This window comes from Trichosurus vulpecula, chromosome 4, assembly GCF_011100635.1.
Source record: "Trichosurus vulpecula isolate mTriVul1 chromosome 4, mTriVul1.pri, whole genome shotgun sequence".
Lineage (NCBI taxonomy): Eukaryota > Metazoa > Chordata > Mammalia > Diprotodontia > Phalangeridae > Trichosurus > Trichosurus vulpecula.
Genome location: NC_050576.1, coordinates 146,737,241 through 147,313,956, shown reverse-complemented (window position 1 = coordinate 147,313,956; position 576,716 = coordinate 146,737,241). Strand labels below are relative to the sequence as shown.

The 576,716-nt window shown below is 38.1% G+C and overlaps 6 protein-coding genes, 1 non-coding gene and 1 pseudogene across 16 annotated transcripts; 2 read left to right on the top strand and 6 right to left on the bottom strand.

Annotated features, from left to right (window-relative positions):
* Positions 1–87,935: 87,935 nt before the first annotated feature.
* Positions 87,936–107,520, bottom strand: TOMM20 (translocase of outer mitochondrial membrane 20). The gene is made up of 5 exons (XM_036755957.1): positions 107,190–107,520; positions 102,583–102,629; positions 95,531–95,612; positions 92,968–93,110; positions 87,936–90,905 (listed from the first exon to the last, which is right to left on the bottom strand). Exons 1-5 carry the CDS (start codon positions 107,308–107,310, stop codon positions 90,861–90,863), a joined length of 438 nt encoding a protein of 145 aa, XP_036611852.1. The 5' UTR covers positions 107,311–107,520; the 3' UTR covers positions 87,936–90,860.
* LOC118849322 lies at positions 106,241–106,378 on the bottom strand. The gene has a single exon (XR_005010371.1). It is a non-coding gene; the product is annotated as a small nucleolar RNA SNORA14 (small nucleolar RNA).
* Positions 107,521–122,215: 14,695 nt separating the features above from the next.
* On the bottom strand, positions 122,216–141,671 carry RBM34 (RNA binding motif protein 34). Of its 2 annotated transcripts, XM_036757735.1 has the most exons (11): positions 141,544–141,671; positions 140,187–140,361; positions 139,387–139,529; positions 135,358–135,610; positions 134,340–134,399; positions 131,283–131,326; positions 124,144–124,227; positions 123,953–124,016; positions 123,640–123,679; positions 123,287–123,405; positions 122,216–122,566 (listed from the first exon to the last, which is right to left on the bottom strand). In XM_036757735.1, exons 1-11 carry the CDS (start codon positions 141,594–141,596, stop codon positions 122,279–122,281), a joined length of 1,323 nt encoding a protein of 440 aa, XP_036613630.1. In that variant the 5' UTR covers positions 141,597–141,671; the 3' UTR covers positions 122,216–122,278. The 2 variants fall into 2 exon arrangements, with proteins under 2 accessions (XP_036613630.1, XP_036613631.1); XM_036757736.1 differs by lacking the exon at positions 134,340–134,399 and having other exon boundaries at positions 141,544–141,668.
* Positions 141,672–167,133: 25,462 nt separating this feature from the next.
* On the bottom strand, positions 167,134–375,002 carry ARID4B (AT-rich interaction domain 4B). 4 transcript variants are annotated; one of them, XM_036757705.1, is made up of 24 exons: positions 374,486–375,002; positions 373,677–373,733; positions 280,755–280,865; positions 276,366–276,431; positions 272,111–272,201; positions 271,062–271,141; positions 263,636–263,727; positions 256,591–256,729; positions 251,719–251,798; positions 248,978–249,054; positions 246,571–246,725; positions 236,064–236,136; positions 229,227–229,321; positions 228,545–228,642; positions 227,087–227,327; positions 225,950–226,125; positions 221,774–222,028; positions 204,766–204,850; positions 202,405–202,600; positions 194,682–195,887; positions 191,830–191,943; positions 188,998–189,216; positions 183,276–183,422; positions 167,134–168,885 (listed from the first exon to the last, which is right to left on the bottom strand). In XM_036757705.1, exons 2-24 carry the CDS (start codon positions 373,680–373,682, stop codon positions 168,755–168,757), a joined length of 3,933 nt encoding a protein of 1,310 aa, XP_036613600.1. In that variant the 5' UTR covers positions 373,683–373,733; positions 374,486–375,002; the 3' UTR covers positions 167,134–168,754. The 4 variants fall into 4 exon arrangements, 3 of the variants coding, with proteins under 3 accessions (XP_036613600.1, XP_036613602.1, XP_036613601.1); XM_036757707.1 differs by lacking the exon at positions 194,682–195,887; XM_036757706.1 differs by lacking the exon at positions 221,774–222,028.
* Positions 375,003–375,292: 290 nt separating this feature from the next.
* Positions 375,293–432,579, top strand: GGPS1 (geranylgeranyl diphosphate synthase 1). 3 transcript variants are annotated; one of them, XM_036757709.1, is made up of 5 exons: positions 375,306–375,542; positions 377,303–377,359; positions 398,439–398,534; positions 420,538–420,608; positions 426,829–432,579. In XM_036757709.1, exons 3-5 carry the CDS (start codon positions 398,465–398,467, stop codon positions 427,585–427,587), a joined length of 900 nt encoding a protein of 299 aa, XP_036613604.1. In that variant the 5' UTR covers positions 375,306–375,542; positions 377,303–377,359; positions 398,439–398,464; the 3' UTR covers positions 427,588–432,579. The 3 variants fall into 3 exon arrangements, with proteins under 3 accessions (XP_036613603.1, XP_036613604.1, XP_036613605.1); XM_036757708.1 differs by lacking the exon at positions 377,303–377,359 and having other exon boundaries at positions 375,293–375,542; XM_036757710.1 differs by lacking the exons at positions 375,306–375,542; positions 377,303–377,359; positions 398,439–398,534 and adding an exon at positions 416,185–416,213.
* A 6,259-nt stretch (positions 432,580–438,838) lies between these two features.
* Positions 438,839–461,865, bottom strand: LOC118846853 (annotated as a pseudogene).
* TBCE (tubulin folding cofactor E) lies at positions 458,384–537,614 on the top strand. Its single transcript, XM_036754522.1, has 17 exons — positions 458,384–458,490; positions 471,780–471,901; positions 477,582–477,666; positions 497,460–497,642; positions 500,952–501,040; positions 506,960–507,059; positions 509,217–509,319; positions 512,206–512,282; positions 513,324–513,419; positions 515,036–515,100; positions 515,182–515,246; positions 516,045–516,197; positions 527,824–527,977; positions 529,808–529,876; positions 530,439–530,498; positions 537,123–537,214; positions 537,383–537,614. Exons 2-17 carry the CDS (start codon positions 471,796–471,798, stop codon positions 537,473–537,475), a joined length of 1,590 nt encoding a protein of 529 aa, XP_036610417.1. The 5' UTR covers positions 458,384–458,490; positions 471,780–471,795; the 3' UTR covers positions 537,476–537,614.
* Positions 536,182–570,675, bottom strand: B3GALNT2 (beta-1,3-N-acetylgalactosaminyltransferase 2). 4 transcript variants are annotated; one of them, XM_036754523.1, is made up of 12 exons: positions 570,265–570,675; positions 561,235–561,382; positions 559,418–559,518; positions 557,759–557,952; positions 555,349–555,444; positions 549,918–550,028; positions 548,030–548,108; positions 543,049–543,232; positions 541,025–541,150; positions 540,269–540,428; positions 539,499–539,555; positions 536,182–538,933 (listed from the first exon to the last, which is right to left on the bottom strand). In XM_036754523.1, the coding sequence occupies exons 1-12, from the start codon at positions 570,380–570,382 to the stop codon at positions 538,799–538,801; spliced, it is 1,509 nt and encodes a 502-aa protein (XP_036610418.1). In that variant the 5' UTR covers positions 570,383–570,675; the 3' UTR covers positions 536,182–538,798. The 4 variants fall into 4 exon arrangements, with proteins under 4 accessions (XP_036610418.1, XP_036610419.1, XP_036610420.1 ...); XM_036754524.1 differs by having other exon boundaries at positions 543,049–543,229; positions 570,265–570,603; XM_036754525.1 differs by lacking the exon at positions 541,025–541,150 and having other exon boundaries at positions 570,265–570,603.
* Between the last annotated feature and the right edge of the window lie 6,041 nt (positions 570,676–576,716).

The following is a 576,716-nucleotide window of genomic DNA, read 5'->3' as shown; positions in this document are numbered from 1 at the left end:
AAACTAGCGTTTTTAAGCCCTGACTACACAAGCAGAACCTTTATTGAATTGCTTGTCTTCCCAATTGGGGGGGAGGGGGAGGGGCGGGGGGAGAGAGGAAGAAGGGAGAGAATTTAGAACTCAAAGTTTTAAAAAACAAATGTTAAAATAGTTTTTACTTGTAACTGGGGAAAAATAAAATATTAAATAATTTTTTTTAAATCTTGTGCCCTACTAAGAATAGGTCCATAGCATCATCTTCACATACTCTTGTCAGTAAGTATTTCTTGATTGTCAGGCAACATCATAGATACAATTTTTTAAATTCCATCTTTGCTCTCAAGCTTACCAATCAGTTGGACTTTTAAGGTCCCTTCTAGCTCTATGCTCCAAAGCATATCTTACTATAATTACAAATCCATAAACTACCAAATCATAGAATGACAGCTGTAAAGGACCTTAGATCCCATCAAGTACAATCCCCTCGTTTTACATATCAGGAAATGGAAAAACAAAATGGGGAAGTGATTTGCCAAAGGTCACAAATCTGGGAAGCGTCAAAGCTGAGACTGTATGTAGGTAATGGTAATAAAATAAAAATTATATTCACAAGTTCTGGGGAAATGTGAAACAGAAGCACAGAGGAGAGTGGGGCTGATCAGGGAAAGTGTCTTGGAGGGCATGAGGTTAGAGATAGGGATTCAACAACAAAGGGGTCAGGAAGAAATTTCAAGTGAAAGGAATGAGACAGAGGCATGAAGATGGCTCGCACACACATAGTAAGCTCTTGTTTGTGGATATTTACTGAACTGAAAAGAACTGAACTGAATGAAGGCAGTAATGACGGAACTGAGCCGGAGATGGTCAAATGGCTCCCTTGTTGGATCAGGCTTAAGAGGTGCAGGTGAGAATGCTGAAAAGTAATTAGAGAGGAGGCTTAGTACACACGGGAAGGTCAGTTGACATAAGTTAATTATACTGTTGGTTTGTGGTTGTTATTTAAGTTTCTGGATACTTTTGCAACAGAGAAAAGTGAAAGGCCCAGCAGTATGGCTTAAGTTGAGAGAAGTTTCTTTCCTGGAAGAATTCTCTCAAAAGCTATGTGGCACGAGTGAACATGTCACCAGGGTCATTAAGCAGTTCCTCCATTTGCAGTCTTGCTCTGAGACCAAGTCACACAAGTGATGAGGCAGCACTATTCAGGGGACCAACTATTGGATTTGGACTCAAGAGTTATGGGTTTGAATCCTGCCTGGCTCCAACACTTAGCTGTGTGACCTTAAGCAGATTGCTTAACCTCTCTGATTCTCAGCTCCCTCATCTATGAAACAGGAGTGATAATACTGAGAAGTCCCTGCTTCCCAGGGTAGTTGTGGAAAAACTACTTGTTAAACCCTAAAGCAGTGGTTTTTGAATTTTATGTAAGGACTCTCTTTTTCCATTTAGTTTTTTCAGTTGTGTCTGACCCTTCATGACCTCTTTTGGGATTTTCTTCAAAGAGATACTGGAGTTGTTTGCCATTTCCTTCTCCTGCTCATTTTACAGTTGAGGAAACTGAGGCAAACAGGGTTAAGTGACTTGCCCAAGGTCGCATAGCTAATAAGTAGCTGAGACCCGATTTGAACTCAAGTATTCCTTACTCCAAGCCCAGCTCCCTATCCGCTGTACTACCTAGCTGCCCACAAAAAAAAAATCATACTCTACATTACTTTTTGTAAAACAATATATGCAACTAATTTTCTTAGTTCATATTATGTTGTAATTGCCAAAAGGAAGACTGCTGAGAAGCATAAGGCTTAGGCCATGTGGGTTTGAGTCACATGGTTGTGATGTCCTCTGACCCTGAAGAAGTGTGTGTGTATATATATATATATACTCTGAGTTTAGCATTTTTCTTGGGGCTCAGTCACTGGAAGAGTGTTGTGTGATTTGACCAGACCAGACTCTGGGTAGCCATTGGAGCTCCTGGCTTTAAAAAACCCAGATGTTGGTGCTTCTCTCTCTGGTAACTATATATGTAATGTCTTGGACAGACAGCTAGAAGCCTGTCTGCTGATTTGTGTTATTTTACTCTATTTATATAATTTCTGCTTGTAATTTCTTTGTGTTTTCTCTGAAGTTCAGGGTGCTGACTTTTTCCCCTGAACTAAGTGAATGATATATGTACGTTTAATTAAAGTAAGATTGTTAACCCCTTAAATTGCTTTCCTTAGAAAAGCAGATCAGAACCATGCTAGCAGCCCTCCTGTGTGCTGGTGTTATTGGCCTTACACAGCCACAGTAGTGGCAAATAGCATTGTTGTTATACCGGGTACTAAATAAATTTTTAAAAATCTTCCAAATTTGAGTTATTCAATTGTTATTAACCTCATTTGATGGCTAGTGCTTGGGAGAGATGTAGGGACTTGCCTATGGGTCCAATGGAGGATTTAGCTGAGTCAGGACTAGAATTCAGCTCCCCTGACTCCAGAGTCAGGACTCTCTCCAGTAAACTACAACATACTTCTTTCTCCTTGAGGTATAAAGGCATATTCTCTTGGTTTTGTTTTGGGTTTGTTTTTTTTTTTTTTGGAGGCAATTGAGGTTAAGTGACTTTCTCAAAATCACACAGCTAGTGTCTGAGACTGCATTTGAACTCAGGTCTTCCTGACTCCAGGCTCCATACTTGTCCACTGTGCCACCTAGCTGCCCCCATATCTTGCTTTCTGAGTAAGGAAAAGAGCTCTGAAGAAGCCTGTCCTCCCTTCACTAAGTCTTAACAGAAAGTACATATCATAATATTTTTACTTCCCAATGTAAAAAATTGGGCATAACTTGTGTTTATTGAGGAGTGTTAAAATGTATAGAATATAAACTCCTTGAGGGCAGGAACTGTTTTATTTTTTTCTCTTTGTATTCCCAAGACCTAGCATAGGACTTGGTATATATTAGGTGCTTAATAAATGCTTTTGAATTTTTTAAAATCTTCCAAATTCATAAATTCTGGAGGGAAATACATGCCAGTGGGAAGAGATGATGGTTTGTGTTTCTACAGCACTTGTTGCCAAGTCCAAATCTAATCCATATATCTACTAATCTACTCCATATATATTTTGTGTCCATTGGATGCAAACCCCTTTATAGAGAATAAAGGGGAAAAGGTGTTGGAGGGTAGATTCTTTGCCACCCTAATCCCTTGATAAGAAGGGACAGCAATCCTATCAGCTAAGCAAGGACAGGAGAACAGTGAGAAGAGCAGAGCAATGGGAGAGCTGAAGCCCCAGACTCCCTACACTCTGGGAGTTTTGAAACAAGTCTGTGGAATCATTGTTCTTGACTGTGACTCAACCATGGCTCTTCAATGCCAGGGCCGCTGCTCCAAGCAACAAACACATAGACGGCTTCTGATCTGAATCCAGCTTTCTCTGAGGAGCACGGGTGTAACCAGCAACACCAGGGCATTCCCAGTTCCTGAACACTGCCCAGAGAAAGCTGGGCTTCAACGGACTCCAGCTGAGATGCATTAAAAGCACATTAGAAGAGACGTAAATCAGGGAACTCTATGTAATTTTCAGTTAGCGTTCATTTTGAAGGTTCTTTCCTCAATCCATATTACATAACGGCACTGGGGATACAAATATAGTAAATGAAAAAAATCACGTCCTAAGATAAAAGGAGTGAAGATTAACTTTGAAATAGGCCATCCTCAAGGGGACCTCAGGGAAACAGGCAAGTCACTACTGAGTTGTTTGCCCATCTTATAGGGTCCTAATACCACAGGATGTAGAGCTGGAAGGAACCTCAGAGTCCAACCTTCATCATGACTGGAGATATGACTGGAGAAATGTTTCTCTTCATCAGATTTCTACCCCTTCATAGTTAGCCATTTTCCCCAGCCTTTAGAAAACGGCATCAGGGAGGTTTCACTAAATCGATGAGGGAAAAGGAGGAACAACAAGCATTTTGCCCCAGAGAAAGTAAAACATTTTGGGGGAAATGTGGAAATCGTATGTATTGCCATCCCCAGGTGGGCTTGGAGGCTTGCTGAAGGACAGTCCTTCGAGGTTTGTGCAGCAAGAAGCTGGTCTTGACTTTTCTCTCCAATCCTACCCCTATCCTACCCCCCAAGCTTGATTCAAGGTACTTATTCAGCATTTAGAGTGTCTCCTTTGTTATCAAAATTTAAATCACCTTGTGAATATTAGTTCACTCTTACCACACAAATCCCCACCCCACAAAATGTAGCAAGGAAATTTTCCCATCTTTAGGTCCCAACTTGTGATTCCATCAGGAACCTCCCTCTACCAGTACAGATCAGCAACTATTCTGTAATTTGTAATCTCAGAGAATTGATTGGGGGCACTAAGAAGATGAAGGATTTTCCCAGGTTGAACCGGGAGTGGGGAACCTGTGGTCTTGAGGCCACACGGGGCCTTCTAGATCCTCAAGTGCAGCCTGTTGACTGAATTTAAACTTCACAGATAGTAATGAAATAATAATAAATAAATAAAATAATTGTTCTGTAAAATTTGGACCCAGTCAAAAGGCCACACCCAAGGACCTAGAAGGCTATATGTGACCTTGAGGCCACAGGTTCCCTACCCCTGAAAGTGATATGGGTCAGATGTGGGACTTGAACCCATATCTTCCTGAACTGAGGCCAGCTTTCTATCCAGTACGCTGCATTGGCTCTCCATCCTCATTTTGTTGTTTAGCCATTTGCAGTTGTGTCTGACTCTTTGTTGACCCCACTGGGGTTTTCTTGGCAAAGATACTGGAGTGGTTTGCCATTTTCTTCTCCAGCTCATTTTATAGATGAGGAAACAGGGTTAAGTGACTTACTCAGGGTCCCACAGGTAGTAAGTGTCTGAGTCCTAACTTCAGGGCCAGAGGTCTATCCACTGTGCCACCTAGCCATCCTCATTTTATAGGTAGAAAAGTGGAAAAAAATAGAGTTTGACAACTTGGCCTCATCATCTATTAATCTCTGTCTGTTGCCACATAACTGATTGCCACCCAGCAATCTTCCAAACAAGGTGCCCCTAGAATGAGCCTAGATATTAACTTCTTCTCTTCTGAGAGGACAGAGGCCTTTCACTCCCAGAGAAGGAAATGCCACTTTACTATTGGAAAATGGAATGTCCCTTGCTAGAGGTCATAGTGATGTACCAACAGTGTGTGGAATAAACCAAGACTTTTAAATCTTGCCCTCTACATTGGCTCCATGATGGTGTTGAATGAATCACTGGACTTCTCTGCTGTGCCTCAAATGCCTTATCTTTGAAATGCGACTAATAGTCTGATCTCACCTGTTAATATCCTTAAACATTTTAGTAACTAATTAAAGACGTGACAAGGTGCTTAATGGCAGTGATGTCCAAGGTCCAGATACCTAGAAGAGAGGAAATGGGCTTAAGCTGAAGGCAATGGGCAAAAGGGATTTCCTTTAGATATCAGGAGAAATTCGTTGATAATGAGTTATAGAATATCCCTCTATAATAATGATGATAATAACATTAACAATAATAATACCATTTATATAGTGCTTTAAGGTGTACAAAGGACTTTACATGTTAACTCCTTTAGGAACAGTCCTACCTAGATATAAAGCAACAGACTAGGCATCCTCTCCAGGGCCATCCCAGTCTTATAATTCTAAAAGGTGAATTAGAAGGTGAGATCTGGGAAAGTCCTTAGAAGAAGGAGGCTGCCAAGGAAAACACAGGACCTAGATTCATAGGATCGTAGATTTAGAACTGAAAGGGTCTAGAGCACCTAGGTGGCACAGTAGATGGAGCACCAGCCCTGTAGTCTGGAGGACCCAAATTCAAATTTGGCCTCAGACACTTCCTAGCTGTATGACCCTGGCCGAGTCACTTAACCCTGTTTGCCTCAGCTTCCTCATCTGTAAAATGAGCTGGAGAAGGAAATGGCAAACCATTCCAGTATCTTTGCCAAGAAAACCCCAGATGGGGTCACAAAGAGTCAGAAAGGATTGAAAAATGACTAAACAGCAACGACGACAAAATGAGGATGGAGAGCCAGTGCAGCAAAACAAGAGCAGACTGAACCTTAAACTCTATGGATAAGAAAACTGAGGCCCACAGAGTTTAAGGAATTTACCAAAGGCCACACAAGGAGTAAATGACAGAAGCAGGATTTGAAGCTGCATGGGATGGACAGTTGGAATGTCAGTTCTGCTCCTTACCAGAGTCAGGTAGGTGGCGCAATGGACACGTGTTCAACTGTTTTTCAGTCATGTCACACTCTTCATGACCCCATTTGGTGTTTTCTTGGCAAATATACTAGAGAGGTTTGCCATCTCCTTCTCCAGCTCATTATACAGATGAGGAAACTGAGGCAGACAGAGTGAAGTGATTTGCTCAGAGTCACACAGCTACCTAAGGAAATGTCTGAGGCCACATTTGAATTCATGTCCTCCTCACTCCAAGTCCAGTGCTTTAACCACCCAACTGCCCAGAGTAAGGAAGACCTGAGTTTCTATCCTACCTCAGATACTTACTATCTGTGTGACCCTGGGCAAGTCTCTTAACCTCTCTCAGCCTCAATTTCCTCATCTGTAAAGTGGGGTTAATGAAAGCACTGACCTCAAAAGATTGTTGTGAGAGTCAAAAGATATACTGTGCAATGAGCTTTGCATACCTTAAAGTACTATATAAATGCTAGTTGTCACCACCACTACCACCACCAACATCATCATCATCACCATCATCATCACCATCATCATCATCATCACCACCACCACCATCATCATCATCATCACCATCACCACCACCACCATCATCACCACCACCACCATCAGCATCACCACCACCACCACCATCATCATCACCACCACCATCATCATCACCATCATCATCATCACCACCACCATCATCATCACCACCACCACCACCAACATCATCATCACCACCACCACCAGCACCATCATCATCACCACCACCATCATCATCACCACCACCACCACCACCATCATCATCATCATCATCATCATCTAGAATGGTAATCTGTATGGTTCAAATTCAGCTCCAAACTTGTGATCCTAAGCCCAAATGTCTCTTCTTCCAAATAGGGAAACTGAGCCCCAGAAAGGGAATTGTCCAGGACAGTCCCATTAATGGTAGTGCTGAAGATAGACACCCCCTGCCCCCCCATACCCCATGCTCCTCTTTCATCCCCGCTCTCCTGACTCTCAATCCAGTCACCTTTTTAGCAAACCCCTCTTGCTACCCAAAAGTGCGTCAATTTTCCCCGGCTGGCAATTTAATTTAGGAGATTTTTTCACGGTAGCGAGTTGGAGCTGAAAGCACACTGATCTGCAGCCCAAATCATGGTGAGATCTGGAAAACTCTCCTCTCCTCTGAAGATCTCTTAGCTGTGCTCCCTAAACTACCCCAGCCAGGCAGCCAGCAAGGCTCCCACAGGTTAATTATTGCTGCAGAGGAATTACCCTGATTTGCATTGCTTTTCATTACCTCACCTGCACACATCAGTCCTGCAGGAATAGGCCTGAGTGACCTTCCAGAAAGCCTCTGCACCACTTACCTGCAAGAGGGACAGCTGGTGTCTGACTCCCCAGTTTAGAGCTTCCCTTTCGAGGGCACGGGGTTATTACCCAGCATGCCTCAGGACCCCTGCAGGCTTCCTATTTTATGACTAACAGCTCTGAGACCTCCCCACCAGCTCAAAACCAGTGGGGGTCCTGGGATCAAACTTCTCCGATCATCAGTTTCCTCATCTGTGAAACAAGGGATTGGGGTTGAATGATGTCTAGGGTTCCTTCCAACGTCCAATCCTATGAAGCCACAGCTTTGGTGCTGGCATATCATATGCAGCACAGCTTACTGAATAGCAGGCTACTTGGAGTAAGGAGGACCTGGGTTTGAATCCCTGAAGCCCTAAGAGGGAGAGGAAGGAATAAACATTTACAAAGCACCTACCATGTGCCAGGTACTGTGCTAAGCACTTTATAAATTTTATCTCATTTGACCTTCACAACAACCCTATGACATGGGCGCTCTTATCATCTCCATTTTACATTGGAGGAAACTGAGGCAAAGAGAGGCTAAATGACTTACCCAGGGTCACAGTACATGCATGAGAACCCAGATCTTGCTGAATCTAGGGCAAAGCGCTATATTCACCGCACTACCTAAATGCCTCAGTTTGACCTGATCTAAAACCACTACCACCACCCCTAGACACTAACTAGTACTATGACCCTGAACAAGTTATTTAACTCCTTTGAACCTCAGTTTCCTCATCTATAAAATGGTGGTAATAATTGTCTGTAAATCACAGGGTATTTTGAGGATCAAGTGAGATAATGTATGTGAAGTACTTTCTAAGACCTTAAAGCACTATAGAAAGGCAAGCTGCCATTATGATGCCTTTGGTGGCTGAAGTTTTGGTGTTTAACTTGGTATCTTTGTAATGTTCCACCCCTACACAGATATCCCATTGTTAAATACTAAATCTGCTTCCCACCCCCCCACCCCCCCGCCACCACCCCTTTTTCAGGTCAAAGACATTTAAAATGACCATCCCCAATTGAATTTTTTAAAACCTTGCTGGTTTACCCAAAGTAGACACCAGTCTCCCATGTTGGAGTTAAGATATTGCTCAGCAGGGACTTTATTTTTAAAATAGTGTAGAATAGTTGTATCAAACTCAAATAGGAAGGGCAAACACTAAAGTGTACATAAGGATCCCTGCAGATTCCAGATTGGCTCAGAAAACCACATATTAACATCATCTATGTTTTATTGTATTGTTATTTATTTTGTTAAATATTTCCCAATTACATTTTAATCTGATTTGTCACCACTGGGGAGCATTGTGGGCATATGCAGGGCACATGACTATGCAGGTATTTTTACACCTCTTGTGCAGAGGAATATACAATATACTGTGGAAGCAAATGATGCTAAAGCAGAACAGAGGTTTTTTGCAGGTTTGGACCTCATGTGATACTATGTTTGAGAGAGATCTCTATCTATTTAAGAATTTGTATCTAGACAGCTAGATAAGGAAACTGAGACCCAGAAATGTTAAGTGACTTGCCTAAAGTTACCCTGGTAATAATTAATAGTGATATTTATAAAGCATTTCCTATGTGCCAGTCACTGGCTAAGCGTTTTACAATTACTGTCTCATTTGATTCTCACAACAACTCTGGGAGGGAGATGCTATTATTATCTGCATTTTACAGATAAAGAAACTGAGGCAAACAGGTGAAATTTTGCCCAGGGCAATGCAAGTAATGTGTTTCTGAGGCAACATTAAAACCCGGGTCTTCCTGATTCTGAATCCGGCACTCTCTCTATGATACCTTCCTAATGTGTGGATGGGGTGGGGGGAAGGGAGGCATACCTATCCCTCATGCACATTCCCAGCATGCATGGCTCCCTCAGCTCTGCCTCCAAGAATCTCTAGCTTCCTTCAAAGCTCAACTCAAGTGGCATCTTCTATATGAGACACCCTGACACCCCTAACCAACCTCCTCAGGGCCCCTGAAATTACTTTGTGTTTACTCAGCATATGTTTTATATTTATTTATATTGGTATAGGTTGTTTCCTCCAATGGAATGTAAGGTCCTTGAAGGTAAGGACTGGTTCATTCACAGTGCCTGAAGTAGAGAAAGCAGAGCCACGAGCTCCTCCCAAAACTCCCATTTCAGGAGGCCACCCGGGCCAGCCATCTCTTCACTTCCCACCCAGTTGTACTCTTTTGGACTTTACCATCATGCCTCTACCAAAGATACCTTCTCCTCCCCCTGCTCTTTCCCACCTTCTTTCTGTGTGCTGTCTTCCCCCATTAGATTGTAAATTCCTTGAGGGCAGGGACTAGATTTCTTTTTCATATATGCATCTCTAGCACTTAGCAAAGTCCTAAGCACATAGTAGGCACTTGATGTTTACTGACTGACAGTCATGGCTTAACAACCACTTGTTGGTTGGTTAATTGGAGGTCTGTACGTCTCAGAGCCTGTGAAAAATAGAACCAATAATGGGAGTTTTCCTTCATGTTTATACAACCATCAGGTGAAACAATCATTAGGAAAATGAACCTGGTCTGATTCTAAATGTAATCTGGTTACACTTCCCCATATGGAAGGTACTTATATTGATTACACACCATAACTGTTATCCTAGATCCAAATGAATTAAAAGATTAATCACCAAGGGCCCATGGGAAGCACAGCCCTCTCAAACTGCACACTTATTTACCTCATTTGTTCTTCTATCTGGCAACCCTGAATTATTTTGCAGTGATTCGTCAAACTCATGAGACTAAGCTGCATGTTAGCTGCATATAGTCTGTGGATGCCGGCAGCTGGATCATTTAAATCAGTGTGGGCAGAACACACACATTTGCCACCCATGGAAGGAAAGGCCTCACCATGAAACTACCACTCTCTTGTACAACTGTCATCAAATTCAAAAACCAAAAAGAGAAATGTATTCTGTTGTGTTGGACAAAGTGAGAATAGCTTAGGAGGCGGAAGTCTGAGGAAGTCTCAGGGGCCTTTGACAAAAGTGAAAATTATAGATGCGACAGAGCACAGAAAAAAAAAATATGTATCCAAAATTTACATGAGCAAAATGTGGTTCTTCTGACAGAGTGTGCATGTGCACAGAAGCTCTGTAGATGCATTGTTACCTGGGATAAATTGGAAACCATTAGCCCAATTCTACATCTTTTGAACTGAATGCTTCTATTGGCCAGATTAATTCTCAAAGGAAAGACGGACTTGGTACAGAGTGATCAACTATGTATAGAGTTAGTTGTCATTAGTGAAATGCCTCAAAGAAGCTGTAGGTTAGAAGGGAGTTCAGAGGTCACCCAAGTCTCCCCATGTGTACACAGGAATCCTCTCTACGCAATCCCTAGCAAGTCATCTTACCGTGTCTTCCTGAAGACTTCCAGTGATAAGGAACTCATTACGTCAGCATACATAGGTCTGTGATATCTGTACACAAAGCAAAGGAAATAAACCTCTGATTTCTATGAGATTACAAGATAAGATTCTGCGCTTGAAAATTTAAACAACTAAGGTTTTACCTGATACCCCTCAGAGTAGCACACATGAGAAAAGACAGAAAATAGTCAATATTGGAGAAGCTACGGGAAGACAGACACATAATACGCTGTTAGTGGAGCTGTAAATTTGTCGAGCCATTATGGAAAACAATAGGAATTGTGTAAAATATTTTTTAAAAAATCAATGAATTGTTCAAATCCTGTGACTCAGCAATCCTTCCAAGGGACATATTTATATCAGAGACATAGCAAAAAGAAAAAAAAACAGTTTGTGGTAGCAAAAAAAAACTGGAAACAAAGTAGATATCCCTCACTTGGGGAATGGCTGAACAAATGATAGTACAGTATAATAGTAATGGAATATTATTGTACCATATGAAAGGACGAATTGAGGAATGCAGAGAAGCATGGGAAGACTAGCAAGAACTGATGTAGAGTGAAGTAGGTAGAACCAGGATAATAATATTCACAATTACAACAATGTAAATAAAAAGAGTGGGCAGCCAGGAGGCACAGCGAATAGAGCATCATGCCTGGAGTCAGGACGACTCTTCTTCCTGAGTTCAAATCTGGCCTCAGACACTTACTAGCTATGTGACCCCGGGCAAGTCACTTAACCCTGTTTACCTCAGTTTCCTCATCTGTAAAATGAGCTAGAGAAAGAAATGACAAACCACTCCAGTAAACCCCAAATGGGGTCACAAAGAGTCAGACATGGCTGGAAATGACTGAACAACAGGTATAAAAGCAGTACTTAAAGACAGATGAACCCTGACCAATTGTAATGACTAATCTCAGTCCCAGAGAAGAGACAATGAAATACGTCTTCATCCTCCCAGGGCAGAGGTGAGGGACAGTCATCATGGAATGTGACAGGCAATCTCAGACTTAGCCATTGTGTTCATTGGTTTTGCTTGGCTGTTTTTTATCATATAGCAGGGTTTAGTAGGAAGGAAGCGGATATCAAGAAACGACTGGTGCACAAACAAAAGAGATCAATAAAACTTAAAAAGGAAACAAGGCAAGCAAGTATGTCATATGTATGTATATATATGCAGGTGTGGTGTATACATACAGACACATACACACACAGATATGTAGGTATGTATATACTTTTTTTTCATTCAAACATACATCCATTGGCGGTAGTTAGGTAGCTGAAGCCCTAGCATCTCCATTCTAAGGATGGGTTAGCCGAAACAGCAGAATCAGTAAAATGACTTGATGGAAGTCCAAGAATCATAAGACAATTACGACTACAAGGGATCTTAGAAATGATCTCCCATCTGTTACGTACATGCCTAGAATGCAATCCCTCCATACCACCACCTCTTAGAATGTTCATTGGTCCTCTGAGGCTCAGCTAAGTTGCCACCTCCACCTTCCCTGTTCCTCCTCCTCCTCCTGGGTGTTAGTATTTCCCTCTTCTCAAATCACCTTGTACTTCCTTATCTATAGCTATTATCTAGGATAATGTCTCTAAATTTATATATCTATATTTGGTGTCTAGGAAAATGTAAGCCCATTGAGGGCAGAAATTATTTCATTTTTGTCTTTCTGTCTTTGTATTGCCAGCATCTAACACACTGCCTTGGATACAACAGGTGCCTAATAAATGTTTGTTGTGCTGAACTGCATACAGTCCTACATACGATACTCATTTTTCAAATGAAGAAACAGACTCTAAAAGGTAAAGAGACTTGGCCAAGGTCATATAGGTAGTCATAGTTCCACTGTACACCAAAGGGAGCAACTAGGTGGAGCAATGGATAGAGTGCCAGGCCTAGAATCAGGAAGACCCATCTTCCTGAGTTCAAATCTGGCCTCCGACACTTACTAGCTGTGTGACCCTGAGCAAGTCACTTAACCCTGTTTGCCTCAGTTTCCTCATCTGTCAAATGAGCTGGAAAAGGAAACAGTAAACTCCTCCAGTATCTCTGCCAAGAAAATCCCAAATTGTGTCATGGAGAGATCGAAATGAACTAAACAACAAAATACATGAATGGAAGTGTGGTATATTAGACAGCAAACTGAATTTGGAGTTGGGAAACTCCAAACCAGGGTTTCAACCCCACCTAAGACATACACTACACGGTAATGGCAGCACACTAGTTCTTAATGAGAGAGGAAGGATACTCTATTGTGTGAACCTGGGTAAGACTTAACGCAACCTCTCTGAGCCGCAGGCTCCTACCTGTTAAATGTGAATGACAGTACCCATAATAGCATTTCCTCAGAGGGTTACTATAAGGATGAGATGAGAAAGTGCAGGGAAAGCATTTTACAAACTTTAATATAAATTAATGTATATGTGTGAATGCATCATTATCATCATGACACTCAAGTAACTCGTCTAATTAGGGGTAGAGAGCATATCGATAGGCATTAGGGGTACAACGGAGAGTAGCAGGCCTGAAGTCAGGAAGACTCACCTTTCTGATTTCAAATCCTACCTCATACGCTTCTCAGCTGGACCCTGTTTGCCTCAGTTTCCTCATCTGTAAAATGAGCTGGAGGAGGAAATGGTAAACCACTCCAGTATCTTTGCCAAGAAAACCCCAGCAGGGGTCACGAAGAGTCAGAAGTGACCGAAAAACAGCTGAACAAAAAAAAGCATATCTCTTGGTTCTCGGTCCAGCATCACTTCTCCAGCATGAGAAGGTAGTCTGTCTAATGAGGAAGAAATAAGCTGAATAAAGGAAAGGTGTGGGCTTGCATTCCAATGTTCTCATAACTGGAGAAAACATAGCATAGTGGAGAGAACAAAGGATATCAAATGATGTCAGAGGAGGATCTGGATTCACATCCTGCTGGTGATGGTTATTACTTGTATTACCTAGGGCAAGTCACTTTAACAGTCCTGGACCTCAGTTTCCCCATTTGCAAAATGAAAGGAGTGGACCAGATGTCCTCTCCCAGTTCTAAATCATGTTTTCCCAAAGCTACCCTTCTGCCTCCCTACATTCTTCAACACTTTTTTCTTATTTCCCTGGGAGTTTCAACATGAAAGATCTAGTTGAAAGCTAGCCCAAGTGCCCTACCCCTCGCCCCCACAGACTGCATTGTGAAGTGGATGGTAACAGTCCTTCAACAAAGGAGAAAGAGTAGCGGCATACGGCCCCAGCCCCAAATCTCCGATGGTCGAACACAGCCCATCGGGGAGTCACACAAAATGTCGAGCTGGAGGGATGAACTGCTCCTGGGTGCTATTACTTTGGTGCAGTGATAAAGCATGGTCTCTGGGCACGATTTGGCTCTGTGCTCCAGCTGCTCAGCTGTTAAATTTCCATATCCTCAGAGAAGGATACCTGGGGAGAAGGGATGGGGGTGGGGGAAGGGGAAGGACCAAGTGAATGTGATTCTGACCTTCCTGGAAGAATAGAGCTATTGAGGCCCCACCGGAGTAGTGTAGACATGCACCGAGGGGATCACAGAAATTCCCTGAGCACAGGCCAGTAAAATGAGGGTCCAGATAAGTTCTTGTCCAATACTCTCCCCCCCCCCCCCGGCCCTTTTTTTTTCCTTTTTGAAAGAGGCTGTGTACATCTTAAATACAGAAGGAAAGATTTAGACACTACAGAGGCTGCTTCCCCCGGAAAGTGAATGCATGTCAGAACAAGCAGGTTACTGAAGAGCAGGGCTGGGAGAGTCTGCACAGAACCATGAGGGAATTTACCCAGCACTCCTAAAGCAAAGGCGGCACACCAGAAATGCCTCCCAATCCTTGATGAGAAGAGAAAAGCATTCTCTTGTTCTTGACCTCCTCCTCTCTACAAAATAAGCCATGCCTTGCTTGCTTCTCCTTCCCATGTGGCTAGATCAAGAAGTGGGTGTGGTTCCCTGGCATGAATTTACAACAGGGAGAAACAAATTCCTGAGTTCCCTAATTCAGCAATGATGCATCAGCTTTCTGAGGCCTGAATCACACTTTAACACTCTCTACCCTTGCAACCACCTCTTCACAGTTGGTTTATTCCTTCAACAAGCATTAATGATAATAGCTAACCTTTATATAGTACCTACTATGTGCCTGATAATAACTAACCTTTATGTAATACCTACTATGCGCCAGGCCCTTTACCATTATTATCTCATTTGATTCTCACAACAATCATGGGAGGAAGTTTCTATTACAATCCCCACTTTACAGAGAAGGAAACTGAGTCAAACAAGGTTAATTGACTTGCCCAGGCTAGATTTGAACTCACATCTTCCTAACTCCCAGCCCAGTGTTCTATCCACCAAGCTACCTCACTGCCTCACTAGCTACACAGCTTAATGCTGAAGGCTAAAAAGAATTAAGGTCTCTGCCCTCCCAGGAGTTTACATTCTACAGAATGGTCCTAAAAATGATTATGCCTCCAGAAGTCATGGATGTAGGTCTTCCTGTTTTCTGTCTGTGCAGTGTTCTAAAAACAGACAGACCGCCACCTGCATTTCTCCACACTCATACGCTTCTTCAGAAAGGAAATTTTTAAAAATTTAACAAAGGGGAAGTGATATTATTGGATTTTCCATTGAATTCAATTCAATAAACATTTATTAGTCACCTACTATATGCCAGGAATTATGCTAAGACCTGGGGATACAAATAGAGACAAAAGACAGTCCCTGCCTTTAAGAGGCTTACAATCTAATAGTGGAGACAACACGCAAACAAATATATACAAAACAAGCACAAAATAAGTAGGAAATACTTAAAAGAAGGAAAGCACTAGAATTAAAAGGGTTAGGGAAGGCTTCCTGTAGAAGATGGGATTTGGGGACTTAAAGGAAGCCAGGCCTAGGGGCAGCCGGAGAAAATACCTGGAGCCAAGATTCAGAATGTCTTGTTTATGAAACAGCCAGGGGGCCAGTGTCACCAGATCAAACCACACGAGTCCATTTTTATCAATAAGAAGATAGAAGCCCAAAGCAAATAAGCTAGAATTTTATGAGTTGCAAGACACTGCAGCAATCTAGTCCAACCCCCTCATTTTTGTGGGTGAGAAAACTGAAGGCTAGAGAGCCTAAACAAGTTGCCTGGTCACACAGTAACCTAGTGATGAAGCCGAGACTAGAACTCCTATCTCCTAGATTCCCAGTCTGTCCTTCTTTTATTAAGCCATGAAAAGATCAAGTGATGTAGGGTCACAGACTGAGAGCTAGAATAGACTTTGGAAACCATCTGAGCCAATGGTCCTGTCCATTCTATAGAAAGGCAAACCGCGGGCGTGGGAGATTAAGTGACTTGCCCATGGTCACTGTGACAGTCAGGAAACCAAGCTCTCTGACTCCCAATCTGATATTCTTTTCATTGTATCTTGTAGCCTCAAAAAGTCAGGCATTTGGTGTTTGGCACAGGAACTAAAGCCCCTGAAATCCAACTCAAGAATGGCCACAGCCGTTGCTTCTTCTGAAATAGGTCAAGTTGTTTGGTTATGAAAGGTCTTCCCCATCTTTAAGGCCCAACTCAGGTGCCACTTCCTCCTTAGAGCCTTCCTTGATAAAAATGATTTCTCCTTCCTTAAATTTCTCAAATAGCATTTTGTCTAGAAACATCTACACCAAGAGTTCTTAACTTTTTATGTGTCATGGACCCCTCTAGTAGTCTGGTAAAAATCTATGGACTCCTGAGAATACTGTTCTTAAATGCATAAAATAAAATATGTAGGATTACCAAGCAAATCAGTTATATAAAAATATAGTTTTCAAAAAATTGTAGTGCATAGACCCCAGGTTAAAAACAACCTGCAAGTTCTCTTTGTGGTGGCAAAAAATTGGAAAATGAGAGATGCCCATCAATTAGGGAATGGCTGAACAAGTGGTAGCATATGATTGTGATGGAATACTATTGTGCTATAAGAAATGATGAGCAGGATAATCTCAGAAAAACCTGGGAAAATGTGTATGAACTGATGCAGAGTGAAGTGAGCAGAACCAGGAGAACATTGTGCACAGTAACATTAATATTGTAAGAATGATCAACTGTGAAAGACTTAGCTTTTGGGATCAATACAATGGTCCAAAACAATTCCAAAGGACTCATGATGAAAAAAAAAAGAATGAAAAAGTCTCTCCAAAGAGAGAACCAATGAACACTAAGTACAGATTGAAGCTTACTTTTTTCATTTATTTTTCTTGATTTTGTTTTATTTTGTTTTTGCAATGTGGCTAATATGGAAATATGTTTTGAATGACTTCACAGGTATAATTGATAGCATATTGCTTGCCTTCTCAATGGGTGGAAGAGGGGCAGGAGGGAGGGAGAGAATTTGAAATTCAAAATTTTTTTAAATGAATGTTAAAAATAAATTTTTTTTTTAAAAAAGAACCATCTGCAAGTCTAAATCTTTCCTTTGCACACTTATACCTCCTTTGTATCCTATTTATTTGTATACTTGCTCTTTCTTTGTAAGCTCCTCCGCAGGCCTGAGAGGTATCTATATAGCCCCAGTGCCTTACACTTCAAGGAATTCAATGACTATTCAGTGAATTATTGAATTGGTTGCATCATACCCCACAACAAAGCAGCATGGGGTACAGTTTGCTGAATTGGGAGGTCAACTCAATAAGAGAGTGGCCCCAGTGAGGTTAAGTTCATGAACATCCCAACCATCCTGAATCAGAGGACTTGGTGCTGCTGTTCCTTCAGTGAGACTTTAGTCACAACATTCTAGAGCTCTGAATGGTTGCTGGCAGCCTGCCTGGCAGCTCCCCCAGTTAAATGATGTCTTCACCTGAGCCCAAAGGAGTGACTGTAAGGAAACTCACACCCTCACATAGTATTTGGGTTATTTTTTTTCCAGAAGACATATATATCTTCCTGTGGTCAGAGGTCAAAGAGGTGTGGTTCCCTGAGGACTGGCCACTTTTTACTTCAAGGTGGCCAGAAACTCCTTCTCACTCCCACTTCACAAGGAAAGTGTGCCAAATATGAGTGCTGGTCTTGGCTTTGGAAATCAAGGTTCGTTCCCTTCTGTCTACTGCAACCCTGTGTGCTTCCTGGTGTGATGCATGACCTTGATTAACATTGGTGAAGTAATGGCTTTTGATATAAACCCTCTCAGCCTCCAGCTATATTGCGACACTATCCCCAGAGGCATAAAACTGGTTCCCAGCAGCCAGATCAGGGAGGTTCTGGCACCTCGCAAGCTGGCTTTACCATTCTAACAGACACACAGATCAAGTCTGTTTACAGAAACATCTTCAGGGCCTGAATGCAACTCTGTAGACTTCTTTGCCACCAAAAAAAATGCATGCCATCCACCTCAGAAAAAGATGCTGGGGCAAACCTCTAAATGAATTTTGGGTCCCTAGAAAACTGTCCTTAGGACCTGAGTTAGCTTTTTGGATGAGACATCCTTATGATGAAGTCCATTTAGTACTTCTGCTACTAAACTCCCTTGAATGGGGGTCTCAAGATGAACTTCCACTATGTCAGGTTGTGGTCTATAATGAATAGTGTTTAAGTGGGGTTCTAGGATATTGTCTGATTTGGAAAAATGTAAATATGGCCCCTCCAAAAGGAAGGTTCTCTTACATAGAACATCTGTCGATCTTATAATCAACAAATAAACATTGACCAAGCACCTACTACGTGCCAAGCCCTATTCTAGGCACTGAGGACAAAGAATGAAAGAATAGCTATTCTGAAGGATCTTACCTTATATTTGGGGGAGATGAAATCTACATTTATAAGTGTGGTTGTGGTTTCACTTGACATAGGGAACTCCTGGATGAGCTTTTACCAATGTAGACTAGCACCTTATTCTGTAACTTATAGTATTAAAGAGTTCCAGAGAGCATTGAAAATTTAAATGACTTGCCCTGAATCACACTGTCAGAGATAGGACTTGAACAAATACAAGAATATACGCGAGGTAGTTAAAATCAAAACACAAGGGAGCCCTTTACTAAGCATCTACTTTGAGTCTAGAATTTTAACTTAGATTGTTGCTTATAATGATAATCTAAGTTTTAAGCTTAGTTGTTACTTATAGCTATGAAATGGATATTAGCCAAAAATATCCCATTATTTGTAGCTAATAGCAGGTCTTCTTACTGCCCTAAGTTTACTCATAGATTCATAATAACAGCTTGTGTTTCTATAGCACTTCAAGGTTTACAAAACATGTTACTCACAATGATCCTGTAGATTAGGGAGGGTAGGTATTATTATCCCCATTTTATAGATAAAGAAACTGAGGGTCATCAATAAATATCTTGCCTACGACCACACAGCTATTAAATATCAACACTAGAATTGAAACTTAGAGCTCTTGATTCCAGGACTCTTTTCACCACTCTAGCACTCAAACTGGATGGAACCCCCTTAGAGATCATCTCTAGTCCAAGCTCTTCTTTATAAAGATGAAGAATTGAGATGCATAAAGGTAAAGGGACTTTTCCAAAGAGACACAGATAGCAACAGAATGAAGGTTAGGATGAGAGGTGTGCTGGTAAATGTTTAACAACTGTATCTCTGGATGAAAAAAAAATTTACATGTAACACATCTTTAAGTTTAATCTGAATTATTAATACTTTCTCCATCACTTTCTTAAGTACAGATCAATAAAACAATAAATTAAGTCCTGATTTGTAGTTTGCTGATTTCTGAGGCATAAATGCTCACACTGAAATTTTAACAATTGGCTTCCATGAGCCAATTTGAGCTGGCTCCAGCACATCCCTGGTTAAGCTCCAGCTCTCTTGGTTTCCAGGTTAATGTTCCTTCCACTGAACAGGCAGAAAGAAATAAGAAACTCTCCCAAAGACACACATCAGTTCAGTAACAAATCAGAACCTTGGAACTTCTGATTCTTGACAGACACAAATAATCCTGTTTTCAGAAGGGAAGGGAGAGAAAGGACCAAGCATTTATTAAGCTCCTACTATATGCCGGGCATTGTGCCAAGTGCTTTACAGATATTATCTCAGAATCCCAGAAATGCCTCCCCAGTGGGATACAGGCTGGTTGGACCATGATCCTTCCCCTCAAAGAGAAGATGGAGCATGTAGCTAGATCAATATCCTTGACTTCAATCTGTGACTCCAAAGGCATTCTACAAATCCCCTGTGTTTAGTCCTATCTGACTGAATCATGATTGTAATATTCAAAGGTACTGGAGCTGTAGAGTCCCCTAAGGTTGGTATACTTGTAAGAAACTCCATATCACTTTAATTACCTTAGAATAAAATTGCAAAGAATGGCTAGGTGGCTCAGTGTCTGGAGTGCCAGTGCCAGGCCTGAAGTCAGGAAGACTCATCTTCCTCGGACACTTACTGTGTGACCCTGGGCAAGTCACTTAAGTCTGTTTGCCTCAGTTTCTCATCTGTTTAAAATAAATGAGCTGGAGAAAGCAAACCACTCCAATATCTTTGCCAAGAAAACCCCAAATGGGGTCAGAAAGAGTGGGGCAAGACTGAAACAACTGAACAAATAAAACTGCACAGCCCCTAACAAGTGGGAATCACCTGGAACCAATCTATTGTTTTTAGGGCTCAACACTAGGAGGTCAAAACCTAGAGCAAGGCTTATTTCTCAGCACCAGGAACTAAGAATGTTGCTTGCATTTTTTGATCAAGTTACTTTTTTAAAAATGCGATAAGACTTTATTTAAAAATGGAAACACCATTTTTTCAGTTCCTTGGATTTGACCCTTGGGCTATAGTTTGTTGACCTAGTGGTTTCTACAGAGCTGGTTGCCTAGATTAAAGACACAATTCCCCAAACCAGGCCAAAACACAACCCTAACATGGGATGCATTTGTCTTCTTACATTCTTCTTGAATGGGTAGGGATATTCAAGTGGTTTGTATATAATCAATAAACCCTTTAGACAGATCAACTCAGTGAAGAATCTTTGTCCCTTCAAATCTGAGACTTGATCAGCACAAAGTACCTTTACAAAACCTTACCTCAATGCCCCCAAACACCAAGCATCACCAAAGGACCACTAGCCCACTGCTGCTATTCACTCTTCTTGTCAATCCATCACAACACATTCAATGATTCTTTTTGGAATAGAACCCACTCAAGTCTTACCATCCATATTTCCTATTGAGAGCTGAGCTAAGCCATGGTGTGGGAGAGGATTTTGTGTGTGTGTCCTTATTCACACACAGGTAACTGAAAATAGCCTATTTTGACTGCCCAAGCATAGAAATGTGGCAGATTAAGATATGAATGGTGATGAGCTAAAAAAAATTTTTTTTCAAAGATTGACAGATTGTGTTTTGTTAGAAGGTGCCCACCTATATCACATAGACCAGGCTTTGCCAGTCCTTTCTTCACAGATGTTTAGCAAACACTAACAAAGCCTTTCTTTAACTAAGAAAGATCTGCATTGTTATCTTCATTGGAACAGATGAAGAGGCTTAAGTACTGAGAAGACAGGTGACTAAGTAACAAGGAATAAGAGCTAAATTGTAACAGACCCTAGGGCTGAGTGCAGCCCAAACCAAATCAAAATGCAATTGGGAAAATCTTAACAAAATCAATGTTACAATAAAATATAGATAATGTTAATATGTAGTTAACTAAGCCGATGTGCAGCCCACAGGGATCTTCCTTCAGGGTTTAGTTGTCCCTGTTTCTGCTTGAATTTGAAACTACTGCTTTATATGTCACTTAGATGGCCAACAGTTTCAGCACCCTCCCCTGGTATCCTCAGTCCTGTTGTCACTGTGGCCCTGAGATATACAAATTTCTAAGGCCTCCTTCTCTACCTCTCCAGGAGCCTCGACCACGGCCACTGAGCTCCCAGCTTGCCTTTTTGTCAGGAGGGGTTACCTGGGGATAACCTGCCTGAGCTCACGTGTTGCTAGGCGGATCTGCTGTCTCAGAGCCAACCTGACTCCTAGGGAGCTGGGAACAAAGAAAGGCAGCTTCCGTTCCCAGCCCAAGCAAAGCAGATCATGGCCTGCAGGTATGCAGTCCCCACCCTCCACCACTCTTGCATTCAAGCAGAAATTGTTCTGCTTCACTGTGATATCTATATTTGGCACCTGTCACTCTTTTCAAAACAGGAGACTACATCCCAGTCTGACCACTTTGTTATCTAAATAGGTTCCTTTCACTGACCCTTCCTACTCCCTCCTATCAACTGATGCCAGCCCATCTCCCACCCCCACTTTGTGTCCCTATCCTACCCTTCCCTATTCTTCTGCTGTATCCTCTGGACCTCACACCTCAGTACTGCCCCATGGCCCTCTGATTAGCAGGTGAACCACATGAACTCTCAGGCCACATTTAATGAGGGGGCCAAGGACAGACATTACCTCATTTCCTACCTGGATTCACTACTTCCGGACTTCACTACCATGGCCCAGACTGGGTACCTCCTGCACCACCCTCAGCCCTCCTTTACACATACACACGTTTCAGTTTGTTTTTTTTTTCCTATGCAGTCTTCCCCATTAGACTGTAAGTTCCTTGAGTGCAGTGACTTTCTGTTTTGTATTTGTATCCCCCAGCACTTAGCACAGTGCCTAGCACATGGTAGGCACTTAATAAAAATTTATTGACTGACTAGAACCCCTGTTCTATTGTTAAATGCCCTTTGTAATAAATACATGGTGGGGGGGGAACCACCTCCAAATTACCTTGCATCTATTTACTTATGTAATATTATTTTACCCAAATAAAACATAAATTCCATGAGGGGAGGCACAAATTTCTCTTGTCTTTGTATTGTCAGAGTCTAGCGCAGTGCCTGGCACACAATAGGACCTTAATAAATATTTGTTGAATTGTACTGCCTATCAGAGAATGAGAATGGTGAGCATGGCAACAGTCCAGATGGTCCAGAAGGATGGTCAGTGTCTTAGTCCCCAAATCAACATTCATGCATATGATCATAAGCTTTTACCGCTGCCATTAGGGCTCAAGACAACTCTTACTGATTTGTTTGAGGCTCAGGGCAAGATATGGTCCCTTTCATTGCAGCAGTGAAATGGAGGGATGTTTTAAAATCTAATGTATCATCTTAGGGTGACAGCAAGACATTCAGAAGACAATAAGCAACAGACAGCTTGTATTCCTAATTATAAGTCCCTGATAGGTTGGGATGGCTACATATAGTATGTCTGCTGGTTGCTAATTAGATTTACTTTTTAAATTGTTGGGGGGGGGAGTAGAGGGTGCTTTCTGAAGATGAGTCAGAAACAAAAGTCCTCTCTCCATTATTGTGAAAACAGAAGAACATCTCCTGAGGGTGTATGTAATACACCACTGTCAGGGCATGACAATGGAAAAACTGACTGCTGAGCCAACCAAGCCCCCATAAATACCTAATGATATCTCTTCTGGCCCAGATTTCCTACAAGTCAGTGCCTGAACTGCATACCAAACCACAATCAATAGGAAAGGATCTCTCCCTCTTGGACTAAGCCACTATTTAAGAGCCTGGCTAAGCATCCTATTCCTGCTAATACAGGAGGATTCGGCATCTGCTGTTACATTAATTGAAAGGCAGCGTTCCAGCTGAAACTCAGAAAAGGTTTTTCCCTCATCAAAGGCAAAGAATGTGGACCAGATGGCTTTAAATGAATAGACTTCGTCAATAGCTGTATCGCCAATATTATTATCAACCACAGTAATAATAACAGTAAGTAATTCCACTGCATAAAGTAAAGGTGCACAGAAATAGATAAAATAATCGTGTTTCCCATGACAGGAAAACAATTTTCATAATGACAACTAGGTAACTGACGGTGTGTGCCCATGCAGCCCCAATCTCATCGAGGCTGAGTTTGAATGTCCCTGTAATACATACCACACATATAGGCACATGTATACCCTCATTAGTGTGCATTTCTGTGCCTATTTAAATTGCATTATGAGAGACAGCATTGACATAGTGGATAGAGAGCTGACCTCAAAAATCAGGAAATCTTAGGTTCAAGTCTCACCTCTGACACAAACTAGCTGGGCAAGTGACTGACCTCTCAGTATTCTAGGCGACTCTCTGAGTGGCAAATAAGGTACAGACTTCCATTCATAGCCACAGCTTCCTTTCCTAGGAATTCTCTATACCCATAAAGTCACAGGTGCAGTCCCTTTCCGTGTATATTACATGTAGGTATTTTGTATGCCTATGCACAAATGTTTGTTTCAAGCTGTCTCGGTTGGTCTGCCTTCCTCCTTATGCTATGAGAGACAACTCCCAGCAAGACCATATCATTCATCCATCTTCTCCCTCCTCCCAGGATGTGCTGTCATGGAGTTAGAAGCAAAGAGAATGACACAAGAGAGGGTGGGGCATGAACCAATGAGTGAGACTTTCAGAAAACTTGTGTTCAGAACTGGTTTTCCAAAAGTTCTTTCTTTTTTTAAAACCATACTTGTTTTGTTTTGTTTTGCTTTTTTTCCAGGAAAGCTGAACTGTTTTTGGAAAGGGGGAGGAAGAGAAAAATATGTATCCATTTCCTGAGTTATTTAAATAGTTCTCTGCAGACTGAGTATAGATAGTTAAGGAGGTCCTAGGAGAAGAGAGCGCTCTCAGGTACACTGAACACTCGGAATGAAGATTGGAGCTGATCCATCACATATGCTTTTTAACAGGACAATTGTAGAAAAACTGGCTTCAACATGAAGCCTGGCTGAAGTGGATTGGCTTTTGTGTTTCCCCAAGAAAATGTTTTGAGGCTGGTTGTTCAGGTTGGTCTTCCTGCTTGTCCATGCAGGATTCCAATACGCTGAATTAGGTAATTCATTTGAGAAGGTGTGAAAGAGGGCAGTGTTACTGGTGACTAGGGTTCCAGGCAGAGCCCTATTCTTAAACCAAGAATACTTTGGAGAATTCCCAAACAGGAAGGGGGAAGAAAGAAGGTAGAGAGGAAAAACAAGATCTCAAAGACCAGACTGTTTGAGACTTGAGACGGTGATTGATGTTATCCACTATCAAAGAATGGAGGGGAGGGGGAAGGGAAACACTATTGCCTAGGAGGTCAGCTATGGGACAATAAATGCTGAGCTTGCATTTACATCTGCTTCATGGTGAGGTATATAAGGAATACCCACCCACATGACAGATGGGAAATTGGTGACTAACATGTGAAATACCTTCTCCAGAGTCACCTGACAAGTTGAGGGACTTTGCCTATTAGTCTTCATTGTACATCCCTCATCATAAAATAAAGCATTGACTTGTTTTCTACGTCCATGACCCAGGCACAGAGCCTCCCCTTAGGAGGCATGGTTCAACCCTGCCTGGCCTTGAGCTAGCCTCACTGCACCTAAACCTGATTTAAGGAGACAATGAGAGGGATAAAAAGGAGGTGTGAGAAACAAGGAGAAAAGAAGATGTAATGGAATGAAAGTTTGCTTTAGAGCAAGGGTACTTAAACTTTTTTTGTTGTTGTTATGGACCCCTTTGGCAGTCTGGTGAAGCCTGGACCCTCTTCTCAAAATAATGTTTTTAAAAGCATAAAATAAAATTCATAGGACTACAAAGGAAATCAAAGGTTAGTGAAACTAAAGATATAGTTTGTTTGTTTTTTTCCCATCCAAGCTCATGGACCCACTGAAATCTGCCGATAAACATCTTGAAGCTTCATGGACCACAGATTAAGAACCTTAATCTAAGTACACTGGGCAGTGCCAATCACTTATGAGGAAGCCATTGAAAGAAAGAAATCAATTATTTTTAAATAGAGTTAACTTTTTTTAAAGCAAACACACGCGCCTCAAGTTAGGAAACCCTGTCCTTAGACAGGTTGGATTTAATGTGTTTCTCTGGCTGCATCAACAATCCTCTTCAATATTTAAGAGTACAGATGCACTAGATATTTCTGTTGTATCCTCAGCCAAAGTAGAAAGAATATTTTAACTAACACCCAGAAATCTGGATTCAAACCCCAGCACTGCCATTAACTAAACAGGGAACATCTCTTCATCTCCCTGGGATTCAGTTTCCTCATGAGATAAAATAATTACCTTTATTACTCTCTCCCTGTGTTATGAATATAAAAATTAGATCATGGTCAATCAATCTATGAAAGAAGCATTCACCAACTGTCTACTAAAGGCCAGCCACTAGGCTTAGGTGCTAGGGATATATAGTCAAAAATGAAACAATCCTTGCCCTCAAAGAATTTACATTCTACTGGGGAAGATAACATGTAAATATTTTAAAAGATAAATATAAGATAGCTTAGGAATCGAGAGAAATGATCAGAAGGATTTGTGATGAAGACTGATAGACTAAACCCCTTAACTTGTCAGGTGACATTGGAGAAAGCAGACTTATCTGTCAAAGGGGTGGGTAAGTTATTTGTACAACGAAAGGGTTGGACCAGGTGATCACTAAGGTTCCTTCCAGCTCTAGCAATCCATGATTTGATAGAGGCAGTTGGAGGTACAGTTGCAAACATTGTGGGGCAGAGGTGAATGTATATTGACTCAAGAAAGGATCCTGGCATTTGCCCTCTTGGGAAAAAAAAAAACCCAAGAAAAGGAAAAATTTTTCAGCTCATCCAAGTCAATGTATGCTATCAATGCCAGATTCTGAAACAGGCACTTTCCCTTTTGTCCCCCTTGATTCTAATTTTCATGGATATAGGAGCAGAAGGGCCAGGTGTTCACTGAAGGAAAGCCAGCATGGAGGTGAATAGAGATCACCCCCAACTAACTGTCAACCCACCTACAGATCCAAATGGAAGTCAGTAAAACTCACCCAAACTCCCCTCTACCCTGTATCATTTATGGAAAATCAAACAATGCCATCCAATCTGATGAGCATTTATTAAATGCTCTAAGGTCAGGAGGACCTTTTTTGGAATCCAGGCTCTGACAACAGACTGGCTGGGTAACCCTGGACAAGCCACTTAATTTCTTCCCAGTGACCTAGTGATTCTCTAAGACTCCTAAGTTGCAAAGCAAGTGCAAATCTGCATTGAGAGATAGCATCCTCACTGGGAGGTCCTTACACCAATGAAATCAAAGGTCCAGTCTTAATGGGTCAAGCATGATGCTAGGTTCTGGGGTTACAAAGACAAAAATGAAAACATAAGGACCTTGTATCCTACTGCAGAGAAAGTACTTAATGTGGCATCACTAACACATGTTCAAATCCTGCCTCAGACGCTCACTGGCTATGTAACCCAGAGCAAGTCAATAAATTTCTCTGAGCCTCAGTGTCTTCATTTGTAATACAAGGTGATTGGACTCGGACTTTAGAGGCACTAAATCTGACTCTGAATCTATAATCCTAATTCGGAAGGGCACAAAAACAATAACATTTTGGAGTTTGGGAAAAGTCTTCATGGAGGACATGGCAGATGAGCCAATCTTGAATGGGGTCATAGAGTCCAAAAGAAAAGGAGTGAGGAAGGTGAGCAGAATAAAAAGATTATCTATTAAGATCACATCCTGTCCCTAATTTACACGAAATACTTAAAATCTCATCCAATTCCTCTTCCCACTTGGATAGATGGAGACCTGTTCGTCTCGGCTATAAGTAACTGTCCCTCTCCCAGAACCTCAGGGTCCTTAGAAGGACCTGTGATACACGTCTGTAACACATATAAATGGAGATTGCATGAACAGACAGACAGACCTCTGGGCCAGAGAGCTTCACCAAGTGAGGAAAGCTTTTCTTCCCATCTCAGCTTCCTCCAAGGACTATTTGACTACAGCAGATCATATGACTTTGTTCTTGGAGTTACATTTTAACTGAAAAAGTTTAACAACAACTATGACTTATGGCCTTCTAAAATTGGCAGCAGAAAAATGAGCTGAGGAAGTAATGGGAAAAAACCACAAGTGAAGCCACTCCATGTTGTGCACAATTTCTGAGCACTTTTTTCTTTCCAATCATGTGTGTGTGTGTGTGTGTGTGTGTGTGTGTCAGATGGTGGAAAATATTTTCCAGATACAGTCCTGGCCTTCCCCAGTACATATTTATGCCAAGTTTATAAAAAGCAGCTGCAGACAGGGTTGACTGAAAGGATTACTCTGCTGTCTGCCTTCCAGAAGGTGCTTCAGTTCACACCCTATCACCAAGACTCGGACTTATTTCTGAAAACCCTCTAACTTTCATACAGCACACCCAAAAAGGAGGACAAACCTTCAACTCAGTGAATAAGAGAAATGGAGGATCCTTCCTATTCCAAGCCCTCGTCTCACACTTTAGATTTGCAAAGGGCTTTGGTGATATTTATTATCATTACTAACAGAAGTCATTCAAAATGCTCGCTCAGAAAAGAGAAAGGAGTATTTTGAGATGCATTTCCCAGATCCAGCCAGCAGCACAGTAGAGAAATGTAATTTTATGTGCGTGCTCACATACTATGCTCTTGGGAGCGTCTGAATAAGAATCCAAACCAAGTGTCTGGATGGCTCTTCAGACTACATACTGTAAGTGAGATTTACCCTCTCTCCATGCACAGATTCTGAGATTAGCAAAAAAAAAAGAAAAAGATCTTTGCCATAGGTCCAAGGCTCTCCAGTCTTCTCCCCAAGTTCCCACCGGTCCCTACCTTCCTACCTAAAGTCTGGCCTCCGTTTGTGCACTGTGTTATATCATCACTGCCCAATCTCCGATGTTCTGGGAATTCCCAACCAGCCATAAACTCCTGAGCCCTAATGCCGAATCCCTCCTTAGTTTCCTGGCTAGCCTAGGGCTGGGTTTCCACTTATCTTCCTAGGTTTTCCCTCCTCGCCCGAGCATAATTAAAATAATAATAACCTCCCTGGTAGCGCTTTGGGGGTGGGAGGTGGGGGTGACTAAGTAGTTAATGCTGGGAAGGTGCTTTGAAGAGGAAAAGCCCTGGGTATTACTCATGGAGTGGAAAGGAGCAATGAGTCCCAGTCTGGGATTGAGTCAGCAAAGGAATGACCTCCCACCAACAAACAGGCTGGCACAGCTGAGGTCTCAAATGGGTTAGCTGGTCAAGGCTATTAGTTCAAATGTACCAAGAGCATCTATCACTGGAAAACCAAAAGGGAGGATTGTCGTAGGAGGACTCTGGTATGTGACAGATTAGGGGTTTTGGAACCACAACTTACTGCTGTTTCCACAGTCCAAGCCTTAGAATAACCCTGCCAAGAAGGCGGCCTTACTTTAGGAGTATCAGTCAAGACAATATTTCCTGGCAATTGTTTGGGAAAATGCTTTTCTCACATCTAATTGTTCCCAGGAGACAGCATTTTCTCCATCTTCAGGAAGGAGGGAGGCTGAGAGCCCAGGGAAGCTAGCTTTGGCGCTGGGGAAGGAGGGGAGGCAGAAGGGGGAGGGAAGGCCTGAAACATGTGGATGAGTGTTGAAGGACCTGTAAGCCCTGGCCTCTCTCGTTTTCTCTAATCTTTTACTCTCTAACCCACCGTCCCTACCTCCAGAGAGGAGCCTTAGTGAGAGGAGAGGAACCAAAGCCTGAGATCCTCAGATAGAAAACAAGGGTCTTTGCTTGTTGTTGCTGCTGCTGGTAGTGGTTTTTTGAGATCTACACCCTTGACCCTTGACCAGAAAGAGGGGATTTGACAGCAGCTGCAGCTGGAGAGGCAGGAACCGTCGGGCAGGATGCCTTTCATCTCCCCCAGGGTGTTGCCAAGATGCCTTTCTTAGAGACCTTGTTTCCAGTGCTCCCCCAAGCTCCTTCTCCACATTCCTTCAATTCCTGCCGTCTCCCCCTCTCCTACTGCATGCATCCCTCTGCTCTTCTCCTCATGCAGTTTTTTTTCTTCCTTCCTTCATCATTGCTCAAAACAACGACAAAAACCCTGCATATGCACAAATGTTAGGGTCCCCTGTCTTCCCCTTCCAGAAAACCCACCCCTTTGTAGACCTCTTTTAGGCGTGTTTATCGCTAGTCTGTGGTCCTGGGAACACCTGAGAATGATGACCATCAGGATAATAACAGAGGCTGGGGCCTGAATCAAAGATGGCCAGGCAGGAGGGGGAGGGGGTCTGAAGCAGGACATGAGTTGCAAAAAACATAACAGCTGTACCAGGCTAGGAAAGGATTTTGTTCTATTCTGTTTTCAAGAAGGTGGGTGGGATCACTGGTTTGGAGAGGTTTAGAACAGAAGAAGAAGGAAAAAAAAAATCTCCCAAAAATTGCAGGGGAACAGAGTTCTTCTCCGTAGTTATAAGAGTGCCATCTAATGGTGTTGGCCACAGGTGCAGCATCAGGTCCAAAACTGAAAGGGCCATCTATGTGAGGCTGCAGACAGTGATGAGTGAGTAAGGCTACTGCACTCAGTAATCCACTAACCACAGGCACTGGAAACCTATGGCCTTCCTCTGACAAGTACACACGTCAGCTTCCTCTAAAAGATACCTGTAAGAGTAAGGGGTGGGGAGGAAAGAGGGGGTGGAGAGGATTATTTTTTCTCTTCCTCCCCCCATCCCAGCTATCTATTTAAGTGGCACAACAGATAGAGTTCAGTGCCTGCAATCAGGAAGACTTGAGTTCAAACCTGACCTCAGACACTTATTAGCTGTGTGACCCTGAGCAAGTCACTTGACTGCTTTATGCCTCAATTTCCTCAATTGATAAAAAGAAATAATAATACTACTTATCTCTAAGGGTTGTCATGAGGCTCAAATGAGATAATAATTGTAAAGCACTTAGCACGGTACCTGGTACATAGTATGTGCTACATAAATGTTAGCTATTATCTATCTATCCACACTTACCTATACATACATATGTACATCTATGGATATATTGAATACCTATACTTATACATATATATATGGATGGATATGTGTATATCTATACACAACTGTCTATAGTAGATAGATAGATCTCCACCCTAATAAGCAAAACAAGTGCACCTGATTCACAAAGTCCTTTTTATAAGGCTTTCTTGCCTATATATAATGGCAGTTATCCATCTCTTCATGACCCCATTTGGGGTTTTCTTGGCAAAGATACTGGAGTGGTTTGTCATTTCCATCTCATTTTACAGAGGAGAAAACTGAGGCAAACAGGGGTAAGTGACTTGCCCAGGGTCACACAGCTAGTAAGTGTCTGAGGCCAGATTTCCAGATTTGAACTCAGGAAGATCCGTTTTCCTGACTTCAGAGCCAGTGCTCTATCCACTTCGCCACCCAGCTGCCTAACTTCAAGGCAAAAGTTACAGTTAATAAGAAGCAATGAACCACATTTTCAGCTGGAAATCTAGCCATTGCCAAGTACTAGCTCCTTCTGCCCCACTTAACACATGTGTATCAGGTAGTCACAATGGCGAGAGGTAATTAGTTTGTAGTTTTCAGATCTATGCCTGACTCAGCTTTGTATGGAGGCTGGTAGGAAAGCTTGCTTTTCCACCTTCTATTTATCTGTCTGTAAACATTCTTTTCATTTTAAATCCCGTAGACATTATTTAATCATTTGCACTTATTATTTTAACTAGGTCTTTTAAACTGCTTGAAAGAGTGTACGCAACTCACTTTAGAAATGCTCAAGTCAAAAAGAGGGAGAGAGGTCATATTTCTCTAAGGAAGACATGATAAAGAAAAATTTAAGTGAGGGACTCCATTTGGCAAGTGAGAGATACTTTTGTGGAGATGGCAAATGTGGGAATTTTTCTTGCTTGACTGTGCTGATTTGATCTTACAAATTTTTTGCTTTTTTTTTCTGGTTGGGGAGATGAGAGGGAGAAAAAATAAATGCTTGCTAGTTGAAAAAATATATTTAAAAAAAAGGAAAGTAGTTCCTTTTTCCCCCCATAAAGTTTCTATCCTAGATAGCTTTGTTGGAAGAAAGTGAGGTCAACAGTATCCAGGGGACTCTAACCCCAACCCTAAACCTAACATTTGGTTTGGTAAAGGAGAGGGAGGTACATTTAGGTGTTGAAATAAAAAGGACCACAAGCAAACAGACCAATGATGTCATCAGTGTAGAAAGTTCTGCAGGTCAAGAATTGCTATGCAGTTTGTAGTTTTGGAATAAGAGATTCAGTGACTTGCCCAGGGTCACAAAGTCATTATATGTCCAAGGCAGGACTTGAATCCAGGTCTTCTCAACTCTGAGGCCAACTCTATCCACTAGGCTATGCTTCCTCTCTAAAGTAGAATTTACCTATGTTGTTGTTCAGTTGTATTCAGTTGTGTCTGCCTCTTTGTGACCCCATTTGGGGTTTTCTTGGCAAAAACACTAGAGTGGTTTGCCATACCCTTCTCTCTAGCTCATATTACAGATAAGGAAACTGAGGTAAAGAGAATAAGTGACTTAGGTCAGCTTTGAACTCAGGAAGATAAGTCCTTCCTGACTCCAGGCCCAGTATTCTATCCACTGTGCCACCTAGCTGGCCAAGAATCTCCCTAACATACAAACTTCCTTCATCACACTACAAACAGGGCAAACATAAGCACCAGCAGTAATGTGGAATTGCCAGGGCCTGCCTAGAACTGATTCACTTACTTCTGTGTACTCTGCCTTTGCAAGTGACCAATCTCGGTCACTTCCAAGCTCTAGCTTTGACTGGAGGTGGAGGTGATAAAGAAGTGGCTTGACTAGGGAGTATTCCAACGATTGTTACCTTTACTCATGCAGGCTTATCAGAGTTGTCCTAGTAAACTTTGAGATGCGTTATGATTCTCTGACTGTATTTGGGTTGTGTTACACATAAGAAAATAATGGGCTGAAAAGTTGTTGTTGCAGTTGAATCAGTTTTGTCTGTAAGGCACCAAATGATAAACCAGTGATAGAATGAGTTTTTCACTGAATCAACTGAACTGATTCCTTACTTTGAGCATTGGCATCAACAAATCATGATGAGTCTGATTAATTTCTAGGTCATCCAATGTAGATGATGATATAGGATGGCAGAACTAAATGGAGGGTGAAGAGAGGATAGTTTAGACTTGGTGTCAGAGGAAACTTTCAACTAGTTAGAGTTGTCCAAATGCAGAAGCAACATTCCCCACAACTGGAGATTCTCAAGCAGCATCTGAATGACCGCTTGTTGGGGAAATGATGGAGAGGATTCCCACTAAGGTATGAGTAATATTTTGGGGGATTCTATAATTCAGTGCTAAAATTTTAGTTGCTTCTTGGACCCGTATTTGTTGCTAACCAATTAAATTCATGCTGCACATCATGCAAAACAGAGAACTAGACTCAAAAATAGTTCACATAAGAGAACTAGGCTCTAGGAAAGGGGAATTCTAGAGTGTTTATTAAGAATCCAGGCACAAAGGACAAATGCTGGTGAGTCTAGGCACGCTAGGTCTAATGTTCATTCCCCTTGTACTTGTCAGATTGGGAGGGAAAATGGTATATCAGCTTTCTGTAAGTGCACTTTATGTTCTCAATAAGAAAAATCACTATTTGGCCAAAGCAAACTAGACATGAAATTCTTACAAAAACAGGACTAACATTTATGCCGTATCACATGACAAGGAGTAGAGCAAAGCAATTTTTACAGCCAAAGGCAAACTTTTCCAGTTTTTTTAAAAAATATTCTCTATTCAGAGATGCCTTTTGACCTAAAAATCTCAAGCCCCATTTTTCAATGCCTAGAAGATGAAAGGAGAAAACAAAAAAGGAACAAGTAAATGGACGTTATTTGCCCAAGAAGATGAATACATCAATGGGTGTAATGGAAAGAGCAGTGGATTTGACGTCAGAAAACCCGGAGCACGTTCAGAAGATGGTGATCAGAATGATAACGGCTCGGGGACCGTGCCATCGTCTGAGGAAGTGGGGATGTTTAGCTAAAGAAAAGACTGGAGGGTGAAGGGAAGATGAGAGGATGGGACAGAATGCCTTCACATATTTAAAGAGCTGTCAGAAGGAAAAGAGGTTGCATTGGTTCTTCTTGGTCACTGAAGATAAAACTAGGAGCAAATTTTCCTAACTAGTTCTGTACAAAAAAGGAAAATACTGTCTGAGAAGGTAAGAGATTCTTCATTACTGGAAATCATCAGATGGAGGCTGGATGACCACTTGACAGAAATGGTATAGAGATGATTCCTATCAGGTATTTGTTGGACCATATGAAATCTGAGGTCCCTTCCAACTCTGATATTCTAAAGTGCATTAGAGAACCTGGGTTCAAAACTTGCCTTTACCTCTCTGGGCCTCAGGTCCTTATATCTGTAAAATGGATGAGGAAAGTTAGGTGAAATGTCCTCTAAGGATCCTTCCAGCCTTAAGTCCTAGAAAGCATTTGCCGTGACAATCCAAAGTTAAACCTCACATTAGTTTGGGGGGTGGGGGTGGAGATTAGAGCAAGACTAGAGTCCTGACAATTCCCCAGGGTATAGCTGAAGAGAAACAAATCAAGTGGCAGCAATTCCTCCAACCCACATTCCCAGCACATGTTTTAGGAGCTTAGCCTTAGTCTTCATAGGAACCTTCCTTCCAAAGGTATGGGCTACCTCTCTCTCTCCCCTTCCCGAAGCAAGCCCTCCCTTCCTCCACGTCGTGGGATTCTCTGCATTCCAAAACCAGGCCGTGTTTGTGTCATCTGAGAACAAGCTTGGAAACTTTTAAATGTCAAGATGAATGATGTGGAAAGACTTGTGGGAGAGCCAAAGAAGCAGCAACATAGCTGAGAAAATGGAAAGGCGAGGGGTGAAACCCGAGGGACTGCTGGTTAACAAGTCTATGAGACCCAAAAGTCTTTTCATATAAGGGATAGTCAGAAGCAGAAAGACATCTTGAGCTGTCATGGAAATCAGTGATGCAGCAAAAATGTGAAGATTAATGTGGTCCCAGCAGGGAAAGCTGGGGCTCATGCTATTGATTTTATTGAGAATTTACAGTCGGAAGAAGGACCATCTGATATGCAGCAGAATGTCACAATGCACTAAATGTTATTATCCAATCCTAATGAAATTTCCTGAGGCCCTGCTGGCAAAGGGGACACCAACTAACATATTAGGAAACACTGAGTCTCAATCGTAGCAATAGCAAAGCGTTCCTAGAGAATAGGGAAATGGTTCATCTAGAAGCCCAAATTGTCATTTTCTCACCTGTTTAACATATTGTTTCCTCCATACAATGAGTAAAAGGAACATTCTTGTATCTCAAATTTGGAATATTACGTAACAGAACACACTGGCCTGGGAGCCCAGAGATCATGGGTTATAGTTCCCGGTCTGCCACTAAGTCACCATGTGACCTTGAACAAGTCACTTTCCTTCTGTAAACTTCAGTTTCCTCATCCGCAAATTAGGGAGTTGGATTGGGTGATGTCTAAGGTCATTTTCAAATCTAAGTATGATACTCCTATAAAATAACTTTGGTATCCTACTCCAGGCTCTCTAAACTACTGCACAGAACCATAACTAGCAATTTTTGTGTCCATGACGAACAGCATAAAATGCACACTTTTTATTTTTTTAATTTACTTTTTATTTTTAGTTTACAACACTCAGTTCCACAAGTTTTTGAGTTTCAAATTTCCTCTCCTTCCTCTCCTCCCTCATCCCCCACCCACAAGATGGCATGTAATCCGATATAGATTCTACATATACCTTCGCACTAAACTTATTTACATAATAGTCAAGTTGTAAAGAAGAATTATAATCAATGGAATAAATTGTGAGAAAGAAGAAACAAAACCAAAAAAGAAGGAGGAAAAAAAAAAGGGAGAGCAAATAGTTTGCCTCAATCTGCATTCAGACTCCATAATTCTTTTTCTGGATGTGGATAGCTCTTAAATCAACTTTTGAGGTGGCACAGTGAGTAGAGCACCAGCTCTGGAGTCAGGAGTTCAAATCTGACCGCAGATTTTTGACACACTTGCTAGCTGTGTGACCTTGGGCAAGTCACTTAACCCCAATTGCCCTGCCTTCCCCCCACAAAAAAACAAAAACAAATAACTAAACTTTTTAAAGAGAAATTCACTTGAGGGGGTGTGTATGCAAACACATTTAGATGGAGGGAGGGAAGAAACCAATATCTGCTAGCTTCCTATTTTAACTAATTAGTTTTGCTCACTAGGGGCTAAGTGCAGTTGTCTCTAAGTTGCTGAAGGACTGCAAGCATTCGAGACAAAGCTTCAGTTGCCCCACCATTGTTACTACTCTCTTACTGTGCACATCCATGCTTAGCTCTGGAGCCCTACAACCTCAAGTGACAATGACTTACCTTCCAGGAAGGTCATTCATTCATGCTAATGTTTTCTGAATTGCCAATTATCTTAAAACAGGTCACATGTGCATACAAAATGTCTACACATATATGATCACTCCTTCCATCTTGAAGCATGGCAACAGTTGGAACTGCAACCAAGTTTGGAGATAAATTGGGAGGCTCGGTTCTGGAGCTGGTTAGTGTCAGCCTATTCCAAGGGTAAAGAGTTCAGAGAGTAAGTGATATGTGTGGCACATTCAATGCTGCCAGGTTTTTGTTCTGGAATTCTTGATCTTGATCATTCCCAAACGGTCAGAGTTATTGTATACCACCACAACAGGGTGATATTTCATTAAATTGAGCGCATTCAGAACTCCCTCATAGGGTATAAGGTTTTGGTTTCTTTGTAGCATCACCCTACAAGTTCAAGCATACACAAAAAGGAAAAACTAATCAGAAGTAATTCAATATAGGACATTGACATTCCTTTAGATGCAGCTGTGCAGAGAGCCGATGGCCAAACAATAATAGTGTATACGTGGGTGGGAACGTAGCTTAAGGGCCAACTCAACTCTATGACGGTCACTATACTCACAGCTGCCTGGCAAGCCAATGAAATGGAGCAGCTTGGAAGAGTCCAACCAATCCCAATAATTATACCATTCAGATGCGGTCAAAAGAAGCTCCCAGTTCTGTGGCAAACACAATCACAGTCATATGTCTTGGAGTGCTACAAAGGAGACATTGTGTAATGAACAACTATTAAGAAATAGCTATCTGGGGAGACCAGAGATCTCTGGCCAAAGTGGTCCTAGAGACCAGATGCTTTTAAAGAGGAGGGAGAAATTGGCAGAGAAATCACTAGCCATTCTGACATGTAGGACAATCAGTACAAAAGATACCCCAAATCAGCTTTTTATGGTAAATTTAGCTAAGATTGGAAGCAGGGAAACTAGAGACCTCAGGAAGAGCTTTGGACCCCCAGTGTTCCATACCCAGAAAGGGCCCCTCCAAGAGAAGGAGCAGAATAGGACCAGGCCAGGAAGGAGCTCACCTGGGGTACAAGCTGCTAGAAGAAGAAGCATCCCCTTTCATAACTTCTTCTTTTAATTAATTATTCAAATAGTCAACAAAAATTTATTAAGCACCTACCTAATAAATAAAACATTTATTATGCACCCACTTGCTGAAGGCATATATGTGCTAGCAATGCTGCCTAAATTCCGGTACCCAAGGCAAAGTTCTGGTCATACCACCCAACTCATAGTATGGATCATGAGTTATTGCAATGCATCCTGACTGGCAACCAGGAAAGAAGAAAGAAAAAAATCTTTGGGTTAAGACGTTTAGATGGAAGCAGAAAGAACTCGGCTCAGCCTTCCCAAATAAATAGCATTGATTTAGTTCACAACCAAGACCCACATGGGAGGCTCATCAGTTACAAAGAAAAAGGAGAGTGCTAACAGCGCTTGTAGTCCTTCGGCAACATGGAAACAACAGAGCTTAGCATCTGGCCAGCAGCACTAATGAGTTAAAATGGGAAGCTACCAGATGTGATTTCACAAATAACATAAACTTCAAGTCCACAACTCATGTTTCCCACGGAAATGGTTTGCTGTCGTTGTCCGATTATCCTCCATGTCACCCATGGTAAAGAGGAGAATAAAGGCTGATGAAAGAAAGTTAAACTGATAAAGTTTGAAAGTGATAATGAAACAAGCGAGATAGTCATCTCCTTCGGTGTCGTCTTTCTCTTTCGTATCCTCGACACCTAGAACAGTGCCTTGCAAGGAGTAGATGTTTGATGATCCACCTGAATTGAGTGGGAAATTCCCCATTATGCTTCCACCAAGCAACTTCTTTGCTTCTTAAAAATCCTGTGGATGCTTCTTGACTTTGTTGTTGTTGAGTCATTTTCAGTCAGCATTTGGTGACCCCTTTTGGGATTTTCTTGGCAAAGATACTAGAGTGGTTTGCCATTTCCTTCTCTAGCTCGTTTTACAGATAAGGAAACTGAGGCATAGAGGGTTAAGTGATTTGCTCAGAGTCACATAGCTAGCTAAGGAAGTGTCTGAGGCCAGATTTGAATTCAGGTCCTCCTGACTCCAGGTCCAGTGCTTTATCCACTGCACCACCTAGCTGCCCAGAGTAAGGAAGACCTGAGTTTCAATCCTACCTCAGATACTTAGTAGCTGTGTGACCCTGGGCAAGTCTCTTAACCTCTCTCAGCCTCAATTTCCTTATCTGTAAAATAGGGATAACAGTAGTATCAACCTCAAAAGATTATTCTGAGGATCCAAAGATATACTGTGTAAAGAGCTTTGCATACCTTCAAGTACTATATAAATGCTCGTTGTCACCATCATCATCATCATCATATCATCATCATCATCATTATGACCATATGACTTCAGGAGGGACGCACCATTTCTCTGGGATTCAGTTTCCTCCTCTAGACAAGCCCAGTGCTTAATGATATCAGTAACCAAGAAACTGGCATTTCCACAGTGTCTCGAAGCTCGCAAAGCTTTAAGCATCTCTGTGAGGTAGATGGCAACACATGATTCACAGGTGAGGAAAGTGAAGCACAGAGAGGTCTGTGTGACTTACACAGGACCACGCCACTAGCAGCATCGTGCTGGTTCTGAAGCCACTTCTGCATAACCTTGGGCAAAGCACTTCACCAACTTGGGCCTCAGTTTCTTTCCTCCTCTGTAACGTGGGAGGTTGAACTAGGTGGCTCTGAAGAGTCTTCCAGCCCTAGTTACACTATGATCCTATGAACCTGGTAAATGTCGTCAGCGGGGAGCTGAACCCAAGCATCTTGACTTTAGCCATTTCTGAGAAATGGGAGAATAAGTTGCCGTGGCACTCTTTGTTAATAGAAAATTCAGATTTGTAAAGTGGTCTATCAGTCTATTTTCACTGTCATTGGCACGGCTACCAAATGAGAGCGTTCTATGTCCCCTTTACAGTGATATGTGAAGCCCCAACAAGCTAGAGGTATGGGATCAAAGTGAGAGGTGCTGATGGATATTGGGGCATCATATATACATTCCACCAGGGCATACAGATGACTCACAGAGGTAGCAAGAATTGGAGCTGTAGAACTTATGAGTAGGAAGAGTACATGATCACCCATATGTAACAACAATGCTGCTTGGTGCTACTGTGACTGCATAAGACCAACAACAACAGCACACAGAAGGACTGCTAGCACACATCCTTTGATCTACTTTTCAGACAGAGAGGCACCCAATCTGGGTTTTCAAAGCGGTGGCGAGGGGGGGGGGGAGTGCCCAGCAGCTACCCAAAGTTTCCTCTGGTCAAATCACAGGACACTCTTCCAGTGAGTGAGAGCCCCAAAGCAAAATGCTAACCTCAAGTATATATACCCATCTTAGAGCCTGAAGGCCTCGCACCTAATCACACCTAAAGGGTGTGAGCCTGGGGCTTTGTACCTAGCAAGACTTAATCAAAGGCACTTGATTACTTTAGCATTCTAAAAGAGAAAACAGTAAAAAACAGTCCCACCCTAATTATCATTACACTACAGGAGGTGATTTTCTTAGGTAGGGGTAAAAAGACTTTTCCCCTCTGCCTTAAAAGTGGCAACTTAGAGGCTGGTGGTTCAGTGGGTAGAGCACTGGGCCTAGAGTCAGGAAGACTCTAGGAAGACCTGAGTTCAAATGCAGCCTCAGGCACTCACTAGTCAATTAACCTCAGTTACCTCAACTGTAAAATGGGGATAATTTTGAAGGCTGTTATGAGGATCAAATGAGATAATATTTGAAAAAAAATCAAAACAACATTTAGCACAGGGCCTGGCACATAGATAGTGCTATATTAATATCTATTCCCTCCCCTTTCTCCCCTCTCCATCCTTAAAGTATCCCCCTTAGCTGTTTACCAATGCCCAGAATTCCAACTAGAGATTCTTTCCTTTGACTTATGACCCTGTCCCCTGGTTAAAAAATGAAAATATTCCTGGAAGAAGTAATCTCATTAGCCATTTATACCTCAGTGTGAGTAAATTTGTCAGATCTTTTCCTCAGAACAGGGTTAGAGGGGTAGAAGATGGGAAAGACATATGAGCACTGGCAAACCAGAGCTAGATAATAGGAAGAAGAAGCTAGGACTTCGGAGTGACAGAAAAGATCACCAAAAGAGGGGAGGCTAGGAACCCCTTAGCCAACCTGCCTATTTCACAAATTTTCCTTGGGCCAAGCAACCCTAAAGAGGATGAAGAAGGAGATGAATACTTAATTTCACTGGGAAAGGGAAAGTCTCAGGTGAGTCCAATCAGCACCCACTCTGCAAATTATAACCTTAGAGAATTATCTAGGGGCACCTAAAGGTTAAGTGACTTGTCCATGGTGACACAACCTATGCCTCAGAAGCATAACATGAACCCAGGTCCTCCTGACTCAGATACCAACTCTCTATCCACTATGTCATGGCTGCCTCTAAAGAGTCAAACGCTATGTCAATTTGGGATGAATCAATAAGTATTTATTAAGAACTTAGCATGTGCCAGCTTCTGTGCCAGGGGGTGAGGTCACAAAGACAAAAATTAAATAGTCCCTGTCCTCAAGGAGTTTACGTGCTATCAGGATCCAACCAAGGCTGAGAGATCAGAAGAAACCTGCCAAACTTGGGGGCAGGGAGGGGAGGAAGGAAAGGGGAAGGGGATGTAGTGGGAGAAAGTGGGGTAAAAATCAGTGCCAGTGATCCTACTTAGCCCTGGTCAGTGTCCTTTCTCCCAATAAATATGGGTCTCATTGCATAAAGTACCAGAAATTCCTGCAGAATCTCTAGCTGATGGTTGGGAACTGCTAAATTACAAAACTGAGCTGGGCTGATCTTTAAAGAACCAGTGCCACACACTGGCAAACTGTAGAAAATAAAATTATTCTATTCTAATCCTCCGTTATTCTTGCCACCACATACCTGGGGGCTACCACATCCCTCTAAGTGACTTGCCACTTAAACCGCCCGGTACAAATACACATAGAAAGGCCCCTGTCCCCCTCAGGAATGGTCACCTTCTATGCTTTCATGAAATACCAAATCTAAACATAGCTCAAGTTGTCTTTCACAGACTTAGCACTAGAAGAGACTTTAAAGATTTCAGTTGAGGATACTGGGGCATGGAGTGCCTAAGTGATAGGCCAAGATTACCCAAGGTAGTAAGCAGCAGAGCCAGAATTTGAACCCAGATCCTCCAAGGGGAGCTAGGTGGGACATCCAATAGAATGTGGAGCCTGGGGTCAGGATGACCCATCTTCCTGAGTTCAAATCTGGCCTCGGACACTCACTAGCTGTGTGACCCTGGGTAAGTCATTCAACCCTGTTTGCCTCAGTTTCCTTATTTGTAAAATGAGCTGGAGAAGGAAATATCAAACCACTCCAGTATCTTTACCAAGAAAACCCCGAATGGGGTCATGAAGATTTAGGCACAAGAGAACATGACTCAACAACAATAAGACAACCTCTGACTCTAAATCTAATAACTCTTTGCACTATGCCACTCTGCTCTTCTGTCATAGTCCGTGTTCCATAAATTCTGCTACAAATCAATTAGGGAGATAATCAGTTAACAGAAAAGCATTTAATAAATACCTACTATGTTCCAGGAGCTAGAAACAGAACAGGAGCTTGCCATCTATCATCCATGATCATTTCAACCATTTGTAGCGTACTCGTCCCTTGTCGTGTCCAGAAGGTTGGAGATAGACAGAGAGCTGTAACTAAGGAAGGACTATCAGAAATTTATCCCTAAGCACTGAAATTTAGAGGGTAAAAAAAGCAACACACATGCTACATCTGCCATTTTGAAGCTACTGAAGTTACCTATTCCCCTTTCTATTCAACTGATTTTTTCTTAGTTCTTGAGTTTGATTCAATTCAATAAACATTCATTAAGTGTCTTCTATGTGCCAAGCACTGTGCTAAGTACTGGGGATACAAAAAGAGGCAAAGGAGTGCCTACCCACAAAGAGCTTAAAATCTAATGGATTTTATGATTTTATAATCTAATAGAATATACTATTTTTACATCAGGAATGACAAAATTAATTTGAGGATACATTTTATGTTGTCTATTCTGGGTGTACATTTCTTGCTGCTCATTCTAATCACTGAAACTGTTTATTTCATTCCTGGGTTTGTATGGAGTGGAACTGAAAGGACTAGCTGAATGACGGAATTGGGAGAAGACGCAGGGAGCAGTTACTGATAGTCAAGGAAGCCTTTCGAGATGATCGAGGCATGGTTCAAAGAGGGATTAGGCATTGATGGTCACAATACCCTTACCTGACAATTCTGATCTAAACAATCATGCCATGACCTCATGATATATTTGAGCAAAGCAAGATAACACCATGACATGTCAGTGAATTGGGAATCAAGAGATCTGGATTCTCTTCCCAGCTCTGTCTTTAATTAGCGATATGAGCATGGGCAAGTCATATCACCTCTGGCTTCCCTCATCTCTTGAATAAAAAGACCTCTAAGGTAATCCCTAACTCAAATATTGTGTGGTCCAATGATGTCACCACATCCTCATTTTCAGTTTCCATTCAGAAGGTAACCCCAAGATGGAGCCACTTAGGGAAAAAGAAGGCAAATGAGGAGACAGGCCAGGCCTTCACACATACCCCCTGCCCCTCAGCCTTTAGCATTTTTTCCCAAGGCAACCTCCTCCCCAAACCTTCTATATATTATTCCATGAGAGAAAATAGACTATGATCATGCTAGCATAGCAAAAGCTAAGTCAAAGACTGGCTGCCTAGGATGAATATGCCCAAGAACTGGAAACTAAAAATGTACCCATCAGTTGGGGAAAGGCTGGACAAATGAGAACATAGGAACGTAATGGAATATGATTTTGCCATATGAAACAACAAAAAGGGATAGTTTCAAAGAAATCTGTAATGATATATATAACCTGATGTGAGCAAACTAGGAGAACAATTAGTCCTTCATTCTTTTTTTTTCTTTTTTTCATTATTTATTTATTTAATATCTTTAGTTTTCAGCATTAATTTTCACAAGAGTTTGAATTACAAATTTTCTCCCCATTTCTACCCTCCCCCCACTCTAAGATGGCATATATTCTGATTGGCCCATTCCCCAGTCAACCCTCCATTCTGTCACCCCACTCCCCTCATCCCCTTATCCCTTACTTTCTTGTAGGGCAAGATAGATTTCTATGCCCCATTGCCTGTATATCTTATTTCCTAGTGGCATGCAAAAACTTTTTTTTTTGAACATCTGCTTTTAAAACTTTAAGTTCCAAATTCTCTCCCCTCTTCCCTCCCCACCCACCCTCCCTAAGAAAGTAAGCAATTCAACATAGGCCACATGTGTATCATTATGCAAAACCCTTCCACAATACTCATGTTGTGAAAGACTAACTATATTTTGCTCCTTCCTATCCTACCCCCCTTTATTCAGTTTTCTCCCTTGACCCTGTCCCTTTTCAAAAGTGTTTGCTTTTGATTACCTCCTCCCCCATCTGCCCTCCCTTCTATCATCCCCCCTTTTTTATCTCCTTCCTCCTTCTTTCCCGCTGGGTAAGATACCCAATTGAGTGTGTATGTTATTCCCTCCTCAAGTCAAATCCGATCAGAGCAAAATTCACTCATTCCCCCTCACCTGCCCCCTCTTCTCTCCCAACAGAAGTGCTTTTTCTTGCCACTTTTATGCAAGATAATTTACCCCATTCTATCTCTCCCTTTCTCCCTCTCTCAATATATTCCTCTCTCATCCCTTAATTTTATTTTTTTATATCATCCCTTCATATTCAACTCACCCTGTGCCCTCTGTCTATATATGTGTGTGTGTGTGTGTGTGTGTGTGTGCATGTGTGTGTGTATACATACACATGTGTGTGTGTGTGTGTGTATGTATTCCCTTCAGCTACCCTAATACTGAGGTCTCATGAATCATATACATCATCTTTCCATGTAGGAGTGTAAACAAAACAGTTCAACTTTAGTAAGTCCCTTATGATTTCTCTTTCTTGATTACCTTTTCATGCTTCTCTTGATTCTTGTGTTTGAAAATCAAATATTCTATTCAGCTCTGGTCTTTTCACTGAAAAAGCTTGCAAGTCCTCTGTTTTATTGAAAATCCATATTTTGCCTTCGAGCATGATACTCAGTTTTGCTGGGTAGGTGATTCTTGGTTTTAATCCTAGCTCCATTGACCTCCAGAATATCATATTCCAGAATATCATATTAATGTAGACGCTGCTAGCTCTTGTTTTATTCTGATTGTGTTTCCACAATACTCAAATTGTTTCTTTCTGGCTGCTTGCAGTATTTTCTCCTTGACCTGGGAGCTCTGGAATTGGGCAACAATATTCCTAGGCGTTTTCTTTTTGGGATCTTTTTGAGGAGGCAATCTGTGGATTCTTTCAAGTTCTATTTCACCCTCTGGCTCTAGAATATCAGGACAATTCTCCTTGACAATTTCTTGAAAGATGATATCTAGGCTTTTTTTGATCATGGCTTTCAGGTAGTCCAATAATTTTTAAATTATCTCTCCTGGATCTATTTTCCAAGTCAGTGGTTTTCCCCATGAGATATTTCACATTGTCTTCCATTTTTTTCAGTGGTCTTTTGGACCTCCTTTTCCATTTGGCTAATTCTGCCTTTCAAGGCATTCTTCTCCTCATTGACTTTTTGGAGCTCTTTTGCCTTTTGAGTTAGTCTATTTTTTAAGGTGTTATTTTCTTCAGTATTTTTTTGGGTCTCCTTTAGCAAGTCATTGACTTGTTTTTCATGGTTTTCTGGCATCACTCTCGTTTCTCTTCCCAATTTTTCCTCTACTTCTCTAACTTGCTTTTCCAAATCCTTTTTGAGCTCTCCCATGGCCTGAGACCAGTTCATGTTTTTCTTGGAGGCTTTTGATGTAGGCTCTTTGACTTTGTTAACTTCTTCCGGCTGTATGTTTTGGTTTTCTTTGTCACCAAAGAAAGATTCCAAAGTCTGAGTCTGAATCTGAATCTGTTTTCACTGCCTGGTCATGTTCCCAGCCAACTACGCGACCCTTGAGTTTTTTGTCAGGGTATGACTGCTTGTAGAGTAGAGAGTGCTTTGTCCCAAGCTTGAGGGGTTGTGCAGTTGTTTTCAGAGCTATTTCTACACAGCAAGCTCTGCCGTGCCAGCACTTCTCCTGCCCCAAGAACCGCCAACCCAGACCGCAACTTAGATCTTAAGCAGGTTCTGCACTCCCGCTCAGATCCACCACTTAATTCCTCCCACCAGGTGGGCCTGGGGCCTGAAGCAACTGCAGTTGTAGTTCTGTCCTCAGAGCTGCACCACCTCCGCTGCCCCTGGGGTGGTGGCCAAACTGCGAACTCCTTTCACTCTGTCCCCCACAGCTTTTCCCACTAGCCTTCTCTGTTGTCTTTGGTGTTTGTGGGTTGAGAAGTCTGGTAACTACCACAGCTCACTGAGTCAGGGCGCTAGGGCCTGTTCTGCCTGGCTCCCAGTCTGCTTGGTCCTGCCACCGCCCACACTGGGCTCTGCTCTGCATGATAGACCTTACTCAGCAACCATCTAGGCTGTCCTGGGCTGGAGCCCTGCTTCCCTCTGCTATTTCATGGGTTCTGCAGCTCTAGAATTTGTTCAGAGCCATTTTTTATAGGTTTTTGGAGGGACCTGGTAGGGAGCTGAAGCAAGTCCTTGCTTTCCAGCCACCATCTTGGCTCCACCCCTCCGAGGGGAACAATTAATACAATAATAACAACGTTGTAAAAACAAACAACTTTGGAGAAACTTGACATTTCTGATCAATGAACTGACCAGCCACAATTCCAGAGGCCCAATGATGAAATGTGATACCCAGCTCCTGGAAGCTTGGAAAAATCTAACTGACAGAACCCTTCCCAGGAGAATGCTTTTAAATGCAATCACTCAAATACATAGGGTTACAAAGGAACCAATTATGTTAAAATATACTCATCAAAAAAAATGTTTTTTAAGAAATACATTCATGGGCTCCAGGTTAAGAACCCTGATCTAGAAGAACTGGACTAAATGTAATCATTAAGTCCATATAGAAATCAGATTATACAAGTATCACTCATCACACAGCCACGAAAGGTGAAGAATTTCCATGGTGTGATATTGATTAAGGAGAAAGTGATTTCTGTATATTCTATGGTTCCAAAATCTTGAGATCCCCAGGCCTTTTTCTCTATGCTATCTTGTTAATTTTGGACAGAGGGGATTGTTGTTGTTTTCAACTAAAAGCACTGGAACAAAATATTTTGCGGTGGGATTATAAGGCACCTCAAAGATTTTAAGGATGTTAGAGCTGATAGAGGTGAGAGCCCCTTCAGAATGCTTGCTGTGGATGGAACAGGAGCCTCCACCCGGTTAAGTGTGATGTAAACTGTTCTGTGTTCCTAAAGAAGTCATGACTCAAGAAGGAATCTGCAATTCTGAAATGTAATTAAATTTAGTTCATGTTTGAAAGTTGACTGATTGTCACTAAAGACCTGTAGGTTGTCTCCAAAAAACCTAATGAGGAGTTGAGTGGTCCAGGAAAGATGGTGTGTCTTGGAGTTTACATATATATCACAGTGAACTCTAGCTACTGTTAATAATATCTGTAGGGACAATGTTTAGCAAGATAATCATTTTCATGCCTAGAGGATATTGTAACAAAGCAGAAGGAACACTGGGCTTGTGTTTTAGGAGACATGGGTTCTAGCCCCACCTCGGCCACTTATAATACTGTGACCTTAACCTTGCTCGTCTTGAATCTATAAAATGAGTAAGTCAGACTAGACAAAATCTGAGCCTCCCTTCTAGCTCTGAGTGTGTAAATAAGGGACTTGGACTAGCTGCTTTTAAAAGTTCATTCCATTTCTAGCAGTATATTATTTTCTCTTGTCATAAATGTAATTCAGTCATCATTTATTGGACACACAATGTATGCAGAGCATTGTGCTAGGTGTTGTGAGTGAGGAAAAAAGTAAAAGATACAACCCCTACCTGTTGGGAGCTTATAACCTAGCTAAGCACATATAGAGAGATATAGAGAGATGCACACATACACATACATATATACACACATGGCTATAGACAGATGTGCATATATATATAGGTCCATGTATATATGTTTATATGTGTGTATACAGGTATATGTATATACATACACATGTACGAAATTTAAAAATAGCCAATGAACAGGATAGCAGATTTGTGGTGAAAACCACGGACAGTAATTCTAAAGGGATGTGGAATGAAAAAGTCAATGTCTACATATGCCTGGCAAATAACAGAAAAATCAATGGTATTCTTGCTGATGAGAAGACAGCAATGACAGCAACAGATAAAATGAAGCACTAGTATTTGTTCGAATTTATAAAGTGCTTTTCCTTAACATGCAGCTAGAGGGCACTCAAGCACACACTGACAGGATACTTCCAAAGCTGACAACTAACAGGTCAGATGATGTGTTATAACTTCTTAGACAAATGGCCTCATTCTTCATAGGATTCGGAGCTGGAGGGGTTAAGTGATTTTTCCCCCAAGTTCACACAGGTGATAAAGTATCAGAGTAGAGGAGAGACTGTGTCACCCTCAGTATGGAATACACCCCCACCGTCCCCCCTCCCAAGAATATTTGCATTGACCCAGCTGCTCTTTCTCCTTAGAAACCTGGGACCAAAAGTAAGCAATCGCAAAATGTTTGGCTATAGTTAGGGGCAGTTCTGATCCCTGAGAAATCCAAAGAAACTGATGGTGCAGCACGGAGGGTATAACGATGGAAATCTTTATTGGCATTATTATTATTGTGCTAATGTAACTAAATATTAGTATGGGGAAGAAGGAAGTCATTCCAGCCTTGCCCTCTGCTTCACCTTGAGTATTGGTGAAAGAGTTCACCAATTAAAAAGGAGGCTTTATAAAAGTTGGGAGAAAGGCATCAAAATGCTCAGGCAAAACTAAAGGCACAGAAAGAGACACATTTACAGCCATAGACAATGTTATCATTTGTTTTGATTGATTATAATTACTGATTATAAGGGAAAGTTTCTATTTGGGGAAAGGGATGGAAGAAGAATGAGGAGGAGGAGAAGGGGGAGGAGGAAGAGGGGAAGAAGAAGAAGAAGAAGAAGAAGAAGAAGAAGAAGAAGAAGAAGAAGAAGAAGAAGAAGAAGAAGAAGAAGAAGAAGAAGAAGATGATGATGATGAAGAAGAAAAAGAAGAAGAAGATGATGATGATGATGATGAAGAAGATGAAGAAGAAGAAGATGATGATGATGATGATGAAGAAGAAGAAGAAGAAAAAGATGAAGAAGAAGAATATGATGATGATGATGATGAAGAAGATGAAGAAGAAGAAGAAGAGGTGGAGGAGAAGGAGGAAGAAAAGAGCAGCAATGAACCATTTAAAAATATACAGGAGAGAGCAGAAGGAAATTCCAAAGGGGTCACAGACAAGCATGACAAGTCAATGAACATTTATTTAAATGCCTACTATGTGACAGGTAGTGTGCTAAATTCTAGAGATACAAAGAAAAGCAAAAATAGTCCCTACTTTCAAGGGGCTCACAGTCTGATGAAGAAGAAAACAGGCAAACACAACATCTATCCAGGATAAATTTGGGGACAACCTTAGGGAGAGGACACCAACAGTAAGGGAGAAATGGGGAAAGAGCACTTGCAGAAAGTGGAATTTAGCTGAGATTTGAAGCCAGGGAAGCCAGGAGGTAGGGATAAGGAGAGTGATAATTCAAAGAATGAGGGACAGCCAATAAAAATGCACATATTTATTACTATCATATAAAATTTAATATTCACTTTAAAAAATACAGGGGACAGAAGTTCACAGTTTCACATATAATCCTCTTTTGTTCTTTATTTTAATGCATATGTTTATGTTGTTTATTTTTTAAAATTTTTAAATTCAAATGCTCATGAACGATCCTTTTATACATGTACACACACACACACACACACACATTCACATGCACACACACTGAAATAATCCGAACAGGAATCTACATTCAGAGAGCCCTGTAGCAGGGCAACTTCAATGTGTCAAAGGACTCAGTGGATCATGGTTCCCATCTGCTCCCATATACTATCAGAAAAAAATCATCTAGAGCCTTTTCCTGCCTTAAAAATTATCCTGGTTTCATTTTTAAAAGGTTAATTTCTGTACTTTTCTGTTTAAAGCCAAAGCTGCTGTCAAAATAACTCCTTTTCAATACATGCATACGAAAACACACTGTCTGGTGTGACTTGAATTTTAAATTGGTTAAAGGTCTGGAGTACCCTCAGTGACCACTAGTGGTCCCAAATGACACCAAAAATCACTTGCCCTAAAGGATACAGAACTACTTGACTTGTCTCCTAAATTTAAATGCCCAGATTCTACTGCAGAAAAAATATCTTTTAACATGTAACCAGTGAGGGTGGAAGAGTGGGGCTCACACTTGTAGCAATAAAGAGAGTATGAGCCCCATGTCTACCTAGAAGGGTCTACCTCTAGCCATGGCTAGAGGACTGTCCTTGTGTGTCTCAAAGAGTAGCAGAATAGATAAATCTAGCCTCTTTTCCACCCACCATCCTCCAAAAATCAAACTTGGCCTCTTCCATCTTCTTCCTTGAAGCAAGAGGCTGACTCAAAGCTAAACTCAAAGAAAACTCTCTTTTGGAGAGTCCTGAAAGATACTTCTGTTCTAAAAGTCCCCAAAAGGAGACTGGGTGAGAGCTGAAGCTCTCAACTCCTGACAACTTTGCCCCCCAAGACATACACACACACACATACATCACATACACACACACATGCACACACGATAGATCTTCATGTCCCCCAATAAAAAGAGAGTCCTGTACCAATGGACTTTGGGAAAGGGGTTAACAATCATATTCTCCAGCATTAACTAAACTTATAAGACCACAGGAAAAAAAAAGATGTCAGTGTCTTATAAGAAAGGTTAAAAATCACCCTATTTCGAGAATCACAATATCCTGTTATTGGCTCCTTTCTGTGAATTATCAAGTGAAATCGCTGGCAAAAAGCCCAAGGGAGTGGATATGACAATTCCAAGGAGCAGGACTGTCTCTCCATTACTTCCTCTCTCTCTCCCTCTCTCCCACCGGGGAGTAAACAGTCCCTCCTGGCTATTTTATAAAGTTCAGTGCAGGAGGGTCAGAATTTTCTTTCCCCAAAGCCACTAGGAGAGACTGGCCAAGTCGGTATCCCCCTAAGGGAAATCAGCTGTCTTTCTTCATGGCCAATTACAGCCACTCTACAGCTGCCTTGGTTCCCTTGGCTCTGATCCCCAAACCCCCAATAAACCAACAAGTAATAAGTCAGCCTCCTTAATGGAATAGAGATCTGCAGCGATAATAACTGAAAGCCATTTTCACCCCAGCAGATGTATTTCTTTGGGATGTCATCACAGAAAAGAGAAGGCCCTGATTTCAGCCAGAAGAATGGTTGAACTGTGGGAGACACTCTCAGAAGGCCTAAGAAACTACTTGGCTGGGGAAACAATACACATTGATAATTGGCTTCAGATAAAGAGAAACAATAGACTTGCTGTGATGAATTGCCTAGGTTGCCCCACCCATCATGGTTCCATGGCCTCAGTTTGTCAGATCATTTCCAGAACCTACACCCTGACAAAACTGACCCTAGAATACTAGATTGCTTTATGCTAAAATCTAAATGAAAATTGGTAATGTCTGGTCTGCTGCAGCTGAGCCAATTAAACTCCAAAATCTATATACATGTAACATGTATTCATATACATTGGGCACCAGTTTCTTCACAACAATCACTCATTTATCAATCCCTGGCAAACAATGGAAACTGTTCTCTCCAGGATTACGAATGATCCCCTAAATGCCAAATTCATCTTTTTCTCAGACCTTGCCTTTCTTGACCAGTATCCCATGTTGTTGACGACATGTTCTTCCTGAATGTTCTCACCTCCCTGGGTGTTGACTGATCTGCTCTCTCTCTCTCTCTCTCTCTCTCTCTCTCTCTCTCTCTCTCTCTCTCTCTCTCTCTCTTTTTCTCTCTCCTGGTTCACTTTCCTACTTTCCAGGACCCTCCTTTGCTGGATCATCATCCATACTTAAACACCTATGTATAGGGTATGACCCTGGGCTCTATCTTGTGCCCCCTTCTCTCCTTGCACTGTCTCCCTTGATAACCTAATCAATTCCATGGATTCAAATGTCATTTCTAGGAAGACCAAACTCCCATATCTATATGTCCAACCCTAGTTTTACACTTGAGCTCTTCTCCTGCATTACCAAATGCCCATTAGACATTTCCAACTGGATATCCTGTAGTCATCTCAAATTCAGGACTCATCCTTTTCTCCAAAACCTTACCCTCTTCCTTATTTCTACTGAGGGCATCGCCATCCTTCCTTTCTTTGTTTTTTGAGGGGGGAAGGCAGGGCAATTGGGGTTAAGTGACTTGCCCAAGGTCACACAGATAGCAAGTGTGTCAAGGGTCTGAGACCAGATTTGAACTCAGGTCCTCCTGACTTCAGGAGCAGTGCTCTACTTACTGCGCCACCTAGCTGCCCCTATTTTTTCTTTCTTTGTTGTGTTTTTTTTTGGTAAAGGTTTTTTGGTTTTTTTTGGCAGGGGGGAAGGCAGGGCAATTGGAGTGAAGTGACTTGCCCAAGGTCACACACCTAGTGTCATGTGTCTGAAGTCACATTTGAACTCAGGTCCTCCTGACTCCCAGGCCAGTGCTCTACTCACTGCACCACCTAGCTGCCCCACCATCCTTCCAATAGCATAGATTTTCAACCTCAGAGTCAACTTCTACTCTTCCCTTTCCCTCACCCACCATATCCAATCAATTAACAAGGCTTATTGATTCTACCATTACAACTTCCTTCATATCTAATCCCTTCTCTCCAATTACACAGCCACAACACTAGATTAAGCCTTCATCATGCTTCAGCTGAACTTTTGCAATAACTTTCTATTTTATTTCTCTGCTTCCAGTGTCTTCCTTCTCCAATCCATCCTCCAAACAGTGGACAAACTGACATTCTTAAAATATAGTTCTGACCATGTCACTCCCCTGCTCAAGAAGATCCAATGGCTCCCAACTGCCTCCAGGATAAAATACAAACATCTCCATTTGCTGTTTAAAGCAACTGACAGTCTAGTTTCACCTGCTTTCCCAATTTTATTGCATGTTACTCCCTTCCCTTACCAGAGAACCATCCCATATTACAAATAATTTTTTAAAGAAAAAAATCAGCATAACATTTTAAAAAGCATGAAAATACATGTACCATACCACATTCATGGACCTCCCATCTCTGCAAAGGGATGGGATGGAGGTATCTTTTCATATCTTTTCTTTTAGATCATGCTTACTCTTTGTAATTTTGCAAACTTCACTTTTGATTTTTTTGTCATCGTTCTTTCGATTTAAGTTGTTGTAGTTATGTGCATTGTTTTCTTGGCTCTGCTTACTTCAGTCTGCATCAGTACATGTAAGTCTTTTTATGCTTCTCTGTATTCATCATATTTGTTATTTCTTACAGCACAATAATATTTCATGACATACACGTACCATAATTTGCTTAGCTCTTTCCCAAATTATGGGCATCTACTTTGTTTCCAGTGTTCTGTACCCATCAAGAATGATGATATAAATATTTTGGTGTATATGAAGACTTTCATTTTATCAATGACTTCCTTATTGTATATATCTTGGAATACAGTGCCATCTCTGGGTCAAATGATATGGGCATTTTAATCACTTTATTTAAATAATTCCAAGGGGCTTTCCCAAATTGTTTTCCTAAATCTTAGCTCTACCAAAAAAGCAATAATGTGCTTATCTTACCACAATTTCTCCAGTACTGACTATTCCCTTCTTTTGTCATCTTTGTCAACTTGCTGGGTATAAAATGAAACCTGAGGGTCGTTTGGATTTGCATTTCTTTTATTAGTGAATTGCAACATTCTTTCAGGGCCATTCATTCATTAATTTAATAAGAATGTATTAGGCACCTATTATGTGCTATAGCTATACACTGTGCTAGATTCTAAGGGTATAAAGACATCTCTGCTCTCAATGAACTTACTTTCCATTGGGAGAAAACAGAAAAGGAAATGCGAAAAACAAAATAAATAAAAAATAATGTCCAAATAGGTGGCACTAGCAGCAGGGAGCAAATCAGAAAATGCTAATGATGTTTAAATAATGAATGCTTTCCTAATGAGAAGGGATAACCAGCACCCTACCCTCATCCCCAATACAAATAAGTTAAAATTTTCTCGTTGGATTTTCAGAGTATACTGCTGAAAGGAAAATTCTTCATTTGGGCTTTCAATCCGATTAACGAGGCAAAACACAGAAGAAAACAGAATTAAAAGAGTTTATTATAAGTGCATCAAGGTGGCAACACGTTGACGGGCTGATCACTGGACATCAGCGATGGCTTCAAGATGGAGCCAGTTTTTACTGCAAATGTTTATAACGAGAGAAAGACAATTCAGATAGTTCAACTTCAGCAAAAGATGTTGGTTCTTCGCATCTCAGTTCCTCCCCATGGTAGCAAAAACTCAACAATTTGCATGCAGGGTTCATGACAGAGCAGCTAATGAAAAGAGCTTCCTCAAGCAGAGCCTTGCCCCTCCCCGCAACACTGATTGACAAGCAGGGCTAGGAACAGTGGGTTGTTGATTGAGTCAACATAACTTTCAATAATGCCCATTGGAAGAAAGACTTTTCTGAGCACTGAAAGACCCTGCATCTGAGCATACTGGCTTATTGAAAATAGACTGACAAACAAAAGGAAGAATCCTTAGTAGTGGATTCAGACTGCAGGGGAGCTAAAGATTCCCCTTTCTGATAGAAATGTTTTGAGAGGTTCCATTGCCTCTCACAGAAAACCATCTCCCATTTTTATGCCTTTGCCGAGGCTGTCCCCCTGCCTGGATTGCACCCCAACCTCACTTCCTCCTCCCAGAATCCCTCATTTCCTTTAAAACTCAGTTCAAGCATAATCTTCTGTGAAACCTTTCCTTTCTCCCCCCTGTTACGTTTTGTATAATACTTATATAATTGTGAGAACTGGCCTGTGATGGCCTAGTCCTTATGATGGGGTGATGGAACCTGGACCCTGAATTGTCCCATACATTTCAGCAACCCAGTCCCTGGCCTTTCACCTGAGGCATCTGGCCCACCCCAGCCTACCTAGATGCTCAATAATCCTGTTTACTGCCCTTTCACTGTGGCTCTCTGACCATTTAACTCCTTTCATTTTCTGCACCTGGGCCACTCCAGGCTATTTACCACCCCTTAATCCCATCCAGATCTTCTCACTGTCTTTTCTTGTATATAAGTACCAATTTTACCCCCATTAAATTGCACAGGTTCACTTAGAATCTAGCTGGCTTCTACTCGTGTCACAAATTGAAAGAAGGCTTGAGTGATTGAATTCTTTCAAGGCAGATCCCCTGTACCCTTGCATTTTAGGGTTTCCAGCATCCCAAACTGCAACACTTAGAATTAATTTGGATTTGCCCCTTCACAGCAGGTTTTACAGAGCATGCAAGATATTCTCTGCCTGGTTCTGATCCAATACCTGGAGGCTTAGGAAGGCTACTTCTAGCCAGGAATGACTCAGGGGCCCATTCTGTAAGGTAACGAAAAAGCCTTATAATTGGTTTCTAAGCCAAGAACTGATGACTCAGGAGGCTTTGCGCGAGAGAGGAGTTCCCATGCAAAAGGACCTATAGACCCCTCCTGCCCTTTGTTTTTTCTTGCTGGCAGCCAGTGGAGAGTCGGATGGGGCTCCCTTACCTCCCTACTCGTTGCTAGAGTCTCTGAATGATGCTTTTTCTTTTGTTTATTTTTTCTTTATCTTAGGCAAATTAGTATTCTGAGAGGGGATGCTCAGGGCATCTTGAGATCCATCAGAGTGGTCTCTTTGGAAACCAAAGATGGCAGCAACTCAGCCTCTAGAGGAGCCAGAACTGCAGCCCAGTGACCTACTTGACCCAGCCTAGCAGGGAACCGAACCTCAGCTGAGACACCTCATTCTACAAGAAGCCAACCCAGCTGAGCAAGGGAGCTACCTGTCCATCAATGATGCTTCGCTGGGAAACAAACTCGGTGGGGACTCCTAGAAGGGAGAAAAGGACTCCTAGCAATGTATTTTAGACTAGTCCTTTTCTTAAAAGGCCCAAGTCTTGATTGGCCCAAGAGGCTAAGGCTCGAGACACGTAACTTCCTGGTGGCCTCAGACTGCATTGTGGTAGTTTGCTAGTCACCCTTGGGCATAAAAAGACCTTCCCACAAGAATTCAAGAGCCCTTCAGAATTGTCAGATTTCCCAAAGGAGTCACTACACCCTGCCCTGTTGATCGGAGAGTTTCCATATAGGGTCAAGGTTAGCTAAGTCTGCCCCCATTAAGTACTACATCCTTGCTGAATATCCTATATGCTATGGCCAAGTAAACCTCCATTTGTTAACTGCTGATTAATTATGAATGTCTCACTTTGCTCCAATGTCAAACCAAAACTCCCAGTTAGAATCCAAATCAGGTTCAGCCCACAATAAACCTGGATAATTTCTTACCACTTCTGCACTCTGGACTTCATCGCTATGCCCCCAGCCATTTACCTTAATCTCCCTCCCACCCTTTTTCATTTTGCTTCTAGGGGCTGCATTCCCCATTAAAATGTAAGCTCCTTATGTCTTTCTTTTGCTGGTACTCGTATTCCCAGATTAGTACAACACTTGGCACATCTGTTGTTTACTCTTTCAGTCCTGTTTCAATTTTTGGCGACCCCGTGGACCTTGCTGTCAATGGGGTTTTCTCGGCAAAGATGTTGGAGTGATTTGTCATTTCCTTCTCCAAGGACAAAGGTTAAGTGACTTGCCCAGGGTCACATAGCCAGTTACTGTCTGAGGCCTCATTGGAACTCGGGTCTTCCTGAGTAAAGGCTTAATAAAATAGTAAAGGCTTAATGAATGTTTGAGGGCAGCGAGGTAACACAGTGGGTAGAGAGCAAGGCCTGGAGTCAGAAAGACTCATCTTCCTGAGTTCAAATTTGGCTTCAGACATTTACTAGTTGTGTGACCCTAGGTAAGTCACTTAACCCTGTTTGCCTCAGTTTCACATCTGTAAAATGTGCTAGAGAAGTAAATGGCAAACCGCTCCAGCACTTTTGTCAAGAAAACCCCAAATGGGGCCCCGAAGAGTCAGACACAACTGAACAACAAATAATCGTTAACTGACTGACCAGTTTTAACCCTGGAAACCTTTTGTACCATAATAGATGAGTACTACACCCTGTTATCTCATCTAGTGAACTGGACAGGGGAGATGCCTTTAATTAGGGAATCCCCTGATCACCCCTGTGCCATTTTGAAGATGTTAATTGCTGCAAGTTTGGTTTAAGCAAGTAGTTTAGCTATCCTTTTGACACGATTTGGGGGTTTGGGGGTTTTCTCCTTCACTCCCTTCTAAAAGCTGCCTTACAACACTGGAAAGTAGCAGAGGCGAGATGAGAGGCTAACTCTTCCATGCAGAGCTTGGCATGCTATTAAATGCTAGAATCACTGAGCTGATTTGGAGAACTGATTGCCTGAGAGGAACAGCTGGCATTTCCTGTTCATACCCTTTATCAGTCAGGAGCTACTATAAGAGCCGGAGCTGGAAGCAAAGATTTCTCTCCTTGGCGCCTGAAAATGATTCCTTGTCCATGGATGATGGGAATCATTAGTTGAGAGCATCAAACCAACTGGACTGTGGTCTATAGCAGCTGCTATTCTGGCTTGTTTGATAGTTATGAAGTGTTATGATAGTTATGAAGGTTGCTTTGGTCCCACATCGCTTGAAATATCCAGCTACAGCAACATGAACAGTGGGGCTCATGGTACAGCTGTCACAAATTCTTCTGTTCATGTGAAACAGACACAGTAGAAAGTACATAGGAGAGCATTGATTAAGTACACAATATACAGGAGCAAATGAGCTCAGTAACTTAGTGTTTGATAAACCCAAAGATCCCAGCTATTGGGGCAAGAACTCACTATTGGACAAAAACTGCTGGGAAAACTAGAACGCAGTCTGGCAGAAACTGAGTATAGATGAACATTCACACCATACACCAAGATAAGCTCAAAGTGGATACATAATTTATGCGTAAAGAAGGATATCATAAGCAAAGTAACGAAGCATGGAAGGAATTACCTGTCAGGCCTATGGATAAGGGAAGAGTTATGACCAAATAGAAAATAGAGAGGTTCACTGGTGGTAAAATGATTAATTTTTATTACATAAAATTTCAAAGATTTTACCCAAACAAAACCAATGCAGTTATTAAAAAACAAAAAAAGCAGGAAACTGGGGGGAAAATCTTTGCAGCAAGTTTTTCTGATAAAGGTTTCATATCTCAAATATATAGGGAACTGAGTCAAATTTATAAGAATAAGAATCATTCCCCAATTAACAAAGAACTGAGGGATGTAAATAGACAGTTTTCAGAAGAAGAAGTCAAAGATATCAACAGTCATATAAAATGTTCTAAATGGCTAATAGAGAAATGCAGATTAAAACAAGTTTGAGATACTACCTCATACTCATCAGACTGGCTAAGAGAAAAGGAAAATAACAAACGCTGGAGGGGATGTGGGAAAATAGGCGTACTAATGCATTATTGGTGAAGCTGTGAACTACTTTAACCATTCTGGAAAGGAACTTAAAACTAGGCCCCAAAGGCTATTAAACTGTGCATACCCTTTCACCCAACAGTACCACTAATAAGCACATACCCCGAAGAGATCAAAGAAAAAGAGAAAGGACCCATATGTACAAAAATATTTGTAGCAGCTTTTTTTTGTGGTGGCTGAACAAGTTATGGTATATTAATATGATGGAATACTATTGTGCTGTAAGAAATGACAAAGAGAAGGTTCAGAAAAACCTAGGAAGACTTACATGAATTGATACAAAGTGAAGTGAGTAGAATCAGGAGAACAATTTACATAGTAATGACAATATTATAGAGACTGTGAAACTGTGAAAGACTTAGTACCTCTGACCAACACAATCATCTGCTATAATTCCAGAGGATTCATGATGAAAAATGCTATCCACTTTCAAATAGAAAACTGATGGACTCAGAGTGCATATTGAAACATTTTTGCTGTTTTTCTTTTCTTTTCAGAACATGGCTAGTGCAGAAATTTGTTTTGCATCATTTCATATCTATCATCTTTTTTTTGTTTTGTTTTTTGGAGGAGGGAGGGCAGGGCAATTGAGATTAAGTGACTTGCCCAAGGTCACACAGCTAGTAAGTATGTCAAATGTCTGAGGCTGGATTTGAATTCAGGTCCTTCCGACTCCAGGGCCAGTGCTCTACTCACTGTGCCACCTAGTAGCCCCATCCTTTTTTTTTTTTGTATTTCTTGCCTTCTCAATGGGTAAGGGGGAGGTAGAAAAATGGAGAGAATCTGGAACTGAAAATAAAATTGAATGGAAAAAAAAAGTAAGTCCATAGGCCTTGGAGTCAGAAGACTTGGGTTCAAGTCCAGCTCTGAAAATGCTAAGCTGTGTAATTGTGGGCAAGTCACTTAACTTCTCTGACACTCAGTTTCTTCATCTATAAAATGATATAATAACACTTTCACTACCTCAAAGAGTTGCTTTGAGGAAAGCATTTTACAAACCTTAATAAGCTATGGGAATATGAGGCTGCATCCAAGAAGAATAAGGAGGGGAAAATAGACATCATTTCGGAATGAATTTGCAGTACTCAGAAGACAGAGGACCAAAGAAAATAAAACTTTGCCAGCACTCCACTTTGTGCTATGCTTTTAAATGAGGAGGCAAAGTCACAGGTTGTGTTGGTTTTCTGAAGATTTAGCTGGACTGATTACTTATCTTGAAAGCTCAGCAAAACAATTCTGTTCATCTACTTTCCCTCGTTTGGCATTTTCCCATCTAAAAAACCCATCTTTAAAAACCTTAGCCAAGACTTTATGAAATGATGTCATCCTAATATAACATGCTCATTTTGCTCCAGTATCAGATCCAAACTAGGAGGGGATGGGGTTGAGTTAGGCTCAGCCCTCTAGCCACCCTGAACATTTCTCACTACTGCTGCCACCACGCTTCCCTTTTCAGCTTCCTTATATGTGTTGTTTCCCCCATTAGAATGTAAACTTCTAGAGGGTGGGAAGTATCTTTTTTTTTTTTTGGCTTACATTTGTATTCCCGGTATTTAGCACAGTGCCTGGCACATAGAATCTGCATGGTAGAAAAAACTGCCCCAAAGAAATGAGTTATTCTGAAGTTATTTCACTGTGATAATCCACAAGATTCAAGACTCAGGTCTGAGTCTAATCTACATCTCAGCAATAGTCCTTCCTACAACACACGCAACAAGAGCTCATTCAGCTTCTACTTTTGAAAACCTCTAGTGAGGGGGAACCCATTACCTACTGAGGCAGTCCACTCCACCTTCAGATAACTCTAATTGCTCGGAAGAGTTTCCTTATATTAATCCTAAATTTGTCTCTCTAACAACCTCTATTCCTTGCTGACAATTTTGTCTCCTGGGGCTAGGCATGTGCCAAAGCGATTTTCCTCAAGCACAGGTCCAATCATGTCATCCCACTCTTTCCCCCATCAACAAATAACCCAGCCCCTTCCCCCCAGCCTTTCTAGTCTTCTTACGCCTTACTCCTCACCACAAATTCTTTGATCCTGTAACACTGGTCCCCTTGCTGTTCCATGAACAAAAAAAACCCGTCTCTCAGCATTGTGCATTTTCTCTGGATGTTCCCTCTGTTTGGAATGCTCTCCCTCCTCATCTCCACCTTCTGGCTTCCCAGACTTTCTTCAAGTCCTAATTAAAATCCCATCTTCTACAGGAAGCCTTTCCTAACCCCTTTTAATTCTAGCACCTTCTTTTAATTATCTCCTATTTATTCTGTGTGTAGCTTGTTTGTTCATATGTGATCACTTCTTGTCTCCCCCATTCCCTGAGGAAAGGGAGTGTGTACCTTCATGCACCTTCATCCCTTTACACAGTTCCTGGCACATAGTATGGGCTTAATAAATGTTTATTGACTAACTTCCCAATATTTTCTCCCTAACTTGGGAGCTTTGAAACTTGGCTATGATATTCCTGTAAGTTTTCCTCCTGGGATCTCTTTCAGGTGGTGATCGGTGGATTTTTTTCTATTCCTACTTTGCCTTCTTATTCTAGAGCTCCAGGGCAATTTTCCACTAAGAGAATCACTGTACAGCTGAAATACTGTGATGAGGGGGCCAAAGGAAGTGGACTAAGACTAAAGCCATGCGATGAGGTGCCAGAAGATTGGGGCAGGTCTAAAGGTGAGTGAGAAACACCTGCTCAGCCACCCCTGAAGGGGCTTTCCCTTCAGGAGCAATAAAACAAGCTAAAAAGTCTCCATGAGTGTTTTATGTGTCTTATATTTGCTTATGCAGACTTGTGAGTCCTATTCATCGTGTGCAACTGGCCATTCTATCATATACCAGTCTCCTTGCTGGGAATCTTCCTGAATGCAGGAGACAGAGAAAAACTCTATTCTATCCTGCTCCCTCTGTCTGTCTCCTGATCTATACTGTTCTTCCTGTCTGGATGGACAGAAACACTATTCTATCCTACTCCCTCCATTCGCCTGGCTAGGCTTGGCCTGCCTGCAGGGAAAAGAAAAAAACACTATTCTATGAACTCTCCCCACTGGTCTCCCGCTGAGCTGCCTAATACCCCAAGAGGATACCCTGAGATCAAAACCCTAAAGATAACTACCTGAACTCATTCCTCAGTGACTGAACAAACTCTCTCCCAGTCATACACATCCCAGTGATTCTGAACCCCCAGCTGTCATTATTCAAACCCTTGAAATCCATCCCCACTGCTTCTCCTTTACTCCCATCTCCCTCAACTCACCCCCTTCCCCAACCTCCTACTCTAAAGCTACCCATGTCTTCCACTGTGCTCTCTGGAATGCCAGCTTTCATCTTAAACCTTTTCCTTTCCCACTTCTTTTCTCTTCTGGCTCTTACTGAGACCTCATTCATTCCTGGTAACGCAGCCTTCCTGGTCACCCTTTCCTGTGCTGGTTGGACTTTCACTTGTTTCCCTGACTCACTGGTCAAGGTGAGGGAGTTGGAATATTCCTTGGTCCCAATTCCTATTTCCAAACTTGCCCTTGGTGACCATCACTCAGTAACCTCTCATCTTTTCAGGTTCCTTCAATCCATATCTACCATCCGATCAAAATTCTGTAGCTGTTGTATACCGATTTCAAAGATATTCTCCTTCAGAGCAAGGAATAGTTTACTTCTCAGATTTATGGAAAAGAAAAGAATTCAAGACCCAACAAGAGATAGAGAGCATTACAAAATGCAAAATGGATAAATTTTGATTATGTTAAATTGAAATGTTTTTGTACAAAAAAAGCCAATGCAACAAAAATTAGGAGGGAAGCAGAAAATTGGGAGAAAATCTTTACAACTAGTATCTCTGATAAAGGCCTCATTTCTAAAATATACAGGGAACTGAGCCAAATATATAGGAATACAAGCCATTCCCCAATTGAGAAATGGTCAAAGGATATGAACAGGCAGTTTTCAGAGGAAGAAATTAAAGTTATCTATAGGCATATGAAAAAATGCTTTAAATCACTACTGATTAGAGAAATGCAAATCAAAACAACTCTTAGATACCACATGTCTCCTGTCAGATTGGCTAAAATAACAAAACAGGAAAATGATAAATGCTGGAGAGGATGTGGGAAAATTGGAACATTGTTGCATTGCTGGTGGAGTTGTGAGATGATCCAGCCATTTTGGAGAGTAATTTGGAACTATGCCCAAAGGGCCATAGGAATGTTCATACCCTTTGACCCAGCAATACCACTTCTAGGGTTGTATCCCAAAGAAATCACAAAAGCGGGAAAAGGATCCATATGTACAAGGATATTTATAGCGGCTCTTTTTGTGGTAGCCAAGAATTGGAAATCAAAGGGATGCCCATCAATTGGGGAATGGCTGAACAAGCCATAGTATATGAAGGTAATGGAATACTATTGTGCTATAAGAAATGGGGATGATACGGACTTCATAACAACCCGGAAAAACCTACACGACATAATGCTGAGTGAGCGGAGCAGAGCCAGGAGAACACTGTACACAACCACAGATATATGGATTCTGTGAGGACCAACCCTGACAGACTTTGCTCTTCTCAGCAACACAAGGTGCAGGCACAACTCCAAAGGACTCACGACGGAGAATGCTATCTACATCCAGAGAAAGAACTATGAAGTTTGAATGCAGATTGAGGCACACTTCATGCTCGCCTTTTTCTCTTTTCTTTTGTTTTTGTTTTTGGGTTTTTTTTTTGTTTTGGTTCTGTTTCTTCTTTCTCATGACTCATTCCATTGGTCATAATTCTTCTCCGCAACTTGACCAGCGTATAAATTAATTCAATGCGAAGTTATTCGTGGTAGTTATATGAGATTCCATGCCATCTTGGGGAGGGAGGGGGGAAGGAGGGGAGAAAATCTGGAACTCAAAATTATGTAGAACCGCCTGTTGTAAACTAAAAATAAAAATAAATATTAAAAAAAGATATTCTCTTTCCCTCAATGAATTCAGTGCCTGGCTCATAATCTTTATCTCATCCCCATATCCTATCCTCATTCTAGAGGTCTTCAACTTTCATATTAATACTTCTTCAAATACCCTAAACTTCCAGTTCAGCTTCCTCATTTCCCATGACCTGCTCCTCCACCCTACTTCAGCTACACACAGTGATAGTCACACTCTTGGTCTTTCCATCACCCAAAAAAACACCACTACCATGTTCATGAAATTCTCTCATTGTTATCTGTCGTCATTTTACTTCTCCTTTGCTTTGTAGCCCTGATCTTCATCCAGGCTTCCAGTCTTTTAGCCCCTCAGTTCTTTCCCTGACCACACTCCCTTCATGTTACACTCTCCCTCCTTCCCTGTCTTGACCACTTGGTCAACCAGTTCAACTCTACACTGTCCTCTTCTCTCAACTGTCTTGCTCACTCATCCTCTCCAGGATCTTGCCCTTTGAATCCTCAGCCTTGGATTACTCCCACCACCCACTGCCTTCACTCCTACTCATGTGCTGCTGAACAAAGCTGGAAAGAATCATACAACTTACTAACTGGGTCCACTACATATTTATGTTGTTGATATTTCTCCCGGCAACCTTAATTCTTGTTTTTGATTCATCCAGACTGGCATTTCACATGTGGTACTTTGCATATGTTAAATAATTTATAATAAATCTGTATACATACACACACATGTAAATTAAAATTGTTGGAAAAATATCAACAATCTCAAATATACAGACAATACCACCGTGATGGCAGAAAGTGAGGAATTAAGAAGCCTCTTGATGAGGGTGTAAAGAGTGTAAAAGCTGACTTGAAGCTTAATGTTAAAAAAAAAAAAAAAACTAAGATCTTGGCAACTGATCCCATCACTTCCTGGCAAATAGAGGGAAAAAAATGGAAGCAATGTCAGATTTAATATACTTAGGCTCAAAGATCATTGCAGATGGTGACTGAAGCCATGAAGTTAAAAGATGCTCCTTGGAAGGAAAGCTTATGGCAAATCTGGACAGCATACTAAAAAGCAGAAACATCACTTTGCTGACAAAGGTCTGTACGGTCAAAACTATGGTTTTTCCAGTAGTAACATACAGCTACAACAGTTGGATTATAAGGAAAGCTGAGCACCACAGAACCAACGCTTTCAAACTGTGGTACTGGAGAAGACTTTTGAGAGTCCCTTGGACAGCAAGAAGGTCAAATCAGTCAAAGAAATTAATTCAGACTACTTATTAGAAAGACAAATGCTGAGGCTTAAATACTTTGGCCACATGATGAGAAGATAGGACTCATTGGAAAAGACCCTGATGTTGGAAAATATTGAAGGCAAAAGGAGGAGGGAATGGCCAAGGATGAGACAGATAGACGGTGTCATAGAACCAATAAGCATGGACTTGGACAGACTTTGGGACATAGCAGAGGATAGAAGAGCCTGGCGTGCTGTGGTTCGTGGGGTCACAAAGAGCTGGACATGACTGAATGACTGAATAACGACAACATAATTTATATTACAAAATCTCAAATGGCTCCCCATTGTAGCTAGCTAACCCTACTCTTCTAAATCTTTTCATTCCTTTTTAGACCTCTCAAAGCTCCTGGTCCCTTCATCTTCTCAACTGAGAACAGAACCTTGCCTCATATTGCACTGAAAAAATTGAAGTCATTCACTGAGATCTCCCTTTTTCCCTTCCTCCTTATCTCACATAACTCAGAAATTCCTTCTGCCATGATCTCTACCTTCACCCCAGACTCACAGGAAGAGGCAACCCTTCTCCTTGCCAAGGCAAACCCCTCTACATGCATTAGCGATCCATTCCATTTGTCTTCTCCAGCAGACTGTTCCCTTTATAATCCCCACTCTCCCACTTATCTTTAATCTCTCCCTGCCTCCTAGGTGCTTCCCTATTGCCTACAAGAATGCCCATGTCTCCCCCATCCTCAAAAACTCCTCACTTCATCTATCCATCTCTACTAGTTACTGTCCCTTAACTCTCTTCCTTTTCGTAGCTAAACTCCTTGAGAAGGCTATCTACAATCTGATTCTCCCTCCTCTTCTCTCACTTTCTTCTGAACTGTGGTGCTGACCTCATTGTTGTATGCCCATGAAACCTGGACAGTCTACCAGCGCCATGCCAGGAAACTGAATCTCTTCCATTTGAATTGTCTTAGGACAATTCTGAAGATCACCTGGCAGGATAAGGTACCAGACATTGAGGTCCTTACCCAAACTAAACTGCCAAGCATTCAAACTCTGCTTCAGAGAGTGTAAGTCCAATGGGCTGGGCGCTTTGTTTGAATGCAAAACGTAAGGTTGCCAAAGAGACTATTTTATGGAGAACTCACACAGGGTAAGTGTTCACATGGTGGTCAAAAGAAACTATACAAGGACACTATTAAGGTCTCTCTCAAGAACTTTGGAATTGATTGTGTGACATGGGAGACACTGGCACAGGACCGCTCAGCATGGAGTGCCCACATCAGAGAAGGTGTTGTGCTCTGTAAGCAAAGCAGAATTGAAACAGCTCAAAGGAAACACAGGATTCACAAGTTTGGAGTATCCACACCAAATGTTCACATGAACTATTTGTACTCGACCTGTGGTAGAGCATTCTGAGCTCATATTGGCCTGATCAGCCACAGTCAGACATATCGCTTGACTCAAGCACAGTGATATCATTTTGGTCCTCTTTGAGAACAAAGGACAACAATTAATCTGAACCCTTTGCAGTCTGGCTTCTAACATCATCATTCTATTGAAATTGCTCTCTCTGAAGTTACAAATGAGCTCTTAGTGGCTATATCTAAGGGCCTTTTCTCAATCGTATTACCTGATCTTTCCATAACCTCTGACAGTGTCAAGCAGTTTCTCCTTGATACCCTTTTCTGTCTATGTTTCTGAGACACTACTGTCTCCTGGTTCTCTTCTTACCTATTCTGATCACTCCGTTGCTGGAGACAGTTCTCACCCATCACCAGTAGGTATCCTCAAGGGCTCTCTCCTAGTCCCTTTTCTCTTCTTCTGTACTCTGTCTCCTGGTGATCTTATCGCTACCATTTGGAATACAGTCCTCCTCAATTTCCTCATAAGTGATCTTTCTACTTCACAGTATAGCACTTGCAGAGGCAGAGAGGTAGCGCAGTGGATAGAGTGCTAGGCTTGGAGTCAGACAGATCCAACGTCAAATATGCCCTCGGATGTGCATGTGACCTCATGCCTTTCTGCCTCTGTTTCTTCATCTGCAAAATGGGGATAATAATAGCACCTACTTTGGCCAGATTGTTATGAGACACAACAAGTGTAGTGTTTGGCATATAGTGGGGTTGTGTAGATGCTAGCTATTGTCATTGTTATTACTTTGGGGTCTGAAATGGTAAGAGTATAAATGTCATCCACAAGAATATAAAAGCTCATTTATCACTGATATCACTGAAAATGAAACTACAGGCAAAGCTTGGAGACATATCACAGGTTTTGTTCCAGACCACCACAATGAAGAAGGAAATATCACAACAAAGCAAGTTACACAAATTTTTTGGTTTCCCAATGAATATCAAAGTTATGTTTATACTACAATATAGTCTTTTAAGTGTGCAATAGTATTATGCCTAAAAAAAACTATATAACATATATTTTCATATACACACACACATATATACATATGTATATATATATACACCTCATTTATATACTTTTTATTGCTAAAAAAAAATGCTAACCATCCTCTGAGCCTTCAGCAAGTCATAACCTTTTTGCTGGTGGAGGATCTTGCCTTGATGATGATGGCTGTTGACTGACCTGGGCGATGTTAACTGAAGGCTGGGTTGGCTGTGGCAATTTCTTAAAATAAGACAATAATGAAGTTTGCCAAATCAATTGACTCTTCCTCCCATTTGAACACTTAGAGGCCACTGTAGGGTCATTAATTGGCCTAATTTCAATATTCTTGTGTCTCGGGGAATAGGGAGGTCTGAGAAAGAGAGAAATAAGGCAACGGTGGTTGATGGAACAGTCAGAACACACATGATATTTATTAAGTTCACTCTTTTATATGGGCACGGTTCATGGCGCCCTAAAGCAATTATAATAGTAATATCAAAGATCACTGATCACAGATCACCATAATAGATACAATAATAATGAAAAAGTCTGAAATAATATGAAAATTACCAAAATGTGACATAAAGACATGACGTGAAACATGCTGTTGGAAACATGGCACAGATAGATTTGCTTGACGCAGAGTTGCCATAAACCTTCAATTTGTTAAAAAAAAAAAAAAAGCAATGCCTGTGAAGTGCAATAAAGTGAAGCACAATAAAATGAGGTATGCCTGTAGATGGAAACCCTCTGATTGGATGGTGGAGTCATGAACTTCAAATCTTCCATTTAAGGAGGAAGCTCAACTCAGATATCTCCTCATTTCTCCCCTGGTTGTCCTACCCTGGGACTCCTCTGACTGCCTCACTTTGTCCCAAATTGAGTACCTTCCCCCATTCTTTTTCAGGTTCCTTTTGGCTGGTTTCTTCCTCTGTTAGACTGTAAGTTCATTGGGGGAGGGCACCAAGAATTTATATCCCAACACTGAGCATAATTCCTCACACATAGTAGGTGCTTAATAAATATTTGACTAATGATAGAAACTTATTAAACCAATACATTTTACATGTGTTCATTGTCCTCCATTCAGTGTCATCCATTAGTTCTCTTGGGACTATGTAGCTCACTTGAGTTTCAAGTTCCACCTATTCCACAAAGACCTTCCTGATCTCCCCAGTTGCTAGTGCCTTCCTCCCTGAGTATCTTCCATCTGCTCTGTATATACTTTGCATTTGCCTAATCATTTACATGTTATCCCATATACTAATAACTTGAGTTAAGTGATTGTGTTTTTGCTTTTCTTTGCTCAGCGGCTTCTCAGGTATCTCCAGGACTTAACACAGCACCTGGAACACAGTACAAGATAATTGCTTGTTGACTCTCATTCAAGCAGCTTACATTGCTTCTTGCTTTTACATAAAGTGATACTATTAACAATCTTTTAAAATAAATATTTTATTAATACTTTTTTGTTTCTTACACCACGGTTACTTCCCATTAAGTGCCACTGCCAGACCTCACCCCAAGAACCTTACCCTGTAAGAAAGTAAAAAAAAAATAGTTGTCAAACAAACCATCAGTTTTGGTGCATTCAAAATTCCCAAGAAATGAAGCTGAACCTAGCACAAGATGTGTAACAAATCGGATTAAAAAAAAAACTTTAAAAGGAAATAAAAGAGAATCTGTCTTCAGTAATGACAGAATATAACAAAAGTCAACAACATGAAGAAAAAAGTAGAATATTCGAATAAGGGAAAGGGATCAAAGGGAAATGAAATTCTCAGGCAGGAAAGCAAATAAGCAACATTGGCAGAACATGCAACCAAGAAAAAGAAAAGAAAGGAAAGAAGAAAGAAAGAATAAAAAGAAGGAAGGAAGGAAGGGAGGGAGGAAGGGAAGGAGGAAGGGTAGGAGGAAGGGAAGGAGGAACGGAGGAAAGAAGGAAAATAACTAGATTTTTTTAAAGGCTTGAAAAGACTTTAAAATCAAAAGTGACAAAAGTAAAAGATAGCTTAAAGACAAAAATTAAGTCATTAGATCAGGCCCACACAACCTGCAGCCTGCAAACACTTGCAGCTTGCCAAAGGATTTCGGCTGCCCACGAAAAATGTAGAGGAAAACATTCTTTGTGTGTAGAGGAAATCCTTTGGCGTGCAGAGGGGCCACAGGTTGTGCAGACCTGCATTAGATTATCAACCCCATCTCCCAAAAAAAGTGAAAAAAGAAACAGCCTAAACTTTTTTTTTCTGGAAATTGCTTGAGAAAATTTCCCAGAAATAAGAAGATCAAGGGAAAGACTAAAGATCAATAGAATTAGCCAGATATTCCCAGAGAGAAACTTCAGATTAAATTTATCCAGACGCATCATTGTCAGACTCCAAAATTTTATCAATAAAGGATTTTTACAAACAACTATGATGAAAAACATTTCTTATAAAGGAAGTAAAATTTAAATCACACAGTCTTATTCACCCATCCTTTGAAAACACAGAAAAAGATGCAATGATTTCTAGAAATTGAAGGGTTATGAAAATAAATTGACTAAAATGTCCATACCCTGGACCCAGAGATTACCACTGCTAGGCATATACCCCAAGGAGGCCATTGATCAAAACAAAGCCTCCATAAACACCAAAAATTTAAAGCCACATTTTTTTCACATTAGCAGAAAACTGGAAACAAAGTAAGTCCTCATTGTTTGGAGAATGGCTAAACAATTTATTGTCCATGAATATAATAAGATATTACTATACTGTAAGAAAGAACATTCATGATAAATGCAGATCATGGAAAGATTTAGATGAACTGATGCCAAGTGAAGTAAGCAAAGCCAAAAAAATAACATACAAAATGACTCCAACAACATAAACAGAAAGAACAATCATCACAAACCAACTGAAAATGAATATTGAAAAATTACAAAGAACAAACCTGGCCCCAAAGAAGAGGTTTGAGAAGGCACCTCCCTCCATTCCTTTGCAGAAGTAGGAGGTTCACAGGTACGGAATACTGCAAGTTTATCATTTTTTAACGTATTGATAGGTTTTGCTGGTTTTCTTTCTTCTTTTTCTTTTTAAAAATAATTCTTTGTCATAAGAAATGTTTATCTGGGATGTAGGAAGGGAAAGGAATACAGGGGAAATTTTTGTTAACATAAAAACAAAAGATATCAATAAAATTTATTTTTAAAAAAGGAAAAGAAAAGAAATTAGATATTACTCCAGAGTCTCCACCCAGTTGAAAAGGAATAATGTATGAACTTCCTAGCTGTTTGATCCTAGGTAAATCCCTCAACCTCTCTGAGCCTGAGTTGAGCTATAAAATGAAGGAGATGGACAAAATGAGTGTTGTTAAAAACTCAAATAGAAACAGGAGCCACTAATCCTTATATAAGAGTCCCTGCAGATCACACACTGACATAGTTTTTAAAAAGTAATATTATCTATGTTTTATTATATTTTTCCATTACATTTTAATCTGATTGGAATAGCACACTGGATTGCTGTGGGCTGCATGCCTCTCTTCGGCCCCATGTTTAACACTTATGTCCTAAATGACCTCTAAGGAATCTTTCAGCACTAGATCTATAATCCTATAATGAAAAAAAGAGTTGTCTTTTTTAAATTCCATATTTCCAAGCATTTCTACAGGAAACACAAAGACCAAAGTAAAGTAAAATAAACTTAGTGTGATGGAATACTACTGTGCTGTAAGAAATGATGAGCAGGTTGACTTTATAAAAACATGGAAAGACTTGCATGAAATAATGAAGAGTGAAATGAGCAGAAACAAGAGAACGTTGTATACAGTAACAGCAATATTGTTTGAAAAATAACTGTGAATGACTAAGCCATGCTGAATATTAAAAATACTCAAGTCAACCTCAAAGGACCTTTGAAGGAGGATGCTATCCACCTACAGAGAAAGAACTGACAAATAGACGTATATATAGCATGGTCTTACATGTGTGTGAAAAGACGATCTTCTCTAGTGAGGGGTGGGGAGGAAGGGAGGAAGATAGTTCAGAATGTAAAATGTAAAAAAAAAAAAAATTAAATTAAATTTAAAAAAATTTGGCTAAGGCCTTTGATAGATAATGAAATCAATCAAGAAACATAGCTCCAGGTACATCCTTGAAGAGATCAGATCATTTGATCAGAAAAATCAACAATGATCTTATAATACCATGCCATCTTTGAAAAGAGAGGGATAGAGGAAGAGAGGGAGAAGGGGGCAAGAGGGGGAGAGAGAGAGAGAGAGAGAGAAGGGGAGGGAGAGAGGGAGGGGGAGAGAGAGAAAGAGAGAGAAAGAGAGAGAGAGAGAGAGAGAGAGAGAGGCTTTTATGGCCTGAAATTGTTCCAAAAGGTGAGGGTGGGAAGCAGGACTGAGTAGGGAATTCATTATGCTATTGAGATGGGCAAAAATCCAGAAGAATTATTATCGTCTGTGGTGGTTTCAAGGGATGGAAGGAGACAGACTGGAGTGGAAGGGGATTACTAGATAGCAAAAACAGTCATGGGCTGGAGAAAAATGCAATTGTTTACTAGGAGAAGGAGATTAGACAAGGTGAAAAGGGCATCGGAACAAGTGTTGGTATGGTTCCCCCATTGGAAGAATTATAAGAGACCAAGAAGGCAACAGGGCTCAATTAATGAATGTCTTACAGCAAGGTTATTTTGTTTGATAACTAAAGGTCACAAATGGACTTTGTAAATGTACGAAAGATTAATAAATGAACAAATGGCAAACAAAAAATAGATAATAAATTCATCAACCAGTCACACTGTTGCTACAGGACTCATTGTTTCAAGGATAGAATAAACATTTCTTCCACTATTATCTTCATATACTAGGGATCACTCTTTGAGGATGCAGTCGTGTGTGTGTGTGTATTGCTCTTTAGATGGAGTAAGAAGGATGAACGATGTTTCTGCGTGTGGGTGATATTACGCTCATTACATCACAAGTCTGGGAAAACTCCAAAGACTCTTAAGTCAGAACCAAGGTCAAGCCAAAGAGTTTGGCCCAATTCAACAAGAATTTGTTAGACTCAAGCACTAACTTTGTGAAGTGTCTTCTGACCACTACCACCGCCCTACCCTCCATCTGCTACTGCCTCTCTCCTCTACCTCAAATTATTTTGTAATTAAAATCATAGATTTAGAGGTAGAAGGGACCACCTCATTTTACAGAGGAGGAGACTAAGGCTCCAAGGGTAAATTAAGTGACTTCCTCAGGATCACATGGCTAGTGAATGGGTGAGGCTGAACTCAGGTCTTCCGGATTCCAAGTCCAACATTTTGTTTACAATACCATGCTGCCTTCTGTATGTGTTTGTGTTGTTTCCCCGATAGAATAGAATATAATCTTCTTGAGGGCAGGGACATTTCATTCTTGTTTTGGTATCCTTACCACCTACCCCCGGTAATAAATGCTTGTGAATTGACTGATTATTGGCTAGGAGGTAGCACTTTTTCCCAGCCTTGAAAAAAGTTAGGTGTTCCAAGAGATGGAGATGTGGAAGAGCATTCCAGGCAAGTGAACAGACATAAGAGGTGCAATGGTAGTCATATTCAAGGAATAGCCTGTAAGATGGTTTGGAATTTGAGGAGTATGAGAAAGAAAAATGTGTAGTTAACCTAGAACAACAGGCTACAGCCAGAAAGTGCTTTAAGTAGCTAACAAGGAGTATGTATTTCAGTTTTGTATCAATAGGGAGTCACTGACTGGCATTTGGCAGAGGAGTGACATGGTTAGAGCTCTGTTTTAGGACTATCAGTTTTGGCAGCTGTATGAGGAATGGACTGGACAAGGCAGAGGCTGTAGGCAGAAAGACCAGGTAGGAGACTACTGCAGTACTCCAGGTGAGAGATGAAGACAGCTGACCCGAGGTGGTGAGCCTATCAGTGGGGAGAAGGGAACAAATGCACGAGATTTTAAGGCAGTAGAACCCACATCTACAGTTATCCCTTCCACGTCACAGGTGTTAGAGGCTTAGTGCCCCCACGATGCAGAAAATCCAGGTAAAATCTTTTGGCCCTCCCTTCATACCAGAGAAGTCTGAATGTTTTTCTTTTTCTTTTATGCGGTGTTCAGTACCTTATTGTAAAATTTGGGTCAAGTATCTGGTCATCTGTCTTCCACTGGCCTTCATGTCCCCTGCAGCTTCCACAAAATTCCCAAAATATTCCCATTTAAGTTCTTACACTGAGCCACAACACATGGAAATCATTATGAGGAAAGTTGCGATGTGGAAGAGATAACTGTATCTGGATATGGGAGATGCATGAGAGTGAAGATTTGAGGTGGCTCTGAGGTATGGAAGACTAGAAGGTAGATAGCGCCCTGGAAAGGAACGGAGCAGTCAGAGGAGGGGTGGGTTTAAGGGGACATAGAATGAGCTTTGTTCTCATTCTTTCAACAAACAGCAGGCACCTACTATGGGTCAGGCCCTATGCAAGGTGCTGGGCATGCAAAGACAAAAAGAAAGTCCCCGAGCTGAAGAAGCCTGCCTTCCACTGGGAAAAACAACATGTACACAAAAAATCCAAAATTCATGAAAGTAATTTCCAGCAGGAGGGCAAGAGTGACAGGGGGAATCTTCCATAGAAGACATCATGCAAGGCGAGCTTTTAACGAAACTGGATATTTTACGAGATGGAGGTAAGAGGGACTACCTGTAAAAGGTACAGAAACAGAATAATAACAATGATAGTTAACATTGATATGGCACTTTAAAGTTAGCAAAGTGCTCTATTCTATTTTCTCATTTGATCCTCCCCACAGTTCTAAGGGCGATGCCTTATTCCCATTATACAGACGAGGAAACTGAAGATGAGAGAGGTTAAGTGGTTTGTCCAGGGTAATATAGCTAATAAGCATCTGAGGTAGGATTTGAACTCAGTTCTTCCTGCTCAGGTCCTGTGCTCTATCCAGCATTTAGGTGCCTTAAGGGATAGAATGTTGTTGACAGAAAACATCAAGTGGGCAAATTTGTTTAGAATGCCAAGTATGTGAAGAGAATAAGCCTGAAGAGGTAAACTAGAGTCAAATTGTGAAGGGCTTAAAAGCCAAACAAAAGAATTCATATTTTATCCTGAAGACTTTGTCTTCAAGAGGGCTACTTGAGCTTCTTCTCTTTTTGGGAGGCAATAGGGGTTAAGTGACTTGTCCAGGGTCATACAGCTAGTAAGCGTCTGAGGTCACATTTGAACTCAGGTCTTCCTGACTTGAGAGAGCCAGTGCTATATCCATTGGACCACCTAGCTGCCCCTTACTTGAGCTTCTTGAACATGGTAGTGACATAGCCAGACTTGTGCTTTAGGATAACTAATGTGGCACCTGTGCGGAGGGTGGAATGGAAAGGGAAAAAGTCCGGAGGCTGGAAGAATAATAAAAGACATTATGATGATGTAAATGAGAGGTGAAGAGGGTCTAAGTTAGCATTGCGAATAGAAGATACTTTCTGTGAAGGTAGAATCCACAAGACTTGGCAACTGATAGGTTTTGACATTTTTTGGACCTGTTGAGCATTAGATGTTTATGGAACATTCAAGTGGAAATGTCTAGCAGGCCTAACTATCCACACATGAAAAACTAAGTGGATAAAGAATTCCTCTATAATATGCTATTGGATGGATAACCTATAGAGCTCATCTGTCAGTACATATTACAGGTCAAGGTATATGTGTGTGTGTTCATATATATCTTATATATGTGTATATATGTATAAGTATATATACATATAGACATATATATAATGTGTGTGTCTGTGTGTGTGTGTGTGTGTGTGTGTGTGTGTGTGTGTGTGTGTGTATACACACACAATCTTCTACAGATAGTTATTGAGTTTGGTCCAGAATTTTTGAACATGGGGAGAGAAGCCTGGATTGCCTTTGAGGAACTATACTACATATACAAAAATATACATATACATATGTATACACACATACATAGTATATATACACATAAATGTTCTTGTTGTTCAGTTGTGTCCAACTCTTCATGACACCATTTGGGGTTTTCTTGGCAAAGACACTCAAATGGTTTGCCATTTCCTCCCACAGTTCATTTTGCAGATGAGGAAACTGAGGCAAACAGGGTTAGGTAACTTTTGTCCAAGAGCATATAGCTAATAAGTGTCTGAGGCCAGATTTGAACTCAGGTCTTCCTGACTCCAGGCCCAGAACTCTATGCACTGAGCCTCCTACACACATATATAGATACATGTATATATACATATATATCATTTTGCAAACACATAGAATTAGTGGAGTGAAATATTATGGCCCATAGAAAGAACTCTGAGCTCCTAATCAGGAAACTAGAGTTTGTATTATAGCTTAACTACTAATTAGCCACATGGCCTTGAAAAAGACATTTCAATCCTCTGCCAATTTTTCAGTTTTTCTAGATGTGGCTCATGAGCCTTATTCTCTCTGTCTCACACTACCATTCTGAGAATGAAGTGAGAAAAGACCTTTGGTCACTGTTTAGTAAATGTTTGTTGAGTTGACTAAAGTGACTTCTATCTTTGCGGCTATGAAAAGTTTGAGAAAATGAGATCTAACAGTACAAATCTAACAGCACAAAATGTTTAATTTTAGTTGTTATGAATTTCTTTCTGACAAAAGTTTGGAAACAAGACTGTGTCCTATATTTTTAAAAGATAATTTTACCTGGTTTAGCTATGTTATTAACACAGGCAAAATTAGAAATAGTTTTTCCCTGTCTTTCCAGTTGTCACAAATTTGTTTCAAAAATATAAAGAACTAGGATCCAAATGCAGAGATCATTTCATTCAATTATATCCAGCCTGAAACTTTCTTCAATGTTTCTAATGGGTTTTAATAGACACAGCTCTAGGAATGAAGCATTGCCCTCTCAAATTTCATGAGCCATTTTTCTCCTCCAAGCCTATTGAAAAATGTCTCAATAAAGTAAATGCTACTCTGCTCTCAATTTTATCAGTCCATCAACTGATATATCAAGAGGAATCCAGCACATGTTATGCTATGTGCTGTGAGTGATACAAAAAGCATAAAAACTACCTTTGACTTCAAGAAACTTCAAATCTCACTGGCAGCTAAGTCTTTTACAAAAGAAGTCATTGAAAAATAAGTAAGCCCTAAACTGAAAACAATAAATGTAAGTGTAATCATAGTTCAGAAAAGGGAGTTCGTTGTGGGTTGGAGGAGTCTAGCCTCATGTAGGAGGTGTATTTGACCTGAGCTTTGAAGGATGGATAGGATTTGGCTAGGGCATCATGCACATTGAAGGCAAACACCACAAACAGACTTAAGAGGTGGGAATAAGGATACTGTACAGTGGACAATGTTGAGAATAGCCTGATGGAAGCATGGGAAGCATATTGGAGAGAAGCTGGAGATACTGTGGATTCCTTTCCTTTCTTTGAATTTCTCACCTAAAGGAACTACTATGGGCCTTCCCTGACTTTTCCACCATACCCCAGGAAACCCATCCCTGGGAAACCTCTTCATCCTACATGACCCAATCAGCTTTGGTTCTTCTGCTTCATCACTACCATCTGCCCCTCTGATTGGAGGGTGGAGTCAAGAACTCTGAAACCTTCATTTAAGAAGGAGGCTCAGGACAGAGAGCTCATTTTCCACCCCGCTGAACTACTTTGAGATCTCTCTGACTTCTCCACTATGCCCTCGGATTAGGGTACATTTCCTTACTCCCTTTCAGCTTCCTTTTGTGTGTTGTTTTCCCCCATTAGACTGTAAGTTCCTTGAGGGCAAGAACTGTTTTGCAATAGGTTTGGTTTTTTTTTAATTTTTATCCACAGTACCTAACATAGTGCCTGGCACATAGTAGGTGCTTAATAAATGTTTACTGACTGACTGAATCCCTAGTACTTGACACAGGCCTGTTGCCTAATAAGCGCTTTTATAAGGGTTTGATGACTGGCTCACTTGTAGGTCAGGGTCCACAACAGGGGAGCCTTGAAAGCCAGAGAGAGGAATCTAGATTTGATGTTGTAGGAAGCAATTACAAGTTTGTGAACAAAGGAGTGAAAAAAGTGAAAGCAGTGTTTTAGGACAATTAATTTGGCAATGTGTGGAAGACAGATTGGAAAGAGTGAAAGGAAAGTCAGTGAACTCATTTCGAAACTAGTCAGGCACGAGGTGATGGGGCCTGGATCTGGGTGGTAGCAGTAGGAAGAGGGAAGAAGGGATGAATCTAAGTAACATTTAAAAGGAAGAAACAATAGGACTTGTTGAACAATAGGCTATAAGGAATAAAGGAGAATGAAGGGTCAAATGGAACTCTCTCTTAACTAATACTTTTGTACTACTTTAATATGATAATCAATATGCATAATAGTGACTCTTAAGCACCACATGGTCCAGAAGTGAATTAAGGATGCTTTTTGACAAGGATATTATACCAAGGAGTGATAAATTCTGCTTAGGATAATAATAATAGTAATCATTATCATAAGAGTTAAGTAATCCTTTGAGGTTTGAAAAGCTATTTACATATATAATTTCATCTAACTGACAACAGAGAACAAAAAAGACTAAGAAACTGGGATTTACAGCTTAACCAGAGGCAGTGTGGCATATTGGATAGAAGGCCAGACTTGAAGTCCCAGTGGCCTTCTCATGATGACAACACCTTCACCCCTGTAGCCTCCTCCTCCAATTGGTAAATTCCTCCCATTTGAAAGAACACCCAGCCAGACATGCCAACTTCAAGTGTGGATCGTCCCATTGCCCTCTAGACTATTTCTCCACCTTGTCTCGATAAGTGAAGCTTCCCTACCCCAAATACTACCCCCATCTGCTTTTCAACTCCCTTTTATTTACTGTCTTCCCCCCATTAGAAAGTAAGCTCCCTGTGGGCAGGGGCTGTTTTTCTTTATGTTTATAAAATGGAGATAGTAACAGCACCTACCTCCCACAGATGTTATAAGGATCATATAATATTTGTAAAGCACTTAGTACAGTGCCTGGCACATACTAACCACCTAAGACATGCTTTATATATCTTGAAAATCATAAAGATCTGAGTTCAAGAACCATCTCTGACATATGCTGCCTATGTGACCAGGGCAACTTCTCTGTACTCCAGGCAACTCTCTAGGACTACGAATTGCAGAATAGGTGCTTTCTGCATTGGTGGAGAGACTTTCCAGTAGCAATGAAATCACAGACCCAGTTCAAAAAACTCCCAATAGATTAACACAAGAGACAGCTGATGTACTCTATACTGACAAAACATGGCAACACAGTAAGGCATCATTAATGTGCTCCCACTAATTCAGAATTTTTAAAAACCACAACAGGGGTTAGGCTAAAGATTATTTTTTCACAATGAAGGAAGGGTTTGCAAAGCAACTGAATAGTATGAATAAAATTACATGAAGGATTTGAAATATGTAAACTCTTTAAGAGAATTATTCAGATAAAACGTGGAGAAATTTACAAATTGTTTAGAGGACCAGATAGAGAGATGAGAATAGGACAGGATAGAATAAAACTGATAAATACACAGAGAGGACCTGTTTGAAGGCAGAGCAAATCACAGAGGCAGGGTATTATGGTCTATTCATTCATTTGTATGTGACCTTTTTTTGAGTTTTGAAGTTTATAAATGAAAATCATAAATCAAGTAACTTTAGGGGCACCATGGGAAGCTTATATAAGCACTCCTGGGTTCATATCTGACAAAACAGTGGATTTCCCGAGTTGTCCTGAAGCTTAGCACAGTGCCTGGCACTAGAAGGCACTTAATAAATATTTATTGACTTTATATCATAAGGTGAAGATAAGTCACTGACCGCCTCCCACCCCCTTCCCCAGGATGACTTGAGGCATGAAAGTCTAACAAGCCAGCAGAAAGGGATTATGAATCTTGGAGAAGAGGCAGGAGAGTAAGCTTATCACTAGAGTCATAAGAAACTGGGGAAAGAAGAGATAGAAAGCTCCCAGCTGAGATAGCTACCCCTACATCGGTTTTGCTGAGAACTTGATGATGGGAAGAGACCTGCAGCTTTGCTGATTGACTAGAGAAAAGCTAGAAGCAGATGCTGGAAGCTCATTGGCTGAGAGCTCAATCCGGCATCTGTGTAAAAAGCTATAGGACTATGCTCTCTAGCGCCATCTACAGGTTGAAAAAAAGGGGAAAGGAAACACTGTGGGAGTTACCTTGTCAGGTGTGGACCCCTCTGGTTTGAAAGAAATGAGAGGAAAAAGACAGAATTTGCATCTGTTTTATTGTCATCTTTGAATTAATGACTGGATAAAAAGAACTACTTCCCAAAAGAATGGATAAAACTGGGCTTTTGCAATAACAAATCTGAATTTTATATAGCATTTCAAGATTTATAGAATTTTTTCTTAAAAACATCCGTGGAAGGTAGGTAGTACTGGTATTCCCATTTTACAGATGAGTAGATGAGGAGTCTGAGGTTCAGAAACATTAAATAACCTGTCTGGGATAAAAAGAGCTATGATTTTTAAGTCAAGTCTCTTAATTTCAAGTCCCAAGCTTTTACTGCAATACCATGTGACCTCCCATGTGTCCAGTCCTTCTTAAAAAGAGATGCTTTCCTTCTTATTCAAGACTACTTCAGCAACCTAAGTTCTCGACAGAATTTTTCTGCATTAGTCATTGGATTAAACGATCAATCAAACATTTATAAAGTCCTACTATGTGCCAGGCACAATGAACACACAGAAGTGAAACATTCTGTCTGTGGAATGTTATCATAGCAATTTAGATTTGAAGATCTTTCCCACCCCTTGATGGGCCATGTGACCTGCTTGGATCACAGGAAGCCTGGGTCACATGTGGTGGGAGGAGCTTCCTGACAGGAAAAGGAAGTTATGTCACAGGAAATGCCGTGAGAAAGAGAGCACTCATGGCTGCTCATGGCCGCCATCATGATTGTTAGAGCTGAATGGGCTGACTCAGCTGGGAGTTTATGTTTGGGAAGAACCCAGCAGGGGGTCAGAGAGGTTTTGGGGTGGCCAGGCTCCATGTGGTGATATCATGCGTGGGATGCTTTACTGCTCTGATAGACTGGATAAATGACAATGTGGGATCTGGTTCTCTGCTGTCTGAATCAATGGTTTCCTTCTTCTGCCTTCTCTGTGGAGAGTCTCGTACACTTTGTGATACAGAACCACACGGGCATGTTGACAATCATCATCCACATTGTTACTGTTGCCTTACTGTTACAAATGTATACATGCATGCACATACGTGTGTTGGTGTGTACACATATGCGTATATACACATATTAAAAGTGCGTGTATGTATGTATATACATAATAAATACAGGGTAATGGGGTGGGAAGTACCGCCAGCCGCAGGGAATAGGAAAGGCATAAAAGGGATGGTCCTTGGGCTAAGCCTTGAAGAAAACTAAGGATTTTAAGAGGCGGAGGTAAAGAGGGAATGCATTCCAGCTGTGAGAAGCAGCCTCTGCACAGGCAGAAATAGGGAGCAGTGTTATATGCGAGAAATAGCAAGGAGGTAAGTTTGGCTGAACCGTAGAGTACGTGAAGGGGAATGATAGCTAGAAATACGGCTAAATTGGTACATGGAGCCGGGTTGGAAAGGCTTTTAAATGTCAAACAGAGGATAACTTGTATTGGACTTTGGAGGTGTTGTTTGTCCTTTGTTTCTGAAGAGGACCAATGGCATCACAGGGTAATGTCTTGACTTGCTCATGAATTGGAGTGAAATGAGGCAGAGTTGCACAAAGTCATCAGCCCCTCTCTGTCTTCCGGTTACTGACGTCCAGTGGCAGGACCACTGGCGATGGCCCCGATGCAGCGGACGACCTTGACATCTTCAATGTCCGACCAAGCTCTGAGCACTCCGCAGAACCTGTTTCAGCCACTTTCATGGCCGTTAAAATACAATGTTCTTATCCACCCATTCTATGTGGAGGAAGTCTTTACATGCTTGGCGTACACACCCCGCAACTCGCTGACAGGTCTGAAGCCTGTTGGTTACCCTTAACCTGGCTGCTTTTACTGGGGAGTGGCAGTGTGTTAGAGCTTCTTGGAGCCACTGGTGAGAATCGGGTGAAAGGTGGAGACCAAAGGTAGATAAGCAGCACAGAAAAGGGCTCTGCAAGCCCTCGCACCAGAGAGACTAGTCCTCTCTGATCATTTCACACACCCTTTAGAGATACTGAGTGAGGGAATGACAAAGTCAGACATCTGCTTTTTACACCATTTATTTTAGCAGTGGAGAGAGGACAGACAATTTATCAAGCTTTTAAGAGACTGGATAAAGACACAAGGGAGACTAACTATGAGGTTATTGTAACGGTACAGGGAAGAGGTTACTATAAAGACTTGAACAAAGGAGGTGGCCAGGTACATCAGAAGGAACCAAATGAGATGGGGGAGATTATGGAGTTAACACCAACAAGACACGTCATTTGGACACATAAGGTAAGGAAGAGTAAGGAGTTGAGGACAGTGCCAAAGTTGCAACCCTGGGTGATTAGAAAGACAGTTGTACCTTCAAAAAAAAAGGTAAGTTCTGAAGGGCTAGGGTTTTTTTTTTGGGGGGGGGGTAGGGTGGGGACAGAGTTTTGTTTTGGAAATGTTGAATCTGAGAAGTCTACAAGACAGTAGTTAGCGATAGGAGACTGGAGCTCGAGACAGAGACTAAAGGTGGTCATACAGATGTGAGTCATCTACATAGAAACGATAAAATCACTGAGAGAGTGTCTAGTACAGCAAGAAAAGAGCCCAGGACAAAGTCTTGGGGGACAGCCACAGTTAGGGTACATGGGAGAAATGATCGTCCAGCAAAGGAGACCACTTTGATTCATCAATATTCTTTTGAAAGGCTTTACAATCTCAAATGGTGTTTTTGGGTGCCTAGGTGGCACAGTGAATAGAGCACCAAGCCTGGAGTTAGGAAGAACCAAGTTTAAATGTGTCCCCAGACACTTACAAGCTGCGTGACCCTGGGCAAGTCACTTCACCCTGTTTGCCTCAGTTTCTTCAACTGTAAAATGAGCTGGAGAAGTAAAGGGCAAACCACAACAGTGTCTCTGCCAAGAAAACTGCAAATGGGGTCACAAAGAGTCAGACACGACTGAAATGACTGAACAACAAAATAGGATATGCTCAAAAGTAACAAAATCACTCTGTGGAATTGCTTCATGATGTAGGTGGGCATTCCCTCCTAATCAGCCCAAAGTAAAACGTCAGGAGGACTTTAAGATTGGCAACTTGTTATTCTTTTTCAAAATTTTAATGACTTTTACCTCTAAATCTTTGTTTGGCCTTCAAAGTAGTGTAATAAAGTGGAAAGCATGCTAGGCCTGGAGTTAAGAGACCTGAGTTTGGATTCCAGCTATGACACACTAACTTTGAGATCATTTCCTCTCCTGATCCTCAGTTTCTTTATCCATAAAATAGAGATAATGAGCCCTGACTTAATCTCATGCTGTGAGGAAAATACTTTGTAAACCTCAATAAATGTGAATTGTTACAATAACGACAGGTGTTTTATCTTGCTGTATTTTTAACATACGCACCCATAGGAAGGTAAGTTATTTTTTCAAACCTTATATGAATGGTGCATAAAAGACAACATCAGAGACCTTCTATTCTGTCAAAGTGAGAAAAGGGATAAAGGAATACTGGGAAAAAATGTAAATCTACAATTCATAAAAGATTCAATACCATGCTATACTATTATTATTTTTTTTTTAATTCAGCTTGTGGAGTCCATAGTATGATGCTTGAGAACTAGAGGAGATATGGAACAAGCTGTCTTTCCTAACTATCAAATAATATTTATTAAGCACCTTTATGCACATGATCCTTTCCCCTAGCATCGTTCTCAGGAATTTAATCTGCTTTTGTGGATGACTAATTTCTAAAGTCACATTTAAATTCAATGTCTTCATATAAAGGATTTTAAGAGCTGTCACCCCAAACTGCTTTATATCATGCATCTGGCTGAAGATAAATCTGAAAAGGACAACACTGTCCTTTTCAAGGAGAATGTGGGGGGAAAAAAGTAGATGATACCTAGACTGACCCACTGAACAACAGTCTTGTTTGATAATGAACACCCAGCACCCTCCCACAGCTAACAGAGGATAGTTAAAAAAAATATATAGGGAGAGCCAACTGGACCCATGATTTCACTGGTACAGGGAATTCCCTGGTGAGGAAACTTCCTTTAACAACACAGGTCGGCACCTTCTCTGCAATTATAGTCAGTCAATAAGCAGTTATCAAGAACCTATTATATGCCAGGCACTCTGCACTAGGGATACAAAGAAAAACTAAAGATAGTCCCCGTTCTCAAACGGGGGTAGACAACATGCAAACAGCTAGGCACAGACAAGATATATACAAGATAAATCATAGATAATAAAGTTATTAACATTAAGGGAGAATCCAGAGAGGCTTCCTATAGGTGGGATTTTGATTGGCACTTGAAGGAAGCCAGAGAGGTCAGGGAGCTAGGAATGAGCAGGAGAGAATTCCAGGTATAGAGAACCAGTGAAAATGCCTGGAGTTGGGAGATGGAGATGTGAAAACTTGGGTCAAATATTGAATGAGGCGGGGGCTGGGGTTATGAATAAAAGACAAAGATATCTTTGATGTGATAGGGACTTGATTTTGATCATACCTAGTTTAAAAAACCCACTTTACAGCATTCTAGACCTCAAAACATGCCCCAGACTGTCCGAGAGGGGAGGGCTCTGGTTGGGGAGAATCTACCCAGAGTCAAAGACTGGCTATTCATCCTCATAGCACCTCTGTCCCTTGCCAGCCCGTAGCATCTGTATCAGGGGTGTGGGACTTTGAGAAGGCAGGGGTTGGCCATCTGGAGAATGACCCTGTCCCTACCCCTAAGGCTGCCTGTGACTTGGAGCCCACTTGGCGTAGAGCACTAAGAGATTAAAGTGATTTGCTCAGTCTCTCAGAGATAGAACTTCAATCCAGATCTTCTGGGCTTTGTGGTTGGCTTTCTATCCATTAGCCATAACAGAATATGTAGTGGCAAAAAAAAAAAAAAATTTCTTTAAATATCATCTCAGTAACTGCCAGACTTCTTTGATCTTAGTACATTTCACTAGTTAATAAGCAGAGACTCTTAAAGGGAAATGCAGATCAGTGTTCAAGGAGCCATTGCGCCTTGAAGCTCCCAGAAATGGGAATCAAGAGGCTCAACCTCTGAATATTCTCATGCAGAAATAAGCCTTGTGCATTTATAACAACTACATGGCAATAACCAACTCTAACAAATTATGTTGTTCTAGAATTTGGTCAGTAACGGTACATCAGGAATCCTTTGGATCTGTGGTTGGTCATTGTGTTCATCAGAGTTCCTGTGCCTTAGTTCTATTTACAATGTCGTCATTTCTACATGTACTTTTGGTGCCTTTTCCAGCCCTCATTGGGGCCCTGCCTCTATATTATCCCTTATGATCCCATCAATTCTCAGGGGTTCGATTAGCATCTTTTTGAAGTTGATTCCCAGATCGACAAATCAAATCTCACTCTTTTGGATACCTGGAACTGGGCATCCTGTAGACATATCAAACTTGACACGTCCAAAACAATGTCTTTCCCCCAAAACCCTCCCCATTTTCAACTTTTTTTTTTGTTACTATCAAAGGACTGCCAGGCTCCAAGGTACCCAAGCTCAGAAGCTCATCTTCCCAGCTCTTCATTCACAATCACCCCATATATCCAATCTGTCAAATAACGTTTCCTACCTTCACAACGTCCCCTTCTCTACACTTAACGGTCCCTGGCTGAGCATATGCTCTCATTTCCTCATGCTTGTACTTTTCCCACAGTGTCCTAATTGCTGTCCCTGCTTCAAGCCTCTCCCCAATAAAATTTATCTTCCAATTGGCTGTGATTTCCCCAAACTGAGCATCTGTGTCACACCCTGCCCCCGACTCAACAATTCCAGTGGCTCCCTATTGCCCTCAGGACCAAGTAAAAAGCCCTCAATTTGGCACTAATCCTTCATATCTCATTTTTTCCTTTCCAATCTTCCCATCCTTTATTCTCTCCCATAAACTCTTGAATTCAAATAAATAGCCTATTTGCTATTCATCAAATGTGACATTTCATCTACGAGCCCTTGAACTGTCTCCTTGATGAAATTTTTTCTTTCCTTCCTCCACTCCTTAGCTTCTCTTGCTTCATTCAAGACTAAACTCAAACCTCATCTTTTGCAAGAGACCTTTCCCAGTCATTGCCATTTCTAGCGTCCTTCATCTGAGAACACCTTCTATCTGAATGCACATGGTTTTATACGTTATCTAGATCAGTGGAGCAGCTAGATGGTGCAACGTATAGAGTGCGGGCCTGGAGTCAGACTCAGTTCCTTTGTGGCCTCAGACACTTAGTAGCTATGTGAACCTGGGTAAGTCACTTCAGTTTGCCTTGATTTCCTCATCTGGAAAGTGAAATGGCAAACCAATCCTGTTTCTCTGCCAAGAAAATCCCAAGAGTTGGACATGACTGAAAAATGACTGTACGTAACTCCATTAGTGAGTCCTTTGAAGGCAAGTGTAGTGTTTTTGCCTGTCACCAGCACATAGAAAACACTTAAGTGTATTGATTAACTGACATAGGACATCCCATTTTACTGGAGGTAGTAGAGAGCCAATGCAGTTTGGAGAAGGTGGAGGTGGGGAAGTGACAGCAGGGAGAACTGTGCTTTAAAAAAATCACTTTAGTGGCTGAGTGGAAAATAGACTGGTATAGGAAGAGATGTAGAAGCAGTGAAGCCAGTTAGAAGGCTATTGCAATAGTCTAGGGTGGGTAGTAATGAGCTATCCTAGGATGGTCCCATTAATATCCTGTTGGATTCTGACTCTGTCCTCTGTTGTGCTGGCTATCCCTCCTAGTTGTTATCAGCAAATCTTATGAACATGCCTTCAATGCCTTTATCCCAGTCAATATTAAATCTTAAACAGCACATGGCCAAACGCAAACACTGAATAATTAAGAACTTGTCCAAGTTCAGTCATCCAATCCTTTCTGAATCCATCTGGTTCAACTGTCTAATCCATACTTCTCCATCTCGTTTACAATTATAAAACACTTAGCGAAAGCTTTGGAATCCACAGCTTTGCCCTCAACTACTAGTTTGGTAATCCAGTTCGTAAGGTCACTTCTCAGGGCTCCCTAATAACAAGTAAATCAAGTAACTCTCCTGGGCTATTCTGTTCTCACTTGGTACCCCTGTGGGTCCCATGGGTCTAAACATCTCTATGCTAGTAACTCTCGTCATTTGTAAAATGAAGGGGTTACATTTGTTGACCCCAGTTGCCTCCTTAGATCTTTTAGCTCCAGGCCTATGATCTCATCTCACCTCACGTATCCAATCAGTTCTGACTCTTGCCATCTCTATCTGCATATCACTTCTTGTGACCTCACTACTCACACAACCTCCCCAATTTAAGCCCCTATCACCTCTTGCCTGAACTATCACATCAGTCTTCTACATGGCATCCTGTCCTCACACCAAATCACTCTCCATAACAGATGTAACGTTCATTTTCCCTAAGCACAGGGTTGGCCATGCCATTCTCTTGTTGAAACTCTAGTTAAAAAGCATTGTGATAAAGAAAAGTCAGAGCTTGCACTTTTGCACAGATTTGTTCCTAGTCCTAGGTTTATCAGGTCCAACCTATTTGAAAAACCTGTTTCCTGAAGTTCCCAGAATCAGTGTTGAGTTGGAGATCAAGTATAGCCATCTCACTTTAAAGTTGAGAAGGTAAGCTTGAAGCAATGTCCAAGGTCCCAGAGAACTCAGGTCTCCAACGTTTCTGCCACCAAACTGTATTTTAGACTGAAGACGATATAAATTCCTCTTTACTTGATCTATACAAAGGGGGAGTGTCAACCAAGAGTAAAAGCAGATGTAGTCATACGTAGCCAATCATATGCCTACTAGCAGCGACTGTACCTTTTTAAATGGCACATCATCCCTAGTCCATTACTAGGGCCCTACACGGCAGCTGAAGCATTCTCTTAATTTCTGTGGGATGAATATTGAGGAAAATGGACAGGAAATACTTTCTCGAACGTTTCTTCCCTAGCAAGAGAAAAAGTGAAATCAAGGTAGTGAATCTAAAAGGATGAAATGCTTGGTCAACTGCTGAGTAATGCTAACAGAATGTTTCAACAGAATCCTTTAAAATGAACTGCTCTGACACCTCTATTATGTTTGGCTTAGTTTTCCTTTCCAGAGCTAATTAGATACCTTAGAATGTCACATCTCAGTGACAAAAGAACCAAAGCTACAATTACCCATTATCAACACTCAGACTATTGTTAACCAATGCCTGATAAAAATCAAAACCTTTTTTTCCTAACAGAACTTAAAAGCTCATAAAATATTACTGATATCAGAATTACAGCCTATGAGAATTAGCAATATTCTACTACCTAGCAAAAGCTAATGACCAGCACTTGTCGGATAACAAAAACAGTATTTTAAGATTTAAAAAGTATATTCAAGCTCAAATATATTGAAACAGAGGTAGTCATTTGGCCATTTTTCAGTCTTGTCCAATTCTTGGTGACCTCCTATGAGGTTTTCTTTGCAGACACTGGAATGGTTTGCCATTTCTTTCCCCAACTTATTTTACAGATGAGGAAACTGAGGCAAATAAGGTAAAGTGGAGTCACACAGCTAGTGTCCGGGGCTAAAACTGAACTCTTGGAGGAGTCTTCCTGACTCCAGGCCCAGCACTCTGCCTACTAGCTACCACTAAATAGAACTACCCTGTAACTTAAAATGATTATTTCTGATTAATGGGCTAATTAAATATTTCATCCTTGCAGATCTATAGTATATAAATTCACTCCTGTTTTCCTAAGTCAAATAAACTGAGCACTAAGTTTTATGCCTACAGTTCTTTAAATAACTGAGCATCACTTACCCTTATACAGCACTGAAGATATCTCAAACGTGGGACCTAAAGCGCATCTGCCCTGATTTAAGGACCTACCTTGGAAATTGTTCACTGGTATTTTAGTCTGTAATATTCAAACCGCTTTTCTTGTCATGTACCACTTTCTCAGATCAAGTCTAGTTTGGGCACCTACAAGCAAGTCATGGCTGCTGGGCAACAAGGGATCCAGTTCTAGATGCTGTCTCAGCTCTACGGCATGGGCTCTTGGAGACACGGCTATCAAAGAGAGGTTATGGGGCCAGGAGCTTAACCACCACCATGAAGACAGAACACCTTCTCCTAGGACTAAGGTTTAAAACCCAACTTTCAACATCCAAACCCATTTTACAAGATCATTGTTGCTGGAGCCCTCTCTGACACATCTCTTCTTCCCTAAGGAGCGGGTAGCCATGGAATCTTCAAATTCCTGCAGGGATCCAAAAACCTCAGCATTAATCAAGTTCTAAATTTTTTTCTCTCAGATTTTGAGCTCCTTGAAAGTTTGCCTCTTACCTTTGTATTTTCTATACCTAGGACAGACAAGGACAAGGAACATGCACTTATTTGTTACAGACAAGGAAACCCCAAACCAACAGTTAACTTTGGCTCAAGCTCACATAAGTAGTCTAGAGCTTTCAAATATTCCCATCAGAAGACAATTTTGCAAACATAACGAGGCCCACAAATTTTCTCCAAGCCCTTTAATATTTCACTTTTTAACACCTTGAGGCACAAGCAACATTTAAAAAATTCATTGAAAGTTCTGTATAGTGCTTGCTTATGTAATAAACCAACATTATTGAAATTTCTATAACATTTCATATTCTGAACAACACCCTTGTCCACTGGTGGAATTAATAATGTAACAAAAGCAGGCATGATGGTGGTAAAAATATTATACTCCATTTGAGTAACTGCTAAAATTCTCTTTTAGATTAAGTCTGCTACCTTCAGTTAAACACGTGTCCAAAATGTTCCTGATGTTTTTTACACCAAGTATGAAATTATGAAACAAATCAAAAACGTTTGTCCATACAAAGAAACCTGTCCACCTCTGAAAGCTCATGACTTTCCACTTCCAAAAGTTTAAAGTGTATGCTCTACACAATTTGGTCTTTTCTTAAAAGAGTTGGTGAGGGATAGGAAAGAGGCACATTTAATTCACTTGAACATATGAGGCTTTGACATTATCAAAATGGACTGGGGTTTCATAAAAGGCAAAATTCTTTAGAAAAATCACACGGACCAGTCCTACAGGTAGGTATCTAAAAGAAATTCAGAACAGCATTTTCCACCTTCAAGATCAATTACTTTTCACAAAAGATATTTAGCCTTCTGATGATGCCACATGTAACCAGCATTAAAATTTGTACTTGCCCCCCATAATACAATTATAATTTGCTAAAAAAAAAAAAAAATTCACTTTTCATCCTTTCAATGAATAAGCAAGAAATAAGGAAAATATTCCCTTATCAGTTCACTAAAAACTTACAACAGAGGCCCAATTTAATTTATATTTTAGGATCATAAATAACAAATGCAAATGCCAATTTTTACTGGGCCTTGATGTCACAAGAACATGGATAATCTTTTACTTTCCTATATCCAAGTTTATCCCATTCTCACCTTCTTCCATGGGTGTTTGGATGGTTTGTAACGTTTGGTCCAGATCTCTGATTTCATCAGTGTAGGGAACTCTTGCTACAGAAACTTCACCACTATAGATCGGCAATTTTTCTGAACTTAGAATTTCTCCAAGATTTTTCTTCTTTCCCTTCAAAGTTTAAGTGGTCTGCTCCACTCTATAATACTTCTATGATGCCTCATTTCTTCCAAAGAAGCTTATACTTTGCTATTTAGGTCTTAGGTCTCTTCCCCTAATTATCTGCAGCCTATTCACACCACTTCTTTAACATGCTCAGATCAGCAAGCTAGATAGAGAAGCTCTACAAAAGCCTTATTCCCCTTGGCACAATGGCCTCCCCATTCTCCCCTACTTTTAGTCACCAAATCAACATTTTAAGGTTCTTGTTTCTTAAGATTATAAAGCTAGAGAGGATTACAGAAGATGATTCCAATGCTACTGAAGAGAACATGTGACTTGTAAAGAAAACCTTTTTAGACAGGTCATAGCAAATTATTGGGGCCAATTTATAGTTCAGAAAAACCTAAGAGAATGTTCAGTCTAGAACATCCCAATATGTACCAGAGTTTTCAAACTGGTTTGCCTACAGAAAAGAAGCTTGATCAACCCAATCCCTCTCTGAAAAAGCCTTCATCCACGATGTCAAACACTGGTGTTTCGATGTTCAGGAAAGTAAATAAAACAAAGATTTGAAGGTATAGAGGAGAAATGAAGACCATGAAGATAAGTGCAAGGAAGTAAGGGGAGACCATGGAGATCAGTGCAAGGAAGTAAGGGGTAAAGTTAAACTTACTCTAAAATGACACAGTATCAGGATTGGAAGAGATTTCACCTTAGAAATCATCTAATCCAACAAATACTTGAAAAGGAATTCCAAAAAGGTCATACAGTCTCTAATTTAAAGACCTCCAATAATGGGGGATTCACAGTATTCTGAGATAACCCACTACTCTACTTCTGGATAGCCCAACTGTCAGAAAATTTTTCTTCATTACTGACCTTTAAACTAAAAAGACAAACTCATCATGGTAATAGTAATAGGCCAAGAAAACCATTTTGGAACATGTAATTAGTATTTCTGACTGGTAAGACAAACATATGAAAAATACACCATAACCAAGGGGCTTTGACAATGAGGAGATAATCATAGAGCTGAAAAAAAAAACCTCAGATTATTTAATACAAATCTCTCTTTTTATAGTGGTTCTGTGATAAAGGAGTCTGTCTTATATCACTTTCTTATATCACTTACAGACATTACTGGCAGAACAGAATTAGAACACAAGTTCTTTGACTGTTACTAGTTCTCTTTCCAATAACTCTGATTTGCAAGATAAATATTCAGGACTCGTAAGCTTGTTTTAAATAAAATAATTCTCAAAGATTTTTTTGGTTGTTGTTCTATACACCAAAAATATCTCCTAAATGTATCCGTGATTATCTTTATGAATAGGAAATACTTCACATCCAAGGACTTTCACAGCTTGTTAGCTTTGGTAAATTAAAAAAAAAAAGTTATCAGTTTTCTATTATACTAAAAAAATTTACTAGGATAAACCAAATCCACCCATTAGCTCTCTAACATGGAGTGCAGAATTCTTTTTATTGCCTTAACTTTTATTTTTCAAAAATGAGCACTGGGTATTTTTAACATGTAGTAGTGTCATGTCATATGTATCTTAACAATTGCATATTTTAGTAACAAATGAAATTAATGATATTTAGATTATTCATAGTGTATTTATAAAATGAAATTTTTTTTATCAAAATACACTTCTCACTAAGATAAATAAATAAAATCCAAGCAAACCTACCTACACAAAGTTAGAATCAACTTTGGTAGATTTCAGTGTAATACATAGTCCATAACTAGCATGTTTGCCCTTCCCCCCCAATGCTGCTCATCTTCTGGGCTAAGAATTATTTAAAAATTTTTTATTAAGATTTTATTATGTTGACATGTTTCTCATTCCACATCATCTTCGGCCAAGCTCTGTACACTCACAATTCTCTATGGAGGAAAAAAAGGGAAATATATATAGGTTTCATACAAAAAACATTAAGCCTATCTACATACAAGAAAAACACATTGCTCACCCAGGCATTTGGAAATTGTACCTTACTGGCCAATTCACCTTATGATTTTTAAAATATGATATGGTATTTCATAGTTATAGCCAAGGAGAAAGGTGACAAATTAGAACTACTTCCATTTGAAAATGCAATAAAGCCTACCAACACATGGCAGCTTTTGTACTTTATAACCCACAGAATTAACCTGCCATTAAATTATTTAAACAAAAACAAAGGGGAGGTAGAAAATGGGACCCTATATTCTTCTGTTCCTGGTAAACAAACTATCGATCAAGACTTTCAAAACAATTCACACCCCGAAAGCATTCCTACTTCAAAGGAATGCAGGCTCACCATAAAAAGCCCAAGTATGGCAGCATGATTATAAATCAGGTATTACTATCTGAAACACTTACAGGGCCTGGTCATCACAAGTTCTAAGTTTATCCCCCACACAGGCCAATATTTACAAAAAGAAATTTAGTTTTCACCCCATACCAAGCTTCCAATACTCCACCCTTCAATAGATAAAAATGAATAAAAAAATCAACCTCAAAGAATTTTTCTAAGAGAAGGAACACAAATTTCATAGGGGAATGATACTACTAGGCATAAATAACGCAAAGAACTGAATGAAGTCAGTATGTCTTCAATAACAGGGGTTAAAATTTAGTTTAATTCAAAGAATTCTTAAAGAAGTTCTAATGTACTTGTGGGTTCTTGGTTTTGCTTTATTTTACTCCATTTCCCCTTTGTCTAATAATGTGCAGGCCACAAGTGCATCATGGTAAATATTCATAAATTATTCTTCTTGTGTGGTAATTGTGTGTGTGTGTGTGTGTGTGTGTGTGTGTGTGTGTGTGTGTGTTGGGGGCTGGGGCAGCAAGAGGTCAGGCACATACACTGTCGTTACTGTAGAAGAATTTTCTATGCCCTTAACTTCCGATAGCATATCCTTCCATAGGCAAGGTCTAAACAGATCTTAACCCTAGTTTCTGGGTCCCCTAGTCCATGGAATTTTTTGTTCACTCAGTTCTATTTGTTCCCCAGCTCCTATTCCCAATAAATAATCAAAATCCAACTAGGAAATAAGATCATCCTGAAGGGTCATTGAGAGGATACTTAACCATTAAGATTCTGTACTGATGCTTTCTTTCCACTCCCTCCATCGTACCTTACATATTATTTATGACTACCAAAGCAAAGGCTACTTAGAAACTTAAAAGGCTGACTTCTGTGTTTCATGATATGTAATCTTCCAAATACTAAACGTGTACTTTCTCTTAAAAAAATCCTTTAGGCTTTTGGAAGAGAATATAGTACTGTATCACTAGAGACTCTAACATATTCATAACTTATACTCCAAGTCTTGTAGTGGTATCCCTATGATATACCCTCTTTAGTATAAAACCTATCAATGATAGCAAACCCTATAAGCACATGTGCTAAAAGTCAGAGGGGTAATTCTTTGATACAACAAAGGTATGCTAGTTCTAAATACACAGGGGCTATAACTTTCCGCATAACACTTGTCAAGACAGGGAAGTCTTACAGAGACAGCCTAACATAACTTTATCCAAAAAGAATTATGGGATATGAGCATTTTTAAAGTTTAACGATCCTCAAAGGATCATTTTCTCTAGTAACTAAACTGTTAGGTTGAGCCAATTAAGTAGGGCAAAGTTCATAGTAGCCAGTGGCAGTAAATACTACACAGTAAGAGGAAAATTTTATAATCTTATTATTCATTATATAGCTTTATGTAATATCATAATGTTATCCCTTATTATTATCCTGATTAACTGGATTTGAGATATATATACACACACACACACACACACACACACACCTATGGTACTATTTCAAATTTATGGTTGAATTTCATTTTTTAACTTTAACAGGAAGGCATTTAAAAGTTCCACTTCCAAAGTGATGAAATTTAATTTTCAGATTCTAAATGACTACATTTCCCCATTGCTGCAAAAATTCTATTTTCTTACCTGGCTAATTGTTGGCAGCTTAGTCAGAAGCATCTGGAACACTGGTGATGGAAGAGTTTGCTGTAAAACTTGCAACAACTGCTGTGGCTGCCCACACACAGCAATGGCATTTGTCAAGTGGTCAACACCCTTTTCATATTCACCTATAAAGGAATTTTTTTATGGAAATGCTTTTATGGAACCTACAAAGTCTTTCCCTTTAATTATAAACTTCAAATATAAAGCACTTATTGCTATACTTTAAATAGAACTATTTTCTAAGACCTCATTCTTCAGAAAATTCTATTACAAAAAACCTCATGGAACAATACCATCCTAATTTTTTTAATATAGTGAAACTTCTATCAATTACATTTTGAAACAAGTTGGCAATGGCAATTGAAAGGGACTAAGAAGTATGTTTGTTATCTAGAGATTGCTATTTGTTGTGATGACATTTGTCCCAACAGTAAAACCTAATAATTAAAACCAGGGTATAAAATTCAATTTTAATTATTCTCAAGTGCCTAGTAAAACTTATCTCATAGTGGTTCATTGGCAACCTGTTTTAAACAATTTTAAATAAACGTCAATTGTGTAACATATATGTAAGTTCTGAAGTGCTTAAAAACTTATACTAACATTCCTCATTCCATTTATTTTCCCTCCGTTAATTCCCCTACCATAACTTTTCACAGCACACTAACCTCACTTCCTTTCAGAGATTCAAGAGTTGGAAAAGACCTCAGAAATGTAGTCAAATATCTTTGTTACAGATGAAGAAACCAAGTCCTAAAAGAGTTAATTATTTGCCGTGAGTCTCACAGCTACTAAATGTCTGAAGCAGAAGTCAAATTGGAGTCGTCTATAAGTCTATCGATTATACCCAACTCTCAAAAGGGGAGTAACTGTAGACATATTTTAGATACATCATAGCAAAACATTCAACGAAAGTCTCTCATGTCTCTGAGAGATAAGTGGGCCAGATAATACAGAATGGATAATACAGATGTATCAGAACTGGCCTAAATGGTCAGATCCAAAGAACAATCATTGGTGGCTTAATGTTAACTTTGTTAGATATTCTCTAGCACTGGAAGTCAGGAAGGCCTAAAGATCAAACTCCCATCTAAGAAACTTAACAGTTGTGTGATCTTGGGCAATTCACCTAAATTTCCCGTTTCCCACGATGACCTCACCTCAATAGGCCCTTCCACCTCTAAATTAATGATCCTATAAATGTGCCAGGAATTTGTGCTTGGTCAATGACTAGCAGTTATAGAATGTATTTATTAAAAAATTTAACTGACAAAGCTGAGAGGAACAGCTAATACTTAAAAGGCTAGAGCAAAAATTTAAGTCTAGTAAAATTAGATGTAATGGGGATAAATATAAATCCTTACTCTTGGGTTTACAAAACTAGTTTCACAAGCATAAGATGGGGTAACTAGAGAGCAGATTGACTGAAAAAGTCTAGGGGTTTTAGTCTACAATGACATGGCTGCTAAACTGCACTGAGGAGTATAGTATCCACAACACTATACCTTCATCAGGTCACATATAGCACCTTATTTACATTTAATTGAGTGCCACATTTTAGGAAGGACACTGATTCAAAGGAAGGTGGACTAGGACAGTACCGAGATGACGACATATAAGGACATCAGCTAAAGGAAATGAGAATGTTTAGCCTTAGAGGAGAGTTGTGGAGAGTCATATAAGTTGCAGAAAAACTATGTGAAAGTTATTAGGCCCTTCTGCTTGATACTAAAGGGCAAAAACTGCAGCAATGGGTGTAAGCTGCAAAACAAATTTAGCCTTTATAGAAGGAAAAATCTGTTAACCATTAAACCTACCCCAAAACATACCGGAATGATCCCCTCTAGAGCCAGTGAGCGGCCTACTCCTAAGAGGCCTTCCAAAAAAGGCAGAAGAATGACTGACTACTTACTAAATGTTGTAGGAGACATTCCTGTTCAGATACAGAGTTTAAGTCAGATAGTCTCTAGAATCAATCTGAACTCTGAAATTCTGGCTTGACAGAGCATACCAAGTTTATTCTGAATTTAATAAGGTTTAAATATGAACATAAAAAATAATATAGCAATGGTCTTTCATCCTGGCAGAATACTTCCGTATAAATGTATGAATGTAGGTTTCTTCCTAGGCTATAACTCCACCAATTACTATTTTGCATTATATATTCAGTCTTTAAAATGTATCACAATATTCCAATTTTAAAAACTAGATTACAGAAGTATCAAAACATACCCTAACTTAGTAGAACTATTTATTTCTAATGGTCATTTTTGGTCAATCAGTACTTTAGCTTACTTGATCTTAGTACACAGAGATCTGAATTCCCTGCATCCTTAATGTGTTTCTACAGTTCAACACTGAGTCACAGTTTAAAATAATATTAATTTAAGGAAACAAGTGAGCCAGATCCATTCACATACGGCCTTTCAAACAGATGGTCATATGTGTACTTGCTAAAATGCAGCAGAGGCTTTTAGAGTCTATGATACTTCTTTTGAATAGAACATAATCATGAAAAATATCTGATTCTTTTAGTGATATTTACCTTGGGCTAGTAATTCCTCACCAAGCTGTATTTCTTCAAGAAAGAACTTCTGAACAGCTTCTGCATCTTTAAGGTCAGGTAACTATAATGCAAAAAGATCTTAATTGAAGAAACTATCAAAATGGGTAACCAATATTTAAAAAAAAACTTTATATTTCAATAAAATTTGTTAAGAAAAATATTACAGAAAAGGTTATTCTCTAAAAAAAAAGAAAAGAAAAGGAAAACTTATGTTCCAGCATTGCTTATAAGGAAGTTTGGTCAAATAGCACCTTTACAAATATTCATAAAAATACACATTTATCACGGTTCTAAGAATAGTGCCAGAAAAATCAAGTCTATTAATGTAACAAGCCAGTTTTACATAGGAAAACTCAGGCTTCCATGAAGGATCATTCATTTTTGCAGAATTAAATTTATCATTATTTTAAAGATATTTAATGATGTAGAATATCAAACAGGCCATTTGAAACTAGATAGTTATTTTAGGCTTTTTTCCCCCTAATTCTAAAAGTTCAGTAATATTATGAATGTATAAAGTGTTTTTGCTAAAGGCTATTTGGAGTCTAAAAATGTCAGCATAAACCAGTAAGGCACTTCTGGGCAGACATGAAAAAGTACCAGATCCATGTGACCTGGGGCAAACCACATGGCAATCCTGAATTTGCAATTTCCTCATCTGTAAAAACAAGGTGTTTAAACTAAATGGTCACGAAGGTTGATCATACTTCTACAATACTATGACTTTAATGTAGTCAGGCAAAACAAAGCATTTCTGACAATGCATTTATTTTTCATTAGTCACACCAACCCAGCATGGGGACATAAGACTAAAGGCAAAAACTAAAATATGAACAGGACTTGAATACTGATGTACTTAATTCAACAAACATTAAGTTATCTACTGTGTGCTAAAAGTTGGAGATGCAAAGATAAGTCACATGGTGCTTGATCAAGGGGACTCAAGTTCAAGTCTCATGTCTTTTGGAGAGGCCTTTCCCAATTTTCCCATTGTTAGTGCCTCCCTAACCCCAGAAATCATCTTTTATTTAGTTTTTTATACATTTTTTATTTACTTATTTGTGAACCAGTTGCACCATCCAATAAAAAATAACCTCCTTCAGGGAAGCATCTCTCTCACTTTGGTATTTCTATCTCCTCAAGCACAGTACCTGGTTGAAGAAAGCACTTAATAAATGCTTGCTGATTGACACAATCTGTGGTGTAACAAATTGAAAGATAAGTATGATACAAGCCAGGGCATAATAACGACAAAAGACGGACCCAAAGCGCTCTGGGGAAATTAGGGGGAGAGAACATTTCAGGGTAGTATAAGTATCAGGGAAGTCTCCAGGGAGATGGTACTCTGTACAATGTTGTTAAACAGGGATAAGAGGGGCAGTCTACATAAATGCATGGGGACTGGGGCTTTTTGGAAGACTCGGCTCAAATCTCAACGTTCTACAGGAGGCCTATCCCTGGTTCCCATTGCTGTAGGGCCACCTTCCCTCAGATTATCTTCTACCTCTTCTGTATATATGTGTACATAATTGTGTGGGAACTTGTGTTTTTGCCTTCCTTTCTCAGGCCAGTGCTTCTAACAGGACCTGGCAAGCATTAGGCACTTAAAAATGCTTGTTAGCTGACAAACAGCATGTTGTGATTTCGAGGACAGCTTGCAGTCTGATTTGGCTGAAATGAAGAGAATGTCAAGGGGAATAATGTGAAAGAATGCCAAAAGGGTAAGGTTGCACCCAGATTCTGAGAAGTATATACTATACAACAGGATAAATTTTTATCTGATCCTTCAGGCAACAGGGAGTCAACGAAAATCTTTGAGCAGAGAAATGCCAGGGTCAAGCCTGTATATCCAGAAGATTATTTTGATAGCTGTGTGGAAAAATGGATTGAAAGAAGACAGGGAACAGATGCAAAGAAAACAATTATAACAATAGTTCAACGAATTAGGGTGGTAGGCAGTATTAATGAAAAGAGGAAGGATGTGGGATGATGTGCAGGTGCAACCAACAGAATATGACAACTCTGGTGGGACTGAAGATGTGGTTCAAGGAAGGGGGTGGGAGAACAGAGGGAGAGAGACTGATCTGGAACATAGCCAAACCTGAGATAGACCTAGGCTCAGCACTTTGGGAGACCAATGAAGAATAGAACCAAGGGAAGAAAGACTATTCAGGGTAAGAGGATGGTCAGCAATATAAAAAGCTACAAAAAGTCTAGGAGGATGAGAACTAAAAAGAGGTGATCATATTTAACAAGGAAGATGTCATTGGTCCTCTGAGAAAACAAATATACTTTACCAGTAGGGCTGGAAAACACTGCAAAAGGTTAAGAATTGAGTATAGATTACTCTAATAGCTTAGCAGTATAAGGGAGGAGAGATACAGGGCTATAGCCTGACGGGTGGGTCAAGAGAAGAGATTTTTAAAAATAAAGCGGCTAAGGTGCTTCGTGACCAAGCAAAGACAAAAACTGCCTCCATCTCGGCCCTCAAGGAATTCACAATGGAGGACGGGAGGAAAAGAGACAAAGAATGTAACCAGCACACAGGTTAAGTATACTATAAGGGGAAAAGTGATGAAAGAAAAAGAGAGATTAAAAGTAAATTTGAGGAACAAAAATACTTTTCATTTGGAGGGAGGGATGGACAGGGTCCAGGGCTCAAGAAGCTAGTCTACAGGTAAATGAAATGAGTTGAGTCAGAAGATTCTGTAAAAGCAGAAGGAATACATCAGAGACATGGGAAGTGGCCCAAATAAAAACACAGCAGTGGAAGACGGCACAATGAATGCAGAGCACAACAAATAGCCCAATTTGGCCAAAATGAGTGTGTCAAAGGGAATGAAGTGAAGACTGAAAGTATAGATTGGATCCAGACTGATGGTATCAAACATCAAGCTAGAAAGTTCCTGTTTTATCCTATAGAGGACAGGTATCCACCGAGCATTTTTTTTTGAACTGCTGAGTTACAAGGTCAATCTATGCCTGACCCTTGAGGATGAAGATGGGGTGGGGGGGTAGTGGGGAGTGGGAAGAAGACAAGAGTTAAACTTTTCAGGAAAGGGCAGGTGAGGTCATCTGCTGAGAGAGAGAGAGTAGGAGTAGAGGTGGAAACTTGAGGACAAGTTGCTGTGGAAAGCGGCCCAACTGAAATTATGCAATATGGAGTCTTAACGAACCCAACATTCATCATTTCTTAACTAGCTCCAGCAACATTTAGTAGTAAATGAAATGATGGTGAGGCTGACCCAAGGCTTTAGATTAGCAGAGCATGTCTCCATTCTCTATTGCACTGATACTAAACAGTACATACTTTGCCATCTGCGGTTATATTTTTAAGTACAGAAAAGGCTAGGGAGAATCTGAAATGTTTTACTAAATATAAGGTAGCAAGCTTAAAAGAATAGCAAAAATAATAAAATTAGAAGAGGCTAGGTTAGTAGGTTAGTCATTTACCCCATAATCTCTACCTTCAGGTAGGACTACATACAAGCCATTTCAAATAGCATAGATGCATTTTTTAGTACCCTCAAAATCATAAATACTTGAATTCTCTTAACTTTATCAATGGACAAAAACATGTATAGTTTAGAAAATATCTTATTGCACACCTAATTTTTTCATACTACAGTTGAGAGCCACTTTTAAAGATGGCAATAGTTACTCTAACATTGATAATTTTAATTTGCCATACAATAGAAAAATGCTAATCCTTTAATTTTCATATTTGAGTTGAAAACACTTCAGTAGGAATCTAATCACTGTTAAATAATCACTTCCTCGGTTCTATAGGCTATTTTCATATATTTACACCTTTGCTAATAATTAATAAACTGTGGAATAAAAATGGTGCTAATAAAAATCGAAGCCTTCCAAGAAATTCCCTTAATAAAAGGATTTGTTTGGTAAAACTAGGACTCAGTCAAAAGGCCTCACCCTAAAAGGCCACATGTAGCCTTGAGGTTCAGGTTCCCCACCCCAAGAAGTTGAGGAAAAGAGATGCTACAAAGTAAAAGGAGAGAACTTAAGAAAAAAAATGGGGTGGGGAGGGGAAACCACAAGAAGACCTAAGGAAGGAGAAAAGATTCTTGAATTGTATTAGGAGGTTAGAAGGTAGAAGAATGCAACAAAGAGGAGAAAGAAGAGAAGGGGAAAGACAAGCAACAGGTAAGGTTTTTCCCCAAAATAAGGAAAGTGAACCCTCTAAGTAGGAAGCAATGGCTCTTTTCCTCCAGAAAAAGATGACAGGAATCTATAAATGTCAGGTTAGGGATCATCGAGGAAGAAGAGATGAAAAGTAATGTTTGGTAATTACATGCTGAGGGCTCTATGGCAGCTATTTGTTGACCTGATGACAAGACACAGTTCTGCTATTCTCTGAGTACATATATTCAAGTTGTGAGAGAAAAGTTGTTAGACTATTAATCAATTTCTGTTTATTCATATAGGCATAGAGCAAATGACACTGCCAAGAAATCTACAAAACACTGTTTAAGATAAAGAAGTCTTAGGCAAGAAACCAAAAGATCATAGTAGGTACAGATAATGTTTTCATAACTGCTGCTAATCAAAGGCAAAAAGTCTCAGGAGAGAAAGACAACTTTGGGAAGTGAACAGATAATGAAGAAAATGGAAATAAGAACAAAATTTGAATTCTGGACCATAAAATATAGGAGTACACTTAACAAAGGCTGATAGGGCTATACTTACCTAGAGTTCAGCAAATTAAACCAAAAAGGCTTTCAAACTAAAAAGGGGAAAACAAGAAAAGCTAGATACCAAAGGACAGAAGAAAGAGCTAGAGGCACATCTACGAAAGGAACATTTAAGTCAACAGCCATGAAGGCAACCCATGACCTCAGATGTCTACCCACAAATAAACAAGGATCTCATAACAAGGTAAAAACAGACATTCTCATAGAATGATCTTATAAAACCAAAAAACTTAAGATAGTACTATGAAAATCATGATAGGATTATGGGGTTAGGTAAAGGGGTTGAGGAAAAGTAGATCTGGAAATAGCAAACATCCAAAGAGGTGCTAGGTGAAACAGGGATTAGATTGAGAGGATCACACATGTACAAAAGTAAAGAACAGCCTTTTCATTTTACAGATGAAAAAAAAAATGAGGTCCAGAAAAGTTATGGGACCTGCCTGAGATCACCCCAGGACTAAGTGGCAGAACCAGAGGGCCCCATGACTCCAGCACTCTTTCCACTGAAGAACTTGTTCTCCCTCTCCCTAGGGAGAAAAAACAGGAAAATGTGTGGAAGCTCTAGAAAAGCAAAACTAAATTTAAGGGAAAACTTGATAACAATTAAAACCATTCAAAATTCATGAAGTCTACAATAAAAGCTGCATGACCACCTATCGGACATGTTGCCTAATTAAAATAGAAATGATTACTGTCTGTGGCACACTTAGAAAACTTCAAATTAACATCATCTAGGTTTTATTGTATTTTTATTTATTTTGTTAAACATTTCCCAATTACATTTTAATCCGTTTCAGGCAGAAGTTCTGCCAACTGGCTGCAAGAGTTTGACACTTCTATTATAGCTTATCCTTACATTCAGGTATGGGTTGAACTAAGTGGTCATTATGGTCCATTCCAGCTCAGATTCTGTAATTCACATATTCCATCATGATGCCTCTCAAAACAAAAAACCACTTGAGTGTTATTACGACTATCACCATCTGTCTATGGAAAAATTTTTGTGAAGGAAAAGGCTCAAAAGACTCAATGTAATTGTTATGCAAATGTAACCCCACCCAAACACATTTTATTCATTATAAGAATTTCTGCCACACAGAATGATTGCCCTAAATCTGCCACAAAAAAAGCAAAATTTAATGACTTGGATTTAAATTTTTTTTCCCCGTGCTCAACTTCTGGCAAAGATACTACTAAAAAGGAGAAAGAAAAAAAAAAGGTCACATGGCAAGCTATCAGCAAGACAGTATAAAGTAGTAATATTACAAAAGGCTTTAAAAATCAAGATCTGAGTTCTAAGCTTTCAGGACCTTTTGTAATGCCCTGAGCAAGGGCTTGTTTTGTCTCTTTGGACCTAAACTTGTTCACCTATAAAATGAAGCACTAGGTAATTCCAGGCAATCAAGGAGATTTTACAGACCATCTAGTCTAAATGCTTTCATTTTGCAAATAAGGAAACTGAGGATGGGGAAAGATGGTTTGCTTATAGCTACATAGGGTGGTAGAGCAGATCTGGGATGAGGATAGGGACATTAAAGACACCGGTGTGTAGGTTAACCAACATTTTTTTGGAGTAATCATTAGAGTACTAGAATGTCCCTATCCTCATCAACAATTTTTACTGATGACTAAAAAAGCACAAATGGGATACTTATCAAATGTATAGATACACAAAACTAAGAGAAAACAGAATTAGCATGTATAGCTAGAAAGGGCCTCACAAGCCATCCAACCCAAACCCATCAATTTTTCAGAGAAGAATACTGCCAAGTTGAACTGAGGACCTGAAATTGGTATGACAAAGTTAAATCGGGACAAATCTAAAGTCCTGCTTATTTCAGTACTTCAAGGATCTGGGCAGTTCATCAGTATAAGTGCTCCCTCCATTAAAGGAGATTGCTAAGCTGGTACTCAAATTAAAGACATAATATATCTTTCCAGCTTCATAGGACCTGCCAGAGTTGATACTGCTGGTATAGCCTTTGAAAAGTCAGAAGCAACATCACTGATATAGTTAAGACATCCAAGTAGTAATTTAATGGGGGATAAAGTCCTATACTTAAAACAAACAAATGCACAAGTATGGCCCTAGCTTAGATAGACGTTCATATATAAGACTTGTGGTTTCAGTTCAGTCTTTAAATGACTGAAATGATTCTATCTAAAATACCAAAGTATACTTTGATATAACTATGAAATATTTTATATACAATACCTTGAAATTTCAATACCTTGATATTCCCTCCCCCCAAAAATGCATTTCAGTGGATTTTCAAGTCTATTTTAATACATTTTATAAGTACAGGTTATTGGCATTACCTTGGAAAGCCCAGCTCTCTCTTTAGCAAGCTTCTGTTTCTTTCTTCCTGCAACAGATTTAATACATGTTCACTTTACGATAAATGAAAATAGTGATTAAATAGTAATGGCTGAATGTTTAAAGATATAATCTGTTACTTAAAGCCTCGGTCTCTTCATTTGTAAAATGAGGCTAAGATCTGCAAAAACCTACCTCACAAGGTTAAGATCAAAGAGGTTAATGTATATGAAATAATTTTGAAATAATTTATGTGCTCTACAAATCTGAGGTATTACCTTAACTTGCATGTACTTTTGAACAAATATTAAAGATCATATAGGATGATTATGTTCTTGAGCTAAGATGTCTGTCTCTATGAATATATTTTATAGAATTCCCTTTCTTTTTTTTTATACCAGCCATAAAACCAAGAGGTAACCACACTATATAGTGTGTTACATATACCATATTCAGCAAAGTACACACAGACTCTCACAGTCAGGTTTAAGTATCATTTGATAAAGCTAGCTGAACTGGATACCTCCAATTAACTGAATAAATAATAGGAAGAGCTAACATGTATTGTTTTAAGGCTTGCAAAGCTTTACATATATCATCTCATTTGATCATGACAACAATGCTGTAAAGTGGATTCTGTTGTCCCCATTTTTTAGATAAGAAAACTGAGGTTGACAAAGGCTCACTTGCCAAGGAATATAGAACTTTAAAGTTTCTGAGGGCAAAATTAGAACCCAAGCCTTCCTGACTCCAGGTCCAGCAATCTTTCCGATACCATCTAGTTAGCTCTAAATGGTTCAATTTACACAATTTGAAAACAGTCAAAGCATTCAATGAAATGAGAACTTCCCCCGTAGCAATGCCTATAAGCTAGAGTTTAAATATTACTCTAATAATGATTACTGAAAGTGGGCAAATTTACTGATACAATGAATTTAAATAATGTCTATCTAAAGTCAACACAAATGTTTATATTAACATGTTAATGAGGCTAGCTAAATATGACTAAACCCAACAGACACAATCTGTAAACTATTTGCCAATCTCCTTAACTACAACTTTTTTTAAATCAACGATACAATCTAAAATGACTGATTTTACGTGTCTGTGCATCTTTGGTCTCAGTCTCACAGGAATACACACTAAGGATTTAGATATGAAAAGAATTTTATTACCTAGCCCAATGTCTTCTTCATTTTACCGATGAGGAAAATGAGTCCCAGAGATGTCATACCCTAGATAACACAGTAAGGGGCAGAGCCAAGATTTAAATAATCCTAGGCCTCTGACTATAAAAACAAGGGATCTTTCCAATGCACTATACTTCTGCCAAATGAAGTAATGTAAATATCAGAAATACTGAGGCTTACATAATGCAGTTAGTCCTCTTAAAGCAAGTTTTATCTTGCAAAATGATGATTGTTTAAAATGGCTTTTATCTCATTTTTACAACTGCCAATAGACGGCAAAGTTATCTCATAAATAAAACATCTTGGCTAAAAATGAAGCATGACTACTCCAAAATTTCCAAACTTAGAAAAGAGGTATCCTAGATTTTACATTATGGCAATGGCTTTTCTCTCCCGTAGTATATACACAATTCTGCCCCTTTTAAAAAATGAAAGTATTTCTCATAAGATGTTTAACTTCAAAATCTTACTATCTTTTCAAAGAAGTCAACTAGAATTCTGCAGCACAACCACTAACTCTAAATACCTCCGTATCTAAATAACAAGGGGGTGGCACAAGTGACTAGAGCACTGGGCCTGGAGTCAGAAGTGCAGAGTTCTTAAAATCCAATCTCACTTACCTGTGTGACCCTTGACAAGTCACTTAACCTCTGTTTGCTTCAGTTTCCTCAACTGTAAAATGAAGACAATAGCAGCACCTACCTCACAGGGGCATTGTGAGAATCAAGTGAGATAATATTGGTAAAGCACTCAGATTTCAAATATGGGAGACTTAGTGAAGGGCAGTACCACAAAAAGAAACAAAGTTAGAAATAAGGGCAGACTGGGGGAGTGGGGGCACACATTATATACTAAATTAGGCATATATTGGAAGAACCAGGAAGACAGTCAAAGGAGATATGATAACTGAAGCCATGGGTGTCAAAGGTTTCAGGGCAGTACAGAATATAGCCAGAAGACAACCAATGACAGTGGTTTGGAGAATAAACACATTAAGGGGACAGAGAAAAGAATGAAGAGCCAGTAAAGCAGTTAAAGAGAACAGAAGATAATCAAGTAGTACCTCTGAAGATTCAATGGTGTCAAAAACTACAAAGGTCAAGACTGGGGCGGGGGAAGGGCACTGAATTAGTTAATCAAGTCATTGGTGTTCTTCAAGGGAGGAAATTCAGGAGACTAGGGACACTAGACACAAGACTTGGGTTCTAGTTGTAATTAACTATAGACCTTGGCCAAGTCACTTAACTTTTCTAGGCCTCATGTTCCCTGAATCTAACTGAGAGCACTGGATGTCCTAAAGTCCCTCCTTATTCTAACTTTACAAAATTCAAAATTACCATTTCTCTACCATTTATACAAAAATCTGTATGTAGTCATTACTTGGCCCAGTAGAAGAGGTACAAAAAGACAAGTCAGGGTAGATCACAGTGCCTGGCACATAGTATGCAGGTGAATGTGGTGTCAGGAGTTCAAATCCTGATGCATGACCAGAGCAAAACACTTAACCTCTCTCAGCCTCAACACCTATCTGCCAAGGCTGTAGTGCCAGTGCAAAAGAGATAAGATCTTTGCAAACCTTAAAGTGGTAATATAAAAGTTGACTGCTACTATTATTTAAATCTTTGCTAGAAGGAATGGCTCCATGGGTTAGGGAGGGAAGAGAGGGGAAATAAATTAAAAAAAAAAAAAAACGACAAACGAAGCTTTCTGTGGGGAGGGGGATGGAGGTGGTAAAGACTTCTGTTTTCAGTTCAAAGAATTCAGAAAGTGAATGTGGCTATTTCTCAACTTGTTTCAATGTGGATTTATTCACCAAGTTTAGAACAAGAACTAGGGCAGAAAATCGTGTAGGCATGAACTCCAGTAGTTGAGCAAGTGAAAGAAGAAATGTTTGTAGAAGGTCCCTTTAGCTAAAAACAATTCGAAGCTTTTAAAGTATGGAAAAGCTATTTTTTTGTATGCTAACTTAACAGTTATGAATTTAATTCTACTCAGAATCAAATGAAGCTTCCTACTGTTACCGGCCAAGAAGTTTTCGACAAACCTACCAAGCCAAAAAAATGCTAAAAAATGTGCCTCAGATGTTGGTTTGGTTTTTTTTTTTTTTTGGGGGGGGGGGGGGGATAAAGAATTAAGTTTAAATTTTAGTCACGATAAATAAATATTTAAAATAACTACCCTCATTTTCACAAAAGGAACTCAATCCTACCCTAGAAGTTGCAAACAAATTATGACCTTTCAAAACTGTCTGCCATTCCCATGACTCAATGACTAACATTCCCTATGAAATGAATAAAGTTGAATAAACTCATCAACTTTACACTTAAATGCTTGAGGCAGTTTTAAATGAAAAACCACGTCACGATCAATTATTTTTAAAAAACGTAGTTTGAAAAGAAATTTAGACCACTAATGTTGCAAACGCAAAGCCCGCAAATTAAATCCAGTTCGCAAGCGTACCATCATCTCAAAATTGTCACAGATCTGAAATAATGCCAAGTCAGAAGAAAATCCTTAGCATTTTGGATTAATCTGCAATTTTCTGTCGCATTCACTCATATCTTGGAAGCGTTTCCAGCAAGGCTACCAAGAGGGTTTAAGAATGCTGTTGGACGCTGGCGCATTCCCGAACCGCCTATTCAGCCCCCACGCTACCTGCAGAAACCCTCGGCAGTGTTAGGTCTCGTGGCTAGTGGGAGAAACGAGGGCAAAACCCACCTGGGTGGACACCTTAAAGAGATGGGGTGGGGGGGAACTAAAAACAAGAGGCCTAAAAACTAAAGATAACTCCACAGGGAGTCTACACTGCACAAAGTGGGGAAGAAACCAGAGACGAGATATTCTATCCTTTCAAATGGGCAAAAAGATGATTGACGGCTGGAAAGATAAAGATCAGACCCCTCCCTCCCAGCCCCCGGCCTGGGCTTAACCCACTCCACGCCTCCACCCCACCCACGCACATGGGACCCTCCGAGTTTTAACTAGCTCCGCCAGGAGGCCGCGGTGCCCTTCAAAAGCAAACGCCCATGGTAGCCTTGACCTCGGGGGCCCAGTTCCCTCCACTGTGCCCACCCCACGCCCAGGTGGGAGCCCCGGTAAAAAGGCACGGGGCCCACTCCAGAAAGTGGGCAGGAGGGGTATGGAGGGAAGGAAGGGCAAGCTCTGGGGTGGGGGTGATCGTGGAGCGCGCCACCCGACGCGGAAGCCCCTAAGAGGCACGTGTGCGGAAAGCAGGCCGGGGCCACGCGCGCAGCGCCCGTTACCTAGGGTGTGCATGGGGGGCTGCGGGGAGCACTGGGGCGCGCGCCCGCACGGGAAAGGAGTTTGGGAAGGAAAACACCAGGCGCGGGGTGGGGGGCGGGAGGAAAGCGTATGAGCAGAAGACCGGCTGCTGTAGGAGGGGGCGGGGACCCACTCACGCTCTCGGAGCCTGTTCTTGAAGTTGGGGTCGCTCCGTCTCTTGCGGTCGAAGTAAATACAGTAGCCGATGAAGAGGGCCCCACACACGCCGGCAGCGATCGCGCCACTCCGGCCCACCATGTTTCCGGCTGCTGCTCGCGGTGGAGGTAGCAGCAGCGGCCCCGTCCCCCGCTGACCCCCAAGCCAGGAGAGTAGGCTCGCTCCGCTCCCGTCGAGGGCGGAGCCAGCGAGAGAGGGGGAGGGGAAAGGACCCCTCAGCACCCCACTTCCGCTATGACGTCCTAGAAGAGCGACGTTCCCTAGACGTCTAGGGCAGAGCCTGAGGAGAAAAGGGCTAAATTCTCTGTTCAGCGCATGCGCGGCGGAACGCGGCCTGATCACGTGGGACGCGGTCTGACCACGTGGGACAAAACGCACCCTCTGCCTGGAGCGAGCGATGTTTGGCGGCGAATACGGCGAGTCTGAGTCTTACGCTTAGATAACTACAGATAAACGTTTGTTAAATGAATGAATGGCAGTGTCTTCTAGAGCCGATATACCCTCTTAATGAGGGCGGGCACTTGAGGTGGTCACTAAGCAACGCTGTGCCCTGGGCAGTGCTAGCTATTAAATTACCTCCTGACCCCACCCACCCTCTATAGGCTGGCTTTCTCCTTTACCTAAAGAAAGGAGACCGCGCCACCTTTAGCACCAGGCGAGCTGGGGACTGTCAGTTAATTTAAACAGTTCCCCTTTTCCTCCAAGTGGCTGGGCTTCCAAACTCCTCGCCTTGTAACCTTCAGTCTCCTCCCATAGCCACCCAGACTGTGAAGTCTTACCACTCTGTTTATGCGGAAGTTGGACTCTGTTCTTTTCTCTAATCCACGCTGTGACCCTGCCTCGTCATTTGTGTCCGGGCTATTGCAATAACCTCCCAAGTGGCTTCCCCACCGCATTCCGTTCTCTACAGGACTACCAAAAGAATGGCATTTAAAAGCCCGTGCCTGACCTTGTCATATTGTAATACTGGAAAAATCAGTTACTGTTAGGAACCCCTGAGAAACCCCCTAGCTACTGACAAGCACCCCCCTAAAGAATGGACTCAGATCTCTTCGGCATTTAGCAGATATCCCTGGGGCCCTGTGACTCCTCCAAGGAATGTCAGTAGATAGGACCATCCCAATGAAGCATAACCTGGCAGACCCTTTCTGTCTAGTAGATATCCCTGGGGCTCTCTGACTCCACCAAGGAATGTCAATAAGATTATCCCACTTTTGATCAGCCAGGACCTTTTGTTCTTGTTCCCCCACCCTGTGACCTGGCTTGTAGGTTCCAGGAGATAATTAACTTCTGTACCCTGTATTTCCGATATAACCCACACCTTCACCTCAAAACGGGGCCATTGATTTGGGTAGCACCCCGATGGCCTCCGGCTAATAAATTCTCCATTTAAAACCTATACTCTGTGGAGTGTCTCACTCGCTTCTGGTACAACAATATAAACACTCAAAAACACTGGTTCCCTCTTGCCTACAAACTGCAGGAAGGAAAGAGCTCTGGTTTTGGAGTCAGAGGATGCAGTTTTAAAATCTCACCTCCAAAAAGGGCAAGTCATAACTTATCTGGGCTTCGCTCAGCTTCCTTATCTGTGAGATCCCTTCCAGCTCTAAATCTGTGGTCCTCATGCTCTTCCACAGTCTAGCTCCAATCTGTTTTCACATTTCAGATTTGTCCTGTTAAACCTGAAAATTTGGTTGAAGGAAACAACAGAGCTAGGTGATAGAAAAATCCATGTTGTTTATTATTTTCCCTTAAAGCATAGCTAAGCTAGCTTACTTGTACGTACAAGGAGTCACAGCATAGGCTCTGGCTGTCTGAATAAAGCAATGAGAAAACTTATATACGTTATTTTAGCAGAGCTAGCAAGCCTGTATTACCTCATTTTTTATGACCCCCATGTATGTTTAACCATGATACAAGAAGAGGATTTTCCTTAATTGAATAGAGTTGTAAAGGATGTTGACAAAAGTCAGTTGAAACTACAGCCCAGCGTCTCTGTGTCTCATTACATTCCATAACATAGTATATACCTGTAGAATATTAAGTAAGGTAATCTCTCTTGGGGTTAGAGTAATGTCCTTGGGTCAGTCTAATCTGGCCTTGTTGACAGAGGTAAGGGTATTTCCTGAGCAAACTTTTAGAGAGAACAAAGAAGCCCAGGTCCTGGATCTTCATCCAGTTACTCATTAATTCAGGCTCTGGGTCTGGTTGAAATTAGAAATGATATAAAATAGTATAATATTTTCCACATTTCCTCCTTTTGGTCAAAGGTAAGCTGAAAGCTTCACCTGAAGACCAATTAAGGTATGGAAAAACCTCTATCTTCCTCAGGGGTAAAGTTGTAAAAATCCTTATCTAGGTGGAGTCAGGTTTTTTTTTTTTCTCTTTCTGTGTTTGGACATCCCCAGAGATGGACAGTAATTATAAACTACTTGTAAACAAGCAGAGGGAGTAAGTTGCAAGGGGCAATAAGCCAAAGACACCAAAAGTACAGGTAAACAGTCTTGGGAATGCAAGGGACTCAGAAAGGGAGTTGTCCTTCGTACAGGTTCTGGTCCAGAGTCTCGGGTGGGGCTGCCTGTGTCTGATGCTGTCCCCTTCAGGCTCTTTGAAACCAGAGGGCAGGGTGTCCTATGGGCTCAGATGTCCACTCAGGAGCATGGCAATCATCAGATGTGATAGAAGGATCAAGGAGTCCATATCCACATGTTGGCAGCTATAGAAGTAATCAGATCCCACAGTAGCTCCCAGAACACATATGATTTGATAATTGAGAGAAAAACAGCACAACATAGGTCCCAGCCACACAGGGCAATAAATGGTTCAGTATCCCAGCCACACAGGGCTGAGTTTAAATAGTTACAATAAAGTTTTTTTTTCTCACAATTCACAAAACTACACAATTACATTAAGTACAGACCAAACCGCTTAGATGGTTCACAATAGAGGAGGAAATTTGCATGTCACATGTTTTACATTTACATATTAGATAACCAAGAAAACTTAAACATGAACCATACAGAGTAATGCAATCATTATTAACAATGTTGACTAACATTAAATTCCTTGTATCCCAGTAGCATAGTGCATATACCATCATAAATTTTTAGTCATGCCATGTCTCTTTGATGGCATTTACAAAATAATCCACAAACCATTCTTAACAAAGCTTAAAATGTTTCTGATTTAATTCCAGCAATTCATTGCACAATTTTTATACAAAGTAGCTTTAAATCCCAGTTACATATTTCCAATGTCCATTTAAAGCCACAAATTTTTTTTTCAGATGCCTGATTGTAGTTATCTGGTTCCTATATAGTAAAAGAGAGTTCTGCTTCTCTGTTTCAGATCTAGAAATTCTCAGACAATTCTTACTTAATATAACTTAGTACAATCACTTAAATTTGGCTCTCCTTTTTTTTTTTTAACTTCAGAGTATTTCAGTTCATATATCATCTACTGTTTCTAATCTTACCTAAATTTTGTACCTGGTATAAGAGTCCTTTAAAATATAAAGGTCCAACCATACATTGAATTCATCTTTCTTTTAAAATCATCAGACAGATAGCTTAATAAAGGAGCCACGATTTCACCTGTACCACTATCTTATACAATTTTCTTGTACAAAAATCCACATTTAAGATCTTATTACCAAAACACACTTATTAGCTTGAATTTCCATGACTGATAAATTTTGGAGCCAGTCATACACATCTGTATATAATTCTTAGAGGAATCAATCTGATCCTATTGCCTTTTCCTCAAAATTTACTATCCTATTTAATTAGACATTTATCACATTACATCTTTGTCTTATTACTTTGTCTAATCATTTCCTCCTTTTGGAGGATGTTATCTCTATACTCCTTCTAATCTTTATTTGGTCATGAACATAGGTTAAAATTGTAAGCTATTCATTCCTGCGTCCTATTATAATAACTCAGAGATATTCCAATATTCATCTATTGCCTAATAGATTTAGCATTGTGCTTACAAAACTTCTTGATAATATAAATTTGCTATGAAAGGAAAGAGGGACAATGTCATATATCTTAACAGAAGGAAAGAACTTCCTTAGCTCTGTTTGATTCCCGGCATGAGTCATATCTGTTAGCCAATCATATAGCCATTAGATGCTGAATTGGGAAATAGAGTCAGGAAGATCCTACCCAGGTTGTGTCCAAGGTCGTCTTCAAGACTTTTTCCCAGGCATAGACATCCACTTTTAAAAATTCTCAGTCTGTAATGCCTGCCATTCCACTACTGGCTTCATGTGACCTATCCCTGTAATCAGAGCTTAAAACAATATTAAATTGTAGTCCCTTAAAATCTTAAATAGCAAATGAATATCCTTCAGATAGGACTGTCCCAAATTTCATTGAGCTAATAATTATCAAATCAGCTACATAACTTTTTGGCCTTCTAGAATACTTTCTCACACTCTCAACTTACTTAAACCATTTGAAACTAGTATTCCTTTGGGACAGGAGAGGCTTAGCTAACTCCTTTTTGTCCCTAAACCTTCTTATCTGCCTTTTGTATTTCCAATCAAACCTTTATTTACCTTTCCAAATCTTTCAAACCCATTATTCAGTCTTCCTTCATGTTTCAACCATAAGACAAGATAGCTCATGAATTACTACTTTTTACTGACATAACTGTCTGTACTGGAATCCATTCCAGCTTAAACAAAGCAAAGAGGTTAATGACCAACCTCACAGGTTGAGGAAAGGGACACTTCAGGAATCAAATCTTATACACATTGATAAGCTCTAACTTTTGCTTAAAATAACAAAAGCATTTTCCAAAACATTTCAAGAATTATTTTAATCACTAGCGGTAACATTTTAATTTCTAAGGCCCAATACTCTTAGCATTGTAAAATATTACCACATTTTTCAATATTGCTGATACATCTGTTTGTCAAATTATACAATTTAGAAATGGAACAGTGCCCTAAACATAATTATGCATTTTAAAACTTGAAACAACCCATTTATCAATTTAGGTGAACACATTTCTAAATCTCCATGCACAGAGAATCTTTCATCTCATCATTTGAAACTATAACTTTAAATCACCACATATATTCTCATAATAGGAAACTTCACACAGAAAGTCTGTTCTCATGGTTAAATATCAGTATTATTAATTATTTACTTGTTATAACCACATATAACAGTTCCAAATTTTATCACATCCCTTTGAAAACCCAATTCACATATATCAAAATCAGCTTAAAATTGCTATAATATCATTTCTTACCACACAATGGTCTTCTCAAATTTCACAATCTAAGAGAATTTTTGGGAACACAATGCAATTTTAGAAATACAGAAACAATAATTTTCAGATGACATCTATTGCATTTCCAGATTTCCACATATAGAAATTATTCAGCTTATTACTTTTGGTATTTAAAAAAACCACTTCAAATTAACAATTACATTAAATCAGAGAGATAATAATAATGTTGTATCTAACATATACCAGATTTTACGTTAAGCATTTTACAATCATTATCACTTTGATCCCATAACAACCATCATTATTATTTTCTCTTTACAAATCAGGAAACAGGTCAAACAGAGATTAAAATACAGTTTTGCAACTGGAACAAGAAGTGTGAAGTTACCTAGAGCAGAAGCTAGTATCCCAGTGGTGACAATTCTGGGAGTCAGAAAGTCCAAATCCATCTACCTCACCCTTCCCCCACAACTGCAGAAGTTACTGAGCCTAGGGCAGTTTGCAGCTGCTAAGGACAGAGTGGGCAGAATGCATAGGACCTAGTTGACAATTCCAAACTTTGCCAAAAAAGATGGGCTACAAAGGTATCCATGGGGCACAGGACTGTCATGATACTGTCAGTCTGAATTTCTGTCCTTCTCCTCCCTTTGCCAGGTGGGGAAAGGTGATTTAAGTTTTCCCTACAGTTCTCCTGCATTATCTTCTAATCTGATCTGGGAAGAGAAGAGTTTGTTTTAGCTGCTCTAACTTTTACTGCAGCTTTGGCTGGGTCAGAGACAAGACAATGGTGAACGATCTCAATGATTGTAACTCAAGTAAACTTCACCTAAGTGATCAGCATTGGGAGGGTGTTTTAGCACCAGTGAGAGTTCCTGGAGTGATCTATAGTCTCAGGAGTTCTGTCCCAAAATCCAACTAACCAATTTCTAAACTTTTAATGAATAATCAACCTCAGAATCTGCTAAAATGTTTCAGCTCTATTTTTTTCTTCAAGTCTGGTTGGCCAGACTAGACATTGAAAAAGAAAAAAGAGTCTCTGTTTCCCTAACTGCAGCCTTAGAATTTTCTGGCTACCTGTGTTTCAGATTTTACCAAAGTATAGACATTTCACAGCACAGGCTCTCACACAGACAGTTAACAGACAATCAATAAAACAAATACAGAACAAATACAGACTGAGCTCAGAGTTCAAACAACAGAGAATTAGAAGCTTTCATGAGTTGGCTATTAGCATCCCTATGGTGTTTGGGGAAGCCTTGGCGTTTCTGATTTTTCTGACTCTCCATATCCTATCCCTTAGGAAGGGGGAAAGGGGAGATGGAGGAAGCAGAACAGAGTTACCTCCCTCCGGATCAGAGCCTTTCCTGGGAGGCAGAGGGGGAGGGAAAAAGCACAGCAAAGTGCAGTTTTTCTCCCCAGGATCAGGGCCTCCAAGGGAAGGAAGGAAGGGAGGGAGTGAGGAATAGGGTGGAGGGAGTGGAGGAACAGTTGGACTTCTAATTCTAGTTTTTGACTGATCCATAGTTAATTTTCTAGATCAATCAGTGTTTCCAGGGGATCTATGTGCATTTGCCTGCAGGTATGATCCCTGCCCCCAGAGCTAGCTTAAAGGGAATTTTCAGACTTCAACCAATTTTGTGGGAGTCCTTTTTGGAAGCTGGGAAGAGAGACAACTTACCCCCACCTTGTCAAGGCCAAAATTCCAGGAAAAATTAATCCTATGGTGCCCAAAAGCGTTGGCAAGGTTGGGCTGCATTGTCCCGTTTCCATCATTTCCATCCGAAAGTCACGGCACCATAACTGTTAAACCTGAAAATTTGATTGAAGGAAACAACAGAGCTAGGTGATAGAAAAATCCATGTTGTTTATTATTTTCCCTTAAAGCATAGCTAAGCTAGCTTACTTGTACGTACAAGGAGTCACAGCATAGGCTCTGGCTGTCTGAATAAAGCAATGAGAAAACTTATATACGTTATTTTAGCAGAGCTAGCAAGCCTGTATTACCTCATTTTTATGACCCCCATGTATGTTTAACCATGATACAAGAAGAGGATTTTCCTTAATTGAATAGAGTTGTAAAGGATGTTGACAAAAGTCAGTTGAAACTACAGCCCAGCGTCTCTGTGTCTCATTACATTCCATAACATAGTATATACCTGTAGAATATTAAGTAAGGTAATCTCTCTTGGGGTTAGAGTAATGTCCTTGGGTCAGTCTAATCTGGCCTTGTTGACAGAGGTAAGGGTATTTCCTGAGCAAACTTTTAGAGAGAACAAAGAAGCCCAGGTCCTGGATCTTCATCCAGTTACTCATTAATTCAGGCTCTGGGTCTGGTTGAAATTAGAAATGATATAAAATAGTATAATATTTTCCACAGTCCCACGTTACTCTTCTCTATCTATTCTACCTTCATTCACATACTCATTGTCTCCCACGCGTCTAATGCAGTTGCATCAAACTCAAATAGAAGCAGGGCCACTAAATCCTAAATGAGGATCCCTGTCAGTCATATATTGACTTAGAAAACCACATATTATGGTCATAGGTTTTATTCATTTTTTTGTCACATATTTGTCAAATCAAAATTACATTTTCATCTGATTTAGGCTTGTACTAGGGGTGTTGTGTGACCATGTGGCCCATATTTGATGCCTCTCTCCTAAGGTATTTTCACTTCCTTGATTCTCATAATTCTCAGAAATCGTAGCATCTACTAGAATTTAAAGGGGGCAGTTGAGATTATCTAAGCACTTCTCTTTACAGATGAAGAAACAGACCCTGAGAGGTGGCTCTTCAAGGAAGTGGAAGCTCAAGGTTACCCAGGTGTTGAGGGCTGAGTTAGAGCTGAGCCCTGTCCTCCTCAGACCTCCAGGCCCAGGAGCCTGCTAAGATAAACTCAGGGCTTTGAGATATGGGTGGAGCCAGGAGGAGGGGTCTCGCCTTTGTTGCCTCCCTAGCAATTCCAGGTCTTTGCTGGGACCTGCCTGACCACATGGAACTTCCGGTTCTCTGCCCAGGCTTGCCAGAGCACATGGAGCTTCCGGTTCTTTGCCTGGACTGCCTGACCGCAGGGAGCTTGGGGTTAGCTCGGGAAGAGAAGAGGAGGAGAGTAGGTGGAGTCAGGGCAGTCCTAGTACCTAGGTGTATTGATTTTTACCTGTCCTTCACCCACATAACCAAAGAATGTACCTACATCACTAAAGATATAAAAGTGCTGCTTGCTGAAATAATAAACGGAGTCATTCACCATCTTTCGGCTCCCACCCCATTCATTGTCCGCGAGATCAGGTCCTTTGCTAGGCAAAGGCCTGGGGCTTGGGGGGAACCCCGAGTATAGTTGCGAGGCTTCAGGAGCCCGTAACACCCAGGCACAAAATAGGAGAGGTAGGATTCAAACCCAGGTTCTTGTGATACCCAAATCTCTTTCCAGTACAGCACACCAATAATTGTCTTTCCAGGTTCACTCAGGCCCCTAATTACCACCTTTTCCCCAGGAGTAAGTTCTCTTTCCTTGTTCAAATTACGTTTTACTTAGGTATATGCACGTTAAATCTACTGGTACCACCTTTTCACCTGGTGGACCCCTGGCAGAACATAATAATCTCCGCATAGATAGGAACTGTTTCATATTTGTGTCCATGGCATCAACTTGAATGCTTAATGTATATTGAATTAAATTAAATTCTAACTTACTCTTAAACCTAGGGAGTCTAGCTTCGCAACCCCATGCCCTAGTTTCAAACTGTAAGGTGAATTTTAGTGTGTGTAAAGTGGATTTTTGTTATTATTTCGTAGAGTTCAGTTTCCCAGGATCTTTGGCCATAACTACCTCAGTTTCCCAGGATCCGTGGCCATAACAATCTGTTTCCCTGGTATTAGACATGAGTTCCCAGGCTCATGGTTCAAAACATCTCCACCTCATTTGCACAGCATTACATAAGGATAAATAATATAAACATGTATGCTGAAACTGTAAGCATCCACTGCGACTGCGCAGTGAGATATAGGGATGAGGTGATGTAAACTTGTGAGGCTTTTGCTGGCGATATGCCTTCTTTGTCTGATGCCCTACGAAACAGGTGTCCAGTCGTCAGTGAGTTGAGGAACCTTTATGGTTGAATGCACAAGCTGGGATGCTGTGTGCCTTGACTGAGCCCCCATCAAGGATTGGGAGGGGGGAATCTCTGTTTCCCTCAACCGGCCCCCATTGAGGCTTGAGGGGATTCAGGGGAACCCGTTAGGGTTGAATGCACAAGTTGTGCCCCAGACATAGGGGTAGTTGCCCCCTTCTCCCCGGCCTTTACCAGAAGGGTGATTAGGGAATACTATAGGAGTTTGTAGTGCTTCCATTATCAGGAATACTGTACTAGAGAAAACTACACTAGAATAAAGCTTATTATTAACCCCTTTGAAGCTCGTTTTCCTGTCTGATCAGATCAAGAGTGAACCTGTTAGAGGCTGGAGTCCATGCCTCCAGTGCCTCCTGTGTATTATCTGTCTAACACAAACATAAAGAAAAAAACATACTGTGGTACACAACCACAGATATATTGCTTCTGTGATGACTAACTTTGATAGACTTGGCTCTTCTCAGCAACATGAGGTTCAAAGACAGCCCCAAAGGACTCATGATGGAAAGGGCTATCTACATCCAGATAAAGAACAATGGAGTCTGAATGCAGATTGAGGTAAACTATTTGCTTTCTTTTTTTTTTCCTCTTCTTTTTTGGTTTTGTTTCTTCTTTCTCATGATTCATTCCATTGGTCATAATTCTTCTTTACAATTTGACTATTGTGTAAATGGGTTTAATGTGAAGGTATATGTAGAACATATATCGGATTCCATTCCATCTTGGGGTGGGGGGGAGGGTGGGGAAGAAAATTTGGAACTCAAGAGCATGTAGAACTGAGTGTTGTAAACTAAAAATAAAAAAAATATTGTTTCTAAATTAATATTTACAGTCACAAAGATAAAAGAATCCTCTACAAATTTTTGGTTTTTTGGAGGGGAGTCCCCTTGCCTCCATTCTAACTTCAGTTACAAAAGTACTACTGATGAGGGTAGTCTCTGGGAACCCCCTTGAATCTGGAGTACAGTCTCTGGGAACCTCCTTGAACCTGATGGGATACAGTCTCTGGGAACCACCTTGAGCTCTCCTTGAATCTCCCCACTAGATCTGGCCTTTGCCTAAGGCCATAGGCCTTTCATTATCCAGGCCCAAATCTCTACCTAGCCTAGCCCTCTATTGTCCAGCTGCTTCCCACCCTTGATCCTGATCAAAATATCTATACCCTAGCTTTGTTACCCTAGTCTTCTGTGGTCTTCCACTTCCAGGTAGCCTTCAGGTATTTCCCACCCTGGAGTCCAACCTCACCCCAGTCACCCCAGTCCACTCTAAACTCCTTTAGTCATCCCACACTCCTCAAGATCACCCCTCAATCCCTCCCACAATCTTTCTGTATTGACAATCCTTTCAGATTATTTAAACCCCAATAATATCCAAAGCATCCAAACTGCTTTTGCTCTATTCTAAAAATGCCCCTTTCTGTGTCAGCAACTTCAAAGACCAGATAAGATTGGCAAGGGGTATCTTTCCTGTTGGTGACAGAATGTCTGCAGACAGAACAGTGGGACTTCTCTTATCTTGATATTCTAGGGACATTTGCATCTTGTAATCACAGTCTCTAAGTGGCATTACCTTGTCAATTGTCTTGTTCAACTAAGAACTTCCTTTCTTATGACATGGAAATCATAAACACGTGTTGGGATTGTTACTTAAACCTTGTCTTTCTTCTTTCAGTCAGTCAGAAGTTTGCTTCTGATTCCATGATCATGTATCTGCTAGCTTCAAGGGAATAAACTATATGAATTTATTTATCACCTAGCCTGTTTGCCTCCTTTAACCAAACTTTCAGGTCGATAGTATATATGCCTCATCTTGCTTCCATGAAGGCACTCAGATTCAATCTAGCTCAGGAGATTAAAATCTGGCCCACTTGTGAAAACAAAGGGTAAGATTTCTTAAGACAACTCAATATGGCAACTCTTTAATAAACTTTGTTTTTCCTTGGCTGAGAAGGCTTGAGTTGAATTCTTTTGGCAGATTCCAGTGGGTTGGTATTTTGGGATCTCTAGCACCCCTAGAAACCTAGGTAAATGATGAGGTTTGGGGTTGAAAGGTGCTCAGCTACTTCCCACCCTTAATCCCATTCTCTTGGTTCCTGGAGTCTGACCTCATCCCAGTCCCATCAAGCTCCTCCTTAGACTCCTCCTCAAGACGCTCCCTAAACCCCTCCTCCCATCACTCCGGGACCACCCTAGATCCTTCCTATAATCTTTGTGTACATGTTTCATCTTGCCTCTACGAAGGTGCTCAGATTCAAACTAGCTCAGCTCCGATTGATCTGGCCCGCTGGCATAAGCATCACAAATGCTTAGACTCCCTAAGAGTGTACCCAATATGGCGAACCTTTAATAAACTTTGTTTTTCCTTGGCTGAGAAGGCTCGAGCCGAATTCATTTGGCAGGACCCAGCGTGTCAGTATTTTGGGGTCTTGAGCACCCCTCAACTCCAAACCTCACCATTCGGGGTTTCACGACACTGCTTTCTCTTGATGTCTACCTTTCTGCCCACTCCTTAGTCTCTTTCTGGAATATCATCCATGTCATGACTTCTAACTGTAGGTATACCCCCAGACCATCTTGTCATAATAATTAGCATCTATGTAATGGTTTAAGGTTTGCAAAGAGCTTTATAAATGTTCTCATTTTGTTCTCACAAACACCCTAGAAGACAGGTGTTATTATCCCCATTTTATAGATGAGGAAACGGGCAGACAAGGAACTTGCCCAGTTATTGTCTGAGGCCAGATTGGAACTCAGGTTTTCAAGACTTCAGGTCTAGTGTTCTGGGCCAACTACCTGTCACTATCTACACTCCCAACTTCAATGGCTCCCACAGAGCAAATTATCATCTCCATGCAGATGACTTCCAGACCTGTATATTCAGGTTGTTTTTGTCTCTTGAACTCCAGTCCTCTGGATTACCTACCAACTACTACCAAGTGCCTACTAGACATTTTCAACTAGATGTCCCATAGACATCTCAAAGTCAACATATCAAAAATTGAACTCATATTTCTCCCCAACCCACACCTCTTCTAAACTCATCTGTCAAGGGCAAGGCCATGTGGCCAGAGAGCAGGTTCTCCACCCCTGATCAAGGGTATCATCATTCTTCATCACCTACAGTCTCAATTTCACCATCTTCTTTGCCTCCGAACTCTTCCTCACGTCACATACCCTAACCATTGCCAGATGTTGATTCTACCTTCACATCCCTCATATCCATCTCTCTGTTCACATAGCCACCCCCCCAAACCCTAGTTCAAGCCTTCATCATCTCTTACAGAGACTATTACAGTAGCCTCCCAATTGTGCTCCCTGCCTCAAATGTCTCCCCATTCAATCAATACAGTTATGAGGAAAGCATTTTGTACCCTTTCAAGCAAGCACTACGGAAATGAAGCTGACATTATTTAGTAGGTCATAACTCTGGTAACTGCCTCTTCCTCGGTGGAACATTGTTCTCCCTTCTGACAGTTTTATGTTGTATAGGGAGTCTTCATTACTCTAATTCATTCACTAGTTGACTCCTAAGTGCAGACATTCATGCCCCTCCTAAGCTGTCTGATCATCCTATCCATGTAAAGTCATAAGACCACAGATTTAGAGCTCAAAGGAACCTTAGGGGTTAAGTCCAACCCCTCATTTTACAGAGGATGAAACGGAGGCCCAAAGAGGTTAAGTAACTGTATTAGGAGGGCAGAGTTTATAATCTCAAAGAGGATCATAAACATGTCTGAAACGTTCGGAACCGCCGGATATAAGAAATTCTCAAAGTAGAAGGCAGAAGAATCAAAACATTTATTTAGGCTCCACAGTAACCAACCCATGAACCAGCAACCCCATTTTGATATATTGATCAAAAGCTTCCAGGCCCAATAAGTACGCCTTGAAAGAGTAACCAGGAGGCTACAGAGAAGCATGATTGCGTAAAGCAAAATCATGTTTCCCCCTCTATGGTAATAAGATTACCCACTGGCCTGAAGTCTTTGTTCAGCTTTCTCCCGTAGGTCAGCTCTGCTACTGGCAGCTCCTGCTTCAGCTGTGTCTGTGGCTGTGGCTGTAACTGACGTAACTGTCGTAACTGCCTCTGTAACTGCCTCTGGCTCCAACTGAAGCTGCTTTTAACTGTCGCTGTAACTGTCGCTGGCTCCAACCGGAAAAGGAAAAGAGGATCTTCAAGCTGTCCTCTCCCCTCTTATAGAGTTTTTGACATCATCAAGCACCGCCTGAATGACCAGGGCCGATTGGTTCTTGACTTGGCCCCTCCCCCTAGCATAGCCGTTAACACCTCCCCTCAGCCAGCCCCATGACTCTTCACACAGGAAGTTGTCTGGTCCTGCCCCGGAAGAGCAAGCCACAGTGTCCAGAGGCTCAATGAGGTAAGCTGAGTCATTCAAAGAAAACAAAGGCCATTCTGGCTACAGTAACTTGACTGGTGTCATAGTGTTTTGATAAGGATTTGAACTCAGATCTTTCTCACTCCCAAGTCCAGAGCTCATTTACCATACCATGATTGTATACGTATACACTACCAAAAGCATCACAAAATCTGTGTTGAAATACACCTGAGGCCACATCTTAACAAGGATCCCTTCTACAACAATTGCTAGCATTTATATAGGGCGTACTATGTGCCATGGTGCTGAGCATTTTGCATTTATCTCATTTGAAATATTATTCTCAAGTTCCTTTACTTTGGCTACTATCTAGCTAGGTACAACTCAGTGATCAAGGAGTTTTTGGTTCCACTTAAAGTTCAGCAGGGTGTTCCTAAAGTCTGGACATATAGGCAAAAATTCATATTTTCAAGGAATGAAATGAATGAAATTTTCAACATTTTATTTAATTGGAATATTAACAAATAACTTTTTTTTTTGGAAAGGGGAAGTCAGGGCAATTGGGGTTAAGTGACTTGCCCAAGGTCACACAGCTAGTAAATGTGTCAAGTGTCTGAGGTCACATTTGAACTTGGGTCCTCCTGACTCCCGGGCTGGTGCTCTACTCACTGTGCCACCTAGCTGCTCCTTATTGTTTTTAATGAATGAGAAATTAAAGCACAATTTCTAATACTCGGGTTATTAAATATTAGCTAGCTCATTTTTCAAAGTCATCCAAATCAGGTTTCTCCTATGTAAAACATATGAGTGACTGTAGGGTTAGAGTAACAGTCTTGGAGTCAGAAAGACCACAGCTTCTGACATCTACTAGCCGTGTGATTATGCCAAGTCACTGAAACCTCCAGGCCCCCAGGGAACATTTTAAAACTCTTGAAGTTTCAGGAATTACTGATCCCTATCAGTTGTGAAAATGTCTACTTTGGGAGCTCCCTACACAGATAAAATAACACATTTATGTAAAAAAAATGCAGAACACATTATGCTGGAAAGAACACTGAAAAAGCAAGCAACTAGAAAATTATCACTTAACATGATAGAAATAAATGCTACATCAATCATAGTCCTTCCTTTTGAGGAGCTAACTCTATATTTTAAATATTAAAATATACTTTCTTTAAGGAGGTAAGTTTTACAATCTGGATCAGCCACTAGAAGCTAGGGTTGTCCAGATTTCAAGAATACCCTACTTATAAATTAACAGTTCTTGCACTCATTAAATAAAACATAACTTTATTAACAAATTATCCAACAAGTAAAAAAGTCTCAGACTGACTCTCTATTTGTGTTTTTCCACTCGCTTTTTACTTTTTCCACTTTTTTGCCATTTCTTTTTCTTTTTCAAGGGATTAGCTTTTTCTCCAGAAAATGTATTTTCAGAAAGCTGTCCTGTGTTTTTAGGAGGAAAATTAAGTTTGTGCTTAAATTTGGTGGAATTCTCCAAAACTCTGCCGGTAGTATGTGATGGTTTAACCTTTTCATTATTAACATAACGCTTGACTCGTAGTTTTCTTCCCATTAATTCAGAGTTGTTTAATCGCAAAGCAAGTTGTACAGCATCAGTATTCTGAGGAAATATTTCAAAGATTAATTATTACCAAACAAGATTTCATGCTAAGCTAAACATTTGACCAGAAACCAAATAAATGATCTTAAGGTAGTAGAGCAGTAACTTTTCATTTTTAAGGCTAAAAAATCCTTTGGTTAGTTTGTTTTTTCCTTAAGTCCCATCCTATAGGTGTAGCAGGAGGAGAATCTAAAGATAACAAGGTAAGGGCTTCAAAGACCAAAGTGTCTAGAAGAATATTATACTGGGTATGTGGCTTTAAGTCACGGGCCTCAGTTTCATCTATAAAATAAGGGAGAGCTGTGTATTATGCCTTCCAAGTCCCGTTCAACTCTGTAATTCTGTGATATAATGTAGTTGAACATCACATTTTTGTCTGAAGCCCAAAGCTTACTTATAATATAAGCTAATGGAAAAGTTTTTTATTTCCATTTTTCAAGGTGGAAAACCAAGCCACAAATTCACATTTTAAAAAAATTTAAAACATGATAAAAATAAGTATCGTTAGAGGTAGACTTTAAATGTTGCTAGGAATTTTTTTTGTTAGAAAAGTATTTGTTGTAATACTCCTCATTATAATGGGGTTTGAACTGTATTATTTTTTTCCTAACACAGAATTTAAGAATAGAGATTTAACAGCTTATATAAGGTTAAGCAATAACACAATATTATTTTCTTTTAGCTAATCTTCAAATATTTATAATGCATTAATCTTCATACCTCAAAGAGCACATAGCCACACCCTTTGCCAACTCCAGTAACTTTGTTTCTCACAATTTTTACTGCTAAAACACTTCCACAGTCAGAGAAGTGCTCTTGAATAGCTGCCTCTTCAATTTCTGCAAGCAAATTTAATGAAACAGGTCAAGAATTTATTACAATTTTAAAGGATATCTAACATGAAATTTATTTTAGTACATCTTCCTTTAAGTTAACATTTTTCAATGTTATGAGTCAATTTTAAGCCAGAAATTGGTCAATATTTATGAAAAACCTAGTTTTTACTTTAATTTTAGTCTTAATTATTCTAGAGATAAAATGTTAATTTGAACAGTTGTTAAAAAAAAACTTACTGTAAGGGAGGTTCCCCACGAACACTGATCTCTTGCCCCTCTGAGAAAAAATTTGGATTTAATAGGTTAACAGGGGGAAAAAATAAAACCAAGAAATAAAATCATGGGAGGTGTCTATATAACCAGAACTAGTAATGAATGACAGAGCTATGCTCATGTAACTAGAAAGCACTTCTGGCACCATTACAACTCTGAAATGGAGCCCAAGGTCAAGACAAAACAGCTGTGTCCTTTCATGCCTTCTCCTAAATGTCACTTTTAAAAACTATATTAAATAGAATTCGGCAATTTTAAAAATACAATCTTAACTTACCAAAGGAGTGTCAGATATAAGTTCAACTCTGATGGGAAATCCCTCTGCAATCTGAGCACCATTTCTATTAAGGATATCGGAAAGATGGTTATGAAAAAGAAATGAGGAACAAATTACAAAGACTGTCTAAGAATGACAAATGAAAAAATAAGATTTCACTTCTGAGGTAAGAGATCAAAAGATAAAATTACCTTTTCAGTGCCTTTTCAGCAGCACTCTCTTCCTTAAACACAACATAACCATTAATACTCTTCTGTTCAGGATGAACTTCACGTCTACAAAAAAAGTGAATATGAAATTTTTTTTTTACTTTGTAAAATATAATAAATGTACATTCTCCTATCCCTATTCTGAAATAAATTGTTTCTTTATATAAATATGTAAAAGTGAATATACAGACACTACTCAAATTGTGGGACAATAATCTAAACAGATAACCTGTCCTTACAAATACCTATTGTACCAGAAAACTGGTAAATTGTCTCTGTGACCCTCATCCATGGGAGAGTTCCAGGGCAATGGAATTTAAAACTGGTGAGTTTCACTTTGACACCTGGTAAGCTAGACAGATTTGTAATAAAAGCCTAGAATAATAATAGGCATGACATTTAAACAAATTAAGTTGAGAACAGTTGCTGGACTTGACCGAATACAGAGACAAAATCTGTAATAGAGATAACAAAATTTCAAGGCATTCCAGGATCATTTTTCATTGAGAAGGATCTAAGGAATGAAAAAAAAAATCAAGCACCTATCATGTGATTGTGTTAGGCACTAAAGATACAAATGCACATAGGAATCAGTTCCTGGCTTCAAGGAGCTTACAACATCCTAGTAGAAAATGACAACATATAGAGGGAAGCGGTGGCCAGGGAAGAGTTTGTGGCATTGGAAGTCATAGGGAAATACATTAGCGGAGCCAAAAGGTAATTGATTCCCATGTCCTTCCCAGTATCAGAGGTAATACTGATGTGATTACTATTTCCAGAGTGTTAGAAAGTAGGCGTTGGAAGAGGAGAGGTGGCACAATGTCCAGACAGGCCCTGGTTTCCTAGTGGATGGCTGGATGGGATATGAGGCACGACCTAGGACTGGCTAGATATAGAATATGAGTTGAATTCTATTCCAATAGAAGAGAAAAGATTAAAGACAACACTTTTACAAAAAAACAAAAAAGCTGGGAGGAGGGGGGGGACACACAACAAAAGGAGACATCATCATCTACTAACTCATATATGTCTGTATTCTCATTTCTAAAATTTTTCTACGATTGTTATCTATTGAAAGTAGCCATGATGAAAACATAAATCGGACTAAACAGCCTTTCATAGATGATTTTCTATATCAAACCACAGCTTTACTCTCATACAACTGAGAATAAAGAATATAACACCTCACTATGTCAGTTGCTTATTGATTGTTTAAAAGTTTTTTATCTTATGGAACCAAATGCTGCCATAATGGCTCTCCTCAAACATCTGCCATATAAAAACAAATATGTGTCTCTATAACAAATATAACTATAGAGATAATTTTGTTCAATGATACATTTCACTTTTAAGGTGAAAACAAGGAAATAAGCTCTTATTCACAAATGATATTATATTAATTTCACCAAACTCCAGTACAGTAAAAAAAAAATCCTTAGTAAAATCCATGGCAATAAAAAAGAGAGATTAGTTTAACCATCCACATTGAATGAAAAATGCAACACCCAGATGAATGTATTAGTCAATTAGCATTTATTAAACATCTAATATGTGCCAGGCACTGTGTTAAATGTTAGATATAGCTGTAAAGGCAGCTCACTGAATTAATTTAACAAAAAGAATATAATGGATGAGCATTACAGGTGGACAATGAATTAGATCAAACTAGGGGAAGTGTTTTTACCATGCTGCAATAGTCATCAAAATAATATGGCACTCATCCAAAAACAGAGAAGATCAGTGGGACAGACTAGACAAAGAAAATCTAGAATCAAATATGCAACTATAGTCTAGTGTATATGTAGACCTCCCTAACAGAGCTGCTGGGAAAACTTTAAAGAAATTAGAAAGAAAAAAGACCTGCAGCTTACACTATAATAAACTCTAAAAAGACAGACGACCCAAGTAAAACAGATTGCATTGTCAAGAAATTAGGGAATTGATAGTAATACATTTCAGACCCATGGCTAGGCAAAAATTCTACCAACAAGAAAGAGAGAGTATAAAAGACAAAATAGACAGTTTCAATCATTAAAAAAATGAAAAGGCTTTTGTACACACTAAATCAATAGCAGGAATAAAGAGAAGTCGAAGAGAGGAAAAAAATCTTTAAGTTTCACACATCTGATAATTTCATAGGATCTCAGAGGCCTTCTAGTTCGTATAATTGATGAGGAAGCTGGGGCTCAAGGAGGTTCTATGTGACTTGCCCATGCACAGGGAACTCCTGTCCAGATGCGACCTAGCTCATCAATGTCATTCCTAAAATATGGCACTTACAACTGAACCCAGTTTCCAGATGTGGTCTGATGAAGGCAGAGTAAAGGACGGCTATCACACCTTTGCTGCTGGACTCCAAGCCTTTCTTAATATTGCCTATGCTGGGGGCAGCTAGGTGGCGCAGTGAGTAGAGCACCGGCCCTGGAGTCAGGAGGACCTGAGTTCAAATCTGGCCTCAGACACTTGACACATGTACTAGCTGTGTGACCTTGGGCAAGTCACTTAACCCCAACTGCCCTGCCAAAAAGCAAAAAAAAAGATATATATTGCCTATGCTTGGCGGGGGAGGAGCCAAGATGGCAGCTGGAAAGCAGGGACTTGCTTAAGCTTCCCCCTCCAGGTCCCTCCAAACACCTATAAAAATGGCTCTGAACAAATTCTAGAGCTGCAGAAGCCACAAAATAGCAGAGGGAAGCAGGGCTCCAGTCCAGGACAGTCTGGATGGTCGCTGGGTAAGGTCTGTTTCACGGAACTGGGAGCACAGCGGAGCAAAGCCCAGCGTGGGACGCGCCAGGACCAACCAGACCAGGAGCCAGGTGGAAGAGGTCATAGTGCCCTGAATGTGTGAGCTGTGGCAGTTTACCAGACTTCTCAACCCACAAATGCCAAAGACAACAGAGCAGGTTAGTGGGAAAAAAACTACTGGGACTGAGTGAAAAGAGTTCGCAGTCAGCCACCGCCCCAGGGGCGCAGAAGTGGAACAGCTCTGGGGATGCTTCCAGAGCTACAGCTGCAGTTGCTTCTGGCCCCAGGCCCACCTGGTAGGAGGAATTAAGTGGCGGATCAGAGCGGGAGTGCAGAACCTGCTTGGATCTGAGTCGAGGTCAAGGTTGGCAGTTCTTGGGGGAGGAGGAGTGCTGGTGTGGCAGAGCTTGCTGTGTAGAAATACCTCTGAAAACAACAGGGCAGCCCCTCAAGCTTGGGACAAAGTACTCTTTACTCTACAAGCAGTCATACCCCGACAACAAGCTCAAGTAGTTGGCTGGGAACATGAATAGGCAGAGAAAACGGACTCAGATTCAGAATCAGACTTTGGAATCTTTTTTTGGTGACAAAGAAGACCAAAATGTATAGCCAGAAGAAGTCAACAAAGTCAAAGAGCCTACATCAAAAGCCTCCAAGAAAAATATGAATTGGTCTCAGGCCATGGAAGAGCTCAAAAAGGATTTGGAAAAGCAAGTTAAGAGAAGCAGAGGAAAAATTGGGAAGAGAAAGAGAATGATGCAAAAAAAAACATGAAAAACAAGTCAATGACTTGCTAAAGGAGACCCAAAAAAATACTGAAGAAAATAACACCTTAAAAATTAGACTAACTCAAAAGGCAAAAGAGCTCCAAAAAGCCAACAAGGAGAAGAATGCCCTGAAAGGCAGAATTAGCCAAACAGAAAAGGAGGTCCAAAAGACCACTGAAGAAAATACTACCTTAAAAATTAGATTGGAGCAAGTGGAAGCTAGTGACTTTATGAGAAATCAAGATATTATAAAACAGAACCAAAGGAATAAAAAAGTGGAAAACAATGTGAAATATCTCATTGGAAAAACCACTGACCTGGAAAATAGATCCAGGAGAGATAATTTAAAAATTACTGGACTACCTGAAAGCCATGATCAAAAAAAGAGCTTAGATATCATCTTTCAAGAAATTATCAAGGAGAACTGCCCTGATATTCTAGAGCCACAGGGTAAAATAGAAATTGAAAGAATCCACAGATTGTCTCCTCAAATAGATCCCAAAAAGAAAACTCCTAGGAATATTGTTGCCCAATTCCAGAGCTCCCAGATCAAGGAAAAAATACTGCAAGCAGCCAGAAAGAAACAATTTGAGTATTGTGGAAACACAATCAGGATAACACAAGATCTAGCAGCTTCGACATTAAGGGACTGAAGGGCTTGGAATATGATATTCTGGAGGTCAATGGAGCTAGGATTAAAACCTAGAATCACCTACCCAGCAAAACTAAATATCATGCTCCAAGGCAAAATATGGATTTTCAATAAAACAGAGGACTTTCAAGCTTCCTCGGTGAAAAGACCAGAGCTAAACAGAAAATTTGACTTTCAAACACAAGAATCAAGAGAAGCATGAAAAGGTAAACAAGAAAGAGAAATCATAAGGGACATACTAAAGTTGAACTGTTTTGTTTACATTCCTACATGGAAAGATGATGTGTATAATTCATGAGACCTCAGTACTAGGGTAGCTGAAGGGAATATACATACATATATATAGACAAAGGGCACAGGGTGAGTTGAATATGAAGAGATATCTAAAAAAAAATCAAATTAAGGGATGAGAGCGGAATATATTGAGAGAGGGAGAAAGGGAGAGATAGAATGGGGTAAATTATCTCACATAAAAGTGGCAAGAAAAAGCAGTTCTATAGAAAGGGAAGAGGGGGCAGGTGAGGGGCAATGAGTGAATCCTGCTCTCATCAGAACTGACCTGAGGAGGGAGTAACATACACACTCAATTGGGTATCTTACCCCACAGGAAAGAAGGAGGAAGGAGATAAAAAAGGGGGGACGATAGAAGGGGGGGCAAATGGGGGAGGAGGTAATGAAAAGCAAACACTTTCGAAAAGGGACAGGGTCAAGGGAGAAAACTGAATAAAGGGGGATAGGATGGAAGGAAATATAGTCAGTCTTTCACAACATGAGTATTGTGGAAGGGTTTTGCACAATGATACACATGTGGCCTATGTTGAATTGTTTGCCTTCTTAGGAAGGGTGGCTGGGGGGTGGCGGGGCAGAGAGGGGAGAGAATTTGGAACTCAAAGTTTTAAAAGCAAATGTTCAAAAAAAAAGTTGTTCTTACATGCAACTGGGAAATAAGATATACAGGCAATGGGGCACAGAAACCTATCTTGCCCTACAGGAAAATAAGGGAAAAGGGGACGAGGTGAGTGGGGTGATAGAATGGAGGGTTGACTGGGGAATGGGGCAATCAGAATATATGTCATCTTGGAGGGGGGGGAGGGCAGAAATGGGGAGAAAATTTGTAATTCAAAATCTTGTGGAAATCAATGCTGAAAACTAAAAATATTAAATAAAGAATAAAAAAATAAAGTTTAAAAAAATATTGCCTATGCGTGTATTACCTTTTCTGGCTGCCCTAGCACACTACTTGAATTGCTATCAAATCATGTCTCTACCATGTTGCAACTGTGATGCTGACTTTTTAAAAGATCCAAGTTGTAACATTTTACCCAAGTAAGACTTTACATTTAACTGGCAGAATTAAAACGACATCTTGAGGAGCAATGAAAAGAAACTACAAGCACAAGCAGGATATACCCGTGAATACTGATGATCTGGGTGAAAAATAGGGTCAAAGACAAGAGTGATCAGTGAGGGGACCAGTCAGTAAGCAGAAATGGAAGATAGGAGGTAGGGAGCCCAAATGCTGCCCTGGTGCTTCCACAGCACTAAAATAAAGACATGAACCTCTCCAACATGGTGAAGGACTTATGTGAACACAGGTAAGAGGGCACAGATGAGAAGGACTGGAGAGCTCTCTACAGTTAGTTAAAGGGAATACCCATAAAATCCTCCATTCACTAACAAGACAGAAAGCATCAACATTACAGCAGCAGAAATAACCTGTAAGGCAGCACAACTGCACTAAAGGTACATCACCCTCAATAGTTCTCTGAGAGCCCAGTAACATATGGACCAGAGAGAAACAAGAGGCAAAATGTACTTAGCTTCCCACAACTCTCTGACAAGTATCCACACAAAAAGTTATTGTTCTGGAGTAGTCAAATTCTAAGTTTATGGGACAAACTTAAGAAAGATCCCAAGAGTCTATCTGAGCAAAGACGCTTTTTCTTTACTTTCTGTTTTTCTTCCTTCACAGCATGACTTACTTGGAAATGTGTTTTGCATGACTGCACATGTATAACCTGTGTCAGGGTGCTTTCTTTCTCAATGCAAGGGGAGGAAGAGAGAGAATTTGGAACTCAAAATTTGAAAAGAAGAATGTTAAAATTGTTTTTACATGTAATTGGCGAAATTTTTATAAAAGAGTCTATTTGAACTGGCAGAATGTGACTATCACCTTCAATAAGAGCAAACTATATTTATAAGATTACAGCCTCTAAGAGTGACAAGCCAGAGGAGGAATTGAGAGTAGACTTTCCTGAAGAGAACATGGGCTACTGTGGCTCCCCCCAGACCCCCCCCTGCCCCCACCCCGGCCAAAATCAACAAAATGAAGAGCAATAAGGAAAAACACTTTAAAACAAGACAAAAAACATGGATCCTAATAAAGGAATTGGGTGGGGTGATCCTGATGTCACAAATTGAAATTCAAAACATATTTATCAATGGAAATGTCGTTATATGTGGTAGGTAGTTTTTTAGTACTATTAGTAAAGTCCTAAATTTCAGGTACATCATAGGTTAAATATACTTTAAAGGTTAGTTTGGAAACCTAATGAACTATGTGGTAAACACAGTCTTTTTTTTAAAAAATTGGCCCAGAATTCTAAAAAGAAAAAAAAAACTACCTTGCCTAGGAAACTTATGGAATACAACTCATTCATAAGGAAATGCAAAAAATCACCTAAGTTTCTTTATATGAAAAAATTCAGGGTTACTTTTACAGGGTTACTATGAGACTAAAATAAGGTAATGATGAAAAATGCTTCAAAAACTCTAAAGGATTTCAATAATAAATGTTATTACTACAATAAAAGGAAATTAATCAAACATTACATAGCAATACATAAAAACTTAGATAAAGCAATACTTAAAAAAACTTCTTAGGTATAACAACTTAAAATTTTAAAGAAAAAAGAAAGGTTTTAACTTACAGGCTTTTTCTTCAATAATTAACTTACTTTATTGCAGCAATCTTTTTGGATAAAGTACTCTTTGCTGGAATCTTTAAAACAAAAAAAAAATAATGAACCTTAAAATATTTCTTCAATGTTACATACAAAAAAGAAAGAAAATTTCAAAGTCTACACATTATCCTATATTAAAAAGCCAAAATATGAAATTTGTTACACTATAATTGAAGCTATTCCTAGAATAAAAAATGAAATTAGTAGCAAAAGTTTCAAACAACTTCATTTAAAAAAACCCTTAAGCATGAAGATGCCCTTATCATAGAGTTCATCCCTCAAGTATTTGTAGATAAAACAGAAATTTTGTTGATGTCTTTTGTTTTTGCAGTACCTGCATTTCCAATGTATCCCTCCCCTAAACCCAAAATCATAGCTTATAACAAAGCAAAACGAGAAAAAAAGGAATTCAGCAAAGATAACTAACATATCAACCAAGTCTAAACTGTCAATTTTTTTGTTAATGATGGATAAAAATATTCCATAGGAAGTTAGCAAAGATGGTCTGACGCTCCAGTTAGGTAAATGCCGAAGATGAGTTAAGATAAGAACTTAGAACAGAAGTGTATCTCCTGCACAAATACAAACATACAACTGCTGCTTGGTGCAGAGGTGAGCCTATAGAATTCTTGTGTATGAGAGCCTTTTGTACTCCTTCCTGACCTTGTGTGACAAAGACACTTACGTGCCGAAAATAAGTCTGTAATTATTCTCAATTTTAGGTAGTAAATTAGATCTGCTTCTGTTCAAACCAGAACTGCTTAGAAGTGGCAAAACAATGTGAATGAAAACAGTAAAACAGTGCCAATTTCAAGATAACTGTAGTGCTCAATCCTGATCCCAGGGAAAACAGAAGACATACATCTCTTGCCTCAGTAGTGAGGTGGAGGGCTAAGGGTGTGGAATGATACATATGCATTTTTGCTTGAGGTTTATTTACATTTTTCTTTGTTGTAAGGGAAAATTCGTGGAGGGGGGAGGGCAGAGGAAGTACACTGGGAAGTGATTCTGTTATTTTTAACAGGCATAAATATTATTAACTGAAGGGGGAACTATGATTTACCCAAAAAAAACCCAAGATACTGGAAAACTTTATGAACATAAATAATTATGAAACTGGAGAAGTAACTGAATGCTATTTATGAATGCCGTCAAAAATATTCAGTTTTTTCTATATACAAAGCAGTAAGCGCCCTGTGGAATGCAAAGATGAACATGATGGTGTCCCTGGCCTTTCAGACAGGGGAAATAAAATACACAGACAGGAGCAGCCAGGTGGTGCAATAGATAGAGGAAGTGGGAAGACCTGTCTTCATGAATTCAAATCTAGCCTCAGACACTTAGTAGTTGTGTGACAATGGGCAAGTCACTTAACCTTGTTTGTTTCAGTTTCCTCATCAGTAAAATAAGCTAGAGAAGAAAATGGCAAACCACTCTAGTATCTTTGTCAAGAAAACTTCAAATGGGGTCATGAGAGAGTCAGACATGACTGAAAAGTGACTTAACAACATAACATTATACAAAGCAGGATGTAATAAAATGCCATAGATTCATTCATTAAAAAACCCACATTTATTAAGCACTTTAGTAAAATTCCATGGGAGTCTGAGGGGGAAGATAGAATTTCCAGGTAAGAGAGGTTATACAGCAAAAAGCTTCATGGTAGAAGTGGTATTTGGACTGTGCTTTAAAGAATAGGTAGGATTTCAAAACTTTAAAAAAGGGAAACAGCATCACAGGAGAAAAGAATGGCTTAAACAATGATGTGGAAGAAAATGTAGTTACATTTGAGGAATGACCAGCAGTCATGTTCACCAAATAAAAAAGGGTTGGTTGAGGCTAGACTGTGAAGGTGCTTGAATCTCAGGCTAAGGCATTCAGATCTTCTTTAGAAGACAGTGGGAAGTCAAAGAAGATTTTTCAGAAAAGGGAAAGACATAATCAAAGATGTACTTTAGGAAGATAAATCACATAGTGCTGTACAGAATAGACTGGAGATGGAAACAGGGAGACTATTTGGAAGGCTATTGCAACAGGCTAGGCAGAGAGTAATGAGGACCTAAACTAAGGTGTTGGCAGGAAAGAAAGGGTATGATTCAAGGGACACTGTGATGACAGAATCAATGAAGTATAGGAACTAAATTATATGGCTTGAGGGCAAGGATGAGTTAAATACAACTGAGGTTTGCAACCTGTGTGACTGGTGGTATTCAAAGAAATAAGTCAAAAGGAGAAATTGTTTTTGAGAGAAAGGGGACAAAAAAGATGGTGAGTTCAGTTTTTTTTTTTTGGAGGGGGAAACCAGGGCAGTTGGGGTTAAGCGACTTGCCCAAGGTCACACAGCTAGTAAGTGTGTCGAATGCCTGAGGCCGCATTTGAACTCAGGTCCTCCTGACGCCAGGGCTGGTGCTCTACTCACTGTGCCACCTAGCTACCCTGTCAGTTCAGTTTTAAACATGTTAAGTCTAAGGTGCTGGCAGGACATAATGGTAGAAACTATAAGCAAGCATTGGAAATACAAAAGTGAGGAACTTGAGAGAGGTGGAAGAGAGAAACAAAGATTTGCAAGTCATTTCCAAGAGAGTAGTTGAATTTATAGAAGTATATAATATCTCTAAGACAGAGTACAGAGAGACTGAGGACAAAATATTGAATAATTCTTACATTTAGGGTGAAAGAAAGGAAATAGTGATATGAAATTAAAAGTCTCAATTATATTTTCTCTTTCATTTAATACAAGAATATTTTTCATTCATATTTTCCTGTCAATGGAGTGGCCGGCAGACAAGAGTTACCAGGTTCCATCAAATATAATGGCAGCCTTAGTAATATGGCTAGCATTTTAGTAGGAAATGAAGACATTAACTTATACAATAGCAAATAGATAGTAATAACAAGTTAGGCCACTCAATATCATGAGGACTGAATTTGAACTTGGGTCAATCCAGAAAGTAAAAGTATAATCATCCTCTACCGTATACCAACCTTTAATGCCAATAAGAGATTTATACAAAATAAAACTACTGTAGTATTTAAATAGAAACAACATACCAAAGAACGAAATCGTACACATTCTATTTGTCCATACTCTTTAAAAAATGACTTCAGCTCCTACAAATGAAACAAACACTCATTCTATTTTCAAATAAAAAAAATCAATTAAAATTCCGACAGTATATAACCTACTAACATTTAATTACTAGTTTTCAAGCAGAGGAATAGTCAAAAGGCAAATGGTCCACTTTGCTTCAGGTCATTTAAGTCTTTCCAGGTTTTTCTGACACCATCCTGCTCGTCATTTCTTAAAGCACAAGAGTATTCCATCAGCATCATGAATTTAGTTGAAAAAAAAAACTTACCAATACTGTAGGTGCAATAGTTAAACCTAACTCCAACTCTTGGCATTTGTTTATATTGTATTTCACAGCATCACCATTCACCTGAGCCATTATAATAATAGCCTTCTGGTTGGTCTTCCCTGCCTCAAGTTTCTCCCCACTCCAGTTTATCTCTACTCAGTTATCAAAACCATCATCCTAAAACACAAGTCTAACCAAGTCAACCATTCCCCTCCATGTAATAAACGCCAGTGGCTTCCTATTACCCTCCAGGATCGAATATAAAATCCTATTTGGCTTTTAAGGCCCTTCATAACCTGGTCTCTTCTTATATTTCCAATCTTCTTACACCATACTACCCTCTACATACTCTATGGTTTAGTGATATTGGCCTCCTTGCTGTTTCTTGGACAAGAAAGACACTTCATCTCTCAACTCTGCTTTTTCATTAGCTCTCCCCATGGCTGGAATGCTCTCCTGGCTTCTTTCAAGACTCATCTAAAATCCCAACTTCTCAAAGAAACCTTTCCCAGTCTCCTTTAAAACTAGTGCTTTTCCTTGAAGATTACCTCCAATTTATTTTGAATAAATCTTGTTTGTGCATAGATATTTATTTGCATGCTCTCCCTTCAATTAGAATGTGAACTCCTGAAGGGCAAGGGACTGTTTTTTGCCTTCAGATGTGATAAAATAAACTACTACAAATCTCTACAATCCATATATTCACTCACCTTTTTTTTACAGGTGACAGGTAAATTTCCCACAAATACAGTTCTCTTATTTTTTATTCTTTCTTCTGCCTCATTGACTTTAATCTTCTTTCTTTTATTCACCTCAAATGAATAATTTGAATTATCAAGTATTTTACCACCTGCTGTTTTGTCATTGTTACTGGCTTGAGAAATTTTCCTTTTCTTCATCTGTTTAGCTTGCATTTTTTCTTCTTCCTCCTCTTCAAGATCAGCAGATGCCAAAGCACTTTCTCTTTAAAAGACAAAATGTACATAAGAATAATTGGAATATCAAACATAATGGTGTGTCTAAAACAAGATAAGAAATATCCCTTTTCCAACTGATATTTCAAAATGTGGAAAAAAGCTAAATAGTCTTCTTTAACAATGTTCTTATTTCACGAAGTCTAAAGAACAAAGATGTATTCTATCTTAAAAAACAAAATGTCTAGCAAATTCATTTCTTTTACACTTTCCTTTTCAATAACAGCAAGCTATGGTGTTTCTAGGCACTGTACATAAAGTTTTCAGTATACAGATACACGCGTATACCGAATACCAAATTCAAAATAGCCTTGTTCCCTACCCATAATTTTATTTCTTTCACAAACTTCCATTAATGCAACCTAAGACATCAAAGTTTTAAATAGCAAGCAAAACAAGAAAATATTTTAAATATGCTTTTAATTTCACTGTCATTATAAAATATGAGACAAGAAATTAAATTCTTGTACTTATTAAGCACCTACCATGTATAAGGCACTGAATTAGGGATTCAAAAAAGAACTAGCCCTTAGCCTCAAAGAGTTCATAATCTAATTTGGGGGATTTGAAACGTACATAAGCATCCATTACAAGTCAGGTTATGGTAAGTGGAAATAAGACGTCTGAAGTCCTACAAGAAACTTGAAGGAGAGGTAACTTCAGTTGCCATTATTGAAGACTTCACAGAGAAGGTAGAAATGAAAATGAGTCCACTCCGGGAATTCAGAACAGGGTAAAGAAAGAAAAGAAGAAAGGATAGGAAGTAATGAGGAGCAATGTGAGTGTACTTTAGTTTGAGTATATTATAGAATACATGAAAAAGAGTAGTGCGAGGAGGATCAAAAGATGATTTACAAAATTAACAGAAAATCTTATGTTCCCATTTTTTGACGTTCAAAGACAGAGCCTCAGTCCACCCGTCGTGCTGCTAATTAACAGTCTTTCCATGTGAATTTCAAAACTTATAGTCTAACATTACACACTACTTCCAAATATTAAAAATATTACCCTTTTATTAAGAATGTTTCAATATCCTCTATAGTTCACCTAGTAAAAACCCATCTATCTCTTCCACCATATCTTCCTAGAGACCTCTGTCTGCTCCTCTGCTATCATCACTCCCTATCTTGTATGGTACCAGGTTACATCCCTAACCCAAGGGACAGCACCCTTCACAGAACAAGTGGCTATGGGTCAGCTGTTGTTACAGGCAACAATATTGCTGCATACGATGTTTTCCTGGTTCTGCTCACTTCACTTTGCATCAGGTCATTTAAGTCTTTCCAGGTTTTTCTGATACCATCCTGCTCGTCATTTCTTAAAGCACAAGAGTATTCCATCAGCATCATAAAACACAACTTGTTCAGCCATTCCCCAATTGATGGATGTTCCCTTAATTTCCAACTCTTCGCCACATCAAAAAAAGCTGCTATAAATGTTTTTGTACATAAAGGTCCCTTTTCCTTTCTTTTTCCCCCAATCTCTTTGGAATACAGACCTAGTAGTGTTATTGCTGGGTCAAAGGGTATGCATATGCAGTCTTATAGGTCTTTGGGCATAGCTCTGAATTGCTCTGCAGAATGGTTAGATCACAACTCCAACAATGCATTAGTGTCCCAAGTTTTCCACATCCCCTCCAATATTTGCTATTTTCCTTTTCTGTAACATTAGCCGATTTCATGGGACTTTAGAGTTGTTTTCATTTTTATTTCTCTAATCAATGGTGATTTGGAGTATTTTTTCATATGACTATACATCGCTTTGATTTCTTCTGAAAATCACCTGTTCACATCCTTTGACTATTTATCAACTGGGGAATGACTCGTATTAAGACAAGCTTTTAAAAGTACCTACTTGCAAGGTACCTACAAGTTTCATTTTCTACTCCATAAAAGGTAAGCTTCTCATGCACAGATAGACAAATAGATAGACAAATCATTATTAAGCACTTATTAAGTGATAGGCACTGTGGGAAGGGGCTGTATTCATTGTTTTGTTTATCTAGTATCTATCAGTATAGTATACAATAGACATTTAATAAATGCTTTAGTTTAATTAAATGACAGGGACTGTGACATTTTTTATTTTTCCATCTCCACAGCCTGGCACAGTGCCTTGCACATAGTAGGCCTACTCCTTCCAAGGCACTATACTAGGCTACTGTGGTACAAAGATAAAATGAAAAACTACCCATGAGGAACTGATATTCTATTGGGGGAGACTACATTTCACTTAATAAATCTTTACTGAATTCAGTAATTGTTTTATGGGGGTGGGGTTAGGGAATGGGGGAGAGACTTTAAAATTAGCTAAATGTGCATATTGTACCTGGTGAGCATTCTCCAGGTCCCTTCTCTACTCGCTCTCTTATTTGGTGTCCTCATCAGCATTCATTCTCTCCAAACCCTCACCTCAGCATGTGATTCACAGACTTACTATGTATATAAGTAATCCCAATCTCTCTTCTGAACTTTCAATCTCACGTCACCAATTTCTCATAGAACATCTCAAACACAATGTCCCAAGGACTTCTCAAACTCTACATGTCCATACCTGAATTTATTTTTTTCCCCGAACCTAGCCCTCTACCAAATACCCCTATTTTTATCAAAGGCACCACATCCATCACCTCAAAGTTACTTTAAACTCCTCACTCTTCCTCACCCCACCACTTAATCAGCTGCCCAATCCTGTAATTTCTACCTCCACAGTGTCTCACATGCCTCTCTGTTCTCAGAGACACCATCTTGGCTCAGGCTCTCGTCTACTCTTAGACTACTACAACAGCTTCCTGATTAGTGTCCCTGACTCTAGTCTCTTTCCACTCCAAGCCAGCATCCACAATTGCCAGAGTATTCTCCTTTGTCAAAGATCTGACCACATAACTCTGCTATCTGATAAATCCCAAGGGCTCTCTCCTGCCTTGACATAAAACATAAAACTCTGTCTTGCTTTTAAAGCCCTTCATAACCCAGTTACAATCTAAATGTCCACATTTCATGGTTCAGCCAAACTAATATTTTTCTTCATATATAGCACTCTACTTCTCATCTCGATGCCCTAGAACCAGCCACCCCGAATGCCTGGAATGCACCACTTCTTCACCCGTGCTTCTGAGGATCCCTAACCTCATTGCAAGTGCAGCTGAAGCGCCATCTTCCAGACCAGAACTTCTTAAACTTTTCCCACTTGAAATCCCTGTAAATCCTGTGAAATCCCTGTTGCCTTTACATGGCCTGAAGGCATACACAGTGCGAAGTGCCCATGCTTTGTGTTCAGAACCAAGGCTGCAGTGAAGCTGCAAGTATGGGCGATCCCTGCCAGAAACACTTCGGATTCACTACACATTTGATTTTGAATTACGTTTTGGTCATTGTGCATTCAGGAACCTTTTACCGCTGCCAAATTTTCTGGACCGCACATGGGATCCCGACCCAGTTTGAGAAGCTCCATATCCAGACTATAATTTTCCTGATTGCCCAACTATAATTCCCCCTCACCCATTACTTTGTATTTATTCTGTACCCACTCACAGAGGTACAAGTTGTCTCCCCAAAAGAATGTAAACTCCCTTGGAATAGGGTTTGTTCTACTCTTTGCAATTTGGAATTGGAGCAGGAGGCTCAGAGGATAGAGCACCGGCCTTGGAGTTGGAAAAACCTATGTCCTGAGAGAAAAACAGGGAGGAGATGAGTAACAACACAGGCCTGAGAATTTTCATTTTTAAAACAGCCGTGAAAATATGCCTCTTGACATTGTACTGACCTGTTCGCCAACCTTTTATGTGCATCAGAAATACCCTTCTTCACTACAATTCTCTTTGCAGGCATCTGTTCAATAGCAGCACGGGTTCTTTGACTGTGGGATGCAATCTCATCTTCATTATGTTTTCTCTTCTTACTGTTAGCCTTTAAAAGAAACTAAGCTATATTAAAGAGTTTTCACTCAGCACAAATACCAACTTATGTAAAATCCTGCTCTTTTCCCCTCTCCTCACCCCTCCTCCCTCAACCGGTAGAACCTTTCACTCTGAAATCACTTTCCATTTACTCTGTGTCTTGTATAAACCTAATTATTAACACATCTCCTCTCTAGGTTCCTGAAGTGTCAAAGTTTACTTTTACCTTTCTTTGTGTGCACAGTGCCTGGCATGTAATAAATGCTTATGATTAACACATGATGATACACTAGATTCAGAGTCAGGAGACCGGCTCTGTTTCTTATTATCCTTATGACCTTGGAATAGGCGCCTCATCCTTCTGAGCTTCAGTTTCCTCATTATAAAATGAGTGGGCCAGAGTAGACGACTTCTGAGATTCCAACTATAAACAAGGCTCTTACGAAACAAAACACAGGGCATGGCATAATGGATGGAGAGCTGGCCCTCTGACCCAGGACAGTCACTTTGTCTCTAAGTGCCCCCAAGAAATCTTCTAAGACTATGAATTGCGAAGCAAGTCCTACGAATGTATGTTCATAGAGGAAGGTCACTGTAGTGATTAAATTAAATTTCAGCCAGGAGAAAAAAAAAGATCACAAAGGCACCAGAACACTTCCCGACGTACCTCTCCGGCAGCCACATAGACGGGATGCTGCGCCGGTGTGGCTGAGGAGCTGAACAGTGATGCCAGGTGGCCCTTGCCGCTCTTGAAGGGCTTGTTTTGAAACAAGCTGCTGGCCACTTGTCCAACCCGATACTCGCCAGATGAGGAGCCGCTCACTCTATCTTCCATCGCTTTGCTAGAAGGAAATAAAAGCGAGCATTTTTACAGCACCTTAAGGTGCGCAAAGCGCTTTTCACGTATCTTATTTGCTCCCCACAACAGCCCCATTTTACATGTGGGGAAACGGAGGCAAAGAGCATTTAAACGACTTAACCGGGGTAACGGCCAATTATTGCTCCCTCCTTTTTTGCCTTTCGTTGCCTATCCGGGGCTTAGCACAGTGCTTGGCACGTAACAAGTGCTTAATAAATGCTTGTTAACCGATTGACATGTGGGAGAAGGGACTTGAACCCAGGGATTCCTTACTTCAAATCCATCTGTTTATTCACTGTGCCACTGTTTATATACAGCTTTAAGGTCTGAGAAACCATACACACACAGAGATGATATAGATCTCTATATACCTCTATCTCTACAGAGATAGCCAGAGCCATCTCTGGGGGAGTGGGTGGCACTGTGGAGGGAGTACAGGGTCAGGAGTCGGGAAGACCTGAGTTCAAATCCAGCCTCCAGACACTTACTAGCAGTGTGCCAACGGGCAAGTTACTTAAGCCTGTTTGCCTCGGTTTCCTCATATGTAAGATGAGCTGGAGACGGAAATGGCAAACCACTCCAGTGTCTTTGCTAAGGGAACCTCAAAGGGGGTCACGGGGAGTAGGGCACGACTAAACAAAAGCTATAGAGGGGCGTGTGTATGTACATGTAAGAATGTAAGTGTGTAAATATGCACATACGTAAATGTATATGTATATATTAATCTGATCCTCAAAACAGCCCTTTGACGTAAGTACTGTAATTATCCCCGTTTTATAGGAAAGGAAAAGGAGGCTGGGGGGGTTAAGTGACTTCCCCGGGGTCAGTGGCAGAACTTGAACCCAAGTCTTCCCGCCTCCAAGTCCTGCTCTCTCTCCACCACGTCACCCTGTTGCCCAGGAGGGGCTGGAGGCTCGAGATGCTCTGCTCCCGGCGGTCGCAGAGATAATTTTGAGGGCACGTCTGCTAACCCCAAATCTCACCAGGGAGAGGGGCCAGCGTGGGCCCGGCCACCCGAGCTCCAGAACAGATCGAGCACCGGGGGAGACCGGAGGTACAACGAGGCCTCCTCCTTCAGGCGTCTACAGAGACTCGGGGGGTGGAGAGGGGGAAGGGAGGGAGGGGGGCAGCCCCCGGCCCGCGCGCGCTCACGCACGTTCCTCACCTGTCTCCGGTCTGCTTCTTTTTCTTCCGTTTAATCTTCCCTTCCGTAGCCATCTCGGCTGCAACAAAGCGTCACCGGCGCTGCGGGACCACGGGATCCCGGTAACTTCCGGTGCTCGTGACGCCACTTCCGCCCTGGGCCGGACCGCCCCTTTCCCCTGCCTCCTCTCCCTCGTGCAGAAATCTAATCTTTTCCTGAGCTTGTTGATGCATCGGTTGTCCTTGCAGCGTAATTATAGGGAATGATGCCAAAGCTTAGCGGGGGCTGCAAAAATGGACCGACCTCCTCCTTCCGTTTTGTGGATATGAAGTACTGCGTATACTGTTTTGGAGGTGGGGAACTATGGATAGGGAGTGTCGAATGTACTTTCAAACGGGATCTTTTTTGTTGATCTGCTTTCTTTTTCTTTTTAAATCTTTTAGAAGGGATGGCTCCCTGTTTGGGAGGAGGGAAGAATACATTCAGAAATAAATGAGATCTAGAAACAAAAGGCATTCATTAATAGATAATTTTTAAGACGATACTCAGAAAATGCGGGGGTGATGTAGAGTAAGAGAGCATACCCCTCTTAAAGAAATCTAGATACGAATAGGCCAACATCGTTGTTAAACCTGGGAACTGCATCCTTCGTCAGGAACTTCAAAAGAAAAGCCTAGGCAAGTAAAAAGTGTCAAATTAACAAGCATTTATTATCTTTCTTCTGTGTGCCAGACACTGTACTATGCTCTGCAGTTATGAAAAAAAAAAAAAAAAGCAAAAACATCCCCTACCCTCAAAGGAGCCCACAATCCAATGGGGAAGGCAGTATGCAAACAGGTTACGTTCAAGATAAATTAGTAATCTCAGAGAGAAGGCTACTAGGATTAAGAGGGATTTGAAAAGACTTCTTAAAGAAGGTGCCATTTGAGTGGATACTGGAAGAAAGCTAAGGGACCTGAGATGAGCAGGGAGAGAATTCCAGGCAGGGGTTATAGCTTTGTGAAAATGAACAGAGCTCAGAGGTGGAGTGTCTTGTGAGGAACAAAAGGGAGGCCAGTGCCATAGGCAGTTAATGAGATTTATTTTTTTGGTTGGGGAATCACTCCATTGTTTCTACTGTGTTATGCCCAGCCCCACTCATTTCTGCCTAGCATCTAATGTCACTCAACTGAAAACTATTGTCCAAAATTACCAATTATCTTTTTTAAAAAAAGTACTTTTTTTAAAATGTTACTTTTATTTTTCTTTTACTTTTTTGGTCAATTTACAACAGTTCTGTTTCCTCTCACCTCCCCACAAATAAAAAACAAAGAAAAAAACCCAAAAAACTCTTGTATTTGCATTCACATAGTCAAGCAAACAAAATTTTCACAATGACCAAGTTCAAAAATCTGTCTCATTCTGAACTCTGAGTCCATCACCTGTCAGGTGGTAGGTACCATCCCTTTCTCCATACCTCTGGAATCCTGGACAGATATTAGATAAATCAGAGTTCTAAGTCTTTACTACAGCTAAAGTATGATAGATTTTTCTCTAGGTCCTTATTTTATTCTGTGTGAATCTTTGTGTTTAAAGTGTATTTTATATCATATTGTATTTTCTAAGCCATTTTGCTATACTCTTCTGTTTCAATGGTGAGTTTATCCCATTTACATTCAGTTATGATTGTTTTTTCCTCTTGTTCTCTTATACTTCATATTCTGTTTCCTTCCTCCTTTTTATAAAGAAGAGAGTGCTGAGAGAAAAAGTGTGTGCTTGGCACCAATATGCTAGGTTTAGTGAATTCTGTTGCTACTTCTTTATTTCTCTTCTCTTTCTCTCATCCAGAACCCAATCATAGGTTTTATTCTTTATTTTTTAAAAGCCCTTCTTTGCAATCTACCCATCTCAGTTAGAGTTCATTTTGCTTAGATTTCTCCCCTTTCTCTCATTTTCCTACTGAAAGAAAGGTATTTTTGTATCCAACTCTGTGTGTGTATTCCCTCCTTTGATCAGTTCAGATGAAGGTAAGATTCAAGTGTTGCCTATTCTACCCACCTTTCCTTGTTTGTATTGATTCACTATATCTCATATAACTGTGTCTGTATTTCAAAGTTTCTACAAAGGAGCAGAATCAAGATGGCAGAGTGACAGCATTTTTCCCAATTCACCTAGCACACTTCCTCCACAACAACCTAGAAAATGCACCAGACTGAATTCTGATCAGGAAAACCAATAAAAATTCACAGCAAGTTATTCTTCCAGCCAAGGACCTCTAAGGAAGATAGAGAGGGTGAGCACTAGGGCAGAGGATGGCCAGGATGCAGCACATAAGGAGTAAGGACTATTCCGGTGTCCAGGACTGGAAGCATTGTGGCATTAAAAAGACCCCAGGGGACCCCTAAAACAGAAAAGGGGGGCCAACTGGAAACTCTGTCAACCACTGGCCAGTTCCAGGGTGAAGAGAAGCAATCTTGTGGGAGATGAGCTCTACCTGTAATTTTAAAAAATCAAATAACAGCAGTAGGGGGAAAATGGAGAAATAAATCAGAGCTATGCAAGAAAGTTAAGAAAAGAGCATTATGAGCTTGGGAAAAGAGTTATAAAATATTCTGAAGGAAATAATTCCTTTAAAGTTAGAATCGGCCAAATGGTAAAAGTGGTACAAAATCTCACTGAAGAAAATAATTCCTTAAAAATTAGAATTGGCCAAGTGGAAGCTAATGACTCCGTGAGACATCAAGGACCAATAAACCAAAATTTTATAAAAATTGTAAAAATAGAAGAAAATATGAAATATCTCAAAGGTAAAACCACTGACCTGGAAAATAGACTGAAGAGATAATTTTAAAATCATTGTACTAACTGAAAGCCATGAACCAAAAAAAAGCATTAGACATGACATTTTAAGAAATTATACAAGAAAACTTCTCATATATCTTAGAACCAGAAGCCATAGTGTAAATTGAATGAATCCACTGGTCACCTCAAAGAAATCCAAAAATAAAAACTCCCAGGAATATTATGGCTCAAATTCAGAACTCCCAGGTCAAGGAGAAAAAACTGCAAGATGGCAGAAAGAAAAAAATTCAAGTACTATGGAGTCACAATCAGGGTCACACAAGGAATAATCTACCAGCAAAATGGAGTATAATCTGACAGGGGAAAAAGGACTCTTTAATGATCTAGAGGACTTTCAAGGATTCTTGATGAGCAGACAAGTGCCGAATAGAAAATCTGATATTTAAACACAAGACTCCAGAGATCTATATACACAAAAATACACACACACACACACACAAACAGTAAGCATGAGTGAGAAATCCTAAGAAACTAAACCAAACTTAAACATTTTTACATGGGAGAAGAAGATACATATCCCTACAGGGGCCTTAGAGGAAGTGTAACTAGAGGGCCTGGGCGTGATTCTGTTATGTTGGGGTGATCTTAAAAGAAGACTGGAAGGGTGGGGAGGAGGAATGCACCCTGAGATGGGAGAAGGGAGAGGAAGAACAGGGAAAATTATCTCACATAAATGGGGCACACAGAAGTTTATACAGTGAAGAGGATTGTGGAGTATACCAGGCAACACTTAAGCTTCACTTTCATCTGAACTAGTTCAAAGAGAAGAATAAACACATTCACAGGCAGTTAGGTATAGAAATTCATCTCCAACGGGGAAGTAGGAGGGAAAGGGGTTAAGAAAAAGGTGGGATGGGGTAGAAAAAGGAGGAGGGTAGGATAAGGGAGGCAGTTGTCAAACGCAAAACAAACTCCAGGAGGAGACAAGGTAAAAAAGAGAAGGATACATATAAGAGAACAGGATGGCAGCTAATACATAGTTAGCAAACATAACTGTGAATGTGAATGGGATTAACTAAGCCATAAAACAAAAGAGGATAGAAGAATGAATTAGGAACTAGAATCTAACAATATGTTGTTAACAAGAAAGATACTTCAAACAGAGAGATATGCAGAGAGTTAAAATAAGGGGCTGAAGCTGAATCTCTTATTCAGTCAATTTCAATCAAGATAATGACAAAAGTAAGAACACATCCAAATTTGTGGGATATAGCTAATGTAACATGGGAAAATGTATATCTCTAAATGCTTACATCAGTAAGAGAGAAAATGCAGTTCAACAAATTGGGTGTGCAATTAAAAAAACTAGAAAAACAACAAATTGAAAACCTCCAATTAAATGCTAAAATAGAAGTCCTGAAAAATCAAAAGAGAGATTTACAAAAGAAAGTAATTTTTAAAAAACCCAGTGAAATAATAAATAAAACTAGGGGTTTTTTTTTGGGGGGGGGAATAAAACAATAAAATAGATACACTACTGGCTAATTTGATTTTTAAAAACCCAAATTATTAGGACAAAAAAATGAAAAATGTCAAATCACAACCAATGAAGAAATAAAAGCTACTATTAAAAGCTATTTTGTATAACTAAATTCCAATAAAACTGAAAATCTAAATGAAATAGGTAAATACTTAATGAAAATAAATTAATTGTCCGATTAACAGAACAGGGAATAGAATGCTTAAATAACTTTATCTTAGAAAAAGAAATTGAACAAGCCATAAATGAGCTCTCTAAGAAAAAAATGGCAGGACCAGATATATTTACAAGTGACTTCTACCAAAAATTTAAAGAACAATTAATTCCAATGCTATATAAACTGTTTGGAAAAATAGATAAAGAAGAAGTCCTACCAAATTCCTTCTATGACACAAATATGGTCTTGATACTTAAATCAGGAAGATACTTAAAACAGAGAAAAAAACTATAGACCAATTTCCCCAATGAATATTGATGCAAACATTTTAAGTAAAATATTAGCAAGGAGATAGATCAACCAATCAATCAATCTCACAGTATACCACAAAGATCGTACACTATGACCAGGTGGGATTTGTACACAGAATGAAGGGCTGGTTTAATTTAGGAAAACTATAAGCATAATTGACCATATTAATAACAAAAACAACAAAAATCATGATTTTTTTCAATAGAAAACTTTTGACAAAAATACCCTACACATTCTTGCTTAAAAACAAAAAATCATAACACTAGAAAGCATGGAAAAAAAGGGGAGCTTTCCTTAAAATAGATTAGCATCTATCTAAAACCAAGAGCAAGTATGTCTAATGGGGATATGCTAGAAGCCTTTCTAATAAGATCACTCTTTGTGAAGCAAGGATGTCCATCATCACTATTACTACTGAATAATAGAAATGCTATTTATAGCAATGATACAAGAAGAAGAAATTGAAGGAATAAGCATAGGCAATGTGGAAACAAAACTATCACTTTTTTCCAGATGACATGATGTTTAATTAGAAAACACTAGAGAGTTAACTAAAAAAAAAAACAAACCTAATAACAGCTTCAGCAAAGTGGCAGGATATAAAATAAACCTATACAAACCATTAGTGTTTTTGGTATATTACCAACAAAACCCAGCAGAAAGAGAAATTCAACTTAAAATAATTACAAAAAGTATAAAATACTTAAAGTCTACCTACCATTACACACACAGGAACTATATGAACAATCACAAAACATTTTTTAGCTGATTTCTCTTTTATTTTCATTTCCAAATTCTTCCTTCCACCCCCACCCTTTGAGGAAACAAGAAATATAATTCTCATGCAAAACATTTCTTCATTAGCCAGGTTCTGAAGGGAGAAAAAGCAAGAAAAACAAAGAGGGAAGACACATATACTTCAGTCTGCACTCTAAGTTCATCAGTTCTCTATCTGGAGGTGTATAGCATTTTACATCATGAGTCTTTTGGAGTCATGTTGGATCATTTCATTGCTAAAGAGTTACTAAGTCTTTCACAGTTGATTATCCTACAAAACATTCAGTATAAATCAGTATATATAAAGGCAGATCTAAATAATTGGAGAAAGTAGGATAGACTGAGTCAATATAATAGAAATTATATTAGTACCTAAATTAATTTACTTATTTAGTGCCATACCAATAAAACTACCAAAGAATTACCTTTTAGAGCTAGGAAAAAAAAACCCAGAATTCATCTTGAGGAACAAAAGTTCAAGAATATCAAGGGAATCAATGAAAAAAATGGGAAGAAAGGGGCCCAGCAATACCAGATTTCAAACTATACTATAAAGTTGTAATCATCAAAACTGGGTAAGAAAAAGAGAAGTTGATCAGTGAAACAGTTTAGGTAACAACATACAGAAATAAATGAGCACAATAACTTTGTGTTTAATAAGCCCAAAGATCCCAGCTCTTAGAGCAAGAAGTCACAACTTGACAAAAACTATGGGGAAAAGAAAATTGGAACAGATCAGTATCTTATACTATATACCAAATTAAGTTCAAAATGGGTGCATAATTTAGACATGAAGTGTGATATTATAAGCAACTTCATGGAGCAGGGAAGAAATTGCCTGTCAGATCTATGGAGACAAGGGATAGAGAAATTCACAGGAGGCAAAATGGATAATTTTGATTATATAAATATTAAAAGTTTTTGCACAAACAAAATCAATACATCAAAAATGAGAAGAAAAGCAGGAAGCAGGGAAAAATCTTTGCAGCAAGTTTCTCTGATAAAGATCTCATTTCTAAAATGTGTAGGGAACTGAGCCAAATTTATAAGAATAAGAGCCATTTTCAAAATGATAAATGGTTAAAAGATAAGAATAGTAAATTTTCAGAAGAAAAAAATCAAAGCTATCAATAGCCATATGGAAAATGCTCTAATCACTAATAATTAAAGAAGTGAAAAATTAAAACAATTCTAAAATACCACCTCACACCCATCAGATTGAATCAGATGACAAAAAAGGAAAATGACAAATACTAGAGGATGTGGGAAAGCAGGTATATTAATGAACTGTTGGAGCTATGAACTAGCCCAAACATTCTGGAAAGGAATTTGGAACTAGGCCCCCAAAGCTATTAAATTTTGTATTGTAATATTGGAAAACTTAGGAACCCCTAGCTACTGACAAGCACCCCCAGAAAGAATGGACTCAGATCTCTTCGGCATTTAGCAGATATCCCTGGGACTCTGTGACTCCTCCAAGGAATGTCAATAGATAGGACCATCCCACTGAAGGATAACCTGGCAGACCCTTTCTGTCTAGCAGATATCCCTGGGGCTCCATGACTCCACCAAGGAATGTCAATAAGATTATCCCACCTAACTATAACCTGACTGAATCTTTTGATCAGCCAGGACCTTTTTCCTGTTCTCCCACCCTGTGACTTGACCTGTAGGTTCCAGGAGATAATTAACCACTGTACCCCTACATGTCCTATATAAGTCACACCTGCACCCCAACATGGGGCCATTGATTTGGGTTGCAGCCCCGATGGCCGCCGGCTAATAAATTCTCCATTTAAAACTTATACTCTGTGGCGTGTCTCACTCGCTTCTGGTACAACACAATAAGCACATATTAAATGACTTATATGTACAAGGCACTGTGCTGTGTGGAGATACAAAGAAAGGCAAAAGACAGTTCTTGCCCTTGAGGAGCTTACAATCCAAAGGGAGAGATGACCAGGAAACAATAAGTACAAACAAGCTATATACAGGACAAATAGGAAGTAGTTAACAGAGGAAGGCACCAGAATTAAGAGGAATTAAGAAAAGCTTCTGATAAAAGGTGGAATTTTCATTGGGATTTTAAGAAATGCAGAAGGTTGAGATTAAGAAGAAGAGCATTCCAGGCTTAAAGGACAGCCAAGTAAATTCCTGGAGCTGAGAGATAAGAGTGTCTGGTTTGTGGAATAGCCAGGAGGCCCATGTCACTAGGTCAAAGAGTATTGGGGGTGGGGGAGGAGATAAGGTAGAAAAAGAATGGGGGGGGGGGGTTTGCAATGTTGATTGGATTGTAATTTGACTCCTTGGTGCTTGAATTCTTTATTTTTGCATGCATGCAGTGTTTGTTTGTTTTTTAACCTAACATTCTTGGATTTAGTCTATAATGTTTCTGGGAATTTTCAGGTTATAGCTTTTTTCAGGATGTGATCAGTAGATTCTTACTGTTTCTATTTTGTCTTCTGTTTCCATGAAGTATGGACAGATTTCTTTTTATTATTTCTTTAAATACGTTGTTTGGGAATTTTTTTTGGTCACAACTTTCATATAATCCAATGATACCTATGTTATCTTTTCTCAGTCTGTTTTCTAGCTGAATTATTTTTGCTATGAAATAGCTTACATTTTCTCGCATTTTGTTCAGTCTTTTGACTTTGTTTTCATGTTTCTTGTTCATTATTTTCTATTTGTTCTATTCTTATTTTCAGGAAATTTGTTGTTTGGGTAAGATTTTTATACCTCTTGTGCCGACCTATTAATTCCTTTTCCAATTCTTCCACAGATCTCATTTCTGTTCCATTTTCTTTTGCTTTAGTGCTCTCATTTAACTTATTAAAAAAAAGTTAAACTCTTTATTAAAAAAAAAACAAACAACTCTGGCTTCATTTCTTCTAGAAATTCTACTTGAATTTGTACCTAAACTGCTTTAAAAAAAAAGACTTTGCTTGTAGATGTTTTAGAGTCATTTGCTCCTGAGTTTGTGCTTAGGGCATCCTTTTGTCATAATAGCTTTTTGTGTGTGTGTAGGAGGGTGGGGTGTGAGGGTGGAATTCTTTTTTTGGAGGGGGCATGTGCTCATTTTTCCTGCCTACTTTGTGACTTCAGTTAGCTACATAGGCCAGGAGAAATTAGAGGAGAGTATTACAGGAAACAAAAAATAAAGGCTTACAACCAAGAATTACATATCCAGCAAACCCGAGTATCATCTTAACTGGGAGAAAATGGATTTTTAATGAATAGAAGACTTCCAAGTATTCTTGATAAAGTTTCCAAAGCTAAATAGATACTTTGAAATTCAAACACAAGAGACATAGAAAGAAACAGAGAAACAAAAGAAACATAGAAATCTAAATACATTTGAGGAAGTGGAAGAGATTATGAAGTGTGTAGGCCAAGCTCATGTCCTTTTGATTCTTGCTGCTACTTTCCTGGGGCATTGAGGATAGTGTTATTAAAGGATCTCAGATATAGTTCAGGCTGAGACAAACTTTCAGTGGTCCCAGGGTGATCTATTCTAGGGCAGAGTCTGATTGATGCCCAACTCTTCTGAGCTCTGTTAAGTGTCTGACCTGTGTTTGCGTCTGAGGAACACACCTGTGAGATTACCCTAATTGGAGTTCCAGTGGACTGATGCTAGACTCAGACACTACTAAAATCATTTGAAAAGATCTGCTAGTCCACAGTAACAGTACTGCAAGCTCCTCTTTGGTCTGGATTTGCTGCATGGTTTTTCTGCTAGAGGCAGACCAGGCTGGAGGACAGAATTGAGGACCCCTCCACACACACGTACCACCTTTTTTTTCCTGGGATCAGAGCCACATAACTACTGTTTGCTTCTGAATTTGCTCTCTGCTCAGTACAAAGCCTAGGGTCTGCTATCACTCCTCATGCTGTATCAACACTCCGAGACACAGCTTGCCTTCTCAGTTTGCCCTGTGGATCTGTGACCCAGAAGTAATTTATAAGTAACAGAGCTGTCAATCGGCACCTGTTCCTGTATCCTGCATAAGATCAGGTCTTTCCGTGTGGGGGTCTGGGACTTCTTACCCTAGCACACAGTCTCATCCTTCTTTTAGTTCCTGTGCTATGTTTTACCCAGTTATTCTTGGCTACACACTATCTCATATCCACAGACTTATCAGCCTATGCTAACTTGGATTGAAAAAAACAACTCACTTTGACTTTTTCTTTTTAGATCTTTGTGGGAGAGTTTTAGGAGAGGGCTTAGCTGTACTTCCTGTTGTGTCACTATTTTGGTTCCTCCTCCGAATTGTGTACTTTTTAAAAAAATTAAATTGTATTTGTATTGATATCATTCTAAAATGTAACATTCATATCCAACCATATTTTTCCCCGATCACTTTTCCACTGAACCATCCCCTCACAACGGAAGTTTAAAATGAAAAGGAAAAAAGTGGGGGGGAGCAGCTAGGTGGTGCAGTGAGTAGAACACCGGCCCTGGAGTCTTACTAGCTGTGTGACCTTAGGCAAGTCACCTAGCCCCAATTGCCCTGTCTTCCCCCCTCAAAAAAAAAAAAAGGCAGTCCAGCAATACATTAGACCACATACCCAGTGAAGCCATGGAGGTACATTTTCTTAACTCTTCCCTGGGTCCAAGCCTAAATCATTATAATTAGACAGTCAATCTGTACTGTTTTCTATGTTCTACTTCACTTTGCATCAGTTTATATAGCTTCTTATCTTCTGAATTCTTCATATTTATTCATTTCATTATAGTAATATTCCACTACATTCACATGCTATAATTTATTTAACTATTCCCCAATCTAGAGGTTTCTAGCTTATTCCCCCAAAAGGGCTGATATTAATATTTTGGGATATACAGAATCTTTCTTTCTTTAGACTCTACAGCATATTTGTGTGTTATTATGGGATCTCTGGATTAAAGGGTATGGACGAGCATTTAGGGTCTTTGCCCTCCTTCTCTTCCACACTTTCCCCCAATCCAGGAGCTTCATGAGCCTTGCTTGACCTTGGGAGAGACAATCTGCTTATATTTGGGAGTAAGCCAAGGGTTAAGGGTTGGAGAGTGAGCACCTCAAACAACCTTCTAAAACTAGACAGATTCCAGGGCCTCCAAAAAGTCAGCTTTCAAGATCAGGCAATACCAAGGATTGTTCTAATCTAGTTCCTATAAAAATTATCCAGGCAATAAAGCCTGGATATTTTGATCTGTCAATTAGTTCTGTAAGTGCTGTAGCACCTGTTTTCTCAGCAACCACAGCTACTAAAGACACAGAAAAGAAACAAGTTCTCAACACCAAAGTCCTTGACATTGGTAAATAGTTCAAAATAAGAAATGGAAGTGGTTTTCAATCAGAAGAAATAAGCTTAAAGAAGATGCACTACCATATGCTTTGCCATCGAACCCTAAACACCACTAGGATTTTCTCTCTGACTTGTAGCTGAAACCTATATGGGTTGTCTTTCCCCACTAGGAAGTGAGCTGCTTGAGAACAGAGGCTGTTTTGCCTTTTCTATTTGATCTAGCCCTTAGCATAATGTTTTGTACATAGTATTTACTAAAGAAATTATTTTTCATTCATTCATCTGTCCAGCCACTATGCAAATCCTATTCTCCAGCTGGCCTCACTCTGACCCTACTTCCTGACCACACACTTTTGCACTTTAGGAATTGATAATGAAGCCAACATTACCACTTCCTGCCAAACTGGCCATGTGCTGTTGTTCATCCTTCATTTTCAAAGAGGACCAATGACATCATGGGTGATGTCTTGCCTTGCCAGTGAATTGGATTTAAGTGAAACAGAGTTGAGCACAGTCTTCTAAAGAAAGGCAGACTTCCCAGCTCCCATATACCTACTTCAGCAAAACTCTGAAATCCATACTAGACAAGAGTGGTCAAGAAATTCAATGAGGAACTACAGTAAATAACTTCTTCCACCCCAGAACAATATAAAAAGTAAGCCAGAAGCCCATGGACAATAGGAAAGAGCAATAATCCAGCAAAGCAAGCACCAGCATGACAAGAGATAAGAAATATGTAGCTCTGTGTCTGGCAGCAGCAAAAGTGGAAGGCTCCCCCCTTCCCCCAAAAAAGCCCCAGGATGTTCAGAAAGTTCCACAGTGGTCAGAAACCCAGAACAGGGACCTTGAAAGTTACTAGAAGCAGCAGCAGCAACCAGTGCAGCATGATCACAATAAGACAGGGATATTCAAGGTATCCATTGGCTCCAATGTCCCTATCACTCTCTTCTGAGACACTAGAAAGGGCTCTGAAGGTCCATCCCCCTGAATCTCAATATTCCCAAATTGTGAACTAACTTCTTAGATCATAGTTCTTTTTTTTTCTTTTAACCAGTCATTCTTGAGAATGCCATTTCAACTCCAATCCCACTTGTTTCTCTGTTAAATTGATGCATTTCTATACCACTGTGTGTGTGTGTGTGTGTGTGTGTGTGTGTGTGTGTGTGTGTGTGTGTGTGTTTGACTTTCTTCTGAAAAATGGGGATCAGGGATAATTTTTAATAAAGTAAAGAAAAAGGAGATGGAATGTTGAGTTCGGAGAACTAGTAGTATAATTTGGGTGGCCTATTTGGAAATTTTGAAAGTCTAGGAAGATAGGTAGATCTAGATCACAGATGGCTCTAAATGCCAGGATAAGAAAATTGTATTTTACTATGTAGGCAATAGGGAGGCAATAAGAACTTTTGAGGGGAGGAGTGACATGAGCAGACCTGTGCCTTACAAAGATAATTCTGGCTGGCTTTCACGGGCAGGGCCAAGATGGCAGAGTAGAAGTAGCACCACAGCCAAGCTTTTCCAACATTCTCCTTCAAACAACTTTAAAATAAGGCCTCAAATCGGATTCTGGAGTGGCAGGGCCAATAAAAGGTCAGGATGAGACATTTTTTCCAACACAAGACAACTTTGGAAGTCAGAAGGAGAGGGCTATGACGCTATGATAGAGGCTGGCCCAGAGGGTAGTAATACTGGCTATGGGCCTTGGAGGTGGCAACAGCCGCAGCAGCTTCTGGAGCTCTCAAGCCAGAGATGATAAGGGGATCAGGCAACTGGTCAGGCAGAGATTACAGGAGACCCCTACACCATCATTGGGTACAAGACTACACTATTGGCAACTCCATTGCCTATATCCACTTCTGGTCACAGTTCCAGGGAGGGGGGACTTAATATGGATAAACTATTTATGTTCCTATATGGGAAGATGATACATGTAACTTCTAAAAATTTTACCAATATTAGGGCAGTTAAAAGGACTCTACATAGAGAGAAGGCATAAAAGTGATTCTATTATGTTGGGATGATATTTGTAAAAATGTGTGGGTGAGAAAAAAGGAGGCTTTGGGAGAAGGGGGAAAGGAGAGGAAGAATGGGAAAAATTATCTCACACTAAAAAAGTGCTCAAGGAAGTTTTATAATGGAGGAGAAATGTTGAAGAGTGGGTGGCAGGTAACACTTGAACCTCACTCTAATCTGAATTAGTTCAAAGAAGGAAAAATATGTATATACACTTATTTCGGTGTAGAAATCTATCTTAGCCAATATGGAAGTAGGAGAAGTAGGGGTAAGAGAAAGAGGAGTGTGTGATGAAATGGAGGGCAGATTAAGGGAGGCAGTCTCAGAAGCAAAATAAACTTTTGTGTTTAATTGGGTTTTTTTTTTTAATTCAGGAGGGAGAGTAAAAAGAAAGAGAAACAGAAGAAAATAGAATGGAGAGAAATTGCAGTTAGTGATAACTGTGAATGTCAATGAGATGAGCTCACCCATAAAACAGAAGTAGATTGCAGAATGGATTAGGAACCAGAATCCAACAATATGTGGTTTATGGGAAACACTTGAAACAGAAAGGCAGATGGGGTTAAAATAAGGGGCTGGAGCACAATCTATTATGCTCCTGCTAAAGTAAAAAAAGTCAGGGGATAGCAACCATGATCTCTAGGCAAAGCAAAAGGCAAAAGACCTAATTAAAAGAGATAAGCAGGAAAAGAACATCTTTCTAAAAGGTACCATAAACAATGACTAAATATATATGCACCAACACTAAACATATAGGCAGCAAAAAGCATAGCATTCAAATTTTTAATGGAAAAGTTAGATGGGTTACAGGAGGAAATAAATAGCAAAACTATACTAGTGGGAGAATCTCAACTTTCTCTTCTCAGAACTAGATAAATCTAACCATAAAATAAACAAGAAAAAAGTTAAGGAGATGAATATAATTTTAGAAAAGGTAGATATGATAGAACTCTGGAGAAAACTAAATGGGAATAGAAGAGCGTACCTTTTTCTCAGTTGTACATAGCACCTTCACAAAAACTGACCATGTATTAGGACATCAAAACCTCACAAATACAGAAGAGCAAAAATATTATATTCTTTTCAGACAATAATGGAACAACAATTATATTCATTAAAGGGAAGCACAGATCAAAAATTAATTGTAACTAAATAATCTAAACCTAAAGAATGAATGGGTCAAAAAAATCATAGAAACAATCAATAATTTCATTAAAGATAATGACAACAATGAGACAACCTACCAAAATTTGTGGGATGCAGTCAAAGCAGTACTTAGGGGAAAATTTATATCTCTAAATGTGTAAATCAATAAAATACAGAATAAGCAGATCAGTGAATCGGGTATGCAAATAAAAAGAAAAAGAACACATTAAAAATACCCAATTACATATCAGAATGGAAATCCTGAAAATCAAAGAAGAGATTAATAAAATTGAAAGTAAAAAAAAACCACCAAATCATTGAACTAATAAATAAAACTAGGAGCCGGTTTTATATAAACATACACACACACACATATACACACAATAAAAGAGATAAACCACTGGTTAATTTAAAAAAAAAAAAGAAAGAAGAAAACCAAATTGTCAGTATCAAAAATGAAAAGGGTGAATGAACCACCAATGAAGATAAAAAGTAGTCCTACCAAATTTCTTTTCTGACACAAATATGATTTTGACACCTAAACCAGGGACAGCAAAAATTGAGAAAGAAAACTATGACAATTTCCTTAATGAATAGTGACGCAAAATTTTAAATTAAATATTAGCAAGGAAATTACAACAATATATCACAAAGATCAAACAATAAGACCAGGTGGGATTTGTACAAGGAATGTAGGACTAGTTCAATTTCAGGAAAACTATAAGCATGATCAACCATATCAACAACAAAAATCAAATGATTATCTCAATGGATGCAGAAAAAGCTTCTGATAAAATATAATAGCCATTCCTATTAAAAATCCCAGAAAACATAGGAACAAATGGAGCCTGTCTTAAAAGTGTAAGTAAAATCTATCTAAAACCAAGTGCAACCATTATAATAGGGATAAACTAGAAGACTTCTCAACAAAATCAGAGTTAGAGCAAGGATGTCCATTATCACTACTATTATTCAGTGGATAAGGGAAGAGATTTTGATCAAACAAGAGAAAGAAACGTTCATGGGAAGGAAAATGAATAATTTTATTACAGGAATTTCAAAATGTTTTTTATAGAAACAAAACCAATGCAGCCAAGATTAGAAGAAAACAGGAAACTGGAGGAAATTTTTTTACAGAAAGTTTCTCTGATAAAGGCATCATTTCTCGTGTGTGTGTGTGTGTGTGTGTGTGTGTGTCTGTGTGTCTGTGTGTCTGTGTGTGTGTAATGGAGCCAAATTTACAAAAATAATAGCCATTTCCCAAGTGATAAATGATCAAATGATATGAACAGGCAGTTTTCAGAAAAACTCAAAGCTATCAAGTCACATGAAAAAATGTTCTACATCACTATTTATTAGAGAAATACAAATTAAAACAACTCTGAGGCACCACCTCATAGCTATCAGATTGGCTAACATGACAGAAAAGGAAAATAATGTTGGAGGGAATATGCAAAGACAGATACACTGTTGGTGTAGTTGTGAATTGGTCCAACCATTCTGGAGAACAATTTGGAACTACACGCAAAGGGCTATTAAACTCTGCATACCTTTTGATCCAGCAATACCACTAGGCTTGTGTCCCAAAGAGATCAAAGAAAAGGAGAAAGGACTCATATGTGCAAAAATATTTATAGCAGCCCTTTTTATGGTATCAAAAAATTGGAAATTGAGGGGATGCCCATCAACTGGGGAATGGCTGAACAAGTTGTGGTATATGATTGCAATGGAATACTACTGTGCTATAAGAAATGATGAGCAGGATGGTTCCAGAAAAACCTGGGAAGACTTTTACAAGCTGATGCAAAGTGAAGTGAGCAGAACCAGAACACTGTACACAGTAAAAACAATATTGTTACAACGATCAACTGTGAATTCCAAAGGACACACGATGAGAAATGCTATCAGCTTTCAGAGAGAGAATTAATTGATGAACAATTCAGTGCAGACTGAACCATATGATTTTCATATTATTTTTCTTGCCTTTTTTTAACATGACTAATATGGAAATGTCTTGCAAGTCTTCATGTGTAATTGATACATATTGTTTGCCTTCTAAATGGGTGAGGGAGAGAATATGGAAATCAAAAGTTTTCAAAACTAATACTAAAAATGAATAAAAATTTAAAAAAACCCAAAGGTTCATTTTGGCAGCTGGGTGAAGGATAAACAGAGAGGAAAGTCTGGAAGAAAAATTAGGATGCTATCATAACACACGATGAACATGAAGAATTCTCATTAATGTGGGAAGACCTATTTTGAGCTGATGTGGAATGAAGTAAGGAAAACAGCACAATGTGTAGTTATAAGCTCCTTTGTTTGGCTTTCAAAACTTCTCAACTTGGCCCAAACTTAACTTTCCAGCCTTATTATATATGATTCTTCTTCCAACACCTTACATTTCAGCTGAACTGGTTTTCCTGTTCCTCAAACATGGGACACTGTCTCTAGTCTTCATGCCTTATCACTGGATCTTCCCCAGACCTAGAATGTAATTTCTTCCCACCTCTACCTCATAGATATGCTCACTTCAGTCAAGATCCAGCTTAAGCACCACTTTCCTCACAGAATCTTTCCTGATCTTCCCACTTGCCAATGCCCTTCCTTCCTAAGCTACCTTCAATTTTTGGTGACCTGAGTTTCTAGCCAAAACTGGGACATTTTGCAAGTCACTCTCTTAATTGGTTTATCCAATGCTGATGCCCTGCTGCATTACTGCATGAAGGTGGAATTAGAGTGATAAAAGATGATAGCTATTGGAGATAGAAAGGTCAAATGACTTTTTTTTTTTAAGATGGGGGGAGACATAGGCTTGCTTTTAGGCAGCAGGAAAAGCAGCAGTAGATGGAGAAGGACTGAAGCAGTAAAGAGTACAACTGAAAAAATGGCTAATCTGCTAGAGAAGAAGAGATTGAATAGAATACTTTGCCTTGGTCAAACTACATCTGAAGACTGTGTTTAAATCTACATTTTCAGGAAATAAGTTGGAGCATCCAGAGGACAACAACCCAAGATCCCCAAGTCTTTGCCATATTAGTATTGGATGAAGCAACTAGGAATGCTTAGGGTACAAAAGAGAAGGCTCAAGAGACATATGCAGCTGTCCTTGATTATTTGAAGACAATCCTGTAGACAAGTTCTATTTGACAATCCTGTAGACAAGTTCTATTTGACAATCCTGTAGACTTGTTCTATTTGACCCCAGAATAAAAGAGGCAAATTTCAGCTTGATGAAATGGGGGTCTGGTGCATTTGCAGAGCGCAAGAGATGTCATCTCTTCATGTGAAGAACCTTAGAAACCTGTTTCTGGAAGAGTCATCATGACCTGTAGGGAAAATGTTTTTGGAGAAGAGGAGGAGGAACATACATAAGCATTCTGTAACTGATTCAGGTTAGTAAACACTAGTTGAGGGGAAAGCTTTTTGATTGGCTGCAGAAGCACTAAAAAAAAAGCTAGTCAGCTTCATCTAATCTCTCCTTTGCTTCATCCATTTAGGATTTTGGTGATTAGTTCACTTATCACATTCTGGAAAGGGAATAGTGTCTCTGCCACTCCCTTGGGGGTTTTGAAAAGTAAGGAGAGTGAGATATAATCTGGTAGTCAGAGTCCAGGCCAGGTAATTCAGCTAGCCCAGAAATGACTTTCAGGAAGACCTATGGGTCATTAAGTCAGTGTGAGATGTTGCCTTTGGACATGAACTTGATGGGACCACGTCTATGTAGGAAAAGAATAAAGTTTTGAACCTACTTCCCCAGAAACTGAGGTAGTGTAGGGGCCAGTGTATTCTCTAATGTACTGAGTAAAATGCTTGTATTTTTTTTTTGTGTGTGTGTGTGTGTGTGTGTGCTATTTCTTTAAAGTGGACAGCAGCAGCTGGTGGAACAATGAATAGAACACTGGGTCTGGAGTCTGGAAGATCTAATTTCAAATCCAGCTTCAGACATTTACTAGCTGTGTGACCCTGGGAAAGTCACACCTCTGTTTGCCTCAGTTTCCTCAAGTGGAAAATGAAGATCATAATAGCGCCTACCATGAAGGGTTGTTGGGAGGATCAAATAAGTTAAGTTTGTAAAAAGCACTTATACAGTAGCTGGTATATAGTAAACACTATAAAAAGTTTATTCCTTCTCTCTTTCCTTTCCCTTCTTTTCCCATTAAATATCCTTTTGTAAAGCATATTGTGGTTAAATGGAACTTGGGCAGTAGTCACTGGCCGCTAACAATGGGGTGGGGTCACAATTGGTCGGGGCTTGAACAAATAGCATTAGAGAAAAGATACCCTAAAGCCTCAGGATGCTCTGAACCCCTGAAGATCAATTTAGCAGGCTTGGCTCTGGGAGAGAGAGCTCTATCTAAGTCTACCCTTATCCATGAAGAACTCCATGGAATCCCTGGAGCCTTTGCTGATTGGTTTTCTGAAACCCACTCTATTAGGCGTTGACAAGTTAACTTTTTTTTTAAGCTAGGCCCATGATTTCACTAACACAGGGAAATCCCTAGTGAGGAAGCTATCCCTACCAATGTAGATTTAAAATGGCTCTACAACATAAGGTTTAGAGAGTTGCCTATGGAACTGAGAAGTTAAGTTATTTACCCAGGATCACTTATGTCAGGAGTTGCCTCTGACAAGTGATCCTAGGTAACCCACTTAACTTCTTAAGGTCTTTCTGACACTTAATCAATCAACAAACATTTATTAAAGAACTTGTATGTGCCAGGCACTGCGTTAGGTGTTGGCAATGCAAATGTAAAGAATGAAACAATCCATACACACAAGAAGCATACATTCTAGTAGCAGGTGTGAGGAATTTCCAAGTGTATATATAAAGTATATATGAAATAAATAAAAAAAAAATTAAAAAAAACTCCAATTCCTTATTAAGTGCTTACCATGTGCCAGGCACTGTGCTACGTGCTTTACAAATATTATCTCACTTGATTCTCACAACAACCATGGAAGGTAAGTGCTATTATGAGGAAAATTCATTTTAATACTGTATCATCTGATTATTAATATTAATTTGTAATATTCCCATCTCTGTCAAAAATCAATCTCTTATACTAGTTTACAGAGAAAATTCATTTGGCCCATTCTAACTGAAGAATGTCCTTACATTCCTGCATTCCAAAGGAGAGGCTGGGCCCTTTGTTTCCCTGTAAATAGTAACAAAACTGACCTCAAGAGCTACCAGGAGCTACTCCTGTGCCCTTGTTCCCATCATTAGAGTTTGGGGTGACCTAGTTCACAAAAGAGTGATCAAGCCAGAATAGAGTAGTTTTTCTTTCCCACATTGCTGGAGGCTACTAAATATCATTTCAAGGCCTTATTCCTCAGCTGACTTCCCTCCCTTAATGATGAAATAATAGGGAGGGACTGAGGACTCAAAAACCCATCCCCTCATTAAATGTCCACCAATTAGGGTTGTCTTTTGCTTGTCAGAGCAGGTCCATCAGAAGGAAAACATCTGATCTAAGGTGGCTCAGAGACTCCCTTTTCATCTTTTATCACCAAGAGATGACTTGATCAACAATTTATTGATTATTGACCAGCCTAGTTAATAAATTGAGTTTCAATACCTAGGACTTTGTCTCTTGGATATACTACAATTATTAATCTCATTTTGCAGGCGAGGAAACTAAGGCAGAGGTTAAGTGACTTAATCAGGGTCACTTAGCTAGTAAATATCTATGGCTAGATTTAAACTCAGTTCTTCCTGACCCCAGGCCTAGCGCTCTATCCACTGCACCACCTAGCTGCCTCAATAAATACAAATAAATGCGTATTAGTTAAATATAAGGTAATTATCTGCATAGAGATGGTAGTTGTATCTAAGAGTGGTTGAGATAATCAAGAGAAGAAGAGGGTGCAGGACACAGCCATAGAGTACACTCATAAATAGGGACTGGATATGGATGATGATGAATGAGTGAAATAGCATTTATTAAGCACTTACTAGGTCCAAATTGGGTTGTATGGGGTGTTCAGGGAGGGCTAGCACCTCTGGTGTGAGGAATTACAGAGCCTTTTTCAGGGCTATTCATCCACCTTTAGTGTCTACCTGGCACTCAACTCTCACCTGCGGCTCCAAGAAGCTGTAGCATGCACAGCAGCCACACCCAAGTAAACCATCTCAGCATACAGGCCAACCCAGGTTGAGGGTAACTGACAGACTTGTTGGTGAGTCATGTGGGTGTCTATCCCAAGCATAAGTGAAGACTGCTCCCAGGAGAACGGGTGGATGAGAACAATTTGTTCCAATGGCCACGAAGGCAGCTGAAGGGTGCTGTGGAGCTCTTAGAGCTTCTTCAGGCATCGAAGACACCGAAGTCATTCACTGCATCCCAGGCCATCACAAGTCTTCTTGACTTCTGTCTTGTCACTGGATTTGGATAACTTAAGAAGAGAGAGTGAGGCTGATGACTTTGCCCAATTCTGCCTCATTAAATCCAATTCACACGTGAATCAAGACATCACTTGGGATGTCATCAGCTCTCTTCAAAAGTGAAGATCAAACAACAGGTGCAAATCAAACAACAGGTACAAATCACTGAGTTAAATTTCAGGGATATGAATAGAAAAGCAAGACAGTTACTGTTCTCACACATATCACATACTAATAGGCAAAATCAACACATGTTTATAGGAGGTTTCAGTTACGAATTGGATGAAAAGGTCCAGTGATCCTTAGGATGCAACAGCAAAGCAGATGGTAATGCACCTTCTTTAATGTTGTTTCTATTGACAAAACCATGTCCATTTCTGATTCTGAACCATTTGAAAATCACTAGGATTTTGTTGGCAAAGACTTTCTTTTCCAGGTCTTCACTAGCTGTGGCTGCTGCAGAGGTAGGAAGGTTCTACAGCACCTGGAGAGGAAGTGGACAGGTCACATTTCAACAAGCCTTGTTTCCCTGGATAACAGTGAAAGGGCTGGGCTGAGAGCATGATTGGTAGTGTGGGAAGAACTATTACTTCTGGGCTCTGCCTTACCTGAATATCAGTGGCACGTAGTTGGCAGTTGGTGGTGCTGGTGGTGAGAATGGTGAGTCCTTTCTTCACTAGAATTGATATCCTCAATGATGCCTGGGGAGGCCAGGCAGAAGGCAGAACTGCTAGTCTGTGGGGGTGCTTCAATTCCTGGAGCTATTGGGCTCTGGGCCTCGTGCTATCTCCATCTGGATCGGAAGGTAATAATGCTGATTCAGCAAAGGAGACTGAGGAGAGGCTAGACAAAGGAGGAGCAAGACTAGGAGAAAGCCACGTCACAAAAACCCAGGGAGAAGAAATTAGAACAGAGAAAAGGTCACAGTGGTCAACAAAAGAGATCATTAGTAACCTTGGATAGAGCAGTTTCATTTGAATGATGAAGTTGGGATACCAGATTGTTAAAAGGGAAGAAAAGACTGAGAGGAGAGGAAGTAGATTCAAGAAGTTTAGACAGCTTTTTCTAGAACTTTGGCTGTGAAAGAAAGCAATATACAGGAAAAAAGTTTGAGGGAATGGTAGGATCATGTGAGGTTTCTGTTTTTTGGTTTGTTTTTTTTTAGGAATGGGGAAGACTCGAACATATTTTTGGTCATTAGAAAAGATTGAAGATTAGAGTGAGAAAAGATGTGCAGTAGCAAAGTACGTTGACTAAGGGCTACCTTTTCATGAGACTGGAGAGAAGGAGAAAATGGGTCTTCTGGGAATTCTGAAATACAGAACAAGGGAGAAACAGCAGCTTATGATAAATGGGCTCTAAGTCCACAGAACCAGTTTGAAGGGACCTCAGGGATGTCTAATCTCATATACCACATACACAAAAGAAATCCTCACTATAATATATACAACAAGGGGTCATCCAGTAACTATTCTTTGCAATCACTTCTCTTGAGATACTCACCAAGTACCCCTTTAATGTTCTAAATTTTCCTAGTTTTTTTTTTTAAAGTTAAGATCATTGACCTGTAGTTCTTCTGCCCTAGGTGACTTCAGTTTGAGGGCAACTAGATGCTTTTCATTTCACCAGCTCCCTCTTTATCTTAGGCATCCATCCACTGTTAGCCATTTACCCCCATTTCACTTCTGGTAGAGAAACAAGAAGCAAAATAAGAATTCAGCAGCTCGATGTTCTCTGTCATCAGTTGTTATTGTCCCAACCACCCCAGACAAAGGCCATATGCAGGAGTGTGCTGATAAATTTTTTAACAAGTAGTTTTCTGGGGGAAAATGTGTGTGTGTGTGTGTGTGTGTGTGTATATACACACACACACATATATATATATATATCTGAATATCATACATACTTGTGTAAATGTTCACACAGAAATGTTATCAATTGGTTCTACCCTTCCTTTATAGTGCTCTTTTTTCTACCAAGGGAACTTTAAAAAACCTGTCCCATTTGATTTCCTGTAGCTTTTTTTTTCCTGTCAGCCTCAGTTCATTATCATCTTTAGCAGTCATGACAATATTTTGACAGGACTATGCCATATTGTTATATTAATCCTCTGTTACCTGGTCTTGCTTCCATTCTGTACATTTCTTTCTAAAAATTCAACGAGTTTCCTGTGTATCCACATTGATCTCTTCAGACAAATCCCATTTTTCTTCCTCAATGTAATTATTTTTCATTGGATCTTTCGAATTTTGTTCTTGAGCATCTTCCATCTCTCCTGGGCTGACTTCCCATTGTAGCAACTTAGTTCATGGAACCAATTGCTTTTCCTCTAAAACATCTGTCATCTGTTTTTGTAAAACCCAAGGTGCATGTCAAGACTATGCCTAGATTTCCTCTCCTCTAATCACACCCTAGGATAGAGTAGTCACTTTCCTCAGGGTTCCTATGATTTCTTTCTCAGCAACCAGTGAGAAATGGTTGAGAATTAGATTAGTGAGAATCAGGTCCAGAAACAAATTTTCCTTTGTTGGTTCCTCCACCTTTTGAAGGATAAAATTATCACTAGGGCAAGACAAAAAGATATTAGCTACTCTTGGCAGAGAGCTATAAGAGATGTCTTGTAAGTTGAAATCATTTATCATTCATATCAGGTCTCTATGCCATACTTGTGACCTGTTTCCCAAATTCATTTATTTCCACTTTCTGGTCAGGCTATCTGTAGTATACTTCAGTGACAATCATTCTATTTCTTTCTATACTGACCTCCATCATAATCTCTTCCTATTCCCATTCCCAGATTTCCTCTCATGACTTTCTTAAATACACAAGGTAACTCTCTACCCTGCAACTTCCCTACCACCACCACCACCTGTTTTTCTGAGTAAAGTATAGGGTAAGAGTGTCTTCTTAGGGGGAATGAGGAAACTCTTCAAGTGCCCTTTGAATTTTTTTTTTCATTTACGTTCTTCAAGGGCAGAACTCATACTGTTTTAGAAACTCTAACACAGTGTTTTCCTACAGTAAATACTCAAATACCAAAATAAAAACTAATTCGGTTACTCCAGGGGTTTACAGTCTACTGGAAGATTTTACACAAATAAAATACAAGATAATTTGAGGAGGGAGAAAACACTGACAACTACAGTAACATAATAAGGAAAGGCCTTCTGGAGGAGATGACTCCTGAAGTAAGCCCTGAAGGAGGTAAAGAATTCTAAAAGGCCGAGATGAGGAAAGAGCAGTTCTAGGCAAGAGAAGCAATCTTTTCAACAGTGCAAAGGCAGGAAATTGAATGCTGAGTCTGCGGAAACAGCATGTGGGCAAGTTTGACTGGAATGTAAATACACTACATGAAGTGAAATAATATGAAATAAATTGTGAAAGGAGGGTAATGGAGCCAGATTGTGAAGGACTTTCAATGCTAATTTTTTTTAAACTCTTAAAACACTAGGAAGCCACCAAAGATTCTTTAAGAGAATGATATGATCAAACCTGTGCTTTAGGAAGATTTGGGTAGCTGATTGGAAGCTGGTTTGGAAAACAAAGAAACTGTGAGCTGGGAGATCAGTTAGAAGAAAATTGCAATGATTCAGGTTGAGAGGTCCTGAGGTCTTGAACTAAAGTGGTGGCCATTCATGCAGAGAGAAGGGGAAAGGATTGAAAGACATGGAGACAGAACAACAAAGACTGACAGTTGTTTGGATATGGAGGATAAAGGAGAGGGAAGACTTGAGGATGCAAGGTTAGCAAAAGTTGCAAACCTAGCTGATCCGAAGAATGTTACCTTTAATAAAAAGAAGGAAGTTAGGAAAAAGGGAAAGCTTTTTTTGGGTACATGAATTTTGATTTGGATATTACAGGGAAAGGAGAAGTTCAGAGGAGACAGAATGGCAAGGGACTAAATCAACTCAAATCAATTTAGATATGAAGACAATTAGGGTCAGAGAAGTTAGGTGACTTGGCCACTTGGGTAACACAGCTACTAAAGAACTGAGCCAGGACTTGAAACCAGGTACCCTGACTCCAAATTCAGTGCTCTATTACTCCACACTGCCCTTTGTAGAATTGCGGATGATCTAAAAATGAATTGTGGGTCTGCAAGGAAGAGAAACTTTGGTAAGATTTTTTTTTCCCTTCTAAGTTTATTTCAGCAAAAGAATCCACTTTAGAACAACATTATGTCAATCCTAAATGTTTGTGCCTTAGACATTTGTTACATATTATCAACTCATCTATTAAAAGCTAGTTTAAGAGACAAGGAGTCTCATCTATAGGTTACATAAGGAAATCCTTAAGAATCTAATATATATATTTGGAGATGAAGGTTTGAAAAGAACACGAGAGTTGAATGTGTCCCAACTCAAAACAGGTTTGGACCCAATGCTTTAGAGAGTTAAAAACACATGAGATAGAAATTATAAATGGTTTTCTAAGATCGGTTAGTGAAATAAGTGAAATCAGTGAAATAAGGTAGATTCCTTGATCAAATGACATGGATGCTCATAGAGCAGTGCAGAGCGCTATGAGGCTGCCCCCCTTCTGGACACATGGAGACAATTATACAACAATTATACAACTAAAAATCGCTCAAAGTCATAATAATGTCAGAAATTTTTAGGCACATGTAAGAGACTTACAAGCTCAATTTAAATAAGCAATTACAGGGGGATTTGTAAAACCAATGAAAAAATTAAACTCCTTAACTTGATTTTTTTTAGACAAACCACTCAATAATAGAAACATTTTCATAACAGAATTAGGCAAATGAAGAAACACAGATATGAAAACACTCAAATATCTTATCTTCCACTTATGATACAGTACTTAAGTTTTTTTTACAAAGGCAGCATGGTGTAATGCATAGAGGGCCAGCCTTGGAGCCAGGAAGCCTTTGGTTCATATCTTGCCTCTGAAACATACTAGCTGTGTGACTCTAGGCAAATCACATAACCTCCCAGTGCCCCTTGCAAAACTCTCTAAGACTAAAAGTTACAGGAAGCTGCAGTTTTACATCTGTGGAGGGAGCTTCCACACACAATAGGAGTTCCCTACACTGATGAAATAATTCTGGACACACATAAAATTTTTTGGAGGTAGGTTTTTCCCTGGCGATAATTTTTCATTTTGAAAGACCAAATCTTAGATATATTCTATAGCTAGTTATTACTTATAGAAATGCACTAAAATTATTTAATTAAACTTTTAGAAACATAATCAGGGATTCACAAACTATGGCATTTTATTTCAGAGCCTTTGCTTACATTTGTACAATATATTACATAATTCTCCATTGTCTGCATAACCTAATATATGCTCTATAGCTTTTTTCTATAAGCTTTTCCTTCAATGTTCGTCAACAAATTTTTACAGTCCTGTACAAATCTGAATATTTTGAAACCATTTTCAACAAAATTGGTTACTGTGAGCACACACTACAAAGACCGAAAATGCTTTTCTTAGAAAAGTTGAGTGTAAAGGATTCTGACACGTTAGCATCTACAAACAAAACATTTCAAAATTCCCACATGTTGTATTGCCAGAAAAAAAAACATGCCAGCCCCCATCCAAAAGAAGTACACAGAACTACAATTAAAACAGTAAAACAGTCTGTACAATAAAGTACTGTGTATTAACAGTGCTAGGTATTAAATAGCTTGAATGAACACTTCCGCAATATACAAATGTCTTACAAAGGTGTATAATTAAATATACAAGTGCCAAACAGAACAGATCTTGGGATCATACAACATAAAAGTCAATACAAGTGAAAACAGCTTGCGTTCATTTTTGATTTTGCACAAGGCATTTTTTATCTTAGCAGACCTACCACTCAGATAAGCTGTATTTAAAACTATCATTTTGTGGTAGTGTTTATATCATCAACTGTGAATTACACATGAACACAGCTTACTTGTTCCTGAAATCCTGTTGTAGCTCATAATAAAATAAGCATTACAAATGAAATATCTGTTTTAAAGGGAAAAGAAACATTTACAATAAAACACAAAAATATAACTGTTATAATCCATTATGAATAAATATACACTTTAAACTGGCTAAGTACAATTTTATACATTGTTTAAGATTTAATATAGTTTGTTAGCCATTTTCTTCCTTTTTCACACAATGTATTATATCAAAATTAAAAAAAAATACTGATTCATAGAAAAATGGCAAAGTACAGTAGTTCCATTCCAATTAATGGGCCATGAAAACCCATTGCAAAACCATTTAACCTAATTCAAACCTGTAAACATTGTCAGTCTTTTAAAAAGAGAATCTTATTTGGTTACCAGGACTGATGTCTAATATCCTGTTACCTGCAGGTTTTGAATTTATTACATGTGCTTGACTTATACAATTTAAAGCCACTTTAAGGTGACTTGCATTTAAAAAACAATTAGCTTGTACAAATGAAAATAGGTTCATATTTTTCATAAATAAATGGAAAAATATCAAATGTTCCAGCTTTAACAAAATACCAGGGAACACATGTACAGTAAGTTTTTTAGACACGTTCTGGCCCACCCAACAACTATGCTTTCTGTATTGTCTCAGCAGGCAGTGAAAAGCCTCCATTTGCCACAGTGGAAGGCCTTCAAGTTACCAGACATACAATTCCCAGACAAGTTGGAAACAATTATTGCTTGAGGAAAAGCAGTTCATTGTACTTTTTCTTCATAAAAAGTGCACTTAAGTGCCAAGTCAGCTTGTCAAGAAACAATTTTTAAATATAAAATAGTGCTTGTCTGATTTTGTGTGCCACTGTGCAGTATATATAAAAAAGGGGCCCTCAACAGCCATTAAGTGCAAAGTGCTTTGGGAAGTCCTGCTGTCACCTGCACTCCACTGACATTCCGGGCTGTGATGCACTGGACATGGAGGGTTCTGCTAAAGTTAACATGACAGCAGCTGTGATAGAACTGGATGAAGGGGAGGAAGAAGAAGATGAGGATGTAGCAGCACCTAAGGAGAGTAGAAAAAAAATAAAAAGTAGGTTAATAAAAACAGGACCCAAAGAATGCTAATGGCTGACATTTATACAGCACTTTAGGGTTTGCATCATGGTAGCTTTGTAGGCACTACAGCTCTTAGCACCATTTTACATAACTTTTTAAAGTAACTTTAATAACAACATTTTAAATAACTTGCTTATAGTGACAAAGCTAGTAAGTGTCAGCGATGAGAGCTACCCTAGGTCTTCTTATCCCAAGTCCTGTGCTTTATTTACTGTACACCTTTGCTGTTTGTCCTGAAGAGAAAGGGAGGCATAAAACATTCCAGTGCTCTGAACTATGACTGTAACACTGGATATAAGCATAAGTATTCAGTTTGCAAAAGAGAAGTTAGGTCCCATGACAGCATGATATAAAGAAAGGAAAGCATATATTTATCAACTCAAATACAAAAATTAAATAATCCTAGCTCTCAAAGAGTTTATATCCTATTGGGAAGATTCTATATTTCTATAAATGAAGAAATACAAAGTAATTTCAGTGAAGAGAGAGTACTAATAAAGGTTCTATCCTGGCTCTTCTTCTTTTTTCTATAAACAGCTAGTTGGCACACTGGACTTGGACTCAGAAAGACCAGAGTTTGAATCCTGCCTTCAGCTAGCTGTGTGACCCTGGGTAAGTCATCTAACCTCTCTGAGCCTCGGTATCCTCATCTGTAAAATGGAAATGCTAATAGGATTTATCTCCCATGACAGCTGTTAAGAATCAAATGAGATAATGTATGTAAAATGCTTGTTAAACTTAAAGGATTATAAAATACTAGCTATGATGCTGCTGCTGCAAATGATTATCTCTCTCTTGATGAGCTTAGCAGTTCCCCTGGGTTCAATCAGCATCGATATGCAGATGATTCTCAGAACGACACACCCAACTCTAGTGTCTCTCCTGAGTTCCAGTCTTTTCCAACCAATGAGACATTTCCAACTGGGTATCTTCCAGGCATCTCAAACTCCAGAGGTCCAAAATAGAACTTTCCTCCCAATTCTACTCCTGTTCACAACTACTGAAAGCACCACACCCTTCCCGTTACTGAGACTTGCATCCTTGCACAATTTCATTTAGCCCTCACATATCCAATCAGTTGCTTTCTTCACAACATCTCTCATATACAGCTCCTATCCTCTCTACCTTCATAGTCATCACCCAAGTTCAAAAGCCTTCATCACTACTCTAGAGTGAAATAACCTCCTAATTAGTTTTCCTACCACAAGTCTCTTCTCACTACATCCATCTTCTAGACAGCTGTCAAAGTACTTTTTATAAAGCACAGGTGTGATCATGTCACCCTATCTGATATACTTTAGGTACCTCCAGGGTCAATTATAAACTCTCCTGTCTGGTATTTAGAGTTCTGCACAACCTGGCCCTTTACTGTCTTTTAATTTTCTTCATGTTACTCTCTTCCACAAATTATACAGTCTGACTTGCTTTTCCCTGCATAAAACACTTCATCTTGGGTTTTACAGTGGCTGTCCCCCCCATGCCTGGAATGCCTTCCCTCCTGTCTCCACCGCTGTCCCTGTGGTCCCTTCCCTCTAACTGAAGGAGAAGGAATGCTCCTCTTGGAATTTCCATTGAAGAACAGTCATGGACTTTTCCATCATGCCCTTGGGCCGGCACCTTGCTATGTACTTCATCCCCCCAAAAAAGGTGGGGGGAAGGGAGGCCACTTCCCCAAGGAGTCCTTGTTGTTGTTACCTCCTTATCTCAAATCATCATCACCACCACCACCACCACCAGGACAACTAATAATAGCAAGCATTAATAACACACTTTAAGGTTTACAAAGTGCTTTACATAAGTCATCTCATTTGATCTTCACAACAATGCTGTGAAATAGCTTCTCTTTTTTTATCTCTATTTTACAGATGAGGAAAATGAGCCTCAGAGAGGTAAACTGACTTGCTAAGGATCATAGAGCTAATACAAGTCTGAGATAGAATCTGAACTCATGTCTTCCCAACTCCAGGTCTAGTGCTCTATCTACCATACCACCTCACTTCCTCAGACACTGCTCAGACATCTTTCCCACCTATTTTTTCTTTCAGTGTTGCCTTACATGAAGAAGCAGCCCTTTTCCTTGCCAAAACAGTTCTTTCTACATGGATGCTTGATGTCCTCTCCTGTCTTCTCCAACAGATTTTCATCCCCACTCTCTCTTGAGTCTCCTTCCCTGATGCTTATAAACACATCCTTGTGATTCTCCATCTATAAAAAACCCTCATGTGAGCAGAAATTCCTGTCTCTCCTTCCCTGCTGGCCTAACCTCCTTGAGTTTATATATACACCAGGTTCCTATACTTCCTGCCCCTCCCACTCTCTTTTAAAACTCTTTTTTAAAAATACAACTTCATCATCAAACTTGAAAATGCTCTCAAGTGACCAACTGTCCCTTTATTGTTAAACCTAATGGTTTCTTTTCAAATCTTTTCGACCTCTCTGGAGTCTCTGACAATATAGATCACTATCTTTTGAATACTCTCTTCAAAATTTCACTTTTCTTTATTTTTTTATTTTACACTTAAATACAAAATGAGAAAAGGAAATAAAAAACATTGGCATGTACACAGTAGACCATAAGAAAGGATTCAATATAAAACAACAAATTTCCATTTCAAGAAAACCCATACAATAAATAGTACACATTGTTTTCAAAGATGCCCAACTTTTTTTTGCTCCCTTGGTTTTCTTTTGTTCTTGGCTGTGCACTTTTTATTTTTTTCCCCTTTCTCCCCCCCCCCCGGCCCCACCGAAGGTTATAATTACGTGTGGATATATATGTATACATAGATATCTATAAACATACACATATACACTCATACACAGATATGTAAGACCATTCTGTGCTTATTTCCTCCTGTCATCTGTTTCTCTGAGGGTGGAAGCATCTTCGTTCCTATGTCTAAGTCTTTCCATGTTTTTCTAAATCAACCAGCTCATCATTTCCTGCACCACAACAATACTCCTTTCTGGATTCAAACAGCATCTTCCTTCATAGGATCTTTGAGGTTAATTTGGGCATTTATAATAATTTGATTGCTCCAAGTTGTTCTTAAAACAATACGCTGTTACTGTCTGTACACAATGATCTCTTGATTCTGCTTATTGTGCTCTTCATTATTTCATGTAGGTCTCCCCATGCTTTTCTAAAATCATTGAGCTCACTGTTTCTTATAGCAGAGTAATATTTCACCCTGAACATATACCATGATTTGTTTAGTGATTTCTCCAATTGATGGGCATCCTCACAATTTCCAGTTCTTTGTCGCCAAAAAGAGAGCTGCTATAAATATTTCAGAACATGTAGGTTCTGATTTGGAATCATGTCTCTCCAAAACGGGTGGATCATATCACAGATCCACCAATAATAAATTAAGGTCCCAATTTTTCCACATCCCCTCCAACATTTGTCACTTTCTCCTTCTATCATTTTAGCCAATCTGATAGGTGTAAAATGGTATCTCCAGGTTGTTTTAATTTGCATTTCTCTAATCAATAATGACTTAAAGAATTTTTTAATATGACTATAAACTGTTTTGATTTCTTTATCGAGAAACTGCCTGTTCATATCTTTTGACCTTTTATCAATTGTGGAATGACTCACATTCTTATAGATTTGACAAAGTTTTTATGTATTTGAGATATGAGATCTTTATCTAAGGAACTGTCCATAAAATTTTTTCCCCCAGTTTTCTGCTTTCCTTCTGATCTTGGCTACATTGGTTTTATTTGTACAAAACCTATTTAATTTAATGTAATCAAAATTATCCACTTTACATCTCACAACACTATCTCTTGTTTGTTCATAAACTGTTCACCTATCCATAAGTCTGATACATAATATGTTCCATGTTCTTCAAATTTTCTTGTAAAAGCTCCCTTTATATCTAGGTCATGTATCCATTTTGACCTTATCTTGGTGTAAGATACAGTTTATGCCCAATTTCTGCCAGACTGCTTTCCAGCTTTCCCAACCATTTTTACCAAATAATGAATTTTTATCCCAAAACTTAAGTCTTTACAATTGTCAAACACATTGGCTATATTCATTTGCTGCTTCAAATTTTATGTCTATTCTGTTCCACTGATCTACCTTTCTATTTCTTAGCCAGTACCAAATAGTTGGTAATTACTGCCTTATTATATAGTTTAAGTCTGAGATCTAGTACTGCTAAACCTCCTTCCTTTACTTTTTTTCCGCCATTAGTTCCTTTGATATTCTTGATCTTTTCTTCTTCCAAATAACTTTTATTAATTTTTTCTACCTCCATAAAATAATTTTTTGGTAATTTAATTGGGATGGCATTGAATATATAGATTAGTTTTGGCAAAAATTGTCATTTTTATTATATTGGCCCTGTCTACCCATGAACAATTAATATTCTGCCATTTATTTAAATCTGATTTCTTTTTGTGTACAAAGTTTTTTATGGTTTTGTTCATATGGATCCTGGGTTTGTTTCGGTAAGTGTATTCCCAGATATTTTATACTTTTTTTTTAATGGGGGTATCTCTAGCTATCTCTTCCTGCAGGATCCTGTCGGTAATATATAGTAATGCTAAAGACTGACGTGGGGTTGCTTCATATTCGGCCACTCTGCCAAAATTATTAATTATTTCAATTAACTTTTTAGTTGGGTCTTTAGGGTTTTCCACCTGCAAAATATCACCTGCAAAAAAAGATGTTACCTCATTCCCTGTTTTCTTTTTCGTCTCTTATTGCTATTGCTAGGATTTCCAATATAATACTGAATAATACTGACGAACAGTATTGTTTTACGCCCGATATTACTAGGAAGGCTTTTACTTTATCCCCATTACAAATAATGATTGCTAATGGCTTGAAGTAAATGTTTCCTACCAATTTAAGAAAAAGTCCACTTATGCCTACACTTTCGAGTGTTTTAATAGAAATGAATGTTATACTTTATCATATGATTTTTGTGCATCTATTGATATTATCATATGATTGTTACTTTTATTATTGATATAATCAATTATGTCAATAATTCTCCTTATCAACACGTTGTTTCATTATTGTCATTTTCTTTAATGAAATTACTGGTTGTTTCTATTGTTTGTTCTTTAACTCATACATTCTTTAAGATTAGGTTGTTTAGTCTCCAATTAGTTTTTTCTTTGTTTTCATGGTCCCTTGTTAAATATAATTTTTATTGCATTGTGGTCTATAAAGGAAGCATTTGATATTTCTGCTTTTCTGCTATTAGGTGTAAAATGTTTGTGCCCTAATATATGGTCAATTTTTGTAAAGGTACCATGTACTGCCAGGAAAACGGTGTATTCCTTTCTATTTTTATTCAATTCTCTCCAGCTATCCATCATATCTAGCTTACCTAAAATTCTATTCACTTCCTTAGCTTCTTTCTTATTTATTTTCTGGTTAGATTTGTCTAGTTCCAAGAGGGAAAGATTAAAGTCCCCCACTATTATGCTACTACTATCTATTTCTACCTGTAATTCATTTAACATTAAAAAAATTTAGATGCTATGGTATTTGGTGCATAAAGTTTACTATCAATATTGTTTCATTATTTATGGTACCTTTTATCATAATGTAGTTTATTTCTTTTAATTAAATCTATTTTAGCTTTGAATTTATCTAATATCAAGATTGCTACCCCTGCATTTTTTGCATTGGCTGAGGCATAATACATTCTACTTCAGCTATTATTTTAACCCTGTGTTTCTGTCTCATTTTTAAATATGTTTCTTGTAAGCAGCATATTGTTGGATTCTGATTTTTACTCCATTCTGCTATCCATTTCCATTTTATGGGTGAATCCATCCCATTTACATTCAAAGTTATAATTACTATTTATGTATCTCCCTCCATCCTATTTTTTCCTCACTATTGTCCTTTTCAGTCTCTCTTTTTACCCTATCCCTCCTTCTAGTTTGCTTCTAACCACTACCTCCCTATCTCTCCCCTATCCTCTCCACTTATCCTTCTTTTCCTTGTTCTACCCACTCCTCTGAGTATCCCTCCCTTTTCTTCTTCCCTTCTAAATCTTAATCTATGTAGCCTTTTATATAAACCCGCTCTTATTCCCTCACTCTCTTATTTCCTTATAAATTTAGAAAACTTTTATTCCCTTCTAGACGTAAATGTAATTCCCTTTTTCACCTAAACCTGATGAGAGTAGGGTTCCAGCACTACTCCACCCCACCTAACTCTTCTGTATCAGTTCTTCCTCTCCTGCCTCATTTATATGAGATAATTGCGCTTTTTATAGTTTCCTACACAATTTTGCTTTTTAGAATCACCTCATCATTCTCAGCTCTTCCCAATCTTTCTTTCAAACTACCCAATTACTAATGACAATCTTAAGCATGTGGTTTACATTTCCACGTATAAAAAGTAATAGTTTGCCTTTATTGAATCCCTTGTAATTGGTTTTTGATGTTTTTATTTCCCCTGGAACTTATATGCCAAATTTTCTATTATGTTCTAGTCTTTTTGCAACAAAAACCTGAAAGTCTGTCAATTCATTCAATGTCTTTTTTTTGGTTATTGCTGTTGTTCAGGATTATACTTAACTTTGATGTTATTTTTTGTCTGTAACCCCAGTTCTTTTGTTCTCCTGCTGTATTTTAGTGTAGCAGCTGCTAGGTCTTGTGTAATTCTAATTGTAGCTCTGTAGTATTTTTTTTTTTAGTTTTTTTTTTTCTTGTTGCCTATAATATTTGCTCCTTAACCTGGGAGTTTTGGAATTTGGCTATGATATTCCTATAGGTTTTCATCCTGGCATCTTTTTCAGGTGGTGATCAACAAATTTTTTTCTACTTCTACTTTCCCCTATTGTTCTAAAACTTCAGGGCAATTTTCTTTAATTATTTTTTTGTATTACTGAATCAAGATTATGTTTCTGATCCTAGCTTTCAGGTAGTACAATTAGTCTTATGTTTTCTCTTCCTGATCTGTTCTCCAGATCAATTGTTTTTCTTATGAGATGTTTCACATTCTTTTTGTTTTGTTATGTCTTGATCTAACATCATTCACTAGCCCTTGCCCAATTCTAGTTTTCAAGGAGTTGTTTTCTTCCTTAAGATTCTGGATCTCTTTTCCCAGTTGGCTGACTTTCTTTTCATAATTTTCTTGGTTTTCTTGGATTGTCATTTTTTTTTTCTATTTTTTTCCCTCAATCTCTCTTGATTTTTAAAGTCCTTTTCAAGTTCTTCCAAGAACTCTTTTTGGGCAGGTGGGTTACTCTTTGGGGTAGGAGAGGGTTTTTTTTTCCTTCAGTATCCTCTGAAAATGAACCCTGGTCTTCTCTATTCCCATAGTATCTCTCTATGGTTGGGTTCTTTCTGCTTTGCTTGCTCATTTTTACTTACTTTTTACTATTTTTATTTTTTTTAGCAGCTTGTTATTATAATTACCTCTAGTCCTGGGGTATAGGGGATGGTGCCTCTGGCCTCAGGTCCTTCTTGCTGTTATTTTTTGAGCTTTGTCCAGGGCCCAACCTCAGCACTGCTTTCCCAGCCACAGCTGGGGCTCCCAGGCACACTATGTTGGAAATAAATGCTCTTGTTCCTCTAGCGGCTGTAACCTTCAGCTCTCCCCTCTGGCCTGAAACCAAAACTAAGAACTCAGCTCTTCTCTAAGAAGTGAAGCCAGAAGTGAACCCACCCCACTGCTTCTGCACTCACCCAGCATATGCTGATTCCTTCTCACCTTCAGTCACAGCCCAGGACTGCACCTCAGCAGCACAGCAGGGTCTGGAATCCCTTGGCAGCAGGGGTCCTTCAATCTACCCCTGTTCAGATATCTGGACCCCCAACCCCCACTGTCTGTGAAGTGAGAATTCCCATGGCTGAGACAGAGGCTACCTCCTAACCCAGTTGCCCCCGGGGCTTGTTGTTTGTTGTTTTAGTAGAGATAGCCTGGAGGTGTCTGCACTTCACTCAGGCAGAACTGGGGTCTTTCCTCAGATCTTCTCCAGTTGTCCCAGGAGGACCACTGCTGTGCTCCAACTCTTGTTTATTTTTACCACTCCATGTTCACCTTTAGGTGCTATTTTGTCTTATTTGTGGAGGAAATCTGGAGAGCCTGGAATTTTCTGACCTACTCTGCCATCGTCCTTATTTTTCTTTAGGATTTTTGTAACATTATTTTCTCTTGGTTCTCCTGTCTGATCACTCCTTGGATGTCCTGTAGGCATCACAAACTCAGTATGTCCAAAGCAGAATTATCTTTCTACCCAAAACCCTCTCCTCATTACAATTTTACTATCACTATCAAGGGCATCACCACCCTGTCACTTACGCTGACAACCTAAATGTCAACCTCAACTCTTCACACTTGGCACTCACACCCCAACACTTCCCATTTATTGTCAGATCTTGTCATTTGTATCTTGACCACATCTCTAACATATATTCCCCCTTTTCTCCCCTCACATAGCCACTACCTAGTACAAAGTCCTCAACACTTCTAAAGTGGACTATTGCAATAGCCTTCTGCTAAATAGCCTCCATCCTTTACTCAGCTGCTGAAGTGATTTTCTTAAAATGCAGGTGTGACATAGCACCACCATCCCAATCATTCAATAAACTCCAGTGGCTCCTTTGAAGCCCTCAGTTTTGCAATTAAAGTCTTTCACAGATTGGCACTGTCCTCCCTGTATAGTCTTCTTACACTTTACTTCCTCTGCTTGTTCTCTATGCTTGAGTAACAGTGGCCTACTTGTTTTTCATCTGATATTCCACCTCCCAATGCTGTGACTTTTCACTGACTCCCATGTGTGGAAAGTTCCTCCTCCTCACCACCCCCTCCCGACTTCCTTCAAGATTCACCTTAAATCCTACCTTCCTCAAGAGTTCCTTAACACTGTTAATGCCTTCTCTTTGAGACTGTCTTCCATTTACACTGTATTATATCATGAATGCACAATTTTTTGAATGTTGCCTCCTCCATTAGACTGCGAGTTCCTTGAAGGGAGCTCCTTTTGTCTACTGAACACACGCCACGTAGCACAAAGTAAGCACTATTACTCTACACATACATATACATAAAATATACTGCATTGGTCTGAATATTACCAATACCACTAAAATGAGATCTTTATGAAAGGGTAAAGAATTAAGGTAAACACTAAAAAGTAACACCAATTACAGGAGAAATATCTACCAGTGATGTCATGTAGACTGAGCGATTTCTTTTCTTTAAAAGGTATTCAAATTGTTCTTAAGATTTGATTGGTTCAGGGGACTAAGGATTGGGCTTTGATGAAGCTTCCTGGTTGCACAAGTACAAAAAACAAGAAGGAGCTCCTGTGTGGAGCCCTCAAATTTTACATCAGAAGTATGATCAACAAATGTTTATCAACATTAATTCAGCTCAACTGTATACTTTAGTAATATATTCTGCAGACTCTGAACATCCTAATATGGCTAAGTAAACCTATTTTTGCTAACTGTTAGACTACTAAGTGTCATTTCATTATACTCTTAAAGCTGAACTACCAAACTGACCTGCTCAACTCTGACCTATTGTAAAGCACATGAAATACTTTATACAAGCCACACCAAGCAAAAGGATGAGGTATTTTACTTTTTATATTTTTCCAAAGATCCATTCACACAGCAGGTACCTAATAAATCTTTGTGGATAAAAATTTTAACTTTTTAAAAAAGTATAAATATTATCTGAACATAAATGTGGAGAGTAGTGAATAAAACAAGGAGGTAAAACAAGGAAATGCCAAAAAGAAACAATGCTCTTTAACCACCTTGGATGGCTTTGTGTATAATTCTTCTTTTTTGTTGAAATTGGGTCTCCTTATCTCACCTGGGCTTGAAGGGGGATGGCGACTCACAGCCCAACCCCCAATGCTGATCATCATGAAAGTTTTGATCTGCTCCATTTTCTATCTAGGCTGATCTATCCTCCTTAGATGGCTTGATGGCTCACCATTTGGTGCCAAATTTAGTGAGGTTAACAAATTGGCTCAGAATCTCAGAACTCTCAAGCTCAAGCAATTCATCAACCTCAGCCTCCCTAGTCAAAGGGGCTACAGAGAATGGTACCCACGCCTAGCTAGCAGATTTTTAAAAACATCTTTCAAATCTATAAAAGGTGTGCTTCCTGGTTCTCACTCTACTAACTAAACAACAAGCTAGATCTTAGTAATGGGAAGAAGATGAGAAAAACAAGCTGCTAGGGGTTAGAAGTATGGGAAGATTTCTAAAGAAGAGTGGCAAGAATACACAAGGTATGGAAGCCACTGAGATAACTGGATTTCTGTTTAAAAGTTGGCTTCTCTTTCCTTCTATTTGCCTTTGGGGTGGCAGGAGTTTTCTAACTGCAAATTAAAAGCAGCTAAGTAGAGATTGCATTGTCCTAACAAATGAAAAGGTAGGAAAAGCTTCTGCCTCGACTTTGCCCAACAAATTGTTGTTCATCCTTCATTCTTGAAGAGGACCAATGAGGTAAACTGTGCCTCTAGAGCTTAGAGGACTCCAGCAGTGAACAGGCTTAGAAATCAGAAGTTTTCAGCAAGGGTTAGTTAAGAGAACTACAGCAAAGGATGGAGGATCTGGATTCAAGTAAATATGAAATAAAAGGAGAATTTTTCATTTACTTGGAGAGTGAGTCTGATGGTATTAAAGTAATTCTTATGTATGCACAAAGTGACAACTGACCACTGTCCTGGAAGGAAAGATAAGAGGGCCAGAAGACTATACATATACTCTTCAGGTAATCAAGGTTCTCTCTGAAGTGTTTCTTGAAATAATAGAAGAAGAGCTTCAAGAAGGAAAAAAAGAAGGGGAATCCTAACTTGTATCAAGAGATTGGGATAATGTAACAGAAAGAAGGAAGGGAAGAAGGACCAATAAGCAGTCATCTAGTGATGGCCAGAGAAAGAAAAGACAGGTACAGCCAGCTAATGACTCCTGACTGAAGGATACAAAAATAGCTCTTTAACAGCAGCTTCTACTTGTATATTCCTTTTCTGGCCCATTGTTAGGTGACCTCTCATCTACTGACACCGCAGACCCTCTTCGTTACAATACAAAAGCTTCCTCTGGAGACAGTCTTATTCTTCCTTTCCATGAAGAACCTCAAATCTATTACTTAGCTGCAAATGTTCACTTGGCTAAAAGAGGGAGGATGATTTGGGAAGTAAATAGTTGGCTAAGAAGGTGGTACCAGAAAATGAGATTTGGATTTTTTAAGTCACAGTGTGGCACAGAAGAGTTACGGGCTTTTGACAAGGAATAGAGTATACCTTAATACTGGCCTTTAAAAACATACTTGCCTATAGTTTTAGTACTCTAACTGAGGGGAAAAATAAAGGAGAGAGAGAAAACTGCCCACATAAACAAGCTCATTACAGAGAAACAGCTGATACAGTACTAGAAGAGGGATAGAAGAGAGAGCTGGTAATTCATGGCAGACAACATCCAAGAAGAAAGCCAGAGACAAAACCCAAGGCCTCAGATGTCAACAACACATAAAAATGCACAAAGCACAAGTGAAGTGTCATCTGGAAATCCTAATATAAAATGGCAAATTTGACACAATAACTACCACTGAGACTTGATGCCTTGGGATTCATTGCTGGAATATAGCTCTGGATGGCGATACCTTACAAAAAAGGAATAGAAAGAGGTGCATTATATAGTTAAAGATCACTCATGTAACAAACTCAGGAACCATAAAAAGGAAACCTAGAGAGTAGCCAAGTCAAGTTCAAGAAACAGAAGTGATAGTGTCGTCACAGGATGCTACAGACCAACTATACAAAAAGAAGAATGAGACAAAGAGTTAAATAAATGAATCACAAATCTGGGTTGGGGGCATAATACTGTAATGATGATGAGAGAAGAACCCACCTTCTATTATTGCATTCTCTGCACAAAATTTGTAACATAACTTAATTTTATCCTCCAAAAGGTGAAGGAAACAATAAGGCAAACTGTAAAAACCTGATCGAGATCAGTAAGAAGGAACTAGCTGCTGGAACAGAAATGATGGAAACATTAGAGAGAAGTCCATCATGTCATTCATGAGGAAGCACAAGAAAGCTGGTCATAATTTAAAAGGAATATTAGATTTTGGGGAGGGAAGATTTCAAAGGGTTCAGAGAGAAGAACAGTAAGATTCAATGGCCTAATATTTTACTGTAGAAGTATCACTAAGAGAAACTGAAAACTTCTGAGGAAATTTTGAAGACACAAGCAGAAGTGACTTTAATTAAGAGGAAAAAGGGGAGAAGCTTAACGAAATCAAAGTGACTACACAGGGAATGCAAGGAACAATTTAAGGTTTTAATATAGCGAACATTTATAGAATGCCTACTATATGCCAGCACTATGCACAATAAGCGCTTTACAAATATTATCTCATATAAGATTGTTTGTCTTTTCAAGGAAGGGATAGGGGCAGGAAGAAGAGAGAGAATTTGGAACTCAAAATTTTAAAAATCGATGGTTAAAATTTTTTACTTGTAACTGGAAAATACTGAATGAAATAAAAATAAATATTTAAATTTGAAAAAATATATTATCTCATTTGATCTTCATAACAACCCGGAGAGGCAGGTGCTACTATTATCCCCATTTTACAGATGAGGAACCTGAGGCAAATAGGGGCTAAGTGACTTGGTCACACAGTTAAGTGACTATGGCTGGATTTGAATGCAGGTATTCCTGACTCCAGGATCAGTGGTCTATCCACTGGGCGACCTAGCTGCACCATAAAAAAAAAGATATGAATGGAAGCAAGAACCAGAAAAATTTCAAAAGAGATGTCCTCTTAAGAATGTCAGAATCACTAAAGCCCCAAATGAGATAAGACTGAAATGAATATTAATGACAATTTTAAAAAAAGAAGCTTTTCAACTCTAGTGAGCACCAAATGAGGACCCAATGATGGGAATGAGGTTTAGTTGAGGTGAAAGTATTGATGATCACGGACAATGGTGAAAAAGCCGAACTCATCCCTAACTTTGCTTCTGTTTTCTCTGATGAGGACAATTAACTTTGGACTGGGGGAAGGACAGAACACAATTGGTTATAAGGATGTGATGAAACCTAATGTAGCTAAGGAAATGGTAACAGAAGCCCCTATATGCTCTCAATGAGTTCAACCCACCATACCCACATCAATCATCAATGTACTATACTTCTAAGGCTTAAATAAGACAGGCACATGTGATTACTGTTACTGGGCAACTTTGAAAGATCCTTGGAAATAATGAGAAGTGCCATTTAAAGAAAGACAAATATTGTCCCTATTTTCAAAAGAAGATTCTTTGAATATCCTAATAAGATAAATGGGAATCCTGCAAGATGAGTGGATAGCTACTCAGCTCATTACTTGAACTGCATGACGTGATAATATACAATTTTGACAGATATCTTAAAAGACCTCACAAAATACAGTAAGCACATACATAGTTTCAAAAGATTAGTAGCTCTCATTTTTTAGAAATTCAGGAAACTCAAATTATTCTATAATTTGATACATGTTATCAAAAACAATAAAAATCCTCAAGTTTGCACATTAAAAAAAGAGCAGTGTCATGTTGTAGAAAGCACTCCATTATTGGTTCTGCCTTTATTTAGTTGTATGAGCTTATGGAGGTTTATTTCACTTTCCTATACCTGATTTCTTTCATCTGCAAAATGGGCATGGGGTATTGGGAGCTGGGTTGGATTAAATGTCCTGTGAAGTAATAAAATTCTATAATTCAATGATTCTAACAGGTAGATCTCATTTCCAAAGACAATAATATTAGAATAAATTAAATATAAGTTACAGCAGAGTGGTATGGTGAATATGGAACTGCCCTCCCAATAAGGAAGACCTAGGTTAAAATTCTCCCTCTGACATGTACTGGCTATAGGGCCCTGAGTAAAATTATTTAATCTCTCAGTACTTCAGGCTACTCTTTAAGGCTATAAAATGCAGAGTAGGAGCCAGTGTATATCACTACAAGGAAAGCATTGGCATGGATTTTAAAAAATAATTAAAGCAGAAAATATTATTATTATTTTATGGAATAACAAGAATAAATTTTAGAAAACTGATAGATTCCTTTTGTTTTTACACTACCTACATTTTCAAGAATCATTCTCTCTGGTAGTTTTCCCATTGCTTATAATAAAAAAGAAAGGGGGAAAATTGGCCATTCAGCAAAATTAACCAACACATTAACAAAGTCTAACAATACAGGAAATGTTCCCTACTGATGGTTTCCCACTTCAGTAAAGAGCAAAGGACAGTTTTCACTTCTTCAGGATCAAGCTTGGTTCATTATAATTATACAACATAATAAGACTACATTTTACTGAATAGGTAAAAATACTCACTTTCTCTTTCCTTCTTCTTTAAACGTTTTCTTCTTCGATCAATGGAAGCCACTTCAGATTTCAATGACAGATAATGTTTCCTGATTTCCTGTAGTTTTTCTTGAAGGATTGAAATGCGTTCTGCACTTGTCATATTTTCCAGGTCAGCTATCGGTTTAAAAAACTTCAATGAATATGTGCTTTTGAAAAAAATAATCCTATATATGAAGGATCTAAAATTGAAAACTATGTCATCTGCCCTCTAACAGTTGTTTTATAATTTTGGTTAGAGAAAAATGCAATTAGAAAATAAACAGGATTATAATGTGGAAAAAAATGAAATTTTCAAGCAACTATTCCTATTTTTTTTCTGCCTAGTAAATAATTAGTTCACTATTTTAAGAGTCTGAGACTCCAGATATTTCAATTACATGATTCTTTCTCTAGAGCTTTGGACAACCAACCTTTGGGTTTTAGGACTCCATCCATGAGTACAGCCTCAGACACAAGGCCCGATTCTGGTCTCAGTGTGCCCAGAATCTTCTGACTGTACCTCATTCCCTATGATTTTTGTATGATTTAGAGGAACTGGTACTGCATGTGACACCATTGATCCAGAATATTGGAATTCTTCTCTTGACTACATCTTTACATCACTCTCCTACTACTTCACTACATCACTCTTCCACTGCCTAACTACTCCTAAATCTATTTTGTGTCTTCATTGAAAGGTCTAGCCACTCCTCCCCCTCTGCTTTCCTAATTCATTACCCTGGTTCTGGCCTCCCTTCATAACCTGAATCCTATAGGTAGCAAGTCCAATTATATACTACCCTCTACCCTCGAATCCCTTGCCCTATGGTCATATCACCACTCAATCCCAAACCTGGGACCACCAGCTGCCCTTTCTATATCTACTCTTGGAGTGTTGATGGAATCAACCAATAAACAAATGATCAAGTATTTATTAAGTGTCTGCTATGTTCCAGGCCCTGTGCTAAGCAATGGGGAAAAAAAGGACAAAGCACAAAGCATAAAACAGTACCTACTTGTGTGAGAAGCCTGCATTCTAATGAGGGAAGACAAGTATATATATATGTCATTACATAAAGGAAAATTATATAATAATAACATAACAACGATAGATAGCTTTTATCAATGCTATCTTACTTGATATTATGTGATACCTCCCAATCAACCCTGGGAGGTAGATATTATCCCCATTTCTACAGATGAGGAAACTGAGGCAAGCAGAGGTTAAGGGATTTATTTGCCCAGAGTCACACAGCCAGTAAATGTCTGAGGTGGCATTGAACTAAAGTTTTCCTGACTCTGGGTCTAGGACTCTATCCACTATGCCCCTTATCTGACTCAAAATATATAAATGAAAATATATACAAAGTAGTTAAATACAAAGTAGTTTTGGAGGAAGAGCACTCGTAGTTTAGAAGGATATAGAAAGGCTTCTTGCAGAAGACAGCGTTTAAACTGGCCTTAAATGAAGAGAAGGACTCAGAAGTGGGGGTAAGGAGGGAATTGAGATGTTAGGGCAAAGATACGGAGTTGAAAGATGGATTGTCATGTGTGAGGAACTGAGAAAATGCCATTTTGGTTGCACCACAGAGCAAAAGAGGAGTTAGGTCCAATGAGTCTACACAGAGAGAGAGGACTGATTGTGTACGGCTTAAAAAACAAAAACAAAAACAAAACAGTATATTTTATCTAGAGGCAATACAAAGTCACTGGAGCTGATGGAGTAGAGGATTCACATGGTCATTTGGATCTACACTTAAAGAAGGGTACTTTGCCAGGAACCTGGAGGAAGGACTTCAGGAAGGAGACCAATTAGGAGGCTATTGCAATAATCTAGATAGGAGGTGATAAAGATCTGAAGCAGACTTAGCAGCTCTGTGTGAGTAGAGATTACTGGAGGTGAGAGATGTTTTGAAGGTAGAAATGGCAAGATATGACAGTTGAATGGAAGCACTAGTTAGAGGAGAGTAAGGAGTTACAGATAGTACAAGGTTTACAAATGTGGAAGACTGGAAGGATGATAGTGCCTTCAACAGAAATAGGGAACGTGTTGAATTTGAGCTGTCTCCAGGCCATATAAAATATACAATTGGTGATGCAGGATTAAAATTTGGGGGAAGAAGGCTACATATATGAGCATATCTGTTAGTCAGCTGCACAGCGGATGATAATTAAACCCATGGGAGCTGATGAGGTTATCAACAGAAAGTACAGAATGAGAACAAAAGAGACTCTATGATTGGAACCACTGGAGGATACCTTGTTAAGAGGGTAAGATATAGATGATGAACCAGCAAAGAAAAGTGAATAGTCAAGACAGGCAGGAAGAAAATCAAAAGAGAGTAGTTTCATGAAAATCTAGGAAAGATAAAAAATCCAGGAGGAAGGTGTTGTCTATAGCATCAAATGAAGTGGAGAAGTTGAGAAGGATTAAGACTGAGAAAAGACCGTTAGATGTGGCAATTAAAATATCACTGATAACTTTCAAGAGAGAATTTTAAGTGAAATGATGAGGTTCGAAGCCAGACTGAAAATGGGTGAAGAATGAGTGAAAGGAAATTGGGGTAGTGAATGAAGGAGGGGGCAGGGGGAGGGAGAAGGAGAAAGAGTAGAAGAAGGAGAGAGGGGGAGAGGAAGAGAGAGAGAGAGATTGACTTGGTATGCAATCATTTGGAGATGGCTGGAGGGGATGGGATCAAGGATCAAGAGGATATGAAAAGAGGCTGGCCTTGGTGAGAAGGGTCAGTTCTTTGTCAGAATTTTCAAGAAAGGAGAAGAAAGTGGGAGGTGATAATAACAGAATTTTGAGATGATGAGAAAGGGAGAAGAGGAAGCTCATATCTAAAAGGCAAGATTTTCTTTCTTTAAGATAGAGGAGTGATGAAGGTGTGGGAGGATTGAAGAGAGAACAGAAGATCTGGAATTGCTTGAGATGCGAGATAGGGAATCAATTAAGGATTTCAGCAGTGAGACTGGATGCTATGAATTTGTAATGTACCCAGTTAGCAAGGTTGTGAGACTTCCTCCAGATGAAGTCAGTAGCTTGTGAGTGGGAGTAACCCAGGGCTGAGGTGTGGCAAGTGATGAGTGCCAACAGGACAAAGTAGGGCAAGAGACTTGAGAGTAGAAGACAGTGTTAAGTTAAAATAGCTAATTACTGGGTTGAGATTAGAGGGGGAATAAAGTGAAGTCAGAGAAGGGATAAGAAAGTAAAAAGGAGGAGAGGGACTAGAGGTCTCAATGATATTGAAGAATAGTTTTAGGAGGGGTACAGCACAGGGAAAAGTGTAATGAGAAAGAAGTCATACAGTTACTATAAATTTACTAATCTAATCTAGGTCCTCATTGCTACACAGCAAACCTCTCTGTTCTTCCTTGACTGACTCTCTCTTACTCTCCCCACAGGAGGCAAAGGGACTCACTTCCTACTCTGTCAAGAAAAGAGGCCATTTATCATGAATTTCTTCTTCTCTATTCTACACCTCAAAATACGCTATATATACATCGTCCTATTCTTTGCTCTGTTCTCTCATGATGAGATGGCCCTTCACTATCTTCTCATGACCTTGAAGCTATCCATTTCATGTTCCTCCGGGAGCTTGCCCCTTCAATTATCCATTCCTCCAACTCTGTCTCCTACAAAAGTTCTCTTCATCTATAGACTCCTTTCCTGCCACTTACAAATACATCTAGGCTTTCTATAGTCTTAAAAATATTTCGCTTAACTCACTCCCTTCAAGTTATTGCCCTCTATCCCCTTCCTTTGTTTCACAAACTCACAGAAAAAGCTTCCTATGTATTCAGAACTTCTACTTCATCTCCGACTTACTTTTTAACTCCTTGTAATTTGGCCCCCCAGCACCACTCAAAAGAAATTACTTTCTCCAAGGTTACCAATGATCTTCTTAAGCATGAAAGCTCATGGCTTTTTCTTAGTCCTCAGACTTCTTGACCTCTCTGTAGGTTTTTCATCTGCTGACCCTCCTCCCGATCTTATCTCTGACCTTGGATTTCATTACATTATTCTTTACAGGTTTTCCTCCTACCTATAGGACCTCTCCTTCTCAAGCCTTTTTGTTGGGTTATTATCCATGTCCCACCCCCTAACTGAAGGTATGTCTTCCAAGGCTCTGTTCAGGGCCTCTTCTTTCCTTTCTCTATACACTCTTCTTCTTTGGAATCTCATCAGCCTTTGTGGATTCAGTTAACATCTTTATGAAGAAGACTACTAAATCTATAATACAATTCTCATCTATGTCCTGAGGTCCAGCTCTCTATCACTAAGGGCCTGCTGGATATCTCTACATGAATGCCCTATAGTCAACTCAAACTCAAATATGTCCAAATGGAACTCATTATCTTCTCTCCTACACCTGCCTCTCCTCTAAACTTCCTCACTGCTGTTGAAGGAAACATTATCCTTCCAGTTATCCAGGTTCACAACCTGAGAATCATCCTTAATCTTTCTCTTTCCTTCATCCCTCATATCCAATTATTTACCAAGTCTTGTTAGTTCTTCCTCCAAAACATCTCTTGTATCTGTCTCTTCCTTTGAACTATTCCATTAACCTATCAATTGGTCTACTGATTTATTGCTTTACCACCCATTTGCCGCACAGCTGCCAAAATAATTTTCCTAAAGGACAGGTCCGAAAGCTCCTCAGCTTGGCATTTAAAACCCTTCATAGTCTGACTCCAGTCTACCTTTTTTCAACTAATTTCATATTACTTCCCTTTATCTACTCCATGTTCAAGCCAAACTGGCTCACAAAGCATTCCATATCCTGATCACTTCTGCGTAAGATGTCTCCCAATACCTAGAATGTATTTCTCTCCTTAAGTCTCTTCTTGGCCTTGTTGAGGCCCCCAATATGTGGACAAGCTGAATCTTTCATATAATTTATGTTCCTTGATGGCAGGGACTGTTTTGTTTTTGTCTCTGTATCCCTGGCACATGGTATGTAACTAATAAATGCTTGTTAAATGAAGCCTCAGATCATGTGTTCCTCCCCATGGGAAGCACTTTTGATCTCCCCTAGTAGTTGTTAGTGCCCTCTCCCTCCTCAAACTGTATTTATTTCTCTTTGCAAATGTTATATCCTACCCCCAGCAGCATTCATGCTTCTTAAAGGTAGGAACTATTATTATATATATTAATATACTACATACGTATGTTCTATACTGGCATCCTCAGTGATTTACACAGCACGTTGCACATAGTAGATGCTTAATAAATGGTTGTTGAACTGAAATTAGTGATTTTTTTCCAGTGTATTTCTTCCACTGGCTGAGTGTATATCAATCAACAAGGTTTTATTATGCACCTACTATGTAATAGACACTGTGCCAGGCACTGGGGATACAGATACAAAAATGAAAGTCACTTCTATCAAGGAATTTACATTCTACTGAGAAAAGGCCATTTACACATATGTAGGGATACACACACATATACATAGATGTATGTTTGTATACACACTACCTATGTATGTGTGTATACATAAGCCTTTCCAATTAGTCAAAACGTACCAATGTTCATCCTTTGAGAACCTCTTGTCAACCCATTCCATAGGGATACGTCAGAACAGAATTTTGGTGGAAGTTATTCAGAAATAAAAACCCTAAAATTTGTAAGGATACCTAGTACACAATTTTGGTTAGAGCTAAGGAGTAATTGCTCAAATACAGTTGAAAATGCATTACTACTTACACATTTGAAAACTCCATTTGTAAACCTTGGGTAATCGATTACTATGTTCCTTGAGCTCAGAATCCTTATCTCCATTCTTTCCACTACACTTTCCTGGAGACTGTGTCCTTGCTGGAGATTTGGTATTATGAGACTTCATTCCAGTGGAAACAGATTTAGCTGGCTGACTTTTAGTCACACTTTCGCCAGCAGAAAGTTCTTCACTATCACTACTGTTTGCTGATGTACAAAAAAAAGGACAGAAAAGTATTAAAGATAGAAAACTAACAATTTCTCCCAGTGATTTTAGTAGATGACTAAAAAACAGCCATTTTAATTTATAACTGCTAGTTATAAAGTGATTTACTGATGTATACACTAGTGATCTCGTGACTAAAAACAGCACATGCATATTCAAGTCATCGTAGTCAAATAGTTCATCCAAACCCATCACCTTGAAGAAAACTGTTCTTACCTGAAATGCTCAATAGTCAAGAAAAAAAATTTAAACATTCTTTTGCCATGCCTTCCATACTCAAAATCGCAGTTATTTTAAAAGATACTTTAAATTAGAATCATATTACAGGAAAGATCACATGAGCTTTTCAAATTGTCTACTCATTCTAGAATTGTTCCTCTCACCCCAATTTCCCTCCTCCTATACATAGTATAGACAGAGATCAGCTCACAAACTAAAGAACGGTAATGCACGCTCAACCAGGGATCACAGAACTTGAGCTGAAACAGACTGTAGAGGCCATCTAATCCATTCATATTTACAGATGAGCAAACTGAGGCACATAATGGTTAAGTGACTTGCCCAATATCAGACAGCTAATAAGTGGCACAGCAGGGATTTGAACTAGATCACATTTATTAAAGACTATTTAAAAAGGATTCCACAGAACTTTAAAACCTCAAAATTTTAGTAAATATAATGAATTATTTTGTGTGTGTGTGTGTGTGTGTGTGTGTGTTGTTCTTACACCTAATACTGTGGCTAATTCTTCTCTTGTACCCATGCTCAGACTTCTCAAGAAAAGACCATGTTAGCATATTGTGAAGGAATTAGAAATCTGTGTGGGAAATGTATCATAGCACCACCTGTTTCCTTACAGGGAACCTGCAGACAGTTACATTATAAAAATCAAAGGAAAAATCTTGATAGGCAGTGTGCTTTGTAAAGTAACAGGTAATAGAATCAGAATCACTTCATTTTCAAACTACCTTTACCAGGTTCTAATGTGTTAGACACATGAAGCGTTAACATTAGAATTCTGAAAGAAGTAATTCATTTTATTAGTTTGTTCTCAAAAAATAGTTTACTCATTCTGATTTACCATAGCTTAAGCCCACTGTGTATAATTTGGATAGAAGAGTGCATTCAACTGCTGTATATCCAAATTATACGAAAATTGACTTCTTGAAGATTCGAGTCCTCTCAGGAAAGGCTACTTAGATGGTAAGGCCTTAAAGACAAAAAATTACAGTGTAGAAAAAAGTTTCAAATATGCTGTTAAGTATACCAAATAGACTGTGATCTATTTGGCCTATCTGTACTGACTATATTTACTCACATAATAGCCACCACTATATAAAAGCCAAATCTAGGTTTGAGATCCAAAAGCCTGACCATTTCTTGATTAGCAAAGGCACATACCAACTCCTCCCCCGTTATGTTTCAAAAAAATAGGAATTCCTTTGGCCTCACTGCTCCACACATACTCTTGCCACATCTAGTCCCCACCCTTCCCCCCAATGCTGCTCCTCAATCTCTGGCGACTCCTGCCTACTGGTGAACCTGGCTCACCACTGCTGCCACCCGTGGCTTGGCCCCACTCCGATACAGTGGACTGACTCAGCCTGGCTTCACATGACCCTGCTGAGCATTGCCACCTGGGTCCTGAGGGATGCCATATTCACCGCATGGAAGTCATGTGGGCTCAGCAGAACCTCGGGGAGCTGGCCGAATAACCCTTTCTGCACTGAAGTGCAGCCAAGCCGGCTGATAGCAAAGGTCAAGCAGTGAAGGTGGCAGGAGTGTCTTGGAAGAGCAGCAGGAGGTCAATGTGGGGAACCTGAAAAAAAATTCTTTACATAATTTCTGTTTCCCATTTTGAGACTAAAAAAGAGAGAATAAATGTGCAGCTCTTATGAGAATAAATACAGAATCTGTATACTCTGTATGACTGTGGAGGTAGATTACAGTTAATGTTATATAATAGAAATACTGGTTTAAGCACACTTAGTAAAAAATAAAGTTTGAAAAGGAGAAAAGAGAGACATAATAAAAAGGACCAAATAAAGCCAACCTACAAAGGTGGAAACTACAACCTATAGGTCACATAGCCTAGGAAGTCAAAAATATGAGGAGTAAAGGAGAATTGACACATAGCTTGACACATAGGTTCCTCTTAGCTGACTACACTCTTTTTAGGGTGACTATTCCAGAGAATGATGAGCAAAACAATTAATTTGACAATGGCATTTTTGGGGGAATAACAAATAAAATATAGTTGTAGGGACTTAGAAGTGATATACATATATACATCGGTAACATTAAAAACCTCTGGATATTTAAGTTGAATTTTAAAAGGTTGTTATTTTGGATACTTGCATTTATGTACAGATCTGCTACTTAATGAGAAAGGCTTAACCTAATCTGTGACCTGGGATTATAGTTGAATAAGATGAAGTTTAATACAGATCTCTAACTCCTCCTATAAATTTTCTGTATGATTTTTAAGGCATGGACCAAAGGGAATGGAACTATCCCATATTCTCAGAGTGAACTTTTTCATCTGGAGAGAAATTTTATTAGCTGGTATTTTTTTATTGAGATAATCTACTTACTGGTTTTGCCTTTCTTTTTGTTGTTTACCACTGATGTTTTGTGGCTTCTTTTCTGCTTTTTTGATGAACTTCCTCCCCCCTGAGCATCTTTTACTCTTTTCTGACCTGTACAGACTATAATGGGGAAAAATTCATTAAAACAAGATAAAAACAAACTTGCCCTTAACATGCCTGAATTTTTAGTTTTAGAGACATGTATTTAATAATCTCAAAACTAAAAGTGGGTACACTTAACATAGCTTGCTTGGAAACTAACATAAAGTAGTTACAACATTTTTCATAACCTGTCTGTAATGGGTCTGAATTTTCTACTTGCACATATTAGCAACTGGAAGTAAAGAAAAATCAAATGAAAAACACATATATCCATTCTAGAAAAGCCAGTTATATACTGAAGATGGTTCCTGATAAAGCACCTAGAACATACAAATTATCAAATGAAAATTAAGTAGCTACTCATTCTGAAAACAAATATGTTAAGATTAATTAAAAATAGTGAGTTCTAATTAGCCCTCAATAATATTAACAGGGACACTTTAGAAGCAGTTCACACTTGGGAAAATAAACCAATGAATTTATAACGCAAATTATGTGGATTCCAGAGCACTGGATAACACACATCACTTACAAACCCAGTACAATAATTTTCTGTTTAAAAAAGTTTTGTCTTCTTCATGGAAAAGTTTACTCAGATCCTATATCTAATTCCTATTCTTTCTTCAAAGTTCAGGTACACATATCATTCACTGACTGAGCACTATAACCACTCAATTATAGCACTTACTTTCTAGTATGCTAATTAAACCTTTAATATAATCTACCATATGTGTATATGTACATATATAGTTAGTGTATATATCCTATAACTAGATCATAAGCTCCTTGAGGGCAGAGGTTGTTTCATTATCTCTCTTTAGATTTCCTGTATCTAGAACAGTGCCCCATGCACACTTGGCACTCAATAAATGTTTGTTGATAATAACACTAATTCATCTTGTTAAAAAATGATGTCCTGCATTCTGAATAGTTTCTTAGATCATGTCACCAGTGATAAGGTCAAACCTATACAGTGGCACTTCATGCAAAATTCAACTTTCTTAAAGAGCATTTTATGGGTCACAGCTTGTCCATAACTTGGTTGATGCTACAACATTACAATGTAAGGAGAAGAAAAGGTGGTTTTAATATTGACTATTCTGAAGCACAGGATCTTAAAATTTAAACAACTGGTAAAATGTCTCATAAAGATTTCTCCTATCATTTAGAACCTTTTCTTCTTTGCTTTTAAAAATTAAGAATGCAAATACTGCTTTACAAAGACAGCAAGCAAATCTGTATAAGGAAGCTAAAGATTTACATTTTTATTTTTAGTATATAGCATGGCTCCTACAATATTTAGTAGTCAACAAACTATATAAAAATGAGACCATAATTTTTGGAAGGGAAATAAATTCTTTAAAAAAAAAAGGCCAGAAATGGCTTGTGCATTTCTTGATTTCAGATAACGGGTTGCCTTTCATGACCAAAATGTGGGAGCATGCTATCATGCTTTATATGTTTTTATATATTCAACAACAAAACTGAGAGGGTGTTGCTAATTTACAAAATATGAACTGTTATATCCTTTATTTTTCCATAACTAAATGATTTTCAGAGATGAAAAGCAGTATGAAAAAAACTATCTCTTAGAAATTTAATTAGCAAAAAGAAACCTTTCAATGTAATTATATTGTCATTGGAGCAAAATCTAATCTTTTGTGTCAAAGGACTCTTTCATTTTAAAAAGTCATACTCATACTTATGTAATTCAATTCTATAAGGTACTATGGACATACCAATATCATTAAATAAGTTAGCTATATGGATGTGGGGAACAGAAAAAAAATCATTTATCAAAAAAAGAGATAAATATTGATTTGGGTGGGAAAAATTTCATATTCCAAATGATTTAAGGTAGAATTTGGCCAAAATAAAAGTGATGGACTAAAATTTCGTGGGTCACATACCATGTAGAAGCTAATATATTATCTTCTTCATAAAATGCTTTAAAACCAAGCTGTATTATACCAAATTTCAGCCCACAATACATATTCGATTTACTGATAACCTGAACAAAGTGGTTTATAAGGAAAAGGATGATAGAAGTATAGCTATTGTGGCATGTAAAGGTTATAAAATTTTTAGAAAGTACTGATTTGAATTTCCAATTTTGACAACTTCTTCACTTGAGAAAGGAAAAATCAAAAAGTATTACTGTAGATTACTAACATACACATTGGTCCTTCAATTTGGGAGCTATGCATCTAAGAAAGCATCAAATTCCTTTACAAACTCACACAAGTTAGCCAGGCTTGAAAATCAGTTTGACACGGTTGTCTGAGGAAAGCAGTGCCTGGACAGTTGGTTGCTCCAAACCCCTACATACAGTATTTGGTTAAGGGTGGAGGGGTCTGTCAATAAATCAAAATGTTTGTGAGAAACTGCACATCATATCTGCAAAAAACAATGTTACAAAAAATATATTCAAGCAGCTCATGCTATACAGTCAACCACTGTTTAAATGAATATGCAAATGAGTTTGGGCTTGGGGTGCAATTTCCAAGATTCATTCTGGTGCACTGTGAAATTTCATGGACTGCTCAAGAAAACAACATGAAAGCCTTCTTGGGCCATTAAATATATTCTGTGGTCCATTAGCAATACACCTTTCAATTACCAGTCTTTCCATGTTCACACTAGTACTTCTCTTAAATGTATCAAGCTATAGCAACAGATACTGCAAAAGCATTAAAATTTTAAGAAGGGAAATTCTAAATAAGTTAGCATTTTCAGCTCTCAGTTTTCTTCCTCACCTTTTCCAGGATGTTCCAGTTCTGGTTGATTACTACTGCTGGAGCTGACACTAGCATCAAAGCCTGTTGGAGAGATATTTCCTTCAGACTGGAGGTCCTGGAGCTCCCCTGCAACACTATCCACCTCAATTGTGCTATCAGTTTCACTCTTGATACTGCGTACCTCTTCTTGATTTGGGGCCAATGTTTCTGACACTGTCACAGTTGATTGCTGCCTACTGGTTTCTGTTACAGTTACAGATGAAGGCGATTCGGGTGTAGTAGGAGGGGTATTTAGGACTGAATTACTCCCACTGCTCGGAAATTCTGATTTCTTATCATTCACTTCAATGTTTTTTTCCTCCACAGGTTTAATATCTAAATTAACAGGTAATGGTTTCTCTAACTCAATACCAGGTGAGCCATTTTCTTCTTCTGCCACAGTCTGTAGCTGTTCCTCTGTGGCCACATCTTCAGGGGAAGCATGTGGGGGTGAAGCTGCAGCCTCTGTGTCAGAGTCTGAAAACAGTTCCTTAAGTGTTTTTTTAGGCCACTGTCCTTGAATACTTGACCAGACATCTTTTCGATCTTTAGCTCTGCTGTTCTGGAGTCTTTCGTCAGAGTTATTTAGCAGTTTTATCCTCTTTTCTGCCACTTCTGAAAACCCTGAATAAAAACCAGTTGTCCTTAAAGACTTCCTTTTGTCCTCCAAACCATTGTATTTCTTAGTTGGTGTCACTTTTGCTTTGGATTTATCTTCATCATCATCTGAGGAGCTGTTGCTACTATTTTCTAAACAAAGGGACTCTTTGCTCTTAGGTTTCTCCTCTTTTCTGCTGGGTGACCCAGGCTTTAAGCATTCTTCTGTATTGCAATGCCTTCTCTTACCACGTTTTACTTGAGGCTTTGATGATTTATCCATTGTCTCCTTCTTGATTTCCTTTCTTTTAACTGTGACTTCATCTTCATAATCAGTATCTTCAGATATTTCTTCTAGGTCTTTTCGTAATCTTTCTGGAGATTTTGATATTGACTTGGGTATTAATGAATCTGTTTGGATTTTGTTTTCTTGTGGCACAGATAAACTGCTCTGTTCCTCTTTTGGACTAAGCTCATTTTTGTCATGGCTCACAGTGTCAGCCTTAGACTCTTCCTTGCCATTATTATCTATGTCCTGAGTCCTTGCCTCATCTTCCTGCTCACTGTCTTCAGCAGAACTTTCAGAAGCTATTAAAATAAGATGACAAGACCAGTTATACGAACACACATAACACAGATATATTAGAAAACCATTCATTTTTATTCAATCTGAAGAAATATATTTCAGAAAAAACTAGTCTTATTACAAAATAAAAGCAAGATTAGCAGTTATATTCCATTATTATTATTTTTTTACATAACAAAGTTTTACCCGAAAATCTTGCCAACAATGGATTTCCATTACTTTGTTTTAAAACTTCAAGGTTAGGATTATGAAGGGTTATAGGAAGTCTGTGGCTGATATAAAATGCCAGGCTATCTCAGAAGGGAAGGTAATATAGTTAAAAAAACCACTAGACTTGGATTCCTAAGGCTTTGGATGGATTTCAGCTCCAACACTTATTTACTGTGTGACCTTTTGCAAATCATTTAACCTCTCTGAGCTTCAGTTTCCTCTCTGTAAAATTTATGCTACTAAACCTAAGGGGTGATTTGAAGTTCAAGTCAGCTGTTCACGAAACACTCATTAAATATAAAGTACCATACAAACAAGCTATTCTAGAACTTGCTTTATCTTAAGGCACAATATTAGTATGCAAACCCAATAAAATATTTTAAATATAATAATGTCTTAGCATACATATGTGTATATTGAATCAAACACTCGTAAATATTTACTTTTTGAAGACCATTATTCTAGGTGCTATAGGCATACTAAAAATGGGAGTTGATAAAATGTGGTCTCACCCATCATGGACTAAGCTTGCAATATATGTCTGAAAAATAACTGCCTGTGGGGCTCCCCATTTCCTAAAAGACTAAAGGTGAAATTGCAGATCTTAAAAAAACATAAATTTTGCATTTGTTCAGAAGTTTCTTCATATAAAATTATTATCTACTAAAAATATTTGATAGCACCCCATAGAAAATTCACTAAGGAGTAAAAAAAGAAAGAGGTAAGCAAAGAGCAGGTAGTTTGAGGGTCCTAAATCATAAAACTTGAATCTTAAAAATGATAGCCCTTGGTTCATATAGTAAGGAATTCATTAAGCTAATAAAAATGTAACAAGGCAGATGATTGCATTATAATGAAAATACAATTTTAAAAAATCTTTTTCAGTACTTGAAAACATAAAAACTCTTAAAGAACATCATTCGTTTACTTTATTTGATGATACAACTGTCTTAACATATAAATTTGCCCCAGTTCCTATCCATTCTCCCAAGATGGGAAAAACTCAGATGAAGTCATACATAGACTTATTTAATATATACACACATTATATACATATACAATATGTGTGTGTATATATACATATGTACTTAACAAATAGCTATATTTTTCATTGATCCAAACACCTGGTAAGTGGCCACTCTATAAAAGTCACTATCCAAAGTGGTAAAGGAGGCACAAAGATGAACAAAACACAGTTCTTGCCCTCAAGGAGCTTACAATCTGATAGGACATTGTCAACCATGGAATAGATAAAAAGAAGCAAAAAATAAATGCTGATTATCAGACAAGTTATTTCTTCTAATCTTATGATTTTCTGATGTTCTCTCATCATTTTATGGATTGCAGTTACTCTAGCTGGGATTCAATAACTATATTCACTTTAAAATATCTGATCAATCATTTAATGCTGAAAAAGGCCTTTCCTCTGGAAAGCATTTCTTGGTGCCAGCACTCTTCCTGTCTTTGAGTAGCAGCCTTTGTCAAATTGTTTTATCAATTAGCCATACAGATACAGTTGCCCTCTTGGTATGGGCCCAAGAGAAGGCAACCCCATCTTCAAATCCTATTTCCTCAATTACCCATTATTTAGTAAGACAATTCTTTGAAATTCTATGCTTTCTTTCTTCTCAATATTTGGCACAAAGAACAAGCAGGAACTATTCCACACATCTGATTAATGCTATAATTTGTTTTGTCTTACCAAGCAGGCAACTAAGAAAAATTTAACACTTTCTACAGCATTCATTAATTTCTCAACAGATTTTGGTACACAGACAGGAGTACCACCTGTGGCTCAAACTACAATCCTAGTATGATCCCAGGAATCTAATGCTTTTTCAAAGACTGCATCATAACATTACCAGCAGAATCATAATAGCCATAAATATTTATCACAAGAAATTTCAAATATAAACAATGTGTACTATCCACTTCTTCCTTTTTAGCTTATATTTTAATAACCTGATATAGCTATCAGATGAACTGGAAGTATAGCCTCTTAGTAAAGCAAAAGAAAGATAAGCAACCTCCTCTGAGCTGGTGACAGAATTTTAATACCATGAACCTAAAGTAGCTTTAAAAGCAGCTGAACTGTTGGTTAATTAAATAAACTCAAGTCAACAAACATTTATTAAGCACCTGCTACGTGCAAGACACTGGGGATACAAAGATGAAAAAAGAAAGTCACTGCCTTCAAGGAGTTTACAATCCAGTAGGAGAGAAAAAGACATACATACACACAACTATAATACAAGTTAGATTACAACAAGTACAAAGGAGGGGTCAAACAATGGAGGTAGAGGTCATTTCTGGATGGAAGAGATGAGGAAAGACCATGTCAGAGGTGGCACATCATCTGGGGTTTAAAGGAAGAGAAGCATTTCAACAGATAGATGTATGAGGAGAATATTCCCAGCACAAGGAACAATATGCACAAATGCATGGTGGCAGAAAGAGAGGGTACTGTGAGATTAGGGAATGGCAAGGAGTCCAATCTGATAATAACACTGATTACATGAATGGGAGGGTTATGAAAGGGAGGTTAGAGACAGACTGTGCAGGGAGTAGAAAATTTTGCTAATAGGTCTGTATTATACTTAGTAGGTGCTACAGAGGCACTGAGCAGGAGAGTAACAATACAAAGCATACATCATTAAAAAATAATCTCGATAGAGATATTAAGGATGCCTTCTACAGGGGAGACAATGAAGGACAGGGATACCAGCTAGATTGTTAGTACATTCATTCAGGCAAGAGCTAAATAATAAAAGCCTGAATAGTGGCAGAGGGAGTGAAAGGAATGGACAGATACAAAAGATATCATAGAATCAAAAGGTCTTGGCAATCAATTTTATGTAGGAAGTGAGGAAACAGTAAAGTCACAAATGAATCCAAGGTTTCAAGTCTGGGTGATGGGGAGAATTGTGGCGCTATCAACAGCCAACTGGAAGTGAAAAGGAGAGGCAGGTTTTCTGGGGAAGATTACAAATTCAGTGTTACATGTATTACACCTGACTATGTGGTATGTAATTGAGGTGGAAACATCCACCTGGTAAATAGAAATTCAAAACAGGAACTCAACAGAGAGGTTAGGGCCAGAAATAAATTTAGGGGTCCCTGGCAAAGAGGTGGTAAATAAAGTCTTAAGAATAGATGTAGAGAGTGATGAGAGAAAGGTCAGAGAAAGAAAAGAAGAAAGCAGAGGACAATTAAAAGGTGGGGAGAAAAAGGGGAACCAACAATAGAGAACGGAGGAGTGGCTAGAGTGAAAGGAGGAGAATTATAAGATAAATGTGTCCAGGAACTAGAAGGCAGGGGTATCACTGAAAGATTGCTCAACAGTATTGCACGTTCTCATAGGAGAATGAGGATTGAGAAAAAGTATTAGAATTGTCAGTTAAAAGATCACGATTGACCTTGGAGAAAAAATTTCAGTAGAGTTGTGAGAAGGAAATCTAGATAGTTGAGGAGTAGGTGGAAGTAGAAGCAACATATATAGATTACTCTCATCAGAAAGAACAGCTTAATATCAATTATATTAACTAATCGTCAGTGTATCTGGCAGACATATTCCAACTTTCAAGTGGGCATTACTAAAATAATCCCATCAGCTAGTGCAATTTAGCTAACTACTTAGTTATATATTTTGCTGCTAACTCATCTTGCTAGGTCCTTAAGGATACAATCCGTCTCAAAACACAGTCTTCTAAAGGCCCCATACCAAGATTCTTGAATAATCATGGACCCTGCTAATTGCTAAAACCACTGTCCTTAATATTTGTCATGTACGAATTGTCTCATCTATGCTTTAGAGAATTATCTCAGTCTAGTGCTTAAACAGATTCAAAGCTTATTTTGAGAAAAAACATCACCACAGGCACCTACCTACATGTAGGAGATGCTCTTCTATCTTTGTGAGAATATACAACAAACTTTCACCAAAGAACGACAATTTCCATCATGTACATCTGATAGCAAAAGTAAATGGATCCTTCTTTCTTGAACAACACAAATATGGCTGTTTCACAGAATTTAGTCATGAATTGACTGGACTGCACCACATGCCCAAAGCTATTGAGGCATTAGGTATTTGAAAGAGACATTCTAATTAATATGTTTACCATCTGTCCATTTCTATGCACTTATTAAGTTAGGCTCTGTATTAAGAAGGCTCTGTACATGGGCTATATTATGTTACTTCCCTAGAAAAATGTCTTTAGTAAGTTAAGATTATTTGAAGAAAATTTCTACACCATTTGCAAAATTACATTTGGAGACATAGTCCAATATGTTACCCAGTGTCCATTATGTAAGAATTTGTGAATGCTATCAATTAGATGACTTGGATCTTAGGCTTGGTTTTATTACTTTCTGTTAATTTGGCAAGTCACTTAATTTCTTAGAAACCTCAGTTTCCTCATATATAAAATGGATAATGCTTATACTACCTGCCTAACACGGTTGTTATGAAGAAAGCAATTATAAAATGTAAAACCATATACAGAGGGTATCACAGAAGTCTCAGTGCAGTTTCCAGCTTTAAAAACTTCAGAAGCATAAATTTTACAAACTTAACAAAAAAATAACAATTGAAAGTTTGCTTAAATTTCTTTTATGTTTTGCTTAGTTTTGTGAATTACAAATAATAAATTTCAGTTTTAGACAGGGGACTCCATCATTATGCATTGTATGTGCAACAGTTTCTGGATAACACTTTCTCAGACTGGTGGATCTATAGGACAGATCCTCTTCCTTGGCCATCTGAGTCAACTGATCTATTCCCATAAGACTTTTTCTTGTGGGGTCAAGTCAAAACTGTCATGTATGCATTTTTTGTATGTTCTTAAAGTTAGAATTACAAATATAATCCTTTCAGTCACTGAACAGCAGCTGATCAAAATTTTTTTACTAAAAAAATCAACTAGAGCGACATATAGCATAAGAATTTAATCAGAAACATCAATATTTTAAATAAACAACCTTTGAAATGTTGCTTTTTTGCAGTTTTGTAGCATTTATGCTTCCTAAATTTATTAAAGCTTAAAACTAAGGTTTCTGGGACAGCGTAGATTTTAAATTATTATTGTTCATGTGACAACTCCTCCTAAAACAAGATAACAGGAAAAAGACTATTTTTCTCCAGATGAATTTAGATGGTTTCTTTCATCAGGTAAGAATTACATAACCTAGCATGTTTCCCTTTTCACCTTAGCTGCCAGAGTTCAGAGCTGAATTTATTTTTAATTGATGTATAACATCTTAACTGTCTCACACATTTATTTTCCAGCTTCTTTTACTGATACTCCTATTTTCATTTTTAATTGTCCTATTTTATAGGCACTAAAAATTTTTAACTACCTAAAAACATTTCAAGAAACAGGCAGGGCATAGGTCATCAATTAGCAAATAAACCTGTTAGCCCACCAAAGATATACCAGAAATGTTTACATATCACAAAACTAGAGTGGAAAGAGTAACAGACCTAGAGTCATGAGAAATAGATTCAAATTCTAATTCTGCAACTTAATGTCAGTGTGACCTTGGGCAAGTCAATTATCCCCAGTCAATCTCAGTTTCCTGTCATAAAATAAGGATGGTATTTGTACTAACTACTCAAAACTTTACCATGAGGAAAAGACTATCTAAATTTCATCAATTATTGTCATCATTATTCACAATCACTATTACACTTTTTATACTTTAATGGATATGAGATCTCATTAGTGTGGATAATTCCTGCAATAATGAAGATCATAACTCATCCAGGCTGTCTCAGCCTCTTTTGTTTTTGTCCAAACACAGTGGGTATACTGCTTGCCCTTATAGGTTCTGCATAATTCTACCTTCCCCACTCCCTGCCCTAAATAAGTTCTGGTTTTAAAAAGCTATAACATTTTAAAGAAAATTAAAATATCCTCGAAGGAAAAACAATTTGAGTCAAATTTTAGTTGTTTTTTTTTCACATCAGATACTTAATGAAGCCACAAACATGTGACTGTCTATATCCTAGAGTATTTACATAGTCATTTTATTCCTAAATTGTGCTATAGCAATACTGCTCTGGAGGTTCTCAGAAAGCACTCAATACTAGAAGAAGCAGAGTATCACTACTGGGATTTTTTTTCCTAAAATTCCCTGATCACCTCTGTTTTGTTTATAACACAAAGATGTTCAAGCCTTGGCCAGTGGCTCACTTATTTCAACTAATATTTGATGCAAACATATTTAAAACAAAAGAATTTGGACAATCTCTCAAAATTACCTTACAGCAAAATTATATAATTGAACAGGATTTTTTCTTTTTTTTACCTTGAAGTCCATTTAGGATAGAAGTAATTTCTACAGATTTAACTTGAACTTGTTCAGAATTTTTGGTTTCAGTATCCAGTTTAGATGCTATTTCAGGTGGTGAATTTGCTGGAAATGGTGATTTTGATAGGCGGCGAAGCTTACAGTTTTTTGGAGAATATTTCTCATCTTTCTCTTTTTCTTTGTCAATTTTATTCTAAGTGAAAAAGAAATATTTATTAATCAAATTGTGATTTATCTTATTCATAATTAATGCTATGAACTATTTTAAAATTTTAGACTATTATACAGTTTAATTTTTAAAATATAAAAATATAGAAAATAAAGAATACAGCAAATTTTAAAACAAGTTTTCAAAGCAAAATGTTGTCATATAAGGAAAATAACTAACGGATAAAAGATCTTAAAAAAATTGCTAGAATGAACTTTTGCAATGATAGATTGTTAGACTTTTTGAACCTAGATAAACTGCCAAATTATGAGTATACAGTAGTCATAAAGCCTCCAACACAAAATAAAATCAAGCTTAAATTAAGAACTTAAATAAAAAATCATTTTAACCTGGTTTTAAAGATATATAATCTCATTGCTAAAACATGAGATAGGGAAGGAAAAATCTTTTGCTTTCAGCTGATAAATGCTTATCACTGAAAACAAAAGATTTCCCCTAGAAAGTCAACAATAGCATCCAGAATTCTTTGGTCTTTCATGGGTTCAGCAGAACTTCATAAAAGATGGGAAATTTTTGAAATTTATCATTTCCAATCAGGTGAGAGTCTGATTAGAATTAATTTAAACTACTTTTTAACAATTACTCTTAGGGTATTATTTCTAAGTAATCTTATGGAGACTGAAATTTCTAGAGCTGCTTAATGCCGAACGAAAACAATCTTAATTCATGCTATTTACTCTACATAATTAGCACTCAGGGTCTCACAATGCAGATTATCTATTCCCTTGTCCTTTTTCCCACTGCAGATCTTTTTGGTACTTCAGTATCACCAATACTTGGCAGACTAAGGCTATTTTTTTCAATGCAGATTAAAAGCAAAGATATTTTGCGCTAAGGCAAACTGGCTTGTGACTCCTTGTGATCAACTAATCAGTTACTATCTTATGACATCCACAGTAAGGCATTAAATTGTGCACTGGGTTACAAGGCTCTGGCATATTCTTATTCTCCTAAAAGCTCTTATATACTCTTAACATCAGTACATTAAATAGCAGTGTTTCCACACTTAACAACATAGAAAAGAACGAAGATGGACAGGGACAAGGATTCATATCTGAAATTCTCAATCACCCTGCATGATACATGTACAAAATATTTGTCTTCTAAGTAGTGAAAAAAAACCTGGGCTTAACTTGACATTGAGAAATAAGTAGTTGATCTTGTTTGGGAGATACCTCTACTTTTTCAGGTCACTATAGCACCATTTGACACATGAAAAGGCAATTTACCAAAAGGCCTAGCCTTGAAAGTGAGAAACCAACTATTACTGCTGAATATTACATTTCAAAAGAAATTATCAACAACTAAGGCAACAATAACATTCAATAACAATGGTACCCTAGGTTATTTTCAAGCCTATTTTAGAATAAAAGTTAATGGTCAGATTCACAATTCAACCCGGTTTCTTAAAAATCTGAAATAACTCAGGAGAATCACTCTATTTCATGTATGTCAGAAAGAGTAAATTCTAAACATAATTTAAATAATGGGCTATTATAAAAGTACAACTTATTAGGTGATAAAAAAAACTGACAGGAACTTCTATTACCATTTACATTTTAGTATTGGAATGTGAAAGTAACCAGTAGGACAGGTAAAGATAAATGTGTTATGTTGCTCTACCACTTTCATCCTTCTTTAACACTTGTATACCAAAGTAAATGGGGACAATTTTATCTGATTTCAAGGCAACTATGTTGTGGCAGCAAAAACCTTGCTGAAGATACTCCTAGTGGCCACCCACTGCGGGGGAAAGATAAACAAAAAGGCAGCTATCAGAAAAAGAGAGGGTAAAAAGATGGGTAGATCTTGAAACTGCCTTTATATTGCATTTCTTCTTTTAAGGACCTTATGAACACTGTTGTCATCTCCTGAAATGGAGCCTTTGTCCATTTTTCTAGGGATTCAGGTAAGGGGGCAGGTGAAGAGAAGGAATACGTATTGGGGTTGGAAAGAATTTGGTTTGTTTCTAAATTAGCTGAAGAGAAACAACATTTTACAAAATAGCACATAGTCCACCAACATTAAGATACAAACCTATCATTAAAAAAGTCAGGAAGCACAAAAATTTCTTTAAGTACTGCAATTAGTGGTGAAGCAGGATTACTTTGGAAAAAGCAATGGCCTACCTTTATTTTCTTTCGATGTTTTATTTTTGGTACATTTTTGTCAGCAGGTCTTACTATCTTATCTGCCTTAATCCATTCATCATATCTAAAAGTAAAAGCAAATTGTTATAAATACACAAAACCAAGTTCTTGGGAGGACATATACAACATCTGAAGAGAAACTAATCAGAAACAATCATGGTACACAGCTGGAAAACCGTCTAGTTGAACCACTTCACTCTAAAGGTCAGGAATCTTGAATTCCACAGAAGTTTTGTGACCCAGTGACATTGTTAGTATTAGATCCAAAAGGGCAGTTTTCCAAACCAAAAGATTCTTGGCCTGACCACCCTACCCTGTATGTTCTTTGAGGACAGCTACAGTCTTTGCTTTTAATGCTGAGCACAATGTTGAGCACATAGTAAGGGATAATAAATGTTTTTTTACATTTATTCACTAATTAATTCTACATCAAGCTTCTGGGTTCCCAGTCCAGTGTTCTCTCCATTATACCACACTGTATCTTACAGGGAAAAAAAAAAAGAATTAAGCCTGTATGGTGAATGGCACAATTATTTATATACAACATTAGGAAAGTTGTACCATTATCTCCTTCTAAGATGTTAATTATAGTTCTACCTGAAAATATTTCCAAAATTGAATAATCAAAATATATTAAGTCTATGTTTTTTAAGAGACAAAAAGTATGACAAATTAAAAACTCAGAAAATAACTGCTGCTTTACCTAAAAATGTGTACCATTTCTCTACAAGTGAATTTCCTCAAGATGGAGTCTCTTACAGATGAAAGAAGTTCTTTGATAACTACACACACACACACACACACACACACACACGTGTACGTCCCAAGGATTTGTGGTCCAAGTACACTCTACAGTTTTTCACTTACATGTGAAAATGGTGGAATTGGGTTTCTAAAGGAGCTAACTACAAGGAAGTGGCTGTGTATCCCAATGGAGGAGGGATTAACAGCCATAATGAGATAATGATTCCTAAAAAGGCTGATCTAAGTAAACCAGTAGTTACACTTCAGTGTTTATGCAAAAGAAGGGAATAGGAGTAGTGATTAAAATAATGAAAGTCCCCAAATCAGACAGCTACCACCTTAGTAATTTGATTACTAGGTTATTTTTACTCTGTTAGGCTTGGTGAGAAATGGTGGCACCTCCTAGGCAGAATGCTAATAGTGGTAACATTTACAGGAGTACTTGAGGACTCTCAGGTATGTGGCTATCCCCCTAAGATAAATAAAGTAGTTATCTCTGACAGTTAGTGGTGATTGACAGTGTGGGGATTTATAACAATGGGCCTGTAAAAGAAAAGAGTAAAGAGAAGAAGAGAGCTCTAGAGAAGTTTTCACATAGATTGACAGGTCTATAACTTCGGCTTCAAAGTGAGGTGGTGGAAAGAACACTGGATTTGGAGTCAAAAGGTTTGGGGAAGTCACTTTTTCAGCCTGCGGCCATCAGAAAGGGCTCATGTGAGGCACAAGTGAAAAAAAGTGAATTATAAAAATGTATGTAAAGATATTATATCCTCCTAAAACCTCAACTCTTATTCTTTATTAGTACAACAATGCCAGCATATGCTCATTATTGTTTTTAGCTCTTCCATTAAGATTAAAAGTCTTGGGGGGGGGCGGGGCTAGGTGGCGCAGTGAATAGAGCACCAGCCCAGGAGTCAGGAGGACCTGAGTTCAAATATGGCTCAGAAACTTGACACAATTACTGGCCGTGTGACCTTGGGCAAGTCACTTAACCCCAATTGCCCTGCCTTCCCCCTTCTGGGAATAAAAAAGTCTTTTGAACATCATTCCACTAAAGTCCATTATAGAGAAGAGAAAAAAATTGTTGATTTTCTCCCTAAAATTTGGAGAAGAAAAAAAAAGAATGGTAAAAAATATTACAAATGTAAATTACATATATATATCTCAAAAGTTCAAAGTAAACTCCAGGAGGGCTTATTTACATGAAAAAGCTGAAGAAAAAAAAATAAGAATTTAAAACATGTCACAATGGACTCTGCCCTTTCTTATTTAACTAGAGTTTATCGATCACGTATTTATTTGATAATGTTGTGCAATTTTTTATTACTGATTACTATAGAAATCACTCAATGAATTTCATTTTATGACCCAAATAAGATTTGGGCAAACTTGAAATTCTAATGTATGGATCTACTAGTTTTCAATTGATCTATAATTGCCACTGTCAACAATATAATACACATCAAGCACAAATTATTTTCCAAAGCTTCAAACTCATTCATTATCGTTAGAATTAAGATATTTATTGGAACAAAAAAACCTATAGCCCAGTGAGACAGTTAACAATACTAGCTATTGTTCTGTTGGACATGGCAATGATTACTATCAATGTTAGTGCAGCTTAACCATAATGAAGATGCCACCTGATATATCCCCATTTAGAAAGCTAAGAGGACTGGTCAGAGGAAAGTATATGGTGGGTGGCAAAGGGCACAAGATACTCAAATTTAAGGAATTAAAGAGAAGACATACTCAATTGTATAAATAATCTTCATAAATTTTAAGGAAACTAAGTCTCTCCCGTACTCCTTTCCATCATCATTATATGATATCTTTAGAAATGTAGCAAGATGAAAAAGACTACATGGGATGATATCAGAAATTCTTAACTTCATAGAGACATACAAAATACATTCTCCTTGTAAATATACATCCCTGTAAGTTTTCCTTGTCCAGGCTTTTCCTTTCTATTATCTATCTAGATTTTTTTTCCTGCTCTTTTCCAAATTTTTATATTTTATTACAAAACATGGATTATTTTTTAAAACCATAAAATTATAGATTTGCCAGGGGGTATTATATATTATTCTTGTAAGAAGAGATAATTGGAAAAAGGCTCTTCAGTTAAAACTGTGATGAAGTATCAAGATAGTGTAGCCAAAAAAAAGTTTAAAATAAACATTAGCAAAAGTAGAGCAGAAATTGAAAATATCTTGCAAAAAATGTAAAGTACAAACATTTTCAATAACATACCACAAAACTGACTGGGGTAAAAACACTGACTCTACAAAAAAAACCCAACTTATTATCCAAGAAAACACTAACTTTTATAGAAAACAAAATTATAGTAAGTAGTTTATAACTTTGCACTATAAACATAGCATTTTAAAACACATCTTGCACATCAGCTAGACAAGGAATAAGGAGAGTAGGTTTGCAAAAAGTGTGAAAACGCAAAAGCATGCAGGAAAATCTTACTGTTTTTTTGCATGATCAATGGATGTCAGAAAGACCTGGATATAGTTAACTGACAATAGCACAACTGAAATTATTAAAGTAGCAAAGACAATATTAACAAGCTTGATATAATGAGCAGTACTTGACTGATTATCTCAGCACCAAAGTACAAAGAAGCAATGACTAAATGTGAATGGATATTTAAAAGTAAAAGAAAATACCACAGTATAATTCTTAGTTATCTGCTCAGAAACAAGGCTTTTTGAGGGGGATGAAGACATTAAAAAAGCAGGCTGCAGTCAATTTTAGTTCAGGTATGGATAAACTCTGGCCTTGGGCAAAACATATCATTTTTCTCTGCCTTGCAAGAATACTGTTGTCACTTGTGGTAGTAATTGAAATTATGATTAAAATATACTTGAATGCAAAGGATTCTGATTTCAGACTCAAGGAAATGCTAGCAAGAATCAGAATGTTAACTCTTAATCCAGAGTTTTATTGTTTCTGAAAATATGAAATCTATTACGGTATTTTCAAAGTATGTATTAATGACAAGTAAAGTATACCCAGAAAGTAGATTTAGAAATAATTTAAACATTAGCTGCATCTTCGATAACTTTTACAGCAGCTGTTCATCACCAACTGCACAGTGCATAATTACAACTTGTTGCAGACATTGTCTAGATGTAGCCAGTAAATAAAAGTCTTACATCTTCTCATACAATTAACTTATTTTAAGCCAGAATTAACTATTTCAGTTTTAAATAATTTTTTCAATTAGCCCAAATCTTCCTCTTCCTCTCCTTACCCCTACTTTAAAAGGAGAAGAAAAATAAAGCTATTGTAATAAATAACAATATAATCAAGCAAAACAAACTCCCGCCCTGAGCATGTCCAAAACTATGGGTCTACCTGCCTTTCTTTCTTTCTATCTATCTATGTCGGTCTCAATCTGCATTTTAAATACCTCACTGCTCTGTCAGGAGGTGCGTAGCATGTTTCATCATGAGGACTGATTTAACTCTTTAAACAACTTCCCTATGGTTTCCTAAACAGAAATTCAGAATATAAGACAAGGCAAAGTATTTTTCTCAGAAACCGATCAGATTGAAAAAAAAATTCTACTGAAGGAATATAAAACCCCAAAAGAGACGAGAACTCAAAATAATAATGAAAAACAAAATTTTAATAGAGTGACTTGTTAGTGAGAATTGTAAGTGTTATAAATAAACATTTTGACAACATTCACTCACATTAAAAAATGGCTGTAAAAAATCTTGCATTCGGGTTGCATGTGAAATTTGGCTTATTTGCTTTAGAAAACATCAGAATTAATCTCAAGAAAAAACAATGCTTATCTTTACTTGTGCTATAGCATAAGTAAAAATTCTGATATTTCTAAGAGGTAGTGGGAAAATTGATGGTAAAATAACAATAAAAAGCTAAGAAGGTTATTAATATTTTGCTATTTTGCTGGATGTACCAATGTTATGGTAATTAGGGTGGGACTTTCTTGTTTTCTATTTTAGAATGCTGAGGTAATCAAGTACCTTTGATGAGTCTTGCCTTTCAAATGTAATGGCAAGCAAAGTGGACTTTTTGTTGTCTTTTGTTTCTTTGATTGAATCAAGAGTCTTTGACCTCCTTAAGAAACAAGTAAGCCTATTCACATAGGCTTGAGTCACATGGTTGTGATGCCCTCTGAGCCTGAGAAGGGTACATAAGATGTAAGGTTGGCATTTTGTTTTGGGGCTCTCATTCACTGAAAGAGTATGGTGTGACTTGACCAGATGAGACGCTGGGTAGCTGTTGTTAAGAGCCCCCCAGCTTTGAAAACCCAAATGTTGGTGCTTCTCTGTTTATACAGTCCTAGCCAGCATCTGACTGACTAGAACACAGTGTACATACCACTGGCTCTGGTCTTAGCAACTCCCCTTAGGGCCCTACACCCACCTTGGCTTAACTAGCAAAAGGGTATGGGCTTGGGGCCTCCTACAGAGTTAGTGAAAGAGTATGGGCCAGCCTCTAATCAGGCCTCCCTTTGTTGGCCCTACCTGAGGCCTATTCAATGGGCAGGAAATATCTTTCACTTACAGACTGGCCTTACAACCAACAAATGCACTGCATAGAGCTGAAGGGGATTGTGTTAACTAGACTAAGTCTCACCAATAAAGCCCTGAGGAAGCCCTGAGGAAGAAGAATTAGGGTAGGAGTGAGGGACAATAGGGAACACCACACTGTTTAAAGAGGGGTGAACTCTACCAGGCGGGAATGGAGCAGACCAAATCTTCCATGTCCATCACCTGAGGGTTTGAGCCTCTGAGTGACCACATTACTTCCAGCCTAGGTGAGACAGGAAGACTCAGTCTCTGCCTCTCCTCCCCCCAAAAAAAGGAAAGAAAAGAAAGAAAATTTTGTGTTGTTTTTAGCTCATGTGGAAATGATTATGATCATTAAAGGGAAAAAGAAATGGTGATGTGTTATAAACATCCAAAATGAATATTGCTAATAGATTTAAAGAATAAGTGTATGCGTATGTATGTATGTATGTGTACATATATACCCATAAGCAAAACATGGCCTATTTGGAAACCAACTTCCCAAGTTCTAAACTGGGACTTGACTAAGTATAAAGAAAATTTTGATGTAGGGTTTACAATAAAACAATTGATTTATTTTGTAAAAACAACTTCTCCGCCAGTCATTTTTCAAAGAAGCCATATTAGATGGCCTTGGTTGCAGCTTAATAGCTTGTTCCAAAACAGATTTGGATTTTGTATTAAGAAGTAGGCATTTTCCAGGCTTTACAGATACTCAATGCCTTTTTTTGGTACCATGAAAATGGCTTAGCCTTCTCAAGAAGATGAAACAGATACCATTAACATAATTTGTACTTAATGGGTAAACAGTATGATTTGCAAAAAATTAATCATTCTTTCTTATAACAAACACCACTAAAACACAATGGTATACAAAGTCAAATTGCTTGAAGCATTAGATAGCCTAGGAGAAAAGGGAAGGAGAAAAATGGGGAATAATATAAATTAGAAACCGTAAAGAAAACAAAGAATGAAGGAATTGAGTTGAGAAGTGATAAGAAAGGGGAGAAGAAAAGAAATATAATGATGTGCAGCAACAAATCATGTTGAAGAGAAGGAAAAAATATTGGAGGAACATTTTTCTAAGAGACAGAAGGGCAGAGCATGTGCTTTTGCATAGTATGTAAATGATCTTCAAATGGTGAGGTCCTATAGAGTTATATAAATGTGAGCAGTTATTATTATTATCACAAAAATGAATCCTTGCTGTCAGACTCCAATCAATCCCATTTTTTTCCACAAACAAAACTACCTACTTCTCCATGAATCCAGGACAGACTAAAGGACAAAGGACACTCTTGAAGTCAAGTCCTATACTTTGGATTTACATAGCATTTGACTTCTCTTGCTGGTTGTCTTGTCCTGTGTATATCTGTCACATCAACTAAAGTATGAGCTCTTTGAACGTGAAGGCTGCTTTCTATATTTTATTTTGTATTCATTAATCTCTATATATTTCAGCAGTGGTTTGCATATAAGTACTCAATAAATATTGGCTGATTGATGAAAATATGCATACTTCATACAAGGATAGGGGACATAATTAGTATAAAACAAATAATAAACATTAGACTTGGAGTCATGAATACCAAGTTCAAATCTTGCTTCACTTCTTACTAGCTGTGTGACCCCAAGGAAATCATTTAACCTGAGTTTCAGTTTCCTTATTCATAAAATGTGGGTGATATTAACACTTACCTCACAGGACTGTACAGAACATTGAAGAGTAATGTCTGTAAAGCACTTTGCAACTTAAAATGCTATATTCATTATACATGTAGGGCAACAAGGAGGTCCAATACATAAAGCGCTGGGCCTGGAGTCAGGAAGATCTCAGTTCAACTCTGGCCTCAGACACTTACCAGCTATGTGACTCTGGGCAAGATACTTAAACCTCTGTTTGCTTCAGGTTCAACTATAAAAGGGGACAATAATTTACCTCACAGAGTTGTAATGATAACTTGAGTTATTTGAAAAAGGTACCATATAAAAATGCTTATTCTCTTCCCATTTCCCCTATTATCATTAAAATTCTTGAAAACCAACAGCTTTTGGACTCAAATTAATTTCACATTTTCTTCTACAGAGAAGACCACCTACTTCTCTATATGAGAGAGACTAAAGATTACGATGGATATCAAGCAACAAATAAATAAATAAATAAATACAGTGAATTTGTTCAGGCCATAATGCATTTGGTTTCCTAAATGGTAAATAGCTTTTTAGAATTTCAGTAAATTCTCCATTTTCATTTTGTGACATGAGACAGTGGTTGTAGAAGATGGCTAAAGACAGAAAGGGGCTAAGGAGGTAATGATAATGATTATTATATTCCAGTGACTGTTTTCCTTTCTTAGCAGAAGGAATTCAAGGAAAATTTAAAAGTAATGGTAGTTGTGCAAGCATGGGTGACAATTATCAAGGGAATCACATAGATGTTAGAGAAAATCAGATGCAACAATAAAAAGCTGGAATAGATGATCGTGTGACATTTACTAGGGTCCTGGGTAAAGACGTGTCCTTGTTTAAAAGAAAGAGCTGGAATTTGACACTAAGAGACCTAGGTTCAAATTCCAGCACCAACACTAACTACTGTGTGACTATGGTTAAATCACTTAACCTGACTTCAGTCACCACATTCTTTTTTGGAGGGGAAAGGGAGAAAATTAAAACCATGAAATCTCTATTATGTATATAAAAAATTTTACATGGTAGTACTTCCTTCTCCAATCTATTATTTTTAGAATGTTTCACAGACTCCTGTTTCCAAAAGTACTCGTGCTACTTTCACTAGAGGGTTAGTGAAAGGGAAAGTACTTTGTAAAACAGTGAAGTGTTTTAGGTATGTGAATTACTAGTACTGTTAGTTATTATTAACAACTATTAGGCAATAAAATTAATAGAATACATTAATAATTCATTGATATTATTAAAAATGCAAACAATCAAAAGGGGGAAACACACACAAGTAAGGAGGGAACAATAATCAAAGAGTTTAAAGATAGAAAAAATTGAGAAACTATTTTAAATGAGAAAAAAGGCAACAAAGGAAGAAACAAAAATGGATCAGGAAAAGAACAGTAGCAACACAAACATACATCAGTTTAGATACTCCTTATCTGCATGACTTTTCTGTCAATGAAAGTTATTAGTTATTTTTGTATTCATTTATCTTTAAGCTCTAAATCAAGTTTGATTGTTTTTTTAAATAATGGCCCTAATGCTGCAAATCTCCCACCTGCAAATGAAGCAATTTCCATGGACCTTTACATGGATAACTTTAATTACATTATATTATTTTCAAACTTAGGCTGTTAAGAGGCACCTAGGCAATTCACTAGTGACAGATTGATTGCTTTGTCACATAGTTCAGTAATTTCCTGACTACCAATCCAGTGCTCTCTGAACTATGCCATTTGTGATTGTTCAGTCATTTCAATGGTGTCTGACTTTTCATGACCTCATACGGAGTTTTGTTGTTTTTTAGCAAAGATACTAGAATAGCTTGCCATTTCCTTCTCTAGCTCATTTTACAAATGAGGAAACTGAGGCCCTCAGGGCTAAGTGACTTGGCCAGGGTCACACAGCTAGTAGGTGTCTGAGGCCAGATTTGAGCTTAAGAAGATGAATGAGTCTTCCTGACTCCAGACCTGGTACTTTATCTACTGTACTACCTAGCTGCTCTAAATTAGCAACTTCTATCAAAGGTTAAGTGGGGGAGATTATTAGCCCACATACAACTAAGCATGCTCTCAAGTCCCTCCCACAGTAAACTTAACTAGAAGCTGGTTGCAGAGGAATTGAAGACTGTGATCATAATCCTCCCCTGATGAAAACCTTTCAATGACTCCATTATAAGACTAGGTTCAAACTCCTTATTCTACAAATTAAGACTTTTCAACAGTTTTGCCCAATCTACCTTTCTATTCCTAGCCTTATTTTCTGCTATTCCCTTATACCAAGTTGTAAGAGATTTTAACCTAAATTGATGTCTAGCTAAGGTGCCACCTTCTCTAATTCTAGAACCTCAGTACCTCCAAATGAATTAAAGAAAAATTTATTAAACACTGTGTGTAAATAACTGTGCTAGGTGCTAGGGTTCAAGGACAGAAATTGGAAATTGCCCATAAGGAACTTACATTCTATCAGATGGATACAATACCTACACAAACAAGGAAATACGAATATATAATCTGTGGGAAGGCTAAGGCTACAGACATTTGTGAGGTTCAGAAAAGATCTTATGTGGGACAGGTCAACTGAGCTGAACCCTAAAGGGATTCTCTAAGAGGCAGAAGTGAGGAGGAGGGCCTCTGCGAAGGGAAGGAATAAGATATTTTATGTAGGGACCAACAAGACCAGTCTGGCTTAAATATAGAATATATGTGAAGTAGTAATGTGAAATCATCCTAGAAAGATAAGTTGGACCCAGATTTGAAGTACTTTTAAATGTCAAACAAGTAAGTCTATATTTTATCCTAGTGGCAAGAGGGAACCACTGTGGCTTCTTAAGCATAGGGAAGTTATGTGGTCTGACGTATATTTTAGGAATACTAATTTGGGAGTTGACTAGCTCAACTGAAGAAAGAGAAAACTGCACAGGGAGACCAATTAGGGGATCATTTCAACAGTCTAGGTGAGAGGTGATAGGGTTTTGACAGAGGCTATGTAAATGAATGGAAGGGGACAGATATGAGAAATGTTGGTGGGGTAGATTGACAAGACTTGACAATTGATTGCATATGGAAGAGGGTGGAGATTAGGGAGTCACGAGAAAAAGTAAGAGTCAACGATTATTAAGATGTTGTTAATCTGGATGACAATGACGATGATGTTAACATTAATATGGAAGCTATGGGGCGGGGGTTGGAACAGAGGAAGATCATGAGTTCTGTTCTGGCTATGTTGAGCTTGAGGTGAATATGGGATATTCAGGGAGAAATGTCCAACAGGATGTTTGTGATACAGGGTAGAGCTCAGGAGAAATGTGAGAGTCAACTGTGAGAAAGAAAGAGAAAGAGAGAAAGAGAGAGAGAGAGAGAGACAGAGAGAGAGAGAGAGGACACTCTAGGTATATTCACAAATAGGGAGCAAGATATGGATGATGATTCAGCAAAGACAATTATTAAAACAGCCAACTAACTGATTTCCATGTCTATAGTCTTTGCCTTCTATAATCCATCCTTCACACCACTGTTAAAGTAAACTTTCTAAAACCACAGTTTAAATTATGTCACTTATGCTCAAAAACCTTTGTTGGTTTTCTACTGCCTACTGATTAAAGCAAAAATTGCATTCAAGGACTTTATAATTTGGCTCCAACAAAGCTTTTAAGGCTTATTTCATACTACCCCCACCTCCCCTAGTTTCACACAGTCTAGGCTCCAGCTCTGTGCATGCCTAGAATACTCCTTCCCAATTCCATCTCTTGGAAAGAACCAGGATACCTCACAAACCTCCTTTTCTATGAAGCTTTCCTCAGGCAGCAGTTAGAAGTGGTCCCTCCTTTTTGAATCTTTTAAGCCTCTCTTACATCCTTCATTATTTTTAATATATTACAGCTATATGTACACACACATGAATATATAAGTTCAACATATATCTAACATACATATATATACACACACACATGTGTGTGTGTGGAGGGAGAGGGAGAGGGGGGGGGGAAAGGAGGAGAGGGGTAGAGAGAGAGAGAGAAAAAGAGTCCTAGCTATCCCTCACCAGCTCCCTGAGAGCTGGGATGCTATTATTTTTCATTTTTATATCTCCAGTGCATAGTAATACCTTGTTAATAGTAGTCACTTAATTAATGTTTAATTGAAAGTAAATTTCCCTGTCAGAAATGCTTTTCCTACTCTCTTCTGCCTATCTAAATCATATCCAATTTAGATTATCATTTCTATGCAGATAATTCTCAGATATATTTGTCCAGCCCTAACTTCTGTCCTTACCTCTAGTCTCATACCTCCAACAGGCCAGTGGACAACTCAAATTAGATGTCCCACAGACTCTTTAACTCAGCATGTCCAAAACTGAACTTAACTATCTTTCCCCCCAATCCTCCTTTCTTCTAAACTTCTGTTATTACTGTCCAGAATACAGCCATCCTCGAATCATTCAGGCTCACAACCTAGTTGTCATCCTCGATTCCATATTCTCTCTCACCTACTATATCCAATCAGTTGCTAAGTCCTATATATTTTACCTTTATTACATCTCTCATATATGCCCCCTTATCTCCTCTGACACTGCTACCACACTGGTGGTGCAAGTCTTCTTCACCTTCTATTTAGACTATTGCAATAGCCTGTTAGTTCACCTCTCTGCCATAAATCTCGCCCCATCCATCCATCTTCCACTCAGCTGTCAAACTGATCTTCCTCAAGCACAGATCTGATCATGTCAAACTGTCCGTCCATTCAATAAAGTCCAATGGCTCTCTATTATCTCTAGGAACAAAAATAAAATTCCCTATTTGGCCTTTAAAGCCCTTTGTAATGGGGCCCCTTCCTACGTTTCCAGTCTTCTTGCATCTTACTTCCCAAATATACTTTGATCCAATGACAATGCACTGACTCTCTGCTGTTCCTCACACAAGACAGTCCATCGCATGACTTGGCATTTTCATGGTCTGTCACATATGACTAGAACTCTCTCCTTCATCATCACCACCTCATGACTTCCTTTATCCTGTATATATCATTTGGACATAGTTGCTTGCACACTGGCTCCTCCATTAGACTGTGACTTCCTTAAGAACAAGGACTGGTTTTTGGTTTTGGTTTTTTCTCTGTATCCCCAATGCCTAGCACACTGCCTGGCACATAGCAGGCACTTAATAAAATGCCTATTGACTCCATCTACTTCCTCCAACAAACCTGTTACAATCTCAGCTAGAAATTATATTATCTTTTGAATTTACATAGCATTTATCTGCTGACTTCTATTGTTGGTTATCTTTATCTATGTGTGTATGCCTTATCTCACCAACTAGAATATAAGTACCTTTAATGTAGAAGCCACTTATACCTCCTCATTGCATGTAAGTTACTTAACACATATTTGCTGACTGATTAAAATGTGATTTCAATTAGTGGTAGCAGCTATAGTTAATATGTAACAAATATCAACTAACAAGATAAGGACTATGTAAATAATATTACATATTTGCCCATAATTCAAAATTACTGTCAACATGCAACAGTCATGATTCTGACTAAAGCAGTATAGGAGGCAAACAATGAGATATTTTAATTTTAACTTTCGTAAACTTTGTTTCTCTCATTGTTGTCTGAAACTGTGATTTCAGTGGTATAGAGAAAACCTGATATACACAGCCCCTTTCCATTAGAAGTAACTCCTCTAAAAGGTATTGTCTTTAGAGAGTTGACCAAGTTACTCAGAGGTTAACTGACTTAACAAGAGTCATACAGTTAATGTGTGTTGGCAACAGAATTTTAATCCAGAAGTTCAAGTCACTTACCCACTTATACCATGCTGTTTCACTTGGTAAATTTTATGGATAAGAAAATTTATCCTTTGAAAGGGGGCAATTAATGAACCTTGCTCTTATATAATTTTAAAGACAACCTGTTTTTGTCATTTTATTCTATTGCACTAAAAAATAAGTATATAAGTCAATCATCCTCAAGCCAACACAGGCAGATTTTAAGCAATTTGGTTTAAGTACAACCCATACTTGAAAGAAAGAATTTTAAATTCATTTCACAGTTAAATGCTTTCAAAACTTAAAGCCCAGGTTCTTGATTTCATGATTAAATATCTGAAGAAAACCGGAAACAGAAAATGTTTTTTGACCTAATTGTTTAACGTGCTAGAAATGAGAAAAGGTCAGTCACTGACTATATGTCCTATCTTACAACTGGGATGTCTTATAATATTCTCCTGAAGGTACTCAAATATTCAGGTAAGTTACTAATCCCCATAAAACATGTTGTTTCTATACTGGTTCAATGAATTAATAAATACACTTGAGAATATTTCAAACCCCACCCTCTTTTTTTTTAAAAGAAGACTATTTTTAATTCAACTCTTTTTAAACAGTTCGTATTTCACCAGAGCCAATTTTAGCCAACGGTTTCAAATACTCTGCCAAAACGTTGATTATGAATGATAACACAGCAAAATAGTTAAATCAAAGAATAATTTCCCTCCACCAACACTCTGGCAGAATTTCTATTTGATAGTGATACTGTTAAAAGGAGGCAACAAAGGATAAGGGAGCAGGGGGAGGTGGGGGAGACAGAGGTGCTGGACGTTCGATTTCACTCATATGCAATCTCCCTCCCACCAATGTAGACTGGCAACTCATCTGACTTCAAGTCTTTGAGAGTTGCTTGGGGCACTGAGAGATTAAATGACTTGCCCAGAATTGTACAGTTAATATGTGTTAGTCATGATTTTAACCTTCCTGATTCCAAGGCTGGCTATTATTATGCACTGTTGCTCTTTTTCACAATTTTAAGTCTTTAAGAATGTTATTAGTAATCATTAATTTAACCTATGTGGACTGGCATTATGTTGTTAGAACATTCTAAAATATCAGATATGCCCAAACAGAATAATGCTTTGTCATTATACTCACAAAGGCTCAAAGAGCCGTAATTTATTTGGTTTTATACAAAAATTCACCAAAGTTAGGTCAATTTATGGACTTTGAAATGCTACCTAGCATATTCAAAGTAAAATCACAAATTTTACAAACTGAAGAAAAGAAGTATTAGCTATTTATACTCTGTATAAACATCCTAACAGCTTTACAGGCAAAAAATGGGCACAAAATAAAATGATAGCAATTAATAAGCGTTAAAGTTCCCTTCCAGAAATTAGAAAAAAAATCCAGTCAATTAACTTGGAAATGTTATAAAATCATGAAAACCACCAACAAATTTTTCAAAAACTTATACTAATTACTCTTTTACTTTTATATTTGGCTGCCAGAAAATTATAATTTTGGATATGACAGAACTCACACATACAAGGAATCTTGTTCTGTAATCTATAACTAATATTTTTTTGTTTGTATTAACACCATAACATCTTCAATGAGGCTCTAAATTGAGAGGAAAAGAGATCCATAATTTCCTATTTTACACTGTTCCTACTTCCAATAAGTAACTTCAAGAAAACACTAACCACCTACTTATACCTTCACAGAATAGATCCACGTTTCTGATTTTCATCACTTTTCTATGTAAATTTATGAACACTATCCTAGCCCCCCCTCCCCCAAATAGGGGAGGAAACTGAAAAATGGCTGGGGAGCTAATGAGATTTGTTACAGTCATCACTAGATACGCTTGATAAAAGGTGTGGCAAAAATCACAAAATCATTATCTATTTAATGTTATATTCTAACTCCTATTGTATGGAGGCATATGAAGTTTTTCCAAACAATATATGATCACAACCTATTATGTTGAATCCTGAAAGGTTTTTGTATGATATTAGGAAAGCCATCTACCCAATGGTTTATTTCATTTTTCAATAAAAACCATGATTTTAAATAAAATCTGGCTATTAAAAATGTCCTGTCACCTTCTCAGTGGTAAGTTACAATTTAAAAGGCTATCTTGTTGAATTCTGTCCCAACTTAAAATCTCAAAAATACTCCAACCTTCTTTTCTATATATTGGAACAAACCGCACATTTATTCCCCTTACTGACCATGTTCCAAATCAAATATGAGGACAAAATTTCTGAGTTGAAAAATTATTATAATAACCTTTCAACTGCTACTCTCAAAAAATCAGAGTATTATGATTCAATTAGTCAAAGAATCTATTTACAGATGGAGTATTAGAGATTATACCATGCAAAGGTTAGTGAACTCCCTAAATCCTTTACCTTCTTCACTAAACTTAAAGTATCAGATCAATGACAGTGGAGACAAAATTTTTTATTATAATTTAACCACTAGTAAAAATTTAGGATAGGGGTTGAGAAGAGAAAGAGTGGAATGCTTCAAAACTAGCTTAAGTGATTAGATAATACCTACCTACAGCTATCTGTATATGATATACTTAGCAATTTTTTATTTCTGATAGTTCAATTTAATCTTCCTAGTCAAACCCATTTTATGGGTTTGCATAATAGGGAAGAAGCTAGTTACAGTTAATAATCTTCTTATGAAAAGTCCACTTTTTAAAATGACTAATTGTAAAAAATTGGTCAACATATTGTTATAACATCTATCTTTCAGCTCCCAATTATCTTCATGTAAGGAAGTGTTTCAGAAACCAGCCTTTCAGTTTAGGAAAAACATACTATTTAGACAGCAAGAGGACAAACGACAGCTGAATATTTGATTTATGTATAGTGTTGAACTGAAAAACTATTATCTCAATGTCATCTCAAACATCTTATGTTCCTGTACAACTAATGTGACTCTGTTATATCTGTGAATTGACGTAGGCACTTTAAATTCCGGAAATCTTCTTAGTTTGGAATGAGCAGAATGAATCCCAGACAACATTCTTGAGGTTTTCCTTAGCACTGGAGTTGCTATGGTATCCCAATCATCAGGATGGACTGAAATTATAGTTTTCACAAAATGAGAAAAATAAGTGGATTAGGCAGTGCCTCCAATCCTTTCCATTGCTGGAACATGACTGCAAAAACCTGCTTTTAAGAAGTCGAGAATTTTTAGATGAGGTCTTCCTGACCATACTGTCATTAGCCAGAACCATACGCTACAAGGAAGTTAAAAGAATGATAATCCTCCTTGAAGTACCTCAGAAAGGTATTCCTCACAATTCCTATCTATATTTCTAAGAAGATGATATTTATATTACTAGCTATAGTTATGCTCCAAATAACAGATATTCCAAGAAAAGTCCATTTGTTAAGCAGACAACTAAAGTGTCAGATCCCAAAATCTACTATGTCTATTTAAGTTTCACGAAGAATGTATCTGGATAAAGTTTGGCTACATAAGCCCAAGAGGCTACTTGTTCAAGATAAGAATTGTAGCATAACCCAAGACTGAACTTCAGCCTTGAAATCCTGTTCCCCAGGTCAGTGGCAGCTGAAAAGTGCCATCCAACTATTTCTTTGAGTAGAGTTGAATTCTTTCAGTTATGATGTTTGCCAGTGTAGAAGATGGTCCAAAGAAACTTCTGTTGCTGCTGAAATGAAGTTATAATGCAAGGCCTGTTGATGAGGAGATAACTGGAGAACAAGGGCCTTCTTGAAGAAGGTAAAGTTTTCAGAAATCTCATCCCTGACTACCGAACAAAATGAAATAAAGATGACTTAAGAAGATTACGAAGAAGATAATGCAGCAATGCAGTTGAATATGCAAAAAGCAGATGACCTGATAACTGGCTTGGAGACACTGAGTTCAAAAGTCTTTAACCTTCTAAAAATATCTTCTATCACTGCACCAATAAAGTTGCTTTTCTTAAGCTATAGATGTTACCATAAAATTGTCAAGACTTAACTATTTTCCTTTATGCTATAATCTAAGATGTAGCACTCAAACATTAATAAGAGCTATGTAGAAAGTCACTAAATGTGGAATTTACATGCTAAAAACCTACTGATATGGTAGAATGACCTTAACAGAATATCAACAAGCCTGTAATTCAACAATCAATTTGTGTTCAAAATAGAAAAGTATTTTAGAAGTATTTTTAGGTAGTAATCACTAGCTAAAACTCAGTTACCTCACATTCCATCCGCAGTAATGCACCAAGTAAAGGACCTCTCCACCTTCGACATCAGAATCTTTAATACTAGCTTCATACATTTTCTGATTTTTCCCTCGTCCATACCGCACTTGAACTTTCATGCCTGGTGGATAGCATTCAAACTCCTCTTGCTCATTGTTGTCATCGTCGTCATCTTCTTCTTCCTCCTCCTCCTCCTCCTCCTCTTCTGCTTCTTCCTCATCTTCATCTTCCTCCTTATTCGTTTCATCTCTTGAAAGGTTTAAAAAATTGCAGAGTTAATAAAAGACACTTGATAAGTTTTTCAGTTCCAACCCACATATACTGATAAATATTGTGGATGCGATTGTTCCTGGGAACAGCAGGTTCCAAGTGCATGAAATTTTCTGATTTTCAAATTAATATTATTACTAAAAATGGTAGCAAGAGAAGCTTTCACAGAAAGTGAAGAGGCAAAAATGGCTTCATTTAAAGAAAATTTCCATCAACAGCTAGAAGGACTGAAGTGGTGCTGTATACCAAGGAACTAGTGAGGTTGACTGTAACAAATTTTATCTTTATCAAATGTTTACACATTTTGTTTAACATTCATTAGACTCCACAGTCATTTTTTTTATTGAATATTTCCCTCTCTCACTTATTTCTAGGTTTAGGATAAACCAAACCAAAACGTAATCATACTTTCATTTGCAGGTCTTTTAAGATCTTTTAACCTTAAAACCATGTGCTTTGGATGTAGTCAAATATGTTAGCTGACAATTAAGGTATCATTTGACCTTATGCAAACAATTCCGCTAATTTCACTAATTCCTCTAAGAATTGTCTTACATTTAATTTCTGGTTTACCTATGCCTTCTTTCATGCAAATAACCTTTTATAGAGTCTACCAAACTTAAAATTCCAACAAAATGGATATGTTGAAGATTAATTCCAAATGTCTCTCTTCCGAAATGAAACAGCTATATACAATCATGAAATCAGTTTGAGCATTCTCAGCAATGTATTCTTTCTGTAATTTAGGAGTATTACTAACATTTGCAGGAAAAACTCCACAAATCACCATATACAACAACATACAGAAAAAAACCTACATTAGCACAAAAACATCACAAGTACACTTATTTCAGAATTAAGAGAAAGTAACTTCAATATGAAATCTAAAGCTACACTAAATATTTCATTTTTAGTCTGTTGTAAGCAGTACCTACACTTAAAACAGCTCATCTCTCACTTTCAAAAGACAAATAAAAACCTAAATATGAAAATCAACAACAGATCTAGAATTACTTCCAGACTTCCTTATAGATACTGTGAATAAAAGTCTTATGACAAAAAGCACTACTCTAGAGATAATTTCAACCTTACTAACTAAAGACAATATTTAACAATTAATCTATGGCCATTGTACATCATGCACCATGTATAGGTATAGTTTTTTGTTCCTTTCCCTTACCATTCATTTTCTGAAGAAATTCTTAAGTCAACTAAGACTTATCAGTTTCAGTAATTCAATGTTCACAAAGCACAGTTCTCAATTCTGCTATAAAACACAAAGCCTAAGTTTCACAGCTATTTTTTGCTTCCATAAAGTCATTCACTGAATACTATGTAAATCATACCAAAAAAAAAAAGGCAGTAAATTGTGAGCTTTGTCTTTCTTTTTAAACAAAAAGACATCCAGGGCCTTCCAGTGACAATATATTGTAGTGGTTTTTATAACAAAAAATTTTTAAAGTAGTCTTGTTTCACAGTTTAGGATTAGAATCTTCAATGACATTTTTTAATGGGAAAAGTTAAAACCTGAAAAGGTGCAACTTCCATAAATACTAGCTAAAATACAAAAGTGTATTTTAGAGTATACTTTGTTACTACACATAGGACTTTATAGGATTTCACTGTTTTCTCAGTACAAAAGAGATTTTTTTTTCAATTTACTATCATTTGAAGTGAAATACAAAACATTTTGTACACTGCCCATCAACCTGGCTGATTAGGAAATCAAAACATAGGAAGGAGTACTTACTTGGAGTGGCTAAAATATTCAAGAAAACGGCAGCAGAAATAGTGGTGGGGAAGCACAATAATTACTGACTTAAGATTATATACATAGGGAACAAAAAAATACTAAGGCTCCTTGTATTCTCAGAAGACTGATTGGAATGCTAAGATTATACACCTGTACTTCAATGATTATAAAGTATGTATTCTGGTACAAAAATAAGTTTAATCTTTGAGCAACAAAAATCTTAATTATAAATCTCAGCACTATTAAATAAAAAAGAAGGTGTACAGTGCTAAGTCCAAATTCTTCTTACAAAAACAGCAGACAAATTAGATCTTACATAGTTCAGCACTGGACATATTTGAGGTATTCCACAAATGTTAAACATGAATAGTAACAACAATAAAACAAAACTGTAACAATGTTTAGGAAGTAGAATGGGAAAACTCTTACTGGTCATGAAACAAACATTAATATTCTATATTAGTCAAGCAGGTCAACCAAAATGAAACATGAGATCCATTTAACGTCAGAGGGATACAAACCAAATGAATTTCACCCAAATAACACATGGCAGTGAACAAAAAGCAAACATCACATTACATTACTGGAAATCAGCCAAATCTAAGAATTCACTGCTCTATTCAACAATGCAGTGGGCAAAATCAAAGGCTAGACACGATGCCCCAAAAGACAATGTTTTCAAATATAAAATGCGTTGCAATATGTAGGCTAAAATAACACATACATATACATGTGTGTATATATATACATATATATACACATATATATGATATATAGATATACATTATCAAATAACACTGATCTATATTGAGATACACTTCAATGTCATTTGATTTAATACGTATGCATATTCATTTCAGTTTACTTTCTTTCAAAGTACCACATTTTGGGTCAACAGATTATTCTAAAAAACATAAAATACTCCAACATTTCTCTCCCAAATCTGAAGCCAAACTCTTAGAGAACGTATTTCATGCCTGAAGTGTGGAGAAAGAAAACAGAAAACTCTAGGTAGTAGCCAATTCCCTAGGCAATAAAAGTTTAGAGATTTAAAAAAAAAACAAACTATCTAAATCACCCCTTAAAATTTTATTTCTAGGTAGCTCATAAGTAATATTCTCTAGCATAAAATCAGTAAATTAATTTCTGATATTCCCACAATGTGTAATAGTATTTAAATTTAGCAATTAGCTTTCTTTAGAAGAAAATGAATGAGTAACAAATTTAGTTTTAGGGTGTGAACAGCAAAAATGAATATCAGGAAGCAAGAATAATAAGAAACTGAAATGGCTATGGGGACAAAAATCCATGGAATATTTTATAAGGAAATCCAAAACATAAATAAGTTCTAGTGGAAGACTTCAACTATATTCTTCTTATGCTACCTTATCCCACCTTCCCTCACTCCCTTTACTTTCATCTTGGCTGTCTGGATCAGTCTCTCAAGTAAAGAGGCTGGAAGTGAGGTCTTAGAGGACAGAACAGCCCACTGCAAGCAATTTAGACATTTTACCTTTCCATAGTATACTTTGAATTGCATAACACTGACTTAGAGGCCCTTACCAGACCAACAGGAATTCCCGGGATTACACTAAGAAAAAAACCTTTTGGAAGAGACATTATTGCTCACTACCTCATCAACATTTTAATCAAAATAATTAGGATTCTGTATCTTTACTGCAGAATTATAGTTTCAGAATTTAAGGTATCTAATTCCTGTCAATAATTTTAGCCCAAGTAATAAAAACATTGCCACAACACATAATCTACAGACATCCAGTTTCTCACAAACAATGGAATAGTGTACTTTTTCACATCTATCACTATCCAGCAAGACTACATTAAGCAGCAAGAAGTAGTTTCATCTTTGTAAAGTTTCTCACATTTCCGAGTCAAGAACAAGAGAAATGAATCAGAAAACTTTGTATCTCCTCCTCATACAATGGCATTTGTAAGATCTAGGCCATGCAAAATTTCTAACAAGATGAATCTAAATCAGGCAATCATTCTGTACTTGCTCTTATTTCTCTCATTTGGATAAATTAAAATACATTAGCAACCTGGAGTAATGAATCCAACCATTTATTTACATCAAACTAACTTAACTTTTCAAAATCACTTTTTTTTACCAAAAACAAGTGTCTTACCCAGATTTTGCTTTTTCTTCTTCTGCCTCTACCTTTGTGTTGAGCATTTCATCTACCTTAATTGTATCATCTTCTTTGACTTCTAGATTTTCATTCTCTTCTGTTTTTTTAATGTTAAGTTCTTTTTCCTGATCAGACTGTGTATGTGTAGGTTCTGACAAATTCTTTTTATTACCCTAGGAAAATATTAGAGAGACTAAGCCAAAATTTAAGAAGTTACCGTCTATATTTTTATACCAATGATCTCTGAGAGTATACCCAAAAGAACATATACTCCCTTGTGAGTGAGGAATGTTGGTCCCTTTTTCTCTTTGTAATCTTAGGGCAAAGCACATAGTAGGAGCTTTATAAGTGTTTGCTCAACTGGAATTAATATGATTGTTAGCAACAGAAAATTGTTTAGTATTACTTAATTCACTACTTAACTTTTTAAACTCAAAAAATTACTGTGAAAATGAGTCAAAGAAAGAGTGGGTTGTAGGGTAAATCATATCTATATCAAAATGTCTTATGTCCATTTTTTACATTTTATGCCAAGAAGGGCAATTCTGGGTAAACACAGAATTAGAGATTTCCAACTTTTTGTCTTCAATTTTTTGTCGGGAAAATTTGTACCCAGTAGTATAGTTATAGACATAATATAGATGTTTAAACTACATTTAAAGAATTCATTAAAGATATTTTAATAGTGTGAGACATTAGTTCACACAAAGCAATACTTTAAGGAGAAGATGGCAAGAAAAATTATGCAATTCAAAAATTTTTTTAAACCAAATTAGGCAAAAATAATTAACTATAACCTTTTGTGACACAAATAAAATGTAGTTATAATACCTAAAATTAAAGAAAAATAGCTTATTGATGAGGAAACATCAAATCACTAGTAATTTAGGAGGGTATATTTTGTATTTAAACTTTCTAAGCTTAATTAAGGATTATAAAACTCAAACAATCCACTAACAACAATACAGCAAAATACCTAAAATTAAAGAAAAATAGCTTATTGGTGAGGAAACATCAAATCACTAGTAATTTAGGAGGGTATATTTTGTATTTAAACTTTCTAAGCTTAATTAAGGATTATAAAACTCAAACAATCCACTAACAACAATACAGCACAGATAGACTCTAGTTTACCAGACAAGGTTTGATATTTTCTTTTCTTTCAATCTCATCTTCAGCAGGTTTCTCTTCTTGTGCTATAGTAGCTCCTTCCTCTTTAATCTCTGCTTTTATATCTGACTCAGGCTCTTCCTTGTTTTTTGTTTCTTTTGCATTTTCAAATTCCTTACAAGGCTTGTTAACCATCTTCTCAGGCAATGCCATCTGAAATTCAATGTTGGCTGACCTACAATATTCTTCAAAGCCATATAAATATCTGTAAACAGTAAGACAAATTGTTTTTTGGTAAAAAGATCCAATAGTATTAAAGATCTCTTATTGTATAGACTGCAGTCATGAATACAGTGGGGCTAGATGGCTAATGAAAAGTTATTCAACTCTCAAATTCTATAATTCTTAAACCTGTAAAAATTGGCTATAAAAATATGTCTAATCCTCATTTAGTTCTTAAAGCACAGAGACACTTTCATCGTAGCTAGGTGACACAATGAAGAGAGTGCTGGCATAAAGGATAGCCAGTGCAAAGTCAGGAGACAGTGTCTTGTGCAAGTTATGCGGACGATAATGAGGTACAGGACTGGAAAGGTAGGGCTATAAAGGGAGTTAAAAGTCAAATACAGGATTTTATATTTGATCTTGGAAGTAATATGAAGCCAATTGTATAGGGAAGGTGATATAGTTAGACCTGTGCTTTAGGAAGATTTTGATAGCTGAGCTGGTACTAAAGTGGGCAAAGTGACTTGAGGCATGGACATCAACTAGAAGCCTATTACAATAGTCTAGGTGAAAAGATATTGTGAAGTTACAAAGGAAAAGATCTGAAAACTCATTGGATATATGTGGTGAGAGCACGAAGTCAAGGATAATGTCCAAAACTGAGGTTGAAAACCTGAGTGACTAGAAGGATGGCAGTGTTCTCAAATAGTAACATGGAAGTTTGGAAGATGGGTGAGTTTAAGGGGAAAGATGTGGTGAGATTTGAAAAGCAGATCACAATCTATACATGCATACTTAATTTTGTGTGATTCACTATTCCACCAAAAACCAAAAGGAAGAGTGAGTTTAGGTTGGTCTCTTACTTACTGATCCCAGCTTAGAGGAAAGAACCCACTATCTGAAGGTTAACTGTCATAGATCCAAAGTAATATGTCGAGGTGAGAGGTAGGGTTAAGGGTGGGGAATTTTTCCAATGATACTTGCACAGCTATTGCTATAAGTGTTGCCTGAATATTGGCATGGTTATAATAACTACCCTGATAGGCCAACACCCAGCAGAAAAAGGAAAGTTGGAACACAGGGGAAAGAAAGAAGAGAATTCTGGGGGATAAAGGACTAATAATGGTCGTACCAGAGGCAAAGCCCACAACAGATTTCCCCTTCTACCTACATTCCCACTCTCTGAGGGGTTGATCACACCCCCTTGGGGTTAAGGACACAGACCTCATTTGGGAAAGCACTGCCTTTAACACTTACTTTTTGTAAGCACATTTAACATTGTATCCTGCAGCTGAATTTAAAACAGGAATTCCAAGATCTTGATAGACTTGCTTCCATATGGCTCCACTTTCAATCTATAATGAAAAATAAATTTAAAATTTACATGAATAAATTAGAAAAGAACAAATTTTAGGAGAAAACACATTTTTCCATGGAGATCAAATTAAAAATTGGAAGTGATTTTTAAAAAAAATTAACTTGTTACAACTCATTTCTAAGTAAAAAGACAAAATTTAAATTTCGATCTCTACTAGAAACTACCATTCAAGTAGGATTTGTACTAAATTTAAAATAAAAATTAAATAAATTTGAAAGCCAGTAAATTAAACACTAAAATCTTGTCATGCTAAAAAAAATCAGAGCTGCTCTACTGACTTCAGCAGACATACACTTAAACAAAATGTTTAAAAGACAACTGTTATGCTGATTTCCATATTAAACTGAAAGTAATTTCTGGGGTTAGGACAATTTATTGAGAAACTTATGATAGTAAATTTAAAAGACTGAATAACAGGTAGACTATGGTATATGAGATTTAATCCTTAATAAAATTACAAATTTGCATGTTAAAAAAGCAACCATTCTTTTTTTTTTCTTGTTCATAACTTCTCAATCCTTTAAGGTTTTGACATACTTCACTATTAATCTTCATACTTACATTATCAAATCCTCCAAGTTTGTGTACAAGTCTAAATAACTTAAAGAGATTCAAATTTCGGTATCCAAGTACAGGCCTTTTATTAATAGGTGTGCCTATTAGCAAAACAAAAATCACTTTAGAGATTTTTTAAAACTACAAGAATTGAAATTTTGTGAAGCCTCAATTGTTAATAGAAAAAATGAACAAACTATTTTCTAATCACACTAGAAGGAATACAGGAAATATATTAAATCAAATTAACATTCTTTCTTCCTGACCCAATATACTTGCCATTAATTATTTCTATTGCTACTTTAAGCACTTTACATTAGCAAAACTAGTTAAATTTCAAACTACAGCCAAGAAATTTGAATCTGAATGAAAAATATCATATCCGAAACCATGCACTGCATGTGATACATGTTTGTTCTTGATTAGGATGTTTCTGAGAAGACAAAGTACAGATAATGTTGGATCTGGGAGTCAAAAGTCTTGAGTTCAAAGCTTGCTTTTATTACTGGGTAACCTTAGGCAAGCCACTGAACCTGCTGGGGCCTTAGTTGTATCTGTAAGTAAAATAAGGAGGCTAGAATATGACTTCTAAAGTCTCTTCTACTTCAAACAATTCTATGATCTCATGGATCCTACACAAATATGAAACTTCAGAGAATAAATCTTCATTTTTAACGTACAATACTAAAATAAAATATAAGTGAGTCTGTACTGCACAAAGTCAGGTCACAAGGAAAAATCCTTTAATAATAAAAAATAGAGAAAACACACAATATCTATTTCAATTTGCATTTCACTATCATATATTCTTCAAAAAAGTTTTCAGCAATCTTTATTAATATTTATTTGTTGAGAGACCTGGTAAACAGAGGAAGTAAAGAAGTAGGTAGAAATGAGAAGCAGTGACAGGACAGCTGTTGGGCCACAATACAATGGGTCTTGGAAAATCTACATTCAAGAGCAACCAAATACTTGATCAATCTATCAATCAAATGTGTTCTACTGCTATGATTAAGAACCACAAAATTCTTTATTTGACCCAAACTTCCTATCTATCCAAACCACTTCCCAGTGATCAAAACAAAGGAAATTGAGAGAAAAGGATCTAAATTATAGAACTAAATTGGTTCACCAAGGAAGTAAGGAAAGCCATTGCTGGGGTGACTGGTGAAGAACTGAGAGATGGAGGGAAAGAAGGACATGTTGAAAACAAAGAACTGACAGCTCCCCTGTATCTACTGTTTTCTCAGATTGGAATGAAAGCTTCTTAAGGGCTGGGACTCTCAGGCTTACTTGTATTTGTATCCTCAGAAAATAGTACAATCCTTGCAACATAATAAAAGCTTAATAAAATGCACTCTTGCACGAGCCATTTATCTACTCAATCATTCCATTATCTTCCTATGCCTTACTCTTCCTAAATCCATTCTTCCTTCTTGCCATGAACTCCAGTCCTTCCATCTCTCAGTATTAATAAATCTACTACATATTTAAGACATCTAATCTCAGCTGGTCCTTCACTCTAGTCTTTTACTTCTTCCACTCTGATTCATTATCACACTTAGAAGAGAGACAGTCTAAGACTCTTATAACACGCACTTTCCCTATCCAATAAGCATAGGACCTCATCTGATACAAAATGAGATGGAGAAAGAAATGGCAAACCACCCTGGTACCTTTGTCAAGAAAACCCTAAATGGGGTCATGAAGAGTTGCACATGACTGAAAACATCTAAATAACAAGAGGCTATTTGCTGTAAGCTACTTCTACATTTCAAAATCCCATTATTCCAGTCTGATGAAGAAATGAACCATCTCTCTCGGGAAGGCCAATTCTATTACTTTTAAAATATATTTTTATTGAACTTGTTTTAAAATCACCTACATTTCTAAACGTGTCCCCACAGTCCCAAGTGCCATTTGTTAGAACAAAGAGAAAAAGAAAAAAAGCACAATAAAACTAAACAACGTATCCAAAAAAAAGAAGAAAAAAAAGGTCTAATTCATATATAGACTTCCACGCTCATAGTCCCCCACTTCAATCAACAATCAATAAAAATGTATTAAGCACATATTATGTGCCAGGCACTGTGCTAAGCACTGGGGACACAAAAAGAGGCAAAAGACAGTCTCTGCCTTCTTGGAACTTAACAATCTAATGGAGGAGACAATATGCAAACAAATATATATAAAGTAAGCTATACACAGGATAAATAGGAAATAATTAACTGAGGGAAGGCCCTGGAATTAAGAGGAGTTAGGGTAAGCTTACTGTAGAAGGTGGGATTTTAGTTGGGACTTAAAAGAAGCCAGGTCAGTAATTGAAGATGAAGAGGGACAGCATTCTAGGCATGGGGAACAACCAAAGAACATGCCCAGAGTTGAGAGATGAAGTGTTTCATATATATAATAGCCAGGATTCTGGTGTCATTGAAATGAAGAGTACGTGTTAGGGACTGATTATAAGACTGGAAAGGTATAGGTTAAATTATGAAGGTTTTTTTGAATGCCAAACAGAGCATTTTGTATTTGCTCCTGGAGGTAATAGGAAGCCACTGAAGTTTATTGGGTATGGGGAGGTGGGAATGTTTACATGGTTGGATCTGTGCTTTTGATAAAAATCACTTTACTGGCTGAATGGAGAATGGATTGGAGTGGGGAGAGACTTGAGGCAGGAAGACCCAACAGCAGGCTATTGCAGTAATTGAGGTATGAGGTAATAAAGGCCAAGACTAGAGTTTTGGCAGTTTCAGAGGAGATATGGGGGTATATTTGAGAGATGTTGCAAAGGTGAAATCAGCAGGCCTAGGCAATAGCTTGGATACAAAAAAATAAGATATAGTGAGGAATCCAGGATGATTCCTAAGTTGTGAGCAGGAGGAAATGGAGGATGGTGCTGTCCTCTACATTAATAAGGAAGGTAAGAGGTAGGAAGGGCTTGGGGGAAAGTTAAGTTTTGTTTTGGACATGTTGAGTTTAAGGTATCTACTGGACATTTATGAGGTAACTGGTGCCTTGGTGGATAGAGCTCTGCCTCTGTAGTCAAGAAGACCTGAGTTCAAATCCAGCCTTAGATACTTCCTAGCTGTGTGACCCTGGGCAAGTCACTTAACTTCTGATTGCCTGACAAAAGGATCCACTGGCGAAGAAAAGGCAAGCTACTCCAGTATCTTTGCCAAGAAAACTCTATGGACAGCTTTGGTTCATAGGGTCACAACATGTCACATATGACTGAACAACTGACCCGTAACAAAACTGGACATCCAGTTTGAGATGTCTGAAAGGCATCTGGAAATGCAAAATTGGAGGTCGGCAGAGAGATGGGGCAGGAAAAGCAGATTTGAGAATCATCAGCATACAAATGATAATTAAATCCATGGGAGCTAAGGATCACCAAGTGAAGCAGAATAGAGAGAGAAGAAAAGAGGGTCCAGGATAGAAGCCTATGAGATGCCTACAGTTAGAAGATGTGACCTGGATGAGGATCCAGCAATAGAGATAAAGAAGGAGCGGTCAGATAGGAGGAAAACCAGCAGAGAATGGTGTCCTGAAAAACTAGAGGGAAGAGAGTATCAAGGGGCCGATGGTGATGGTGATGAACAGTGTCAAAGGCTGTAGAGAGATCAAGGAGAATGAGGACTCAGTAAAGGCAACTGGATTTGACAAGTAAGATCATTAATAACTTCGAAAACAGCAGTTTCAGTGGAATTATAAACTGGATGGTGAGAGATTAAGAAGAGATCAGGAGGAGAGGAAGTCTCAGAGGCACCTAGTGAAGTGAGTCCTTTCAAGGGGTTTACCTACAAAGAGCAGAAAAGATACAGGATTATAGATAGGAAGGATAAGGATCAAGTGGTTTTTTTTTTTCAGGATAAGGGACACATGGGCAGAGGTGTATCAGTAGGAAATAAGCAAACAAAGAAGGAAAGATTGAAAATAAGTGAAAGAGTAGGAATGACAGAGGGGACAATCTGTTGGAGGACACAGGATGGAAATAGGATCACGTGAACAATCCACAAAGATATGGGAGACGGGGAAAGGGAGAAGTGCATTCCCACATTTGTTCTTTAGGACCAAACTTAGTCATTAAAATTTCATAGCATTCAATTAATTTACTTGTATCTTCCCATTTTCTTCCCAGAAGCCTGCCTCCATAATCACTGCTTCCTAGAATATTTTCATTTTCTTCTTATCTATTACCTCATTGCTATTGTCTACTAATATGCCCAGGTCTGTCCTTCCATTAACTCTACCATCTTTTCAAATTATCTCCCTACATCTCTCATTTTCATATCCTAATTCCCAGAAAACTGTCTATTCTAATTGCCACTGTTTTCTCCCTTTTTATTCATTTCTCAACAACCTGCAATCTGGCTTCTGACCTCATCATTTAAACTAAATTGCTCTCTCCAAAGTTACTAACGATCTCTTAATTGTCAGATCCAATGACCTTTTCTCAATCCTCATCCTTCTTGATTTCTCTATAGCATTTGATACTGTTGACCACCCTTTTCCTTCTGGATATTCATTTCCCTGTCAGTTTTGGTAATACTGCTCTCCCTGCTTCTCCTTCTACTGTGGAGCTGGCTGTTCCTTCTCAGTCTTTTTGGTCAGATAGTCATACATATTCTACCACCTAACTGAATATACACCAAGGCTCTGTCCTGTCCCCTCTCTTCTATCTATACACACTTTTTGGGTGACCTCATCATATCCCAGAGGTTTAATTACTATGAAATGACAGCAACCCCTCATATCTGGAAGCACTCTCTCATTTTCTTCTTAGAGTCCCTCTCTCCTTTCAGACACAACTCAAACAGCTCTTCTGAATTAAGCCACTCTTGATCCCCCCAACTTCTATTTCCTTTCCTCCCAAACTATCTTTATTTAACTATTTTGTATTCATTTGTAATTATTCACTTTAGATTTATGTTATGTCTGTCATTCCTACTCTTTGACTTATTTTCTATCTCTCCTTCTCTGTTGGCTTATTTCCTACTGCCTACACCTCTGTCCATGTCTCCCTTATCCTGAAAAAACCATCATTTGATTCTTTCATCCTTCCTAACTATGATCCTATCCTGAAAAAACAATCATTTGATCCTTTCATCCTTCCTATGATCCTATATCTCTTCTGCCCTTTGATGGTAAACCCCTTGAAAGGACTATCTTCAATAGGTGCCTCTGAGACTTTCTCACCTCCTGATCTCTTCTTAATCTCTTACAATCCAGTTTATAATTCCACTTTAAACGTGTGTGTGTGTGTACACGTGCATGTGCGCACCATGCTTGGCACATGGTAAATGTTTAATGCTTGTCAAGTTGTCGTTGATGTGGATTGATTACTGGGTACTTTGAACTAGACATCACACCGGGATCTTGAACTCAACATGTCCAAAACACAATCCATTTTTTTTCCTACCTGACACATTTCTTTCTTGTACTTCTTATTTCTGTAGAAAATATTCTTTCTTCTAATTCATCGTTATAACCCTGGAGTTATCTTTTACTCCTATCACCACAGCCACACATATCTAATCAGTTGCCAAGTCTTGTCAATTCAATCTCTACAACATTTCTCTCAATTGTATATTTCTTTCCATCCATGGAGCCACCACCCTGGTCCAGGCTCTCATCACCTCTCACCTGCACTACAGTAATAGGTTCTTAATTGGCCCTTCTGCTTTAATTCACTCCCTTCTCTAATTCATTCTCCACACAGCAGTCAGTAATATTTCTAGAGAACAGTTTTGACCATGCTAGTCCCATGATCTAATAACATCAGCGGCTCCCTACTATTGCTAGGACCAAATACAAATCCCTCTCTTTGGCATCTGAAGCCCTTCAAACATGCTTCCAACATACCTTCCAGTCTTATTATGAGTTACTTTCCTTCACACACTGTATAATCAAGTTATTCTGATCTTCTTGCCATTTCTCAAACACACAGCATTTCCACTCCCATTTCCCAAGACTTCTCATAGGCTGTCCTCCAGGCCTGGAATGCATTTCTTCCTCAGTGCCACGTCTTCATCCCTAGCTTCCTTCAAAGCTCAACTCACGCAGCACTTCCAACAGAAGGTCCTTTCTGGTTCCTCAAATGCTTGTCTTTTCCTTCCCAAATTACCTTGTGTTTTGCTTTTTAAAAGTTTTGTATACCATATGTTTATATATTGTCTCCTCCAACAGAATGTAAGCTCTTTGAAAGTACAATCTATTTCATTTTTTGTTTTTGTATCCATGATATCTACACAGTGTCTTGTGTATGACAGACCTAATAATGTAACTTTCTTCGTAACTCTTTTCCTCACAACAATAAGAAAACAGGTTAAGAGAGAAGAAAAAAGACTGAAATCAGTGTGGAGGTACTTTGTTTTGGATGGGCAATCTATGGTACTACTGCTAAAATTAATTTCTGAGGTGATCATGTCATGATCGTTCTATAATTTTCACTATATCTGTTCTAGTTTGCATATTTTCCCTCTTTTCTTCTGAGAAGCAAAGAAGCTCCACACTGGATTAGAATAAAGATCCATACATCTAAAGATATATACTACAGAAAATTCAAAGCATTTTATTTAAAAGTATAAAAAGTGCCTCCATTCTAGTGACTCAAAATCAGAGCAGCAAAAAAAGAACAAAGTAAGTATACTTTTAGAGACCTATAAATAGAAATCTGGAAGACAGATCAATTTACAAAATGGTACAACTGTTTACATATCATGAAGTTTGCATATATCTTTAAAATTAATCGAATTCAACTTTTAATCACTAAACTAGATATCAATTTGATTATCTGAAAAAAAATTAACTGGAGATTAATTGAAAGAAAACACACTTCACCTCTGTCTTCCATAAATTTGTAAAGCTGTTGAAGAAAGTTCTCTCGTTCTTCTGGAAAGGGTTCTATTTCTTCCTAATAAAAACCAAACAAGATAAAAAAAAATCAAAATTTGTCCAATTAAATATTTAATACAAGCTGGTTTGATGACCCCCTACAAAATTATATTACCATAAGGTGCCAAAAGGGTGTTTTACCATTAAAATATAAAGTTTTAATAATACTAAATTATTAAGAAGCAGTATATGCTACTTTGAAAATCTTTACATTTTAAAACAGAATTCTCTCTGAAAAGTAATCTAATAAGTAAGATACCAAAAAGGAATTCCACAAAGGGAGGAAAGAGTAGAAATAACTCCTTCAAAAACTCATGAATAAGTCTTTTGCCTACACCCATAACTCATTTACAAACTAACATTGCAGTCACAAGAAGACCTACTCTTAAAACTGGACCAGGCAGTAACAAAAAAAAAAGTTTGCTTCCATAATACTTAATTTTTTTCCCAAGATTAGATATAACTAGAAATAACCTTATACATAACCCCACCGTGCACAAATTTAAACTTATGGAGTCAAGTGGGGCCCAAAACTTGGTTTAAAATTACCTGAAGACTCAGAGTTAGGGAAATCTTCAGATAATAAATGTGTTTCCCATTACAAGGAAGGGCCTACTTTCTTGCTGTTGTGATCAAGGGTTGCAGCACTGGTAAGTGGGTCCCAGAAAAACCTATAGAGAGCAGGGTAGTTAATTTAGATATTATGGGGGCAGAAAAGACCCCATTTATTCACTGGCTTACATCTTAAAATGGGAAGGGGGGGTAATAAAGTTGAAAAATGGAACTTTACATTTATCCTGGCTGTAATATACCTAAGTCCAATGTCAAGGGGATGTAAAGCTATTTTCTTTGAAATGGAGGTACTAAGTCTATAAATCACTTGCAAGCCCAAGATATACCACCATTTTCAATTATAGAGAAAATCATTTAACAAGTTATGGGCAAGGGAGGTAGGTCTGGGAGAAAATATTCAGATAAATTGTATATCTAGGTTCTATAAAGAACAACATATATAACAAAAAATGAATAGCAGAAGCAGTACTTAATAATTAAAAAGGCTAAAAAACAGAATTATAATAGTTGATGTTTATATAGCACTTTAAGGTTTACAAAGTACTATGCATGTATTATGTATTTTAGGGACCGCAACAACCATAATTGTGCCCATTTAGCATCTGAGGAAACTGAGGCCCAGAAATGTTAAGTGACTTGCTCATGGTCACATAAAGTCAAAAGCAGGATTCAAACCCATGTTTTCCTGTCTAGCCCTATCCACTATGCCACAACATGAAAAAAGTGAAGATTACTACTTATACATTCAGAGATCTACATACCAATTAAAAATAAGGCTCCTGAAGAGTCTGACATAGCTACACAAGGATTTCACAGATGAGCTCATAAAGGATACAGAAAGGACATATATTCAGGAACAAATGTAAAAGAATGACAGGGAACTATAAGAGGCTAAACCAAAAAATAAGCTTAATATTTCTAAAATGCTAAGTGCAATAGAATGGGCTTTTAAAGGCGTGTCAGCATAAGGAGAACAAAGAAAGAATAGGTTTACTACTTGAGATAAATGGTAATATTAACGAATAAGGGGGGGTCGAATAATAATAGCTAGCATTTACATAGTGCTCACTATTTGCCAGGCACTGTGCTAAAACGGTTTACAATTATTATCTTATTTGATCCTCACAACAATCCTGGGAGGGAAGTGGAGGAAGAAAGTAAAACTATTAATCTCCTATTTTCTTTTATTTTCTCTATTAAGGAGGCCAGTTTTCCATTAGAAAGGGTGAAAAAAAGTTCAGAGGTATTTGAAGTCCAAGACAGGCAATGACATAGGAAAGAATCCAAGTGCCAAAGTTCAAATCTCTAGAGTACTAATCTGTAGTCTCATTCCCTGTTGGGGTATTAAAATAATTTATTGATGAAATTATGGAAACACTGCTGATAATCTTTGTATAACTATGGAAAATGTAGAGAAGTACAAGAATACAGGAGACTGACAAATGATATTCTGATTATCAAAAAAGAACAAAAGAGGTTATGACAAACACAACATGCTGAACTTACAACAAAATTTTAGACTAGATCATAAAACAAATGCTTTATGAGCACTTAGAGGGAATGGTTATCTTTAAGAGAGAGCATGAACAAGTCATACTGAATTAACCTCATTTTCTGTCTCTAGCTGAAATATTAGGCCAATAGAGAAAGGGACTGTCATAGACATGCTAACATCTCAATATCAGCAAGCAACTGATGTCAGTAATTTCATCATTGTGGACAAGATGGATTAATGAAATCTCAATAAGAGTACAGTTAGGCACGATTATCACTAGCATATGAATATAGCCAAAGAAGGCTGATTAATGACTGAATACCAATTGTCTTTAATACTGAGACAAGGATCTCTGTCCTCAGCCCTATCCTCTTCAACATTTTTAACAACAGTTTGCATGATACAAAAGTTATCACATTTATAAAATCTACATGTGTCACAAAACTGCAGTGAACAATATGATCTATCTATATCTACATCTATAATCTATCTGACAGACAAATAGCTGAAAAAGACCTTAAAGATGATCTAATCTAAAACACTCATTTAACAAATGAAGGTCTTGTCTAGCTAGAATGATGAAATTACATTATGAAATTAAATCAGAGCAAAAACAAAGACCTGCTTATTATATACTTCAAAAACACGTGATTTTATGCAGGAAAGTGTTTTCGTTGTGAGTACATACACAGTAAACCCCTTTTTGATCCTCTCCCTCTTCCCCTCCCTACACCTTAAATAGTCTTTGAGTTGCAATTATTAAAAAAATTCTTCAGCTGGAAGTCAGCTCTCTGATGATGAGCATTCTCTGCACTTAACTACATTAATTCTTGAATGACAGACTTAAAAGCTATCACTGGGCCAACTTAAATCTGGTCACATGGATGGATGGATGGATGGATAGAAGGATAGATGGAAAGATAAACAGATAGATAGATAGATAGATAGAGAGATATAGACCTATCCCAAGGTAGTCTATATAAAAGATAATAGACAATACAAGGTTCCCAGCTGACAGGGGAGAAGGCAAGCCATGGGAGATTTAACAATGAATAAAAAGTCTCTATCCTGAATGAGACAGCTGAGTCAGAGAAGTGCCTTTCCACAACGAGGACCCAGTCGAGATTATGTAACATAAATCTATCATGGATTTATTAAGTGTAGTTTCATGATTTCTGATAGCTTTGCTCAGCAACATGTGAACAGGAGCAAAAATAAATGTTGGATGTAATCCAAGACAGAGGCTTGGCAAGGCAAAATCTTCAACAGGATAAGGGGGCAAGGAACTTGAGAGAAGTAGACAGTGTAGAGCTGAACTGGTTTACCAAAGGCTAAGGATGAGGAAGAGAAGGGAGTATAGCTCTCCAGGGGTGATGACCTGGGAGTAGATAATAGATCCAATAACATATCTATCCTAAGATATAGATGGATGACCTATTATATAGATATAAATGTAGATGTCTATCCATCTATATTTAACCATATTGATGGAATATCTCGAGGGATTGTTCATCCAACTGCATATCAGAGTTTGGACATTTACATCACAATCCCTCCTGCAACTGCATCTTCACCAGTTGCCTTTCCTGAGCCTCACCCTATTCCCTCTCTATTTTCCATTTAAGCAAAGCTGTCCCAAAGCCCTGGGATGGCTCGATCCTGAGGCTGAACCCCTAGGAATGATGATAATCTACCTAAAACAAATTCCTTAGTGGTTAATGAATTCTCATTCTGTCAAGCCCTTCCCTTTCTGAAGACTCTGAACCTCAGTTGTCAAGGTTTAAACCCTGTTTTCCATCCCTCTGCATTATGTCTTCAAGCTTCATTATTCAACTGAAACTGTTTTCTCCAAGGTTACCAATGATGTATTTATTTCCAAATCTAACAGCCTTTTCTCAAACCTCATTCTTCCTGACCTCTATTACCTCTGAAACTGTTAATCACTCCTTTCTCCTTAATATTCTCTAGGGTTTTTTGTGATACTACTCTCTCCTGGTTCTTTTCCTGTCTGACTGCCCTTCGCTCATTTAGTGGATCTTCATCTAGGTCAGGCCTAACTAACGTGGCTGTTCCCCAAAAGATCCAACATAGCCTTTTTCTCTTCTCCCCTTATACTATATTTTGCTTCATGACATTATCTGTTCCTATGGATTCAATCATTGTTATGCTAATGATTCTCATATCTATTTATCTAATCCCAGTCTCTTAATCTCAAATCTCAAACTGCCGAGTAGATATCTCAACCTGGAAGTTGTGTAGATATCTTAAATTCAAGATGTCCAAAGCAGAACTCACTATCTTTCTCTTAAATCCTTTCCTCTTCTGAACTTCTCTATTCCTTCGAGGTTATTACCATCCTCCCAGTTGCAACTTGGGTTTCATTCTTGACTCCTCACTATCTCTCATTCTCACACATCCTATCCACTTGCAAGTCCTGTTAATTCTACTTTTGTCATTTCAATCATATGTGTCCCTTTTCTCCTCTATTAGTATCCTGGAGTAGGATATCATCATATCATGTCAGAACTAGCCTGCTCGTTGGTCTCCTTGATTTATATCTTACCCCATTCCATTCCAAGTTCCACAAAGATGTCACATTAATCTTCCTAAAGTGCAGATATGACTATATTACCTTCCTGTGTTCAACAAGTTCAAGATCCTTATCATCCCCAGGGTCAAATATAAAATTTCTGTTTTGTGTTTAAATCCCTTCACAATCGATCCCCTTCTTCCCTTTCCAGTCTTCTAACTCCTTATTCTTCCCCTTACAATCCAGCAGTAATGGCCTTCTTGCTGTTCTTTTTTTTATTTTTTATTTTAATCATTTTCATTTAATATTTTAGTTTTCAACATTCATTTCCACAAGATTTTGAGTTACAAATTTTCTCCCCATTTCTACCCTTCCCCCCAACTCCAAGATGACATATATTCTGATTGCCTCATTCCCCAGTCAGCCCTCCCTTCTGTCACCCCACTCCCTACCACCCCCATCCCCTTAACCCCTTACTTTCTTGTAGGGCAGGATAGATTTCTATGCCCCATTCCCTATATATCTTGTTTCCCAGCTGTATGCAAAAAACAACTTTTTTTTTAAAGCAACTGCTTTTAAAACTTTGAGATCCAAATTCTCTCCCCTCTTCCCTTCCCACCCACCCTCCCTAGGAAGGCAAGAAATTCATCATAGATCACTCATGTATCATTATGTAAAACACTTCCACAACGCTCATGTTGTGAAAGGCTAACTATATTTCCTTCCATCCTATCCTGTCCCCCTTTATTCAATTTACTCCCTTGACCCTGTCCCCTTTTCAAAAGTGTTTGCTTTTGATTACCTCCTCCCCCATCTGCCCTCCCTTCTATCACCCCCCCCCCTTTTATCTCTTTCCTCCATCTCTCCTGTGGGGTAAGATACCCAATTGAGTGTGTATGTTATTCCCTCCTCAGGTCAAATCTGATGAGAGCAAGGTTCACTCATTCATTCCTTTTCACCTGCCCCCTCTTCCCTTCCAACAGAACTGCTTTCTTTTGCCACTTTTATGTGAGATAATTTACCCCATTCTCTCTCTCCCTTTCTCCTTCTCTCAATATATTCCTCTCTCACCCCTTAAATTTATTTCTTTTTTTAGATATCATCCCTTCATATTCAACTCATCCTGTGCCCTCTGTCTATATTCCCTTCAACTCCTGGAAAGGTCTCATGAATTACACATATCTTTCCATGTACGAATGTAAACAAAACAGTTCAACTTTAGTAAGTCCCTTATGATTACTTTCTTGTTCACCTTTTCATGCTTCTCTTGATTCTTGTATTTGAAAGTCAAATTTTCTATTCAGCTCTGGTCTTTTCACTGAGAAAGCTTGAAAATCCCTATTTTGCCTTGGAGCATTATACTCAGTTTTGCTGGGTAGGTGATCCTTGGTTTTAATCCTAACTCCTTTGACCTCCAGAATATCATATTCCAAGCCCTTCGATCCCTTAATAGAGAAGCTGCTAGGTCTTGTGTAATTTTGATTGTGTTTCCACAATATTCAAGTTGTTTTTTTTCTGGCTGCTTGCAGTATTTTCTCCTTGACCTTGGCGACAATATTCCTAGGAGTTTTCTTTTTGGGATCTTTTTCAAGAGGAGATCTGTGGATTCTTTCAATTTCTTTTTTACCCTCTGGTTCTAGAATATCAAGGCAGTTTTCCTTGATAATTTCTTGAAAGATGATGTCTAGGCTCTTTTTTTGATCATAGCTTTCAGGTAGTTCAATAATTTTTAAATTATCTCTCCTGGATCTATTTTCCAGGTCAGTGGTTTTTCCCATGAGATATTTCACATTGTCTTCCACTTTTTCATTCCTTTTGTTCTGTTTTATAATATCTTGATTTCTCATAAAGTCACTAGTTTCCACTTGCTCCAATCTAATTTTAAAGGTGGTATTTTCTTCAGTGGTCTTTTGGACCTCCTTTTCCATTTGGCTAATTCTGCCTTTCAAAGCATTCTTCTCCTCCCTCATTGGCTTTTTGGAGCTCTTTTGCCATTTGTGTTAGTCTATTCTTTAAGGTGTTATCTTCTTCGGTCTTTTTTTGGGTCTCCTTTAGCAAGTTGTTGACTTTTTTCATGGTTTTCTTGTATCACTCTCATTTCTCTTCCCAATTTTTCCTCTACTTCTCTAACTTGCTTTTCCAAATCCTTTTTGAGCTCTTCCATGGCCTGAGACCAATTCATATTTTTCTTGGAGGCTTTTGATGTAGGCTCTTTGACTTTGTTGACTTCTTATGACTGTGTGTTTACATCTTGTCACCAAAAAAGGAATCTAGAGTTTGAATTTGAGTCTCCGTTTGAGTCTGAGTTTATTTTCATTGCCTGTTCATGTTCCCAGCCAACTCTCTGACCCTTGAGCTTTTTGTCAGGACATATCCTGACTTGTAGAGTACAGGGTACTTTGTCCCAAGCTTTAGGGTCCAACCACTACTGTTTTCAGAGCTACTTCTACTCCACCATCACCCCAGGCCCTGTGACAGCAGCGCTGCTCCTCCCTCAAGAACTGCCAACTAGGACCGCAATACAGATCCAAGCAGGGTACAGCAAGAGAATCTGCCTTTGTGCTCACGAAGCGCTCCTTGCACTTCTGCTCTGATCCACTGCTAGAGTCCTCCCATTGTGAAAGCCAGGGACTCAGGAAGCAGCTGACGCTGAAGCTCTGGAAGCAGCCTCAGGAGCTTCCTGCTGCTGCCACCGTCACCACCACCGCCACCCCAGGGCTGGTGGCTGGACAGCTCTGAACTCGATGCCACAGTTTCCCTCTAACCTGCTCTTCGGTGTTTGTGGGTTGAAAAGTCTGGTAACTGCCACAGCTCACTGATTCATGGCCCCAAGGCCTGTTCTGGCTGGTTGACACGGGGTTTGGCCTGTCCTGGCACGGCCCACACCAGGCTGCACTCCGCTCCCAGCACTGTGTGATAGACCCTTCCCAGCAACCATCCAGGCTCTCCTGGGCTGGAGACCTGTTTTAGTCTGCTTTTTCGTGGGTTCCACAGCTCTAGAATTTGTTCAGAGCCATTTTTTTGCAGGTGTTTGGAGGGATTTGGGAGAGAGCTTAAGCAAGTCCCTGCTTTCCAGACACCATCTTGGCTCCACCCCCGCAGAGGTTCTTCACCCCCCTTGCTGTTCTTCAAACAAGAAATTCCATCTCCTGATTAGGAGCATTTTCTCTGACGGTCCCCATGCCTGGAATTCTCTCTCTCCTCATCTCTAACTCCTGCCCTTCCTGGCTTTCTTCATGTTCCAGCAAGAAACCCTTCTGGATCTCCTTTAATACTGATGCCTTCCCTCTCTGATTGTCCTTCATTTGTCGTGTATATATCTTGTTTGTACATGATTATTCTGCGTGTTGTCTCCCCCATCAGACTGTGAGCTCCCTGAGAGCAAAGACTGGTTTTATTGCCTTCTTTGTAACTTCAGGGCTTAGAAGAGTACTTAGTACATAGCAGACCCTTAATAAATGCTTATTGACTTGATATGTTGGTGAATAGGTATTTTTCACTGACTCTTTTCTTTTTCCCCATGTGGAAAATTAGGCGGAATTCTTTTGACATTTTTTTTTAAACATTTAGAAGATTACATTCTGGGCCTTGCTGCCCTGAGAATAATGTCAACTGCAAAAAGTGAACATCTAGAGGATATCATTTAGATCAGGACTTCATCATTGATTTGTACTCTATACTAGATCATCTCCACGCCAACAGTAAACACTTTTGACAAACATGTCCCTATCTTATTCCTCATCTGACATTAATATAATAGGAAGGTTTTTAAAACAAAATTATCTCACTTGTTACTTTTTTTTTTTTCTGGGAATGCTGTATGACCTTAACATATGCATGGAAGCTACCTTTAAGGTGTTATATTACTTTCCAAAATAAATTTTTTTTGTAGTCAACAAACAAAAAGCTCAGTATGTGGTATCTTGTGCTCACTGTGCCTTTCAAACAAATATACAGACTTAGGCTGATGTAGAACATAATTTCTGCAACCATGCCTTTTCTTTTGTTATACTTTCATCAAGAATGCCCTTGATAAAGGTGTAGGTTATTTCTCACAAAGGTTCTTCAGACTTGAGAAAATAGGCACATGGTTTGGTAGTTATTGATGTCCTCCTTGGTAGGAATAGTATTCATGATTTTAAAAATAATTTTTTTGGTATCTTCACCTTTCTAGAACACTGAGAATCAATCTCTAAATCCCCAGAAAAGATTGTCACCTTTAACAGAGGTCTCCTTTGACTCTCTCTGGTCTAATCCATCTAGCAGTTGCAAATTGTCTTTATTACTATCATATTTACTCTGTAATATGGTGAAACAGGGAATATACAATGTTAAAAGTCCAAACATATGTCCAATTATTGATAAATAGTGAAGAAGTTCATATTTAAAGTATAGATCATTAATATTTATTGATGTTCTCAAAACTACATCTTTTAGTCCCTTCTGACTCCTTTTCTGCTCTTAGTCAATGTTACTGAAGAAGCAGAAGGGTACAACAGAGAACATAATAAGCGTCATTTTCTATTTTTCTTTTGTTTTGTGTGTTGCCATAGTCAAAGAATTCATCATCTAGTGGCCTAGCTATTAGCGAAGGATAAGTCTCTCTGTTCTTAGCTAGATTTCTGGACAGCAGTCTATTATCAGGAACATACTTGAAGCCTGTTTAGCAGAACAGAATCTGCCACAGTTTGCACTACCTTGGCATAGTCCTGACAAACAGGAACATCTATATAATCAAAACAGAGCACAGGAGTAAGACTTTGTGGAGGCCCAAAACTTAGCCTTAAAAAAAAAAGTTAATTGCACTGCCAAGGCAGGCATTCATATGTAAATAATTAGGGGTCCTAGTTCACGGCAAGTTTAATGAGTCTAAAGTGGGACATCTCTGCTTAAATGAATGAAAAAGCATTTATTAAATATACACCCTGCGTCACGTATATATTTAAAAAAAATAACTACTAAGACTACATTAAGTTAGGTATAGGGACAGAGCAAAGAAATTAATGTTCCCAAGTACTCTGCATTGGTGAAACAACACTTGGGGTACGACATTCAGTTTGGGATGTCATGTTTTAGAAGTGACGTAGACAAACGGGAGCACACCCAAAGGAGGCTGAGGAAGATAACTGGTGGGTATGGAAAAATGTCATATGAGAAGGAACTGGAGATATATATTCTGAACAAGAGACCACATAGAAGAAATATGACAGTTTTATTCAAAGAGCAAGGATGTCATATATAAAAGAAGTCAGACAATTTATGTGGTTCCATAGAGTAAAACTAGAACCAATGGCTTTACAGTACAGGAAACAAGGCCTCGGCTCAGTATAAGAAACAACTTCAACACAACTAAAGCTGACAAAAATGAAAATAGCTTCCTGGTGAGACAGCAAGTTCTCTATTACTAGAAATTTCTAAGCTTACATGAAATAGTCATGGAGAGAACAAGCAAGCCTTACTACTTTCGAATTTATGAAAAAGATAAGAGATCTGAGGTAAGCAAATGATATATTAATGGTAAAATAATGACAAAAAATTTTACTATGTTAAAAATCTTCACATCAGATGTGTAACAATCAGTAAATGGGGGAATTTAAATATAGCTTTAAAACACTGTTAACTTTACAATGTTATTAATTTTGTAGAGCAGAAAGTCTATGCTATTAACTTGGTAAATAGTAAGAAAATAATAATTCCTATTGTAGACGTTAATACTATCTATATAAAATGAATTCACTGTGCTTACTGAATCTCCCTGGGGAAAACAAAAGTGAAGTTTCTTTATACCAAATACTGCTGTCAAAAGGAATACTTTCTATTATTTACAGTTAGAAACGTTATCAGATTATACTTGCCTCCTCTTCACTACTATTATCTTCTTTTTCTTTTTCATCTTCTTCTTCTTCTTCCTCCTCCTCTGCTTCACTGCTAGAGCTATCCTCTTTCAATTCAGTTTTCCAGTTACTGGGAACTGTTTTACTTTTATGAAATTCAAGTGCGTGGTCAAAAGCTATAAGAGAATCAGAACTAGTGATTATTTTAAAAATCAGAGACAATATGCCTAGATATATAAAAGGGTGATTTTTTTTTTTAAATCTAAGGATAAATTAGGTTCAAACATAGATGTGAGTTAAGGGTTATTTTAATGCTTTTAGTATGCTTATATAATAAAAAATTAAGAAGCAATACTATTCAGTCTAACACTCTGAACATTTTAGGAAAGAAATACATGATGGCAGTATTATCAAGGGTATGAACATTAGTTTTATCCATACTGTTATCAGAAAATTATTTACTAAATCCACAGAGTAGAAATTTTAGGGCAGATAATAAAATTATTAGTAAAGAAAGTGACATGATGGGTAAAATTAAATTATATATATACATACATATATACATACATACACATATATATACAGACACACAAAGACACACAAAGACACACACACACACACACACACACACACACACACACACACCATCAAGCCTGAATTAAGGCTATGCTAACAATTAGTCCAAATTAAAACAGGCACGGGGATTTGACCTTCCATAAGAAATCTATCAAACAATTTATGAAGTTACTTTTTGAGCTTCTCAGACAAACCATGTATCATGTTATTAAACTGGTAAGAAGACAAAGTAGATGCTCATTAACTGGGGAATGGCAAAATGAATTTTGGCGCATTAATTTAATGAAATATTACTGGGCTGTAAAAAATGAAGAATAGAATGAAGAAGCAAGGAAAAACTTATATAAAATTGTGGGGAGGAGTAAGGAGAGTCAAGAAAACAATACACACAATGTCTACAACAATGAAAACTGAAAGGGCAAGCAAAGTGGGACTTTTTATTGTTTCTTCTTTTGGAGGGCTTCTCAGCACTAAAGCAATCAAATGCCTTTGGGCAAGTCTTGCCTTCGTTTGTAGAAAGGCCCACACCCTTTTGCTAATTAGGTCACAAGAGGTAGGAAACACTTGAGAGGTATGAAACCCTTGGGAGATGTGAAGCCCTCGAGAGGTGTGAAGTGTTCTGACCTTGAAGAAGTGTGTGTATATCTATCTATCTATCTATCTATCTATCTATCTATCTATCTATCTATATGCTATTTGCTCTGTTTATATTTACTCTGATTGTAATTTCTGTTTGTATTTGCTCTGAAGTTCAGGGTGCTGGTTTTCCCCCCTGAACAAAGTGAATGATACATGTATGTTTAATTAAAGTGAGACTCTAAACCCTTTAAAGTTGCTTTCCTTAGAAAAGCAGATCAAAGAACCTGTGCTTGCAGCCCTCCTGTGTGCTAGTGTCATTAGTCTTACATAACTATCAGCTGCTAGCAACACTGTTGTTATACACACACACACACACACACACACACACACACACACACACACAAATCTGAAACGAGTATTGCAAAATTACAAAGAATAAGCATGGCTCTGAAAAGATATGAGAAGATACTTCTACACCTTTGCAGGGAAGGGAAAGGAAGGGAAGATGAGATGATGAGAAATTCATGAATGTAGTATACTGTACATACGTATTTGCAGACTTTTCTAATCTATTGATTAGTTTTGATAATTTTTCCCTCTCTTTTGACTTTAAAAATATCTGTTATATCGGGTGGCTCCACGGGGGTGGGAGGGAAGACAGAGAGGATTTATTTTTGTGATGTTAAAAAAATCAAAAGATACTATCAAAATTTATTTATAAACAAATTTGATAAACATGAATAAAAAGAAAATGTTTACTAAAATATTCAGAACAAATAAAGAACTGTTCGCTACAAACTGTATAACTTTCATTGAAAGTTACCTATTGTAGTATTTCGGAAAGGCAGATCAAATCATTAGCTCTAAATAACAAATCACTACCACATTCATCTCCTTTTCACTGACTCAAGAATACTTTTAAAGGCTGGGAAAAATGAGGTTGTAGTAGTACAGAAGATGCTATGAAATTCTTTCTTTCTACCTCCCACTATTTAATAGACTATCTTTCCTAATTTTGAAGTCAAAAAAAGTAGAAAGCATTTTGGAAAGCTTTGCTTTAAAAACAAAATAAAACAAAAACTATGCACATAAAATCAAATCTCATGCTATTTCTAAAACTGAACAATAGAGTCAAACATTTATCTATCTACGCAGATATGTATATAATTTTCAAAGATAAAGTCATTTTTAAAAGACAAAAATATTTAGTCTTTTAAAGTATTCTCATTTTTAAAATTACAAAATAATATAGTGTAAGATTATTCTTACTTACCTTGTTTTAATACAGCATCAGGTTTTGGTGAGGTTTCACTAGAAATTTCATGGACATCTTTTCTGGGGACTGAAGTACTATATATATATATATATATATATATATATGTATATATTTTTTAAATAGAGAAAAATATACTGGTTAGTTAGAGACTAGAAAACTGAAAGACTATAGAGACAAGAAAAACAAAGGTAGATATTTTTGACATTTACAATAAAAGTGTATAAGGGGTTTTTAGCCTTAAAGTGAGCGCATCCTAACAATTTGTGGGAGAATGTCAGAAAATATCACTCTGAAGTTAAAGCTAACAAGAGTAAACACAAAATGGATGACCTAGGCCACCTGAAAAAGTCAGGGTAACCCAACCTGAGAGATGTTTTGTAGATGTATGCTGCTGATAAAATTAGTGACCTCAGATTCCATCAAGGAAGCATAAATCTCAATATGAAAAGTGAGTTATAGTTTTAGACATTTAAATATGCTGATAATAAATGCTTATAGAGGGATTCTGTTATGCACTGAATATATATTTTTTTTTTGTTGTTGTTTTTTTGAGGGGGAAAGGCAGGGCAATTGGAGTTAAGCGACTTGCCGAAGGTCACACATGTAGTGTGTCAAGTGTCTGAGGCCGCATTTGAACTCAGGTCCTCCTGACTCTAGAGCCAGTGCTCTACTCACTGCATCACTTAGCTGCCCCTGAATATATTTTTAAAAAGAAAAAATATGATTTTTTTCCATTGAATTTCTATTACTGCATCTAAATTTTAATGATTAGTACTGTTCATTTTTGCAGTGACCTTCAAATTTTTTTGAAAGTACGTCTGTTTCAATAAACATTCTTTAAACATGTCCAGCACCAGGAGATATGGATGACAGAGGATAAGTAAGTTGGGGAGTAGAAGGAATTTCCCAATGCATCTGCTCAACTGCATCTTGTAGACACCCAGGCAAAGTAGTTAGATTAGGTTATAAACTGGCTGGTGAAAAGACAGCAATGGGAGGGTGGGAGTGTCAGTCAATCAGTCAGGTAAGTCAGTCAATAAGCATTTATTAAGGACAAACTAAGTGTGAAGTACTGTGCTAAGTGCTAAGATACAAAGAAAAGCAAGACAGCCCCAGCCCTGGAGGAACTCATAATCTAATGAGGTGTTAGGAGATAGTGAGTGAAGAACAAGTGTGGCTACATATGAAACAAGACCCATGACTATTGCATGGGTGGAATTTGACCCTTCTTCCTACCCCTTAATTGGTGGAACACATACTTCTTGGGGCTATGCCACTGGGGGATGGTGACTGGATCCAACTTGGGAGAAAGCTGCTCTGGACATCAATATTATCTTATTCAAGAGTCACTTTTAAAAATTATGGTTTAATATCTTAACAAGAAGGCTTAATTAGCTTTATGTGAATATCCATCTTTTCAGCAGCATCCACTTTAAATTTTTTATGCTTTCCATTCAATCTTCAATTCTATAATTTTGTGCCCTGAAGGGAATAATCTCTTGATTACAAAGCATGTTATATTCCTCATTCATTTATTCTAATTGGTACATTTATTAGTGTATATGTTTTAATCTCTCTCTATTAGTTAAGTTTTTTTTGAGGATAGAAACCACAATTATTTTTCTATCTCCAGCACTGCCACGTATATAAGTCATCAGTTTATTTAGTGTGAATCTGTCTCCAGGAGCTTAATTATTACTGGATGAAGCAATTTTATTTAAAAATCAAACTTCTGAACTTGTAAGGCTGAACATCAGAAAAGACTACTACCCTCAACAGTACAGATACCTTCTATAAGATTTAACCTTAAAAAAAGGTCAAACAGCTTGACTCTCTAAACATTTAATACTGTTGTTATTGATATTTTTAATAGCTATAGTTAGTATACCAGTTACTTCCCAAGAAAATCCCTACGAAAGTAGTCTCCAGAAAAATTTAAAGAAAATGTCTAATAAAGTAAGTTCAAGTGACAATACATGTCACTATCTACCTTTGAGACTTACTTTAAAAAAAATAACAGAAGGAGACATTCTTTAAATTTAATACTTTGAAACCAATCTGTAAAACTTATGTTTGGTCATCTTCTAGTGTCTTCATTATGTTATTAAAGTTATTGTGCACACTGTTCTTTTATGTAACTATTTAATTAAAACAAGCAAATACATAATGATTCAAAGTTCAACTATGAAAAAATTCTACACGAAAAATCATTCACAAACTAATATATATCCTACATAAAACATATTAAGCCTGATTGCAGAGGTCTCAAATTAGCAGTATACTCCAAACACTATAATTTCAGCCAACAGATGTCACTATAACCACTGAAAAGAACTTGAGATTATAAAGTCATATTTAGATATTTTATACAAGACAGAAAAAAATCCTGTTTATAAAAACCATATTAAAAATTTCAGCCATTCTTCAACATACTTATGTTGATCGTAATAAGTGAAGATAGCTAATAGAAAGCGATTTTAAAAAGGAAAACTAAAATCAAGCTAGAAGAGATACTTTGTGGCTAGATTAGATCATTAATTAATGGTTGTAAAATTCGAGCAACTCTCCTTTTCTTCTTTTGGGTTAAGTGGATAAAGAGTTGAAAAAATTATTTTTGCTAAACTTGAAATGAAATGTCACCCAAAACAGTAATATTGTTAGAAACAATTCAGCATGTTAATTAAATGCTATAAGAAATTGTATATAGAGTTTTTTGAATGTAATACAAATTTACTTACAATTTACCATCTTTGAAAGAGCGGACTAGAATATTGTCCTTCTTTACTGCAATATCATCACTGCAATCTGGGCAAACCACCTTTAAAACATAACACATAAAATATCAGAATTAAAATACATTAGATTTTTTTAAATTTACATATAAATATGCCAATTTGTCAAAGAAATGATCACTGATTTTAAATGGAGGAACTTGCTATATTTATTTATCTGGTCCTATCTCTCCTCTAGAGCTCTGCTTTATTTGGATTTTGGTTCAAGGTTATGTTTTTGCTTTCAAGAGGGGAGCTCTAGAATGAAAATTGAAACAAGACCTCAAGGTCTATACAAGAATGGAGAACTGAGTTGGAACTGTAACAAGGGTACAAATACACAAGAGGAATTCAAAATAAGGCTAGAAAAGGAAAAGACACATTTAAGATGAGAAATCAGAGAATGGATCATCTATCAGGGGTGGGGAACCAGCCGTCTCAAGGCCACATGTGGCCCCATAGGTCCTCAAGTGCAGCCCTTTGACTGAATCCAAACTTCACAGAACAAATCCCCTTGATAAAAGGTTTTGTTCTATAAAACTTGCACCCAGTCAAAAGGCCTCACCAGAGGATTATCTAAATTCTAGATAATTCCAGAATATCAGATTTTTCATATACTTTAATAAGTCCGACTCCTGAGCAAAACAAAAAAGTTTCTAGTAGTCATATGTGTATATGTGGCTGTGCATATATACATATATATATATGTGTGTGTGTGTGTATGTATATGTGTATGTATATATATATATAACATCTGTATGTTTTATACATGTGTGTGCATACATACACACATATATATTTTATTTTTATTTTTGAAGGGGGAAGGCAAGGCAATTGGGGGTAAGTGACTTTCCCAAGGTCACACAGCTAGTAAGTGTGTCAAGTGTCTGAGGCCACATTTGAACTCAGGTCCTTCTGACTCCAGGGCTGGTGTTCTAACTCACTGCGCCACCTAGCTGCCCCTTACACGTATATTTTTGAGTGTATATATACATGTATATGTATTGTTGTATATAGAAACACATATAAGGATACAAATGTGTAAAAATTCAATATACACTAGAACCTCTTAAATGGATTTATGATCTCAGAGTGTATACTGCCCCAGCCTATCAGTCAGTCAACTGTCAGACAATTTATAAAGTGCTAACTGCTGTGGATACCAAGAAATGTAAAAACAATCTCTTCTCTGAGGAATTAACATTCTAATGAGGAAGATGACATGTAAGTAAGTAGGCATATAAAAGATAAATACATAAAAAGCAGATGGAAGGTAATTTCAGAGAGGATGACACAAGCAGCTCAGGGTGAGTGGGAAAGGCCTCCTTCAGAAGCTGGGATTTGAACTGAAACTTAAAGGAAGCCAGGGAAATTAAGAGGTGGAAGTAATATGTTAAGGGCTTCACCAATGCAAATTATAACTTCTCCATTATAACTTCGTCATATTCTGTGTGATTCTCGTCCGTAAACCGTTTATACAAGCTCAGAGTAATATACTCCAGACCTTCAGTGTAATACTCTGAAGACCTTTTTTCATTAAAGTGTGAGTATGTGTGTGTGTACACACATACTGAGAAACACACACATATTCCCCATAAATCTGTACTCAAGGTATCTACCCTTTTAAAAAATACAAGTAATTTTAATTTTCCTGTGATTGTGATATTAAAATAAGGACCTCTGTGGAAGCAAGTAGCGAAAGTACTGGGCTGAGTTTTCTATCCATTTGGTCTTTAACATGTAGAGCAATCTCTTTCAAACTACTGTGGATTTTACTGAAGAGGCTTTGTAATACTTTTCAGGGCCCAGTGAAATTAGTATTGTGTTCTCTAAGAAGAGAAGTTGGCCAGCAAATACAAATCCTTTTATCATACTTCAAAGAAGTATTTTAAAATGAATATTTTTACACATCTAAGGTTGGCGTATGCCACTTGAACTTGATAGTATTTATCATTAAAAGGTATTTGGTAAAAACCAGTCTGGGTTCCATTTAAAGTTTAATTACTTGATATCTAAAGGACTTTGTTTTAAGGCAATATCACCTACAAGATGGTATGAATTAATGATAAAATAAGAAACCCAGGGTAATTATTAACGGCTGACACTTCCACAGAGCTTTAAGTTTTGCAAAGTACTTTACATACATTATCTCATTTGATTCTCACAACTGTAACACAGGTACTACTACTAACCCCTTTTTACAGATGAGAAACTGAAGCTCAGGAAGCCTAAGTAATTCACCCAGGATTAACATATATGATACTAAGTGTCAAAAGGACCACCAGGTGGTGCACTGGTTGGAGAGAAGGACCTGGAGTCAGGAAGCCTCCATTTCCCGAGTTCAAATCTTGCCTCAGACAGTTACTTAATAGCTATGTGACCCTGGGGCAAGTCACTTAACCCCGCTGGCCTCAGTTTCCTCATCTGTAAAACGTACTGAAGAAGGAAATGGCAAACCACACCAGTAACTTTGCCAAGAAAACCCCAAATGGGTTCACGAGGAGGAGGACACTACTGAAAAATAACTAAACCATAACTGTGAGAATTCAAATTAAAACCCCGTTCTGATTCCAAATCCAAGCATTCCGCCTACTCTTTCACTCTGCCTCTATGGACAATGTTATGGGCAAAACTCAAATGTACTTTTATTCCTATAACTTCAAGAAAATCTACTGGACTTTGCAAGAAACATTATATACAAATACAGGTAGTTACAGTAGCTAGGTGGTGCAGTGGAAAGAATGCTAGGCCCTTGGTCATGAAGACCTGAGTTCAAATCTGACCTCAGACACTTGTGTGACCATGGGGGCAAGATATTTGACTTTTGTTTGCCTCTGTTTCCTCATCTGTAAAATGGGGATAATAATAGCACCGACGTTGCAGGGTTATTGTGGGGATCAAATGAGAGATCCCTGGTAAGACTAAGACATAAAAATATAATTACTAATAGAACAAAGGGAGAAAATGAGGGCAGATTACACTAGCATTCAATGTTCCATCAAGTATGGTAAAAAGAATACTACAGCTGAAGATCAAGGGGACTGGTACTGAACAAACTTTTCTAGGGATCTTTGAGTCAGTGGAATCTCGTAAGATTTTCTGAACTTCAATAAAGTTTCAGGTAGAAAAATTTACCTTTGCTAATTTTCTTTTTCAAAAAATATAAAGAAAACATTGGTACAGTAGAAGGACATTGGCTGTACAATCAGAGGACCTGGGCTCAAATCCCATTTCTGATACTTATTACCTCTGTGACCTTAGGCAGGTCAATTTCCTAATATGCTAAATGAAATGGTTGGGACCTCTAAGGTCCCTTCCAGCTTCACATTTATGGTCCTGTGATCTTTTTAAACCAATTTAAAGCTTAGCATATTGATAATAAGAAATATTAGGTAACACAAGCAAGCATGTAATGAATAAAAGTTGCTAATTTGTTCATTACTAAACTTTTTAAGAATATCAGGGGTGGCGGAATACATTGTGTTCAGCATGTTGGTGAGTCATTTTCTATAGCAGGTTCCAATTTTTCTTCATGAAAACATCTATTCAGGCATTCTTAATAAAAATTTGTACAACAGGTGACTATCGAGATAGTTACTGTGTTTCCAATATGGGAAAGTTTATATGTAACAACATAAATACTTTTTTTCTCCCTAACACGAAGGAAATTTCCACTTATCAATACAGAAGAGTGAGAAAGATTGAGAAAGAAATAGTGAGAAAATTCTAACATTTCAACTGAAATTTTGAGGTTATTTATTCCTTCCACTTGTTTGGGAGAGGTAAAGATAACAACAATTTAAAATAAACTCAATGAAAAAATTCCCAGAAGGGGAAGCATACTTGCTTAAAGAAGCCAAGAGATGAGTAAATAAGTCACCTTCTAAATTATTTTGTTTGTCAAAAGGAGGTTCATAATTATCTACCAGGACCTTCCGACATCTCTATTTTCCTTAGTAAATACTGTACAGAAATAATATTTATAGCACCATTCTAATAGCTAATACCAGAGGCTTCTGAAAGTAAAAGCCAATAAATATAAATGGAGATCAATTTCAGAAAATATTCTTATTCTCCTTAAAATGAAAATTCCAAATGTATTTACACTAATGGAAGAATATTCTGGCCTTCAAAGTCACAAATGTAGAAAATATTTTGTAAAAGAGATATAAATGTTGATAAATGTAGAAGTAAAACTCTTGATTTACAAGAAGAGGTTTTAAATCTTACGCTCTCAAGACAAAAGTCCAGCTCCACTGTCTCTAATTTTTTGCATTTCAGAGTCAGTGGGAGGAAAGAAAATAACACAATGCAGTCTTAGCCACTGTTCAGAAAGCCTGTTGCTATTTAGCAACACAACCATAAGTAAATCATGAGTTAGATATAAACTATTTTACCATGCATACAAAGTAGGCTTAAGAATAGGGACAGTCACTTTTTTTCTTTGTAGCCCCAGTACTTAATACAGTGTTTTATACATAGTAGGTGTTTAATAAATGCTGATTGAACTGAAGTAAACTGAATGGCTGACCAGACAAAGAAAAGAAAGAGAAAAAAGTCATTATTTGTAATAAAGAGTTAATATATTTTAAGGAAATTAAGGGGAAAAAAGGATTCAAGTTCACATGTAAATTACAATGAAATTTCGATAAATACATTTAAGTCTAATTTGTATTTTATTCTTGATTATTGCTCCACTAAAACAAACCAAACCAAAATAAAACCTATGTGAACCAACTGGCATAAAGAATACTGTTCCCTACATCCTTCAAAGTGGTGCTATTTCCCCTCTGTATTTAGAAAACTGAAAATCAAACCCTTTTACATAAGTATACTCACCAGTGCTGGAAACCACAGAGTTTTCTTTTTATCCAAGCTTATATAGTCTACACATACAACTTTTCCTAGTAGCTCATCAATTTGTTTCCTATCATCTTCATCTTCATCACTGGAGGATGATGAAGATTCTTCCTCTGGACTATAGGAGAAAGATCATTTCATTTGAGACCTTCACATTTGATTTCCCCACAAGACATTTATAAACAATGATCATGTTAGGTTAATAAACTTTGGTATTTAAAAAAATTTGTATGCCCTTTCCACAAAACTGACAGAGCTCCCTAAAATCCCTAAAGCAAAAAAGAAAAAAAAAAAGGAAAAAAAAGAAAATAATAATAAGGTTAACATCATAAAAACCCTGTCAAGATTTTAAATAAAAAACTTTTTTTTAAAAGTATAACTTCAAGAAGCTTAAGGACCAACTAATTTTTTAGAATCTTTTGGCCACTATACGTTAGAAAGCACAAGTCTCGTATTTTGTAGACTACCTTTTAATAGGGTTCTTTTCTGCCATATGTCCTTAGGTTCGATGCTCTTCTCTTAACCCATGGTTCCATAAAACTACTCTGGCTATAGATGAAAAAACTACTCAGATTTCTTCAAAAACGGGAAGACAGCAAATGGACAAACCACAGAATAGTGGACTTGACTGTGCTGCTTACTTCTTGGCAGAGTGTTGGATTAAGAGTGCAGAACAAGGAATGCATTTTCTGCCATGGCTAATGTGTTGATTCTTTTTGACATTTTTTTTGCCATATCTCTGATTTATATCTGTGTGAGGAGCTTCCCATGAAGTACACTCTCTACCCAAAGCAGATCAGCATCTTATATATAGTCTTAGAGAGTCATGTGAGGTCCTGATGCTCATAATCACACAACAGTAGGTGGCAAAGACAGGATGTAAAGCCAGGCCTTCTTGATGTAGAAGTCACTTCTTTATCCATTGTGCCATTGTACTAATCTGCTTTAAAATAAATCCCTTTTGGGAGGGGGAGAATCATGTAGAAATGACAGTGAAATTTTTTAAAAGACTATTAATAAGACATTTAAAAATAATGAAAAAGATAGCATGTCAGACTAGCCTCATTTCTCTTTTTTTAAACAGAGTTACTGGATTGGTGGATGAAGGGAATCTTACAGATACACTTTAAAGCCTCTTAGATTTAAGCAATGACAGTCTCCCAAACTATTCTTGAAGACAAGATGGGAGAAATGTGTAAGTTTTATTATAGTTAGGTGAATTCAGAACTGGCTGACTGAGTAGTCTTTAATAGTTTGAGATCAATTGAAACAGTATCTACTAGTGGGTGCCAGGGATCTGTGCTTGGCTCTGGATTGTTTAACACTTTTATCAATGACTTTGATAAAAACATGAATGGAATTTTTATCAAATTTGCAATAAAGGTGAAACAGACAACAAAGTGCATGATCAAATCCAAAAAAGTCTAGAATGTATAGAAACTGGACTGAATATAATAAAATTAAATTTAGAATAGGAACTGGACATATGCTTTCATTAGTATAGGGACTTCTCAGTTAAGGTGCTTCCTCTACCAAGAAAAGTCAGCATGTTCTCAGAAACTTACAGTCTTAGAGAGCTGCCTCAGTAACTAAGAGGTTAGGTGATTTGCCCAGAGCCACAAAGCCTAACGTGTCAGAGGTTTAGGACTTGAATCAAGATCTTCCTTGCTTTGAGGCCAGGGGAAGGAATACGGTGAGTTTCAAGTGAAATTGAAAGGGGAGTGGGAGAGAAAAGGAACAAAGAAAGAGGAAGAGGATACAGAGAGACAGAAACAAACAGAAGGAGGGAGAGGGAAGGAAGGAAGGAAGGAAGGAAGGAAGAAAGGGAGGGAGGGAAGGAAGGAAGGAAGGAAGGAGGTAAGAAAGGAAGGAAGGAAGGAAAGGAGGGAGGGGGCAGAAAGGAAGGAGGGAAGAAGGCAGGAAGGAAGGGAGAAAAGGAGAAAGGAAGGGAAAGAGGAAGGGAGGGAGGAAGGAAGGAAGGAAGGAAGGAAGAAGGGAGGGAGGGAGGGAAAGGATCCACCTAACTCCAAGTACAAAATCAGGTATATTCAAGGTGGTCACTACAGTTCCTAGATAAGAGTAAAGTTGGATGACCTCAACAGTTATGAGTACTGGTTTATTCTTACAGGCAGTTACCATGGACTCACTTATTTTTAGCAGGAGAGAATCAATGTTTACTAAAAAAAAGAAATTTAATGGGGATAAATATAGTCTTATACTTGGGTTCAAAAAATCAACTTCCTAAGTACATGATGGTAGAAGTATGGCTAAAGTACTTTTAATCTGAAATGGGGGGGCTCGGCGGGGAGGGGTGGTGCATGCTTTAATGGACTGTAAACTCTCATATCTAACCAATTCTCTCTATTTAACCAGATATCACCTTAATTCAAGCCCTAAACAATTCCTGCCTAGATTATTGCAAGCTACCCATAACTGGTCTCCATTGTCTCAAGTCTATCCTTATTCTGGTCTAACCTCTAAACTTCCGCCAAAGTTATGTTCCTTAAATACAGATCTGACAACACCATTCTCCTCAATAAATACTAACAGTTCCCTATTTCCTCTAGGAAAAACCATAAACTCCACTGTTTAGCTTTTAAAGTCCTTCATCCCAAGGCCCCAGTCTATCTTTTGAGCCTCCATAGTATATTTCTCCCCCTTCAGTACTTTGCTACCCAGCCAAACTGCCCTTTTCTCAGTACCTTATCATACCCAATCTGTAGGGCCTTTGAAATGATCCACTCCCCCGCCCCCCGATGCCTAGAATGGATTTCTTTTTCACATCTACTGCCTCTTCATATGGATTTCCTCAGCTTAAGTACTACCTCTTACATGAAGCCCTTCCTGAACCCAACTGCTAGTGCTCTCACTTTCAAACTACTTTGTATACTATACTATCTCTATACTGTCAGAATCTAAGTACCTTGAGGGTAGGGATTGTTTCATTCTTTCTATGTATATATATCCTTGATGCCTTGTGCCTGGCATGAAGTAGGGTCTTAATAAAGGAGAGTTTACTGACTGTGGAGGATATCCTATTGTATCTTCTTCAAGTTCAGTTAACAACTGTAGTAGTATGTTCAATTCTGGATGCCACATATTCAGGATCTAAAGCCTCTGGAGAATGTCCAAAGGATAACCCTCAGTATGGTTGCAGGGCCATGGGACCACACCATATCAGATCGGTTGAAGAAACTGGAAATGTTTAGCCTACAGAAAAGACTCTGGAAGGTGAGAAGAGAGTACACATGACAACACTCTTCAGGTACATGATGTGTTGTCATGTGGAAGAAGGATTAGACTTGATCTGCTTGCCTCTAAGTAGAACTAGGACTGGCACTTCAAAGAGGAAAATTTAGACTTGCTTTTTGGGGAGGCTGTGAATTGCCCCTCACTAGAAATCTTGAGGCAAAGGATGGATGACCACTTGTCAAATATGTTGTTGAGGGGATGGATTCTTGTTCAGGTATAGAGTGGCCTACACAATCCCTAAGATTCCCTAAGATTCCTTCCAACTCAGGTTCTGTGAATGAGTGAGTGAATGAATGATGCATTTAAATAGCACTTACTAGGTGCAAAGCACTCTGTTAAGCATAAGGGATACAAAATGAAAATTAAGTCAGCCTCTGGTCTCAAGAAGCTCATAGTCTAATGGGAGAAGACAACATATATGGAAGGTTTCAGCTAAAAGTCAGATGGAAAAGTCCCACAGGTCTTAGCGTACAAGACAAAAGCAGGCAAGTTGTATCTTTTCTTAAATGTAATACCTTTTTCAAAAATGTCATTTCTGGGGCAGCTAAGTGGCGCAGTGAGTAGAGCACTGGCCCTGGAGTGGGGAGTACCTGAATTAAAATCCAGCTTCAGACACTTGACACACGTACTAGCTGTGTGACCCTGGGCAAGTCACTTAACCCCAATTGCCCTGCCTTCCCCCCTCAAAAAATGTTATTTCCATTGATAAGTTCATATCTATTTCTAATGCTGAACTATATGACAATTCCAAAGACTTTGGGGACAAGAGCTTTGTTTTCTGGGTCTTCAGTAGTTATGGCTGTAGCACCTACAGGAGTAGGTGCAAGGCTGCATTTCAGCAGGAGCTGCCTCCCTAGATGAGCTTGAGTTCAGGGTCCTGGATTATCTCCATTAGGGTCTGAAAGGATATGGTGGTCAATAGTGGTAGATTCCAAATCTGCCCAGCTCATGCTACCTCTATAGCTCTCTGGCAGCTGAGTGGAGGATGGACTGGAATGCAGACCACTGTAGTAGTCCAAGTGTGAGGGGATGAAATCTTGTACCAGGATAGCAACTATAACAGAGTACAAGTTCGCCTCTGTTTGCTCCATGGATTCTTCTTTCAGACCTCAAAAGATCTGTCCACTTCCCTTCTCTCTCAACACACTCTCCTCAATTATTTCATCAACAGTCAACCAATCAATATGTATTTATTAAATGCCTAATGTGTCCAGCATTGTCTTACGGAGTGTGGATCCAAAGACAAGAGTGAAAAAGTCTCCATCTTCAAGGAATTTCTATGTACGTGAAGATAACATGCATATATACAGATATATATACAAGAGCAAGGAGATGATTTGGAAGTCCTGAAGTGGAGGCATTAAGAAAGCCTCCATGTTAAAGAACCAAATGAGATAATTTATGTAAAGTGCTCACTAAACCTTAAGGTGTTATGTAACTGCCAGCTCTGAAACACACTAAAGTCTGTGAAAAGGGAGGGCACTGCAGGCAAAAGGAACAGCCTGGTTGTGCAAAGGCAAGAAGAAAAAAAAATGGAGTGCTGTACATGACCAGCTCTTTGCTAATTTCTTTGTTTCAACTGATAGCTCCATAATTCTCCCAGTCACCTTTCCCTCAATCTGTGTTCAAATCCTGTTTACTTCTATAATACCCCTCTCACATCTTCACCCTTCACCCTTCCAATCTCACTGTTATTACTCCAAGTTTGTGTTCTCTTGTCTGAACTACAACATACAACAGCCTCTTACTGATGAGTGTAAATTCTTTGAAAATGCAGGCACATGTTATTTTTCAATTCTGTATTCTCAGACCCTAGGAAATGGCCTTGCATGCAGGTGTTTAATATATATTTCTGTATTATATTATATTCTAAAGAAATGTATCAAACTAAAAAGGGGGCAACTTAAAAGTGCTGCCCTGTTCAGTAAAAGACTAGGATGAAGAATTGTTTGATTTTATTTACTTTTAACTTTGAAAAACAAGTACTTGTTCTTTGTCATTACTTCTCTTTTAAAAATATTTTATTTTTTTCCCAATTACACATGGACAATTTTAACATTCATTTAAAAAAAATCTTGAATTCCAAATTTTCTCCACCCTTTCCTTACCTCCCCTGTCCCTGAGACAATAAGCACTTTGATATAGGTTATATATGTGTAATCATGCAAAATATGTGTCTGTATTAGTCATTCATCATTATTTTTTTAAAAATATCAAAAGTGGAATGTAAGTGAGGTCTTTTGTATTGCCAACTTGGACTATAATCAAATCTTAATCCTGAAGAATTCACATTCAATATCAAAGAAAATTAAGAGATTTCACAACTGATAGTGCCAAATACCTAAAATAGTATATAACAAAATTAATTAATGGATGGTGTTCCTCAAAGGAATGTCTTTTGTGAGAAGACTGAAATTGAATGATTTCACTAAACAGAGTAGTTAGTTTAATGGATCTGTTATGACAGAAGCAAGGTGACCCAATAGAGTCCAGAGAGTGCTGGACCTGTAGTCAGGAAGACTTGAGTTCAAATACGACCTCAAATATTTACCAGATGTGTATCTATGATAAAGAGAACTCAAGGAAGGCCCCAGCACATTATGTAGAACCACTCCCATCCCCGATCCCAAATCCTTTCCACCCCTCAGGGCACACTTATAGAAGACAGGGAACAGAGGTACAGAGGAGATGAGTTATGATCTATATAACTAGAGGGGAATGCCTACATCTATGAGATCAGAGTTTCACTTTAGTAACAGTAAAGGAAATGAGATCTACTCACCTAAGTCATCCATTCTAAAAATAGTAATTAAAGTATCTAATTTTTTAATAAATGTCTTAAAATACTGGCAATACTACTAAAACAAAGTACTGCCTAATGTTCACAGCATGACAGGTTTTTAAGAAGAAAATCTTTCAAATTTTTTTTAGTTAATTTTTTCCTCTGGATAGAATTCAATATTAAAATGTCATGTCCACAATGACAGCATTAATAAATACACTTTGAGATTTGCAAAGCACTTTACCTATGTTATCTCTTTTGGTCCTCACAACAATCCAGGAAGGTAGGAGCTACTAGTATCCCCACTTTATAGATGAGGCTCACTGAGGTTAAAATGATTTGCCTATGGTTACACAATTAGTAAATGTTTCAGAAAGAATTTAAACTCAGATCTTCCCAATTCCAAATCCAGCGCTCTATCCATTGTGCCACTCAGCTGACTCATGAAGAATAATGCCAAGAGAAAAACGAATAAGCATAACCTCAATATACAAAGCTACTAAAAAAGGATTAACCCAAATTAAGAATAAGTTACCTACCAAGAAAAATATTTAGCTAATAATTTGACAATAATTTTAAATTTTTAGAGTTGTTAAGAGGAAGGGGAACAAATTCCTAAGCTTGATTAATTTACAGACAGCATCTTCAGGATAGAAGAGGGGCAAATGACCAGAGTAACAGACATTAAAACTGAATATTTCATTAACAAATGTAAGAAGCTTTCCATTTTCTCCATCTATTAAAATTACTTTTTTATTGATAAAATTAAATTATGAAATATTAAATTTATATTAGACTAATTTGGAGTAAGGATTGAAACCTTGTTTCTAAACAATTTTCTAGACCTTTAATAATTACTTAATAACTAGTTCCACAAACTTGTTCACATATATTTACAGTTAATAATTAAATGAAAATTAACACAATATGTATAAATAGAAATCAATTCTGCTACAATTAATGCTTATTTAAAAAATGAAACAAACTTACATATGATTAGATCTTCTTCCTCTGTTTGTTTTTTTTCCTATGACTGGTGTGCCAAAATGTTCAGGATTGGTAAGTGGAAGCTGGTCTAAAGTCTATGAACAAGAACACAAAATGGTTGGGGGGAAAATAACAAGTTACTACCATGCAAGATTAGGTATCCAATTCATTTAGCAATACTGCTAAATTAAACAAATTTCTAGGAGTTTATATTCCAATGGGGGAGATTCACCATTCCCCTTGAATAGTCTCCCCTGCTGGAATATAAACCCCTTAAATCCAGGGACTGCCTTTGCTTCTGCATTTGTACCTCTAGTGCTTAGCACAATGTTTGGCAATATTCAGTACTTAATAAATGCCTGCCTCTCTCCTTTACCCTTTTACTCTCTCCCTCCTCTGTAAGTTCCTTGAAAATAGGGACTATTTCCCTTTCATCTTTGTGTCCTTAGCACTTAGGAATGGAGTCTAATAAATATTAAGCATTTAATAAATGCTTAGAGATTAATTAAAAAGTGTCCTAATTAGTTTCCCTGCCTCAACTCTCTCTCTTTTCTAATTCATCTTCCACATGGTCAGGTATTCAAGACCTTTAGTGATTCCCCATTACCTCTACAATCAAACATAAGCCCTTCCATTTAATACTTCGAACCATCATAATTTGGCCTAGCCGACTTTTCCAGACTCATTACAAATTACTCTCTTTTCATGCTCTCCTCAGTTTAGCCAAACTTGTCTTCTTATTCTTCACAGACAACAGACACTTCACCAGCAATTTCCATGCTTTTACACCAGCTGTCTCTGAAGCCTGGACTTCACTTCTTCCTCACTTCTACCTCTTAGGATCCTTTGTTTCCTTCTAAACTCAAGTGCCACCTTCTATATAAAGCCTTTCTTGATAAATTCAGCTTTCAGTGCTCCCTTCCAATGACCTCATCTTTATTTTGCATGTAAATACATAAGATGTATATGTTACCACCCCTGATAAAATGTAAGCTCCCTTAGGGCAGAAATGGTTTCATTTTTGTTTTTGTATCAAACACCTATATATAGTATGCCTTAGATAAACAATAGTTGGCGTTCTAGTGAGCAACTAGTGAGCAACTACGCCCAAAGGACTATAAAACTGTGCATACCCTTTGACCTGGTAATACCACTACAGGTCTGTATCCCAAAGAGATTTTAAAAGGCTGGGCAGGGGAAGGGGGCAGAGAACACAACACACCAAACAAGCTCCTTTGCCCCTGCAGGAGACACAGCTAAAGGGAGATCCCAGCCTAAGGGGGCGTGGTTTCCCTGCAAGGAAGAAGAGCACCCCCCCCCCCCACCAAGGGAGACAATCAATTAAGGGAGAGGGCTGCTCAAGGGAGATAGCTTCTTAAGGGAGACATCCACTAAGGGATATGCCCTTTAAGGAGGACAGCATCCAATTAAGGAAGATGCTCCCCAAAAAATTCTTTTAAAGAAAAAACAAGTCTTGTAACAAAGATGCATCATTATTTAAGACAAATTCCCAAGCTGGTCTTATCCAAAACTGTCAGTCTCATTTTTCATATTTAGTCCATCACCTCTCTGTCAGGAGGTAAGTAGCATCATTCCACCATAATCGTGATACTAATGATCCTTGTTCATATTAGAGCCTCTAACTGAAGGTGTTATTCAGGGTTCTATCCTGGGTCCTCTTCTGTTTTTCCTCTATACAACTTCACTTGCTGATCTCATCAGCTCCCTGTTTTCCCTCAATACTTCACTTGTTGATCTTATCAGCTCCCATGGATTTAATTACCATCTCTATGCCAATGATTCTCAAATCTCCCTTTCCTGCCCTCCAATATCAAATCTCCAACTACCTTCATCTTCAACTAGGTGTCCAACAGACATCTTAAACTCAGTATGTCCAAAACACAACTCATTATCTTTCCCCCTAAATCCTCCCACCCTCCTGGAAGTTTCCCTATTACTATAAAAGGCAACACCATCCTCCCAGCCCCAAGGGTTTTAAACCTAGGAATAATTTTGGATTCCTCACTATCACCTCACTTACATCCAAATTGTTGCCAAGGCCTATTTCACCTCTGCAACATCTCTTGAATGTGCACCTTTCTCTCCTCTGACACCGCTACTGCCACCACTCTAGTGCAGGCCCTCATCACATCACTCCTTGATTATGTTAATAGCCTGATGTGGGTTCGCCTGCCTCAAATCTCTCCCCTCTCCAATCCCTTCTCCATTCAACCAGTAAATCAATTTTCCTAAAATGAAGGTCTGATCACAACACACCCCTCCCTCCCTCAATAAACTCCAGTGGCTTCCAACTGTCCCAGGAGAAATACAAAACTCTTCATAACTTAACCCCCACTCCTAATTTTCCAGTCTTCTTATGTCTTAGTCCCTGATATGTACTCTTCGATCCAATGACACTAGCTTCCTGGCTGTTCCAAAAACAGGCATTTTGGCTCCAGGCATTTTCTCTGGCTGTTCTTCATGCCTGGAACACTCTTCCTCCTCCACTCCAACAAATGACCTCCCTGGATTCTTTAAGGCCCAACTAAAATCCACCTTCTACAGGAAGCCTCTCCTAAACCTCTTATTTCCAGAGCTTTCTCTCTGTTACTTATTTCCCATTTATCCTCTATACAGCTTGTTTTGTACATATTTGTTTGCATGCTGTTCCCCGAATTAGACTGTAAGCTCCTTGAGGGCAGGAACTGTCTTTTGCCTTTTTTTTATATCTCCAGTGCTTAGCACAGTGCCTGACACAGTAGTATTTAATAAATGTTTACTGATTAATTGATTTCTCTGACATTATCACCTTCATTCTTTCTTATAGCACAACACTATTTCAAAATATTCACATATCTTAATTTCTTTGGCCATTTCCCAACTGATGGGCACACAGTTTGTTCCCAATTTTGCCACTACAAAAAGAGCTGATACGATATTTTTGTCTATATGGATCCTCCTCCTCTTTCTTTGAATTCTTTGGGGTTACAGATCTAGCAGCAGCATTACTGAGTTAAAGACTAGTGTCACACAATCTACTGTCTTGGGGCATGGTTGTAGACTGATTTCAGGAATGGCCTGATGAATTCTCACCTCTACCAACAGTGCATCAATGCCTGTTTTTCCAAAAACACTCCACACACATATTTATTATTTTTCTTTTTTTGTCAATTTTGTCAGAGCATGGAATGGAATCTGAGAATTAATTTGTATTTCTGTAATTATAGTGATATGGAACATTTTTTCATATAGCTATGTATAACTTGGTTTTCTTTCTTTGAATAGCGTCCTATTCAGTCCTCTGTTCCTCAGTCTCACCTACCATTCCCCCTACGAGAGATTACAGTCATTCTTGCCCCTCAGTGCCCTATTCCTCTATTCTCCTTTTCAATAAACTCTCCCCCAAAGAACATCACAGGCAGAAGTAGGGGGAACTGCACCAATGCAACCTTACCAGCTTCCCACCCCTTCCACCATGGGATTCACAAGTGTACATCCATCTACCCCTCCATTCATTAAATGGTTCGTTAAAGCAGAGGCCACATCAATCATCAAAAGCAGACGGTTCTTGAATAAAACAATATTACCAGGATGAACCATACTGTAGGAAGCCCAACGTCAGTGTCCAGTTTACTCAAGTAGTAAAAGAGTCACAGGGGAATCTACTAGATTGTGTGGAATGTTCTATTTTCTTTGTCCTTTGTTCTCAAAGAGGACCAATGATATCAGGAAGGTGATATCTTAGACTTGTAAGTGAATTGGATTTGAAAGAGGCAGAGCTGTGCAAAGTCATCAGCCTCACTCCTTCAGAGTCATCAGAGTCCAGTGGCAAGACATAGGTCAGGTTGACTGGTAATGGCCCCGGATGCAGTGGGAGATCATGGCCTTTTTAAGATAAAGTCTTAACCAGATCTGTTTGTCTAAGATAACACCCATTCAGCGATTAAATGCTAGGTAAGAATGAAGGCAAAAGACAGACTAGTTTGCCTTGACCAAAGAATCAATGCGGAAAGGGAAGACTCTCAGAGTTTCTGGCCAGAACAGAAACAACTGATATTTAAACTCACTCTGAGCCATCAAAACCCTAACAATGAGCAAGTGAGGCTTGGGCTGGCAAGGATTTCTGGCCAATCAGTGAGAGTCACAATCACTTGAGTTTAAAGGCACAGTCAAGTATCTATCTCTATTCAAAGCCCAATGGGCTTTATCAAAGCCTGGTTTTCCAGAGCTATATTTCAAGAAATCATAAATAAAAACTACATGAGACAAGAGTTAATTGTCCCAGGTAAAACCACTGACAGAATAAGTAAGTAGGAAGAAAAAGAAAAATCTAGCCCCCAAACTCCAAGTTATCTTATGAAGTATATGCAATCAAAATTTATATTCCTTTGGACAGAGCACCCATTTGTAAGGGTATAAGTCCCCATGTGGACAGAGGAAGAAGAGGAAAAGGAGAAAAAAAAAGGGGAGGGGGAGGACAAAGAAGAGGAGAGGAGAAGGAAGAAGAGAATAGCAGCAATGCCCAGCTGGAACTGGCCGGTTGGGGGGGGGGGGGTGGAGCTACTACTACTACCATTCCAGAGAAGGACCTTCCAGAAGAAAACTTCAGCAGCAGTAATGTCAAGAAAAGACAGAAGATAGCCCCAAACTTCCTCTACTCTACTGATCCAAGGGAATATCACTTGGCTACGTCTGAAGATGATGAAATTGAAGAAGTTAAGCAAGAGAGAATGGCAAGAGCAGAAATACAGACCTGAATGATGAATTCAAGTCAATATGCAAAATTCTGCTAAAGCTGACTTAAAGTTTTCCGAGTGTCCATGTTCCAATAGCTGATGGATTGCAGCAACAGGGAGCTAAAGCCAGATGTTGTTACCATGAAATTTAGACCTAAATGTTTAGTTTACAATATTGTGGACGAGTTGACAGATATGGGTCTTCTGGTTAGGCAAGACATGGCACCTCTGCCACTTTGATGTACTCTACTTCTGCTGAATCATTAGTTCAGTCTTCTGGCATGAAATCCAGCCCTGACTTCCATGAAAACATGCCTCTTCCTACATCAACAAATCCAACACCTGGACCACAATATTTAGGGGAAAAACTCTAGAAAACAGGAATACTGGACAAGATTCTGCTAAGACAAAGTAAATGAAAAGGAAAAAGAGTGCTGGAGTCTGTGGTATTAAGGCTCATAGCAGTGCCATCCATCATAGTCATAACAAAGAAGCCATTTAGTAGAAGAGCCACAAGATTGACCCAGTTTTCCCCAGTCCCAAGTACTAATTACAGAAATGCAGTAACTTTTCTAGTCTGTGGATAGGGATATGGCTGCAGGAAGAGAAAAGGTAATGTTATATGAAGATGATTTGCCCCACACACACCCCCGGTTGATGGGGAAGAGGGCAAAAATACAAGTTCATGGTCTCTGAATATTAAGGAATAGGCTGGTTTGTTGTGACTATCAATAGGCTGACTTCTGACATGCTTTCTGAACTGCAAAATACTACTGCACACGGAAAAATATCAAATTGTAACATCTGTTATTGTCATTGAATGTTTTTGATAGTTGCCATTGAACTTGGATAAAGGAAATTTCTTTCCTTTAATTATGTATTTTCCATAATTCTATGCTTATCCCTGTTTCTACACACTTCCAAGAAACTTTTGTGAAGAATGAATAAACGCAAGAAATAAAATCATTTATCATTTCCTCCTTTTGATGGAAAAAAAAAAGAAAAAGAAAAACTACCTGTTCACATTCTTTGACCATTTATCATTTGGGGAATGGCTCTTATCCTTATAAATTTGAATTAGTTTCTTATATCTTGGAAAGAAATTTTTATCAAAGAAACTTTCTGCAAAGATTTCTTCCTTCCCAGTTAAATCTTTCCCTTCCAATTTTAGCTGCACTGGTTTTGTTTATGCAAAATCTTATAAATTTTATATAATCAAAATTGTTCATCTTATCTTCAGTGATTTTTCTCTATCTCTTGATTGATCATAAACTCTTCCCCTATCCATAGTAGTAAAAGGTAATATCTTCCTTGCTCCTCTAATTTGTTTGTGATGTGATCTTTTATATCTAAGTCATGTGGCTACTTGGAGCTTATCTTTGTGTATGTTTTGAAATGCTAGCTAGACTTAATTTTTGCCAGATTGCCTTAAAGTTTTCCTGAGAGTTTGGTCTAACACTAAGTCCTTGGCTCAACAGAATTAAGAGCTATATACCATTTTCCCCACTTCACTGGATTAAAAATAATAAGGATAATAATTTATATTTTATATCTTTATGATCTGCAAAGACATTTCCTTATAATAACTCTGTAAGACAGACAGGTATTACAAGTATTATTGCTCCTGTTTTAAAGATAAGGAAAATAAAATTCTGAGGACACACTAGTACTACAAGTCTGAGCTAGAAATAAAATCCTGGGCTTTCTAGATTATAAGTCCAAGAATCTTTACCCTATACTACTATTATCTAATTTCTCTTTTAGTTCTAAAATACTATGATAAAAATAATTTCTGTATATTTCTGTGTATGTGTATATATATGTGTGTGTACATACATATGCATGCATTTATGTTATATGTACAAATATGTGTGAAGCTATAGATATAAATATCCATATACATTACACACACACACACACACACACACACACACACGTGAAGAAACTGCAGCAGAGATATTAAATTGTGCTTGTTTATATGTATATGTAAAAATCAAAGCTGGGTCGTATTAGCTCTGGTGACAAAACCTAGGAATTCATTAACTGATAGCCATAGCCATGCTTTTCTGAAAAGGAAATGGAATCATTTCCAAATGCTGCCTCTGAGTTCCACCTAATATCTGTTATTCCTATCATAGTCAAAAGCTAGGCTTAATATGCTTCTCCAAAAACTGCTCCTAGTTATAATAAAATATCAGAATATTAACATCAGGACTTTAGCACATCTATTCTATCAATTTTAAAAGATGTCTCAGATTATGAATTTAAAAGGCAATTTCTTTGTTTAAAGAGGTTACAATAGTCTCCTAATTGATCTCCCAGCCTCAAGTCTCTCTCTACTCCATTCCCTCTCCCCCATTCCAATCCATCTTCCAAAACAATTCACTTAAAGAAAGTGGGCACAATCTAATAACAACTCAAAAAAGAGGAATCACAATATCTAATACTGACAAGTAACTGTATGCTAGGTTTTCTTTGATTTACAAAAAGAAATTAAAAAACAAGAAAACATACTTTCTGACAAACAACAGGTTCAAATTAGGCTTCACAGATTATTCTTTGATGCTATTTATAAATTGTTTTTTTCCCGCTCAAGTAAGGAATTTGGTTGCTCTAGCAGAGAAGACAAAAAAAATCAATTCCAAGAATATTAGAGATTTAAGACATTTTCATTTGTTAAAACAATTACTTACTTCACTTTCAGCAAAATGTCTTTCTCCTTTCAGACATAATGAAGATCTTCGAAGTGTCTTCTCATCTCCATCATCAAAAACTGTTAAAAGAAATTAAAAAATGGAAGTTATGAGAGAACAAGTAGTAGTAAAAACAATGACACAAAATATTTCAACCAAACTTAAATCACTGTTTTGTTTTAGGTCCAAAGAATATCAGAATTCTTAAAAGTTGCTTCTCCCTGAGTACCCTATACGTAAATAAAAAGGTAATAACAAAGACCAAAAACCAAAACATTTTCCATTTGTGACAAGAGGTTGTGGCTAAAATTTTGTATTGCAGTGGATGGCAGGGGAAACAGCTTACTATATGAACTCATTTTAGAGAAAAATATTTAAGAAGCTGGGTCACTAAATCATGAACTCTTTGAAATTAGAAGCTACTTGACATGCTGAACGAAAGAAGTTATCACAATTCAGATGTTCCTTCCAAATCCTAGATAGTATAAGGATTACAGGTAAGCAGGGTTTAGAACAGTGGCTAAGTACTACTCTCAATAACCTTCTAAACATTGTTATCTTTGAAATCCAATTCTCATCATCTTCTCTCTGATGGAATAATCTCAAGTATGGTCTATTAAAGTACCTTTTCATATTTCTAACCAAAAAAACACTGCTTTCCTAATGCTGACCCATCCTTAGAACTCTAGTAGAACTCCATCTTGATCATAGTGAATAACTTTTAGGAAGAAACACTATAAAATTATTTGCCTAAATTTCATTTAAATTTTTAAATCTCTATTAATTGATGATATTAGTGTATAGTCTTTCTTATAGTTGCCCTTCCCTGGTTTAGGTATTAAGACTATATTTGTCTTATAGAATAGTTTGGTAGAATATTTTCTTTCTCTATCTTCGAGAATAATTTGTATAGTACAGAGCAATAAATATTTCTATAAAAGTTTAATTGAATTCTTCTAAATTCAGTTAGTCTTTTCTCTTATTAATTCCTTAGCATTTAGTTCGATTTAGCCAGCTACTTTTTAAAAGCCAGAATTACTTCTCCTTACCTACTGTGTACCAACTTGCATCTGTTAATTTATTGATGACTGCTTCTTGATATGCACCATCTGGATTCTTTACTTCTACAATTGCTCCAACCTAAAACATAAAAAGAAAAACTCTTTACATGGCACTTTCTGCTTTATCAGGGTAAAAAACTGAAGATACTAATTTTATTTTATATAGTTGTCTATACCAATAGTATAGTAGACAACAAGAAGAATCTAAAACTCTTGGCTAACATAATTAACAAACTGATAATCACCACCACATAATTCTAAGCTCTGAAAGCTACCATATACTAAAAAGCAGACTATAACAGCCAATGAAGAGGGGAAAAAAGTCATAGCATCAAATTCAGGCAAGGGCATGCATGATCAACTAACCAAACTGAAAATATGGTGGGTTTGTTTTTCAGAACTGCTTGAATAGAATACATGAGCATATATTTCTTATTTTCTTTTGAAAATATAAGGCTTTTTAGAATTCCTCGTAATTATTTAGAACTTATTTTTCATTTCAGCAGCTTCTCTTCCCAAATAGTATTTAAAAGCCATTTCCCCCCACATGCGTTATTAACGATAAATTTAACTGGAGAATCTGAATCAGTAAGCAATTTCACAAAAGAAAAGTTCCCAAATTTTCTTAAAGAATCATGCCAAACTATTTAAATTGGTATGTGAACAATATTACCCAAACCTAGACACACGAATTACCTTCTTTCAAAGATTCAATCAAATCTAAGATGCTGGGTTAATAAATACTTAAAACCTCTTTCAGCAGATAAAGAATATAGTGCATAACCATATTTATAACATTTATGAAAGTGGACAGCAGCTTTAATGCTGATCAGGCTTATTCTGCTTAAAACTGTATGAACTATGGGGGAAAAAAATCAAGTGAACTAAAAATAAATTTAAATCAAATGACTAAAACTTAGAAAAAGCATCAGTATGGAGTGATATTTATTAATTTGTTTACTTTCAACTGAAATGATCTGGGTATGATTTAAGTAAATGTATTAATCCGTAATTTCTGGAAGTGTACACAATTATAAATAATCATGTTCTCTGGCAGATCTAACTTATTTTCTTTAGGGACATTTTAACCAGGAACTACCTCTGCATCACTGAGGTGTAGGAACTGAATATTCTAGGTAGTCTAATCTGTCAATAAAATAGATACAATAATAATTTTTAAGTTTGCTGCACTTGTCTTGATAAGAAATCAGTGGTTTGACCCCTAGTCACATACAAAGGAATTAAAAACAAATCAAGAGAATACTTTATAACGAAATAATAAAACCCAAATCAGAAACAGAATGACATGAAGGACCAATTGGCCAGGAGAAAGGCAACTTGCAGAGATATAACTTTCTTCCCCCATCTGCCCAGTTCAAATCCCACCTCTCAATTATTTAGAGTTGACTCTGAAAACCTTTAGCCGATCAGTTTTCTGGACCAGAAAGATTAACAAGTGAATTAGAGAATCAAAGAGGAAGAATGTTTGTGTACTTAACACATAATGCTATTGGGTGTGCTTGCGTGGTGTATGCACATAGTACGGGGAAAGGATACAACTATAAAATGTATGAATGGATTACGGAGAAAACCAGAAGAATTATGTTTGCAAACCTACAAATATTTACTAAGTACCTATTATGTGCAAAGAACTATATGGAGATGACAAAATTTTTAAAAATCTTATTTCCAGAATGTTTCCATAAGAGCAGAATGTATTTTAACCATTAGATACAATTAAAATATTTAAACTCCAAGCACTAAAACTGCTCCCCAAATTGCTTGTTTGTACACTGGCATAAATTTTCCAAATAAAAATTTCACTTAAGGACTTCATTTGAAGTGGGGAAGAATGATGAACTGACAGATGAAATCTGTGTTGATAATAACACAATTTTAGAGGTTTTGAGGAGATGAATTTTCAAGACATAACAAAGAGGTAATGATTCTCCCCCGCCATGCATACCCTGAAACAAAGTAGATCATGAGCATTACTACTGCCAAAGAAGATTACTCAGAAATCAATGGCAATTGTTAATCAATGTGTCTAATTTATTATTATAGTAATGTGAAGGATATATATGTATGTGTATGTATATGTGAAGGATTACCTTAATAATAACACATGCTTTATAGTGTTTTAAGACTTTATAGTGCTTTAAGACTGATAAAGTACTTCACGTATACCAACTCAACTGACTCTTGCAATGACTATGAGGTAGGTAAGCACAGGTATCATTCTTACCATTTTGTAGATGAGGAATAGTTAAATGACTTGTCTATGGACACACATTTAATAAGTATCAGAGATGAATTTTAAACCCTAAATCTCTCCTTGCTTTAACTCTACTCTAACACATCATGGGAAGGAAAGAGACAGACTGTGACAGATTATCTGCTACAGCAGATCACATCTTCATACCCCATATAACTGCAATGCATTAAAAAGAGAAGATTTCTCTGTCTGTTATTTGCTGATTGCAAGAAGTCTTTTTGACTTATTATAGCACAATGTAGCTAGCTTTAAAGGGTCTCCTCAAACAAGATGCTTCCACACATTAAATTCATAAAATTTTCCACGTCAAATGTGAGCTTTGTTCAGTGATTTGAACATCAACAAGAAAGCACAAATCAGGGAGGAAAATGTTTACCAAGAGGGCTCATCTAAGTCAAGAAGAATGTCTCATGCAAAGTTCAAACAGAACTGAGAATTTTTTATCCAATTTCTCATAGCCACACAAAGAATCAATGATGAAATTCTCTAGGTATTCCTGTCTGTAGATGACACCATAGCATTGTAGATAGAGGACCACCCTTGAAGTCAGGAAGCCACAATTTCAAATGCTACTTCTGACACATACCAGTTCTTTGGTCATAGGCAAGTAATTGGACCTGTTACCTAGTTGCCAAATCTGAATGTATTACAAACACGTGTATGTGTGTACATTCATCTACTTGACAGGCACAGCACATGGATAATAAAATAGCCCAGAACTGAGCAGCAGAACTCAGAGATCAAGACTATCTGAGAAATGGAACTGCTCTTTCCAATCATACCAAGGTACTTTGAAAGCCAATCTCTCTTTTTCTTTCTTTAAATAATATTGTCCTGGTTATAATATGGCTATGTATTTTTGATTTTGTGTATTTTGTATTTTTGATGTCAGAAAAATTAATACCACAAATTACAAAAATTTAAACCAAAAGGCAATGGTAAATTCAAGTAGGTTGCAGAACAGTGTAAATGATAATAGGCATGCAAAAAGCAACACAAACGTCATTATATTCTGGACATTTATGATCATAAAGGGTGGTGGGGTGGTCACATGCTCAAAGTGAGGGAAAACAGGTCAAGGAAAGTGATATTTCTAAAATAATTTTTAAAAAAATCAGAAGGCACCCAGAACACGAAGTCTAAGAAGGATTTATAGAAAGCTATCACCAACAATTAAATGGGAGGAGAAGATGTAGATATACTGTAACCTCTCCCAGTTTAGGACATTCCCATAACAATAGCAGTAGCTAACACTTATATGGTGCTTACCATGTGCCAGGCACTACACAAAGTGCTTTACATTTATTATCTTATTTGATCGTCACAATAACCCTGGAAGTTAGGTGCTATTATTATACTCATTTTACAGATAAGGAAACTTAAGCAGAGGCTAAGTAACTTGCCCAAGGTCACACATCTAATATGTACCTGGGGCTAAATATGAACTCAGTCTTCCTGAATCTAGGCCCAGTGCTCTATCTACTACTTCATAACTGTCCATACCAGTGAGATCAGAGATCCAAAGAACTGAAGCACGAACAAATGGCAACAATTGATAGTAAATCATAGTTCATTATTTTAAAACTGCTGTTCATCAAAGAAGTGCTTTGTTTGTCTGTAATATTCCAAATAATTAAAAAGAGAGAAACATTAATCTGCTCAATTATTGTATCTTTCCACACATATAAGATGATCATGTATTTTTCACTCCATCTATGTTATTAACATTAATTTCCACACATGCAAGATGATTATATACTGCTGGCTCCATACTATTTAGTATTCAGTGCATTAAATTATTAATTTTCTTAACACTTAATATCTTAGTAACCACTATAGAATCTAAGCAGACAAAACATTCAAAGCAGATGTAGGCAATGTAGATAACTATTTGAGTTGAGAACACTTTAAAAAATCTGACATTTCCCAATCAAGACTACTTGATTAGATACCAAATAAACGAATTACCTTTAGTGGGCCCTTTATGTGGTCATCTTGTACTTCCATTGTTGAAGAATCATGCCTAAATGTTACCTAGAGATTACAAATTTAATTAGTTATCACTTACAAATAAACTCAAGAATTTCAAGCCCAGTGAAGTATTATTCGCTTTTATCAGAAGTGATTTAAATTTTTAGTCATCCAATTTCCAACAGTTTCAGTTTATTTAATATCCCAGTCTTGGATAGATTAAGTGAAAAAACATACATTTAAAAGATCATGACCAAGTGCATTTTTACCATTCAAAACCCCATGATTTCAACTTTAAACTGCTCCATTTTTAAGGACAAAACATTCTTTGTTCAATGCTGTTAGCTATGACTTCACTGCCTTGTTTTACTTATATTGAGGGTGAAAAAGTCTCATTCTATTAAGCATTTCATGATTCTGTAAGGGTTGAGATTAGTTCAATGAATACAATGATTGCCCAATGATGCTAAGAATGGAAGATATAAGAAAAAGCATTAATGCTCCACATTTGTCATATTATTTGCAATACCTTTCTTGCACAAGGTATATAGTGTCAGAAGTGTTATTCTTCAGTTTTTACCCAAGCAAGGTATATAACAATACACTGTGGCACAAATTTAATTTAAGACAGAGTGCAATACAAAGGGCACACAATAATACTGAAGTAACTAGGAAAAAAACAAACTCCATGCTACTTTCAAATCTATCATGTCTGTTTCCACACTAGGCATATATAAAATACCAATGAGAAGACTGAATTCCTGAAGCAAAACTAGCTTAAAAAAACTACTGATTCCTTTAAAAAGGTTTTGTTTGGGGGCAGGAGATTTTGTGATAGCTATCATCAATGATAGCTTTTATACTACATTTGCCATCGAAATCTATAGCAAGTATAAGTTTAATTTGAATAATTTAAAATTCTTTACAATTACCCACACTTTAGTGATGAAACTGCAATAAACCTTTAGGAGCCACCAAAATTATCAATATGCCACTCCTTTACCTCTCCTCCAGTGAGAGAATATATAATTTCTCATTGTTTTATTCTGAAGGAGGCTGATACATGTTGAATATTTTGGTATTTTCTAGTCCTTTCTCCATCTTTCCATCCTGAGAATTTGATTGACTGAATGGATCAGATACTTTCTTTTAGATCACTTCAATAACAAAGGAGGGCTGAGTTGACTTTCAAGGACAAAGTGTCTTGTTGCTAACACCACTAGATCACAAGATATTTTAGAAGCCAGTTTTTCATTAGTATCTTTTTTTTTCCTATAAAAGCATCATAATGCCTTTATAACCATGCTATTTTCCAGAATCTAATGCACTCTGTAAGCTGCTTTACAATCTCCTGATGTAGATTCAAAATAAATTAGTCCCACAGACATAAAATTTGTGCTTAGAAAATTCAGAGTTTGGGGAAAATGGTCTCTTAAGTGGGTTTCACTATATTATATAGAGATCTGAAACCTTCTTGTAAAATACACTGCTTTTTTGGGCCAAATTTGCAACCATAAAGCATATTGAGCACTATTTTGTACATGATGTACATGCCCAAATTCTCATTGACATAAATTAATCAAATGTGAGTACTCATAAGAGTACTTAGAAAAAAATGAAGATTTTAAAATAATTATTTTTTTCTTTAAAAATGTTTATTTTCTCATTATATGCCTCAAAAGTAGGTACCTTTAAGTCAGTAAATCATATATTGTTAGAGGTAGCAGTGCCCTTACAGGTCATCTAGAGCAGTGGTATCAAACTTAAATAGAAAATAACCCTGTGGACCACATATTGACTTAAAAAAACACAAATTAATGTCATCTATGTTGCACTGTATTTTTGAATATTTTGTTAAACATTTCCCAAATACATTTTATTCTGGTTCAGCTAGCTAAGTAGATATGTCAAATTCGTGGACAGCAAGTTTGATACCTTTGATCTAATTCTACCATTTTAACAAATGAGGAAACCAAGGCCTAAAGATGTTAAATGAGGACATACAAGAACTAAGTAGTAAGGCCAGATACTCTAATTTCAAATCTAGTAATTTATCAAAGATTATAAGATTACAATTCCTGTTAGAATTGAGGCTAAAACCTAGTTTTTAAAAATTTTAATCCAACACTCTTCCTAACATAAAAATGCTGTAATTCATACTTCTTCATGTAAAATTTAGTGTTATAGTGTATATATAGAGAGTTCTATTACATTAAAATCATATTGTGAAGAAATGGATCTTGGTAAAATAAACCTCAGAAATTCTGGAAGAAATTCCATTTATATGTATTTGTATAAACTGTCATACAACATTCATGAGGTCATAATTCAAGATGTTATGGCAAATAAAATTACTAGTATAACTTAAAACGACAGCATTCAAATTCAATATTAAAAGCATGACATGATATATTTAATAAAGAAAAAAACAATATTCCCAATTAGGGGAATCAGAAGAATAGTCTGACAGGAATTGCTTTTCCACTCTTGCTATTCTTCTGTTCTTTAGACTAAGTCCTCTTAAAATCTATCTGCTCATTCTCACCCACACCTACATTCAGGTGAGGAAACTTCCTCTTTCAATTCAAGTTAATACCTTCTCTGCAGTTTATAACTTTAGAGAACTGCCTAGAGCACTAAGAAGTTAAGTGACTTGCCCAGGGTCAAAGCCAGTCTGAGTTACAGGTGGGACTTTTATTCAGGTCTTCCAGACTTGGAGCACAGCACTTTAGCCAGTAAACCATGCTGCCTTGGGGACACTGTAGGACCAGTAGAAATGTGAGAAAGTAAATCCCTGGGATATTATATAGTAGTTCTTGTAGCATCTCCACTCTCAGGAAAATTAGGAGAATACTCAGGAGGTGCAACAGGGAACAGACAGGAATTCAATTAAAGTAAAAAACATTTATTAAGATCCTATTAGAGATAAGACATTCTGATAGTTGCTAAAGATATATGGACAAAGAAACAACAAGAATTAAACCAGTCATTGCCCCTCAAGGAGCTTAGATTTGGGGAAAGAGATATAAAAAGTATAGAGTGCACACAGATTAATACAATATAAATTAAGAAAGAGGAGAACACTAATGACTGGTAGGAACGAAAAAAGGCTTCTCATAAGAGGTAGTGCTCCTGCGCAGGGCTGGAAGAAAGCCTAGGAGTTCTAAGAAGTAGTGTGAGTCAGGCAGCCAAGGGAAAGGGAAAGGGAAAAAAAAAGAGAAAAGGAAAGGGAGATGGAGTCGGGGAGGGGGAGGGGAAGGAAATGTTAAGTTTGGGGAACAAGTTATTAGATCAGTCTGAGTGGAAACTAGACCATGTGAGTGGGACAAATATGAAACATCTGGAAAGGTAGGTGGTGAAAAAAGAATAAAGAATTCTGTTCATTTCTCCACACAGGATTGCAGCTCTCCTCTCTTGTGTTTATAAATGAAGGGAGTTGTAAAACTGGTGAACAGCAACTCTCCCATTACCTCCAGAAAGTTAGTAATAAATTTCAATAATAAGAAGATTACAGCTATGTGAAGTGAGAGGAGAAGAAGGCTCAGAGGCTTCTTCCAGATTATACACAGTGTACAACAGATTATTAACAGAGTTACAAACATAACTCCAATCTTTTGATTTTCAGTTATACATACACATATATGTGTGCATGAATATATATGTGCATGTGATTATCTGACAGAAGATTGTATCAATCTACCTTCATGTATTTTACTTAGCCAAAGGTTTCTGAGGTTTTATTTGGAATCTACAATTTGTTAACAAAGTAGCTACTGTAATGTATTACCTCAGAGTGGAAAAACTAATTCACATAATGAATTTAGTTTATGACTAAAATAAATGCTCAGTATTTTTTAAAATAAGGTACTTTAATATTTTTAATAGAATTACAGACTTCAGAGTTGGAAGAAACCAAAAAAGTCATTTAGTCCAATCTACAATATTCCCAACAAATGGTCAGTTTATAATTTAAAGACCTGAAAACCTTCAGAAATGGGGAAAAAGTTCAACAGGCAAAGTTTAGTGAACAACTAAATCTAATCTTATAGATTTTCTCTATTTTCTCTAACAGTAAAATAAGAAGGTTTATACTACATGATCTCTAAAGCCCTCTTCTAGCTTTAAGATTCGTGATTCAAAATATAAGCATCAAAGCTGAAGGGAAAATGGCATTCTTACATTAGATAATTGTAATTACCTAATTTTATTCCGATTGTATGCTAAATTGCTATTAATGATTTTTTATGCTTTATTAGTGATTACTCTTAGAGATGTCATATTATATTCAATAGTTAAAAAATTCTCAAATTCCACAGAAGTTAAGAATTTAAATAGTATTCTGGATACTCAAGTTCATAGGATATATAGCTAAGAAAATCCAAATACCTTGACTTTGACAAGTCTCTTTGTGGTCTTGATCTTGGCTTCACAGAAGGCTCCTCTGTATTTAGCACTCACATCAGTGCCCACTGTCAAATAAGGAGGCTCATCAATGGCCTGAAAAAGGAAAACATACTGAATATTTAATCTCTCCAATTTTTTCTTATCAATCAGTTCCCAAAACAATAAATGTAGTTTTGTTATTACTAAAAGAAAAAACATAGGATAGCTTTATAAATTCACAATCAAGAACATATCACATTATCTAATAAAATGCCACAGTATGTTTGAAAAATAATCAAAGTTCTTCCCACAAGGCCTAAATGGGCCAGATTTTGACACTTTATTATACAAAAACCATATTAGACAAAACAAAGTTAAACAGACATTGAATTCTACATGTAAATCACCTTGGGTCAAAGGATACGAACAGGCTGTTTTCAAAGAAAGAAATCCAAGCTATCAACAATCATATGAAAAAATGTTAACAACTAATTATCAGAGAAAAAAATTAAAGCAACTTTGACATTCTACCTGGTACCAATCAGACCAACAGGGATGACAAAAGAGAAAAATGACAAGTGTTGGAGATGCTTGGGGACAACAGGCACACAGCAATTTGGTGATGCAGTAGTTAGGGTAATGCATCTAGAGTCAGGAAGACCCAAGTTCAAATTTGACCTCAGAGACTTACTAGCTATATGACTTTCAAGTCACTTTACCTCTGCGTGCCTCAATTTCCTTAACTTAAAATGGGGATAATAACAGCACCTGCCTCACAGGGTCACTGTAAGGATCAAATGAGATAATATTCGCAAAGCCTTTAAAACAGTGCTGAGCACACAGTAGGCACAATATAAATGCTTATTCCTTCCCCCTTTCTCCCCAGCCCCACACCCAACCAGTGTGCACTGTTGGTGAAACTGTTCTGGAAAGCAATTTTGAACTATTTCCATATAAAAGTACCAAGCTATGCAAACTCTTTGACTCAACTATACAACTATTATGCCTATACTCCCAAAGAATTCAAAGAAAGAAGAAAAGAATATGTACAACATTTATAGCAGCTCTTTCGATGGTAGTCAAAAATTGGAAACTAAGAGGTGTCCTCCAATTGAGGAATTGGCTTCAGTAGCTTTTTGAGGTATCAAAAATCTCTGCAGCCTTTCTTCTCCTACAACCAAAGTTTTTAACCTCTCCAGTTATCTGTTAAGGGAATAAAGTTCACAAGAATTAATGCTGTTGGCGCTCAAGTGTTAACTGAGATAATCCATTGTACTCCACCACCAATGATAATATATAGCAGGGCTTGGTTGAAATAGCATATAATGATATTACAAAAGAGCATCAACAGGGGCCCTGTTATACACATTATTCCTCACTCCCATTAGCAGAGAAGGGTCTACTAGCTAACGGGCAAAGCAGGACTGCCAAATATGGGGGAAAACATCTGTGAAGCTCTGAGCCTGTCTGCGAAAAAAGAAGCAAAGTTTTTGAAAGCGAACAGTTTCTCCTTTGGCACTATCAGGACATTAAAGAATACTATTACTTCTATCTTGCCCTAGAAAGTAAGGGGAAAAGAGGATGGGGGCTAGGGGGGTGACAGAAGGGAGGGCAGACTAGGGAAAGGGGCAATCAGAATATACGCCACCTTAGGGTGAGGGGGAAGCTAGAAATGGGGAGAAAATTTGTAACTCAAAATCTTGTGGAAATCAATGTTGAAAACTAAAAATATTAAATAATAAAAAGCAAAAAAAAATACTATTACTTAAAAGAAGAAAATAACTTCGTTGCTCTTCTAAACTTTTGGAAAGACCTTGAAAAGCAACAAATTTTGTTATTTTGTCTTTTACTTTGTTGATGAATGGGTCAGCAAAAATATGAGGGCAAATATGCTTGGTTTAGTGAACTCTAGGACACAATATTTTTCCAGAGGAGGTAAATTTTGTAGGAGAAGGAAAAAAGCTGTCAAGGTTAATCATATGGTATATGTAGTAGCAATGAAATGGGCTATAATCTCACAATAATAACTCATTCAGTGCTCTAAGCTGAACAATAAGTATATTACATACATTTTCTCATACAATTTTGTGAGATAGATAATGCAAGTACTATTATCTCCATTTAAGAAATAAGGAAAACAGAAGTTTTAAAAGTGTGAGGAATTTGTTCAAGATCCCAGAGCCAATGGCACAACCGAGCCTCAAAATCAAATCCTTTTCACTTCTAGTAGTTTTTCCAAAGGAGATAACATACATAAAATGCTTTGCAAACCTCAAAGTACTACATAAATACCAGTTAAAATTACTATTTATATCCCCTTCTAGCTCTGCTTCTGACCTTCCTGACTTTGCCACCAAGCCTCAACTGCCATTTCTCCCTGAATCTCTTCAGCCTAACATCCCTCTGCCTCACAGGCTTCATTCTCTGGGCTCTGCTTTTGACTTTAAAGACTTTGACACCAAGGCTGTAGCACAGATAGCATGGATAACTCCTCCCACCTCCACCCCCTTCACTTCTTTTTTATGTGTTGTCCTCCTCCATTAGAATATAAGCTCCATGGGATCAGGGAATCTCTTTCTTTTTGCTTTTCGAGCTTAGTGCAGTGTTTGGAACCTAGTAAGTGGTTAATAAATACTTGTTGCCTTGCCTCATCATTGCTGTTATTTTTCCACTTCATCATGTTGAACCAAAGGTTACAATAATTTGAAGATATTTCCCTCCCAAGAATCTAACAAAATTTAAATAAAATTAGAACAGTATGGGTTTAAGAAAATTTTGTAATACTCTGTCAAATGCAAGAATATGACAAATTTCTCTGTGAACGGAATTAAAATCTGGCCTCAGATACTTACTAATGCTTGATCCTGGCCTTAAATCATCAGCCTCAGTTTCCTCATCTATAAAATTGGGATGATAATAGCATATACCTCACAGGTTGTTGTGAGGAGCAAATGAGACAATATTTGTAAAGTGCTTTTCAAAAATCTTAGAGCACTATAATGGCTCTTATTTCTTATTAGATCTTAAACCATTTACATATGTGCATACATATACAACACGTGTATGCATACATGCCAGTGTTAAACACATATGTAGAAAGATCACAAAAAGTTTAAAAATAGTATTCATAATCTGATACTAAAGGGGGAAACATTGGTTTAGATATACTCTCAAAAAGGGCTTAAGTTTACACATTTGACCTCTCCGATGCTACATGTAGCTTTAGCTTTCATGTTTCACATAACAATGTTTATGTATATACATTTTAGTTTTTTAGGGGATATAAAAGAGTTTTGAAGCCACACATTTAAATAAAATTAGAATTATGAGATTCAAAAGTACTTTCAAATAATAAACTTTATGTCTAAACCAGGAATCAAACAAGTGACATTACACCTACATATGGGCATGCCCAACTTAAATAATTATAAAAATATCAAATTTTCCTAACTTGCACTATCTATTCTTTTTATCTGTACCATTCAGAGATCAAGAGATTAAGAGTCTGAAGGGGCTTCACAGGCCAGCTAGTTCAATCCATATATTACCAGGAATCCCCTCCACATCTCACTTTACAAGTGGTTATCTAGCCTTTGCTTATAAGTCCTCTACTGAGAGGAACCCGCCATTTAGCATGGCTGCCCATTCCACTTTATTACAGCTGAAATTATTCGGAAATTTGAGAATACTCGATTTATTACCAGACTATAAGTCAAGAAGAGGAGTTCACTCTTAACTGCTATCCATACATTCTCACTTTATTTCTCACAGTCATCTGTTTCATCATTTCACTGTATACCTTCAGGCTTGCCAATCTCTGTAGATCTCTAGATTCTCTGGTTGAGTGAGAAGTCTTTGATTAGGCAAAGACAACGTATATTCAACAAACATCTACTGAATACCTCTGATGTCCAAAGCAGTAGGTCAGACACTGAGTGGGGATACAAAAATGGGTGCAAATATACCTATACCTCTAGGAAGCTTACAATTTATAAGAGGACATACGAAATACGCAATAATAACAACTAGAGTAAACAAAGTAGAACAAATAAAGTGCTATGAGAAATCTATCAGTCAGTTATGCTACTGTCTCCCTCTGCCTTCCCTGAAAAATTTTTATTATAGCCAATGCTTCCACTTTCTCATTCCATTTGCTACTCAACCCTTAGTTTCTAAGAGTTTCTAGATTGGTTTCAAGACTCCTCAGCCCATGCCCACTCCCAACAATTCTGCTGAAACTGCTCTCTCCAAAGTCATTAATGACTAGTACCTAATTCCTGAATCCAATCCCAGTCCTCATCTGTCCTGACCTCTCCACACTTGACCACCACCTCTAGAATACATCCCTGCTTTAGAGATACCATATTATACTGGTTCTCTTGCTTTCCTAACACTACCTCTATGTCTCTTTCTTTGGTTACTCATTTTCTTCTGTTGCCCTTAATGTGTTATCCATGGTGCTAGCCCCTGGTTTTCCTCTCTTTTCATCTTGACAATTTCATCCACTCATTCCTCTATGAAGATGTCCAAATTTACAACTCCATTCTTGACCTGTCTCCTAAACTCCATCTGCCTAGGGAACATCTGTACATGCCTTAAATTAAACTTATTAATCTTCCCTTAAAACCAGCTCTATTTTTGATTTCACTATACCTGTCAGTGAAAATACCATTTACTCATTTTCAAAACCTTGGAGTTATCATTGACTTACTCTCCTTTACATACATTCAATTTCTAACTCATATAATACTGAACCATGTAAGTCCAAATCAGTCAGTCAATAAGCATGTATTAAAAGTGTCTACTATGCACCTGGGACCGTGCCTAAGTACCAGTGACACAAAGAAAGGCAACAGACAGTTCTTGCCCTATAGGAGCTAAAAATGTAATGGTGGACACAACATGCAAACAGCCATGTATAAACAAGCAATATAAGATAAATAGTTAATAATCAAGAGGGAAGATACTAGAATTAAGAGGGACAGAAAAAGCCTCCTATAGAAAGTGGGCTTTTAGCTGGGACTTGAAGGCATCCAGGAAATCCAGGAGGCAGAGATGAGAAGGGAGAGCACTCCAGGCATGGAAAACAGTCATTGAACATGTTCGGAGTCTGGAGAAAGAGTGTATTGTGTGAGGAACAGGGAGGAGGCTAATGTCACTGGATCACAGAGTACCTGGGGGTGGAAGGTATAAAAAGACTAGAAAGCTAAGGAGAAAAGTAGTTTATGAAGAACTCAATGTCAAAAGGAGGGAATGGAGTTCACTGAGCAACAAAGGTGATACAGTTGGACCTGCTCTTTAGGAAAACTACTTTAGTGGATAAAAGGTAGATGGGCTTATGTGAAGAGAGACTTGTGGAGGAAAACCAATCATCAGGCTACTGCAATAGTCTAGATCATGGCTGTCCAACCTTAGGTTATCTTAGGGCCGCATTAAAATAAAATAATTATTTGAGGGTCACACCCAGAATAAAAAATACGGTACCCTAATAGAAAGTGGGGGAACGCGCATCATCAATACGACAGGCGAAGGCACGAAGCGGGAAAGCAAACACAAAACAACAAAACGACAACACAACAGTATAAAGGTAGGTGCATACTGACTAGTCTGCATCATACAGACGGAACGCATCCTACAGATGGATTGAAAATTCTGTGCGATATGTTCTGTCTGTAATACTGCTTAAAAACACCAAAGAAAATTAACATCATGAGACTATTTATTAGTGATAGAATTAAAAAGTCTAATATACACTCCATGCAAATTATTATTTTATGTTTTCACTCTGAAAATTAAAACCCACAGGTGGCTGCATAAAATTGCACTGCCATATTTTGCACGGCCCTGGTCAAAGCATAAGGAGATCAGAGCTTATAACAGAGTGGTAGCAGCATCACAGGAGAGAAAGGTGTATTCAAGAGATGTTGCAAAAGTGAACTTAACAGGCCTTGGCAACAGATTGGATATAGAGAAGAGGGGAGGGTTGTAACAGACTCAAGGAAGAGACTCAAGGAAGACATCTAGGCTCCTAGCCAGAGAGAGTAGGAGCACAGTGATGCCCTTGGACAGTCATAAGAAAGGTGAGAGGATTTGGGTGAAAGAGTATGAGTTCTGTTTTGGACCTGTCTATTGGACATCCAGTTTGAGATGTCTGAAAAGGCAGTTAGAGGTGTGAGATTGGAGATTAGCAGAGATAAGGATTGAAAACACAGATTTGAGAATCATCAGCATAGAAATGGTAATTAAATCCATGGGAGTAGATGATATCATCAAATGAAATAGTATTGAAGAAGAAGAGAGAAAGGGCTCAGGAGAAAGTCCTGTAGGACATCCAAGGTTTACCAGCTTGACCATGATGAAGATCCAGCAAAGGAGACTGAGGAATGGTCAAATAGGTAGGAGAACTCAGAGAGTCCTGAAAAGCTAGAGAGAATAAAGTATCGAGGAGAAGAGAGTTATCAAAACCATCAAAGGCTGCAGAGAGGTCAAGGATGAGAACTTAGAAAAGGCCACTGGATTTGGAAATTAAATCACTGGTAAATTTGGAGAAAGTGATTTTGGTTGAAGTTGTTATCAAAAGCCAAATTGCAGAAAGTTAAGAGAAAGGAGAGGGGGCGGAGCCAAGATGGCAGCTGGAAAGCAGGGACTTGCCTAGGGATCTCCCCCAGGACACTCCAAACACCGATAAAAATGGCTCTGAACAAATTCTAGAAAGAAGGGCAGAACCCACAATATAGCAGAGGGAAGCAGGGCTCCAGCTCAGGACAGCCTGGATGGTCGCTGGGTGAGGTCTATCACGCACGGAGGAGCTAGGAGCAGAGGGGAACAGAACCCAGCATGGGCGGCGGCAGGACCAAACAGACCAGGAGTGGGGCAGAACAGGCCCTAGTGCCCTGAATCAGTGAGCAGCAGCAGTTACCAGACTTCTCAACCCACAAACACCAAAGACAACAGAGAAGGTTAGTGGAAAAAGCTGCGGGGGACAGAGTGAAAGTTCCCGGGGCAGTGGAGGTGGTGCACCTACAGAACTACAGCGGCAATTGCTTCTGGCCCCAGGCCCACCTGGTGGGAGGAATTAAGTGGCAGATCACAGCAAGAGTGCAGAGCCTGCTTAAGATCTGTGTCTCGGTCCACACTGGTGGTTCTTGGGGGAGGAGGAGTGCTGGTGTGGCAGAGCTGGCTGTACAGAAATAGCTCTGAAAACAACAGCGCATCCCCTCAAGCTTGGAACAAGTACTAGCTACTCTACAAGCAGTCATACCCCAACAAAAAACTCAAGGGTCAAGTAAGTTGGCTGGGAATATGGCCAGGCAGCGAAAAATGAACTCAGATTCAGTCTCAGACTTTGGAATCTTTCTTTGGTGACAAAGAAGACCAAAACATACAGCCAGAAGAAGTCAACAAAGTCAAAGAGCCTACACCAAAAGCCTCCAAGAAAAACATGAACTGGTCTCAGGCCTTGGAAGAGCTCAAAAAGGAGTTGGAAAAGCAAGTTAGAGAAGTAAAGGAAAAATTGGGAAGAGAAATGAGAAGGATGCCAGAAAACCATGAAAAACGAGTCAATGACTTGCTAAAGGAGACCCAAAAAAATACTGAAAAAAACAACACCTTAAAAAATAGACTAACTCAAATGGCAAAAGAGCTCCAAAAAGCCAATGAGGAGAAGAATGCCTTGAAAGGCAGAATTAGCCAAATGAAAAAGGAGGTCCAAAAGACCACTGAAGAAAATGCGACCTTAAAAATTAGATTGGAGCAAGTGGAAGCTAGTGACTTTATGAGAAATCAAGATAGTATAAAACAGAACCAAAGGAATGAAAAAGTGGAAGACAATGTGAAATATCTCCTAGGAAAAACCACTGACAAGGAAAATAGATCCAGGAGAGATTACCTGAAAGCCATGATCAAAAAAAGAGCCTAGATATCATCTTTCAAGAAATTATCAAGGAGAACTGCCCTGATACTCTAGAGCCACAGGGCAAAATAGAAATTGAAAGAATCCACAGATCGCCTCTTGAAAAAGATCCCAAAAAGAAAACTCCTAGGAATATTGTCGCCAAATTCCAGAGCTCCCAGATTAAGGAGAAAATACTGCAAGCAGCCAGAAAGAAACAATTTGAGTATTGTGGAAACCCAATCAGAATAACACAGGATCTAGAAGCTTCTACATTAAGGGACTGAAGGGCCTGGAATATGATATTCTGGAGGTCAATGGAGCTACGATTAAAACCAAGAATCACCTACCCAGCAAAACTGAGTATCACGCTCCAAGGCAAAATATGGATTTTCAATAAAATAGAGGATTTTCAAGCTTTCTTAGTGAAAAGACCAGAGATGAACAGAAAATCTGACTTTCAAACACAAGAATCAAGAGAAGCATGAAAAGGTAAACTAGAAAGAGAAATCATAAGGGACTTACTAAAGTTGAACTGTTTTGTTCACATTCCTACATGGAAAGATGATGTGCATGATTCATAAGACCTCAGTATTAGGTAGCTGAAGGGAATATACGTGTGTGTGTGTGTGTGTGTGTGTGTGTGTGTGTGTGTGTGTGTGTGTAGAGAGAGAGAGAGGGCACAGGGTGAGTTGAATATGAAGGGATGATATCTAAGAAAAAAATAAAATAAAATTAAGGGATGAGAGAGGAATATATTGAGAGAGGGAGAAAGGGAGAGATAGAATGGGGTAAATTATCTAGCATAAAAGTGGAAAGAAAAAGCAGTTCTGTAGGAAGGGAGAAGGGGGCAGGGAATGAGTGAATCTTGCTCTCACTGGATTTGACCTGAGGAGGGAATACCATACATACTCAATTGGGTATCTTACCCCACAGGAAAGGAGGAAGAAGATAAAAAAGTGGGGGAGGGGGTGACAGAAGGGAGGGCAGATAGGTGGAGGAGGTAATCAAAAATAAACACTTTCGAAAAGGGTGGAGGGAGAAAATTAAATAAAGAGGGATAGGTTAGGAAGGAGCAAAATATAGTTAGTCTTTCGCAACATGAGTATTGTGGAAGGGTTTTACATAATGATATGCATGTGGCCTATGTGGAATTGCTCGCCTTCTTAGGGAAGGTGGGTGGGGAGGGAAGAGGAGAGAGAATTTGGAACTCAAAGTTTTTAAAACAGATGTTCAAAAACAAAAAAAAAAGTTTTTGAGTGCAACTAGGAAATAAGATACACAGGCAATGGGGCATAGAAATTTATCTTGCCCTACAAGAAAGTAAGGGAAAAGGGGATGGGAGGTGAGTGGGGTGACAAAAGGGAGGGCTGACTGGGGAACAGGGCAAGCAGAATATATGCCATCTCGGAGTGGGCAGGAGGGTAGAATTCGGGAGAAAATTTGTAATTCAAACTCTTGTGAAAATCAATGCTGAAAACTAAAAATATTAAATACATTAAATAAATAAATTTTTAATAAAGAAAAAAAAAGAAAACTTCTTTTCACCAAGAAAAAAAAAAGGAGAGAGGAGAGGAAGTGGAGATATCTACTGCAGACAGTCTGTTGAAGGAAGTTAGCCAAAAAAGGCAGGAGAGATACGGGCCAAGAGTTAGGGATATATAAATCAAGTAAGAGTTCTTTGAGAATTGGAGAGACATGGACATGTTGGTAGGCAGCAGGGAGCAGAAGCAGCTAGTAGCAAGGGAGAGACTAAAGATAAGTGGGACACAGGATGACTGAGGAAGTAATCTGCTAGAGGAGATGGGATGGAATGGGATCATTTGTGCATAAAAAAGGTAGCCTTAGCAAGCCAAAGAACCACCCTTTCATGTGAGACAGGTTGAAAGAAGAATTAGAAGCAGAAGGCATGTGAGTGACATGGGTAAAGGAGGAAGGGAGAAGACTGAGTTCTCAGTGAATAGTCTCAATTTTTCCTTTTTAAAAATGAGGCAAGATTCTTAGCTGAAGAGTAGGGTACGGGAGTCATAGGAGGTTTGAAGAGGGATGAAAAGATTTGAAGAGCCACAGTGAATGTGATAGCGAGTAAGCGGGGAGGCATAAAATGACTGCCTAGGAAGTAGTTATAGACTAGTTGAGGTTAGGTAACATAAATTTGTTGTGGATCCAGTCAGAACAGTTTTGTGATTTTCTCTGCCTTCATTCAGCAGTATGTGTGAAGGAGCAAATGCAGCAGGTGGTGAGAGTGATCCAAGGCTGAGGCTTGGTAAGGCACGGATCCTTCATTTAAAAATGGCACCCCGAGTAGCCATCTGTTATTTCCTGCCCTGCTGCACTTCTCTGGACTTCAACATCCTCCCAGTAGCTTCATCATCCTACAAGATCACATCAACCCTGAAATTCACACCTTGCCAACACCTTCCAAAAGGGGCATTTTCCAATACTCCTCCTAGTTGACAGTGTCTCTCCCCTCACCACTTTTTACATTTTTGTATGTATTCTTATGTGTACATGTTTACTCCCCTTATAAAATGTGAGTTCCTCACAGGCAGAGGCTGTTTAAGTGTTTGTATCTCGTCTCTAGTACTGTCCTGGCACAAGGTGAGCACTTACTAAATGATTTCCTATTTTTAGTGGACAAAGTAATGAAATGGAAAAGGCATTGTACTAGGCAGAAGTCAGGTCTTTCTAGTCCCAGATATCTGTATGACCTTGAAGAAACCATTTAATCTCACTCAATTTTTCTCGTATCTAAAAAAAAAAAATGGAGATAATAACATCTGTTCCTGAAGGCTCACAGTCTGATTGAAGGAATCCAATGAGAGGCTGTGTGTAAAAGTGCATAACACCTTGACTTTGGGGAAGCAGCGAGGTCAGAAGGCAAAAAAAAAAAATGTTCTTCAGTTTCAAAAAAAGTTGGAAGTCTTTGTTTAAACAGCAGCTATTGATAATAACTTCTCTTAAGACAATATAAATAATTCATTATTCCAAGAGTTGTGTGCACATAAAAATCAGATCACACTAAATTAGGCATCCTTTATACAAGTAGATATAACTGCTCTCCAATTCAAAGAAAAAAGACATTAATTATCAGAATCCCCAAAGATGGTCATCTGCTAATTTAAATTCTTTGGATGAAATGAGTTAAAAACATGATTATGACAATTTACTTATGTCAGGATAGATATAAGCCCTTCTCCTTAAATGATGATCTTCTGTGGACAAAGATTTAATAGTCATTTTAGAGGCCTTCATTTAAAAGGAATGTAAAAGAAGATTCTGAAGGGACTCTCCTCTTCCAAAATGATTGTGTGGAAGATCTTAAAACTTAGCATACCATTTAATCAAGTCATTTACTTGTTTTAATTGGGATTGGGTGTTGTTGCTTGGACAAGCCAGATGGTAGGGCAGCACCTCATAATTATATGCTCCAATTAATTCCTTAAATGTGCTTTGCCATAGAAATCTTAAACCATATGATTCCTATAATCTATATGGCAGCACAAAAAAAAATCTCCCAATCAATCAATAAGTATTTAGTAAGCATCTGCTCTGTGTCAGATATTAATGCCTAATTAGTCTTTTTTAAAAAATAAAAAAACAAAACACTGTAGTCAAGACATACAAGACTCAAATAAAACCATTTGGAAATTTCTAAAAAAAATAAAATGGAAAATTCGATTAGGAAAGAAAACAACACAAAAACCAACATAAGGCTCTATGGGGAAGAGATAAATATTTAGGAAATTGTGAACACGGGCTGTGTATTTATTATGTTGTTACAGAGAGTCTTTAATATGAATATATTAGGAGTCTATTAATATTCAAATAGGGTACTAGCAATATTACAACTACATGAAACTGCATACTACTGGTTTCCAGGGCAGTACTCTTAACTGATGAAGTCACTTTGTTAGAGAAAATATCATAGTATAAAAAGCATTTATCTCAAAAACAAAACAAAGCAAAACAAAATTCCTTAAAACAAAGAGAAAGAAAAAACCCATAAAAATAAATTTTAAGGGGGCAGCAAGATGGCACAGTGAGTAGAGCACTGGCCCTGGAGTCAGGAGGACCAGAGTTCATATCCGGCCTCAGACACTTGACACACTTACTAGCTGTGTGACCTTGGGTAAGTCACTTAACCCCAATTGCCCTGCTTTCCCCCCTGCAAAAAAAAAAAAATTTTTTTAAATCTTTTCTTAAAATTCTGCTAAGTAAGAAAAAAATCAAACTAAATAAACTAAAATTAGTTTCACATCCCTGTAGTCTAGTGAGAAGAGAACATGGGAGTTTGAAGACTTGAGTTCTAGGCCTGATTTTGCCACCAATTTGTTGCTCTGCTTCTGTTTTAGTATTACCTGATCAATCAAACAAGGATAATAATTACCACTTACCCTACTTCACAGGGTTGCAGTGGAGATACAATGACATGCAGTAATCAAAGTCACAGTTTCATAAATTAAGAGCTAGAAAAGACCTCAGAGGTCACTATATAATATAATCCTTCATTTATAAATGAGGAAATCAAAGCCAAAAAGAAATTAAATAACTTGCCCAAGGTAACACAGGTAGCAAGAGGTTCTCTTCTTTTATAATCTCTTAATACTTCACCAGCTCCCATTGGTTCAACTATCATCTGTACATTCATAGCTAACAAGATCTCAACCTTTATCTCTCTCTCTCAACTCCAGTCCTGTATCCACAGCTGCTCATTGGCAATTTCTGACTGGATGTCTTCGTAGGCATCTCAAACTTAACATATCCAGAACAGAACTTAATCATCTCCCTCCTCAAACTCACTCCCCTAATTTCCTTGTTTTTATCAAGTGTAATAGGATTCTTCCACTAACTTAGGTTTGTGAACTTGGGAGTTACCTTTAATTATTCATTCTAGATGCCCCTTCTGAAGTGCTTCAAAATATCTGAGTATCACATCTGTCTGAAATGGTATGTGCGTGTTTCAGTAAAAGTATTTCATCACAATAGTACCCGGGAAAACCTACATGGCTACCTTGACACTAATGGAAATGTGAGACTCTTCCTCGAAGCCTAAAATAAATCTTCAGAAACAATTGCAAAAATTACACATATTTTAAATTGGGATCAAATTTCTATAGTTATTGTTTAGTCATTGTTGATGAATATAAGTACCATATGAAGGCAAACAAACCATTCATTCAAGTGTATGTGACATAATTAAAACACAATGATTTCAGAAATATTTAAGGATTACACTTCTCATAAAAACGGGTAATTTCACTTAGAGAGCCTTCTCACTAGAGCACCAAGCACAAACCTCTTGGAATGTTATCTCTGTAAGAAAATTAATAAAAACATACCATGTTAAATTCTTATGTTAAGAAGCCTACTATATAAATTTTGTCTTTGTTAATGCCATTTTAAGAAAAAGAACCGAGTACCATTAAGAAAACCTTCCAAATTCAATCCAGGCATGAGTATTACAGGTAAATTTTATTTACAAGCATTATGCTGAATGCTCAGTGCAAAATGACAAACCAGTACTCCAGAAAAGCAGGTCAGTTCTATATTCAAATGATGCCTGTTCTTCTCTATCACAAATCCTTCCAGTGTTCTTGTCATTTCCATCCAGGGATGTGTTGGAGAGTGACTCTTGGCAAAACTTGAAGCGTAACTGCTTACATGTAAGAAATCAGTGATCAAATCTGGGCTTGATTTATTGTTTTGTTGATTGTCTAGATTTAAGAAAGTACTGGCAATGTAGATTAAATTTAGAAGTAAGCGTACATATTTTCCCCTTGGAGAGCCAAGTTGTTAAGTATTTACCAGCACATCTTTTGATTGTTTTATAAAGACTGCTTAAACTCAGAAACATAACAGAAGACTCAGTGTGTATATATAGTCATCACCAGACTAGATGCCTAGTGACTGTAGGTTAACAACAACAACAGCTGGCATTTATAAAATGTTTTAAGGTTTACAAAGTGCTTTTCATCCACCATCTAACTTGAGCCTCACAAAACCCCTGTTTGCATCCCAGCAACCAGTTCTCCTTATTAATGAAAATCAGATCCAGAAAAGAATTTTTCCTTGTTGGTTCCTCAACCTTTTGAAGGATGAAATAATCATTAAGCAAGTCAAGAAATTATTAGCTGATCTGATTTTTGCTGAATATTCACAAAGTTGTCCAGATATTTGAACTACTTCATCAGTACTATATCATGCCTCTGTGCCAGGCTTTGACATTCTTTTCTCAAAACTCATCTACTTCCTATTTTTTCCCTAGGTTGTTTGTAGCATGACCCTATGACAAAATCAATTGTTTTGCCTCTGCTAGTACCAGAAAATCACAGATGTAGAGTTGGAAGGGGCCTTAATGGCCATCTAGTCATTAATGCAAACACTCTCCACCAAGCTTCCTCTCTCTAATTTCTGGTTTTCTTCACATGAGCATAACTTTTTAATAAATAATGCTACAACATCCACCTCTTTACCTACCCTGTTTCTTTTTAATAAAATGTACCTATCTAGAGCCACACTTGAGTGATAGATAGGTTTCTTCCCACCAAGTCTCAGTGATACCTATGAGATGAAATTTGCTTCCTCATGCTAGAGTCTCTAGTCCTTTTGCTTTCTGTGTGGCTATTTATGAACAGACATCTGAAGCCATAGGTTTTATACTGGTTTCACTACTGACTCCTTTCTTGGATTTTGTCTCCTGTGAACTTCTGAGCATCTCAATTGTATTCTTCCTTCTTTATGAAATTAAGTTTGATACATAGGTATTTTTTCTTCCTCCTCTATTCTTCTATGTTAACTCTCTTTTGAGTAGAAACCAGAAAATTAGCTCTTACCAGTCTTTGTTAAGTACCCTCTACCTCTAGAACTGAGTTGATTACTCCTCTAATCCAGTGGTTCTCAAAGTTTTTGTTCCACGAAGCCCCTTCAACAACAACAAAGTGGTTTGACCTTCAAGAATAATACTACCCCTAATATTCGTTTAGATTTATTCATTATTTACAATAACTACAGTATCTTTTACCTAAAAGTTCTAAAGTAAAATTTACATTATTAATTAAAATTACAGAATATGAAATTTTATTCCATATCTAAGTATGAAAACTTTAAGCATATCTGATGACAAAAATGATTTCAAATATTTTATGTGGGATATGCAGAGTAAGAATTGAAAGAAGTAATCTACCAAACTTTATATGCGTACTATTATCTGTAAACTATAATATTAAATTTCTTTATTTTACAAGTTTTGTTGAATGCAAGTAGCATTTTATGAAATAAGCTACAACTTGGGAGATGTCTGACAATGTAATAATCATATAAAACTTAATTTTGATGTTGAATGTTTAAATTTGAACAAAAGTTTTCCATATTTGGCTCACACCAGACAAAGTCTTAAATCTGGTGCCACATGCAGATTATTTCTGCATTCTGATTTCAAAATAAAGTAAAAATGCTAGCTCAAATATGTGGCAGAAAATGAAATGATAATATTATAAGCTCTTTTGCTGTAAGATGAAAATTCATTTCTTTTTAAAAAAATTAACCTAACCAACTGACGAAAATGAACGACTAGTCATGATATGCGTAAAACATTTGCTTTTTTATCAGCTTATGACCAGTGCTGTATTAATTGATATAAATGTGTTTGTTGTTGTTTATTGTTGTTCACTCTTCTATACTTGAAAAGGACCAAAATGACATCACAATGCTGGCGTCAAAGTACAGTGTGCTCAGCTGTGGCTGATCCAAATAATACAAGCTTGGAAGGCTCTACCACAGATTAGGCGCAAATGGTCCATTTCAACATATGAGATGGAGACATCTCTAAATTTGTGCATTTCACATTTCTTTTGGGCTACTGTGACTCTGCTTTGCTCATAAAACACAGCACCTTCTTTGATGCTGGCACACCATGCTGGGTGCTTCTGTGCCAGAATCTCCCATGTCTTATAATCAATACTGAAGTTCTTCAGAGAGACCTTGAGTGTCCTTGTATCGCTTCTTCTAACCTCTGTGTAAGCACTTGCCTTGCATGAGTCTCTTAAGGTAAACATGTTTGGCATTTGGAGTATGTGGTCAACCTACTGGAGTTGTGCTCTCTGCAGTAGAGTTTGTGGCAGTTGAGTTCAAGAAAGGACTTCAGTGTCCAGTACCTTATCTTTCCAGGTAATCTTCAGAATCTTCCTAAGACAATTCAAATGGAAGCAGTTCAATCTTCTGGCATGGCACTGGAAAATTGTCCAGGTTTCACAGGCATACAACAATGAAGTCAGCACAATGGCTCTATAGTCCTTCAGGAGGGTATGCAGGCTGATAGTTCTTCTCTCCCACACTTTCAGAATCTCCCAAATGCTGAGCTAGCTCTGGCAATAAGTGCGTCTATCTCACCATCTATGTGAATATCCCTGGAAAGTATACTACCAAGGTAAGTGAACATAATTATCCACAACATTCAAAATTTCTCCATTTGCTGTAACTAATGGTTCCACATATAGATGTGGCAGTGCTGGCTGGTGGAGAACCTCTGTTTTCTTGGTGTTAACTGTCATGCCAAAATTAACACATGCAGCAAAGAATCAATCCATACTTTGTTGCACATGAACAAAAAGTTGTGCAAGAACTCTCCCTCTACTTTAGTCTTGGCCTTGTATCCTTTCAAGTTAAACAATTTACTGTCAGCGTAGTAGCTGACCTTTATGCCATTTTCATCCTCATTGAAGGCATCTTACAACAACATGGCAAACACCATGCTAAAAAGATGTGAGCAAGCATATGGCCTTGCTTCACTCCATTGGTAATTGGGAAAGAGTGGGAGCATCATCCACTTATCCAGAACCCATGCAAGCATGCCATAATGAAACTAGCATACAATACGGATGAACTTCTCCAGACCACCAAATTTTGCCATTATCTTCCACAAGCTCTCATGACTAATGATATCAAAGGCCTTGGTCAGATTGATGAGCACTGTGTATAGATGTCTGTTCTGCTTCTGTCATTTCTCCTGGAGTTGTGGAGTGGCAAACACTTTGTCCACTGTTTCTCACAATCCTTTTTTGAAGCCAAGCTGGCTCTCAGGTGGGTCATCTTCCAGGCAAAGGGTCAGCCAATTAAGGAAGACTTGGGCAAGAATCTTGCTGAAAATGACTAAGAAAGAACCCTCCCACTCCCCACCCTCTGTGACTATCATAGGAGAACCTGTTCTGAAGGAAATTTAAGGGCCAAAGCCCTCTGGTGCATCTCCACTATTCAGTGCTAATGGAGTCACACTGAAAAGTGATAAGGAAATGATCCTGGACAGATGGGCTGAACACTTCCATAGTGTTCTCAACTGGCCATCATCAACCAGTGTTGAAGACACTGACCATATACCTTAGGTTGAAGTCAATCCCTCTTTAGCAGAACTTCCAACTAAAGAAGAAGTTATCCATTGTCATTAGGCTCCTCTTGTGTGGCAAAGTGCTTGGTACTAATTCCATCCCAGGAGAGATCTATAAGGCAGGGGGGTCCATTGCTCACCCAGAAGCTGACTGAAATCCTCCAGGTTATCTGGCAAGAGGTTATCCCAGATACAAAAGTGCTTAAAGTACAACTCTACATAGTTTCATTTTCATAGCTAGCATTTATGTAGCACTTCAATGTCTGCAAAGTGCTTTACAAATCATCTAATATGATCCTCTTAACAACCCTGGGAGGAGGTACTGTTATTATCTCCATTTTATAGATACGGAAACATCTCTTCAGGCGTAGCTCTTCAGATTCTTTCTGATTTGATTTTCTTCTCTTTTACCACTGGCATAAACTGCTAGTCTTCTCATCAAAACTCTGACTGACTAGTGCTACCAAGCAGATCATTTCAAAACAGTCCAGATAGAAGAAAAGCAACATTAAGTGGAAGATAAGCTCAAATTGGAAAATAGTCTTAATATTGCAAGGAAAGAGAATATAAGGTTTTTTTTTTTGCAGAATATTTGTTATGTTTGATGATTTTGAGATGGTTTATAATGCATAATGTGTCCAATAATCATGGTTTTCAAAAAGCTTGACATTTACATTGCAAGAAAACAAATTTTCATAATGTCTTGATCACATGATTACATGGCTGATGAGGTTTGATTACAAAGGAATTAAAATAATAATAACATTTATATAGTGCTTACTAAATATGCCAGGTACTACACTGTGTTAAACACTTTATAAATATTACCCCATTTGATCCTCACAACCCTAGGAAGCAGGAACTATTATTATCCCCATTTCACAGATGAGGAAACTGAGGCCAGCAGAGGCTAAGTGACTTGCCCAGCTAGTAAGTGTCTATGACATCACATTTGAAACTAGGGTCTTCCTGACCCTAGGCACAGTCCTCTATCCAGTATTCTACCCAGCTCCCTCTAGGCAGGGAACCTTGGCACAGAATACAGCATGCAAATGAGGGTATGTGTAAGTGTCTGACTTTCCATTGGGGATCAGTTTTTACTCAAATTCAAACCCTTGTGGCAGCTTGGAAACAATTCGATAACTGATTATTGGGAATAGTAAAGCAGAGGTGGGGAGGGGGTGAGAAATGGAGTCTGTACAACATCAGGGGAACAGTTCAGAATCACTGAGACTGGGAGGATATGAGAGAATAGGAAAATGCTAACCACTGAGCAATGATTGAGAATGAGAATGAACCACAGGCAATACATCAGTGGCAAGAAAGAGGTCCACCAAGGAAGGTCAGGAATTAAACTGTTCAAAAACCTTCCTTGAGTACTAACCTCATGGAAGGTGCTGATGTTGTAACCTACTGTGTGCTATGCCCAGTACAAAGGAACTGGCTGTGTGAGGTGTGTCTTGTCAGGGAATAGGTCCCAGAGAGGGCCCCTAGGGTCAAGACAGAGGCCTGTATGTCTAGATCTGGGCATGACACAAGGTGCCCTGAACGGTCCAGGGGCAAAGACAGAGGCCATAATTAGTTTGATTTTGTTCTATCAATTTATGTGTTCTTTAGCACTACTTCAAGTTGTGAAACACATAAGGAATGTGAAATTCAAAAAACCTATCAATAAGCATTTATTAAGTGCCTACTATATACCAGGCATTGTGCTAGGTACTGGAAATAAAAAAGTAAAACTCTAAAAAATATAATTCATTTCATTGGTAGTGAAAATAGCTTGTTATAGAAATGTTGAGAGCTTTTCCATTTTCACCATTTATTATCCTCTAAGTTTCATTCTCATGTATTCTTAAAATGATCCATATTAATTGGCTTTTATACTAAGCTTCCCAGGAATTCAATCCCCACCACCACCACCACACCCCTGCCCACTTCTTGCTCTTATGAAGAAATACTTATAGTCTTGCATCACTGTCTTCCATAAGATTTTATAACTGTGTTAATCTTCCAAACAGATTGGCCCTTGTCTGACTGTCTCCTCTGCTTGATAAGGAGTTCAAGTGTTTGCAGGCTGTGGGTTTGCTACACTTTTTTAGCTTCCTCATATTGGTGACTGCTTTACATCGGTTAAACTTCTGCAGATAAAAATGATACCCTAAGCTGATCCTTATGCCTTTATCTGTTACCTATTTTTCTGCATTGATAACTTGTCATTTGGAGCTCTTTTGATTGTGTGTCATATCTTCTCATTTTAAAAACTAACTTCTAATTTGGTATTTATTTTGACTTTTGCTCTAGCAACACAACGATCAGATTCTATCTAAACAGCCGACTGACACTATTAACTAGTCAATTCATATCCATTATAATCTAGTCCATTTTACTTTTTGTAATGTTATTTGGTGCTTGACATACCTTCCATCTCCTAATTCTCTTTTTGAAATCTAGATGCTGTGCTTCTGCGTAGTTTACAAGCCTCAGGATTCTTTAGTTTCTTACCCTGAACTACATTTTCTAACATTTTTCACCATCTTCCACCATTATCCATATTTACATTAAAGCTAGCAACTATTAAAGTATATGTTAATTTAATTTGAAGGGTCCTATCCAGTTCCTTGCAACAGATATTGGTGCATAAGCTCCAAAATTACCTTTACGACATTCTTTTTCAAAATGCCTATCATAAACAATGAAAGGTCAGAAAATCAATTATCCCATAAAATTATGTTTCTTATAGCCTTGGAAAATGCAATGCCAAAAACTCCATGAACAATTTCATTCATCTTTTCAAGGGTAACTTGTAATAGAACCTTCCATTTAGCTGGAACTTTCATATGCTTCTAGTTTCATTTATATCAATAATATTAAGATTGATATTATTCAGTTCCCTCAGTATCACTGTTGGTCACTAGACAAGGATCTGACAGATGGCATACCAACAGTTAAGTTAATATGATTCTTTGCATTCTTTGTTCTTTTTCCCAACACCTTCCCTGAAAAAGTGGAAGTGAACCATAAAACTACTATAAACTTTTTTTTTCACAGTTTCCAAAGCCAAAGAATTTATCACATTGTGGACAGCCTACTGGTGATAAACTTCCCCATACTTAATAAAGCTGATGTATAGAAAATAACCTGTCAACAGACAAATCCGAAATCTTTCCAGTATGACAGAACTTTCCAGAGTTTGTTTTTTGTTAGTATGGCCTTCAAGAACCTAGGGTCACTTCCAAATTATGATAAGGCACTTCTGCAGATGGATGTTCACTATTAAAATATACATATATACGTGTGTGTGTGTGTGTGTGTGTGTGTGTGTGTGTATGTAGTAGGTAAATTACTTGGAACCCTTAATTTGTTGAGGCAATTCTCTGAAAAGAATTATTCAAAAGAACATGTAAAGAGATACTAATGTAGCCAGAAGAAGTATATGACTAAAAGACAAGAATCTGAAGAATCAAACAACAGACCTGGAAGAAATATGCAATAAGAGATCCAATGTAAGAAAGGTACATATATCTGACATAAAAAGGAAAAGGAATACCAGAGCAATAAAAAAAGGGTTTTCCCCATGACGAATGAAGACTACTTCCACTTAATACTGATGTCTCAACCTCAAAGCTTTGAATTACAAAAAAAAAAAAAAAGGAACCAAGATAAGATAATAGAGCGAACATATTTTAAATGCCTCTTGTGCTCACATTCGCTTATCTAGTTGATTATTCTTAAGCTACAAGTTACTTACAGAAGAGATTATCACTTTTATACATATAATAAAATTCTAGGATCTTGTCTGTTTAATCTGACTAGTGCAATGCCAAACATCACTCCACAAAAGATCTGCAATAAATGCTTTTTTATTTAATTGACAATGAGCTTAATTTTACCTAAAATAGCTAGTAATAGAAAAAGTATAGTGATATCAATCAACAAACTTTTATTCAATGCTAGGCAGTGTGAAGCACTAGCAATACAAAGAAAAAAGCAAAAACAGTCTCTGCACTCTAAGTGTTTATATTTTAAGGAAAGACATGCCACATACACAAATATATAGAATATAAATATAAAAGATAGAAAGTAGTGTTAGAGGGAAAATACTAATGGATAGGTACAGAGGTGGGGAACCTGCAGCCTTGAGGCCACATGTCGCCCTCTTCAGTCCTTTGACTGAATCCAAAGTTCACAGAAGAAATCCCCTTAATCAAAGGATTTGTTCTGTAAAACTTGGACTCGGTCAAAAGGCTTCACCCAAGAACCTAGAAGGTCACATGTGGCCCCAAAGCAGCAGGTTCCCTATCCCTAGATAGGAGGATTAGGAAAGGCCTTCATTTAGTGGTGCCTGGGCTGGGTCTTAAAGGGAATCAGAAATTAATCAAGTTGAGGAGATGGGAGTGCTTCAGTGAAAAGGAAGTGATACTTTAGAGGGAGGGTGATACATAAGTAACAGGAAGGGTAATAGACTGTTGTGTTCAAGGAAAGTATAATACATGGAGGGGAGTGATGGGGTAAAAGACTAAAGGATAAGAAGGGTCCATGTTGCAAGCAGCTTTAAATAACAAACAAAGGAGTCTGTATTTGATCTTCAAGGCAAATAGGTTGATGCTAGAATTTATTGAGTAGTGAAGTATAAGTCAGTCAAGCATTTATTAAGTGCCTACTACATGCCAGGCACTGTACTAAGCTCTGAAGACACACAAAGGCAAAAAACAGTCCCTGCGCTCAAGGAGGTCACAGTCTAATTAGTAAGACAACATGCAAACAACTATACACAAAGAAGATAGGTACAAGATAACCTGAAGATAATCATTAGGAAGGCACTAGAATTATGGGGATCTGAGAAGATTTCTTGCAGAAAGTGGGATTTTAGTTGAGACTTGAAAAAAATCAGGGAAATTAGGAGACAGAGATGAAGAACAATTCCAAAATGGGGGGGACAGGGAGTGTGGTGGTGCTAGGAGTACAAGAACGGAAAGGTAAGAAGGAGAAGGACCAAGGTTATAGATTTCATATTTGATTCTGGAGGTCATAAAAGCCAAAGGAGTTAACTGAATTGGGGGGAGGGGAGGACACATGCAAGAGGGAATGACAACAATGACATTGTCCAACTTGTGTTTTAGGAAGATTAATCTGACAGTTGAGTAAAGGATGGACTCCACTAAGAACACAGAAAACACATGTCTGTGTTCTACAACACAGTCATGAAATATAGACAGAGGTTACAAAGCAAAACAGCAAAAATTTTCAAAGATTTCTATAAAAGGGGGAACCTATTTCATACTAACAAAAGAAAGATTCTGAATTTCTGGATTCCAGAGGCTGGAGCAAGCATACAGCTAAGGAAAAAAGGAAGGGTGAAGGGGCATTTATTAAGTACCTACTATGTGCCAGGCATTGTGCTCGGTGCTTTACAAATATTTCATTTGATCATCAAAAACCAAGTGCTATTATTATCTTCATATTATCTGTGAGGAAACCAGTGCAGAGATTAAGTGACCTGCCCAAGGTGACACAGTAAATAAGCATCTGAGACCAGATTTGAATTCAGGAATGCCTGACTCCAGGTCTAGTGCTTAATCACTGCACGATCTACCTGACTCTGAGAACTGAGCTATGGCAGAGAAGGGATATAATGAAGCTGAGTCACTAGCTAGAATAACATCTTGAAGAGGAAGACCCAGGCTGAGGAAAGTCCCAAGAAAAGGTCAGCTCTTTCTCAAACATGTTTTCTCTACACCAATCTACCAATAGACATTATAATATAATCTACTGTTTCCTTCCCAAATGTTTCCAATACAATGAATTTTGCCTCAACCACAAGGAGGCCAGGGGTTAACTAGAGGAAATAAAAGTAGGGTTTGTAAAGGAATTCAACCTCTGCCTGTGTTAAGAATTTTCCTAAGCGCTCAGAGTGACTGTGAGTACATTCAGAATTTTTCCCTCTAAAATAAACTCCCTAACAGTTTCATTAAAACCTGGAAGACTTGTATGAACTGATGCAAAGTAAAGTGATTAGAACAAGGAGAACAAGTTATATAATTACAACAATAATATAAACATAACCAACTTTGAATGATTTAGGAACTGTTCAAAATACTGACCAACCACAATTCCAAAGGACTCACGATGAAACAAGTTATCCACCTCCAAATAGAAAGCTTATGGACTCAGAGGACAAAATAAAACATATTTCCTTTTATCTTTTTTCTTTCTTCTTTCCTTCCTTTTGGACATGACTAATGCACAAATATGTTTTGCATTCATTAATCATATCTGACTCTTCACGACCCCATGGACCAAACAAAGCACACCAGGCCCTTCTATCCTCCACTATCTCCCAAAGTATCTCCAAGCTCATGTTCATTGCTTCCATGACACTATCTATCCATCTCATCCTCCATGCTGTCCAGATTTGCCATAGCTTTCTTTCCAAGGATATTTTAAATGCATGTCTAGAATCGCCATCCACAACGATCTCTGAGCCCAAGAACATAAAATCTGACATTCTTCCATTTTTTTCTGCCTCTATTTTGCCAGGAAGTGTTGGAGCCATTTGTCATCGTCTTAATTTTTTTTTAAGTTTAATGAAGCTTTTACTTTCTTCTCTTTCACCCTCATCAAGAGGCTTCTTAATTCTTCACTTTCTGTTTTACATGTTTATACATATTTGTAATGGGTTTTGTTTTTCTAGCCTTCGGGTGGGGGATGGGGGAAGGTGGAGTTTGGAGACCTAAAATAAAGTAAAATAAAATAAACTCTCTAAAGCCAAAAAGGAACCAAGTAGAGCTTAGGGGCATTTTATTGCCCGCAGGCTTAAAAATAAGCTAATTATTTTAACAGAGCCTGTTACATCAGTATCCTAGCCTAAAGTCTTTGCCTAGCATACAGAGCATTAACTATCATTTATCTGAATGAATGAAATGGATACTTTCATCATTTAACCAAATGACAGGGAAACTAAAGTTCAGCAAAAAGTAGAATCAGGTTGGTGACAGAGAAAGGCAAAAGCCCCTTTGATTAATTCAAGTTAAAACAGGATTCCTTTCTTTATACCTTGAATGGATTAGGAAATTATTCTAAAGGATGCAACTTACATTAAATTACTACTGTTCTGTCTGATAAATCAGGAAGCTGATACCCAAACTCTGAACCCTTATTTAATCTCGACTGAGGAATTTTTTCTTTGTTTCTGAATACTATAAAAATCTGTTTCTCCAAGATGGCCACATGAAAACAGCATCTTACCGGAGCTCTCTCACAAGCTTTATCAGACACATATAAAAAAGTGAATCTGAGCAGATCTGAAAGCGTTAGAAACCGCAAGCACTCTGAGTGGGGCAAATTCCAAGGCAGGAGAGTCCGAAAGGCCACAGGACAAATCTGTAGGCTGGGAGAGCACTCGGCGTGCAGAGATCCTCCAGACAGCACCAAAGCAGAAGAAGCTGCTGAAACCAATCAGCCAGAGAGGCTGGGAGAAAGCTGGGCGCCGAAACTGGCGGAGATCCCCAGGCCTCCCGACGGGAGTCTGTGTAAGCCATGAGAGGCAGAAGCGCAGGCTGTGAGACATCAACTACTGAGGCTTGCAGCCCAAAGGTATGAAACATGTCTTCTTGAACTTCCAGGAGACATAATGGCCAGGTAAACGGCTCTGATCCCTCACTCCCTGACCCAGAGAATTCCTCAGGGGAAAAACGCTGGAATAGAGGAGACAGAAGTAGGGCTTCAGTTGCCCAGCAGTGGGAGTTAGTGAGTACCAGAGGGGCAGAGCCAGCAGGGGTCAACATCAGGAGCCCAGATACACCCTTGCACCCCCTGGAGAAGTGGCAGACAACAGCACAAACAGCAAACAGCTGAGATCATTGCTGAGGAACAACAGTGCTGGAGAGCAGGGGAAGAGGAGACTTCAGGCAGCCAGACCCCTCCCCCACACCTCAGGAAACTAAAGGCTATTAATACACAAAGCCAGTAACTAGACTCACAACGCCAAGAAGAAGAAACCTGGGACAGAGAGCCCTGAGCCCCAAAAGCAGAAATTCACTGTAAAGCCAGGAAAAGCTAACCAACATGAAGAAAAACAAAAAAACTGAGAACCATTGATTCTTTTTATGGAGACAGGCATGATCAAAATACCAATTTGGAAGAGGACAGCAATGACACTGTACCCACATCTGATACCTCAAAAGGGAATGAGAACTGGTCTCAAACCCAAAAAGCATTACTGGAAGAGCTAAAGGAGGATTTTAAAAACCAAATTAGGGAAGTAAAAGACAAAATGGAAAAAAAGGAAAAAAAATTCCACTGACAAAATCAAGTCCTTAAAGAATAAGATTGGCGAAATGGCTACGGGGATAAAATCAACCAACTGGAAAAGGAGACTCAAAAAGGCAAAATGAAGACAGCAACTCATTAAAAATCAGAATTGAGCAAGTGGAAGCTAACGACTCTATGAGGCATCAAGAAGTAGTCAAACAAAATGTAAAGAATGAAAAAATAGAAAAAAATGTGAAATATCTGACTGGAAAAACTGACCTGGAAAATAGATCGAGGAGAGACAATTTAAGAATTATTGGTCTACTAGAAATTCACGATGAAAAAAAGAGCCTTGATAGTATCTTTGAAGAAATTATCAAAGATAACTGCCCAGAGGTCCTAGAACCAGAGGGTAAAATAGTCATTGAAAGAATCTACCAATCACCCCCTGAAAGAGACCCCAAATTGAAAACCCCAAGAAATATTATAGCCAAATTTCAGAACTACAACGTCAAGAAGAAAATACTGCAAGCAGCCAAAAAGAAACAATTTAAATATTGTGGAACTATAGTCAAGATCATGCAGGATCTTTCAGCTTCTACATCAAATGACAGGAGAAACTGGAATATGATATTCCGAAGAGCAAAGGAGCTGGGACTACAACCAAGGATCAAGTGCCCAGCAAAATTAAGCATAATTTCTCAGGCAAGGAGATGGATATTCAACGAAATAAGGGAATTCCAGACCTTCCTGATGAAAAGGCCAGAACTCAATGGAAAATTTGGTCTTCAAATACAAAACTCAAGAGAGACATTAAAAAGGTAAACAGGGGTAAAAAACCCCCACAAACCTTATTAATCAATAAGGGCAAATTATTTACATCTTTATATAGGATTATATCATCTTATGTATGTTTTTTATATATATGTGTGTATATATACACACACACACACACACACATTTATATGTCAATCTTGAGAATAGTACAGCTATTATGATGATTGAAATGAATACACATAGACTGTGGATGTCTGTATAAAATAACTGATATGAGGATAAAAACCATAATTAAGAGATGTAAAGGGAGGGTTATGGGAGAAGAGGTAAGGAGGTAGTAGAAAATGGTAAATTACATCAAATGAGAAGGCACAAAAACACATTATAGTAGAGGGAAAGAAGGGAGGGAGAAGAGCAGTGTTTGAGCTTTACTGTCATCGGATCTGGTTCAAGAAGGGAATAACATACACTGATAAGTATAGAAATCTAACTTGTCCTACAGGAAGTAGGAGGGGAAAGGGGGAAAAAAGGGAGGGAGGTCGTCAGAGGGGAGGGAAAAAGTAGCAAGTGGAAAACGGTAAAGATAAAGGAGGGGAATCAAGAGGGAGGGTAAACTGAGGAAGGCAGCAGTCAAAAGCAAAACTCTGTTGAGGAATGGAGGGGAAAGGGAGAAATAAAAGCATAAATAGGGGGAAACAGGATGGAGAAACAGACACAGATAGAAAGCATAACTGTGAATGTGAATGGGATGAACTCTCCCATAAAATGGAAGCATATAGCAAAATGGATTAAAAACCATAATCCTACAATATGCTGTTTACAAGAAACACATTTGAAACAGGGATACACACACGGTAAAGATAAAAGGTTGAAGTAAAATGTATTGCACTTCAGCTAAAGTTAAAAAAAAGCAGGTGTAGCAATCCTAATCTCAGACAAAGCAAAAGTAAAGATAGATTTAATTAAACGATATAAGAAAGGGGATACTACATCCTGCTAAAATGCACCATAAACAATGAAGCAATACCATTGTTTAACATGTATGTACCAAGTGGTATGGCATGCAGATTTTTAGAGGAAAGGATAAGGGAATTACAGGAAGAAATAGATAGCAAAACCATAATAATGGGAGACCTCAACCTCCCCCTCTCTGAACTTGATAAATCTAACCTAAAAATAAATAAGAAAGAAATTCAGGTGGTGAACAGATTTTTAGAAAAGGAAGATATGATAGACCTCTGAAGAAAACTGAATGGGGATAAAAAGGAATATACCTTCTTCTCAGCGGTACATGGCACATACTCAAAAACTGACCATGTACTAGGGCATAAAAACCTCACAATCCAGTGCAGAAAGGCAGAAGTAGTCAAAGCATACTTTTCAGATCATGATGCAATAAAAATTATTTGTAACAAAGAACCAGGGAAAAGTAAGCTAAAAATTAACTGGAAACTAAATACTCTAATTCTAAAGAATGAATGGGCCAAAGAACAAATCAGAGAAACAATTGATAACTTCATTCAAGAGCATGACAATAATGAGACAACATACCAAAACTTATGGGTTGCAGCAAAAACAATTTTTAGGGAAAGTTTTATATCTCTAAATGCTTACATAAATAAAATAGAGAAAAAGGAGATCAATGAATTGGACATACAACTGAAAAAGTTAGAAAAAGAACAAACTGAAAATCCCCAATTAAATACCAAATTAGAAATGAAAATCAAAGGAGAGATTAATAAAATTGAAACCAAGAAAACTATTGAATTAATAAATAAAACAAATAGCTCGTTTTATGAAAAAACCAATAAAATTGATAAACCTTTGGTCAATTTGATTAAAAAAAAAAGAAGAAAATCAAATTACCAGTATCAAAAATGAAAAGGGTCAATTCACCTCTAATGAAGAGGAAATCAAAACAATAATTAGGAATTATTTTGCCTAATTGTACGCCCATAAATTTGACAACCTTAGAGGGATATGGATGAATATCTACAAAAACATAAATTGCCCAAGTTAACAGAAGAGGAAGTAAAATTTCTAAATAACTCCATTTCAGAAAAATAAATTGAGCAAGCCATCAATGAACTCCCTAGTTAAAAATCTCCAGGGCCAGATGGTTTTACATGTGAATTTTATCAAACATTTAAAGAACAATTAATTCATATACTTTATAGACTATTTGGCGAAACAGGGGAAGAAGGAGTCCTACCAAATTCTTTTTATAAAACAAATATGATACTAATACCCAAACCCGGTAGAGTTAAAACAGAGAAAGAAAGTTATAGACGAATTTTCCTAATGAATATTGATGCAAAAATTTTAAATAAAATATTAGCAAAAACATTGCAGCAACTCATCACAAGAATAATACACTATGACCAGGTAGGATTTATTCCAGGAATGGAAGGCTGGTTCAACATTAGGAAAACTATCAGTATAATTAATCATATCTACAACAAAAGTAGCAGAAACCATATGATCATCTCAATAGACGCAGAAAAAGCCTTTGACAAAATACAACACCCATTCCTGTTAAAAACACTAGAAAGCATAGGAATAAATGGAGTATTCCTTAAAATTATAAATAGCATCTACCTAAAACCATCAACAAGCATTATTTGTAATGGGGATAAGCTAGATGCATTCCTAATAAGATGAGGGGTGAAACAAGGATGCTCATTATCACCCCTACTATTCAATTTGGTACTAGAAATGTTAGTTGTAGCAATAAGAAAAAGAAATTGAAGGAACTAGAATAGGTAAAGAAGAAACTAAATTATCACTTTTTGCAGATGATATGATGATTTGCTTAGAGAATCCTAGAGAATCAAGTAAAAAACTACTTGAAATAATAAACAACTTTAGCAAAGTTGCAGGATATGAAATAAACCCACATAAATCCTCGGCATTCCTTTACATTATTAACAAAGCCCAACAGCAAGAGATAGAAAGAGAAATTCCATTCAAAGTTACTGTAGACGCTATAAAATATTTGGGAGTCTATCTGCCAAGACAAACAAAGGGTGTATATGAACATATTTATGAAACACTTTTCACGCGAATAAAGTCAGATCTAAATAAATGGAAAAATATCAGTTGTTCATGGTTAGGTCGAGTTAATACAATAAAAATGACAATTTTAACCTAAATTAATCTATCTATTTAGTGCCATACCAATCAAACTACCAAAAAATTATTTTACAGAGCTGGATAAAATAATAACAAAATTCATCTGAAAGAACAAGAGGTCTAGAATATCTAGGGTATTAATGAAAAGAAATGTTAGGGAAGGTGGCCTAGCCATACCAGATATTAAACTGTACTATAGAGCAGCAGTCATCAAAACTACCTGATACTGGCTAAGAAACAGAGTCATTGATCAGTGGAATAGGATAGGTACACAAGATGGAGAAGTCAATGACTATAGTAATCTACTCTTTGATAAACCCAAAGAATCCAGCTTCTGGGCTAAGAATTCACCATTTCACAATAACTGCTGGGAAAAATTGGAAAATGGTAGGGCAGAAACTGGGCATAGACCAATACCTCATACCATATACCAAAATAAAGTCAAAATGCGTTCATGATTTAGGAATAAAGGCTGATACTATAAGCAATTTGGGAGAGCAAGGAATAGTTTACCTATCAGATTTATGGAAAAGCAAAGAATTCATGACACAACAAGAGATACAGAGCATTACAAAATGCAAAATGGATAAATTTTGATTATGTTAAATTGAAATGTTTTTGTACAAAAAAAAGCCAATGCAACAAAGATTAGGAGGGAAGCAGAAGATTGGGAGAAAATCTTTACAACCAGTATCTTTGATAAAGGCCTCATCTCTAAAATATACAGGGAACTGAGCCAAATTTATAGGAATACAATTCATTCCCCAATTGAGAAATGGTCAAAGGATATGAACAGGCAGTTTCCAGAGGAAGAAATTAAAGATATCTATAGGCATATGAAAAAATGCTCGAAATCACTACTGATTAGAGAAATGCCAATCAAAACAACTCTTAGGTACCACATCTCTCCTGTCAGACTGGCTAAAATGACAAAACAGGAAAATCATAAATGTTGGAGAGGATGTGGGAAAATTGGAACATTGTTACATTGCTGGTGGAGTTGTGAACTGATCCAGTCATTCTGGAGAGCAATTTGGAATTATGCCCAAAGGGCTATAAAAATGTTCATACCCTTTGACCCAGCAATACCACTTCTAGGGTTGTGTCCCAAAGAGATCACACAAGTGGGAAAAGGACCCATGTGTACAAAAATATTCATAGTGGCTCTTTTTGTAGTAGCAAAGAACTGGAAATCAAGGGGATCCCCATCAATTGGGGAATGGCTGAACAAGCTGTGGTATATGAAGGTAATGGAATACTATTGTGTATAAGAAATGGGGATGATAACGGACTTCTTAACAACCTGGAAAAACCTACACAATATAATGCTGATTGAGGGGAGCAGAGGCAGAAGAACATTATACACAACCACAGACATATGGATTCTGTGACAACTAACCCTGATAGACTTTGCTATTCTCAGCAACACACGTTTCAAAGACAACTCCAAAGGACTCACGATGGAGAATGCTATCTACATCCAACCAAGTGTTGTAAACTAAAAATAAAAACTCTCAAAAAAAAATCTCAAAAAAAAAATAAAATCTATTCCTCATGGGGAGAGAGAATTTTAGTTAGCACTGATAACTGCTATTTTAATCTTTCAAGCAACAATGTTTATAAATATTAATATCTGTACATATGTTTATTAAAGATGACGAAGATTTATTTGAAACCTAACAAGAGTACTAAAGTTTTTCTTCCACAGTTAACGAGTAGAAATTGGAGAATTCTGAAAGGGTGAAATCTATTTTCCCTCAAGGCCTAAATAGCTAATAATTAACTAGGACTTTCTTATATTTTTATCCCTAGCACTTAGCACAAGCCCTGGCATATATTGCTTGATAAACACTCTATTTACTGAGCTAAATTTTCAGTGATCATAAAAAGATTCTGGAGAAAAGATCCTGTAGAACAGGAGAATGGTAAATGTTATCTCAATTTCTCCCCCCAAAAAGGAGGGTTAGTTTATAATTCATGCTGCTACAAAAATAAGGACAAAGAATTTCTTAAGTTAACTCAAAAATCATTAAGTCTTATCTTGTAACCCTCACCTGAACTACACAACCTTACCAGGATCTCAAACTACAGTCCCAAATCTCTATTCTAAACAAAACCATAATTTGAATATGCAGAAACTCTGTTCCAACCTGATTTTATTTCCCATTTCTTTTGCTTTTTCACACAAATAGGTTGCTGATCCTAGTATAAATTATGAATAAGATACTACTTAAAGTGATACTGAGCCATTCTGTAATCAGGAAATGAGCACTTTAGGAATCTGTTATACATGTACAACAGGATTTTGAGAAACCTCAATTTGACATAAATAAAATAGAAATAATATAATAACTCTGTACCACTAAACAAATTAAGCATTATCCCATTGCTAACCCAAAGTCTTGTAGATTCACAAAAGGTAGAGCTAGAAAGGTCCTTATCTAATTCAATCTCCCCTATTTTACAGATGGCCAGAGGAATGAAGTTAACTGCCCAAAGTGAGGCAGCACACTACTAGTCAACTTCAGACTAAAATCCAGGTCACCTGATTCCCAATGTCATTCTCTATCCACAAAATCTAAAGATTTATTGATACCAAATCACGAGTTATTCAAATGTGTTCTAGCCTCTTAGTTTTACTTTTTCATTGCTTTGCTTGGTTTCAGCATAAACTCAATGTATTTTATTCTGGTATTATTAGCTTTTAATATATAGAACAATGAAGAAGCATTTATTAAGTGCACCCTTTTAGAATGCTTAAAGCAGAACCTTTTTAGTTGCCATGTCTGTCTGAAAGAGTTTATGGTGATGGGACATAGCCTGCTGGTGATTTGAGTTGTTTCCTACCACTCCAACCAAGGTAGTGGCAAGAAATTTTAAAAATCCTGGAAGAAAACTGGGTACCTACACAGAAGAAAAAAACAGTGGAAATGTAGTATAAGCATGCAGAGATAGCCGCAAATAAAGGAAAACCAGAGACTGAGATATCTCAAATGGCCCATCAGAACATCACCTTAAAATACATGGCAGAAATTGCCAAACCCTAGCCTAAGAGTCTTTTCTGTTGCCATGCTACTGCACACATACAAACCCTCTCTTCCAACTCCCCTTTATGTGTATATCAGAATGTATATTTCTTTGAAAGCAAGTGTCTTTCTTATATTTTTATCCCCAGCACTTAGCACAAGACCTGGTATATGTTGTATTAAGTGCTTAATAAACACTCTATTTACTGAACTAAATTTTCAGTGATCATAAAAAGATTCTAGAGAAAAGATCCTGTAGAACAGGAGAATGGTAAATGTTATCCCAATTTCCAAAACAAGGAAGAAAATGGTGACAGTATATAAGCCAGTGAAATTCTACACTGTATTATTAAAGTGATGATTAGTGAATACCTAGAGTAGGAAACAGAAATGAGAGATAGCATGGCTTTATCAAGAATAAGCAGTTTCATCCATTCTACTTTAATCCAACAAGCATTTATTAAGCACTTAATATGTGCAATATACTGGGCTACTAATGTGGTAGGATAACAAAGATATAAAAAAATTTTCAAAAAATTTCCTGCCCTCAAGAAGTTTAAGTTTTACTGGGGCAGAGGTTCTTAACCTTTTTTGTGTCATAGATCCCTTTGGCAGTATGGCCAAAAAGTCTGCAAGGGAGTAAACTGGGAGGAAGTTGGGGGGGGGGGGGCAGATAACGAACTCTGTTTTGAACACATTGAATGCATTAAAGTGTCTATAAGATGTCCACTTCAAAATGTACAAGAGGCAACTGGTGATGCACGGCTGGAACTCAGGAGACAAACTAGGCCTGAATGTATTTGTTAGTCATATATTTAGTAAGTCTGTTTGTTTATTAGAGTATATACCAGTTTGTTTCTTAGATTGATTAAAGAGAAATTAGCCTGGAAAAGTAGATAGGAACCAGATTACGAACAGTTTTACATGCCAAAAGACTCCATATTTTATCTAGCCACTGGAGGTTTCCGAGCAAGAGAATGACATGGTCAGACTTGTGCTCTAGGAAGGTCAATTTGGCATTTTTAGAAAGATTAATTTGTAGAATGGATCAGTAAGGAGAGACTAGAAACAAGGAGTCCAACTGAGAGGCTGGCTTGCAACAGTCCAAGTGAGAGGGGATACATGCAAATGTGAAATTCAGTACTTATGAAATTGACTTTTTGAACCAGAGTACAGAATGGAGAAGGCATGGGTGAAAAACAGTCTGTGGAAAAGATATTACTGGGTATTTCTGGTAATCAATAAGCAGGGTTCACACAGGATATGATGGCATTTATACCCTGCAATCTGCGCTGAAGTGACTAACCACAACAATAAAGTCACTGCAGTACTATCATATGTACAATGAGTCAAATTGATGCCTAAAAAGTTAAAGTCATTTGCCCAGAGTCAAACAGCTAGTGCGCAGTAGCACCAGTACTCAAATCGATTTCCACTGAAATCAAAATCTAGCACGCTTCCTGCAGCACTATGTTGAACTGAGTAGGAAAAGAGAAAACAGAATCAATGAATACAAATAACTTTTCTTAATTTTCCCATTCCAAATACTGGCAGTTGGGATCTCCCTTTTGGCATCAGAAATGCTAGATACTGATCCCACCCATCTACCCAGATTCCTGCTGGGTCATTCTCCTTTTTTCCTCAAAGAGTTTAGCCCTTGGCTTGCCATTTTTCTCTCCTCCCCAACTCCTGCCCTTATAAAATGAGACTTTAATACCCACCCAGGGGCCCTCTTATGTTCTCTAACCTCTCAATTCCTCAGCCTCCTTAAATCTCGTGACCTACTTCTTTAATCCACCTCAACCACATACAGAGATGGTAACACACTGGATCTATCACCAACAAGTGTTCTACTTTCCTAATTAGACATTCTCTTACCTGATCATAATATTCTATCACTTCACCTCTCCTTATGCCTCAGTATTTTTCAATGCTACTCCACCACCACCACCACTACACACCTTTTGGGTGTGGTCTCCTCCCATCAGAATCTAAATTCCTATTAGATAGACAAGAGCCCTTTATTTTTGCTTGTTATATTCCCAGGGCTTAGCACAGTGCCTGACACACAGGAAAATTTAATAAATGCTTTATCTATCTATCTAGTAGGCAGGCACTTAATAAGTACTTGATTAACACATACATTCAGGCCTAGTTTCTCTCCTGAGCTCCAGTCCTGCACTGCCAACTGCCTCTTGTATATTTTGAAATGGACATCTCACAGACACCTTAATTTCGTTATCTCCAAAAAACAGCTCATATCTCCCCCAAAATCTACCCCCATCCAAACTTTCCTATTTCTACTGAGGGCATCACCATCCTTCTAGTCACCCAGGCTGTTTACTTCAGAGTTATCCTCAACTCCTCATGTTCACACGATATAACCAACTGGTTTTCGAATTTGGTTTTCCTGCTCTACAATGTAATTAACATCAGCCCCTTCTCACTATTTATACAACGACCATGTTAATTCTAGCCTTCACCGCCTCTCATCTAAAACTACTGCAATAGCATCCTAATTGGTCTCCCTCGAGTTTCTCTTCAACCCCCACATAGCTGCCAAAGTGTTTTTTCTAAAACATAGGTCTGGCTCTATAACTTCTCTCCACAAACTCCCTGATGCCTCTATGATCACACATAAACCCCTGATATTTATTTGATATTTAAACCCCTTCACAGCCTGAACCTGTCCTACGTTTCCAGGGTTCTATCTACATTATTCCCCTTTACATACACAATGATCTATACAACCTGATTTTCTTACTGTTCATCATAAACAGCCCTTCATCTCCCTGTGACTCTTCACTGGCTATTCCCCAAAGTATGGAATGATATCACTCTTTTACTTCCATCTTTAAAATGTTTAGCTTTTTTCAAGTCTCAGATTTCACAATGGAAGGGCCCTAAGAAGCTATACAGTCCAACCATTCCTAAAGAAGAATCCTCTCTACAGCTTACCTGAGAAGTGGTCATCCTGGCTTTGCTTAAAGACCTCTCAGTCTAATAGGGGCAAACTCACTGCCTCCAGAGGCAGGGCTTGGTATGATCAACTCATGTGACCTAGGTATCCCTGGCAAAGTAAGGTTAACAGTTAACATTTTCTGGCTGTTTAAATGGGAATGGCAGGGGATGGGGATGTGGGAGTGGGGGGCGGGATAGAAGATCCCAATCCTTCCTACCTAGCTCTTATTAATACAAGTATTCCCTTTGGGCAACCAGTGGAGGAGACTGCTTCCTATCATAGACATAGAGCAGGACCCACTTTGTTTAGTATTGTGGCTTTTAGGAAGGAAGATCAATTGATGAATCAATCAGCAAACACTTTTTAGCACCTGCTATGTGCTGTGGCACTTTGCTAAATAATGTGAATATAAGATCAGAGGTAAAACAATTCCTCCCTCAAGGAGCTTGCATTTTAACATTTACAATGAAAGTCTATGGATCTCTGTTCTTTTATGGAGATCAGACTCTTCCAAAGTGACTTCTGCTGACAGAGTCCTAAAGATGGGCAAGAATTACAGAGTCCTAAAGATGGACAAGAATCGTATCACTAACCATGGAATCTAGTTTGTCTGGGAGTACAATAGGCAAAAGTTCTACCATCTTAGCCCTTGAATTTCTTTCCCATTGCTTCATTATCAATTGTTGGCTTCTAAGGTAGTGGGAGAAAGAGCCTTTTGATTCTGCTCCTATTATCTCTTCTCTTTACAGCCTGCCAATAAGTGAGAAGAAACCTGGAAGCTCTGCTCATAATTTTCTTCCCTCTCCTTCAGGTACCCTAAGAAAACTGGACTTCCCTCCTGTCCTCACTTGCTGACCTGGATCTGTTCTACTGTAGAAGCAGAGACTTGGCACTGCTCTCTCCATTCTCTCATTTTCCACCTCTCCTCCCTATGAAAAATGTTAAAAGATCCACCTTGAGTCAAGGCAGACTCTGCAGGGCTTAGCACAGGTATCAATAATTACGCATTGTAATCCTTTCTATAGAAATAATTATGTTATTTGTATGTTTCAGATTATTAAAGAATCTTAGTTTATCACATGTTTTTAGTGATGAGTTTTGGATGTTGTAGAGTTAAGAAATTCCTTAATGGCCCAAGGATCATTTGTTTGCTGTCTCCTCCATTAGATTATGAGCTCTTGGAGGGCAGAGTCTTATCTTTCATCTTTTTCCTATTACCAGTGCTTACTTAGCACAATGCCTGGAATATAGTAGGTGCTTAATAAATGTTTATTGATTGTTTGAGAAACATGAGCTACTTGGTAGTTCAACTTCCATTTCGAGACAGGTTGCACAATGTATAGTTTTGTTTGTTTGGTTTTTTTTGCTTTCTTGGCAGGGCAATTGGGGCTAAGTGCCTTGCCCAAGGTCATACACCTAGTAAGTGTGTCAAGTGTCTGAGACCACATTTGAACTCAGGTCCTCCTGACTCCAGGGCCGGTGCTCTACTCACTGCGCCACCTAGCTGCCCCAATGTATAGTTTTGGACTTTGAGTCAGGAAGACCTGAGTTTAAAACATTTCTCAGAAACTTACTAGCTATATGACCAAGAGCAAGTCACTTAACCTATCTTTGCCTCAGTTACCTTACCTGTAAAATGAGGATAATAATAACACCTATGTGATAGGGTTATTGTGAGGCTTAAAAATACATACAAATTGTTTTGTAAACCTTAAAATACTATGTAAATACTATTATTATGTTCATTACTGAGTTAAGAATTTCTTTACAATCTATAATCTGAAGAAACCTATTGAACACATTTCTCTAAAGAGAAATTTTGTAGTTATGCTTTTCTGGTACACTAAGGTGGAGGACAAAATGTCCCAGGGTCTCAGCCTTCTTGGAGGTAAAAAGGTGTAGACTCAACAGAGGCAAAAGATAAAGCCTCCCAGTTTCCAGGTTTGTCACCATTTCCAAATGGATGTCTCATATGCACCTTAAACTCACATGTTCAAAACAGACATCATCTTTCCCCCCCAAAAAACCCCAACTATTCTTTATACCTTCTCTATTTCTGCAATAAGCATGAGCATTTTTTTCCCCTAATCATTTGGATCTCAGCTGTCCTTAACTCTTTCTTCTCCTTGCCTCCTAATTAGGTTTCTGATCAGGATTCTAGCTTCATAATGTATCTCGAGTCTGTCTCATTCTCTCCGTTCACACAGCCACTACCCTAGATTAGATCTTCATCAACTCTTGCCTGGGCTATAGTTTCCTAACTGTACTTCCTGCTCCCCATATTTCCCCTCTCTAATCCATCTTTCACATGGGTGCATAAGTAATATTCCTAAAGCACTAGTCTAAACACGCAACTTACCCTGCTCAAAAAGATCCCTGTTGCTTCTAAGATCAAACATAAACTGTTTCAAGCCCTTCAAGCTGTAGAAAGTTCAAAAAGAGCAAAGATCATAAGATCATAGATTTAAAGGTAGAAGGAACTCAATCCACTCATTTTACAGATGAGGAAACTAAGGCCCAGAGAGGTTCAGGGACTTGCCCAAAGTCACACAGCTAGGAAGTAGCAGGGCAGGTATTTAAAAAAAAAACCCATCATGGCAATATACCAAGGGAATTGAAAAAAAAAAAAAAGAGTATCTGAAGTTACAGTTAAGAGATCACTAGTAAACTTGGAAAGCAGTTCTCTCCCATCCCCCCCATTGAGAAGGCAAGCAATTCCATATAGGTTATACATGTGTAGTCATGCAAAACATATCATAATAATCATGTTGTGAAAGAAAACATAAGACAAGAAAAGAACCTCAAGAAAAACAAAGAAAGTTAAAAAAAAGTATGCTTCGGTCTGTATTGAGACACCATCAGTTCTTTCTTTGGGGATGGATAGCATTTTTCACCTAAGTCCTTCAGAATTGTCTTGGATCGTTGTATTGCTGAGAATAGCTAAGTCATTCAGGGCTGGTCATCTACAATACTATTGTTACTTTGTACACAGTACATTTCATTTTGCATCTGCTCATGCAAACAGGAAAGCAGTTTCAACTGAGTGATACAGGTGGAAGCCAAGACGCAATGAACTGAGAAGCGAGTGGATGGTCATGAAATGGAAGAAGTGTCAATGCCTTTTTTTTTTCTTTTTTTCTTTTTGCTTTTTGGCAGGGCAATTGGGGTTAAGTGAGTTTCCCAAGGTCACACAGCTAGTAAGTGTGTCAAGTGTCTGATGCCTTATTTGAACTCAGGTCCTCTTGACTCCAGGGCCGGTGCTGTACTCACTGCGCCACCTAACTGCCCCTAGATGCCTCTTTCTAAGAGTCTGGCTGTGAACATAAGAAATATAGTATAACAACTTGTGGGGATGACAAGGTTGTGTAAAGTGTGTGTGTGTGTGTGTGTTTAAAGAATGGGAGAGACTTGAGCCTGTAGTTAGTGGGGAAGGAACCAGTAGCTAAAGAAAGACTGAAGATGAGACAAGATGATCAGTGTAGCAAGCTTCTAGATAAGATGGGATGAAGAGCCCAAGTGAAGCCTCAGCAAAAAGGACTTACCCCGTTTCTCAATGACTAAAGCATTCTCTCAATTTTCTGATCTCTAAAAACCTTATCTTCAATAATCCTTTCACTACTTACCTCAAAAGGATGTTTTAATATCCAACAGTAATAATAATACCTAGCCCTTATATAGTGCTTTAAGGTATGCACAGTGCTTTGCAATATTATCTCATCCTCACAACAGCACTGGAAGATGCTGTTATTACAAATAGGGAAACTGAGGCACACAGAAGTAAAGTAATTTCGGTCTTCCTGACTCCAAACCCTGTGCTCTTTCCACTGCACCACCTAGCTGCCTGGCTATAAGTAAAATGCCTTGTAAAACCTGAAGTGCTATGTAAATGTAGTTATTATATTATTGTACCCCTCTGAATTTAACAGGATTGGTTATTAATAAAATGTACTGCCTGTCAAAATAGGAAATACATGAAGATATACTAATAATCTTACTGAACAGAAAGATCTATTTTACTTTTATGCAGAAGTGTCATAAATTCAAAGGTAAACATTTTCCCATGATATGGCAATCACACTTAGAATTTTATAATATTAAGAATTCTAACAGTTGAATAAAATTGGCTGATATTAAAAATTAAAAATATATCAATAATAGTTTTAGATACTTGTAATATGTTATCTTGGAATTTTGTATAGCTCTGGCCAAACATCTTCAGTTTAAATATGAAAAGATTAAAAAACTGACAGATTATATAACTTTGAATTGAGAAGATCATGCCATTCCTCTACTCAAAAATCTTTAGCACCTCATTATTACTGACCAAGTAAAGTTCAAATTTTTTTGCAAAGAAATACAAGGCCCTCCATACCTGGCTTTATCTTACTCAACTTTCAGTCTTATCTCATGTTACTCCTCTGTAAACATTCTCCAGCCACACTAGAAAGCTCTCTGTTCATCCCTTCCTACTGTGAACATGCACTGCAATATTACACCTCTATGCCTTTGTTCAGGCTACTCCATAATGTGGAATGTCTTTCTACTCAAGAGATAAGTAGTGAAATTCTACCCATTCATCCAACTCAAACCTTTCATTCCTCCAAGAATAGTTCCTTAAATCTGGTCTCCTCAGTTGTCAAATTTTTTCCTCCTCAAATTTCACAAAGCATTTTGCTTTTTTAACTCCTTAATACACTTATCTTGTAATATTATGTACTATAACTTTCTGTTTTGGTTTCTATCCCCCACACTAGGCTAAACTTCTTTAGATGGGACCATAGCTCACCTTAACTTATCTTCTCCATCACCTAGCATAATGCTCTGCACACAGTATGAACTTAAATATTTGCTGAGCAGACCTCAAGTTATCCAATCCTAGAATTTTTCCATTTACATTTGACTACTCTTCTCTCCTGTTCAAAATCAACAAAAATACCACTGATTTTAGACAAAATAATTATCTATGACCAGATATGTTATGTAGTTTTCTGTCCTCAACTACCATATGGGTTAGGTTCCCGAAGTTCATTTTACAGTCAGTTGTTTGTAATTCAAAATTTCTTTTCCTATAGAATGGGAAGAGTTTCCAGCTACCATTCTTAGTAATTAAAGGGCCTACTCTAAGCAAAATTTTAAGAGCACTGTCTTTCCTCATCTTAATACCCCACCTATCTCTGCCCAATTACTTAGACAAGCTCCCCACTCTCTCTGAGCAGCCACATCTACTGAGGACTCAAAGTAAACTTTGCGCCATCCTGGACTAGTAAAATGGCTCAATGTCAGAAATGAATATGTTTTTTTTATCGATGGAAATAACACAAAAGATGATGTGTTATCACCTTCTTTGCTCCCAACCTGAAGGACCCATTTGGCCTGCAGCTGAAACCTCTTATGTATTGTTTCCTCTATTACAAGGGGAGCTGAACGTAAAACTGTCTTGTTTTTTAATTTGTATTCCCCAGTTCTTTGCATATAATATGCACTTACTCAATGCTTTTTTCATTCATTCATTCAATTGAAATAATCTAGGCTTCAAAGCTATCTATTTTGCCTTTCCAATTACATAATACTTGTGTCTTTCCTAGGTTCATTATCTCCAATTTGTCTTCCATATATCATTTACAAAATAGTTGTTGTATATTGTCTCCTCCATTAGACTATAAACTCCTTGAAAAAGGACTATTTCTTTTTGTCTTTCTTCGAAAACCCAGAGCTTAGCATAGTGCTGGATATAGAGTAAGCACTAAATAAATGCTTGTTGACTATCAAAGCTTACATTCCATCAATAGAACTCATCTCAGTCGTTAAAACAGCAATCTGAATTCACTTATCATGTCAATGAATGTCAAAAGCCCTAAACCTTCTCAGGGACATTTTCCAGTTTTTAAAAGATGGTGCTTAACATAGACTTATCCCTATTAACAGAATTTCAGACATATTAACTAATTCAAATGCATCACTGTGGAGAAGGAGATTCAAGATTTTTTAATGTTATACCAGTGGAGTAAAAGCTAGACAGATTCTACTAGGCTGGAAAGACTAAGTATGATTCTGGATATAGACTATTTCTACTTACTTAAGACCAGCTCATCAACAATTAGTTGGCCAAAACAAATCAAGAAAAAAGTAAGAAAGATAAAATGGCCCTCAGTTCTATATAGTTCTCTTTCCACCCTTACAGTGATGGTAGGAAAGAGTCAAAAGGTGCTAGAAATGACTTGTTTTTTAAACAATCTATAAACATTAACTTGTTATTAACTTATACATTATTAACTTATAGAGATAGTTAAGTAGTAGAGTGGAAAAAGTGTTACACATGGGTTCAGGAAGACCTGAATTCAAAACCAGACTCAGTTACTTACTAGCTGTCTGACTGCAATGTCATTTAATTTCTTCTTGCCTCAGTTTTCCCAACTGTGAAATGAGGATAATAATAACACCCACTTCCTAGAGTTATTGTAAGGATCAAATGAGATAATATTTCTAAAGGAATAAGCATTTATATAATGCCTACTATGATCAGGCACTATGCTAAGAGCTTTTACAAAAATTAATTCCATTCTCACAGTACAGCACTTTGCAAACCTTAAAGTACAGTATAAATGCGGCTGTTGTTGTTGTTGTTAAACTTAGCTGTTGGTTTTCTAAACGTGAGAACTTTTCAGAGTGACCAACCAGCAGCCATACCACTGGAGAAATTCAATCACATAAATTTTGACATTTTCATTACAAACAAAACCAAGTCAAGTCAACACGAACTTATTAAGTGCTTACAATGTTCCCAGCACTGTGCTGAGTGGTAGGAATATAAAAAAGAAAACCAGAAAACAAAAAGAATTGCAATTAAATGAAAGAGCAGTTCACAGGGAGAAGCAGGTATGGCTTTAGAGATGTTTTAACTTTACGTTAGGGCCAAACTCTACACTTCTAGATTCTTTACTACTGCAAGAAAAAATAAAGGTGCTACCATAAATATTTTTGCATAATGTGCAGAATCCCAAATTTTTGAGTTGAAAGAGACTCTAGCAGCCATCTAATAATCCATCAGATAAACAGAAGGAACTCCCACTGTAACATATATAAAGGGAATGGGAGGCAAATAAGCATTTATATAGCACCTACTATATACCAAGCATGTGCTTTATTACAAATTTTATCTTATCTGATCAACATGACAATCAGTTTTCCAGCTTCTGCTTGAATCATCCTCTTTGCAACTTTCATTCATTCCTTCTTGCTTCTGTTTTCTGGGGCCAAAAAGAACAAGTTTAATCTCTCCTCCACGTGACAGCCTTTCACATACTTGATCATAGTTATCACATACCTCTGAGTTTTCCCTTCTCCAGGATAAACATGCACAATTGAACCAGTCTTCATATGATAAAAACTCATGGCTCTTTACTTTCCAGGTTGCCTTTTTCTGGGCATTCTCCGACACAACAAATCAGTATCCTTTTAAAACTGTAACACACTTTGAACTGAACACAGTACTCCAGATGAGGTCTAATGAGGACAAAGTAGAGTGGGTCTATCATCCCACGATTAGTTCTAAAAGTTATGTCTCTCAATTGAGCGCAGCAACCCAAGACTGAATTAGCTTTTCTGGCTAGCCTATCACACTGCTGACTCATAATCATCTTGTAATTCACTAAAACTCACAAATCTTTCCCAGAACTGCTATCTATACATGCTTTAACCTGTATTATACTTGTGGTTATTTTCCCCCCAAGTGCAATACTTCACATTTCTCTGATGAATTTAATCTTATTGGATTCAGCACCATGCTCTAGACTGTCAAGATCCTTTTAGAGCCAGACTCTATAGTAAAGTTCAGTGGCTATCAGTACCACATTTTTGTCATTAGCATGTTCTCTACATCTTTATCTAAATCAGTAAAAAAAAGTTAAGCAGCAAGGGGCCAAACACAGATCTCTGTGGTATTCCACTGAAGACATCTTGCCACACTAACACACTGTGTGATTAATTCCAATTCCCTCAGTATGACCATCCAACCATCATCATCACTATTTTTTTGTCTAAGTAAGTTAGGTGAGTCAGTGGATAATTGCTATAGTTGGAAGGAGGTTTAAGTCACTGGACTTGGAATCTAGAAGTCCTGAGTTCAAATTCAGCTGCAGCTACTTACTAGCTGTGTGACCCCAGGCAAGTTACTTAACACTTCTATTCCATTTCAGTTTCCTCATCAATAAAAACAGGACAACAAACGGCACTTACCTCAAAGGGTTGTTGTGAGGATAAAACGAAATATTTGTAAAGCACTTTGAAAACCGCAGAACACTATAAAAATGTCATCATTTTCATAACTATTATCTAAGCGACATCTGTCTTCTCCACAATAACATGAGATATTTTATCAAAAACTTACTAAATATAAGTAAATTATCCACAGCACTCCCTCTATCTACTAGTCTCTTATCCTCTCAAAAAATAAAACAAGATTAGTATGGTATGACCTGTTCTTGATTAAGCCATATTGGTTCTTGGTAATAACTTGCTTCCCTTTCTAGATGTTTGCCAACCATCACTTTAATGATCTGTCTAGAATTTTCCTAGCAATTAAAGTCTAGCTCACTGGCCTACAGTTTGCAGATTCTGTGAGTTTACATAATGGCTTATACTAATTACTACCTAAACTCATGGAATTTTTACAAGGAACTTATTTTGAAGACTATAAAGCAGTACATAAATATGCCTCTATGAAATCAAACACCGTACTAAAACTTTAGCAAGTGGAAATAGTTTTCTTTTTTTCTTTTGGCTATTTAGTAGACTCCTAACATTCACAGGTAAGCAACAGATACTTTTAAGTAATAACTGAAATTTTAAAAGGTAAAAAAAAAATGTCATTTTACAAATATTTTCTATTGTTTCTGATCAATGTTGATAGAAAATAATAGATTCAAAATGAAAATATAAAAGAATATGCAATTAACTTAAAAGGCATGAAAGAATTGAAAAAAATATATAAGTATTAGGTAAAAATCCACGCATCAAAAAACTCAGCAACAGATTCTTTTTTGTTTTACCGTAAGCATAACCATAATGGTAGTTCTCAACTACCTTTCAAAATAGAATAAAAGAGCTTTCTCCTTATTGAAGGAACGAGTGCCCATAACACAGTAGGGAATCCCTGCAGAACTGAAAGAAAAAAAAAATCCTATAGGAAGGGGGGTTAAACAAACCATGGTGTAGGCTAGGGCACAAGTTTAGACCCACTAGGTCAGAGAGAGAACAGAAAGGAAAAGTGTTTAAGTTACAATACTGATAAGCTGAGCCCGACCTCCTTTCTGCCAGGGCAGATATTCATCACCTTTTGTGTGTTAGGGAACCCTTTGGAAATCTGGTGAAGCCTATGGATACCTTCTCAGAATCATGTTTATTGGCTACATTCGAAATTGAAGCAAATACTAAATTTCAGTGAGAGGATAGTGCAAAATAAAGATGCAACTCTTTTGTCATCCAAGTTCACAGAGTTCAAGAATCTACAGAGGGACCCAAGTCTCAGATTAAAAACCTTTGTGGGGGGAGGGGAGACACAACATACACAGTAATAAATAGAATTCAATGTAATTTGATGGAGAGTAGTACATTCATAAGAAGGGGATCAGGTAGGGGGCACCTAAGCTGAGGCTTAAAGAAGGTAAGGATTTCTAAAGGTAGAGATGAAAAAAAGTGGCTTGGTGGAAGAGGATAAAATGTCAATTTATGGGAGAGCTAATGGTCAGATTTGGCTGGAACACAGAATTAATACATCACAGCCACTGACTGTCAGAGTCAAAGTGAGTCCAGAAGCCATCTACTCCAACCCAAACCTGAATAAGAATCCTTGGTACAATACACCCATCATCTAAGCATCTATTTGAAAACCTCCAGGACCGATAAATCCGTTACATCCCATTCCACTCTGGAACTGCTCAAATTGTTAAGGAAATTGTTCCTTACCTCAAGCCTAAATTTGCCTTTACAACTTTTATCCAATGCTCTTAGTTTTGTGTTCTGGGGCCAAGCAAGGTCATTCTCTTCTTTTTTTCATGTGATAGCATTTCAAAGATTTCAGTCAGCATCAATTCTTTCTTGACCGACCACAAAAGGTTGTTTCAAGGGCCGAAATGAGAAAATAGTTGTAAAAAGTACTTAGCACAGTGCCCAGCACATAGTGGGTGCTCAATCTGTGTGTGTGCGTGCGCGCTCGCATGCATGTGTATGCGTGTGTGTGTGCGTGTGTGTGTGTGTATACACACACACATACGCATACGTATATATAAGTAAATGCTCTCCTTCCTTTCTTTCAGGTTAACATCACTTTAACTGATGTTCATAAATTAAGGCCCTGAAAAATCTTGATTGCCTGCCACTGGGAAATCTCCAGCTTATCAAGGTCCTTGTTAAAATTATTTCCAAAATTGGCAGGATATAAAATGAAATAAAACCGGAAAGATAGGTTGAATCTAGTTTGTGGAAGGCCTTAAAATGCCAGGTTGAAAAGTTTGTGTTTTTACCATAAAGGTAATAGCAAGTCATGGAAGGCTTTTGATCAAGGTTGTGACATGGTCAGATTTGTAGCTTACAAAAATTATTGGGGGGGGGGTGTCACAGTATGCATCAACATACAGTTCCTATGAGAACATAACTATCTAAACAGGATGACTTCCCCTCTCTTTCAGTAAGGAGTACACTTTACAAGTTCCCCATAAAAAATAAAGGCTGTTTACATAATATATTTAATTTATTCTACTATCTACTTACATAAATACTTCTGTCCCTCTAGAATATAAGATCCTTGTAAGTAGGGATTGTTTCATTCATTGTATCTATATCCCCAGAACAGAGCACAGTGCCTGGCACATAGAAGGTACTTACTTGGTCTAAGTCGGAAGGAATCTTAAGAGTTTATCAATTCATATCCCTTCATTTTACACATAAGGAAACTGAGGCCCAAGGAGGTTAAGAAACTTGCCCAAAGTCACACAAGTATTAGGTTCAAAAGGTAGGATATGAATACAGGTCCTCTGACTCAGTCAGGATTCTTTCCATTATATTATGATACATACTTTTGAAATTCAATTAAAAAGCCTTCCTATAGTTGTGTGAGGTAAATAAAATGTGAAGACTTCACAGGGAAGATATGTATAAATATATATCTATATCTATACTAAGAAATGTTTAAAAATTCAAGAAATAGGGAAACAGGGAAGTGGAAAAATTCTGAGGCCATGAGAGTCTGATGGCTCAGCCTCTGGGAAAGTTTACCCTGAAAATTTTTGTTCTTTCTTCTGGTTCTCGTTTAAAGATTTGCTCAGTAAGAATAGGGTCACTGTGACCTGCTTTCCTTTACTGTAAAAGTACTGTAGAAGAATGGAGAGGGTCTCCCCCTGCCCTTATCCCATTCTCCTTCTTTAGATCTATAGATGTCTCCTCAGTTGTAATCATTAACTAAGGGAATGGGAATTGGAGTTTCTGTGCCTCAATTTCCCAGTTCTTTATCTAGCTTTCGTGCTCAGATTGTAAGCTCTCCTCCCAGCCAATGGTGAGAAGGGTTAGAGGTGGGCAAGAATTCTCTTATCTTAGGTATAATTATTGGTGCTTTGCCTCTTGTAAAGCACCTCCCTTGCTAGATCTGTTCTGGCAGAAGACGCCCTATGCTCGAGAACTGAATAAAATTTATTTCTGTTCCCACCCTGAGATGGCTCCTTATTATAAATCTTATTGGTGAGGGTCTTTCATCCCATACATAGTTCTTTGAGTTTGTTCCTTGCCTGCTCTCATTCTTTTGATTCAATTCCAAGGGGAAAAACTTGAGGCACTTTTAATAGTTATGATTCCAAGGGATTTGGAGTCAGGATATATGAGTTCAAGTCCAGTAACTACCATGTTCAATGTTAGCTCTATAACCAATTATTTTGTCAACAACAAAATGAAAGAGTAAGACAAAACTCTTTATAAGTCTTCTTCCAGTTTTAGTGTTTTGTCCATCCATGATCATCTGCTCTAAATGCAAAAGTTAGGAGTGTTATTGCCGTTGTTGTTCAGTCGTTTTTCAGTTGTGTTCAAGTCTTCATGACCCCACTTGGAGTTTTCTTGGCAAAGAATAGTTTGCCATTTCCTTCTCCAGCTCATTTTCCAGATGAGGAAACTGAATCAGAAAGAGTTAAGTGACTTTCCCAAGGTCACACAGCTAGTAAGTGTATGAGGCCAAATTTAAACTCATGAAAATGAATCTTCTTGACTCCATGCCCAGCACTTTATCCAGTCTACCACCTAGTTGCCCAAGTTAAAAGTAAAGACAAAATGGATCCCACACTCTCTCAAAGGGTCATTAGAAGGTAGAAAAGAAACCAGAAGCAGCACTTGGCCACTGAAGGGAGTTACCTATTCTTCAATACTCATATTCCTCTAGATCCCACCCACTTCTATAGCGGAATCGTGAAAAACCCTTATCCATGAAAGAGCAAACATTTACAATCCACAAGCTATAAGAAGTTTCCTTCTTTTGTGATTCATTTTGTATTTTGCTAAAATTACCAGTCAATAATATTAACAATTAATGTACTAACATGATTTTTAAAATTGTTTTTTTAAGTGAGTCAAACAGATCCTTATTATCTTGTTTATACTATTAATTTCTTTGGGAAATCCTTTATCACAGACGGTAAGTACAGGTAAACAAAAGCAATCTAAAGACCAACCCAGACTTATTTACCACAAAATTCAAATCAGAAGACCAATGTTTACATATAAAAGTGACCAAAAAAGCTAGGTATGGGCCAGGAACCCAGGAAAACAGTATTGCCAGATTGCCATCACCTACTCAAAAGCTTATTCTGTGATTCTTTATAACATTTGTCACTACAGTAACTAGGCACTGAGCCAAAGAAATATACACCACCACTGCAGGAAGGAAATTCCTTATTTCTTTCTCCTTCACTACAAAGTATCTAGTTGCACATATATGAATTTTGTAACCCAGACACCACAAGGGGTAACGTTGTTTAATTAGTTTTGATGATCAAAAAACTATTCTGCAAATGTTGGTACTAACATTTTGACATCTTTGTTTCCATTTGTTCCATTTTCAAGTCTTTTCAATGAGGGCCAAAAGATTTATTAAAATCAAATCAACAAGAACACAACTACAAAACACCTCACACAAATAAAATTATTGGAGAAATATTAATTGCTCATGGTAGGCTAAGTTAATATAAGAAAAATAACAATAGTAATTTAATTATTCAGCGCTACACTACCAAAGAATTATTTTACAGAGCTAGGTTTTTTTTTTAAATCAGCTGGAGAAACCAAAGGTCAAGACTATCTATGGAACCAATGAAAAAGAAACGCAAAGAACGGGGCCCTAGAGTACTAGATCTCAAATTATACTACAAAGCTATAATCACAAAAACAGTTCGGTACTGGATGAAAAACAGAGTCAGATGTTCAATGGAACAGATTAACATACACAATATACAGAAACAAATGAATACAGTAACCTATTTGACAAAAATTACTGAGAAAACTGGAAAGTAGTCTGGCAGAAATTAGGTACAGATCAACATATCACACCATATACTATGATAAGCACAAAATGGGTACTTGATTTAGACATAAAGGGTGATATCATAATCAAATTAGTGGACAGGGAAGATATTACCTGTCTTTCTATGGATTGGGAAAGATTTCATGACCAAACAAGAGAGGTTCATGGACGATAAAATGGATAATTTTGATTATATAAAATTAAATTTTTTCTACAAAAAGACAATACAGCCAAAATTAGAAGAAAAGTGAGAAACTGGGGGGATAAAGTTTTTGCAGCAAGTTTCTTTGATAAAGGTCTCATTTCTAAAATATATATAGGGAATTGAGCCAAATTTATAAGGATAAGATCCATCAAAATTGATAAATGGTCAAGGAATATGAACAGTTTTCAGAGAAAGAAATCGAAGCATTTACAGTCATACGAAACAAATGCTCTAAATGGCTAACAATTAGAGAAATGAAAATTAAAAACTTTTAAGTACCACCTCACACCCATCAGACTGGCTAAGATGACAGAAAAGGAAAATGACAAACACTGAAGGGGATACGGGAAAATGGAAAAATGTGGGAAATTTGTGGAGCTGTGAACTGGTCCAGGCATTCTGGAGAACAATATTGAACTATACCCAAAAAGCTATGAAATGTGTATGCCCTTTAACCCAGCAATACCACTCTTAGGTCTATACACCCCAGAGAGAGCAAAGAAAAAGACCCACACATTCAAAAATATTTATAGCAGCTCTTTTTGTGGTGACAAAGAATTGAAAACTGAGTGGAGATGGTGGGTGGAGAGGGGGAGATCAGGGGAAGTGCCCATCAAGTGGGGGATGACTGAATAAATTATGGCATATTAATGTGATAGAATATTAGCGTGCTATAAGAAATGATGAAGGAAATGGTTTCAAAAAACCTGAGATTTTGTGAACTGAAGTTCACATGCAAAGTGAAAGGAGAAGAACCAAAAGAACAATTTAAACAGTTACAGCAATACTGTAAAGATAATATACTGCAAAGATTTAGTAACTCAGATCAATACAATTCACCACAATTCCAAAAAAGACTCATAATGAAAAATGCTATGTACCTCCAGAGAGAAAACCAATAGACTCAGTTGTAAAAATGTGTTTTGCGTGACTTCATATGCATAATGAATTATCGTATGTCTTGCCTTCTCAATGGCTGGGGGAAGGGAGGGAAAGAATTTAGAACTGAAAATTAAATAAAATGTTTAAAAATTCAAGCCAACAAGCATTTATTAAGCACCTACTATGCACTACATACTGTACTAAGTTCTAGGGATGCAAAAGACCAGAACAGTCCCTGCCCTCAAACAGTTAGCTCACAATCCAATGGAAGGAGACAACATGTAAACAACAATGTGCAAACAAGATATATACAGGATAAATTGGAGATAACATCATAAGTAAAGTACTAACATTAAGGAAAACTGGGAAAGGCTTCTTCCAGAAGACAGGATTTTAGCTGAGATGTGAAGGAAGCCAGGAGGCAAGAATTCTAGGTATGGAAGCATCCGGTGAAGCTGCAGTCTTATTTTAGAAACAGCAAAAAAGTCAGTGTCACTGGATTATAAAGTACATGGAGGTTATGAAGGGACCAGGTTATGAAGTGCTTTAAAAGCCAAGCAGAGGATTTTATATTTGATTCAGGAGGTAATAGGGAGCCATTAGTGTTTATTGAGGACAGGAGACATTGCCAGAACTGCACTAGAGGAATATCATTTTGATAGCTAAGTGGAGAATGAACTGGATAGGGGAGAGATTTGATGTTAAGGAGGCCAACCAGAAGGCTAATGAAGTAGTCCCAGCTTATGTTCATGGGTCTATGTTCTGATTATGTATTTTTAAAAAAATCTAAAATCCAATAAAAATTAGAATTTAAGCTCTGTTATCTCATAAGTTATATGCTTTTGATTTCAACCAAAAGCCTCATAAAAAGCATTCAGCTAATAGTTTAAATTAAAAATTTAATATTTCTTTTTACTTTGATACTTTAAATGGGTTTATAATCTCAGTGATGTACATATTTCCTCCAATAATGTCTATTAACAGACCTGCACAACTTGGCAGTAGGTAGGAGCCAAAATTAAAATAAGCTAAACTTCTTCGAGCCACAGATAGGTTTTTAGCAGCTCATTTTCCAAGTAAAGGTATAATTAATGATTAAATTATTTTGCAAATAAACCATATTTTAAAAAGGGAAATTTCAATCAATATATTTAAGATTTTTATTTATCCTGAAATCACATTAATGTTTAAAAAATTACTTTGTCAAGTGGTTACATTTTTCTCACTGTTTACATTTAGTTAATAGGATGTATTACACTTCTTTATCGTACTCTGGAGTCATGTTTGAAATTGATTTCTTTAGAAATCTGAAAATTAACCTTAGTAGCTGCCTGATTTTCTGACTTTACTTTCTTGAAAAATCTGTTTTTCAACAATTTGGATACTTTAATTTGTCTTTCATTGTTGTCCAATTTGCTTAAGTTGCGATGTTTTGATTCAAAATGTCAATAAAGATTGTATTCCTTTGGAATAGCTTGCAGGGCAGTCGTGCAGCAAGGGAGGAAAAGAAGTCCTTGCATTGCTGCCTCTGATCATACAAGTGGGCATCAGCTGCATTGACATGTGGCTGCATTCACTTTGTCCCTGTCCAATACCAGTAACAACCAAAAACACAATGAAAAGATACGACCTTTGCTCCTCTTTAGGTCAGAGACAGACTGATGATGGTTGGTTGCTGCTGGTCAAGTGACAAACAGGAGACAATGCACAGTGTACGGGAACAATAGCGACTAGTGGAAGGTGGGTTAAGTGGGTTGGGTCCACAGGCCATATGTTGCACAGGGCCTGGTCTATCACAAACAATACAGGCTTACTTAACCTGTGTGATTTTTGTCCGTATTTTCCCTTAAAATCATCACCAGGGGATGCATCCAACATTGTGGGAGCCTTCCTTTACAACTTTTGACACTGCATAGATTCCACTGAAACATGCTGACCATCTACCTCCTCATATAACCAAGTCACCTCCTTTCCAGTCATACATCCTTCATACCACTTCTTCTATACAAGTAATGCATTACAACCTGTTCACATTTACCATGTGCCTCTTCAGGTGACCCTCAACTTCACTTCATTAGAGACTATAATATTCCATGACTCACAGATATACAGTATCACAGGAAGAATACTGACACGAAAAAGATGGGAGTTACTGTTTTGGAGCTGTGAACTGATCCAATCATTCCAGATGCAACTGGAGATTATGCTACTAATAAGCTCTGAGTTCAAGTACCACCTTGATGCATACAATTTGTATGACCATGGGTAAAAGTCACTCTAACAATTCTGGACCAATTATTTTGAAAAATACAGGCGATTTATCCCAGCTTCTTCCTCTGCAATTTTTTGGCTCAGCTTATTTTCCACTTGTAGTATCTATTCAAATTAAGTGCAATCTTTGTAAGTTGCTCATCCAATTGCATTGTTCAATCATTTAAGTTGTGTTCAACTCTTCATGACCCCTTTTGGAATTTTCTCTGCAAAGATACTGGAGTGGTTTGCCATTTCCTTCTTCAGCTTATTTTGTGGATAAGGAAACTGAGGCAAACAGGGTTAAGTGACTTACCCAGAGTCACACAGCTAGTAAGTGTCTGAGGCCAGATTTGAACTCATGAAGATGAGTCTTCTCGACTCAAGGCCCAGCCTTTTATCCACTATGCCACCTAGCTGCCCTCCAAGAGTGTATCATGGTCTAAACAAGTATTCTTCATCAACTAGGTTTTCCCTGAATAGAGAGTGAGGCCAAACTCTTTTGCACAACTTCTCTCACTTAGGAGGCTCTGAAATCTTTTGGGGTTTGAAGCAATCATACAAAGTCATATGCAAAAAGAAGCATCTTACAAACTACAGCAGAAGTGAGGAACCTGCATCATTGAGACCACATGTGGCCCTCTAGGTCCTCAAGTGTGGCCCTCTGACTGAATCCAAACTTCATAGAACAAATCCCCTCAATAAAAGGATTTGTTCTGTAAAACTTGAACTTGGTCAAAAGGCCGCACCAAAGGACCTAAAAGGCTGCAAGTTCCCCACCCCTGAACTACAGTATCCATAGAAAATCCCTCTTCTATTTGTGTTTTGAATAGCTTCCACAATAGTGGCCAACACTTTTGGCAAGCAAAGATATTTACTAATATTAATGATTAGAGAGTTATCAAAGTTATCTTTGCTGTATTTCAAAGAATCTTCTTTAATTCTGACAGATGCATGAGACTCACTGTTGGAAGACAGCCTTTTAGGTGGTGTTTTGGTTTTTTTTTGAATCAAATCCTTTTGTTATAGTTAAAAGAAATACCATGTGATGCTATTTCTCTACACCTTTCAGTAACTGTTTGATTGCAAAGATCAAGATGGTCCATATGGAATATCATTTCTGAAAATCTGGTTGTTTCCTTTTCATGTTTTCATCAAGGATGCCCAATGCTTGTACAGCTTATTCTCACAATTTTGCAGAGCTGAGAAGCAGGCATATAGTTTATTAATTACCCATGTGATACAGAATTTTTTTTTAAACAATACTTTGGTATCCTTCCATATTTCAGATACTCTGAGAATTGATCCCTAAATGCCCTTAAAACTGTATCTTATAACCTTCAACAAGGATGTCCTCTGCATATATTTTGCTTAGTCCAGCTGTTGTTCTACCTTTTTCCTTAGTGTCATTTTCCCAAAGATGGTGAATCCAAACGAAGTCGTTCTAACACTAACAAAAGAAAAGTTGGTTTAAAAAATCTTCATAGATCTTTTCCACTTTTAGCTAGTCACAGCTTTTCTTCCAATTTCATCCTAAAATGCTCTTGAAATAATCTGGAACCACTCTGTCAGTAGCCAACTTTTTTTTAAAAACAAACTTTTTTCCTACCTCCACAGCTTTTTATTGTTTAATGAGGGGATTCAGGTCAATTTTTCTTCTACTCTCCTAAGTAGTACTTTACAAATCTGTTTCTGTTCCAAATTAGTATCATCTTTGGCTTTTAAATTAGTCTACTAGGCAAAGAGATCAAGTGCTTGATGACCAAGGTTTCTAAGGTCTTTTGATCTCTTCACTGTACCATAGGATTTTCATTAGTTCAGCTTCTTTTATGCTCCAATTTCTGTTATTTTATTCATTTCCTATTATTTAGCACTAGCATTTTATTTAAACAGGTAAACTTAGATTTGCCTCAACAGCACCACATCTTCTTCTCGTTTTTAGTTTTTCTCCAAGTTTGGCCTTGATTTCAATCTTAGAATTTACAAGTGGTCAATTCAGAAATTACTCCCATATTAGCGGCGAATTCATTCCTGTTAGTAAAAAACAATCAATTTTATCTTTTGTGATGTTATTATTTGGTGTTTGTCATGTCCATTGCCTCCCAATACTTCAGTTGAAAAAAATGCTCATGATAATAATTCATCAACCTTTGGGGTCTCATTTTTTATTTATGAGCTCCATTTGCCAACATTATCTTGCCATTCTGCCTATGACAGCATGCTATGCCTCCCCTCTGCCCTATCCCCAAATTATTTTAAAAAAATTAAGAAAATAATGACAGTATCCTAGTTTGAAGTTGTTTTAGACTCTGCTCAGTGGAAACATTATTTGTCTTTCTTTCACTGTAAATGCCAAGGGGAAGGTTTCCTGTTATAAAATTTTTTGTAACATCTTTATCCAAGGTCTAACTAGTTTCCAAAAGAGGAGTACAGATCAACTCAGGAAGGAATCCTCCCCGAAAATGATTAGTGTATTGATCAAATTAAGAATAAAAACATCTTTTAATTAACTCTATTAACAGAAGCACTGAGTTCACCTTTGACCAGGAAGAAAGGCAGTCCTTAGAGGGAAGAAATGGTATTAGGAAAATTAACAAAGAGGGATTGAGTGGCTTTAGGAAAATTAATAAACAGGGATTGAATGTTCTAGGAAAATTATTCTTTAGAGTGTTCCAAGAAGTTAAGGTATTATTGTTCTGTTTAATGAATCAAAAACTCTAACCTAAACTTTGTACCCTTGTTTAATCTTGACTATAGACATTTGTCTTTGTTCTAGAACTCTTCAGTTTAAGTCAAAGAGATTTTCAAAAGCATGCTGGATCTCCCTCTTTTAAATTTCTTTCTCTTTCAGCATAGGATACTTGGATTACCATAATTAATAAATTTGTCTCTGACAGATTTGTGCCAAACTAGCAGAGTACTGAGTTTTTCCCCCACATGCTCATGCCTGCCTTGGAATAAAGTTATTAAAAAATATTGACTGAAGGTCTTAGAGATTCTACACAGAGGAGTAACAATTAACATTAGTAGTGGTCATTTTGTAAATACACATCATAAGTAACAAAATAAAAGATAGCCAAATGCCCTGTGAAAAAATGTTTCTTCTTCCCTCTGGACAAACTAAACTAAACTCTGCCAATGCCGTTCCTACTTCTCTCCAGTGCAGCAGGCAGGTAGGTGGGTATTCACGGTGCACCTCCCTTTGCAGTGGTTTTCTGACACAGGACCATCTCTCATCCCAACATCTTCTGAGGACAAGACCTACTGTTCTGCTCCCAGGTACCTGAAAATAATCCCATACCTCTGACTTCCTGACTGCTATAAGGCAGGACTCCTAGGACCTCACAGGATAAAGTATCACTACTTTGCCACAAAAATAAACCTCAAGGGAGACTTTAATTAAAGTCTAATCTCATGCTGTCCTCAAAGAGTCTCTAACAACTGATACCATACCTAGACTCACTCTTTAACGGTTAACACAGTCTTAATTTCTTATACTTACCCTATTCCAGTGTTCTGAGGATTTTAATACTAATGTAGCCAATGATTCCATTTCCCTTCCCCAATCTAACACTCCATCACAGCTAACCACCTCAACTCTACTCCAAGACTCCATTTGAGAACTTCCTGTCCTTTCCAAATATGTCCTTTGGAATGCCTGCGCTAGTATGAAAAACTTTCTTTCCTTTTAAATATCATTATCTCACTCCTTCCAGCTTTTGGCATTGTTGAGATGTGGGTCTGCCACAAACGCTGTGTCCAGTACCAAATACTCTTTCTTTCATGTCCTCCTGTCCCCTGACTTTGGTCATTGTGACTCTTCCCTTGACAACCTTCACTAAGCAACTTCTTCCCCCATTTCCTCTACCAAATTCTTCTAAACGTTCTTCAACAGTCCTTTTACCCCATAATTCAACTAAAACTGCCCTCTCCAAAGTTACCAATGATCTTTTAATTGCCAAATGTCATGATCTTAATCCTCATCATTCTTGACCTCTTTGTTGCATCTGACACTGCTCTCAAGTTCCTCTAGATGTTCTTTTCCTCATTAGATTTTCTTGACACCACTCCCTCCTGGTTCTGCTCCTATCTCCTTTGCTGGGTCTTTATCTATGTTATGCCCACCCTGAGGGTCTTCCCCTCCCAGTTTTGATTTTTTTTCTTTTTTCTTTTTTTATTAAAGGGGCCATCCCTTGACTCACTTCTTAAAGAGACCTATTCACTGAATGGATGTTACCTCACTCAGAGTGAGAACCTGAAAAGACCTTAACCTGAAAGGGCCAAGGTCTTCCATTGCATCCTGGGCCATTTCCAGTCGTTGTAATGAATATCTGGCCACTGGACTCAAAAGGCTCTGGAGGCAAAAGTGAGCCTGGTGACCTTGCATAGCTCTCCCTCCCTCAAATCAAAGTCAATTGCAAATCATGTCATCATGATGTCATGGTCCTCTTCAAGAATGAAGGACAAACACAAGAATATGCCCACTAATTATTCATGTCCTTCAAAAGATCTTTTCTAGATTCTCTTCTCTTTTCCCTCTATACTCTCTGACATGATGATCTAATCACCTCCCATGGTTCCTATTATCATCTCCATACAGATAATTCCCAGATCTATATATCTAGCCCTAGTTTCTCTCCTGAGCTCCAGTAACATATCTTAAATTGAATGTTTCATAGGTCTCTCAGACTCAGCATGTCCAAAAGGGAAATTATCATCCACCTCTAACCCTCCCCTCTGAACTTCTCAACTTTGCTAATACTGTTGAGAGTACCACCATTCACCTAGTAACTCAGGCTCACCATTTGGTGCCATCAGAGGCATTAAAAGCAGCTAGGTGGTACAGTGGATAGAATGCTGGGCCTGGAGTTCAAATGTGGCCTCAGACACTTACTATCTATATGACCCTGGGCAAGTCACTTAACCTCTGCCTCAATTTCCTCAACTATAAAATGGGAACAATAGTAGCACCTACCACTCAGAATTGTAAGGATAAAATGAAGTAATATTTGTAGATTACTTAGCACAGTGGCTGGCACATGGTAGGCACTTAAATACCTGTTCCTTTTTTTCTTTCTCCTCATCCTCAACTTCTGACACATCCCACATATCTAAGCCACTGTTAAATCTTGTCCTTGCTACATTTACAACATCTCTTATATTCATGTACTTCACTCACACAGCCATAATCTTAATCACTTCTTGTGTAGACTATTGCAATAGCCTTCTAAAAAGTCTCCCTACCTCATCTTGTCCATACTTCACTCACCCACCTAGGTGACTTGTCCAAAGCATACATCTGACCATATCGTGCCCCACCTTCCCCAAATGAGCTCCACTGCCTCCTTATTATTTCAAATATCAAGTAGAATCTTGTTTGGCATTTAAAGCTTTCATAACCTGGCCTCTTCATATGCTTTCAGTCTTCTTTTACACTTTATGCTCCTGTATGCATTCCTTATTACAGAACAATGGCCTACTTACAGTTCCTCAAACACAATGCTATCTCCTCTTTGTCTTTGTACTAGATGTCTCCACACCTGGAATGCTCTACCAACTCACTCTCTCTTAGTTTTCATAGCTTCCTTCAAGACTCATTTCAAATCCTACCTACTCCAGGAGGCCTTTCCTACCAACCTGTCCCCATCTGCCCCCATCTGCCTTCCATCTACTCTGTATATATCGTGTATCTTCCAAAATTTAGTTTAAATGCTGTCTCTCCCCATTACAATGCAAGGTCCTAAAGAGTAAGGACTGTATTTTTGCCTTTCATTGTATCCTTTAGCATTTAGCACAGGGCTTCACATATACCAAGAACCTAATAAATGCTTACTGACTTACTTAATACAGGGTACACATAAATAATACTGTTTTCTCTTACATGATTACAACAATACATTACTAACTTTGGGAGGGATAATGAAAATGTTCTCAACCCATAAAAGTTTTTTCACATATCAGTATGGTTAACTTGAAACCCTATTAATTTTGTTATTGTTGTTCAATTGTTTTCAGTTATGTCCAACTTCATGAACCCATCTGGGGCTTTCTTAGCAAAGTGACTGAATTGGTTTGCCATTTCCTTCTCAAACTCATTTTACAGATGAAGAAACTGAGGCAAACAGGGTGAAGTGACTTGCCCAGAGTCACAGAGCTAGTTAAGTTGTCTTTGGCCAGATTTAAATTCAGATCTTTCTGACTCCAAGCCTAGTGCTCTAGTCTATTACTTATTTGGAGTTTTCCCATTAGAGAGAATTCTATAAAATCTTTAAATGTCTGCTAAGCTAGATACCACAAAAGCAGCCAGTATATTCCTGGATAAAGTCCCAGCAAAAAATCATCATAATTCACAGAAGACAATGTCTAAGAAGAGGGACAATAAAAATAATCATTTCCTCCTATCTCTTTAAACAAATGCACAGAGTATGCATTAATAAATTATGTATAATAAACAATAAAGCAGCATGGTGCAGTAGAAAGAGCACTGGCCCTAGACCTGGTGCTTACTAACTCAGTTTCCCTAGACAAATCATTTAGTCTTCCTGGGCCTCAGTTTTCTTATCTGTAAAATGAGGGATCTGGAATGGATGACCTCTAGGGTTCCTTCCCACTCTAGGTCTATGAGCCTGGGATAAATTTAACTCGACAGATATTATAGATACTCATGAGGACAAGATTCCTGGAAATTGCACAACTCAAAATATTTATTAAGTACTCTATTACTCTAAGTGCAAGGCACTATATTGGGCTAGGAATACAAAAACAAAAAGGCAACAAACAATCCATAACTTTAAACTACTTTCATTCTGTTGAAACAGATTAGATAAAAGAGGTAGATAAAAGAAGCAATGAGTCTCCCATAACTAAGAGTCTTGAAAGAGAAGCTGGATGTCCACTTTTCAGATACTGTAGGAACGATTCTTGTTCAAGTATTAGACCAACTTAGGGTTATGAGTGTGAGGGGAGAGAAGGGTAGGCTTATGAGAGATATCATGAAGGTAGAAAGAACAAGATTTGACAGTGTTTTAGATACATGGGGTAAGTGAGAATGAGAAGTAAAGGATGTGAGGAGAGGAGAAAGAACAAGCATATATTAATCGCTCTATGTCAGGCACTGTGTTAAGTAGTTTACAAACATTATCTCATTTGATCCTCACAACAACCCTGTGAAGTAGGTGCTGTTACTCTCATTTTACAATTGAGGAAATTGAGGCAGACAAAGGTTAATGACTTGCCTAGGGTTACACAGCTAGTAAGAGTTTGAGTCCACATTTGAATGGAGGTCTTCCTGACTCCAGGTCCCACATTTTATCCACTCCATCACCAAGCTACCTAGCAATACCAGACCTCAAACTATACTACAAAGCAATAATAATCAAAATAATCTGGTGCTGATTGAAAAAGAGGTTAATTTTTTTTTACTGAAAGGTCCATATGTGGAATAAATTAAGTACCTAACTTACAAAAACAAACATCATGGAAATACAGTGTGGATAAATTCAAAGAAAGCAACTACAGGGGTAAGGACTCACTAATCAACAAAAACTGCTGAGAAAAATGGAAAGCACCTTGGAAAAAAAAAACTAGATATGGCATATAGACCAGCATCTCATAGCACATACCAAAATAAGCTTCAAACATTTACCTGAAATATATTAAAGTTCATATCACAAATAAATTAGAGAAGCAAGGAAGAAAATGCCTTTCACATCTATGGCTAGGGGAAGAGTTCACAATCAAATAAGGGATGGACAGGATCATGGAAGATAAAAAGTACAACTCTGATTACATAAAATTAAAAAGCTTTTGTACAAACAAAATCCATACAATTGAGATTATATAGGAAACTGCTAATTACAAAAAAAATCTTTGCAACACTTTGCTTATCCAAAAATCCAAGGTATCAACAACCACATTTTTTAAATGCTCTGAATCACTTAATAATAGGAGAAATGAAGTTAAAGCAGCAACTCTGTAGTTCTCTTATCTTTCAGAATGGCAAAAATGACAAAAAGGAAAATGACCTTTGTTGGATTGTATATGAAAAAATAAACACACTGATGATACTGTTGGTTGAGCTGTGAGATGATCTAGCCATTCTGGAAAGCTATTTGGAACTACTGCCCTAAAGTCACTTAATTGTGCGTGGCCTTTGGACCGAGTGATATCTCTATAATGCCTCTATCCCAAACATGTGCCAAAAAAAAAAAAAGGACACATATATAAAAAAACCTCTTTTTGTTATAGAACTGGAAACAAAGGGAAATGCCCATCAAATTGGGAATGGCTGAACGAATTAATCATATATATGAATGTAATGGAAAGTTACTGTGCTACAAGAAGTGAAAAAAGTGATAGTTTCAGAAAAACCAGGGAAGAAATGCAGTCAGCAGAACCCAAGAACAATTTATACAATAACAACTGCAAAGAAAAACACCTCTGAAGGATTTAAGAGCTTTGACCAATGAAATAACAATAGAGATTCCAGAGGACCTCCGAGGATAAAGGACACCCACCCTCCTGACAGAGGAGCAATGGACTCCAGATGCAGAATAAGATATAAAATTTCAGACAATGTGAAATTTTTGTGTGTGTGTGTTACATCTTATATGTCACGATACTTTGTTTTTCCTTTCACTTTCCAATTTGGCAAAGCAGGAGTTAGAAGTAGGCTCTGGGTTAGGGTACTAAAAAAAAAAAAGGACCCAAAGGTCACCAAGGCACTTTTTTTAATGCACAGAAGAGAACAAGAAAGTACAACAGCTTTGAAAATTAATGTAAATTTATTATATACCTAAAAAGAAAAGCAATCTGTACATGAGAGATTCCATTTCATATACAATCCTCTTTTTTGATAAACTACGTATATTGAAATGCTCGTTTTATTTGGCATTTCTAAGGTTGAAAATTTTTTTTAAAAAAAACAATGACTTTGCCTTAAATATTCATAAAATTGGACCTACTTTTTAAGCAATTACTGTACTTGACCACCTACTGGTTAAATTATCATTTAACAGCCAGTGTTGATAGAGTACATTATTAGGAAAGTACTTCAACTCTTTTTAAGGACACCTACTTAATTAAGAATTCCTCTTCTCCCAATTCACTTCAAAAACATTTAACCTCAACCAGAAGAACTGAAGAGAGACAACTGACAGAAAGAGATTTACATGAACAACTGAATTTAGATTCCCATTAATAGTGACTACACACAAATTACAGACTCCATTACTTTCATTTTTTGGTTGTATTTCCTAAAACCCTATTTCTAAACATATATCCAATACAAACTGACATATGCAACTCATTTTTAAAGTTTCTTCACTAAAACCTATTCCAAAACTCCAAAATGCTTTAACTTTGTAGAATGCAACCCCTCCGTAACTGCCTATTCTGAATGATTCTTATCTACGTCCTCCCATAAACCCACCAATAAATGTTTGTTGAACAGAATATAAATATACACATCTTAGACTTGAAAAATATCTAGTTAGGGCTGTACACAAATGAGAGCTCAATCTCATCAAACACCAAATAAGTATTTTGTTTATAGCAGCCTTTCTTGGCTGTCAGCTAACAGTAGTTACCTGAGATAAGTAAGGGGGATAGTATTGTAGACCTGAAGGCTAGCACTTTTAAAAAGACTTAGAATATTTAAAGACAAAAAATCTGGCTCAGTTCTCAAAAGAAGCAAGGAGGATGGGGATGAAAGAAGAATCTTGACCGGGAAGATCTTAAAATTGGTCATTGTTGTAGAACAGGAATACGACAAAGAAAAATTACTATGTGCTGATTCAGTACAAACATAAGTAATCTATGTTAGAAAAACAAAATAACCCACTAAGTACTATACTTCAGTGGCTTATGTTTTCATGTCAGATTTTAATTTTTAAAAGCTAACTAATCTCTGTGGCATTAACCTTAAAATTGTTTATGCACAGATTTTTTTAAAGGACAATGATAAAGAGCACACATAAAGCAAATGACTATTGGGGTTATAGTTTTGTTCCTGTGATTTAATCTGTAGGAACAGCTTCCCCCTTGAAAACCAGAGCCTATAAGAGGCAACACCAGGGGGAGGTGGATGGGTGGAGTTCTGTAAAATATATAATTGTTGGGGCAGCTAGGTGGCGCAGTGAGTAGAGCACTGGCCCTGGAGTCAGGAGGACCTGAGTTTAAATCTGACCTCAGACATGGGACACACTTGCTAACTCTGTGACCCTGGACAAGTCACTTAACCCCAGGTGCCCTGCCTTCTCCCCCTCCCCCCCAAAAATACATATAAAATTGTTTTCCTTTGTAATCTCTTGTGTTTTATGCACTTAAAAACAGTATTCTGAGATGCAGTTCACAATGTTCACCTAATTGCCAAAGGAGTACAAGGACATAAAAAAAGTTAAGACTCTCCAGCACAGTGGAAAGAATATTGGCTCTGGAGTCAGGATTTGAGTTCAAATAGAGATGCTGCTGTGAGCTGGAACAGATTACTTAACCTCTCTGGACCTCAGTTTCTTCATTTGTAAAATGAGGTGATTAAATTAGATGGTTCACCTAGGTCTCTTTAGGTTCTAGGTCTAAGATCCTATTCTACCTATGCCTTAGTCAGTCAATAATATTTTATTAAGAGCCTACTATGTGCCAGGCACAATGCCAAGCATCAAATATGAAAGATAGTCCCTCCCCTCAAGGAGCTTACAATCTAATAGAAGAACGAACACGAACACACACACACACACACACACACACACACACACACATGATAAAAGGGAGAAGGAAGAGAGAGATGATGGAATGAGGTCCAACAGAGTACAGATGGTGGTAAATGATGAGATGGCTAACCTGGAAGCCTTCTTTAAATGGAGGCTTCTGGAAGGAATCCTTTGCTTTGCCTTCCAGCCCTCCAATCAAAGGGGTAGAGGGTACTAAGAGTACTGAAGGGGCATAAGTATTAAGGATGATGCAATCGTGGAGGATGACGCTTCTAGATGATAAGATTTCCTGGAGGCAAGATAGAGTCCAGTCCAGAGGAGTGCAGTGAATGAAAGAATCAGTCTAGACTAGTCTAAAATAGACAGTAATCAAGAATAAACAGTAAAAGAATCTAAATGATGAAAAAGAATGAAGGAAAGAAATCCTTTTTAGAAAAAGGTGCAGAGAATTTTTTAACACTATCAAAACAAACTGAAAATGAAGAAAGGAATGAGGATTTAATTTGACCACCTGGGAAGAAAAAAAAAAGGTCAAGAATTAGATAACCAAATAAAAGTAAAAAAAATTAAAAGTATTGTTGCTTATAGTCTTTGGGAGTTGCCTGGGACACTGATATATTAAGTAACTTAACCATGGCAACATATTATAGACATACCTCATTTTATCACACTTCCCTCTACTGCGCTTCCTAAATATTATGTTTTTCTCATGAATGTTTGTGGCAACCCTGCCTCTAGCAAGTCCATAGGAGTCATTTTTCCAAAAGCATATGCTCACACTGTGTCTTTGCGTCACACATTTTGGTAATTCTCACAATAATTCAACCTTCATTACTATTATGTCTGTTATCGTGATCTGTGATCAGTGATCTTTGATGTTACTACTGTAACTGTTTGGGCCAACACAAATCATGCTTATATAAGATGGTGAACTTAACTGATAAATGCTGTTAATGTTCTGACTGCACCACTGACAGGCCAATCCCCCATCTTTCTCCCTCTCCTTGTTCTCTATTCTCTGAGACACAGCAATATTGAAAAATATTACATAAACTTGGTTGATAAAGCAGAAGCAGGATTCAAGAGGATGACTCCAATTTTGAAAGTAGTTCTACTGTGGGTAAAATGCTATCAAAGTCTTATTTTAAGAAACTGTCATGAAGCGGGGAATGCAAGGTGGTAGAGCAGAGGCAGGAACTCACCTGAACTTTCCCAAATTCCCCTTTAAACAACTTTAAATAACACCTCAAGACAAATTCTGGAGCAGCACAAAGCAGAAAAAGACAGAGTAAAACAATTTTCCAACACAAGACAACTTAGAAGATTGGCAGGAAAGGTCTGGCCCATGGGGGTGAGAGTAAAACACACTTCAGTGCAGGTTGCACAAACACAGGTACCCCGGCAAGAAAAAAACAGGCCTTCGGGGCGACTGAACTTTAAGGGCTTCAGGAGCTCTTAGCCCACAAACAGGAGGTCAGATAACTGATCAGAAGGAGATTACATGGGTCCCTTTGCTAGTATGGAGTGCAGGACTCTGTTGCACTGCCCTTACTCAGAACCAGGTCACAGTCCTGAGTTACAGTCCCAGAGCAAGAAAGAGCACTAGCACACCAGAGCTTGTAACCAAAGAATTCAGATAACTCAGTTTATCAATTCCACCTCATAGCCAGACTCAGGAATAGCCAAGAATAGCCTCTCCTCTTCCCTCCCCAAGACAGCATACAATCTGATACAAAAATATTTATAGCAGCTCTCTTTGCAGTGGCCAAGAATCAGAAATTTGAGGGGAAGTCCATCAATTGGGGAATAGCTGAACAAGTTGTGCTATATGAATGCAATGGAATACTACTGTGCTAAAAGAAACGATGAGCAGGCAGACTTCAGAAAAACCTGGAAAGACTTATATGAACTGATGCTGAGTGAAATGAGCAGAGCCAAGAGAACATCGTACACAGTAACAGCCACATTGTACAATGACTGACTTTGACAGACTTAGCTCTTCTCAGCAATGCAAGGATCTAAGACAACTCCAAAAGACTCATGATGGAACATGCTACCCACATCCAGAGAAAGAATTATGGAGTCTCAATGCAGATGGAAGCATACTATTTGCTCTTCTTTTCTTTTGCTGTATTGTTTCCTCTTTCTCATGTTTCCTCCCATTAGTTCTAATTCTTCTTTACATAATGACTAATGTGAAAATATGTTTAATATGAATGTATAAGTAGAGCCTATATCAGATTGCATGCTGTCTTGGGGAGGGGGGAGGAGAGGGAGAAAATTAAAACTCAAAATGTCATGGAAGTCAATATTGAAAATGAAAAATAAGTAAATTAATTATTTTTAAAAAAGAGTATGTTTGGGCTATGGAGTTCCTAAACAATGAACCTGGCTTGCTGAGAATTTGCAAGTATATAGAAATAATCTCTAATCACTGGCTTTTATACCAGAACAAATTTAAAATGAAAAGTCCTGGTAAATTTTTCCCCAAGCTGTAATTAGTGAAACTTGCTGTTTGAGGTAAAAGTCCTTGGGACTTTGAATTGTCTAATGGATCATAATAATACATCAATAATCAATAGTCAATAATCTGCCACCTGAGAGAAATGCCACAAGTTACTCAGAGAGAATATGATACAGGTGGAGGTCTGCATCTGGAAAAGCTAAGAGGACAATTTTAGCCTCTGTCTAAGATGGGATCCTCCTGGCTCAGTTTCCCCATTATGTTCCTTTGAAAAGGAATGTTACCCACCTGGCTATTCCTGAGTTTGGCTATGAGGTGGAATTGGTAAACTGAACTATTCAAATTCTGAAGATATTTTATCATCTCATACTTGGTATAAATCTTGTCCCTGCTTTATTCTTTTATAAAAAATTTCTACAATCAGAGCAAATGGTCAGTAAAAGATATAAACACAACTAAAGTGTGTGAGATCTTGCAGTTTTGACCTGAATATGTAGTCGTTCCATATCCCAAACAACTGAAATTAAATCAAAATCATCTTCAGTTTGGTTTGGAGAAGAGAATTTCACTGCAATTGATTTTCTTAGAGGGAGGTAACCTCTTTGGCCTAGTCATTATTTAAATATTCTCCCAAGTCTCTTGTTATAATTGGAGTAAAAGTCAGTCTCTGGCAAATTCCTTTGTGTAACTATTGAACTCATGGGTGGAAAACTTGTACCTGCAAAAGTGCTGTTACTTCCCAATAGCATCTGATCCTCCTAAAGGAATTGGAATCAGCGTGGAAACTTTTGAGAAAGTAACACAATCAGATAATCCTGTATGTCAAATGTGAATGATTCTAATGGGGCTCTTACTTTCTTTGTTTTCCCCCATTCTGACATCACTTTTAATTCTCCCTATATTTGGGCCCTACAAATTGAACTTGCTTATCAGACTTGCTTGTCAGTTTTGTGTCTTCTGGACTATAAGCCATTCACCTACAGTTGGTAACAAACAGCGGGTACCCGCCCACATCCACCCATTTTCCCTTGGATGCAGCCTATGCTCAATTCCAGTCAACCTCCTTCCAGGGACCCCCTCCAGGCAGGGACAGCTCTATGTGCCCCTTGCTAGCAGCAAACTCAGTAATTTCCAAACAATCCTTAACGAGTACATCCCTGGTATACTGCAATTTATTAAGTTATTTATTAAGTTATTAAGTTTAATTTATAAACACAATTCCTACCCATAGAGGGTAGGTTCTTACAAATAAAACTATCATGGACATAGAAATAACAAAAGCAAGTAAAATAATATAATTATATGACCATGGTAAGGACAGGAAAATGACCCTGCTATTCTGAATCAAGGCCTAGTTACTGAATGCAAGGAATTAGGTTTTGATAGGTACAGGAAATGTGAGATAATATGATAACATAAGGAGATTTTAAAGATAAATTCTCAGAATCCTTGATTTATAGTTATATGAACTGCTGGATTTTCATTTACAGAACTGAGCCAATTACATCACCGAATCTATTACATCACCAATATGTACAACAAGCAGAAAACGCACAGGAAAACTTTACACCAATCCGCTGATACTATCTTGGCTTTTGACCCATAAGCCCTCATCCTGTCAGAAATAGCCCCTCTATCTAAACATCTTCAGGATTTTCATCCAACTGGCAGGAAGAGGCAGAACTAAACTGAACAAGGAAAGGGAAGGGTGAAGAAAAAGGAAAGGGTATTGAACTGCCCAGTGTATGACGACCATGGGCTTCTACGTCACTTAACCTCTCTGGGCCTGATGACTCTAAGATTCTTTCCACATTTCATTTAAAACAACAACTTAAATAGAGCAAGCATCTGTAGCATGGGAAATATAAGGCAAGATTAGAGAAAAAGTTAAGAAAAAAATATGATTCTTACCTGAAAGGTCTAGTAGGGAGATAATAACAAAGATGATGATGGCAAAAATAATAGTAATAAAAATAACATGTTATTGTCATCACATAGTACTCTGAAGTTTGCAAATCGTTTTTATTACTTCCTATTACCCTCAAAGTAACCCTGTGAAATAGCTAGTTCAGGTATAATCTCCATTTTACAAATGAGCAAAGTGAGATTTAGAGAGGTTAAGTAACTTGCCAAGAGCCATATAGCTAATAAGCATCAGAGCTGGGAGTTAATTCTGGTAATAACAGCTAGCAAGTTTTCCCAACTCCATTGCTATAATAATATATGAAAAATATGAGTTATAAAATAAAATGCTAAGTAAAGTATGAGGGGGAAGGTGCTGGGGGAGGGGTTAAGAGAAGCCCTTACTGGAAGCAGTAAATTCAAAGTAGACCATAGCACTAGATTAAGGGCAGGAATTTAAGAACATTTTGAAGAACCAAGTTTTGTGACTGAAATGGTCTGGCAAAGAAAATAGAGACAGGAGAAGGAAAGTTTATTTCCAATTGTAATTGTAATATCTGCTCATAATTATTTGTATTTCAAGTACATTTACATAAATATGAGAAAGAAAATATTTTTTCTCAAATATATTTGTAATCACTTGTTTAGGAATCCTCTTTTGCACACTTTTTGCTCACATTTGCCATAAACAGGTTTTCTGCAAATGAAGCAACCATCTGTGGTCCTGTTCCAGCACTTTATAATGTCACAAGTGTGGTACATTTTGACTGGAGGAGCATCTGTTTTTTCAACCATGACTGCTGTAACTTCCAATTTGCCATTTGGACACTCTCCAACTCTTCACCTGCTTCTGGATGTATTCTTGATGGCTGATCTTTGAATTACAAACTTTTTAATAAATTATGCAGCTGTTAATGATGGACCTATCTAGAATATTATAGAAAACATGCACAAGTCACATCCTATTTGCTGCTTTCACTGAATAACATCTTGCCATTTGGTCAAGAAAATCTACTCCTATCTCACTCTACTTGTAAAAAAGGGTAGTATCTAGCTTTTGCTTTGGTTTGTTGTCTACTGAATCTGAACATCCGGATGAAAGGTACTCATAAGTTATTGAATCAGATTGTACTCTGGTATAAAATCAGTGTCACTGTCAGCTTCTCTGTAGGTTTAAAAACCAGAGTCATGCAGTAGTAGCCTACATGTTTTCATTAATCCTGGAAGTTCTCAATGGTTCTGACAAATAATCTCAACTAATCTACACTCAGATGTACAATTCTCAAATAAGATCAAGGGATATAAAATAATTGCCATAGGACACAGTCCTTTTTGAATAGTGATTTCACGAGAATCAACACTATTATCTTCAGATACACTGGTATCATTTCTTCTAGTACTCTCTTTTCCAAAGTAAGGGAATCTGTTGAACAGGTATTTGTTTTCAGTGTCTAAAATATCAACCAAAATTTCAGACTAAATCTGTCTGACTTGTTTGATATATATTGAATAAATATAAAGCATGTCCTGCAAGGCAACAATTATTCACTGTTATTTACATATATATGTACATATATGCATATATATGTACATAAATATATCAAGAATTGATTTATATTGTCATCATTGATGTATATTGACATAAAGGAATAAATGCCTTCTGACAATTTTCAATAAAAGGCTTCCACAGTGAGGATGCTAGATAAAACCCGTCTAGAAATAGATTTTGCTTCCTTAAAAGGAGGGTACCTCATTATATCTAGGAATCAATTATGTGACATAGTTTTACTGAACACAGGACACTCCCAGAAGCTATTCAATATCCTTTTTATGGGTAGGTTTCTTCCTCTAATAATGCCATGAGCCGGTTACTTATTGGCCCTCAGCATTTGTACATTTCTGAATGTTTCTAGGCATTGGCAAGCAAAATAAAAATCAGAAAGAAAAAAAGGAACTTCTCTTAACAATACAGGTCGTTGAATATGCAGCAGATCCAGATCCAACTGTATAATATTTGGTTGTTGCATACATCCTCTCACTGCTGGAAAAGCAGCAACCCATTGCTAAGAACCATCTTTACCTTTCAGACATTGTGGTTCTTCATCTCTTTTATTATGAGCTTGGGTCTGAAAAGAACCACACTGCTCATTTCCCTTTTAGCCCATCAGCTGTAAAAGGAACTTCACTGATGGTCTTGTCATCAATGGAATCAGATAAGAACTGTCTGCCTCATGAATGACAACTGTAGCATTTACATCCTCAAATTCACTATCTGAAAGTTCACCTTCAAGTGAATCAGATGGGATATTCCTTATTAGTTCTGAAATCTGTTAATCGAAGTTCAAACATTTTATCACTAAAGATATAAGTAAAGTTTTATCATAATAAACCATAAAAATTCCAAAAATCTGAAAAACCAGGAAAATAAAAAATTAGCAAAACAGAGGAAATTACATGCAAATATAAAATTTTATTTACTCTATAAATACATTATTCATAAGGTTTTATAAATACTTGACAAATTCTAGTGATGATCCAAGGAAGAATGACTAACATGGGCAAAAAAAATGACCCAAAAGAAATAAATAAAGGAGCATTTCCTCCTATTTAGAAGCATCTCTGTGACACATGTATAAGACACTGGGCCTTGGAATCAGGAAGATCTGAGTTCAAATTCAGTCTAGCCTCAGTTTCTTCAAACGTAAAATGAGGGTAATGACAGCACCAACCTACTAGGGATGTTGTGAAGATCAAGTGAGATAATATTCGTAAAGCATTAAGCACAGGGTACGGTGCATAGAAGGCACAATATAAATGCTAATAATTATTCACAACTTTAAAAATATAAAGTGCTTAAGCATATACATCATTTAATGTATCTGGTCCTTATAGGTAAGACCACATTTTATTTCATTATTTACAAAATTTTTAGGAATACTAAGGAATATCAATAAAAAAGATACAGGAAAAAGTCAAGAAGTATGAAGTAGGGGGGCAGAGCCAAGATGGCGGCTGGAAAGCAGGAACTTGCCTAGGACTCTCCCCCAGGACCATCCAAACACTGATAAAAAATGGCTCTGAACAAATTCTGGAACTGCAGAACCCACAAAATAGCAGAGGGAAGCAGGGCTACAGGCCAGGACAGCCTGAATGGTCACTGGGTAAGGACTATCATGCATGGAGCTGGGAGCGGAGTGGAGTAGAGCACAGCGTGGGCTGCGCCCGGACCAACCAGACCAGGAGTGGGGCAGAACAGGCCCTAGCGCCCTGATTCAGTGAGCTGTGGCAGTTACCAGACATCTCAACCCACAAACGCCAAAGACAACAGAGAAGGATAGTGGGAAAAGCTGCGGGGGACAGAGTGAAAGGAGTTCCGGTTTGGCCACCATCCCGGGGACAGGGTAGGTGGTGCACCTACAGAACTACAGCTGCAGTTGCTTATGGCCCCAGGCCCACCTGGTGGGAGGAACTAAGTGGCAGATCACAGCAGAAGCGCAGAGCCTGCTTAAGATCTGAGTCGGTCCACATTAGTGGTTCTTGGGGGAGGAGGAGTGCTGGTGTGGCAGAGCTGGCTGTACAGAAATAGCTCTGAAAAAAAACGGTGCATCCCCTCAAGCTTGGAACAAAGTACTCACTACTCTACAAGCAGTCATACCCCAACAAAAAACTCAAGGGTCAAGTAAGTTGGCTGGGAATATGGCCAGGCAGCGAAAAATGAACTCAGATTCAGTCTCAGACTTTGGAATCTTTCTTTGGTGACAAAGAAGACCAAAACATACAGACAGAAGAAGTCAACAAAGTCAAAGAGCCTACAACAAAAGCCTCCAAGAAAAACATGAACTGGTCTCAGGCCATGGAAGAGCTGAAAAAGGATTTGGAAAAGCAAGTTAGAGAAGTAAAGGAAAAATTGGGAAGAGAAATGAGAATGATGCCAGAAAACCATGAAAAACAAGTGAATGACCTGCTAAAGGAGACCCAAAAAAATACTGAAGAAAACAAAACCTTAAAAAATAGACTCACTCAAATGGCAAAAGAGCTCCAAAAAGCCAATGAGGGGAAGAATGCCTTGGAAGGCAGAATTAGTCAAATGGAAAAGAAGGTCCAAAAGACCACTGAAGAAAATACTACCTTAAAAATTAGATTGGAGCAAGTGGAAGATAGTGACTTTATAAAACAGAACAAAAGGAATGAAAAAATGGAAGACAATGTGAAATATCTCATTGGAAAAACCACTGACCTGGAAAATAGACCCAGGAGAGATCATTTAAAAATTATTGGACTACATGAAAGCCATGATCAAAAAAAGAGCCTAGATATCATCTTTCAAGAAATTATCAAGGAGAACTGCCCTGATATTGTAGAGCCAGAGGGCAAAACAGAAATTGAAAGAATCCATCGATCGCCTCCTCAAATAGATCCCAAAAGGGAAACTCCTAGGAATATTGTCTCCAAATTCCAGAGGTCCCAGATCAAGGAGAAAATACTACAAGCAGCCAGAAAGAAACAATTTGAGTACTATGGAAACACAGTCAGAATAACACAAGATCTAGCAGCTTCTACATCAAGGGATCAAAGAGCTTGGAATATGATATTCTGGAGGTCAATGGAGCTACGATTAAAACCAAGAATCACCTACCCAGCAAAACTGAGTATCATGCTCCAAGGCAAAATAAGGATTTTTAATAAAATAGAGGACTTTCAAGCTTTCTCAGTGAGAAGACTAGAACTGAATAGAAAATTTGACTTTCAAACACAAGAATCAAGAGAAGCATGAAAAGGTAACCAGGAAAGAGAAATCACAAGGGACTTACTAAAGCTGAACTGTTTTGTTTACATTCCTACATGGAAAGATGATGTGTATAATTCATGAGACCTCAGTACTAGGGTAGCTGAAGGGAATACACACACACACACACACACACACACACACACACACACACACACACACATATATAGACAGAGGGCACAGTGTGAGTTGAATATGATGGGATGATATCTAAAAAAACAAAATCAAATTAAGGGATGAGAGGTGATTATATTGAGAGAGGGAGAAAGGGAGAGATAGAATGGGGTAAATTATCTCACATAAAAGTGGCAAGAAAAAGCAGTTCTGTTGGGAGGGAAGAGGGGGCAGGTGAAGGGGAATGAGTGAATTTTGCTCTCACTGGATTTGACCTGAGGAAGGAATAACATACACACTCAATTGGGTCTTACCCCATAAGAAAGAAGGAGGAAGTAGATAAAAAAGGGAGGACAATAGAAGGGAGGGCAGATAGGGGAAGGGGGTAATCAAAAGCAAACACTTTTGAAAAGGTACAGGGTCAAGGGAGAAAAGTGGATAAAGGGGGATAGGACAGGAAGGAGCAAAATATAGTTAGTCTTTTACAATATGAGTATTGTGGAAGGGTTTTGCATAATGATACACATGTGGCCTATGCTGAATTGCTTTCCCTCTTAGGCAGGGTTGGTGGGGAGGGAAGAGGGGAGAGAATTTGGAACTGAAAGTTTTAAAAGAAGATGTTCCAAAAAAAAAAGTTTTTGCATGCAACTAGGAAATAAGATATACAGGCAAGGGGGTATAAACCTCTATCTTGCCCTACAAGAAAGTAAGGGAAAAGGGGATGGGGGGGAGTGGGGTGACAGAAGGGAAGGCTGACTGGGGAACGGGACAATCAGAACATATGCCATCTTGGAGTGGGGGGGAGGATAGAAATGGGGAGAAAATTTGTAATTCAAGCTCTTGTGAAAATTGATGCTGAAAACTAAAAACATTAAATAAATAAATAATGATTTTTAAAAAGTATGAAGTAGAAATACTTAAGACTTTTCAAGTGTCTAAATTTTTTTTAATCAATTGACATGTCATATCCTTCTAGTGTTAAAGGACTGAAACTGAATTGCCAGAATTCAACACGTGAAAAGGAGAAAGAATACAGAACTAAGAGAATAATTTATAGAGTGAAAACAACGTAAGGAAAAACAACTTTTAAGATTTATGATTAAAATAATAGTCGATATGCACTCTGGAGGAGGGCCGATGATTGATGCCTGCTGCTATCCAGCTCCTGAAAAAACTGTGATGGAATTAAGGTGCAGAATGAAACATACATTTTTTGGACATGGCAAAAAAAAAAGGTATTTATTTTCTACAAAGGTTGTGTTCTTCTCTAATGGAGGGAGAGAGAATGGAGGAGGAAAGCCAATAATAATGTTGCCAAAAAAAAAGATCATTGAAACATTTTTTAAAATGCACAAAAGAGAAGTTCAGAAGGAAACATATACGAGCAACTTTGAAAGTATCACCTTACATTTATCACATGTAACCTGTAAATAAAAGTCAAAGCTTCCCATAAAACACTTTTTTTCTGTTCTCCTTTGTACGTGGAAATGTTCTTCTTGTGTTTTCATTCAATTCAGAATGAAAAAAAATAAAATTTAATTTTTAGTGTTTTTTAAAAGGTAGAGGAAAAACAACTAGCATTAAATACAACAAAAGCATGAAGATGAGAGAGGACAATATATATTTGTGGGGCATAAATACAGTGCAGAAGACAGTAAATATGAGAGAAAACAAACTCTCACCTTGAACCCTGAGAACAGCAGCAACCCCTAGATCACAGGCCCTGCTTCCATCAGGGCCCTCCATCCTCAGCACCATCAACACCAACCACCTACCAGCTATCAATGACGAGACAGGTAACTAGCTGAAGCAACAATTTTGGGGGGGGGGTGTAAGTCTGTGAGATATGGTACACTACAGTCTCCAAAGAACCAAAAATGAGCTGACTATAACTTATTGCAAACAGGAAATTATGAGAGAAAAGCAAAAGATATCATCAAAGAAATATGTCGGGGAAAGAAAAACAGAAAATAGGCTGGTCACATGACAAGAATGAAGGATGAATGAATAAATTTTATTAAATGCCTACTATATATCAGGCCATCTGCTAGGTATTGGGGATACAAAAACAATTTCTGTGAGACAATCTCTGCCCTTAATGAACTTACATTTCAGTAGGAAATATTAAAAATAGAACGACAGCAGTCAGGGAAAGAAGTTTTGCTGTGAAGAATCTTGTGAAGATTCACAAGAACTATGAGTGAAGGGCATGATGGATATCCCCTGTGCCTCAATGATAGACTCATGATGTCAAAAGAAATAGAATGAGGTCTCTAGCTCATTGAATGAGCCTCTGCGATGAACTTATGGGAGGGCAAAGACAAATTACGTAGGATATGCCAAGCAAATCAAACCACCACCACCTCCTCTCAGACACCAATAAATATAGCCCATAATACCTCAAGCCAGGAGCCCTAGGAAGAGCAAAAATACCAACAATGGTTCCAGCCTGGCCCCAGTAGGCATCACTGAGGGTAGCTACCTCTGTGGAGAAAGGACCCATAATGCTTCACCAGCACCAAAATCTACTACTAATCAACTATGATCAACAGGCAGGTGAATCCCAGGAATAGCAGTGCTGCTCCCATACTCCCAATCCCAGTCCCCTTCCTCCAACCTCCACAGCCATCATCCAAAGAATCAACACCTATAGAGGTATGGACAACTAAGTTCTCAAAGGCAAAAGTCTGTGCTACTATCTGACGGTTTAAGATCAGAAATGGATATAGTTATGTCAGTGGAAATAATAAAGAAGATGCATTATTATCTGCTTTGCTATTGTATCCTAAGGACCACAGGGCCTTTACATCAGACTTGCAACTGAAATCTACTGTAAGTGTGGTCACCCCCATTAGAAATGTGAGTTCCATGAAAGCAGGGGCTGCCCTTGTTTTGTATCCCCAGTGCTTAGCAAGTGCTTTGCACATAGTAAGGACTTAAATTGTTTTCAACATATTTATAGGATGTGCAGGCATAGATGGGTCATAATTCGAATTGTTCAAAGAAATACCCATACTGGTGAGGATTATATCCACTCAAGCATTTTAACTGAAAATCTGACCAATATGCAAAGAATACTCAATTGAAGAGACAATAAACTGAGACTATGTAGAGGGCATATATAAACATATATATGTAAAAACAGCATAGCATATTGGATAGAGGACCAGTCTTGGACCAATAAAGACCTGGGTTCAATTCTCATTTCTGAAGCATATGGTGTAATCATGCACAAGTAGTCATTTAACCTCTGAGCTTTCTGTAAGAATCTTAGTTAACCACCAGCTGTGTATGGCTTTACTGGAAGGAGTTTCTCCACAACCCACAAACTCATGGGTCTGATTCATTCTGCCATAAATGCACAAGGCTCAAAACTATACGCTAGGTGCATAGAGATAGAACCTGTTCTCCAGGAGTTTACAATCTCTGAGGGTAGGAAGGGCATCATGTATGCAAATTATGATAATTATACAAGATAGAAAGCAAGGTTCTGGAAGGCAAGGAGAAGAGGAAATATTTGTCTTCTTCCTCATCTCTGTCTCCTAACTTCCCTGGATTCCTTCAAATTTCAGCTAAAATCCTGCTTTCTCCAAGAAGCTTCTCCTGATCCCCTTAATCCTAGGGCAACCCTTCTGTTGATTATCTCCTATTTACCTTGCCTATATTGTTCTTGTAACTGTTATTTGTATGCTGTCTCCCTCCATTAGACTGTAGGCTCCCTGAAAACAGGGGCTGTCTTTTACCTTTCTTTTTATCTCCAGTGGTAAGTACAGTGCCTGGTACGCTGAATGTCATTGTTTTTGTATAACCAGTGCCTGGTACTGTACCTTGTACATAATAGGTGCTTAATATATCTTCTCTGAATCAAGCAAAGGCAGAGAAACAGGGGAGTGCAAACATCTATTAAAACATTCAGATGGTCAAAAACCTCTAAAAACAAGGAAGTCAGAATCTTATGAAAAGTATGAAATCAAGAGTAGCACAAAATCAAACCGCTGAAAGGTGAACAGAACTCGATGAAAAACGTACAAAGGAAGAAAGAATATCATCAAATAAAATATTTTAACACTTGAAAATTTCCCCTGTATCCATCCTCCTCTAGTGGCTATCTCAACCTAAATTGATTATTTCTGAAGTTTCCTTCTGTCTTCACAATATTTTATTCTGTCAACAATCATTTATGAATGATCTATTATATGTTATGAACTGCTACAGTAGACATAGAGACAAAAATGAATCAGCCTATACATTCAAGCAGTTTACATTCTAACAGGAAAAAATAAGAAGCACATGGTAAAACATGTAAACATAAAATTAATATATACAAGTAAGTATAAGATAGTTAAATATATGATAGTTTGGGAGGGAAGGCACTACTAGCATTTGGATGGAATCCAGAAAAGCCAGGAAGAAGATGGTATCTAAGCTACATCTTAAAGAGTTAGAGGTAAAAAAGGGAGTATGTTACAGACATGGTGAATGGCCAATGCAAAGGCACTGGGAGGAAGATGAATAGAACCATCTCTGTCAGAGACAAAGGGAAAAAAAGAACAGAGTGAGAGATAACAACGAAGGGCTCTGAGATGAGGAGAATGGAAGAAGAGGAAGCACATGGCAAACGTCCTCAATGTTTTTTTCAAAAAAGACACAAGAAGGTAAGAGAAATGGAGGATAAGGAGATGAGGAAGGAAGAAAAAGCTTAGAATAGCTTATGTCGAGAAAAAGATAGGGAATCAAAAACGGAGAATATAAGGGCTATCTTGCAAAATAAATTTAGGGTAATTTGAATTAAGAGGGTATTAGGCACTGGAAGCTAGAGTCATGTTTTAAATCAATAATATTTCAAGAATAAGGAAATATTTCAAGAATAAGGAAAATTATTCCTACCCATGTTCCTCAAAATATTTTCCTTGAAAAGAGAAATGGGAATGGTGGAGAGCGCAATAATCTTTTGTATCTACAAATGATTAGACCACACTCCTGGGACTCACATGGCTAGCCCCACCTGGGAGTAAAGTCAGGTCTTCATAACCTACATACTAGTTCAGCAGATAATCCTTAGAAAAAGGGACAAAACCCTAAGCAAACACCTTTAGGAGAAATAGACAGAGTACCCTCCTGAAGGATAATAAGGAAGAAGTCTATTTCTACCTTTGGTAATAAAGTTCTTGACAGTGATGTGCATTCTTAGAATATTCTCTCTTTGTTAATAAAAGTATTTTTGTATTATATTTTAGGAAAAAATTAGGATGCAATTTGAAAAAGAGTAACACCTATTCTTTTATAAATTAAAAACATTTAAGTGCCTGTATTCAAGGAAAATTCATATAAAACATTTGACCTGAGGAATTTTCAAATTTTAGATCTGTGAATTAGAAATTTAGGGTATATATGGTAAAAATTAATAATAACTGGGATTTATATGGTGCTTTAAGGTTTGCAAAATTCTGCATGTACTTAAGTACACTAGTCCTAGACTATCTCCTGCTACAAACCAATCTTTAGATACCTACTAACTTAAGTCATATTTAATCAATTGGTACCTATGAAAATAAGCATATTATAAATAATCTATAATGATAGGAATATTTGTATAACCACAGCACTGAGGAACCACTTGAATTGCTTGCTGAGGCAAATTTTAACAAGCCTGAACTAGCAGACAGGCCTTGCATTCTCAGCAACATGGAGAGCAGGATGACCCAGCTAATGTTTATTTACATAAAAGTACTCACTACAGTGAAATAGTTTTCCTCCTCACACTCCATGCTTCTAGGGCAATATTCTCCAAACTGAGAACAAGGAAACACATTTATCCCACAAAAGGTCCTCCCTTCTAGGTCTCTTCATAGAATACTAAAATTTTAGTGCTCAAAGGATCCTTAGAGACAAATTATCTAGTTCAACTACCGTTTTACATATTAAAAAATTGAAACTCAGAGATATGAAATGACTTATCCAAAGTCATACATCTAATTAGAGACACAGCCAGGAAGAAAAACCTGGGGAAAAGGGAATGAAGGGAGGGGCAAAAAGACAAAAATGACAAGACAGCTGTCTTCATGTATTTAAAGGGCTGTCATGTAGAAGAGAGATGGATTAAACCTGTTCTGTGTGTTCCTCCAGCGTAGAACTAGGAATAATGGGTAGGTGTTACAAATACTCAAACAGAGGCTTCCTTTAGGAAGCCTTCAGGACAAATGGGCTACTTCAGGAAGTACTGGTTACCCTTTCTTATCAGAAGTCCTCAAACAAAGAATGATAATCACTTTTCCTGTATGCTTCAGAGAGTATTCTTTCTCAGGCATGAAGGGGACTAGCTGGCCATAGAAGCACCTTTAAACTATGAAAACCTGTGATTCTGTGACCAGATCCTTCCCTTCATATTGTTCTCCTAATCTCATATTTCTGGTATGGAATTCTGAGGATTGGAATAGCAAAAAGGGACAACATTAAGAAATTAGAAACAAAAAGAGTAAAAAAGGACAATTTTAAAAGATTGTCAAGTAGGCAAACAAAACTTTTGTGCAAATGAGTACTTTAAAATATTTTTTAAAAGATACAGTATTTTTAAATAGCTAAATGTGGCCCATCAGCAGTAGTTTCAGTTCGAGACATATCAACTAACAAGCAATTAAGTAGAAAATCAAATTGATGTATTTATAATAAAGCACTCATTTACTGTCTCAGGTACCATAAGCAGTATCATCCCTAACATGCAGTGGTAATGTATGAGGCTGAGTCCTAAAACAAAACAACAAAAAAAAAATCTGTAATTATAACAGCCAGTTAAAAAGAAGGCAATAGCAGCATAGCTTCACCCAATGTGGAATGCCTGAGTCACTAACATCTTTCTTGTCCAACTTCCAGCTTCCAAGCTAAATTCAAGTTGTTAACTTGAGTTTACCAAATCCACTGGGTTACCTAAGAGGTTACTACTTATCTCTATGAACCTACCTAGAAAATAAATTAGCTCTACTGTATCTGTTAACAACACTGAGCTTATTCTTGGTACAGTGTTTTCTTTGATGATCATATATGTGAAGTGATACAAAAATATTAATTTCTGCAAAATCCCCAGCATTTGATGAGTATTCATCTATGTATTCTGCAGTTTAGAAAACTAAGGCCTTTATAGGCTAAATGACCTAGCCAAAGTAAAAGTTAGTTGAATTATCTCATGGTATTCAGCTAATATATAAATCTGGTTAGAAAGCAACTAGGTGGTGAAGTGGAAAGGGTGCTGGACCTGAAAGCAGGAAGACTTATTTTCCCAAATTCAAATCTGGCCTCAGACGTGTATTAGCTGTGTGACCCTGGGCAAGACACTTAATCCTGGTTGCCTCAATCTCCTCAGCAATAAAATGAGCTGAAGAAGGAAATGTCAAACCATTCCAGTAACTTTGTCAAGAAAACCCCAAATGGAGTCACAAAGAATCAGACATTGCTAAACAACAAATTTGGTTAGGTGATTTTATGTGCTACATTGATATCATAAGCTATAATTCAATGGTGTTATGATTATTTAAAATCATATCTAATATCCACCCTATTTAATATCCACCCAAATCATATCCACATTAAGTTAATGTTCTTGGTTTAAAATCTGTATTTTTCTAAAACTTATGTTACTGCTTTAAAATACAATGACAGGGGGGCAGCTAGGTGGTGCAGTGAGTGCAGCACCGGCCCTGGAGTCAGGAGGACCTGAGTTCAAATCCAACCTCAGACACTTGACACACTAGCTGTGTGACTTTGGACAAGTGCCCTGCCCTCCTCCTCCAAAAAAAAAATAAAATACAATACAATGACAGCTTTTATGGAACACCTCATTACTCCACAGTGACTGTCAGTAAACAAGCATTTATTAAGTTCCTATGTGCCAGGTACTGAACTAATCTCTGGGGATACAAAGAAAGGCAAAAGACAAAAAACCAACCAGTCCCTGTCCTCCAGGAACTCACAATCTAATATTAGGGGATAACAACATACAAGCAACTCTGTATAAACAATAATAAACAACATACAAGCAACTCTGTATAAACAAAGCACACATACACACATACACACACACTCACAGACACAGAATAATTACAGATGATAACAGAGGGAAGGTACACTATTATGAAGAATCAGAAAAGCCTAGCTGAGACTCAAAGGAAACCAAGAAGTGCAGGAGGTAAAGCTGAGGAGGGAAAAAATTCTAAGGCCTGAGGGACAGGCAGTGAAAATGCGTAGTCTGAGCTCATTCTTGGTACAGTGAAAGAGTATCACTGGATCACAGAGTACATGGGGGAGAGAAAGTAAAGGGCAGAAAATCAGAAAGACAAGAAGGAGCCAGATTATAAAGAATAGGTAATTTTCCATGAAATTATGAAGCGCTAAACTAAATTTTGGGTTCACCACCAAAGAAGTTCATAGACTTACCTGCCCTCTGAAACAACAGATATTGAATATAATAAAATCTTTCCTTGACAACTCAGGGTCACCATCTGAACATTTTTTTTTAATATAAAGTTTGTCTTTTTCAGTATCTGTCTTTTTGCTTCAGTAACAGAGCTCAGCTTTCACTTTTTTCCATTCTCACCTGGCTATTCTAATTTCAGACATAGGCTAAAAAAAAACAGATAATATATAATTTTTAAGAAATTTAGAATTCAAAAAGGTCTCAAGTAAAATGGAGAAGATCTCTTTATAATGGTCATTTCTGACTGCTAAATATAATGGTAATTGAGCCTTTGTTAAAAGTTAAACTTCAAGTATGGAAAAACGAAAACATCAGAAATTCCTGGCAATGTAACATACTTGTAAGCGCAAAACAAGATAGGTTAAAGATATATAAGAAGTTTAACTTTGATCACTGATTAGAATTAGAAAAACAGTGAGACACAGAGCCTGGAGGGATGAAAGACGCAGGATCAAATCCTACCTCTAAAGCAAACTGACAATATGGCCCTGGGCAAGGCACTTAACTTCTTAGTGCCCTAAGCTACTCTCAAGGACTTGAAGTTACAGAGAAGGTGCATTAGCAGAGAGAGTTTCCTCACCAACAAGTTCCCTAAACTAAATGAAATCACAGATCCACTTCCTAACCTTACAGATTACAATTAACTGGTCTGTTTACCAAGTCAAATCAACAGTATTTTATTAAGCATCTTCTATATGCTTGAAGGTGGCTTAGTGGATAGAGTAGTGGGCCTGGAGTTGGGAAAACCTGAGTTCAAATTTAGCCTTAGGCACTTACTAGCTGGGTGACCACAAGTCATTCTGTTTTCCTTATTCCACTGCAGAAGGAAATGGCAAACCACTCCAGTATCCTTGCCAAGAAAACTTCACGGACAGAGTTGGTGTGCTATGGTCCACGGCATTACAAAGAGTCAGAAACAAATGAACAACAATATACTAATCATCATGTTAAACACTGGGGATGCAAAGAAAGGCAAAAAAGATCAGTCCCTGCTATCCAGGAACTAAAGGGGGAGACAACATGCAAATTTGGTGCAAATAAAATATATTCAGGATCAACTGAAGATGATCAACAGAGGGAAGGCATTATTACCAAGGAGGAACAGGAAAGATTTCTAGTAGAAGATGGGATTTTTAGCTGGGACTTGAAGAAAGCCAGGGAAGCCAAGGAGGCAAAAGTGAAGAGGGAAAAGAATTACAGACATGGGAGATTATCCAGTGAAAATGAAGTCAGGACATGGAATGTCTTACGTGCAGCAAGGAGGCCAGTATCACTGGATCACAGAAGATGTGGAGGAGAATAGGTTGTAAGAAAACTAGAAAGGGAGAAGGGGGTCATGTTTGGCTTTGAATGCCAAGGGTCAAACCTGTGCTTTAGGAAGATCACTTTTGAAATCTGAGTCAATGAAGGATGTGTGCGTGTGCGTGTGTGTGTTTATGTGGCAAAGGGTGACAGTGAGGCAGGGAGTCTAACCAGAAGCCTATTGCGCTAGCCCAAGCATGACAGATTGCACCAGAGTGTTGGCAGTGTCAGGAGAGAAGGGGGCATTTATCAGAGATGATGGGAGGTAGAATCAACATCAGACTGGACAGGGTGGGAAGTAGGGAGAAGGGGTTTAAAGAGAGTGAGGAGTTGAGGATAATACATAGGTTTTGAGTCTGAGTAACTGAGAGAATGAACCAACAGTAATTACAAAGTCAAGAAAAGTTAGACGGCTTTATGGGTACAATAATGAGTTCAGTCTGGGACATGTTAAATTTAAGACATCTATAGGAAACATCCAGTTTAAGATACCTAGAGGTGCAAGAATGAAGATCAGGAGAGACATCATGGTTGGATAGATCTTCAAACTATCAGTATAAAATTTAAGGGAACTGAGACATCAATAAGAGAAATAGTATGGAGAGAGAAGAGGCCTAGGCTTTGGTTTTACCAAATTAAACCTCAACACGGTTTCAGGCTAGATTAAGGAATGTTAAAGAATTAGAAGGGACTTTAGAGATTTTATAATCCAACACTCTCAATTTTACAGATGCAGAAACTGAGGCCCAGAGAAGTAAATGGATTGAATTAATATCACACAGGTAACAAATAAATAACAGTACTAAGACTTGAATCAAAGTCCTATAATCCAAGTTAAATCTACTAAAAACTATAGACACATTATCAAGTATTCTGTTTGTTTTTTGACAAAGAGAATGTATATCGGTATGTTTACTGAAAACTTTTGCAATAGAGAGAAAAAATGAAATAGAAATGTCAAGTCCAAATAAGATAAGAAAGAAGATAAATTTTAAAGATTTATGACCTTAACATTAGAAAGATGTTAAAGAAAGGACTAAACATTAAGAATGTTAAAAACTAAAAAAAATGTACTAAGATTTAAGAGCAGAGAAGACTTTAAGAGAATACTAAACAGCTATCTGTCCTGTATGTCACTTAACTGGCTAAATAACCAGGCCTAGATCCAATGATCCCAAGGTCTCCTCTGGCACTATATTTATTAACGGGGTATGTGTAACAGATGTAGATCTTCCACTTTAATGCTTGGTTCCAATGCTTAGTTATCTAAGGTTTGTTTTCTTCCACTGTAAAATAATTCAAGACCATCAAGTATTATTCTTTTCCAAGCTTATGCTGTACCAATTTGCAAGCTAGTTTTTTCACTGAGGTAGACTATTTTGTGTAGGTTTTAATTAGTTACTTTTATTGTACAATCATGTGGTTTCTTCTGATTTTTAAGAAATCAGCTGGGAAAACATTTATATATCAGCATTTAGTTTTTTACTTATGTGAGTCATTTTTCCCTTAAGTATTAGATTAGGCAGATAAAGTAAACACTAAGTATTAAGTACAACAATTTTTTTAATTATTAAAATTCCACTCATCTTGGTAAACTAATATTTGACCCCAACAAACACAATCTATGAGTCTCTAGGTCATGAAATGGCAATAACTTTTATTACTCACATACACACAACAGTAACTAGCCAGAAAGGCAGTATAGCTTAGTTTTACAAACAACAGAAAAGAAAATCAGAATTCTAATCCTGGCTTTGCTGCCAGCTTAATGTATGTCTATGGACAAATCACTCAATCTCAATGAATCTGTTTCTCATTCATAAGAGTACAAAAATATTTCCTATTTGACTCATAAGAATGATCTGTGAAATAAAAGTTGTCAAGATCTTTCAAAATAAAGTGTCTCTCAAGGCTCTGTCCCAGGTCCTCTTCTTTTTTTCCTTTATCATTTTTCACTTGGTGAGTTCAATTATCTTCTCTACGCAGAAAATTTTCAGATCTACATATGCAGATGTGGTCTCTCTCCCAAGTTCCAATCCCCTATGACCAGCTGCCTTTGGGACATCTTGAATTGGGCTCAACATGTCCAAAATGGAACTTATTCTCTTTCCCCCAAAACCTTCCCCTCTTCTCACATTCCCTACTACCATTGTGGACACCACCAATTCTCCTAGTCACACAGGGTTACCACCTTGGTGTAACCCTTAAATCTTCACTTTCTCTCACCCCTCATATCTAATTCATTGCCCAATCTTGCCATTTGTATCTTCAGAACATCTCTCTTACACACACACACACACACACACACACACACACACAACCTCTTTCTCTCTACTCACCAAGCCATCACTCTGGTAGAGTCCCTCATCACCTCTCACATGGATCATTGTAATAGCCTTCAACTGGTTTATCTTGCACAACTACCTCTCCATTCCAATCTATCCACTCAATTGCCAAAGTGAATTTTCTAAACTACAGGTCTTACTCTGTCATAACCTCTATTCAAGGGATGTCAAACACACAGCCCCAACACTCTGGAGTATGACCTGAAACAGATTAAAATTTGACTTGGAAATATTTAACAAAATAAATTAAAATAAAACAAAACATAGATAATACTAATATGTGGTTTTCTAAGTTAATACATGGCCCACAGGGATCTTTACGTATAGTATAGTGGCTTCCATTTCTATTTGAGTTTGACACCACTGCCCTACTCAGTAAACTCCAGCAGTTCCCTATTACCCCCAGGTCAAATATAAAGAGGGTGAAAAAGAGAGAGAGAGAAAGGAAGAAAAGAGATAGAGGGAGGAAAAGAGAGAAAGACAGACAGGGAAAGAGAGAGAGGCAGGAAGAGAGAGATACAGTGAATTGGGATTCCTCATAGAAGTTGCTCAATCACCTTGTGGGACTATGACTCCAATTCATTTATTTCCCACTCCAGTTTATAGCAATTCCAATGACATATTAAGATCACAAAATCACAAATTTAGACCTAGACAGAACCTGTCTTCTATCTAAGACCCCTTGTTTTACAAGTTAAGAAACTGAGGCGTAGAAAAGTTAAGTGATTTGCCCATAGTGGCAGAGACAGGATTTAAACCTAAGTCCTCTGATTACAAATCCATGACTTTTCCCACTATACCATGCTCTCGTAGATAATACAGCAATGTATGAGAATGAGAAATTATAATGCAAACTAAGAGACAGTAAAATCATCACAACTGGTATTCTCATTTATAAAATCATAGCACTGACAGTGTCAAGCTTTGGTTTATGATTCTAAAATAAACTGTCCCTCCTTATAACTAAGATTAGAACTTATCTAATTAATAACTTTGCTTTCAATAGAACAGATCCTTTTTGGTTTTATTGTGGTTTTTTTTTTTCCTTTTTGGAGGACTCCCTGGTATATGGAAATTCCCTCCACAAATTCAGATTTCTTCTATCTGTACTCATGAGTAACTTGAAGTCTTAGAAAGCTACTTGGGACACCCAGTGATAAAGTGTCTTATCCGTGGTCACACAATTAGCGTATGTGCCAAAGGCAGACTTAACTCTAATCTTTCAGATTTCAAAGCCAGGCCTTTATCCACATGCCTCTCTCTGCCTCCCTTAGAATACCAAATAGTACCCCAAACTGAGGAAAAACAAAGACAGCTACTATCCATATTTTAAAATGTTAATTAAAACCCTCAATTCCTTTATATTTTTAAAGGTTCAAAAACAATTTCCATTAACCATGAGATGATAACAGTACAGACATATACACAGCTATTTTTGCCAAGACAACCTTTTGAGGTACCTCTATTAGCATATGGCAAGAAATATTTAAAAAGCAAGGTTTTTCAACTATCCAAGCAAGACATAAGTAAACTCTCACAGTTTAAGTTTGACAACAGCAGTTGCTGCTGTCTTCAGACTAGTCTGCTATGTCCCACTCTCCTCTACACTAGTCAAGCCTCTTTGGCTTGGCAGAGCCCCAGAAGTCACTTACCCCACACCCACAAGCTCACTATGCTAGCCTAGCTTCAGGTGATTCACTACCACATCGAAACACTGATATTGATCTCTTGAAGGAAGAAATTTTTTTGCTTTACATAAGCTAGGCTGGAGGCATATTAAACTAAGAAATTAATAAGACAAAGAAGAAATAAGTTCAGTTGTTTGTCAAGTACCCCAAGACCTAATCTCTAGGATTAGATGGATTTATTTCACACAGTAAACACTGATATCTGGGAAACAATGCAGCAAACTAGGTTAGAAGCAGCAAGTATTGCAATCACTAACATTAAAATTTCTTTGCATTAAGAAAGTCTAGTTAAAAATAAAAAGTTTCAGAAACTACAGAATGGTTTTAAATGGAAACCAAGGATTGTATAAAAAAGAAAGCTACTGCCTTGCATCAAGAACTTTTTAAAGAACTTCTAAGTCTATCAGACACAACTCACATATCCAAAATCCCTGCAAGTGCAGTAAGTAAAACCTACCAAAATTAAAATGCAAAAAACTAAAAAGAGCCTCAACCATTCTAAAAACCTACTTTAAAGTCTCAGCAATTCATGTGATACTTTTTGGAGGGCCATGAGCCGGGGGATGGGGGGAGGGAGATGGAGGAAGGAGACAGGTTTCTTCTAGGAGAGAGAATACTGCTTTAAGCTGGTGAGCAAACTAGATCAAGCATTCAGTAAATTAACAAGTTATTAACTAGTTGCTACTGAACCATGCTTTTTCATTTTACCATCTATAGAAGGCAAATTTTATTCAAGTTTTTCTTTAAAAAAAAAAAAGTCTTTAAACCAAATCTTACTTTAATGATACTTCATCCTGTTGTAAAGATAACTCCAGGTTCTCCCCCACCCCCCTCCCCATGCCAGAAGACTACATATTCAACAAAGTTTTTAATATCATCAAAGGCCAATCAAAGGACCAGCAAGGGTAAGCTCTGAGAGGATTAGCACCAGAAGTTTGGCTATCAGTTTAATTTCTTTGGCACTAAAAATTTATGAGAAAGTATCTAATTAAGGCATGGAGAGGCTGTCATTTTATGATGGAGGGAAAATCCAGAGCACTGAATCAAAGTTCTTTTAAAGCACTGAAAAATTTATTCAATAAATGGCATTTGCTCACATGCTTCCTAAGTCACAATCTTCATCTCTCAGTGATAAAATGTATCTCTGCATTGTCATATAGTTAAAATGATAAAAAACCAAACGTGGTTTTTAATGAAAATTCATCATGACTCTGCTCTCAAGGACATCTTCACAATGCAAATGTATTTCACTTTACAAATATAGTATAACCCTGTGATAACATAATTTAGTATACAATTTCAGACAGAATAGGGTTAAACCATGTCCCCTGAGAGCTATAAGAAAAAAGAGGTTTTTAAGTTTGATTAGCCTAAGACAGTCATGAGTCTAATTCCCTATCATTATATAGAGTATATGTTCCTGAAAAAAGGATTGAAGTTTAAAATCATAATCAGAATTGGTAATTCTTCCCACAATCCATAAATTATAGCATCTTAGAATACCATACAGTAATAAGTATTTCAATAATAAAATAACTTTGCAGTATTTCAAGGTATAAGTAGCAGTATCTAGATGGCATTCCAAAGGCCAATTAATTTTATTAATAGTCATACTTTTTGTGCCTCATCTTGTTAGTGTAAAAAGTCAATTGTATAACAACTGATACACAGAGGCTTCAAGGTTCACAAAATGTTTTACATAACATCTTATTTTATTCTCACAAAGATTTATGAAGTAGGAACTATAGGTATAATTATCAGTATTTTACAGATGAAGAAAATAAAGATAAAAGAGGTTAAATACCTTGCCTAGAGTCATACAAGATAGTAAGGATTGGAGACATAATTCAAACCCAGATCTTGATGATTCCCCACCTTCTACATGAAGCCTTTCCTGAACTACTATATGTTGACAGTTGATACAGCCTTCCCTTGTAACAACAAAAATTACCTAGTATTTATTTTGAATATATTTCATATAGGTTTATAGATGTACATTTTGTTTTCCCCAATAGAACGAAAATGCCTTGAGGTTAGGGACTGTTTCATTTCTGTCTTTGAATCCAGTCTGGACCTAGGTGCTTAATAAATGTTTGTTGATTGATTAAACCTATTGCTTTTCATACGTAATAACTCCAAGTAATAATGAAAGCATATTTATTTTTCTAATTATTTCATGATTATCATGAAGCAGATTGGTAACACAGTAAGCGCTTAATACACTCCTATTGACTGACTCTAGATAGAGAATAGGCCTTGCAACCAAAAAGACCCGGATTTAGGTCCCACCTTCCACATATCCTGGTTATGTGATCCAGGACATGTACTTTACCTTCTCAGTGCTCCCAAGAAATTCTCTAAAACAATTATGTGGCAAAAAAAAAAAGAGGGGGGGCGCCATCTGCATTAGGAAGAGTTTTCTCACAGAGTAAGGAAGTCACAGATTCAGTTTAAAAAAAAAAACAAACCATTATTTGTTTAACCATTCAATGGAAAAATGGAGTGAACTTCATGATTATGTCTCTTCTGCCATCTTCTTGATTCTAGAAATGACACTTCAACCTTTTTTACACATTCATATCTCTGAGAAACAAGATATTTCTGTAGAGCACTCCAGTTTTAGGAGCTCCCTGACACTAAGATAAATCTATGCTTGCTCATTTTTAGGATAAGATCTAAATTCTACCTTTTAAAATCAACTTACTTATATGGAAAAGTAGTTTAAGAAACTTTTTTATTGCTCCTTTTATTCTGATGTACTTTTACAAAGACATACTTTATACTTTATTTAAAATAGATTAATGTAGCATTTGGGGATAAGATAAACATAGTATGCTGTCCTTTATAAGAGAAAGAAAAACCATCAGAGTTATTCAACATTTTCCTTTCACTTTTACATATGTATTCAAAAACTAGATATTTAGTAAGAAAAATGATATGCATATAGTAATAAATATTAGGAAATAGGTTACGATTTATTTATCTAAATCTCATCCTAAAAAATCCAGTAAGCTCAATAATTTTATAATCATTTCAATATTAGATGTAAAAAACGACTAGGTAAAAGAATTTTACATCATAGTTTTCATTTTTTTATGACAGATTTCTCAAATATGACAACGCTATAGACTGGATCATGAATTTACAAATATCACACAATAGTCATAACTTTTGGAGCCACAAAGGTAGTACTAGTGAAAACCTAAACTTCTGAGTTCATTTCACAGAATTTGTCAAGTATCAAAATATACCACTATTTGCTACTTAAATTTCTTGTTCTAAATTTTTCATATGTTATCACAGCTCTTTAACTGAAATCACTTAAAACCGCATGTGTCTTTTGCTTCAACACATTTCATAAGGTAAATGTTTATTAGCAACACTTCTCAAAAGTTAAATGCTAATGGTGGTTTCCAAACTGCAGCTCTAAGCATGGAACTCCCAAGTGAACCAAGAAAACATTTGGAACAGATCACTCTCCAAAAGATGATACCATTTAGGGTCTAGACTCTAGAACTATTTAACTCCAAACAGTCCAATATAATAGTGGGGGGTGGAGGGGAGGTTGCAGGAAGACTAAGGAGAAGACTCTGGATGAATGATCATGCAGTTACAGAGGTCCCAACAAAGAGCTGGGGTTGGGGGTGGGGGGGGCTATCATCATAATAAGCTGACAACTACATAATGCTTTACAGTTTATAAACTGCCTTACCTACATCAGGTAGTTTGACCCTTAGAAGTCTGCGAGTTACCATTATTTCCATTTTGTAAATGAGGAAAATTAAGATCACCCATAAAAAAGCTAGGATTCAAACCCAGGTTTTCTAACTCCAGATCCCACACTTTCCATTACAACATAGTTGTCTCATTTTTTTTTTTAATATTGGCTTCTTTCAGTCATATCAGGTTAATAAACCTCAGGGTCTCTAAGGTCACAAGCTGAAATGCAAAAATTCCCTTAATTTTGGGTAACTCACCTCTACTAGGAAAACTAACCAAAGAGTCAGCAATACATTGAGAGAGAAGGAAATCCCGTTCATTACACAAATTATGCATTCCTCAAAAAGACATCTGCCACAAAATATACCTGTTTTATTTTGAATCTAAGTCCCATGTGGAAACAGCTAACTATGGATTACGCAAGGGCTAATATTCTGATAGTCAATTACAAAAGCTTCCTTTTGGCTGTCATCCCTCCAATCATATGAATTCTAATTTATTTGAACCTCCTACCAGAGTGTGGAAGAAAAGGGACGGTCAATTCTTTCTTCCATAAATTGTTAAAAGTGTAGTAAAGAAAGGAGTTTGAAACTAACAATTAAAATACAGTTATGGGGTAATCTGTGAATTTCAATAATCTACAATTTTTCTAGTCTTAGAAATTCAGGCAGTAAAAAAATCAAACATGGAAATCAGAAAAATGGAAATTCAACATAACATCATCTATGCCATTTATTAAATGTGTTAGAGGTATCTAATCTCACTTCCCACAATCACAGTCAGTAACATATCACAAGATGGAGTATACTAGGTTGTAAATGGACTTCATTTGTTTAAAGAATACCTTACAAGTACTACAATGGGAAAATTTTTTGCAAATAGCATGTAAAAGTGGTATATATAGATATATAGATACAGATATACATTTTTATGCCAATTTTCTAAGATGTTCCAAAACCAAAAGGACAAATTATTATATATTGGTAAGTGCTGTCTACAAATACATGGCTTAGCAATGATTACTACCTTATTATATACAATACCAACTCTGTTATATAGTAACTGTTAGAAAGTATAAATTTATTTGGTTTCTGTCTCAAATGCTACTAAATCATCATAGAAATAGAGGCCACGGGTGAAAAAATATATGTACAACAATTCTGAGACTGGTTTAAATCACAAGCAATATAATAATAACTAAAGAACCTTAACTTACCACATAAAAATTACGTTGCATACAAAAGCTAAGTTCTATATTTGAAAAAAGCACAATGTCACTGGCTCTGTTCTTTTTAAAGGAAGGGCTAAATTATGATACCAGGAATAGCAACAAATGTAAAATTAGTTCATTTTAAATTATCAAGCATTTTAACACTGGTACCAGTTAGAAAAAAACTAACAATTTTTAAAATGCAATTATAAATATCCAAGTGTAATTTGATTTTGTTCTGACACGTGGAACTGTTTAAAAGCCTAGCTTTATTTTTTTTAAAAGAATGGCAGTTAAACAGGAAATATTAAAGTTATGATTGTCAAAAAATTTCACAATTATGTGTTAACTATTGCTCCATTTTTAAACTTAATGTATTTTTCAGTCCAATATTTTCCTAAGAAATTTATGACCATTACTGAAGAACTGTGTTTTTCTTAATGAATTAATTTCTGGTGCTCTCACACACATTCCCCAGTGTCATTATCATAATCATGCATATCTTTTTGTATATTTTCAGATATCACAGATACATTTAGTTTTATATACTCTTTAACTTAATTAATACATATTGGAAATGAGATGAAGAATGAAAACCTTTTCATACACATGTACATAGCACAAACTCACAAAACTAGCAAAAAACTGGGTAGGCTAAACAGTACTTAGAATTTCAAAAGATCACAGCTTTTACTTCCTTCCATAAACTTATGCAACACAAGCCTTAATTCTGCTACAGTATTTTCTAAATTGTCTTGATTTTAAATAGAACCAAAATATATAAACAGATTGTTCAATGAACTGCCTAAAGTAGTTAGCATTTAAATTTTCACCTACTACAATTTGTAGCATTATTACTATAACCAATTATGAACACACCCACCCTTTTCGAGCATAGCTGAATTTTTACAGAAAAGAAAAATGTCTGCTTGGCTTGGTACCACCAGTTGAGTCTAAACGATTCAAAATTCTAATTCTCTTTTTTTCCTAGTGTGTATTAAGTGCAACTGTCAATATCCAATATATATCTAAGCTGAAAAGGTAAAGAAAGTAACAGAGACATCTATGGTTATCCTATCTTCAACCAAATAAGCAAACCCAAAAGGTTAAAAAAAATCCTACATTTTATGCACTGTCCTTTATTATTTCTGTCCTTATGATTTGGAAAATAAATTAATTACCAGGTATCTAAAAAAGCTTATATAAAACGGGTTTCTGTCTTGAGCAAAGGGAAAAGTTTTCCTAAAATCGACTGAAAATGTTTAAATCAAAAGGGATCAGTGCAGGGGAATAGATCACATATAATCATATACAAAGCTCTATGTCCCTGGAAATAAATACAAGTCACAAGGCAGTTTTCAAAACAGAATTCTCACTTCACACAGTTCAAAGAATAGTTTTTATGCAGAGTAAAAATTATCTGTTTAAAAACCCACACGTTAAATAAAATTTTGTTTTATCTCTACTGACTGACAGAACCACAACAATGTTTAGTTTCTAGGTGAGGAAGCATTACTTGGTGTGCTTTCAGACTTCTCAAAGTGTTTTCTCTCAATGCCAAAAAAAAAAAAAAGCAGAGAACCGTTCTTATCTATCTCACTGGGAAGAAATGCTTCAAAAAGATGGATCATCCTAAGATAAGTGAGGTTCCATTATGGATCCCCAAAATACGAGACTCCAACTCAACCCCCCAGGCCCAGAGAACGAGACACCCAGTAGTAACTACAATGCACCAGCTCTGACCCCATCCCCTTCCCTAGCTCTAGAGGACTCGGGCACCGAGCCCGCGAGCACACTCTGCGCACCCCGATAGCTCCCTGACACGACCCCGCTAAAGACCCCGACGCGTCCGGCTTCCCCCCACCCCACCCCTGCACTGAGGTTTCTCGGATAAAATCTTTTTTACCTTCATGGTGGTGATTCGGGGCCGCGATCCTCTCGCAGACACAGAATTCACCTGCACCTGAGGTGGAAACAAAAGACACCGAATCACCACCCCAGGAACCCCATTCTCCGCGGGGGGTGGGGGGGAGAGGAAATGGCTTCAAATCCCCCCCGCCTCAGGCTCTCTCGCTCCGCCGCCTCCCGGAAGGAAGGTCCCTCCGAGCCGGGGTTCTCGCCCTCGACCGGGCCGGCTCTCCCTCCGGCATCCCCCCCCACACCCCCGCCGCTCCCCGGGCCGGGCCGGGCCGCTTCCCCATTGTGGGACCCGGCGGAGTTTCCCCGTCTCCGGCAATGACGCCATTTCTGTCAGAGGAGAAAGTCACAACAAACCCTGGAGTCCGGCCCCGGATCCTTCCCCGCCCCGAGCTCGGGCTCGCTGGCTCCCCTCCTTCTCCCGGCCGGCCGGCCTGCACCACGGCGGTGCAGTCAGGCCGGCGCCCCCACGGCTGGCTGCCCAGCCCGGGGACACCGCGGGGCTTGCAGCACGGGCGCCCACTGAGGGGTCCCTGTCCGGGAGGCTCCGAGGCCCGTCACCCCTTCCTTCTTCCCGTTCCGCCGAGGCACGAAGAGCCTCGGAGTCCGCGGCAGCGAGGGCCGGGCGGGCAGGCAGGGCCCAGCGCTCGGGCGCTCGCCGCGGGGGTGGCGTTCCTTCTCCTCCGGGCTGGGGAGGGAGGGCGGAGTGCGTATGGGGGGAGATACGGGGACACACGACCTCCCCGGAACCGTGTCCCCTCCGGCCGCCGCATTCCCTCGCCAAGAAAATGCCCCTACCTGGCTGGGTGCTGAGGCTGAAGCCCGTCACGTCCCGAGCCCCCTTCCCCTGCTCCACCCCGAAGCCGGCGACGGGGAGCGGGCCTGGGGGGCGAGATGGGGGAAGGGGAGGCCACGGGTCCGGTGGCGGCCGCGGCTCCTCCTCCTCCTCCCGCGGCGGCGGCTGGTACCTTTGTTTGGCGGCCGCTCTGGCTCCCTCACTGGGGGGGAGGGAGCGAAGAACGAAGAAAAATCCCTCCCGGACTCTGGGTCCGGGCCCCAAATCGGGCTCCCCTCCAGAGGAAGACTGCGATGGACCCTCTGCGGCTTCCTCCAGGCACTGGTCCAGACAGTGGCCGTGACGGCGGCAGCGGCTCAGGGTCTCCACTCCGATCCGGTGTCTGAGCTGCTCACTCCGGACTCGACTGACGGGCAAACATCACTCCCCCTCCCTCCCCCGACACCCCTTCCCCTCCCCTTGTTCCCTCCCCTCGATTTCCCTCCCGCCCCTCTCTACCCTCCTTCCTTAGACTGCCCATTAGGAGGCCTCGGATTGGCTGGTGATCTTTAGAACCCGCCCCCACCCTTTCGTTATTGGTCCCCGGGATACAAACACCGACGCCATTTTCCACCAGTTCTATGGAAACAGAAAGTTACGCCGCATAGCTTGCTGGGAGTTGTAGTCCAACCTCAGAAGCCAACGCTCCAGCCTCCCACCGCCAAAGACTGCAAAACCCCTAATGCTCCGCGTCGGCGTGCGGGGAATAGGAGTGGAGTGGAGGGCGGAGGAGGCCCAGAGCTAGTTATCGCTAGTGAGGCGGTAGCGACGCCTGCGCAGTGCGACGGGGATGGCGCATTTTCTCGCACCGAGTAATGCGGTGTCGCTGGCGGCTGAAAAGGGCGGAGAGTGCCGAACTGAAGCAGTGGGAGGGTTTCGTGTTGGTGGCGGGAGGAGCCTCAAAGTGAACTATAAAGGAGGAAGTTGAGGCACTGTAGTGCTGCTTCGGGACCGGCGGTGTGAAACTATTATCACCGTTCTACCGAGAGCAGAGGTGGAGGCGGCGGGGGAACCCGAATGGTGAGAGAGCAGAGGGGGCGGGGAGAGAAAAGAAAGAAGGACAAGGACCCGGATGCTGAAACGGGTTGATGTGTGTGGTTTTTTTTTTCCTCTTTAAGGGCATGGGGAGAGGGAGGGAGGGAGGATGGAGGCAGGAGTGTGAGCCCCGTATGAAGAGGGCGCCTAACCTGGTGATCTCCGCGAAGTGCGGAACTGGCTTTGAAATAATAGTCCTTCAATTTTGGCTAAAAATCCGGTTCAACTACCCTCCGAACGACTGCATGTGGCTTCTGTCAATTTCCTGGGGCCTTCCTGGTGCATTTTTTTTTTTTTTTAGAGCCAGAGGATCCGGAATTGAATTCAACCAGTCTGCTCTTTGGCACAAGTGTGACACTTCTTCTAAGATGAGGGCCTTAGAACTAGGTCAGGGTTCTTAATCTGATTTGTGCCCTGGACCCCTTTGGCAGTCCGGCGAAGCCTGTGGACCCTTTCATAGAATGATTTTTTAATTCATACAATACATAGATTACAAAGTAAACCAATTACTGAAATGCACTTAGTAAAATATATTTTTACAAGTTCACAAACTTCCTCACCCTTCTCCCACCCCCTCTAAAAATGAACCCTTAGACTGGAAGTTCCTTCCTGCTGTAGGTCTAAGATTTTCTCAGACTCATAATCCCAAGGTTTTGGTGTTGAATTCTAGCTGTTTGGAATCAGGAGAAAGCGTCCTGCTTCATAAATACATCATAGGAAGCACCACTCTCATGCCAGAAATGTTTATTTTAACCTTTTTTATTTTTTTGCCAACAGTTTGATTTTGTAGGTTCTTTATAGATCATTTGCATTCATGTCATTGCTGTCTTTTTTGACTGCAAGTCTAAGGCAGTTTTTCCAATCAGGAGAATGAAGAATGATGTAGTTATGCCTTTTCCAAGGAGACATTTGTCATTTTTCTTTCACCTGTAACATTGGATGTCATGTGTCACAAACGAACTTATTTGAATTAAGGTACTTGATACCTCAATTTAAAAGGTTGAGGATGTATATCCACTCTGATAAATTAAGATTTTATAGATGAATCAGGTTAGGATATATTCCACAGTAGGTAACATTTCCTGTCTTCTAAAACAAAAAAAAAAATGAGATAATTGTTAGAGAGCTGAAGTTGGAGCCAGGGAAAGACCCATGATATTTATTAACAGTCCGTCCATGAGCAAGTCACTTAACCAGTCTGAATCTCAGTTTCTTCATTTATAAAATAAGAATAATAATGCTTGTAGTATATACCTCTCTCACAGGGTTGTTAAGAATCAAATGAGAAAATCTATGTGTTGTGTTGTGGAGGGAATGGGAACCAATTGTGTAATCTGCCTTCAATAAATAACACCCAAATTTTGTAGAAAAAAAAAATGTATGTAAAGCACTTAAAGCGTGTGTGTGTGTCAAGGACAAAATGACTTCTATTATTTCTCCACTATTGTTCCCTGTTTATTCCTTCCTAGAAAAGACATGGTGATAAACATCCTGCTAGGCAGAGAAGGAAGAATCATAGAATGTAAAGACTAGAAGATAACCTAGAAATCGTCTCTTTCAATCTCTTCATTTCTACAGATAAGGAAAAAGAGTCCACAGAGGTGAAGTGCCTTGTTCAATGTCATAGCTAATTAATAGTATCAATTACTTTTTATTGAAAGCTACTGTGGGCCCAGTATTGTGCTAGATACTGTGAAACATAAAACTGGTCCTTGCTACCTGGGATCTTATATTCTAATTTACAGGACAAAACTAACCCAAGACACAATTGTAGAACTGCTTCATGCCTGGTCTTTATGAAGGTAATTTTATTTTCTATGATTTTAAAAAAATTATTTAAATGATGTAACCATGGCAGAGCTTCAGCTTGAAATGTAGTATACCATCTATCTCAGTGCAGATCGCAGCTTATTAAATTAGTGTCTTTATTATTTCCAACAATACTTTGAAAAAGTTCAATTATTTCTTTGTGTACTAAACACATAAAACTGGTTAAGATAGACGTAGGGTTTTTAAAAATCTTATATATCATATTTTCTTTGTATCCCTTCTCCCAGACATATTCATAGTATTCTGCCATTACATGTGGGGGTAATTTAGGGGAACTTACTCTGTAATCTTGTGGTCATGACAGGTGAAAAATTGTTTGCTTTGTGTAGGTAAACAAATGTGGTATACGAGATACTTTGAGTCTATGCAATACAGAGTTTTGAAACAAATGATAGTAGAATTAATCATTATGTGGAAAGTAGTATATTATAACTGTGTAGCTTAAACTAAGCTCTTGCATTTTTGCCCAACGGGTCATTTGGGTCTGCTGCAAGAGCTAATTAATATATGATCATAGTAGATTGGTTCAATTCTCTTCTGTATCTCCTTATATAAGAATGAGCACTTTATTTTGGAATTCTTTACCATTTGTCATCAAAAAGCCCGTTACATACACATAGTTACATATTTGTCATCTATGCCCATAAAGCAAAGCATTAATATACGTTATATTAATCTGCATGTTTATTTATACAAATCATTATATGTAGAATATTAGTAGTAAGGACCTGAAGAAGTTTTGTGTTTTCTTTTTCTTAAATTGCAAATTATGGAATGTAAGACCACTTTCTTTTGTGTGTAACCCCTCAAGCAGACTAGATTCTCAAAGCTTATTATGTTGTTGGCTTAATACCATGGTATTAAGGGGAAAAATCCTCAATTATAAGAACTCTTTCTTTGTATTCAAGATCCTATAGAGAATGAGATCACAGTCTGAGATGACTATCCTGTCTGCTCTATGAAGGTCACTAGAACTAATAGGGATATTGAGGAAGAACAGTACTGTGAGTAAGAGAGGAGGAAAGGGATCTTTTTTTGGTTTTTAAACAAGAAAACTAAGAGAAGTTATCAGAGATTCAAATACCGAGTACTGTAGACTTCTTTTATCCAGCAACTTCTATACAACTCTGCTGAGAATCAGAAAGAAAACAAAGCTATAAGCATCCAAAACAAATTTCGCCAAAGGCCATGCCCCATTGTTTATGCATTTTACTTATAGTCTGGTTACTCCTAATTTAGGTAGTCTTAACAATCTTGGTTTTTTAGGCTATGGTAGATTAGAAGAAGCAAATTTGATCAAGTTCTAAATCAGTTACTGAATAGATCATTCATGAAACAGATGATCTCAGAAACTTAAAAAAAGCATACCCAGAAAATTTTAGTCGCAGTGTGGTACCATGGAAAGAAGTCAATGGACCTGGATTCAAATCTTATCTCTAATATTTCCTCCATGATTCTGGACAAGACACACTTAACCTCCTGAACCTTAGTTTCCTTATTTGTAAAGTGACTAGATAGGCCTCTAGGGTCCCTTCCAGCTTCACTTTTATGATTCTGGATTCTTTTTTTTTTTTTTTTTTTTGATAAAATTAGAAGACTGGTAGATCAGGAAGATATTGGCACATTATGTCTAGACTTCGTAAGACATCTGACAAAATTTGAACAGCAATTCAGGCAACTTAGTCAGCCCTGCAGGGGTTGCTCGAGTTTCAAAAACAATTAGGCCACAATTTAATCAGTGTACTTAGGACAAATAAGAGTAAAGTAACAAAATATTACTGGAGTTCTCCTCAAACCAGGCATATAATTAATTCTTCCTACACAAAGTAAGGAGATAAAAAGGAAGAAAGAAGAGCAAGAGGATCTTCCTCAGCTCATATGGTGTCTGGAGTTTGCAAGTGCCTTCCCTACTGTTTATAATTGTGTTCTGCTAGCATAGCTGAAGTCTAGGATGGCATCCAAGAGAATAATAATAAATAACCAGCATTTATATAGCTCTTTAAGTTCACAAAATATTTTGTGGATGTTATCTCATTTGAGGCTCGCAGCAACTTTGTAAGCTATATACAGTAGCATCCCCATTTTACAGATGAGGAAACTGAGGCCAAGGGAGATTAAGTGTTGTGGTCACACAACTACTAAGTGTTTGAGGTAAGATTCTAGCTCAGGTCTTCCTGACTCCCAAGTATGGTGTTTTATCCATGCTACCTCCTATTATTATTCTGTACATCCTGTCCTTTTTTTTTGTTAGCAAGTTGCTTGTCAGTCATAGCATGTAGCACATCAGTGACTTGGTAACAATGGGTACCTTCGGACCAGTCTGTCTAATATTGCCTGCTAAAGCCAATACCCTTTGCTTCAGGGTGCGTATGGCAGAGCTCAAAGATGCTGTCGGAGTTTCATGGGTTTCTTCAGGATAAGCAAGGGAAAGAAGTTTTAGTAATATGGAAGGTTCACATTTGGTTCAGTGCCAGTACCTAAAAAACAAAGTTGATTAATGTTGATAGCAACCTGGAAGGGAGCCTTCAGTAGTGTTTTCAGGGTTCTACTGTCCTTAGCCTTTTTTAACACTTTCATTATGGATACCATTGGATGAAGTGGGGGATTTTCCTTCCAATTTAAGTATCTTTATTTTCTTGTTTAAAAAAAAAAAAGGTTTACTATGTTACACAGTGCTTAAAATTATCTAGGAAGAATTAACTTCTAAGCTGAAAGGAAATGACCACCTGACTAGATTAAACAAAGCCCAGTATAAACATCAGCAGAGTTCCCGAATAATACCACAGAGACTGGATGATATTAGACATATGTTTCCTTCACAACACTCCTATGCTTGTTTATTAAATTTGAAGTTGATACAAAGTTAGGACAAATAGTTAATATTTTAGATGACAGAATCATGCTCCAAAAATGTCAACCAGCTGCAATAATTGGATGAATGTAGAAAGATGAAACTTACTTATAGGTCCTTCAGAGTTTTAAATTAGTTACTTCAACAGTCTAGACCGGGAGAGGGGGCAGATACTTCTGGATATCTCCTCGCTATGCCCCCTGTACTCTAGCCATCATCCTCATTTTCTCCCTCACACCAGTCCTTCAGAAACCTTGGCTCTACCCCTGGGTTTCCCAACTGGGATGAACTTTCACCTTATCTTGCCTGTAATCAAGCCTCTATCTCACTTCCCAACCAGATTCAGTTCCTAGTCATTTCCACACTCTATCACTCAGTTAACACTTTTTTTTGTTTTGTTACATTTTGAGTTCCAAGGTGTCCCCCTCCTTCCCTCCAATCCCCACATTACAGAAAGCTAACATTTGATATCGATATGCATGTGAATCTCTGCAGTATATACTTATGTATTTCACTTCTTTCTCCGGAAGCGGATAGCATTTTCCTTCATATAAATCCTTCATAGTTGAGTTGAATGTTTATATTACTCAGAATAGCTTAGTCATTCATGGTTACTCTTTGAATAGTGTTGCTGTTAATGTATACAATATTCTTTTGGCTCTACTCACTTTGCATTCTTTCATGATCTTCAATGAACTTTCATGAAAGTTCTCTTTTGTGCAAGTCCTTCTGTGTTTTTCTAAAATCAACCCACTCAGCATTTCTTACAGCACGGTAGTATTCCATTACAGTCATATACCACAACTTATTCAGCCATTCCACAACTGATGTGCTTCCTCTCAATTTTCAGGTCTTTGCCAACTCAAAAAGAGCTGCTGTAAATATTTTAGAACATATAGGTTCTTTTCCTTTTTCCCTGATCACCTTGGGAAACAGACCTAGTAGTGGTATTGCTGGATCAAAGGGTATACACAGTTTTAAAACTCTTTGGGCATAATTCCAGAGCATTCTCCAAACACCATCCCCTTTTCTATTATTAAGGTGTTGTCTTTCAAATGTAAGCTCCTTCAGGGCAGAGTGTGCCCTTATATCTAGCTAGCTTTTTTGTATTTGTCCCCAGTGCTTAGCAACCTCATTTACAGTGCAGGTGTCAGCAAACTAAAGCCAGTCACCTGCCTTTGTACAGTCTTCAAGCTTAAGAATGGTTTTTACATTTTTAAATAAAGTTTTATTTTGTTGGTTCAAACTGTACTTTGCCAGTACCTGGAAATAGTGAAGAGAGAGCTGGCCTCAGAAAAAGGAAAACCTAGGTTGAGGCTTCACCTCTTGACACATACTGATTTGCAACTCTAGGCAAGTCATTCAAGTCTCAGCTCTGGGCAACTCGGTATAACTGTAAATTGCAGAAAAAGGGCCAACCTACATTTGTAGAGGGAGTTCCATTTACCAGAGAAATTACAGGTCCAGGCCGTGTCCCTTCATATTTCAATAGATGGTTTTCGTGAGCTGCCGGAAAAAGCCGTTTCATAGTGAAGAACCATTTAGTGATGAGCCCCTCTCCACAGTTAACTAGTTTGGTCATCACATAAAAGATATACAGCTTATTTCCTGAGCTTACATTTGAACTCTTTACAGCCATACAGATCCTACAGGCATCACGGGCATAGCCTTAAAGAACACAGGATCATCACTGTGTCATAATGAAGCATCAGGGTAGGACTGAAGGAGTAGAAGAAAATGAAGATGGGTAGAGATAAATTTCAAGTTCTGTATTTTGGTTCAGAAAATTACCTAAGTTCAAAATAGAGAAAATATGACTAAGCAAGAGTTTGCATTACCTTGGGTATTTTAATAAACTGCGCACTCCACATAAGGCTACAGATACTAAGGCAATGAATGAAAATAGTAACCAGCATAAAAAAGAGACATGGTTAAAGGAAGAAAACAAGCATTTATTAAGCACTAGCTATGTACCAGTGTAACAACAATGTTGCTGATAGCTGTTGTGGAGGCATAAGGCCAACAACACCAGCGCACAGAAGGGCCGCTAGCACAGGTTCTTTGATCTGCTTTTCTAAGGAAAGCAACTTCACTTTAATCAAACATACATATATCATTCACCCAGTTCAGGAGGAAAACCAGCTTCCTGAACTTCAGAGCAAATACAAACAGAAATTACGAAGAGAGACAACATAAACAGATCAACATTTCTCTCTAACCAAATCACAACATACATAGTTACCAGAGAAGCACCAACATCTGGGTTTTCCAAAGCGCGGCCCAGAGTCTTGTCTGGTCAAATCACATGACACTCTTCCAGTGAGTGAGAACCTCAAACAAAATGCTAACTTCTTGAGTTTATATACCCTTCTTAGGGGCCCTGAAGACTCCACAGCTAAGTAGCTAAAGGGTGTGGGCCTAGGGCTTCAGACCTATCTAGCAAAAAGGTGTGGGCCTGGGGCTTTGCACCTAGTAAGATTTAATCAGAGGCACTTGGTTACTTTAGCATTCTAAAAGAGAAAACAGTTAAAAAAAAGTCCCACCTTAATTACCAATACAACCAGGCACTGTACTAAGCACTTTATAGATACTGTTTCATTTGAACTTTACCACGACTCTGATAGACAGCTGCTATTTTTACTCTCATTTTACCATTGAGGAAACTGAAATGGACTGAAGTGATTTGCCCAGGGTCCCCCAGCTAGAAAGTGTCTGAGATCCGATTTAAATTCGGGTCTTCTTGACCCCAGACCCAGTGCTCAATCCATTGTGCCACCTTGCCTCTAATTTTTTTAAGTGATAAAAAATGAGAGACCAAGTGGAAAATTTAAAAAAAAGTAACTTGTTCAGTAATTCCTGAGCTAAAGAACAAAATAAAAATAATAGCTATTAAAAAGATAATTTCAGTATAAATCTGTTCCAGGTTCAGTGTGCACATGCATCACTCTTTCTCTTTCATTTCTCCCCCATCTGAGATGAGAGGGTCTACTTCAGGAGTCAGTAGAGAGGAACAGATGGAAAGAAGGGAATGATTCATGGATGAGGTCTTGAATGAAGGAATGGATAGAATATACTCCAAGCCTGTAAGTAGGACTATTAGTCTAGACAAAGAGTTGTGATATTGCCACTTCAGCCTTAGTCTTGGAATAGTCTTCCCTGGTTTTCACAAAACAGTCTCACTATGAGTTTGAGTCAGGAAGGGGAAAAAAAAATTGGAGGGGTGGACGATGGGTTACAGGCTAGCTGGTCTGAGTAGAAGGCCAAGGCCCTGCTGGTTGCCATCCCTTGGATGTTTCAAGATTACCCAAAGAATAGGCTGCATCAGGAGGTAGTAAGTTGCCCAGCACTGAAGCTGTTAATGTGGAGGCTTAATGAACACTCGTGGGAGGTGTTGGTTTTACTGCTAAGGTACAGCTTTGCCAAGATAACATTGGAAGCCCCTTTTAGCTCATAGATTGTGTTAGCAATGTCACATGACTTCAAAGAGTTGTCTAATATTAGTCTACAGCCTTATGGCCACCACTGAATGCTTATCCTGTTATGGTGGTCAGATCAGATCATTATAAATGCCACATTTTTAAGTGGGATATTGGTGAGCCAGAACTCATTCATAGAAATCAGTAAACAGTCAAGCAGTAAGCATTTATTAATGCTATCTTCCAGACATTGTACTAGTCACTAGGAATATGGCAACAAAAGTGAAACTTTCTATCATCAAGGAGCTTTACATTCTACACGGGGAAACTATCAGGAAGGAAAGACAGAGGGAGGGAGATCAGTTAACCACAGAAGGGACCAGAAAAGTCCACGTGCAAAAGATGGAAATGGAGCTAATCTTCAAAGCAAACCAAGGATTCTAAGAGGTGGGAGAAGGGAAGGAGAACAGGTTGCCATCACAAAGGCACAGAGATGGAAAATGAACAGCATGTACGAGGAACAGCAAGAAGGCCATTTTGGTTGGACTTTAGAGTGCAAGGAGGGTGTTAATTAGTAGTAAACCTGGAAAAGGAAAAGGAGAACCAAACTGGAAAGAGCTTTAAATGCCAAACAGGGTTCTATTTGATCCTAAAGCTAATAGGAAGGCCCTGGAGCTTCCTGAGCTGGGTGACATGATCAGATCATGGCTTTAAAGGAAATCCCTTTAGCATCTCTGGAGGATGGATTGTTGTATGGAGATACTTGAGGTAGGGAGACCAATTAGGAGGTTATCGAGACAGTCCAAGTAGGAGGTAATGAAGACTTGAACTAAGGTGGTGGCCTTGTGAATGAAAAGAAGGGGGGAGATGGAGAAATGGAGAAATGCAACTGACCATACATGGCAACAGAGTGGATTTGTAAGTTGAGTGAAAATTAGATTGAAGGTAATACTAGGTTGTCAATGTGGGTTATTGGCAGGATGGTATCATATTCTTAGTCAAGTATAGAAGAAGGGTGGCTTTTGGCCATGTTGAGCTTGAGATACCCATGGGTCATCGAGTTTAAAATTTCTAACAGTCATCTGAGTAGAGGTGATAATTAAACACTTGGGGGCTGATATAGTCACCAACTGAACTAGTATATAGAGAAAAGAGAAGAGAACCCAGGTCAAAGCCTTAGCATGTAACTACAAGGAGTGTGATACGTATGATAAGCCAGCAAAAGAGATTGAGAAGGAGCAGTCAGGCAGAAGAAATGTGAAGAGAGTTCCAGGAGGAGAGGGTGGTCAACTCCATTAAATGCTGTAGGGAACCTGAGAAGAATGAGTCTTAAGAAGAGGCCATTAAATTTGGTAGTAAGAGATCATAAGTTTGCGATTTCAATTGAGTAATGAGGTTGGACACCGCATTGCAAAAGCTCTATTTTTTTTTTCAAAACTTAAAAACCAGATAAAACGAGCATTTTCGTATACAGAATTTCATTAGGATTATACATGAAAATACAAATCTTATTTTATGCAGCTTGGTTTTCCTTTTTTCCTTATATTCCTGTGCTTGCCTTGTGTTTCATTTTGACCTTCTTTCTGTTCTCTATTGTTCATTAAAAAAAATTCAGTGACCCTCTTTTCTTTTTCTTTTTCTGACAACCCTATTCCTTCCCCACCTCTTACTCCCAACTCTTCCAGTCTCCCACATTGGGAAAAAAGAAAAACAAAACCCTTATAATACACAGCGTTCCCCAAATGTCTTATTGCGGTTTTAAGCTAAAAGCTTTAATATACATGAAAATATTTATAGCAACACTTTTCATGTCAGCAACGAACTGAAAATCAATCAGCAAGCATTTATTGCTAATCAAAATAAAGATAGTCAATGCGGGGGAGGGGGACAAACATTCTGGTACATGAATAAAATGGAATATTATTGTACTGTAAGAAACAATGAACATAATGAATTCAGAGAATCATGGAAAGACTTACATGAACTGATATTCAGTTAAGCAAGCAGGGGCCCGAAACAATATAAACAAATGATTACAAAGAACAAGTTTGGCCCAAAAAAAGAAATAGGAAACAAAACCTAGTGAAACTCCTTTGCAGACGTTGGATTTCACCAGAGTGGAACACAGCATATAATGCCAGATTTTTCAATATATTGATTGGTTTTGCTGAAATTTTTTTCCTCTTTTTCCACTTTAAAAAAATTCTTTGTTATAAGAGATGATTCTCTAGGAGGGGGAGAGGAAGCATACAGTGGGAAATCTAAGTAATGTAAAAACAAAATGAATCAGTAAAAATCTATTTTTTAAAAAACTTATGGTCAAGCAAAGTAAATTCTCACATTGGCCATGTCCAAAAGCATATATCTTATTCTAGGTTTTGTGTCCATCAGTCTATTAAGATGTAGGTGGCATGCTTCAAAATCAGTCTGATAGAATTATGGTTGGTCATTGCCATTGATAAAGAGTTTTTAAATCTAAGTTGTTTTTCTTTGTAGTTTTTGTTAATACTGCATAAATTGTCATTTCACTCTGCACTAATTCATATAATACTTCCCAGGTTTCTCTGAAACTGTATCTTTTGTCATTTCTTATGGTATAATAATATTTTATTATATGTATACATTTTAATTCATTCAACTATTCCCTATTCTGTGTTTCTGCTTCTTTGCTGTAACAAATAGAGCTGCTTTTTAGTAGAGCATATGCTTCCCAGACATCTCCATTTCACTCAGACCATTATCTCCACCAGGAGTTCTTAACATTTTTGTTTGTTTCATGGACCCCTTTGGCAGTGTGGTTCATCCTTTCTCAGAATATTTTTAAGTGAGTAAAATAAAATAGAATAACAAAGAAAATCAATTATATTAAAACATATATTTTTAAAATTAATGGACCCCTCAGAAGTCTGTGGACCCCAGATTAAGAACCACTGCTGTAAAACCTTTTGACCTAGCTATGGACCAGATTATGAATGTAAAATGTTGCTTACTCAAATGCATTGTCCACCCATTTTATCTAACTTTTTCTTTGTGAAGAAAGAGGGTTCTGAGGAGGGAAGAGGGAAAGGTATCAGGAAATGAATGTTATAAAAGAAAAAAACACAAAACTTTTTTTTAGGTAAATTTGACTGTTTCGGCCTCGTTGGATAAAGTACCACAGTAGTCAAGCCAGAGTATTGTGCAAAGGCTTGATTCCTGAGACAGACAGCCATCTTGAAAATGTGTACAGTTATAAACAAATGGAGTCTAGTGGTACAGTGCAGATCAGAGCCAAAATTAACAGCAGTACTTTCTTGGTTTACTTTATTTTTTTTTTCAAAATGCTTTCATGTCTTAGATCTGGAGTGGACCTTAAACATCATCTATTCCAACCCTCTCATTTTACAGATGAAGAAACCAAGGTCTCAAGAGACTAAGTGACTTCCTTAAGATTATACAGCTGGTAGATGGCAGTCAAGAACTTGGGTGTATTTTGACTCCTGATTAACTGCTTTTGCTTCTCTACATAGCATTGCTGCCTCATTGGGTGATTTTTATCTAGCTAGCAGCAGGCCCTGGCCCCTTATTCACTCTATTAAATTTTCCAATACTTACATGGAATATTATGCTTCTAATCCTAACCCAGACCCTTTGCTTTAGGGAGAGACCCTGAATTAAGGAATGATTGGAATAATGATTGGAATAAGGAAGGAAATAATTGACTTGACAGTAGATGATGTGTCAGAGAGGGTATGTTAGGAAGAGACTGGTCCCTGATCAATCATACTTCTTGATGTAAACATTAATATAATCAGAATTGAAATTGGGTTTTTTGAACTGGATAAACTTTGGTAGCATTGTATCTCCACCATTATGTTAAAAAAGAGGGGGAGCCTCCAAAAAAAGCATCTTTTGGGTTCGGATAGACTGTTCCTGTCATCATCATCCTAGCTCCAAGTCTGTATACTTAACCAAAGAAGCATTTGATTTTCATTTCAATTTCCAAATAGGCTTCTCTCTTGCGTGGAGAAGAAAATAATCAATTAGCATCAGTAAGTCTGACCATTATGAGTGTGTGTGTGTGTGTACACCATACAAGTAATTTAGTGTCATGAGATAGGGCCTCATAGGCCAGGGTACCTCCATCATTCCAGTCTCCCCACTTCTCAGTGTTGGTATCTTCTTCAACTCCTCTTCAGCCACATACCCAGTCCATTGCCAAACCTTATCATTTCTACCTTCACTATGTCTCTTGTATATGTCCCTTTTCTCCATTCACCCAGTCACCACCCTAGTTCATACCTTCATCACCTGTCTCCTAGATTGTTGCAGTAGCCTTCTAAATAATCTCCTTGTCTCAAGTTTCTCTCTGCTCCAGTCTATCCTCCCCTAACCTATCAAAGTGATTTTCCTAAAATGTAGGCCTATGTCCCTACCACCCCTCCACTCATAAACTCCAGTGGCTCCCTATTACTTCAAAATCAAATAAAGTCCCCTGTTTGGCATTTAAGCTACTTTACAACCTGGCCCGTTTCTACCTTTCTGGTCTTCTCATATTTTATTACCTGCTGTTTCTTACATATGTCACTCCATTTGCTATCTGTGCCTTAGCACTGACTAACCTTCTCTCATGGAATATTCTCCTTCCTCTCTTACTCTTAGTTTCCCTGACTTCTCACTAGACTCTGTTCAGACATCACCTTCAGTGGCAGGTCTTCTCAGTCCCCCTAGGCAATGGAGCTTTCCCCACTAAGGATACCTGCTTTCTAATCTATATGCATCATATAAGCACCTCATCTTTATTTTCATGTTGTCTACTTCAGAGTAGGTAAGCTCCTGGAGGGCAGGAACTATTTTTGTACCTTTTGCCTTTCTTTAGCAGAGTACCAGCCACATAAATGTTTTTTGATCAATTAATCATCCACAAAAAAGCTAACAGTCAAAGTTACAAAAGAGGACCTCAGAGACCAAATAGAGAAGAAAAAACTCGAGACATTTCCTGAACAGAGCTGTCCCATGCTGTACTCTGATACTGGTGACCTCAAATTCTGGGTTCATGATTTATCATTAGAAAAGGCCAAAAGGGATTCTCTCAAGCTGATTTCCCTTGACATTTTCCCAGAATCTGATTAGATGTTTACAGAAAGCATGATTAAGTGTGGCAAGGTAACCTCATATATGAGTAAGTTTACTCACTTGTGTAAAAAGCTACAAAGCTAAGGGGCTGTACTTAGGGTGTGATATTTGAAGAAAGAACAAAGAAATGGAAACGGAAGTGATGTCATGGAGAGAATATACTATAAACAGCCAAGGGATCTGGAAGACACCTTAGAAGGTTGTCACAGAAGCTACATATAGTCATGATGGAGAACTTCCACTATCTGGCTTTTTCTTTTACTTTTCTTTCTTAAAAGCAAGTCAACTCTTCTGTCTGACATTTAGAGCCTTCACAATCTAGCCCCAGCCTACTTTTCCAGGCTTATTTTATATTACTTCCCTCTGTGTACTCTACATTCTAACCGAACTGGACTAATTCCAGAATGTGCTATTCCCCACAAATGACATTCCCTCTACTATCTCTGTGACTTTGCTCATTCTATCCCCAGTTCCTGGAATGCACTCCCTATCCTGTCTACCCCCTTAGATTTTCTGGCTACCTTCAAAGCTCAGCTCAAGTGCCATCTTCTATGTGACACTTTTCCTGAGCTCCACCCCCTACAACATTAATTTGTAGATTATGTGTTGTATGTGCATGTATATGTTATTTATTTGTGTATGTAGAGATATATGTATGTGTGTATATTCTGTTTTCTCCCAGTAGAATGTAAGTACCTTGAAATCAGGGACTGTTTAGTTTTTTTCTCTCTCTGTATCCCCAGTCCCAAGAACAGATCATTGCTCTTAGTAAGCATTTAATAAATGGCTAATGGCTGAACCAACTGCTAATTTCATCTTTCAGTTCATCTCATGAACTTTAGGCCCATGTTGTCGACTACTGGATGTCCCAAATTCAGCATATCTGAAATGGGACTGGTGGACTTCTCCCCTCCTCCACCCAACAAGTCCCTCCTTCCAAACTTCCCAGTCTCTGTTTGAAGGTACCATACCATCCTCCCAGGACCCCAGTTTTGATACCTTAGAGTCATCCCTAACTCTGCCTTTTTCCTCATCCTTCATAGTCATTCACTGGCCAAGTCCTATTAATTCTACCTCTGTATTATTACTGTTCTCTTCATGCACATGGCCACCACCTTTATTAGGTCTTTAATTGTCTCTCATCTATATTGACTTAGTTGTTTCTTTGTTTCTAGTCTTTTCTGTATACATACAGTCCATCCTCTCTTATGTGACTGTCAAAATAATCTTCCTGAAGCCACAGACATGGGCATTTCACTGTGCTGCCTTCAAAACTTTCAGTGTCTACCTAAGGTCTCTAGTTGAGAATACATTCCTCAGTTCAGCATATAAGTCTCTCCACAAGCTAGTTCTGTCCTGCCTTTCCAGATTTATTCCATAATGTTCCCTGTCACAAACTACACACTTTAGCCAAAGTGAACTACTAGCAATTTTCTGAACTCAAAATTCCATCTTTTGCCTCTGAAAATTTGTGCAGGTGGTTTCCCATGCCTAGACTTTAAGTCTTTTCTTATCTTTGTCTCTCATCATCTTTGTCTTCAAAGCTCAATTTAGTTGTCACTTCTTCCATTAAACTTTCTCTGATCCCTTAATTATTACTATTATGTCCCTCAGATTTCCTTATATTTATTTGTGTACATAAGAACCTTTGGAGGAAGTAACCAGACTATCTCAAAATTCTCAAGAAATTATTAAGGAAATGCCATGTATGGTCTGATGACTGCTATCCCAAAGTCTAGGGTACCTTATAAGAGTTGATGCATAAAAAACTATTTCTGAAACTATAGTTGCCTCTTCATATATGAAAGATGGTACATTTTATCTAAGCTATATTCTGTTATTGGAATTAACCAGACCAATTGTTCCACCAACTAAGAAGCTCACCACAGGCTTGGTAAAGAGTTGTCAGATTACTACTCCTTTCCGTATCAGGGCCAAGTGAAGTTTCCTATGTTGAGTCAAATTAAGCCACAGACAGGCTGTACTTCTGGTCATTCCCTTTGCTCAGTTTCTTTAAGTTTCAACTTTATGATCATATTCCTTCCAGAAATTAAAGAGTTTGTGTTCCTAGAAACTGCCTGCCCAATTGTGAGAGTGATCTAGCTAGATAACGTTTACAGGCGGAATTGTTTTTTACATTTACAGGTTGATTGTTTTTTAACTTTAAACTTTTATCCTTCATTAATGAAAACATTATTGAGAAATGATTTTGCCCCTGGTCCATGGGCTATTTCTATAGCAAGAATGAGGGGAAGCAACTTCAGCAGTCTGAATGCCACACTTACACACATGGAGAGACCAGTTGAGAGTCTAGCCCAGGTGAGATGTGATGAAGTCCTGACCTAGGATGGTTATCATGTGAATAGAAGGAAGGGGATAGAAGTGAGGGTGGTTGTGGAAGTAAAATTTGGCAACTATTTGGATGGGGATGCTGGTTAAGGTATGACTTAAGAATGGAGTCAATGGTAACTGAGGCTATGAACCTTAATGATGATTAGGAGAATGGTGGTACCCTCAACATAAATAAGGAAGTATGGAGGAGAGGTAGGTTTAGGGGGAAAGAAAAGTTCCATCTTGGTACATTAAGGGTGAGATATCTACAGGATATTCAGGTAGGGATTCCAGCAGACTTTTGGTGATATTGGACCAGAGCTGGAGAGAAATTGTTCTGCTTAGAGCCTAGGGGGTAAAGGGAAGGGAATAAGCATTTATAAGTACCTACTACATGCCAGACAACTATCTCGTTTATCCCTCCCAACAGCCCTACAAGGTATTAACACCATTTTATAATTGAGGAAACTGAGGCAAATAGAGGATAAGTGACTTGTCCAGGGTTACATAACTAGTACGTGTCTGATCCCAGATTTGAACTCAGGTCTTTCTATCCCCTAGACCCTGTGCTTTGTCCACTGCACCACTTAGCTGTCCCAAGAGTAGTAGGTGGGAATTAAGAGGTGTAACTTGAGGGTTTTGATGTAATAAAAAACTTCTTAATAATTTCCAAATGGGAAATGTGCTGCTTTGGCAAATAGTGATGGTAGCGTTCCCTTCCTTGCTACCCCACAAACCTTCAAGCAAAGGTGTGGAGCTCTTGTTGCATTTGTTGCATGTCTTACATAGGGGATGTTTGTTCAGGTAAATGTTCTACTACATGCCCTCTAAGGGCCCTTCCAGCCAAGACTCTTTAAGTGTTAAAAAGGTCTAAAGGAATAAATGGCTCTAGTGTAAGAAATGGATGGTGTGTCTCACAAGATGAAAAGATGTATATTGTGGGTGAACTGTAACTTTGGAAGAAATAACCCACAAAGATGATATCACAGATCCACTCAAGTATTTTTCCATATTTCAACGCTTTTTAAAGACAGAAAATTCTCTTTCTCTGCTGTGTAAGAAATGCTCGATCTTCTACTGTTTAAGTTTTTGATGTTTTTGTTGAGAAATTTAGTTTGGAATAGAGTTCACTAAAAGATCTGATAATACTATATCTCCCTTTCTCTTTATGCCATTATTAGTCATTTTACATGTCCATACTTCAGTATAACATCAGTCATATTTTTGGAATAAATTTTTCCTATCCACTTTTACTCTCCTCTGCTTTTTTTTGTTTGTTTTCCTCATAAGTCATTGAAGGTTTTTTTTTGTGGGAGGTGGTTTTGTACCTAATAACAGTCTCAAATACAAAGGGTAAAACCATAGATATAAAAGATAAAATCCCCAGGTAAAAGTTGAACTACTTACATGTTAATAAAGGGAAAATTAGAACCTTAAATAAAAGACCCTATGTCCTTTTTCTAATTTCTTTTTCAACTTGGTTTTGTTGCTCTCTTTTTATATATTCCTAGTCAATATCCATTTTCTAGTTGTTTTCTTCATTCTGCATCACTTTATGTTTCCATATTTTTCGTATTCTCGATATTTGTCATTTTGTGGTATAATTACACGTGCAGTTTGGGGTAGATGGGTGGCTCAGTGGATAAAGTGCTAGGCCTGAAGTCGGGAAGACTCATCTTCCTGAGTTCAAATTCAGTGTCAGATATTCATTAGCAGTGTTACCCTGGGCAAGTCACTTAATCCTATTTTCCCAAGTTTCCTCATCTATAAAATGAGCTGGAGAATAGCAAACCATTCTAGTATCTTTACCAAGAAAACCCCAAATGCGGTCACAAAGAGTCAGTCATGACTGAAGCAAATGAACAACAATGATGCATTAGTATGCCACAGTTTATTTAGATGTCTCACAATTCTTGATCATGAAGGATCAAAGGAAACAGTTACAAATATTTTTGCCATGGTAAGTCTTTTATTAGATCATTATGCCAAATCGTATGATTAGGTTTGACACTCTTATATTGCTAAGCTGCTTTTTAAAAAATAATACTAATTTATAGTTCTACCAACCACTTTTGCCCGTTTGCTTCGACTTCTTTCTAATTTCATTATTTGCAAATTTCGCAGGCTTAAAGTTACCTCAAAAGTTTCTTTAATTTGTAATTCTTTTAATTTTAGGGAGTTTAAATAATTTTTCAAGTAACCTTTCAACATTATCTGATATCCACGGGCATTTTCCCACTTTGAAATATTAAATTTTTATGTTTCTTATAGAGTCTAGATGTCAAATTTTTATCAAGTATATTTACTAAAAAGATTTTTTTCTAATATCATTTCTTTTTATTTTGGCTATATAGGCTTCATACAGCCAAAAAAAAAAAGTTTTTGTTTATAGTCAAATCCGTAGAGTTTTTGTGGCCCCCTGTCACAGATAATGGGCCAGTGTTGGAGACAGGAAGATCTGAGTTCAACTCCTGCCTCTGACATTAACTAGATTTTGGATTAGGGAAGTCACTTAACCTCCAAAACGTTAAGACTTTTTTTTAAGTTAGAAAAAGGTTGCCCATCTGAAGATAGACTTCAGCTGCCTGGACAGTTTTCATGCCACATGAATAAATCACAGTTCTGGACCAAAAAAAAAAATAAAATATTTGTCTTCCAATAATTCTGTTTGTTTAATTAAAAATTCTCTACACATTTGAAAAAATATTACTTTTTCTTTGAATTTAAAAGTATTTAAGTTAGCCTGAAATTTATTTTATTCTGTAATGTGAGGTGAAAATATAAACTCATTTTGAGAGGATGGGAAACATTGCTATACAGCTTCTCCAATAGTTTTATTGAATAATAATTTCTTTTCCCGATGGTTTGTACTCTTGGCTGTATCAAATACTAATTTCTTGTGTACATTTGTTTCTATTTCTCCATTCTCTATTGTGTTCATTGGTCTATTTTTAATCTAGCCCTGGATAGTTATGATAATTACTACTTTTTAGCATATTTTGAAATCTGACTGGGTAATTCTCTTATCAACTCTTCTTGCTTTCTGTGGTTGATTATTGGTTTTTCCATATAAATTGTTTTTTCAAGAATCATTTCTTAAGTATTCACTATATGCAAAGTACTACATGCTTTGTGTGGGAAAGGAGGAGACAGAGTCCAAACCAATGCCATCATTTTATAGATGAGGAAACTGAGTCTCAAGAAGGTAAGTGACTTGTCTGGCCTCATCTCCAGCAGGAAAAGTCAGAGTTGAGAGTTGAACTCTAGTTAGCCATCTTTTCACTGTGTCACACTGCTTCCAAATGAATAATGGGTAGAAATGAAGTCATCAAAAGTTTCTGTAGATGAGATCATTGTTTATCTAGAAAATCCAAGAAATTCAAACCCAAAATGGATAAAATTTCTTTAGTTGGATAGGAGGCCCATTTTTTTTTAAAGTGGGAATTGAGTTTTCACTGATAGAAATTCCCTGTACCAGTGTAAGCTGTGATAAGTGAGGCTGCCTGGAGGCACTGAGATATTAAGTGACTTGCCCCAGTTTACAGAGGTAGGACTTAAACCCAAGTCTTCCTTACCCTGAAGGATTGTCTCCCAATTACAACATGAGGTCTTTCAACAGGGTATAAACATACAAAAGAAAAATCACCTTTCTTTTTTATACATTGTAACAAAAAAAGGATTTGGTAGAAAGATAACCCATTTATAAATTGAGAAAGTATATCAGATATTTGGGGACTATCCTACCAAGAACCACTAAAAAGTGATTTTGACAAAAATAGGAGGAAAAAATGAAAATTTTAATAGTTTTAACATAGCTAGGTGGAGCCAACATAGCACAAATCTCTATATTTTCCCAATTTATGAATTGTAATATACCTTTTAAAAATATTTTATTGATGCCTTTTTTTCTTTGCATTACAGTCATTTTAGCTCTTCCATGTTGAACTGTCTCTTGTAAGAAAGAAAAACACCTGAAAACATCTCAGGCTGTGACCATAGATGACAGTCCATTCAATCCTTTATCTTAGTAGTCCCTTCCCTCTAGGCCCTACCACAAGCAGCATGTTTCATTTTCTGCTCTCTAGGATCTTTGTTGGTTTTTCAGTTACTCAAACTTTGACTTTTTTAGTGATATTTTCATTTACACTGTTGGTAGTGATTTTGTAGACTCATAGATTTAGCTCCAGAAGGGACCTTAAAGGTTCTGCTTAACCCTTTTTACGGAAAGGAAGCTGAGACCCAGAGAGGTGAGATGACTTAGCCAAAGTTAAACAGAGTGGCAGAGGTAGAATTTGAACCCAGTTCCTCTGACCACAAATCTCATGCCCTTTCCAATATAACACTCTTGATTAGGTTTTATAGATGAGGAAATTAAGGCCTAGTAGGCCGAAGTGACTTTCTCTTATCACATAGGGATTGAAATGCACCTCCACCATACTATTTAAACAGCTCTGAATAAAACTTTTGAAATTCTCATCCTTGGGAGGTTTTTGTATTTGTTTTTAGCCTTTTTTTACTCTTATAATTTTATCTTACGAGAAATATCTCATAATGATTACCAGGGACCCTACAGTTGAAATGAATAGTTTCTTAGATGAAATACTTCTGGTTGAATCTTGGAAAAAAGATTTTTTTTTTCACCATAGCAGTAATTCTGCATAAGTTGGCATCCCTGCACTGATTAGCACCCATCAGTGAAAGACACTAATGTGTCATTCCTCATTTTCATTTTTACCCATTTCTTCAGTCTGATAGATATGAGGTAGAACTTCAGAGTTGCCTAAATTTACATTTTTCTGATCATTAATGAATTGAAACACTTTTATATAAGGCTGTTGAGAGCTGGGATTTTGTTATCAAAAAACTGTCTGTTCATATCCTTTGGCCATGTATCAATTGGAAATGGCTTTTATTGTTTTCTTTTTCTTTTCTTTTTTACTTTTATTCTTACAAATTTGAAATTTAAGCCAGTTTCCTATACATCTTGGAAATCAGGCCTTTATCAGAGAAACCTGCTACAAAGATTTTTTTCCAGTTACCTCTCTTTAATTTTAGCTACATTGGTTTTGTTTGTACAAACAAAAAAATTCAATGTTATGTAATAAAATTGTTCACTTTATCTCCTATGAGCCTCTTTCTGTCATTTCGTGGGTTCTGTAGCTCTAGAATTTGTTTAGAATCCTTTTTTACAGGTGTTCGGAGGGATTTGAGAGAGAGCTCAAGCGAGTCCCTGTTTTCACAATGCTATCTTGGCTCCGCCCCCTAGGAGCCTCTCAAAGAGGAGATGAACTCCTCTTCTTTCCATAGATCTGAAAAATAATTTCTTCTTTACACCTCCATTTGTTTATGATGTCACTCTTTGCATTGAAGTCCTGTATATTTTCATACACAATGAGCAATGTTGGTCTCTACCTAGTTTCTGCCATACTCTTCCAGTTTTCCAAACAGTTTATGTCAGATAGTGAACTCTTACCCTAGTAGCTAGAATTTTATCAAACAATAGGCTGTCATGCTCATTTGCTTCTGAATATTGTATACCTAAATCCATTCAGCCAATTGATTAATCAATACCTTGATTACTGCTTTATAGTCAAGTTGAGATCAGGTACTGCTAAACAGTTATTGAGATATTTATTTAGTATTCAAATAAATTTGTGGATGTTTTTCTATTTATAAAATTTGTACCTGGAAAAAGTTTCTTCAATTTTTTTTTAAATTTGCTGTGTTTTTCTCTGTTCCTCTAATTTTTCCTAATGATCAACCAAAAAAGATAAGACTGTCTCTCTTTTGCTTGGCAGTTCTTCCAGCAATAAGTAGCTTTTACAGACCTGTATTATAGGTTTCTATATACAACTTTTTAGTTGTACAAATAAAATATATTTTCCAAAGTAAAAAAAATGAATTTAATTTTTTTCTAGCTCTATAAATTAATCCTTGGATAAGAAACTCATATTTTATTAGCTGGCATCAAAGGTATTGAATCTTCGTATGTGTAGTGCAGTTAGAAGTTTAAAGACAGAGATTGATCAGGGAACAATACAAGCATTTTAGAAGAGAGAGTGTGAAATAAATTGATTCAAGCATATATGGCACCTTGTAGCAATTAGGAAATAGTTAATTAGATAGGTAGACTATAGTAAAAGAAAAAATGAGACTCAAGATTTAAGAAAGCCAAAGCAATACAGAGACATAGAAAACTGTGTTCAAATATTATTAAAATAGAATGTTGCAGTTAATGTAGGATCATTTCAGAGTGAAAGGGAACCACTGAAGCACAATTTTGTCTACCTGTACTTAAGCAAGAACCCGCTCTATCACATGCAAATCTTTGCTTAAAACCTCAGGTGAAGGAAAACATTACCTCCTATGGCAGCTCATTCCACTCTTGAAAGACTCTACTTGGCAGCCAGATCGTAGAGTGGTGGGGTTGAGCAGTAGCCTTGGAGTCAGGAAGACCTGGATTCACATCCTGCCCCAGTTTCTTGCTAGCTCTGTGACCCTCATCTGTAAAACAGGGATAATGATGGTCCTTACTTCACAGGGCTGTTGTAAGAGAGAGCATATGTAAAGTGCCCTGCAAACCTTAAAGCACTAAATAAATGTTAGCTATTATTGTTAAGAAGTTTTTCCTTACATACAGGGCTATCTGCCTTGCCTCCTGTCAACTTCTGTTTCCTCCTCATTTTGTCCTCTGTGGCCAAACAAAACAAATCTAATCCCCCACGTGATGGCCCTTTACACACTTGAAGATAGCTTTTATGTCTCTCTGTAGTCTTCTTTTTTCTAGGGTAAATAAACATGAACAAGTCCTTCAGTGGATTCAAAGCCATAAAGACCATTGCTTTCAATTAAAATATTGTTGCGTGTTTTAATTCAGAGAACCTAAACCGAATTGATTGTGGGTGCCTTTTCTTAATATGAAAAAAAAAATTTCTTTGCCTGAGCATGTAAAACCATGTTTACTCATTTCTTATGTATGATCTGTTTAATAGTGTTTTAAGATTTTAGTCATTAAATCATTCTGTGTCATTTCTACTCATAAATGACTTTTAAAAATCACATCTGTATAGTGATATATTTTTAAAGCATCTCTTAAAGACAAGTTAAGTCTGGCTGTAATCAAAAGGGGTCATACTGACAGGCTTTCAGCCTTTACTCATAGGAATAAGAGGAACAAGGTAGACACTGAAAGACCTATTGAGACATAATGCTAAGAAAGGAGCAATGAGAATCTAGTTTTTCATTTTGTTTTTCTTTCTAGAGTCACATTAAAGAGATAATTTGAGGAATAAAGTTATCACCATGGTTCAAATAAATAACTGTTTTGTTTTTTAACAGATCAGCTTTTTTGAATTCTGCAAATTATGGAAGAAACTCAGAAAACATCTGAAAGAATTCTTTTAGAACCCTACAGGTACTTACTTCAATTACCAGGTAACTGTTCTATTTTAATACGTAGTAAAGCTTTCTTCTGAATTTCCTTCTGTTCTCCTCTATGCTTTTTTAAAATGTTTCAGTGCCTTTTGTTTTTGCATCATTATTACTAACCTCACTCCTCTTAATTCTTTACCTTTCCCCATCCCCAATTAAAAACCAAGAGAAAGAAAAGGAAAAAAAAGAAAAACCATTGTAACAAGTAAGCTGAGTCAAACAAAATGAATCCACAGGGTGGGCGTGTCCAAAAAATCTATATTCTTTTTTTGCTTTTTGTGTACCCTATATCAGGAGTTGAATTGAATAACGTACCTCATCTTTGGTCTTCTGGAGGTGTGCTTGGTCACTGCATTGATCAGAGTTAAGTTTTTCAAAGACATTTTTCGCGGCAATGTTGCTGTCTTTGCATAAATTTTTCTTTTTCTGCTCACTTCACTCTGTATCAATTTGTACTATCCGGGATTTTCTAAAATAGTCTCTTTCTGCATTTTTCATGGCTCAGTAATGTTCTTCTACATTCAAATACCACAATTTGCTCAACCTTTCCCCAACTTTCTAAGAAGAAATATAAAACACCCTTTGGATTCTAGTTCTTCGTCTTTTTCTAAGAGACAATCTAAGGCACTTTTTTTCCCCTTTAAATCCTCCTTTGGAGTTATGTTTTCCTTAATCACCAGCAAATAAATATGTCCTTCCTCAGCTCCTCATCCCTGCTTACAAAAAAAACTGTATGTTGTTAGAGATGTGTTTTTGGAAAGTTATACTTTGCTTTTAAAGCTATGTCTAATAATTTTTGTAACCCATTGGGGTAAGGAGAAATGTGTTTTGAAGGAATGCCCATGATGAATAGAAAGGAATTAGTTTTAGAGAAAGATGGAAAAAACATTGGCAAATAGCTTTTTATGAGATAAATATGTTGTTAATTTCAAAATCAGTTAAGGATAACACTAAAAAATAATTTTTGATTATATCAGTAGATACAGAAAAAAACCACTAATAAAATATAGCATTCATAATTTTAAAAACACTAAAAAAAAGTAGATACAAAGTAGTTGTTTTCGTTCCCCTCATCGTAAAAAATAGAAACTATGTGGTATTTTGGAATTTATTTATCTAGCATACTCAAGACATGTATAAGAATAACGTGAATGAACAAAATTCGAGGAGAATATAAATATCTGAATACTTATGTCTTCTACAAACATGCCTTAAGTTTATCTGAAGACTGAGGAAATTGTTTGATAGACTTTTTAAATTTTTAGCCCACCTAGTGGCCATATAAATTACCGCCCCCCCCCCCCATACTCCACCCCTAATACTTCAAACTATCCATTATTTCATCATTTTGGACTTTTCCTCCCACAATGCCAGTTACAATTGCTCTGCACGTTAATCAACTATTTGAGTTGTTACTGGAAAAAATAGTCTTTGCCTGGGTGCCCAGCCTCATTATGAACCTTTTCCGACTTAAGTAGGTGGGTCATTGAGCACACATAAACACCATGCCCATAATCAGAGCCTCTTCTACTTAAGTTATAAAGATGCAGTTTTCTAATGTAACCTTTGAGAAACTAACATCACCTCATGCCACAATGAAGCATGAGACTAAAACTAAAGTAAAAATTATTGTTACATCGGTACAAAATTTTATAGATTCTGGGAAAGAAGATCGAGAATGCAGGTAAGTCAGGTGTCAGACACTATAGAGCACTGCTGTAGAGGATCAAAAAGATTGAGGAAAGGCCACTGAATTAGCAATAAAGGGATCTTTTATCACCTTGAAGAGGGCAGTTTCAGTCAAATGATGAGAATGGAAGCCACATGATAAGGATTGAGAAATGAGTGGGAGGTAAGAAAATAGGGAGTAATTGTTCCAAGGGATGGTTAGGAGCAAGTGAAAGTGTTGTTGTTGCTGCTGTTACTTTTTTAAGGACTGGGGATACCAGAACATGCTGTAGGCAGCAAGGAGTAACTAGTGGATTAGGAGAAACTGATGATTAGAGGAAGAAGGGATTCATTCCTGCATTCAGTTCATTCAACAAAAATTTATTAAGCACCTCTTATATGCCATGCTCTGTGCTAGATGCTGAAGATAAAAAAGAAAAAAATTAAATACTCCTTTTGGGAATGTATCCTTTGGAGGACAAACAACTTATACATATACATATATATATACATATATATACACACACACACACACACACACACACACACATATATACAAATACATTCAAAATAATATTCAGGGAGAAGGCACTAGCAACTGAAACGCCATGATAGGCTGCCTGTGGGAGATGGCACCTAAGCTGAGTTGTGAAATAAACTAGGGGTCCTCTGAGGCAGTAGGGGGATGTGCATGCCAAGCATGAGGAACAAACTGCATGTGCAGCAGCCTAAAGATGAGAGATAAAATTCTTGGAATGGGAAACAGCGAGCAGTGTAGTTTGGCTGGTGCAGATAGTGCACAAAAGAGAGGAGGGGAGCAGTGTACACTGAACCTGGAAGGGAGCTAGACAGAATTCAGGGGGAGAGTGGTAGGGCCCCTTGAAAGAAGAAGTCAGTGGGAAAAGAAATAAAGAATTCCGAGATAAGAACTCACTATTTGACAAAAACTGCTGGGAAAACTGGAAAATAGTGTGGTGGAAACTGAGCATAGACTAATGTCTGACACTACCAAAATAAAGTCCAAATGGGTAAATGATTTAGATATAAAGGCTGATACTATAAACAAATTAGGGGAGCATAGAATAGTTTATCTGTCAGATTTTTGGAGAATGGAGGAATTTATGACCAAACAAGAGATAGAAAACATTATGAAATGCAAAATGGATAATTTTGATTACATTAAATTGAAAAGTTTTTGCACAAAGACAATGCAATGAAGATTAGGAGTGAAGCAGAAAACTGGGAAAAAAATTTTACAACAAGTGTCTCTGATAAAGGCCTCATTTCTAAAATACATAGAGAATGGAGTCAAATTTATAAGAATACAAGTCATTCCCCGGTTGATAAATGGTCGAAGAATATGAACAGGCAGTTTTCAGAGGAAGAAATTAAAGCTATCTATAGTCATATGAAAAAATGCTCTAAATCACTGTTAATTAGAGAAATGCAAATCAAAATAACTCTGAGGTACCACATCACACCTATCAGATTGACTAACATGACAAAACAGGAAAATCATAGATGTTGGAGAAGATATGAGAAAGTTGGAACACTAGTTCACTGGTGGAGCTATGAGCTGATCCAACCATTCTGGAGAGCAATTTGGAACTATGCCCAAAGGGCTATAAAAACGTGCATACCCTTCGACCCAGTAATACTACTACTAGGTCTGTATCCCAAAGAGATCATAAAAATGAGAAAAGGACCCACGTGTACAAAAATATTTATAGCAGCTCTCTTTGTGGTGGCCAAGAACTGGAAATTAAGGGGATGTCCATCAATTGGGGAATGACTGAATAAGTTGTGGTATATGAATGTAATGGAATACTATTGTGCTATAAGAAATGATGAGCAAGTGGACTTCAGAAAAACCTGGACTTATATGAACTGATGTTCATATAGCCACAGTGTACATTGACTGATTTTGATAGACTTAGCCCTTCTCAGCAATGCAAGGACCCAAAACATTTCCAAAGGACTCATGATGGAAAATGCCATCCACATGCAGAGAAAGAACCATGGAGTCTGAATGCAGAGCAAAGCAGACTATTTTCTTCTTTTTGTTTTCCTTTGTTTTCTTTCTCATGGTTTCTCCCATTCATTATTATTCTGTATAGCATGACTCATGTGAAAATATGTTTAATAGGAATGTATATGTAGAGCCTATATCAGATAACAGGCCATCTTGGGGAGGGAGGGAGGTAAGAGGGGAGAAAATTTAAAACTTATGGAAGTGAATGTTGAAAACAAAGAGTAAATTAATTAATAAAAAAAGAAATAAAGAATTCAATTCGAGAAAAAGACAGAGGAAGGTTGGAGTCATTATATTGTAAAGAACCTTAAAATCCAAAAAGGGGACTTTTTATCTTTAGTCCAGGAACCCAGGGGAGTTTCTTGAACATGGCCTAACATGTTTAGACTTGGAACATGACCTTGCTAAGACTTCCAATTAACATGATGATTCAGAAGGTCATAGCAGAGCCCTGTTAGTCATAGTTCTATAAGGAGCTATAAAAAGTGTCAGATCAAATAATGATATTTAGGAAAACAAAGAAACAGCAATAAGCTTTTTCTTTTTTCAATTTATTTTTAATATTTTTTGTTTTCATCATTGATTTCCTCAAGATTTTCTCCCCATTTCTTCCCTCCCCCCCCCACTCCAAGATAGCGTAGCATATATTCTTATTGCCCCTTTCCCCAATCTGCCCTCCCTTCTGTCACCCCACTGCCCCCACCGATCCACTTTCCCCTTACTTTCTTGTAGGGCAAGATAGATTTCTATAACCCATTGCTTGTATATCTTATTTCCCAACTGCATGTAAAAACAACTTTTTTTTGAGCATTTGTTTTTAGAGCTTTGAGTTCCAAATTCTCTCCCTTCTTACCTCCTCACCCACCCTCCTTGAGAAGGCAAGCAATTCAACATAGGCCACACATGTATCATTATGCAAAACACTTCCATAATAGTCATGTCTTGCAAGACTAACTACATTTCTCTCCATCCTATCCTGTCCCCCTTTATTCAATTTTCTCCCTTGACCCTGTCCCTTTTCAAAAGTGTTTGTTTTTGGTTACCTCCTCCCCCTCTCTTATCCCCTTCCCCCTACTTTCCTTTGGGGTAAGATACCCAATTGAATGTGTATGTTATTCCCTCCTTAAGTCAAATCCAATGAGAGCAAGATTCACTCATTCCCTTTCACCTGCCCTCTCTTCCTTTCCAACAGAACTGCTTTTTCTTAACACTTTTATGTGAGATAATTTACCCCATTCTATCTCTCCCTTTCGCCTTCTCCCAATATATTCCTTTCTCACCCCTGAATTTTTTTTTAGATATCATCCCTTCATATTCAACTCACCCTGTGCCCTCTGTCTATATATATGTGTGTATTCCCTTCAACTACCCTAATACTTGAGAAGGGTCTCATGAATTGCAAATATCTTTCCATGTAGGAATATAAACAAAACAGCTCAACTTTAGTAAGTCCCTTATGATTTCTCTTTCCTGTTTACCTTTTCATGCTTCTCTTGATTCTTGTATTTGAAAGTCAAATTTTTCATTCAGCTCTGGTCTTTTCATTGACAAAGCTTGAAAGTCCTCCATTTTATTGAAAGTCTATATTTTGTCTTGGAGTATTATACTTAGTTTTGCTGGGTAGGTGATTCTTGGTTTTAATCCTAGCTCCTTTGACTGCCAGAATATTGTATTCCAAGCCCTTCAGTCCCTTAATGTAGAAGCTACTAGATCTTGTGTTACCCTGACTGTGTTTCCATAATACTTGAATTGTTTCTTTCTGGCTGCTTGCAATATTTTCTTCTTGACCTGGGAACTCTGGAATTTGGCTACAATATTCCTAGGAGTTTTCTTTTTGGGATCTTTTTCAAGAGGCTTTCGGTAGATTCTTTTAATTTCTATTTTACCCTCTGGTTCTAGAATCTCAGGGCAGTTCTCCTTGATAATTTCTTGAAAGATGATGTCTAGGCTCTTTTTTTGATCATGGCTTTCAGGTAGTCCAATAATTCTTAAATTATCTCTCCTGGATCTATTCTCCAGGTCAGTGGTTTTTCCAATGAGATATTTCACATTGTCTTCCATTTTCTCATTCCTTCGGTTCTGTTTTATAATATCTTGATTTCTCATAAAGTCACTAGCTTCTACTTGCTCCAATCTAATTTTTAAGGTGGCGTTTTCTTCTGTGGTCTTTTGGACCTCCTTTTCCATGGCTAATTCTGCCTTTTAAGGAATTCTTCTTCTCATTGGCTTTTTCAAGCTCTTTTGCCATTTGGGTTTGTCTATTTTTAAGGTGTTATTTTCTTCAGTATTTTTTTGGGTTTCCTTTAGCAAGTCGTTGACTTGTTTTTCATGATTTTCTTGCATCACTCTCATTTCTCTTCCCAGTTTTTCCTCTACTTCTCTTACTTGCTTTTCCAAATCCTTTTTGAGCTCTTCCCTGGCCTAAGACCAACACATATTTTTCTTGGAGGCTTTTGATGTAGGCTGTTTGACTTTGTTGGCTTCTTCTGGCTCTATATTTTGTTCTTCTTTGTCACCAAAAGAAGGTACTATAGTCTGAGTCTGTTTTCGCTGCCTGTTCATGTTCCCAGACAACTTCTTGGCCCTTGAGCTTTTTTTTCGGGGTATGACTGCTTTTAGAGTAGAGATTACTTTGTTCCAACCTTTAGGGGCCTTGGGCTGCTGTTTTCAGAGCTACTTCTACTCCACAGTCACTGCAAGCTCTGCCACACCAGCACTCCTCCTCCCCCAAGAACCGCCAACCAGGACCGTGACCCAGATCCAAGAAGGGCAAAGAGAACCCTGCCTCTGCGCCAACAAAGCAGTCCCTGCACTTGTGCTCTGATTTGCCGCTTGATTCCCCCTACTGTGTGGGCCAAGGGCTCCAGCTCCTGCTGCTCCCGCTCCTTTGCCACCTCTGCTGCCCCCAGGGCTGGGGCCGGACCATGCACTTCTCTCACCCAGATCCAACAGTGTTCCTACTAATCTATTACAGCTCAGTGATTTAGGGCCCTAGGGCCTGCTCCACCCAACTCCTGGTCTGGCACAGCCCACACTGGGCTCCGCTCCACTCCCAGCACTGTGCAATAGACCCTCCAGCCATCTTGGGCTGGAGACTTATTTCCCTCTGTTATTTCATGGGTTCTGTAGCTCTAGAATTTGTTCAGAGCCATTTTTTAGAGATGTTTGGAGGGATTTGGGGGAGAGCTTAAGCGAGTCCCTGTTTTCCAGCCACCATCTTGGCTCCACCTAACAATAAGCTTTTTCATTCAGCAGAGACATCTGCAAAAAGACAGCAAAAATCCTATACACATTGAGAGAGAGGGCTTGCCAGGGAAATCAGGATGAGCTCAGGTAAATCAAACTGACACCTGCAAATGCTGTGGTCAGGTATGCTCCAGGGGCATTGGGATAAGAGTCTAGAAGACTGCCAGACCTCTGAACCCAAACATAACAGGAGAAGTGGAGGCCAACATGGAAATGAGAGGCAAGACCAAAAAGGATTTACCATCCCATCCAAGAGTACAGGAGAAAGCATAGCCTGGCTTTGGCACAAAGGCCCAAACCAGATAAAAAGGCTAAAGAAAAGGTTAAATAGATGAAAACATGCAAAAAAAATGAAGAAATACCATGGGCCAAGGAGATGCCTAAGAAATAAACCCAGAAGAAAGGGTAATCCCACAACACCTACAAGCACAGTTTTGGAGGAAAAACAAATGTACTAAAAGAATACCCAAAAGAAATGAAATAAAAGTTTAATGAAAGTTATATAAGAGCCCTGGACTAAAAAAATTGGAAAAAAGTCTTCAAATAGAAGGCTGAAAATCTTAACTAAATAGCACATTTCCCAGACAAATGGAACATAGAAAGCAGAATTTTTTCACTACAAGAGACAAGAAATATTAGAACAACATAAAAAGATTGGAAGAGGGGGGAATTGAACAAAATATAAAGTATCCACTATCATAAAAACCAACCTGGAAAAGAAGTTGACAAAAGGTAATTTAAGAATCATAAGACACCCTGAAAATCGTGACCAAACAAGATTATCATTGGCCACTGTGGAGGATGGATTGGAAAAAGGGGAGGAAACAGAAGGCTAATGTAGTAATCTGGACAGGTGATGAGCACCTCAGCTAGGCTGGTGTAAGTGGAGAGAATGAACAAATGAGTAAGTGAATGAATTGTTGAGTGAAAAATGATGTATTAAGCACTTACTATGTACCAAAGTTGTTTTTCATTCTTTGTTCTTGAAGAGTACCAGTGATATCCGTGAGGCAGGGCTGTGCAAAGTCATCAGCTTTAGTCCTCCAGAGTCATCAAAGTCCAGTGGCAAGACATAGGTCAGGATGACTGGAGATGGGCCAGCATGCAGTGGGAGACCTTGTCCTTTTTAAGCTAAGGTCTTTCCCAGGTCTCAGCCTGTTGGAGGGCAACACCTATTTAACAATTAAAGCCTGAAAAAGAATTACTTAGGGAGGGGAAGACCGTCAGAGTTTCTGGCCAGAATAGAAACAGTTGCTATCTACACTCACTGAACCATCAAAACCCAAGGAATGAGCAAATGGGGCCAGGGCTGGGGCCTGTTATTGGCCAGTCAGTGAGAGCTAGAGTGATTAGAGTCCCAAGTTATAGTCATGTAGCTTCATTTCAGTCCTCATAGGTTTTATGAAAGCCTGGTTTTTCAGAGCTATATTTTAAGAAATCATAACTGAAAATTACATGAGACTAAAGAGTTGTCTCAGATTTTGGGGAAAAAAAACAATGATTGAATAAATAAGTAGATAAGAAAAATCTAGTCCCCAAGCCCCAAGATACATTGCAAAGTATAAGCAATCAAAATTTATATTCCTTTGGACAGAACCCACATGTAGGGGTATGATTCCTCACATGGACAGGGAGAAGAGGAGAGGAAATAGCATTGCTCAGCTGGAATTGGGTTCGGGGGCAGGTTGGGGAGGGAGGAAGCAGCTACTAGGCAAACTAGGCTTTCTTTTACCTCCATTTTTACCTAACTGAATGGGTGTTGCCTCAGACAAATTGAGACCTGGAAAAGACCTATTAGCTTATAAAGGTCAAGGTTTCCCACTGCATCCTGGGCCATCTCCAGACCATGTCCTGACCTATGTCTTGCCTCTGGACTCTGATGACTGTACGGAAGGAGTGGGGCTGATGACTTTGCACAGCTCTGCCTCATTGAAATCCATTTCACTTATCAAGACATCACCCTCCTGATATCTTTGGTCCTTTGTACCAAGGAGTGAGGATATAAAAGCAGAAATAGTCCCTGCCCTCAGGAAATTTACATCCTAATAAAGACAACAACGTCCTTAAGGGAGTGATGGCCAGGGAGGGACATTTTGGTCCAGAAATTTCCTGAGATGGTGAATAGGATCATAGGAGAGTAGATTTACAAACCCCTCATAGTAGTGGTAGAAGAATTGATTTGATCATGGTTGGGGGGGGGGGTTGACGGATGGAAGAAGGATCAAGCATATATGCATAGAGGCCAGACAAAAAAGATGTCCAGGTAGTAAAGTGAAGTGTGTCTGAGGCTTTCCTGAAATAGTCGGCAGGGAGGACCTTTCAGAGATGAAAGGTATTAAGAGCTCTGCCCTTGACAAGAGAAGATGTTTGAGGAGTAGGGGTTAAGGATATGAGCTCTTGATTTTACTTCCTCAGTTTTGGATTGAAGAAGTGATTGGATATGAGGGAAGATAAAGAGTTAAGGCTGACTCTGGGGTGGCAAACTTGGGTGACTGGAAGGACAATTGTTCCTCAACCAAAACTGGTGAGTTAGGAACTGGAGAATCTGATGTGGGAGAAAAGGCATTGAGTTCTGTTTTGGACATGAAGAGTAGGAGATGCTACAGAACATTCGTTGGAAAGATCTTGGAGGCAGTTGGTATTGTGGGACTGGAGATCTGGAAGTCATCCCTGTTGAGGTGATAGTTGAACCCATGGAACCTGATGAACTCAATGAAAAGGAATAAAGGAAGAGAAAAAATATCCAAGGAGTGTGATCACCAATGTCAAATTCTCCATGACAAATAATCTAATCTTTTTCATGTACCAGCAACTGCTCTTCCTCATCCTCACTCCAGCCAGGTGATTCCACTTTCTTCCTGCAAGTCCTGAGTCTTTCAAGCCAAAGGAACTTTCTGCCTTCATAGAAAAGCAAATAAAATCTCTTGAAGGAAAGAGATGGTATATCAGGTTGCTTTTTATTTTTTTGGCCTGTGGTCTCTTTTGTCCAAATCTCTTGTCTAGGTGTCTGATTCCTTCTTGACATTATCTGTGTTATAATTTATTTTTGTCCCACTTCTTATTGCTTCACTGTACATCACATTCCCTGTGAGCATTACAAACCTCTGAATTATTAACGCCTCCCGTCTCACCTTTTTGCTTTCAGTAAACAATCTCCAGTTTTATTGGGGTTTTTTTAGTCCGTCTTCACACCTTAAAAGTTTTTAGTCTTGTTTATTGCTCCTCTTCTTATCCCCTCTGCCACCAATTCTCTACTGCTTTTGAACTCTAATGATCATATAATCCCCAAATTCGGTGGCCTCTCTTCAATGCTCATTCTCCTTGATCTCTGTGTAGCATCAGACACTTGTATACAGGGGAGGTAGCATTGTATAGTGCTAGATTGTGTTTGAAAATGATGACCCAGTGCCTTTTTCTCTCAGCCTTTGGTAATTGGGAAAAGTCATTTCATCTCTGTGCCTCTCTGGAGGGCATCTAAGTTTTCCTGAACTGTATGATGAAAGAACACCACTAGGTGAACTCTGAGATGACTTCTAGTTTTTATGATTCTATAGTACCTTCCTTTGTCAGCTTTTCCTACATTGGCTTCTTTATTACCACATTGACTTTCATGATTTTCCTTCCTTCATGACCATCCAGCTTTTAGATTCATGGAATAGTAGACTGCATAGAAACCTTAGTTCTAATACAAGCCCCTCATTTGACAAATGAAAAGACCAAAGACCAGAGAGTTCACACAAATAGTATTTAAACCAGAACTGCTGCTGAGGTCTTCCAACTCCTATTCCACATTGACCTCCTTCTGCCACCTTGTAAGTATGGATGTTCTCTCTAAATCGTATCCTTGGCCCTCCTCTCTGTACTATACTAGTTGGACAAGTCATTTAAACTCTGACCTTCAGTTTTTTTTCTTAGCAAATGAAGTGGTTTAATTAAAATATATGATCACCTACATCTACTCCCATGGTTTCCACTATGAACCTATGCATAATTAAAGTAAAATTCATTTCTGAAAAATATTCAAAAACAAAGCTTGAAAGCCGCAAGATTTCCTAAACATTTCCCTCTCTACCTTAATGAAAGAGATGAGATATAGTTTAATGGTTTGAGATTTCCAGAATGGTGCTATACTCAGCAGTTCAGCATTAAGATCATTTTCTGCAGAGTATCTTCTGGGCCAGAAATGCTAATAAAAGAGGGGGGTGGAAAATGAAAAAAGAAGAAGAAATCAGAAAGTAAATACATACTGAAAAGGATATTCTCTATGGCTCAGTTCTTTATGAGTGAAAGGTATGGGGAAATAACCTAGAAGAAGAGATCATACTAATGAAATTTTGTGTAATCAAATGGGCAAGATCCTAGATAAGGTGGAGGGGAAAGGAAATGAGGGCACAAGTTAGAAACACTAGAGCTGCAAGACTTGTAGAAGCTTCTAAGTGATGCCAGCAGGGAGGACCAGTATATTCTCAAAGCCTTAAGTAAAGGAGAAGAGAATGGGAGATTTTAGTAAAATATTTAATTTTTTTTAAAAAGTAGTCCAGATTTCCCAGAAATAGAGTAATGAATTTTCATAAAACTGGACTATGGAGAGCCATGATCAGGAGTTTATATATCATTTCTAAGCAGTGGGGAGCCACTAGAAGATTTTGAGTAGAAAATGTAGTAGAGATGGTACAGTTAGAAAATTATTCAGGCAGTGGTATGAAGGATGGCATGGAAAGGGGAAAGACTAGAGGCAGAAAGTCTAATAATAGTATTTATATGGGGCTTAAATTTATATAATACATTTACATAAGACTTAAAGTTTTGCAGAATACTTTTACATAACCTTTTACAATATATTAGGCAAGAAAAGATAAGGGCCTAACATGTTATGGTTGCAGTGGAATAGAAAGGACTGAATAAGTGAGAGAAAGATTACAAAGATCAAATTGAAGAGATGTATACAGAACTTCTTTCAAAGCAGAGCATTTCAGAGTAGAACCTTTGAAGATTTAAGAACTGTTGAAGAGCCATGAGTAGTGTTTATTCTTAAATGATTTAAACTTTTTCAATTGCCTTTATTGTTTCTCACGATATTATCTACTCTCATTGAAATCTTATAGTAAAAACAGGGCTTTGCTGTGGAGAATGTGGGGGATGGGGGAACAAAGGCTTGGAACATTAGAATAAGTACTAATTTCTGATAAAATTTGCTTTGATAGAAATTAGCCACCAATAACTTTTGAAAGTTAAAGGTTAGAACATGAAGATAAACAAAAGGGGAAATAAAAAGTTGAACAGAATGTTTGAGAAACTAGAGCTTACTTATGAGATCTTCTAAATGGGACTGATAAAGAATATACATATTTCTCAGTATCACATTAAACTTTTATAAAAAAATAAACCATGTATGAGGGCACAGATATATTGCAAATAAATATAAAAAGGCTAAAATATTAAATACATCTTTTAGAAACTATAACACAAATAAAAATAGTAATCCGTTCATGAAGCACAAACAAAAGATACAGGACCAAGTGGAGGTTTAACAGTGAAGTCCTAAATAATAAGTGAATCAAAGAATTATAAAAACAATTAATTATGTATATTATTTAAAGGAAATTATCATGATGAGAGAATGTACCAAAATTTATGGAATCAGCTAAAGCAGCCCTCAAAGGAAAAATTACTTTTTAAAAAATGTACATTGACAAACAATGTGTATTTTTAAAATTTAGGAAGCCAACAAATAAAACTTTTTAAAAAAGAACAAAAGGGGAGATACTGAAAATTAGAGGAGAAGTGGATAAACTGGAAACCCAAAAGACTATAAACAAAACAGATGATCCTTTGAAAATACTAGCAAAATTGATAATCTTTTAGCCAATATGATTAAAAAGAAGAGGGCAGAAAATATAATCAGAAAAATAGTAAATAATCTAAGTGAAATTACAACAAAATCAGAAGAAATAAAAAATTATCAGAACTTATTGTGTATCATTTTATAATAAGAACACAAAAGAGCGGAATACCTTTAAAATTATAAAATACTCAAAGTAACAGAAGACTAATAAGAGATCTTAGTTCAATTTGAGTAAATGAAATAGAACTCACCATAATAGAACAACCAAAGGGGAAAAACCCTTCTAGTCCTAAAGGGATTCATAGGAGAATTCTGTCAAATTTTTTAAAAGAACAACTAGTACCAAAACTACACAAATTTTTCTCAAAAATTGAGATACAAAACACTCTACCTAACTCCTTTTATGATACAAACATAGCCCTAAAACCTAAATCAGAATAGGATGAAGCACCGAGGGAGAATAATAGATCGGTGTCTTTAATGAATTATCAATTCAAAATGTTTAAATAAAATCCTGTCAAACCTACTACAGCCTTTCATGCAAGAAATTATTTGTTATGGCCAAGTTGGATTTATGCCAGGAATAGCACAATGTTAAGAAAACAATCAACATAATGAATCATATTAAAAGTACAAATATCTAAAACCACATGATTATCTCAATAGATGCAGAGAGAAACCTTTGTCAAAGCACAACACTCATTTATGCTGAAAACTAAAAAAGTATTGCCATATCGTAAAAGGTATCTTTCTCAAAACCAAAAGCAACTACACCATCAGAACCTTTTCCAGTAAATACAGAAGTAAAGGAAAAATACCCATCTCCTCATTATTTGGAAATGATAGTTCAGCAGAAAGACGTTAAAGGTGTGAAGACAGGCAAAAAGGAGATAAAATTATTCCTATTTGCTAATAGCATGTTGATTCACCTAGAAAATTCTAGGGAATTAGCAAAGATATTAATTGAGAGAATAGTTTCAGCAAAGTTGCAGGCTACAAAATAAATCCACAAAACCCAACAGCATTTCAGTATAAGAACAAATCCAAGAAATAACATAGAAAGGGAAATATCATTCCAAATAACTACAAAATGCATAGAATTTTTGGAGACCAATCATACACAAAATACCTGTATAGATTTGATTACAAAGTGCTATTTAGAGAAATGAAAAACAACAAATAGCTGGAGGAATATTCTATTCTCATGGTTTAGTCACTACCAAAGTTAATTTACATTTTTAATGCCATACCCATCAAATTATCTAAGTAACAGTTTATAGATCTTGTTTTTAAAAAATCTTTTGGAGAAAAAAAAAGACCTAGAGCACCAGAAGGAATAATGAAAAAAGGCAAAGATGAAGGGAGAATAGCACTTTCAGATCTCGAACTATATTTTAAAGCATGGCTCATCAAAAATATTTGGTATTGGTTAAAGAAATAGAGAAGTAGATAGATGGAACAGACTAGACAAGGGAGAATTAATGGAACTCATTAATCCAATGTTCAGTAAACCAGAAAACATAAATTACTTAGGCAAGAAGTCCCTATTTCATAAAAACTGTTGAAAAAAAACTAGAAAGAAGTCTGCAGAAATTAGACTTAGACCAGGGCCGTCCAAAATGCGGCCCGCAGTGCAATTTATGTGGCCCACCTAACAAGCATAGAAATTTACATAAATGCTTTAGTAAACGAAGCCGAGCTACTGCAGAGCTCTCACTAAAATGGCAAATCAAAATATATTGTCTATTGTTTCAATTAAAACCTAAGTTTGGACAGCCTTGACGTAGACCAACATCGTATTCCTCATTCCACAATGAATTCAAAATAGATACTCTTGAATATTACAGATAATATCTTAAGATAAATTAGAAAAGAAGCAAATCATATACCTTTCACAGGAAGAGGTTTTCTTAACCAAACAAGGGAAAGAGGCTGTTAGAAATCTATAGATTTATAATTTTGATTACATGAACTTCTGCACAAATGAAACTAAAGTACCCAGGATAAGAAGGGAAGCAGTCAGATGTGGAAAAAAATTATCGAATTTCTCAGATAAGGTTTTGGTATCCAAGATGGGCAGCTAACAGCTGTATATGAGCAAAAGCCATTCCCTGGTAGGTAAGTGGTCAAATGATATGAATTAACAGTTTTCAAAAGAATTGCAAACAGTAATCATATGAAAGAATATTCAGCATCACTAGTAATGAGAGAAATTCAAATCAAAACAATGCTAAAGGTTATATCTCACACCCTGCAAATTGTCAAAGATGACAAAAGATTGGAATAGTCAATAGTCAAGTAGGAAGAATTGTGGGAAGATACTACACTAGTATATTATTGGTAGAGCTATGGATTGGTATAATCATTTTGGAAAGCAGTTTGGAATTATGTAAATAAAGTGACTAAAATGTCAACATCCTTTGACCCAGAGATTCGACTTCTAATCTTACACTCCAAAAAGAGCATTGATAAGAAAATCCTTATACACCAAAATATTTATAGAAGCACTTTTCTGTGGTAAAAAAACAGACACAAACTAGGTACCCTTCAGTTGGAGAATGGGTAAATGACGTATGACATGTGAATGTAATGAAATAGCACTGTGCTTTAAAATGTTGAATGAAATGCATGCAGAGAAGCACAAAAAGATCTATATGAAATGATGCAAAGTAAAGTAAGCAAAGCCAAAAAAAAAAAGACCACAACCATACACAATGACTGCATCAATGTAAATGGAAAGAACAGCCACCCAAAAAAAAATCAAAAGTAAATGTTGCAAAATTACAAATAACAAGTGTGTCCTCAAAGAAGACATAAGAAGACACTCCCATTCACTCCTTTACAGAGATGGGAGGTCTGTGGGTGTGGTACACTGCATATATTTTCTGAATTTTTTTATATTGTTCAGTTAGCTGATTTTTGTTCTCTTCCCTTTTTTTCCTTCAAAAAATATTCTTTGTTATGTGGGATGGCCCTCTGAGAGGGGAAAGGAAAGAGATACTGGGAGGAATTCTGGTGATGTAAAAAACCAAAATATATCACTAAATATTTACCAAAATAAAAAGTCAAAGGTAGTAAGTGGCAATGATTTGAATCCTAGTCTTTGATTCCAAACTTACTATAATGCGATTCATCATAAATCACTAAAAAGTGATTCATATAACAGCCAGTTTTTTGAGGAAAACCACTGTTCCATTCTGCCAAGCATACCTGTAATTCTCAATTGTGGCCCTAAGATAGGTGTGTAACTATAAGCACATAAGACAATACCTGCTCTCGAGGAGCTTACATTCTAATGAGTGGAAAAGACATATATGGAGATGAAAGGATGGGGCAGGAGACCTGTATCTATATGGGAGTGATGTGGCAGCTGAGAAGGAAGAGAGAGAATCAAGCCTTGAGTAAAGTGAAGCATGATTTGGGTGCTTCCCAAAATGGAGGTCCCCAGTAAGTACCCTCACCATGGTCCCCAATGGGAGAGAGTCACCAATTGAGAAAGTCACCAATAAAGAGAGTAGGGCCTCATCATTTCTATTTTAGCTTGGTTAATGGTATCACCAATGATTTGCCCAAGACTTAGAGATGAAAAGTGTTGGTGTGTCCACAAAGTATGACAGTTGAACTCACACATAAGTGCCACAGAAGAAAACACAATTTTAAATTGTAAATTGACATTACATACCCAAATGCTTAGAAACATGACTAAAATTCAAAGTACAGTAATATTGTACCCATGGTGTAAATTTCAAAGCATAACACAAGTAGCTAGTGACTTATTTACAAAAGCCACAATAATCGTATTGTCACTCTTTAAATCACAAGTACATCTTTAAGTACCTGCTCACTTCCTTTTACATTGTTCTCTGAAGAATAGATATAGGAAGCTTTATTCCTTAGTTACTTGTCTTTGTGTACAAACTAAGATTTCTTCAAGGACTGTCTGAAGTGGAGGCAATTTTCTATTAAACTCAGAATGACTTACATCTAGTTACTCTAAAAACCTTGTGAATTCTTGGACTAGAGATTTTTCTGCATGTAAAATCAATATAGATCAAAATCCACTTCTATACTGATTTGAAATGAGAATGAGATGATGGTCTCAGTGCCTTCACAGACCAGTTTTAATTTTCAGTTTATTTCTTCCTTAGGGTTTGAATGGAACAATACGCCACTTATTTATTTGTTTGTTAATTGAAGGAATGGGAAAATGGACTGCAATGTCCAAAGTTAGTTAAGCTTAAAAGAGCTATCTAGCAGTGGCAAATAGTAAATGTTTACTCTTTTAGCATTTACTGTTATGTGGACCCCATGAAGGTTTGGATATTTGGGATCCCACATTTCAATTCATGTTTTGTGATGGCCCTTTTATGAGATGCAAAAAAATTATATTCAGAAAACTTTGCTTATGTTTTATAGAACATCAACTAAAAGACATGTCATGAACCTGGTTGCCATTTGCTGCTTTCTTTAATATTGACATTATCCAGCCCACCTGCTTGGCAGTAATCCCTCTGCTACTCACGTAGTTCCTGAAGTTGTATCAATAGCTACTACAGCTCCTAGGGGGGCGGAGCCAAGATGGCGGCTGGAAAGCAGGGACTAGCGTGAGCTCCCTGCCGAGCCCCTCCAAAAACCTATAAAAAATGGCTCTGAACCAATTCTAGAACTCCAGAACCCAGAATATAGCAGAGGGAAGCAGGGCTCCAGCCCAGGACAATCTGGATGGTCTCTGGGTGAGGTCTGTCCTTCACAGAGCTGGGAACTGGGAGCTGGGAGCGGCGCGGACCAACCAGACCAGGAGCCACGCAGAGCGGGCCCTAGCGCCCTGAATCAGTGAGCGGCAGCAGTTACCAGACTTCTCAACCCACAAACACCAAAGACAACAGAGAAGGTTAGTGGGAAAAGCTGCCAGGGACAGAGTTATAAAGGAGTTCGTGGTTCGGCCACCGCCCTGGGGGCAGAGGAGGTGGGGCAGCTACAGAACTACAGCTTCAGTTACTTCCGGCCCCAGGCCCACCTGGTGGGAGGAATTAAGTGGTGGATCAGAGCAGGAGTGAAGAGCCTGCTGAAAATCTAAGCCCACTTCGGGTTGGGGGTTCTTGGGGATGGAGGAGTGCTGGTGTGGCAGAGCTGGCATATCCCCCCAGGTTTGGAACATAGTTCTCTTAACTCTACAAGCAGTCATACCCCTCTGAAAAACTCAAGGGTCAAGTTAGTTGGCTGGGAATATGGCCAGGCAGCGAAAATGCACCGAGATTCAGTCTCAGACTCTGGAATCTTTCTTTGGTGACAAAGAAGACCAAAACATACAGCCAGAAGAAGTCAACAAAGTCAAAGAGCCTACACCAAAAGCCTCCAAGAAAAACATGAACTAGTCTCAGGTCATGGAAGAGCTCAAAAAGGATTTGGAAAAGCAAGTTAGAGAAGTAGAGGAAAAATTGGGAAGAGACATGAGAAGGATGCGAGAAAACCATGAAAAACAAGTCAATGACTTGCTAAAGGAGACCCAAAAAAATACTGAGAAATATACTGAAGAAAATAACTCCTTAAAAAATAGCCTCACTCAAATGGCAAAAGAGCTCCAAAAAGCCAATGAGGAGAAGAATGCCTTGAAAGGCAGAATTAGCCAAATGGAAAAGGAGGTCCAAAAGACCACTGAAGAAAATACTACTTTAAAAATTAGATTGGAACAAGTGGGAGCTAGTGACTTTATGAGAAATCAAGATATTATAAAACAGAACCAAAGGAATGAAAAAATGGAAGACAATGTGAAATATCTCATTGGAAAAACCACTGACCTGGAAAATAGATCCAGGAGAGAGAATTTAAAAATTATTGCACTACCTGAAAGCCATGATCAAAAAAAGAGCCTAGATATCATCTTTCAAGAAATTATCAAGGAGAACTGCCCTGATATTCTAGAGCCAGAGGGCAAAATAGAAATTGAAAGAATCCATCGATCGCCTCCTCAAATAGATCCAAAAAAGAAATCTCCTAGGAATATTGTTGCCAAATTCCAGAGCTCCCAGATCAAGGAGAAAATACTGCAAGCAGCCAGAAAGAAACAATTTGAGTATTGTGGAAACACAATCAGAATAACCCAAGATGTAGCAGCTTCTACATTAAGAGATCGAAGGGCTTGGAATATGATATTCCGGAGGTCAGTGGAGCTAGGATTAAAACCAAGAATCACCTACCCAGCAAACTGAGTATAATGCTCCAAGGCAGAATATGGACTTTTAATAAAATAGAGGACTTTCAAGTTTTCTCAGTGAAAAGACCAGAGCTGAATAGAAAATTTGACTTTCAAACATAAGAATCAAGAGAAGCCTGAAAAGGTAATCGAGAAAAAGAACAAGAAAAAGAAATTGCAAGGGACTTACTAAAGTTGTACTGTTTTGTTTACATTCCTACATGGAAAGATGATATGTATGATTCATGAAACCTCAGTATTAGGGTAGCTGAAAGGGAATATGCATATATATATATATATATGTTTATATGTATATGTGAGTGTGTATGTATGTTTATATGTATGTGTGTATATATATATATGTAGAGAGAGAGCAGGCACAGGGTGAGTTGAAGATGAAGGGAAGATATCTAAAAGAAATAAAATCAAATTAAGGGATGAGAGAGGAATATATTAAGAGAGGGAGATAGGGAGAGATAGAATGGGGTAAATTATCTCGCATAAAAGTGGCAAGAAAAAGCAGTTCTGTAGGAAGGGAAGAGAAGACAGGTGAGGGGGGAATGAGTGAATCTTGCTCTCATCAGATTTGACCTGAGGAGGAAATACCATACATACTCAATTGGGTATCTTACCCCACAGGAAAGAAGAAGGAAGAAGATTAAAAAGGGGGGGTGGATTTTAGAAGGGAGGGCAGATGGGGGTGGAGGTAATCAAAAACAAACACTTTCGAAAGGGGACACGGTCAAGGGAGAAAATTCAATAAAGGCGGATAGGTTAGGAAGGAGCAAAATATAGTTAGTCTTTCACAACATGAGTATTGTGGAAGGGTTATACATAATGATACACATGTGGCCTATGTTGAATTGCTTGACTTCTTAGGGAGGGTGGGTGGGAAGGGAAGAGGGGAGAGAATTTGGAACTCAAAGTTTTTAAAACAGATGTTCAAAAACAAAAAAAAAAGTTTTTGCATGCAACTAGGAAATAAGATACACAGGCAATGGGGCGTAGAAATTTATCTTGCCCTACAAGAATGGAAGGGAAAAGGGGATGGGAGGGGAGTGGGGTGACAGAAGGGAGGGCTGACTGGGGAACAGGGCAACCAGAATATATACCATCTTGGAGTGGGGGGGAGGGTAGAATTGGGGAGAAAATTTGTAATTCAAACTCTTGTGAAAATCAATGCTGAAAACTAAATTTAAAAAATCATAAAAAATTTAAAAAATAGCTACTACAGTGTAAATCAGTAGCCTTTTCCTTTTAACCAAATGATAATTTATAAAGTTCATAGGCTGTCTCCCATCTGATCACTAAATAGTTATACTACTCCACTGTCTTTCAGAGGAAATAAAACAATACCAAAATGCAAGTGTCTGTTTAAGATCATCCCCTCAGAACTCTTAACGCTGTCTAACTCCATCACACACTGGGTAGGGCATGCTATCTCACATACCTTGTCTTTTCTAATTCACTTTTGCTGAGTCAGATTTATAAAAATAAGAGCCATACCCCAGTTGACAAATGGTCAAAGAATATGCACAGGTAATTTTCAAAAGAAGAAATCAAAGCTATCCATAGTTATATGAAAAAAATGCTCTAAATCACTGTTGATTAGAAAAATGCAGATTAAAACAACTTAAGGTGCCACCTCATACATGTTATATTGGCTAACACTACAGAAAAGGAAAATGGCAAATGCTTGAGGGGATGTGGAAAATTGGGACATTAATGTACTTTTGGTGGAGATATGAACTGGTCCAACCACTCTGCAGAACAATTTAGAATTATGGTCAAAAGGCGATAAAACTGCACACCTTTTGATCCAGCAATACCACAACTAAGGTCTATATCCCAAAGAGATCAAAGAAAAGGGAAATGGACCTATCTGTACAAAAATATCTATAGCGCCTCTTTTTGTGGTCGCAAAGAATTGGAAATTGAGGGGATGATCATTAGTTAAGGAACAGCTGACAAGTTATGATACATGATTTTGATGGAATACTATCTGTGCTGTAAGAAATGATGAGCAGGATGGTTTCAGAAAAACCTGGATAGACTTATGTAACTCATGCAAAGTGAAGTAAGAGGAACTGAGATCATTGTGCACAATAACAGCAGTATTATAATGATCAGCAGTAAGACTTAGCTACTCTGATGAGTACAGTGATCCAAGACAATTCCAGAGAAAATACTATCCACTTCCAAAGAGAGAACTGATGAATTCTGAGTACAAAGTGAAGTACTTTCACTTTCTTTATTTTTCTTGCTTTCATTTTTGCAATATGACTAACATGGAAATGTTTCCCATGATTCTCCATGTATACTTTGTATCATATTGCTTGCCTTCTCATTGGGTGAAGGAAGCATAGGAGGGAGGGAAAGGATTTAGAACTCAAATTTTTTTTAAAGAATTCTAAAAATAAATAATGAATTTTTAGAAAATTATAATAAAGGCCATCACAACAGGGGAAAAAATGAGAGACAGACAGACAGACATACCCCTAAGAATGGAAATTTTTCCACGTGGGTAAGTTAGCAAGCAAGGTAAAGGTAGAGAAGTCCAAATTCAGAGAGTGAGTCTAGATACAAGTGAAATAAAATATAAACAATTTCAGATCTAAGTATTTATTTCTAAGTTAAATTAACTTTACTGAAAGACAGAATTTATTAAAGTTTTCTGACCCAACTCCGCCATTAACTAGCAATGTGACTTTGCCCAAGTCACTTACCATCCCATTGGGCCAATTTACTCATCTTTAAAATTGGAGGTGAGGATAAAGTATATTATGATCCCTGAGGCCTTTTCTAACTCTAAAATTCTTTGCTTTTAATACAGAGAAGTGGAGTAAAAAGTGGTCTTGGTCTTTCTTACAGGCATTTAAGACTTCATATTTCCCAGATCTGGGAATAAGATAGTACAGTGAAGATGACTTAACTTGGCCTGGACCGAGTAACTCTGGAAAACATTTATGGATTTTCAGTAGGTAAAATACTAATTGCTAACAAAAAATTATTTTAATTGCAGGTAAACAAGTAAGAACCAAACTTTCACAGGCGTTTAATCACTGGCTGAAAGTTCCTGAAGATAAGACACAGGTATTTATATACTTTCCAGTATTTTAATTTTTTTAAACTGCTAGAACCATAGGTATTATGAAGATCTCATTAAGCCTAAAATGCTATGTCTTTTAAGCCACCAGTTTTTCCTGTAAGACAGTGCTTAATAGCATGTGGCCCTGAGATTTAGCCTTAATGATACCATTACACAGGCCCTGAAATTGAGAAATCATCTATAAGAATTTAATGGCCAAGATGAGGATATCATGATGTCACTTACCTCTGCTTTTGTTGTTCATTCATTTCAGTCATATCCGACCCATTTGGGGTTTTCTGGGCAAGGGTGCTGGGGTGGTTTGCCATTTCCTTCTCCAGCTCAGTTTACAGATGAGGAAACTGAGACCAACATGGTTAAGTGACTTGTTCAGGATTACATAGCTAGTAAGTGTCTGAGGCCAGATTTGAACTCTTCTGACTCCAGGCCCAGCACTCTATCCACTGTACCACCTCGCTGCCCCTAAGATTTGAAAGGCAACTTTGCATAGTGGATAGAGGACCCAGCCTTGGAGTGCTGAAGTTGTTCATTGTTGTTTAGTCATTTCAGTTTTTCCAACTCTTTATGAACCCTTTTTAGAGTTTTCTTGGCAAAGATACTGTAGTGGTTTGCCATTCCCTTTTCCTGCGAGTTTTACAGGTGAGGAAACTGAGACAAACAGGGTTAAGTGACTTTTCCCAGAATCACACAACTAATAAGTGTCTGAGATCAGATTTGAACTTGGTCTTCCTGACTCAAGGTCCAGCACTCTGTCCACTGCACCACCTAGCTATCCACATAAATGCCCACCTCTGCCAGATCTGTCTTATGCATTGGATCTTGAGTTATAAAGTTGTAGAAAAATTACCAGGATATAGGTTAGAAGAACTTCATTGATTGCTGACTAACCTCATTACCTTGGACAAATCACCCTTTGTGTTCTATGAGGATTAATGAAATAAGTGTGAAAGCATTATGCAAATGTTAGATTGTGACTGTTAAAGAATTTTGGTAGATAGCAGTAAGACATTATACTAATGAGAATTTTACACAGGTTGTAAATTTAAACAGTCACATTAATGAACATTCAATGAACATTTTTTAACACCTTTACAATCCAATGAGCAACTTTTATGCACAAAGCCCTGTACTAGAGCCTGAGGGCACAAAAATAAATTGTATAATAATCCTGCCTTCAAGAAACTTGCACTCTGCTAGGAAAATGCTCTATGGAAATAGGTGGTGTAGACATGCTTTTGGTGGGGAGAAAGTGCTAACAACTACAGGACAAGCTTCCGGTAAGAAGCTGCACATCAAGCCAGGGATCTTAAGAGACAAAGGCAATACGGGAACCCCTTCCACATCTGGGGCACAACTTATGCGAAGGCCCAGAGTTGGAAGATGAAGTGCCATGTTTGAAGAAGAGCCTGTGTAATATCCTGACTGAACCATAGTGTAGGAGAAGAGGAGAGTAAGGTGAAATGAGGCTGGAAAGAGAGGCTGGAGAGAGATTGTGAAGGACACCTGATTAATATGTGTAAAACATTGTATTAGGTGCTGAGTAAATAAAAACAACAACATTAATATTCATAGAAGCTGAATTAAGAGGGCACTCAGATGACATCTAGTCCAACTTGGACCTGAATTAGAATCTCTTCTATAATTATATTACCAAAATGTCATCCAGCTGTCCAGTGAGGAGGAGCCTCCTACTCCCAAGGCAATCCATTCTACTTTTGGACCTAATTGTTAGGAAGTCGAACCTTATTTCTACCTAAAATCTGCCTGTCTGCAACTTTCATCCCTTGCTTCAGTTCTGCCCTTTGTAGCCAAGCAAAATTCCTCTTCTGTAAGTCATCTCTTCAGATACTTAAAGATCAATATCATGATCCCCCCTCCCCAGTCTTCTCTAGATTAAACACTCCCAATTACTTCAGCTGGTTTACCTCTAATTTCTGGACTCTCTTCCTTTAACCACACTAATTGGCTACTTCATACTCTTCAGCGTGTTGGTGACCTGCCTGCCATGCTGTGGCAAGAGCTGAACACAATTTTCAGATGTGGTCTAATGAAGGCAAAATACAGCAGGATATCAACTCCCTCGTTATAGAAATGCTCTCTCAATGTAGCCTGGGCTTTTCTGACTGCCTCATCACACTGATTCACATCGAGCTTTCAGTCCACAGAAACATTCACATCTTTTCTAGAATAGCTGTGGAGTCACTCTGTCTCCAGTGTGAACAGTGACATTTTATCTTTTTAGATATGACCTATCAAGTCCAGAGAGTCAAGACCATTTGGGACTCCACCTCATTCAACATATTAGTTATACCCACCAACTTTTTGTCATTTACAAATATAGGCATGCCTTCTAAACAGGGCTAGAGCCTTGTAACTTACACTCAAGGAGAGCAAAAAGGTATACTCTTACCTCCTGACCTATTCTGTATTACAGCAGCTTCCTGGGTTTTTTTCCTTTCATTTTCCCTTCTATCTCTTTCAATCAATGATCATTCTCCTTAATAAAGACAAGAGAAACAAAATTAAATTTTAATAATTTCATCTTTTCTGTGTTGTATATTATCCCATCTTCCCTAAGCAGCAATCCTATTTGTTTTTCTGAACTCCTTCTTGCTCCCAACATAACTTAAGGGGAGGGGGGCAGGGAGCTACTCACTCTGTTGCTTCTGGCAATACTCGTATCATAGGGTCATGGCTCTCTTTTATTTTAGCCCTCTGTTACATGCCTTTGCTTCTGTCATCTATATGTGATTTTTCAAGTCTGATTTGGTGGGTGAATCTCTTTTAATTACTACATTCTTTTCATCCTTACCAGAATTGGTTTTGTTTGTAGGGTCAGAATTTCATTCTTGAGAGCTTCTCATCCCTTTAGAACTGATTTGACCTAGATGATCCTTCTCTGAACCCTTTGAAAGCTTTGATCCCCAAACGAGGTAGCCATTGAACTTGGTTTTCCCCTTCTTTTCTGTCACAAGCTCTGTGATGGATGTTTCATGCCTTCCCAAAGTTCCCATAATTTCTGTTTCAGCAGTCAGCTCCTTAGTGATCAGAAGAGCAATTTTCCTTCTGACTTTTTGAAGCCTTAAATTCCTAGCAAATCAAGGAATTTATCAAGCATTCTGTTTTAGGGAAATAAAATCCTGAAGCAGATATTTTCACAATTTAAGTTCCCCATCTTTGCTCTGTCATTCTTCAAATCCAGGTTTGTGATCCTTTTCCTTAACTACTACTCTATTTTCTCCTTCTTTTGTAGTTTGCTCCCATGACAGTTTAACTTGGGGGGTGGGGTTGTGTGTGTTAGATCCTCATTCAGATTGTTTTCATCACATTTCCACTCTCCAGGCCTTAGACTTTTCTTCCATGTATGTACCATCTCCATATGTAGTGCTCTTCAGTCACCCTTTCTATCCCTTCTGCTCCTCTTGGAACCGAGTGAGGATCTAGCTTGGGTGACTCGAAAGCATGAGGTTACCATAAATAGAAATAGCAAGGTCAATATGGAGGATTTGTTTGGGCAGTGAGCTCCTGGAGGGTAGAGACTGTCTGTGGCCTCTTTTTGTATCCTCAGCACTTAGCATGGTGACTGGCATGTAGGGGCCCTAATACAGGCTTATTGACTGACAGTTTGGTTCAGGGTGTGTAGAGGTTGAGGTACTAGTAGGACACCTGTAGATAGAGATGTCATGTAGGCACTTAGAAATGAGAACTCAGAGTTCAGCAGAGAGTTGGAAGTGGAGACTGTATCTGTATAGAGATAATAGCTGCAACTGTGGGTCGATGAGAATATTAAGAGAGGGGAATGCTGGCCTTAGTGGAAAGAGATGAGGAGCCAGTGAAGGAAAAGAATGTTCATAAAAGGACAGAGGAGAGAGGAAGAAGAGAGCTTCAAGGAGAAGCAGCTAGTCAGCAGTGTCATAGTGCAGAAAAGGCCAGGATACTGCAAACATAGAAGAAAATGTCAGAGTAACCAATTAGAAAGTCATTGATCCCCTCAGAGTAATCTTAGTAGTGTGGTAAGAGTAGAATCCAAATTGTGAGGTGCTAAAGAGGTGTGAAGAAGAGATGACAACTGTAGGTTCCTCTTCCAAGAAGTTTTAACAGTGAAAGGGAGAAGAAAGGATAGAAGGGTCAAAGGACTTTTGGGGTTTTTTAGAATAGGCAAAACCTCAGCATGTTTATATGCAGAAGAAAAGGAACTAGGGAAGAGAGACATATAATAGAATATGGCCTTAGAATAGACAGGGAGGAACAAGATCATGAGGAGAGGTGTCCCTGAACACCTGAAGAATCCACTCTTCCTCTGAGGAAAATGGAAAAGGATAAGGATAAGACAACTTTTTAGGGGAGGAGTATCCAGAGAGTTCATGTTATAATCTTTTGAGTCAGAGGATGAGGGTTTGAGTCTTGGCTTTGTGGCAAGGTAACTTATTACCTTGAGCAGGTCCTTTAATTTTTGATTAAAGGGGCCATCCCTTGACTCACTTCTTAAAGAGGACCATTCATTGAATAGGCATTACCTCACTCAAAGTGAGAGCCTGAAAAGACTTTAACCTAAAAGGACCAGGGTCTCCCAATGCATCCTGGACCATCTCCGATTGTCCTGGTGAATATCTGGCCACTGGACCCAGATGGCTCTGGAGGAGAAAGTGAGGTTGATTACCTTGCACAGCCCTTCCTCACTCAAATCAAAGTCAGTTGCCAGTCATGTCATCATCTCCCTGATGTGATGGCCTCTTCAAAAATGAGGGACAAACACAACAACCTAATTGTCCTATGCCTTTCCAACTCTTAACCCTATGCCCACGTAATCCTAAAGTAGAAGTTGTGGTCATCTCCTGATGGCAAGAGCAAGGGTGGGCATTTGAGGAGGGTGGAAAAGGCTTAAAAGGTGGAAAATAGAATGGGATAGGAAAGCAGGAGTTCAATACAATTCCAAACAGGTCTCAGCTGAGGTTTAGCTCAAATGTATAATGGATGTAAGTAGTGTAGTTTCATGACCTTATTCACCAATAGTCTGATGCACAGAAAAAAATCTCTTGGTAAACATTAATCAAATTAGCAGGCATGAGTGTTGGAACTTTAAGAGAGCAAGAGATTCTAGGTGGTATCAATGCAGTTTACTGAAGTGCCTGACGGTGGTCAAGATTGATAGGAAGGTAAGTGTAGCCCTCAAAGCAGATAGTAAACTGGAAAGCAAAAAAAAAGTTGGGAACCCAGAGATCAAAGAGGGTGAAGAGCAGTTTTAGTAGGAGTAGGGGGAGTAGAAAAAATGAAGGAATAGGAGATTATGGTTAGAGGAGACTATCAGGGACCTTAGAAGAATTTAAAATGTTCCTCCAGTGAGCTGGCATGGTGTCTCTGCCCTAGTTTGACTTTAGGTTGCTAAATAAATGATCAAAATGCAGAAGTTAAAATTTAATGTAAATACCCTGATGGGCTTCATGCCTGAAAGGCATGTTCTTGGTAAAGATCCAGAAGCTGCTAGGTGGATTGTGGGTAATGCACCAGGCCTGGAATCCAGCCTTAGATTTACTAGCTGAGTGACCATGAGCAGGTCACTTAACTTCTGTTTATCTCAGTTTCCTCATCTGTAAAGTGGGGATAGTAATAGTATTCATCTCCCAGGATTGTTGTGAGGATCAAGTAATAATAGTAAAATGTTTATTAGCACATTGCCAGGCACATGGTGCTATATAAATGTTAGCAATTTTTTTTGATACATTTAAATACTTGTGAACTTAATGAAAATATAGTAAGTCAAATGGATTTAAAATGTCATTGGATATCATTTAGAAATACTAGTTTTAGGGGGCAGCTAGGTGGCGCAGTGAGTAGAGCACCGGCCCTGGAGTCAGGAGGACCTGAGTTCAAATCCGGCCTCAGACACTTGACACATGTACTAGCTGTGTGACCTTGGGCAAGTCACTTAACCCCAACTGCCCTGCCGGAAAGCAAAAAAAAAAAAAAAAAAAGAAATACTAGTTTTAAAGAAACTTCTGTCTAGTTACAAGTAGGCCTTGTGAAGTCTTAGATGTGTTCCTTATTAAACCTGTTGCACAATAGTTGAAATTTTCTATACTTTTAATCTGAGATGGTTGGTACAATATGGAAATACAAAATTGGAGTGTTACATTACATAGTTGTTAACTCGTGTGCTTCTTTGAAATATCAAAATTTAGTTCATTCTTTCTTTTCTTTTAATAGATTATCATTGAAGTTACAGAGATGTTACATAATGCCAGCTTACTTATTGATGACATTGAAGACAACTCAAAACTACGGCGTGGCTTTCCTGTTGCTCACAGCATATATGGAATTCCATCTGTAATCAATTCTGCCAATTATGTGTATTTCCTTGGTCTAGAGAAGGTCTTAACTCTCAATCACCCAGATGCAGTAAAGCTCTTTACCCGCCAACTCCTAGAACTTCATCAGGGACAAGGCTTAGATATTTACTGGAGGGATAATTACACATGTCCCACTGAAGAAGAGTATAAAGCTATGGTGCTGCAGAAGACAGGTGGACTGTTTGGATTAGCAGTAGGTCTTATGCAGTTGTTCTCCAATTATAAAGAAGATTTAAAGCCACTCCTCAATACACTTGGTCTCTTTTTCCAAATTAGGGATGATTATGCTAATCTACACTCCAAAGAATATAGTGAGAACAAAAGTTTTTGTGAAGATCTGACTGAGGGCAAGTTTTCATTTCCTACTATTCATGCTATTTGGTCTAGACCTGAAAGCACTCAGGTTCAGAATATCTTGCGCCAGAGGACAGAAAATATAGATATTAAAAAATATTGTGTACATTATCTTGAGGATGTAGGTTCATTTGAATATACTCGGAATACACTTAGGGAGCTTGAATCTGAAGCCTATAAACAAATTGAAGCACTTGGTGGAAATCCTGAGCTGGTAGCTCTAGTCAAACATTTAAGTAAGATGTTCAAAGAAGAAAATTGATAGTTTTAAAACCATCATTAAGTTGGTGGCTCACTTTAGCCAGAGCTTTTGCTTATTCCACCTGTCACCAGTTTAAAATGTCAGCCAAGCTACCAGCCTTCAAAAATCATTGGATGAATAAAGCATTACTCTGTTCAGTCCCTGTTGGTCACAGATAACAGTGAGGCAATTATAAAAGCCAGGTGGTTTTTTTCTCTTTATTGCCCACCAAGGCACAAAATTAAATGGGTCAAGAAAGGCCAGATTTGGGTTAGTGGTGTATGGAAAAATTATAAAATCTCTATGTCATATAGTCAGGTTTTATGAGAGAACAGACTATTGCTGTGAGTGTCTCATTCTTGTCAAAAAAGAGTTCAGCCTCTCTGAATTGGATTTTTATCCCACTATTTTCCACAGTGCTGTAATAATTTTTAAAATACTTTGAATTTTCCATTGTAATGATCATAAGGAAACCTCCAATAAAAACAAAATCATGGTTATTTGCTGCTACAGGATGGATACTGTACTTTGTGTGTGTGTATATATATATATATATATTTGTGTGTGGTATATTTACCTATATACACATGTGTGTATATACATACATGTATGTATATCTGCCTTAAGATGTTTATTTTGCTCCAAAAATATCTAAAGTTGACTACATAACTGGAAAATTAATATACTTATCCTGTAAAACAAAGTTTTCAGTAGATTTTATTCCCTACACAATAGGGTATGGTATGGGATTAATACTTCTTAAAATTCTGCTTGGTCACATGTATCTTGCCTTGTTATTGGCTGCAATAACAACTTTTATGGAGTTTGAATTTTTAAAATCATATTGTAGAATCAGCTTTATACCAAAAACAAATGGCAATCATCTGTTTTGTATTGTTTTTTTAAATCATGTACATTAAACTGCAGCAAAAAAATAAAATAAGCCTAGAGTTTTATATTTTTGCCCATTACAGGTATTTTTGAGCCCCTAACGATCTAAGAGACCAGAAGTGTTTTGTCTGTTATATTTAGAATTCAGTTTTTCCCATTTTTTTTCTTTAGCACAGAAGGGCTAAGGAAGAATAAAGGTGATTTAATATTTAAATTAAAGGATGTGTGTATACTTAAGAATCATTAAGTGGAAAAATGCCAATTTTTTCTCTAGAAAAAATACTTTACTGTTGAGTTTAACCCATTAAAAATTTTTCACGTTGATTTCATTATTTCAGCAGCATATAAGTATATTTTAAAGCAACAATTTATTTTTATATTCTCCAAGAATAATCATGTAATTACACAGGAAACTTAAATGCCTTTGTTGATTTACCAAAGCTAATTAAGCAAGTGCTGGTGAAGTTATTGCAGGGAACAGTCAGCCGGTCAGTCAGTATTTAAGAAGCAATTTTGGCATGCTGTTTTAACTGGCTAGAAAGGATTTGTTTATTTAACAGAGCATATTTATGAATTCTGGATATTTTTCAATATCATATGATTTTCCTAAACAAGAATATACATTTTAAAAGTGTTTATCCCAAATTCTTTTTTTTAATTTTTCTAAACACTGTTAAAGTTCATTTGACCAAAAGGTTTTTTTGAAAAAACAATTTGTATATTTATAACTAAAATAATTTTAAAATACATATGCTTGATCAGCTTTGGAAACTTGAGTTGGATTATGCAACTAATTTATTTGCTTTCCTAATTTCATAGAGTGGATGAGATTTTCTTGCTCTTGAATTTTTTCATTTAGGATTATTTTATCCGTATTACTGCAAGAATCAGCTTGTCTTTGAAAACTGGATTATCATTTTAGTAGTCTCTGTTAAATCTGGTGCATGATTGATTACTACCAATAGATTGTTGTTGGTGTTAGCAACTGACATAGCACTAGAATGATTTTTGCATTTTATCATCTCATTTGGTTAGTGTGTCAGAACCTTATTATCTGATACTTCTTCAATTTAATCTGAAGTATATTACTTGTTACAAAAGGATGGTTACTCAATGCTCATCTCAGAAATAACCCTCCTTAAATATTAAAAGATTGACTCTCACACTCAAATTGGGCCCTTGACCTAGTCTATAACCGATTTCTAAAGCTTTATGGGAAAATTAGGTACATTTGTTGTCTCAGAAGCATAAGTGTATTTGTGACTTTGGTTTGGAGAAGATTGCCTTACAAAATAATCTTTATGCTGGTTTCTCACCTTAGGTAATAATGACTTCCATAGCCACTACACATGACTTTGGAATCATTAGAGAAGGGTAAGAACTGACTGGGAGATGTTAGTACAGTTGATTCAATAAATTGTGTCTCCCTTGGTTTTAATTCCATTAACAAATGTATGAAAAGAATGAGCTTATTAAGTTTTCTTGGTTTGGGGTTATTTCCCATTTATTCATGCAATCTCTATCCATGCACAATTGGTGATCATGAAACTTGTTCATCAAACGTGTATTTACTTTTTTTCTCCCAAATTCCTCTCAGACCATCTCTCTGTAACTACTTCCATTTGTGCAGCATCCCTTTCCCCTTACCATGCTGTAGTCTGACTTCTGTCCCTATCACTCTGCAATGGAATTCTTGAATATAAGTGCTATCTAGTTACAAATTCAGTGGCTTTTTCTCAGACTGTATTTCCCTGTCTATAACATTTTATAAATAGCAAAAGTATACTATTCTGGATGTCCTGCCTCTGACAGCTCCCTTTCTTCTTAGATTGACCCCTTTCTCTTAATTATGGACTCTTACCCAAAGTTCAGGACTTAGTCTTTTGATGTTTTTAAATTCAGTCTTCATCTGATCTGACATTACTTATTAACTCTGTGCATATGTATTTATATCTCAAATTATATTTTAGTTATTTCCATTTGAATGGCTTGTCATTTTCTGGCAATTTTCCCACTATCCTTCTCTGAGTCATGAAATCCCAGATTTCTACAGTCAGAAGGGACCCTAGCACTCACCTGGTCTGACGAATACACCAAAGAAATCTCCGCTGTAACATACTTGACAAGTGGTTGTCCAGCCTCTCCCAGAAAATCTGCAAGGATGGAGTACTCATCACTGCTCTTCCTAGGCCATTTTTACTTTTGATCAGCTTTTATTCTCAGGCAGTATTTGCCTCTGAATTTCTTTCCACTGTTGCTGCTTCTGCCTTCTGGAACCAATCAAAATTAACCCTTCAGATACTTGAGGTAGCTATTGTTACTCTTCCATCCCCCTGCCCCAGTACCTTTCTCTTCTTTAGACCAAATATCCCTAGTTCTTTCAATCGATCTTCATATGACATGGACACAAGGTCCTTCATTATCCTGGCTGACCTTTTCTGTGTGCTTTCCAACTCATCAATATCTACCTTAAACCATGACACCCGGAACCGAACACCATCTGAGGAACCCTATGTTCTGCTCCTATCACATTTTATCCGATGGGAGACAAAGACAGTGGTGTTATCACCTCCCTATTCCTAGAAACTATGCCTTTCTTAATGAAGCCAATGTCCCATTAGTTTTTTTGGTAACTGTGCCACACTGCTGACTCATCAAGACTTGTAGTCCACTAAAAACCACCTAAAATTTTTTTTAGGTTAACTACTGTCAATGCCTTACCCATGCTATACTTATAAAAATAGATTGATTTGTATTGTTTGGATTCAGCCCAATGCTCTAACCTCTCAAGATCCTTTTGTATCCTATTAGCTCTCCCTCCTAGGACTATGTCATCTACAAATTGTTTGAGCATACCATCTATGTCTTTATCCAAGTTAAAAGTGTTAAACAGCTTAGGTCCAAGCACAGATCCCTTGAATACTCCACCAAAAAAACTTACTGTTTCACTGAAAATGAACTATTCTTAGCTACACTTTAAGTCTGGCTATCCAATTAGTTATCAGTTTGTCTGAATCTATTCTCATCTAATCCCTAACTATCCATCTTTACGAGAGTAGTATGAGATAACTTTACAAAAAGCTTTGCAGAAAGCTAGGTAGGCTATACCCACAGCATTCCCTTCATCTGTATTTGATTACTAATTCTGGCAAAAAGGGAAATGGGATTGGTTTGGCATGACCTTGAAGCCACACAGACTTTGTAACGACCGTCTTCTCCTCAAAGGAATGGGTAGAATTATCCCAAGAATTGAAGTCGCTCACTAGCCTATAGTTCTCTGACTCTCTCTCTCTCTCTCTCTCTCTCTCTCTCTCTCTCTCTCTCTCTCTCTCTCTCTCTCTTTGCTTTATCAGGACATTTGTCCTTATCCAATCTTATGGCACTTCTCTCATTTTTCCATTATCTTTCAAATATCACTGACAGTGGCTCAGCAATTATGCTTGACAGTCTTAAGGACCCAAGGATGTAGTTCATCTGGGCAGTGGTGACTTTAGTTCAACAAGGGCAGCTGAATGTCCTCTTCCTGTCTTCATACTTATCTTGGCATAAGTTCCCTCTTAAGTCATTTTTGTCGTTAATTTCCCATGTAAAAATCACCCTCCTTTGCAAAGAAAGCAGGAATAAAAGTATTGAGCAATTCCCCCTTATCTCTTTTGTCAGTTACAGTCTCATCCACCCTTAAATAAAGGTCCCTTCTTTGATCTTCCTTTGTCTCTCCCAATATAGTAAACACACACACACACACACACACACTTTATTGTCCTTAGCTTCCTGCATTAGCCTCAGCTGATACTAAGCCTTAGCAATCCTGACACTATTTGCAAGACTCATGTTCTTATATTGATCTTCTGTTACCTAGCATTGCTTCCATATTTTTTAAAAATGTATTTTTGTTCTGAACCTAACAGGCACCCAAAAATGAGAATTTTTATACACATAGAACATACTCATACACATAGAACAAAAAAAAATAGATTGTCCATGAAGCTACAGGTCTCTATTATGTGAAGTTTGTTTTTTAAATTTATAATAAATTCTGCCTATAGCGTTCAAAGCTTTACTGCTTGTCTGTGCATTTTTTCTGGTCTTCTCTTTACATTAATAAAAATATTTCAAGGATTACCTTTTCTTTGTTTTTCTTGTCCTATTCCTATTTCCCCTTATCCTCCCCCCTCCTCTGCTCCACCTGAAGCAAAGGATAAAAAGCCCTTGTAACAAATATGTATTATCAAACAAAACAGATTCTCACTGGGTGCTGCCCATGGCTGAGGATGATGAGGCCACACACCAAGACTATTCCCAACTGGCATATATTCTCCTTCCATTATGAATTGTAGTAAAGTTTTGTTAATTGCTAACCCTTTGTGGAAGTGATGCTCTTCCTCTGACCTCTCCTACACTACAGTTGCTTCATCTATAAAATATATAAAATATTTTCTTTTAAAAATCTAAAATGAGTTCCCTATGCGTCTATATCAGTCTCTTCAGACAAATCTTTTTTTTCACATTGGAATTTTCCCCTGACATCCCCTGAGGACATGACCTATTCCACCTTTTGTCTCTCAGAGCCTTCTCCAGGGCAATGCAGATGCTCATTCTCCTGGCAAGGCTCCAATAACTGGCTGCTACTTCTTGCACTGAGGCAAGCCTTCTGGGATGTCACAAGACAAAACAACACCACTTGCCACCAGGATGAGCCTCAAGGGAGACTTATACTGACTTAGTGTCAGTCCCACCTCACCAACTGCCTTTTGGACATTTCTAAGCAGATGTCCTAGGTAGTGCAGTGGATAGAGCACCTGACTCAGGAAGACTTATCTTCCTGACCCTAACTAGCTGTATCACCCTGGGCAAGACACTTAACCCTATTTGCCTTAGTTTCCTCATCTGTGAAATGAGCCGGGGAAGGAAATGGCAAACGTTCCAGTATCTTTGCCAAGAAAACCCTAAATGGGATCATGAAAAATTGGACATAACTGAAACAATTGAACAACAGCAAATTGGATGCATTTCATAAGCATTTCAAACTTAACATATCCAAAATAGAACCCATCATCTTCCCCAATAACTTCTTTCAAACTTCTCTTTTATTGTCGAGGGCACCAACGTCTTATCCTCCCAGTCATCCAAGAGAGTGAGAGGAAAGGAAGTGGAGGCACCTATCGTAGCTCTTCTCTAAGAGTTTAGCCACTGAAGGTAGGAGAGAGATAAAATAATAGTTGGGTAGACCAGTCAAAGGAAGGATTTGTGAGGCCCTCATCACCTCATGTTGACTATTGCAATAGCCTTCCTGTCAATCTCATCTACATGCCTGATTCTGTTCCCTGGCCCCTCTAATGCTTTCTACTCCCAGAGGACCTTCCATCTACTGTATGTCTTCCTGGTTGTTTATATATATCGTCTTCCCTGTTAAAATGTAAGCTCCTTGAGAACAAGGACCTTTTTTTGCCCTTTTTTGTATCTCCAGCTCTTAGTACAGTGCCTGCTAGATAATAAGCATTTCATACATGATTACTGATGACTTGTTTCCCATTGTGTTTTCAGAATTTCATTCTGGAGTATCTCCTATGTATAACCAAAAAGAGGGAAAAAAAAGAAATCCCCGTAGAAAAGAAGTGTTGTTCTGTTGTTCATGCTTCATTCTAGAAGAGGACCAGCAACATCAGGAGGGTGATAAAATGACTTGTAAGTGAATTAGATTTGAGTGAGGCAGAGCTGTGCAAAGTCATCAGCCTCAGTCTCTCCTCCAGAGTCATCTGAGTACGGACATAGGTCAGGATGACTGGTGATGGCCTTGATGCAGTGGGAGGCCTTGGCCATTGTAAGCTAGGTCTTTCCCAGGTCACAACCTGTCAGAGGCAACACCCATTCAGCAATTAAACACTAGGTAAGAATGGAGGCAAAAAATGGCCTAGTTTGCCTTCACAAAAGAATCAATCTGAGAGGAGAAGACCTTCAAAGTTTCTGGCCAGAACAGAAACAATCACTATTTACACTAACTCTGAGCCATCAATGAGCAAGTGAGGCTTGGGCTGGGACCTATTATTGACCAATCAGTGAGAGCCAAAGTGATTTGGGTTTAAAGGCGTTAGTCAAGTAGCTCTCTTTGAATCCCAATGGGCTTTATCAGAGCTATATTTCAAGAAATCATAAATCTAAACTACATGAGACAAAAGAGTCATTGTTCCCAGTTTTTTGGTGGGAAAAAAAAGATAGAATAAATAAGTAGTGAAGAAAAAAATATCTAGCCCTCAAACCTCAGAATGCCTTGTGAAATATAAGCAATCCAAATTTATATTCCTTTGGATAGAGTACCTACACATAAGGGTATGACTCCCCACCTGGACAGAGGGAGAGGAGGAAGAGGGCCAGAGTCATATTGGCTTAATCAAAGAAGGCTTCCTGGAGGAGGAGAGTAGTGAACAGGGTTTAGAAGGAGAGGGGGGGGGGTGACATAGAGAGGGTCCCCTAGTAGCTGGGCATTAGGAACTACCTTGGATTTTCCTACCAGAGAGGAAGCATAGAATGCTATGCTCTTAGTGGGCTGTAATAATCTTTGATCAACTTCCTTGGCCACAGAGATGAACACAGTTCATAGGCAGCCCCTCCTTGATTTCCCTAATGAGCAATTTGATCAGACCACTTCATCAGACTATCAAAGTCTGTCCTCCCATCCCAGCCATTTTACTTTCTCTTTATCCCTACTTCTCCCATCATATCATCTTTCTTATTACTCTCCAGAATTCTGGTTCCCGTTAGCTTGCTCCCCATTCCTACTACACTTCTAAGCCAATAGGTCATAACCCCACCCACCTACCCATCCGTGCTTGCATCCATCCGTCTATCCAGCCATCCATCCATCCCTCCATCCATCCACTGACACCCTCCAACTTCTCTGTAAACCCGATTCTTCTCCTTCTTTCATACCCTGCTCTAAACTCAGCTCCTCCAGGAAGCTACCCCTGTACCACCTCCTTGACTCTTCTCCTTTTCTTGCACCCCTTTGCTATTTCAATCAGTCAATAAGCATTTATTAAGTGCTTACTATGTGCCATTTATTAGGGCTCTGTGCTAAGTGCTGGCATATAAAGAAAGAAAAAATTATGGTCTCTGTCCTAAAGGAGCGCTGACTTGAATATTTGTGCTCAAAGATTTCACTATGGTCAACTTTAGGTTTTCTTTATAACCTCAGGACCTAGTACACTGCCTCATACAGTTAGCACTTAAACACTGTTGAATTAAATCTAAGTACAGTGGGATTATCACAGAGGATTACAGTCCTACTGTCTTCTACTCAGGCCAGACTACATCTGGGGTCCTGACCCCACATTTTAGGAAGGATATTAAAATCTGAAGCATATCCAGAAAATGGAGGGGTGAGGGGTCTAGAGATCAAGAGATATGAATGAATTGGTCAATGACTGAAGAAACTAGGGTTGAAGGAAAAAGCCTGGGGAAGAGAAGGCTTAAGAGTAATAGTATAGATGTCTTAAATTATTTTAAGAGTTATCTTAAATAAGCATTTCATAAATGATTACTGACGACTTGTTTGCCATTGTGTTGTCAGAATTTCATTCTGGAGTATATATATATATTCCATATAAATATAAAGTATATATATATATATATATATATATATATACTCCATATAAATATAAAGTATATATATATACTCCATATAAAGTATATACATATTATATATACTCCCTATAAATATAAAAACCTATAAATAACCAAAAGGAGGGAAAGAAGTCTCCATAAAAAAGAACTACAGACTGAAAGAAATGGCCAAACAGAGAAAGATCCATAATATAATACATATGAGGTATATCATAAGTTTAAAAGAATACTAGAGGAAAACTCCAGAAAAATAGGTTACAACAGAGCTACAACAGAGCCCAGAAAAGAAAATGGAATTACCACAAGAAACACTGGAGAAGTAGTTAGAACACCTAATAAAAGAACTTAAGGGGTAAGTGAGCATAGAAATCTTAACAAAACACTCAAAAGAAGAATTGATGGTATAAAGCCCAAACTGAACACCTTCACAATGCTGTGGACATTCTGGAAGGGACAGGAGGAGGAGACAGAAATAAAATTTTAATGACAGCAAGAAATATTAAAGTAAAACAAATCATTGGAATAACACAAGAGATAAAAAAAAATTAATTGACCTGAAAAATAGTACTTAGAGAAGAACCTAAGAATTTTTGGCCTTCTGGGGGGAAAATGATAAAATTAAGATCTTGAATACAAATTTTCAGGAAAACATAAAATTGCCTGTAAGGATTAAACCTAGAGGAGAAGTTGTCAATGAACAAGATGTTCAAGGTTTAACTTCACCAGAAACTTATGCAACATGCTATACAGCTTCTGGAGCAAAAAAAAAAAAAAAATACTGCAAGCAGCCAAGAAGTTAGCTCACTATATCCAAGAATTCTGTTCAGAATTCCTTGGATTACGCTCCATCAATAAGAAATGACCCCCCCCCAAAATTTGGAAAAAGCAAATAAAAATAGCATACACCAATGGATAAACTTCCTACAAAACTAAACGATATTTTACAATGAGAAAAATGGATTTTAAACTAAAATGATTATTTCCAAATATTGCTTTTGAGAAAATCATATCTTAGTGGTAAAAAAGAAACTTAAGAAAATTAAAATAAAATGTCCATATCCTTTGATCCAGAGATTCTGCTGCTAGGCATATAATCTAAAGGAGGTCAGTGATAAAAGTAAAGGCCCCATATACACTAAAATATTTATAGCAACACTTTTTTTGGTAGTAACAAAGAATCAGAAACAAAACAGATAGATGCCCATCATTTGGAGAATGGCTTAACCAGTTGTGGTATAGGGATATAATGAATAGTACCGTCCTACAGGAAATTATGAATAAGCCTAGTTTGGTAGCCCACACTTGTAATCCCTGCGACCAGACACTTACTAGCTGTGTGACTCTGGGCAAGTCACTTAACTCCTGTTTGTCTCAGTTTCCTCATCTGTAAAATGGATTAAATAATAACACCTTCCCAAGGTTATTATAAGAATCAAGTGAGACCGTAATTGTAAAGCACTTAGCACAGTGCCTGGCACAGAGTAAGCACTATATTAGCTATTACTCTTACCATCCCCCCCTCTTCCCCCTTCTCCTCTTTCTCCTCCTCATTACCATTACCAGGGAGGCAGAGGCTGGTGGATCTTGTGATCTCAAGAGTGCTGAGCTACAGTGGTCTAAACAGATTCAGTGTCCAGATAGGATTCATGCTTTGGTCAGAGTGTGACCAAGCCCATAAGTGGCCCCTGAACTTCCTGCATGGGTGAAATAGGGAGACCCAATCTTTTTTGTTTTGTTTTGATTTTTTCAACCCTAGAAATTTAATACAATTTTCTTCCATTGTAGATAACAAAAGTGCGCACAACATTATCTACAATTCTGCAAAGATAAAAAACAAAGAAATTTTCTAATACTGATTGTACAATAAAAGGCAAGCATGCAATTTACATCTTACAAAATTAACCTTGAAAGCTTCTCAAGGGATCACAGCCTCAAAGGCTCCTTGATGAGGCTGTCTCCCAGGGGCTGACACAACAACCTCCTTACCAGTTTCTGAGAGAGGAGGGCACTCAGGTGTGTGAGTTAAAAAAAAAAATCAGGTGTGTGAGTTTTTGTAAAAAAAGAATCATTTATCAATCAGTAAAAGGGGTGAAATTAAAAATACATACTCTTTCCCAGAGTATTTTGGCCCCAAAATCAGGAGGAAAAAAAGCAAAACAAGCAAGCAGACTTACTCCAGGCTTAACTCTAACAGGAGTTAAAGTGGACATGGAGTAGCTCACTAATTTTGAGCTCACGTCCTCTTTTCTTAAAGAACCAGGCTGACCAATAAGTAAACATTAGGTCACCATACTTGTCAAAGTATTCTGAAGGAGAAGTAAAAATCAAGTGCAGATTTGGGGTAAGCAAGCTTTAACCTCTTGGTCATCTCGTTGCCTGGTCTGACTCTGCCTGTTTCCTGATTTTCTCGGAAGTTGCTAAGAGCTGAGCTCTCTGTGGAGAGCCTTACTACAACATTCTTACAGCCAAAATTTAGTCTTGAAAAATATCTTAATGTGCTGTCTAGAAGCCTTCAAGGGCAAGGAGATAGCCAGTGCATGGTTACCATTTCTCTATTTCTCTCTAATTTCCACCCTTCGTACAAATGCTGTGATATTGTTTGTGTAACCCCAGTCTCAAAGCCCATTGGCATGAGATTCTCTCCTTGTGTTCAATAAGATTTGTTTCTAATTTAAAATAGCAACTTTTTATTGGGAAGAATTGAAGTTGGAGTGGTTGTGGGAAATCTGCATCTACAGGAGGAGGACCTTCTAGTCATGTGCTAAGAAGATCGGTGCCACATTGGAGATGGTGGCAACATCCTTCCGTCTGGGCCAAACTGCCTGGGTGGGGTAGTTGGAAGAGCCGGCCAATACTGGAACAGCTTTTTTCCCCCCTGACCATCAATCTGTCCTCCATCCATATTTTTCAGTGCCTTTTCAGTTTCACCTGGATTCTCAAACTCCACACGGAACCTTCCAATAGGTGAAGTTGCATTCTTTCCACGGGCATATCACTCATTTAAATTTGCCCACAGGTGGAAAATATTTCCACGATGTGATCTTTAGTAATATTTCTCGGAAGGCTTCTAATAGTACCTGAGGGGGTTTTGGTGAAGGACTTTGTCTCTTTCATTCCTTCTCATCAATTTGAGGTAGTTTCTATTTGGAATGAGAATTAATGCCTATTGTCATATCTACTCAAGAGGGACTTGGAGATCCAGAGGAACTGTTGGAGTGGGAGCTATTAGGTAAATACACAGGAGGCACTAGAGTAGGAACAGGAGCTTTTCTAGCAGATGTTCTAGCAGGTTCATTCTTGATCCCAGCAGACAGGAAGACAGGATTGGAGACTGTGTTGGTAAGCAAAAATGGGCTCCTTAGCACTTAGTTCAACAAGTGCCCTTGAATAGTTTGGCTTTTGTTCCCTTTGAGTAATTCATTGAGCCTTACTAGGTGCTAAGCCCTAGGCCCAAACCCCTATTAGGTGTAAAACCTTAGTGGGTGTGGATTGGCAAGTAAGGTGGGGCCCAAGGTGGGGCTAACTCCAGGGAGGGCCTAGTTTACATGTCTGGGACAGCAGAGGCTTTTAGTCCACGTGGGTTTAAGTCTGCCTCTTTGTGATGATTCTAGGTCATGTGGGTGAGTCGCATGTGTGACTCACCCCTGATGCTGAAAAAGATAGAAAAACCAGGCATTGGCTGTCTGTTCTTTGGAGCTCCTCCTTACAGCAGTGGTGGCACCTGTAACTCTGGGCCAGCCCTTGTTCTGAGCTCCCGGGCTGAACCTAGATGTTGGTAACTATGAATCTGTATTGGGTCTGTCTGTTGATATTTATAATTTGTTTGTATGTTGCTCTGAAGTTCAGGATGCTGGCCTTCTCCCCGAACTAAGTGACTGATATTTGTATGCTGAATTAAAGTGAGCTTGTCAACCCCTTCACTTTGCTTTCCTTAGTTAAGCAGATCAAAAGAACCTGTGCTTTTGGCAGCTTTCTGGGTGCTGGCTGTGGGTGGATCTTACACCTCCACAGAAGCTGCTAGCCGGATTGTTGAAACAGAGGCCTAACAAGGGGTTAAATAAGCTTACTTGGGGCAGCTAACTAGCTGGCACAGTGAGTAGAGCACGAGCCTTGGAGTCAGGAGGACCTGAGTTCAAATCAGGCCTCAGACACTTGACACACTTACTAGCTGTGTGACCTTGGGCAAGTCACTTAACCCCAATTGCCCTGTCTGTCCCCCCTCCAAAAAAAACCCCACAATAAATAAATAAGCTTACTTTATTCTAGTCTTTTCAAGAGGGTTGATGATAATGGGAGCACCAACTACAGCTTCCCTACAACTCTTCTCACAGGGGCAGGTGAGAATAGCGTAGGAAGTACAACTCCTACAGGTCCCCTAAACCTGAATGGGGGCTGGTTGAGGCAGGCACTCGTAGACAAATCCCCCCAAGCCTTGATGGCTTATTCAGATTCCTCCCTTACTGACCAATGCCCACTTGATTTATAGGGCAGCAGACAAAGAAGGCAATTTGCCAGCAATTGTCTCACAAGTTTACATTGACTCATCATTATATCTCACTGAGCTGTCGCAGTAGGTATTTATTTACCAGTTGAACTCAGATGTTTATATTATTTATCATTATATAATGCTGTGCAAGCATGGTGGAAATATTTACAAACTATGAGCCTAGGAGTTAGAGATTGTTATGGCCATGGATCCTGGGAGTTAGTATCTTAAAAAGAATAATAAAAATCCAACTTACACAAAAATCTACCTTACATAAAGGAGCTTCAGGAGGTGCTAGAGCTTCTTGAATGGCTTGATGCTGAAGAAGAGTTAGACCCACTGATGGGACTAGAGACGGAGGTGGATCTAGAGCCAGACCTAGAGGTGCTGCCATGGCTGGATGCACTGTGCCTCTTATAAAAGCTTTGCCTCTATCATGGTCTTTTTCATGCGATTCTCTGGTGGCCCCTTAATCTTTAGATCAGTAGTTTGACTTATCAGTTCTATCTTGATGTTTGGTGAGAGAGGAAGCCCTAGTGCTGGACTTTAAAAATTATTTTCTTTGACTCTTTTTTCATTCCTGATACATTTGTTTCCCCCTTCTCATGTGGTTCAAATTTCTGATTTGGAGAATTGATCCATAATCAGTTGCAATTTACTAAAAAGAACAGCATGTTCCCAAGTCTACCACCTCTGCAACCCATTCTTCCCCCTCATTCTTCAGCCAGGGAGACATAGTTTAAAAAAAAAAAGAAAAAGATGACAAATACAATGAAACATGAAAAGATTTATATAAAAGGATGCAAATGAAGTGAGCACAAACAGGAAAACAAAATACATGATACCTTTAACAATGTAAATGAAAAAAACATTACCAACAACATCAACACAATAAAAAGTGAATACTTGGCTCCAAAGAAGTCATATGACAAGGCACTTCCCTCCACTTCTTTGCAGAAGTAGAAAACTATGATTGTGAAAATACAAATAATGTCAGATTTTTTCATTGTGGAGTTAATTTTGCTGGAATTTTAAAAAATTCTTTGTTATAAGGAATATTATGCTTGAGGTGAAGATACTTAGGAAAATGTAGGTGATATAAAAAAGATGTTGATAAAATGTTATTTAAAATATAGAAATAAGAACAAGCAAATTCAGAAGAGAACACAGACAAGTAGCGCAATGTTGGAAGCATGATATGAAATGTAATCTATCTTTTTAAAAAATCTAATAGAGTTTTATAGTGTCCAGTTATGCTCTTTTCAGGTTGTTAATGTTTGTCAACTTCACAGTAGTATGCCCATCAATTGGGGAATGAACAAATGAACAAGTTATGGGTACCCCAATGTAATAGAATATTATTGTGCTTGTAAGAAATGACAAAACGGATGAATTAGATAAGTAGATAGGCAATAGTGTATTTATTAAGCACTTTGTATGTGCCAAGCATTGAGTCTGAAAATTCAGGTACTAGAAAGCAAAAAAGTCCCTGGCCTCAAGGAGCTTACAATCTAATGTGGAAAGACAACACGTAAGGGAAGGGAAGCAAGGAAGTGGGGAGAGACCCCTCAGCATGATGTGAAGATAACTAGGAAGTAATGTAGATGCCTCATTCCAGGCAAGGTAAGGTGTGAAAGCTTACCTATCAGAGTCTAGGATGATGCTGGGGCAGAGTACAAGGTACCTGTGAGGAGGATGTAGGAAGGATAGTCAAAGTGGAGACGATATGATTTGGAGGCTGGGAAGGCTGTAGTAAGAAAAGAGAGGTCAGCCATCATGAGCTGCCTCTTTCTAATTCTACATCTCAAATCCCCTCAACTTCATCTTCCTTTCAACTCCTTTGTTTAAGTCTTGAGGAAGAGATCGCTCTCTTTCTTGCCCAAACCAACCAATTTACTTCTACTTATTGCCATCCCCTCTCTCTCCTCCAAAGCTACCCCACATATCATTATATCTCTGTTTTTCAGTCTGGCTTTCTCCTGGCAAGCATGCCTGTAAATCAGTAAGTGAATCAGTAAGTGAAAAGATCTTTCCTGCCCACTGAATAGGTTTCAGGTGGGGCTTGGGGGGGGTGGGCAACAAAGGGAGGTCTGATTAAAGAGAGGCCCATACCCTTTCACTAAATAGGTACGAGGCCCCAGGCTGGTTAGCAAACTAGTTTGCTACTTTGAGAGATGCAGGAAGTGCTCAGGGCCCTAAGGGGAGTTGCTAAGACCAGAACCAATGGTATGTGCCTGAGTTCTAGTCAATTAGATGATGTTGTAGTCAATCAGATGATGTCTAAAGATTGCATAAAAAAGGAAGAACAGAGCTTGGAAACAGCAGAAGCTGAAGAAACTGAGAAACAGAGGACTAGAAGCAAGAAGTTGAAGAAACCAAGAAACAGAGAGCAGCAGGATTCAGAGCAGAGAGTGATGAACACAAGAGGGAGTTTCGGAACTTGGAGTCAGTGGAGCCACAGAAGACAGAGAGTGCTGAGCAGGGACTTAGCTATTTGTGAGTGATCTGCTTATAGGAGGGTCCTAGCATTGAGGGGAAAGCACAAGTATGGTCTGGCTTGCTGCTATAATATTTTGTTGTAACCTCCTTGTTACTATAGTGAGGTGGGCTTATTGGTTTTGGAATGTTGTTGCTACGATATTGGGGGCATTGGTTCTTGGGTCTGATCCTTTGGAGTCTAAATAAATATTATACTTCCTCTGCTTTCTACCTAGAGAATTCCTTATACTTCGAGATTCCAAACCATTCAGGCATGCTTATGGTCCTCTTCAAGGTCATGAATTTTGTCTTAATGATATAATGCCCTCTCTCCTACTTGACATTATTATTATCCCCTCAAGTTTTTGAAATATATTTTTCTTTCCTTTTTATAGCCAAACTACCAGAAAAAAAGACGTTTCCTTTCCTTGCCTACAACTTTTTACCTCCAACTTCTCAATCCTATGCTATCAGGCTTCCTGTTCTTTCCAAGGTCATAATGATCTCTTTATTGCTAAATCAGTTTCCTTTTAGTAGTCCTCATTATTCTTAGCCTGTGTACAGTATTTGACACATTAACCAACTTCTCCTAGATACTCTCTTCCCCTGGTTCTCCTTCCACCTGTCTGGCTATTCCTTCTAGGTCTTCTTTGCTGAATCATAAGGTATGTTTTGTCACATTACTTCAAGGCTCTGTTCTGGGCCCTCTTCTCTTTATGTGCTCCTCTTTACATACTTTCATTTGATGACATCAAATTCCATGGGTTCAATGATTGTGAGTCCCTTGAGAGTAGGAACTATCTTTTACTTCTCTATATATACACAGCATTTAGCCCAGTGCTTGGCATACAGTAGATTCTTAATAAATGTTTATTGATTGATTGATTCTAATAACTCTCAGATTTATCTATACCTCTTTCTATATCTATCCAGCCCTCTTCTCTCCTGAGCTCCAGTCCTACAACAATTGTTTATGGACATATCTAACTGGATGTCCAAGAAGCATCTCAAAATTACCACATCCAAAACTGAATGCATCTTTCTTCCAAAACTTGTCCCTTTCCCTAATTTCTCTATTTATTTTGAGGATGCCATAATCCTCCTAGTTACCCAGGTTCGCAACTTAGCTACCTCCTACTTATAGTTCTTCCTCCCTCCCATATCTAATCAGTTGCCACATCATGTTGTTTTTATTCCTCTATTAGTCCCTTTTCCCCTACTCACATAGTTATCACCCTATTTCAGACCCTTATCACCTGAACTATTGCAAAAACCCGATAATTTTCCCCTCTCCAACCTCCATAGTTACCTAAGTGTTATTCCTAAAGCAAACCATTCCTTGGACATCAAGAAATAAATATCATTACTATTATTAATAGCTAACATTTATAAAGCACTTTAAGGTCTGCAAAGTGCTATATATGTATTTGAGTACCAGGCACTATACCAGGCATTTTGGATATAAAGAAAAAAATGAAATAGTCCCTTCCACCAAGGCAGGTGCTCTTTTATCACAGCAGGGTGCCAACATGAATATAAATATATACAGAATTATAGGTTTGTGTATAGGGTATGAGCTGGCACATCTTAATGTCTCAATTTTTTTGTATTTTGTGTTTTATTTACCACTTTTTCATTTTAAGTAAAGTTTAGTTGTTTAAAAAATAATTTTAGTCCTAATTTCTTTAGTTTGGCTGAAGAATAAAAATTAAGGTCATTATTCAATAAATGTTCCCTTTAACAAAAATAAAATTCCCTGGACACATACTTTAACAAAATATGCTATTCATGTCTGAGTACAATATATATGCAAAATAACTAAAATGTGGTTTGGAAAAGAGAAGACTAGAAACTGGAGGAAACAGGAAAGGCCTCACATAGAAAATAGTTCTTGAGCTGCCTTGAAGGAAATAGGAGACAATATGTCCTCCACCACAGAAATTGAAAAGAATGAATAAACACAAGGAACTTAAAACATTTACATAGCCCATTACATGCATTCTATCCCCACTTAGGTAAAGAAAGACCTTCTGTGGGATTGCTCAACATGTATTATCTACTTATGCTAGTCTTGCAATGTCTGAACAACTTACAGCAAGGTGCTGATCTTCTGGCTGGCTTTGGTTTGACTTTACTTATCCAGCTGTAGGGTGATTGGCAATATTCTCAAAAAAAAAATGTGTATTTAAGGAAATCTTCTTTAGGTTTATACACTTCACTCTGGAACTCAGGAATTCCTGAAAGCTGAAAAGCTGATTACTGAAGATTGCTGGTTAGTAAAATGCATTCAGAAAGAGAAACAGATAGTCAAAATAAGGCAGCCAAGAATTCAATTCATCTCCAGTCTCCCAAGCTCACTGAGGCAAGCACATTTCTCCCACTGCTATGTGCTTCTGCTATGAGAGGCCAGTGCTGCTGGGGGTGAGGAGAAATCCCCTCTGCTCCACTTTGTTGTACTACAGTCTATGAGGAGACTGCCAAAGAGGCAGTTCCATAGCCTAGAAACACTTTGATATGTGGAGGAGAGAGAAGGCTCAACTTAGCTTAGTTCCTATATAGCCCTATATAGCCCTGGTGCCACTAAGTTCATGCCCACATGAATCATTACTGTCTGATGAGTCCTCTTCTCGGATACTATTAGGCTGGGGTCCTAGAGGTCACTCTTGAAGGTTACTCCTTGATGCTTGGGATAGCAATGTGGCACTGGCTCTAGAAGTCAGACTCTGGGACAGCAAAGCAATTATGAACCATTCAAAACTCATAAAGTCATGAGGCTCTACTCTCTTCACCTTGAACAGAAAAAAGCAAATGGAATGGTCAGTGACATAAGCCTTTTCATAGGGCCATGTAGCCTCAGACAGGAAAAGCATTATCTCTCCAGACACCAAGAGCAAAGGAATCAGCAAATGAGGCTAAGAGAAAAGTGGCTGAAGCCAACAGGCCATTTTGGATGCCTCTGCAACCAATTAGCCTCCTTTTCAACATGTGTTTATTTAGGTGCAACCTGTGAGAGAACATCTGGGTATGAGCCATAGTCCCTCCGAGTCACTTTTCTTAACATGTCATCATGACTGTCCCCAAAGTAGGTTTCCCAGCTTCTCCATATAGGGAGCTTGTATTAGCCAAGCAAGCTGATTGAGTCTGTGCATTGTGTCAGGCCCCAATTACATCTTACAATCTGGCTTGTGAGGGTAGCTGAAACTGCTCTCTCCAAGGTTATCAATGATTTCTTAATAGCAAAATCCAATATTTTCCACCCCCCTTTCTAATCCTCCATAAACTCTATAATACTATGATGCTGGAAATGACCTTTTCCTAGATGCCCTCTCTTCCGGAGTTTTTGTGACTACTCTCCTGGTTTTCCACCTACTTCTCTGATTAAATCCTCATTTACTTGCTTATCATCCATGACCCACTCCTCATGTGTGAGTGTACTTCAGGGGTCTGTCCTTGGTCCTTTTCTATTTCCTCTATAACTCTAACCTAATCAGCTTCAAAGGGTTTAATTATCACCTTTATGTAAATGTCTCCGAGATCTACATATCTAGCTCTGATCTCTCTCCAGTGCCACAGCTGCTGGACGGCTCCCTGCGTATGTCATAGGCATCTCAAATACAACACATCAATATATCAACATGTCAAAGTGGAGCTCATTATTTCCTCCCTGCCTTTATCCTTCTTTCAACTCAGTCCTGTTCCAAGCTTCCCTATTTCCTGTCAAGCAGCTTTGCAGACTTTGAGCTCATAAGAGCTTAATAAATGCTTGTTGATTAACTGGTCCATAACTCCCTCAAGCTATATCCAATCATTTGTTAAGCTGTAAAGGTTTTACTTTCATAGAATGTCTTCCATTATTCCCCTTCTTTACATAGCAACCATGCCAGTTCAGATTCTCATTACTTCTCATCTCTCAATGGTCTCTAAGCTCTTTTGATCAGTAAAGCTTTTTGGATACAAACTCAAATGTATGCATATTTACTTATTCATAAATCAGATGCATGTACTACTGTACATATTGAACATGTACAACAAAATAATATAGAAATATATAAAACATATACATATATACCATATACATATGATATATGAAATATAAAATGAAAAATGAAATATCTTTAAAAATAATGTTTTAGAGAAAGCAATCCAATCAATTAAATATTTCATTTTTTGGAAAATCTAAGTTTAACATTTTGTGACATAGCAATTCAAGTGTTGGTTTTAAGTTCAACTCATTTTGATCACTGGTTTTATCGGCTATGATATCTGAAAAAGATACCTCACAAATATACATAGATCTAAATGGAAGAAGTATATTATTGGCTGCTCATTTTTCAATGCCACTTCTAATTTTGCAAATATTTTTGTTGAAATTCAACTAAGTAAATTTCTGTTTTCACGGATGTCAATCAACCATTCTTGTAAACTAATCAAAAGGTGTTGAATTTTTTATGTTTTAAACAAAAAGGTTCAAATGCCATTGAAAATCTTCATTTGAAAGATTTTTAAATATGTCAAAAAATCTGTTTCTAAGCATTCGAAGTATGCAGATATGAGAAATTTTATAGATGATTATATATTATTTTGTAAATAAAATCACATGACATTGTAAGGATTTCCAGACACTAATTTTCAAAATGTTTACTACATGTTTCTTTTGAGAAGCAGTTTTGCACATTTGTCAAAACATCTTTACCTTTGAGGGACAGACTAAATGGGTTGTGTGTATATGTATGTGTGTGTGTGTGTGTGTATGTTTCATATATGCTAGTTACTGCAGCATACTACTAAAAATTTTTCATCACCAGAGAAGTTAAGCAAATATAGAACATTTGCATTTTTGTGTAAGAAAGATATGTAATTCATCTTTAAATCTGACAAGTCTTTATGCACTTTGCAATGAGGTAACCAGCAAACCTCTGTTTGGAACAAAAGATGTTCATGGTTATTTTCCATCTCATTATTAATTTTCTATTTGTTATTTCTCCTCTCTAGATTGCAAATTCCCTGAGGGCAGGAACTATTTCATCTTTATCTTTGCAATCTTACCAAAGTACCTGGCACATAGTAGCTGCTTAAGACATGCTTGTTTGATTGTTTTTATAAAATTAAGTGTATTGATGACATCTTGTAGTACTTTGTGAACTTTTGGCTCTAAATTCTTTGCTATAATGGTATGCCTATGAATGATATGCTACATGAATTTTACTTATGATGCTATCTCTTTGATCTTACTCCAGAATTTTTTTTACTTCAGTCAAAGAAAGTCCTCCATCAGTGGCTACATGTCGTTGCTGTTTTAAGGCAGCTGTTGGCACAATGGATAGAGCACTGGGTTTGGTGTTAGGTAGACCTGAATTCAAATCTGGCCTCAGATGCTTATTAGCTGTGTGATTCTGGGGAAACCACTTAATGTCTGTTTGCCTCAGTTTCCTCAACTGTGAACGAGAATAACAGCAGTTACCTCACAGGGTTGTTGTGAAGATCTAATGAGGTAATATTTGCAAAAATACTTGGGCAAATTCTGTTCCATCTTCTGCTCTCTCCTTCCATCCCCAATCTTCTGTTAAATTATTTTCATATATAGAAAAATCACTACATTTTTAGGGGATGACAGGGCCCTTGCCAAAGTCTGTTCATATATTGTGTTAGATCTGGGCAGGGGGGCGGAAAGCACTTGGTACTGTGTCTGTACCATAGTACCCATAGTACGTGATATGTAAATACTTATTCCCTTCCCGTTTTTCCTTTTTAAAAACAATGTTAATTCATTTTTATTTTGAGTCCCTCGCCTGTCTGTCAGGAGGTGAATAGCATGTTTCATCATTAGTCCTCTGAAACCAACTGTGGGTTGGTCCTTGTGTTGATTGCATTCTCCTACCCTCTCTTGATAAAGAAGAGACTAGTGCCTCATTGAGAGGGTACTCAGAACTAGTGCTCCAGATTGATACAATTAGTTTCTGCTCTCCTGCCCCTCTTCTCTTTCCCTGCTCAGAGCTCAGTTACAGGTACCTTATCCTTTCTTTTAAACCCTTCCTCTCAACCTTCAGGGTTTGTTTGGTTTAGATCTAATCCCTTTCACTATTCTCCCTCTTATCTCCTCTTCTTCCTTTTTCCTCACTCCCTCCAGTTTCCCAGTTGAAATGTACTTCTTCATCCGACTGTGTTCCTGTAACAAAGTATGTGCTTAATAAATATTGATTGATTGATTATGTATATTCTTGCCTCCTTTGACTGGTTCAGATGAAAGTAAGGTTCCAGTGTTGCTCACTCCCCTCACTCCTTCCTTTTTTGTATAGTCTCCTATTCATGCACACAAATTATAATTTATCCTTCCCTTTCTTTCTTCCCTCTACCTAGTATATCCCTTTTCCCTTCCCTTTTCTTCTTTTAAGGTCATAAAAAACATAAAAAAACCACTCTCAGACCCTCTTGTTAAATTTCCTCTATGATCCCTGATGATGACAAGGATCAGAGAGAACTAAGCTCCTGAGGAAGAGGGAGCTAGGAGGATTGCACACTGAATCAGGTGCCTCATCAATGCAACATTCGTGTCTCTGCCCAATCTACTTTCCATTTTTCTGATTGGCTCAATTTTAAATTTTATTTTCTAACTAGCAAAAATCTGCCTTTTTTTCCTTCTAACCTCAAAAACTGAAAAAGGAAGAAAGAACCTCCGTTACAATCACATATTGGAGAAGCTATGTGGCATGGTGGATAGAATGCCAGGCCTGGAGCCAGGAAAACCTGAGTTGAAATCCAGCCTCAGACAACTTACTAGCTATGTGGCCCTGGGCAAGTCACTTAACCCTGTTTGCCTCAGTTTCCTCATCTGTAAAATGAGCTGGAGAAGGAAATCGCAAACCACTGCAAGATCTTTGCCAAGAAAACCCCAACTAGGGTCATGAAGAGTTAGGCACAACTGAAATGACTGAAAAACAATAATAACATAAACACATATAGTACAGTAAAATAAATTTCCTTATAGACCATTTAAAAATATATTTGATTCAATATCTGAGTCTTTTCACTTCTCTATCAGAAGGTAGATAGCATGTTTCATCCTTAGTCCTCTAGGATAAAGGTTGGTCATTACGCTTATCAGAATTCCTAAATCTTTCAAGGTTATTTGTCTTTACTATATTGTGTAACAAAAATGATATTTGCAGCTTCTGCGGAGGTGTAAAGCCAATAACATGTGTTGCTAATGTGATGAAAGATCTTCTGTGGAGAGCCAGCTATACCCTGGCTTCTTAGGCCTCTGCAAGGCAAGGTCATTTGAGGATAGGTCTATGCAAGGCAAAAGCCATGGAGGACAAGAGGATGAGGCAAGGACCTGCCTTTGCAGCTGCTATCTGCATGGGAAAGAACAGAATGTTTCAATATAGTTAGCATTAAGGGAACTAGTGTCTCATTCCCAGGAACAAGGAGGTAAAAAACTTTACTATGTTAATCTGTTACATCATTGTAGTTTTCTGAGAAGTCAGAATGACTCAACAGTTAACCTGTACAAAAGATTATCAATGTCCCCATTAAGATCAGTCTATAGCCAGACTATACAACCTGCCTAGCCCCATGTGTATGTTTTTGTGTTAATTACTTCATCCTAAACCCTGCCCTGCTGCTGGCAATCTTCCCCACCCATTCAATAGGCCTCAGGTGGAGATAGTTAAGGGAAACTTGATTAGGAGAGGCTTGGTTGTAGGCAGGCCCACACCCTTTTGCTGCTAGGTACTAAGCCCCAGGCCTACACAGCATACCCTGTTGGTAGTCATTAAGCTCAGACCAGAGAGCTGCAGAGAGTGGAGATGAGATAGCTGTGAAGAAGACAGAACTGCAAGAAGAAGAGAGAACTGGAAAGGCTCTGAGAACTGCAAGGGCTTTCAGAACTTTGGGAAAAGAGGACACAAGAAAGCAGATAGTTGGGATTCATGAGTGAGTGCTTATGAGAAGGCCCTAGCAGGTGGCTTGGCTCTTTGCTGTGATGCTGTGTTTTAATCTCCTTACTGTTAACATTAAGGTGGACTTACTGGTTTTGGAATACAATTACTGCTATGTTGAATTGGGATTATTGGTTCTGGAACTTGATCCTCTGGTGTCTGAATAAATATTTTACTTCTTCTGCCTTCTATACATAGAGTCTCTTATACTTTGTGATTCCAAACTATATAGGCATATTCATGGTCACCATCAATATCATGAATCATGCCTTACTGATACATAACACCAGCATGCAGGAGGGCTGCTAGCACAGGTTCTTTGATCTGCTTTTCTAAAGGAAAGCATTAAGGGATTAACAATCTTACTTTAATTAAATATACATATATCATTCACTTAGATCAGGGGAAAAAGTCAGCACCCTGAACTTCAGAGCAAATACAAACAGAAATTACAAACAGAGAAAATACCACAAATCAACAGACCGGCTTCTGTCTGACCATAGCAATACATACATAGTTACCAGAGAGGGAGAAGCACCAACATCTGGGTTTTCAAAGCTGGGGGGCTCCTTAATGGCTACCCAGAGTCTTGTCTGACTAAATCACATGAATACTATTCCAGTGAGTGAGCCCCAAAGCAAAATGCTAACCTCAGAGTATATATATACTGTTTCCAATCAGTGACTCTTGATTCAATCAAAGACTCTTGATTCAAACAAAGGCAAGACTCAATCAAAGGCACTTGATTGCCTTAGTGTTGAGAAGCACTCCAAAAGAAAAAAGAGCAAAAAGTCCTACTTTGCTTGCCATTACGTATTGTCATTATATAGATTATTTTCCTGGTTCTGTTTATTTCACTCTGCATCAGTTCACAAAAGTCTTTTCAGAATTCTTTAAAACTATTTCCTTTATCATTTCTTACAGCATAATAGTATTCTAACACATTTATATACCACAATTTGTTCAGCCATTTCCCCACTGATGGGCATTCTCATCAGTTTCCAATTCTTTGCCACCGTAAAAAAGCTAAGAATATTTCTATACATCCTTGTTTAGAATTTGTTTTAACACTAATCCCTCCCTTAATCTATCTTCCCTCTAATTTCCCCTTCTTCCTTTGCCTCTCTCCCTCCTATTTCCCAGTTGAGTGAAATAGCACCCAATTCTCTGTGTGCATATTTTCCCCTCTTTTGACCATTTCAGAGAAAAGTAAGGTTTGTGTTAGCTGCTCCCCCAACCCTTTTCTCCTTGTTTGTATAAACTTTTGCTTAGGCCCCTCGATTATATGAGATGTTTTCTTAACTTTTTATCTCCCTTTCCTACCTTAATATACCTATCTTCCCCTCCCTTTCCATTCTTCTTTTAACATCAAGACATTCCAAAAACACTTGTGGGTCTTCTGTTTAATTAGACTCCCTTTATGGCCCCTAATGATGACACATCTCTGAGGGGACATAGGGATCATCTTCCCATGTTATGATGAAAACAGTTTGTGTTTAGTCTCTTACAATTATTCGTTCATATTTACCTTTTTATGTTTTCAACTACTGTGCTTTCACTTCAAAGATCCTACACAGCCTTGATCCTTTCAACACGAATTTTTGGAAGTCTTCTATTTCATTAAAGATCCATTTCTCATCCCATCTCCACCCCTACAGAATTATACTGTTTTGCTAGTGTATCAGTAAGACAACATTCATGACCTCTGAGAGGACCATGGGCATGCCTGAATGGTTCGGAATCTTGAAGTATGAGGAATTCTCTAGGTAGAAGGCAGAGGAAGTATAACATTTATTTAGACTCCAAAGGATCAGATTCAAGGACAAATGCCCTCAATTTGATATTGTGGCAATAATATTCCAAAACCGATAAGCCCACCTCACTAAGTAACAAGGAGATTATAACAAAATATTATAGCAGGAAACCAAGCCGTACCTGTGCTTCCCCTTGATGCTAGGGCCTTCCTATAAGAAGATCACTTATGAATCCTAACTCTCTGCTCAGGACTCTCTCTTGCAGCTCTGTTGACTCCAAGTTCCTTGGTCCCTGAAACTTCCTCCTGTGTTCAGCACTCTCTGCTCTGCACACTCCAGATGCTGGGCCTCTGCTTCTGAATCTTGCTGCTCTCTGCTCCACTGCTTCCAGCTCCGTTGCATCCAGTTCTGCTCTCAGTCCTCAGTTTCTGCTCTGCTCCAAGTTCTGTTCTTTCTTTTTATACAGTCCTAGATGTCATCTGATTGACTAGAACTCAGGCATATGCCAATGGCTCTGGTCTTAGCAACTCTCCCGAGGGCCCTAAGGACTTCATGCCTCTCTCAAACTAGTAAACTAGTTTGCTAACTAGCATCGGGCCTCACATCTAATTAGCGAAAGAGTGTGAGCCTGTCTCTAATCAGACTTCCCTTTGTTGGCCCCACCTGAAGCCTATTCAATGGGTGGGAAAGATCTTTCACTTATCGATTGGCTTTATAGCTGGGTAAGTTATTCTTGGTTATAAGCCTATATCTTTTGCCTTCTGGATTATCATATTCCAAGCTCTCTGCTCCTTTATGGTTGTGGCTGATAAATGATGCATGATCCTGACTGTGGCTCCTCAGTACTTGAATTCTTTCTGATTTCTTACAGTATTTTTTTAAAATCTGAAAGCTCTGGATTTTGGCTATCATGTTCCTAGGGGTTTTCATTCTAGGGTTTTGTTCAAGTCATGACAAAATGGATTTTTTCACTTTCCACTTTTCCCTCTTGTTCTAATGGTGATTAAGTTCAACACCAGTCTACTGAAACTCCCAAAGAAGGACAAGCTAAGAGACTCAAACCTGGATCAGGAACTTGCCAAGGCTTAAACCAAGATGGAAGTAAAGAGACTTCACCTCACACCACTTTGGGAGCACTCAAGTCTTGCAGGCCCCTAACTCAACTGTGAAAGCAGCAGAAGTACTTAAGAGGACAGAAGCTCAGGCTAGACATTATGCTCAAAAGTTCAGAGCTCTAACAAACACTAACAAAGTCCAATATTAAGAAGTAGGCTGGAAGAAAGAGCAAACAGAAAAAGGATCCCACCTTAAGACCTATGATGGAAACAGGGAAGCTCAAGACACAAACACAGAAGAAGAGAATGACTTGAAAACATCTATAAGCAAAACCTCAAAGGAAAAAAAAATGCAGCTTGGCCACAAGTCCACTAACAATTCCTAGAAGAATTAAAGCAAGAGTTAAAAAAGAGCTAAAAAGCTAAATGAGAACAGTAGAGTTAAAAACAGGAAAAGACATGAGAATTAAGGATGAAAAATATGAAAAGAGAATTAACAGCTTGGAAAAAGAGATATAAAAATCATACAGAAGAATATGACTCCTTGAAAATTAGAATTGGACAAATGGAAGCTAATGATTCCATGGGACATCAAAAAACAATTAAAAAAATAAGTCAAAGGTCTGAAAAAAAATAAAATGTGAAATGTCTCACAGAAAATACAACTGACCTGGAATATGGATTGAGTAGAGATCATTTAAGATGATGAAGGGGATCGTTTCAGAAAAACTTGGGAAGGCTTACATGAACAGATACAAAGTGAAATGAGCAGAATCAAGAGACTAATTTATATAATAACAACAATATTGTCAAGATAATCAGCTTTCAAAGACTTAGGAATGCTGATCAGCACAATGACCAACCACAATTCCAACGGACTTATGATGAAACATACTGTCTACCGGATAAAGAGGTAATGAACTCAGAGGGCAGAAGCATCTTTATTCTTTTTTTCTCTTCCTTTGTTTTTTTTTTCCCTCTTTTCCTTTCTCTTCTCTTTCCTCTTTTCCTTTTTTAGACATGGCCAATGCAGGAATTTATTTTGCCTGACTATAGATATTTGTAAGGGGGTTTGCTTTTTTTTTTGTTTGTTTGTTTTTGTTTTTTGCCTTCTCAATGAGTAAAGGAAGGGGAGAAAGGAGGGGAGTAAACCATAGTTTTCAAGCTGGAAGGCAAAATAAGTACATACATTTAGAGCTGAAAGAGACCCTAAAGACCCTCATTTTATAGATGAGGAACTGAGGCTCAGAAAGTTCAAGTGCCTTATCCAGAGTCACACAGCTACATGAGTATTTGAGGCAGAATTTGAACCCAGGTCTTTCTATCTCCATTATTTCATGCTGATTCTTAGTTTTCTGTTAAAGCATAAATTTAGATCTGGAAAGGAACACAGAAAGAGATATTTAAAACAGGAAGGAACCTTAGAGGATGACTAGCCCATTCTCATTTTGTGGAGGAACTGTGGCTCAGAGAAGTCATGTGACTTTTCCAGGGTCACACAATTAATGGCAGAGGCAGGATTCAAATTCACAGATCTTATCCTTACTACCTTCACCATATGTCTCCTATAAATCTTCCTATGTTCCATTTCCTCACTTTAGGTTATTATCCCCTCTCACCTGGACTATGGTAAAAGCCTTCTACTTGATTTACACACCTCAGATCTCTCCTCACCCTAATCCATCCTTCGCTGAACTGACAAAGTGATATTTCTAAAGCTCAGGTCTGACCATGTCCTCTCACTCCTCAATAAACTCCAGTGGCTCCATATCACTTTCAGGATCAAATCCTTCCTTTGGTATTTAAAGCTCTTCCCAGCCTGGCCCCTTCTCACCTTTCCAGTCTTCTTACACTTCCCTTCACTCCATACTCCAATGACAGTGGCCCACTTCATCTACACACAGGACCCTTCTATCTCCTGCCTTTGCCTTGGTTGGCCCTCCTCCAGATGCTTCCTATGACATCCAAGATCAAATATAATATCTTTTCTTTGGCTTACAAAGTCTTCTATAACCTGGCACTTTTTACCTTTTCTGTCTTCTTATACCATACAAACCTCATCTATTTCACCAACCACAACACAGGCTTCTGTGCTTAATCTTCTGATTAAGACACTTGATTTCCCAGCTTAGACTTCTCACTCACTGGCTGTCCTTCATGTTTGGAACTCTCTCCCTCCTCATCTCCATCTCCTAGTTTCCCTGGCTTTCTTCAAATCACAGCTAATGTCCTGCCTTTTACCAGAAGCCCTTTCAGATCATCCTTTATCCTGCTGCCTTCCCTTTAATATTATTTCCAATTTATCCTGTATATATCTTGTATGTTGCATGTTGGCTCTTCCATTAGGTCGTAAGCTTCCAAAGTAGTGACTGTCTTTTGCCTTTCCTTGTATCCCCAGCACTTAGTACAGTGCCTGGCACATTGTAGTTTTTAATAAATGCTAGCTGATCTCTGGCTTCCTCCATGACATTATAAATCACACCTTTTTCATAAGGCATTTCCTGGTTCCTCCCACCCCAAGTCCAGCAGCTGCTAAGTGCCTTCCCTTCTTGTATAACCCTTCATGTCATCTCAGTGAAGGATGGATTGGAAGAGAGCTGAGGCAAGTAGACCAATTAGAAGGTTTTGACTATAGTCCAGGTGAGAGGGGATGGGAACCTGAAGCTGAGTAGTGGTTGAGGAAGTGGAATTAAAGAAGATTTATAGGAGTGAGACAGTGAAGGTAGTGACAAAGAGATTTGTGAATTTGAATCTTGCCTCTGTATATATCTTGTATTTATATGCATGTTGTCACCCCCTTTAGAATGTGAGGTCTTTAAGGGAAGGAAGTGTGTTTTTGCCTCTCTTTGTGATGGGGTGCTTGTGCTTGGACCCTAATTCTAACAGCCTCTGCTTGGGTGCCTGTGACAGAATTCCAATTCCAAAACACATCTAGTTCTCAAAACATATTCTTTCCCAGGCAGCCTCTCTATAGCTAAATGGCGACATGCCCCAAACTTATCTCTGCTTCTTTCTCAGTAAGCAGCTACGCCCAATTATAGATTGATTCAGGATGTTGATAACTGACTATACACCAAGTCTAACATAGTCAAATGTATGCTCCCTTACATTAATCTTGTCTAACAAGACATGTGATGGAATCCACCTGGATATTCCCAGCCAGCTATGAACTTTTGGTGATTTAGGTTTCATAGTCAAAACCACACCCCCTCCTAGCCCTACCTTGGGCTATTTCCCAGTGAACTCTGGGTAAGATACCTGCACAGTAGATACAAAAAGTGCATGTTCCTTTAAGAACTGACCACTCCTTAGTCACGCCTTAACCACTCCCTAATCCCACCCCAAAACACCTAATTGACAGGTTTCACTCCTAAATCTTGTACTTAAACTTTCCCTGTAGCCCTGTATGGTCACAGGTTCCCTAAAAACTCTTGCCCCCTGAAAAGCGTAATAAATCTTTGCCTCCTTGACTTAAAGAATGCTTGGGTCTGTGAATTCATTCTAGGCTACCTGGGAAATTTGGTTTGGGATTCCTACATCCCTGGGGTTCATTTCTCCCTCAACATTTGGATTCTTTTAGTACAGTGCCTCAAACATAAGAAACACTTAATAAATGCTTGTACTGGTACTCTTTGAGGATAGGGAGCCTTGTTTTTCCTCTGATTCCCCAGAATTTAGCATTGTTCGTGGCACATAGTAGATGCTTAAGAAACACCTATATGAACTGAATTGTCCACCCTTCCCAAGCTATCTTGTATGTAACTACTTTGCATATACATGTATGTATATATATATATTTGTATGTTTGTGTGTATTCGTATTTGTGTTTATTCACTTTATGTTGTACATATTTTTACATTAATTCAATTAATTAGTGCATTAAACTCGTTTCATTCTCTTTCCTTGTAACCCCAGTTCCTAAGGGCACAGTTCCTGGCATACAATAGACGTTTAATAAATGCTCTTTGATAGTAATGTAACAATAATCAACTGTGAAAGACTTAGCTACTCCGATCAATACAATGGTCCGCAATTCCCAAGGACTTGTTTTGAAAAATGCTATCTACTGCTAGATGAACTCTGCCTGCATATTTTATTTTTGTTTCAAGATGGCTAATGTGAAATTGTTTTGCAGGGCTTCACACGTATAATGGTGCATATTGTATTATAAGTTATAGCTGTATAATACATGCATTGCATTATACATTATATATGCATAATGTATAATTGCTTGCCTTTGGGGAAGGGTGTGGAGGGAGGGAGAAAATTTGGAACTGAAAATAAAACATTTTTTAAAAAATGTTTGTTGATTGATATGAGTGAATACAACTATGAGAATAACATAACAAGCAAGACTAATCTACGGCCCAGTCTCGTCCGCGCATGTAGCGCATGTCCCCTCGCACTGTCCACACCTTCCCACCCCATGCCCTCTGGTCCCTGGGCTCTCCTGCTCCCGCGCATGCGCGTTCGCCTTTCCGCTCCGGTCTTCGGCCCTAGTTGGTCTCCTGGAGGCAGGCATTTCATCTCCCAGGAAGTGAGTAGCGTGCCAGCATAGGTTCCCGGCTCTCCTTCGGAGGTGGGACTTCCTGTCTCGCCGTTGCCCAGCTTCCTACAGGAAGCGGAAGAAACTGGAGGATGGGACTCGTGACAGCTTGCTAGCTAGCTCGTTGTTCGCCCGCCAGCACCCGCAGGACGGGAAGGTGAGGTCGGGGAGCCCTCTCTGGCCGGGAAGTCTTGTCACTGTAGCCCCCCACTCCCTGTTGCTTTCTAGGTTGCATTTATCTCATAGGGTGCGGGATTAGAGGTCTCCCCCAACCCCCACCCTTTCAGTTTCTGCCCGTGGGCTTGGAGGCTGTTCCTGAGATCCCATCACAGACAGAAACCTGCATCTGAAATTCGAAGGGGCGGGTCCGTAGCCTGTCTCTTTAAAATGGAAGATACATCTGCCTGTCTTCCTTAGCAGACCTAACTGTGACGCAGGAGCCTTCAATGATTGGGTATCCCCAGACTTAGAGCCCTTCGCAGTCTGGCTCCACCTTTGCCTTTCCAGGTTTTTTGCATGTTAGCATCCTTCACGCATTCTGCCATCGAGTTAAACTGGCCTGCTTGCTGCCGCCTGCACAATGTTACACGTCCCTTCTCACCGTTGCACAGGCTTCCCCTTCTACCTCCTTTCTTCTCCGCCCTTCCAATCCGCTAATGCGTACGAAGTCCTAATTACGTCTGCCTTGTAAAGTTTTTCCCTTCCCTTTAGACTTAGTCAGATGCCTCCTACACCTGGTAACTCTGCCCTTCTGTTCCCCCCACGCTCCACCCCGCTTGCTAGTGCCCTCCACTGTGCAAATTATTTTGTTTACTTCGCATATGTTTTTTATCCTTGTTCATGCTATTATCAATAAGCCCCCTGAGAGCCGGGACTGTTTTTGTTTTTTGTTTTCCAATTTCCTAGCGCAGTGGCTGGCGCTTAATACGCACCTAAGGAATGCTTGTTGAATGAATGAATAAATAAAAGGGGTTTTAAATATATACTAAAAAAAAAAAACTTTAAATGAGCTACATACTTTCTGATGTGACACTCTTATACAGGTAGCCAGTTCCCACCAAGCAAGCAAATTGATACTCAAAACCCTTCTAATTCTAGAATATTTTCTTTCATTATAAATATCTGAGTTCATGCTTTGTTTAATGCACTGTGCTAGGCTCCATGAGGCGTACAAAGAAATATTCTCTGCTTTCAAAGAGTTTAAAGTTTAGTTGATGAGACGAAGTATAAACTTTTAGGAAAAAAACAATATGGTAGACTAATGCCAAATAAACTATACAAACGCTGTGTTAGAGGAAGGAGAGGTTAAACTGAATCGTTGGGAAAAGACTGTTTAGAAGGCATAGGACTTCAGCTGAGACTTGATTAAGATGTTTGGGTCTGGTAAAATAACATAGGACTATAGATTTTGGATATTATAGATCATCAAGTCCAACTTCATTTTAGAGAGGAGGAAACATGCCGTAAGTGACCTGCTCAAGATCATCCAGTGGTAAAACTGGGGGGTGAATACCTTGATTTCCTGACTCAAGCTTTTTCCATTACATCATGGTGCCTTTCTCTTGTTCTGTGATGGAAAATGACCTCTGATAGTGGCAATGTTTAAATATGCTTGTCATTTTCCTGAGAGATTTGCTCTTAGCATGATTTGTTGATCATTGTGGCTATGACTTAAGAGTCCATTCTACAATAGTAATATAGTGTTTCTTGCTCAATTGCAAGAAAACACATTTGGCTAAATTGGTACTCAACAGCCCCAGGAACAGGTAGAGCTAAATTAGGATAGTCAAAGTTGGACTTTTCTCTTGAAGATTAAGACTGATATGTAAATATACCTCATTTGGCAGATACATCTGTATGTCAAGGAAGTATTCAAAGCTTGTTTGTACCTTAGTGAGTTGCCTGAAGCTCACAGACTTATATGAATGAACATTCTAGTAAGAATCTGAGGCTTGACATGAACCCAGCTTTTCTTGATTCCAAATCCAGCACTCTATCCAATATGATAGTAGGCTGCTTCTCATTTGTAAATAGCAAAATTAAAAGAAGCACATACACTGTATGTTTTTATATGCAGGTTCACTTATCTAATCATTTATTTCCATTATACCATTAAAAATAATTGCAGTACATCACTAAATCAAAATAAAACGGCAAATCACAGAAAAGAAATGCAGTACTATTCAGAACAAATGCTGTTGATCTTTAATTGTATTTAAAAATAAAAACTAAGTCAGAACTTATTCTTTCATCACTAGCAGCCCAGGCATCACATTCTTCTTAAGATAGCACAAGGTCTATATGTGCTTCTTCATATTTATTGTTTCTTATGGTATAGTAATATTCTATCACATTAATGTACCAAAAATTCTTTAGCTATTCTTTAGTTGATAGGATGTCTGGGTCAAAGGATATGGACGTACTAGTCACTTTTAAAAACATGATTTCAAATTGCTTTTCAGAATCTCAGAACTAATTCATGTCTTCACCAACATTGCATTAGTATGCCTATCTTTCCATTGCCTCTCCAGTATTGGCTCTTCTAATCTTTTATTTTGTTAATTTTTTGAATGTGAGAGAAAACTGTGGGTTGTTTTGATTTGCATTTTTCTTATTCATTATTTGGAAGTCTTTAATATGATTGCTAATAGTTTGCAATTCTTCTGGGAACTGTTCATTTTCTCCGAACACTCAATCCATTGAGGAATCACAGACCCTATTAAGGAGCTTACAGACTTGGTGATTGATTAATTTATCATATTCAAGTTTATAAAAATATATGAGGCATAAGCAAAGTACTATGTGACTTTCAAGGATAAGATGATTACTTTGGGCATGAGAAAAGGCTTTTGTTGGTATTTGACTGTTTGAAGAGTGAATAGCATAATAGCAGATGGAGGTGGAAGAGTAGGCAGAAAAGCTGTGTGTGTGTGCGTGTGTGTGTGTGTGTATGTACGTGTGTACATACAGAGGAGAGTGTGTGTTCAATTTGGCTGTTGTAGAATATGTAAAAGGATATAATATGAGATAAGGCAGCAAAGGTAGATTGGAAATCTGACTCTGGTTCTTTGGTACTTGAATTTTTTCTTTCTAACTGCTTTCAGTATTATTTTTATCTCCTAGTTTTGGATTTTGGCTGTAATATTCTTGGGAATTTTCATTTTGGAGTTTCTTACAGGAAGTGACTGATGGATTCTTTCAATTTCTGCTTTGCCCTCTGGTTCTAAGAAACCTGGGCAGTTTTCTTTTAAGATTTATTGAAATGCGATATCTAGGTGTTTTGTTTTTTTTTTGGCTATAGCTTTTGGGTAGTCAAATGATTTAAGTTTTTCCTCTTCAGATTATTTTCCAGGTCTGTTGTTTTAACTATGAGATACATTATATATTTTTTTGATTATTTTTACTTTGCTTAAATATTTCTTCTCTCATGGAATTATTGACTTCTATTTGATCCATTCTTATTTTCATAGTTTGTTGCTTGGGCAGTTTCATACCTCTTGCGCCAAGCTCTTAATTCTCTTTCAGATGCCATAGTTCTCATTTTTTTTCAACTTTTTTTTTCTAGTGCTCTTGTTTCATTTTTAAAAAAGTACTATTTTATTTTCCCCCCATTTACATGTAAGGACAATTTTTAACATTGATTTAAAAAAAATTTTTGGGTTCCAAATTTTCTCCCTCCTTCCCTTTTCCCCCTCTCTAAGCAGTTTGAAAGAGATTATATATGCACAATCATGTAAAATGTATTTCCATATTAGTCATGTTGTGAAAGAAGAAAAAGACCAAAAACAAAAAAAAAACCCACAAAAAAGTGAAAAATAGTATGCTCTGATCTGCATTCAGACTCCTTCAGTTCTTTCTCTAGATGTGGATAGTATTTCTTATTATGAGACCTTTGAAATTATCTGGATCATTGTATTGCTGAGAAAAGCTAAATCATTCCATAGTTGATTATCATACAATTTTGCTGTTATTGTATACAATGTTCTCCTGGTTCTGCTCATGTAAATCTTTCCAGCTTTTTCTGAAATCTGCCTGCTCATCATTTCTTATAGCACAATAGTATTCCATTGCATTCATATACCACAGCTTGATCAGCCATTCCTCAATTGATGGGCGTCTCCTCAATTTCCAGTTTTTTGCCACTGCAAAAAGAGCTGCTTTTAGTATTTTTGCACAAATAGGTCCCCCTCCCCCTTTTTAAAAATCTCTTCGGGATATAGACCTAGTAGTGGTATTGCTGGATCAAAGGGTATGCACAATTTGGTTACCCTTTGGGCATAGTTCCAAATTGCTCTCCCGAATAGTTAGATCAGTTCACAGTTCCACCAAGAATGCATTAGTGTCCTAAATTTTCCATTTCCCCTCAAACATTTATCATTTTCCTTTTCTGTCATATTAACCAACTGATACATGTGAGGTGGTATCTCAGAGTTGTTTTAATTTGCACTTTTCTAAGAAATCAGTAGTTGTTTGGAGCATTTTTTCATATGGCTATAGATAGTTTTGATTTCTTCATCTGAAAACTGCCTGTTCATATCCCTTGACCATTTATCAATTGGGGAATAACTTGTATTTTTATAAATTTGACTGAGTTCTCTATATATTTGAGAAATGAGGACTTTATCAGAGACACTTGCTGTAAAAATTGTTTCCCAGATTTCTGTTTTCCTTCTAATCTTGGTTGCATTGGTTTTGTTTGTGTAAAACCTTTTTATTTCATAAAATGAAAATTAACCCTTTTACATTTCATAATGCTCTCTATTTTGCTCTAATTTCATTTATAAAGTTACTTTTTAAATCTCTTTTTAAAACTGTTGCTTCATCTCTTCTAGGAATTCTAGTTGAATTTTTGTCCGAGCTGTATTTATCCTTTGAGGCTTTGCTTAATCGATGTTTTTGAAGTTATACTCTTCTTCTGGATTTGTGCCTTAATCATCCCTGTCACCATAATAGCTTTTTATGGTAGGATTCTTTTTTCGTTAGCTCATTCTTCTAGCCTACTTTCTGACTTCAGACTTTGTTAGGGCTGAGCTTTGTGCACTTCTGGAGTGAAGGTTCTGTTGCTGCTTTCTTAGGGGTATCAAGTGTTGTGTTATTCTTTGCTCTCAGGGACAGCTCAGGCCTGGGATTAGCAAGCTTTCAGGGTTTCTGTTATGTCCTGAAAAAACCCTCACTTGATCCTTTCATCCCTGCTATCAGCCTATATGTCTTCTGTCTTTTGCAGCTGAGCTCTTCAAAAAGGCCATCTACAATAGGCTCTTCCACTTTTTCTCCTCTTGCTCTCTTATAGTTTGGCTTCTGACCTTATCATTCCACTGAAACTGCTCTCTACAAAATTATGAATGATCTTTTAGTTGCCACATCCAGTGGCCTTTTTTCAGTCCTCATCCTGTCCTTGAGCTCTGTGTAGCCTGTGACACTGTTGATCATTCTCCTCCTTGATACTCTTTTCTCCTTAGGTTTTCAGGACACTGTTCTCCCCTCATTTCCTCTTTCCTCTCTGACTACTCCTTCTGTCTCCTTTGCTGCATACTCTTTTCGATCATGCCCTCTAACTGTAGGTATCCTTCCAGGTTCTGTTCCGGATTTTCTTCTTTGCTTATTTGTACTTGGTGATCTCATCAGTTTCCTTGGATTTAATTATTATCTTTACGCTGATGATTTTCAAGTCTACCTTTCCTGCCCCCAGTCTCTCTGCTGACTTCCGATCTCCAACTGCTTTTCAGACATCTCAAACTGGATTTTTAGAAGACATCTTAAACTCAACATCTCCAAAACAGAACTCATTATCTTTCTCCCTAAACTCCATCCCTTTCCTGCCTTCCTTATTCCTGCGGAGGGCAACATCATCCTCCCAGTCCTTCAGTCTTGCAACTTAGTTAGCACTGTAGGCTTTTGGAGCTGGAACTTAGATCCTGCCCTGCTCCAGGGGACTGAGTAATACAGCCTCTATTTTCATTTGAACCTCCTTCTTCCTGGGTACACAGGCTAATGCTTGTGACTGCTCTTCACATTGGAACTTCACCCTTGGGCTCAAGGCCCTTACTCAGTTAACCCCCGATCTATGATTGGGACCTAGGTAATAGGGTGACCAAACTGCTATTTGGCACTTGTTTTACACTTGCATGAGGTTACTCCTTTGTATGGTTCTGAGACCTGCTCTTGCCCTTGGGTATTGTCTCTGGGTACTGGAATGAGTTCTTCTGGCCAGGTCTTATGCCTGGTGTCCACAGATTTCTCTTTGTGTCTCTTTCTACTTAGCCAGGTTTAAAAAAAATCACTCACTGTGACTTTCTTCTGGATTTCCCCATCAGAATTCAGTCTAGTGCATTTGTTTAGAAGAGCATGTGCAGGGGGAGGAGGAGGGGGGAGGTAGTTTGTTGTGGTTGTTTTCTGTACTTTTCCCTGCTATTCTGCCGTCTTTTCTCCACCCTTATACCCAGTGAACCCTGTCATTTTCCATATTATGAAACTGAAATCCAGAAAGGACTGTCCCAGGGGAGCGCTTTCCACTACATCACAGTGAAATGGTACTTGGTTGACTGATTTGACAGTTGGAACTTATTATTGAAAGCATGTCTCTATCATCAACGTCTTCGTTGGCCTTGTCTGGTTAATAATCATTCTGTATAAAATCCTGAACGAAACAGTAGGGAAGAATTTAGAAAGCAGTTCAGGATCTGAAAAGGAAGAATGATTTCTACAACTTAATGGTAATATTCATTCATGAAGTACCAGTGGTTTTAACTCTTCTTTTGCAAAGAAGCTACATTTTTTGATTCCTTGCTGGGTAGGTGAAGGCAAGAAAAGTAGTAGTTATGTTCGAATCACAGTAGCACAGGGCCTTGCTACACTGTGCTCAAAAAACATTGGTTTAATTATATAGGCATCCCAGGTCTCTTTTAGTGTTGCAAGTGTTACTCTGAATACAGCAAGTGTTACTCTTGCATACAGCAAGCAAATGACAAAATTTTCTCATATTTATGGAATGTAAATGTCTTTCTTTTTCTCTGGGCGCAAAGCTTAGTCTTTATAATTTCACAGTATTCAGTTTCAATTCATTTGTTTCATTTTGGTATTGTTGTCATTGTATACATTATTTTCCTGGTTCTGCTTGCTTCACTGTGCACATTCATCTAAGTCTTTACATACCTCTCTGCCTTTACATGCCTCTCTGTAATATTCACATTCATCCTTTCTTATAGTACAAAGATGGAGTATAGATATTTTTCAAAGAAGTATAATATCTCATTTATCTTCACAGTATTCATGAGTAGTCAGTATTATCTAATATACAAATTGAGGATTGATGTTTTGGTGAGTATTAAAAAGTAGCAGAATAAGAACTCATTCAGTGTATCAGTACTAAGGCCACAAGGATTCCTCTTATCTTACAATAAATAAAAGTTAATTGATAAACTTTTCTTTTGAAGTTAATGCACTTATTTTAAAGAATCAACACCATGGAGAATTTAAGGGTGGTGGAAGATTTCATATAAATCAACTGTTTATAGAAATGGATTTTTACATTTTAAGTACAAAACAACATCAATCCAATATGTAGAAAATTAGTAATTTTGAAATTGTTAGTAACATCAATAGAGGAAAGACGACCCTATATTTAGACTGTATCTAACAATGCTGTGGTATTTCCCAGAGTAAGGAAGACTTTTAGATGTTAGCAGATGTGAGGAATCCTTTTAGTGATACTAGCAGGAATAAATTTGTAATATTGATAGGTGACTTCATGTTGAGATTCATGGACATAGGCTTGAATAGTGAACTTGAACTGGCTAATTAGGAAACATGCTATCTTCAAACATATATCTAATGCATTGAGAGTCTGCCAAGAGACATGTTGACTTTCCCCAGTTTATGATTATCCTGTGGAAGTAGATGATACACACAGAAGAAATGGGGAATATATTTCTAATGTTGAAGATACAAATAGCCTCCTTTGGCAATCTTCTTTGAAAACACACAGGTGGGCTCAGTTGCAACTCAGTTGCATATGTGTGTGTATGTATGTATAAGTGCATACATACAAGATCTTACCAAATAAATATAATTTTTGGTTGGAAGGTAATATAAGGAGGAGGGAGGATTAGGAAAGACTTCATGTAGAAGGCAATGCTAAGCTAAGTTGAACTTTCAGGGAAACTAAAGATTCTAGGCAGCTGCATTCTAGGCATGGTTATGGCCAGTGCAAAAGCATGGAGATAGGAGATAGAGTGTTATGCATAAGAAACAGTAAGAAGACCATTTTGGATAGACCAAAAAGGTCTAGAAGGGAAGTAATATATAGAATAACTGGAAAGATTGGTTGAGGTCAAGTTTTTGAAAAGTTTTAAATGCCAAAGGGAGTTTATAGGATCTTCCAGGTAAGTGGAAGCCACTAGAATTTATTGATAACATGGTCAGAACTAGGATTTAGGGAAATCACTTTGGTAGCTAAGTGGAGAATGGATTAAAAAGGAGAGATTCCTGAGTCTGGAAGACCAATTAGGAGACAATTGCAATAGTTTAGGTGAAAGGTGATAAGGGCCTGAATTTAGGTTGTGTGAATTAGCTGTGTGACTAAAGAGAAAGGGATGAATGGAAAAGATGTAGGGAGGTAAAATTGACAAGATTTGGCAAAGGGTTGTATATGTAAGGTGACAGAGAGTGAAGAATCAAGGATGACACCAAGGTTACATACCAGGCTGACTGGAAAGTGGTACCTACCACTACAGAAATAGAGAAATTAGGAAGAGAGGTGGATTTGGGGGAGTTATGTAGAAAGTATAATAAAAGGGCTAATGTGTAGAATTTAACTTAACATCTTATTCCTGGATTATTGCAATATTCTGCTGGTAGTTCTTGCTGCTTGGTTTCCCTATCTTGTTTTTCCCCACTCTAGTCCATCCACCACTCGGTTGTCAAATTGGTCTTAAAATGCAGATCTGACTATATCATCAACTCCAGTGACTCTCTGTTACCTCCAGGATCAAATATAAAATCTTCAGTTTGCTTTCAAAGCCCTCCATAACCCGGACCCTTCCTACCTTTCTAGTCTTCTTATGCCTTACTCCTCTGTATCTATGTACTCTGTGCTTCAGTGACCTTAGCCTCTTTGCTTTCCTTGTACTCAGCACCCCACTTTGGGCATTTTCACTGGCTTTTTCCCATGCCTGCAGCATTTCCCCTCCTCAACTCTACCTCCTAGCTTCCCTGGCTTCCTTCTATGTTTTGGGAAAACATTTCAAAAAATTCCTTTAATTCTTGGCTAAAGGCCTTCCATTTTTGCCTTTTGGAAACCTTTTCAGCTTGGTTATAGTGGTATTATTGAAACAACATTAGTCTAGGAAGTCAGAAAATCTTGGTTCTGGTCCTTGTTTTAACACTAGTTAGATGTGACCACTAGTAAGTAATCTACCCTCTCTGGGTCCTCAGTTTTCTCATCTAAAAGATGAGGGCGTTAGACAAGATGATTTCTAAGATCCCACCTTGCTCTAGATCTATGTTCCTATGAATCTATTAGAGAGACAGCATGGCTGAGTGAATTGAGGGCAAGATTTGGAGTCAGGAAGCCATAGATTCAAGACCTCTCTGACACATAGCAGATACATAAATACAGGCAAATCACTTAACCTCTTGGTGCCCGAGTCAACTCTCAGAGATTGTCAGTGATTTCTGTTATTTGTATCAATGACATGGATGAATATAGGCTTATCAAATTTGTGGCTGGAACGAATCGGTAATTTATCAGTTGCAGAATCAAGATAAATATCTTTTTGAAAATAGATTTTTATTCATTTGTTTTTAAATAGACTTCCCTTTTACCAAAGATTTTTAAAATTAGAAAAAATTAGTAAAACAAATCAGTATATAGAAAAATATCTAATAATATATGCAGTGATTTTTAAATGAAAACATTTTAATTAAAAAAAATCAGTTTCCTTTCCCTCCCGAGGGAGACATTCCCTTAGACCCCCTTGGATGGGAAAAAAATTACATTTTTTTATCTTCATTTGCCTCTAACTAAAATTTAGCATTTTGTTCAATTTTGTTTCATTATGAATGTAGGCATAATTGTTAGATTTTACCATACCATTTTTACCAACAGGGTCTGTGACACAAAAAAATGTTAAGAATCCCTGCTGTAAGGAAAAAGGGAGGGTCTTCATCAGAAACTTTGTAGCAGGAGCAAATGGCTGAATTTTTGGATGTTAATCTCATCATTGTTCCATTTCCCATTTTGCTTGAGTGCTCACATTCTATCATCCCTGACAAACAATAACAGCTAATAATAACATCTAACTTTTACGTAGAGCTAAAGCTTGAAAAACATTTTTCTTATCTCACTTGATCCTTTCAACAACCTTTTGAGGTGGGTGTTATTATCATCTCCATTTTACAGATGTGCAACTAAAGGTGAAAGAGGTTAACTGATTTGCCTAGGGTCATGCAGCCAGTAAAGTATTCTATTCACTACATCATTCTACCTCCTATAAGATAAGTGGTATTTCTGCAACTGTTTTCCAATCAACTTGCAAAGAGAGTATACAGCCTTTGGGTCTCATCTTAGTTGGATGCCACAGTTAAGTCGAAGAACTTAAGGAATCCATGACCACCAAGGACTGCTTCACTCTGTGAAGTGATTCCAACTCACTCTTAGTTGCACCATTCTTCATGCTTCCACTAAAGGATGATATTGGCCAGTCTAGATGGTATCAGGAGCTTGCTGCCGCCAGAACCTATCCTTAAACATCCTAAAGTCAATTACCACTATCATAGCATGAAATTGTCCCTTGGTGATTTCCCAAGTCCATGTCTGTTACAGTTCATCTCATCTCTACTGCACCAATCCTCTGCTGGTGATATGAAAATTCAGTTATGATTATTAAAAAATCTTGTACCTTATTTTTTTTAAAAACACAGATTAGAATGAAGGAAACCTGCTATAACAGCAGGGTTTATATGTGGGAGAAATTAAAGAGTGTTAGTTAATTGAAACATTTATATAAGATGCTATCAAAAAAGATAATGCAGTTATAGGCTGCATTGATAAATAGATGTGTAGTATATATCATGGAGGGTTATAGCACCACTGAACTCTATCATTTAAACTACCTATAGAATGTGGTTTCTAATTCTCATCACTATATTTTAAAGGGGAAGAATGACAAACTGAAACACGTCTTGTCAGATGACTAGGATGGTGAAGAGACTTAAAACTTCATTTGAAGAAACCTTGGGGAGAAAACATTGGGGACATTTAGTCTGGAAAAGTGAAGACTATAGTGGGCAGACAGCTGTTGTATGGAAGAAGGATTACATTTATTCTGGGTTGTTATTGAAAGAAAAACCAAAATTAGCTGGTAAGAGTTATGGGAAAGCAGATTTTTTGTTTATTTTAAGAAAAAACTTTCTAATACAGTCCAAAAACAAGAAATTCCTTGTAAATTTCCAGTAACTAGAAATGTTCCAGCAGAGACTTGATAAGTACCCATAACAATATTCTAGAAAGAATTCTGTTTCCAAGTATATTTGTCAGCAAGCAGTCAACAAGTATTGATTAAATGCTTATTATCTACCAGGCACTAGATTGGGATTGACTAGAACCAGTAGAACTGACTGAACCATAAGGTCAATATGGACAATTATTTATTAGGCAGACGGTCTGGTAGACAATAAGTGGAGAGGCCTTGTAACGTGCCACCCTGAGCTTTCTGCCACCTGGCAGGAGGCCAGGGTGCAAAAATGTGCAAAAATGCAGTTGTCTTTGGGGTGACTTATAGGCAAGTATCCAAGTCATTAAAAGGGCAAAGCAGGACCTTGGTCCTAGAAGAACTGTGACATAGGCAGTAGACACCTGTGGGGATGAGACAAGAACCCAATTACTAAAACTGGGGAGTAAGACAGGGAACCAGTTATAAATAATCTGTAGGTACAGATTCAACAGAAAATGCAATAAAGACCGTAATTAATTATAAGTGGCTGAAGCTGAAAGTAGTGTGTGTGTGTGTGTGTGTGTGTGTGTGTGTGTGTGTGTGTGTGTGAGATACATGCACACACACACCCAGAGAGAGAGAGAGAGAGAAGGATATATTTACAGATTGTTGGGTGAAAATTTGAATCATGTTGCTTCTCAAGTCTCTTTCAGTTCCAAGATTATGAAGGTTCCATATAAAAGTGTTCAATATAAAGTAAACAGCAGTGGGGAATATAGCAATGTCGTCATTCAAAACGAAGTGGCCCACTATTTTTCATTCATCATCACAATCTAGTCAACACCTGCTGTGAGATTGTCACCTGATTCTTCCCTGTCTCCATGCTTTTGCACAGCTTGTGTCTACGTTTCCATGACACCAGGATTCCTGCTGTTGACAGGAATGATTGGCCCTGTCTAAAAAGATAAGATTTAATTAGGATCAATACAAAGCAAATTAATGTAACTCTCAACTCTGCTTTAGATTAGAAAGATATATTGCAGTGGAGAAGATACAAAGTTAACTAAGATACAAAGTTAACTAACAAGTTCCTGCTTTCAAGGACAGTATACTAAATTTGAATATGATGTCTGTATGTAGAGAGTCATTGATTTAGAGCTAAAAGGAATCTTAGAGATCTTCATCTAGATCAAACCCCCAGCTTTCTGCTTAGCAAGCTCAGGTGAAGAAAGGCAAAGTAATTTCCCTATGGTCACAGGTAGTGGAGTCAAGATTCATTATATTTTCTACTAATATCAGTTCTTGGAGTTATGACGTCAGATAAGCTTTACGTTGAGAAGCTTCTGTGTCTTCTGACTCTAAATCCTGTGCTCTTTGTACTGCACTGTGGTTTTGCAGAGAGTTTGAAGTATAACTTATGACTTTGGTTTGCCTGACTTACCAGTGACTTAAAGAGCTGCTTGTTGGGTAGTGTTGCCTTAAAACTTCAGGTTGCTGGGCTCTGATTTATATTAGGATCTTGTCCTACCCCACTCACAGATCTCATTTCTAAAAATAACTAACAGTTCCTTAAAATTCTTGCTTGCTTTTTTTTTGGTTTGGCTTGTTTTTTTCACTCTTTAAGTGGTACTCGCTCATCACTAGGGCTTCATTCAGCCCTTTCTGGCAAGAGTTGTTTAATTCTTCACTTTGATTCATTCTCTCTTCCTGAAAAGATAATATTCTGTATCCCTTCTCCTCCTACTCCCATGATAAGGACTAGTCATAGTGAACTGGCTCAGAATGCTCAAAACAAATTTAGACTAAACTTAAGTAGGGCCATGTTAAATAAAAACTATGTCATAGTAACAGGCTACATAAAGTTTTAGCATACCTGTCAAATCTAGAAAAGACTGGAATTGAATAGGAAGCATTTTCTTTGTTTTAAATTACTATGGAGTGCAAATTTTAAAAAAATGTGTTCTGAACATTTTGACTAAATTCTTATTAATATGGATTTTTTTCCTTCTCCTAGATAATTAAATATCCTTATGACCATGAGTGATTCTGTGCCTTCTGATGTAATTGGCCGAAGAATTGATGTTAATGGAGAACTTGGAACAGTGCGCTATTTTGGTAGTGTTCCTCCCACAACAGGTAGATACAATTTATTATTATTTTTCTTAATATTGTAAGTGTTTCAGTAAAGGTTTGTCCTACTAGCAGAAGTAGATTTTGACCCCTTTATGACACCGCTTCCAATTTTATAGGTTTTAACTCTATAGATTTGTCCTATTTAAGAGATGCAATTTGACTTGTGGTATCTTTGAATCTAATTAGCTATACCTAAAATGTGGTTTTGTTGACAATAGCTATGTTATTTCTAGGATCTACTAAAAACAAATGTCATTTAACTGAAGGCTTAATTTTCTTTATTTTGATGTGCAATTGCAATTACTTTCAGTTTACTTTTGATTTATTTTTAAAAAGATTTTTAAAATGTTTAGTTTCAAAATTGTTACTGTAATTTTTAAGAAAACTTGATGTACAAAAATCTGAAGTTATAAAATAGCTAAATTTGAAGTTATTTCAGAGACATTCTTTAATTGCAAAATAATTAATTCTGTAGCTCCTTTCAAAGAGATTTCTTCCCATCGTCCTCAAAATAAACATAAAAAGGTTGGTTTTCTGGCTTCCTCAAAGACACAATGTGGTGTAGTGTCCAGGACTATTTTCCTAACCCCTACTCACATTAGTGGACTGATTCCTCAGAGGGTGGCTGATTACTTCTCTCCTCAGGGTTCTAAAGGCAATTCTGAGGTGCTGTGGCTTTTAATATCATGAAACCTAAGTGCTCACCATGTGCTCCCTTTTATCAGTCAACCACTGGAACTCCATTAACTCTTAGAAAAGGGATTGTAGCAAGAATTGGTATAAAACATTTCTCCAAAACCAGGATTGCATTCTCCCTTTGCACACACAAAATCTTTGGGGAGAGTGGGTTCATACTTAAGGTACAGAGGTAGTAAGGCACAAGCGCAGCTAGGTGGCACAGTAGATAGAGTGCTGGACCTGGAGTCAGGAAGATTCTTCATTGTGAGTTCAAATCTGGCCTCAGACATTCACTGGCTGTGTGACCCTGGGCAAGTCACTTAACCCAGTTTGCCTCAGTTCCTCATTTGCAAAATGAACTTAAGAAGGAGATGGCAAATGACTCTAGTATCTTTGAAAGAAAACCTCAAATGGGGTCATGAAGTCGGACATAACTGAAAAACAACTGAACAACAAAAAATGTGAGGCATATGTCTAGAGCAAAGGGGTATCTCCCAACTCCTGGCATGGAATGTCCTCATAAAATTCCACTTAAGTATAACTGCTGGATTTTGAGGATCTGTGCATTTTTAGAGCCCACAGGCAGCTGTTCTTTCCTCAAGGGTCATTTCCCCTGAAGCTGCCATTGTCATCTTTCCACATTTGTCGACAGGCTCTTTATCTCTGTTGGCTACTCTCATGGCCACAGTTGCTGTCTCTAGCGGACTCTACTACTGATTCTAGTTACATTTGGGACTTCTGATGGTACCTCTGGGCCTCCTGACCTGAAATAGTTACCTGAGCTCTCCCCTCTTGGAACGCTCATTCACCCAAGATCAGGATACAAAAGATAGAAAGGATCCATGTGCTCACAATCACCCTTCCCTCTTCTTCCCTAGTTTAAAGGAATCCTATCTCACTCATAACCCAAAATGGAAAAAGAGACCAACAAATGGGTGAGAATCTTTTGTATACATACTCGGTTCTGGTTCAGCCCCTTCTGAGTCATTGTTTTTTCCCTTCCCACAGACAATTAGAAGATATTGGCCATCCTACAGTACCAGGTCCTCAGTCATGGCTAACAACTGGCCTCCAAAGTTTCACATATTGGCTTGGATCTTGGCAGTGAATATATGTGCATGCATGCGTGCATTTTTCCCGGCAAGGGAAAATATGAGCATATTTACATATGGCATATTTGTAGTAGGTCTCCCTGTCCCAATCACCTCTCCTCTTGGATTTAGAATTAATTATTCCCTTTTGTTTAAGTTATTTTTCCTGTAAGCTGTGCTGCACCCTGCAACATGGTTGATGTATTGCTTGAAAAAATTTAAAGTAGGACTAGGCAACCTATAATCCTCAGGGCTGAATCCAGCCTAGTTCCAAGTAGCCTAGTTGAAGTGGACACAGCTCATAGATTGTGGCAGGGTATCTCTTATGTCTCAGTTTAGGATAATTATTATATCTATTTCATAACTTGAGATGACAGTTCTGAATAAGCCATTGTGGCATGGGCTACTGTATACAAGGTTAGGAAAGTGGGTAGGATTGCAGATACCCTCTCTCCCCCTCCTTGCTAAGTGTTAATCTAAAAGCCAGCAGATCAAGGAATAGAGGAGAGTAACTACAAAGTAAAAAGTCACTCTTATTTTTTTTGAGTGAACAAGGGGCGGGAAGTCTGTCCCGCAGAGTATGAAATGACAATTGGACTCTGGAAATGCATGTCCTACCTGTTGGACATGGAGAAGCTTCTGCTTCCATCTGCTAAGATTTTTTTTGTGTGTGTCTTCTGTAACTTCCTAGACTTTCTCTAACCCCCCTGGCCCAGCAAGTTGTCCATTTGTTCTTATAGTCGCCGTACTGAATAAAGATAATTACTTGTGTTTGGTTTTATTTAATAAAAGAAAAAAAAACTGGAGTTCTTTTTTAAAATTTATTTATTTAATTTATTTAATATATTTAGTTTTCAGCATTTTCACAAGAGTTTGAATTATGAATTTTCTCCCCATTTCTACCCTCTTGCCCACTCCAAGATGGCGTATATTCTGGTTGTCCCATTCCCCAGTCAGCCCTCCCTTCTGTCACCCCACTCCCCTCCCATCCCCTTTTCCCTTACTTTCTTGTAGGGCAAGATAAATTTCTGTGCCCCATTGCCTGTGTATCTTATTTCCTAGTTGCATGCAAAAACCTTTTTTTTTGTTTTTGAACATCTGTTTTTAAAACTTTGAGTTCCAAATTCTCTCCTCTCTTACCTCCCCACTCACCCTCCCTAAGAAGGCAAGCAATTCAGCATAGGCCACATGCATATCATTATGTAAAACCCTTCCACAATACTCATGTGAAAGACTAACTATATTTTGCTCCTTCCTAACCTATCCCCCTTTATTGAATTTTCTCCCTCAACCCTGTCCCTTTTCGAAAGTGTTTGTTTTTGATTACCTCCTGCCCCATCTGCCCTCCCTTCTATCATCCCCCCTTTTTTATCTTCTTCCTCCTTCTTTCCTATGGGGTAAGATATCCAATTGAGTGTATATGGTATTCCCTCCTCAGGTCAAATCCCATGAGAGCAAGATTCACTCATTCCCCCTCACCTGCCCCCTCTTCCCTTCCTACAGAACTGCTTTTTCTTGCCACTTTTATGCAAGATAATTTACCCCATTCTATCTCTCCCTTTTTCCTTCTCTCAATATATTCCTCTCTCATCCCTTAATTTGATTTTATTTTTTTAGATATCATCCCTTCATATTCAACTCACCCTGTGCCCTCTGTCTATATATATACACATATATATGTATGTATGTATACACATACACACATACATACACACACATATATATACATACATATATATGTGTGTGTGTGTGTGTGTGTATGTATGTATATTCTCTTCAGCTACCCTAATACTGAAGTCTCATGAATCATACACATCATCTTTCCATGTCGGAATGTAAACAAAACAGTTCAACTTTAGTAAGTCCCTTATGATTTCTCTTTCTTGTTTACCTTTTCATGCTTCTCTTGATTCTTGTGTTTGAAAGTCAGATTTTCTATTCAGCTCTGGTCTTTTCATAGAGAAAGCTTGAAAGTCCTCTATTTTATTGAAACTCCATATTTTGCCTTGGAGCATGATACTCAGTTTTGCTGGGTAGGTGATTCTTGGTTTTAATCCTAGCTCCATTGACTTCCGGAATATTGTATTCCAAGTCCTTTGATCCCTTAATGTAGAAGCTGCTAGATCGTGTGTTACTCTGATTGTGTTTCCACAATACTGAAATTGTTTCTTTCTGGCTGCTTGCAGTATTTTCTCCTTGATCTGGGAGCTCTGGAATTTGGCAACAATATTCCTGGGAGTTTTCTTTTTGGGATCTTTTTGAGGAGGCAATCTGTGGATTCTTTCAATTTCTATTTTGCCCTCTGGCTCTAGAATATCGGGGCAGTTCTTCTTGACAATTTCTTGAAAGATGATGTCTAGGCTCTTTTTTTTTGATCATGGCTTTCAGGTAGTCCAATAATTTTTAAATTCTCTCTCCTGGATCTATTTTCCAGGTTAGTGGTTTTGCCAATGAGATATTTCACGTTGTCTTCCATTTTTTTATTCCTTTGGTTCTGTTTTATAATATCTCGATTTCTCATAAAGTCACTAGCTTTCACTTGCTCCAATCTGATTTTTAAGGTAGTATTTTCTTCAGTGGTCTTTTGGACCTCCTTTTCCATTTGGCTAATTCTGCCTTTCAAGGCATTCTTCTCCTCATTGGCTTTTTGGTGTTCTTTTGCCATTTGAGTTAGTCTATTTTTTAAGGTTTTGTTTTCTTCAATATTTTTTTCAGTATTTTTTGGGTCTCCTTTAGCAAGTCATTGACTTGCTTTTCATGGTTTTCTCGCATCCTTCTCATTTCTCTTCCCAATTTTTCCTCCACTTCTCTAACTTGCTTTTCCAAATCCTTTTTGAGCTCTTCCGTGGCCTGAGACCAGTTCATGTTTTTCTTGGAGGCTTTTGATGTAGGCTCTTTGACTTTGTTGACTTCTTCTGGCTGTATGTTTTGGTCTTCTTTGTCACCAAAGAAAGAATCCAAAGTCTGAGACTGAATCTGAGTCTGTTTTTCGCTGCCTGGCCATGTTCCCAGCCAACTTACTTGACCCTTGAGTTTTTTGTCAGGGTATAACTGCTTGTAGAGTAGAGAGTACTTTTTTCCAAGCTTGAGGGGATGTGCTGTTGTTTTCAGAGCTATTTCTGTACAGCCAGCTCTGCCACACCAGTGCTCCTCTTCCCCCAAGAACCACCAGCCTGGACCAGACTCACATTTTAAGCAGGCTCTGCACTCTTGCTGTGATCTGCCACTTAATTCCTCCCACCAGGTGGGCCTGGGGCCAGAAGCAACTGCAGCTGTAGTTCTGTGGCTGCACCACCTCTGCTGCCCCTGGGGCATTGGCTGAACCATGAACTCCTTCTTTCCCTCTGTCCCCTGCAGCTTTTCATGCTAACCTTCTCTGTTGTCTTTGTTGTTTGTGGGTTGAGAAGTCTGGTAACTGCCACAGCTCACTGTATCACAGCACCTGGCTCCTGGTCTGGTTGGTCCTGCTGCCACCCACGCTGGGCTCTGCTCCCCTCTGCTCCTAGCTCCATGCGAGATAGACCTTACCCAGCAACCATCCAGGCTGTCCTGGGCTGGAGCCATGCTTGCCTCTGCTATTTTGTGGGTTCTGCAGTTCTAAAATTTGTTCAGAGCCATTTTTTATAGGTTTTTGGAGGGACCTGGCGGGGAGCTCACGCACTCCCTGCTTTCCAGCTGCCATCTTCTGGAGTTCTATTAACGGACTTTTGCAGCCCATGGTTTGAGTTAAGCATGTTGTTGGTTTTGCTTGGTACAGGAATGAATGATGGGATTTTGCCTTCACAAAAAAATAACAGTTTATCCTTCATTAATATTATCCTAGTAACATATTTTATGTTATGAAATATATTGTAGAGTTGGAAGAAAACACTAAATACATCATAATTATTTCTTATCTCATTTTTTTCCCCTAGGACTCTGGCTGGGAGTGGAATGGGACAACCCTCAAAGAGGAAAACATGATGGTAGCCATGAAGGGACTGTATATTTTAAATGCAGGTAATTTTTTATTTTATATCAATGTATTTATCTGAGTATAGCATAATAGGGGAAAAGGGAAAGAAATATTTTGATACAGGTGCACTAGAAAATGTTAGTTTGTATGTAGTAATGAACACTTTTTTCTTTGTGGCTATTACTACATTTGGAATAACCTGTTGCTATTTGTTTTTTAAAAGAGGAGATAAAAAAATGAAATGAAAACCAACTGACAGAATAATCATGTGAACCTTTTTATGTTTAGACTAGTATCAGTCCTAAGAACACCTGCTTTCCTTCTTTCACTAGATGGGTTCTAAATAAAGTAGCTCAGTCATCTGGGGTTTTACCAAATAAAGTTGACTTTTAAAAAGTTGTATCACCAACATACTTGCATTGATTTGGTTTGGATTATCTCATTATCCTAAAACACTCATGTTGCTTTTTTGGTAGTGGTGTTTAAATGTGACTCATTCTCAATAAGGTGATAGGGCAGTCCAGGAAAGAGAAATAATTTATTGCTATCGAAGAATTGCTTTTTTAATGTTTTATTTTAACATCACTGTCATATCCCAATACTACCTCACCATAGAAGCCTCTCTTAACAAAGAAGTACAGTTAAACAGAAGAAATCGACACACGGCACATGCAGCATATGCCTCATTCATTGTCAGCCCCAAGCAGGGAGGTATGCCCTATCATCAGCCATCTGAATTTAAGATTGATTGTATTGGTCTATATTGTTCATTTGGTTCTGCTTATTTGGTTCATCATCCGTTTGTACAAGCCTTCATAAATTTCTCTGAATTCTTCATATTCATTGTTTTTTAGTGTAGTAATATGTAGTTTCACTCATGAACCATGGTTTATTCAGTCATTCCCTAGTCATTTGGCATCTACCTTATTTCCAGTTTCCTGCCTGTACAATATATTTGGTATATATGAAAACTTTTCCTCTACTTTTGACATCCTTGGTGTTATTGAATAGTTTTCTATATAACATTCTAAATAACAGATGCACCTTTCTGGTTTTTTTTTTATGATTTTGTTATCAATCAGCAAGCATTTATTAAGAATCTGCTGTGTGCCAGGTACTGTGTTAGATGCTGGGGATACAAAGACAAAAGTGGTCTAGTCCTTGGAGATTTACATTCTACTAGGGGAAACAATATATACGTAATAGTTCTGTTCAAGATATATACAAAAGGAATACAAGCTAATTGGCAGAGAGGCCTTATTTGCTGGAGAGATCTGGAAAGGCTTCATGCAGAAAGTGATGCCTGAGTTGAATCTTGAAGGAAACTCGGGCTTCTTAGAGGCAAGAGTAAAAAGGGAGTATGTCCTAGGCATGCAGGACAGCTAGGACAAAGGCATGGAGATGGGTGGTGAAATGTTGAGTGGGAAGAATAGTAAAAAGACCAGTCTGATTATACTATGTAGTGTATGAAGAAAAGTAACATATAGTAATCAGTCAGTAAGCATTTATTAAGCACCTGCTTCTCCTGAGTTTATTCAGTTCACTTTCCATCAGTTCATACGGATTTTTCCAGATTTCTCCAAAACCATCTGCTTTATTGTTTCTTACAGCACAGTGGTATTCCATCCCATTCATATATTAGCTGTCTACCTGATTCACCCAGTTCTCATCTGTGGCTCCAAGAAGGTGTATCATGCACAGTGGCCACACCGTGGTAAACTGTCATGGCAGATGGGCTAAACCAGTACCAAATTGTCTGAATAATGAAGATTTTTTGAGGCTGAGGGAGGCATAGCTGTGTTTGTAGCCAGTAGATGGGAAGAGGTTGAAAATACATGACAGAGTGAGGATGATAAAAGAGTCAGTCTGTTGGAGGAGACTAGATAAAATATAATTGCCTGAGAAGGTAGAGGAGTTAGAGCAACAGGTAGGTTGCACAGCAGGCTATTGTAGACTCCTAGCATAGGGAGAAGTCAGTTTGGGGCAGATGGAAGTTGCCAGGTCTGGCCACTTGCTACCTTCTCTCAGGGGGCATTCTTCCATCACTGATAACTATATATGTAGGAATTTTCCTGTAGATCTTCTACCCTTTGTGGTGAAACTCCTTGAAAAGGGAATCTGCTGTAGATAGCTCCATTTCCTCTCTACTCATTCTCTTGTTAACCCTTTACAATCCATCTTTTGACCTCATTTCTTCCAACAAAACTGCTCTCCAAAGTTAACTAATGATCTCAGAATTGCCAAATCCAGTGACGTCAAGTTGTAGAATCCTAGCATAGAGGGAAGTTGTTCAGGGACAGATAAAAGTTGCTCAGCCTGACCCCTTGTTGCCTTTTCTCAGGCTACATGCACAGCCCGAGATGGAAGGCACACTGTTAAAAGAAGATCTGGCTCCTCTTCTCATCTGAGGCTGGAGATAAGGTGGCTCAGCAAGAAGTTGGGTTAGCCTCGGTAAAAAGTATGGCTACCTCTTCATGTGAGATGGGTGAAGGAGGAGTTAGTGAGAAAAGACATATGAGTGATATGCGATGAGGAAGAATGGCAAAGAGGGAACTCAAATTTTTTTTCTGTAAAATATTAGGCAAGATTCTCAGTTGAGAGGGTGGGAGTAGAGGGAGTTATAGACATTTTAAGGAGATATGAAAAGCTTTGGAAGAGCCATTGTAGAGAGTGAGATAGTGAGATAAGGGAGGTGTAGTAGGATTTCCTAACAGCATTGAGGACCCAGTTGAGTTTGGAGTTGTTGATTTCTTCTTTTTTGTTTTAGTTGCATGCCCAATTTATTGTCTCCCCTTTCACTTTTTTATTGCTGTGTTTAGAGATAAAAATTTCCCCCTAAGTACTGTTTTAACTACATCCCACAAATTTTTGTTGTTATTTTCTTTAATGAAATTTTAAATTGTTTCTGTGATTTATTTTTTGATCCATTATTCTTTAGGATTATATTATTTGATTTCCAATACATTTTTAATCTAATCCATCAAGACCATTTATTGAATTTAATTTTCATTGCATTATGATCTGGAAATGGTACATCTAATATTTCTGGGTTTTTGCATTTGTTTGTGAGGTTTTTATGCCCTAATACATAGTTTTTGTGAAGGTATCATGTACAGCTGAGCAAAAGCTATACTCCTTTCTCTTCCCATTCTGTATTCTCTAGAGGGTTATCATATCTAGCTTTTCTAAAATTCTATTTGTCCACTTAACTTTTTTGTTGTTTATTTTATGGTTTGGTTTGTCTAGTTCTGAGAAGAGTAAATTGATCCTCACTAGTCAGTTTTGCTGTCTGTTTTGTCCTATAAGTCATTTAACATTTCCTTTAGTAATTTGTGTGCCATGCCTTATGGTCCATCTATGTTCAATATTGCTGTTACTTCATTGTCTGTGGTACCTTTTGTTTGTGGTACCTTATAGTTTCCCAGCTTATCTATTTTAATTAGGTCTATTTTTGCTTTTCTTTGTCTGAGATTATGATTACTACCCCTGCATTTTTTACTTCAGTTGAAGCATAATACATTCTGCTCCAACCCCCTTATTTTAACTCTGTGTATCTTTCTGTTGCAAGTGTGTTTCTTACAAACAGTATATTGTTGGATTCTGGTTTCTAATCCATTCTGCTATCCACTTCTGTTTTATGGATAAGTTCATCTAATTCACACTCACAGCTATGAAAGCTAACTGTATTTCTCTCCATTCTGTTTTCATATATTTATCCTTTTTTTTCTTCTTTTTTACCCTGCCCTTCCTTAAAAGTCTGTTTTGATTCTGACAGTTTCCTTCCTTAATCTTCCCTCCCTCTTATTGCCCCTCTCCCCATTACTTAGTCCCTTCCCCTCCTACTTCTCTATTGGCTAAGATGGATTTCTAACCCAGCTGAGTGAGCGTGTGTGTGTGTGTGTGTGTGTGCGTGTGTGTGTATCTCCATTGTAAAAAACCTCCTTGTATGACTCTTTTATATGAGATGGTTTTCTCCATTTTTCCTCTCCCTTCCCCTTTCTTCCAGTACATTCCTTTTTCTCAGTCTTCCATTTTCTCTTCTGTTTCCAGGTCACTTGGGTTTGCTATGTAAATATTTTGCTCTGACCTAAACCTAAAAATACCTTATATTTTCTTCATTTAAAAATTCTTTTTAATATTTCGTATTGCTTAGTAAGTCATTAGCTTCTATTTGATTCATTCTAATTTTCAGGAAGCCAGGTTTTTTTTTAAGTGTAGTAAATATTGACATTTAAGGTAATAAATCTGACATCTATATAGTTGATTTAGTTTTTTTTTTAACTGTAGAAATTAAGTTTTTATTATTATTGTAGAACATCTGGCTGGTCTCTTTGTAGATATGCCTGTATTTTTTTTCCACTTGGTAGTATTTTATTTTTTCCAATTACATGTATAGATTGTTTTCAGCATTCACTTTATAAGATTTTGAGTTCCAAACTTTTTTCTCCCTTCCTGCCTGCCCCCTCCCCAACATGACGAGCAATCTGATATAGGCTATAGGAAGTCATTTTCTTGAGTAACATTTTATACCTTTTGTGCCAAGCTTTCTGTTTCTCTTTCCAATTCTTTATTCCATAGCTTTCATTTTTTTCATATTTTATTATTTAATAGCTCTCATTTCTTTTCCCTTTTTCCTTCTACCACTCTCATTTAGTTTTGAAAAATCATTTTTAGCTTTTTTTCCCTTTAAATTCTTTATCTCTTTCAGGAATACTGGTTAGTCTTCTGCACAAGCTGTATCTTTCTTCGCATCTTTGCTTTTGTAAATATTCTGTAGTCATTCTCCTGGATTTGTGTCTTTAGCTTCATTGTTGCTATAATAGCTCATTCTTTTAAGTCTCCTTCTTGATGACGGACTTTTATGTCAGTGCTGGTGTTTGTATACTTCTAGGGGGAATGTCCAGGATGAGCTTCTGTCCTTTTGAGTTCTTCATTTTTTGGGATGCTGAGTGTTCTTTTATTCCTCAGAAATAGCTCAGACTTAGAACCTGCAAACTTCTAGTACTCCCAGAGTGATATGATACTGGGTGAAGTCTGCTCTCTGCCCTTTTGGTCTAAGCTATAGGTTCCCAAAGTGGGCAATACCCCTTTCCTGGGGGGCTCTGGAACAATGGGGGGTGTAGTAGCCTTGGGTGCAGTTGAGGGGCATTGACTAAAAATAAGGGTTAACCCAACCCCAGAGAGGTACCAAGTAATTTTTTTTCTTTAAAAGGGGGAAGTAGGCCAGATAAGTTTGGGAACCTCTGCTACATATTCCTGATTCAGTTTTAGGTCTGAGCAAACCTCCTTTGGCTTGTGCATGGTTGGAAGTTTCAGCCAACTGCCTGTAGGCTCTTCTACTGTTAGTTGTCTAGGGTACAATGTAGGTTCAGAATGACTGAACTGAAAGCTCCCCTTTGGTCTGGAATTTGTGCCCTGGTTGTTTCACAACCTGGGCTAGAGGCCCCTATTCTAATAGTTCTTGGCATCAGAGTCACATAGCTACTGCTTGCTTCTGAACTTATTCCTCCTTCACTACACAGCCAAGGCCTATGAACACTCCTCTCTGCCAGCACTAGGCACAGGTCTTCTCCTGGGTCCACCTGGATCTGTGACCTAGCACTTGGTAGTGAACAGCTAAGCTGCCAGGTGGTATCTGTCTGTATTCTGTATTAGTTTAGGGATCCCCTGGGACCTATGCTTCCTCCCCTGGTGCCCAGTTTCAGTATTTTTTCAGTCCCTGGATGCAGGGTGCTGCTCACTGTCCTCTTGGTCTAATCTCTTGCATGTTTCTGATCCAGGTTTAGGTCAGAGCAAGATGTCTTTTAGGTGCTGGAATGCTCCGTGTACTCTTGAGCTTCTAGCCTTGTCCCATTACCAGTATCTACAAAACTTTGATTGTCTGCCTAAGCTGACCTAGGCTAGAAAAGTGATTCACTGTGATTTTTTCCTTGTTTGTCTGGTTCAGGATTCAGTTTGGTATATTTTCTAGATCTTTGAGGTGGAAGTGTTGTAGCAGGGCTTTTCTTTCTTCTACTTTGTCATCTTGAATCTACCTTCAGAAGGTGGGATTTTAGCTAGTACTTGAAGGAAGCCAAGGAAGCCAGGAGGGAGAGAGTTTTAGACATGAGGAATGGTCAGTGAAAATGGCCACATTTGGGAGGTGGAGTGTCTTGTACAAGAAGTATCAAGAAGTCCAGTCTTACTGGATCACAGAGTACATGGTGGAAGTAAGGTATAAGAAGACTGGAGAGGTAGGAGGGAGCCATGTTTTGAAGGGCTTTGAATGCTGGAGGATTTTATATATGATTCTGGAGTTGATAGAGAGCCACTGAAGTTTTTCCAATGGGGCAGGATGTGGGATGGGGCAGGTGGGGCATGATCACATCTATGCTTTAGGAAGATCACTTCAACAATTGAGTGGAGTATGCTCTGGAGTAGGGAGAGACTTGCTACAGGGAGACTTTGAAAGTAGTAAGGAAATTTGGATGGGGAACATTTGGCTGGAGATGGGGAGAAGATAATGAGTTTAGTTTTGGACATGTTGAGTTTAAAATGGCTACAGGGCATCTAGATTGGGATATCTCATAGGCAGTTGGTGTTGCAAGTTTGGAGATTTAGAGAGGGGTTAGGGCTGGATAAATAGATTTGAGAATAATCAGTATAGAATTGATCATTAAATCTATGGGATCTGATGAGATCACCAAGAAGAAGAGCTGCCTCTCAATGAGGACAGAGGTGAAAGAGGCCGAATAAGATTTTATTGAAAGATTGAAAGATAGGTTTGGGCCAGAAGGGATACAAATGCCATAGGAATGTTTCATCCACACAATCAGTGACTGAAATTCTGTTCATTGAGGTCTATAACCTCCTTTCAGCTCTCTCTGTTCCTCACACTCTTAATGCTTATTCTCTATCCTCAGTGCAGCCTCCTATCCCTTGACTGCTCCTGCTTTCCCAGGCAGCACTTGTACTATAGCTTCAGTTTCCTTCTTTCAAAATATTGCCCCATTTTGTAAACCAGTCTTTGAATTTTTTGCTTCTCACTTTTTTCCTAACCTCCAACCCTAATTGGTAGGAGTGTACGATTGGCTGTTTCTGCTCCTGTGCTGTTGGACAGCGCTAGAAGAAATCACACAAATATGTGGACTAGATCACCTACAAGTGTATGTTATCCCATTTCAGCTGGACCCTCACTGCTGCAAAGCCAATCCTTTGTACTCTTCTTTGATCAACTTTATCACATTCTCCATGTGATAAATAATAATTCCATTCCATATCTTCTGTTCCCTTCTCAAGCTACCTCCCCCTTACTACCTCTCCTCTTAGCAGAGGAATTCACCTCATAATTCCCAGATCAAATTTCCTTTCTTCCCAAAATTCATACTTCAGATCACCTCAGTATCATTTCCTTTCCTCCCATTTGTTTCATTCTCTAAAAGGAGATGTCCCTTCTCCTCATCAAGGCCATCTTTTCTATTTATGCCCTTGATTCTTTCCTGTCTTATCTATCACCTTGCCTTTGCTCATTCCCTTTCTCCCTAATTTTCTATTTCTTCTTTTCTACAGGTTCTTTCCCTTTGTGCCTTCAAACATGCCTGGTTCTCTCCCATCCTTAAAAGACTTTCGCTTGCTCCTGCTATTCCTTTAAACTATCATCATATTATTGATCATCCCTTTTACAATCAAATTCCTTGAAAAAGCTGTCTGTACATGTTGCCTCCATTTTTTTTTGCCTCTTCAACAACAAGGTACTGATTGACAAACAATTTCTGATGGACATAAAGAAGAGCTTTGAAGAAAGGAAGCAGACATTTATTAAGTACTTATGTGTTTGGCACTGTGTTTAGTTCTGAGGATACAAATACAAGCAAAAAGAAAGACCTTATCCTCAAGGAACTTAAATTCTAATGGGGGAAGATAAGACATAAGAAGAAAGCTGAAAAGATGGGGATGGGGAGAAATGAATTCCAGAAAGTTGGGATCAGGGCTTAGGGACAATAAAGGCTCTCCTGGGCCCCTCCACACAATGCAGCTTCCAGGAGGAACTTACCAGTGGGAAAAGGGGCCAGATCTTTCAGAAGGATATTCCATTGTGAACAGGCTGCAGAGGTGGTAGGATGTGCCAGGACAGAGAACTTCCGGTGCTAAGAGAAATTCCAGGATGAGATAGTAGTAGAGGAATGATTTTTGAAATTCAGAAATTTAGGGCCAGGATGGTCTTACCACCATAAGGGTGCTAATGCATCCTAAAGGTCATTGGACCTTTTCATCCATTCTCTTACTAAACTGTCCTAAATGTATTGCCTCCTCTATTAGAGCATGAGCTTGTTAAGAGCAGGGGCTATCTTACTTTTCTTTTTATATCTCCAGTACATAATACAATTCTTGGCACATAACAATTACATAATGAATGTTTCCTTCCTTCCTTCCTTCCTTCCTCCTTCCCTCCCTTTCTCTCTCCTTTCCTCTTTCCAGTTCTCTTATATATTTTTTTGCATTCCTGTGTTGTAATTTTCTTCCTATCTATGTAACTTTTCCTTCTTAGTTTCACTCATCATGCCTATTATAAGGCAGGATAACTAGATGTACTCTGAAGTTATGTTTCCTGTTACCTTTGGGTCCAATTCCGTAATTCACCTCTCTAAGGACAACCTATGAACCTTCCTCCGTTTAGTTGTAACTTTGTGTTGTGTTCTTTGGTTTCATTTGTAGTGAAAATGTCAGTATGGAATGTTCTGTTTCTTTAATATTCAAGCAATCATATTATGTACCTACTATCTTTTAGGCTTTGTGCTGTATGGTAAGGTCAAAGAGAATGGAAAAAAAAACCCCCATTGTCAAAGTGCTTACATTCTACTAGAACAATTGTATGTGTGTGTGTGTGTGTGTATGGATATATAGATATATTTATAGATATATATGAAGAGAATAAATACAGAATAATTGGGGAATGAGGAAAAACCTTGTCTGGTAGGTGGCACTTGAGCTACATCTTAAAGGAAGAAAGGGATTTTCTGAGGTGGAGGTCAGGAGGGAGTACAGGGTAGGGTGTGCATGAGACAGCCAGTTCAAAGGTACTGAGTTGGGCGACGGATGCCATATATGAGAAACAGAAAGAAAATAAATTTGGCAAAATCAGAGAGTTCAGGAGAAGGAATAATGTCTAGTGAGGTGGGAAAGATAGTTTTGAGCCTGGTTGTGATGGGGTTTAAAAACTTAACAGAGAGTTGATATTTAATTGTAGAGGCAAAAAAGGAGCCATTATAATTTAATTGAGTGTCTCTGTGTGTGTGTGTGTGTGTGTGTGTGTGTGTGTGTGTGTGTGTAGTGACATGGTCAGATGTGCACTTAAGGAAAATTACTTTGGCAGTATTGTATAGGATGAATGAGAATGGAGAAAACCTTGTGGCAGAGAGACCAATTAGGAGGCCACTGCAGTAATCTAGGGGAGAGGGGATGAGGGCCTGAACTAAGGTGGTGGCTGTGTGAGTACAGAGAAGATGTTGGATGAGAGAGATGTTGTGGGGGCAGAATTGATGAGACTTGGCAATTGATTAGATGTGTGAAAAAGATAATGCATAAGTTACAAGACTGAAAGAATATTGTTAGCCTTCAACATAAATGGGTGAAGTATAGGTTTTGGGGGAAAGATAATGAGACCTATTTAAGACATACTGAGTTTGAAATGTCTTTGGGGCATCCAGTTTAAGTAGACCAATAGGTAACTGTTGTGGGACTGAAATTCAGGGGAGAGACCAAGACTGGATATTTAGAACTGTGTTATGTGCACAGAGATGATAATTAGCCCTTTGGGAGCTGATGAGATTACCAGGAGAGCTAGGGTAGAGTATTACAGGAGTATTGTGTGAACTTGTTGGTCCATGGACAAAAATTGTACGTTAAGAATAAGAGCAGTTGTTAATGTTTACAGATAGATGATGTAGTATACTGCCCTGCCTTTTGGCCACTCCGATACTGTTATTATGGAAACAGAAGGAAGTCACATTTATATTTTATCTGTTTCATGGATTACCTGGACTAAAAAAATCATCTGAGGTCTAACCTTTTGGGAATGAGTTTCATTGTACTTAATTAGATTAATCTTCTAGAAGCAAACACAAAACCTGTCACCAGACTTCTATGCAAAGCCTTGTAATTAGAACTTGTCCAGAGTCTGTCCTTCACTAGCATAGTTTAAAAGTTTTTAAAAAATAAACAGCAAATGAAAATAAACATTTCCATATACGAAATAGAACAGAAAAAGTAGATTATATGTTGTATTTTTCCACTTACATATATAATAAATATAACTTTCAAAGCTATCCTGCTTGTCTGTGTTTCCTTCTGTCCTTTCTTCTGTTCTCTTCTGTATTTTAAAATGATTCAACCTCTTTTTTTTTTTTTTTTTTGGTCATTCTGTATCACCATCTCTCTCCCTCACATCTTCCTTTCCAATAAGGGGGAAAAAAGAAAAACAGAACTTTTGTAACCAATAGGCATAGCCAAGCAAAACAAATTCCAGCATTAGCTGTATCTGAAAATATACATCATGTTCTGTATTCTGAGTTCATCACTACTCTGTCAGGGATGTGTAGCATGTTTCATCGTTGGGCCTCTGGAGTCATAGTTGATCATTCACTAGTATAGTTTTCAAGAACTAGTGGTCATCCATAAGTCACAGTGAAGCCTTGGATTAGAACTTCTGAGAAATTATATCTAAACAAAAAGGACAGGACAAGGTCCCTCCTTATGGTCTATTATGGGAGGCAAGTTGTGTTATAAATATCTTATATATGACATACATGATATGTGGCAGATGTGAAAATATGAGAAGTACAAAGTTGTCTCAGCTCATTAACTCTTATTTAGTTTTCTAATAAAATAGCAAGTACATTTGCATTTGAAATTCAAAAGTATTTATTCAACAGTCAGTCAATAAGCATTTACTAAGTTGTGTACAAAAAGATATACATATAGGGAGAAAGAGGGAGGATAAATTTAACATTCACTAGTATGGTTTTCAAGAACCAGTGTTCATCCATACGTCACAATGAAGCATTGGATTAGGACTTTTGCAGAAGCTATGTTAATAAATGCTAGCCTATTTCTGGAGTTGTGTGTGGCCTTGGCCTCATGTCTTTTCTATATATGTACCTCACTACCATTAAGTTTAGAGGGGAAATGCTTTGTAACTACTGTTATTATTGCTCCAAAGAAAACAAAACAAAACAAATACTGTGTACCAGGCACCATTCTTAGCACTGGGGATACAAAGAAAGGCAAAAGACAGCTTTTGTCCTCAAGGAGCTTACAGTCTAATGGCATTGGAATGTGGTTGTGGGTGCTGTCCTCTAGACTGATGGTTCCTCAGATGATTCTGATGCTCATTACTTACTTCCTGAACTATTGCAATGCCCTGCCAGTTGACCCTCCCTGTGTAGTCTCTTCCCACTTTAATCCATTCTCCACTCAGCTGTCAAATTGATCTTCCTAAAATGCAGATCTGATCCTCCTATTCAGTAAACTCCAGTGGCTCCCTTTTACAGACCCCAAGATTAAATATAAAATCTGTCTTTGATTTTCAAAGCCCTTTATAATATGACCCCTTCCTGCTTTTCCAATCTTCTTGTATTTTATTCCCCTTCATATACTCTCCAGTCCAGTGACAGTGGCTTCCTTGCTATTTCTCAAACAAAACACTCTTTCTCCCAACTCTGAGCATTTTCACTGGCTATCTCCCATGCTTGGAATGCTCTCTCCTCATCTCTGCCTCCTACCTTCCCTGGCTTTCTTCGTGTCTTTGCTAAAATCCCACATTCTACAAGAAGCCTTTCCTGATTCCCCTCAATGCTAGTCTGTTCTGGTTATCGCTTATTTATCCTCTATGTATCTTTTTGTATATAGCTATTTGCGTGTTGTCTTGCCAGTAGACTGTGAGCTCTTGATCACAAAGCCTGTCTGTTTTTGCTTTCTTTTGTATCCCTGGCACTTAGCACAGTGTTTGGCACATAGTAATGTGTTTAATAAATGCTAATTGAAATGAAAAATGAAATGATTCTTCACTGGGGTTGCTGTGCAGCCAACCTAGACTTTAGTTTGTGGAATCCCAGTCAGGTTCAGATTAGTCTGGGATCATGCAGTCTGTAAAAAAGCTTTCATGAAATGCTTACTATGGGCTAGGTACATTGCTATGCACTGAGGATGCAAAGATAGGTAAAACATTCTTCCAACCCTCAAGGAACTCACATTCTAATAAGGGAGACAGCTTGTAAATAACTAGGCATGTATGTAATACATGTATAATGTTACATGTATTAAGTAATTAGGCATGTAACATGTATATATTATATAAATGTAAATACAAATAGTGTATGTATATGTTATGTGTAGCTATGTGTATATCCCTCTGTGTGTATGTGTGTGTTAGATGAAAGGTCATCTTAGAAGCCAGAAGGTAGGATTTGAGCTGAATCTTGAAAGAAACCAAAGATATCCAGAGGCAGAAATGAGGATGGAGAGAATTCCAGACCTGGAGGACAACCAGTAGAAAGGAAAGAAATGGAATGGCCTGTGCAAGTATGCCAGTGTAGCTGGATAGTGGAGTATTTGGAGGGGAGTAAAGCATAAGAAGACTGGAAAAGAACCAGGTTATAAAGAACTTTAAATGCAAAGAAAAGCACTTTTTATTTGATCCCAGAGGCAATAGGGAACCAGTGGAGTTTCTTGAATTGGAGTCAGGAGAGAGCTGATGTGGTTATACCTATCCTGTTGGAGTAACTGTTGGGCAGCTGTGTAGAAAATGAATTGAAGTGGACAGAAGACTTGAGATTGGGAGACCAATTAGAAAGCTATTGCAGTAGAATAGAAGAGAAATAAGTGTTCTCAAGGTTACGTACCACACAGGCTAGTGGCTACCGGTTAAATAGCTTCATTGATCTATTGTGGAAATGAGTCCTAATAGTTTTTCTGGAAGCCATGGCCATAACAAATTAGTTCTTTTAGACAGTGAGCTTTGGCCATTTGTTGAGTTAGTTCATGCATGATAATCAAATATCTTTATTAGGAGAATGCCAATTAGTCGAGTATAAACCTCTGGTGATCAATCCTAGACAGTTAAGAAAAAGAGAGAGCAATGCCTAAATGAGATTCTTTCATTTGTGAGATTGCTTTTACCGTTAAGAACAAAACATTAACAAAATATATGTGATGAGCACTGAGAAAATTGCAAACTTGTATAGTTAATGTACCCATTACATATTAGGGTATTTTAGATGAGGGAGATTTTACTTCTAGTTCAGGTGGTCGTAGAAGTTTTATGTGGATGACTTTTGATCTACACCTTGAATAATGTGAAAAATTGAATGGGAGCAGGTGAGTGGGGTTGGATAATGGCATTTCAGGCAGTAGAACAGGGTAGGTAAAGCACAGAGATCAAAAAGCATGTTTTGGAAACAGTGAGCTCAGATAGAGATAATTTCAATTGTTCTGTCATATTAATGCAGCTTATTAAAGAGAATTAAAACATTTTCATTTAATAAACTATAAATGTAGCATAGAATATTTAAAGCTAATAAAGGCATTTTATGCTACCTGTATGTATTTTACTTGACTAAGTTAGATTTCCTGCTAATAAATTACACATACGTACTTTATAAAATTCATTCATTTGAGTTTTTTGATATTTGAATCTCACTTGAGAAGTTAAAATAGCAAAATTTTAGTCATTACAGGGAAAAGTATGTTTAACCATCATGGTATTTAATTTGCTTTAATATAATTTATGATGTCTGAATGAATCCAAAGCAGCTTGCAGTATTTCATTAATCTTCATTTAAGATACTTCCTGAAATAAGAAGAAAGCAGAATAGTACTCGATTCATTTTGTCTAAGTCCAAGCCCAGACAGCTAAACCTTTCGTTTATAATCACATGAGGGGAAGTACAGCCTAGTAGCTAGAGACCAGCCTTGAGTCAAGAAGGCTCTTCAAAGCTTATCTCTGATACATACTTGTGGTGTCACTATTAACCCTTGGTGAAAACTAAGGCACCTCCCTCAGACTGTAAGTTGCCCAGCTGCGCCAGTGAATTAGTTTTATTTTTGATTGGAGTCTTTTCCGAGTAACAAGGAGAGTTGATCAGTTTTTCATGCCTCCATCCATTTATCCCCACCATTTAGTAGCTAGTACTGTCTAAATGAGTGATATTATGAGAAGTCTGATACTACAAGATAGGAAAAGGAAGCCCAAAAAGAAAATTGATATAGCCTAATGATATTTATTGAAGGAAATTCTCTATATAGCTGGGAGAAGCCTTAGGAAGACTTGATGCATAGATGCTGTAGCTCTTCTAGTTTCTGTATTGGGTTGGGACTCTACCAGCTATCTGTGTAGCATGAGGGCTTGCATTTTCAGGTTAGTTCATGGGGGTGGAAGTACCCTATCTAACTTATGGGAATGGCAGCATCAAAGATACCTTCCCATTCCCCCTCCCCGCCCCAAATGTATGGGAAACATCCTATCTCTCATGTGTGTTAGTGATATTTCACAAGTTTTTTTCATTTTCCATGTGTTTGGGGGCAGTGGTTAACTGTTATCTCATTTCCCATAGATAGATAGATAGATAGATATGATTTGTAGACTTTCAGCATAATAATTGGTTAAGGGGGTAAAGGAGGGAGGAAAGGAAATAGGCAGAGTGTGACTTACCCCATAGTTGATAGAAAATTTATTTGTCCTTTTTTCATAGAGAAAGGAGATTACCCTCAAAGCCTAGACTGAACTCCTGAGAAACTTACCCAGAACCCATGGACTCTGCCATGAATGGCCATTATCTCATTGGGAATTTGAATAATTAGCAATAGAGAAAGAAGGTGCCATTAAGTTTGTTCATTTTGTTATAGATAGTTTGAACTCTCTTAGGCCAATTTCTAGACTGTCTGGATACAGTAAACAGCTTAATTTTGATTTGGGGCTTTTGTTGGAAACTTACACCCATGAAATGGATTGGCAGTCAAGTATAGACAGGGTGCTGGAATAGTCTCTAGAACAATCAGAGGAGGGATTTCCGTATTTATATGTGATTTGGAGCAGCCTCCCATATGGTTGTTCAGAGTTTGCAACTCTTGTGGAGATAAGGTTCACTTGTTTCTTTTGACCATCTCCTAAATGTCCTTTCTGCCATAAGTCATGATAATTTCAGTAATGGTGCTTACTATTTGTCAGGCACTAGGCTAATAAGCACTTTGCAGTTATTATCTCATTTGAGCCTCACAACAACTCTGGGAGGTAGGTGCTATTATTATCCCCATTTTACAGATAAGGAAACTGAGGCAAACAGTGATTTTTAAGTGACTTTCCCAGGGTTACACAGCTAGTAAGTGCCTGAGGTCGTTTGTAGTTTACTTTGTTTTTTTCTCAAATCTTTTCTCTCTTCATATAACTTTGAGGTCTAGTACCTTAATTTCTTTAGTTCCTAACTAACATTTGAAATTGCTTATCTGTTCTCATAAATTTATCTAAAACACTGTATTTGTGAAACGGTCATTGGTGCCAGGTACAGCTGTCTAGGACTTCTGTGTGCTCTCTTGCCTCTGCTGCTGTCCTTTGCATGGATGAGACCTGTGGTTTAGGTAATTACCTTCACTTCTCATTAATTTGATCCTAGAAATTTTCAGTTGTTCTTTTAAACCAAATCATATAAACTGGGCTAAAATGTGTAGGTCAGTACTGCTCAGTTACATTACCCACTTTTAAAAAATTTTTGTGTTCTAAGAAGTGACCAGATTGAATTATACTTTATTGTTCGTAGCATAAAAAAAACCCTGTGATGTTACTCCTTCTGTACTGATGATTAAAATGTCTTTGTTGACATTAGGACTTTTTTTCTTTTTAAAAGAATTTAATTTCAGTATTTTTTTCTTTGACCTGGAAGCCCTGAATTTTGGGGTATGTTGTTCCCTGGAAGTTTTCCTTTTTGGAGTTTCAGGAGGTGACCAGTATATTCTAATTGCACTCTGCCTTCTGTTTCTAGGCGATCTGGGCAGTTTTCTTTTAAGGTTTCTTGAAATATGATGTGTCTAGGCTCTTGCTTTGGTCTTAATTTAGGTAGTCCGATGATACTTAAATTTTTTTCTCTCCTCAATCTGTTTCTAGGTCAGTCGTTTTGGCCATGAGATACCTTGTATTTTATTTTATTTTTCTGACATCTTTACTTTGTTTTTAATATTTCTTGTTGTCTCATAGAGTTATTGACATCTTTTTGTTCCTAATTTTCAGGGGGTTTGTAGTTTAGACAGGGTTTCTTTCTTCAGTACTTCTTAATTATTTTCCATTTTTTTGCCTCTAGTACTGTCATTTCATTGACAAAAAACTTCTTTTAACTCTTGCTTCATCTCTTCCAGGAATTCTAACCCTATTAGGGGTTTCTAAAATACGTAGTTGTAGAAGATTATTAAAAAGTACTTTGAGATTCTCAGACGAAAGGTATTAGATCCCTGGAAGATATTCTTCTGATATATTGTAAAATACTAAAAAGTAAATAGAAATAAATAAAATTAAGGTACGAATTTAAGAAATGATTGGCATTCTTAGAATTTGTGGTTCAGAAGGAAACACAGGGAATTCCTTTATGAATCTTGGGAATGCTTTTGGACTATCGAGATAGTTGAGCCAGAAGATAGAACTGACTCATACGCTAGAGTTCTTTAAAAGACTTTTAAAATTGATATATATTATTTTTATATTGCCTGATTTTCTGCCTGTATTCTTCCCTCTCCCTCCTCCTCTTCCCTGAGAAGCTATCCTATATAACAAAGATATTTTTTTTTAAAGAAACAAGACAAAGAGGAAGAACAGTTAAATAAAAATAAGCAAAACCAATCAGAATACGCAAAGAATCTAGCAATATACGCAATGTTCCACACCCTTGGGAATTCCCACCCACCTGTCCCCTCCCCCCTAACAACCTTCCCCCTTCCCCCACCTCTGCAAAGGAATGGGGAGAGATACCTTTTCATAGCTCTTTTTTGGGGAACCTTGTTCTTTGTAATTTTTCAACATTCATTTTATTGTTTTGTGGTGGTTATTCTTGCCACTTATTGATGTAGTCATTGTATATGTTTTCTTAATTCTGCTTTCTTCATTCTGCATCATTTCATGCAAATATATGCTTTTCTGTATTCATATATTCCATATTTCTTATAGCACAGTAATATTCCATTACATTTTTGTACCACAGTTTGTTTAACTGTTGCCTAGTCGATGGGCATATACTTTGTTTACAGTTCTTTGCTACTGCAAATTAACTAGTGATGAACATAAACTGAAATTGGGGCAGAAGGCCAAACCCTTGCTTCCATTTTAGGGATTCTCCTAACTGGGAGTTCTGAGCAATTGTGTTTGTAGACAAAATTTCATTTGATTTCATAAGAATGCAGAGGAGGGGACCATGGGGACTTGAGTGACCATTCTGTGACCCTAACCTTAAAAACAAAACTAATTGTTATATCCTGAGATAAAGGGGTAGAGAACAGAGGGCACAAAAATATTGTTGGCTACTTGTATCCTCCTTTGCAACACCAACACCCACCATGTAATATTAAAATATTTTTTAGGGAATCAAACTCAATATAGTATATCTGGAAATTATTTTCAAGAGCATATCTGTCAGTTACTACCTTTTGTTTTTCTGATGAGAAAACAGATGTTATCAGGGCCAGTTTAAAAAACTGTTAAAGCAAGTTTTATTATGTGCACATATAACAGAAGTCAGTATTTTCTTCTATCATGATGAATGGCTAATTATGTAAATTCCTTGAAAGGATTCCAAGTATGTTTATCTTCAAAAGCTTACCAGAATAAATAAGTCTCATTATAAATTGCTACATACCCAACCTTTCCCTACAAAAAATCTTGTAGTATGTAACTTTTTGAAGTTTCTGTGGATTTGGCACCCAGGATTTGTCACAGCCAGCAAATCTCAGCAAGGATAGTGCTCAGTCAATGAACATTTGTTAAGTGCCAGCCATGTGCTAGGCATTGTGTTAAACTATGCTTAACATTTTAACTTTTTTATCAGGGACTATAATTAGCAAGAGAGAAAGAGGAAAGACCTATTATAGGGTTTATTCTCCTCCTCCTTGCCCTAGCCCCTCCCTAGCTTTCCACTTTCATTGAAAAGATCTATTCTGTGCTACTGGCTCACCTACTAGTGTCCCCTACCTCTACATCCACTGCTCGGCCTACTAGGGATGATGATAAACTGCCTGAACTCATTCTTCAATAATGAACATACTCGTGCTCATCATACTTTTCCTGTCTCAATGATCAAATCTTTTTAGAGGTCAGTCTGGCAGCATGCAATAAAAATTTTAAAACTGATCGTAGTGGTTATCCAATAGACCTTCTACTGGAAATATACCCCAGTGAAGTAATTAAAAAGAAGTAAAAAATGTGTTTCAATGGAAATATTCATAGTAGCATTATTTATAATAGTAAAAAACTTTAAATAACTTGTCCAGTGGTTGAGGGAATAACTGAATAAATTATGTGATATATCAGTGTAATGAAATGTATTGAAATGAATAGAATATTGCACCATTAAAAATGACAAGCATGAGAAATATAAAGAAATATGGAGTTATGCAAATAGAAGATACAGCTAGAACAGCAGTATACATATAATAGCATTTTACTTTAATAATAACTTTCAGGATCTAGTAACTGATTGTGCCAACTAAAAATGTTGCACAATAATAAAGGAAAAATCACATAATTTTCTTTTGTAAAAGTTATTTTCATACTTCAAAACTTAGTTTAAGAGCAGTTTCTGTGATACCAGGATTTTGTTTTCCCATTAAAAAAATACCATAGTGCTTTTGGAAAATAGAAGCTGGTAAGTTTGGAATCTTTTTCTTTCGGACTCACAGCTTCATATCATTTTTGGTGATTCATATGATTTATATATTTTTTTGCTGCAAAGTGGCTATTCCATAATGCCACCTTGGCAATCATGAAATATTTGGCATTATATTAGAAATAATTAGTATTATATTAGTAATATAAAATAAATATTTAGTATATATATATTAGTAAAATCTCATTGAAATATAATATAGCATCCCATGATACTGATTGTGGGAAGTCTTTTAAAATCTCTCCCCAAGCTTAGTAAAAATAAGAGTAAGATAGGGTGATAGAATTCATTTTTCTATTATAACCTGACAAAAATATTAAAAAGCCATAGCAAAATATAAATACAAATTTGCGGGAATGATTATGGTATGCTAGATTTTGATTTAGAGACACAATTTTAATTATCCTACATTTAGTGTACTGTGTACATTATGGTATATTATAATTAGTTGTGTGATTTGAGGATCACATACTTTGATTTGGTTTCTTCATTTATATAATTTGAGTGACAATACTTGTACTACGGGACTGTTTGGAATGCACTTTGCAAAATTGCTATAGAAATGTGCAGTATTCTTATTTTTCATCAGTCTATCTTGATATACCATTTTGCAATATTTTTACTTTTTCAGAATACTTGCACTAATTGAACATTGAATCCTTATTAACTTCCCACTGAAATAAGTATACAGTGGTTTGTTTTACAGATGCAGGTGAAGGGACTTACCTAAGGTCACATGGCAATCCAGTTTCAAAACTCAGTAACAATTTATAGTTCCAGACTCCTAGAATTGAACTTTGTTCACTGTGGCATATCAATTCATGTTGTTTCCCCTAGCTATGCTTTCTAATTTAGTATAAACCTACAAAACATTATGTTACAGATATTTGATTTCTCAAAAAGACTGCTTTTCTTTTTATATATTCCTTTGTGCCCTTGTCTAGGCACCCTACAGGAGGATCCTTTATCCGTCCAAACCGGGCAAATTTTGGAGTGGACTTTCTCACTGCAATTAAGAATCGTTATGGATTGGAAAATGCTAAACAAGAAGATGAAAATGAGATGATTATTATTGGAAATAAACCTGTAGAAACTGTTGGGTTTGATTCTATTAAAAAATTCCAAAGGTAGGAGGAATTGATATTGATGAATTAGATTTTTATGGTGTACTCCACTTGGGCCTGAGGGCCTCAGTGTGTTAACTGATTGGCAGATTGGTACAGAAACTTTCATAAACTTAGGATTTTGTCCTTTATTTGGTCTGCCATATCTTGGGTTACACTGAAAGATTAGACATTACCTTTATTTGCACTGTTGATAAGGAAGCTGAGGACTAAAGGAAACAAGAAATTTGAAACCTCTTACTGGAAGGCTGGTGTTGTGATGGTTATATATGCACCGTATTTGTTCTTTGCACTCTTATTTCCAGTTATTCCTGCCCTCTTGCTCTGGGCTGATAGTTTTGTGCCTCCATTTTTCGTATTTTCCCCTTTCAGTGTACGTATTGTCATTCGTTTTTTGTAAGCCAACTAGGGTAGTAGAGCCAGGTAGCTCTCTGAATCCCATCTTAAACTGTAAGATTAAAGAACCATTAAAATATGATTTTATGCAAAGACAGTAAGGTTCATTTATGAAATAGGAATTTCATAAGGGATGCCATAGGGAATAGGACTTAGTGGGATACTGAGATCTACATAATAATGTTGAATATCAGATTACAAGTTGTGATTCATCAGCAAGCATTTATTAAACACCCGTTATGTACAAGACACTATGTTAGATGCTGGGGATATTATTGTGTAGAAGCAAATGTGAAAAACAATGTTTGCCCTCTAGGAGCTTACATTGTACTGTGGGATCTATCATGTAAATGGAAAAGAAATACAAGATAATGTGAGGAGAATGAGAGCATTGACAATGAAGGACATCAGGAAAGACTTCACATAGAAGGTAGCACATGACCTGATCCTTGGCTAAACCCAGGGATTCCAAGAGGCACTGATAAATGAAGAGTCATTGAGTTCCAGGGACGAAAGACTAACAGTGAAAAGATGCAACCTGGAATTGGATTGCAGCAAGTAGGCCACTTTGGGTGAAATGTAACCATATTGGAATACAGGCTAATTAAGCACAGGCAATTTTTTATCAGCAGTGTTGGACAGAACCATTGCATAATTATGTTCATTATTTTTTGCTACATAGTTATTAACTAAGAAGATAATGATGTTAATGTTAGGCATATTCCAAAGTGGAAATAGCAACAACTGAGTGGACCAATCAAAGATCACAGAATTAGTTAGTTTTTTACTTATGTGCAGACCTTACATTTCTTAAAAATCATTTGAGAAGACTTAAAGAATAAAATTCTTGATGAGATTGTAGTTTCTTGCCTTTTTATTGAAATAAGTGAACTATTAAATATATTCTATCCAAAAGGAGACATATTTTACATTAATGATTTGATATCCCTTCAATGAACACCATGTGCTCTGATAATGTTAAAAAATTGGATGTACATAAAAGGGAGTACCCGTTTTCTTTCCTCTCCCAGATCATAAGCAGCAATAATAATTCTTACAAATTGTCCTGTGGATATAGAGAGGTAATGGTTTATATAATAACTCCATTTTGCGAGTATCATTTCAGTAGATACTTTGGGGCACTATATCAGTAAGGAAAAAACATCAATGATAGTTGTCAATATGACTTTGTAGTTCTGTCTCACAAAGTATGAGAGACTCTCCATAAAGAAGGCAGAAGTATAACATTTATTCAGACACCAGAGAACCATATCCCACATAGTCATTTATCCAATCTGTCAGAGCAGTAGAACATTCAATACACAATATCCCAACATGGAGCCTTGCCATCCCAAAACCTCTCCAACCTGGGGTCTTCCCAAAGACAAACACACAGTACAACTAAGTCAGCCTGTTCAGCTCTAACTATCACGAGGGCAGCCATTAGCAGTCATAACTGCTTTTCTCTCTCTCTCTCTCTCTCTCTCTCTCTCTCTGCATTTCCTGTGACATAACTTCCTTTTCCTGTCAGGCAACTCCTCCCATCACGTGTCACTTAGGCTTCCTAAGCAGGTCACATGGCCTATTAATGGGTGGGAAAGATCTTCAAATCTAAATTGCTACTACAGGCACATCACGTTAGAATTGTTATTGATTAAAGTGACTGATTCTGTAGATAATTTGAAAAGTATAAATTATTGTATCTAGTCTCCTGAATAGGGATAGGTGCTACAACTTCGATTTCATTAGTATAAATTCCCGTATGAGGCAACTCCAGCCATTGTAGGTGATCACTGTCTATGCAACCTAGAGTTGAGAATTAGTATTAGAGAGCTGCTAAAAGCAGTGGTGTCAACTGCAAATAAAAGCAGGGGCCACTAATCCACAGAGAAGGATCCTTGTGGACTCATATTGACTTGGAAAACTACACATTTACATATTTCTTTTCTATGAATACATAAACACGTTGAAATCAGATAGGGACTATATTTTATTTTGGTTCTGACTACACTTGGGTGTGCTTTGGGTTGTACTCTTCTGACCCAGAGTACTGTGAATTCCCCACAGCCATCAGGTATCAGAGGTACATAATTAAACTCAGATCTCCTTTTCAGAACTCTGTTTACATTTTTTGTGACATCTGTTGGTGAAGAACTATTGGTCTTTTGTGTCAGTAGTTCCTTATGTATTAAATTTTCGTCAGTGATATTTGATGTAAAGAGTTTTTCCTCTTGACAGTTTTTCTTCTCACATTAAAATATGAGTTCCAGAGATTCTCTTCCTTTTATATTTTTAACCCTAATGCATAGCACTAGTGCTTTGCATTTCATAAGTGCTTAATATATACTTTATTCATTTACTTATTCTTGGCTTGAAGGCTGGCTCTTTATATCTGTGGCAATTTCTCAATTAGGTTAGAAATAATTTAGAAATCATGATGTTGAAATATAGTATATATGCTTTAAGGTATTGTATTACAGTAATTGATTAAATTTGTGTTTGGATGACTAAGGAAAAGAGTTTACAAAGAGAAAATTAAAAGTAACATTTGATTCCCAGTAATATTGTTGTAACTTTAGGATGGTATTTATACTGAGAGCACAGAGAAAAATTTCCTGTTAAATTTCTTGGACTGAGATTCTGTCTACTTATTTTTGCTGCCTAGTTTCCCCATTCCTGAGGTGGAGACCCTTATTGCTTTTCCTAGATGTTCCTTACTATGCTCTTCATCTGAGGTCCCCCCTCCCCCCATTTTTTTTTTGTAGTTTGACAGTCTTACGTACTTATGAGATAACTGCATGGCAGGTGAATTGGAGGGATCATTTTGTGTTGAAGAATCGTAAAGGACTTTAAGGTTCTATGATACTCACTGGCCTTATTTTAACTTTGCATGTAATCCATTTATCTTTCATTCAGTCAGCTGAACAGGTTGCAAGAAGTCACCATTTCGAATTCAGCAGTGAGTTGTGCTGGCAACAAAGGGGAAATTGCACAAACATGTCCTAGTATCCTTTTTCAGTAATGACCGATCATTGGAATCTAAGATGATATCTGCTACCAAAAAATTCTTTTCAAGAGAGATTTCATATTATTTAGCTGTTCTCCCCAGTGTATTATTTTCATGCCAGTTTAACTAGAGGTGCTACTGCTCTGGGTACTCAGAATATAATTTCCTTGATATACTGTTGCCTGAATCAAAACTGGGAAGTTTGGGAGCTTGCACAGACAAAGGAAGTGGCAGAGTCATTGAGTATTGCTGGATAAAGGTAAGTATAGTTGGACTGAAGACATGAGCCATGATTAGTTATTGTAGGGAGTGTCAGAGATGACCCCTCTTCCAAACTCTGATTGATTGCACACCTTTGAATGTCAGACCACAGAACCTCAGGTGCTCTCCCCCAAGCCTCTTCTGTTTGTATGTTTTTCTCCAGATGTGTCCTAAGGGTGAGAAGTTTGTAAGTCTCTCCCCTCCTTTTCTTCATTTCTTCCCAATGTATTCATTCCTGTAATCTCTTTTCTTTACTCAAACAAAATTGAACAACATTGCAGAATTTTCTTTGTTTCTTTCCTTTTGACCCTCAAAGGATTCTTTAAGGACAGTGGACCTTTCACCTCTCACCCCACTCCTCAGTTAGGCACTTGATCATCATTTAGCCCTTTTAGATTGTTTAAATTTGTGTGTGTGTGTAAATGGTTTTTCTTGTGTGCTGTGTTTATGCATAAATGTCTACCCAATTCTGTTTTTTCCAGCAGGAATGCTTAAAAGTCATCTGTTACTTAATGGATCTTCTGGATCTTATATATTGAATTTGCCATTGAGTCCTAGTCTTTTGTCACAGATACCTGAAAGTCTTTCAGTTTGTTAAATATCCATATTTCGTTTCATTCAGGATTATACTCAGTTTTGCTGGGTAAGTTATTTCTTTTTTTTATGTATATATATATATATGTATACACACACATATATATATATATATGCATATTCCTTTCAGCTACTATGATATTGAGGTCTCATGAATCATACACATCTACATCTTTCTATGTAGGAATGTAAACAAAACAGTTCAACTTTAGTAAGTCCCTTGCAATTTCCGTTTCTTGATTACCTTTTCATGCTTCTCTTGATTCTTGTGTTTGAAAGTCAAATTTTCTATTCAGCTCTGGTCTTTTCACTGAGAAAGCTTGAAAGTCCTCTATTTTATTGACAATCCATATTTTGCCTTGGAGCATGATACTCAGTTTTGCTGGGTAGGTGATTCTTGGTTTTAATCCGAGCTCCATCGACCTCCGGAATATCGTGTTCCAAGCCCTTCGGTCCCTTAATGTGGAAGCTGCCAGATCCTGTGTTATCCTGATTGTTTTTCCACAATATTCAAATTGTTTCTTTCTGGCTGCTTGCAGTATTTTCTCCTTGACCTGGGAGCTCTGGAATTTGGCAACAATGTTCCTAGGAGTTTTCTTTTTGGAATCTATTTGAGGAAGTGATTTGTGGATTCTTTCAATTTCTATTTTACCCTCTGGCTCTAGAATATCAGGGCAATTCTCCTTGATAATTTCTTGAAAGATGATATCTAGGCTCTTTTTGTTTTGATCATGGCTTTCAGGTAGTCCAGTAATTTTTAAATTATCTCTCCTGGATCTATTTTCTAGGTCAGTGGTTTTTCCAATGAGATATTTGACATTGTCTTCCATTTTTTTGTTCCTTTGGTTCTGTTTTATAATATCTTGATTTCTCATCAAGTCACTAGCTTCCACTTGCTCCAGTCTCATTTTTAAGGTAGTATTTTCTTCAGTGGTCTTTGGGACCTCCTTTTCCATTTGGCTAATTCTGCCTTTCAAGGCATTCTTCTCCTCATTGGCTTTTTGGAGCTCTTTTGCCATTTGAGTTAGTCTATTTTTTAAAGTGTTGTTTTCTTCAATATTTTTTTCAGTATTTTTTTGGGTCTCCTTTAGCAAGTCATTGACTTGTTTTTCATGGTTTTCTTGCATCATTTTCATTTCTCTTCCCAGTTTTTCCTCTACTTTTCTAACTTGCTTTTCCAACTCCTTTTTGAGCACAACATGGCCATGTTTTTCTTGGAGGCTTTTGAGGTAGGCTCTTTGACTTTGTTGACTTCTTCTGTCTGTATATTTTGGTCTTCTTTGTCACCAAAGAAAGATTCCAAAATCTGAGACTGAATCTGGGTGTGTTTTCGCTGCTCGGCCATGTTCCCAGCCAACTTACTTGACCCTTGAGTTCTTCATTGGGGTATGACTGCTTGTAAGCAAAGAGTACTTTGTTCCAAGCTTGATGGGATGCGCTGTTGATTTCAGAGCTATTTCTATATAGCCAGCTTTGCCACCCCAGCACTACTCCTTCCTCAAGAACCACCAACCCAGACCTGACACAAATCTTCAGCAGGCTCTTCACTCCTGCTCTGATCCGGCACTTAATTTCTCCCACCATATGGGCCTGGGGCCGGAAGTAACTGTAGCTGTAGTTCTGTAGCTGCACCTCCCCCGCTGCCCCGGGGCGGTGGCTGAACCACGAAGTCTGTCCCCCGCAGCTTTTCCCACTAACCTTCTCCATTGTCTTTGGTGTTTGTGGGTTGAGAAGTCTAGTAACTGCCACAGCTTACTGATTCAGTGTGCTAGGGCCTGTTCTGCCCGTCTCCTGGTCTGGCTGGTCCTGCTGCCTCCCACGCTGAGCTCCGCTCCCCTCCACTCCCTGCGCGATAGACCTCATCCAGTGACCATCCAGGCTGTCCTGGGGTGGATCCCAGCTTCCCTATGCTATTTTCTGGGTTCTGCAGTTCTAGAATTTGTTCAGAGGCATTTTTTATAGGTTTTTGGAGGGACGTGGTGGGGAGTTCACGCAAGTCCCTGCTTTCCAGCCGCCATCTTGGCTCCATCCCCCGGGTAAGTTATTTCATAATAGATTTGCAGTTTGATGTGCAGTCATCTTTTTTTTTTTCTTATTGTACTATGTTATGGAAATCCTGGTTTTATTTCTTAAGTTCAGAATAAAAAAAGAATTTGCTTTGCAGGGTTATTCTTAGTTATTAGTCTCTTTATTTTGCCTCTTGTTTTTTTATTCTAAGTTTTGTTCTCCTTCACATTGTGGTTCCTTGGTACTTGATCTCTTTCATCCTGGCTCCTTATAGTATTTTTTCCCATTTGATCTGGAAGCTCTGGACTTTGTTGCACTTTTAAGTGTTTTAAATATGGGGTTTCATTCAGGTGGTGACTTGTAGATTACAACAAATAAATATAGACAAACAAAATAAATTCTTGGAATTGTCATATTTCATTCTGTACCCTGAGTGCATTATATTTCTATCGGGAGGTAGAGATATGCGTGCTTCAGTTATCAGTGCTCTGAAATTGTGGTTGGTCATCCCGTTGATCATAGCTCTTAAGTCTTTTAAAGTTCTTTGTCTTTACTTCGCTATTTTTCATAAACTGTTTTACTGGTTGTTCTTATTCTTCTCTTTATGAGTTTATATATCTTCTTAGGTTTTTCTGAAACCATCTCTTTGATAATTTTTGTAGCATAGTAGTTTTCCATTATATTCATATACCATAATTTGTTTGGCTCTTCTCCAGTTGATGGGTATTCCATTAGTTTCTAGTTCTTTGCCACTACAAAAAAGAGAACTTTTTTTTTTGTACACATGGGTCATTTACCTTTTTCTTTGTTTTTTTTGTGTGTGTGTGTGTGTGTGTGTGTATTGGTCTAATGATGTTATTGCTGAGATAGGGGGCATATACAATTTGGTAACTTCTTGGTAGTTCCACATTGCTTTCCAAAATGGCTGGACCACCACCAGTGGATTGACATGCCTATTTTCCTCAAAGTCCTTCTAACATTTGTCATTTTCCTTTTGTGTCAACTTTACCAATTTGATGAGTATGAGGTGGAACCTCAGAATTGCTTTAATTTATATTTCCCTACTTAATAGTGATTTTGGAGCATTTTTTCCATTTCAGTTATTTTCTAAAGTATTTTCATGTGATCCAGTTTTTCAGCCTTCAGCTCTGTTCTAATATTTCTTGTTTCTTTTTCTCTGTTTCATTTAACTCTTGAGTTTGGTTTGCTTTAGTCAATATTTCTGAGTGTCTACCACTTGGATAAAGTTTTATACCTTCTTTTCTAAACTATTATTCTCCTTCCAAGCTTTTCCTTCAGAGTTCTAATTTTATTCTTTGTTTCAATTCTTTCTTTATTTCTTCTTTTGATTTTTGGAGCCCTTGTGACTAATTCATTTTTTAAAATGTAGTCCTCCTTGTTATAATTACTGTGAAATTATTTTCTTCTTCTAAAATGTTATCTTAGTTTTAAACACCTAATATTTCTTCATTTATTGGGCATTTTCTTCTATTTGCTTAAGTCCTCATCCTCTCTAGTAGGTAAAGGTTTCCACTCTTTACTGTTTCTTTCCAAGTTTTCTTTCTGTAATTGCTAGAGTTTTTGTTACTCCGCTTCTTCCACATTGGGTCCAGGTGGAGAGCTTCAAGAAGCCGTTCTGAGCTCTCAGTCCTAATTCTGGAATAGAGAAGACAGCAAGTATGACTGACAATAGTTTCTTGGTTCTGTTCTCTCCTGTAGACTAAGTCTGAGAGACACTGAAGCATAGTTTGTGGGCCTGTGATAGGGTGGATGAACTTGGGGTCCCAGCCTCTGTGACCTGTCTTTTCCTGCAGTCCTGGGTAAGGTAGCTGGGCTGAGATCTTGTTGGTCTTTGGGTTTTGTCACTCTAATACAGTTTCTGGATTGGGATTTTGTGCTCACTTGAAATCCAGGGAATTTAAGTGATTTGACCAAGGCCACAGAGATGTTAGATGGATATCTCTGCCATGTCAGAGGTAGGATTTTAATCTAGATCCTCTAACTCCAAGGGCAGTGTTTTTCTGTTGTACTGTGATTGTAGATCACAGGTCTGTCCCCCTCTCAATCGTGTGTGCGTGTGTGTTGTTCAATCTCATATTTACTTATCTGTTTGTGTGCTGTACTCCTCAATAGAGTGTAAATCCTGTGAGGGTAGCGATTGTCTCATTTTTGTCTTCATATCCCTGGCACTTAGTAGGTGCTTAATAAATGCTTGGAAGGTAGAATTGGGTTGATGCCTTCCCTGACCATTCTAGACACAATGATACTTGAATCTTATCTGAATGTTATAGCACGCTGTACTACAGTGTCTAACATTTTGTTTTCAGCTTTACTTGCATTCTTCTAAAGACAACAGAAAGGTTCAGAAACTAAGTTCAAAGAAACACACAAGATCTGCAAAATTTGGCAGTTAGTATGTCTTCCAACTTCTCCTCACTGCATCAAGTGCATCACTGTTAGGAGCTCAGAGTAGACACACTCACACATTTAGTAGTACTATAGATAAAAAGCATCAAGTATGTTGTTAATTTTGGTGACCAACCCTAAAATAAAAAATATTTTTTTAAAGAAAAAAAATCAGCTAAACAGATCACTATATTATGTCAAATTAGGGAATGTTTTTCATCAATGGACCTCATCCCCCCTCCCCCTTTGCAATAAGAGTTGGGGGAGATGTTTTCTCATTTTTCTTCTTTGGTGTCAAGTTTTCTTGTAATTTTTTAACATTCATTTTAGTTTCTTCTTTTTGTGTGTGTGTGATTGTTGTCCTGTCCATTTTTATGACTGTAGTCAGTGCATATTATTTCTTGGTTCTGCTTACTTCACTCTGCTTCAGTCCATGTCTTTACATATTTCTTTGTATTCATCTTTTCTTACCACACAGTAATATTCTGTTACATTAATGTTCCACAGTTTGTTTAGCCGTTCCCAAATCCATGACTATTACTTTGTTTCTTGTTCTTTGCTATCACAAAAAGTGCTGCTATAAATATTTTGATATATTTGGGGTCTTTCTTATCAATGGAAGTGAGTGTTTCTTAACATCTCCTCTCAGATATCAGAAAGATGGATTTGTCAAAAAATGTGTTGTCATCATGGAATGAGGTGACCTTCATTGCCGATGAGCTCAAAAACCTGGAAGTTCTTAATCTCAGGTATGAACTTTCTGTTGCCTGCTAGTTAACATTCTGTACAAATCCTAATCTGTGCCCAGTGGGCACATAGTGTCTCTTAGTGCCTTATGGTGGTAATGAGGTTGATTCCTTTAGGTTGTAACCCTGCAAAAATTTTGATAGTATTAGGTCTTAGTTTTATTTTTTTTTAACATAACCTATAATTTAAGGGAATATTGCTTATTTTAGACTTATAGATAGCTATATACCTGGACTCACTAATAATTTGTTAAATTACTAATAATTAAAAAGGCTAACTTTATAGTTTTAAATTTCTATGTAGTTTGAGCTATGTCTGTTAGTTTATATTAAGTGGCAGAGGAGGTGGGTTTGTCACAATTTTTTTCTTAAATTTTGGGCTGATTAAATTAATGAAATAATTAATTGAATTTTTACAAGTTTAATATATGAGATGTTAGCAAAATATTTTGAGGCCTATGTGGGAAAAATCTTTTCAAAAGTAGTTGTTTAGAGACCTATAAATAGCAATAAGAATGATTTCATTATGGAACTCTAATGAAGCCTGAAACTAGATTTTACTAAACTACTCAATTTATTTTATTAAAATCATTTGTGCAGTATATCCAGAGTGTTTGGTTAGTTTTAACCTACAACCAGATTTTCCAAGTGTGTCAATCAGGCTTTCCCTTTGCATGTATGGGAGTGTCACACCTGTCCTGCTCAGGTATAACAGCAATAGATGTGAAATTAATTGTATTTCAAAATGAGAGATAGGTGGGATCAACTGTGGGTGTAATTTGACCCACCATTTTCCCTCTTTGGAAACATGGGCCATGTTTTTCAAAGGGTAATTCTTTCTAAGTTTCTGTTCAGAATCATAAAATCTTAAAAGCCAAAAGAGACTTCAGAGGTCATTTGATACAACTTTACTTGCAGATGAATCCCCTCTAAAACATACCTACAGGGGAACATCCCAGTCTTTACTTGAAGATGTCTAGTAAAGGAAATTCCCTACCCCCAGGGGCAGCCCATCGCACTAGATAGCAAGTTTTTCTTTATATGAACTAAAAATATGGCACCATTTTGTTCCATATTGAAAAGTATTTCCACCATTTTGTTCCTTAGCTTTTGGGGCTAAGCAGAACAAGTCCAACCTGTCTTTCACATTACAGCACTTAAAGTATTGGAAGATAGCCAGCATGTTCTTTCTAAATCTTTCCAAGGCTAAATGGTTGTCATTCTGGTCACCCTCCTCTTAACACTATGTAACTCATTAGTGTCCTTCTTAAAATGTGGCACATAGAACTGAATAAAATGCTCCAGATGTGTTGTGACCGGGTTAGAATATAGGAATACTGTCACTTCTTTTTCCTTGGATATTTATGGTTGTCTTCATGTACTTTAAGATTACATTATGATTTGTTTTTTGGTTGCCATATTGTATTACTGATTTGTACAGTTTATAGATCTTTTACTGATGATTATCCATGCCTCTCCCATCTCAGATTTATGATGTTGATTTTCTGAACTGAGGTGTTAGACTTTTATATTTATCCCCATTATTTTCATTTTATTAGATTGGACCCAATAATGTAGGCTGTTATCCTTTAAGTATTGACTCTGCCATTCATTGTTTCATTCAAAGCTCCTCCTAGCTTTGTTCAGGTAGGATAAATAGTAAGAAACTGTTTTTAGAATAACCAAAAAGGACAGGGGCTTCTTGGATATCTTTATTTTGAGTCACAAAGGCAAAGAAACAGAATCAGAAAGCAATTAAGTCAGTGTTTACTGCTTTTTATGTTATTGGTGCTCTTGGGAGTAGGGGAACTAATTAGGTCCTGACTTTATTTTGAAACTTATTGGGGAAACTTTATCAAAAATGAATTACTTTATTTGGCCCTAAATATGTCTTTTGTACCATAAAATGAGCACATCAGAACAACTGGCCAGATCCCAGGAAGAGTTTCTGTATTTTAGATACCACCAAGTTAAATTGTGAAAACAGAGTTTTTAAGGTGTAATACTCTATGGTCCTTTGGGTTCTTTAAAAAAGAAATTCCTTTGTACACAAGACAATCCAAAACCCTAGTTTTATATTCCAAATTGGCAATTTAATTGAATGATTTGTTTGGTCATATTCAACTGATATGAACACACTGCTTTCATCTTTCTACACAGTGAAAATAAGCTAAAATTTCCCTGTGATTCAGCATCTCCATCATGTATGTTTTCTGCATTGAAGGTTTTAGTGCTTAATCGAACAGGAATAACGTGGACTGAGGTAATTGGCTTTTACGACATGGTTTATTTGTTGGTAGTAGTTTGGAATTGCAAGGTTTTTTATTTTAATAGGTTACTTAAACATAAATGTGGTACTTATATGCTTAAGCATACATATTTTCATTTCATCACATTCAGTCACAAGAATGAAAAGTGGCATGGAACAGTTTTTAGAAAGGGCACTGGGTTTAGAGTCAGGATCAGCATTCAAATCTAGTCTCTGATACTACCTTGGACAAGTCATTTAACTTCTTGGACCCCAGTTTGCCAGTCTGAAAATAAGAGGATTGGACTCCATTATCTCTGAGGATCTTTCAAGATTTAGATTCATGATCCTATGATCTTTTAAAGGGATGTCAAACAAAATGCTGTTGTTGTCAGGTCACCATTGTAATAAATCTTGGGCCACTGGTTATGTAAATATGTCATTATTCATATGCCTTATAGAGAGAAAATATTCAAAAGTTTTGGTATTTAAAAGTGATTAAAAGTTTTGCTTGTTAAATAGAACATTACGTAAAAAAACTGATAACTCCTTTTCTGTCTTGTGTCCTCCCTCCTCCTGTCCTCTTCTCTTTCCCCCAGCCCCCACCTTTCTTTCTCATTATTTGTTGAGTCTGAAGTTAATTGAAATGTTGTCAGCAACTTTATTTTAGTGCAGGAGCTGAGTAGGCAGAGGGGCATAGAATTCCCACTATTTAAAGGTCAAGTATACTACATTTAGTTGGATACAATTTGTAGCTAAACTGGAAGGGTAAATAGGAGGTTCACTTCATGGAGTCAGTTTTGCATTAACATACTTCTCTCACTGGAATTTTTATTGGCTTTTCAACACTCCCAGGAAATTCCATTTTAAAATCAAATTTAATTAAAAAAAACTTTTATTAACCACTTGCTATTTGCAGGACAGACTATAGTCTGGGTTTTCAGGACAAAAGTCAACATAGTCCCTATCCTCAAGGAACTTGTAATTCACTCGGGATGGGAGGTCAATATAATATGCATGGAGAGGTGAGGTCTTTTGAGGAGAGAGAGAGGAAAATTATAACAATTGGGGTGGAGGGATCAAAAAAAGTTTTCCAAGTGAATAGAACCAGAAGAACATTTTACATAGTAATAGCAACATTGTGTAATAACTAACTTTGATAGACTTATCTCTGTTTAGCAATGTAAGACAACTTCAAATGACTCATGATGGAAAATGCTATCCACATCCAGAAAAAGAACTATGGAGTCTAAATGCAGATCAAAGCATACTATTTCCTCTCTCCCTTTTTTTTGGTTTCTTTTTTCTTATGGTTTCTCCCATTGGTTGTAGTTCTTCTTTACAACATGACTAATGTGAAAATATATTTAATATGAATGTATATGTAGAGCCTGTATCAGATTGTATGCTGTCTTGGGGGGGGAGGGGAGGAATTGTGAGAAAATTTGAAATTCAAAATCTTATGGAAGTGAATGGTGAAAATAAAATAAACAATTTTAAAATTTTTAGAAAAAGGTTTCATAGAGAAGGTAGTATCTGAGCTGAACCTTGAAGGGAGCTAGGAATTCTAAGAAGCTGAGTTGAAGAGGGCACTGCATCCTAGGTGAGTGGTTAGTTTGTGTAAATACGTGGAGGTGGGAAATGGAATGCTGAGTTGGGGAATAGCTAGTAGTCCAGATTGACTGAGTTTATACATGAAGAGAAATAATTTGACATAAGGCTAGAGAGGTAGGTGGGAACCAGATTGTAGTAGATTTAAAATGTTAGAGTCAGGTTTGTTTTCCTTAGAGGCAATAGGAAGCTACTGAAGGTTTTTGAGCAGGGGAGTGACATAGACCAGTTCCTTAGGAAGATCAGTTTAGCAGCTCTGTGGAGAATGGATTGGAGTGGAAAGTGCCTCCGAATTGGGCTATTGCTGTAATTCCAAGTATGATGCAATGAGTGCCTGAAGTAGGCAGAGGGGCATAGAATTCCCACTATTTAAAGGTCAAGTATACTACATTTAGTTGGATACAATTTGTAGCTAAACTGGAAGGGTAAATAGGAGGTTCACTTCATGGAGTCAGCCGTTTAAGTAGAAAGAAGGGGATAGATCTGTGTGATCTTGTAGAGGTAGAATTGACAATATTTAGCACCTGATTGCCTGTGGAGGTGAAGAAAAAGGAGAACAAAGAAGACTTTGAGGTTGCCAGTCTGGGTACTTGGAAAAATATCAGGGCCCTCAATAGAAATAGTGTTTGGAATAGGGGTATGTTTAGGAGAAAGATAATGAAAGCCAAGCTCAAACATAATGTGATTATGATTTAGCTAGTCTCTTGGTTTAGATTTATCAGTAAAAAATGAAATATCACAACAACTCATTTGACTGTAGAGCCTAGCAGTTCATTAATAAGTGATAGAATTAAGTTTGTTGGAATTTGTGTGTACTGTTACAGTTGAAAAGATATTGATGATTGATTTCCTATTCTTACCATGTGTTTCTTTAGTGGTATGGCACACTATATCAAATAAGAATATATTTAATCTGTCTTCTCAGTGTAACTTTTTAACAGTATTAATCCACCTTAGGATATCTCTTAATGGTTCATTCATAACAGTGTTGGGTGGTTCTGAATGTGTGTGTACACGTTTAATAGTACATATTATCATATCATTAAAATACCTTTTTAATATTTGAATTTTATCATCTTCCCACTGGTACTCATTGCCTGAAACATGGCATGTAATTAATTAAACTGGAGGTGTGTTTTATCCTATAGGCACTTTCTAAAACAGTAACTAAATTGAGTTCATGTGGAGGTGGAAGTAAAAAGCATTGGAAATGAAATAACTCATATTTTATATGTTTAAATAAATGGATATGGTAACAGTTCTTTATCCTGAATCAAATTTTCTCAATAGGTTCTGTGGTGCGCTCAAGGATGGCCAGTTCTAGAAGAATTATACCTTGCATCTAATGATATTACAATTTCAGAAAGGTAGGAATGGTTTGTTTAAATTCTAAAGTCAACATTTTAAGATTTGCAGTTTGTGGGAATTTAAAATATTTAATGTTGATTTCTAGTGGTGCTCTTACAATTGTGATTCAAAAATTATTCTTATTGTTTTTTACTATCCTTATCATTTTTCAAGAGCAGCTAGGTGGTACAGTGGATAAAGTGCTGGGCCTGGAGTCAGGAAGACTCATATTCCTGAGCTCAAATTTTGTCTCAGACACTTACTAGCTGTGCGACCCTCGGCAAGTCAATTAACCATGCTTGTCTCAGTTCCTCATCTCTAAAATGAGCTGGAGAAGGGAATGGCAAACCACTCCTGTATCTTTGGCAAGAAAACCTGAAATGGGGTCATGAAGAGTTGGACACAACTGAATAATAAAAAATAATTTCTCAAATATTTTTATTTCAAATCTTACCAAGCATTTTGAATTACTCTAAATTAAGGAATAAAAAGTATTACTTTTAAAATATATTTAGTTTGCTTGCCTTCTCAAGGAAGAGGGAGGGGAAGGAAAGGAGGGAGAGAATTTGGAGCTCAAAATTTTTAAAAAATGAATGTTAAAAATTTTTGTTTACATGTAATTGAGAAAAAAATTTTAAATGGAAAAAACATTTAATTATCTTGTAAAGAAACTTTTTCCAAGTAAAATTTCTGTCATATCTGCTCTAATAAATTGTTAATTGTTTAGGCTAATTTGTAATAAATGACATCCATTTGCATAAAAGAGTTAATGTTCTAATGTCCTTAAGTAGTTTGTTTTCTGAAGTTACGTTAAATATGTATACCCCTCTACCATACTCCCTTTTGTTTGTACTATTCATTTATTCTCCTCCTTTCTTCTTATTATGTAAAGGTAAACTTCAGCTTAGGCCAAACTGCCACAAAATCTGAATGACCAAAATTATAAATTGCTGAGGTTTTGCTATACTGTATGATCTTATTTATATCAAATTGGAATATATAAATATCTTAAAATGCTCTTTAAAAAGCCTAAATATAATTCATTTCTATTTTTTATATAGGCCCATTGATATTTTTCAGGCTCTCAAGTTACTAGACTTTTCTAATAACCAGTCAATTGATGGAGATCAACTATTCCAAATAGCCTATCTACCCAGGTAATTTTATTTTATTTAATATTAAAAAAATTTTGTTATCCTGAATTTGATAAATACCGACATATATAAACATTTTGATAGCTCAGGATATTTTCATATATGGTATTTCAGACTGCTATAATGTATGGGAGTTCTTTAAATTGATGACTTATCATCACTCATTTTGGAAATTTTTATTTGAACTGATTTATAATTATCACTTCTGTTAGAGTGAATTCATATGTCTTTGTATGGTCCTTCTCTTTTCTCTGTATACGTCATGTAATCAGAGCTTCCAAGGTATGGATTCTAGGATTTCCCCTCTGCGCGGTTTCTGCCACTGCATTGTAGACCTTGCCCCAAGGATTTCTCTTTTCTGTTGTGCCTCACTACCCAAAATGCCAATTATTGGAAGTATCAGAGAGGACACTGCCCCATGGTAAGGTCTTCCCCTATCATATCCCTGGTTATACAGCTTACCACTGATCTATACCCTCCCCTCATTATTTTCCCCATGTGCATCAGAATCTCCTCCCTGAGGTCTTACTGTCCCAGGGGTTCCAACTCCCCATCTTCCTGAGTCACCAAATCCCTGGGCCACACCCAGTGCCAGGTCCCCATCTCCTTTCAGAGACTGTCTTCACCCATAGGAGTATTCATCAGTGGGCTCTCTTCCTACTCCCCAAATTAGGCCTCCCTTCTTTGCTCCTTTTTTCAGTTCTTCCTTTCTCCCCCTTCCCCTCCCCCATAGATCTCTTTCTGAGAGCACAGAAGTCACTTTTCTCTCATTGATTTGACCAAGGCAGATCACGTTCTTTTTTATTCCTCTCCTGCTGATCCCCCACCCCTTTCATGTACCCTCCCATCTTGTAGTCCCACCAGAAAAAAAATCATACAAACCAAAAACCCCAACGACATTGGCTCACGTGTAGGAAGAGTGTCTCCGGATTCTGTCTGTCCTGGATATCTGTCTGTCCACTGTTACCTCTATCAGATATGTACCTTCACCCCTGCCTCCTTGTGTTGGTGATTTGGTAGTTGTACTTCATTATCGGAGTGGACCAAAATGACATCACTATGTTAGAGTTCAGTTACAGTGTGTCCTACTGTGGCTGATCAGACCATTACGAACTACAAGTGCTCTACCATAGGGTGAGCACAAATAGTCCCTGTGAACATTTGGGGAGGAATCTCTAAATTTGCATATCTCTTTTCTTTTGAGCTACTTTAGAGCTCATAGAGCACAGCACTTTTTTTTTTTTTGATGAGGGCACGCCATGCTGAGCGGTCTTCTGCCAGTGTCTCCCCTGTCATGCCATCAGTTCCAAAGTTCTTCAGAGAGATTGCATCTTCCTTGAGTGCAAGCAGTATGTTTTATTCATCATTTTATCTCTCTACCCCTCTCCCTGGCCCCGCCCCCCACCCCCACCCCTACCCAGGCCCTTATATGTTAATAAGCATCAGATAAATGTTTGTGGAATTCAGGATAGAGGTTGCATCTCTTCTGTTCTATACAGAACCTTGACAGTGTGGCTATTTTGCAGTTTAAAATGATTAAAAATCCTTTTATTGCCTGATTATTTGTGCTGTTATTCTATTGCTATAATATTAAGCACATTCATATTCTTCAATTTCAGGTTAGAACAGTTAATCCTTTCTGACAATAGAATTTCTACTCTACATTTTCCAGATGCTGGAATAGGTACACTATCACAATAATTCTTTCATCATATTTTAGCCACTCATCTACTTCTGCATGATTAACTTTATTCTCCTTTTTTAGGGTGCAAAACCTCAATGTTTCCTTCCTTGCAGTACCTAGTGATAAATGGCAATCAGATATCACAAGTGAGTGAATTTGCCTTGTGTGTGCATATAGCATCCTGGTTGACTTTTTTTCATCCCTAGGTGGCTTGTATGAATATGTGAAGACACTGTACTCCCTTTAGTAATAGTAATAAATAGTCCCACAAAGTAGAATCATTTATTTTCCTGGAACTTCTTTATAATAAAAGCTAAGTGTAATCAATCAGTTGGTCAACAAGCAGTGAATTCCCTACCACACACCACCAGGCACTGTGCTAGACACTAGGGATACAAAGACAAAAATCAGGCAGCCCTGTCCTCAGAGACATTCTAGGGGATTGTTAAATATAAAATGTAGATACAGTAAACACAAAGCTTGCTGGTGGGTGGGAAGTAATAGCACCTGGAGGGCTTTGGGGTTGATCAGTAAAGGCTTTATTTAGGGAATGGCACTTAAGCTGAGTTTTGAGTAAAGTTTAAGTAAGAATACATTCCAGATGTGGGGCCTACCTGGTAGTATGTGGCCCAGCCAGTAAGCCAATTGGGCTGGAAGGTAGAATGTGTAAAAGGGTAATATGAAATAATCCTAGAAAGATAGAGTTAGGTTAGAAGAAAGAAGTCAGTTAATTGCTGAACCAGTATCCATTTAGATCATTAATCTGTAGATATGTAATATCTACAAATATGTAAAAATAGATGTGACTTTTAAATTTGGAGAGTAGTTGGTGTTTTAGACATGACAAACCTGAGTGTTCTGAGAATGTAATTAATACTGTTTGGTGTGAATTTACAAATTAGTTTGAAATCTGGCCGTTTTCATTTTTTTCCCTTTAATTCCAGTGGTCATCTATCAATGAATTAGATAAGTTACAAAGTTTACGGTCCTTGTCCTGCACCCAGAATCCCCTGACTGAAGGGAATAAAGACTCTCGGACTATTCGCCAAATAATTATTGCCAAAATTGGTCAGTTGAAGATACTGAATAGGTGTGAGGTGAGTATTTTATTTTAACTAAGTATAATAGAGATTTACTGTTTCTGAAATAGATTAATTAGATTTATTTTATTAGGTTTTTGGAAGAGCCTGGGAAAATAATGTTTTAAGTAGGGCATAAGCTCCTAGAGGTTGGGGATTGTTTTGCTTTTATCTTTGTAACTTCAGGTGATAGAATAGTACTTTATATATTGTGATTTTTCAGTTGTGTCCAACTCTTCATGATCCCATAGATCATAGCACGCTAATACTGACCATGTGGTTTTCTTGGCAAAGTTACTGGGAGTAGTTTTCCATTTCCTTCTCCAGTGGATTAAAGAAAACAGAGATCAAGTGACTTGCCCAGGGTAACCCAGCTAATAAGTGTCTGATGCTGCATTTGAACTCAGGCCCAGTGCTCTAAACACTGAGTCACCTACCTAGCTGCCTCTGCTTTATATATAGTAGACACCTAATGAACTGAGTGGTTGCCAAGTTGGACAGATGAAAAAATTAAATCTAAGCTTAGTGACAGAGAAGAGGTGAAATATTTCTCTTCATCTCACAAATGACCATCTAGAATTTAAACTCTGGTGACTGTGCTTTATAGCCGTCATGGGAAATATGGTTATTATATATTAAGACTATAAATCATAAATTCTCACTTTAAAAATTTTTGGCTGATGATGGGAGGAGGAGAAGACAAAAATGTTCCCTTTGATTTTCTGAGGAAGTGTGCCAAAGAAAGAAACCACAAAGTCGCTTATTTGTGCTTTAAACACTTGGTACATGAAATGAAGTCTCATTACTTCTCCTGGGGATGTGTCTTTTTGAATACTAGTCTCATGAAGTTTCATTTGAGGGGCACAAACATTTAGATGTTCTCTGCAGAGAATATTCTCGGCGTAAACACCCCCATTTTAAACCTGGTCAGATTTTTAAAAAATGTTGAATCAGTTTACTTCAATAAACATTGATTGTATCGACTCTACACAAGGCATTTTGCTAATAATAAGTCCCGATGTTACAGTGACGAGGAGGAAGTGACCCCTTCACTCTAGGACTTAACATCCTACTGATGGTAATACAATATCTACAAAAAATACTTTGAAGAGCTGGGGAGTGCTAGTATCCACATTGTAGAAAAGAAGTGAGAACATAGCCAGTAGCTGTAATTAAGAAGAATAGTAACCAAAGAAGTGCAGAGGAAACAAAATCCAATAAAATAAAAGATAATCAAGTCAGTGGCCTCGGACTATAGACAATTGCACAAAGTACAGAGAATAGACAAGTGAAGTAGCGATCTTGACATAAATAGGTAGAATTATTCTCACTAACCGTTTTTCAACTGGCCCCAGTGATAGTTGCATCCTTCCAGAAGAGAGACCATTGAGGAGATTTACTATTCTGAACCTGATTTTTACCAGCCAGGAAGAAGAAATTGGTTCTTAAAGAGGAAGTAATGGGAATATTGGGGTTGAGTGCTTTCTGTTTCTTAGAATTTGTGGTAGAGAAAAGGAAAGCAGGACATAGTCTAACATGTACTCTAGATTTCACAAGATCAGATTTCAAATGATAGGCAGCATCTTATGGACCAAAGTTCTGTAGGGGAAGCCAGTCCAGAGGATAGGGAAGGACGAAATTCGGAATCCGTGGAAACAATTCCAGTGTGAAAGATAAAGGAAAGTTGTTTACAGATATCTACTAATCAGTCTGCTTTGTGTCAGGCACTGTGCTGAGTACATATCTATGTAAATGTACCAAGCACCATAAATTTTAAAGTATAGAAGGGTAAATGGAAATGGAAAATGGAAAGAAGGGTAAATAGAAGAGGATGAATCAAGAGGAGGAATATTATGGAAATTGGCAAGTTTGACTTTACATAAAGAATTCTGAAAGAAATCTATATTCCAAAAAAAATCCTTGTTAACTTTACTATACAGTATTGTGCTCTTTCCACTTCTGCCCTTTGGCTCAGGTTCCCTCCCTCAAAAAAAAAAAAAAAAAGCATCCAAGCGAAAGTAGAACAACAAACACTCCAAGAGACCACCACTGCTGCTGCCCCAGTCAGACTCAGGGCTTGGCATAAGACATCTGGCCCCAAGAGGGGAGACTTTTACCCTGTTCTGCCTACCCACCCACGTGTCCAACCTCAGTGTGTCTGTCTTCCGTTCATCCCTTCTGTACCAGGAATCTGTCTTCACCTCCATGTAGTGACTGTCTTCTCCTGTCTATGTCTAGGTTCAGCCCCCCATGTGTTTGCTTCTCCTTGCTCCCCTCCCACATTCCTCCTCTCAGTTCCAGTGAGGCTCCCATGTGGCTGGCCCCCACCCCTTCAAGTTCCTCCTCCTGCCCTTGCATCTCTGTCCCCAGTCCCCACTTGTCCTTGAACTATCTCCTTGCCCCCTCCCTCCATGGTCTTGAGATCCCCTTCCTGCCTCCCTCCCTTCCCCATATGTCCATAGGCAAATTTCCATTACGTAAAAATCGCTTTACATAGAGGTCTGTGGAATGGTCCATTGACATAAAGTGAGAACTGTCTGTACCAATAAAATGTGTTGGTTCATTTAAAAAATGGAGATCAAAGAATGATAGGACAATTGCTGCTCATGGTAGATAGCATAGTGTTATCTGATCACAGAGAAGACAAAGTTGTTTAACCTTAGTTTTGTTTTCTGTACCCAGGAATGATCCTTTAACTAGAAAGGACAGCAAAAAAAAATTTTTAATAAGGAGTTGATACGTAACAGAAGTAGGAAGAAAGTGAGATCACCTAGCTGCTTTTAATAAGTTGAAGTCTCCAGGCTGAAATGAACTTTATAAAGAAAACTGGCAAATATATATGTTTGCTGAGTGATTGTTAATGACCTTAAGATTGTGAAAAATGGCAGAAGGATCACAAGATTAGAGATCATCCCACTTTAAAAATAGGGGGCTAGGGAAAAGAATAGAATCTGAAAAATTTAAGCTGAAAAACGAGACTTCAATTCCTGACACAATTTTTGAACATATTATTAAAGAGAAAATGAAATAGTGATCACAGAGCTTCCGTGGGTGGACTCATCAAGAACGGGTCATGCCAGAATAATCTCATTTCCTTTTAAACAGAGTTACTAAACTGACAGACTAGTGGAATGTAGCAAGCGTAGATTATCTCTGTTTTAGCACAAAGCACTTGACATTTCATTATCCTGTTCTTGTGGAACAGATGGAGATGTGTGTGTTAGATGATAATACACTTTGGTGGATTTGGAACTGTCTCATTGACTGTACCCATATAGAAGTCTTTAATGACTTTATATCAACTCGAGGTCTCCAGTGGAGTACCCAAGGGATCTTTGCTTATCCTTATGATGTTTAATATTTTAAATAGCTAGGTGGCACAGTGGATAGAGTGCTGGGCCTAGATTCAGGAAGATTCTTCTTCCTGAGTTCAAATCTGGTCAGAGACATGTACTAGTTGAGTGACCCTGGGCAAGTCACTTAACCCTGTTTGCCTCAGTTTTCTCATGTGTAAAATGAGCTGGAGAAAAGGAAATGGCAAATCACTCTAGTATCTTTGCCTAGAAAATCCTAGGGTCATGAAAAGTCTGACCCAATTGAAAAATGACTGAATGACAACTGAATTTTTATCAGTGGCTTGGATAAAGGCATAGAAGGCATGCTTAATCACATTTGTAGATGAGACAAATCTGGATTACAGTCAGGATACAAAAAGATCTTGATAGGCTGGAACATTCGACTATTTCTACAAAACCCTACTTTCAGCCCGGTCCCTATAGCTAGTCTTCAGAGGAGTAACCTGTGTGGAGATGGAGCTAGTCATCCCCACCAGCTCATGAGCAACTGCCACCAACAAGGCAGACAAGCCAGTTTAGCTGAAGAAGTAAGGGATCCTGAGGGAGAGGCAGGAGGCATCATGCGCTTGTTAAGTTAAACTACTGCAACTACTGCCTCGCCTCAGACCCTGAAGGGGACAGCCTAGAAACCTGAGTCCAAGAGCTCTAGGAATAACCATCCTTTTCCCTGTCTTAGACCACTGGCCCTGCACCCAGTCTAGCTCCCTGCTAACATCGTTCAGAGAATCAACCTTTATAGAGATTTGATGGCAACTGCTTCAGTAGGTGCTGGAGCCCTTGTCTCCACAACAGCCTCCCCTACTGAAGACCCAGAAAAGAGAAAGTATCAACACCAAAAGTCCTACTTCATATTGGCCTTCCTATAACTTCTGCCTAATTGTCTCTAGTTCTGTCCATTGGTATTATACAGAATACATAGAATAAATCTAATTGCCTCTTCCAAATGAAAGCCCATGAGATATTTAAAGACAACTCTCATGTTTCTCCAGCCATCATTGCCTCAGGCTCCAAATCTTTAGTTTTTTAAAATTATTCTTTCTGTGACATTATCGTGGTCACCTTGCTCTGGATACAATTGAAGTTTTTCATTGAACCTCTTAAAATGTGGCATCCAAAACTGGTAATGCCATGTATTATCTGACCATATGGAGTTTGTTCCTCCTTTATTATGAGACAAATGACATTTAATGCAGCATAAAACCACATTAGTTTTTTTAAGTTTTTTTAAACAGCTTCATCACATTCTACTTTAAGAGTCAACTAAACTTTAGTTAATTTTCTTATTAACTGCTCTTGAGCCCTATCCTATAATTGTGCAGTTCAGCTTCTGAAATTCAGTTCAAGACTTAACATTTTACTTTGTTAAACTTCCTCTTATTTAAGCCTATTGTTCTACACCAAAGGTGTCAAACACTTGGCCTGTGCTACTTTTGGCCCTCAACACTCCCAGGTATGGCCTGAACCAGATTAAAATATAATTGAAAGTATCTAATAAAGTAAATAAAAATACAGCACTACATCAGTAATATTATCTTGTAGCTTTCTAGGTCAGTATGAGGCCTGCAGGGTTCCTTATGTATGGTTTAGTAGCCCCCAACCACTACTCTATGCTATTTCACTTGATGTTATCAGCTCCCATAGATTAAATTTTCATTTTTATGCTGATGATTCTCAGATATGTTTATCCAGCCCTTATCTCTGGATGACCTGTTGTTTCACATCTCCAGTTGCCTATTAGATATCCTGAATTGGATGTCCTTTAGACATTTTAAACTTAACATGTCCAAAACTAAACTCATTATCTTTCCCCCACTCTTCCCATTTCTGAACTTCCCTTTTACTACTGAGGATACTACCATCAATAGCCTGCTGGTGGGTCTGCCTGCAATGAGTCTTTTCCCTTCTTTCCATCCTTTACGGTTATCAAAGTGATCTTCCTAAATTTTGGGTATGATACTTCTCTACTCAGTAATATTCAGTTAGTTGCTTATCATCTCCAGGATCAAATATAAAATCCTCTGATTCTCATTCAGAGAACTTCGTAATATATCCTTTCCCTCTACATTTCCAATCTTACACCCTGCCTCCATGTATTCAGCAATCCAGTGACACCAGCTGTTCATCAAACTAGACACTCCATTTCTTAATTGGGCCTTTTCACTGGCTGTCTCCCATGTCTGGAATGTGCCCTCCCTTCATGTTCTCCTCTTGGCTTCTCTGGCTTCCTTCAAATCCCAGCTAAAATCCTACCTTCTGCAAAGAAGCCTTTCTTGGTATCCCTTAGTGCTAATTTGTTTCCTTTTTTGATTATCTCCAATTTTTCCTATCTATATCTATATGTGGTAACTCAAAAAGACAAGTTTAGGGAACCCCTTAAGAGTCCTTAACTATGTACCTTTATCCATCCATCTATCTATCTGTCTGTCTCTGTCTATCAGTCTATCCATCTCTTGTCTGTACATTTTAGCTGGGCCTACAACGAAGCCAGGAAAGCTAGAAAGTGGAGATAAGGAGGGATAGAATTCCAGGCATGAGGCATAACTAGTGAAAATGCCCAAAGACTGGAGATGGGAATGCCTTGTATGAAGGATAGAAAGAAGGCCAGTGTCACTGGACTGTTTGGGGACTGGGGTGTAAAGTGTAAGAAGACTGAAATAGTAAGGGAGGGCCAGGTTATATGAAGGGCTTTGAATGCATAATAGAGGATTTTATCTTTGATCCTGGAGGTGTTAGTATTGAGTAAAGGGGTAATATGGTCACATTTTCGCTTTAAGATCAATTTGGCAGCTGAGTGGAGGATAGACCAGAGTGGGGAGAGACTTGTGGCAGGCAGACCAACCCGTAGGCTATTGCAGTAGTTCAGATAAGAGGTGATTAGGATTTTCAGCAGGGTGGTGGCAGTGGCAGAGGAGAGAAGGGGCATATGCAAGAGATGTTACAAAGGTAAAATCAGCAGGCCTTGCCAACAGATTGGGCATGTGAGTTGAGAGAAAGTAAGGAATAGATGATGACATCAACGTTTCTAGCCTGGGTGACTGAGAGGATAGTGATAACCTTGATAGTAAGAGGGAAGTTAGGAAGAGGAAGGGAGGGTTTTGGGGGAAAGATGGAGTTCAGGTTTGACCATGCTGAGTTTAAGATATAAATGGGACATCTAGGTTGAGATGTCTGATATGTCTTGGAGATGTGAGCCTAGAGGTCAGAGATTAGAGCTGGATAAATAGATTTGAGAATCATCAGTATCAGGATAACTGAATCTATGGGAGTGAAAAGATCACCAAGTGAAATAGTATAGAGGGGGAAGAGAAGAGGGCCTGGGACAAATCCCTGTATTAGTGAGATCTGGTCAAAGATCCAGCAAAGGGACCCCTGTAATCTCCTTCTGACCAAGAAGGAATAATCAGATAGGTAGAACAGTATACTGGAGAGTATCAAGGAAAAGAGTGGTCTGTACAAGTGTCACAGGCTAGAGACAGCTTAAGGATTAAGATTGAGAAAAGGCCATTGGACTTCGCAATTAAGAGATATTTGTAACTTTGAAGAGTACTATTTTGGTTGAATGATGAGAGCAGAAACCAAATTGTAGAGAGTTAACAAGAGTGAGAGGAAAGGATGTGAAGGCACCTATTGTAGACATGCAGCTGTATAGAATAAACATAAAATAAGTATAAAGTAGTTAAGGAAGGGGAGAGCTCTAGCAATTGGGGGAGGGGATCAAAAAAGGGATTCATGCTGAAGGTAGAGCTTGAGTTGAATATTGAAGTTAAGTAAGGGGATTCTGCAAGGCAGAATTGAGTAGGGTATACATTCCAGGTTTGAGGGACATGAGGTAGAATGCCTTATGAGGAAAAGTAGGGACAGTTTGGCTGGATTGTAGAGTTGCAATGGGAGTAATGAAACTAAAGTATATTGAGGCTGGTTGTGAAGGACCTTAAAAAGACAACCAGGCTACATTATAAAGTGGTAATCCTCAAAAATATTTGGTATTGATTAAAAAATAGAAAACTAGATCAGTAGAACAGATTAGATAGATCTAGAAGCAAGTGAATATATAGTAACAGTTAAGTGTTTGAACACAGATTAGTAGGGAAAAGCCTTTTCAGTAAGATCTGTTCAGAAAACTGAAAAGCAGTTTTGGAGGAAATTTGGTTTAGACTAGTACTGGCATGGTCTAGTGGTAAGAGCCCTTTATTTCCACATTTTATAATAAGATAATAGATGCAGAGCTGTAGACACTCTGGATGCCATCTAGGTCAATCCTCTTATTTACAGATGTGGAAATTGAGGCCCAGTTTCCGCAGGGAATCCTAGAAATAGAGAATCTTCATTCAGATTGCACTTACTGCCTGTGTGGTTTTGGGCAAATATTTACTTTCTCTGTGACTCAGTTTCCTCATCTATTAAATGAAGAGATTGAACACTAAGGCTCCTTTTAGCTCTAAATGTGTGATTTAGAAGGAATCAAATTGTTCAAATGGTTATTCAGTCTAAAAGAGTCTTTATTTAAAAAAAAGTGAAGGAAAATGGCAAGAGGGACCATTTAGATATTTACTTGGGAGAGGAGAATTCTTAACTAAGCAAGTAATAGAGAGAGGAGATTGTAAAAGATAAAACAAGGTGGGGGGTGGGACAGAGCCAGGATGGCAGAGAAAAGGCAGGGACTTGCTTGAACTCTCCTAAATTCCACCCCAAAGAACTGTATGTATTGCCTCAAAACAAATTCTGGAGGAGCAGAGCCCACAAAAGGATGCGATGAAACAATTTTCCAGCCCAAGACAACTTAGAAGATTGGCAGGAAAGGTCTATCACACTGAGGTGAAAGTAGAGCTGACTCAAGTGCTGCCTGTGACAGCACAGGCCATGCCCAGCCAATCAGCCCCTGGCCTTGGGGTTGACTGAATCAGCTGCAGCAGGAGTAGCAGCTTCTGGATCTCTTAGCCCACAGATGGTAAAGGGGTTGGACAACTGGTCAGAAGGAGATTACAGGGGTCCCTTTGCTATCACTTGGGCAAGAATCTGTTGCATTGCCCGTATGTGGATCCAGATTGAAGTCTTGGGTGGCAGTCCCAGGCTGAGGAGGAACACCAGCATGCAGTCTTGTGGCTGCAGGGGAGCGGGGACTCTGGTCCCAGTTCCAGGGTATAAAAGAGTATTTGTGGTTGCTCACAGACCAGAGCAAAGGCCAGGAGAGCAGTGACCACATTTTTCCTTAGGTCATACCACCTTGAAAGAACTGAAAACTTCTAGAGCCCCAGAGCTAGCTCTGAGAATAGCAGCAAGAAACGCCTGAAACTTGGGACAGGGCCCCATCTACTCCAGGAGCAGAGCTTCACTTTAACATAGATTTAAAAGTCAAGAAATAGGCTGGGAAAATCAGCAAGTGTCTAATAACAACAAAAAAGAAGAAGAACCTGACCACAAAGTTACTGTGGTGACAGGGAAGATCAAAACACAAACTCAGAAGAAGATAACAAAATCAAAACTGCTATATGCAAAAGCCTCAAAGAAAAATGTGAATTGGTCTAAGGTCCCAAATAGAATTGCTGGAAGATCTCAAAAAAGATTTTAAAAATCAAATAACAGAGGTAGAGGGAAATGGGAAAAGAAATAAGAGTGATGCAAGAAAATAATGAAAAAAGAACCAACAGTTTGGTAAAGGGAACACAAAAAAAAATGCTTTAGAATATAACACCTTAAAAACCAGAATAGGTCAAATGGTAAAAGAGGTACAAAAATCCACTGAAGAGATGAATTCCTTAAAAAGCAGAATTGGACAAATTGAAAAATAGGTATAAAAATTCACTGAAGAAAGGTACTCCTTAAAAAAGTAGAACTAGGGGGCAGCTAGGTGGTGCAGTGAGTAGAGCACTGGCCCTGGAGTCAGGGGGACCTGAGTTCAAATCTGGCCTCAGACACTTGACACACTTACTAGCTGTGTGACCTTGGGCAAGTCACTTAACCCCAATTGCCCTGCCTCCCCCCCCCCCAAAAAAAAGTAGAACTGGCCAAATGGAAAAGGAGGTATAAAAGCTTACTGAAGAAAACAATTCCTCAAAAATCAGAACTGGGCAAGTGGAAGCTTATGGCTGCTTGAGACATCAAGAAACTATCAAGCTAAATCAAAAGGATGAAAAAAAAGATGAAAATGTGAAATATCTCATTGGAAAAATAACTGACCTGGAAGGAAAATAAATTGAGAGATATCAGAATTATTGGACTATCTGAAAGTAATGATCAAAAAGGAGCCTTGACATCATCTTTCAAGAAATTATCAAGGAAAACTGCCCTGATATTTTAGAATCAGAGGGTAAAGTAGAAATTAAAGACTCTACCAGTCACCTCTTGAAAGAGAGCCCCAAATGAAAACTCCTAGGAATATTATAGCCTAATTCCAGAGCTCCTAGGTCAAGGAGAAAAATATTGCAAGTAGCCAGGAAGAAACAATTAAAATATCATGGAGCCATAGTCAGGATAATGCCTTCAGAAAAAGTACTGATAAAAGTCTGAATGCAGATCAAAGCATACTTTTTTTTAAACTTTCTTTTTCTTGTTTCTTTTTTGTCTGTGTATTCTTTACAACATGAGTAATCTAGAAATCTGTTTTGCATGACTGCACATTTATAACCTATATCAAATTGCTTTCTTCAAAGACGGGGAAGGAGAGAGAGGGAGAGAATTTGGAACTAGAATTTTTTCAAAATAAATGTTAAAAAATGTTTTATGTGTAATTTGAGGGAAAATAAAATATTAAATATATTTTTGAGATAAAATAGGTTTAAAAAAGGAAAAATAGCCAAAACAGATGATTTACATAAAATGACAGGTATTTATTTGCATAAACAAAATCCTTACAGCTAGGATAAGAAAACAAACAGTTGGCAAAAAAAATCCTTGCATCAAATATTTATGATAAACGTTTGACATCCAAGGTGAATAAGAGATCAAAATAAATATATAATATCTTGGGCCATTGCCCAGCAGAGTCAAAGGATTTGAGTAATTTTCAGAAAAAATGCAAATATTCAACAATCATTTGAGAAAATGCTCCAAATTATCAAGAGTAGGAGAAAGTATATTAAATATCTCTGAAGTTGCACCTCTTACCTATGAAAGTGGCAGAAATGGTGAAAAATGGAAAAATATCAATGGTGGGGGGATTATAGAAAGAAGACACACCAGTTCACCCATCACTGCAGAAGAACTATGAATTGGTTTAACTGTTTCAGTAAATAATTTGGAGTTAAATGAGAAAAACACATCAAAGTGTGTATATTCTTCAACCCAGTGATCCCACTACTGTGCATATACCCCAGAGGTCAGTAAGGGAAAGGAAGGTTCTGTATAACACAGAATATTCACAGTAGGACTCTATGGAAACAAACAACTTGAAACAAAATGGCTTCCCACTTATTGGGAATAATTTGTGATAGGTGAATGTAACAGAATGTTATTGCATTGTAGTAAGTGAAGAATTCAGAAGAAAAAATGGGAAGATGTATAAAATGGTATAGAATGAAGAAAGCAGAACCAATAGAACAGTATTCACAGTGACTTTAGCAGTGTAAATCATAGCACCGAAAAGACAGTCAAACTCTGCCAAACTCTAATGAACAATTGCAGGGATAATAAAATTTACCTCACTTCTCTCCATAGAGGGAGGCGAAAGACCAGAACGGTGGGATACAGCAAATGCTTTGAGAAGAGATCACTCTTAGTTGGCTTTGCTTATGTATTTTTCTTTGTTACAAGAAAGAGTCTAAAGGTCAAGTGGGGAGAAATTTAAGGGGAACAACTATGGGGTGAAAACAAAAGGCAAAATAGAAGATTTATTTTTTTTAAAGACATAAACCCCTGAAGTATAGCTGAATTTCCTTCAGACTAAACAGTTTTACTATCTACAGATTGAGAGATCTGTGAGGCATTGGAAAAGGTTTTAGACTGGAGGGACCTGGGTTTGAATCCACTTCATTTACTTGTTAACGTGAGTCACTTAACTATCCCAGGCCTCAGCTTCCTCGTTTAACAATGAGTGATTGGACCAGACAGCCTCCAAGGTCCCTCTAGCTCTATGATCCTATGATAGGATGTTTAAAAGGATGTGAACTAATGTTGAATGGTAAGATTGTTAACTTCTCTTATTCTTTGTCAGTTATTTGTGCATAATGACATCAGAGCGTGATTTGAGAAAAGAGGATTAGCAGTTGGAGTTAGCATTTCTTAGCCCCCAAAACTCCCTAGGGATGAAGGCTACTTTTGACAGACTCCTTTTTCATTCCTCTTCAATACAGATTCTTCCTGATGAAAGGCAAGGAGCTGAGCTTGATTACCGTAAGACATTTGGGAACGAATGGAAAAAAGCTGGTGGACATCAGGATCCAGATAAAAACAAGCCAAATGATGAATTTATTACAGCCCATCCCAGATATCAGTTATTGTGTCTTAGTAAGTACAACGTAAGCATCAGTCAGCAAGCATTTGCATGCCTACTGTGTACCAGCACTGTTATTATAACAGTGTAGATGACAACTGCCAACATGCCTGTGTGGTTCTGTATCACAGAGTATACGAGACTGTCCACACAGAAGGTGGAAGACGGAAACCATTGATTCAGACAGCAGAGAGCTAGATGGGGAATGAAGTAGGGGGAAACCTAGGGGAAGGAGATCAATTAGGAGGCTATACTTAGGTAGAGAGAAGGGACAGATAACAAGAGAAGCTGTAGAGACAGAAACAAGATTAGGAGGCAGTGGATACATAGAATGAATCAGATTGAGTTGAGGATGATACAAGGGTTACAAACCTGGATGACTGGAAAGATGACGGTGTCTTCAACAGAAAGAATTTTGGAAGAGGAATGGGTTTTGGGAGATTGATAATGAACCTGTGGAGTTTGAGATACCTGCAGGATATCCAGTTGGAAATGTTCAGTAGGCACTTTGTGATGGGGGACTGGAGCTTGGCAGAGACCAGAGCTGGGACTCATTTGCATAGAGGTGATCATTAAACCCATAGGAGCTGATGAGGTCACTGAGAGTATAGAAAAAGAAGACAGGGCCCAGGATACATCTTGGCGCACATCTTCACTTACAGGATGTGCTCTGGGTGGTGACTCTGAAAAAGACGCTGAAAAGGAGAGGAATTGCTAAGGCAGAACAAACAAGAAAGCAGTGTCCCAAAAACCCATAGAGGGAGAGCATCTGGGGGAGAGTGGACAACAGTGATATATTCTGCAAAGAGGTTAAGAAGGAAAAGGATTGAGAAAAGGCCATCAGATTTGTCCATTAAGAGGTTATTGGTAATTTTGGAGAGAGTAATTTCAATTGAGAGAGGGGTAGGAAATTTGAGCTTTGACTAATCTAGTGTATATATTCATGGTCCCAGAGTGCTTTGGCCCATCCAGATGCATGGTGCACAATTTTAACACTTTGTGAGAGTTTTAAACCCTAGCTCTTTTCCTAAGGAATGTGTGGTTGCTCTTCAGTGCTTCTTTGTTCCTGATTATACTTTTCACTTCATTTTAACCTATATTACTCTTTCAAATTTTGCTTTTCCATGACTTTCATTTTTATACATTTTTAATGCAGGGAAGCAATCTACTGCATAAATGCTTCAGGCTCTAACATTATCTCTGTGGGTGCTGCTTGTGGGAATGGCATACAAGTCATTACATTAGATGACCCATTTTGCTAGGTGCCTTAGGTGATTTGAGTGTTTTCTAAGGAAACCCTGTAGCTATGGATCTATATTGCTGGTAGCAGTTCTAAAGACAAAGGCCAGGTACTTTGAGTATATGCCAAAAGTTCTTCAAACAGCTGGCCCACAAGAAGCTTGGGCAGTTGAAAGAATCTTGGCCTCCCCCCAGCATTTATGCTCCCTTTTCTGGTGCATGAGGTAGTTGGTTGAAGTGAAGCAGAGAGAAACGTAGTCTAATAGCTGCACCCAGAGAAGCCTGACTGATGCCAGATTTTTCTTTCTGACCTCTAAAATGAAAGGAAGTGTTACCAGAGCTGAAACATACTTGACGGGAAAGTGAAAGTTGTGACTGAAACCCCGCTTAGTAATGTAAAAAACAACAAACCAAACTGCCACCAAATCTCAGGGCTCTGACTAGCATACAAACCATTGCCCTGGTATAGCAAGACATTTCTTAGTCTGGGAAGGAAAAGGGCTGTTTTGGGCACATTTATCTGTCAAATTTTATTTTCTTACTTTCTCTTTGGGTTCCTTGTTCATTTAGATGACATGTTACTATCCTTCTTTTTTTATAAACAGAATATGGTGCGCCTGAAGATGAGGAACTGAAACCACAACAGCCATTTATGCTGAAAAATCAATTGCTAAGTAAGGATTCAGAATCTAAAAAACAAATATTTGTCTTCAAGTTCTTATGAGCAGAAAGAAAACCGCAAGTTGCTTGGCTGATGGAGGTTACAGAGATGGCCTTAAACAGATTTTATGTATTAACGGAAGTACCTTGATGTTTAAAGAAATGCTTAATGATCATGAATTTTAACATTTAGGATGTACGAGTTAAACTGCTATACAGATTCAGCCTTTTGTAACTATTCTGCTTCAAATTTCATTTTAAATTGAAATAGGGTCTGGATAGCAAAGTGGATTAGGATTCTCTAGAAATTAGTAATTTCCTACTTTCGAATGTTTCCGAAGATGCAATTTGAGAGAGGATTAGAGAAGTGATAGAATTGGTTGGAAACTGACACTAGAATAGTATTGCCTCTTAGTTCTGAGGAGGCTACAGAGTATTTAGGGCCAAATATTATGTCAATAACTGTTCTGAATTAAGTACTGAAGCAGGGAGCTAATGGTAGCCATAATTGCAAACATAGTAAAAGAAACGCTGCAGCAGATTTTCATTAAGTAATATTTCTCTTTTCCCTTAAAGCACTAACGATAAAATGTCTTAATCAACCCGATCAAAAAGTCCTAGTGAAGCAACTACCAGGTAAGAGCATACTTGAGCAGTTTCTGACCTCTACTTGCTGTTCCTGGGCAGGGATGGTGGAAGCTTTCTAAAACAGATCAGATTCTTGTGAAAAGATGGACTTGAAAGTTTTCAGATCTTCATAGACCTTTTATAATATAAGGAAGCACCAGAGAAAGTAAGTCACATTAATATTACTTCCCTTCCCAAAGTATCAGCAGCCCACCATTTACTATTTCAATGCATCCTACAGGTGACCCTGCCTTATAGAGGGAACTGTGAGTCCTACCAGAGGCTTGGTGTAGGGGCCTAGCAATATTTGTCCTGAAGACCAGCCTAGCTAAGAGCTAAGAGGCATAGCACTAGGTTTGTCACAGGGCAACTATCATTTTTGGGAATGGTAACTTGTGAAACAAATTGTTTGGAAAAGTTGCACCTCTGTTAATGAAAGGAGTCCACACATTGAAATTACAAATATTTTGAAGTGTTAAAGTTTAAAAATATTTACTCACAATTCATTCTTTTAAATGTAGACATATAAGGGAGATGCCACATTTTAATTTTTAAAAATGTAGTTTTGTTTTTTAGTTTTTAAATGATATTCACAACCATAGATTTGCATAGCCCTTCTCCATTTATTGCAGTGCCTTTTTAAAAATTGTTAGCTGCTGTTGTTGTTTGTCCTTTGTTCTTGAAGAGGACCAGTGACATCAAGAAGATGATGTCATGACTTGCAAGTGAATTGGATTTAAGTGAGGCAGGGCTGTGCAAAGTCACCAGCCTCACTTTCTCCTCTGGAGCCATCTGGGTCCAATGGCAAGATATATAGATCAGGACGACTGGAGACGGCCCCAGATGCAGTGGGAGACCTTGGCCTTTTTAAACTAAGGTCTTTCCCAGTTCTCATTTTGTCTGAGGCAATGCCCATTCAGTGATTAAGGCTAGGTAAGAAATGAGGCAAGAAATGGCCTCTTTTTGTATCCCAAAGAGCAGGGACTGTCTGTTTTCCCCATAGTGCTTGGGTACAATGTTCTATATACAGATACTCTATAAATACGAATACTTGGAGGGTAATAACCATACCAACTTTTTCTTAGGTGTAAGACCAACAAGCAATTATTTTCCTCCTCTATTTGCAGTCCAGCTTTGGGGTCTGTTACTTGATAGGCCATTTAGTCCAAATCCCTCATTTTACAGATGGGGAAACTGAGGACCAGAGAGGTTAAGTGACTAATCCAAGATTGTAGTTGTGGCAAGGGTAATAACTGGGAAATGAACTACGTTTCTCTTGACTTCAAACCCAATGCTCATTTCAGAATGATTGTTTATTCAGAAAATAAATACCTTTCTGAACAAATTTGAACTAGATGATTTAACTCAGACTTGACTCAAATGGAAACAAGCTAAAAACTCAATTCAGATACTGTGGAATCTGAAATTTAAATTTTGATTTAGATAAATATTTAAACAAAGGTCAAATTTGGAATGATGATTGAAAAAGCAGAAATGAAATTCAGGTCAGCAAAACCACTTTTCCCTTTCTACTCCTCAGGTAGAGAGGACTCACTGATCTTTTACATTTGTTCATTTATTTAATAAAACAAGCTTATGATAGATAGCATTACTGGTTGCTGTGCTCATCAGTAAGAATTTATCAGTCATCTGTTAATTTACCAATATTCCTTCTTTCATTTTTTTAAACTAATACTCCAAAATCTGCTTCTCCCAAAAAATCAAAGAGTAGGTATTTTGATTCATTATTCTGTTTTCAGAGCTAAATGTTGACAGCATGGGCCATAGTAGTATTGGGTAAGTAGAAAACCAGGTCATCTCCTTTGATGTTATTGCCATTAGCACTGAGGACCTTAGAGTTTTCCCTTTAGAAAAAAAAAGGAATCACTGTGTTTGCACTCATGGGATTATCAGTAATGACATCTAGTTCCTATGGGGGTTTTTTTCACTGGGGAAAAAAGGGAACTTCAGTGTTCAATAATTCTGAAATCTTTAATCACTTTACTAACTTTGGGAACTTGTTGTGGAAATTCTCTTGATATTCCCTAATTTATCTGTAATTTAGAGTCTCAAAGTTGCCTGGAACATTGAGAGAGGATAGGTGACTTGCCCATGGTCATCTAGTTAGTATATGTCAGAAGCAGGAATTGAACCTAGGCCTTTCTGACTCCCCTACTTCACCATACTTCATTACCAAAGTAGAAACAAAAAAATCAGAGTATTCCATTTGCAAGTTATGCCTGTTACATGTCAGTTGCCTCTTGTACCTATCCTAGCAGCTTTGTTTTAATGGCCCTGTTAATATATTACTAGCTGCTACTCTCCTTGTGTGGAGCAGAAATAAAACAGCTGTGTACTTCTTTGTGAATAAGCATAGAAATAATTTGAGAAATGAGGAGAGAGCATGCACATACAAAATGCTTTCACATGATAGTTTGAATCAGTGAATTTTATTTGGTAACTGTAAGGGGATGAAGTGCAGGGCAGTAAGTTTTGTAGTTTAGCCCTTTTATTTTTAGTGTAAGCAGGGGAGCAATGGACAGGAATCTGCACAGTTACTTGGGGTATAGCATTTACTGTAACCAGTTCAAACTAAGAGCCAAGCATTGGCTAGGGACTCTGAAAAAAAAACAAAACATCATAGCCTGTAGAATTTTGTAATCTTTTGTATGCTTTGTAATAAGATTTTACCTATGGTTTAAGCAGTGTTTTTTTTTTAACCAGAATTAGTTTACTTACATAACTTTCTAAAAGGCATCAATTATCATCTCAGATTCATTTGAGCCTCAACTATTGATTAGGCCATCTCAAACCTTTATTTCATTAATCATTAAGTAGAAAAGGCAGAGGTAAAAGTGGTATGCATTAACTTCTGCTTGGATTACTCTGAATTTAGCCCCCACATGGTATATAACAGTTTTGTGTTAAATCAAGAACTGAAGTGTTTTTCCTGATACTTGGAAAACATAATTATTTACTTGTGGCACAGGAGTAAATACATTTGTAACTTGTGTGAAAATGTCCATCAAGAAATGTATTGAGTTTCTCAGATTGTCCTATAGAGAAAACTGCTGGTGCCTGAATCATGCCTGATCAAGAATCTCCTCTACAAATCCCCAAGGGTCATCTTTGCTTGAAAACTTCTAGTGAGGTAGAAACCATGGCTAATCTAGGTGGCCTGTGTTCAATTTTAAATGTTCAGTTTTTTCCTTACTTTAAAGCTTTTCTCTATGCAACTTCTATCGATTCCTCTGAGTTCTGTTAGTCTGGACCTAAACAGGTCTAATCCTCCTTCACTTAGTAGCACTTAAAATACACAAAAGGTGGCTCATGTTGTTCCTCATATCTTCTCTTTTTCAAGTTAAGTATTTCCAGTTTTTTCAACTGATCAAGGTGTGGCATAGCTCAAGACTCTTTCCCACCATGTGGACATCATCCAGGTTTTCTTCACCTTTCTTAAAATTTAGTGACCAGAACTAACTATCCATCATGTTTCAGCTCTGATCTTACACAAAGAGATTCTTCCTGTATTTTGGACCCTGCAGTGTGGGAGCACACTAGCTTTTTGGCTAGCATGTTGTCCTGTCAACACTGCTTGTTAGACATACAACTTCCTTATATATTTTTTTCAAGAACATCATTTAACTGTGCCTCTCCCATCCTTTATTGGTGAAGTAGAATTTGTTTAGTATATGATTTTACATTTATATCTATTCCATTTTATCATGATTTAATGCAGGGCTGTCCAACCTTAGGTTTTTATTGAAACAATAGACAACATATTTTGATTTGTCATTTTAGTGAGAGCTCTGCCGTAGCTTGGCTTTGTTTATTAAAACATTTATGTAAATTTCTATGCCTGTAGGCTGGCTGCATAAATTACACTGTAGGCCACATTTTGGACAGCCCTTATTTAATTGATAAAGAACTAGCCTTAAGGCCAGAAGATCTGAATCTGTCTTTCCTCTTTACTCAGCCAGATATTGGCCATGTGACCATTGGTCAGTCAGGTAACCTCACAGTGGTTGAGGCAAGTCTCTGAGACTCCAAGAGAAGGTCCATGTAGACCTATATCAGCAGAGGCTATTTCCTCACTTGGGCATTCCTAAAAGGAATCAATGAAATCACTAGTCCCTACCCTAAATTTCATTTCATTAGATTTTATGTGTTGGATCTTTTTCAATTCTGTTATCTACCAGGTTAGCTATCCTTTCCAGTTTTGTGCAGTCTGCGTATTTGTTAAGTCACTATCGACACATCTATACAAATCATTGGTAAAAATTACTAGTGACCTTCCTCCAAATTGACACTAACTCACTAACTATTTATGTATGGTTCGTTATTTAACCAGTTCCACATCCACCTAACTTCAGTGTCATTCAGTCCACAAGGATAGCATCTGACTTTCAATTTGCTTTGCTCTGATCTCACATCTTCAGCTTTCTGCTGAAGGAAGGAAATGTAGTTAGTGTGACATTAATGATTATTAATCCCCTTTCTAGGTGCTTACTAAATATTCCTTTAACACATTCTAGAATTTTGCCAGGAATCGAAGTCAGGCTCACTGGTCTATGGTTTACATCTGACTGTTCCTTTTTGAAAAGTGGGAAAGAGTTTTTATCCTTTTCTAGTTCTGAGGGTCCTCTTCATTATCTTTCTAAGATTAATGACAGTGGCTAAGTAATTGAATCTGCCACTTTTTAGTTCCTTTGGCCTGACAAATTCACTATGGGCAACTTGATGCTTTCTCACGTTCTCATTTTTATCTTGAATTCTATCTCCTTACTAACCGTTCTCATTCTGTCCTTTCCAGCCCAAAGTGCTATATTTGCAGAGAAAAAAACAGAACGAATAGTTGAATAGTTATGCCTTTTCACCATCTATTGTTGTCCTTGCCCTATCCATTCTTGGCTTGTTTTCCCTCCAACATAGGCTTTTAAAACAATTTGTCAGAGGTTTGTCTGAAAGGGATTATATAGGCTGTGCTTAATTATAATTTAATTTGTATCCATCTGAGGTGCCATTAACAGAAGTGGCTATTAATTCTGACATTTCTAGCAACAGTGTTTCTAAAGAGATGATAGCATGTATATGTTACACTCAAAGAAGATCTGTGATTTTGGTGATTTGGAAGTTCTCTCCAAAGACATAGGTTATTGGCCCTCTTACGTGACTCTTGTCTATTCCTTCCTTCACTAAAGAGGCATAGAAGGGAGAGGAGCCTTTTCATTTTCAGGAGGGCACTCACTAGTGGAAGTGGCTAGCTGCCGTCATACCTTGCTTTATGACATGACCAGCCTTGTCTTTCCTTCCTAGCACACTTCTTGATGACATCTTTTACTCCTGCTTTAATTTCCTCACTGCTTAGATGTTGGATGCTGTGTTAGCCATAACATCCTGCTCTGATCCCTCTTTGGGATGTGAAGGTGATTCTTGAGGGTTATACTGAAAAAGCTTTGATTGCAGATGGCCTGAGCAAGAGATTAAGTCCACTATGTAAGGAGCAGGTCTGTTAAGAGAGAGGTTCATCCCTGGGAGCTTACTTTCTTGATGAGAAATTTTTTTTTTTTGCTATGGCAGCTGATATATATGAATAATATACAACTTTGGTTGAGTTTATTCCTGGTAATAAAAGATGGAAATCTAATCAGTTACATGGCTGAATACAGTACGTTAGAAAAGAAAGGGCTAATTTTTTTATTCTAAAATAAAGATCACATTTATTATCACAAGTTGCATAAAAACACAGACAGCTTTTACAAAAATGATTTTGATAGAAAAATATTTGAGTTTAAGTACATTGTGATATTGCAGGAAAACCACACACTCTATTGCTGTGCCTCCAGCTAAAGCTTCAAAGAAACTAAACATTTCATAATCAAGATACCCATTATTTACCATAACCTATCTTTGGAAGTAAGTTCATTGTGTTTTCTTAACAAGCCAAATCATTTACTCATTCAAGTTAAATTCCAGGGCTGTGCGGTCCCTTGGTGTCATTGATATAGCACGTTAGTGAATAGTAGAATCAGAGCTGGACAGATCTTAGGGATCATCTAGTCCAACCCCCTCATTTTACAGATGAGGAAACTGAGGCCCAGAGGAGAAACTATATGCCCAGAAGAGCTGGGTCTAGAACCCAGGTCCTCTGATTTGCTGGCAAACGTTCTTTTCCTTCCGTCAGCTGGACATGAAAAACAAACCAAAGGATGTTGATGATTTCAGGCATTCCTTCCTCTGTGCTGAGAATTACACCAGGTGGGGAACAGTTTAAAATAGTATAATCAATGGACAGAATGAAAACTCATCATCAAAGGTCACTTAGGTCAAAACATTGGCTCAATGCGTCCTGTGTACCCCACCAACTGTACTGAAGATTATGGAGCAGTAACGTGATGATCTACATAACAGATGAGCTTTTCAACATTAATCAGTTATTTGGGGAACCTAATACAACTAAAGAACATACAGACATCAAGCCAACTTGGTGCTCAAAAAGTTAAGCAAAAACACATGCTTACATTACTGTTAATTTAGGAATAATCTCAGTTTTTTTTTAATAAATAGGTGCAGCTGGTTTTATAATTAGCTGTCAGTTTTAAAAGAAATAATTTCTTTTCTTCTACTTGACAGAGTCCATGACAATTCAGAAGGTGAAAGGCTTACTGTCTCGTCTACTCAAAGTTCCACGATCAGAACTCAAATTGTCCTACGAAAGCCCTAAAGTAAGTAGATTCAGCAAGACCCATAATCAAGTTTAGTCCTTCATTGTAGATTACAATATATTTGACCAAAGGACATGAGGATTTTGAACGCAACTGACTTTAGTGTCATGAAGAGAATACACTTTGCAGATTTATCTCACACCTTTTAAAACTTTTTTCCAATTTTAGATGGAAGGCAGAGAAATTGAACTAGAGAATGACCAACAGCCATTACAGTTTTACTCTGTTGAAAATGGAGACTGTATATTAGTACGATGGTAAAATTAACTTATGACTATTCAGTGTGACTGAGGCCAAGAAATCAACGATGTAAAGGATTTGTCAAACCACATTTTAGTGGAAGAAAAGATTGTTTCTAGCATTTGTATAATAGCTCTAATAAATACTTTGTGGCTATTTACTGGTTTTTGTTTGTATATTTATTCTTGTACTTTATACTTATTTCTTCATAGTAACAACTTTACATAGAAAACCTAAATGTTAAGACTATTTTGACTAAAGTTGTTTGAAAAAATTCTGTCTAAATAGACTTTAGTGTGAATACTTACTGATACCATGTAATTATGATTTACAACTAAGGAAAAGGCCACTGAAAATGGGGGAGGCACATATTCCACTATTTTGCTAATTAAATTAATGCTGCTATATCCCTTCTGTTGTACCATTTTTAGGGCACTGAAAAAAGTCATGCTTTTTATTTGGGTTTGAGCCTAGGCATAAGTTGAGAGAGTGTCATCTTCATGGAAAGTTTGAATATGACTGAAATTCAGCTTTAGATATTGCCTCAATTTTAGGTAAATATTAGGCCTGAGGTAAGCCATTATGATATAAATACTCCCAGGAAATAGAAAAGTGAGGTTAGTTCTTTTAGGGCACCAACTTATTCTTTAGAAAATTACTTCCCCATTATCACCAAAACCCTGAGGAGTACTGTACTTTTGACTGATTTGGAAGATTTTCCTTAATAGGGACACTTTATAGCCCTTATCAACAGAAGCTGACCAAATTAGCACCCAATACTGTATGCCTGTTGAAATACATAGGCTATAAACTTGGGTAACTAGTAATATGATAAACCAAGGGTCCCAAACTGGGCAAACTCCCCTCTCCAGCTACCTGCTAGATCTGTACTCACTGTTTAGTAACCATAAGGAATGACTTGCCAGCACTTCATTCCCAGAAGCAGGCAAGCTAAATTCCCTAATGACAAACAGACTGTTTCCCCTTAGAACTCCCACTTGGATTGCTGCTTTACCAGTTACAAATGATTTCAGCAATTAGCCAAGTCACAGCCCTAAGTGACAGACAGATTATTAAACTGTAAGTAACTAAGTTTTTTTTTTTAAATAAAAGGACTTTTTTTCCTTTATAATATGGTATTTTTAAAATTGCTTAGACATAAAAAGTTAATTTTTCAGCCTATGCTAATTTTTAAAAGGGGAACTTCTATGCAAATATCAAGAAATATTCCATCAGTCATAGGTGACAGCACCAACATAATGCCCCTTGAAAGAAATCTGGTTCCGCAGCATAACCTTCATATTTTCTTCACTCCAGGTCTTCAGAGCCAGGTTTAAATGATCATCATCTTGCCTCACACTTACAAGGATCCCCACATGCTTCCTTCAGCCTCCACAGTTCTCTGAGTTCTTGTGGAGAATACTGAGGGGAAGAGAGCATCCCAGTTTCACAAGTCTTCTCACACAACCAAAGACTATCCTGTTTGTGGAAATTAGAGATATATATACCAGGTCACTGAGACAGATGAAGTTTTAAAACAGAGCTGTAACATACTCAGTACAGATACTGATGTTCTACCAAAGCAGAAGCTTCAATTTTGCTTTCATAGTAGTTGGGAATACATAGTCATTAAATGGGTAGAATCTTCAGAAGATGTAAAAGGGGTAAAAAAGAACTGAAAAAGGGAAATAGGGCTCGAGACAATTAAAGATGCGATGAGTTTAAGAGGGTTCTGGAAGAAAACCTGGAAACTAAAAGTTGGGATAGTGGATAATTACTAGTTCTCATACTAAGTAAAATGAAAACTATCTTTTTGTGCAGCCTACCTAATTTAAGAAAAACTATGTGTAAAAAAAATTTATATTCCAAATCAGTAGATGCAGAACTAGAATTTAGGAGACAGACTAGGATATTATATCTCCATGACAGTTTTTAGGGAAAAAAAGTTATCATCCTTAAATTACAGAGGAGGAAAATGATAGAGAAGTTCAGGGAACTGCCCATGACAGATACGAAACACTTGTACCCTCCCAGATTTGCTCACCTGGTATCTCTTAGGCCCTATAGCTGCCATCCAAATGCCCATGCTCACATCTTCACCCTGCAATGTGCCCACAAACATCAGGTTCATGTTTTGTGGAAATAATGAATTTGAGGTCAAAACCACGTGATACACATTCTTTTGGAGAGTTTATTTCCAATTTCTAGCTCTTTGGTATGAAATCCTAGATCTCATTATTACAGAATGGCTAGGAAGATTAGCATTCATACTTTCCAACATATCAGAGTGTAACGAATCTTCAACTTCCACAACAGCGGCCTTGAGAACAAAACAAAATAATTTTTACTCTACTGAGTGATCAATCACAATGTCGAAACCCAGAAACAAGTAAAGGCCCCTTTTAATAACCTCCATTCCAAGGAACAGCGAACTTCAGTTCAATTCTGATAGTCTACTGGGACTACATCTGTAAATACAGGTTGAAAATATAAATAGGTGCAAGAAAGATTTAGGTAAATTTATGGATACTACTAAAGCCATGCCAGGATTATTAGGAAATATCCTTAACCTCTTGAGGTCAATCCACTAAGAAAGACTAATACCACCAGCTTACATTTATACAGGGCTTTACTCAAGTGTACTTTGATTGACTTACTCAAGGTCAGGGGGCTGTAAGTGGCAGGACTGATTAGGTGTCCAGTATTCCTACACTCCTTGGTGTCACTGCCAAGGACAGCAGACTACACTGGATAAAAGTCAGTTTAAACCATTCTTAAGTTTATCATGCTCTTGACTAACAAATTCTGGCTTACCTGATATGTCTTTAGTCTTTCCGAGTTGCTTGCTAGCCAGTGGACAATATCTTTGGAGATAACATAACCTGACCCACATGCAAAGGCAGGATAAGCAGGACTGGGGTACTCTAATTCTTGCCACTTTCCTGTCCGGTCAACTGCCCAATTCAATCTGAAGCTTAGACCAAAATAATCACTTCAGTTTTTTGTGCTTGCTGGATAGACAAACCAACACTTATCACACTTCTTTCTCCATTTACCACCTCAACCCCCAAACTACTATGGATAAAGACAGAGGGATGAGAGAATTCTCTCTAGTATCAACAAAATCATAATTAAGCAGAGAGCTCTTTAAGGAGAAACACGTATACTTTCTTTGTTCCTCTCTCTCTTCTACTTATACACACGTAAGTCATTTATATATGCAGTGTTGTTAGACTTAAGTTTTCTAATAGGAAAAAAAGTCAGAAGGCCCCCCTGTATGCCAAGTTCCTCAGTTTATGAACCTGAAATTGACATCTTGGCAGGGGGAGGGAGAGTAGTGTTAGTCATCTCTATTAGCAAAAATAATTTGTCCAAAATTGCTTTTCTCTTCCCACCAGGCAGTAAAATATAGAAGCCTGTTATGTTTTCTTCCTAAATTACCACTAGGAGACTAATAAGGTAATTAAATTTCACAACCACATTTTCTTGTGAAAATAACACTACACATTTCACTTCAAAGTAATTACATCCAATTACTTGAAAATCAGTAGGCTAAAAAGTTTTACTCACTTTCCCCACCAAGAATTTGGTCTGTCCAGGTTTTTGTGGGCAATCCTATTAAACACAGCTTCTAAATCTATGTAACAGTCATCATCTGTCTTCAGCAACAAATCAAAGCTAGTTGTGTCCACAGTCCTGGTGCCAAAATACACACACACACATACACACACACGAAAATCAGTGACAATCTATATGGAACACAGCAACAAGATAATATGACAAGAAGAACAGAACAGAGAAGACTTGATGGAGACTTGAATACTTCTTAATTATTTCACAGTGAAAAATCTCATAATCCTATTAATAGGAAGTAGGAGGCTGAATTTTTAAAAAATGAGAGGGAAGTTCTACCAGCTGTAGGATGGTTTGATTGATATACCAGTTCTGCCCCAAATTTATAGTTATATGAATGCTAGTGATTATAAATTTACTATTGATACTAACTACTGAAAGAGATCTACATTGTATATTTGATATAAGGGTAAATGAATAAAGAAATGTCACCTATAAGGCGAACTCAAATTATGAGGTAACTGCTCGATTAGCAGTTAGCTAAAAGGATCTCGTAGTTTAAATACACACAAGATTCAAATTTTGTCCAGGTAATAAGTCTGAGAGGCCTTTAAAATATTATTTTAAATCAACCCCCCGCCCCAAGCCAATCCCTTTCAAAGTTATATATTGATGCCAGAATTATAGATTAATGATAATGTTTTAAAAATTTTTAAGTAAATTTTCTTCAATAATATATTTTAAAATCTACATTGTACTTTTATATTTTCAAAATACTGTAGTGTGACTGTTCTACAAATCCTGAAACTTCAAACAGTAATGTCATACTTAATGGCTCCTACAAATTAAAATATCTGATAGCTCCTAACTACATGCAGAGTAAGGAACTAATGCGAAGAACACTCAATTCCTGGGCCTTGCAACTGCCTAACTTTGCGCACACCCATTCCTCAGATTCCCCACACTTAGTCATATCCAAGTCCTTGGCTCATTAGTAACTCTGAAAAATTACCTTCTATTGCTGTAACTCTACAGTATCTTCAGACACCTATAGATTTGTAACCATCTTTGATTACCAAACCAAACTACCACACTTGTACAAAATTTGTGTTTAGGTCAGATAGTAAGCATCTAAAGTCCTATGGAACTGGAAAAGTTAAGGGAAAGAGGAAAAAATTGGGGACTCAATGAGGACAGAAGGAATAAAAGCTTAGGATTAGGGTTTTAGGAAATTAAAGAGTTGGTTGGGATTTGAATACCAGTCACGGATCCACACACATAAATAGTCATATGGCTTATCACATATACACGCATAGGTAGTGAACAACAGATTTGTATTTCGTACCAATGGTTATATTAGAGTAAGCATCAGCTGACTAAGGAATCCTAAGCACAGGAATAACAAATGATTTCAAGACAACACTGGTAAGTACTGAAGGTTATTAACATGACTGGGCTGTAAAGAACATTCAATCTAAATCTGGAATATTTTAATGTTGGAGGGATAGAGAATTAAGATAATTCATGACAGTGAAGACAAATAGATCCTCTGACTTTAAATCCAGTGCTTCCCCCCCCATCCACTAAGAAGGCAAGGAAGTACAAAGAAAGAAAGACAGGCACTCTCTGGGGCAAATTTAGGGTTGTGAGTAGAAAAATAATTCACTGTTTCAAAGTAGACATATAGACAACTAAAATATGACCCCCTTTTAATTTCACTGCTTTTCGTTTGAGGGATGCAAACTGTTGTTTGCCTCACTATCTTCCTGACTCATCTGTGTTGGTGAGGATATCCTCAAAACTATATTAACTTTTGCTTTATTAATTTCTAGTAATTTAATCCCTGATCTGCTGCCTTGAGTAATTGACAGCATTCTGGAACAGCGACCCTTAACAAAAACTGAGGCAAAACTGGCTTCTATCCCAGATGTCCAGGGTGTCGCTTTCTGGGAACAGGTAAGGTTTTTCTACACAACGAGACAAGTCAGATGAAGCCCCGCCGCAAAGCTTTGATAACCTACCACCTGTAGAAGTTCAGTAGTTTTGCAGGAACATTGCGGTAGGTGTCAACAATGTCCACAAAGACAACGTCGTCAAAGGTGCTGCTTTCTTTCTTCAGTAAGGCGTCCTCCTTATGGAGGTTACTGATGTGATCAACAAACCTTCCTGGGCGAGTCTGAAGACTCTGTAAAAGGGTATCACCTTCTGAAAAGGAAGGATGACAAAAGTGGGAGAGACGTATTACAAAAGCTGATGAGTAAGTAGTAATATGGCTCATTTATATATAGTATTATAGTTTAACAATAGCTAGCAGCTCCTACTATGTGCCGGGCACTGCGCTAAATGCTTTTCATTTAGTATCTCATCTGCTTCTCACAATAACCCTGCAAGGTAGGTGCTAGTATGATCCCCATTTTATAGTTGAGGAAATGGAGGTTAAGTGGTTTGCGCAGGGTGTTGCAACAATCTGCTGGCAACTGCTGAAGGGGTGTAAGACCCAGCAACAACCAGCACACAGAAAGCTGCAAGCCCAGGTTCTTTTGATCTGCTTTACTAAGGAAAGCAACGTTAAAGGGTTAACAATCTTACTTTAAATCCAGTATACAAATATCATCCACTTAGTTCAGGGGAAAAAGCCAGCACCCTGAACTTCAGAGCAAATACAAACAAATTACAAACATCAACAGGCAGACCTTGTCTGATTCAAATCTCAATGCATAGTTACTAGAGTTTAACAAAGTCCAAATGTCCAGGTTTACAAGCTGGAGGGCTCTTAACTACAGCTACCCAGAGTCTCCACTTCAACGCGCCTCCAAGAATGAGAGCCCCCTGCAAATAGCTCTGCTCTTTTTATATGCTCTTTAGCCATCAATCAAACGTCATCTGAGCGACCAAAACTTAGGCTCCTACTATTGGCTCTGGTCTTAGCACCTCCCCTTAGGACCCTGAGGGCTTCATGCCCACATAGGCTTAGCAACTAGTATAGGGGTTTGGGCCTGGGGCTTAGCACCTAGTAAGACTCAAAGACACTTAATCATTTTAAAACAGTAAGAAAGTCCCACCTTAACTGATATTACACAGGGTCACACAGCTAGTTAAGTGCCTGAGGCTGAATTTGAATCCAGCTTTTCCTGACTCTATTCCCATCAATCTAACCACTTCTGCAACCTACTTGTCCATTACAAAGTACTTTTCTCAAAATAACCCGTGAGGTAGGTACTACTCCTACTTTACTAAAGAGGAAACTGAAGCTTACGAAGTATATGAGTGTGAGTGTGTCTGTGTGTGTATGATATGTCTCTATATATGTGGACACGCACAACTCATACAGCTATATTATTTAGCTTGAAGTCTTCCTCACTTCAAGTTCAGTCACCAACTTAGAGGGGTAATTCTCCACCCCTAGTTCTCTATACCTCAGACTCTTACCAATGGTCTCATGGCATATCAAGAAACTAAAAAAAAATCATGAAGTTAATTTTGTTTTCAATTCATGGAAGCAGCGTCAAATACTAGCAAGAGCACTAGTCTAAGAGTCAGAAAGTTTGGATTCTGGACCTCAATTTCCTTGTCTACTAAAATGAGGAAGCTGAATTAAATCTGTAATTCTACAACCACTGCATTTAACTCTGATTAGAATGTGAATGTGGACTATGCAAGTTTTTAGGAGGGAAGAGAAAAGTTATAAGAAACTAAAGTCACAATAGAGATATTAAAACTCCAAAAACTCAAAGTGAGTTTAGAGGGGGTGTTTAAAAAAAAAGTTCTTCCATTCTAAATTCCTTTTAGCCCTGTATGACACATCTATCTTGAGCTTATTGTCAAGCATGGCATAAAATGTCAGTCTAAACCTAATTAGTGCCAAACTATTTTCCAGTTTTCCCAACAACTCTCATCAAATGGGGGTACTTCCCCCAGTAATTTATGTACTTAAGTTTATCCAACACTGGGGATATTTTCAATCGCCCCGATTGATTGGTGTACCGTTAAATCTGTAAATCAGTTTCCATAGTATTGTTATTTTAATTATTTTGATATAATCCAACCACGAGCATTGGTTATTTCTCCAATTATTTGTTTCCCTTACTTACTTTCACTAAATCTGTGGCTCACTTTGCACAATACAGATGTGCTGGAAAAACTAAGTGTTATTACAAATCCAACGCATTTGGGTAGACTGCTATTCCTAGGAAACTGATGGTGAATAATTCTGTAAACTAAACAACTTCCTCCCATCCAGGATAAATACAGTGTTACATAGCCTGCTTCCTTAAAACAGTATTTGCCTCCTGGTGTTTTATGGAACTCAGATGCTCTATAGGAAAAGAATGGGAACAGGAAGGTTATAGAAGAAAATTTTGATGCTAGTGATCATATTCTGGGGATAAGAAGAGAGAAGCCTCTCTCTCTCTGAGTTTGAGGAAGGAAGGCAATGAAGTTGGGGTGAGGCAATCAGGGATAGGATGACAATGGTCTCACAGTTCTGGTTGCATCATCATATGCTAGGTGAGCAGCGAGTGAGTGTGTTGCCATGGCTGCCAGGAAGTCCTGCCACAAAAGATACTAAAGTGAGACAAAGAGGGATGATGATTGTAAGTAAGGCAAAAGTCTTGCCATAAGCCACAGACTTGACTGTAACCCAACTTGGCAGAAATGACTTGCAGTAAGACTGGAATAGGAGAGCAGATGTCCTGAGAATATCAACAGCAGCCAAAAGTCGCTGGAAAGAGAGATATGTGCAGTATTAGATTAACCCTTCTCCTGTTTCTTAAAGTGCTGTGGTCTGGGCAGAATTGTTTCTGCTCCAAGACCTGCAAATCCCAAACGCAAAAAGGCTTCACATCCTCGAACTATAAAAGCCCGTAGAGCAATTTTTTTCATTATAAAAATAAATCAATTTCCCTCTGTTTTCTTTCAAAATTCTGTTCTCCCTTTATCCTGTGGGTTTTCCATACTGATGGATCAGCATTTATAGGGTTGAATCAATATAATTCAAGGCCAGATATCCTGTTGCAAAACTGTTTTGGGGAAAATGACAAAGCAAGGCAAATCCTGCAATAGCCTACTGTTATATTATGCTAGTAAAACAAAATTTAATGTGGACCTCACTGGTTTATCTGCTTTATCATCACTACATAAACTGGTATTCATCCCTTCACCTTAATGCCCGAGTTATTTTACTCTTCAAAGAAAAGTTCCTCAGTGGGTAAAATATAACTAAAAAAAATTTTCCCCTCCATGATAACAGCAGATAAGTCCCTTGTGTGCAACAGAGCTGAATGCCAGGAGTCAAGGGCAAAGAGTAACAGGATTCCTGTAAAGACAAATCAGCCAGATCTCCTGTAAAAATGTTCTTTCTCTCCCCTCCCCCACTAAATAAATGAAATAGAACTAAAATTTTAAAACAAAGTGATAAAATAAAGGAGAAAGCAACAGGCTAAGGAGGAGTCTGGGCAAGTACATATCTTCATATAGTTCGAGAGGACAGTGAAAAGGACAAATGAATCTTTGTTCAGATGCATTCTTATACAGATAAAAAAGACCTGGAGCTTCCATATTCCAAAAGTTGGGTCACTGGGGAGACACTTCAGAGATTCTCTCAACAATAATCTCAGAAGACCTGAAAGCTCTTTTTACCCAAACAGGTGTGTCAGTGCCCTCAGAAAGGAAGCTGCTACAGACAGGGAAGTAGAGTCCCAAATTTTAGGACTGCACAGGAGGACCTTGAACTTTTTTTCTACCCATGTGTCCCTTCAGTGGCAAGTGCTTTAGGAAAACTCTTCAACTTCCCCAGTTTTACTCCAAAGCTGATTCAGCCAACCTCTTCTGGATGAGCCAAGTAAGTGGGCTCCTTCCCTCCTTAGCAGTGTTGTCTATTGGAAAGAACACCAGGCTGGGATTAGGGGCCCAAATCTTAGATCCAGCTTTATTAGATGTAATACATGGGGAAATTTTTTAACCACTCAATTCACTCATGTAACACAGGGACCATTATACTTGCTCCAATCTATTTCCCCATGGGGACACTGTGGAGGTAACATGAGAAGCTTTGAGAATAAAGGTAAAACCCCTCCGTAAAAGCTTATTAGATAGGTCTGTATACACCATGCTTCATTTCATGTTGCCCAATACATAGGCAACTACTCACAATGAAAGCCTAGTAGCATGAAAGGCCTCTACAACATGGGTGTTAGTTCCAAACTTGTCAACAGCAGTAAAATGGAGTTCTACTGTACTTCACCTCACAAGTCTATCTCTGATCTTTTATAGTCATTGGCAAAACAATGATCCCCCTACTCCAAGAACTCTTCGGAAGGGATTGTACCAATTGGAAGGGATGTATGTTGTATTTGTCTTAGAGACCTAGAGAACTGTGGCATCACCAAGTAGTCCTTGCTTCATCAATGGCTTTCAGTTCTGAATACATTTACTGGCAGTATCTTTTTTCTTAGCCATCACTGAGAGGATACAGGTGGATGAACACTAATCCCTTTAAAAACAAAAAACAAAAATCCCAAATACAGACCTCACAAAATTTGACCAAAAATTTCTTCCAAATAATGTCTTAGAGAAACTTTTGGGCTGATACTCTTGGCCCCTGAGCTCTTTAAAGGATGGTTCTGAAACTTGTAATCTACATTGCAGGAAGAGAAGAAAAGACTTAAAGAGGTAAAAGTGGGAGGTGCCTAAGCCTCACTGTTCCACTGTCCTAATCCAAGGGCAAGAGATGAGATATGGCCCAAGTCCCCTTAAAAGCACATCAGAAGAGCAGCAGTTTTTCATCCATTGATTGCCTTTCCACCAACTAGCACAGGAGATACTCAAGTCTATAAAACGCTGTCCTATCTCATCCCTGCTGAAGAGATAAGCCACTGGCAAGGATATAATCATCCCCACAAGGTTTCTCACTTCTCTTTAAAAACTACTTTTTTAACTTTAGGTGGCCTGAGTTAGCCGCCAGAAGTTCAGTGGGTGTTTTCATTTGTTTAGCCTGTAACTTACCTTGAATTGTATAAATAAAGCCTCCTGCTACTCCCTCTACACCTTCCATGAATTCATAAGGCAATGCTCCCTCACCAGCCTAGAAAAAGAATGAAGACAAGAATGAAACACTCAGCATGTTTCATTATAATGAATTATCCATATTTTAAAAGTATTTGGCAAAAACCAGAATGTTTCTTCAGAGCAAATATTTAAGTTCACGAAACACCAAGATGAATTAATATCACCATGACACACTGTTTCTTCATCTAATTTGTGATAGTACTGCAGGTATCCTAAGTCTCCTTTTGGATCCTCAGGGCCAGCTTATACAGAATTATAGTGTCTTGTGTTTGCTATTGCCAAAGTCCAAAACTGAATGCCATTTTAGCTTCCACCCCTCAACATCTCTTTTGTGTTTTCAGCAACTTCAGACTTTTGTTTTCTCTTAAATGAGCTAGAATAGAAGACATGTTCATAGTTCAGACTCAACGCTCAGTGCCAGTGTTGTTGAAACACAGCTCTAAGTGCAATCATTAACATGACACGACATTAAAAAATACTGATCAATAAGCCCCCAGACATCCTCTCTACCCAGTATACATATAGCAACTACCCTTAACATTGTGGCTTTAACTACTCTACCCCTGATCAATGCCACGATTCATTCTGAACCATTTATTTCATGCCAGTATGGTTTCTGCTAACGCTTCCAAAACAGGTCTCCCTAAGACCCCTTCCTTGTGTTGGTAGAGTACCTCTCACCTACTCTCAGCCTGCCACACTGCCATCTCTGTAGTCATCCATCTTTCCAACAGCTCTTTTGTGCAAGCAATGTTGCCAGAAACAATGCCTTAGAGCTGGCCTACTGCCAGTATTCAGTGGGACTGTTGGTAACCTTCTCCTACCGCAAAAATGCTAAGGAAGACTGATCGCCGAAGAAACGTCTTGAGAAGATTGATATTAAGACATTCAAATTTTGCAGCCACAAGAATAGCTGAATTCACTGACTACAAAAAAAAAATGTATAGGGCTTGTTGGCCAGACTATTTTTGAAAGGGCACACTGACTCAAGGATTCAGCTTTCTACATCTTCAATTACTGATGGAGCATGGGAAAAATGCCCTGCTAAGGTAGCAGAATTCAGGGATACATGGTATAAATCTTTGGCCAAAGGACGATTTTCCCTAAAATAAGGAACTGGGTTCAAATTCTATTTCTGATACTTACTAGCTGTGTGACTTTGGGTAAGGCACTTAACTTCAACTGCATTTGGAAAACTCTTAGGATTTCTGGTCTTTCCTTTGGCTAAGTCATACATCATCTGGATATCTGCATATTTTAAAGCTTTCTTGATTTATCATTCACTCCCTAAAATTCTGTACTTGATAAGACTAAAGAAACAAAATGGAAGCTTTTAATTTATTAAACCTGTCAAAATCCCAAATGCCCAAATTCCTTTAGCAACATTAAAGCACACGCACAGTCTTCATTTTAGACTTTCCTGTCAAGTGGTATCTTAAATAAAATATAGCTAATGTAGAAAGACAGAAAATGAAGATTCTGGACAGCAATGAGTTAAGCTTCATAAAGGATTCTCACTTGAAAAACTTTGGGAAATAGAAAGAGGTATTTTCCACGTAGAGAATTCACTAACACGAAGACATTTTATACTAAGGTTAATACATTTGAATTTACGAAGTTATGTGTGACAGTTATGTCTTAAGCCTTTCAGGTCTTTCTGCTATAGTGATGACTAAATACATATCTATTATCAGACATATTCTAACACAGAAGACTACTTTCTAATGAAAGGATTTGGGCAAAAAGGAAAATGAATGATCAGCTGGTAAGATAACTTGTAACTTTTCTAAAATCCTGCTCTGCAAATCCAGAAAATAGAACTTACTGTAATGATTCTGATAACTCCCCCTCCATCGTTCACTGTTACTTTGTGAAGATTCCTAGACACGAGGCCTTGAAGATCCTGGCTCTCCCACACAATCGTGCCTTCAAAGCTCTGTTATTGTGTTTTAAAAGAAAGAATAAACCTCTAGATTAAACTTCACAAAGAAAAAAATTATTCTAACAAGAATAACTGTAGTATGACTTTAAATAATCTAGATTTCATCAAATTAAAAGAACCTTAGAAAAGATAGTATACTATTTTTTTCTAAAGACCAAAATTTATCCATCCAATTGTCACTTTTTTCCACTTTAATCATGTTACATTTAAATTTTCCAAACATATACCAGACATTTCCTTAAAAGAGGATGCTGCACAGTATTTCTTTTGGATGATGAAGGGTCATTATGAAAATCAGTTATATTTTTAAGGGAGGATACCCTCTTCCCACTCTCTCCACTACAGACTTCATATGTCAGTGAAAAAAAAACTGAGGCCATTTATCAAGAAGTTTCCTCATCTCCCAGTACTCAGACATCTTCTTGCCCCTCTTCCATTCCTCTTTCTGATGAAGAGCTGGCAGTTCTCTCTGCTCCCCTTGATTCCAGCCCCTCCCAGGCTTCTCCAGCAGACTGTTCTGTCACCCTCAGTCACTTTCTAATCTTTAATCACTCCTTCCATGCTGCCTTCAAATACACCCACGTCTCCCTCCAGTCTTAAACAAAATAAAAAATAAAATAAATAAATCTCACTTGCTCTGTCGGTCCCTGCATGATCTTTCCTCTCCTTTTTGGCTAAGCTCTTTGAGAAAGCCAAATACAATAGGTACCTTCGCCTCCTCTCCTCTCACTCTTTTACCTCTTCTGATCTTATTCAATTGAAAATGCTCTCAAAAGTTATCAATGACTTATTAAATGCCTAGTCAAATCTCAGCTGTCATCCTTCTTGACCTCAGCAGTATCTGACATGGTTGGTCACCTCCTGCTGGATGCTCTCTCTGCTAGGTTTCCATGACACTTCCCTTTCTTAAAGGTTCTACCATTCCTGTCTGATCCCTCCTCAGTCTCCTTGGTTGGTTCTTCACCCATGTGTCCCAAAGCTCTGTCCTCTTTTTCTTTTTTGGCTCTCAGGGGTTCAGTGATCACAGAACTGTCTATCTAGCCCTACTCTTTCCCTCAGCTCCAGTACCACATCACCAGTTGCCCCAGGGGCATCTGAAACTCAGTTTGTCAAAAAACAAACAAACAAAACCCCTCCTAACTCTTTTCTCCCAAGCTCTCTCCTCTTCTCAAGTTCTCTATTATTAGCAAGGATGCCATCCTTCTGGTTACCCAGGCTTGAAAGCTTGGTGTCATCCTCAACCCCCCTTCACTCTCACTCACCCAACATATCTGATTAACTGGTTGCCAAACCTTTTCACTTTTACCTTCAAAACTTCATGTATGCCCCTCCTCATCCGCACTCACATAGCCCCCACCCTAGTTCAGGACTCCACCATCTCTCCCCTCTACTATTATAACAGCTTTCCATATTGTCTCCCAGCCTCAAGTCTCTCCTCACTCTCATCTACCCTCCAACTCAGTGGCCTAAGAGACCTTTCTAAAGCATCAGTATGACCAATAAACTCCACTGGCTCCCAGAACTCCAGGATGAAATATAAAGTCATCCTTTTGGTATTTAAAACTCTTCACAACTGGGCCTCTTCCTACACCTCATTCCACTCCACACTGTCTGGGCTATAGCTACAACGGCCAACTTGCTATTCCCCACAGACAACACCACTGCAACTCTAGCTCTCTGTCTTTACCCTGGCTATTCTCCATGCTTAGAATGCTCTCCCTTCTTGGTTTCTCTGGTTTCCTTCAAGACTCAGTTCAAATCTCATTTTTCCCAGGGTGGAGTAGGGGGAGAAACTGGATGCAATGCTTACCTATGTCTCCCCATTCTTCCCCTACCCTGCAACTGCTAGTATCTTCCCCTTTCACATCACTTTTCATCTACTCTGGATAGATCTTGTATGTACCCAGGTACTGACATGTAGTTTCCCTCCATCGTAACCCCAAGTTCCTTGAAGGCAGAACCTGTTCACGTTTTTGCCCTTTTTGTGTTTCCCTAGAGCTTAGCAAAAGGTCCACTCTGACTCTATGCTTGGTCACTGACTGATGATCCCAAAGATGGCTGAGATATTATATATTCACCCCTAAACTAAACAGCCCAAGCAGTTTTATAGTTGATGCTTCTTTTCGATCTACTACATCTACATTCAATGTCAATTGTCAGTTCTTACCATTTCTGACCATCTCCTTTAACAAGGCCAATAATATAGATGGCAAAAATGACTAACTTAATTCTGCACATAGTTCTAAATCAGTAAGCGATTGCTTAGGGGTGGTTCTAACTCTACAGTAAGTAGGCTTGCTATTTGCAGGGCTCATAGCAACTCTTTTGTTGGGGAGAGGGCAGAGGAATTAGAGGCAGAGTTATTTCTGAGTTTCCCTATTGCTTTTTGGATGGATGAGGTTGTCAAAAGTCTGATGGACAGAAGTGAGGTCTTAATTTAGTATAATTTCTCTTAAATACCTTACCTATTACTTTTCAAATTAGATAATCTGAAAAAAGGCATTAATATCTACTAATGAGGTTATTCTTTCTATAAACTCAAGCTCTACAATAAGTAATTCTATAGATAGGGTTAAAGGCTGTAAACATATAAAAATTTTCTATTTAAAAAAATCACCATAATTAATTCAAATAACAAACATTTTAAAAACAGCTACTCTGTGCAAGTCCCAAGTGCCAAACTAATGGTTAGTTTGTTGGGTTTTTATACTAGATGTCCACAATTCTCAGGAAATAATTTTATTTCATGAAAAACAATACAAAAATTTTAGGAAGAAATTAATATGAATAATCCACGGTTTTAATTCTGTTTTGGAACATTTTTTAAAACTAAGAAGTACAACATTTGCAAAGTCTAATTAAAAAACCCAATGAAGGTGCTTACTGGAAGAGAGAGAAGGCAACAGTTAATATTAATATCATTCTCTCAAATTTAAAAGACAACTCCTCTTTCTGTTAACAAAAAGATTAAGTACATTCACAGAGAATGTACTTTATAAGGGTTTACTGGGGGCAGATGGACTGTCTGCTAAGTCAAAATGAAATGTATTAATAATTTTTTTTAACTGACAAAAAGAGGTAGAGGTGAAAAGTTGATTATCACTATAGGGTTTTAGCTTCTCAGCAAAAACAGGATATACATAAATATAAAATAAATCTCCGGCTGATTCAAATGAACCAAAAGTCTAATTTTTTAAATATTGAAATTAGCTTTGGTTTTTATGTGGAAGAAATGTGAAATTAGACTAAGCAATAGTTTAAGTGGCACATGCTGCAGCTTTCATTTAACTCTCTGACCCCATACTGAGATTTATGCCTCAGTGAGTTAGACAATGAAAACATTTCAAGAGATCTGCTTACTTGACAAGCTGTACTGCTGACATACCACCCTGGCAGGCTATTAAGCGAACACCCCAGGAGGGAGTGAAATGATATCCCAATCATATACTTCTTTCTCTTACATGGAAGAAAGTAGCCTATTTGTCTCTTAATCATTCATTCTCTGCTGACTCTATCCATGCAAACTGCTCATAACTATAAGCATAACATAACTTCAGTGCTAATAAGTCTGATGCAGCAAAGGTGGAATTCATCTTTAAAATTTAGCATTATTATAGTCTAGCTTCAACAAGAACATAAGTGGATTTGCAATGGGAAATTATTTTTAATAGCAATAGTATTACTTGGCATACCTAAGAAAATCTGCATAAATCTATCAGGTTAAGACCTAAAAAAAATTGGGCCAAAACTTTAGTTTTCAGGCTCTTAGTAAGTATCTGAGTAACCAAAAATGTTGCCTGCAATATCAGCACTGAAACTGTCAGAAGCTTCACCATGAATGTTGATAAGGGGAAGACAATTTTTGTGCAGCGAAAAATTTTTTTCATTCCTTTTCTAAAACTGGGGGAGGGGTACGGTAATTCTTTGACTAGTGGGTAATGAAGAACTGATAGTTGGCTTTCCTCCTCCTTTCCTTTCTGAAGGGGTCACAGTCAGTCACAGACAGGTTGCTGTCAAGATTCCCCCACTCCTGCTCATCGCCGTGTAGTGAACTGAGAAGCCAGATAACTTCGGCTTGTACAAATGCAGTTACTTTACAAATCCGATCAAAGGCCAGATGTCAAAAGCATTTTAGGAAGTATCTGGATCCTCATCCTGGGTTAAGGTCAAGCATTTACAACCCATTATAAGAGGACCCTGACTGAACCAGAACATTGCCCCCACTCTCTTCCTCTTCCTTGAACAGAATGGAATCCATACACACAAGCAGCAATTTTCTTACTCATATATTCACAATTGCCTCATTATTTCTTTCCTGGATAAGACTAACCCTAGACAAATGAATAAACAGCCCAAATTCAGCCTGTAAATTTTTACTTACAGAACTTGAAAATGCTAAGACTCAAAGTCTTCTAATAATTTCAGTAATATTTTAGGAAATCTCAAAATACAACTGAGCTCTACTCCTACTGCCCCTGATAAAGTGTAAGGCCAAGGAAAGTGGGACTTTTTACTATTTTTTCCTTTTGGAATGCTTCTCAGCACTAAGGCAATTAAGCCCTTTAATTGAGTCTTGCCTTTGTTTGTAGGAAGGCCATACCCTTTTGCTAATTAGGTCACAAGAGGTGTGAAGCCCTCGGGCTCTGAAAAAAGTTATATATACTCTGAGTGTAGCCATTAAGCTAGAATTCTCAGAACTGTGGGAGGAGAGGTTTTGCTTTGGGGGCTCACTCACTGGAAGAGCTTTCCTGTGATTTCACCAGACAAGAGACTGGGTAGCTGTTAAGGAGCCTCACCAGCTTTGAAAACCCAGATGTTGGTGCTTCTCTCTCTGGTAATCATGTATGTATTGCTATGGACAGCCAGTTAGAAGCCCTGTCTGCTAATTTGTGTTATTCATTCTGTTTATATAATTTCTGCTTGTAATTTTGGTTTGTGTTTTCTCTGAAGTTCAGGGTGCTGCCTTTTTCCCCTGAACTAAGTGAATGATATCTGTATGTTTAATTGAAGTGAGATTGTAAACCCCTTAAAGTTGCTTTCCTTAGGAAAGCAGATCAAAGAACCTGTGTTAGCAGCCCTCCTGTGTGCTGGTGGTGTTGGTCTTGTTATTGGCCTTACAGTAGCTACAAGCAACATTTCTGTTACATAAAGAAGCCTGGTAAGGAATCAGACAGCTAAGGGCTTTCCCCCTATTCAAAAATGAAAGCTGGTACAGCAGCTTGTGATCCCAAGTTGGATCAGTATGTAGCAGCGTCACCCCCTCCCTGCCCAAGTACAACACTAGTGCTTCAGCCTTCTCTTTCTACCCCCATACCTCTGGCAAAATGAACTGCTCCACTGGTTTGTACCACAGTCTGTTGACTTGTACTCCACAGCTGGGGGGACTGAAACGAGCACTAAGGAGAGCTTCCTGTGGGCAGAGTCGGGGAAAAAAGTATAGATAGAATCATTAAAAGTCAGGGGAGAAAGTCACTCTTAATACCTTGTTAAATACATTATTATACATAAATACAAAGAGCACCCCCCCAATCATTACGAATACTGACATTCTATTTGATTTAATCAGCACTAGTTTCTACCAAACCCAGACCCCTCTCTTCATCTCTTCCATCTATCATCAGGTTAGGACACTGAATCTCTCTGTAATCTCCCTTCATTGTACCACTGTCATTTAGTTTTCATCCTAAAATGGTAATTCATTCTAATTTAGAAAATAAAACTGTGCCCCAAAGCAGTTGGTCATGTTAACTATTGCCGAATGAAAGCAGACCTTACATCAAGAGAAAGTGAGGCAAAAACCAAGCCAAGGGGATCTAAAGATAACTGATTTTCATTCGAATAACTGCCTATTTTCTTTGAATGCTCACCCATCTGGTTTAACCAAAAGAATGTATTTATTTACATGCTTCATATTACATACTGACTTATGAGGGGAACATCTCATTAACACTATTAAGAGAGCACACACAAGCTTTCTAAAATTACAATTTTCTGTTAGGATTTTTTTCCTGTTAAATATCAGCTTTTACAAATGCTACAGGAACATGTTTTTGCTTCTTTAGTGAAGCAAGTGTGAACATCAGACTTACATGTAAAAAAGGTCCTATAACCTCGGTAGGAGGAGGTGGTAGGTCTGAACATAGTTTTGTGTGGGGCTTTTGAATATGTGCCAGTGTTGACTTAAGCTAGAAGCCACTTTAGAACAGAGACTGTTAACCTGTCACAGTTCTATATAACGTCATGTACAGTAGGCAGCTAGAAGTCAAATCAATAACATGGTCTGAGTACTGTACTTATCAACTGGGCTCCCCTGCTGGTAGCACACTCACTCAGAATAATGAGCTACAGGCCCATCTTCATCTACTACCAAGACAATTAAGTATCTGATGTTGGCAAGTCACAGCAGATTCTAATTTCCAGATTAAGTACAATGGCACACTAAGGACTACAACTCTGCGTCACTTAAAAGGACTTCCCAGATAGAAGTCTAACTGAAGCATAAAAGATGGAATCATGTGCTAACTGGCCATTAACATCAATTGATGGGGCTCTTCTCATAGCAAGAATGCTAGATTGTGTTCAAATAACATCCATGCCAATGGAGGAGCTCTGTGAATATAGCCCCCACATCAGGGGAACTCCTTTCCCGACTCCAGCAAGACTGCCCCTTCATTCTGTATCTCTCACTACTTGCAAATGAGGATTTAATATTTCTGGAAGGAAATCTGAATTATAGGCTTAGCTGGAAGAAATAAAACCAGGAAAGGCAGGTCAGAGACCAAGTACTTCAATCTGTAGCTAAACAAGAATCCTTTGTACAACACACCTAACGAGGTACCAAGGATGAGGAGGCTGTACTTTGCTTGAAGACCCTCTGCCCCTAAGGAAAACTCATTCCACTTTGGGACGGCTACGCTGGTTAGCAAGAGGCCTAAGTCTCTGGTCTCTGGGGTCAAGCAGAACAAATCTAATTCTTCAAATGAAACACACTGAGCAACAATACTCAATACTACCAGGGAAATTTTTCAAAGTAACTGAAACCTGTATTGATTAGACCTATAAATACCTCACACTCTTTTCTAAAGAGAAGAAATATTTTAAAAGATAGTATCCATTTATGACAATACATATAAGTAGTAATGAAAATATACTAAAAATGACTGAAATTTAAAATTATAATGGCAGCCACTAGCCGTGGAGGCAGAGTAAAACAGCTTTCAAAATTTGGTCTTGCACTATTTTTCCAGAGTACAGTAAATTATAACTAAACCGTACCGCAATAATTCAGGAATCTATAGGGATTGATTGGTATTATTTTTCTTACTCTGGCATTCTTTTTGAAAACCAGGGACAATTTCACCTATTCACTAACACATATGAGTACAATACAATTACAGCACAACCCTTTACTATCTTCATTCAGATACACCTTTGGTTAAATTTTGTTCCCCCACATATAATTAGTAGTATATAAAAACCTGATATAATACATAGCACAGTATAAAATAGAATCTAGTTGGTAATGATACTAGTATGTCTCTCAATACCAGAATTACAAAAAGGTTCTATTACATTAAATAAGGAAAGGAAAATCAAGTCTCTGAGCCAGGCAGGAGCAGACTCCTTTTGTAGACCTTTTCTAGGGAAAACAAATTTAATACTGACAAGATAGGAAAGAAATGAAGGGGTTGGGAAAAAGAGGAGTTTGTGAAGCAGGGTAATACCTCCTGTTCTGCTTGATACACCTTGACAGTAATATTCCTCTGGAAACCCGCATCACCAGCATCATAGAAAACTCCAAGACTAGTAATGACAATTGGGTAGAGAACTCGGAAGCTCACACTGACAACTTGATCCTCAGAGAACCCTGCTGCGGTTCCTTCAGGAAGACTGAATGCTTCGATTTCCTGATTTAAAACTAGGGAAGTAATAACAACTCATGTTTACGTACCATTTTACAAAGCAGTTTCCTCACAATAACCCTATGAGGTATTAGCACAAGTATGATTATCTCCATTTTACAGATGCGTAAACTATGACAAACTGAGACACAGGGTAAGAAATCGGAAAAAAAAAGAAACAGATGCTACATATACAAACCAAATAAAACCATTTACCTCTACCAATTTTTATTGTGGGCTGGCTGCTAAAACTAAAGCAAGTAATGGCTTTTAAAATTAAACCAATTATTTGTTAAGTTTCCTCTTCCGTCCACATAGCAAGAATGGAGGGTGGAACCAAGATGGCAGAGTAAAGGTAAGGACTCACCTGAGATCTCCCCCAAACCCCTCCAAATATCTTTTAAAAATGACTCCAAATAGCAAGAATAAAAACAAAGCTTCAAAAATACGGATTTTATGAAAATCAGGTATATTTGAACTCTGTTTGACAAATCTGCTGACTATTAATAGAGACTGAATATAGCACATGTAAAATACAGAAAAGCAAAGTTCAATTTTTCCCCTAAACTGGTGATGTCAAACAAGAAGAGATGCGGCCACTAGACCAGATCTCTGCAGGCTGCATGCTGACTTAGAAAAGCACATATTAATATTATCTATGTTATACAGTATTTTTATTTATTTTGTCAAATGTTTTCCAATTAGATTTTAATTTGGTTTAAGCAATATGCCTGACACCTCTGCCCCAAACTAGAGCTAATCGTCATTCACAGAACTTTACAATAAATATATGTGTATCTTTAGAAAGTGGATTTGAAATTTCCCTAAATGGTATTTCAAAATACCACAAAGATGAAGTAACTCCCTCCTCCCCAACGCCAGCCAAGAACTGCTCAAAACTTTTCATTCGGAGGATGGAGGTTTATTGAAAACTAAAAAGAATGTTTTCAAATCACATTTAAGCTCTTCATTGCACCATGCTGTAGATTTCCATTTGTGGTTTTAATTTTACTTGTCTTAAGCTCAAGGATTCTTGAGAAAGTCACAAACACACACACTACACAAAACTGATTATGTAATAATTTGAAATATTTCTAGAGAATGTGAGAATGAACAATATGGTAAAAACGGCTTTGCAAGGAATTCAAAACTCAGTAACATAGTATTTATCTTTCTTTTCTGTTAGACATCAAAATTCAATCTTCTATCTGACAACACAAAAGAAAAAGAAAAATCATAATCATGTCCTCCTGAAATTCTACACCTACCAAGAGACTCCCATCTATATCCCAACGTATTAGGGGGTTTGCTAGGAAGCAGGGGAGAGAGGTTTAATTTTGTCAAGAATGACTTCATACTGCTAACCTCAGCAACTCTCAATTAATAATCTCAGTATTGTGATTGACAGTCACGCTAGGGCCAAAAAGAGTGGAGTAACGAAATTATGATAACTATGAATACTAACACAGGTGTGGAACTCACTGGGATTAGTGATGTTCAGCAGTTTGCAGGAATAAGGGTCTTCTCGATCTTCCACAGGCACATTACAACCACGAGCACCTATTATGAACTTCACAAGCACACTGAGAGATTTGTTGGCATTAACATCAATTAATAATATTCCATCTTGAACATGCAGCTTCCTCTTATGCCCATTTCAAAATGTGTTCTTTTTTAGTCTTAAGTGCTCATCAAAATCAACTTTCTAGCTTTGGTTTACCTCATGCTGACAGAAAAGAACCAAATAAAATAGAGGCTCATTTCTAACCTTACTCTATTACTGAAAGTCATAGATCCTGCCTTTGGCCACCACTAAAAGCCCACACCAATAGAGGACAGCTAGTCAACTCCTGGATTATGACTGTTCATATTTCTATTACTGAGGCAACAGTGTAATTTTAAAAAGAAGATCTACATCAGTGTTGTCTTAGCATGACTCTCTAATGTGAAATATAAGACTTCTGAAGTTCAGACATACTTTGTAAAAACACATATATACATTTTTTTTTTTTGCTGATGGCCAATTAAGACAGAATCTCTTTCTTTATAAAACCAGTTTTGGGGATGTGAGTATAAATAGAAATCATCAATGATTTTTTTTTTGTTTTGTTTTGGCAGGGCAATTGGGGTTAAGTGACTTGCCTGAGGTCACACAGCTAGTGTGTCAAGTGTCGGAGGCCTCATTTGAACTCAGGTCCTCCTGACTCCTGGGCCGGTGCTCTACTCACTGCACCACCTAGCTGCCCCTAAACATTAATGACTTTTAAAGATAGACATTAGTCCCATATGGCTTTTGGCCATGTTATATGCACTTTCTCAAACAAAACTATAAAGGTAACAGAGATGACTGCAGGAAGAAATTTTTACCTAGGGTTATAAGGATATCCAATTTCAAAAACAAGCCACCAAGATTACTAAAGTCAAAGCGAGATGAGGCAAAGTGGTAGAAGGTAAAACACATTTCAATTAAGAAATTCTTTTCCAATAATTAAATGATACTTTTCAAAATCCAGTCATACATGATTTAAAGTCTAACAGTCCTACTATTACTTTGGGATCAAGACATGAAAAAATCTTTAGTAAGTGCTTTCAAAAGCATGAAAACAGTTGGAAATAAAGACTTGAAATCTGTATTTCTTAGAGCTAACTGTTGGTGACTATAAAATTCAGTTTGAGTAATTTGGCTCTTAAGTTACCCAGCCCCAAATAGCTCTGGTTCGATGTCTGCCAGAAAGGCACATCAATGAGTTCCCACTGCTATAAACCTCTCCTTATATAGATATCCCTGATTCCCACTATCATCTTGAGACTGGCTAGTCAGCTGACAAGAGAGAAAAGGACACTGAGTTTTGGTTAGCCTGTTTGTGTTCTATCTAAAAGATAGATAAGGCATTTTACCAAAACTCAGTGCAAGAAATATAAGAATATAGAGTTCACATCACAAATACTGCCTCACATATGACTTAACATTTTCCACAAAACTTCACTTCATGTGTACCTTGATTTTAAAAAATAGTTAATTTTGTGGAGTTAGTGAGAAAAATGTGCATGTAAAATATGCTATTTCAAAATCAAAACATTCAACAAATACTCTTCTCCCATTATATCATGATTAAAAGTAATTTGGTTAAATTTATTTCTTGGGCATAGCTTCAGCTAAACATAATTTCTCTTATACTGTTTAATTTTCTTTCTTTCTTTTTTAATAGTCTAATTCTCAAAACAAATGCTCAGGATAAATGTTTCTTACTCCATGTTTCTATATATCTAGCAAGGCACTAAAATATGAAACAACTTACCGTTGACTTAACTCTGGATGCTGTTTCAAGTGCTTCAACCAGGTGTTCCTGATTACACTTCGTAGTTCATGATTATTTCGAGCTGACAGCACACCAACTACCACATCATAATGTCTTGATTTCCACTGAGGAAATAAAGTCAGCTGATCTGGAAATAAGTGATAGTGATTTAAACACATCCTATGCATCAAAAATAACCACAGTACCAAAAACTGTATTTTAAATATTTTATTTTTTTCCAAATATTTTCAAAATATCTTAATATATTTTTACATTTTAAATATTTTAAATTTTTTTATTTCAACACTTTAAATTCTTTAAACCAAGAATCTGTTTGGGGAGGCAAATTAATCATCATTCTACTCCCTGGATAGACAAAACCTAAATATTCTCTACTTGAAAAGGTCAGCATCTGTCAATAAGTCTGCAACTCTTTAAGGTTAAATAATTTTAGGTTCAACAAATTCCTTACCTAACAACCCAAAAGTGTGGGAAAGAAAAATTAGCCCTTTTGGTTAAAGGCACCACCTATGGTCTTAGAGAAAAGAGCTTCACTTTACAGTTTACAGATCAGTAAAAGATAGGATTCCATTCCCCTTAAGTTTAAATTTGCTTAGAGAAGACCCAAGGACCTAGCTAAAAGGAATGAGAGAAAAACGTTAAAAGTGGGGCTGTTCACTGTCTTCTCTTCTACTGACCAGTTTTAGAAACTTCAGCAATAAGTACACAAAAACCTCTATTCATCCAGCCTTTCCTGGGCCCTCCTGTGTCAGAAGCAGGGAACCTTCAGGACAGACATCTCCCAGAGATACACATTCACCAAGGTTCTATCCAACTCTGGCAAATATTAATGGCAAATCCTCTCTGGGTTGAGTGCAGCCATGGAGCTCATGACAGCAATCTGTCTCCTCGACTCCAGTCACACCCGTTTGAATCGAAACTTGTACTCTTCCCAGGTTTCACTCCAAGCCAACCTACCATTACCTAGCACTATGTCACCACATGGAAAATCCCTTTTCAAACCAGCCTCTCCCACCCACATCTATTTTGTCAACCAACATTCTTTCGACCACTTTTGCTTTTACAGAAACTTGGCTACACCAAAGAAACCCTATCCCTTGCACACTTCTCCACTTGTGAAGACTTCTCCTCCTACTTCCTGGCTCCACTCACTAGGCCAGAATAGGTTGGCATATTCTTGTTTCCCTACTGCTGTTTCCTGATCATCCCTCTATCAACATTCCACCTTTACTCTTAAAGAGGGTTATTTGTACACCACACCTCTTCCCACCATCACTGCTCATTCACTGTCTTCCAATACATTCTCCTACCTTGTTTTTTCCCCCAATCAATTCAGCACCTTGCTCATAAGCAATCTTCTCCACCCTAGCCCCTGCTACTATTCTCAAGGACTTCAATTTCAAGTTGATAATACTTTAGCAATTTCATCTCTCAATTTCTCAACCTCACTCCAACTTCCTTCTCTATCTCACTTGAGCCACAAACTAATACTGAAACATCTTAGCCCTTACCAGCTCACAGAACTAACCCACCTCCAAGAGTCAGAATATTGAAATTTCATTAACTGACCACAACCACTTATCCTTCTCTTTCCCTACTAACCCCACTCTGCACCACCCACTGAGTTTAAGATGCCTTGGGGGATTTCTAATTTGAAATGTCCAGTAAGCACTTGGTGATGTAGGTCATTACTGACTTAATAAATTCAACAACCACTTATTAAGTACCTAATATGCGTTAGGCACCCTGTTTTGTAATGGGGACCCAAAGATAAAAACAAAACAGACCTATTGTTAATGTCCTTTTTAAATAAAAATGTAAATAAGCTAGAATTTCATTCCTTATTTGATAGGTTTTTTTCTATTTTTACATTTGTTGAAATTGCAATTGATAAGCATTATTTTAGCAAATAAAAGCAACAGTAAATTTTTTTTTTTTAAAAAGGAAAGCAATTTTACCCTAGTTTGTCCAACTTTGTTTTATGAGTTGTGATGTCCAGCAGTGCTAATAAAGCCTGGCTAATAGAATATCTGAGGCAGCTATATGGCTCAGTGGATAGTGTTCTATGCCTGGGGTCAAGAAGGCCTGAATTCAAATCTGGCCTCAGATATTCACTAGCTGTGTGACCCTGGGCAAGTCACTAAACTTGTATTTGCCTTAAACCACTGGGAAAGAAACGGCAAACCACCCCAGTGTCTCTGCCAAGAAAACCGCATGAATAGTATTGGCATGCCATGGTCCACTGGGTCATGAAGAATCAGTCATGACTTAACAACTGAACAACAAAATATAACATTCACACTGGCAGCTTAGACTACAAAATCAAACCAAAGTCTTCAGGACACAGAGGAGTCAACGCAAATGTGAAATGCATATTAAAGAAATGAACTGGAAAACATTCTAGTAGGATGGCAGCCAAAAACTGTCTAGAGGCAGTGAGGTAAGGCCAAGGTCAAAGTGAAGACTGTCATCCTATCAGCAACTTAGGAAGGCTTGGACCAATTCTCAAGGCCAATCAAATTTTTCAAACAGACAACTGAAAATTCCCACCTTCTCAGAGAGAGAAAGCCAAGATAGGGGCAGACCAGATAGTCTTAAGTCAGAGGTCAAAAAGATTAAAACATGCTCTAAAACTTTCCTCCCTTGTACTCCCTTTCACATTTCAGCAGGCAGAGAAGTTACAGGGAGCTTATTTAGCCTCCCACCATGATTTCTTCACTCTGCCTTTATCTCTCCATAGGCTACTGCTAGCTATTAGCATCCCATTTTGAGCAGGTTAAAGAGAGATAAGGTGAACAGGTAGAAAGTAGATTAACCCTATGTATTTGAGGGCTGAATTTTAATAGCTATACTCTATAGACAGGCATCAAACGTAAAGGCCCCCTCCCCTCCATTAAAATATAATTGGGAAATATTTAACAAAATACACAAAAATACAATAGAGTGGCTAAGTCAGTATGTAGTCCACAGGGATCCTCACCACAGTTTAGTAGCCCCACTTCTCTCTGACACTACTGCTCTACATTCTTTCACTTGGAAACCTCATCAGCTCCCATGAAGATTACTCCCAAATCTATACATCTAGTCCTAGTCATCTGAACCTCCAAATGCCATCTGGAAATTTCAAACTCCACATCCCAAACCATCTTAAACTCCACCTTTTCTACAAAACCCACCTCTATTATGAATCCTCTATTCCTTCCAGTCACCCAGGTTTACCATCTGAGCATTTATCTTTGACTCTTCATTTCTCCCTCATCCTACACATTTAATCAGATGCCAAATTTTGTTATTCTTACCTCCTTTCTATTCACATGACCACCTCCCCCATATCAAATCCTCAACATTTCTTGCCTGGACTACTGTAATATCCTCCTCCATTAGAATGTGTCCTCCTTGAGGGTAGGTACTATTTTATTTTTGTCTTTTTATCTCTAATAGCTAGCAAAGTGCTTGGTACATAGTAGAGGCTTAATAAACTGTCGCTGATGGATTAATTAAACTCATTGGAAGCATGTAAAGAGGTAAGAGCGATCAGATGCTCTATAGCAAAGGTTCCCAAACTTATTTGGCCTCGTGCCCCCTTAAAAAATTACTCAGAGCCCCCTGGGAATCTACTTCAATGTTTTGGATTTCTTTTTTAAATTTGAATCATTTAAAAAATAATTTTAAAAAAGATGCATCTTTAACTTATTGTAAATCTGTAGATTTTTCCTGCATTGAAATTTTGATGACACAATATTGCCACGTAACCATATAGTATCATATTATAAACATGCACACATTCCTGCCAATGCATACTAGGCTTCCCATGACATGCTTGCCTGCCAAAACTTGTTTGTTAAGACCTGTCAGTAGACTTGCACTGATGGGTTATAACTTGTATTTTGTGTGTTTATTTGGAAAATAATCTAATCACTACTTTAATTGTTACACAACAGTTGAAACATGCACCAATGGTTTTTCAAAATTTTATGTTTTCTTTCCTTATTTTTATTCAATCCCCCCACTCCCCGCCATTGCATCGAAGGCTACTACAGCCCATCCTGGACTGTTCCAGCACCCCCCCCCCCCCCATGGGACTGTATCACCCAGTTTGGGAACCTGTGCTCTATAGGTTTCATTGTCTTAGCAAACCATTATTTTCTTGTACCTCAGTTTCCTTTTCAGAATGAAAATATACATTTCATTCATTGAAATAGGCACTGACACTCTAATAACATAATTCTTGAAAAATCTGAATGCTGTCACTGGAGCAAAACTTAAATACTTTACACAGGTCTTCAGGATTGTAGGGGGATATAAAGGAAAAATACTAAGGGCACTTCCCTTCTCCCTCTGGAGGGGTGGAAGAGTATGTCACAAAGGTTGTATAAGTTGTCAGACACTGACAGTTTAGCATCACTGCTTTTGTTAGAAAGGTTTCCGGGTGGGCAGAATATATGGATTCTTGAATGTTGTATAAAAAAGGCATCAACATACATTTTAAATAAACTTGAAGTATCTTACTGGACTTGAAGTCCAGTCAAGTCCAGGCTCTGTCCACCTACTTACAAACTGTGACATTTGACAACCTCTCTGAGTCTGTTTCCTCTTCTGTTTGAAAGATATGGTAAGATATTATTAATACTTCGCTTAGGGAGGGGGCTGTTGTGAACAATCAACCAGTCAATAAGCATTTATTAATCACCTATTATTTACCATGTACAAAGACAAATTACACTGTTCCTGCCCTGAAGGACCTTGTATTTTATAAAGCAGACAGACACAGTCATTTTGGGAGGTCAGCCACTAGCACCTGAGTAGTAATCAAGAAAGATTTATGGTAAAAGAAGGCCTTTAAGCAAAGTCTTAAGGGAAACAAGGGATTCTAGAAAGTAGAAGTGAGAAAGGTGTCTACTGGGTAAGGGGGACAGCCAGTACACAAAGGCTCAGAGATGTTAACTGGAGTTTTGTGAAAAATCAAAAGAAGGCCAATTTGGCTGCAGGGGGAAAGTAGGGAATAACGTATAATAAGGTTAGAAAGTTATGGTAAGGCTAGATAATGGCAACATTAAATGACACAACAGAAGAGGTTATATTTAATCCTAGAGGCAACAGAGGACAACTGGAATTTATCAAGTAGGGGAGTGGCATGATCAACAGGAAAATCTTTTTGGCAGCCATGTGGAGGGATTTGAGCACAGTATTTTGTTAACTAATGCACTTTATAAACATGAAGAAGACCTGGGTTCAGCTCTGCCTCAGACATGTAATAACTGGGAAATTTTGGGCAAATCTCTGGATCTGTTTCCTCTCCTCATCTGTAAAATGTGGTAGCTGGCTCACTGACTTCTCAAGTTCTTTCCAATTCTACCTCTAAGATCCTTTAACAATCCTAACTATGAACATGAATGGGATGAACTCATTCATAAAACAGAAGACAGTAGAATAGAGCAGAAAACAGAATCTAACAAGGTGTTTCTTACAAGAAACATGATTGAAAATTAAGGGCACAGAGTTTAAAAAAGGGGCCCTAGGATAAAATCTATTATGCTTCAGATGAACTTTAACTCTGTGATCCTATAAAAAAAAAGCATCTTTTTAAAGTACTCACTCTGTACAAAGCACTGTGGTCAGAACTGGAGCTACAAACAGAAACACAAGACAGTTCTGCCTCTCAAAGCTCACATTCTAACAGGGAGACACACATAAAGAAGGTTTCAGCTGCAAGTCAGATAGAAAGGCCAAGTAGTAAAGCAGATGGTAATGCCCTGATTTTCATTAGAGACTTTTAACAAGGAAATCCACAATTGTGGAGATCAATTAATTAGACAAGTTCTACTTTAATTACAAAGTCACTGAATATGCCAAATTTTTGAAATTGTGCTATATTTAAATAAAAAATAACGTAAATACCACAGAAAAAACAGTAATACTAAAAAATAAAATAAAATCAACATTTATTGACAACAACTACATATAAGGCAATATGTTCCAGAGGCTGTGCAAAGACTATGATAAGTTTTTCAAATTTATCTCCATATCTAAAAATAAAACATCAAATTCAAGTGAAAAAACCCACAAGGTTAAAATAGATTACTTCACATGACCTTAACTAAAGGTCAGTTATTTTTACTATAACTAATATGTGAATCTGGTCCTTTGTGTACAATAATTATATTTTGTATATGCTTATACAATCAGCACTTAATAAAGTTAGGATTTGCAGCCATCTAAAACATGGAAACAACTCCAAAGATACAGATACTAATACAACTGTTGCAACTCACGTACTTTCTGCCCACAATGCATGTTATTTCAGCTTTGTTCTTTCATTACCACTTTTTCCCATTAATTTACTAAAAAAATGGCAGAAAATAAAAACAGGAAATAGTATATCATTATCTGGTTATGCTGCAGCAGTTTTATATGAGAAGGCAAACTCAGACAAAATATTCTCTTGCATACCTAAATGGCAATAAGCAGTCTCCATGAGACTGTCTCTCTTACGGAAACCAGATTTGCAAAAATTAATCTAACATTAGAGGGAAAGAGCAGCAGAAAGCCTACCACTGGTCCTCCACCTCTAGACTGTTTTGCCTCCCAAACGCCACTTAAGGAGCCAGCTTCCTTCAAATCCCATCTTCTTTTTTACAGATAAGGAAACAAGCCCATAAAGGAAAAGTGCCCTACTCAGGACCACACAGGTCAGTCTTCTTGACTCCTGGTCCTGCCTGACTCCAGCCTGTCCCCTTAACCCACTCCCTCAGTTACCCAGGTGTTTAATCCAATAGGAGGTGTCCCAGCTCTCCAAAGCTCTCAGGTTTGGTGGACTTGCACAAGCCCTCCCCTTAACCAAATCTATCCCTCCTTTACAGGAATATAACAGCTGCCTTTAAATACCTTTAGATTGACCACATGGAAAAGGGTAAAGCACTGGTTTTAAGTTGTACCAAGAGGGCACACCAGGGACCAAGGGTTGATTGGAGGGAGGTAGACTGACCTAAAAACAAAACAGGTTTTCATAATTAGAGTCCAACAAAGGAATGGATTTCCTCAGGAGTCGGTGGAGGAACTGTTTGTTGACCTTACACACAAAGGCAGGATGACCATTTGTTAGATTCTGTAGAAGAAACTCCAGCATTGTGTGGGATTCTGAATTAAATTACTTTTAAATACCCTTCAAACTCATATACTGGGCTGCCTTAGCACTTGAGGGCATCACTGGATTAGATATAAATTAATCATTTTTAGGAGTTATGTAGCTTAGAGGGCTATTTCCTCCTATGCTAATTACAACCCCTGGACAGCTAAGTGGCACAGTGGGGTAGAGTACTGGATCCGGGATCAGGACCTGAGTTCAAAGGCAGCCTCAGACATTAACTAGCTGTATGACTCTGGGCAAGTCACTTAATCCTGTCTGACTTAATCCACTGGAGAAGGAAATGGCAAACCACTCTAGGATCTTTGCCAAGAAAACCCCATGAAAAATTCTGGTAAGTGACGGCCCACTGGGTCATGAAGAGTTGGACACGACTGAACACTACCACCAACAACTAAATAATGAGTATAAAGTTTATTTATTCTTCTTTATGTCATCCCAAGCACCTAGTAAGGTCATACACACCGGGAGAGTATTCCATAAATGCCTGCTGACTAACATCGTGAGTACCTCAGGCCATTAAAAAAAAACCCAACAAACCCACAAAGGAAATCAAGCACAAGCCCAGCAGAATGCAAAGGTCATTACTGACCCTTAAGTGTGATAAATTACTGTTCATCCCACTTTAGAGAAACCTAAAAATCTTTTTTCCAATGCAACTGAAAAGAATTGCAGCACTAGACCTGCCACCAAATCCCCTTTGAACAGGACTTAGTCGTAAGGGCAACACAAAGCAGTGGACTTTCCACCTGCCTGCACCGCTTCTTTCAGGGACATAGAACCAAAATAATAACCAAGATGTTAACCTACGAAAGACTAAGAATTATCACTAAGATGTCAGAACAGCGAAGGATTCCCAAATACTCTATTCTTGTCTTATAAACTTTGGGTTACCAGAAAATTCTACTTTTTGGGGATGACGGGTAATCTCTCAGGAGAACTAAACACAAAACAACAGGTTTGCTCCCTAACCGCTCTAAAGGATTCTTCTACCATCACACTCGTGGGTTTCCTTCTTAAAATGTTCTGGTTAGCGGAAGCCTGAATATTGTTTTCCAGAGCCCAAGAAGACCTTGTGCTCAAGAGCAACTCTATTTTAAAAGAAGTACTTCACTAAAAATGGATACGATTAAATAAAAAAGGACGTGTCTATTTCCATCTGTCCTCCCTTTGATGGAACCTGAACACTCAATTTAAACACTAGAACTTCCACCAGAGCCGTGCCTATTTCAAGCCTGGACCCGTTTCAACTCTCTCAGGCGGCCAAACACAAAACAAAACTACGACACTTAAAGCGGTTATTCTTCACTCGAAAACTAGATTGTCTTTTTTTTAAAGGCAGGTTGCAATGGGCCCCAACAATCCTCTGTAAATAAACTTCGAGCTTCGGGAGAAGTGGGGTCTACAACAGCCCAAGGAGACGGCTGGCCACGGGCGACGCGGACGAGGCCGGCCTGGCCACGGGCGAGGGAAGGACTTCCAGCGGGGAATATGCGTGTGTGTGTGCACGCGTGCAGAAGAGGCTGGAAGGAAAGGGAGCGGGGATCGCTCGAGCCTGCGAGGAGAACAACAAAAAACACACTCGGCTTTGGCCGGTACGCGGCTGTTACTCTAGTACGAGATGAGAAAGCTCCTGGCAAGCTCCAAGGCGACATAGAAAGATTGGCCATCATCGTTATGACTGTTTCGCGGTCTCCCTTACTCCGGCAAATCTTGGTGGTATGGCGAGGAGGGCAGCAACTACTGGGGTAGGGGGGAGGGGAGGCAGGAGAGGCGCGGAACCTGCCCCTCCCCCCCGCCCCCACCCGCAGCTGCACCTGCTGTGCCCCTCCCCCCCGCCCCACCTCACCTTTCCCGAGGCTCACCTGCAGGGCCGGCCCCGGAGGAGGAGGCGCAGGCGGGCTGCGGGGAGCGCAGCCGCAGCCAGAGGTGCAGCGCGGCCCCGAGCAGACACGGGCACAGCAGCACCAGCCAGTTTCGCATTGGCCGCCCCCGACCGCTCCACCTCGCGCCCCCGCCGCGCGCCGGGCTCCCCGGCGTCCCGGGGTCGGAGGAAGGCTGGGGAGACTGCCAGAGACGGAGGCGCAGATGGGGAGGGGGTTTCCCCCGTGCGACCACCCCCTAGCAAGACAGGGCGAGCGCGTGCACTCGCCCGCCTGACCCCTGCGAGCGTGGATAGGTTCCTCCTGGACTCTCGGGAAAGATTTCCCAGACCCCCGGCGGAGGCGGCGGCAACGGCGGTACAGCCACGCGAGGCCCCACCCCTTCGGCTCGGCTTCCCTTGTGGCTCCTCCCACCTTTTTCTCTCACACTCTCCGCCCCTTTTCCTACAGGCCCCTCCCACTCTGGGCAGACGGCCGGGAGCTGAAGTTCCACCCCGAGCTCAGGCAGGGGGCGCGCCCTTACCCAATGAAGCTTGAGAACTACAATTCCCAAACGCCCCTTCTCCTCGCCGCCAACGCTTCGCAGCGCACGGTAGCGGAGCGGATCGGCTTTCAGAAATGTGCGCGTCGTTCGCGAAATCTGCTGCCGCCTAACGGACTGGGGAGTGGGGGGGGAGGGGGAGGGGTCTTTGTGGCTCTGCGGCTGCGCGATGCACGACACGGGATGATGCAGTTGTCCGGGGAGTTATGGGGTTGAGAATCGTAGACTCCACCGACGGGGATAAGTGAAGGGGTCGGGAAGGTACTCAAGGCCTAGAATCCACCACGCCGGTGGAAACGGAGCCGGCGGCCCCAGGAGCTGATGGGAAAAGCCGTCTGACTAGTTGCGGGTCACTCGGTGGGGAGTTGGTCTCTAGGGTGAGATCTTCGGGAGACGTCTTCCTTTTGACCCGGAAGAAGATGCCGCGGTTGCAAACTCTACTTGGGTGGGTGGGCTTAGGGTTCTGGAGAGATAGGCCCCCTCCCAGAGCGGGACGGAGTGGTGGAGCTAGCACTAGAGACAGCCGCCGCGCAGCGGGGTCGCTCTTCGGAGTCTCCACCTGTCCTTGCCTGGGAACGCCCGTGACCCTGCTGAAGGGCCCTCCGGCCCTCCAGCCCTTGTAGCCTTCCCAGCCTTCTCCCCTCTTCACTGTGCCCGTTATCTATCCATTGCCAGAGCCGGCTATTTCTATCTCGATACATCTTGTATCAGTCCTCTGGGTTCAAATCCTGCCTCGGACACTTAGGAGCTGTATAGCTAGACATATGCAAGCCATTTAACGTCTCAAAACCTCAGTTTCCTCATCCGAAAAAGGAGGAGGTTGACTAAATGGCAGTAATAAATCTCTGCTTAAATGATAATAGCTAATTGCTTCGCACACCTTAAAGCACAATATAAATATTACTTGTTTACTTATATATCACTTATGAACACGACATAGATGTTAGTAACATTTATGTCTCTATGCGATTTATGTGTACAAATACATCTATATATATCACTGCAAACCTAAAAGTACAGTATAAATATTCGCTATTATCATTTATATATATCATTTATTATATATCACTTTACAAACCTAGAAGTACAATATAAATATTATTATCGTTTATATATGTCATTTATTATATATCACTTTGCAAACCTAAAAGTACAATATAAGTATTAGCTATTATCAAAAATATATATGTCATTATGTATCACTTTGCAAACCTTAAAGCACAATATAAATATTAGTTATCATTTACATATATTTGTATATCACTTGTGAACACGATATAGATGTTATGTCTGTCATTTATGTGTACAAATACGTATTTATACAATCACTGCAAACCTAAAAGGACAATATAAATATTAGCTATCATTTATATATATCATTTATTATATATCACTTTACAAACCTAAAAGTACAATATAAATATTAGCTATTATCGTTTATATATGTCATTTATTATATATCACTTTGCAAACCTTAAAGCACAATATAAATATTATCATTTACATATATTTATATATCACTGAAGAACACGATATGGATGTTATTTGTGTATGTCATTTATATGTACAAACACATATTTATATAATCACTGCAAACCTAAAAATACAATATAAATATTAGCTATTATCATTTATATCCATATCATTTATGTAAATACATATTTATATGTGTCACTTTGCAAACCTTAAAGCACAATATAAATATTAGCTATTATTATCACACATATGCATACACACACACATACATACATGTCTCAACACTGCAAGGTAGATACTATTATTATCCCCGTTTGACAGATGAGGAAATGGAGGCTGACACTTTAAGTGACTTGCCCAGGGCCAAAATATCTGAGGAAGGATTCAGACTTAGGTCTTCCAGATTCTAAGCCTAGCCACCTAGCTGCCTGGGACTACTTCTCACTAAAAGGGAGTCCTAAAGCCCATTGATATTAGATACTCTACTTATTGGTGGAGATCAATGCCTGCCCTAGGATGGGCAGTGGGTAGAGCACTGGGCGTGGAGTCAGGAAGACCTGTGTTCAGATCCTACCTCAGACACTTTAAGAGCTGTGTGACTCTAGACAAGTCACTTAACTTTTGTATGCCTTAATCCACCAGAAAAGGAAATGGCAAACTCCTTCAGTATCCTTGCCAAAAAAACCCCATGGACAGACAGTATGGCGCACAGGGTCATGAAGAGTGGGACATGATTAAAATAACAAACAGGGTGGAGTGAAGTTGGTGAGAACTGGAGAGAGGAGAGCTCCGGTCCATTCAGGTTTCTTCAGTGTCATTGAGTCTGCTGAGTCTCTTCAGGTCTCACTTTCTTCAAGTTTTTTGAGTTGCTTCTGGCTTAGTTTGGGAAGAGAAGATTGATGATGCCAACTCTACTTCAGGTTGCTGAAGGGAAAATAAGACAACTCTGGAAAGAAATCAACATGAGAGGAGCTGACAGTCTCCATCATGTCCCTATCCCCAGTTTGCTATACTAGAGACATAAGAGAACTTCCCCTTGGGTGAGATCTAGGAACTCTCTCTCATGTTGGCTTCTTCCCAGAGTCTCATTCCAAGAAAGTGAAAAACCTGGACAGACTGGAGCTATCTTTTCTCTTGTTCTCACCAGCTCCACCCTGCCCTTCACATGTGCCCAGGGCATTGATCTCCACCAGTGGGGAGAGTGTCCCGTGCTAATGGGCTTTGAGACTCGGGTCCCACTGTTCATTCAGCCACTATCTTAGTTGAGGCCCTCACCACCTTTAGCTTATTGAGGTGGTCTCCTAATGGTCTGCCTCAAGATTCCCCCCATCCCAATTCATTCTCCACACAGCTGCGAAAAGATTTCATTCTACTGATATACTTCCATGGCTCCCTGTTACCTCTAGAATCAACTATAAAATTCTTTGTGTGAAAGTCTTTCACAATCTGATCGTAACTTATCTTTTCAGCTCCATTACATACTACTTTATATACTCTGCAGTCCAGCTAAATTGATCTCTTTGTTTCTCACACAAGACACCCCATCACCCATTCTGTGCTTTTGCACTGGAAGTCCCACATCCCTTTCCCAATCTTCCCCAAAGCTAGTAGTACCTTTCCTCACTACCTTGTATTTATTCTGTGTATGCTTATAATGCACATGTTTTCTCCCATAAGGTAGGATTCAAACTCAAGTCTTCCTGATTCCAAGTCTTAACACTTACCAACTATGCCTGCCTTGATAGTAAGAACAGTTTCATTTTTTTTGTCTTTGTGACCCCAGCAACTAGCAGGTGCTGGCACATAGCAGGGGCTTAATAAATGCTTTTTGATCGATTGCTTGATCTCACCATCACCCATTAACCACCAATTCCATGATCTTGAATTGCGAAATTCTTGTCTGTGATAAACATTCCCTGGACTTTCCAGCTTTAGCTCACTCCTTGACTTATTCATCCTCGTTGACCTTCACCATAATTTCCTGGCCCTCTACATTTTCCTCTTTTTCCCATCCTAAATAATGCTCTGGTCCCAATTTCCTTACTTCACTGTCTTGCCTCCATAGTTTAGCAATTGAACTATATTCACTGACCTCCATCCAACTATATGCTATTCTCCAAAATCCCTTGCTCTCTTTTCCTATCACTGCTTATAACCTAGCAATCCTCAAACCTGGGTCATCCCCATAATAGCTGTTTTCACCTCCTGCGCCTATGCTGTTGGAACCCTTTTGAAGTCACATAATCATGCTGATACCCAAGACCCCCCCCAAACTTTGGGCCCCTACTAACCAAGTCCAATTTTAGGCTCTGACTCAAAATACCAACCTCTTCTTTGGGTCCTTGCTCCCATCCAAAGATTACTTGGGGAATCCCATATATAGTTTGAGTCTACTGCAGTACGAGCACTCAAGGTAAAAAGTGTACCCTGTAACAATGTAAATGGAAAGAACACATCGAAGAACACATCTATCACATTGAATGCTGTGTAATTATAATGACCTAACTTGGCCCCAAAGAAGAGAGATGAAGCTACACCTCTCCCTTTGTAGAAGTAAAGGGTGATGAATGTGAGTACAGAATGCTGTACATACTATTAGACTCTCTGTCTTGGTTAGATTTGAAGAACTTTTTTTCCCCCTTTGTTATTTTGCTCTTTGGTGGAGGAGAGGAATGGCGTATAGTGTGAAAGGAAGGTGATGTAAAAACAAAAGATATCAGTGACAGTTTTTAAAGATTACAAACTCAAAAAATCCTTCATTTGATCTTGCCATCCCTTCAAATTATCCTATATCTTACCTCCCTTTCACTGCTGAATTCCCAGAAAGAGTTGTAAGGGCAGCTAGTTGGCACAGTAGATAGTTACACTTGAAGTTAGAAAGACCAGAGTTCAATCGTGATCTCAGACACTTACATGTTGTATGACCCTATACAAGGCACTTGACTGCCACCTGCCTCAGTTTTCGCAACTATAACGTGGGTATGATAGTACCTACCTCCAAGGGTCGTGAGGATCCAGTGAAATAATATTTGTAAAGTGCCATATAAATGCTAGCTAGCTTTCATCGCATTCACTGCCTAATTTCTTCACAATCTACTCATTTCTCAACCCCTTGCAATCTGGCTTCTGACCCTATCATTCCTAAAACCACTCTCCCCAAAGTTACCAGTCATCTCTTGAATGCTAGCTTTGATGTGCATTTTCTTAGTCCTTTGTCCATTTCAGGGAGGGGCCCAGGCCATCCATGTTTACTCCTTCATTCCTCTCTAGGCTCTGCTCCCAACCCTCCAGAATTCTTTCTCCAGCATGTCCCATCTTCCCAGCCACTTACCCTGGAAGATCTCGCTAGTCTTGTGGCCTCTTCCTCTGATTGGTCAGTTCCTCTTGGAAATCCTGCTTGAAGAAGGACTCATCATTCTTCATTCTCCTCCAGACTCAGCTCCTGACTCTCTAGACTTCTTTCTCAAGCATGCCTCTCCACCATTCTTAGCTGCTTCATTTTACGTATTGTCTTCCCCCTCTAGAATGTGAGCTCCTTGAGGGCAGGGACTCCCTTTCATTTTGCTTCTATTTGTGTTCCCAGTGCTTAGCATGGTGTCTGGGACAGAGTAAGTGCTTCATAAATGCATGTTGCCTGGGTACCTGTTATGTATGCTAATAGAATATAAACTCCTTAAGAACTGGTGCCATTTTCTTTCTGGCTTTCAGTAACCAAGTGTGGTCCCTTTCCCACAGGTGCTTAATGAATGTTCACTGAATTGGAGGGAAAGACTCCTTTGCCTCTTACAGATTTGTGGTGCAGAACAAGACAATGCTGAGCATATGGCAAGCAAGATGAAGGAACACATGCTAAACTGAGGGAATGTTAGCTTTGTTTAAGGAGGCATGTCCCCTACTCTTCCTGTCCTGAAATATATTGCTAGACAAACACCCTGCAAATGAATTGAGGAGCAGAATACCTGAATGCCAGGACCTTACCACACTGACCTCTCTCCAAGACAAATCATGAGCATGGAAGCAAGTAATTCAGCATCAATTTATCTTTGATCTCCATTCGTTTGATACTACTCCCTTGACTGAATAATACTCATCTTTACCTAGTGACCTATATTTTGGCTTTTTTTTTTTAAAAAATTAAATTTCCTCCAACATAGTTAAAAATAAAAAGGAAAATCATTCACTTTTGTCCCTTATTTCTTCCTCAAACTCTGCCTGTTTTTTTCAATTGCTTTGGAGGCTGGTTACTTGTTTGACTCAAGATTGCCTGGGTATCCAAACACTGTATGAATTTCACATCTGTCTAACTCATCAGCTCACTATATTAATTGTAAACCAATCTCCAGGTGCACTGAATAAAGTTTTAAAAGGATCTACGGAAACAAAATCGGTATACTAATGTCAAAGGGGATGGTCTAGA

What these genes read in the sequence shown, in the direction of transcription:
- GGPS1 (XM_036757708.1), top strand. Translation starts at nt 398,465, where the DNA reads ATGGAAGAAACTCAGAAAACATCTGAAAGAATTCTTTTAGAACCCTAC. An exon ending in GTACTTACTTCAATTACCAG is followed by an intron (nt 398,535 to 420,537) that starts GTAACTGTTCTA and finishes TTTTAATTGCAG; the next exon opens with GTAAACAAGTAAGAACCAAA. An exon ending in TTCCTGAAGATAAGACACAG is followed by an intron (nt 420,609 to 426,828) that starts GTATTTATATAC and finishes TTCTTTTAATAG; the next exon opens with ATTATCATTGAAGTTACAGA.
- ARID4B (XM_036757705.1), bottom strand. An exon ending in TGCAAGTTGGTACACAGTAG is followed by an intron (nt 271,142 to 272,110) that starts GTAAGGAGAAGT and finishes TTCTTTTAACAG; the next exon opens with TTTTTGATGATGGAGATGAG. An exon ending in TATCCTAAATGGACTTCAAG is followed by an intron (nt 195,888 to 202,404) that starts GTAAAAAAAAGA and finishes TTATTTTAATAG; the next exon opens with CTTCTGAAAGTTCTGCTGAA.
- B3GALNT2 (XM_036754523.1), bottom strand. Translation starts at nt 570,382, where the DNA reads ATGCGAAACTGGCTGGTGCTGCTGTGCCCGTGTCTGCTCGGGGCCGCG. An exon ending in GAGTTATCAGAATCATTACA is followed by an intron (nt 548,109 to 549,917) that starts GTAAGTTCTATT and finishes TTCTTTTTCTAG; the next exon opens with GCTGGTGAGGGAGCATTGCC. An exon ending in CTACTGAACTTCTACAGGTG is followed by an intron (nt 541,151 to 543,048) that starts GTAGGTTATCAA and finishes TTTTGGCACCAG; the next exon opens with GACTGTGGACACAACTAGCT.
- TBCE (XM_036754522.1), top strand. Translation starts at nt 471,796, where the DNA reads ATGACCATGAGTGATTCTGTGCCTTCTGATGTAATTGGCCGAAGAATT. An exon ending in AGATACTGAATAGGTGTGAG is followed by an intron (nt 516,198 to 527,823) that starts GTGAGTATTTTA and finishes TCTTCAATACAG; the next exon opens with ATTCTTCCTGATGAAAGGCA. An exon ending in GCTGAAAAATCAATTGCTAA is followed by an intron (nt 529,877 to 530,438) that starts GTAAGGATTCAG and finishes TTTCCCTTAAAG; the next exon opens with CACTAACGATAAAATGTCTT.
- TOMM20 (XM_036755957.1), bottom strand. Translation starts at nt 107,310, where the DNA reads ATGGTGGGCCGGAGTGGCGCGATCGCTGCCGGCGTGTGTGGGGCCCTC. An exon ending in CAAGAACAGGCTCCGAGAGC is followed by an intron (nt 102,630 to 107,189) that starts GTGAGTGGGTCC and finishes AATCTGTTGCAG; the next exon opens with GAAGAAAGAAACAGAAGCTT. An exon ending in AGAGAGCTGGGCTTTCCAAG is followed by an intron (nt 95,613 to 102,582) that starts GTAATGCCAATA and finishes TTTGCATTATAG; the next exon opens with TTACCTGACCTTAAAGATGC.
- RBM34 (XM_036757735.1), bottom strand. Translation starts at nt 141,596, where the DNA reads ATGGCTACGGAAGGGAAGATTAAACGGAAGAAAAAGAAGCAGACCGGA. An exon ending in TTATATCTGACACTCCTTTG is followed by an intron (nt 123,680 to 123,952) that starts GTAAGTTAAGAT and finishes ATTTTTTCTCAG; the next exon opens with AGGGGCAAGAGATCAGTGTT. An exon ending in GTGGCTATGTGCTCTTTGAG is followed by an intron (nt 122,567 to 123,286) that starts GTATGAAGATTA and finishes ATATTTCCTCAG; the next exon opens with AATACTGATGCTGTACAACT.